General features: G+C 40.2%; 2 protein-coding genes across 2 annotated transcripts; one reads left to right on the top strand and one right to left on the bottom strand.

Annotated features, from left to right (window-relative positions):
* Positions 1-40374: 40374 nt before the first annotated feature.
* On the bottom strand, positions 40375-139272 carry Gnptab (N-acetylglucosamine-1-phosphate transferase subunits alpha and beta). The gene is made up of 14 exons (XM_068231106.1): positions 139033-139272; positions 138685-138932; positions 134586-134779; positions 116359-116567; positions 109148-109273; positions 105842-106041; positions 105659-105761; positions 101050-101369; positions 92066-92947; positions 83541-83693; positions 81720-81891; positions 80255-80445; positions 75165-75426; positions 40375-47283 (listed from the first exon to the last, which is right to left on the bottom strand). The coding sequence occupies exons 1-14, from the start codon at positions 139162-139164 to the stop codon at positions 47224-47226; spliced, it is 3252 nt and encodes a 1083-aa protein (XP_068087207.1). The 5' UTR covers positions 139165-139272; the 3' UTR covers positions 40375-47223.
* A 45485-nt stretch (positions 139273-184757) lies between these two features.
* On the top strand, positions 184758-547284 carry LOC136865446 (uncharacterized). The gene is made up of 9 exons (XM_067142407.2): positions 184758-185058; positions 506737-510176; positions 515499-515609; positions 518018-518140; positions 521801-521987; positions 533316-533497; positions 534165-534293; positions 537892-538003; positions 545935-547284. Exons 1-9 carry the CDS (start codon positions 184962-184964, stop codon positions 546228-546230), a joined length of 4677 nt encoding a protein of 1558 aa, XP_066998508.2. The 5' UTR covers positions 184758-184961; the 3' UTR covers positions 546231-547284.
* The last annotated feature ends 29432 nt before the right edge of the window (positions 547285-576716 follow it).

The following is a 576716-nucleotide window of genomic DNA, read 5'->3' as shown; positions in this document are numbered from 1 at the left end:
TCTCCTGTGTTTACACTCATGTACGGTACTTATGTGGAATCACTTTAAATAATATTATACAACTACTATAAGATTTAAATTTACATTGCTTTTTTTTAAAACCCATTTTGGTACCTAACATGCATAATGGCCTGCTGTCTCTTAATCAGAGTCCCTTTTGCCACCGCTTTTTAGAGTTCCTGAAGATCCTTCACAGCTACCGTAGTGGTCCCAGGGCCCTCGAAGACTCCACTATACTTCATCCCTACAGGCAGTCCCCTACTTCGGCTGTCCAATTTCCATAGACAAGGGAGTGGAATTAATTTATTCCAAAAATTATTTTATTATTAATTATTGTATGCCCACATTGGAGCACTTTAATCAATCCATATACATTTAAATCTTAAGAGTAAGTATTAACTAAAAATTTGGCTTATGTTTCTTCTTCTGCTCCAAGAACTTCTTCATTCTTTCTAACCTGGCTACCCTTTATTCATCAGTTATGGTGTACCGTTTGCGTGTAAACATTTTTAGTTTAAGTCTCAAGTCTCTGTTTCTCAGGATGCTCTTTTCTTCTCGGTCTTCAATTTGCTGCATTGTCAAGCCTAATTCATCTAAATCATCTTGGACTTCTTTGAACCAATTATTCTTGGTTTTACTTTTCCAAAAGGAGTTCTTTCAGTACCCTGGTTTCTGGTATTGATATGTGGCAGAAAAATGCAACCCTCCTTTTCCACATTGTGTCCATTATTGAATCAGTTTCCTGGTATACAACTTCATTAGGTAATAATCCCCATTGTCCATCTACTTGGTGTTTTTTGTTTATGATTGTTCTAAGGATTCTTCTTTCTGTCTTCTGTAATTTATCTGTTGTTGATCTGGTATTCAAACTGAATAGTGTTTCACTAGCATAGGTAGCTTCAGGTTTAATACTGGAGTTGTAGTGTTTGAATTTTGCATTTATCAACAGAGATTTCTTCTTGTAGGTTGGCCAAGTGATACATTGTGCTTGTTTCAATTTAGTTGTTCTATTTTCCACTGATACTTTCTCATTTAAGTTCCAAGTAATAATCTCCCCAAGATACTTGAATTTATTTACAATCTTAATTTGTGTGTTGTTATCCAGTGTGATAGTTGGTGATTCAAGCTTGAAGGATGGCATCATTTACGTCTTTTCAAATGAGATTTGTAGTCCGACTTTTGCTGCTATTTTTTTTCAAGTTCTTCAATTTGGTGTTTAGCTTCTTCCACACTATTTGCGAGCAGCATAAGGTCATCTGCAAATGCCAGGCAATTGAGTTTGATATTTTTGTCAATCTTGATGTTTGGTTGGCATTTCTTAGTCCACTCTCATATGATTTTCTCCAGTGTGCAATTAAATAGTAATGGTGAGAGACCGTTACCCTGTCGAAGTCCAGATCAGATTTCAAATGATTCAGACAACTCCCCTCTGAATTTAACTTTTGATTTATTATTCTTAATGGTAATTCCAATAAGGTTTCTGGTGTAATCCAAATTCCTTGAGGATTTTAAGAAATGACTCACGATGGATGCTGTCATATGCTTTCTTGAAGTCAACAACTTTTTGTTTCTCACTCTTTGATGTTTCATGATCCACTTAAGACTGATGATTTGATCTGGACATCTTCTTCCAGGTCAAAATCCTCCCTGATATTCTCCAAGTTCTTGGTTGAGGATAATTCTAGACAGGATCTTATATGTGACATCAAGTCAAGAAATCCCCTGGTACCGTAATTATTTGGATCCAGTCTATCACCCTTTTTGTGTATTGGATGAATTATAGCTGTGTTCCATTCTTCAGGCAGTTCTAGAATTCCAGATGTCTATGAAGTGTCTGTGGGGGTTTTGAAGTGTTTATTTGCATTCTTCCACAGCTCTGCAACCACTTGATTCTCCCCTGCTACCTTGTAGTTCTTGAGCCAACCAACAACTTTGATTACTTCATTGAAATCTAGTTGTATAACCTTTTCCAGACTTGTTTAATTTTTTGGATAAGGATCAAATTCTAAGTATTCCTTTGGTTCATCAGCATTTACTAATTCTTTGAAGTGATCGGCTAGAATTTGGCATTCTCTTGATCACTGTGTGCTAGTTTCCCTCGTTTATTTTTCATCATGAGTGAGTTTGATTGATATTGTCTAAATGTCCTGTAATAGTCCCTTGCCTTGTGTTGTTTGGATGACTCGTCTATGATGTTCAGGTTTTCTTTTTGATGATCTCTCTTGATTCTTCTAATTTCTTTGGCCGCTTGTCTTCTAGCAATGGTTAGTTCTTCTTGAGATTTTTCGGTTTTCTTTTGTTGGTCATTTAGCCGTGCTTTGTGCCTTTTCTGTATTGCCATATCACATTCCTCATTCCACCAGGCATGTTTCTTTCTCCTAATAGGAGCAGTTTCTACGGCAATGTTTTTAGTTTATCAATAATCGTTTCCAGTTTGTCGCTTAGATTTGTTTTGGATCTCTCTGAATACAATGCATTATTTATTAAGTAGTTGGGGTCATATTTCCTCCTCCTAGTGGATTTCGATGGTTTGTATTTCTTTCATAGGTTTAACTTGATTTTCATCTTTGAAATATAGTGGTCTGAATCGATGTCCACCCCACAAAGGACTTTGATAATGCAGATTTCTTTATGGTACTTTTTATCTATTGCTACATGGTCTATCTGAAACTCACCCATTCTAACATTAGGGAATTTCCAGGTCATTAACTTGTGCGGTTTTCTATTAAATCTTGTGGTTTCAAGAATAAGCCCACCGTCTATGCAAAGTTTAATTAGTCTTTGACCATTCTTGTTTGTCAATTTATGAGCTAGCGATTTACCTACCACTGTGCGATACTTTCTTTCTTGTCCAATTTTCGCATTGAAATCTCCAAGCATTATTTTAACATGGTTGTCAGGGATTGATATCAGTTGGTCAAGCTCTTACCAAAATATTTCAGTTTCTTCTTTATTTTTCATGTTTTTGTTATTTGTTGGGGCATGGACATTAATCAATATATATTTTGTTCTCTACTTTAATCGTTAAGATTGCCGTTCTTGGGGAGTTTGATGAGAAGTCCTCCACTGAATCTAGTATGCTGGTATGGACCAGAAATCCCACTCCAAATGGGGAACATTCTTCATTATTCTTTTTCCTAAAGGTCTTGTAAAGATGATATCTTCCAGATTCAAGTGGGTCCTGATCGTGTTCCAAAGTTCCTGAAGGGCTGTTGATATAGAATCGTGTGTTGATCCATTACATCCTGTTAAGTGTTTCAACTTTCCAATTTTCATTATGAGTTTATGTTGAACGTTGCAAAGAAAGAGAATTTCCCGGGTTTACTGAATTTAAGTCTGTGTCTGCAGTTTGTCTGTTGGTCTTCTAAGTGACACCCCACCATATCCGAGTGGTGTCTTTTCTTGGGCCTATGATGTTGTATGTCCAAGCCGGTGGATTCTTTCATTAGAAGACTCTCCATGTTTGGTTGATTGTCTGATCATTGATCAAAGTTCTGACTGTGGTCAGGATTTACAATTCCAGATGTGATCTGGAAAGGTGATTAATGAAATATGGTATGATGATGAACGAAATTGTGGAGTGTGTTTGGTCCGCGAGAGCTATTTTATTTCACCCAAGACCGCCGGTAAACCGGTGAGGACACCCCTGGGATCTGCCACGTTGGAGTATCACCTCTCCACCTGCTATGGCAGTGTAGTAGGTTCGTGGACAAAAATTCTTTATTTACAATAACCTGCATAGGTTGAATGCCCTCTAACATTTAATTTATCTGTTGCTCTTTATTCTTTTCTTGAATACCTGTGTAGACTTTGGAAAAGGATTAAACAGTTCCCCTGGTAAACTGTTCCACTCCTTCACGCCTTTCCCAATGAATGAAAATTTCCCCCATTCGCTTCTGCTATAATCCTGTCTAATTTTATACTTGTGGTCAGCTCTACCGATAAAAATATTTTCCAACTGAAGCCTCTCACGGATTTCCCTCCATGCTTCCTCACCTATATAGGCTCTATATAATCCTATAAGTCTATTTTTCTCCCACCCAAGTTTCTCTAACATTTATGATACACTACTTTTTCTCCTGAAATCCCCTGTTACAAATCTTGCTGCTTTCCCCTGCACACCATCTATTTCTTTTATTAGGTACCATAGTCCTGGTGAGGATCCCAAACCCTGTTTGCATATTTCAATAATGGACGAACCATACTTACGTAACTTTTTCCTTTTAATTCTTTGTTGCATCCTTTAAGTAGTCTCATTATGGCAGGTAACAATCTGTATGCTTTTCCAACAATGTCATCAACATAACCCTGCCAGTGCAAATTACTTTCAAATCTCACACCTAAGTTTTTGCACTTGCCATCTTTCTGGATAAATACCTCATCCACAGCATATTTAAATTCAGTTTTTAAGCTCCTGTTTGTAAATGTTGTGACAGTTTATTTGCCTCCATTAACCTTCATATTATTCTCTTCAACCCACTGTTGGATACTGTCAAGGTCCCTTTGTAATTCTGTACAATCCTTTGTTATTTATTTCCTTATAAACAATTATGTCATTTGCATACAATCTTATTTTTGATGTTATATTGTTCCCTAAATTGTTTGCATATAATATTAAGAAAAGTAATGGATTGATTATACTACCCTGTGTAATTGACTTCCAAACTTTCTCTTCCTGTGATACATGATTCCCTACTTTGACTTTCTGAACTTTCTGGGCTCTGGTTAAGATTACATATTGCATTAAAGTTCAGGCCCTAATGATGAGGTAGCGAGAGGGTTGAGACCTGGTGTCGGCACATAGCCTGCTCCTGTTGAATAACGCCAATTGGTCTGCTGAAGACCATCTGACGGACAAATCACCATAAACAGCGTTGTATGCCCTCATTCCATATAAACACTGCGGAGAGGTTTGAAATTGAATCCAGGCTTTTGGTACACTATCTAGTGTTTAGAAACTGTATGCAACCACCTTTCCTACTCTGCTGGCCAACATGCTAATGTGATATTTTTTCTACCAACAGGACTCGAACTGGCTAACCACAGCATCAGACCATATAGACTTGACACCTTAACAATCATAGCCACCAGGTGGGCTTCTGCAATGGTAAAAATGAACAGATTACTTGCCTTTTTCTGGACTGTGGTGTTTTTCATTGAACAAGAATTTGTAAAGTCAGTCTCCATGGCTGAATGGTCAGCTTAGTGGCCGTTGATTCAGAGGGCATGACCATTATGGGTTCAGTTCCCAGCCGGGTCTGGATTTAACTTTGAATGGTCGATTCCTGTAGCTTGGGGGCTAGGTATTTGTGTTCATCTTAACACACATGTTTATTTACATACAACACATCACACTAAAAACCACCACAGAGACATGCAATAGTGAATATATCCCTTCCAGCAACATAAATGTAGGCTATGCACTGTTTGCATCTGAAAGAGCAAACAGAAGGAAGAAGCAAACAAACCATCTCCAAGCCCCATGGAGCAACAGTCCTGATGGCCCTTGGCCTACCAAGCAGCAGTTGCTCAGCCCAAAGGGCTGCAGTTTACAAGGTGACGCATGGTCAGTGTGATGAATCCTCTTGGCTGTTATTCTTGGTTTTCTAGACCAGGGTTCCCATTTCACTGCCAGATAGTTCCTCAGTTTAATCACATAGACTGAGTGGAATTCGAACCAATCCTCAGGTCCAGGTAAAAATCCTGATCTGGCTGGGAACTGAACCCAGAGCCTCCATGTGAGAGGCAGGTATGGTACCCTTAGACTGAAGAAACAAATAAGTGCATAAAACATAAATATAGCACAATATCAGTAAGTCAAGATTTAAAAAAAAAAAACATGTGAATATATGTAACGTATACGTACCCGTTCAAGTTTCTTGGAAAATGAAAATATGATTTATACATACGGACAGCCATGGTGAGGTAATTTTATATTTTACTGATGCTTCAAATAAATTCTGATGAGAGGAACTTCAGTTACTATTGTAACCCATGGTGTAAAAATGCAAACTCGTGTCCTCATCCCGAGGTGGTGCAGCTCTTTTCAGGCACACACCCAATGGAAGTGAGCTGCATGTACCATTTCAGCCCTCCTGCCATTCTTAAAGCAACTATGGTAGACTGCAGTCTGTCTAATGCAGTCAATCCACTGATGATAGGGGTGCTGAATGCAGTTTTTACATGTATTTGTCAAAGCTGACCTGTCTTGTTCTATAATAACGTATGTGGTTCCGTGTGAGACAAATATTGCCCTATCAAGGATAATGGCTGAGAGGATTCATCGCACTAACTACGTGGTACCTTGTAACCTGCAGGCCCTGTAGAGCGGTCTCTTGGTAGGCCAAGGCCCATCAAGGCTGTAGTATCATGGTGGTTTTTGCTTTAATTTGAGATGTATTGATAACCAACTCTTCCACATCTGCAATCATTTTGGTGTAGTTAGTCTTTCCAACTTTAGCCTAGGAACCAACGAACAGACATCCTGAACAGTTGATGTGCAGTAGTGAAAGCATCACAACGTGAGATACAGTAGTTTCCTGTATGCCTCACTTAGGCAACAATACCAGTATACTACCACACAGAAATTTTAAAATTCTTGGCAAGGGTGGGTTGAACCCAGTGTCTCCTAGTCAGCAAGTTTTCACTTTAAATACTAACTCAGGAAACTGAGGTAGTGACTAAGGATCCCCTAGCTGATGACTACGAAGTCCTACATGAACATGTTTGCATTACAGGTCATGTAGTACAGCCAAATCTCTGTACAATGATTACCAATATAGTGACAAGAACCTTTATAACACTTAAATATACTGGACCCAACATTAATTCCATTAATTTAATCCAAAATTCACCTTGTTTTAATGCTACTCTCAATAACAATAAATTTCTCTATTACGATTGCTTTTTCAGACCCCCGCTGACATGCTATCTTCCTGGCACTGCGATAATATGAACTGTGAAAAAGTCAGGAAAACATGTTGCCATCATTTGAAGAGCAGAAATCTGAATGAACTATTGTTATTTCTAGCAGGAGCTATTGCTCTTGTAAAGCTCTCACAAAATTACTTTTATAATTTTAGTTATGTTCCAGGGAATCATTTCATGACTCTCGGTGTAATAAGATCTTTGTGCATTTCCCTGTTTATAAAGAATATGAAACAGACTGTTATTTCCGATGTTTGCAGTAGTGTTGAGCAATGCTAACAACAATAGTGAATATATCCCTTCCAGCAACATAAATGTAGGCTACACACTGTTTACATCTGAAAGAGCAAACAGAAGGAAGAAGCAATCATACAAACAAACCATCCCCAAGCCCCATGGAGCAACAGTACTGATGGGCCTTGGCCTACCAAGCAGTTGTAGTTCTTTGCTAATGTGAAAAATAAGTTTGATAAACAGAACAAGAATGGGTTAACATAGTAAATAACAGTGTACATACAGTAGGCCTACACTGTTTCCATTTGAATATGAGGTAAGCTATTATGGTTTTAATTTGTGTGTATTCTTTATGTTTGGTGCTCTTAAATCTCATTTTAGTTGGAATTAAATGTTATGAATTTTGGTAAATGTAGTTATGTCATAGGATTTTTATCTATACACCTGTCAAAATGAGAACGAGTTATGGCTAAATCATAGATGTGATTACTCCCTCTACAACAATATTTTTCTCCCGTCTGCTCAGTATCATATCAAGATTTCACTGCATAATGGTCCTTTCACCTATTTGGTCAACAACCTTTCTGGAAAATATTAACCCCTCCAGGAACCTCTTCACGTGGTGATTGCTAAGACTGTATCTGATTCTACTATATTTACCACACATTGACTGAACACAGTGTTCATTTATCACCTCATAGGCCTTATCTTACGTTCTATAGCAGAGTAAAAATGTTCACTAATTGATATCTCCTTGTCCACTGGCATCAGACCATTATCAGCAGAGTCCAATGCAATACCTAGTGTCAGCTAGTTGGTAATGGGTCGTGTATGAGGGTCAAATCAAGATGGCAGCCCAAAGATATACCTCCCAAAGTTGACTTTTCCTCTCTAGATTATGAACATCATCTTCTCATTCTTACCAGCAACTACTTTCAAATCAATTATACCTTATGAATAAAGTAGGGGCTGCCTGGCCGAGGCGGTAAAGGCGTGCTCGGTTCGCCCTGAAGGACATGGGTTCGAATCCCCATCAGAAAGTCGTAAGATTTAAGAAACAAGATTTCCACTTCCGGAGGTGCACATGGCCCTAGTGTTCACTCAGCCTACACCAAAAATGAGTACCAGGTTAATTCCTGGGGGCAAAGGCGGCCGGGCATAGAGCTAACCCCTCTACCCCATCAAGTGCCGAGGTTACGGATAGTGGAAGCCTTTACCTTCCACCACTCCAAGCACCTTCATGGCCTGTACGGAGATGACTTTGCTTTGCTTTTATGAATAAAGTCCTTAATCTACCTGGCTTTCACTCCCATATATTAGATTTGTCACAGTTATAAGACTGGAGGCTTACTTGATCCTGAAAAATCTAAAAATGAATAGAACAAATATCTTTCTTTCCTCTCTATTTTATTTACTCTGATGAATACATCAATGTTCCATTTTCAATCACATTGTTCACACATGTATATGTGCACCTGTTTTCTTCTTCTTCTTCTTCTTCTTCTTCTTCTTCTTCTTCTACCATATCCTCATTGGATGTCAGCTGTCATCAGGGTGATCTGGTTCTTGTTCTCAGCAACTCGGAAAAGAGTGGGGGTACTTAGCCCATACCATTCTCGTAGATTCCATAGCCAAGATATTCTCCTTCTTCCCCTACATCTCCTTCCTTCAATTTTCCCTTGTAAGATAAGCTGAAGGAGTTTACATTTATCATTCTGAATGATATGGCTAAAGTACTCAAGTTTCCTTTTTTGATGTTGTGCATGATCTCTCGCACTTTGTTCAGGCGTTGGGAGTACTTCAGTGTTATGTATTCTGTCAACCCATGATATTCTGAGCAGGCATCGGTAGCACTACATCTCAAAAGATGGAAGTTTTTTGGTGGTGTTCTCTGCTAGGGTCGAAGTATTGGCACCATAAAATAATTTGTTAAGAATGAAGCCATACTTTCCAGTGTCGACTTAGTTAAATGTAACGTGTTTGACAAGCTGGAAAGTTTTTATGTTACATTTAACCATAAAATAAGATAGAAAATTCATACCACTGAAGTAAATGGAGACGGAGATTGATCTTGAAGTCTCTGATACAGAAAAGTTTGCTCATTTTGAATGGAGTTCTTGCCTGTTCAATCCAGGATCTTTCTAAATTACTCATTTATGAGCCAATCAACATTTGATGTAAACTAGTTGCATAGTTCCATGACCATCTGTGGTTGGGATGCAGAAAACATCTACAGTTTTCCATGTGTACCTTAAAAGGCAACCTACAGTTAGGTCGAAACTAATACCTGAACGGAGATGTAATGTAAACCTTGCATAGTTTGTATTGAAAAGGTGGACCTTAAAAATAAAATATTTAACTTTTATTGTGATCACAGTTCAATATGGATCAATCATCATGAAATTGTTCGACTCGTTGGCTGAACAGTCAGCGTACTGGCCTTCGGTTCAGAGGGTCCCGGGTTCAATTCCCGGCCGGGTCGGGGGTTTTAACCTTAATTCGTTAATTCCAATGACACGGGGGCTAGGTGTATGTGTTGTCTTCCTCATCATTTCAACCTCATCACGAAGCGCAGGTCACCTACAGGCGTCAAATAGAAAGATCTGCACCTGGTGAGCCGAACCCGTTCTGGGATATCCCGGGACTAAAAGCCATATGACATTTCATTTTTTCATCATGAAATTTATATCATTTGACTGGTAAAAATTATGATAGCAGCTGTTGCTGCACTGCCCCACAGGTTACAGTCAATGATGAAGTTTCAGGAGGGACAGATACACGTCATTGCACTTGCACTGACTTATCAGGACCTGATATTTGAGTACCATGCACACCACCAGAACTACATGAACTGGTAGAATTTTTAGATATTTTAAAATAAACTTTTACTATTATTATCATTATTATTATTGGGTACCTTCTTTCAACCTGTTTCGTGTTTCTTCAAATTCAAAACTATTTTCCTGTAACTGAGGTTTTTGTCCACATAAATCATATCCGATTTCTTGCTCATTGTCCACAACACAGCATGGAACACGAGATGCAAAGTGGGAAGACCACACAGAACTGTTTTGAGGAATTACAGTACTACAGTATATGTATTACCCCCCAGCAAGCCCAATACAAAGCACTTCAAATACTGTACCTAAAGAATATCTGTAACCGGCCAGCATGTAACAAAGTAGGAATGTCGGTACTGCCTCTAAAGTGCTACAGAATTATTGCTTGCACCTGCGCAGGAATGTGCACTTAAAGCAAGCTGTTCTGCTTCCAAATATCTGTTAGCTAAACCAAAACTGCCTATCCTTTCCTTGTTTTTGCTGAGATAGTTACTTTTGTTCCGGTCGAACATAATTTTCTGGAACAGCTTACTGTGATGGAATAGGATATTGTCATATTACGATATGTAACTCCCATTTCTACTAGAGGTGCTATAATATATTCATGGGATCAATCACTCAATCAATCAATCAATCAATCAATCAATCAATCAATCAATCAATCAATCAATCAATCAATCAATGATATGCATTGAGGACAGTCGCTCAGGTGGCAGATTCCCTATTACTTGTTTACCTAGTATTTTCTTAAATGATTTCAAAGATGTTGGAAATTTATCAAACATCTCCCTCAGTAAATAATTCCTCCTCCTATAAACTAATATTTGCTCCAATTTATCCTCTTGATTTCCAACTTTATCTTCATTACGCTCTTTCCTGCTTCTAAAAACTCCATTCAAACTCATTCATCTACTAATGTTCTTCCACGCCATCTCTCTGCTGACAGCTCGGAACATACCACTTAGTTGAACAGTATCGACAAATTTTACCATTCACAATTGGTCTGTATTGACAAGCTCATAGAATAACACAAGGGGTTGTAGTTAGGTCTGCCCTGTCAATATTTAATATCCTTCATTCATTCAATATTTAATTCGTATACATGTTTCAAGAACTGCCATTCTCTTCTTCAGCGAATAAACATCATAAGTAAAATTAAGAATAGCTCATCTCCTTACTCCCAAGTCTTCCCAGCCCAAGGCTTGCAACATTTTCATCACATTACTCTTTTGTCGGAAATCATGCTTTGCCTGCTGTAAGAGGCGCCTAAAAGGAGGACCAGAGCCTCTCAACTTGGAAGAATGAATTGGTAACTATGGTTTCTTTGTTTTCCCTTTTAGATTGAGCCCCTTCTAGCAGCTGATATGGAACACGGAAATACTATTCAATCTGGACACACCAACAAGGTGCAGTAGTAGAACAGAATTAAATGGAAGTACAGGATAATTTATTATTACGAAGGCCATCCGGAAAGTGGTACCCGTTTGCGCAATAAAGACACAGGAGTAAATATTAACAAATATACACATTTTTATTGGAGAGAGCATACTTTACACTACTTCTCAACATAATCTCCAAGCAAATTTAGGCATTTGTCATAACGTGGGATGAGTTTTTGTATTCCACCGTGATAGTCCTCCGCCACCAGCGTATTGAGATATGTAGTCACGGCTCATTTAAGTTCTTCATCGCTGTCAAATCTTTTTCCTGTCAGAAAGTCTTTAAGCTTCATAAAGAGATGAAAATCCGAAGGGGCCAAGTCCGGGCTATACGGGGGATGGTCAAAGGTTTCCCACTTGTGTGTTATCGCAGCTGCATAAGGCCTGGCATTGTCATGAAGGAGAATGACGCCTGTAGACAATAGACCTCGCCGTCGATTTTGTATTGCCCGCCGCAATTTCTTTAATATTTCACAATATGCACTAGCATTAATTGTGTCTCCACGGGCCATAAAATCAATGAGCAGTACACCTCGGCGATCCCAGAAAACGGTTGCCATGAGTTTCCTGGTGGACAGAACTGTCTTGAATTTTTTTGGTTTGGTTGGTGAATGAGCATGATGCCACTCCACTGACTGTCGTTTACTCTCAGGTGATGCATAACAAACCCATGTTTCGTCCCCAGTAATGATGCGAGTCAGGAAAGAGTCTCCTTCATCAGAATAATGTCCCAGAAACGTCAGTGCTGCAGCCATACGCTTGGTTTTGTGCTCCTCTGTAAGCATGCGAGAGACCCACCTTGCACAGATTTTTGAATAATGCAGATAGTCTTTGACAATTTCATGAACAATTGTTCGAGACACATTAGGAAAATGTACACAGAGTTCATCAATTCTGACGCACCGATCATTCCTCATGCATTCGTCTACTGCGCTCAGCAGTTGGTCTGTAATGACAGATGGTCTCCCTGAACGCTCCTCATCGTCTGTATTCCCCCTCCCCAGGTTGAAGTTGCGACACCAGCGCCAAACAGATGACTCGTCCATCACAGTCTCCATACACCTCCGTTAATTGGCGATGAATATCACAAGGTCGAACGTTTCGTGCATTAAGAAATTTAATCACGGCCCTCACTTCACAACTGGCGTGGTTCTCAATTTGTTTAAACATTTTAAATGATCACAGACACAACACAGACACAACCTCGCACAGAGCAGGCAGACAAGCCACTGACGCGGTCTGACATTGCCCAGCGGCTACCCAAGTCGTCAGAGTTTCATGCGGCGCTAACGGGTACTACATTCCAAATGGCCCCCATATTGAAGTTCATGTTCTCAGCTCATTAATGCTCAATAGTAAGAAGGCATTTAAGAAATTACGAGTACTTAAAAATCTACATAATTCCTGAACACAATCCCATAACATGAGTAAATAGTTGTAAATAACAATTTGATAAGTTTAACATGAGATACTTATATCAATATGAAGAGGATTTTATGTACAACTATAAATTACTTTCAAATCAGGTTTACAGTAATATTTTTTTTTTTTTTTTTGCTAGGGGCTTTACGTCGCACCGACACAGATAGGTCTTATGGCGACGATGGGATAGGAAAGGCCTAGGAGTTGGATGGAAGCGGCCGTGGCCTTAATTAAGGTACAGCCCCAGCATTTGCCTGGAGTGAAAATGGGAAACCACGGAAAACCATTTTCAGGGCTGCCGATAGTGGGATTCGAATCTACTATCTCCCGGATGCAAGCTCACAGCCGCGCGCCTCTATGCACAGTAAATATTGTCATAACTCTTAAAATAATTTTGCCTATTTCCAGAAATAAGATTCAAGACAGATTACAGTCCCATGTGAATTATTCGGAACAATGGAATTTTTTCATTATTTTCCCAATGGTTAGTGACAGTGTGATATATATAACTTATTCTTAGTTCCTGCGTTCTCTACACGTTATTTGCACTGTTATTCAGTGTTGTTTAATTTGTGTGGTGATTGTTGTGGATAAAAGCAATATTTATTTCGAAGTGAGTCACTTTGGAGGATTTTGAGGTGGTAGTAATACCTATTTCTTCAATGGCTATGATTCCCAGGAAGCACAATGCGATTATAGCATTATCTCAAAATACTTCTATGACACTAGGAGAGTTAGCTACTAAATTTGGTATCAGTGTACACACAATAAATAGAATTATTCAGCAGTACAAACAAAATGGATCAATCTCACCGAAAAAAACAGGGAACTGTGGCAGGAAAAGAAAATGATGCCAACTGATGACTATTTTCTCCTCAGGAGAAGTAAATTAAACCCTAGGCTAACTGCTGTGGACTTGGCAGGTGAATTGGGGAAAAGGGGAGTGATTCTGCACGTTTCTAATGTTCGCCTTAGACTTCTGTTAGCTGGAAGGAAAGCTATCTAACAGGAGAAATGTGCAAGAAACGTCTTTTGTGGGCACGTAGTCATCAGGACTGGACAATGGAACACTGGAAGACAGTTCTTTTCCTCAGATAAGAGTTATTTTCAAGTGCAGGAGCAGAGGATTCAATATGTGTGCCAAGCAAATAATGAGGCAACAACTTCACATCATTTGCGACAGACAGCAAAACACCCCATGCAAAGATGTTTTGGTGGTGTTTCACACATGAAGGAATGGGACCCTTAGTACCAGTTGAAGGGATGATGAAATCTGATCAGTACATCCAAATACTACAAAGAAGAGTTGTTCCTGGGCTGCAGAAGAGATTTCCAGACAGTGAAAGAATTTTTCAGCAAGATCTGACTCCGTGCCATACTTTGATGAAACTGAAAAAAAATTTACTGAGAACAATATTCATGTTTTAGAGTGGCCAGGGAACTCTCCCTGACATAAATCCCATAGAAAACTTGTGGGCTATTTGCAAAGGGAGACTTACAAAACTTGACAGTTCCAAAGTATGCATGATAGAGTCTCTAATTAAAGTGTGGTTTCATGATGATGAACTGAAAAATATGTGCTCAAAACTTGTGGAATCAATGTCAAATCATGTGAAAGAAGTTATGAAATACAAAGAAGGACATATTAGGCATGAAAAGGCATTTAAGGTATGCATTATTGTAAATAAATTAAAAAAATTAAAATGTGTACTTTATTGTAGTGTTACGATTAATTTGCATGGTACTGTATTTCATATGTATAGGATAACAATGTAATTTGAACTCGTGATTCTTTTAATATATTAGGTTTGTAACATTATTAATGAATGCACTGACAATGAAACATAATCATAAGCATCAAACTTTACATTTTAATATTAATCACAACTTTTCACTTAAACAAGGAAACTCATGTAATATCATCATCATCATCATCATCATCATCATCATCATCATTTCCTCTTTTCCAGCTGTCAACAGGTGGGGGAAAATAAGGCTCCTCTCCACTTTGTCCCGTCTCTCTCTACCATTCCTCATCCAACACTGTGTTCCAGCCCACGTTCCGTTCTCCAATGGTGTTCTTCACAGAGTCCATCCATAGTAATCTTGGTCTTCCTTATCCTCTCTTCCCTGTCATCTGTCTCTCTACTGTTTGTACTGGCAGTCTTTCTTCTTTCATTTGCTTGACATGTCCAAACCATCTCAATCTGTTCTGTTCCAATTTATCATGTAATTTTCGCACATTTAACTTTTTTCATAAGTTTTCATTTCATACCCTATCCCTTCCTGTCTCCTGCACCATACTCAGGAATTTCATTTCCGCTGCCTGTGCTCTACTCTTGCCGACCCCGTGGTGTAGTAGTAGCATGCCTGCATCTTACCTGGAGGCCTTGGGTTTGATTCCTGGCCAGCTCAGGGACTTTTACTTGGATCTGAGGGCTGGTTCAAGGTCCACTCAGCCTGTATCATTATAATTGAGGAGCTATCTGGCAGTGAGATAGCGGCCATGATCTAGAAAGCCAAGAATAATGGCCGAGAGGAATTGTTGTGTCACTTGCATATTATAGTATTGAAAAGGTGGACCATTATGACATTAATTTAATGATTATTATTGTTACCTCATAATAATCCGCAGGCCTTTGGGATGAGCAGCAGTTGCTTGGAAGGTCATGGCCCTTCGGCTGTTGTGCCATGGGGTTTGGATTGGTTTGGTACTCTACTCTCACCTCTCTGAGTCATCTGTCCAGGTTTCTACTGCATCTGTCATTATAGATAAATAATATCCCTTGTACATTACTTCTTTAGCCTTCACTGGTATATTAAAGAAAAATTAAGGTAAAAAGAAAATTAAGACGCAATGGGACATGATATGAATTATGAAAAATACTAGTGGCATTCCCCATCGTATATTTACAATGAACAAAAATAAGCAAAATATCACATCTATTTACATCGGATAAAGAGAAAAATCTTACATACTACACAGATTCTACATGAATCGCGGTTCACCACAAAGGACCTAGTGAGAACTAGATTGACCATCAATATACTCAGCACTCGGGCTGTTCCCCATTAAACAACAAGACAACATATTCAAACAACATGAAACATCATAAAACACCCTGCTGTAAGAGAAAAACATATAATTATCCATCAATATAATGTAGAAAGCAATGGGCAACATTGCCTTCTTCTGCTACATTTGTGCACTCAACAGCGTGATCATACGTCATGTATTTCCTGGTGTGCTGTGAGCTAAAAGGAAATGTTGGAACTCAACACTGTACTAAGGTTTGGTTTCTGTCTGCCAAGATTGTAACACGGAAATACCATCTCATTCACACCGTCTAAGAAAACACGGCCAATATATCAGCTTGCAATGCGATAACATCATTCATTGGCTACACGGAAACTCGCGTATAATCGTATTCCTTCCTAGCATGCTTTGACAATTTAACACGCATCAGACTCATTGGTCTGGAATCAATTCCGTCAATTCTGATAACTAATATTCTCTCAGAAGACACTAGCAGGTACATATCCACTGCACATTATTCTTTCACTTATCAGCATGCAATCGGCCTGCATAATCATTTTATAACTCCACATGCATTATAACTTCTCATGTCTCTTACAAATCACATCAGCCTTTTACATTATGAGACTCGGTTCGTTTCCTGTGCAAATCATTAGGCAAAAACCGATTCCAACCTAAATTTGAAGATCCTATTCTTTCAACGTTGTTATGCAGCTCCTTATGTACAGCTTCTGAAATACCATGCGTCATGCAATAGGGATGTATAGAACTAGCACCGATAGAGCGCACTGCTGTTGTACTGGGTAAGCGCAATGCGCTCTTAATTTGTCTTCTGTGTACTCATGCCTCTAAATATCCACGAATTTAAGCTGCTTAAATTGTTATTTTCGTGACTATGCCGAGCTATTGCAGTGTTCCTCTTTGAAAAAATCAGGGAAGCTCATTTTCGTTTCACCAGTTTCCACAAAATAAAGAAATGAGGAAGAAATGGTTACATGCTGTTAGAAGGAAACATTTCGGTGAGAAGAATCTGACCGAATATATTAAAGTGTGTTCCCATTATTTTCAACCCAGTGACTTCACGAAAACTTTATTGGGTAAGTGCGATTTAGGAAGGGAAATAATTCCTATTTTCTACCTACAAACTGATTAGGCATTTTGATAACAACCGCCGAATTTATGAGTTTGTATTTAAAGGTGAGAGATCAAGATTAAAACCGGGCGCTGTTCCATCGCTTTTTCCGTGGACCACGAACAGAACAAAAACAGGGAAGAGGCCATACACCAGAAAATTGCCGGAATACCACGATAAGCGTACAATATCGGAATATGCAGAAATCATCTCCGTTGAAGTACGGGAAGAAGTCGTGAATATACCGAAAGAAGTGAATGTTACATTTTTGTGGCTCTCATTTTCAAAGACATCAGCACTCAAAAAATACTACAGGTAATTTGGTTATTGAGCAAACAATGCGTAATCCTGATGCCATATTGCTTTATATAGGATTTGTAGTCGTCCAACATTGTAATTTGGTGTTTGCTGTTCTGGATGAAAACAGACACAATTTACAGATATTCCTTGAACTCATACTGTGTTTCTTATTGACAGTTATGAAGCTAAGGACCAACAAATCTGACAAAGAACTAGGCCTTAACTTCGGAATCCATTATTTAATGTTTGGATCAATTTCATGTACTGCCAATTTAAAGAATTGAACATTTGGTCTGATAGAGAAAATGCCCTTGAAAACAGCTCCTTTGCTTTCAGACAGAAATACCCCTTGATTAGAGTTATAACTGGTGCAACTGAGATTATAATAGCAAAACTTGTTCCAAGGGCAAACATTCCACTTTTATAGGGCTAACTGGCCTCGACCGTTTGGTAGGGGGATACTGAAAAGTTTATACATTTTGGCTGCATGTTTTTGAACACTGAATAATACCAGTTTTGGGGAAGTGCTCTAATGCATAACTTACAGCAGCAATGTGCTTATAACATGCCTTGGGGCCTGCTCCAGCAAAACGTTCACATACCTTCCTATAATGTCACCAGGTACTCCTAAAATAAGCTTCACATTACAGGTCTTATGTTTTGTGTACTCGGATTTCACAGCACTGCATTTTAGAATTTCACCCGACTGAAATTAACCTTTTATAAACAAAACAAACTTTTCACTGAAAAGTCTGTATCCAGCATAACATAATGATTTGTAGTTTGAAACAGGTGCTCCATCTATTTCCGATTTTCTAAATACGAAATAATCCATCAAATGGAAATTTGTGGTAGTGATCTTCACCTTATGGCTGATGGTCAAATATTCAAAGGAACCGGCACTGGGAAACTCAAGAATATTCACATGCTTTTGGTGGTGGACAAAGGCTGTATCTGCAGTTTCATGTAAGCCATCAACCTTAAAAGAAATACATGAATCGAAGTTTATAAGCAAGGGGAGCAAGTGCGTGTTTAAATACGGTACCTATTTATGATTTAAATCTTGTGGATGTACATATATTTATAATGCGCAGTACTCAAAGGCATGCTGACTCCTATTCATTATTTGGATAATAAAGCGTGTTAGAATTTTCTAATTACCGCTATACTAATTCTTCCTTCCTCCCGCTAGTTTTAGCGTTTCTGGTCCATAGCTCATATTGTAGCTGTTTAAGGCTTAAACGTTGAAAATCGTCCGTAATATACTAGGGGATATACCTATACATTTAATTAATTTAGTCTTGGAGTAAAATTAGAGAAGATACAATCGGCTTTAGCTCAGAAAACTCGGTCACATTCTGTACATTACTCGCAGCTGACAGGGAGAAACATGAGACGATCGCCTTGCGCTTACCCAGTAGTACACGAGCGCTATCTGGCGCGAACTTTCTCTGCCTACATCCCTATTAACTGTTACTGTCTCTCTAAATGACCAAAATAAAATAGAATTAACACTCAACGTAGCAAGTGTTTAACTTTGAACTTGGATGAACTTGTCAATCTAATCCTCCTAGCACTAACATACAAGGAAAAAGCGGAATAATACTAAACTAAATTATCATGCATAAATGAACAACAAAATAATCCTAGCAAATCCCACATTATCCCAACTATCTAGTCATAAATAAAAATAAAGAGAACATGCATTTCTCTTTTATCCGTATGTACAACAATATAAAAGTGAAACAAACACATGCCGTCAGGCTTACTTTACGTTAAAATCCCTATTCTAAACTGCACTAGTATTTTAACATAACCCATACAACATTCCATAATTAACACATGCGCCTTATCTTGGACGACTCTCTGGATACATGGCAGCAGCTCACATCCCTGCCTTGTTGGGTTTCTACTCCATGTTGATCACTGCTTCAACATGTAGAAATACACTTCCATCTTCCATAGGTGAAGCCATCTTCTTGCTGAAAGTTATTGAACACTGCAACACAGAAGGCTTTGGATGAATATCTCTTCACTGCTCAATTCTGCACTTGCCGAACAACCCTTTTGTGGCTACAAACTCAGCCAACACACTGACACATAAATACACTGTAAATTTTACACTTGAGGGTATATGTACACAGTTTTTGAGAGCAGCACGCGGTACGAATCGAGATTCCTCGCGAAATGCGACCGACACAAAAATATGAGACAATGGAACGTCTCTCCTGCACTTTCTACATTGCGGCTAATTATCACCGTCTATATATTGGCAGTGAACTTTGCGATAATATAATCTGCAATTAACTCTGCATCAGTTACTTTATTCCACTGCATGACTGAAACACTGTTTATTGGTCTTATTAACCATACTCTGTTAATGATATATTCACGTGGCAACTTTTAAGTACAATTCTCGGAGCACATTGAACAACGTCCACCTCACGTCAGTATCCACGATCAGAGTGACACTCTCCAGAGCTTGGGGTGCTAAGGTAGCGTAGGTAACGCCGTTGCAACTATGGAATTTCCGCTTGTCTAGACAAACCACCAATCAGAATGCTTGCCATTTATAATGACACAATATCAATTATAACATATCAATAAAACACAGTTCATATTATATCAAATCTCTTCCTATAATTTTTATACCGTATTCCTGATTATATTTCACTTATAGACCTGTGGAAATCCGCCAAATAACAGAATTTATCTCAAGCAACTGTACACGTTGGTCAACCTGGGATTATGACTACGCTTGATGTAGACTCCATATTTGCCATATCCTCACGTTCTCATTGGCTGAATATTTCGCTTGGTCAGCACTTTGTACACGTGCCAAGATGTGCCAACTCCTAGTGACGCTAAGCCATTCTCACGGTCCCGAGGAAGTATTGGGCAATATCCAGTGACTTGATGGCTCCATAAACTTCCGGTCTCAGCTATCCTGCGATTCCTTACTTTACCATATATGACTGCAATTCATATCAATAAAATGTACATATTATGTCAAATAATAATCCGAGTATCTCTTATGGGCCGGCAGGATACGGCTCAATATTCATCTCCGTACATGGTGGTAGAAGGTACTCCCCAGTTGTATCCTATTAATTTCCACATCCAGTCTTCCATTTTCTGTCAGTTCCCTTCCTAAGTATTAGAAGTATTCTACTATTTCTAGTTCCTTGTCTCCAATTTTGATAGCCCCTTTTCCTTTTTCACTTCTCTATTCATCACCAATGTCTTGCTCTTCTCCACGTTGATCCTCAATCCCCATTGTTCAATCTTTCTAGTCAGTACATTCAGCTGTTGTTGTACCATCTCATCATCTTCTCCCCAGATCACATCAACATCCGCAAACATCATTACATTCATTCTTCCCCTATATAATCAAGGTGACGACACAATCCCTTGTTTTAGTTCACTGTCAATTCCAAACTATTCTGATCTACCCACTGTTGTCTTCACTTTGCTGCAACAATTATCGTATATTAGAGGTGGGGACGGAGCGAGTAATACCGATGAGTAATCTGGTTGTAGCGGTAGAGCGCACCACCGATCCCCTCCGCTTACAACTGCGAGTACTCGCGGAGGACCTGAGCACAGTGTAGCGCACAACACACGTACGAAAGTACCTGTATTCAATCTGTGTGTTTCGAATGTACGTATATATTTCCTACGCTTGTTATGTTTTGTAGATAATGTAAAGTCTGTTAGATTATATTTGTGGTGTTACTGTGATATTTAAACATATTCATAGATAGTAGTTATATTTTTAGAACATTTAAGGGAATTTAAAGAAATTTTTACAGAACGTTGTTCCACAAATGCCACGAAAACCGTCGGATGCCTGGCAGTTTTTTGACATCACTGATAATAGGAAACACGCAAAATGCAAATTTTGTGGCCGCACATACGCGACGGGTGGTGGCACATCAAATATAATATAATATAATATAATATAATATAATATAATATAATATAATATAATATAATATAATATAATATAATATAATATAATAACTGTATTTATAGAAGCAATCTACTGATAGCTGTTTGGCACTGGGACGTGTAGTAGTATGTTGTCAGATATGTTTTGTAATCACATTTGCAAAGAAGGACATTCCAGTCAACGTTCATGTACGTAATTACTTTTGTCACATCCTGTAGATGAAATGTCAGTGTTTTTCATTATATTCTGATAAGATTCTTTATATTCAGGTTATTCTTCTCATTAACAGTGTACCGTATCACATGAACTTACGAAATAATTGTTAATACATTACTTTTCTGTTAACTTCCAATCCCCTTGTATACAAACCCTTTCGGTAGGTATGCGCCATACTTTGTTTCACTATTCGAATGATTTAACTATACGAGTTACTAACATTTATTCCACATGCTACCTCCTACTCCCTAGCAGTTACGTATATAACAATTATAGTGAATATATATGCAGTTATTTACAGTTGTTACGTTGTGAGAGACGGGTATTAATAGGGGGATGCAATACCTTCGCAGTGCCATACCTATAACGTGTTTAAACGTCCCGTGTCAGGACATTCACTCGGTACTACCGAGTGATGACGTCACAACAACTGCTCCACTCCGCTCCGCTCCGTCCCCAGCACTATCGTATATAGCTGTTAACATTGTTATTAGCTCCTTGCCAATGCCCCTGTGTGTCAAGCTTTCCCAAACTTTTGATATAGGGATGCTGTCGTATGCCTTTTTTTAAGTCTATAAAAGTCATTACTATATACTTCCCATTTTCCCCGCTCTTTTCTCTGATCTGTCTCAGAATGAAAATGGGTTCCACTGTTGACCTTGTACTCATAAATCCAAACTGTTCCTACTTGTAACAGCCTTTTCTCTAATTCTCCTTTCCATTATCTTGGCAACATAAATGATGATGGTGATTCCTCAGTGGTTACCGTACATCTTATCTCCTTTCTTGAATAATGGTCCTTGGGCACATTTTCCTCTCTCCATACACACTTGAGTATTCTATGAGTCAACTGAAGTCCTGCTGGTCCTGCAGCCTTGATCATTTCTATGGCTACTTCATCTATTCCCACAGCTTTTCCCATCTTCCTCTTTTTAACTGTCCATTCCACCTCTGTAATGTCTGCTTCCTTCTCTGTTACTTCTTCTATTCCTGCTGCCTGGACACCTTTCTCACGTTCAGCAGTTCACTAAAATATTCTTTCCGTCTGTCCATTATATCTTCTGGTTTTGTCAGTATTCTCTCTTGGAGTCCAACCCTTCGTAAGGGTGTAGTGGCATCACGCGACAAGCCTTTTGGTGATCTGCCCCCAGGAGTCTCTGCTTTGGGCATGGTGTCTTGCTTGCTGTAAGCTCATCCTGGTCAAGCTCTTGATCTAGTCCATCCATCGTAACGGTGCACGTCCTCTATGTCTTCGGCCGTTGACTTTTCCCTCTATGATAAGTATTACTCCTCCTTTATTCTTCACAAACCTTGTGTTCACTGCTTCATTCCTAGAGTTTCTTATAATTCTAAATTTTTTTTTTTTTTTTTTCCTCCAGTTCAAATCTTCCTTTACTTCCTAGGTGAATGTTTCCCAACTTTTCTTTGGCTACTACTTTTTATGAAAACTCTTTTTGTTTCTATGATTCTTGCTCTACTCTCTTCAGTCTTTTCCATACCTTCTTCTTTTATTTTATCATTGTCATAACACCATTTTGTTTCTTTTTCTCTATCTCTGATGTTCTGCCACATGTTTTCTCTGCATAGCTTACAAATGCACTCTTAACATTATTTAATTCCTATTCAACATGACTAATATCTGTCTTTGGTATCAGTTTTTGTAATTCTTTCCTGAAATCTTCCTGAACCTCCTTTTCCTTCAATCACCAGACCACCAGGCGAGTTGGCTGTGCGGTTAGGGGCACGCAGCTGTGAGCTTACATCAGGGAGATAGTGGGTTCGAATCCCACTGTCAGCAGCCCTGAAGATGGTTTTCCGTGGTTTCCCATTTTCACACCACGCAAATGCTGGGGCTGTACCTTCATTAAGGCCACGGCCACTTCCTTCCCACTCCTTGCCCTTTCCTACCCCATCGTCGCCATAAGACCTGCCTGTGTCGGTGCGACGTAAAGCCACTAGAAAAATAAAAAAAAATAAAAAAATATTTAAAAAGTCACCAGACCCTAATCTTTCTTTCAACTTTGCTATCAGTGCTCTGTGGTCGCCCCCAAAGGTTTCCTCAGGCATAGCTGCAACATCCATAAGATCTTTCTGATGTCCTAATTTTCATTAATATGTGATCATTCAACGTTTGCTTTCTTCTGTCTCCCCATCCACACCTGGTAAACTTCTAGCTATTTTTCTTTCTGAACCATGTGTTTCCTATTATTAGTTGATTCCTCTAGCAAAAGTCCATTATCATATCCCCTTCTTGATTCTTGTTCCCATATCCATAGGGCTCCAGAATCACTTCTCTTCCCACTTGTGAGTTCAGATTTCCCATTATTATTTCCTTGTCTTCAATATACTTCTCCATGCCTTCAAGGAATTGTTCTTTATTATCTTCTTTATTTCCAGTTTGTGGAGCATACACTTGGAACAGATCTCATGTTCCTGTCTCAAACTGTATCCTTGTTATGATAATTCTGTTATTGATTTTCTTCACCTGCTCCACATATTCCAGGATATCCTTCCTAATGATCATTCCTACTCCATTTACTGCATCCTGTCCTCCAACATAAAACAGACTGTACCCTTCCTTCAGTTTCTTTCCCCTCATCCTCTCCATCCTCTCCGGGTTCGATTCCCAGCCAGGTCAGGGATTTTTACCTGGACCTGAGGGCTGGTTCGAGGTCCACCCAGCCTACGTGACTAGAATTGAGGAGCTATCTGACGGTGAGATAGCGGCCCCAGTATAAGATCTGATGGAATTCACTTGATAAATAAGAACAATATCACAGGCATTCCATTTCATGAAGCAAAAACAATACTGTTAGAATAAAGATGATGTTAAAGCTTGTAAGAAATCATAGGAAACTGGATGCAAATCAACAGGACACAAATAAAATACATCACAAGGTTATGCAGGCCAACCTTATCTTAAGTGCAACATAAACTCACCATCATGCAAAAAAGGAAAAACGTATAAACTTATGAGAGTAGAACATGTGTAAGAAAAGCTGGGGAGTCATATTCTTTCTTTTAATTCTTACCTTTAGTTCGATACCATAGAAAATTTCCTGGTAGATTTTGACAAAGATTTTGAACAAAGAAGACCCATTAAACTGTACATCTTCTTTTAGTTTCACTCCATCAAAAATGACAATCCCTGTCTTTTTATTTTCATCCCTTTCTTCAATGAAGTAGTCTTTAATGGTATCAAGAGCATTTTATTTACACCATATATGAGCATTTTAAACCCTTTAAAAACCTCCGTAAGTGCACCTCAAATGGAAGCAAACCATGTTTCAGGCAGTGTCTATAACCCTTGGGTGATTTTATGTGAAGCAAAAAACTATCTAAAAGAAACTCGGTCATACCTCATACCTTTGGGATTCTTTTTCTGACACTTTTGCAACATAGTGTCCACAATAACTTTTTGTTTCCTAGATTCCTAGATTCTTTACACTGACAGGCACCTTGCCCTGAAAGTCTCTGTTTCATCCTACCAACTTCACTTTGCAGAACAGAAACTTTAGCCCTCTCTAACTTAATTGTTTTATTTGTCTTAACCAAGTTCCGTTTTAGATTCCTTGATTGTTATTTTAACTTTAACACTTCAGATTTAGAATCATCGGATTTAGGTGTGTTGATGAACTGGATATTGCTGATATCACAAGGAGATTCAGAATCAAGAAATTTCGAACATTTGGTGGATGTCTTTGCCAGAAGATAATCAGACAATTTTCTTTTTTGAGGGGATTTCCTTTTAGTTACAGTACTAGACAGATACCTAGGCAAATTAAGAAATACATGTGGAACAGAACAGTCTTTCAATCGCCAGTTGGTTCTTGGGAGATGTACTTCTGTTTCTTCTATCACAAGTTTGTCAAATTAAACAATTAAATCTTCTGTGAAGTGAGCATCACAGATGTTGGACTTTAAAGTAAGTTCCCTATCCTTGCTTGGTATGGCCCCTTTCCACTTGATAAAATGTTCCTTACCTTTAGGGGGTTTGAAAAATCATCTTACCTCTTTACAGTCCATATAGTCAGATCTGCATCCTGGTAAAAAAAAAAAAAAAAAAAAAAAAAAAACCCAGCAAGGCACACAGGAAAATGTAAGGGCTAAACTGCTGTTTAGTTGCATTAAATAACAAGAAAATTATCACACAAAGATAACCTCAACACATGGCAAGAAATTAAATTCCCTTTCACTTAATACTTCCTACAATAGCATTTCAGGTATTAATATTAAGAAGTAATAGTGTAAGCATTTATATATCAATAAAAGTTTGCACAGAGCACCACCAAAACACTCAAACCAATTAAAAAACTTCAGATATTGCACATAAACACACGTGGAAATCATGTAGCCAAAGTCAACTGGAGCGCTGCGTAGCGGGTTATGCCAACCTGATCAGTATTCAATACATGCTATTGAGGGAAAAGAGATAAGACTTCTTCTTCTGTTCGTTATGACGAGGCAACCACAAGACAAATATGCACCATGCTGGTCAACTTCACACGATTATGTTCCTAATCCTTGCGTAGTCTATCACGCAACAAATATTCGCTGCCCTTCACTATGTCACTCAACATAGAATACATTTCTAACATCTGAATGGAATGCAAAATACAAGCACAAACAGGCTTACTGGGTTACTCAGCAACAGTAGCAGTGATTAGGTGGGTGGGGGACTGACTTTGTGAAGAAACCATTACATTTTTATTGTATTCTAGCCGGCTGAAACTAGGAATTATATTAATTATTAAATTAAAGCAATTTGTACAAACCCTATTGTCTTATCAGCTAATTCCTTCCTTGATTTTCTTTAATTATTAACAAAATTGTACCGGGAGGTACACCTATACTCCGCTCATTCAAAATCAGCGCCTTAATAAACTCCTCTATCGATCAAAAAGTGAAACTGATAACACATCAAGTTGGAACTTTAATCGGAAGATGTCACTACTAAAATACTAAGTAATTGTGTAATTGTGAAGTTTCCTAAACTGATTGAATTTCTCCTTGTTTTGTTTTGCTATACATCAAGAAGTTTAGACATTTTTCCACAGATGTCACTATCAAAAAGCTCTGATCATGCACTCTGGTGCAAGGTGGAAGAACTTATAACTTAAAGCAGTTTCATATTCCTAGGTTTTCCATAACTGAATCTATGTTCATTTATTTTTGGGTTGGCAACATTTCTCTTTCTTTCCGCCAGTTTTGAATCTGGCCAATCAGGAATTTTTATAATCAATTTTCAACCAATCCCGCATTTCTTGTTCACCTTGAATTAACCAATAAAAATTGAGAGGGTGTGTCTGGATTAATCCTGATTTCTATTGAACCTTCCCTGAGGGTATATAAACAGCAGCTTTTCTGGCTATCTTGTCAATTGATCACCGTCTTTCTAAGTGTGTGTGTTAAGGCAGAACTTCTAAAAGGTAATGGCCACATAAATTCTCTTTCTGTAGCTACCTCCGCAGCTTTATCCGAGGGGAAGGTCCGAACCTTTAATTATGTAACAAAATTTTCTAAAATGTAAATCATCTTTTGGCTAATTTTAACTGTAAATCAGAGATAGAGAGTGATTTACCCTCTCGAGCTCTCCTTCATCTTGGTTTGAGTGACTACGTTTTCGTAACTGTTTTCTTCCTGTAATGTGTTAAAGTGATTTCCATGCGAGCCACCTCAATAGTTTGGGAATAGCCCGTTTCATTGGCCGAGAGCCCTGTAGGATTTTATATTTCATTATATGGAGCGCAGTGTTTGCCTCCATTCAGTTTATGTTCGGGCCATTTATTTAACCTGTTCTTTTCCGCAAAGGCCCTGTAGGTTGGGTACTAGATAAATCTGTGTAATACTATTTCTATTTGTAATTCATGCCTTGAGATACCAGAGAGAGTTAGATTTTGATGTAATTTTGCCTCGTGTAGGCTGAAAGAAACTGAGAGCCTGTTAGCTCTTTTCAAGATTTTGTAATAATGGAGAGTGCCTCTGGAAGGCTAGATATTGTAATTTAGGGAGCAGGGCTCTTGAATTAGGGGATTTCTGCCCTTGACTAAGTTGTTCCTCTTTTTAAATTGAAAATTTTATAAAATTGAGCTTGCTGCTCAGAATTGTAGACTAAGGGCTTGAAGCCCCAAATCTGTAAATATTCAATAATCTTGGATTTTCCAAGTCTTGTTTCAAGATTGTGAATTGTACCTGTCATAGTTGTTATTTGTTAATTTTTGAATTTCTAAAGAAATATAACCTTTGTTAAAGTTTTAATTCAATTCTTGATGTTGTAGTTAGACCCATTCAAGCTCGCACCTTCTTTCTCCATCTCTGTGTTCCGTGTTCCACAAATACCCCGAAACCAAAATTATTACCAGAAATATGCACAAAATGTTGTTTGTCGCGACTAGTAGATTTGTATAGCACCACAGCAAGTAATATTTCACATGTGCTGTGAGGAAGGGTAACAGGGGCATATTTTTTTGCCAAAGTCATGGACACTGAGGTATGATTCACCCACATGCCGCATGCATTCGTCAGTCTAGCAGTCTCTTTAGTGTGTGTTAGTTTCTTAGAGTGTAGCAAATACAAAATGATTTTTAATTGTAATACATGTGTAATTATTATTTTTTAGGTGAAAGTTTTGTTGTATAGCATTGAATTAAAATCTCAGAATATTATTGCCGCACTTAAGTTCGTAAACTGTCAGTCTTTACCTATCTGTCAAACTCGCTCAGAAGACATCCAAAAACTTACCACTTTGTAGCTTTTATTTTCAGTTCTGATGTATGTACACCCCACCCCCCTCACACAGCAGCTTTATCCCTCAAACCCCGGTACGTTCTGTTGTCTGTACATTTTTGCCCCCCCCCCCCCCCCCCTTATAATTCCCAATCGCTGCTACTGTTCAGCAATATCAATGATAACTGCAGAGTAAAACTGAAGCAATAATTTACTCTCTAAAGTTCTGGAATTCAAGGCCATTTACCGTTTTCGCATGTTTCCCCAACCTGCCTCCTGTGACGAGGGCTCTGATCTGTGTTGGAAATCACGTGTGTTTCACAAGGGAAGACAAAGAACTATTTCAGGGCTGGGAAAAATGTGATTGTAGTGAGTGATAACAATGAAAATTTGCGATGCAATAAATGAGGCATTTAAAAATTTAATATGAAATGAATCGGGACTACGAAGCTTCACTGTAATTTCTCGCGTTTGGTTAAATTTCGGAAAGACTATTCCCCAGTAATTTATAGCAAAAAGGTTATAATTACTCTACTGCTCCTTGAAATATGTTTTCATGTTACATATGAGTTTAAGTTAGGTTAGGTGACTCTCTTTGAATAAGAAAACTGAAACATTTGCCACAGAAGCCACTGGAGTGATACTACTAAAATTTTTCTGAATGAAATTGAACACATGCATTCACATTGTCTCGGAATTAGAAACATAACTAAGCCGTAGTATGGAAATCTGCGAAAATGCAAGTTTTGAAGAAACGGATTGCCGTTACATAATGATTTCAATATGTGTGGGGCTTTTCCCGACTTTTACAAAAATCGGATATAACGACAATCAGCTATAGCGAGTACATTTTTGCCGCTATGAATTCTCGCCGTAACGGACTTCTAATGTATATATTAGGTTTAGAATAAGGTTGAATATGATCTTAGTTATAAGCTGTTCAAAAAATTTCAGCAGGACAGGGTGCTTTAGAAAAGGCCTAAATTATAAGACTCGTGTTTCTCTCTCACACCTCATGGCGAGTTTATGTTGTATACTTTTTTCCAATACAGCCAAAAATAAGAAAAATATCTGTGGTAGTTGTGTAAAAGTTTAAATCCAAGAACAGTTTTTTTTTTTTTTTACAAGTTGCTTTACGTTGCACCAACACAGATAGGTCTTACGGTGACGATGGGATACGAAAGCGTTAGGAGTTGGAGGGAAGTGGCTGTGGTCTTAATTAAGGAACAGCCCCAACATTTACCTGGTGTGAAAAGTGGAAACCATGGAAAACCATCTTCAGGGCTGCCGACAGTGGAGTTCAAACCCACTATCTCCCGAATGCAAGCTCACAGCTGCGTGCCCCTAACTGCATGGCCAACTTGCTCTGTCCAAGAGCAGGTAACTAATTCTACAGACTGTAACGAGAGTTGCTATGGAGATCATCCTGGTAACATTTTAGAGGCTTTGTACATTTGTCAGTAGTATTTGTGTACTAGCATTTGTACCCGTTCTTCGCACGGGAATTTGCAGTGGATTACATGTTTTCTTCAGAGACTTATAAGTAACATGGCTCTATTCTCATGTTTAATGCAACATGTTAAAATGATATTTTCCTACAACAGTCCGGGGCAATAACGAAAATATGATAAAGCTAAACAAATTTGAGAGAGAATGAGGACGATTTCTGAATTTATTGTACAGTCCAGTTCCTAGTCTGAAGTTGTGTGAAATTCTCCATGGTTCTTAGGTTACATATTGTATCTCTAACCACTTGCGTGGAGCTCTGATGGTGAAGATACCTCTTTTAATATCTGTCCTACTGAAAAGAATAAAATGGCTCTTTAGTTTTTCCCGTTACCCATCTTGAAGTGACATGCATGACATCTCCTACGGGCCTCGGACTAAAAGTCCAATTTTTCGTAACCATCTGCATTATTATCCATTGTACAATAAATACGTACATGGTATAAAGGAGCGGAAGTAACATATTCCTAAACGTTTGTTATATACAGTTCTTTTTATACACCTAATGTCAACGAAAATATTTGATAATAATCTTCCTATAAATACCAAGTCTGTGTGGTTATCATGAAATCATATGCACCTGGTAACACAATCCTGAGTGAGTAGATTCCAAATATATAGTTTAGTTGAAATAATTTCACCAGTTTTCCACTTTTTCGTATATAAAAACAGATAGACAGCAGACAGACACCACAGGAAAGGTCCTACCTCATGTTTCCTTTGTGTTCAGATACATTAGGTGGGGTTAATTTTCAAACCGAGAGAAATATTATGCATCCTCTGATTTTCTCCCGTTATGGATCCTTCAAATAACTGTAGGTGCGCGAGGGTGCCCGTCACTGGCTGCAGAGCATGAAGCCCATAGAAAAGAGTTATCGAAATTATGTACATAACAAAAATTACTTAAAATCGAGGGGCGTTTCACATATAGTCTACAGATTTAACATATAATCAGTAGTGTAAGAGGAAATTGAAAAGAAACCACTTCTTGTCTTCCTATAAAACCCCAGTATATTCAGTGATTTTCAAATGATATGCATACTGTGCCATTCCACTATTACAGAAATAAAACTCAATCGAGTCAGGATGAACGTGATTACTGACAATGAAGTTAAACATAATGAATAAATTATATAAAATGTCAAGAAAGTTCAGAATAATGCAAAGTCAAAATGTATAAGATCATAATGGCAGTGGTAAAGATAAAATAAGAATTTGAATATTGTTAAGACCAACACTGTAAAAAGACACAAATGAAAAAGCAATCCAAGGGAGCGGACATATTGCAATCTAGGAGCTGATTAAGTCATATAGAACTGTTGAGAAAAAATAAAATTTAAGAAAGAAAAGATATTTACAGCATTTAAATAACAATATAACGCAAAAAATATAAGAAGGTTAATATATGTTATATATTAAAATACACAACTGGAGAATTGATTAGCAACGGTATTGAAAACTGCAAGGACAAAGCCTTAACTAGAAAGCCATTCTGTATGAGATAAAAAGTGAAATAATTGCAGACATATTGGAGATCTAATAGCAATTGAAATTACGCAGAACAATATTAAGCAGAATCTAGTAGTAAAATTATGTTAGAAGGCTCTAAAAACGTCAATATGTTACAGCTGATTTCATCAATACGTTTTGTCCTTTCAGTTGAGAAATTCAAGAATACCATGGCTCTCTAAGAAGACTTGAGATAGACTATCTGGATGATCCCGAGCTGGACTGACATGTCAGATAGTAACTTTGATTCCCGATGACATTACGATGACCAGCACCCAGAGCTGCGGAGGATGAATGAATGATGATATCGTTTCGGAACGCGAAGGAAAAAGATAAGTTTCTTAAATAAAACATATATATATTTATTGATAGATAGTAAAAAATGTAACCCATTTATAGTTAAAGACTAGATGCTATATCATTATTGTCTTCAGAATGACCTAAATTGTGTTAGATTCTCGCGAGTGATTATTTATTATGTTGATATAAGGGAATAGGTAGTCTTCTTAAGAAACAAGACTAACCCCAGTTAGGGAATGAAATGTAGTAATGTGATGATATTTCAATCAAAGCAAAGAATGATCATGTCAGTCCAGCTCGGGATCATCCAACATGTTATGCCATATCATTTATGAAGTGTTTATGAGCAGAAATTTTTTAGAATCTTCGATAATATGCCAAGTGATATGTTAATAGAGAAGTTATATGTTATCATAATGAATTAGGATGATGTTAGATATGAATATGACGGCAGACAGAAGACATGTTAGTGTTATTTAAGAAGATATTGATCCAATTATATGAATATTTGAGAATAAGGTTAGATACATGAAATATTTGGAAGAATAGGAAGAGATATGAAATGAATAATGTTGAAGATGAAATATGAGATGAAAATGGAATATTTGAAGAGAAAGGAAAGACTGACGCAAATTAGGATCGTACATGTTTATGATGCAATGACATTGTATTTGTTTGAGAATCCATATCCTATGATAATGATGACGTCGTTTCACATTTATAAAATATTATGGCAGAATAAGATGATCAAAAGATATCCATATAAGATTGTTTATTTGTTTAAGCCGGCCCCGTGGTGTAGGGGTAGCGTGCCTGCCTCTCGCCCGGAGGCCCCGGGTTCGATTCCCGGCCAGGTCAGGGATTTTTACCTGGACCTGAGGGCTGGTTCGAGGTCCACTCAGCCTACGTGATTAGAATTGAGGAGATATCTGACTGTGAGATAGCGGCCCCGGTCTAGAAAGCCAAGAATAACGGCCGAGAGGATTCGTCGTGCTGACCACACGACACCTCGTAATCTGCAGGCCTTCGGGCTGAGCAGCGGTCGCTTGGTAGGCCAAGGCCCTTCAAGGGTTGTAGTGCCATGGGGTTTGGTTTTTATTTGTTTACTTGGACATTTTTTAACTTGATACTTCTACTTTAAATCACATTTTCCTACAATAATAATGGCATACTTAAGTTAACTTGAATGATTATTACCACACTGTATAACAAACACAATTGATTAGATATCACAATGTCTTCGAGAATGATGTTCCCTAGATATTAAAATAATTTGCACGAGGTCACATATTGATATATTTAGGCATACTTGAGAATCTGATTACCTTTTAATGTTCAACGAGTGATTTATATTGAAAAGTGAATTAATATTAGACATAATATCAGTTAATATAGTAAATCAATGTGATTAGAAGCAGATTTTAGCTCTTAAATTTCCCGGAAGCTTACCTTGAGATACTACAAAGGAAGATGAATAGAGCTTATCCTAAGTGAGATTAACAAAAACTGATGTTAAAAAAGAAAAATATAATTGTATTATATTAACGTAACCAATAATTTCCCATGCAGATGTCCATTTTGCTTTTTTTTTTTTTTTTTTTTGTTGTTGTGAATATTGTATGAAAGTTAAGTAATAGCTCATTTCAACTGTGATGTTAAAAGTGATCGATGCAGATAATAATGATCATTGATGATTATTTTAAATCAACAGATCAAACATTAATTAATTTCAGAATTTTAATTTCATAACTTCATTTTCTTTTATCAACATTCTTATTTCTTGAATAAATAAAGTAGTAGTTCAAGTTTATATGGAATATTATTTAAAATTTTATACAGTAATGTAAGCCAACTTAGATTTAAGCTGTTAAGCTGCGTTTACACTAGTGAAACTCCCTCGGGTGAAACTTACTCGCTTCGAGTGAAATTTCGCACTACCCAAAACAGAGCGCAATTCAGAGCGAAAAATAGCGTGAGTGGGGCGAGCCGCCTTCGACAAGCCTGAACGCTTCTGTTCTTGTTTTGTCCCTCCAGCCGCTGTAGCCGATTTTCCATCATATCAATGTCATTTTTGATCAAGAAAGGGAAGAAGAAAAATCGGCGCCCTCGACGATGGTGGAGCAAACAATTATTCCTTGGAAGAAGCCAATATGGAAACAGCCTTATGAGAGAAATGGTATAGGAACCCATTGATGATACAATTAAGGACTTCGTCCGCACGAGTACCCAAGATTTTGAACAACTCGTTTCACTGATCAGTCAAAAAGTTGAAAAACAAGACAAAACATTCAGAGAAGCAGTAACAGTGAGAGAAAGGTTGGCTGTCACACTGCGTTTCTTAGCAACTGATGATTCGTACACAAGTTTGCAGTATTTATTTAAAATATCGAAGTGCACAATATAAAAAATCGTCCCAGAAGTTTGTGATGCGTTGATTGAAACACTTCAGGATTACGTGAAGGTAAGGATAATAATTAATCGCATTTAAAACAGTAAATCGACTCGGTATTATATAATTATGTATTTAAAAAAGTCAAATGAACAAATAGAAATGCTAATAATTAAAAATCACACAATATTAATTCAATTTAGAAATACATTTCGTATCCAAACCGCACCCATTTAAAAAATAGCGTTTGATATATTTGTTAATTGTTGTGGATTAATACCAAAAAATGGGTGAAAATGTAAAATAAAGATCAAATAATGGAAGAAAAAATAAATCACAAACCAAATAAAATTAGTCACAAGCGCAATAGCCCATCGAAATATGACTAATCCAAATGTTCAGGGCTTGTACCTTCTGAATGTGGTGTTGTCTGCCCACTAGTGGAAGTTCTTCACAATGACCCAAGAATGCTCAAAATAGGTACCGGAAGGTTCAAAAAAGTAATGAAATGACACAATTTTGCATTATAAACCAATAGTAATAGCTTAGCTGATCCAGTAACTCTGCTCTTATTTTCTTTCGATCCTTCACTTCAATATGATCCCAGTAGCGCTTTCATCTGCACTTTCACTGTAGAGATAGGAAAGTTTTGTTGAGAACTAATATCCTTCCACGCATCTTCTCTTTTATTGCGATTGAAATAGTTTTTGTTTTTCGGATTCCACATAAAATCACTATTTTTGTAGAGCTCAATGAGCTGCAAGCACTGTTCTTGATTCATCCCTCGCGCAACGACGGGGACCACGTTTACACTGAGAGAAATTCGATGAGGGAAACCCTTTGATGCGCGGACAAAAACCGACTGACCTCTGGCTCGCAGCGAGGGCCCTGACTGCGCAATTACTCAGGGGTGAGGGAGCGTCTACACTAGGCGCAATTCCCTCGCGAAATTATTTCGCGAGTAAATTGCGCTTAGTGTAAACGCAGCTTTAGATTATCGATCTTCTTGCGGCCCGATGATACATCAGATGGAGACATTCATCAATCCTAATGATAGAACATTATATTGTGTATCTGCATTGTCTTGATCCCACGTTAAAAAATAAAATAAATTATGAACCCTAAGAGACTGGTCGGGATTTCTTTTGTCACCCATCCGGATACGGGAAGGGTGCAATACCAAAACGTGCTCCTGGACGATTAGACTCTAGATATGAAGTATGGTCAACATATAATCAATAGTGTAAAAAAATTGAAAACTCTTTTTATTCCTGCAAACCCTCAGTCTATTCTGTGATTTGTAAATGATATACATATCAAAACCTGCTCCTGGATGATTAGACTCTAAATATGAAGTTTGGTAGAGATATAGTCAATAGTGTAGGAGAAAATTCAAAATAACTCTTCTGGTCTTCCTATAAACCCCCAATCTGTTCAGTTATTTTTAAACAATATGTGCATTGGAACTTGCTCCTGGATGAGTACACTCTAAACATGAAGTTTGGTCGAGATATTATCCATAGTGTAAGAGAAAATTGAAGAAATCTCTTGTGGTCTTCTCATAAACCCCCAGTCTGTTCAGTGATTTTTGAAAGACATGTATATCAGAACATGCTACTGAATGAATGGACTCTAAATATGAAGTTTGGTCAACACATAATCAATAGTGTAACAGAAAACTGAAAAAACTCTTCTAGTCTTCCTAAAAACCACCAGTCTATTCAGTGATTTTTTTTTGTGCCAGTTGCTTTACGTCGCACCGACACAGATCGGTATTATGGTGATGATGGGACAGGGAAGGGCTAGAAGTGGGAAGGAAGCGGCCATGGCCTTAATTAAGGTACAGCCCCAACATTTGCCTGGTGTGAAAATGGGAAACCACAGAAAACCATCTTCAGGGCTGCCGACAGTGGGGTTCAAACCTACTATTTCCCGAATACTGGATACTGGCCGAACTTAAGCGACTGCAGCTATCGAGCTCAGTCCAAAGATTTTTAAATGACATGCATGTCAAAACCTGCTCCTGGATGAGTAGACTCTAAATATGAAGCTGGTTGATATCTATTCAGCCCTTTCCTGTGTTGGTGGAACAAACAGACCAATAAACAAACAAGCAGACAGACAGAAAGGAAAGCTAAAAACTACTGATATGATCTCGGGTTGACGTAAAACAGAAAAATATATCAAAATTTGGCGAAATAAATAACTTACAAGTAACATTACAAACAGCAGACCTCTAGAATTTTCTTTGTAAGATTCTGCCAATATCCCGCAGAATGTCCGATTGATGTCCCTCTTGCTTTATACACAAGGAACAACCACAAGTTTACAAGAATGATGATGAAAATGGCAATAAGATACTTCCCTGCTGGCAAGCAGTCTGACGTTGCTATGGTAACGTGTGGGTTCATTGTTGGTATGTCGGGCACTCGATGCAGAGCATGAGACCCACAGGAAATAGTAATTTTCTCAGTCATTTGAAGAGTAAACGAAATTATGTACCTAACAAAAGTTGTTTATAATGAAGGGATGTTTCACATATAGAACACGGATTTTACAGAAAATCAATAGTATAAGATAAAATGAAAGAAACATGTTCTGTTTTTCCTATAAACCCCCTGTCTATTCAGAGATTTTTAAGTCATGTGCATATCAAAACCTTCTCCAGGATGAGTATACTCTAAATATGCAGTTTGGTCAAGATCTATCAAGCTGTTTTGCCATGATGGTGGAACAAACAAACAGACACGACAAATAAAAACCACTGATACAGTCTTGAGTTGACCTAAAACGGATCAATATCTGAAAAATGGCCAAAAGAAAGGAAATTACAGACAGCGGACCCCCTACAAATTTATTTACATATAGACAAGCACGGACACGTTTATAAGTGCAGACCATTATTTAGAGCAGGGCCTCTCAAACGCCCCAAATCTCACGCGTGCAAATGGAGGCGCAAGAGCTCCGTGCACTGTGCATCGCTCTCGCTCGGCTCGACTCGGACCAACGCTTCGTCTCTGGGCTACTCGTCTCAGATTTGGAACGCTACGGAGCAAGTGAGGAAGAGGGAGACAGGGAGAGCGAGCGAGACAGGGGTGGGGAAAGAGAGAGACAGCGTTATTGCTCCAAATCGAGGAGTGGGGGGCTGCACTCTGGTCAACCAAGCACAGTCGTCTTTTGCACCGTGCACAGTGCATGCACCAAGCGCATGCACCCTGAGAGGCCCTGATTTAGAGAGTTACAGCACCAGGCGAGTTGGCTGTGCGGTTAGGAGTGCACAGCTGTGAGCTCGCATCCAGGAAATAGTGGGTTCGAACCCTACTGTCGGCAGCCCTGAAGATGGTTTTCCGTGGTTTCCCACTTTCACACCAGACAAATGCTGGGGCTGTACCTTAATTAAGGCCACAGCCGCTTCCTGTCCCATCGTCGCCATGAGACCTATCTGTGTCGGTGCGACATAAAACAAATAGCAAAAAAGAAAAAAAGACAGTTACAGCTTTGGAACTGTACAACATATCGACAAATGGATTTCACCATCAGATGCCTCTTTTGGTGTTCTACATGGTTGATCCTATGATATTTTCTTGTATCTCCTATATTTATGGGTGAGTTAGAATTATTGAATACGGTGAAATTTGTGTACAGTTTTCACACACTAGTTTATATTTTTGATACTCATGTGACAGCTGGAAACATAAAATATGGCTAACATATGGTCACTGGGCGTGTCAATGTGCATGCTGAATGTGATGAATCTATCTTTCCTATAAATGTGTCACATGATAACATATAAATGTAAGAAGTACAAAATTAACTTGGAATTGAGAAATACAGCTCCATTTATTGTATAAGGGATAGAGATATGACAAAATGTCATAGGACCAAAGTTGTAGATCTCTCTAAATTGAACAGCGATTGTGCTATTTGTTTTGTGGTGCGACTTACCGTTTAGCCACCAATTACCACAAAATGAAGGTTTGCACCGTCATTAAAATTGCAACCAAACTTCGATATTTTCTGGGGCCAAAAGTAATATATTCAAACAGCTTGGAATTTTTCCTCAAAAAATGTGTGTCCAGGTTTCGGGATTAGCAGTCGCATACATGCGAAGTAATTAAGGATGAAAGTAATACAGTTAAGAAAGTTGAAATTAACAGAAAACAGGATTATAAATGAGGACACCCACATAGGACATACTGTATATGTAAATACCAAGTGGATGCCATCAATAAATTGTGATGGTATGATTAACGAATATAAGAAGGTGATAACAGATGAGAAATTTAGGTGCAGGGATTCTTAGGTAAATAGATAAGAAGATGACTTATGGTTTTATTTCTTGAGCCTAAAGAGGCAAGAAATTAAAGCTGAAAACAGAAGTAGAATAGAAATACAGTCAAAATTATAGCAAATGCTAGAAAACACCTTACTGTGTGAAATAATGGGCTACACTCCGCGGTACTGTTCAAATATCAACAACACCCCGTTCTTGGTATTCAAAGACGATTGTAACCTCCAACGGTATTTTGCCAATATCCCGCAGAATGGCCAATTGATGTTTACAGGAATGATGAACAAAATCGCAATATGTTACTTCCCTGCTAGCAAGCAGTCAGAGACGTTGCCATGGTAACCTGTGGGTTCGTTGTCGGTCTGTCGGGCATTCAATGCAGAGCATGAGACCCGCAGGAAATAGTAATTTTCTCAGTCATTTGAAGAGTAAGCGAAATTATGTACATAACAAAAGTTGTTTATAATGAAGGGACGTTTTACATATAGTCCATGGATTTTACAGAAAATTAATAGTATAAGATAAAATGAAAGAAAACTGTTCTGGTTTTCCTATAAATCCTCCATCTATTCAGAGATTTTAAAGTCATATGCATATCAAAACCTTTTCCAGGATGAGTATACTCTAAATATGAAGTTTGGTCGAGATCTATCCACACTTTTCGCCATGATGGTGGAACAAACAGATAGAGACAAAAAATAAAAACCACTGATACTGTCTTGAGTTGACCTAAATGGATACATATCTGAAAAATTGGCAAAAGAAACAAAATTACAGACAGCGAACCCCCTACAACTTTATTTATATAGATTAACCCGATACATGGCTTTCTTTTATATGGGAAGAATGAGATCAAATCAAGATCAGCAATAATACAAAAGAATTTGGAAGTGCAAAGGGCCACAGGCGGCAAGGAAGCGAGTATATCACAACAAGCCACTGCCAGCTAATGTGTCTCAAAATCTGGGGTGGACAAACATATAATCATGCAAATGCTAAGCGACTGTCCTGTCAACGACGGGTATTACAGCTAGTGGTACTATAAAATAACCTATTTAATATGGTTCTGATTAAGATGAAGTTCCACCTAACACTAAGTAACAGAAATGTACTGGTTGTTTGCTCGTTCTCAGTCAGTCACTACTGATTCCGTATTTAGGGCAGTCACCCAGGTGGCAGATTCCCTATCTGTTAGTTTTCCTAGCCTTTTCCAAAGAAACTGTAAATTTATTGAACATCTTCCTTGGTAAGTTATTCTAATCCCTAACTCCCCTTCCTATAAACAAATATTTGCCCCAATTTGTAATCTTGAATTCCAACTTTCGTGCAGCGTACATCCACAGTGATGAGAAATGAAAGTTATATTGTAATTATATTGACAGTGGAAACAAGAGATCGGAAAAATTCTGTTCTATTTCTGTTTTTTTTTTTTTTTTTTTTTTTTCAAGTACAAATCAGATTACTGCTAAGATTTTAACTAGGGATACAGCACTGAAAGTTCACATCTATCTGAGTCACAGAGGATCTGACAAGTGTGTGACACTATCAGAGAGAAAAGGTTAAGTAATTCTGAAAGTAAATGGAGATTAAGGCACATTATTCAGTATTCCACACACAAATTACAGTTTAGTGAAAGGTGTAACAAATTTAAATATTTTTTAAAATATAATGTTTAGCACTATATTTTGTTGGTATCTTTTAGAATCCTCAGATCTATACCACTATCTTCTACATAACACTGATGTGAAAGCACTAAAGAGTAAAGTATAGTATGCAGTGACCGATATACTGACATAATACGTTTTAGTTGATGATTTTTATAATATGCCTCGCGTTACCCCAGAATACACTAAAATGTTGTAAATTGCTATGTCTGCCTTCTCACACAATGTAACACTGAGGTGCTTGCTACTGTTCATGGTAGATACTTTCTTCAATTGCCTGTCACTGATGATGATTATACAGGTTGAAATAAAAGAGTAGAAATTCTCTTTTATAGTAAGCCACAAAAATACATGTCAGCCCCTTATAAACCCTGAATTTATCTGTAATTGAATAAATGAAAAAAAACATGTTTTTAAATTTTAATTAATTCTTAGCGAAGATTACTTAAAAGCAACGACTAAATATATGAGGTTCCTTTAAATACAAGAGCCAAGCAATTCCATAAATCCTTACAGGAAATGCCTTAATTATTTTATCTCACCTTACTTAGAGATTATGGGGAAATAGGCATTTGAAAATAAGGTACTCAGTACAAATATAAATAAATGTCTTTTCATTACAAAACCAAACTGATGTCATTTCAAACCAAACAGTTAAAAATACAACCATCATGATTAGAAATGAATACGACACAATTCACATACACTATCGTAAATATAACAGTCTTCAAAAAATAAAATTGTCAACAAGATCAAATATTGATTCCAAGAGAGCAAAAAAGAAAAGGTATATGCTAATTTTTGTTCTTCAATTTCATCCTTATACTTATTTGGGAAAGCACAACATTTCAGAAAATTTACATCCCAATCATAGCTGAAGGCACCATGTCACAAACAAGATAAATGCCAAATTTAAAATAAAATCTCCTAATTCGAGTTTTACTGATGTCTTAATCAGTGGTGAAGCAGCTATATTAGCCAACTTTGCATAATTACAACAAAAGAGTGATAAATACAGTACCAGAAGAATTTCAGAAAACTGCTTATTTAACTTGTTATGTGGGAGACACCTTTAATAAAATATACAAATCAACAGTTTTGTTGCTTATTTGAAGTCCATATACTTTTGGCACTTAGCTTGCTCATGAGTGGATGTCTACAGTTTTTTTTTTTTTTTTTTCAGATGAATTATATAATTTTATTTCCTTCTAGCATATTTGTTGGGATATGTAAACAAATGCACACAATAAATATTTCCTGAAAAAAGATTGTTCAGGTAACAAACATTTCAATATTATGGTTATAAAATACAGTAAACAACTGGTAAATAAGACTTATCAAAGATCAATATCTCTACTTTAGCTGCAAAAAGGGGATGAAGTACTAATAAAGCTATATAGAATGGCACTTTACACTGGAAAAGCAAATAACTGACTAGTATATTTCTATAATCAAAGTCTGTGAAAAACTTCTATTGAATTTATAATATTAATAGTTAAAATATGTCCCAATCACTCACTTATATTGTCAAAGATAAGTTGAAAAATAATTTCATAGAGTACCTCTGGTATGGTATGAAATTAGTATTATCTTTAACATGAATTGATTCTGAAAGATTCTAGTTTACAGGCTGACACACTTGGCTCATATCCCACCCCAAAATGCTAGTTTCATTATTTAGCCAGTACAAGGATTAGGTGAACCGTCCTATGTGTGCAGCATACTATATCTGACCACTGGTACAGAACGATGTATAGTAAAATGAATTGAAAAATACTGAATGAAATGATGGCAGATTGGGGAGGTCTCATGTTCTTGCAGATGAAATTACCAAAACAAATGTTTAAAAACATCATCTAAGCTTATATGACTGTATGGGCTGATGACCTTAGATCAGGGCCTCTCAAACGCCCAAACTCTCACGCGTGCAGAACGAGGTGCATAGGCTCTGTGCACTGTGCATCGGTATGCTTCGCCTCAACTCGGCTTGACTCGGATGGTGTAGTGTGCTGAGAGCGACGAAGCGTTTGGTGGTAGACGACGTGTTTATCAGTGAAATAGATAAGCGCACGACAACAACATAATAATGGAGCAACCTGTTTCGAAGAAAGCAAAGACTTCCGAAAGTCCATTTCAATCGAACTGGGAACTTTCGTATTTTTGTTTGTTTGTTTGTCGTGACGATAACGCCAAATGCTTAATCTGTGGGACGATAATTACGTGCGTAAGAAAATCGTCTATTGAAAGACACTACAACAGACTACATTCGGAAAATTATTGTGAAATCATAGGAGACGTCAGAGAGAAAGAATTAAGGAAGTTGAAACAGCTTGAAGAAGAGCATTATATATCCACAAATGAGGTTTGTTCCAGTACTGTAGCATTTTCGTTTTGGTTACGGGTTCTGCATTTTTTAAAATTATGTTTACATTCCTCTCAAACATGTATGTGTATTTCTAATTCACTTTTTTAAATTTTTTTAATAACACTGGTAACCTTGTCCCATACAACTGTGCGTCTCCGCTCACCACACGTAAACATTTCGCAGTGGGGGAGAAACAGCAGTGAAGGTGAGGAACGCGGAGACAGGCCGAACGGGTGAGACAGGTGTAGGAAGAGAGGAGTTGGGGGTCTGCACTCTGGTCAACCAAGCGAAGTCGTCTTTTGCACCGTGCACAGTGCATGCACCACGCGCATGCACCCTGAGAGGCCCTGCCTTAGATGTTAGGCTCCTTTAAAGAACAAGCATTACATATGACTGTACAGTTAAATTTCAATAACATAAAAACTCTTTAGGCCTACTTAATGTCTACATAACCAACAGATGTACAAATGCTATCAATCTGATAAAATTAATTACCTGCATAACACAACATTTGTGAGGAAAGAGACTAGAGCTGTATAGAGAGAGGAAGTGTTTATTATGGTGGAAATGTTTTGCTGTGTGAAAAGCTATCATGATATAATTATTCTACACAGCCACAAGACTTCTGTGTATTCCATTCAAAAACAATTATCATCATCAACATATGGATACCTGGAGCTCTATGTATAAGCAGATAAGATGAAAGGTTATTCATTTAGTAGAAGATATAAATATTCAACTGTTAAACAGAATTGATTTGAGTCATATTTCACTTGTTAATGTCAATCACTAGTAATAATAGTAGCATCTCTCTTTAAAGAATGAGACCTCCTTTTTCCTTTTACTGTTTTATATATTATTTTCACTTAAAAAGCAAGTTAATATTACATGTAAATTAGTGCATGCATCTCATGATGAAAGCTTGTGTATGATGAAGGCACAGAAATTCAATTTTGCACAAGCTTCATCAGTTCAAAAAGCAAACATTAATGAAGCCTGAATCAAACAAATAAACTGGAGTCAGAACAAGCTCAAGATGACAAAAGGAGCCGAACAGTGGTGAACTGATTCAGTATGGAAATGGAATGTATAATTTTCTCATCCAGTCAGGTGCATGTATGTAGCAAAAATAGCATTATATACAAGTGTGCTTCACAACCACAGATCTTGCCAAAACCACACTGAGCCACAGATCTTTCAGTAATGGTCGAAAGATTGTGGCATGGATCAAAAATATAAATGGATGACTCCAACAGTTCATTTGTAATGAAGAATAAATGCATTTTATCACGATAAACATTATCTTCGTGATTCAATAATATCACGAAATTCCTCAACTAGTGATCATTCAATTGAATGAACCTAGCTCCTTTTATCCATGAATAACACAATCATGATCAAGTTTTCCTCACACATAATATTTTAAAATACAGACATGAAAACTTCTTTCCTCAATGGTTCAGCATCAAAATTGGCTACTTTTCAAGCTCACATATACCAAACCACTTTTATCCTAGTAATAAAGATCTAAATATGTTCAAAGTTCAGAGTATTACACATCTGTAGAATTGTTAAAATATAAAATGTATGTATCAAGCAAGTTTGATGCATTCTTGTCACAAAATACTCCGCAAAGAGAATAGTATAAATGTTTGTACAGAAAAAGTTTTGATGATATTAAATTGCTAGACATTTTTGTCTTATGTTTTTACTGCTATTTTAGAGCATCGGTTACAAGTAGAATCACATGGGAACTGAACGGCTAATCATTCATAAAACACATGATCATATGATTCAGCAGCTTGAAGCCTGAATTTCAAGAAGGTATATGAACTAGTACGTGGAGAATACTTTTATAGTACGAGCAAGCATATCCGAGTTATAATGCACAAAACAACATTATTAAAAATACACAGACATTAATGCTAGCAAAAAGACATACCATACCTAAAATAAAGAACACCAACAAAGTTACATGTTTGGTCTAATGAAATGGATACAGTATCTCATAATGATAAAATCCAAAAATTGGATAAAGCAACTGAAATAAACTGTCCTATTTAAAAGCCATTATGCATTAATGTCACTTCTATGAAGTCTCAAGATGTCAGCTGAATTTGACAAAACATGTAACTTGTTCAATGGTGACACTGATTACAGTGATGCAATTTTAAAAAAGTTGTTAATATAACTCAATAACTCACAACAGTTTTCAATTTCTTGTTTGATGAAATATGGTCAAATGTCATATTTTAAAAACTGAAATCCTGTTACTGGTAAATCAAAAGAATACTTGACTAAATTATCAGAATTATCAATCATAATAATAAAAATATAACTGAACTAAAGAAAAATATATGTAACATTGTCAAGCTAGAAAATGGGAAGCATAAGAAAATGACAAGCAGAAAAATTACTAAGAAATGAACATTACAAATATACACATCAGAATAAAACATTACAAATAAATATATCACTATCAAGTCTTCATCAAAGTAAGTGCAGAGTAGAGTGGTAAATATGATATTTCTTGGCATACATGATCAGATACATGACAGAAGAGTGTGTCATGAATTACTAAGTGAGAACTACTGTATCTTTTAAACTTGGGTCTCCTCTGGACTTCAGAATCAACCAGTCAACTAATCTCAAGTCACCATGGGCAAGAAATTCTGCTGAGAGGGTTATATGGGAGCAAGTATGAGTGGAAATGTGAAGGAACTTGTAAAGTTAATCGTTTGCTACTTGTTTAATGTCTCATTAACACATCACAAGTTTTTGGCAATAGAGGGATGGGAAACGGCTAGAACTGGGAAGATAGTGGCTGTGGCCTTAATTAAGGTACAGCGCCAACATTTGCCTGGTGTGAAAATGGGAAACCATGGAAAACCATCTTCAGGGCTGCTGACAGTGAGGTTCAAACCCACTATCTCCCAAATGCAAGCTCACAGCTATGCAACATTAATTGTATATGCCTCTGTGGTTATTCATAGTGACAATGCATAAGAACTGCTCTGCCTCTTACTTTGATCCTTACTCCACAGTCCTGTCCAGTTATAAGAAAATAAAATTACATCACAATTGCCTGTCTGTGCTACAACTGACAAGCTTTTCAGACCATCTCTTTAAGCAATATTTGCTGCTGTCATAGATTTAAGTTCAGTGCAGACTCAGGTTTGAAAAGGAGATCATTTTCATCTAAATCGACTTTCAACCTACAGTATTAGGTCATGTTACATACATTTACTACATGTTGAAGAGATGTTAAGTACAGAAAAAAATGGCCAACCGGACACCAGTGGGATCCAAACCCACAAACTCCTGATTTCGCGTCAGTTGTGGATGCGGAGGTTATGTGAAAGACGTTGATCTACAAAATATCACTGTAATATTTGTCACAAATGGAAGATAATCATTGATTTTACTCAAAGTCTCAAATCAGAGGTTGATTAAGAAATGCTGTCGTTACTAGCAAGAAATATGTACCCGTATTTACTGGCTGTAAACAGGACTCCATTATGTTGTTTTTTCTTGAGGTCCAGGGCTGGCACCGATGAATGCGAGTGCTATATCTGTGAATTCTCATTTTTATTTTCTATATGTCCCGCACAGGTATTTTGTTGAAAGGAAAATAGCATGATCCCTGGACAATACGTGTATATATATATTTAAAAGGAAAATAGCATGATCCCTGGACCAATAAATCGTTTAATGAATCAGTTAGGGCACATGAAGTGACAGCCCATTAAACGACATCGAATGAGAAAAATCAATAAAACAACACCAAAGAACTTCAGTGAGCAAAGACATCACACACGACAGTGTTATACAAACAAAACACTTACGGAAGCGCTGCGACGTAGCAGAAATAGTAGTCGTAAGGCAGTAAAATATGTATTCTCTAAAATAAAATATTTTGTAATATTTCTTAGTCAACCTCTGATATGAGACTTTATTTGAGTAAAAGCAATTATTATCTTCCATTTGTGACAAATATTACAGTGATATTTCGTGGATCAACATCATTCACGCAACCGGATTCAGATCCCACTGGTGTCCGGTTGGCCATTTTTGTTCTGTACTTAACATCTCTTCAACACATACTAAATGTAAGTAACGTGACCTAATAGGTTGAAAGTCGATTTAGATTACAATGCGGTCGTGAAAATTCAATAGAGATATTTTCATTTCTGAATGTCCTCGACTACGTGACTGTTCCTGTCGCTTACAGCGAACTTCCTCTTCAAGTGTTCTAAAGCACATATCACAAACTGGAAAGCTATTTCCCTCCCCACTGGTCTCATCTTGTATTAATTTCAAATAATTATTAAATATTTGTTTATCAAATGTGCTATTCTACAATGTGTGGGCTTACCATGTCCTCATTTTAGTAAGCCTTTTTTCCTTTCTCTTTCTGCGTGTATGTATGTACTTCATTTTCCACATTGTTAAAAATTACAAAGCCATTTGAATAACTGATGCTCCACTTTACTTTCCTATAACAGGCAAGTGTTTAAATAAATATTGACACAATCACATAACTGCAGTAAAAGTCATAATTACTGACATAAAATTCATCACTTAAAAACTGCACGATCCAGAAAATGAACTTTTTTGTTCCATCAAGGAGACTATCTATAAGCAATATCACAGTAGTATATTTATGATTTACCTTGCACTCTATCCCTTGTCATTTACAAGGATTTCAATTTCTGCACACAGTAAAACACACAGTTCACAGAACAAACAAAGGGAAATATGACTAGGACCTGCCTAAAAGATGCATCTACAACTTCTCGAACAAGCATATGATGATAGTACCACAGTTTAAAGAAATATAATGATTCCCTTCTCACTGAACTTCTGTAACAGCAAATAGATGCTAATCCATCAACTCTAGGCAGTTATAAGGCAAACAAGGTGCCTCAAATAATTCATATATGATTTTTCCAAATGTCTGTAAATGACAGCATATTACACCTCCTGGCAACGATGTCTCACAGGAAACTGATGCCTTCGTTGGAAAACACGACACTATCAAAGGAAGAAGTCAATCACAGAATTAATGCAGTTTAGATTTAGTAATAGGGAAAATAATTACACTGAATTACAAGCAGAACTGATAAGTTATATCTAACATCAACACACAAAAAACATAAGAAATTAAATGATGAGATACAATACTGCTTACAAATAATATGATTCTCACACATTCATCAATATCAGCTAGTCAAATGATATGAGATTCATGGTTAAGGACATTTTGTATGAAAAATTAAATTACATGAAAGTTATGTTAATTAGTTATAAGTGGCTGACTTAAAGTTTGGGTGGTTCTTATATGAATGGTTGCATATAAATGTTGAGCGATTTCAACGCACACCTTCCTATCTTTTCTTAACTTTTGACATATTTTGATAATGTGCCAAATTTCACTGCAATTAATTGATGTTTGGGCGTTTGTGTGATCATGAGTCCTTTCAGACAGACAAACGTGCAGGGAGGCGGCGGACTGTGCGTACACCAGATCTGGAGTAACAGATTTTACAGGACATTGAGACGAACCCTAGTACAAGCTCCAGGCAAGTGGCCCGCCAACATGGTGTAAGCCAGACTACGATTATGTGTATCCTGCATGACAATCACTATTATCCCTATCACCTGCAACGAGTGTAAGGATTATCAGCAGTGGATTTCCCTCTACGGGAAGCATTTGCAACACTTGCAACTCTGAACCTAGATATCTAAATAAGACTAAAGAACTAAAAGAATGTGTGTATTCTTCTATTTTTATAAATAACTGAAGTCAACATACATATTTTTGCAAATATACTTAAGTATACAAGGTGAACTTTAATAAAACCGACAAACTGCAGGGACTTATTCCTGACTGGAAATGGAGGAAACAATGTCCTATGAACATGTGTCTGGAAATGCATCGTTGCAACGGGAGGACATGGACGAATGAAATTTTCTCTGACTACTTGCAGTGTGTTTCTTCTGTTGCAGATAGTGTGATTGAAGCAGCGTACTGTCGGAAGCAGAATGGTCAGGTATTCATGTCAGGAACAAGCCGAGATGGTGTTTGGGTACGACCAAGCCAATGGAAACGGTCGAGAGGCAGCCGGCTATACCAAAACAAGTATCCTCACAGACACCAACCACATCACACAACGTTTGAAGCCATTTTTGGGCGTTTGTGTGATCATGGGTCCTTTCAGACAGACGAACGTGCAGGGAGGCGGCGGACTGTGCATACACCAGATCTGGAGTAATAGGTTTTACAGGACATTGAGACGAACCCTAGTACAAGTTTCAGGCAAGTGGCCCGCCAACATGGTGTAAGACTACGATTATGTGTATCCTGTTATTATTTATAAATTTCATTTTCCGTATTGACAGATTCAAAGTATAGATAAGAAAAGTGTTTTTCCACCAATCAATACACAATTTATTTTAAATAGATTAAACTAGTACCGGTTTCGGCTCTTTAACGGCCATCATCAGCTAGTACATGATTTGAAACATGTGTATTGATTGGTGGAAAAACACTTTTCTTATCTATACTATGTGTATCCTGTACGACAGTCACTATTATCCCTATCACCTGCAACGAGTGCAAGGATTATCAGCAGCGGATTTCCCTCTACGGGAAGGATTTTGTTGATGGTTTTTGCACCAGGCCATCACAGTTATGGAATTTCTGTCGTCCGTCCTCCTTACCGATGAAGCAACCTTTACCAGAAATGGCACTGTCAATCTGTATAGTCGTCATCTGTGGGCTACAGAAAATCCCCAAGAAATGGTTGAAGCGTCTCTCTAGCATCGGTTCAGCATCAATGTTTAGGCAGGGATTCTTGGCGACCACATACTTGGACCAGTTATTATTCCACAATGCCTCAACGGAGGAACGCACCTGGACTTCCTGCAGAATACTCTGCCTGGATTGCTTGAGAATGTGCCTGGTTTCTGCATGATGGAGCCCCACCCCACTTCCGCATTACAGTTCGCCAACACCTCAACATCTTCCCCAGGCACTGGATAGGACGCGGAGGCCCTGTTGCATGACCTCCTAGACCACCGGACTTAAACCGCCTGGATTTTTATCTCTGGGAACATCTGAAAAGCGTTATGTATGCTGTACCAGTTCCTGATGTGCAGACCGTTTAACAGCATGTTCACGACGCTTGTGACGCTATTCGGCGAGAGGCCAGAACGTACGAAAGAGTGAAGCAATCCATGATACGACGTTTGAACGAGTGCACTGCAGCCCATGGAGGTCACTTTGAACACCTGCTGTGACGTGGATACGATTCAGCTATGTACTGTGTTCCAAGACTATTTGTTGTCGTTGCACGCACACCGTCCATTTACGGACACATGTTCGTAGGATTTTTTTTCCTCCATTTCCAATCAGGAATCAGTCCCTGCAGTTTGTCGGTTTTATTAAAGTTCACCCTGTATTTAAATGGAGGAAATAAATTATTACTATATAGTAGAATAATACACCATAAATCAATACCAGTTTTAGCGAAATTTACTTTTCAGTTCTTTTCTACAATCAGGGTATTGTCTTGAATGATCTTGTACACATCACAAAATGAATTCTCCTTGTTCTTCATCACCTGTTAAAAGTCCATTGAAATCTTACATTAACTTCACTCTTCTTGCTGCTGTATCCTTTACCACCTTAAAGGAGAACACAACACAACACAACACAACACAACACAAAAGCACATATTTTGTTATTCACTGCAAAATATGTAAAATGGGGATTTAATAAGAATGTTGTTAACACAGTGCCTCTACGTCCAACCATTCTCAAGTGCAGCAGTAGTAACTGTTCGTGACGTCACCACACTGTCAAGTCTATCTGGCAGCCTTGATGCTGGGCATAAACTCACACGATCTTTTCCCGCACTCCATCTGCTACTGCCGTATTCTTCTGTTGCCATTGTTAGTGGCCTTATTTTGACTTATAATGGATGTAAATAACATTCACCTGTATCAGTTTGAGCCAGAATGAACGGCGTTTGCTGATGTCCATTCAGATAGCAATTTTGACATGGATATACTAAATACTACAGGCCAAGCAGGCATGCGAGTGAGTGTACCATCATGGAAACAAATGAAGAAAGTTTATGTTATTGTGAATTAGACAATGTAAAAGCAGTGAAATCCACACTAGTATAACTTATACAGTATATTAGCATAGTAGAATAGTATATTAAGAGTTGGGAAGTAACTGAGTAAATATAATTGAATTACTGGTAATGATTACATTCTTCATCATTTTCACTTTTAATCATTTGTTTAACAAAATGTAATTTTTACTTGCAAATTTCCTCATGACATAAAACTGTAAGCGTACATTCTTGTTATTGATATATATTGCACAGAAACAGGAAAGGGAAAAATAAAAGATGAAGAAGATAATTTTCAGTTCTACAACAGCAAAACCATTCATTTCACCAGTTCTAGATGAGATACTTTCATATCTCTCCAGTACTTCCAAACACATATTTATGTCAATAACATTCTTAAAATTAAACAGAGTTATTCCTTCAAGTCCCCCATAGTGTATTTTTTTCAATAAGTGTAAAGATGTATTTCCACCAAAGAGGTTGAAACTCAGCGATGAGAATCTTAAGAATCAATCAATTTATTTGCAAAGTAAATGGCAAAATATCTGAAAGTTAAAAGTCATTAACTAAAATAAAATTGATGGGAAAAGATAATTCCAAAACTTCCAAGATATCATGGTTAGTCTCACCTAGTGATGACAGCCACTTAATGGAAGGTGTGAATAGAAAATGAGTCTAAGCGAGTGAGCATGTGTTCGCTAAGTGCCTGAGTGTCTTCCTGACGATGAGCTTCCACTCAGCATTTGTGGTGAATAAAAATGTAGAGTGGAAGCACAGTGTAAACTCGAGTGTCTGGAGCAGCCACTCACTGTCACTGATCAAGGTCGTGCACGTGCCATGTATATAACACTTCGATGACTTCCGGATAGTTCAATGCTCAACATGGCAGAATACAATGTGAAATTCCAGTCCACTTTCATCTCCATTTTAAAGGAACATGCCATTCTGTTTTCAAAGTCATTGTTACCGGAAAAGAAGCACAAGAAAACAAGTGCAAAATGCAGTTCAGTGTCAACTACTTGCTAAATTTAACTTAAATATTTCCATCCAACAACTGAATCGTGAATTGTTAAAATGGCGTAAGACAGCATTTTGGCAGTTTTCACTTATATATATGAATCTGTTCCACTAGGTTATACCCATCATTTAACGTTAAAATGCATTAAATCCAGGACAATCTCAAGCTCATTCGGGTTAGTCAGTTCTTTCATGGAGTTCTTTCCTGGATGTGTTGTTGTTTTTCCCTACATGGGAGTTTTGTGAAACACACATTTAAGCTAATTCAGCCAGGTGTAGGAGACATTACGCTTCCACGTAACTTGGCCTACCCTGAGGGTTCTGTTCCCATCCACACTACAAGGTTGAAGGATACTGAGCACCTCCTACCATACATTCTGCAGGACAAGGAGGAAGACTATTTTATAAAGATATTCTAAAATTGAACAATGTGGATGGTTTGGAGGATGAAGGTGATGAAGACTGATTATATTATCCAGGGTTTTAATGGTCAGTTTTAAAAGAATAGAGACGGTAACACTAAAAAACATTCTGTATTGACATTAAGGAGGATTGGCTAATGTAAATATTTCTTGATATCTATCTCTTCTGGTGATATTTCAGTAATACGATAATATAAACACTTGTTGGGTTAGGTAAACTTTATACTTTCAAAAATAAATTGTTTTTTAATTTTCAGAGATTGCCTGTGTGTTTTACGGTAAATAAAAATGTAAACAGACTCTGGGATGGGTTTAAAGCAATTATTGAGGAATATGAAAATAGGTTTGTAACTTTAAAGGTGGTAAGGAATGGTAATGAAATGGCATATGGCTTTTAGTGCCGGGAGTGTCCGAGGACAAGTTTGGCTCGCCAGATGCAGGTCTTTCGATTTGACACCCGTAGGTGACCTGCGTGTCATGATGAGGGTGAAATGATGATGAAGACGACACATACACCCAGCCCCCGTGCCAGCGAAATTAACCAATTAAGGTTAAAATAACCGACCCTGCCGGGAATCGAACCCAGGACCCCTGTGACCAAAGGCCAGCATGCTAACCATTAGCCATGGAGCCGGACAGGAATGGTAATGATCCACTATATTATAACAGAGAAGTAAAGAGACTAAGAAGGAGGTGCAGATTGGAAAGAAATAGAGTTAGAAATGGCTGTGGATGTAAGGAGAAATTGAAGGAACTTACTAGGAAATTGAATCTAGCAAAGAAGTCAACTAAGGATCGATCGATCAATCAATCAATCAATCAATCAATCAATCAATCAATCAATACTGATCTGCATTTAGGGCAGTCGCCCAGGTGGCAGATTCTCTATCTGTTGTTTTCCTAGCCTTTTCTTAAATGATTTCAATGACATTGGAAATTTATTGAACATCTCCCTTGGTAAGTTATTCCAATCCCTAACTCCCCTTCCTATAAATGGATATTTGCCCCAATTTGTCCTCTTGTATTCCAACTTTATCTTCATATTGTGATCTTTCCTACTTTTAAAGACGCCACTCAAACTTATTCGTCTACTAATATCATTCCACGCCATTTCCCCGCTGACAGCTCGGAACATACCACGCAGTCGAGCAGCTCGTCTCCTTTCTCCCAGTTCTTCCCAGCCCAAACTTTGCAACATTTTTTTATGCTACACTTTTGTCGGAAATCACCCAGAACAAATCGAGCTGCTTTTCTTTGGATTTTTTCCAGTTCTTGAATCAAGTAATCTTGGTGAGGGTCCCATACACTGGAACCATACTCTAGTTGGGGTCTTACCAGAGACTTAAAAGCCCTCTCATTTACATCCTTAGTACAACCCCTTAAGTACCCTTATAACCATGTGCAGAGATCTGTATCCTTTATTTACAACCCCATTTATGTGATTACCCCAATGAAGATCTTCCCGTATATGAACACCCAGATACTTACAATGATCCCCAAAAGGAACTTTCACCCCATCAATGCAGTAATTAAAACTCAGAGAACTTTTCCTAATTGTGAAACTCACAATCTGACTTTTAACCCCGTTTATCATCATGCCATTGCCTACTGTCCATCTCACAACATTATCGAGGTCATTTTGCAGTTGCTCACAATCTTGTAACTTTTACTCAATAGAGAATAACATCATCTGCAGAAAGCCTTGCCTCTGATTCAACTCCTTACTCAAATCATTTATATATATATAAAGAAAACATAAAAGTCCAATAATACTGCCTTGACGAATTCTCCTCATATGATAACAATGATATTTACAGTAAGATACAAAAGTTGGAAACTAGAAAAACGGCTGGAATTGATAAGATTTCTGGTGATACACTAAAGACAATGGGTTGGGATATACTACCATATCTGAAGTACTTATCTGATTATTGTTTGGTTGAAGGAGCTATACCAAATGAAGGGAGAGTTGTTATAGTAGTTATGTGTATAAAGGAAGGGGTGATAGACATAAAGCTGAAAATTACACGCCAGTAAGTTTGACATGCGTTGCATGTAAGCTTTGGGAAAGCATTCTTTCTGATTACATTAGACATGTTTGCAATATTAATAACTGGTTCGATAGAAGGCAATTTAGTTTTAGGAAAGGTTATTCCACTGAAGCTCAACTTGTAGGACTCCAGCAAGATATAGCAGATATTTTGGATTCTGGAGGTCAAATGGACTGTGTCGCGTTTGACCTGTCTAATGCATTTGGTAGGGTGGATCATGGGAGACTACTGGCAAAAATGAGTGCAATTGGACTAGACAAAAGAGTGACTGAATGGGTTGCTATATTTCTAGAAAATAGATCTTAGAGAATTAGAGTAGGCGAAGCTTTATCTGACGCTGTAATAATTAAGAGGGGAATTTGTCAAGGGAGTATTATTGGACCTTTATGTTTTCTTATATATATAAGTGATTTGAGTAAAGGAGTGGAATCAGAGGTGAAGCTTTTGGCACATGATGTTATTTTCTATAGAGTAATAAATATGTTACAAGTTCGTGAGCAACTGCAAAATGACCTTGATAACGTTGTGAGATGGACAGTAGGCAATGGCATGATGATAAATGGGGTTAAAACTCAGGTTGTGAGTTTCACAAATAGGAAAAGTCCTCTCAGTTTTAATTACTGCACTGATGGGGTGAAAGTTCCTTTTGGGGATCATTGTAAGTATCTGGGTATTAATATAAGGAAAGATCTTCATTGGGGTAATCACATAAATGGGATTGTAAATAAAGGATACAGATTTCTGCACATGGTTATGAGGGTGTTTAGGGGTTGTAGCAAGGATGTAAAAGAAAGGGCTTATAAGTCTCTGGTAAGACCCCAACTAGAGTATGGTTCCAGTGTATGCCAGTGTATGGGACCCTCACCAGGATTACTTGATTCAAGAACTGGAAAAAATCCAAAGAAAAGCAGCTTGATTTGTTCCGGGTGATTTACAACAAAAGAGTAGCATTACAAAAATGTTGGAAATTTTGGGCTGGGAAGAACTGGGGAGAAAGGAGACGAGCTACTCGACTGAGTGGTATGTTACATGTTATAATTCTCATGTTTAGGTCCGTATTGAAATGTACAATGAAGTCAAATAAATATTAAAGTTTATTTATTCCACCTGTTCAATACATTAAAAAAAGAGATAACGAATAAAATAAAATTATAGGGACATGTTTCGCCCTGTAATTATGGGCATCTTCACCCTTAATCTCAAACTGAAAGTTGATTAATCAGGTACCCGATTGTAATTAAATTACATATGAATGTTAAGGAAATGTTGGAAATGTGCAAAATGGTTGACAATAGTTATGAAATTCTTAATATCAGGCCTTAATAAAGTCAAAAATACAAAAATTTGTAAAATTATACACTTTCTTGAATGTAGTTAAGAACATTCTTGAAATGAGGCCTTATTGAAGTTTAAAATACATATAGTCGTGAGTTTATACACTAGAGGAAACTTTTGGATCTTAAACAGATTGAATGTCACTATAATAATCACATCAAGTGGGGTTTATAATAAATGTGAAGTGATAAAACTGTATTTTTCTAGAAGCATGAGAGAAGAAGAGTGCTTGAAGGTAAGTTGCTTTGTTAAATGTTAGCAGGAAGGAACGGCTGTAGTCTCTTGTGTAGAGTCATAAGGAAAGTTAGGATTGAAGTCTGTAACAATAGGAGATTTACGTGTTAAAGAATGAATTTGAATGAAAGGAGAGTTTAAAGAGAAATCGAAGTGTGTAAAACCACTTACCTCTTTATTAACATTGAAATTGGTTGACGTAAAGAAGATTCGGAGAGAAAACGTTGTGTGTAATTTCTTTTATTTTCAATTGTAATAGTATTAAATAGTTGCTACGGTAGCGTTAAAATGACTGATATTTAAATTACTAGTGTTATAGAAGATGTGAGATTAATGGAGGTGAGGGTCAAAGCAGTGTGCTAAGTTTATATGTTATTGGCCGCGGCTGGTAACGGGAAATGAGTTCAGTTCTTAGAACAATATAAAGAGAAACGATATCATCAGTATCAAGTGGAATTCAAATATAAGTTAGTTACGATGTGGGAGCAAGGGAAAGTGTGACAGTAAACATCAAAAAATTTTTTTTTGCTAGTTGCTTTACGTCGCACCGACTCAGATAGGTCTTATGGCGACGATGGGACGGGAAAGTGCTAGGACTGGGAAGGAAGCGGCCATGGCCTTAATTATGGTACAACCCCAGCATTTTCCTGCTGTGAAAATGGGAAACCACGGAAAACCATTTTCAGGGCTGCCGACAGTGGGGTTCGAACCTACTATTTCCCGAATACTGGATACTGGCCGCACTTAAGCGACTGCAGCTATTGAGCTCGGTACATCCAAAATTATAAAGTTCATAAGGACTCAGTTAATTTCGCTAAAAGGTGTTCTGTAAAGGGTTGATGGCATAAAAATCAAATTGTAGCATTAATAGTTTGGTGAAGCAAAGAAATTTTTTTCTTCTTATTATTATTTTTTTAAGGTAAGTTTAGTCCTTTCAGAGTACGTAAGAGTGAGGGTGAGTGTTTGATGGTAAGTAGGTTTTTTTTTTTTTTTTTACAGAGATTTTGGTTAGAAGACTGCAAAAAGGAGGAGAATTTAGTATTAAAAGTATGAGATTCTAGAGTTAATTAGTAGTTGTTATTTGTTACTTGTGCTTCTGGTAATATAACGGTGTGAGGATTTAGGAGGTGGATGCGGTGGAGGTGAATTTGAAAACATCTACATATTTTTAGTCCAATACTGCAATACTATAACAAAAATCTTAACCTCAATGACATAGTTGAAGTAAAAAAAACCCATTATATGAAATTTTACCAAAATTACTGCAATCACTAAATTTAAATCAACATTACATTCTAAATAATATTAAATTATTAACTTCCAAGCCCCCATTAATTTCAAATAACACAACTCCTGCCCTGCCAAAAAAAAAAAAAAAAAACCTACCAACAACACATAAACTTAACGCCCCCCCACCACATCCACCTCCCATATCCTCACACCGTTATATTACCAGAAGCACAAGTAACAAGTAACTACTAATTAACTCTATAATCTCATACTTTTAATACTAAATTCTCCTCCTTTTTGCAAACTTCTAACCAAAATCTCTGGAAAAAAAAAAAAAAAAAAAAAAAAACCTACTTACCATCAAACACTCTCCCTCACTCTTACGTACTCTGAAAGGACTAAACTTACCTTACAAAAAAAAAAAAAAAAAATTCTTTGCTTCACCAAACTATTAATGCTACAATTTGATTTTTATACCATCAACCCTTTACAGAACACCTTTTAGTGAAATTAACTGAGTCCTTATTGAACTTTATAATTTTGGATGTTTACTGTCACACTTTCCCTCGCTCCCGCATCGTAATTCAAGAGGAAGGCTAATTTTTCTCCTCACAAAAGAAAGACTATAGACTAGTTCTAACTTATATTTGAATTCCACTTGATACTGAAGATATCGTTTCTCTTTATATTGTTCTAAGAACTGAAATCGTTTCCCATTACCCGCCGCGGCCAATAACATATAAACTTAGCACACCGCTTCGACCCTCTTCTCCATTAATCTCACATCTTCTATAACACTAGTAATTTAAATATCAGTCATTTCAACGCTACCATAGCAACTATTTAATACTATTACAATTGAAAATAAAAGAAATTACACACAACGTTTTCTCTCCGAATCTTCTTTACGTCAACCAATTTCAATGTTAATAAAGAGGTAAGTGGTTTTACACACTTCGATTTCTCTTTAAACTCTCCTTTCATTCACATTCATTCTTTAACACGTAAATCTCCTATTGTTACAGACTTCAATCCTAACTTCCCTTATGACTCTACACAAGAGACTACAGCCGTTCCTTCCTGCTAACATTTAACACAGCAACTTACCTTCAAGCACTCTTCTTCTCTCATGCTTCTAGAAAAATACAGTTTTATCACTTCACATTTATTATAAACCCCACTTGATGTGATTATTATAGTGACATTCAATCTGTTTAAGATCCAAAAGTTTCCTCTAGTGTATAAACTCACGACTATTTGTATTTTAAACTTCATTAAGGCCTCATTTCAAGAATGTTCTTAACTACATTCAAGAAAGTGTATAATTTTACAAATTTTTGTATTTTTGACTTTATTAAGGCCTGATATTAAGAATTTCATAACTATTGTCAACCATTTTGCACATTTCCAACATTTCCTTCACATTCATATGTAATTTAATTACAATCAGGTACCTGATTAATCAACTTTCAGTTTGAGATTAAGGGTGAAGATGCCCATAATTAAAGGGTGAAACATGTTCCTATAATTTTATTTTATTCGTTATCTTTTTTTTTTTAATGTATCATACCTGCCAACTTTACAAAACCAAAAATCAGGAGATTTTGATTTGAAAATCAGGAAAAATCAGGAGAAATAAAGAGATACAATTGGTCAAAATTGCTTATTCTACATGTCTTGCGCAACACATGAAAATGAAAACCTACAACCTGTTTTCCAGTCATTGACCGGGTCAGGGATGTAATGAATGAAACATATATAGGCTGTTATTACAATGGGGTCGCCACTCCCAAGGTGATTTATTAATGAGTGATAAATGCTATGAAATGATAATGGAGAGTGTTGCTGGAATGAAAGATGACAGGGAAAACCGGAGTACCCGGAGAAAAACCTGTCCCGCCTCCGCTTTGTCCAGCACAAATCTCACATGGAGTGACCGTGATTTGAACCACGGTATCCAGCGGTGAGAGGCCGACGCGCTGCCGTCTGAGCCACGGAGGCTTTGCGCAACACAATACTACGATATATTTATAACACTTATTGTCTCAAAGCCCGACTGTTGCTATACGAGGCTATGAGGCTAAAAATTACACATCTCTATTCCCTCACAGGAAGTACGTGAGTGGGATGATCGGTCTCTGATAAACCTACTGAAAATAATATGAACTCATGCTCCACATGTGTGAATCAGTCATGCACTTAGATGCCATTACTTAGCAAATGCATGGATTAATATAATGCATCAAGGCCCGCGCAATTATGCGAAGCGCAATGCAATTTGGATCAGATAACTAGCTGATGTACCCGTGCTTCGCTACGGAATTCTAAGAAAGACTGTCCTTATAGTTTTCCCAACTCAAGTCAACATGTCATTACAACGACGCCAGTATGAATACTTTCATATGAAATATTCGATAAAATGAAAACAGCACATTTTCTCACTTTTAGTGAAAAGTACTACGGTGTCAATCTAACAGTTCAAAGTTTCAGAGCTAGAATGACCAGGCTGCAGACAGCCGCGAACACTCCTGTGCAATTATTCTGTTCAAGTGTGCACACTGCTCATTGAAATCACTACCTCAGAGTAGGGATTGAATAGCTGGAATACTATGATGATCCAGTGTGTTACGTACCAGTAGTATCAGAAAATTTATGAACCAGAAGAATGGCATGCTAAAGAAGAGAGAGATCTAACTCCCCACTCCCCAGATTCTCCCACCAATATTTAGGCAGGCTGTTATACTTGAAACGCAGCAGTAGATATCGTAGATAAATGGCAGCAGAATACACAAAGCACATCACATGGATTACAATGAAAAGTATGTTACACATTAATCCATGTATGAATAGATAATATTTCAGACATTTGAACTTAAGGTTACCTAAAGGTTGATGATACCCTTAACAAGGGACGAAAAATGTCCCTGAGAAGTGTACTGTATATAGCATTATGTAGATTTCATCCACGTAGCATGTGGCTTGTATTGAATAGGTGGTGATAATAGAATAAATTATTTGTAACAATTTGCTTAAGTCAGTTTCAATACGAATCAATCATGAGAATTGTCTCATGCAAAACTGAATAGGAAATTGCATTCTCTGTAACTTTTGTTATGTAGTACTTTTCAATATGACCACTAAGATAGGTAATTACAAATTAAATTTTGGCACCTTCCCCTAAACTACCATTTCGAACAGAGTGAATAAAATTATTTATAGCATAGACTGTAGTTCCTTATTCCCTGACTTTACATTAAAATTCTGTTCACCCATTTTCTCGTACCCCTCGGCACTGATATGGACTTAGCAAAAGAAAAAAAATCCAAATTCGTGAATATCTCTGTTATCACAGCCGGTACGGTAAAAATGTATAAGTTATAAATGATAGGAAATTTAATAATATATAACTTTAGTTATGTAGTATTTATCGCTAGGGCCAATAATAACAAATATTTGAGAATTAAATTTTAGGCCTTCCCCTAAACTACCATTTCACTCAGCGTGAATAAAATTATTTATGGCCTAGATTGTAGCGTCTTATTCCCCGACGTTATATACCGATTTTCATTAAATTCTCTTCAGCCGTTTTCTCGTGATGAGCCTGCGTACGTACATAGACAGACAGACAGACAGACAGACAGACAGACAGACAGAAATTACAGAAAATTAAAACTTGTATTTCCCCTTGTTACTATGGCCACGACCGGTACGGAAATATCATTCCTTTTAAATTCTGAGCAATGTACAGACAAAACATTTTATTTATACTGAGATAAATTAAAATTAGTCAATTGTCTCCAAATGGCTCCTAAAATCTCTAGAAAAGTCACTAGTCGTTATCAATGAAATTATGTCACTAAATTACTAAGAAAGCGACTAGTCTGTAGAATCGACCCAAGAGGATGGAATCGACTAGAGTGACGTGGACGAACACGAACATAGCACGCGAGAATGAGAGACTGACAATGGATATACACGTCGCGATATACAGGTTTCAATAAACATCGCACATTCGCGCACATTTCTCGCATTAATAAACTTCGATATTTCGTTTGAAAGCGGCCAATGAGCGAAGGACTTCCGGCCACTGGCGTAAAAAAGCTGAAATGGCGGGATTTGAAAACAAATGTTTGAAGTTCACCAAAAAATAAGCTAAAATCGGGAGAAAAGATAGAATAATCGGGAGGCGGGAAAAACTGTCGAAAATCGGGAGTCTTCCGCCTAAATCGGGAAAGTTGGCAGGTATGATGTATTGAACAGGTGGAATAAATAAACTTTAATATTTATTTGAGTGGTATGTTCCGAGCTGTCAGCGGAGAAATGGCGTGGAATGACATTAGTGGACGAATAAATTTGAGTAGCGTCTTTAAAATTAGGAAAGATCACAATATAAAGTTGGAATATAAGAGGACAAATTGGGGGAAATATTCATTTATAGGAAGGGGAGTTAGGGATTGGAATAACTTACCAAGGGAGATGTTCAATAAATTTCCAATGTCATTGAAATCATTTAAGAGAAGGCTAGGAAAACAGGTAGGGAATCTGCCACCTGGGCGACTGCCCTAAATGCAGATCTTGATTGATTGATTGATTGATTGATTGATTGATTGATTGACTGACTGACAATTGCTTTTGTGGAACGAATGTTTCTGATGATGAATAACAAGTGGACTAATGTTAGGAAGAGGTGTTCACCAGAACTCATAAAATCAGAGCTTCAAATTGTATTAAAATTTGACATATCCTGCAAAGAGTTTTATAACCTAGTAATGAATGACTGAAGATTCCTAAATAAACCTAAATAAGTTTCATAAAAAGAAAGTGATATGAAGCAGTAGGGTTTAATATGTAAATGTGAGTGGTTTTTTGATTGAAAACGGCATTTAATAAAAATATGAATGCATGAGTCATTAAAAAATATGTCCATGAAAAATCTTCCTTCTTTTTGTGAAGAAAGTGGCAACCCTATTTATTTTATAGGTAGTGTATTAAAACAAAACTACCAGAGATGTTTTTCAGTAAGTCATAAAATCTTCCTTATTTGCTGACCAAAACCTGGCAACCCTACATACAGTAAAAGCTCCATAAGGCATGATGTAACCATCACTCGTGCATGCGTTACACCTGCCACAGCGAGAGCACAAGACCGATCTACACATGTATGCAATGCTGGAAGTTTTAAGCGTAAAACCCGGCAAATGTAAATGCGGCAGATTAAAATTCTAATTAATCGGTGATATACCAAGTAATTAAAGTGTAATAGGGGTACCAAATCCAGATTCTGGGTGTTCACGTGGTCTTGTGCTCTTGTACATGAGCCGCAACTGTACATTAGTATCCTACCCAGCAATTGGTTTTTTTTTTTTTTTTTTTTTTTAATGCTGGAAACTATGACCGTGTGGGCAAAGGCACAGTTTGAGGCTAGTTATTAATATGATTGTGTACATTGTCATATACTGTAAAGATAGGTTCACAAGTTAAATTGTGTTTAAGCTGCTGGTGCTATCTCTATTGTTGTAAGATCAGTTACAGTATTAATGAAAAGAAATCTTTCTAGCACCATTTTCAAACTGCCCAAATGACTGCAAGAAATAATTATGGAAACTTCATATAATATATTACGCCATATTTTTGATTTGCGACCTTTATCGGCATCTCTGTCTCATGTTATTGGAATATTATCTGAGTATTCACATATTTAAATATTGCTCCGGCCACTAAATTCTAAGCATCGGGTCGCAAGTCATACAAAGATTCCAAACTAGAGTAGTATTTATGAACATAAGTTCCAACATATGGCATATAATCATTTCTCAGGGTAAAAATTTGCTTCGTTGTTCCTATATGCATTAAATAAATCGCGGATTCCGTTGAAGAGTCGCCGACCGTTGAAACAGTCACCCCATATCCTGATGTTTAAAGAAATTATCCGATCCACACCTAATACTCAGCGTAAACTAACTCAATAATTCCGTATACTATCCTACTACTACCTACTTAAAGAATAGAAATGCAAAATCAAATCTATATCTAATTTAATAGCATGCTAATGTATAATAAAATTGAATAATATATATTCACTGGCAATAAGGAAAGGAAAATCGTGGAAATATAAGTATCATTCTCAAAGTGCTTGGTTTCCGGGATAAACATATTTGAAAGAACTTTAAATCTTTAACATATTTGCTTACATATTTGTTAATAACCAAATTATACTATATCTTCCATGATCAAATTCATATGAGGGGAAAAATAGGGATCAGAACTTTATTAAATCAAGGAGGAGTGGAATATCTTTCATTTAATGTTGTTTGGGATTTTCTTTGGGGCATAAGTTAAGTTTCATTTTGGTTTTCGGTCTATTTGACCAAAAATTTTGTTTAAACACCTGTTTGGATTCTTGTTTGTGACTCACCACGTTACGAGATAAGCATTAGCATGTTTAATTATGGGTTCAAAACACCCATACAGTTACCAATATTCCTATCATAACCCAAATGAATAAATTAAATCAGTACATCACCATCTGTACAACACAAACCAAATAAATCTAGTACGGAGTGCCATAGATTTGTCGGTCCTTCATTCTAATCTGCGAATATCGTGCCATGCAGCCCTAGTCATGTGCCAAAATATTTACATACTCCCAAATATTTCTTCGCTGTGCCATAGTTTCGATAAAGCAAACCGTACTCCGTATAAGCGCTTACGTGCTGACCTTCAAATACGTAAATGTGCGAGATTTCATTCTATTCCCAAAAATATATATCGTAATGCATCACAAACACGTAACCTCTCCATATCATCCTCCGAAAGTTACAACGAAACACAAACAGAATGGATCGAGACATGCATTCAACTCAACATGGCCTATATTCATTACTTGCAGTGCTAACCCAAATCTAAATATAATATGTAACACAGGAATTCGCATTTCAATTATCTATCCCATTCTTCAATAACGAACAGAAACATATCTCCTCATTCTACTTATAACATGCCACATTAACACTTCATTTCCTCTGTATATATATATATATATATATTCCTCCATATTTAAAATATATCATCACTTAATTCCACTAAAATAACCTCTGTGTAACGGACGCAATATTCAATAACCTGATTATTGTCTTATACACTGCAACTTCGTAATATTTCAAACACTTCTTTACCATATTATTATCATACTGGCCATGATTGGTATACATATCGACCTGAAGTTCTAGGTTACGTCTTAAATCTCGCTTACATTTATACATCCATAACTGGTTAAACGCTTCACGGTCTATACGTATTAATTGGCACAAAACATGCATAAATACTCAGTCAGATCTAGTTTCCAATAACCTTAAAATTATCACATGAGCACTGCAGTTATATAGCTTAAAATAGCACATTTCATCGGCTAATAATTGGCATTTATATTCATATATCCTTTCATTGGCACTTGGTCTCTTATATCTAGCACTCCTGCACACCTATAAATATTTTTCATCAATTGATTTGAAACTCATTACGATGCAACTCATAATACTTATCTCGTAACGGGATTTTTCTGCTGGATCTCTGCTGGACTACGGCATCAAGGAGTAGGCAACCACTGCAATCCGAAGACTACGTCATCTGCGGCTTCATCTTGGGTCTTGGCTTGAGCTAATCAGTCTTGAGCAAAAACATTCCTTCTGTTTAAGCTGAGTCCATCTTGTCACCAGTCATCATGCAATCATAAAAGAACAAATACATAGTAGAGTTCATAGTATACTGGTGAAAAATAGGCAATTCAATTCGCAATACTTGTTTTTGGAAACTCGTGTTATACGAAAATATTCTTTTCTTTAAATTTATAATTTTCTCCAATTTAGCCTATTCCTTGCTCTTTCTTTTGCTTAAACAGATATTGCCTCCCTCCTGGAAACAACAAATTATGCCGCTATGGTACTAATTTCGGCAATGTGTAATTCAGCTGAAGCTTCCTTTCCGTTTCTGAATTCAGATTTCACAGTGACGAATATTTCTTTCAAATCTAGTCTTTTTCTGTATTATATTCTTGCAGATATAGTCTTCTACACTGTTAATATACTAATATTTTCGTATTTGACGTTGAGTTGATCCTTTTTATAATCTTTCTATCAGCCGTGCAACTTCCCTTCAACTTGTAGCTTTATCTTTCACAAAGTAGTCAAGAATCGTTCTCTTTCAAATTTTTCCGTCCATCATTATTTAACTCTTGAGATTCTTTTCCCTTGCGGCCGGACGATATCGATTTATTAGATCACTACTCTGTGTACTTGCACCTGAAGTTATTGTCCGCCATCTTTGTCCACTGTATTCATTACATTGACGGCCGCTAATGTAACGTAATGGTACATTTCACCTCCACGTTAACTTTAAATATGTTGGATACAACATATTTAATCCGCTCTTCCATATGCTTGTATAATGAACCTTTACGTTACATTATCCTCATTCTCTGTATCTCTTCTCATGTCTGATTTCTTTAAAATTTCTTCCGTATAATCATTCCTGATCGTTTTTACTCCCGTTATCTGTCTGACATTCAATATATGGATCATTATCTTTCTCAGTGATTTCTAAGATATTATTTGGCCTTAATCCTTCGTTTTCTCTGTAATAGTATTTGAGGTTTGCTGCGTTATATACCTCTTTATATGTCCCTGACATATTTTCGATCTGGTATGCGTTGTTTCCAAACACTTTCTTAATGACATATGGTCCATCATATAAATGTGCAAATTTCGCAAATACCTTCCCTATAACGTTGGAATTGGGCGTTTTCTTAACTAATACAAGATCATTTACTCTCAATTGACGGTGAAACTTTTTGTTTCGTAGCCTCCTGAGCCTCTTCCGTGATTGATCCTCCAATTTTGCGCGTACCATACTATTTAATTCCTGAATACTCAGTCTATCCTCCACTAGCCTTTCTATTACTTCATCCCATGGCCTATGTGGGATTTCATCTCTATGTAGTACATTTGGGATCTGTCCGGTTGATTCATGTATGGTATTGTTTATACTGTGCTCAATTATTGGTATTACATCAATCCATCTCCAATGGTTATTTCCGCAGTAAATCCGACAAAACTTCGAAATCTCTTTCATACATCGCTCTACTGGATTTGACGATGGGTGCCTAATTGAACACATCACATGTTTTATATGCAACCTCTCCATAGCTTCACGGAACTGTTCTGACGTAAACTGAGTACCATGATCGCTCAGTACTCTCTCAGGTTTTCCCATTCTTGGTATGACACCATTAATGAACGCGTGGAGGACTTGTTTCGAATTAGCTCTCTGTATTGGTCGTAAAACTATATATTTAGAGAATATATCCATCGTTACTAGGATAAACTTTCTTCCTTTACTTGCCACTGGAAGTGGTCCAAAAATGTCGATTGCGAATATTTCTTTTGCTCTTTCTGGTAGTATTGCTATCGGTTGGTGTGTAAGTAATCTCGCATTATGTTTAGTTCTCTGGCAGATGTCACATGTCCTAATCAATTTCCTAATCATTGCCCTCATTCCTTTCCAGGTAAATCTTTCCAAGACAGTATTTAGCACTTTGTCAATACCCCCGTGTCCAGTGATCCGGTGGGTCAACCATATTAACTCTTTTTGTAATTGGGTTGGCACCACAATTCGTGCTTTCCTCTGACCTTCAAGAAGATACTTATTTAACCTTCCATTTATAATCCGGTATGTCTGTGTTATGTTTGTTTCCGTAGTCTGTCCTTCCAATTTATCCAGTATTTTAGCTAGATTCGCATCTACCCTTTGTAATATCTCAATATTTCGCAGCCTTTCAATGATTTGCTCGTCCCGGTCATCCAACTCTATTTGATGCACTAACTCTTCCATTGGTTCTGGATTTCTACTCAAAGCATCGGCCAAAATATTGTCCTTTCCTCTACAATGTTCTATTTTCAACTGAAACTGCTGTGTGAATAATATCCAGCGCGTTACTCGTTCGCTTGCCATTGCGGCCTTCAAACCAAAGACTAACGCCTTATGATCAGTGCGTATGGTCACGGGATACCCACTTACTATTTTCGCTCATTGCTGCAATGCGAATACTATTGCCAAAAGTTCCTGCTCGGTTGTCGTGTAATTTTGTTCATGCTTTCTCAATTTACGGCTTGCAAATGCCAAATATGTTCGCTTCTTTCCGTCTTCTGGTTCTTCTTGATACAGGCAGGCCCCGATTCCAATCCTAGATGCATCGGATTGTATTATGAATTCTTTCTCGTAATCAGGATAACCCAATCTGATACAATTCGCCATTAATTCCTTCATTTGTACGAACGCCTTTTCCGCTTCATTTCCCCATTTCCACCTATTATTTATTTTTAGTAATTCCTGTAACGGTGCTGCTACCTCGGTATACCTATCAAAGTGATCTGCAAAGAATTGCGTCATTCCACGGAATTGTCTAATCTGCTTTATTCTTGTTGGCCTCGGGAAATCACATATTGCTTTAATTTTAGCTGGGTTAGGTCGTATTCCTTCACCGTCGATAACATGTCCAACAAAAGGGATCTCTGACTGGCAGAACTTTGACTTTGCAACATTGACTTTAAATCCAGTGTTCTTCAAGTTATCCAGCAACTTTTCAAGTCTTTCACAGCGCTCTTTGTATGTTCTTGTTGCCAGGATTAAATCGTCAACATAGAAAGTCACATAACTCTTTACTTCTGCTGTCAAGTTTCTATCCAGAGCCCTTATAAGAACGGCACAACTGTTTTTCAACCCAAATGGGAGTCTACAGTAAGCATATGTTTGATTGTCGAACATGAAACCAGTCAATAGTCGTGACTTCTCCTCGAACACAATATGATGGAATGATGACGTGAAATCAAGGCTAGAAAAATACCTCATGTTCTTGAATTTCTTAATGATGTCCTTAATTTTCGGTACCTTATCATATTCTGGAATTAGCTTCCCGTTTATAGCCCTTGCGTCTAGGCAAATTCTGAGGCTACCGTTGCTTTTCTTTACGATTACCAATGGGTTCAAATATGGTGTTGCTGTTTTAACTATTATCTCATCATCCAACATTTCCTGGATTATTTCTTTCACTTGCTGGAAATATTTTTCAGGTATATCATACAGCTTTGCTTTATACGGTGTCCAATCGTTAACCATCAGCTTGTATTTGAAATTGGGGATTTTTCCTGGTTTGTTCTTAAATATGTCTGAATATTTCTTCAAAATTTCGTATAACCTGGTTTTCTCCTCTGGCGAAATCTTAGCTTCCGTAAGGCTTTTCCATATTTCTTGATCCTTTTCTTCTTCCTCTAAACTCAATATTCTTTCAATAGTGTGAGCTATCTCTGACCCTGCTGCCTGATTTGAGCTTTGGTTTATGACATTGCTCTCCTGGTCATGGCCATTTGTTTCTCGACCTACAATTCTCATATGTTCTGACAGATCCTTCCTAATGCTTATTCTGAGTCTTTCTGTGGTTTCCTTCCCATGTTCTTCGCTAATTCGAAACCTAATTTCCTGTCTTTCCATATCAATGACCATTTTCGTAGCAACCATGAAATCCACGCCTAAAATAATATTGTATTTTATTCTGTTCATAATTATAAATGGGTGCTCAAATCTTCGGTTCCCTATTCCAATATTCAAATACGTTTGCATTTTGCATTCCACAGTTTTGTCTGGTTTAATTCCCTTGATTTTTATTCCTGACACAGGTATCGTTGGTAATTTCATTTTTCTCTCTAACTCTAAGAATAACATGTTCGAGATCACACTAATACTTGCCCCAGAATCTATCAGACAATGGGTCCTCATTTCGTTTACTCTTACAATAATTATTGGTAAATTTACTCCTTGTGGTCCTACATTCGATGATTCATCATACAGTAAATCTTCCGGTTGTATCTCCCATGATTCGATCTGCGCAATTAACCAACTAATAATTTTGCCATTCGATTTCCTTTCTTTATTGCACCTATCATTTATGCCTAATTTATAATCGACGTTTTTTTTTCTTCTCGGAAACGTCTATCCCTGCACTAAAGTTTTGTGCATTCGGATTCAATCTTCGTTTCGCTGCCTCCATCTTCTTGTACTCCTGGAGTTCTAAGCTCTCTGCACCTTCTATATCACCTACCACTTCTTTGTCCTTAATCGCTTGTTCCCATTTATCCTTATTATTTGAACTTTCCCTTAACTCTTGGATATATTTTCTCTTGGCAAATTCTCTACCTCTGAAACTTTGTTCTCTCCTTCCTTCGTAGGGTTGTCTTCTTCGAAAATTATTCCGAGCTCCGTTTCCTGCGTATCTATTATTTGTCCTATAATATGGTACATATCTATCGCTCGTTTGATATGTCCGTCGATTTACATATCCTTTCTGGCATTGGCATTCCTTCGCTTCTTTCTTTCCATCCATTTCCCGGTTTCTAACACCATTCTTAAGTTCTCTCCATCTATTATTCTCCACATTCTCCGGCGTTATCACATTTATCGATGCCTCATTCTCTGCATTCCTCATTAACCTGGTTGTGGGATGTGCAGTTGCCATGTCTAGCTGCCTTAGCCGGTCTTCCATTTCTATAGCAGTCTGAACATTTGCTACTGCCAAGTGCCTTTGCACCTCGGGAGGAAACTGCCTCTGGATTGTTTTTATTGCTTCCAATTCGCTTGGTGCGGCGTCCAGATCTTGAAATCGTTGAAATTGGAACGCCAAATAGTCTGAGTATCTTGTCTGCCCATTAAATGCGAATTTTCGGGAGTATAGCTCCATCCTAAGCTGTAATTGTGCCTCTGAGCTCCAATACCTTCGCAAGAATGCTGTTTTAAATTCCTCATAATCATGAAAGCTGTACCTAAATGCTTGGTACCATATACCAGGGTTAGAATCTATGTGTTTTTCAACTATTTTTAGCTTTCTTTCATTCGGAATCTGATTAGCCCTAAAGTAATCCTCCATTTCCCGAAGAAATTGCTTAGGTGATAGACTTGCAGGATTATCAAAATGTTTTGGTCTATCATCAACTGTCTTAATATTTATTACGGCTGGACCTCCACTGCTACAATTCCCGTTTCCAATTATTCCACCGTTGACAACCTGGTTGGAGTCCGTCGTCATCGTTGGTGTTGTTTCTCTCTCGTTCATTCGAATATCCATATTCACTAACATACTGGATCCTGTGTTTTGGTCATGTACCCTTAATTCCTGTATCTCTTTTCGGATAGTCCGCAACTCCCTTTCCGTATTGTTAACTCTACTGTCAACCTCATTCTTATTCCGCTCTACTTCCTCTCGGATTATATCTATTTTATTCGATACTTGTTCTCTCGCCAAGATAAAATTTACTTCTATTGACTTATTTGTATTTCCTATTACCTCATCTAACTTGTTCATCCTCTCTTGATATTGTTCCCATCTCTCCGTGGAATTTAATTTCAAGTTTTCCAAATTCTCCGTCAAACTTTTCATTTCCTTCTCCTTCAAAGTTCGTATAGCCTCTCTACTTTCCTTCAATTCCTTGCTGACCTCATTTATTTTTTTATTAACTTCATCACTCCTGTTTTCCACAATCTCCGTCACCTGGTTACGCAGCTCATCGATATCTGTTTTAATTTGCGTAACTTCACTTCCAAATTTCTCAATCTCCGTTCTTATGACCTCTTTCATTTCTTCCCTCAATTCTTGCTGCCTCTCATTTTGTCTGTTAATCTCTTCTTGCTGCTTTTCCTCCTGCCTGATAATCATTTCTTGAAATCTATCATTAATCATCTCTTGAAACTTTTCATTTTGTTCTCTTGTTTTTTCGTTGTCCTCATTAATCATTTCCTGGCATCTTTCTTCCTGCCTACTAATTATTTCTCGGAATTCTTCATTTCGCTTTCTTGCCTCTTCATTGTGCCCATTAATTATCTCTTGCAATTTTTCATTTTGCCTTCTTGTTTCTTCCTGTCTTTCCCTTCTTTCTTCCTCATTCCTTCCTTCCAGTTTGCTAATCATTTCTTGGAATTTTTCATTCTGCCTGCTAATTATTTCTTGGAATTTTTCCAAAATCTCCTTTTGATTATCCCTAACTTCCTGTATCGCTTCGTCTCTCTTCCTGACTTCCTCCTCAGTTACCTTTTGGTATCCCTCAAGTTGGGATTTCAGCTGGGCTAAATTCGACATCTCTATATTGTTTATAATTCTCTAATATGCCTGTTAAATTCTCTATAAGCCTAACTTTCTCTATGTATTCGTTAACTCAACTAATTCAATCTCTAAATATTACTATAACACAGTCTGACAGACTTAATTACACACTTATTCTACTACTTCTATTAATTCAACAAATTCTTTTCTTAATTAGGAATGTTCACCCAAGACTACTTTAGCTCAACCCAAACCAGCCTGTCCAAGTCACATAAGAATCCAAACATTTAAAATAATAATCATTTTCAATTATGTTTATCCCTTGTTTACTTAGCCTACATATACAATAAATAAAATTAACATTGCATTAATACATTTCCATTATCCTAAGTACCTAACGAAATTTTCTCGGAACAATCTAAATAAATGCATATTCAATCCTTTTCCTACATTATTCCTAATATATAAGAAATCATCCTTCATCTCATGCCATATTTGCATCCGCAATCCATCATGCTTCATCTCATTCTTCCATACAGCCTCATAGTTACATTCTAATTCAATGTGCAGCTTTCTTCTTGATTAGGGTACACTATATTATGTTTACCATCCCCTTTTTCTATTATCTCTCTTCGCCGCTATAACCTGACCTCATATATCTCCATGTCATCCGTAATCTGTCTTCTCAACATTCCTTTATCGCGATATATTTTCCTCCTCATTCCTTTTTCAACAGCTCACTTCACGAATAAAAGCTCAAAATATTACAGAACAGCCAAGGTACACTTTTCAACTTGCTTGAGGCTACGGCATCATATAACCCATGTCCAATCCAATCATCCATATCTCATCCTCATTATCTGCTCCATAGTCAAATCATAAAATTTCTGTACACCCAGAATTCAATTAATCATCCGACCTCTTCAAACTTGCCTCACGATCGGGACAAAATTTAATAATATTTGGCGGCTACGGTACCTTACTCTTCAACTTGCCTCACGTATGGGCGTCAATAATATATATGCCATATTTTTGATTTGCGACCTTTATCGGCATCTCTGTCTCATGTTATTGGAATATTATCTGAGTATTCACATATTTAAATATTGCTCCGGCCACTAAATTCTAAGCATCGGGTCGCAAGTCATACAAAGATTCCAAACTAGAGTAGTATTTATGAACATAAGTTCCAACATATGGCATATAATCATTTCTCAGGGTAAAAATTTGCTTCGTTGTTCCTATATGCATTAAATAAATCGCGGATTCCGTTGAAGAGTCGCCGACCGTTGAAACAGTCACCCCATATCCTGATGTTTAAAGAAATTATCCGATCCACACCTAATACTCAGCGTAAACTAACTCAATAATTCCGTATACTATCCTACTACTACCTACTTAAAGAATAGAAATGCAAAATCAAATCTATATCTAATTTATTAGCATGCTAATGTATAATAAAATTGAATAATATATATTCATTGGCAATAAGGAAAGGAAAATCGTGGAAATATAAGTATCATTCTCAAAGTGCTTGGTTTCCGGGATAAACATATTTTTTTTTTTTTTGCTAGGGGCTTTACGTCGCACCGACACAGATAGGCCTTATGGCGACGATGGGATAGGAAAGACCTAGGAGCTGGAAGGAAGCGGCCGTGGCCTTAATTAAGGTACAGCCCCAGCATTTGCCTGGTGTGAAAATGGGAAACCACGGAAAACCATCTTCAGGGCTGCCGATAGTGGGATTCGAACCTACTATCTCCCGGATGCAAGCTCACAGCCGCGCGCCTCTACGCGCACGGCCAACTCGCCCGGTATATATAAACATATTTGAAAGAACTTTAAATCTTTAACATATTTGCTTACATATTTGTTAATAACCAAATTATACTATATCTTCCATGATCAAATTCATATAAGGGGAAAAATAGGGATCAGAACTTTATTAAATCAAGGAGGAGTGGAATATCTTTCATTTAATGTTGTTTGGGATTTTCTTTGGGGCATAAGTTAAGTTTCATTTTGGTTTTCGGTCTATTTGACCAAAAATTTTGTTTAAACACGTTTGGATTCTTGTTTGTGACTCACCACGTTACGAGATAAGCATTAGCATGTTTAATTATGGGTTCAAAACACCCATACAGTTACCAATATTTCTATCATAACCCAAATGAATAAATTAAATCAGTACATCACCATCTGTACAACACAAACCAAATAAATCTAGTACGGAGTGCCATAGATTTGTCGGTCCTTCATTCTAATCTGCAAAAATCGTGCCATACAGCCCTAGTCATGTGCCAAAATATTTACATACTCCCAAATATTTCTTCGCTGTGCCATAGTTTTGATAAAGCAAACCGTACTCCGTATAAGCGCTTACGTGCTGACCTTCAAATACGTAAATGTGCGAGATTTCATTCTATTCCCAAAAATATATATCGTAATGCATCACAAACACGTAACCTCTCCATATCATCCTCCGAAAGTTACAACGAAACACAAACAGAATGGATCGAGACATGCATTCAACTCAACATGGCCTATATTCATTACTTGCAGTGCTAACCCAAATCTAAATATAATATGTAACACAGGAATTCGCATTTCAATTATCTATCCCATTCTTCAATAACGAACAGAAACATATCTCCTCATTCTACTTATAACATGCCACATTAACACTTCATTTCCTCTGTATATATATATATATATATATTCCTCCATATTTAAAATATATCATCACTTAATTCCACTAAAATAACCTCTGTGTTACGGACGCAATATTCAATAACCTGATTATTGTCTTATACACTGCAACTTCGTAATATTTCAAACACTTCTTTACCATATTATTATCATACTGGCCATGATTGGTATACATATCGACCTGAAGTTCTAGGTTACGTCTTAAATCTCGCTTACATTTATACATCCATAACTGGTTAAACGCTTCACGGTCTATACGTATTAATTGGCACAAAACATGCATAAATACTCAGTCAGATCTAGTTTCCAATAACCTTAAAATTATCACATGAGCACTGCAGTTATATAGCTTAAAATAGCACATTTCATCGGCTAATAATTGGCATTTATATTCATATATCCTTTCATTGGCACTTGGTCTCTTATATCTAGCACTCCTGCACACCTATAAATATTTTTCATCAATTGATTTGAAACTCATTACGATGCAACTCATAATACTTATCTCGTAACGGGATTTTTCTGCTGGATCTCTGCTGGACTACGGCATCAAGGAGTAGGCAACCACTGCAATCCGAAGACTACGTCATCTGCGGCTTCATCTTGGGTCTTGGCTTGAGCTAATCAGTCTTGAGCAAAAACATTCCTTCTGTTTAAGCTGAGTCCATCTTGTCACCAGTCATCATGCAATCATAAGAGAACAAATACACAGTAGAGTTCATAGTATACTGGTGAAAAATAGGCAATTCAATTCGCAATACTTGTTTTTGGAAACTCGTGTTATACGAAAATATTCTTTTCTTTAAATTTATAATTTTCTCTAATTTAGCCTATTCCTTGCTCTTTCTTTTGCTTAAACAGATATTGCCTCCCTCCTGGAAACAACAAATTATGCCGCTATGGTACTAATTTCGGCAATGTGTAATTCAGCTGAAGCTTCCTTTCCGTTTCTGAATTCAGATTTCACAGTGACGAATATTTCTTTCAAATCTAGTCTTTTTCTGTATTATATTCTTGCAGATATAGTCTTCTACACTATTAATATACTAATATTTTCGTATTTGACGTTGAGTTGATCCTTTTTATAATCTTTCTATCAGCCGTGCAACTTCCCTTCAACTTGTAGCTTTATCTTTCACAAAGTAGTCAAGAATCGTTCTCTTTCAAATTTTTCCGTCCATCATTATTTAACTCTTGAGATTCTTTTCCCTTGCGGCCGGACGATATCGATTTATTAGATCACTACTCTGTGTACTTGCACCTGAAGTTATTGTCCGCCATCTTTGTCCACTGTATTCATTACATTGACGGCCGCTAATGTAACGTAATGGTACAATATCCTTCCCTAATTTCATGCACAGTGAATTTGAGGTATATTTTTAAATTTTATTAAATAGAGAACTTGTTGATTTGAAATCTGTGAATAATTTACATACCAGTAATCAAGACCTTTGTCAGAAAATTTCATTAAATAGACAATAAATTACACAAGTAAATATGGTAAGGACCATAACAAAGATCCCCTTGTTCTGCTTTAATTGGTAATATCAATGATAATTTTTAGAGATTGTAACTTCGATGGTTTTATGAACAAAGAAAACAAATGAGTAGGAGTGATAGCATCACTACTTACCTCAACTTGAAAAAAGTTCAAAACTGTGAAAATGATGAGAAGTGCAAGGCACACATAGACAGCATTCCTTAGCATCCCTCTGCTAGTGCGCCACTCCTGCAGTTCTGATAGGTGAAGGAAGCGGTTGCGGTATTCTGCAGGCAGCTCAAATGATGAGGGTAATGGAAATAAAGCTTCATAAAAATCTTGAAGGACTGCACGAGCAATTACATTATCTTTCTCACGAGATGGATCAAGATTGTCATTCAAGCAGATGAACTTCCTAGGGAATAAAAAAAACTATCTTTTAAAAAATCTTCTATTAATCCATACATAAGAGTGTATTCAATTTTAGACCTTCACTGATTATTTATGAAGGTATCAAAATCTATCTGCTCTTTATATGTATATAGCAGAAGTTCTATTCAGTGCTTCCTGATGTATGATTTTAGTGCAGCTCTCTCAGAGACATGCAAATATATGTTGGAATATTCCCTAACCCTATTTATGTAGTGATATCCTCAAGATAAAAAACTTGGTTATACATTAAATTAGTTCTCTTAGTAGAATTCCTTATACAAATCCCCTAGGAGAAAATAGGTCAGATTCTTCAGTATTCCCAACCATAACTTTAGATATCTATTCAACAATAATTTGAAGGCTTATCTAAATATAAGCGAATCGAAAATAGTGATGGCAATAAACTTTCATTGACCTGTCTCAGTCTTATCCTTGGCTTTGATAATATGAAAGTGGCTGAGGTATGAGTGACGCTAGTAATGCCATTCCTTATGCAGCCAGTCCCTGCTATAAATGGTGTGAAAATGTTGCTCATAGGGTTGGTTGGTACACGCATTTCAGTGAGCTTGGCAGACTGATGTGCAATAGCAACTTCTGGCTCAGCAAGGAAAGCAACGAGAAACTACCTCACTCCTCATTTCCCTAGTATGCCTCTTCAGTGACACCTAGGCCATCTATGACAGCTAACAGTGAACCTGTTGAGGATCCAATCAGCCTTCAGGCTGAATACCCAACATACATCAGGTACGACATGTTATATAACTGTCAATTTGCATCTAGGGCTGATGATGGCACACAGGTGCCGAAACTAGTACCCTTATGACTTGTGATTGATTCACAATAAAAACATTGTATTGAAAAGGTGGGCCTTCAAAAACCTTTATTTTAATGTTATTTATGCATATCTAAAGGTGTATTATCATGATTTTTAATTTTGTATGTTTGCTGTCTCCATATTTTTATTTACGCATGGTAGGCCTATAATTTGTTAGGTACGTTAACGAGTAATACAATCATTATGATTGGATTGCTTTTATCATGTTTCAAACCTACTTCTCCAAAAATTACCTGTATTGTCCTGACTTACGAGATATTAAACGATCACAGTGTTAATGATCTTGATTGCTATACTAATAGCAAATCTGTCAATATTTCAACTAAAGTAAACTCCTGTCCTCATGCCGAGGTGGTGAAGCTCTTTTCAGGCATGCCCCTAATTGAGGTGAGCTGCATGCACCATTTTACCACATACCAACCTTTCTACCATTCTTAAATCTCTGGGAGTACCATGAATTGAACTCGCAGCTCCCACGAATGGTAACTAATTATGCTAACCATTATGCTGCGGAGGTGGATATTCTTAAATACAACACACAGACATATCGCACAACTGATGCATGCTTACAATGTGCGGGTCAGGCATACACAACTCTTAATCCATTTGTGTGATGTCATCGGAGCTACAGTACGCTACAGAGGTGGACATTTCTGAACTAAGAAACACACATGTACTGCATGACTATGATGCGTTTGCAAGGCGCAGGTCGGACGGACGAAACCAGTACGACATGTACCTGCTATGAAGCGGAATCATTGTTTTTCTCTGACAAATTATGTTGGAGGATCTTATATGGAAGCACTATTTTATTTATCCATTTTATTTGTATAGAAAAGTCGGGGGAGGGGGGGGGGGGGGGTTGACTAATACACAAGGAAATACGGTAATTACAACACAGCCACAAGCTGCTTAAGATTACTTGCCATCTGATGAAACTGATGAGCAGAGAGCCTAGATTACATCAGATTAAAATGCCTGCACATAATAGCTGAGGCCATATGATTTAGGGAGCGGATTTTTATGTAGTTACATATTTTTTTTGCGTAAGTTTTAACGCAAGTTATGAAGTTCATTATTCCTATTGTGCATCCCCAAGTGTAGAAACTGAATTTTATTTCACAGAAAAACACATATTTCCACAATATTTTTATGTAAATACATATTTTAAGAAAATCAATAATAAGCACATAAATCGCCAATATTTGTTGATCAATAAAATTTAAAATGCTTCTGTGTTATAAAACAATGCTCATATTTTCATTTTACGATTACGGTATTGTTTTTAACAGTGTATTTAACATAATGCATCTGAATGTTTCGGCTATTTTTGGACTTCCCTCCATAAGTTCTAAAACTTGCTGGTCACTGGCTACGTCGTTATATTTAGACAGTGATTTGATTTGCTGCACAAGATGTTTCATTGCATGATGTCATTCTAACTTTTTATGAGTCAGCCCTCTTGAGTTTTGTTTATAGAATATCAGCGAAAGGCAATCACGGAGAGATAAGGTGACGTAATTCCGTTACGACATGAGAGACTCGGAAGAATATTTCCCCACCATTAGGTAGTGGAATTTCATCACTCCTAAGAGTAAGATTAGCTGTTCGGGTCCATATATCATTCCCGTGGTCGTGTGATTGTGTATGGATTTATAAGAAATATTTCCTTCAGTGTCCACTGCTATTCTTTTTATTGAAAAGTGATTCACCGTAAATGCGTGTGTCGTAACCTGCAAAATAATGCCAAAAGAAAAGTCGAGTACAAGGTCGCGTCTTCAACAATATGTAGTGGAATTTAAAAGCATTTTCACTACCGATGGAAAAGTATTATTTTGCCAACCGTGTGGTAAAACTGTACATGCAGATCAACGTTCTCAAGTAATCCAGCATTTGTCTGGAAATAAGCATACTGCGGCTGCTTTGCGTGTGCGTTCGCGACAATTACTAATAGCTGAACAAGCTACTTCAAATGCAGGCCCATCTAAATATTCCCAGTATTATTTAAATGTGTGCAGAGCATTTTTGCGCCGACATTCCTCTTGGTAAAATAAATAATTCGGGACTGAGAAATTTCCTAACAAAGTACATTAATTTTGAGCCTCCAGACGAATCCACATTAAGGAAAAACTATCTCCCAAAATGTTACGAAGAAACTTTACAGAGAATTCGGGCAGTATGTGATAGCGAAAAATTGTGGGTGAGCATTGACGAAACCACTGATTCAAGTGGCAGAAAAGTAGGAAATGTTGTAGTTGGTGTGTTGAAGAATGACAAAACTGCTTGCGAACATTCTTATTTGCTAGCGTGTAAAGAAATGCTTGCTGCAAACCACATCACTGTAGCTAGGTTATTCAATGAAGCCATGCACTTACTTTGGCCAAAAGGTATAAAATACGACCATGTATTGCTTTTCCTTACTGACAGTGCAGCTTACATGAAAAAGGCAGCCGAAGGCTTTTCTGTGAGCTTTCCGAAAATGATACACGTAACTTGCGCTGTTCATGCTCTACACAGGTTATGTGAAACTGTGCGGGCTCAGTATCCTCAAGTGGATAAATTAGTGTCTAATGGCAAAAAAGTCTTCGTAAAAGCACCCTCTCAAGAATCGATCTCTTTAAAGAGAAAAACCCGGATCTTGAGCTTCCTCCTCTGCCTAAAGTTACGCGGTGGGGTACCTGGCTTAGCGCTGTGGAATACTACGCAGACAATTTCGAAACTTTTGCATCCGTTGTGAACATGCTAGATAAAAACGACGCGTCGTCAATTGAGATTCTTCAAGAGATACTAAAAGACAGCTCTTTGAAAAATGATTTGGCGTTTATATCTGCCAATCTAAGCTTCTTGTGTAAAACTATAGACATACTTGAAAAATCCACTAACCTGTTGTCCGAAACAATGAAGGAAGTGCGCGCTGTTGAAAATAAATTAGATTCACTCCCGGCTTCGCAGGTACAGGGACTGTTAAAGGTCAAATATCAAAATTTGTTCAGGAAAAATAGAGGATTTCAAACAATGTGCCAAATTTCTAATGTATTAGAGGGTGCTCATGTTGGCGAAATTGATGGCGTTATTGTTGGTGACATTCCTCTCTTTAACTATGCTCATCTGACTTCCTGTGATGTGGAGCGATCGTTTTCGCAGTATAAGGCGTTCTTTAGAGATAATCAGCATGCATTTGTGATGGAAAATTTGGAGATGACCTTTGTTGTTCACTGCAATTCTGAGACTACTTCTAATATTCCAGCGTGTGATGGGTGAGTACGAACTGGTACTATTTTTTCAAAGATTTTGCTTTTGCCATATTTAAGAAAATCATTACCTTTAAAAAATAACCATTCATAATATCTACTCTGGAATATCAAAAATTAGTATACCATACAGCACGTTTCCATACACAGACATCATTTTGCCTTAAGAAGCACGTTTGGTAGCACCATATTCTAATACAAAACATTATACTTATTTACTTCTTGAGCGCGAGTTGTTATGTGATATTTAAAGGAAAATAATTTCAATTTTTTATCACATATTTTAGTTTTTCAGCACATAAAAAATAAATATTTTTCACATTGTTAGCACATAAAAATCTGCTCCCTAATGATTACTACTACTACTACTTTTCTATTAGAGATTTTTCTAGCATAAAAGATGCACCTCATTGTTCTAAAAACTGGGCAGATAAATCAGTATTCTATCAAGTTTAAATCTTAAACCACAGAGTGTTTTATGTTGTTTTATGTTTAACTTAGTGCATAGTAATCTACAGTAACCAAGTCTAACATGCGCAACAAAGAAAATGCATGTAAAACTGTGAATAAAAGTTGTGTACAGTTAAATGAAACTGTATAATACAGAAAAAGATAATTTTCTTTAGAAAATCAGAAAGACAACCATGTAAAGTATCAATAGCGATCTTTAGTAATTTCAAATAGTTTAGTTATAAGAAATATCATCATCTGAATAGGTTACTTACTTGGGTTCCTTGCGGACATCATCCAGAAGTGTGATCAGCTGACTCAAGTTAGAGTTGAGCATTTTGAATGTCACATCTTGGTATTTTTCCTTCACAACCTCCGTTTTGTACTTTCTAGATTGTGCAAATTTTTCTTTCAGGATACTGCTAATTGGTTCACAATTAAGGATCAACTCTTTGCTCACCACAGGCTGTAAGAGACATATTCTTGTAAATCTTTCACAACATAGTGCTACACAGAATTTTGAGAAGTGTATTAGAAAAATAAAATAGGAACAGACCAATATTCTTGGTTTCAATACTCCTAATGTCAATTATCTTGGACAAGACCAACAATCTAAATCAATAATCGGGCGTTCAGGTGCTCATGTATGTCTTAATATGTCCACTAAAAGGACTCTAAAGACCATTAGCATCACATTGTTGTTGTTGTTGTTATGGACTTCCCATCAAGGAGGCAATCATTCAGAATCATTTGATAAGATAATCAACTAGGTGGGAAACGGTATGGAAAGGAATGTGATTGTAGTGGGAGATCTGAATTTTAAACTCCCATGGAGGGAATTAGATATTTTTCACCAATAGAGCATGTCAAAAATGTCAAAAACATATCAGATGTAACATCTTTGAATTATTTGGTGTGTATATATACAAAGAACTCAACTAATTTTGCATCCCACAACCCCCTTTAGAGTTTTCCAAAAACAAAAGAATACGTGTTTCCTTATTTTTAAAGGAGATTCCAAATACCCATTTTCACGTCTGCAACATGTTCAGTTTTTGAGATATAATGAAGATAGGCTAATTTTAAAAATTCACCTCCTTTTTCAGTTCCCCTTAAGGTGGATATTCCAAAAAAAAAAAAAAAAATTATGTTTCTTTACTTTTACAGGAAATTCCAAATACCAGTTTTCAAATCTGTAATATGTTACATGTCTGAGATAATTTGCAGATATAGTCTTTTTTTTAAATTCACCCCGTTTGTCACTCCTGTTCACCCTCTATTAATCCAATTATCCAAAAACACAAAAATATGTGTTTATTTTCAAAGGAGATTCCAAATACCAATACGTCTGTAAACTTTTAGGTTTGAGATATAGATATCATCATTTTAAAAATTCACCCCCCTTTTGACCCCCTTAACGCCAGAATATTAAAAAATCCTCCCTTAGTGAGCACCTACACCCTAATATAAATGTATCCCCAAAATTTTATTTCTTTATGTCCAGTAGTTTTGGCTCGGCGATGATGAATCAGTCAGTCAGTCAGTCAGTCAGTCAGTCAGTCAGTCAGGACAAGTTCTCTTATATATATATAGATACAGCTGCTATGAGGAGTGACTGGTAGTGTGAAGGCAGTGAAAGTGAGGCACACTTTGTACTACATTCGTTTCGGTGCATTGTTTATTGCTATATTTTCCATTATTTTGGTACATGAAACTTGAGAAAATAAGTAACACACTCACCAACTTGGAGTCCTGATACCGTTCATATGGTGGAGTGGCTACCACAGACATTGATGGAGAATTGCGTGAGCAATTGCACACCTCTTCCTCAAACTGAATTACTCGATGGTAACTCAAAGGCAATTCATATGCCCTAGTCAAAAGAGTCCGAATCTCTCTATCAGACCACGTTCTATGAAGAAACAAAAACACCATGAATATACATGTAATAAAGAAACGGTTACAGGTCACATCACAACATATTTGATTAGAAAGGATGGCTATTCATCATAAACACAAAGAACATTTTTAAAAAATCATAAAAATGGGACATAAATGGATAATGCGTATGTGAACTTGCAAAAGAAATCATAGTTATACAGTGGAATCCTGATAGGTCAAATCAAATCTCCATTACTAGAATTTTTGATAACTCAAACTCATTTTTATTTCCTAAATGAATTTAATGTAATTTTTTTGTAGTTATTAAATTTATTCTATAAATCAAAAACAATGTTTAATTTTATACAAAGCAATATTATTTATGGCTTAACAATGCCAGTAAATGTTAGTTTCAGAGTAGCTTATGTTGGTTTTCTCTCGCCTGTTATAACAGTATGACTGTTTAAGCGTGCACACAAGCTCTCTCTCTATGATATACATTGTCTTTCTGAGTGGCAATTTCCTTGCATCATAATGTTGTTCATCATACCAGTCAGTATGTAAGGTACCGAGCTCGATAGCTGCAGTCGCTTAAGTGAGGCCAGTATCCAGTATTCTGGAGATAGTAGGTTCGAACCCCACTGTCGGCAGCCCTGAAGATGGTTTTCCGTGGTTTCCCATTTTCACACCAGGCAAATGCTGGGGCTGTACCTTAATTAAGGCCACGGCCGTTTCCTTCCCAGTCCTAGCCCTTTCCTGTCCCATCATTGCCATAAGACATATCTGTGTTGGTGCAACGTAAAACCAAAAGCAAAAAAAGTATGTAAGGTAAATCTACAGTGTTAGTTTATTGTAAAATGGAGAAATAAATGAGAAAATAAAACACGTTGTTGAGTGACAAAGTGGAAATTATTTGAGACGTCGATGTTCTTAAAAGATGATACACTTTCCAGGCAGTTGATGAATATGTATGTACACAGCAATAAAAAAAGCTGGTTATCAATATTTCCACAGCATAGTGCAGTAGCTGCAGAATGTCCAGGACAGGAATCTTCCTGTGTCAGGTGATATAATTCAGAAACAAGCTGAAAAATGTGCTTAAGATCTAGGGTTAAATTCTTCCCTAGCAACTTCAGAGTGGTTAAAGAAATTTGAAATTCAAAACAGTATCGAGCAGAAGGTACTATCCGACATTTCTAAATTTCTTACGAGTATCAACAATATGTTTTCCCTACTGTACCAGAAGGCTAAATGCCAAAAGACATCTTCTGCACAGATAAAAGTAGACTCTCCTTTAAGTGCTTAATGGATAGAACCTTACTTTTTTGTAGGCGTAAAATGCCAAGGTAGGAAAAGGAGTACAAGAAGAATTATGCTAATGCTAGCTTCATAAGACAAGAGTAAAAAACTTAAATGGTTAGCAAATGAAAAATCTGCTAAACCACATTTTTTTTAGGGTGTTAAATTCTTGCCTGATTTTAAGAAAACAATGAAAGATCGTGGATAACAAGTTCTGTTTTTGAATCAAGTATTCAGGCACTGAGATAGCTGTGCAACCTTGAATGATGTCAAAAAGTAAACGTCTGTACATCATCTAACTCTACAGGAATTCAAACCTACAAGAAGTGAGCAAGTACACAAGGAACAGTTCAATTCAAGTCACAACAGAAGAAATCTTACCCTGAGAGATCGGTGTCAAAAGTGTCAAACACTTCTTCTAGAGGTCGAATGTACTTCTCACTCATCAAGAAATAGAAATAGGAAAAGGCAAACTGCATATCTTGTGGACTACGTATCTTATGAGACGAAGTCAGGTCCCACTGTTTTGAGAATCTGCAATTATGAAATACACATTATCAGACAAAAAAAAAAAAAAAATCAGTTAACATCCTTAAGAAAATTGAAACAAGCATTATTATGCATCCAGAGTATATACACCTGTCTATCATTATCACTACCAAAATAATCTCAAATAATTTTTTTCCATTTAATTTCCTGCTAGTATATCGTTTTACAGTAGCCTGGGCAAATACCCTTCTGCAAATCACTTCGTGTTAAACTATCATAGGTGTCCATACAATACGTGTTTACAAAGTAACACTAATGATTAATGAAGGATTACTCAGGATATTGTTCCTTGAGAGTAAAGGTTTATTTGGAAATGTGCACGCATTATATGCACCCATGGTTGCCAATCTATATGCCCAAGATGAGAACCCCTGGGATTTACCCCCCTTTAGTTGCCTGTTACAAGAGGTAGGAGATACCATGCATGTATTCTACCACGCTCACCCATGTCCCTTCCCTTTCTTTTGCCAATATCTTCATTCATAGTCATAAAATATGGAGGTACCGTATTTAAAACAATTTTACTGTCTCATTCATTAACCATAATAAAATGAATATACAAAGATATTTGTCAATTTAGTGCATTGATACTATTGCATATTTTACAAATATTTAATTACATATTTTCTTGATATTTATTACATTTTATGTATATATTTTGCACTTTGATATTACACAAAAATCCGGGCCCTACTTATAAGTCTGCAACTTGGATGACGACATAATGATGCACACACGAAACAAGAAACAAATTAACTAACTAAACTGACTACACACAGCGTAGTTTCACATCACAATAAGGAAATCACTTCATCAACTATGCACTTTCTGCTCGAGTGACCCCACCGTCACTGAAGCAGTGCAACAAATGACGAGTCCAAACAAAGTAAAGGGAACAGGATAATGACCACATTCCAAAATTCCTTCTCCTGTTTCCGGAAGCAGAACACTAATGCAGTTGCTAACTACAATTATAAAGTACAGTATACTGTATTGTCTTTAAAAACATGTATGTAAACACTTTGAATTAAGCAAACCAAAATTCGAACTATCCATGGATTTTTTATATTCTACAGACTGACCAAAAAGTTCAAATTAGTGACAAATTAGAATTAAAACCGTCTGAATTATCCAGGTTCCATTGCAAAATGACATCCCCCTAATCCTGTCTAAATTCACTATCGAAATATTCTTACCAATCCCTATCATTACCAATCCTTCAGATTCACACTTCCTAACCAGAGACCAGAGTCCTGAATCCCAGCACAAACCTGAGACAGCCTCAAGCAGCATCCAGATCCCATCATTGCCCACCACCACAACTACAGATACCCAAACACCTGCAACTACCCCACCTCAACCATGTCGTAGGTACGACATCCTAACCATTGTAAAACCTTCAATTATTATGTTTAATATATTTTAATTATATTTTATTAAATGCTAAATTATCTTTTATTAAATGTTAAATATGACTAATACATGGTTTCCTTGTAAATATGTATTAAAAATTTGTATAACCTCAAATGCGTAATGTGTACAGTATAAGTTTAAACTCAAAATCTATATAGTCGAAAGCTGTAGAAAACTCTATAATATTCAAATATTAGGTGTATTCTGCTAGAATTTGGTACATATGAAGGGTTTTGGAAAGTTACTATAAGGTTTGTTATTCAGATACATGTAGACACATTAGGAATGTTGGAGAGATTTCCATGTGTATTGGTAAACAGTAATTGAAAGTTCGAGCTGGATCCATTATTGGAGTACTCCATTTGACTAGCTGGTCGATCGATGTTTTGAGTGTGTTCCATTTAGTGTTATAAGAACTCTTCCAGAAATCAATAATTCTAGATGGTTGATTGAACAGTATATAGATCGAGCTGTCAGTGAGTGAGTCAGTTCAAGAGAGTGTGTGTTATAGTGAGCGAGTCAGTGTCGTTGATATTTGTACTTGTCAGAATCTACTTCAGGGTACTCTGCTATTAAGTGTTGTAGTTTACTTGTTATTGTGTGTAACTGTGTGTTGTGACTTACAGTGACAATACAGTAGTTTACACGAGGAAGTGAACGTGTTCTCGTGTGATATTTATTTACGTCAAATAAAATCGCATCTGAGAGCGATAACCAAACAAACAGAACTTACTCCCTGATCTAAATACCAACCAACTCAACCCACTGCACCAACCTTAGCCAAAAAGAAGACCAAATCTATCCCAATATCCCATCCTACCACACAAAAACATATGCAAACACCAACACTCTCCTCCGCCTCCCCCCTCCCCCCACTCAGTCTCCTGAAACACCAGAAAAATCTTTCAACGCCTCAAAAGTCCACACCACCACCTCGGAAACATGCCGAACTCAGAGGTGCAAGCCATGTCCCTATCCCGTGAACACTTCGCTCGTCACATAGTCTTTTAATTGCCTCGAGCTAAACCGCTCCACAGCTACATGCCCGGATACCATCTACTGCGGATATGGTGGTTCTCACACCATACTGACTGTAAAGTTCCTTGAGACCAGGCGATGTGTGCAAACTGTCACAGCAGCCATGTCCTGCAATTCCCCGGTTGCCCATGTATTGAAAAAACTGCAATTAAAACATGCCACTCCACTAACCATAAACACTCACTGTTACAGTTACGTCCACACCTCAATTCACTCCCACAATTATTCCTCTGCCTACAAACTAGTCTGCCTACTACCCACAGTAATAACTATTTAATCCAGTTACTCCGCATCCAGAACCTCTTCATTAATCTTGCATTAAAGCACTGGAATTAAGGATGAAGCTGAGGTGGTCAATTTCAGATGATGCTGTAATACTAAAGCTGCTTTTTCCAAATTCTTTTATTTACAACATAAATTAAGCATTGCTAATAGTTAAGCAACGCTGGGCATGCCCAATATCTGGATAGGTTACTGGACCATGTCTGCCACACTAAAAACTTCTATCAAAATTATCTTAATTGCCTTAATGAAGTAATCTTTCATGAAGTAAACATCAACAATGCAGTAAATTAACACCCATAGTATCATGAATAGTACCTACTATCAAACACACCGACATGTTACCAACACTATACAAACCACAATGACTTTACACGCCATATTGAAGGTTTAAAAGCCACACACTAATTTGAACATAGGTAGCAAATTACTGTAAAATCACACAAATATGAAACACTAGAATTAATACATGCATGCAACTGTATCTCAGGGCATAAATGTGTGTATTTTGAAGAATTTTGTGTGCAGAATGTTGAAATGGATATACTGCTTTGTTTTATTTACTTCCTGCAATTGGAAAGTAGTATGTTATCCTAGCCAGTTTATTTTTCAAAACATGTAGTACAGTAGAGTCGATAATCTAAACTAATTGATGTTCAGCCCTGTTAGATCGATTTGTTTGGACTTTCAAACAAGGAACAAAAATGGCACATTAACTAAATACTGTGTTTAAATATTTCAATAGACCTACATACTATACTACAAACAACACTACACAGATTTAGAAAAGTCTTTGATCTCTTTTTTTAAATTGCTACTGAGCCCCATTTCTTCGCAGCCAAGACTCTTAACTTGTCATAGACAGGCAAGCTATGTTACCGTACACTTGGGCATTTTACCCACAATAATATTTATTAAATTAATGTCGTATGGGCCACCTTGCCACAACTTTTGAAGCCGAGTATGGCATTAAAAGGAGTCGTAACTTCATTTAAATCTTCAGCCTGCACACATTCTCCTTCCTCATTTTCACTTGCTTCTATAACTTTAGACCACAATTTTGCTTTCCATTTTTTAAAGTTTCTTCAGTCAAACTATCCCAAGTACCAGCAACCATATAAACACAGTCCTTCAAGTTAAATTTCTTTATAAAGCTCACAACATTTTCATCATCAAGCCCTGTGAGCAACAGCTTGTGCAAACAGTTTTTTCCATAATTTTTTCTTCAAGAGTGAATCATGCCTGCGTCACTCTTTTTGAAACGCACATTTAAATAAATTGAGGGTTTGGGTTTGAATTTTCAACGGTTTGAATTATTGACGCTCTACTGTACTCGGCTAATTTCTTTGCAGATTCCACAATAACAAAGCCAGATACTTGAAATATTGCATTTTCTGTCAATTATTTAACTATCCTGCTTTTTCGTACAGTACCTACTCTTCTGAAGCTTCCTTTTAGTGCCATTTCTAGACTACCATAGAAAAATAAGTTTCAGGAGAAAAGTTTGAATGATATATATGATGATTCCCATAGGAAGCCTGAAATGTTTGTCCCAAATGAAAACAAACTGATCATGTTTACATTTTTGGAACAGTAAAAAAATAAATAGAATGTTACGTAGCTCTAAGAAAAGGAATCAAGTGACTAAATTACATAGTTAAGAAATTATGAATGTGTATCCAATACTGCATTTTTAGGGAAATGGGCTAGGCTCTTTTAGTATAGAACTGCAATTTTAGTTGGTATTTAAAGGGTTCAGGTAAAATCAGATTGTCAACAAGCCAGATTCTCAATAGAGATACAAAATTCATTGATGTTAATAGCAATCTTGAAAATGTAATTGTACAAGCAAGCAGAACAAATCATCTCCTTTTTTAAAAAATATAGTACCTTTGAAATGCACTCATAATAGATCTACAGTATACCATGTACTTTAATAAAGTTTGGATTCTGTATGAACATTGTCAGAATTGTGTCCATGGATATTCAGAGTGGTTTGGCACTAGGCAGGGTGTACAAGGCAGCACACTATCACTACTTTTATTCATCACTGTAATGGATGAAATAATGAAAACAGTTAAGAGACTCAACAACAACTTTGAGTTTCAAGCTCTTGCCTTTGCAGATGATGTGATATAGGATGATAATGAGGCCAAAGTAAAACAGAAGCTGAATGACTGTAATGCTATATTCAAGCAATTTGGTCTCAAGATAAGCACGTCCAAAATGGTAGTGTTGTCTGTTAGTCGATAGAACACCTGTACTATCATCATTCTAGATGGATCAAAGTTGGAACAAGTACATCAGTTCCGCTATGTTGGCCGAGTAGTAACAACAGATAGCCGATCATTTTCAGAATTCGCTAGCAGAGTACAGAATGGAGAACAGTTTTATCATCTTGTGAGAAAATGTCTTTGGGATAAGCAAGTTCCATTAAGATCAAAATTAATACTCTACAGGAGCTTTATTGTACCAGTTACCACATATAGTCTAGAAACATGCATTCAAACCAACAGAAATATCAGCAAACTACAAGCAGTGGAAATGAAGTTCTTAAGAACTATGATTCAGGAAACAAGGAGGGACAAAATAAGAAACAACAAAGTACACCATCTTGTCCAAGTAAACCACCCCTTAGTGAGATCTGTGTTGGAGCCAGGCTGAAATGGTTTTGTCATCTAAAAAAAAATGGACCTGCAAAGAACTCAAAGAAGGAACTCAAAGGCAAAAGATCAAGAGGATGGCCAAGGAAGAGATAGATCAATCAGATTAGAAAGGATCTAGCAGGGCGAGGTCTGGATTTGCAGCAGGTTATGGAAAAAGACACGTACATAGAGAGAATGGAAAGCGCTCATTCACTGTACTCGGGAAACTGGAGCTGGTTCAACATGATGATAACACAGAATTGAAATTGAGATATACATTAAGAGAGTTGTATCTCAGATTGTGAATTATGTACCATCTATGAAACGTTTAGTGACACTTCATTTTACGAGGGTGAAGGGCAAGGAAGGAACTACTCAACTTTTCCAGTAGAACTGCCAACTGAATGGAACTGAATGCACTGATTGTGTGATCAATATCAATTTTCCAAACCCTTATTATTTAAAGCATCACACACGCATACATGTATATATCATGTCTTGTTGTGAATTTATTATCCTTAATAATATCAACCATAATGAAATAGTTAAAAGTGGCCTACCTTTTTTTACTAGAGGTATGTGGAAAGGCAAGAAATGTTTTAATTGTCTGAATTGTGGAAACAGATTTCCCTGTATATGCAGCAGATTGTAGAATCGACTTACTGAGGGAGAAAAGCAACTGTTTATTTTCTTTTTTCCTGTATCACAGCAGTCTTATACATCTGCTACTATTTTTCTGCCCTCAATGTGTATAAACCATGATGTTCTTTTCCAAGTAGGAGTTCTAAGGTATACATGTGATGAACTTGTATTTTCCTCAGCCATTGCAGTAGGTTTCAAAAGTTCATTTTTCATCTACATATATTTCTTTGCGTTATTGTAAAAATAAGCACAGTATTCAAAGTTTCGTGATTACACTGCCAGATGTCTTACGGTGATGCATAATCAATTCACTTTTGGTGTCATAGGTTACCAAGGTGTACCAATTCAGCACTAGGGAGCAAAAGTGTCACTAAAAGTTTTGTGGATAGTACAACGCTTTATTTCTTTTTAGCTGTTTACACAATTACCTTCCAGAAAATCTGCATTGTCTTAAAGGATACTCAATATTTTTGGACTTGTATAATTAATACAAGTTTAAAATTCAATCTATATATATAAAAGCAAGGCATCTCAGAAACTTATAACTTGGTACCAGAGAAGCTGATGACCTCAGGATCCCTACAAAAATCGAAAATTCTTAAGTTTCACTGATGGGGGCTTCAAATTTTGGGTTCAGCGTAAGAACGCAGTCATATATATTCATCCAAACCGATTTCATGGGCTTAAAAACTTTCAGGAAATTCCTAATTTTTACCCTCCCCCCCCCCCCCCCAAATCAAGAAGGCAGCACAATCTGCCAAATGAGCTAGAAAATTGAAATTTGGCAAAATTATAGTTTTTAGCCTGTAACCGATGGAAAAATTCCAAGATGTTTAAATTTTTCATTTTTTACCTCCAAAAAATAACGAAATATGGAGGCAATTCTAATAACGGTGCAGATTTTCCTTTCAAGGTAACTTATTTGGTGACTAAACGGTAAGTCGTATCACAAAACGGATGGCACAATCTTGGTTCAATTTGGAGTGATCTACAACTTCGGTCTTATGACTTTTTGTCATATCTCTCTCCCTTGTTATGTTAGATTTAGCTATATTTCTCAGTTGTACGTAAATGTTGTGATTTGTACACGTATATTTCATAGTTTGACACAGTTATATTAAAGACAGAGTCATCAAATTTGGCATGTATATTGACAAGACCGGTCGCCATATGTGAGCCAAATTTCATGATTCTAGCTTGCATATAAGTATACAAAAAATAATGTTAAAGTGTTAAAAATGGACCCATTTCACCCCAACTTTCTAATTCTAACCCATAAATATGGGAGAGAGAAGACAACATTTTAGAACCAAACATATCGAACAATAAAATGGGTGTCTGATGGCGCAAACTGTTTGTCAATATGATGCACCGTTTAGGAGCAGTAAATCTGTAAATGAATGTCTGCTACATTGTGAATGTGCATATACCTGCGTATATCGATCTATATCCCTTGAAGTTGATTTGTAGTGATCTAGAAAGGGTGTGTCAGTCATTGTCATTAATACTTTACAAATTGATAGCAACTGTCAGCAGGAGGGCGTCTCCTGTTGTAATTGATTCTCCCCACATCTACTTTGACTGGCAGTAGGAATGTGGTCCTTCTCCAACTCCTGTGTAACTGGCATTAGTAAGGAGGGCCTAACATTTTAATGAAGAATTCCTTTCTCGGTTTGAGTAGCAGAAGGCAATGGAGCATGCAATTTTGTCCAAATCTCCCCTACCAGATTCTGTCTGGCAGTAGGCAAAGGTGGCTGTCATTATAAACAAGTTTACCCATTTAAAATGTGACTCGCATTAGGCAAAATGGCCTGCCATTATAATCGAAACTCGAGTGTGACTGGCAGCAAGTCGTCTGGCATTAGAAAAAAGGGCCTGTCATTATAATGATAACAGCATAACTCAATTTTAACTGGCAGTAGTGAAGGTGTCTGCCATTATAATGAAAGCTCCTCAACTGGAATGTGCCTGGAAGTAGGAAAGGTGGCCTGCCATTTTAACAAAAACTCCCCAAATCGATTGTGACCAGCATTAGGCAAGGGGGTCTGCCATTATAATGAAACTTCCCAACTCGATTGCGAATTTCAATCGGCAAGTGAGCCTGACGTTATCATCACAGCTCTACATGGCGCACCTTACACGGCAAAAAACGTATGGGGACCTCCCTATGGCGTTTCTTCGATAACGCTAAGTGGCATGCAATTTAACAAAATCTCAATCATAGCGTGTAAAAGAAATTTACGTAGAATTTGTATACAATTTAGAATACCATAGCGAAGCACGGGCACATTTGCTAGTGTTATAAATAATAAAATCTTATTATTTTATTGTACTCACCTTTTCTGAAGTTCTTGCATGACTTTCTTGTCTATGAGGTGAGGCATGTGAGCAGGCACTTTACGCACTTCAAAGCCAAATTCCTGGTTAAACAAGCGATTAACATAAAGAAGTGACTCAGCAAAAGTGTCTCTAGGTTTTCTCACAGATGATGGCTTGTATTGTAAGTCATAAGACTGTGATTTTTTTGATTTAGCCACATTAGCAGACTCATTTTTCTGAACTTCCTCTTCAAACAGTCCAACACTACGTGAATCTTCAGTATCCCATATATCTCTTTTCTTTACAGCTACTCTAGATTTACTTGCAAGGAACCGAGCAGCAGTCCCATTTTCTCGTCTTTTCTGAAGTAATTCCAAGTATCTCTTTGACTTCGATTTCATTTTATTTACATTCTGTCTCTTTGGTCTCTTTGCACTTTGACTTGCAAATATCTTTTTTAATGGCAACACACTTAAACCATTTAAATTTGCTCCCAAAAGTTCATTGTTTGTTCTCACCTCAGAATATCTTGTTTCAACTGGAGTATTACTATTTCCATTTTCATATACTTTTAGCTTACGACCTCTTAAAACCGAATTATATGCATTTTTGTCATTTCTGATAGTATCTATTCCCTGATAAGCAGGAAAATGTACAGATGTAGCACTCGTAACAACTGCAGAAGGTGAAGTAGCAACACGATAGTCATCCTTTGCAGTCCACGTCTTAGCTTCAGGGAGATGAGTCACAGAAGTTATATTTATGTGTACGGATGGAACAACCTCTCCTGCACGTTCGTGATTGTTGGTATCCTGTGATTTTCCCACATCAGAAGGTTTGTTATGCTGGTACACAACGTCTCCATCTTGGAATGTGTCTACTCCCAGTGTCTCCAGCTGTCTATGGACAAAAATGACAAATTATTCATTATGACATCTACAATGAACACAAATAAAAGATACTAAGTAGTGATGGGTATGCAATGTTCATGCTATGCTGATACCAATAATACTTGTCAGTATTAATGTCATAATATTATTTTCTTCATGAGAAATAAATATATCATTAAGTCTTCATTCATTAGAGATACGAAAGATAAAAGCTTGTGGTTTTATGTGGCTGATGATGTTGTAACCATAGCCATATATTTTTGCTGAATCTGAACAACAGGTATATAACTTTCCATTTCAGAAATCCCACACAGATTGGCCAGGATTCAAACAGACGTGGAGAAGCAATTATTCAAGAATAAATCAAGACGAATAGCTATCCAGGACTAACAAACCTAACAACATTGCAGTTCAGCATATTTCACACCTGTTAGCTTTCTTATCTCAACTTACAGTATATTCAAGTTGAATGAGGGAAGTCAAACAAGAAAGATGACAGCAAGGAATTCAGCACAATTAAAGTGAAGAAACATCAAGACTCGGCTGGGACCTGAGGATTGTCATATCTCACAAGGTATGAGTTCTGAGAGAAGGTAAGACTATATAACTGGGTGATTTCTCTAATGACTTACGGCTTCTCTGATGCAGTGCGTAATCCCTCTAGTAACAACGTGGCCTAAGCAGCTTACCTCCAGCTGTAACAGTTGGCCCCAGTACTTGCCCAATGTGAAAATGAGAAACCATGGAAAACCTTCAAGGCTGCCGACAGTCAGGTTTGAACCCACTATCTCCTGAATGCAACTCGTATAACACAGACAACTTGCTAGGTAATGAATAAATAAAGTGCCTGCATATGACAGAAGTTTACAATCTTAAAATACAACTTATGTGAACATTTAGATGTATGGGAAAATTATTCTTAATCATTTTTCCAATAAAGAAGTTTTAAGAATTTAAAATATTTAAAATAATGACTGCAGAAAGGAATATTTTAAGAGTACTATTTATGTTTTTAAGTTTTTAATATATCTGAGATTATTAGTGACTATGTCATAATGTTATGAAACAAAAATTAACAGGGCACAAGACTTGAGGTTCCTTAACTCGGTACAGTATCAATATTACCTTGTAATACTGTTAACATATCGTCCCCACTCTGGCAAACTAGCGAAAGTGACAAACTGGGGAATCTGAAGTTCTGAAGTTTTGGTCTAGATTTTATTATTTATATATTGTCTACCCTCTGACAAAGTCTCACATCTGCAGCTCGTTCTGTATGGCTAACACATAAAACCAATCATTAAATATAAAAATTGATTTTACATGAGTAATCACAACTTCTTTCAGCTCTCCTAACATTTGGACAATTTGCAGATTCGTTAGTTTGCCAGAGTAGGAACGATATGTTTTCTCTTTTGGGCAGTTTATAAATTTATTTATACAAAGTTAGTTTTGGCAGACTGAAGAACCTAACAGTTATAAATTTCTTAGTTTTGTTTTCTTTACAATACTTATTCAATAATCGTACCTCTTTTTTTTCTTTCTGCAAAGTCATTCTATTCTCACTTATTAGATCTCTGTATTCCTTTCTTAATATAAAGAAATCTATCCATAGCTCCTGGGTTCCTTCACTTCTGTATGCTTTTAGTAACCTTATCACTTCAATTTTCTTTTTCTTACACTCATCATTATACCACAGGTTTTGTTTTCCATTCTCTTTCTTACAATCATGTTTCTACCAGCTATTACTATCAATTTTTCTATCATTCTTATTGCTTCCTCTATATTATTTTTCTGTATCATATTTTCAATACCTACCTTCAGAAATTCAAACATCCCCTCCCTGTATAAATTCATCTCTATGGACCACACTCCATCTATACCACACCAACTGTTTCTGTATATTATTAATCTGCTTTATTTCTTTTGCTTTTCCGTCACTTTTTAGGTATCAAATAACAACTGGGAAATGATGAGAAGCTGTCCAGTTATTTACCCCTATATCTTTAATATAATTCAGTGTCTCTCTATTTGCCATAACTACATTTATGTTACTCCCTCCTGAATCAACTATATGTGTTAATTTCCCTTTCATTCCCCAACCACCCACCATTCAGTATGTATAATACTTCTTGGATGGCTGTATCAGAAACCTTTGAAAAATTCTCTCTGCCCTTCCCTTCTTTTCATTATCTTCAGCCATATCATATCTCCTGGGCCTGAATCCACATGCTCTACTTGGTTACATATTTCATCCTTTATCAAGACCAAAATCCCTCCCAGATGCTTTCCCTTTTTTTTACTCTCCTGTGTTTTGATTTACTCCAACAAATGTTATAACCCAGTATTTGTAATTAACGACCTATAGGTAGCCACATCTCAGTCATCCCCATAATCTCATTTTCCCACATTACTTCCTTGACCTCATCATTTCCCAGTTTACCCAATATTCCTTTGATATTTATTAATCCTATGTTCCATCCTAGTTATTTGCTTGTGGGTATATCTACTATACTGGCTGCTTTGCTATGTGTAATCCATGCTTTATCTAACTGAATGATGGATTCAGTTGGTGAACTAATTAGTTCCTCTTCTATACCAGTCCCTTCCTCTGCACTTTTCATCCCCTTTTTAGCCCAAACGTTCTTTAAACTTAATGGTGCCTTACGTTTTTTTACCTTTTTATTCCTAAGATGTCTGCTATCAAGGAAGATGCCTCTTCTTCATGTGGAGCTTACCTGGGTGAAGATGTCTTGAGCTCTTTGGCAAGTCATCAATACCTCTACTTCTGCCTTGCTCAGCTACTGCTGTTGAATCAGCACTCCCGTGGTCGCCCATCGTGACACTGACATTTTACATTCCTGACGTCTGACATGTCTGGTCATTGCTCCATCTCCCGCTGCTGCTTAGCAGACCACTTTTTAGACCAAGAATCGCCTATCACCACAAGCCTGTTTCTGGTGATAAATGCTTTTAGTCCTGAATTTTGTGCTTTATCTATATGGAAGTGTGGTACTTTCATATTTTTCATTTCTTCCAGATCAAGTTCTTTCCTAATAAAAATTTTCAATCCTTTCAAGTGTTTCACCATACATATCAATGTCACTCTCCTCAAGCTTCACTTTTTCCGTATTAAGGAACATATCATAAACATTTTTCTCCCCCAAATCAGCCAGTCCATATTGCACCCTCTGACTAAGGTTTTACGTTTATTCTCAGGAGGATCACTCCAGTTATCACTTCTATACACGTTCCATGTTTGCAATCTCCAATTATCAGGCGATATTACTGTTAGCCAATTAAACTATACATGTGTTGTCTCATATCAACCAAGGTTTAGGTGTAATAAGGAATAAGTTGCATTTACATGATATGTCATGATATGAAAAATTATGGTGGAATTTATGAACTTTTCTCCAGGAATTCCTCAATATCCACCTCTTTGTTCCCTGTCTGTGGTGCATACACTTGTATGAAGTCCTTCCATTCGTTCCTCATTTTCAGTTTAATTTTCATTACCCTACCGCTGATGTACTCTACCATATCCACATATTCCTCCAGTTGTTTTGAAGTTATCAGGCCCACTCCATTTTTTGCTTCTAAGCCACCAGTCCAGTATACTGTATATCCTTTCGTTTCCCCTTCCATTTCCCTTCACTCAACCCCATCATTTCTATACCCTCTTTCTCCATAAAATGCATCACTTCTTCTCCCTTTCCTGTCAGGGTATATAAGGTTGATTATGCGCACCTTCGTGATGTTGGCTAGTGGTCGCCAATTTCGAACAGTTCCCCCAGTACCCAAGGAGCTGCACGTCGCTTGCAGGGTATGCCCTTACCTATTCCGAGCCAAGTTCAGAAGTACCATATCATATACTGGATGGTCCACCAGTCCCTTGCGATCCAGTTTTATGCATCCCTTCACATTTACTACAATTCTGAAAGACATAGGTCCCTCTCTCTAAACCGGGCAATATAACTAAATGTGTGTTTACGGGCTAGAAGACAGCAGAAATCGTGAACGCCACTATTAATTCATTATGGATACCTCAAATAAATCCGTAAAACGAGTACAGATACACAGAACACGTACTTTAAAACAGGAGGGGGATGCACAGATCAGGAGTACGATACTGTACAGGTTGGGAAGTGGGCGCTGTAGGTCAAGTGTCACAGTGTCTCACATGACAAGCGGGGAGATATGTGATAGTGGACAGTGCTCGAGGTAAGAGGTTCGAATCACACATAAGAATTTTTTAACAGCCAGTTGCCTGGGAAGTGGTAAGGTTGCATACTTGATAGCTTCCAAGGACTGATTTGTTTAATGACCCTGTAAAAGACTATGAATCGTTGCATTGGGTATGGTCCTGGGTCAGACGAGGGGAGGAGACGATGGTCTGTGGCCAGTTAGCTACGTCGTGTTCCAAGCTTTGTAGACCACAGGTAGGGCAAAGTATGCCCCATTGAAACAATAACAACATGTGATGGCAAGCAAGTATGTAGCTGCGCAAACTCTCCTTCTTTGAAGCAATTCACAACACAAAGTTTATTCACTGCCCCGAGATGTATTCCAGTGACGAGTATGTGGATATGTTACTTATCTATCGGGCGTAACCCTCATACTTGCACATGGGCCATTGCACAGGAGAGGAACATCAGCCGAACGTCTTATGCGGATATTGCATACCCATCGGTTTCACCCATCCATCTGCACTTACTCCAGGAGCTCCATGGTAATGATTTCGATGCCTGGGTGGCATTCTGTCAATGGATCCTACAGCATGTAGACACTGATCCTGCTTTTCTAGCGACTCTCTTATTTACGGATGAAGCACGATTCCACAACAAAGTTCTTTTGCATTAATATTGCATAATATGTTAATACAATACCCTTATCCATCTTCTGTAAGGGGTCGAGTATGAAGTGAGACAAATCTTTGAGGTTAGTTTTTACAACTTCAACTACATTTCTATGCGTGAACCGCGACCAGCATATTATGAATTTCTATTAAAAAAAACAACTTTTTAACATAAGAATAACAATCCAGCATTTTAGGAAGCTCTATTAAAAAGATCTCTTTAATGTAGTGCAACGAAAATCTTGAACATTACCTTATATCTCATATGGTATGTACATATCATTTTAAATATTACTGACACTACACTGTGTCTTCCATTGCTTAAACATTTTACAGAAATTATTTTATTTAATCAGCCTTAAAATTCTATTGACTGTATATAGAGATTTTTAAGACCAGTGTGTCGTTACATTGCTTATCTTATTCGATACATTTGTATAATTTGCTTCATGGCTGATGATGACCTACGATTTACGTCAAAACTAGTCCCTGAATGTTAACATAAATGTATATCATTTATAATTTGTATTGAAAAGGTGGAACTTAAATATAAAATATTTTATCTACCACTGTATTTAGCAAGTTAACATTGGCAGCCGCTCCGCTTGGTTTCTAAATAAGAAAATTTGCTGTGGTACAGTAGATTGAAGTGTTGTCCACCCATGATGCCTGGATGTATTTTAACAGAGACTGTTAACCAATAGAAATTTACAAAGTATCTCCATCAATCTGTACAGGCAGTCACCACTAAAACTTCTCCTACCATACTTCTTACCTTGAAATCATTACATACTAAATCTAATTATTGCCTCCTCAGATGTCCAATGCTTCTTCTACCCTTCAGCCACACTTGTTTGTTATAGCATGATCTCAAACTCCTGTGTTGTAGGAGTCTGCCACCAAAGACCCAATCTATGATGTAACTGCAGTCCAAAGCATAATGTTTGCCAGAATTCTCTTCAGTTAGAGGAAGAGATATAAGTTGCTGGGCATGAGGTTGGTGCTGTATGAGGGATGGTCGAAGATGTCTCACTCAAATAGCTACATGGGGCCGTGCATTTTTATGTAAAAACTTTTTGCCTGCACTCAGCTTTCCATGTCACTTGTTCTGTATCACCCTCCGCAGCTTCAGCATTATATCAAAATTCCAGTGGGTGCTGATGGTCTGCACTTGGTGAGAGATTGTATCGGAATGGCCATTTTTACATTTGCATACCTCTTACACAGCTGCACCCACAGAAATGCAAATGCACCACTGTTGCCACATGTTCCCCTTTAAACCTGTGCAGGCCACAAACGCTGCCAAGCAGCTTTTTCAGAACTTTCTTCCTGGCTGGACCTCGTATGTTCAATTCACCTCATATAATCCCACTACATACATAGATAATGCTGCGTGCCAGCCCCGTGGTAGCCCCTTTCAGTACTTCCAGGAAGGGGCTGGTGACTCAGACGATCTGGAATCTCCCAGCCGACTTGTGGGGTGGGGCCGGCCTTTCTGTGTATTGTTCTCGGCGGCCAGCTTACCTGTGAGTTCCTTCGAGATTCAATGGGAATGTTCTCCCTCTAGTGACATTGTGAAATTTTTGGGTCAAATCATGCGAGCTAAAAAAAAAGGGAGGCTAGCCGCAGAGAGTCAGTCAAGTGTTGGACTCGAAGTGACAGTTGGGCTCCGAGGTGGAGCCAGTGTGACACTCAGTGAGTTGGGGTTCAGTGGATTGGCTAAGGGCAACAGAGGTGTTGGCTGTCGCCAGTGTCCCACCAAGGTCTGAATGAGGAGCTGTTGTTGTGGTGTCGGAGTGTCCAGTGAGTAGCTGCATGGAAGACGGCGTACAGGACAGAAGACTGTGTACTGAGAGAGAGAGAGAGAGTGTGTGCGCGCACACATTTCTGTGGACTGAGGACCGCCGTGAATCAGAGAATGAAGCAGTTATCGTGTGTGTGAGGATAATTGCACGTGTGTTAATATTCGCTGTTGTGAGTATCGTCCTGCTGTTGGATACTGTTGAGCTGTTGCTGATTGTTTTTCACTTCATGTGACTGTGTGAAGTACTGGACTAACATTGGAGTCGAACCGACGAACATTTCTCGTGTGTTGTATAGCCAGGGGCACTGTGTTCAAATCCAGCTGTCTACGCACAGTGGCTGTAGGAGGTGACTGGTCTTGGGGGGGAAAGTGAAGTGGACCCTTGCTGTGCCATAAGGTAGAGGGATTTGTAAGTAGACTGGTAATTAAGTGGCCATTCATTCAGAGAGAGAGAGAGAGAGTGTGTGTGTGCGTGCACGCATTTATTAGCCCATCCTGAAATAAATTAGAGTAATGAAACAGATGGAGTTATATTCATAACAATAACTTCACCCAAAGAATAATTCCTCAATTTTCTACCCTTCTGGAATTGTCTTGATCAATTCATACCAGGAATCATTCTTACTCTTGGTTTATAATAATTTGGAGTCCACCCAGTTTTCATGTCTGTACAGTTTTTTTTTTTTTTAATGACCATGAGAACACCACTGGTCCTGAGGATAATTTGGTCTAAGAACTCACTTTCTTCTTGCAAAATACAGTTGATTGCAATAGTTACCTTGAGATTTATAACAAACTTTTCTGCATAAAATTTGAAGATAAAAGGTTCCATCAACAAATGTCAAATTTTGAAGGAGGAAAAATATCCTGGATTATTGTGAACATATTTCCTATTTTCGCCTAATTCTTCTAGGCCTTTCCTATCCCATCTTCGCCATAAGACCTATCTGTGTCGGTGCATCGTGCAGCAAATAGCAAAATATGTGAATACAAAAGAATTATGTAATGGTAAGAATACAATTTTCATAGTATTTTTGGGATTTTAGAAGAATTCCAGGTCTTTGCCCGTTCCCACGCAACTGTGGCAAGGGCTCTTACCCAAGTTCGAAATCTTGTTCCTTTCACAAGGGATGATTAACATTTTTAGGGCTAGGAAAAATGTAATCGTTCTAAACGGTAATAGCAAAACTTTTTGTCGCAATAAGCTAGGTATTTTTATACAGATTTAATACAATGAGAATCGGGACCTCGAATTTACAACATACTGAGTGGGAAAATTTCTGTCCATCTGCACGAGTTATGAAGTCATCTGGCCATACCTCTCGTCCAAACATGACATCATCATTTAAATAAAGAAATTTCTGTGACAGTCCTGGAATCCTAAAATGTCGAAGATGAAGAAAAAGAAGAAATAATAACAACATGCAAATTTCAATCAAGAAAACAGTACCGAAGAAGTAACTCTCGTTCCTGTTGTGTTTCGTTAACTTGTCCCTCCTCAGCCTGCCCATGACCATGCTGCCTGCTGACATCAAAAAGGTTCCTCTCTTCTCCTAAGGCAAAGTCCTCATTGATAGAATCAAAATTGTGGTGATGATTGTCATCGTAAAAGGCACCACCATTTCCAATAGCATCTTCATTGCCAGGGTCACAATCACCACCATCAAAAGAACAGTCTGAAGTGTTGCATGAAACATCACAGGAGCCATCACCAATCCATGACCATGGGCATGAATCTGAGCAGTCGGGAACAGACCAAGAGAAGTATATCTGTTGCAGGAAATAAAATATCAACATCAATTCTCAGGCTGAATAAGCTTTATAACCAGGAAATATTCTAAGTACATACATATCCAGTAATAAAGCAAATATCAATTATGTTTTGCATTATCTTTCTGTATTCACACTGTGCAATGTTCAAAATTGCTATTTTTATTTTCCATATATGAAGGATTAAACTACAGTCGAACCTGCCCTAGCGGACATCTCCCTATACGGACAATTTTCCTCGGAACCAATTTTATTTTATATAAGACAAGTGTTAAATTGGCCTCATTTAAGCGGACAACTCAAACTCCGGACATCGCCATTTGTCTCGTCCACTTGACTTAAGCGGACACTTTACACGTTGCAGAACAATTTATTATGCTGGACCACATGTCATCCTTTCTTTTATAAGCATTCTTCAGACATAAGGAAATCCCTTTTGAATCTTTGTACTATTTTGAGTGCAAGGGAGAGAAGGTACATCGGAATGCAGTTCTACCTAGTGGTGTATAGGCCTATTCCGAGAATTTTAATTGCCCAGAAATGCTGCCAGAAACTGTTGACTCACAAGTTACCTGGGGATTTTCTTCCCTTCTTGCATCATTCTATTCATAACTCGGATTGTCGCTGATAAGGTCGAGCTCAGGTAGTCAACTTGAGAAGGAAAAGACAGTACAGGCGCTAATTAGCGAGACAGAAATACCGTAGCATTTCAGTTGTCTGTTAAACATGAATAACAAGGGACATCGTGTTTAGATCTCAAGGCAAGAAAGAAATTTGATTATAGAAAGTGACAAGGGACTTTCAGTGAGAAAGCTTGCTGAAAAATTCAACTGCGGGAAAACTCAAATAAACACTATTGTGAAGAGTAGAACTGAAATTTTAAAGGAGTGGGAGGAAAATAGGAATCGAGGAGTGAAAAGAAAGCGGGAGTCAGTTTTTTCAGAAGTGAAGGTTGCAGTATATGAGTGGTTCAAGTGTGCTCGGGTGAAAAAACTGTGTGTGAGTGGACCAATGTTACAAAAAAAAGCTAGAGAAATCACAAATAATCAGAAAGTTAAAAATTTTGTAGCTAGCAATGGTTGGTTAATTGTTTTAGAAAACGTCATAATGTTAGTTTCAAAACAGTCTTGTGGAGAAGGTGGTGATGTGTCTGCTACTGAAGTAGCGGAGTGGAAAGATAGGTTACCAGACATTTTGAATAGTTATGAACTGAAAGACATTTTGAATGTTGATGAAACTGGTCTGTTCTTTAGGGCGATCCCGAAGAAGTCACTAACTTTGCCGAATGAAAGCTGCAAGGGTGGGAAACTGTCAAAAGAAAGAATCACCGTCATGTTTTGTTGTAACGCACTCGGTGAAAAGGAAAATCCTCTAATAATCGGTAAATCCTTGAGACCCAGGTGCTTTAAAAACATGGACTTAAATTGTCTTGAAGTCGAATTGCATGCGAATAAAAAGGCATGGGTGACGTCAGCAATATTTGAGAAATCGTTCCTAGCTTTGGATTCCAAGATGGACAGAAACCGTAACGTGATCTTATTGCTAGATAATGCTACGTGTCATCCGGAAATACGACTTTCAAATGTAAAACTCTTGTTCCTTCCACCCAATACCACTTCTCATCTTCAGCCATTGGATCAAAGAATCATTCAAGCATTCAAATTAGACTATCGTAAGAGCGTTTTATGGTCGTTAGTGGCACACATGGATGAAGCAGACTCAGCTTTTGGTTTGATGAAGATCAATGTTGGCAATTCAGTTTCGTGGACAAAGGCAGCTTGGAATGCAGTCAGCGAAACCACAATCAGGAAATGCTTTGCAAAATGCGGCATCGCTAATTCTACAATTGAAGAACGAGCAGAGGTAGAGGTTCGAAGTGAATTGTATGATGAACTTCAGACTTTAGCAACGACAGCTGGATTGACGTATGATATTGATGCCGAAGAAGAGAATATTCCTTGTTGTGACGATCTCAAGGGCGACTGGCAGTCCCGACTCCAGGACGCACTTTACGGTAAGCTTTCTGTGTTATCAAGTTATACAGTAATTGTGTGTTGCATGTATCATAAGGTCATGTTTGTTTGCATCTCAACTCCTCATTCATTTTCTTCTTGTGATAAGCAGCTTTTAATTCTTTTAAGCTAAATTTTGAGCTTTAATTTAATTCACTGCACTTCGTAAATATTTCTAGCTATCCATAGCAGCCTTCATTAGTCATACAAAAGCACCATTTTGAATAAAACTTGTTATCGTTTTACAGAGCCCGAATCAGGAATTAAAAGTGACGTCAACGGTGAGGCGGAAGAACAACAAGAAGTTCTGACAATGAAGCAGTGACTAAATATGCTTAAACAGATAAAGAATTTGTGTGTCAAGCTTGACCACGAGTACGGCTAGAAAACTTTGGAACCATTTAACAGACTTTCTTCCGTTTTCAAGAATATCACAGTTAAGAAAACATGTGCTAAATTTACACAGACGAAGCTTCACGATTACTTCACGAAGCTGTAACGTTTGTAAATGATGTAAAATCACTTATAATATAATAACTTATAATAACTCTCTATGAATAACAAAAATAAAGAGATGTGCTTATATTTAAGGTGGATGTTCTTTGCCGTTAAAATGTTCGATTATTTTTACAAACTTGTTTTAGCGGACACCTCTCGTAACGGACATTTTTCCTCGGAACCGACGGTGTCAGCAGAAGGGAGGTTCGACTGTATATATAATCCATATTAAGACTAAAATTATAAAATTCTATCAAATTAAAAATTGTTAAAAATCTCCTCTCAAGAACAGAGTTTTAAGCAATTACAGTAATTTCTTTAAAATTAACAGTCCTTTCAATTAGAAAAAGCAAATCATTAACTTTTTAACAGATGTACATCTCAACAATTAAAGGCAAAAACTTGTTATATTCAGTTGTAATTTGTTAATCATTCAGTAAAGACAGTATAAGGTATATACTGTTACAATCGGCCAAAAGCAGTGCAGTCCACCAGCTTAAAATTTAAAAGTTACCCATCAGAAGTTAAAAATGATTAACAACTGACAATAAAATATTATTCAGTAATTTGTGTCAGTGTACAGAATTATCATCTACTCAAAGGTTTCTGGTGCAATAACATATTTCACCAAGTAAACATCAGCCTAACAAACAGCAAAATTCCAAGGAGATACGATTGTTTTCAACAGAACCAACAACTTTGAAAGGAAGGTCCGAGTTCAACACCGATCTTTGCTGTGCAGTCATCTCTGCTAACATTCTCTATGAAATGAAGAATAAATGCTTCACGGAATTGCTTGAATAATATACTCAACTATTCCCGATGAATCGCTGGTTAAAAAATCTATTCTTCAGCCATCTACCATGAAATTGTACAGAAGACAAGAGAAGAAATTAAAGACCATCCACTTTGGGTTTCCATCAATGAGACTACAGACAAAGAAGGAAGGTAATCATCGTTTTAAGTGAACAGTATTCCGAACATATTCTTTTATAGTGTGATGCTCTAGAAAAGAGCAATAAATAAAATATAACAAAACTGTTCAATGAATTTATAGGTACCCTTTGGCCAGAAGACATTAAGCATGATAAAGTGTTACTTTTTACTTACTTTTTATTAGAACAACATGATGAACAATAGGTTGCAAGAAACATATTGTGGACACATCAGTGATTAACATTTCTGTCAAGTATTCAGTGTTTATGATAAAACAAAATTTTAGTGAAGTGTGAATTTTTAAAGAATTTTAGATATTATTTTTTTTTATGTGTGTGCTATTTATTTCTTAAGTTTGTGTAAGTTAGCTGATGATGGTCCTAAATAGGGTCCGAAACTAGTCCTGAAATAATAAAACAGGATATTTAATACAACTAATATAGTGTTGATTATAGTATGCGAACCTTTTCTTGAGCCCTGAACTCCATAGTGCATAATGGGAACTAGGGGTCAAGAAAAAGTTCGCGTACTATAGGTGGAACAAGCTTTAAAGGACCTTCATTGAAATTAGAAAATCATCAACACAGAACATGAAAATCATAAATTACAATAAATACTGAAATGAAACGCTAAGGTAAGATACCTAGAGGTTTACCAAGGAAAACATATATCATTCAAATAAAACAGGAGGGGGAAGAAAGAGCTGCAAAATGATGCCAAGTCCAAAAGGAAGAAATATACGTAGATACATAACAATATTACATAACAACTCAGCAACTGGAGATGATGATGATGATGATGATGATGATGATGATTTTAATTGATATAATTTATTATACTCACTTTCTGTCCATTTGCATGAGTTATGAAGTCATCTGGCCATACCTCTCGTCCAAACATGACATCATCATTTAAATAAAGAAATTTCTGTGACAGTCCTGGAATCCTAAAATGCAGAATATTATTTTCCTCATAATAAAACTGCTAAGCAAGGAGAGAATAAAGACAAACCAAATATTGGCATACCTGTGTAAATGGCTCTCTATTGCTGGACTGCTAAATGTTGGCAGATGAGATGCATTGGGAAAGATTTCCTGGTGAGTAATAATAGTGAGTCGTGGATTATCCAAATTCAGCCAGTATGGAATCTGTCCATTGGTTACCAGGTATACATGTCGTACCCATGGGGCAAACTTCTCCAGAGATCGAAGAGAATAACGTAATTCCTAAAAATGTACAGAAACTAATCTCATACATCAACTGCAAATGCCCCACGTGCCTGCGGGTAATAGAATCTAATTTTCATCAATCAGACTCAGAAGAAAGGAAGTTATCAACTACATACAATGAATAAAAATGTCTAATAAGCTGTGTACGAGTGAAATAAAACAAAAGAGCAACCAACCAATACAAGGACAGGCACAATCTCTCTCATCACATCACATTTTCTTGTCTATTTTCTGCCTTTGTTTTATCTTACAGATCAAAACAAAACTGAAACACTAATTTTAAGGATGTTATACAAATGAGAAAGTATCGGGTTCTTAAAAACCATACAGTAATATTTTCAGTTTAAGCATCTGTTATATCTAAATGACGTTTCCCTCTTTCATATACATATTGACCCAGTACTTCCTGTCAAGTTTAATCGCATTATGTCTATGCTCTTAAATTACAAATGTTTTTCTCACTTTCACTAAAAGTACAATTTCATCTTGGGGCACACAGGGCTCCTTTCCATTTTGCTCTAATTTTCCAACACTCCTCATTCATCACTATGTTCCATGTCCAGCTCCTTGACTGAATGGTCAGCATATTGGCCTTCAGTTCAGAGGGTCTTGGGTTCGATTTCTGACTGGGTAAGGGGATTTCAATCTTAAATGGTTAATTCCCTCGTCATGGGGACTGGGTGTTTGTGCTGTCCCCAACATGCTTTACACACAATATTATCCTCCACCCACAATAACATGCAGCTTCCAATAGACGTCAGATGATGCCCAACCTTGTCGAAGGGTCTGCCTTACAGGCTAGAAGTAGCCAAACGCAATTATCATAATTATTACTAGATCCCTTTGCTTTACACTGTTTTCAACCTAGTCCACCCATTATAATCTGGAGCTTGTAATTTCTATAGCTTGTTTTGGCACGTTTTCTTCAACTGTTTAATATGTTCAAATGTCTATTTTTCTGCAATTTACCACTCAATCTTCGTATTTTTAATTCTCTACATATATCTTAATTCCTCTCCTATTCTTGTAATCTGCAACATACTTTCCAGAAATTTCTGCTGCCTGTATTCAATTTTTATCCATATTAATCACACTTGTAATATGCCTAATACATTATTTGTCTGGCCTTCAGTTACGTATCTTTGTTCAATAGTAAATTCCATATTCTGAGAGGGAAAACAATAGCAATTTTATTTGTTTTACTTTGCTTTAACTGCAGTAGATTTTAAGAGATAGGTATTGAGATGTTGGAATTTTGTCCTGCAGGAGTAATATATAATGGGTGGTGGTCTGCCTTCTCTTAATTAATATATTCATCACACACAGAAGGTAAAAACAGTATGAGATGAGAGTAGAGTTCAGGTGGCTGACATGAAATTCCTTAGAGGTACCGTAGTGAAAAGACAGATTCAGAAATGAAGAGATTAGAAAGAGGATTGGAGACAGGATAGGATAGAAGGAAGCAAGCTGAAAGAGACCACAAGGAAGACCTTGGAAGAAGGGGATGGATATAGTGGAGGAGAGTATAGAGAAGAGAAAAGATAGAAAAAATATTGGAAGCAGGAAATGTGTGATGGACAGACAAAGATTGAGGACCCAGATTCCTAACCCAACTCAGGTGAGAATTAGAAACAGGAACTGAAGAAGATAAAAAACTAAAAGGAGAGAGTACAAAAGATAAATACAGTGATAAATCAGTGACAGAAAGGGCAACAAAAAGGACAAACAAAGACAGGCATAAAATAAAGGAAGAAAAAGGGGGCACTCCACATCTTACACACTGCCATCAGCAAACATGATATCTTCCTCATTAGCAAAGGGTATGGGTTGTGTAGCTGTATGCTTGAATTCAGGAGTTGTTAGGTTTGAACCCCTGAAGATAGTTTTCCATAAATTCTCATTTTCACACCAGGCCAAAGTGCAGGAGTATACAGTGGAACCTCGATTATCCGTTCGCAGAAACTACATTTTCCCAGATTATTTATTCAAATCATGTGGTCCTATGAGCATTTTAATTAAATCATGTTGTAAAAATACCACATCTGTTCCTCGAAGAAACTATTTCCTGGATCAAACACCCAGAAATTTCAGTCCTATCAACATTAAATCCTCGATCAAGCATTTTTCAAGAAACAGTATCTCGCGAAAGGATGGCTTTCGCATACCTATGGATCTTGGCGTTAATGTCCCGTCACTACAATTATTAGAGCAAGTACTGGAAAAGCAATTGACTGTGGACTTGCATAAGGGACCATTTTAGCATTGCATTCAGCTGGTATTGTTTAGGGAAGTCTCAGAAATCATAAAGCAGACAGTGCCCTCAACAATCACAAGGAGACAGCGCATTTCGACAGTTCTATTTTTTTACTATTTGCTTTACGTCGCACCGACACAGATATGTCTTACGGCGACGATGGGATAGGAAAGGCTTACGAAGTGCAAGGAAGCAGCCATGGCCTTAATTAAGGTACAGCCCCGGCATTTGCCTGGTGTGAAGATGGGAAACCATGGAAAACCATCTTCAGAGCTGCCGACAGTGGGGCTCGAACCCACTATCTCCCGATTACTGGATACTGGCCGCACTTAAGCAACTGCAGCTATCGAGTTCTGTTTTCGACAGTTCTACATGAAGACAGAACGAGTTTCATCAAATGTTCATACTTGTAAAACATCTACAATATGTCCTGGGTTAGATGTTTATTTGTTACTTTTTACGATTGTATCGCGGAACAGGTTTTGGGCACTTCCCTCAGGGCACTGTATAGTCACTAGGGTTTCTGAAAGGAATTGAAATTCCTCCTTCTTAACATGAATCTATTATTTTAATATCATCGGCTACAACCATATTCTCAAGACCAGAACAGATGTTGCACCTTACATACATAAAGCCATGGGAGGTTTTGGGATTGCCTATTACTGTTTTGGTCCTAATATACTATAGAGAATTTTAATTTTTTGTGTTCAAATATCGTTTTTCTGTCTTGATGTTTGATGTGGGAACAGGATAAGAAGAATTCTGGGTCAATTCAAGGTTTACTAAAGAAAGTTCAGAATTTGTAACGCCAAGATTTAAAAAATGAAATTATAACTAGAAAACTTTTACCTCTTTGTCTTCAAATCTTGATGGAGAGTAGTCTTTTGGATCTTCAACAATAGGCAACTGCATTATAAGAAATGCTTGATGAATATTCACAGGAAGTCTATACAAAGTAGCATTGCCATGATACATCTGGAAAATGTAAATCATCACAGTTAAATAACTTTATTTTGAGGCACACCAAACAGATTGAGCAGAAACAGTACCAACTCCATACAATTTAAACTGGGTAACTAGCCCAATCTACACAGATCAGTTGGTCACTATTCTGCTCAAGATTGCAGGATAGATATCCAACATGGTTGATAACTGAGAGCCCTTAAACGCTTAATGAAGCTTAGCTCAACATACTGAACCCATCAACATTAGAGACACTGAAAGGAATGATGATGATGATGATTTGACTTTAACATCCCTTGAAATAACATGTCAGAATGCCAGAATATTGCCCTTAAGAAGAATCTGTTAACATTTCATGGAACTCTCACACTGAAGTACCGGTACTTAAAAGCCGATCACCGGGCGAGTTGGCCGTGCGCGTAGAGGCGCGCGGCTGTGAGCTTGCATCCGGGAGATAGTAGGTTCGAATCCCACTATCGGCAGCCCTGAAGATGGTTTTCCGTGGTTTCCCATTTTCACACCAGGCAAATGCTGGGGCTGTACCTTAATTAAGGCCACGGCCACTTCCTTCCAACTCCTAGGCCTTTCCTATCCCATCGTCGCCATAAGACCTATCTGAGTCGGTGCGACGTAAAGCCCCTAGCAAAAAAAAAAAAAAAAAAAAAAAAAAAAAACGATCAGTAAACTGGGACTTGGTTCTGCAACCTTGATCTCAAGAAACAAGCTCTCAACCAACTGCTCTATTCAGTCAATCTATTTTACATTATGGCATCTTAAATCCTTTCTTTGCATTTTTCTCTCCAACATAGAGATTAGTTTACCCCACTAGATAGTTTGAGGTCTTTTGCTTTAAACACATGAGAATTCAAGTTCATCTCTGTTCTCCTCCCCACGAGTACGGTTGTTGTGACATCAGTGGAAAGATTTCCTTTTATGTTGGGAAGATTTTCAAAATATTCCATCCACCTGCCCAGTGATTCCCTGGAAGTTCACCTGATTAACCTAAAACACTATTCATTTCCTTTTCCCTCTCTTTCTAAGATTCTTTATTATTGTCCAGAAAGGTTCCCTGCCTTTTTGGCCAAGCCTTTCCATGTTGTTAATGAAATCTTCCCATGACATCTTGGATTCAAAAATTATTTTTTTCCTTTGTTTATTTCCTAACTGCATCAGTCCTTGTTAGGAGCCATTTCTGATACGCCTTCTTTTTTACTTTCACAAGCTGCCCTCACTTCATCATTCCACCAAGATGTTCGCTTTCCCCCCCCTCCCCCTCATCTTTACACACAATTGCTGTTTCTACTACAGCATCCCTGTCTCCCACCTATTCTCTTTCTATATCCTGAACCTGCTTATTATCTATTTGGAACTTTTCTCATGTATTCCTATTTTCTTTATCCCTTACTCATCTGCAAACAGATTTCACTTTCACTATCCTAGGCCTAGAGATACTTAGTTCACTACGGATCAGATAGTGGTCTGTATCATTCAAAAATCTCCAGAATACCCTACACATTTCCTGAATACAGAGCCGGTTATGATATACATTCATGAGCAATTGAATTAGAGATACCTGGCTAGTAGCATCCAACACCCCCTTTCACCTTGATGACAGTGGCGAAGCTGTTGGTCATGGACTCCACAAGATGCCAGGAGTGCTGGGGAGCCATACTAATCCATGATTTCGCCACAGCCTCCCATAATTCATGAAGACTGGTGGACCAGGGTACATGGCACATACATCCCTCTCGACGTCATCCCAGATGTGCTTGATGGGACTGAGATCTGAGCTCCTCAGGAGCTAGGCGCCTTCACATCCATGGAGTGCTCATCGAACCTGTCACCCAGAATTTGGGAGTGATGGACTGGAATATTGAGTTACTGTAGGTAAAGGTGAACACAGGGATAAACATGATCTGCCAGCAGGTTCCTGTAACATTCACCGGTGAGGGATGTTGTCGAATGTACCAGAAGTGCCAATTCATCCTACGTGAAAAGTTCCAACCACTACCACCACATGTTACCCTGCTGGCAAGAGGTATCCATTGCCTCATGTGGTTGACAATGCACTCGTACCTGGTCATAGGTAAGTACCAACTGGCACCTTGACTACTCTGTCCAAGCAACCTATTTCCAGTGTCCAATGGTGGTGTTCCTTTGCCCATGTTAGCTGTTGTACCTTGTGACGGGTGTTGAGCATAAGGACCATCATGGAACAGTTGCCTGTGTACCCCATGGTGAGGAGTGGTTCTGGATGGAATGGCTGCTCACATTTCATCATTGTTCAGCACTGAATTGATGATTCATCTGCTGCAATGTGGTCCCTCTATCCACTCTTACAATCTGATGTAGCCCATGGCAACTCCCGTCATCAACGCGACGTACACCACAACAGTTGACCCGAGCAGTGCTGCTTTTGCCCGAATCCATGTACTCGCGGTATGCTTGATACACTGGACCTTGGAAAGCCCAGTGCCTGCACAACTTTAGAGATGGAGTGGCCTATACGTTGGGTGCCAATAATCTGACCATCGTCAAATGTGCCGAGGTCCCTTGGCTTACCCATCCTATAGTCATCTGATACTCATATAGCCCATATGAGGTCTAGCATCCTCACTGTTACATGCCACACCCTCCTATTACATTCGCTGGACCAAGCATAGTGCCATTTCCCCACTACTGCAGCTAATTCAATTGCTCAAGTGTATCTTTTATGGACCTGGTGCCCCTCTCCCACGTGGAGAGGTGAATAGCCTTATGCTTGAAGAATGTATTTGTAACTGCTAATCCCATACTAGCACAGAAGTCCAGTAAATGTTTCCAATTCTTATTAGCTTCCTTATTTTCCCCACATTTACCAACACCTTCTCATATCCTTCAGTTCTATTTCTGACTCCTGCATTGAAATTGCCTATTGGTACTGTCCTATCCTTGCTGTTAACCCTAACTACAATGTCACTCAGTGTTCCATAAAACTTGTTAACTTCATCCTCATCTGCACCCTCACATGGTGAATACACTGAGAAAATTCTTGTCCTAATTCCTCCAACTGCTAAATCTAATCACATCATTCGTTCATTTACGTACTTAATAAAAACTATGTTGCATGCAGTAGCACTCCTGAAGAACAGTTTACTTGACACACTGCCATTCCCTTTTTAACATCTGTTAAGAATTTATAATCTCCTCTCTCTTTCTCATTATTCCCCTTGCCTGAATATCATGAACTCCTACACATCCAGGTGCTTCCATTTCATTTGCCAAGGAGTCCCTAAATATTTGCTTTACGTCGCACCGACATATATAGATCTTATTACAACTATGAGATAGGGAAGGTCTAGGAGTGGGAACAAAGCAAACATGACCTTAAGGTACAACTCCAGCATTTGCCTGGCATATAAATGGGAAACCATCTTTAGGGCTGCCAATAATGAGGTTCGAATGCAAGCTGATAGCTATGTGACCCAAACCGTGCAGCCAGTTGCTCGGTTCCGTAAATTCTGTGAAGCAGGATGCGACGCTACATACACATAATCCCAGTGAGAATCTCTCCTCGAATGGGTTAGGAACCACCGATGGATTGTATAGTCCTAGCTGCCTGAGCACAAGGAGGGCCGTGTCTCAGAATATGTCCAAGATGCCCCCTCTTATTCCATAGCATCTGGTATCCTGGCACTCAGGACTACTTACTAGGTGACTTAGCCGTTGCCTATAGTTCACGGACTAATACGTGCCTACAGTAACCCACAACATGAACCACCCGAGGATTTTTATAATTGTAAATCCCTACTATAATAAAGATTATGATTTCTTCCACAGGTGAAGAAGCTGGTGACACTGAAATATTTACAATGGTTTTTGGTATCTCCCAAGCTTCTGAAGATATCAAAGCGATTGATCAAATGATTTCTAGGATCTTACCATGAGATGAGGTTCTTTGTTGATTCTTTGTTTTGTAGATGATGCGTTGACAATTCTAATCTTTGTATGGCAAATAAAGGTGCAGGTTATTTAGAGGAACATACACAAAACAATTAATAGTGCACTTGTACTATAGTCTGTAATGAGCTCATTAAAATAAATTGATTTTCTGTGTGTTGCTACAGTAGTTATAGGCCAATATGCCTTACAAATGGCCTCTGTAAGCTATTTCAAAGGATGGTTAACAGGCGTCTTGTGTGGGCCATGGAAAAGGAGGGTCTCTTGTCTAACTACCAGTGTGGTTTTCACTCTCATCGGTCTGCCACTGATCATCTGGTCAGACTGGAGAGCACCATTCAGGAGGCCTTTCTCCGGAAGGAACACCTAGTCGCCGTGTTTTTTGTCCTGGAGATAGCTTAAGACACTACCTGGCAAAATGGGATTCTCTCCACACTACACCAGTGGGGATTTCGGGGAAATTTACCAACGTTTATTGAGAACTTCATCTCCCTCCGTCTCTTTCGAGTCCGAGTAGGGAATGCATTTTCTCAATATTACGTTCAGGAAAATGGAGTACCTCAGAGATTGGTACTGAGTGTCACGCTGTTCGCAATTGCCATCAACGGCATAGTTGCCGCTACTGGGCCCGCAGTCTTTCCTTCGCTGTATGTAGACTACTTAGCTCTACATTATAGCTCCAGAAGGGTGGCGTTTGCTGAGAGACAACTACAGCAAACTATTAACCGAGTCGACAGATGGGCCCTGCAACACAGTTTTCAATTTTCAGCAGCGAAAACCTCTGTTGTACACTTCTGTCAACGTCGGCCTGTGCATCCAGAACCAGAGCTCCGCTTGCGAAACAGTGTCTTACCAGTGGTTGACACCTGCAGATTCCTGGGTCTCAATTTTGATAAGAGACTTACATGGCAGCCCCACATCCATCAGTTGAAGGTTGCCTGCATGAAGAGACTTAACATGCTTAAGTTTCTCAGCGGCACTTCATGGGGGGCTGACTGTGCGGTACTGCTACGATTTTACTCAGCTACGGTCCTCTCCCGGATTGACTATGGAAGTGCGGCTTATGGATCAGCATCAAAATCTACGCTGAGCCTTTTAGACAGTATTCACCATAGTGGAGTAAGGCTCTCAACGGGTGCTTTCCGTACTAGCCCCATTCCCAGCCTACTCGCTGAAGCGGGAGTTCCACCTTTACGGATAAGGAGGCAGCAGTTACTCCTCACGTACGCTGCCAAAATTCGTGAAATGCCGCTACATCCAAGCTATCAATGCATCTATCGTACCCAATACCACTAGCGGTGCCAAGACCGGCCGATTGCAACACGGCCAGTTGGGTTTCGGATTGATAGCTTGTGTCATGATTTGAATATTGATATCAGTGGTTGTCTTGAACGAACTCTTAGCGAGGTATCTCCGTGGTTGGTTCCGCGACCGGATATACGTCTAGATCTGTTGCGTGGACCCAAGGTGAACATGGATTCCTCCGTTTATTGGAGGTATTTCCAGGACTTCGTTCACCAATATCCGGCAGCGAAACTTATCTTCACGGATGGTTCTAAAATCGGAGATAATGTTGGTTGCTCTTTTGTCATTGATGATATGAGTACCAAGATCTCGCTCCCTAAGTATGTAGCGTGTATACTGCAGAGCTTTACGCCATCTTAGAAGCTCTGCAGTTTGCACTGCGTGACGAAAGAAGCCACTTTCTTATGTGTACCGATTCGTTAAGCTCTCTGCAGTCTATTGAAACCTGTTTCTCGCAACACCCACTGGTGCACCAGATACATGACCTTCTAGCCAGGTTAAGGGATGCTAGCACCAGCATCACTTTCGCGTGGCTTCCAAGCCACGTTGGGATTGCGGGAAACGAACTTGTGGATGAAGCTGCAAAGGAAGCTGTACTTTAACCTCCAAGACCAGTCAATGTACCTGCTAAGGATATTTGTTCTCAGCTACGTCAAACCATCTTGGCGTCCTGGGAATCTGAGTGGCTAGATATCCGAACTCCCAACAAACTGAGAGCAATTAAGAAGACAACTGCTGTGTAGCAGTCCTCTTTCCGACCTTCACGGAGAGAGGCCATAGTACTGTGCAGGCTGAGGATAGGTCATTTACGATCCACGCACTCTTATCTCCTAAAGAGGGAAGACCCCCCAGTGTGTGTTCTTGTGGTGCCGACTTCACCGTGGCCCACATCCTCACACAGTGTGCCGATCTCTCTGGCCTAAGACGGAGCCTCGGCCTGCAGGAAACACTCAAACGCATACTAGCCATGACGCGACTACTGCTGATCTCGTCATCCACTTTATGTGCGACAGTGGACTTATCAGGGGTATATAAATTACAAGTGTACTGTTATTCAGGGAACGTATGTTCCCTTTTGATACGTTAGTAATCCTTTTGGCCTAATTCTATAGTTGTTTTATGTTTTACTTTTTACTGCGTTTCCAAATTCCTTTGTTGAATAAATAATTTTGTTTTATATTTTAAATTTCTTTTCCACTTATTTGTTCTGAGAGGATGATTACCGCGTTGTACTTCCTCTTAAAACAAAAATCACCACCACCACCACCACCACTCAACCACAGTACTACCAAATTATTCCACACAGTATGTCAATATCCTTACTACAAGAACAGTGGCATTCGGAGCAAGATAACTGATCTGCAGAGTAACGAGTCTGAAACATCTGAGAGAGTTACAAATTTAGATTAAATCATTAGGCAACACAGTGCTATTACCTATGAGAAATGTTCTCGGACACCCAGACACTAAAAACCATGGGCATGACAGACAGATGAATCAATCAATCAATCTAGACAGATTTTCATTATTTAATCTTAATGTCCTAGTTTTCAGTGTGAGATGAACTCAATCCCAGGAATTCCATCTGGTAAACCTATCAATACCTCAGAACATTATTCTAATGATGACAATGATGATTATTAGTTACTTGTAAGGGCTTGTTCCATACTTATGTTGCTAATTCAACACAACAATGCAGTCAGTTTAACATGCTACTTAGTGTGTTCGCACAGCAAATAAATCAAATGGAATTTATAAAATCAACTTATTATGCTCCGTCTTTACCTCACCAGTGCTTTAGAAAATGAGATGCAAAATTTATTGAAGTAAATGTAGTATTTAAATAGCCCTACCTTCAAAAGAGAACTGGCAGCATCTGGAGACTCAAGTTCCACAATAAGGATTCCCTTTGGTTCATGTACCCACAACCTTTTCACCTCGATATTCAGCTCTCTGATCAGTCTTGCCTTTATCAGCCTTTCAGCTTCTATCAGAAATGCAGGAGGAAACCCACTTATTATGACTGCATTGTAAACTCTATATATATTTGGGCCATCTTTATCTGTAAAAAAAATATATATATATATATTGTAAGAATAAATACTCAAAGTTATGACTACACATGGATCTTCACAAATAAGTTATCAAAAATCAAATTACTATATACACTAAATGATAACAGTAATGTTATTGGCTTTAAGTCCTACTAACTACTTGTACGGTTCTTGGAGACGCCGAGGTGCCGGAATATATTCCGCAAGAATTATTTTATGTGCCAGTAAATCTACTTACACAAAGCTGCCTGAGCCAGGATCAAACCTGCCAAGTTGGGGTCAGAAGGCCAGCACCATAACCATCTGAGCTACTCAGTCTGGCTACACTAAATGAATATTGTATCAAACTAAGGGACACAAACAGTTAAGAAGCAAATACCGAATTTCAACAAGCAAATAATACGTGAAAACTGACTGAGAGGATGAAACATTTTAATTATGAGTGAGTTGGCTGCACGGTATGCACCGCATAATTTCCATTTGAAGATGTTGGGTTTGAACCCAACCATCAACAGCCCTGACGATGGTTTTAGGCATTTTCAGACCAAGCATATGCTGGGGCTATGTCTTAATTAAGAACATTGCTGCTTCTTTCCCAGTCCTAGCCCTTTCTTGTCCCATCATTGCTGAAAACTTACGAGTTAGTGTGATGATAAAACAGCAAGGAAAAAAGGGGTAGGCTGCGTCACGACACAGCTGCAAGTGGTTTTTTATGTGAATGTATGTGTATGTGTATGTTTAGTCCTCAGCCCGAAAGCTGGTTGGATCCTCAAGAGCTCCGCCATCAGCTGTCATAGATGGCCTAGGCATCACTGAAGAGGCGTACTAGGGAAATGAGGAGTAAGGTAGTTTCCCGTTGCTTTCCTCAACGAGCCAGAAGTTGCTATTACATATCAGTCTGCCAAGCCCACTGAAATGCATGCACCAACTGACCCTATGAGCAATATTTTCACACCATTCATAGCAGGGACTGGCTGTAGAAGGAATGGCATTACTAGCATCACCCATACCTCAGTCACTTTCATTTTGTCAAAGCCAAGGATAAAGCTGAGACAGATCAATGAAAGTAACAACAGTGCTCTCGCCCACACCAGAAGACATAGTGCACTGTAAACACTAGGTCCCATCAGCAAAGGCATCTTTATGTGAATACATTGTGCATATTATGACAGTTACTTGCTCGCATACTGACCAACTCTTCTGATGATACATGGTGTATGCAGATGGAGGTGACTAGCAACTCATTAGAGTTGCTGAAGTCCATATCCACTGATGAATCACTGTCAGTAATACCTGCACTGGTATAAGGCCAGGCGGCATCTTTGTGCTTACATTTTTTGCTCTTCCAGTAGCCTCTTCAGATTGACACTGGTAAGTGGTATCCTTTTTGGAACACCACATTTTTTTTGTGATTGTTGTTAAAGAGGGATCTAATTCTAAACACATTAAAAAAATTTGTAAACTGGTATCTGAAATAAAATTCAATACATAAAGTGAGGTGGTTTAACTTTTAGTTCAGTTAAAATTAATTGAATTGTGCTTGATTTGTTGTGAACTTGATAGAATATTCTACCCTCCTTCATTTATCGTGCTGTTATTGATGATGATTTTACTTTTGGCTCCTAATTTGATACAGAGGGATTTCATGCTACTTTAAATTTGTATTTAGTTTAGAATTCCCTGCGAGAATGATGGTTAAGTATTTGATGTGTAATTTGTGTTTGCTTAGCTTCATATCAAGTGGGTAAGATTATTTATTCTATGTCTGTAAAGTGTTGGGTTTGTTCGGGATTTTCTGTTCAATTCTCTGTGAAATTTGTGCCTGTAAAGAGTTCATTAAAATTCTAAAACTACATTATATATTGCATTCATTCTCAGTATAGACACAGAGGGAGAGTCCGTAATGAGATAATTCTAAAGCAAGCTCAAGTTTAAAACTACAAGGATGAGATGGTATGGACATACGTGATGCATGGATGCTAACAGATTACTGAAACAAATGTATGATCTAAAACTTGGAGACAAAAGACCAAGAGGGCGACTGAGACTCAGGTACAAGAACATGGTGAAAACTGACAGTGAACTGCGAGAACATACCTTGGAAAGCGTCAAAGAGGAGAAGAGTTTCAGAAACAGAACTGGTGGAGAAGCCTCATTCACCAACCTATCATTTAAGATGGAATGATGTGCGCGCGCGCGCGCGCGTGTGTGTGTGTGTGTGTGTGTGTGTTAAATCTGTTGGTAAAAATTTCAAATTTATTGCACACCTCCTTTGGTAAGTTATTCCAATCCCTAAGTCCCCTTCCTACAAAAGATAATTTGCCTCAATTTGTCCTCTTGAATTCCAACTTTGTCTTCATTTTGTGATCTTCCCTACTTTTAAAGACACAACTCAAATTTACTCATCCATTAATGTCATTCCAAGCCATCTCTCCAATGACAGCTCGGAACATACCACTTATTACAAGTTACATAAAAAATCATTCTTTTAGAAAGACATACCAGTACCACTTAGTCGAGCGGCTCGTCTCCTTTCTCCCAAGTCTTCCCAATTTTCTTGTAACGCTACTCTTTTGTCGAAAATCACCCAGAACAAAACGAGCTGCTTTTCTCTGGACTTTTTCCAGTTCTTGAACCAAGTAATCCTGGTGAGGGTCCCATACACTGGAACCATACTCTAGTTGGGGTCTTACCAGAGACTTATATGCCCTCTCCTTTACATCCTTACTACAACCCCTAAATACCCTCATAACTATGTGCAGAAATGATATGTCATATGGCTTATTTCACCCCCATCAATGCAGTAATTAAACTGAGAGGACTTTTTCTATTTGTGAAACACACAACCAGACTTTTAACCCTGTTTATCATCATTATGCCTACTGTCCATCTCACAACATTAAAACTTAGTTATTACTCTATACAGAATAACATCATCCACAAAAAGCCTTATCTCTGATTCCACTTTTTTACTCATATCATTCACATATATAAGAAACCATAACGGTCCAATAATACTGCCTTGAGGATTTTCCTTCTTGATTATTACAGGGGCAGAAAAAGCCTCACCTATTCTAATTCTCTGAGATCTATTTTCTAGAAATATAGCAACCTATTCAGTCACTCTTTTGTCTAGTTCAACTGCACTCTTTTTTGCGCCAGTAGTCTCACATGATCTACCCTATCAAATGCATTAGATAGGTGAATCGTGATACAGTCCATCTGACCTCCTGGAATCTTACAAGTTCAGCTTCAGTGGAATAACCTTTCCTAAACCCCAACTGCCTTCTATCAAACCAGTTATTAATTTTGCAAACATGTCTAATATAATCAGAAAGAATGCTTTCCCAAAGCTTACATGCAGTGCATGTCAAACTGACTGGCCTGTAATTTTCAGCTTCATGTCTATCACCCTTTCCTTTAGGGGCTACTATAGCAACTCTCCATTCATTTGGTATAGCTCCTTCGTGCAAACCATAATCAAATAAGTACTTCAGATATGGTAATATATCCCAACCCATCGTCTTTAGTATATCCCCCAAAATCTTATCAATTCCAGCTGCTTTTCTAGTTTCCAACTTTTGTACCTTATTGTAAATGTCAACGTTATCATAGGTAAATTTTAATACTTTTTTAGTATTAGTCACCCCCCTATCTGGACATTATCCTTGTAACCAACTACCTTTACATACTGCTGATTGAATACTTCTGCTTTTTGAAGATCCTCGCATACACACTCCTCTTGTTCATCAATGATTCCAGTAATGTCCTTCTTGGAACCTGCTTCTGCCCTTAAAGTACCTACACATACATATCCATTTTTCACTAAAATTTGTATTAACTCTATTTCTTTCCAACCTGCTCCTCCTTCTTAGTCTCTTTACTTCTCTGTTATAATATAGTGGATCTTTACCATTCATTACCACCTTGAAAGGTACAAACCTGTTTTCACATTCCTCAACAAGTGCTTTAAACCCATCCCAGAGTCTGTTTAGATTTTTATTTACCATATTCCACTGATTAAAGTTACGGTACATTTTAAAAAAACTTCCTCATGTCTGTTTTATTAGCCATATGGTACAGCCTAATAGTCCTACTTTTAAGACCTTTCTATTACATTTATTTTTAACTACGACAAGAACAGCTTCGTGATCACAAATACCATCTATTACTTCGATTTCTCTATAGAGCTCATCTGGTTTTACCAGCATCATGTCCAGAATATTCTTCCCTCTAGTTGGTTCTGTCACTTTCTGAATCAGCTGTCCTTCCCATATTAACTTATTTGTCATTTATTGGTCATGCTTCCTGTCGTTCACATTACCTTCCCAACTGACATTTGGTAAATTGAGATCACTCGCTACAATCACGTTCCTTTCCATATTGATTCCCACATAGCTGATCATCTTATCAAATAATTCCAAATTAGTGTCATCGCTACCCTTTCCCGTTCTGTACACTCCAAGGATATCAAGTTGCCTATTATCTTTAGAGATGAGCCTTACACCTAGAATTTCATGTTTCTCATCTTTAACTTTTTTGTAGTTTACTAATTATTCTTTCACCAGAATGAATACTCCCCCTCCTACCATTCCTATCCTATCTTTATGATACACACTCCAGTTCCGTGAGAAAATTTCTGCATCCATTATACAGGGTCGCGCACGAATAGTTGACACATCTGAAAAGCAAATATAAAATGCAACTTATGTACTATGTTGTTAACATTTCGCGCACACCTTCCCTGTTTACAGGTTACACTGCTGCTTTGTCTCCAAATACCTGCACCCCAGTGAATTTTATGCCATGGCCGACTCTCCATTCAGCACCGCGCCCAAAACAGTTATCTTTCATTGCAAATCAAAAAGTGTTACAGTGACACAAAGGAAATGTCGAGCTGTGTTTCAGAGTAGGTGGGCACCAGCAAGGAACACCACCCTTCGCTTATACAGAAACTTTGAAGAACAAACAGGGCAGTGTGAAAGAAGAAAAGCGACCACATGCACCAGCAGTTTAGTCTCCTGAAAACATCGCTGCTCAGAGGGTCACCATGCAGTGCAGCCCATACAAGTCAAGACGGGGAGCTTCAAGATAAAGTGGAATATCGTGCTATTCAGTTCAAAGAATGTTACACGGTAACCTTCAACTGTACCCAAGCAAAATGACTGTTCTACAGAAGCTAACAGATCTTCACAGGCAGAAGAGTTTGCAGTACGCCTTATGGACTAACGATAAAGATGAAGTACTGTTTAACATTTGGTTCTCTGATGAAGCCTATTTTCATCTCAACAGGGCAGTTAATAAACAAAATGTGCGGTTTTGGTCTACAGAAAAACCATACATTATTCACGAAAAAGGCACGTGCGGAGAAAAAGTGAGTCTGTGGGTAGCTCTGTCAAGTCATGGGTTAATTGGACCATTTTTGTTCAGTCAGACAGTTAGTACACAGCGATAGGAGGACATGTTGGGGAATGAATTCATGCCTCAAATTCTCGCTATCCCTATTCATATGCAGTGGTTTATGCAAGATGGTGCAACACCTCACACAGCTAACGATGTTCTTGAGTTTTTGAGGGGAGTATTTGGCAATCGTGTAATGTCTCTTCGTTACCCACAGTACAACAATAACGGCGGATTCCTCTGGCCTCCTTAAAGCCCAGATTAAATCCTTGTGATTTCTTTTTATGGGGCTATTTGAAAGAAAAACCCTTCGCTTCAAGACCTCAAAGCTGCATGGAAATGCGTGCTCGGATTGTGCAGCTCTGCAGTGAAATTCATGAAGACCTGTGCCGAAAAGTCGTCAGAAACATGCGTACTCATCTCGAAGAGGTTATACGCCGCAGTGGAGGCCACATGTGATATAGTGAAACGTATTTCCAGGGTCCAAGCTGCCTGTGTCTAAAATTTCATTAGTGTTCTGTGAAAAGTAAAGTTGTTATTCTGATGATGATGATGATGTTGCTTGTTGTTTTAAGGGGCCTAACATCGAAGGTCATCGGCCCCTAATGGTGCGAAATGAAAGAACAAAAATTTCAAAGGCATCCACTGACCAAAATAAAAATAAAATATGTCATGAAGAATGAATGGATGGACAGGAACCCAACAAAACACAAAACAAACAAACAAAAACCAGTGGATCAGACTCAAAACAGATCGAAAATAACATTATTACCGACCATGGAACCACTTATAAAGCACAATGATGCTTGGTGTCTAAAGGGGGTGCAAAATCAACGTCTAAGGCCCCACAGAATGGTACATGTCGCGAGTAAAATAGAACCATGGTATGTGTCATGTTGGGGTATTAATCAGAAGCAGCGAAGACTCACGGTGTTCCTCAAAAGATGGTACTACTCACAAGTATTGCAATACGTACAAGTAACGCAGATCTATGGTGTGTCTCACACAATGGCGCAACTCATAGCCAAAGCAAACCGAGAAGGTTCCCCACCTAGGTGTACTAAACACGGGCGCCGGCATTCCCGTGGTGTTCCTCACATAGTGGGTACTAATCACAGGCAACGCAGACCCACGGTGCTGCTCATATAGTGATACAACTCACAGGCTACGCTCAGACCCGCGGTGTTGCTCACAAGGGTACGATGCACGGGTACTGGAATCCACCAAGCCAGGCTTTTACTGCTACTAATCACAAACCTATTTCGTACCAAATTTAGTGGTACTACTCGCAAGTACAGGCAACCTATGGTGTTCCCCGCGTGATGGTATGATTCAAAATTAGTTTCATGGTTCTAATTCAGTCAGCCCTTGGTCGCCCCTTTCAGTCGCCTCTTACGACAGGCATGAGATACCGCGGGTGTATTCTACATGTGCGTCCCCCACCCGCACGGGGTAGTTGTTATCCTAAAATTACCGAGCTCGATAACTGCAGTCGCTTAAGTGCGGCCAGTATCCAGTATTCGGGAGATAGTAGGTTCGAACCCCACTGTCGGCAGCTCTGAAAATGGTTTTCCGTGGTTTCCCATTTTCACACCAGGTAAATGCTGGGGCTGTACCTTAATTAAGGCCACGGCCACTTCCTTCCCACTCCTAGTCCTTCCTGTCCCATCATCGCCATAAGACCTATCTGTGTCGGTGCGACGTAAAGCAACTAGCAAAAAAAAAAAATAATAATAATAAATTCTAAAATAAATGTGTCAACTATTCGTGCGCCACCCTGTATAATTTCTCAGGCATGACTCAACTCCTATTACAATATCTGGTAAGTATACATCTACTGTTGTTAAGTCACCAGTTCATAGAATGTTTTGATGCAGCTCTCCATGCCACCCTATCCTGAGGTGATCTTTTCATTTCTACATAACTGCTGCATCCTACATCTGCTCTAATCTGCTTGTCATATTCATACCTTGGTCTACCCCTACCGTTCTTACCCCATAAACTTCCCTCAAAAACCAACTGCGCAAGTCCTGGGTGTATTAAGATGTGTCCTATCATTTTATCTCTTCTTCTCTTCAAATGTAGCCAAAGCGATCCCCTCTCACCAATTCGATTCAGTATCTTCATTTGTGATTTGATCTATCCACCTCACCTTCAGCATTCTTCTGTAACACCACATTTCAAAAGCATCTATTCTCTTTCTTTCTGAGCAAATTATCATCCATGTTTAACTTCCATACAATGCCATGCTCAAAACGAAAGTCTTCAAAAACATTTTTCTAATTCCTATATCAATGTTCGAAGTGAGCACATTTCTTCTCTTAAGAAAGGCCTTCCTTGCTTGTGCTAGCCTGCATTTTATGTCCTCATTACTTCTGACATCATCAGTTATTTTAGTACCCAAGTAACAATATTCATCCACATCTTTTAAAACTTCATTTCCTAATCTAATATTTCCTGCATCACCCGACTTCATAATATTGCATTCCATTATTTTTGTTTTGGACTTATTTATTTTCATCTTGTACTCCTCACCCAAGACTCCGTCCATACCATCCAGCAACTTCTCCAGACCTTCTGCAGTCTCAGATAAAATAACAGTATCATCAGCAAATCTCAGGGTTTTGATTTCGTCTTCTTGGATTGTGATTCCCTTTCCAAATTCTTCTTCGATTTCCTTTACTGCCTGTTCTATATAAAGACTGAAAAGGAGGTGGGACAAACTGCAGCTTTGCCTCACCCCTTTCTGTATTGCTGCTTCTTTTTCATAGCCCTCAATTCTTATCACTGCAGACTGATTTTTATATAGATTGTAGATAATTCTTCTTTCTCGGTACCTGATCCCAATTACCTTCAGAATCTCAAATAGCTTGGTCCAATCAACATTAGCAAATGCCTTTTCTAGATCTACGAACACCATGTATGTGGGCTTGTCCTTCTTGATTCGATCCTCTACAATCAGACGTAAAGTCAGGATTGATTCACATGTTCCTACATTTCTTCTGAAGCCAAACTGATCCTCTCCCAATTCAGTTTCAACTTGCTTTTCCATTCTTCCGTAAATAATACGTGTTAGAATTTTGCAGGCGTGAGATACTAAACTAATGGTGCGGTAGTTTTCACACTTGTCAGCACCGGTATTCTTGGGAATAGGTATAACAACATTCTGCCGGAAATCGGATGGCACTTCTCCTGTCTTATACATCTTGCATACTACATGGAATAACCTCGCCATGCTGGTTTCTCCTAAAGCAGTCAGTAATTCAGAGGGAATGTCATCAATTCCAGGTGCTTTGTTCTTATATAAGTTTCTCAAAGCTCTGTCGAATTCTGACCTCAAAACTGGGTCACCCATTTCATCAGCATCATCAATCTCTTCTTGTTCCAGAACCATATCATCTACGTCCTTTCCTTGATACAACTGTTGGATATGTTCCTGCCATCTTTCTGCCTTGTCTTCTTTCCCCAGAAATGGTTTTTCCATCTGAGCTCCTAATGTTCATACACCTAGTTTTCCTTTCTCCAAAGGTTTCCTTGATTTTCATGTATGCAGCATCTACCTTTCCTAGAACCATACTACTTTCAACATCCTTGCACTTTTCCATCAGCCATTCTTCCTTAGCTGCCCTGCACTTCCTATCCACTTTATTCTTTTGTCGCCTGTATTCTTTTCTACCTTCTTCATTTTTTGCATTCTTGTGTTTTCGTTGTTCATCGATCAGGTCTAGTATCTTTTGAGTTATCCATTGATCCTTAGTTGCTCTTTCCTTTCTTCCTAACATCTCTTCAGCAGTCCTACTGACCTCATTCTTCATGACTGTCCATTCTTTTTCTACTGTGTTTTCTTCAGCCTTTCAATTTAGTCCTTGTGCAACATGTTCATTGAAACAATACTTCAAACTCCTTTCTTTCATTTTGTCTAGAATCCCTCTCACTGGATTCCTTCCCTTTTTCAATTTCTTTCAACTTCAGACGGCATTTCATGATGAACAAATTGTGATCAGGGCACACGTCTGCTCCTGGGAAAGTTTTGCAATCCAACACCTGATTTCTGAATCTCTACCTAATCATAATGAAGTCTATTTGATACCTTCCAGTGTCTCCAGGTCTCGTCCATGTGTACAGCTGTCGTTTGTGGTGTCTGAACCAAGTATTGGCAAGGACTAAATTGTGACTAGTGCAGAATTCAACCAGCCGACTTCCTCTTTCGTTTCTTTGTCCCAATCCGAATTCTCCTACTGTATTACCTTCTCTTCCTTTGCCTACCATTGCATTCCAGTTTCCCATCACAATTAGATTCTTGTCACCTTTCACATATTGTATTAAATCTTCTATCTCTTCATATATTCTTACGATTTTCTTCTCATCCGCTGAACTAGTAGGCATACAGACCTGCACTATTGTAGTGGGCATTGGTTTGGTGTCTATGCTGGTCGTAGTAGCTTACCTGCTGCCCTACTTTCGTATTCATTATTAAACCAGCTCCTGCATTTTCCCTGTTTGATTTTGTGTTTATAATTCTGTAGTCGCCTGACCAAAAATCCTGCTCTTCCTGCCAATGTACTTCACTTATACCAACTACATCTAACTTTAGTCTAACCATTTCCCTTTTCAGATTCTCTAACCTACCACAACGATTCAAACTTCTGATATTCCACGCTCCGACTCGCAAAATGTTAGTATCCATCTTCCTGATGATCGCCCCCTTTCGTGTAGTTCCCACCCGGAAATCCGAATGGGGGACTATTTTACCCCCGGAATATTTTACTCGGGAGGAAGCCATCATCAGTACATCATTCACCCAGAGACAGCTGCATGTCCTCAGGAGTTAGTTACGGCTGTAGTTTCCCGTTGCTTTCAACCGTGCAGCAGTATCAACACAGCTAAGCCACGTTGAGTATTATTACAAGGCCATTCTGCGAACCATGTGACCTTGCCACGGTGGGGAGGCTTGCGTGTCCCAATGATGCAGATAGCCGAGCCGCAGGTGGAACCATATCGGATGGGTATCTGTTGAGAGACCAGACTAACGAATGGTTCATCGAAAGGGGGGTAGCAGCCTTTCGGTAGCTGCAAGGGCGGCAGTCTAGATGATTGACTGATATGGCCTTGTAATAATACTCAACATGGCTTAGCTGTGTTGATACTGCTACATGGCTGAAAGCAACGGGAAACTACAGCCGTAACTAACTCCCGAGGACATGCAGCTCTCTCTGTATGAATGATGTACTGATGATGGCTTCCTCCCGGGTAAAATATTCCGGAGGTAAACTAGTCCCCCATTCGGATCTCCGGGTGGGGACTACACGAGAGGGGGCGATCATCAGGAAGATGGATACTGACATTCTGTGAGTCGGAGCGTGGAATGTTAGAAGTTTGAATCGTTGTGGTAGGTTAGAGAATCTGAAAATGGAGATGGATAGGCTAAAGTTAGATGTAGTTGGTATAAGAGAAGTACGTTGGCAGGAAGAACAGGATTTTTGGTCAGGCGACTACCGAATTATCAACACAAAGTCAAACAGGGGAAATGCAGGAGTTGGTTTAATAATTAAGAAAATAGGGCAGCAGGTAAGCTACTATGACCAGCATAGTGAAAGAATTATTGTCGTCAAGACAGACACCAAACCAATGCCCACCACAATAGTGCAGGTCTATATGCCTACTAGTTCAGCGGATGATGAAGAAATCGAAAGAATATATGAGGAGATAGAAGATTTAATACAATATGTAAAAGGTGACGAGAATCTAATTGTGATGGGAGGCTGGAATGCAGTGGTAGGCCAAGGAAGAGAAGGTAGTACAGTAGGAGAATTTCGATTGGGACAAAGGAACGAAAGAGGAAGTCGGCTGGTTGAATTCTGCACTGATCATAATTTAGTCCTTGCCAATACTTGATTCAAACACCACAAACGATGGCTGCATACGTGGACGAGACCTGGAGACACTGGAAGGTATCAAATAGACTTCATTATGATTAGGCAGAGATTCAGAAACCAGGTGTTGGATTGCAAAACTTTCCCAGGAGCAGACGTGGACTCTGACCACAACTTGTTGGTCATGAAATGCCATGTGAAGTTGAAGAAATTGAAGAAAGGAAAGAATGCAAAAAGATGGGATTTAGACAAGTTGAAAGAAAAGAGTGTGCGGGATTGCTTCAAGGAACATGTTGCACAAGGACTACATGAAAAGGCTGAAGGAAACACTATAGAGAAAGAGTGGAGAGTCATGAAAAATGAAGTCAGTAGGGCTGCTGAAGAAATGTTAGGAAGGAAGAAAAGATCAACTAAGAATCAGTGGATAACTCAGGAGATACTAGAACTGATTGATGAACGACGAAAATACAAGAATGCTAGAAATGAAGAGGGCAGAAAAGAATACAGGCGATTAAAGAATGAAGTGGATAGAAAGTGCAAGGTAGCTAAGGAAGAATGGCTGAAGGAGAAGTGCAATGATGTTGAAGGCTGTATGGTCCTGGGAAAGGTAGATGCTGCATACAGGAAAATCAAGGAAACCTTTGGAGAAAGGAAATCTAGGTGTATGAATATTAAGAGCTCAGATGGAAAGCCACTTCTAGGAAAAGAAGACAAAGCAGAAAGATGGCAGGAGCATATCCAACAGTTGTATGAAGGTAAAGATGTAGATAATTTGGTTCTGGAACATGAAGAGGCTGTTAATGCTGATGAAATGGGAGACCCAATTTTGAGGTCAGAGTTTGACAGAGCTGTGAGTGACCTCAATAGGAACAAGGCACCTGGAATTGATGACATTCCCTCTGAATTACTGACTGCCTTAGGAGAAACCAGCATGGCAAGGTTATTTCATTTAGTGTGCAAGATGTATGAGACAGGAGAAGTCCCATCCAATTTTCGGAAGAATGTTGTTATACCTATTTCCAAGAAAGCCGGTGCTGACAGGTGTGAAAACTACCGCACCATTAGTTTAGTATCTCATGCCTGCAAAATTTTAACACGTATTATTTACAGAAGAATGGAAAAACAAGTTGAAGCTGAGTTGGGAGAAGATCAATTTGGCTTCAGAAGAAATGTAGGAACACGTGAAGCAATCCTGACTTTACGTCTGATCTTAGAGGATCGAATCAAGAAGGACAAGCCCACGTACATGGCATTCGTAGATCTAGAAAAGGCATTCAATAATGTTGATTGGACCAATCTATTTATGATTCTGAAGACGATAGGGATCAGATACCGAGAACGAAGAATTATCTACAATCTGTATAAAAATCAGTCTGCAGTGATAAGAATCAAGGGCTTTGAAAAAGAAGCAGCAATCCAGAAAGGAGTGAGGCAAGGCTGCAGTTTGTCCCCTCTCCTTTTCAGTGTTTACATAGAACAGGCAGTAAAGGAAATCAAAGTGAAATTTGGAAAGGGAATCACAGTCTAAGGAGAGGAAATCAAAACCTTGAGATTTGCCGATGATATTGTTATTTTATCTGAGACTGCAGAAGATCTCGAGAAGTTGCTGAATGGTATGGATGAAGTCTTGGGTAAGGAGTAAAAGATGAAAATAAATAAGTCCAAAACAAAAGTAATGGAGTGCAGTCGAATGAAGGCAGGTGATGCAGGAAATATTAGATTAGGAAATGAAGTCTTAAAGGAAGTAGATGAATATTATCAAAAAAGGCTTTCACGGCCGCAGATCTTAAAATCACAGGAATAGAACCAGCTTTTGGGTGGTTAGGCCGTGTGCATTATGCAGAGTTTCGTCCAGACGTGCCATTTGGACTCATCAGCAGGTTAGCAAACTTGATTTGCTAACACGGCAGGGCCACACAGTTTGGTCTGCCACTGCTAAGCAGAGTCCTGGAGGGGCGTGCCATTCCAGCTGATGAGTCCAAATGGCACGTCTGGACGAAACTCTGCATAATGCACACGGCCTAACCACCCAAAAGCTGGTTCTATTCCTGTGATTTTTAGATGAATACTGTTACTTAGGTAGTAAAATAACTAACGATGGCAGACGTAAGGAGGACATAAAATGCAGACTAGCACAAGCAAGGAAGTGCTTTCTTAAGAAAAGAAATTTGCTCACTTCAAACATTGATATCGGATTTAGAAAGACGTTTTTGAAGACTTTCGTGTGGAGCGTGGCATTGTATGGAAGTGAAACATGGACGACAACTAGCTCAGAAAGAAAGAGAATAGAAGCTTTTGAAATGTGGTGTTACAGAAGAATGCTGAAGGTGAGATGGATAGATCGAATCACGAATGAAGAGATACTGAATCGAATTGGTGAGAGGAGATCGATTTGGCTAAAATTAACGAGAAGAAGCGATAGAATGATAGGACACATCTTAGACACCCAGGACTTGTTCAGTTGGTTTTAGAAGGAAGTGTAGGTGGTAAGAACGGTAGGGGTAGACCAAGGTATGAATATGACAAGCAGATTAGAGCAGATGTAGGATGCAATAGTTACATAGAAATGAAAAGGTTAGCACAGGATAGGGTGGCATGGAGAGCTGCATCAAACCAGTCTATGGACTGATGACTCAAACAACAACAACAACAACAACAACAGTCAATCATCGAGACTGCCGCCCTTGTAACTTTGGAAAGGCTGCTACCCTCCTTTTGATGAACCATTTGTTAGTCTGGTCTCTCGAAGGATACCCATCCGATTGGTTGCACCTGCAGCTTGGCTATCTCCTTCATTGGGACGCGCAAGCCTTCTTAGCGCGGCAAGGTCACATGGATCGCAGAGGAGGATATATCTATTAAATTACTTAATTCTATTCCTTTCTTTACAGTACTTCTACAGTTCAACACTAACATTTTTATGTCATTCGTACTTGACTTCCAGATCCCTGTACCTTTATCACCGCTCCCTAAACCACCCCGTTCCTCTGAATGTACCTCCCTATAACCCTTCTAAACAAATTTCCTAACTTACACATACCACTGCGGTTTAAGTGAAGGCCATCTGAGCGCAGATCCGTATCTTCTACCCACCCAATTAGGATCTAGAAATCTTGCTCCCAGTTTCCCACATACCCACTCCATAGTTTCATTTAAATCCCCAATCACCCTCCAGTCAGTATCCCTCCCACACAGTATTCCACTGATAGCAATCTCCGCTTTCTTAAACTTCACCTGTGCTGCATTTACCAGGTCCCACACATCCCCAACTATGTTGGTACTTATACCTGCCTGCCTTACATTGCTGGTATCAACGTGAAACACTACCACCTTCTCTTCTAATTTCCTAAACATTTGTCTTAACCTAATTCCTGGATAACACTCTACCCTGGTTCTCTTTCCTCCGCACACATTCCCCACATGTCTAACAATGACCAGAGCCTCAACCCTACCCATCTCATTAGATCCTCTCCCCTCCTGGTCAACCCTATCTTTCCTGATGGCTGCAGAAGTTACTTCCTCCTCCCTTTTCTCCCTCCCATGCCCCTGTTCCACCTGTCTTTTCCTATCCTGTCCTCTACATTTGCCTTTCCTACCTTTTCCTTTCCTCCTACTTCCAGACTTCTCAGCAACAGTTCCCTGTTCCTCATCTTCCCTCTGTTGTTCTACCTGCAGAGACTCGTACAGATTTCTGACAGACACCTGTCCTGAATTCTGATCCTGAAAAAGGTCCTTAGCCTGCAATGCCCTTCCCCTTAAAACATTAGACCATCTGTCTTCTACACTTCCCCCCTTTCCTGAATGTAGTGAGTATAGGGTGGCACGGTGTCGACTATTAATGTAGGCCTAACAAATACTTTCTTAGTAATTTTTCCTTGTAATCCAAAGTAATTTTTACTTGCAATTTACTTGTTGAAATAAAATCACAATCATTACATTCTAATAATCAATATACATTGCACGGAAGCAGAAACAGGGAAGAGGAGTGATGATGAAGATAACCATGAAAAGGTTTTAGTATCTACTGTATGCAATTTTTTTTAAATACAGTAGACGCTCAGTAATTTGAGGTGGTTGGACTGAGACTAACTCAAACTATAGAAAAACTCAAACTTACAAAATTACATTTTTAAAAGCCTGTGTACACCAAAAAAAAAATTACTTATAACAACACAGTAGTTTAGAAAACAAAAACATACAGATCACCTTACACTAAAACGAATTGTCAAGTGTGCTTTGAAAATAAAAAAACTACTTAAGTTAAATATTACATTACATTTTTTTTTTTAAATTGTGAAGTGTCTTCTGCTTTAATGAACTGCACCGTTTCCGAGCAGCATGTTACCATCTAAAAAGTAGAGTCGCCTCACGCTGTTGTTCAACATAACACACAGCTGCCTCTTGTGCAGCATGCCCCTCGCAATGCCTCATCAGCAGCATGGTATCTGTCACATCCTCATCACTTTCAAACTGTGTTGGTGCACTCATAATTTCTATGATAGAGGCATCTGTAATTTCCAGCTGTTCATCACTGTTTAACTGCTCCACAATATCTGCCTTGTCAGTGCTCTCACAACCTGGAAATTTTTAAGATGGTCAGATAACGACTGGTCATCTTCATCGTTGTTCTCCTCCTCACTTCCTTCGAAATTTTGTTCCATAACTTATCTAATATTTCTGACATTATTCCACTCCATGGCTTAGCCACCCAAGAAGACAATGCCTTTCACTGTTATTTGTTTTAAAGCCCCAACACTGCTATCCTCTTCTTCTGTTGCTCGAAGAAGAGATTTTCGCAACTGGCACAGATTTATTTTCTTTTTTGAGGCATTCCAGAACTCTAGTAAACTCAATTAAACTAGTTGCATTAAGCAGCATAAATAAGGTACAGATACCATCACTCTGCATCACTTTGCAGTGTAGGTGTGAGCCTGCATTGTCTAGTGTTAAACTGCTTTGCATGACAAACCTTCCTCATCAGAAACTTCTTCACCTGTGGTACAAAGTCATTTTTATTTTAAATATTTCCTGGTCCATCCTAACACTTTTTTTATTTTAACTGTGTATGTGACAGACCGATTTCCCAAAGTGTTGGCCCAGCCAGAACTGTGAGCCATTTTCCTTCAATCAGTTTCTAAACTGGTTTTCCTGAAGGACTGGCTCTGAAAGTCGGCTTCCAACTTGCCTTTGCTGAATAATTTTTTTTTTTGCTAGTTGCTTTACGTCGCACCGACACAGGTAGGTCTTATGGCGACGATGGGGCAGGAGAGGCCCAGGAGTGGGAAGGAAGCGTCCGTGGCCTTAATTAAGCCCCAGCATTTGCCTGGTGTCAAAATGGGAAACCACGGAAAACCATCTTCAGGGCTGCCGACAGTGGGATTCGAACCCACTATCTCCCGAATACTGGATACTGGCCACACTTAAGCGACTGCAGCTATCAAGCTCGGTACTGAATAATCTACATGTAGGCCTACAGTGTCTCACACGTTTTTTGTATCTGGATTATTTTTTGCATGGTGCTTTACGTCGCACTGACACAGATAGGTCTTATGGCGCCGATGGGAGAGGAGAGGACTAGGAGTGGGAAGGAAGCATCCGTGACCTTAAAGTACAGCCCCAGCATTTACTTGGTGTGAAAATGGGAAACCACGGAAAACCATCTTCAGGGCTGCCAACAGTGGGGTTCAAACCCACTATCTCCCTAATACTGGATACTGGCCGCACTTAAGCGACTGCAGCTATCAAGCTCGTTATCTGGATTTTTGCAGTGACTTTTGGTAGAAAGAATGAGCAGAGCACTTGTTAGATGAAAACGTTTTATTTCTGTTCCAGCGCCAATCGCCGACTGCACCATATTCCGGGGCAAGATTTTTAACTGTATTACTCTTGTAAAATCTTCTTAATGCCTCAAACTTCACTTTCAAAATGCTTGTTTTATACTTTTGTCAGCACTCATAGTGAATGAAAACGAAACATTAACTGCTCGAACAAACGTAGGGAACTACAACATGTGGACAAACAATATGGTCAAAGATACAACTGATTAATTTTAAAACAAGGCACGATGTAGGCGAGGACAGAGTTGTGGAAAAGAGTAGGTGAACTGCCAGAGTGCGTTCGAGGTCACTCTCCCATGTGTTGTGTTCAGTTTTTGCCTCGTATAAGGCACTCGTGCACTGAAAACTGATGATTTTTTTTTTTTTTTTTTTAATTCAAAATTTTCAGCTTGGATTTATGGAAATATTGAACTACTGAGACTAGTATATTTTCCCTTACAAACTTTTGTGGGCTGATGACCTTTGATGTTAGGCCCCTTAAAACAACAAGCAACAAGCACGAACTTTTGTATCATTCCAAATTCATGCAAAAAAAAAAAAGTCTGTGTTGAAGATTTTTTTCCTAATAGAGCAGAACCAGTAACTTCAACAGTGCTGGATGAAGTACTTTATTACCTCTCCAGTACATCCAGACATAATACGTTACCTACAATATCCACTGTTGGGGATGTTCTTAAAATGACATCATAACTGGCATTCTTTGAAGTAATTGTAATTTTACTGATTACTAGTTGAAAAAGTAATTTGTAACTGAGTAAAATAGATTTCAGGTAACTGTAATTCAACCCAATTACTTTTTTCTTGTACTTTACCCATGACTGCACAAATGAAAATGCCCAATAATGTAATTGTAGTGTGGTCATGTCTAGCTGTATTTTGAATAAGTGACTGACTTTGACTGATATTTTTTGTTTACCTGTTGTCCAATGAGCAAGATGTAAAGTAGCATTCACGCTTCCAACATCCAATTTATGGTGAGTAGCCTCCATGGCTTCTTCAATGGTTGTGAAGTCAACCAGTGTCCAATTTGACATGGGTTGATTTGGGCCTCCATTTAAAACATGAATTCGTTTCCATGAAGGCTGACTGCTTGTGGTAGAAACCCATTCCCTAAAATTAAAAAATTAAAACCATTTTTACATTTTAATCAAGTACCCACTGAGTTTTTAGTAATTATCAAGATAGCAATAATGAAAGCTGAAAAAGCCAGAGGCCAGTTTACACCAAGATGAAACAGAACTGACCATAGTGTCAGAGGTTTTATCACAGTTGCAAAAATGGTAGCAAGGAAGAATAAAGTGAAGCACTTCGATACACTGCCCTATCCAGAGGAAATCTAAAACAGGTGAATTGATGAGGACTGATTGTAGCAAGTTTGGACATCAAACAGAACTCATAAGTTTTTACTCCAATGCTCCTGGTTTTAAATTTTTTTCTACTTGCTATGGACAAGGGAAGGGGGAAAATGTAGAATACATCCACAGTACCCCCTGTTTATTAGAAGAAGTAACTACAAGGGGAACCACAGGGCCTTAGTCGAATCTAGCACTGCTTCCATTTACACCTATTTGACCACTCTTGGTAACTCTTGTTCTCTTCCAACCCCGACGGTATTAAGGTTTACGAGGGTGAGCAAGTCTTTTAATTTTATGCACTTCATGGCCCTACCCTTTGTTTTATCAATACCCTCCTTTGAAAGATCAGACATCATCCACTTTCTTTTTTTGTTTGTCTTATTCGTGTTAAAACAGGAAGGTTGCCCAGTTGTTCTTCCTTTCTATAATTACCCTCACCACCACCTCCACACAGTTCTGAGTATCTTATTATCTATGTAAGAGCATCAGATAGTTGGGAGGGCTCAGTGCCAGAGGTGACTTAAGCACCATCTGCCACATTTTAAGTAAATGAAAGATAGAATCAACAAGGGATTTAAAATTATAGCAGCTTCCAAAATTATTTATTGAAGCACCTGAACAAGGAGAAAAATATCCTCTTTCATAATGAAAAGTATTCCAATGTTACTCTTAAGCTAGTATGCATATCAGTACTACAAATTTTACAAATTATGCTATTTTTGGCTCTTTGAATAATTGCACATACACTATTACAGGAATTAAACTATAATATGCCCTTTCATCCTGATCTCTCCAGTGTTGTCAGATTTCTGTAGAACTGATGATGAATGGGAGGGATATACCTCATCTCCATTAGGTCAGTCTTTTTTTAAAGTCATTATATTGTGCCCTTGAGGACCGAAGAGTCGGGTTGTGCCCCTAAATCCACTTGGGCAACAACTGTTCTCTTACTCAGATCAACGGTCACTGGAAAAAGTTCTTGAAAGTTTTAGAAAGCTGTGAACTTAAGTGGACTGTCTTCATAGAGAACAATGTGTTGAATCTGAAACCACTGCACTTTTTGTCTTGTGATAGATGTTTTCCTGTTAGTGATCTTATTCTGGAGTTGTTTGCAGGAATAGAACATGCTGCTGTTGATGTGAGTGATGACATGGAAATGAGAATTATTCTTTTCTGCTGATGCAATGACAGTCAACCAATTTTTCTGATGTAAAGACATCGGGCATACCTGATTCATTAGTAGAGATATTTTCTTCCATCTGATATGTCTTATCATCATCACTAGCAGTGCATAAGTCGGATACCGATGAGCTCTCATGTAATATCACCACAATCTCAGCACTTAGTAATGCATGGCTCACACATCACAGTTGTCTTTATAGTGCCAGACTTCCTCACTGGTAGCAGCATGTTACAGAAACAGTAAGGTGGTTAGTCATAAGTGGCATGGATAGAATACGATCCTTTCTACTTATTACACTGAAAATGTAAAAATGAGTCATGATGGCGCTTAGTTACCTCTGGCACTGAGCCACTCATTTAATAGTTTACTAAAACATCTACTTTCAGAAGACAAACATAACTTCTGACAGAATTAACAGTACCTGAGCGTCAACAGATTAGGGGAACTACAGCAACACTCGGTGATTCTTCAAAATTTTAGGAAGAAGCCTTGGTATTGAAACAGACATTACAGACTGTTCACAAGTGGACCACTATCGGTAATGAAAAATAATAAATGAGAAAAATGAAGGAGATAATATCTAGGCTACAGCTTCTTTGCAATCATTTAAGAAAAGGCCAGGAAAACAACAGCTAGGGAGTCTTGCCACCTAGGGGACTGCCCTAAATCCAGATCAATGATTGATTGATTGATTGATTGATTGATTGATTGACGATTGATTGAAGTTGGTGCTCAAACAGGAAAGTTTTGGAAGTACTGACGAAGTACATATATGATACACTCCTAGTTCTATGAAGGTTCAGCCAATCACCTCACAATCTTGCTATCCTACAAGGATTTATTCTTGAGCTGTAAAGCACATTCTTTAGTGAAATGCTGATGTTCCAGCTCAACATGCCATCACTTACAGTAGAATGTCCACCTCCATTCTGTAATGGTTAGCGCTATTAGCTGCTGTTCCTGGAGGCCTACTAGATAAGGTTCAAATTTCTGGCTGGAAATTGAACCCAGGGCCCTCTGAACTGAAGATCATTATGCTGACCATTCAGCCAAGATGCCAGACTGATGTGAGCACTCTTTTGTTATTCAATCATCAGAGTAATGTCCTGTTGTAGGTAACCAAGAATGATAAAATTTTATTTTTTTCTTTATATTAACAGACCCACGATATTTCCTTGAGAACAATTACAGCTCATTATAAACATCTGAAGAAATATTGTACTCCTATATTTCTTTCTAAGTCAGTAAATAGTTTGTGAGTCTCTATCACAGCAATGTGTGTGTGGTACTATGATTCTTGTATTGGAAAAGGCAAGGGCTTTCAGGACACTTAAGACTGAGGGAGGCCAAAGTAAAGCAAGCAAGCTTGTAGTTTTATATCCCAAAATGATATTAAGAGTCATAGTCACAGAATCTCCAATATCACTTGAAATCCTAACCACAGGAATCTAAAAGTCTCACAAGCATTGGCTAGGATTTGAACAATGGCTCACTCAATGACAAGCTGGGGTGTTATCGTGGTGGAAAACACAGACGTTTCCTTGCCACAGATGAGGCTTCACGAAGGCAATATACGCTCGTAATTGAAAGTTTGAATTTCGGGAGTGAATTCTTGTGCTACTCATGAGCTTGAGATCGCAAGTTTTTTATACTCTGCAAACCATATGCAAGAGAAGCCAGTGACAAAATTTTTTTTTTTACAAGTTGCTTTATGTTGCAGTGACACAGATAGGTCTTATGGTGACCATGGGATAGAAGTGGGCTAGGAATGGGAAGAAAGTGGCCTTAGTTAAGGTATATTCCCAGTATTTGCCTGGTGTGAAAATGGGGAAACTATGGAAAACCACCTTCAGGGCTGCCGACTGTGGCGTTTGAACCCACTATCTCCCAAATCCAAGCTCACAGTTGTGCGATCCTAACCGCACAACCACCTCCCTTGGTAGTGACAATATCACTTGGCTACCATGCCTAAAGTGTTTGCCACATTAGGCTCAGCGATAGGAGGAGACTTTTCTTTAATAATGACAACCATACACACAGATTGCCTACTAAAAACTCCAAAGTTCCCCTAGAAAGTAATTTCTTAATATGTCACTGGAAACTGAAAGATTCTTCCAAACATCTCTTCTCTGATTCTTCATGAAACTGAAGTTCTTGACATGAGAGAGTGGGAAACAGTTACAAACAAGTCGCACACAATAATATAAGATTAATATTATGTAGCATGAGAAACAAAACAGTGACTCCAAATTAGAAATGAGACATTAGCAGCATAAAAAAAAGGAATCCAATAAGTCTCCCAAGCAAGCCTAGATGGAAAGTCACCAATTTGCTTAGGTTAACCATCAGCCTGACACAATACTTACAGCAGTAAGCATGACTGGTCTTATAGTTGCCACACAAGACCAGTCTTAACTTTTGCTTACTAAGTGAACATATTCTCAGTAAACATGACTGTTATACAAATAAATATGCACCTGAAGGCAGCAAAATGCGACGGAACACAGTGTTGATATGGGCACCGCGCTGAAGTTTCCTCTTGTAGCTTTTGACGATAACTCTGTAGCTGCTCCAGTAGAAGTGGATCTGATCCATTCACCCAGGTGTACACAACGTCTATGGGAAGTGTCTGGCATAATTTATGTTGCAGGGATTTGCCAATGACATTATCACTGAAGGAATTGAACATAGCATCGTATTTCTCCTGGCTCCATATCATCCATACCTTTAAAAAATATTAAGTACGGTAAAGTAAATAATTCACTGTTTAAATGTATACACAGCATTAGCACAAGAAGTATTTTCAAAACGAATATACAACTAACCTCACCAAACTGAATGACAGACACAAATATTGTGGTAAAAGCAAGCAAGATAATGAGAAGGGAATATTTGTTGGATAAAATATCGTATGTTCGCCTCTGAAGAATCTTCCATGTGTTCATAATAAATAACATGACCTTCTATAAATGCCGATTCCGCATTTTAGAATTTAAAATTCATCGCATGTTACTACTGTACTATACTGCAAGTGTCAATATTGTCAGAAGGGAAATTTCTCCCTCAATGAAATACAAAATTACCTACTATATGCCTGGTGTTTTATCCTGTAATATATAGTTTATATCAAAGTGAATATTTTTTGGAAGTTTTCGTTTCAAGTTAAAGGCAATTTTGGGTACAAGTACGATTATACTCCGCATTAGGCCTATATGTACTGACGATTCTCCATTCGGAGGATGGAAGGACTGATTTTTCACCAACCTTTGGATCTTAGCACAGGCTTAATAAAAATTCTTTTCACACCTATTTCAAATGTTGAGACATATAATTTAATTTAAGGAAGACGGATCAGGAATATACAATGCCATACTGCAATTTATTTATAATGCAATACATTGGAGACATGGTCAAAATACTGCAGTTCTAGATGACATGATTTTTGAGATGCAGTGTAGCCAACCTAGCGGATTTTCCGCTAAATTTAGCGGAATTAGAAGACTGTCGGCGGAGAAATATCATTTAACGGACAACGGATTTTTTGACGGAACTCTAGATTTATTAAAGCGGAATTTAGCGTTTTATCCATTGTATGTTTTTAAAAATGTCTACTCCAGTCTGTCTCCAAGCTGTTCTGTATTTCTTGTCAGGAGCTAGCAGTCACATGAGATAAATATGTTATTTGGATTTGGTGTCATGAGATCATGGTATCATGAATTTGTAATGCATGGGGAAAAGGTAGGTACTTATCTTCTAGTTGACGAATGACAACAGATAATGAAACTATTTATATTTATGCTATGATGGAAGACCATCTAATGAACTGGCCTCTTCTGTGTGTGGCCCTTGAGGTAAGGGATTCACCTAGTTTGCACCCAGCACTAAAACGCCTACAACTTTTAGCTCGCCGCCTCACAGGCAGGGGGTTAACTTCAGTAAGTCGCTGTGAGTGCGCTTAACGGTACGGTAACGTGTTCGTGCTTCGCAGTGTCTAATTATTGGTGCATTAGGAAGTGTTCGGAGTGCAGCTTATCTTGAATCGTGGTCTTAGGTTTTGAATATTTTTGTTATTACAGTTGTACTATATTTCATTACCGTGTCTAAACAGAAGGACAAAAAGTGTAAGTACGCAGAAGTTTCGGAGAGAATGGCTAAACCACGAATCGCTAAAAGAGTGGCTAATTGAGGTGCTTTCTGATTCCAGTAGCTCTAATACACGGTGCAAGTACTGTCAGAGCGCTACGAATCCTAAACTGTTGGATTTGCTTCTTCCATCCAGAAGCAAAAAACATATATTTGCCACTGAACCTTTTTTCATCCGTGCGACAAATGAAGTTATAATTTAACGTTATCATACATAGTAACGACTGCGCGGCAGCTGAAGCAGCATTAGCCTTATTTAGTGTAAATCACTGTGCGATAAAGTCTGTGGCTCACCTTTCTGACCTTACGAAAAAGTATTTTAAGGGAGCGGAACACGCGTCGAGTTTGCGTTTACATCGAACAAAGTGCAGTGGTATTATAAAGAATATCCTTTCCCGTCACTTTAAGGAAGAACTGACACTGGTGACAGTCACTTCAGTGTTCTTTTAGATCAAGCGATTCCAACTGAGGTGCTTCCACGGCTCCGGCCGGCTCCGGCAGCAGCCCCGGTGCTGTGCTATAGCACCATTGAGGTGGTGGGGGAAGGAGGGTAAGTGACAGAGGCAGAACCACAGGTCGTCAATCAGCGCGCAGCTTATGAAAACAATATTATTTATGACAGTTCTGTGAACACATAAACATACAATTTATTCTGCACATATTCTGTGTTTGCCTTAATGTACATTTAGCCTTTAAGTCGATTGCTGACATCGTTTTGCGGCAACTAATTTACCAATAATGGGTACAATCGATTTGGCAGTAGATATTCTAAGTACAGCCTCTAAGTCCGCATCAGACAGAGAAGTACTAGTTCTCCATTTATTTAAATTCAGAATTGAAAACTGTTTTTCTGCAATTTTCAGAGCAACAATAGCCCATAACGTGCTCGAACTGCGCCTTCTAAAGTATTGGGTATTGGGACAGGGAGATAAAATAATTAAAATAATTATCTTTGTGGGTTCTTTTTTGCAATAGGTCTTATGGCGATGATGGGATAGGAAAAGGCTATGAATGGGAAGGAAGCGGCCCTGGGCTTAATTAAGGAACAGCCCCAGCATCTTCTTGGTTTGAAAATGGGAAACCACGGAAAACCATCTTCAGCGCTGCCGACAGTGGGGTTCGAACCCACTATCTCCCGGATGCAAGCTCACAGCCGCCAACTCCGCCGGTGTTTTTTCTTAGCAGCACATGTAAGTCTAATTCTTAACAGTTCTTAATAATACAAAACCAAAAACGAAAACAAATCTCCTAAATTGCATGTAAAACAATTCCTAATGAGTAAGTTATTACGTATCTCTGTAGAACTTGGCAATTCCGATTTTAACTTAGCAATTTGTTCGGTTTTGCTGCTCCAACAATGTTATCATAGGTGGAAACATGTTTATTGTGGTAGTGTCGTCACACGGTTGAGGCTTTACGCTTAAAATGACAGGTATAGTTTATTTCTCGAAAACACAAAGCCGCTTTTTTTTTTAATTTCTTGGGTACCGGTATACTAGAACTTGAAAAGGGTAACGCTATGGCAATTGTAGCAGGGCTGAAGTGTGTGCTTTCGGATTTAGGATTAGATATCTAGGAAATGCGAGGAATTGGAACCGATAATGCATCAGTTGTGGTAGGCGTCAATAACGGCGTGCATAAAAAACTGAAAGAAGAAGCAAGTCATCTTGTTTTGATCGTGTGTCTGTCACTATGTGCAATTGGCCATATCTACAGCTGTAGGGGAGGCTTTACATAGAAATGTACAATTCCTGCTGTCAGAGACGTACCCCTGGTTCTCCAAATCATCATTACGCCAGCTGTCGTACACGATTTTGTACAATACGATCAATGAAGGAGCTGATCCTCTTAAGATTGTTCATAAGGCTAACACAAGATCGGTGTCGATTGAGGTGGCAGTAAGTCGCATCCTCTCTCAATGGGTGGAGTTACAAAAACATTTTGAAATAGGTTGACTGACAAATGCTATGCGGCTGAACTATCCTACGATATGTACCGTGATGTTACAAACAAAGTTTACTAGATTTTCCTGAAACCTTATCTAGCGGAATGTCAGCATGTAAATAAATCATTTCAATCGAACTCGGCAGATCCTTGTTAACTGTTGAATGATCTGGTTGTATTGATTACGGGACTGACAAGAAAAACTGTATTGCCAGGATATAAGGGCGATCTACTGACAGTTGGCGTACGTCATCACAAAGCCCATAGAATTTACCTTGGACACGAAGTAGAAAGTTTGTTTACAGAACTGAAAAATCATCATATGTTAACCTTGGAAGATAAAATTCGTGGAAGATGCGATAATTTTCTGTTATGACTTACATCTGAATTGCAACGTCGTCTGCCACAAAATGTAAACATTCTTCAGAAAGTGTCACTACTGTCACCATCCCAATGCCTACGTGTTATAAAATAACCCATCATACCGTTAGCTGAGGAAAAGGAACTGCCTAATTGTGACAACCAAAATTGACTTTCAATGTACAAAATTAACAACGGTGACGTGGCAAAATACAAGCAATACGGTAGAATTTTGGAATGATGTTAGGTTATACAGGGACGCATCGGGTTTCAATCCGTTCCAAGAACTTTCTGACTTGGCACTGATGCTGTTAGTCTTGCCGTGGTCGAATGCTGAGGTGGAGAGAGCATTTAGCCAGTTAAATTTGGTGAAAACATCACAATGTAATGGGTTGAATATTCAAACGATTCATTCCATTCTAAGTGTAAGGGCGCATAAAAAGAGTTGCCACGACTACGAGTTACCCACGTGCTTCGCCAGATCGAAACCATGGCAGCATACCGCAACATGGACGATCCACGCCCTAGCACTAGCACAGCAACAGACGAGTCCGCCTTTGCACTCTTTGGCGTGAATGAGGACGAATAACTGACTTTTTAAGAATATTCATCTCACCAATCCCATTGAAACTCAGAGATCAGGTGAGTGTAGATATTTACTCTTATTATTATTGCTCATTATTTAAGATCGGATTTTTTGGCGGAATTTTAGAGGATTTTTAGCAGTATTTAGCGGATCTTGAAAATATAAGTTGGCAACACTGCTAATATCACCTGATCTACCGCTTTCTTTCAACGTCTCTAATACTTCATCCGTAGTTATTGGAGTGCGGGCATAGTGTTCTCCATGTTTAAGTATACCAGTCGCAGTTTCATTAATTTTCCATTCATCACCCCCCCCCCTAGGAACAGCGCCTTAAAGTACATTATCCACTCCCCCTGCTTATATTTGCTGGGCTGCTACTTTTGTTTTCTTTACAATTTATTTTGTTCCATACTTTCTTAGTTTCTTTTTCTTTACAGTACCTATTTAAAAATAATTGTACCTCTCTGGCCTGCCAAGCACCGGACTCCCTCAAGTCGTTCTATTTTCCTCACTTCATTTTTGTATTCCTTTCTTATTCTACAGAAATCTATCCGTAGCTCTTGAGATGTCACACGCACAGTTTTAGTACCGTTATCACTTCTTTTCCTATCTCTTTCTTTCAACCATTTTTCTACCAGCTATTAATATCTACCATTCAGTCATTCTCATTACTTACTCTACGTTGTACCGTTTTCATCGTCCTGATAATGGAATAAAGGATGTCATACGATGTTTAAAGTTTGCCATGCACGGTAATGAGATCGCAAAGATCATGTAATTGAGCCATACATCTAAAAAACGAGTATATTAAGTGAAATAGGCCGTGATTTCAGAGTATATATAATACGGACGCGTAAAATCAAGGAGGCCATGCATGTGACGGCAAAGATGTTCATTTGGCAAATTAAGTATGCCTAGGTCATGGAGTTAGACGTAAAGTTATAAAGGATCCATGCGGCCGTGATAAAAAAATAATATCAATTTTTAAAATTGTTAAAAAAGAGGAAGAGAGTGAACAATAAAAAAATTTGGTACGCAAAACCTCGAAGTAAGTTTATCTACGAAAAAAATAATCCTCGCGGAAAGAAGAAGGGAGATATTTCAATTAATAAGAGTTGAAGAACCTGCACAGTGAAGAGAATTTAATATTACTCCTATATCTGGTCAAATATCGAGGAAGTCAGAAGAAGTTGTATAGTTTCCGGACAGTAGTCGGAATATAGACCGAAGACCGTTACGAAATACCAAATCAAATTTAGCGTATTATAGGTCGATTTGGCTGGATAGAAAAAAAATTAAAGCTAATTTGATAATTTACCAGTTAAAATCTGTCACAAGGAATTGACATTGAATTTCTGACATAATAACCTGAAACAGAAATATAATCTAGATTCTTTGTAGAACATTCTGAAGGATACGGACGTGATATTAATTGCCATATTGGAAATGTTTCTTTCACATATGACTAACGGCTACAACATGAGAGGCTAAATCGGAGACGGAGCCGACTTTCCGACGAAGACCGCCCAGCTGCTCCTGCTAACCCGGGGTCTTGAGACTACAACCTGATGGTGACGTAACGGATGTTGGGGACTTTCTACGCAGCCCTAAGATGACAACATCGGAGCCGAAACCCAGTCATCTAACATCAGCAGCCGCAAGCTAAGTTCCAAAGAATTAATTTATTATCTTGAGACTAATGTATCGTAGATGTAGTATTTAAGTAGTTGTAGTGAACATTGGTATGTTGCTTGTTACGGAGTTCTTCGTGATGAAATCTCAGTCGATACTATCTTTGCAATGAGATTATCCTAGTTGATTTATCATTATGGGAGTAGGTATTTCTTCCAAAGTTTATAATCAATGTCATAGTATAGGAATGTTTATAAATGAACAAGGAGAGATTTAAAGTGATGTTTTCAACCATTACGGGATTGATACAACGTATACAAAGAGACATATCCCAGATGTAATGTTTAAAAGAAGATAGTTGATTTCTGAGTAACTTAGATCTGATTACTATTACGACGCGATGACATGTGAGTAAATATTAATTGTTTATTTTATATATGTGTTACATTTACAAGATAACGTGTTCATGTGTATTACAAATGAAACTTAACCCAGAAATGTACCGTTGCAGTACATTAATGATATGATAAGACGATTTGCCGCCTAGTTGGAAATGATAAATGTTTACGTAGGGAAGTTAGGATTTAAGTGACATGTTGATGTGGTTTTACGAATAATTATTAGCTGAGATATATTTATGGGAATGAATAATGAGATTTTATGGTAATTAATATTGGTAAATGGAGAGAGAGATATGCTTATGGATAATTTTGGTGGTAAATACGATGTATTACTGGCCAATGGTGATGTTTGACATATGCGGCAAGATATTAAAATGGTAATGCGAGATATATTGGGTTAGTGGTACATGAATACAATGAAATACATCGTAGATTTAGTATGTGGGTTACCGTAAACTGTCTTCAGATTAAATATCCAAATAAGAAATAAATAAGGGGAAACTTGTTGTCTTCATAGAGAATATGTCAACGTTGTACTGAATGTTATTTGAAGTTCGGTATCGAGAATGTCTTTTTTGATAGTGCAATTTCATAATTTGAATCTCTACCACAATAAAATGAAATAGGTTACCAAATACATTCCTACGAATTTTATGATACTTGATTGTACATTGGTGAAACCATAAATCATGATAGGTATATTTTCTATTTAAACTACGATAATAATTGTTCTTTATACGATACCTACATTTAATTTTAGGATGTTATCTGAATATTTTAACCAAATGACATGGTCAAAGTGACCAATATTTTTCATTTAATGATCGATATATATTTGAAATAGCCACTTTGAGCTGTTATATACTTGGAACTTACTTGCAACTGCTGACGTTATAATATTGGAAGATATAAATGTCTTAATGACAGAATACTAATTGAATATCGACGAAAATAAGCATTTTTTCATTTTTTAGAAGGTAACAAGAGCTGATGGACTCAGATTAAGCATATTTGTTATGAAGTTTACTAAGGCTTACGGGGTTATATGAACGCTACTGATCCACGAAATATCACTGTAATATTTGTCACATGTGAAAAGTAATCATTGATTTACTCAAATAAAGTCTCGAATCCCAGGTAGATTAAGAAATACCGTCGTTACTAGCAAGAAATATGAATATGTACTTATGAGCTGTAAACAGGAGTCCATCATGTTGCATTCCGCTGCTCGCGCCGTCTTTTGTTTGTTCCTTGAGGTCCAGGGCTGGCACTGATGAATGGGAGTGCCATGTCTGTGAATTCTTATTATCTTTGTGCATTTGTCTAGCGCGGACAGTTCAAAAAGCAAAATGGAGGTGAACAACATTAAGGATGTTATCGCTTTTTTTGACGACGAAAATCACCATGTAATAAGGAAACTACAAGACCTAAAGCTCGTGCCGAAGCAACCGGAAAATAGCATGATCCCTGGACCAATAGATATATTACTTTATTAAAGGAACAGCACTATTAGACAATTGACAGTTGAAGTGACACGACACCAAAGCATTACCGTAAGCAAAGACATGACACACGAAAGTGTTGTTACACACAAACAAAACACGGAAGCCCTGCGACGCAGAAAAAATTGTATATAGCTGTAAGGCAGTAAATTATGTATTCTGTAAAATTAAATATTTCCATTATTTCTTAATCTACCTGGGATTTTAGACTTTATTTGAGTAAATCAATGATTACCTTTCATATGTGACAAACATTACAGTGATATTTCGTGGATCAGTAGCGTTCACGTAACCGGCTTACGGACTTAGATTTTTTAACCCATATTAACTTTTTCTGCTTATCAATTAATTGTCATTATTATCATGAGATAATTAATTCCAGAGAATATTTAACTACATCTTCAACAGATAGAATATGTAACTACGATTTATGTATTTAAGAGAATTTATTCTTTATTTTAATGAAGCGGATAATAAATGCAAGAGGATCAGTTGAATCAGATTGTAGGTTGAATAAATTTAATTTTTTTATATATAGAGAGGAGGAAGATAAGTGATGTAAATAAATGTTATCAGATTTTCTTTATGATTCTAGAATCATGAAATAAATTATAGATTTTCCAATTTAGAGGTTATTATTGAAGATAGGCTAATATCATTATGGCATAGGTGATCTTGAATTAATTAATTTTTAAAAAAGAATGTATTTTATTTTTATTTTATTTTCTTCGAATAATTGGACTTGGACAACTTAATATTGATTCCGATGGATGGATGGTATCGATGGTAATTTATTAAAAAGGAAATGCGGTTTCCCAGTTGACCTCACGTAAAAATAATACTATTCACCGATGCATTTTAATTATACCTAAGAGGTGTCGTGTGGCAATTTAAGGATTATCCTATCGATAAGTGTGATATGAGAAATGAAGATTGCGATATCGCTTAAATTTTATGATGCGGATACTGTTTATTCAATGAACGTTAGAAGCGAGCATAGCTACCGACATTTAGCATCGTTCTTTTTAAATGCATTGATCCATTTAATGATCTGTAGAAGTGATGGTTGAATGAGGGGAAAATAGCCGGAGCAATTGTTGGGTCGCCCAATAGGGTGCAAGAAAGAAATCCCCTCAGGATGGTGCAACGTTATTATTCCCTATCATATTTTCAATAACTACCGGTACCTTCCGAATTTCGATAGTTCCCCCTATAATAATACCTAAATTAATCTCTATGTCCCTCACTTCATCTATAAATTGCGAACTGGTTCTGTATATTATTAATAATTTTTATTTCTTTTAATTTTTCTTCAGTTCTTAGCAATCGAATAACAGCTGGTAAATGATGAGAAGCTCTCCAGTTCTTCACCTGTATATCTTAAATATAAATCAGTGTCTCTCTTGATGCATTAGCTGAATCTATAGTACTCTCTCTTGAGTGTACTATATATCGTACGTTAAATTCCCTACTTAATTTCCCAACCACCAACCATTCAGAATATATAATTATTCTATTGCACATTTTCTAATAGTTTCTCTCCATTATTGTTGCATTCTTTGTCTTTATTCTCTTTCGTTATAGTAATATTTCTTCTATTTCTCTAACGTATAATGGATATTTTGTCACCCATCCTTGCATTAATTAAAATTTCCCATTTTTCCAGTTTCTTCATTAATTTAATCCAGTCTAATAAGATTATCGACATTTCTTTCTCAAAATGAGACCCTGTTGAATGGTTGTAGCAGAAACTTATGAAAAATTCTCTAACCCCTCACTTCTTTTCGTTATCTTCAACCAAATCAGATCATTCAGACCTGAATCAACATGCTCTACTTCGTTAAATATTTCATCCTTTATCGAGACTAATATCCTCTCGACTAATGCCATTTTGGTACTCACCTTTGTTTCGTCTTTCTCCCATTGTTATCAGCCGGTATGTATAATTCACAACTTATCGGTAGCCATATTTCGATCATTCTCGTAATCTTATTACACCGCATTAATTCTCTGGCCTCATAATTTCCTACTTTACTCAATAAGCCCTCGATATTTATTAATCCTATCTTCCATCCTAGTTATTTGCTCGTGAGTAAATCTGCTACACTCACTGCTCTGCTGTCCATATTTTTCTAAATGTAGAATGGATCCACTTGGTGAACTAATTATTTTCTCTTCTATACTCCTCTCTTCATCTTCACTCTTCATCCTCGTTTCAGTCCAAATATCTTTTGAATTTAATGTTATCTTAGTTTTTCTTTTATTCCTGTGATGTCCTGCCTCCTGGAAAATGCCTCTTGTTCTTCTTATTCATGAGCAGCTTGCCTGGAGTGAATATGTCTCAAGCCGTTCGGCGAGTCATCAATGCCTCTAGTTTTACCTTCCTCAGCAGCCACTGCTACTGCTGCTGCTGCTGCTGATGGTGGTGGTGCTGTAGATTCAGCATTCCCGTGGTTGCCCGCCGTGACACAGACCTTTCGGATAGCTGACTCCTCTGGTTGTCACTAGCACCACAAGCTTGTTTCCGATTATACATCCTTTTAGTTCTGAATTCCATAATCTGCCTAAATGGAAACATAGTATAACCATATTTTTTTCCTTTTGGATCAAATAATTTCCTAATTCAATCTTTAGATTCTTTCAGGTACTTCGCGTTATCCAAAATTTTCAGGGTCTCTAGGCTTGACACCATGCATATTTTAACTTGTCTTCTTCCCGTATTTTTCCCTGTTGTAAAAGCACTATTAACGTCACTCTCGCTACACTGAACTTTCACTTTCTCCCTTATTAAGGAAGTTACTTTATCTGACTTAAGTTCTCCCTATCGGCATCAGCCAGGCCATACCTATATATATAAAAGAACATGTACTGACTGACTGACTGACAGACTGACTGACTGACTGACTGACTGACTGACTGACTGACTGACTGACTGACTGACTGACTGACTGACTGACTGACTGACTGACTGACTGACTGACGGATTAATCATCGCCGAGCCAAAACTACTGGACAGAAATAAATGAAATTTTGGGAATACGTTTACATTACAGTGTAAGTCCTCACTAATTGAGAATTTTTGGATATTCCATCGCTAAGGGGGTTGAAAGGGGGATGAATTGTTTAAACGTCTATACATCAAAAACTTGACAGCTTACAAGACGTATAAAATTATATTTGGAATCTCCTTTATAAATAACGAGATGCGTGTTTCTTCTTTTTCTGAAAATCCCCTCGTCAGGGGTGAAAACAGGTGAAAAGTGGGTTAAGTACCTTTTGTGAGGAAGCTTATATATATAAAAAAATGCAGATATTACGGACATAAAAATTGGTATTTGGAATCTCCTTTAAAAATAAAGAAACACGTATTTTCTTGTTTTCGTAAAATGCACTTATGCGGGTGAAAAGAAGTGAAAATATGGGTGAATTTTTTAAATGGACTAAATCTACAGTAAATCTCAAAAACTGAAGATGTTACAGGCGTGAAAACTGGTATTTGGAATGTCCTTTAAAAATAAATAAACATCTTTTGTCCTAGGAATTTCCACCTTAGGAGCGGAGGGGGGTTTGAAAAAGTGAAGGAGTTGAATTATTTTTATGAGGATACTCATATCTCAAAAATGGACATTTTACAGACGTGAAAATTGGTATTTGGAATCGCCTTTAAAAGCAGAACACGTTTTTTGGTCTATGAAATTCCACTTAAGGGGCGGAGAGGGGAGTTGAAAAGAAGTGAATGGGTTGAATTCTTTTTATGAGGATAATTATATCTCTAAAACTGAAGAAGTTACAGACTGAAAATTGTATATATAAGGCAATTAGCATCCACAAAGGAAGGGTTTCAAAAAATGCCACCCTTAAGGGGATGAAACGGGGGTAAAACACTAAAAACAAAAAAATTCATTCCTCCGAAACATTGACCATGCCAAAATTTTCACGCCTGTAACCTCAGTTTTGGGGATATAAGTTTCTCCATAAAAAGAATTCAATTTTTTCATTTCCTTTCATGGTGGTGGTGGTGGCGAGTACTGTTAAAGAGGAAGTACAACTAGGCAACCCTCCTCCATATAACGCTAATCAGAGAGAAAAAAATGGAAGGGGTCCAACACTTCGAAAAACGAAGGTATCGGGCAAAGAAAGACAAGGGCCACGAAGGGCGTGAAAACGAAATACTCCCTAGCCCTCGCAAACCTAATAGTGTCGGGGTCGGAGCCAGGACTCAGCTGAGGACCCCGTGGTCGCCAACTCACGCTCCAAAGTTCGGAGCCCCTGGGACCCCTTTTAGTCGCCTCTTACGACAGGCAGAGGATACCGTGGGTGTTATTCTACCGCCCCCTACAAAAGGGCATCATTTCCTTCCACCCCCCTTAAGTGAATTTTCCGAAAACGAAAAAGTGTTTCTTTATTTATAAAGGAGCTTCCAAATACCAATTTTCATGACTGTAACATCTTCAGTTTTCGAGATATATACATCCTCATAAAAAGAGTTCAGCTCCGTTTTCATACCCCACCACCACCAACAACAACAACTTGATTCCCTCCAGAAAACATGTATTTCTTTAATTTTAAAGGAGATTTCGAATACCAGTGTTCACGTTTGCACATCTTTAGTTTTTTTCTATTTGCTTTACTTCGCACCGACACAGTTAGGTCTTATGGCGACGATGGGAAAGGAAAGGCCTAGGAAGTGGAAGGAAGCGGCCGTGGCCGTAAGTAAGGTACAGCCCCGGCATTTGCCTGGTGTGAAAACCACGGAAAACCATCTTCAGGACTGCCGACAGTGGGGCTCGAACCCATTATCTCCCGATTACTTAAGCGACTGCAGCTATCGAGCTCGGTCTTTAGTTTTTTAGGTATAAGTATTCTCATACCAATATTTCAACTAATTTTTCAATTCTTTCACGCCCCATCCCCCGTTAAGTAGATTTTCCGAAAACTAAAGGAGATTCCAAAACTAAATTTCACATCTGCAGTCTTTAGTTTTCGACATATAAGTATTCTCATAGAAAAAATTCAATTAAGTTTTAAATTCTTCCATCTCCCCTTAAGTGGATTATCCGAAAACGAAATATACGTATTTATTTTTTAAAATATTAAAAAAATTAATATTCATGTCTGTAACATGTTAAGTTTTTGATATATACTGTAGATGTGCTCATTTTAAAAATTCACCCCCTATTTCAGTTCTCCCTAAGTGGATTTTCCGAAAACAAATTATCTGTGTTTCTTTACTTTTAGAGGAGATTCCAAATGCCAGTTTTCAAGTCTAATATGTTACGTGTCTGAGATAATTTGCAGATATAGCTTTATCTGACCCTGTAAAAATTAAGAGGGGAATTCCTCAATGCAGTATTATCGGACCTTTATGTTTTCTTATATATATAAATGATATGAGTAAAGGAGTGGAATCGGAGGTAAGGCTTTTTGCGGATGATGTTATTCTCTATAGAGTGATAAATAAGTTACAAGATTGTGAGCAACTGCAACGTGACCTCGAAAATGTTGTGAGATGGACAGCAGGCAATGGTATGTTGATAAACGGGGTTAAAAGTCAGGTTGTGAGTTTCACAAATAGGAAAAGTCCTCTCAGTTTTAATTACTGCGTTGATGGGGTGAAAGTTCCTTTTGGGGATCACTGTAAGTATCTGGGTGTTAATATACGGAAATATCTTAATTGGGGTAATCACATAAATGGGATTGTAAATAAAGGGTACAGATCTCTGCAGATGGTTATGAGGGTGTTTAGGGGTTGTAGTAAGGATGTAAAGGAGAGTGCATATAAGTCTTTGGTAAGACCCTAACTAGAGTATGGTTCCAGTGAATGGGACCCTCACCAGGATTACCTGATTCAAGAACTGGAAAAAATCCAAAGAAAGGCAGCTCGATTTGTTCTGGGGGATTTCCGACAAAAGAGTAGCGTTACAAAAATGTTGCAATGTTTGGGTTGGGAAGAATTGAGAGAAAGAAGAAGAGCTGCTCGACTGCGTGGTATGTTCCGAGCTGTCAGCGGAGAAATGGCGTGGAATGACATTAGTAGACGAATAAGTTTGAATGGCGTTTATAAAAGTAGGAAAGATCACAATATGAAGATAAAGTTGGAATTCAAGAGGACAAACTGGGGCAAATATTCATTTATAGGAAGGGGAGTTAGGGATTGGAATAACTTACCAAGGGAGTCGTTCAATAAATTTCCAATTTCTTTGAAATCATTTAGGAAAAGGCTAGGAAAGCAACAGATAGGGAATCTGCCATCTGGGCTACTGCCCTAAATGCAGATCAGTATTGATTGATTGATTGATTGATTGATTGATTGATTGATTGATTGATTGATTGATTGATTGATTGATTGATTGATTGATTGATTGATTGATTGATTGATTGATTGATTGATTGATTGATTGGTTGATTTTAAAAATTGACCCATTTTGTCACTCCTGTTCACTCCCTATTCATCGGATTTTCCAAAAACACAATAATATGTGTTTTTCATTTTCAAAAGAGATTCCGCATACCAATTTTCATTTCTCTAACATGTTCAGTTTTTTGAAATATATGTATCCTCATAAAAGGTATTCAACCCATTTTTCACCTTTCTTCACCCCCTTGATGGAATTTTCCGAAAACAAAAATACGTGTTTCTTTACTTTTAAAGGAGATTCCAAATACTAATTTTTACGTCTGTAGACTTTCAAGTTTGTGAGATATAGATATGCACATTTTAAAATTCACCCCCTTTTCACCGCTTTATCGAGGGAATATCCGAAACTCCTCCATTAGCGAGCATTTACACCCTAATATAAATGTATCCCCAAAATTTAATTTCTTTATGTCCAGTAGTTTTGGCTCGGCGATGATGAATCAGTCAGTCAGTCAGTCAGTCAGTCAGTCAGTCAGGACATGCTATTTATATATATATAGACTAGCAAGATAACCGTGCTTCGCTACGGTTTTAAATTGATTTTTTTAAATTTTACATTTTGGAGAGTCTCAGTGACATTTTGAAAAGTGTTGCCGCACTCCTCGTTGAGAGTACCGTTATATCGTCGCTCGCACCTTCTTTCTGTAAGCTGTACTCTATTCTGGACCTTCCGAACTGAATCATACCGTCAACAGTATTCATGAGTGCTTGAGACACCTCATAGCGTCTCTTTAAAACTCTGAAACTGAATAAATTCTCCATACCGTCGTTTTTTCAAGCGTTCATTCCTGAGGAAAATGGAACACACAGTCAACAATACAGTTTATACAGTTTTGCGTAACCAAATAACCAATGCAGACCTCTGTACCACGAGTCATGAAAATATCGTACTGTTCTTTTCAATTCCTTGATTAAATTCTTAAGAAAAAGCGTGGGTCTAAGTGGGTCTAACTTTTTCAATTACGTTTTTTTAATCTTCAAAGTTTTCTAAGGAGATTGGTGTGTTCATTAAACTTTCTATTACACATGAGCATTCTGGGCCCACCAACACACTTTTCTCGAAGTGGAAGTGACAACGCTCGTTCTAACGTTTAATAAGTTATGCAGAACTATATGCTACCTTTACCTAAGTCAAATTGATATAAAATCACTCTTTAGCAACAGAAAACAACAACACAAATAACAATGCATTTTTGAGCGCAGCGGAAAGAACGGACAGAACTGCTCAGCACCAACGATTTAAGTATTCGTTACCACTTTGCATTGTGGTATAACATGACGAGAGAACGTACGAGGCACCGCTGTCTCAATCCTATTTAGACTGCCTGCTCTATGCTATGCGGTTAACATACTGCTCAGCGTGAACTGTTAGTGTCACAAACCTCCGCTAGGGGCGCCAGCTAACGCACCCACTTTATCTCCGTGCCCACGTTGTTTTGTTACCGTGCGTTTGCATCGAGTATTTGAGTGTGTCTCTGGTTGTAAAATGATGAATTGTTTTCTTCTCTGTATATCATACAGCAGAAGGAATCTAAATTCTTCTGGACCGAGCTCGATAGCTGCAGTCACTTAAATGCGGCCAGTATCCAGTATTTGGGAGATAGTGGGTTTCAACCTCACTGTCGGCAGCCCTGAAGATGGATTTCCGTGGTTCCCATTTTCACACCAGGCAAATGCTGGGGCTGTACCTTAATTAAGGCCACGACCGCTTCCTTCCCAGTCCTAGCCCTTCCCTGTCCCATCGTGCCATAAGACCTAACCGTGTGGGTGCGACGTAAATCCAATAGCAAAAAAAAAATCTTCCGGTGTGAGGTTTCATGAAATCCCCCCAAGTAAAGAACTTTGAGAAAATTGGCTTATCGCTATATGAAGGCAAGGACGAGTTCGGCAGTCTCAGCGAGAGGACGTACTTTCTTCCTGGTGACTCATCTCTCCTCGCCAGGCGATCTGTACTTTTCCAGTACTAGTCAGGCAGCTGTACTTGTTGGTACACTTTCGAAAAGCTTTTGTCTGAACTGAAGCACTTCTCAGTGCTCTCCTTCTCTTTCAGAAGATTTATTTCAGGAGGACTACGGCGAACAACAGCGAGGGCAACCAGATGGAACAGAAGACGCCCGAAGAATGTGCGAGGGGGCTCAGGCGCTTGGTCCGAAACCTCTTCAGCCAAGTACCATCAGCCCGGGAGGACAACACGGAGCCGGAGACGCTGGTACCACAGCCGGAGCTGGAGCAGGAGGCGCCGGAGCTTGAAGTGGAGACGGAGTCGTACAGGGACGGATGTGACCCTCCTAACGGCCTTTTCTTCTCCGAGGACTACACGGACCCGGAGTACGAGGCGCTGCTCGTCTATTACAGGCCGGGGCGCCCTGTACCTTCTGAACGGGGCCTAGTCCTGGACAGAATGCGGCGCCCTCCCACGGAGGCAGGATCATCTCGACGACATGTCCGTGGAGAGCTTTCTACCAGGAGGCCTCATCATCAGGCACCACCACTAGGAATTATTGTTTTAAGACCACTTCTCATTTAAAATGGAAGATATATAAGAGCAACAGTCATGTGCAATTTCAACCTTGTATGTCAAACGATTTCAGAGAAACAAATATGTTCGTCTTCGGACATCACCCCCAGTCAAGACCCATTAGGGGTGCATTGTTTTAAGACAACTTGTTATTCAAAAATCTATTACATATAGGACAATTATCCTGTGAAATTTCATGCCCATATGGCAAACAGTTGGAGAGAAATGAATATTTATGTTGTCAGTCCCTACCCCTAGCCAGAAACCCTTAGGGGTGCATTATTTTAAGACTACATTTCATTGAAAATCTAAGACATACAGAAGGAGCCATCGTGTTAAATTTCAACCCCATATGTCAAACGGTTTCAGAGAAAGGAATCTATTTGATTTCGGGTATTAACCCCCATTTTACCCTTAAGGGTGAATTTACTTCTAAACTTGTCTTATTTAACATCTAGTACATAAAGAAGCAATCATTGAGTGACATTTCAACTTTGTGTGGTCAATGTTTCAGAGGAATTAATCTTTGGTCTTTAAGGTTTGTATCCTCGTTTCATCCCCTTAGGGGTGGCTTTTTTGAAGCCCTTCCTTAGTGGATGTTACTTGCCTTTTACAGTATATCTATCTATATGTATATATATATATCTACCTCCCCTATATATATATATAGTGTACCATTACGTTACATTAGCGGCCGTCAATGGAAGGAATACAGTGGACAAAGATGGCGGACAATAACTTCAGGTGCAAGTACACAGAGTAGTGATCGAATAAATCGATATCGCCCGGCTGCAAGGGAAAAGAATTTCAAGAGTTAAATAATGACGGACGGAAAAAATTTGAAAGAGAACGATTCTTGACTACTTTGTGACTGATGAAAGATACAAGTTTAAGGGAAGCTGCACGGCTTATAATAAGATTATTAAAGGATCAACTCAACGTCACATACGGAAATATTAATATATTAACGGAATAGAAGACTCTATCTGCAAGAATACAATACGGAAAAGGAGTATATTTGAAAGAAATATTCGTCACTGTGAGATCTGAAGTCAGAATCGGGGAAAGAAAGCTTCAGCTGAATTACACGTTGCCGAAAGTAGTACCATAACGGCAAAATTTATTGTTTCCAGGAGGGAGGCAATAGCTGTTTAAGCAAAAGAAAGAACAAGGAATAGGCCAAATTAGAGAACATTATAAATTTAAAGAAAAGAATATTTTCGGCTAACACGAGTTTCCAACAACAAGTATTGGGAATTGAATTGCCTATTTTTCACCAGTATACTATGTACTCTACCATGTTTTTGTTCTTTTATGATTGCATGATGACTGGTGACATGGACTCAGCTTAAACAGAAGAAATGTTTTGCTCAAGACTGATTAGCTCAAGCCAAGACCCAAGATGAAGCCGCAGATGACGTAGTCTTCGGATCGCAGCGATTGCCTGTTCCATGATGCCGTAGTCCAGCTGAGAGCCAGCAGAAATCCAGTTACGAGATAAGTATTACGAGTTGCATCGTAATGAATTTCAAATCAATTAATGAAAAATATTTATAGGTGTACAGGAGTGCTAGATATAAGAGATCAAGTGCCAATGAGAAGATATATGAATATAAATGCGATTTATTAGCCGATGAAAAGTGCTATTTTGTGCTATATAACTGCAGTGCTAATGTGATAATGTTAAGGTTATTGGAAACTAGATCTGACTGTGTATTTATGCATGTTTTGTGCCAATTAATACGTATAGACCGTGAAGCGTTTAACCAGTTGTGGATGTATAAATATAAGCGAGATATAAGACGTAACCTAGAAATTCGGGTCAATATGTATACCAACCATGGCCAGTATGATAATAATATGGTAAAGAAGTGTTTGATATTACGAAGTTGCAGTGTATAAAGTATAGGGACCGTGCGAATGGCGAGTGGTGCGCTCTTGCGACTACCTCAGAAAACGTTTGTTGGGGTAAGCTGCTGGCCAGCGCTCCAGTTAGTTTATGTCGGGGTTAACTGAAAGAATGGAGAGTCGAAGGAGTAAAAGCAAACAAACTTTCACTCATCTCCCAGTAAGGAATTGACATTAACATTTATTGAAGGGGACTTCTACTTCAGATTAAAATGAACTAGCCTCATTTTATTCACCCTGCTTTATTATGAGACATAAGGTGGATTTTACAGCATGGCAAGCCTCTCAACATTGGCCAAAACAGAGAAAGCAATGTCTCTTCAACCCCTGAAAGCGTTTGGGACCGAATACAATGCATCTTTGTCACTGTAAGTACGTCAGTGTGCAAAATAAAGAGGTAAAAGTGCATACACGTGCCCCTCAATGTGACAAGCAAGAAAGAGCTTTCTTAAGAAAAGAAATTTGCTCACTTTAGACATTGATATAAGAATTAGAAAGATGTTTTTGAAGACTTTCGTGTGGAGCGTGGCATTGTATGGAAGTGAAACATGGACGATAACTAGCTCAGAAAGAAAGAGAATAGAAGCTTTTGAAATGTGGTGTTACAGAAGATTGCTGAAGATGAGATGGATAGATCGAATCACAAATGAAGAGATAATGAATCGAATTGGCGAGAGGAGATCGATTTGGCTGAATTTGACGAGAAGAAGAGATAGAATGATGGGACACATCTTAAGACACCCAGGACTTGTTCAGTTGTTGAAGGAAGTGTAGGTGGTAAGAACGGTAGGGGTAGACCAAGGTATGAATATGACAAGCAGATTAGAGCAGATGTAGGATGCAGTAGTTCCGAAGAAATGAAAAGGTTAGCACAGCATAGGGTGGCATGGAGGGCTGCATCAAACCAGTCTATGGACTGATGACTCAAACAACAACAATCTTTGAACAATCTCATCATCATTCACAGCTTATCCCGCCTGCGCAGAGGAAGTACACTCAAGAAGTTGTCGACATGAATTGCAGGTCGGTTGCCCTTCCTCACTCATTTATTTATAAATTGAAAATCTGCTGGAATTTCAACCACAGTCATCGGGAATTAAGGCAAGCCGCTCGCTACCTCTTTTGTAATAGTAGAATAACTGAGGAAAACTGGCTTGTTTTCCCTATTTTAGCTTAGCTGCTAGCCTCTGACTTTAGTGACCGTGGTTTGAACCCCAGTGTCACTGACGTGCGATTTTCATTTGAAAGAATTGTGTTTTCAGGAAAGGCATCCGAATTAAAATTCATGATTACAACTCTTATAAGACTCAGTGTATGCAATGGCCCCGCGCAATGATTCATTAGTGTATAACTAAAGTTATTGTGAATAAATAATTAACAATTTCCCGAAGTAGGAATAAAATATAGTAAATAACTTAATTTCAACGTTGTATGGTGGCTGATCAATACTCTTTTCCCTTAGACACTTGCCGTATATTTATTGCCCTAAACGTTCCTTCACGTCAAAGACATGGTTACTGCTATTTAAATCTTCACCTTTCTTTAGCGTGGATTCCCGGAAGTAATCGGAGTGTTGCACTGTCTGAAACCCTATATAAATTGTAGTGGTCGCTGCTACTGTCGAAGCCATTATTGTCTGGCTTTACCTCTTTATTTTACTATCACAAGTCAAAGCTTACTGCCTGGTTGCAATGAACTGCATTGTCAAAGGTCTCGTGAGTGCCCCATCAAACGACTGCAGCTGTTTCCGTTAGGAGCGCTAGCTACTAAAAATCTCGTGCGCGCACGGTCCCTATAGTCAGGTTATTGAATACTGCGTCCGTAACACAGGGGTTATTTTAGTGGAATTGAGTGATGATATATTTTAAATATGAAGATATATATATTTACAGAGGAAATGAAATGTTAATGTGGCATGTTATATGTAGAATGAGGAAACATGCTTCTGTTCGTTATTGAAGAATGGGATAGATAATTAGAATGCGGATTCCTGTGTTACGTAATATATTAGATTTGGGTTAGCACTGCAAGTAATGAATATAGGCCATGTTGAGTTGAATGCATATTTCGATCCATGCTGTTTTTGTTTCGTTGTAACTTTCGGAAGAGGATATGGTGAGGTTACGTGTTTGTTACGTATTACGATATATATATCTTTAGGAGTAGAATGAAATCTCGCACATTTACGTATTTGAAGGTCAGCATGTTAGCGCTTACACGAAGTACGGTCTGCTTTATCGAAACTATGGCACAGCGAAGAAATATTTGGGAGTATGTATATATTTTAGCACATGACTTGCACTGTATGGCACGATTTTCGCAGATTAGAATGACGTACCGTCAAATCTATGGCACTCCGTACTAGATGTATTTGGTTTATGTTGTACAGATGGTGATGTATTGAATTAATCTATTCATTTGGGTTATGATAGGAATTTTTGGTAACTGTATGGGTGTTTTGAACCCATAATTAAAAAATGCTAATGCTTATCTCGTAACGTGGAAAGTCACAAACAAGAAGCCAAACGTATATATTTAAATTGTTGGTCAAATAGACCGGAAACCAAAATAAAACTTAACTTATGCCCCAAAGAAAATTCCAAACAACATTAAATGAAAGATATTCCACTCCTCCTTGATTTAATAAAGTTCTGATCCCTATTTGTCCCTTCATACGAATTTAATCATGGAAGATATGGTATAATTTGGTTATTATCAATTATGTAAGCAAATGTATTGAAGATTTGAACGTTTTTCAAATATGTTTATTCCGGAATCCAAGCACTTTGGGGATGATACTTAAAATATTACGATTTTCCTTTCCTTATTGCCAATGAATATATTTGATTCATTGTAATTATACATTAGCATGCTAATAAATTGTATATAGATTTGATTTTGCATTTATAATCCTTAAGTAGGTAGCAGTAGGATAGCATACGGAATTATTGAGCTAGCTTACGCTTAATATTAGGTGAGGATCTGATAACTTCTTTTAATATAAGGATATATTATAAATATTTCAACGGATGGCGACTCTTCAACGGAATCCGCGATTTATTTAATGCATTTAGGAACAACGAAGTGAGTTTTACCCTGAGAAATGATTATATGCCATATGTTAGAACTTATGCTCGAGAATACAATTCCAGTTTGGAATCTTTGTGTGACTTGCGACCCGATACTTAGAATTAAGAGACCGGAGTAATATTTACATATGTGTATGCACAGGTAATATTTCAAAAACGTAAGACAGATATGCTGGTAAAGGTCGCAATTCAAAAGTAAGGCATATATATAATTGGTCGCCCAACGTGGCGCAACAACATAAGATAGAGGCATCGGGAAAGGTTACACTGATCATATGGTATAATAGATTTATAGATTTATACCAAGTTTCACGTCTGTAACTTCTTCAGTTTTAGAGATATAAGTATCCTCATAAAAAGAATTCAATCCCTTCACTTCTTTTCAACTCCCCCGCCCCTTAAGTGGAATTTCATAGACCAAGAAAAGTGTGTCTATTTTTAAAGGCGATTCCAAATACTAATTTTCACGTCTGTAAACTATCCAGTTTTTGAGATATGAGTATCCTCATAAAAATAACTCAACCCCTTCACTTCTTTTCAACCCCCCCTTTCCGCCCCTTAAATGGATTTTCCTAGAACAAAAAACATGTTTCTATATTTTAAAAAGAGATTCCAAATACTAGTTTTTACGCCTGTAAGATCTTCAGTTTTTGAGATATAGGACTTACTGTAGATTTACTCATTTTAACAATTCATCCATATTTTCATTTCTTTTCACCCGCTGAAATGGATTTTCAGAAAAAAAAATCGTGTTTCTTTATTTTTAAAGGAGATTCCAAATACCAATTTTCATGTCTGTAATATATCCAGTTTCTGATATATAAGCATCCTCACAAAAGGAACTGAACCCCGTTTTCACCTGTTTTTACCCCTGTCAAGAGGATTTTCAGAAAAAGAAAAAAACATGTGTTTATTTTTAACGGAGTTTCCAAATACCCATTTATACGTCTGTAAGCTGTCAAGTTTTCGAGATATAGATATACTCGTTTAAACAATTCAACCCCCTTTCAAGCCCCTTAGCGATGGAATATCCAGAAATCTTCTCTTAGTGAGCACCTACACTGAAATGTAAACGTATTCCCAAAATTGCATTAATTTCTGTCCAGTAGTTTTGGCTCGGCGACGATGAATCAGTCAGTAGTCAGTCAGTAAGGACATGTTCTTTTATATATACCCGCGGCTTCGCTCGCGTGGATTTCGTAAAATAATAAAAGTAATCGTTCCTCGGTACTGTACTGAGACATTATCTGAAAATCCCTAATGTATAAATGTTTACCGACAAATTTAGTTTCATTTACCCCGCAAACTCCTTGTAAAACCACGTTTGCGTTATTGCATTTTGGGGCTAAGGTGACCATGCAACATAGAACTGTACATATAAGAAACAGTCTTCTCTCAAATCGAGAAAAATGTTTATTTTTAAAGGAGATTCCAAATATCTATCTCCACGTCGTAACATTTTCAGTTTTTGAGATAGGCTGTAAGAATCTCCATAAAAAATTAACCTCTTTATCAGTCCTTCCATTTTCCGAAAACAAAAAGAAACACATATTCCTTTACTTTTAAAGGAGATTCCAAATACTAATTTTCACGTCTGTAACATCATCAGTTTATGAGATATAAGCATCCTCATTAAAAATTATTCACTTAATTTTTCACTTCTTTTCACCCCCCGTTAAGTGCCTTTTCCGAAAAGAAAAAGTACGTGTTCCTCTATTTTGAAATGGCTTTCCAAATACCAAGTTTCATGTCTGTAACATGTTAAGTTTTTGACATATCGTCGCTGCCGGGACAAAAGCTCCTATGTGAAATAATTTAGCTTAGAACTTTGGCTGGTAAGGTTCTGTCATCTAAGGTGCAATATTGTGTGCATATTGTCAAGGCATTCTTGCTCTTTATAATGTAGGCTACTATGTGCTGCGGGTCAGTACCTCTCCAAAAATATTATCACAAAGCAGGTTTCGTCCCGGCAACGACGATATACTGAAGATATACCGGTACTCATTTTCAAAATTCATCCACTTTTTCAATTCTTTTAACCCCTTAAGTGGATTTTCCGAAAACCAAAAAGTGCGTGTTTTTATTTTTAAAGGAGATTCAAAATACGGTACGGTACCAACTGTCACGTCTGTAACATCTTCAGTTTTGAGATATAAGTATCCTCATAAAATGAATTCAACTCCTTTTTTCCACCCCATCTCCCTGTAAGTGGACTATCCTAAAACAAAAAATATGAGTTCCGTTATTTTTAAAGGAGATTCAAAATACCAACTTTCACGTCTGTAACATGTTCAGTTTCTGAGATATAACTATCCTCTTAAACAAAATTCAACTCCTTCCTTACTTACTTTCACCCCTTCCTCCACCAAGTCGATTTTCCGCAAACAAAAATATACGTGTTTATTTTTAAAGAAGATTTCAAATACTAAGTTTCACGTCTGTAACATCTTTATCTTTTAGAGATATAAGTATCCTCGTACAAATAATTCAAAGAATATTTCAATTCTTTCCCCCCGTAAGTGATTTCCGAAAACAAAAGAAGACGTGTTTCTTTATTTTTAAAGGAGATTCCGAATACCAATTTTCACGTCTCTAACATTTTTTTAGATATAAGTATTGTAACCGTCCAGGCTTCTCCAGCGTCATAAATACCCACTTCAAATACACATAAGTTTCACATCATGAAACAAGATATACAGTAGTAGGCGGTAAGATGGCATGTCACCTACCTCAAGTCACCCCAGCGTTCATCTTTGGGCTCACCGGCGACCCTCTGTCATTTATTTAGCCATTTTTACATGTTTGGCTGTACATTCCATATTTCTTCCTTTTTTCTGGAAATAAAGCATAAAAAATGAAATGCCCTTCACTTGTCGTTTTTGTTGATCGCACTCGACTGATAGTATTTATTACCCGCACACGAATTACTTTCCTTACCACACACAAATTTATAAATACTTCTTCGGTATCTTGACCGTCCTGCTCGAAGAAAAACTATCTCCACATGGAGTCAAGACACCAGCCACATCGGCTAAAATCTGTTGGTTGGACTTAGTCTACTTTTGTCGATCGATTTACAGAACAGTTCAACCCTGTCTTCAGCCTCACGATACAAAATGCAGGGATTTCAACATGGCGTCCCTTCTATATTTATAGACAGTACCCCCTCTCTCCAGTCATTTTCCCTTTGCCACCAAGAAAATTTGCGTAACTTTTTCGACTTAAATGAACTATATTTAAAAGAGTTTTTGATGTAACCACATACTTGCTACATTGCTAACAGTAGTGTTCCTGGAGATTTAAAATTTATTCTTATTAAATTAACGGGTTAAATGACCTCATTTGATAGGCACTATTTTTTGTCGACTTAGCGTGGGTAAGCTAGACACGCGCGTCCTTCTGAAATAATCCCCAGAAATGGCTTAGCAGTCTCAAATCCGTCTTTCTAAAGACTGAGGGCCCCGTGGCCGCCAACCCACGCTCCAAAGTTCAGAGCCCCTGGGGCCCCTTTTAGTCGTCTCTTACAACAGGCAGGGGATACCGTGGGTGTTATTCTACCGCCCCCACCCACAGGGGGCGGCGACGGGGGGTTAGGAAAGGCTAGGAGTGGGAAAGAAGCGGACGTGGCCTTAATGTACAGCCCCGGCATTTGCCTGGTGTGAAAATGGGAAACTACAGAAAACCATCTTCAATTTTGCCGACAGTGGGGCTCGAACCCACTATCTCCCGAATGCAAGCTCACAGCTGCGCGTCCCTAATCTCACGGCCAGCTCGCTCGGTGATGGCTAAATTTCTAGGAAATGAATTTCAGAGGATTAGAGTAGGTGAAGCGTTATGCGATCCCGTAGCGATTAAGAAGGGATCCCCACAGGACAGTATTATTGGACCTTTGTGTTTTCTTATATATGCAAATGATACTAGTAAAGTTATTGAATCGGAGAAAGGGCTTTCTGAGGATGATGTTATACTGTATTTACATGATTGTGAGCGACTGTAAAAAGACCTCAACAATGTTGTGATATGGACAGCAGACTGTGGTATGATAGAAAACGGGATGAAAAGTCAGGCTGTAAGTTTTACCGAGAGGAGAAGTCCTCTCAGTTTTAGATACTTTGTTGATGGGTCATAGTACCTCACGAGGATCACTGTAAGTAGCCTACTTATAAGTGTTAATGTAAGGGAATATCTTCATTAGGGCAATCACATTAAGGAGGCTGAAATAAAGGCTTAACACGGATTCATCAGGTGACTTCATTCAGTTATGATTCAAACTCAAGACGAAATATTTCAATAAGATCTTCTCGATATGCGCATTCTCGGACTCCGCCTTTCCAGTACTTGCTTGTGCTTGTTAACGTGGTGATGGTAAACGGGGTGAAAAAGGCAGGTTGTGAGTTTCACCAACAGGAAAGGTCTTCTCAGTTTGAATTAAGGTAGCCTACTGCGTTTGTGAGATGAATGTACCTTATGAAGATCACTGTAAGTACCAAGTTGTTCATTGGGGTGATCACATTTTTGTCCTAGACCATGCTTTCCTATCGAAAGTTGTATTTCGACCCCTCTTAGGGGTTACTGCAGCTTGAATCACTCTGTATACCTCTCTATCGATCAATTGCAGAGTATATTGCAGTCAAGATGATAGTAGTAGGAGGGTGTTTTGAATAGCAGAAAATAGTTCACCCAGTACTCCACAAAAAAAAACTCTGACGAAAATTTCCGCCAACCTCCCTTCTGTATGCTACCTGTCTTTGATTTTACCAGGGACAGATCACTATGCAAAATAATTCCGAAACTTAAAAGAATTATTAGCCTACATAACCTCGATAGGTTAGATCTGTCAGTGCTAGGGTAGAGAATAATAAACAACATCAAATGTTTTATACAAGATTTAACTGATGCAAACCATATGCCATGGCGCAACAGGCCTTACCTTACCAAGCGACCGCTGCTCAGCCCCAAGGCCTGCAGATCATGAGATGTCGTGTGGTCAGCACGACGAATCCTCTTGGTCGTTCTACATCGGGGCCGCTATTTCACCGCCAGTTAACTCCTCAATTGTAATCGCGTAGGCTGAGTGGACCTCGAACCAGCTCTCAAGTCCATATACAAATCCCTGGCTGGGAATCGAACCCGGGGCCTCCACGTGAGATGCAGGCACGCTACCCCTATACCACGGGGCTAGCTAAATTTACAGTGGTTTAGAAAAGTATCAGGACACCAAGCAAAAGATGCTTTTTTTTTCACATTACACAGAAAATGTTATTACAAAGGTATTACAAAAAGTCTCGACAATGTTACATAGAATTCCCTATCCATTTAATGTGACTACCACGAGCCTTCCTGCAAGGGTCAACACACTGTGGCATACTGCCAATCATGGCTCGGCACTGATCCCTGGAAATGATACGCCAGAGCTCAACAAGTTGATGCTTCATACGAGGGTCGAGTCATAAGTCATGGCAACCATGGGCGCCCATAGGATAGTTTGTAGGGGGGGGGGGGGGGCTAGACCTGGGGGTATGTAGTATTTTTAATATTTTGGAAGATGAATGTCAACTTGTATTCCACGGTAGAATACCACACACGGTATCCCATATTTCTTCTACGTAATACCGATTGTTAAACCATTTTCTTTAAAGAAAAACAGCTGACTATATTAGATTTTTTTTCCTTTCCTTGAGAGCTAGGGGGGAGGGGCACGTCCCCACCTTGCCCCCGGGTATGGGCGCCCAATGGCAACTATTTTTTTTCTCGCGAACGGGAGACAACACGGAAAATCTAAGATATGTATTTGGAAGCGTACGGTATGTACTTGCGTATGGTGCCACTAGACGGTGTATGTAAACAACAGTGTGGGTCTAAGCTTGCCCCCAAGTTCAGTGTGTGAGTAAGAGCGTCACAAAATGGAAGTCAACAAGCAGGAGCACCGATCGTATATTAAAATGGCAGTTCTCCGCGGCATAAATGCACGCCAATGTCATGGAGGTGGGTGGAGTAATGCGATTCAACATGGCTTGTCCTTCTTGCTGAAACCTCTCCAGATTGATGCGACATATTTCGTAGCGAGTCCACTTCTGTACCTCAGTTAAGTGACGTGGCACCCACTTTGCACAAAGTTTACGCATCTGTAGGTCCTTGTGTAAAATGCACCGTATTGTTGCCGCTGGTATTGTTATACATATGTTCTTGCAATTCCGCTAGAGTCCAGCGCCTGTCCTTATGTAAACACTGATCGATCACCATTATCCGTACATCTTTGTCCATGGACACTGGACGGCCTGGGTGAGGCAAATCGGCAGTTGATACTCTACCCACCTCGCCACTGTTCTATAGGGCATGGCATGCACACCTAAGGCTTCCCGCAGCTCTGCATGGCATTGGCGTGCATTTCTGCCGCAGAGAACTGCTATTTTAATAACGATCGTTGCTCCTGCTTGTTGACTTCCATTTTGTGACGCTCTTACTCACACACTGAACTTGGGGAATGCTTAGACCCGCACTGTTGTTTACATACACCATCTAGTGGCACCATACGCAAGTACATACCGTACGTTTCCAAATGCATATCTTAGATAGTCCGTGTTGTCTCCTGTTCGCGAGGAAAAAAGAGTTGCCATGACTTATGACTCGACCTACCGTATCCTCCTTGCTTTTGGGCTTTCTTTCCTGAATTCTGGCTGCCATGGATTTCCACAAGTTCTCCATTGGGTTTAGGTCGGAGGACCTAGCAGGCCAGGGTAGGACCTCGACGTTACCATGCCATTGTAGCTTTGGATTTGTGACATGATGCGTTATCTTGTTGGAACAAGAAATTCTCACGCGTTAGCGAATACACTGATGGTAACATAACGTCTTCCATAGTATCACAATATTGAGTGGAATTCATGGTTCCATCAACAACCTTGACCTCTCCTAGGCCCTCACTGGTGATACAGCCCCAAATCATCACAGCTTCGCCACCTTGCTGAACGGCAAGAGCTGATAATGATGCTTGCTGTTTTAAGGGGCCTAACATCGAAGGTCATCGGCCCCAAACAGCAGGAGCTAGACAAGCAGGCAGACATTTCTCGGTTTTTGTTTTCCGCTCTCGTGGGTACATTTCAAACCGACTTTCATCGGAAAATACAACTCTACGCCATCCAGTTCTTTCGTTCCCTACATCATTTAAGACGCCTTTCCTTGTATGGGCTGCTCAGTAGCGCTTTGCTTAAAGCAGCGCAAGACATCAATCCAGCCTCTTGGAGTCGTTTTCATGCAGTGAAAGTTCTGATTTCCACACCAAAATCTCTTCTCATATCCGCACACAATTCACGCAAAGTAGCCGTACGGTTTGCTTTGCTTTTGAGAATCAAAGCTCTCCTGTCGTGGTGAAGTTCTCTTAGGTCTTCCAGATCTGTGACCATTAGCTACACTGTCGTCGCTTTAAATTTCTTTACGATTTGTTCCATGCAAGTTTTGCTCTCTTTTAACTCCTTCCCTATGCTCATAAGAGACTGACCAGCCTTGTGCATGCTAATAATCATCCACTTCACACTTTCACTGACACTGGCACGGGGAATATTGCAAAACAAAGACCAACACAATCTAAGAAGAAGTGATAAAACCGTAACTAAGCAACAGTGACTCACTGACGGACTATTGAAAGTTCGTTGTTGTTTCCAACTGTTAGGTAGGCGGGAAGGAACATTATGAACAGGGCTGTGCAATCGCAAGTCAAAGAGGCGGGAAATATTAATTATTTTAGGAAGGTGGACAAATTCATGTTTTTTGCTTAATTTGACCTTTCAAACTTCGAAGTTCCAACCCAGCTGGGTCAAGCAGAAATAGTTCTATAGTAAACTTGATCTCTAATGCTGACATCTTTCTGGAGAGCTTCATTTTTACCAAAAATGGAAATTGTACCCCAGTTGGTTGGCAAGGTATTTACTTTTTACATTAAAATACTTTGTTAATTTTATGCACAGAGAAAAAGAAACAGCTCCAGGACACTGCCCTTGAGGCGGTAGAAGTGGGATTCCTCGCTGAGTCCGAGGGAAAAACCGACCCTTGGAGGGTAAACAGATTAAGAAAAAGAAGAAGAAAAACACAAAATAATCAATACATTTTTAAGACCTAGAGAGTTCTAGTTTTCACCAATACAATTCAGTTTTAATACAAATAACCCCAAGCTTATCACATTATTTTAAATTAGAAAAGTATAAAGGCAGATGAGGGGCTGCCTGGCCGAGGCGGTAAAGGCGTGCTTGGTTCGCCCGGAAGGACGTGGTTTCGAATCCCCGCCAGGAAGGCGTTAAATTTAAGAAACGAGATTTCCACTTCCGGAGGTGCACATGGCACTGAGGTTCACTCAGCCTACACCAAAAATGAGTACCAGGTTAATTCCTGGGGGCAAAGGCAGCCGGGAATAGCGCTAACCTCTCTACCCCATCAAGTGCCGAAGTTACGAACAGTGGAAGCCTTTACGTTCCAAGACTCCAAGGGCCTTCATGGCCTGTACGGAGATGACTTTGTTTTGCTTTTGATAAAGGCAGATGACAATCTTCATATGTAAGGAGGTGACCTTATACTTCTCTAAGCCATTGTTAAACGTGCGTATGGCTCCCTGGTTGCTGTCAGTGGTGAGTTGCTTGGATTATGGAAAACTAATCCAACCAGGAATATATTTAAAATCTGCAATAATGATTGTATCGAGGTCAGTCAACATTTTAAAAATATTCTTTATCATCGTTTCTGGAAAAGGTTGTAAAATACGTATTTTGAAGTATTTTTTACAAATGAATAAATACATAGTCGCCTATGTGGTGTAGTGGTTAGCGTGATTAGCTGACACCCCCTGAGGCCCGGGTTCGATTCCCGGCTTTGCCACGAAATTTGAAAAGTGGTACGAGGGATGGAACGGGGTCCATTCAGCCTCGGGAGCTCAACTGAGTAGAGGTGGTTTCGATTCCCATCTCAGCCATCCTCGAAGTGGTTTTCCGTAGTTTCCCACTTCTCCTCCTCCAGGCAAATGCGGGGATGGTACAAAACTTAAGGTCACGGCCATTTCCTCCCCTCTTCCTAGTCTATCCCTTCCAATCTCCCTATTCTCCCACAAGGCCCCTGTTCAGCATAGCAGGTGAGGACACCTGGGCGAGATACTGGTAGCCAGTTGTATCTCCGACCCAAAGTCTCACGCCCCAGAACACCGCCTTTGAGGCGGCAGAGGTGGGATCGTTCGCCGAGTCCGAGGGAAAACCAATCCTGGAGGGTAAACAGATTAAGAAATAAATAAATACATAAACTTCTTCAAACTTATTCGGTTGCATGTATTGCCTATTTAGTCGACGCTGCGTATAAATGCTTAGAGGCACCTCTCATTCTCATTAAAGATAAACGCGACAAAATAGTCTGTGGAAACGTTCCGCGATATTTTGACGAATATTGATATTATTTTCACTAATTATGGTGACGCGGCCATGAGTGGAGATTCGTTCCGCACTGGGTGCCAATTCTACCAATATTCCTAGGATATAGGAAATTTCGAATCCAGATTTATATTTATAAAGAGGGAAAGTGTGTTTAAAAATCCGTGGATAAATGTACAGGTTGGAGTTAAGGTCCTCTAAAATCCTTAGATATGGTCAAAGACGAGAAAGGAAGGATAAATTCTTTTTTAAATGACCAAATGTAAAAGTACGATTCTTGTAAATTCTTTTAGAGACCACTAATGCCCTCATCTCAGTTTTACTCCCATCTTTCCTTATCAATCAATCAATCAATCAATCAATCAATCAATCAATCAATCACTACTGATATGCATTTAGGGCAGTCGCCCAGGTGGCAGGTTCTTATCTGTTGTCTTGTTAGCCTTTTCTTAAATGATTGCAAAGAAATTGGAAATTTATTGAACATCTCCCTTGGTAAGTTATTCCAATCCCTAACTCCCCTTCCTATAAACGAATATTTGCCCCAATTTGTCCTCTTAAATTCCAACTTTATCTTCATATTGTGATCTTTCCTACTTTTAAAGACACCATCCAAACTTATTCGTCTACTGATGTCATCCCACGCCAACTCTTCACTGACAGTTCGGAACATACCACTTAGTCGAGCAGCTCGTCTCCTTTCTCCCAAGTCTTACCAGCCCAAACTTTGCAACATTTTTGTAACGCTACTCTTTTGTCGAAAATCGCCCAGAACATATCGAGCTGCTTTTCTTTAGATTTTTCCAGTTCCTGAATCAAGTACTCGTGGTGAGGGACCCATACACTGCAACCATACTCTAGTTGGGGTCTCACCAGAGACAAATATGCTCTCTCCTTTACATCCTTACTTCTTCCCATGGCACTACAGCCCTTGAAGGACCTTGGCCTACCAAGCGACCGCTGCTCAGCCCAAAGGCCTGCAGATTAGGAGGTGTCGTGTGGTCAGCACGACGAATCCTCTCGGCCGTTATTCTTGGCTTTCTAGACCAGGGCCGCTATCTCACCGTCAGATAGCTCCTCAATTCTAATCACGTAGGCTGAGTGGACCTCGAACCAGCCCTCAGGTCCAGGTAAAAATCCCTGACCTGGCCGGGAATCGAACCCGGGGCCTGCGGGTAAGAGGCAAGCACGCTACCCCTACACCTCGGGGCCGGCTTTACATCCTTACTACAACCCCTAAATACCCTCATAACCATGTGCAGAGGTCCGTACCCTTTATTTACAGTCATATTTATGTGATTAACCCAATGAAGATCTTTCCTTATATTAATATCTAGGTATTTACAATGATCCCCAAAGGGAACTTTCACACCCGTCAACGCAGTAATTAAAACTGAGAGGACTTTTCCTATTTGTGAAACTCACAACCTGACTTTTATCCCCGTTTGTCATCATACCATTTCCTACTGTCCATCTCACAACATTATCGAGGTCATTTTGTAGTTGCTCACAATCTTGTAACTTATTTATTACTCTGTACAGAATAACAGCATCTGCAAAAAGCCTTATCTCTGATTCCACTTCTTTACACATATCATTGATATATATAAGAAAACATAAAGGTCCAATAATACTGCCTTGAGGAATTTCTCTCTTAATTATTACAGGGAAAGATAAAGCTTCACCTACTCTAATTCTCTGAGTTCTATTTTCTAGAAACAGAGCCACCCATTCAGTCACTCTTTTGTCAAGTCCAGTTGCACTCATTTTTGCCAGTAGTCTCCCATGATTTGCCCTATCAAATGCCTTAGACAGGTCAATCGAGATACAGTCCAACTGACCTCCTGAACCCAGGATATCTGCTATATCTTGCTGGAATCCTACAAGTTGGTCTTCAGTGGAATAACCTTTCCTAAACCCAAACTGCCTTCTATCAAACCAGTTATTAATTTCGCAAACATGTCCTATATAATCAGAAAGAATGCTTTCCCAAAGCTTACATGAAATGCATGTCAAACTGACTGGCCTGTAATTTTCAGCTTTATGTCTATCACCCTTTCCTTTATATACAGGGGCTACTATAGCAACTATCCATTCATTTGTTAAAGTTCCTTCATGCAAACAATAACCAAACAAGTACTTCAGATATGGTATTATATCCCAACCCATTTTCTTTAGTACATCCTCCGAAACCTTATCAATTCCAGCTGCTTTTCTAGTTTTCAAATTTTGTATCTTACTGTAAATGTCATTGCTGTCATAGGTAAATTGTAATACTTCTTTAGTGTTAGTCACCTCCTCTATCTGGACACTATCCTTGTAACCAACAATCTTTACATACTGCTAACTGAATACTTCTGCCTTTTGAAGATCCTCGCATACACACTCCCCTTGTTCATTAATGATTGCTGGAATGTCCTTCTTGGAATCTGTTTCTGCCTTAAAGTACCTATACATACTTCTCCATTTTTCACTAAAATTTGTATGGCCGCCAATCAAGTTATCCTTAGCTGATTTCTTTGCTAGATTCAATTTCCTAGTGAGTTCCTTCAATTTCTCCTTACTTCCACAGCTATTTCTTTCCAAACTGCACCTCCTTCTTAGTCGCTTTACTTCTCTGTTATAATATACTGGATCTTTATCATCCTTACCACCTTTAAAGGTACAAACCTATTTTCACATTCCTCAACAATTGCTTTAAACCCATCCCAGAGTCTGTTTACATTTTTATTTACCGTTCTCCACCGACCAGTATTACTTTAACTGCCTCATGGATGCTTTATCAGCCATATGATACTGCCTAATCGTCCTACTTTTAAGATCTTCCTTTCTATCACATTTATTTTTAACTACGACAATAACAGCTTCATGAACACTAATGCCAACTATTATTTCGGTTTCTCTGTAGAGCTCATCTGGTTTTACCAGCACCACATCCAGAATATTCTTTCCTCTAGTTGGTTCCATCACTTTCTGAATCAGGTGCCCTTCCCATATTAACTTATTTGCCATTTGTTGGCCATGCTTCCTGTCGTTCGCATTACCTTCCCAATTGACATTTGGTAAATTGAGATCACCCGCTACAGTCACGTTCCTTTCCTTATCGTTTCCCACATAGCTGATTATCTTATCAAATAATTCTGAACCAGCATCTGCGCTACCCTTTCCTGGTCTGTACACTCCAAAGACATCAAGTTTCCTATTATCTTTAGAGATGAGTCTTACCCCTAGAAATTTGTGTTTGTCATCTTTAACTTTTTCGTAGCTTACAAATGCTTCTTTCACCAGAATTAATACTCCCCTCCTACCATTCAGTTCCGTGAGAAAATTTCTGCATCCATTATGTAGTATATACAGTATATACAGTAATTTCTCAGCCATGATTCAACTCCTATTACAATATCTGGTAAGTATATATCTATTAAATTACTTAATTCTATTCCTTTCTTTACAATACTTCTACAGTTGAGCACTAACATTTTTATGTCATCCCTACTTGATTTCCAGTTCCCTGTTCCCTCAACACTGCTCCCTAGGCCACCCTGTTTCCCTGAATGTACCTGCCTATAAACCTTCTAAACAAATTTCCTAACTTATATGTACCACTGCGGTTTAAGTGAAGGCAAATACAGTAGAGACAATACGCGACACCTACAGATTTAGCCTTGACAAAATGGGAGACAATTCGACGGTGGCGCTCCTAGTGACTTGACCTGAAAAGTCGCGCTAAATTCAAATAGCAATGGGAATGAATATACGAAAATGGATAAATAAATTACGTCTAGAAAGAACGTACTATTTAGATATTAACTTCGAAGTTGCTAAAGCAATTCTGAATAAATGAATGAAGAATTATTTAAAACGTTATTATTTAAAAACTGAAATTAGACATATAAACAAGATGTGAAATGGACTGCTGTGAAATGGCTTGATCTTTCATTTATGCATTACTTTTTTTGCTTTAGCATTCCTGCCTGAACTTTTACGGTTAGATTTGTCTTTTTTCTCATTTAAGAAACATTGTATCATCACATTAAGACACTTGTCAATAAAAATATCGGCAATGAATTAACATTTAAAAGCTGGACAATTTTCCTCTTAACATGAAGCCTACTAACAGAGAGAAAATCTATAAAATCCCGGCATAATCCGAGAAGAGGGATAAAAGAAAGAAAAGTATGAAAATGTTGTCGATAGTGATGCTTTGAGGAATATTTACGTACAATTAGAGTAAAAATGTAACATACCCTTGGCTGTATAGTCGAGGATTTTTAAAGTCGCTGGCCTGGAAATGATCTGAACAGATCTTATAATTCTTATATAAGTGTAAAGTCCCTTCTTTCTCGTACACCTTATCCAAATCACTTCTGTGACATTTCAAAACTCACAGGTCACACCTACAACAACACATCGGTATTGAAGTTTAACTGCTGCACTATACAATAAAATATGCGTATAATATTTTAAGCTAGTTAAAATGTGGGTCGAGCAGGTCAGAAGATTATGAAGTACTATAAAAATCTCTTTGTCACTGGAAGAATATATATGCAAACACAATATTACTTACATTTTCTTGTCACGAGGGTAGCGAAAGAAAAACAGCGCATTCTTCTCTACTTCATAGTTACTGCAGCCAAACACAGCACATACCTTTCCCCTCATGTTGAGAGGAGATATCAAGGAATGACACACGCTACTATTTAATTATGTCAACTCACTGAAAACGTATAAGTAACACCAAAACTTCACACACAAATACACGTGCTCTTATGACAGAATCAGTTGTTTTCAGGTCTACTCGCTAGAGACAGCTCCAATAGCTGTCCCTCGATATCTCGCTCAGTGTCGCATACTGTCTCTACTGTATTTGGTGAAGGCCATCTGAGCGTAGATCCCTATCTCCTACCCACCCATTAGGATCTAGAAATCTCACTCCCAGTTTCCCACATACCCACTGCATAGTCTGATTTAAATCCCCAATCACTTTCCAGTCAGTATCCCTCCTGCACAGTATTCCACTGACAACAATCTCCGCTTCCTTAAACTTTACCCGTGCTGCATTTACCAGGTCCCACACATCCCCAACTATGTTGGTACTTATACCTGCTTGTCTTACGTTGTTAGTACCAACGTGAAACACTACTACCTTCTCCTTTACCTCCTCCTGCTCTTCTACTTTCCTCAACATCTGCCTTAATCTAATTCCCGGATAACACTCTACCCTGGTACCCTTTCCTCCACACAGTTTCCCGACGTCTAACGATGGAATCCCCCATGACCAGAGCCTCGACTGGCGTATAAGGGCAGGTTTTAATATTTTTAGTAGAATTCTGATCAAGGTTCTGATCAATAACACTGTTCAACAATGAAAATGTTAAAAAAAATCTGCTGATTCTTATGTATTTGCATGGGTCAAATCCAAAAATGAAGCCAGAATTTTTTCATCGCCACCAATTTTTTGTAATCTATATATTAAAAAATGTATGAAAACTAAAGTCAGTCAGTCCGGCCATATTATCCGGTCGATGTCCTTCATTCTTTTTTTTTACTGAAAGGTATTCATGCACAGATTTGACATCAGGTACTATGAATCACTTAACTTCCGCCTTCCTCAAATTATTTGACTTTTTCAGTTTTTGTCTCTCTGAAGCAATCATATCTTTGGTTCTAATTGAGGTACGGAGTTCGTTTTAGCCTAAGAACACTCAGTGGATCAGGCTCTTTCATTTCAGCTCTTAACTATTCAAATAGGTTGATTCTGAGGAAAGTTATGAGTGCACATTCAATTTGACGTCTCATTTTTTCAACATTTTTTCTCATTGAAGCAATCATATATTTCGTTCTAATTGAGGTACGCAGTTCTTTTCTATTTAAAAACACTCAGTGAATCAAGCGCTTTCTTTTGAGGCAATATATACTTAAATTGGTAGATTCTGATAAAAGTTTTGAGTACATTTGTCTCCATGAGGAAGATCTTTGAAGGACTTTTTAACAGTTCGGCGCGTAGTGTTGTTCCAAGGAACGTTTAATTCAATTTCTTTGTGTGATGTATTTTCAAGTGTTTTGTTGACATAATATTACATTCTATTGCTACAGCAGATTATGTGCTTTATTTCATTAACTCGAAACGTTGCAAATACATCCGTGAGGATAGTAACGAACCATACTTTGTACATTGCGGGCAGAGCCAGCGGGAAGCTGCCAGTATTAATAGAACTCTTTTCATGTTTATTAGCACAGGGCGGTAACTGTACTGATTAAAAGAAAACAATTTGATTTCATTAAGACAACAAATAACATATTTGGTTTAGGCGATTGTTGTTCTGCATAGTTGCCATAGGAGTAGAAGCTTTGTTTTATGAAAGAAGCTAATCCTATGTGTTCTCAGTTGTGAGTTAACAAGTGTTATGAATTAGAAGGATAATATCTCGCAAGTTAACCTATGTGGTGTAGTGGTTAGTGTGATTATCTGCCACCCCCGGAGGCCCGGGTTCGATTCCCGGATCAGCCACGAAATTTCAAAAGTGGTACGAGGGCTGCAATGAAGTCCACTCAGCCTCGGGAGGTCAACTGAGTAGAGGGGTGTTCGATTCCCACCTCAGCCATCCTCGAAGTGGTTTTTTTGTGGTTTCCCACTTCTGCCCCAGGCAACTGTCGGGATGGTACCTAACTTAAGGCCACGACAGCAGGTTCATTCCCCTTCCTTGTTTATCCCTTCCGTTCTTACCATCCCCTCACAATGTCCCTGTTCAGCATAGCAGGTCAGGCCGCCTGGGTGAGGTACTGGTCCTCCTTCCAGTTGTATCCCCCTACCCAATGTCTCACGCTCCAGGACACTGCCCTTGAGGCGGTAGAAGTGGGCTCCCTCGCTGAGTGCGAGGGAAAAACCAACCCTGGAAGGTAAACTGATTAAGAAAGATGTCTCGCAAATGTGTAAACAATAAAAACAATTCTGTTACATTTGTGGTGAACTCACTTTTAAAGCGTGGAGCCGAAATTTCACTCCTTGAATTAAAAGAGCTTATGAGTATTGTTTTGACAATAAAATAGATTAGAATAAGTTTTGGGCTCCAGAAATCTGTTGTGCCAAATGTGTAACGCTATTAACCGGCAGGTTAAAAGTATCCCGTCATATGCCTTTTGCAATTCCTATGATGTGGCGGGAACCTCAGGATCATACAACAGACGAACATGGCGAGCGTTTCAATCAGGACATCGCTGAAATGGAAAGACGCTACCAGGAAAATGGACTCCAAATATGTTGGCAGACTACTACCGGACAGTCAAGAGAGATGTTCGTCAAGCAAACAGCTGAAAATCTACTTCACATTCATTTTAGGTAGGTAAAAGTTTTTTTTTTTTTTTTTTTTACGATTTGCCTACATCGCACCGACACAGATGGGTCTTATGGCGACGATGGGATAGGAAAGGCCTAGGAAGTGGCGGTGGCCTTAATTAAGGTACAGCCCCAGCCCAGCATTTGCCTGGTGTGAGAATGGGAACCCACGGAAAACCATCTTCAGGGCTGCCAACACTGGGGTTCAAACCCACTATCTCCAAGATGTAAGCTCACAGTCGTGCGCCCTTAACCGCGCGGCAAATGGTATTCTAGCCGTTACATATGTTAAAATTTATTATTACGGTATCAGAAATGTTATTCATGTAATTACTCAATAACAATGAGTGATGGAAAAGTTCTGTAAAACAGATTTGAAATCAGCACCCGTTGTTCTTCTTTTAACATTCTTCTTCTTCTGTTTACCCTTCAGGGTCGGTTTTTCCCTCGGACTCAGCGAGGGATCCCACCTCTACCGCCTCAAGGGCAGTGTCCTGGAGCTTCAGACTCTGGGTCGGGATAAAACTGGGAAGGATGACCAGTTCCTGAACAGGGGCTGGGAAGATTGGAAGGGACTGGCAAGGAAGAGGGAAGGAAGCGGCCGTGGCCTTAAGTTAGGTACCATCCCGGCATTTGCCTGAAGGAGAAGTGGGAAACCACGGAAAACCACTTCAAGGATGTCTGAGGTGGGAACCAAACCCACCTCTACTCAGTTGACCTCCCGAGGCTGAGTGGACCCCGTTCCAGCCCTCGTACGCTTTTCAAATTTCGTGGCAGTGCCGGGAATCGAACCCGGGCCTCCGGGGGTGGCAGTTAATCACACCACACCACAGAGGCAACTTTTAAAATCTTAAATTTTGTTGACCAGTGTCATTATAATGACCGGGCAGAGTCAGTTGTGAAGATGGTACTAACATTGACTGTCGCGGTACATACTGTTATAAGAGCCAAAGAAATAATAATAATAATGATAATTGCTTTACGTCCCACTAATTACTTTTACAGTTTTCGAAGACACCGGGGTGCCGCTAGTCCCGCAGCAGTTCTTTTACATGCCAGTAAATCTACCGATACGAGGCTGACGTATTTGAGCACCTTGAAACACCACCGGACTGAGCCAGGATCGAACCTGCCAAGTTGAGGTCAGAAGGCCAGCGCCTTAACCGTCTGAGCCACTCCAGCCCGGCAAGAGCCAAAGAGTTTGCTTGTAAAGGTTGATACGTGTCACGAGTAATTTACTAATGTGCAAGTTTTGAGATGTTCGTATCGAATGCGAGAATGAAGATGCAGTTTACAAATAATATGGGATGTGTACAGCGTCAAATCCTCAAGCAGCAGTGGGACTTTCACCGGAGAGAGAATAATAGTTGACTGAAGAGAAGAAAGCTAAAACTTGAAAAAAGGAATGTGTTGAAGATGCAAGTACCATACAATTAACAGTCAATATCTCTACGGAAAAGGAATGATTGTTCTAAGAGGAAGCACAACTAGGCAATCATCCTCTATTAACACTAATGGAAAGGGGTCCGACACTTCAAAAAATGAAGGTATCGGCAGAAGAAAGACAAGAACCACGAAGGGCGGGAAAATGAAAGACTCTTTAGGCCTCGACATCTAATTCTGTCGGGGTTGGAAAGAGCAAGAGTTGCCCAAGGGAGGTTGGATCTGTCGGGGTTGGAAAGAGCAAGAGTTGCCCAAGGGAGGTTGGATAGGATGGATGGAAATGGAGAGCCTGGCACAAGTAAGTGGAAGCAATGCCAGGAAGCACATAAGGACCCCGTGGTCACCAACCCACACTTCCGTGTTAAGAGTCACTTTTAGTCGCCTCTTTCGACAGGCAGGGGGTACGCATTACAAGAATATAATAATTCAGTTTTGATTCAATCTGATGAACTGATGACTGATAGTACTCTGGTTCCTAATTATTTCTTTTTGTGATCATCCAATATCCAGAATCCTTCTTAGAACCCAACAGTTAAGGATATAGTGGACTACAGCAACACCACGTCAAGTACTAGCAAGTGTAGAACAATGTTTGGAAGAGAAAGCAGACTTAATACGGATTTACCAGACGACTTTTCATTCAGTTTTGATTAAAACTCAAGATGAAATATTTCAATAAGAATTATTCTTGTCGATACGCGCATTACTGGGCGAGTTGGCCATGCGGTAAGGGGCGCGCGGCTGTTAGCTTGTATTCGAGAGATAGTGGGTTCGAATCTCACTGTCGGCAGCCCTGAAGATGATTTTCCGTGGTTTCCTATTTTCACACCAGGCAAATGCTGGGGCTGTACCTTAATTAAGGCCACGGCCGCTTCCTTTCAACTCCTAGGCCTTTCCTATCCCATCGTCGCCATAAGACCTGTCTGTGTCGGTGCGACGTAAAGCCACTAGCAAAAAGATATGCGCATTCTTGGACGCCGCCAACAGGGAAACGTTTTCTTAAGCACTTCTCAGCGCTTTGCATAAATTAGAAATCGAATATGGAAATGTGCAATATATAGTAACTCATTCTCGCCCATACACGTTGAAATTAACTAAATTATTGAAGAGACATGGAGAAACCTTTGATTCACATCAATTACTGGCCTTATAAATTCAGCTTTCTTGACGAGGGTATACAAAGGAGTTGAAAGCGTGGTTGTTTCAAAGGAAAAGTCCGACTCCATGGCTAAATGGTTAGCGTGCTGGCCTTTGGTCACAGGGGTCCCGGGTTCGACTCCCGGCATGGTCGGGAATTTTAACCACAATTGCTTAATTCCGCTGGCACCGGGGCTGGGTGTATGTGTCGTCTTTGTTACGGAGTATCGTGGATGTGCAGAGGTGAAAGAAGGTGCGGGGGTGAACAGGTCCCAAAATACAAAATTAAAGTTAAGATAAAATTTAACAAGGTTATATTTTCTTTTAAAGATTAAGAAATAACAAATAGAACAGGTACTCAGTAGCCGAAACACAATTCGAAAATGTACAATTACAATGATTACAGGATTTGGGCTCCGAGAGCCAGACACCTAATTCTTGAGCTATAAGCCCAACCTTACGATATACAGAATTCAACAAAGGGGCAGAAGACCCCAATCATGCCCAGGAGCACTTGCTCCCAATTACACAGTAAAGCCTCCTCGAGGCGCGCAGAAAACAAAATTTTAGAAAGAGCAACCCGCTCTTAAGTTCCAGCCTATCAAAGGCCACACCAAACTCCACTTTCAAATTGTCCTCTCAGGACATGAAAACAGGGGTAAAATACCCAACCTACTGAGGCCTATTAAGTAAAGAAACAGGTTAATTACCTGGCCTCTAAAATACCAACTTGAGAATACATTTTGTTTAAAACCTACTTGGCACTAGGCCGTTAATGCAAGGGCTAATCCCATACTAAAGAGGTGACTTATATGAGAAGACAATTTACATTACGCTAGAATGGAAGAAACGGTTGAGAAAATAAGTTCACCTCAAAGCAATATGAGTGGGAGCTCGAGAGGGTTAAGCTCTCTCTATCCCAATTTATAGTTTAAACAGATAGAATTGATACCGAGTGTCTCTACATTTTAAGGGAAAGTTACATGGTAAAAGGCTTCGGACCTGCCCCGAGAGTTAAACTGCTGAGCTAGCAAGAAAAGAAGTTATTAAACGGCCATTACCTTGTGGATGAACTGCTGCCCGAAGAAAGAGGCGCTTCCCGCCCCCTGCTACGTACTTTACACACTGAAAGATGTTACTGAAGTGGCGCGGAGACCCGAAAATCAGCAGTTTATATACTCTCGCGGAAAGTTCGAGGCGTTTCAAGAATGAGAACACCCTCCCACAAGAATTTTATTGGCTAACCAAGAAAACCCCTACACAAGATGAAGAAGAAACACATTATTGGTGGAAAATTAATTCGAGAAATTCGGGATTGGTAAATTCAAAACAAGGAGAAAGAAAGGGTTAATATTGCCAACTTAAACAATGACTGAAAGAAATTTAACAAAGAACAAACTTTTGAACACCAATTTTCTCCAAAAAACAGTTCTTTCACTTCGCACTAGGGTGCACCATTGTAGTCCTTCAGTAGTGCCATCCAGAAGAGAATGTCGCACTTCTTACTACAGGCAAAACAAAAATACATCGAAAACGACCCAGTTCAGAAACTTCAAAATTTACAAGTAGTGACATCTTCTGAAAAACTTGAGAATTAGCACTGTAGTTAAAGTTCAGGCTTCCTCCAGTAGGAGAGTTTCAACTGGCGCAAATTTTAAATTAGCGGCGCGGAGGTGTACCGCCCGGTACAGTCTTCATCATAATTTCATCCTCATCACGACGCTCAGGTCGCCTACGGGTGTCAACTCAAAAGACCTGCAACTGGCGAGCCGAACTTGTCCTCGGACACTCCCGGCACTAAAAGCCATACGCCATTTCATTTCAAAGGAAAATAATTGTTTTCATATGTCTCGGAAAATCAGAATCATATTCGGGTCATACTTAGACCAAAAGCACCAGGCGAGTTGGCCGTGCTGTTAGTGTCGCGCAGGTGTGAGCTTGCATCCGGGAGATAGTGGGTTCGAAGCCCACTGTCGGCAGCCCTGAAGATGGATTTCCGTAGTTTCCCATTTTCACAACCAGACAAATGCTGGGACTGTACCTTAATTAAGTCCACGGCCATTTCTTTCCCACTCCTAGGCCTTTCCTATCCCATCACCACCATAAGACCTATCCGTGTCGGTACGACTAAAAAAAAGACCAAAACCATTCAGAGATTTCAATTTCATTTTATTCCGTGGTAGTGGTTATCATTTTCTGGGGAAATGTACCGTAACGATTTAATCATTCGCCCTTAACTTGAATCAGAGGAGAAAGAGGTTCTAACTTTCGAAGAACGAATACTTCTGAGGCAAAAGGGAATGGGCATCAAAAAATAGGAAAATGAAGGACTTCCTAAGGTCTCGCAGACCTCATTCCGTCAGGGTCCAAGCATTGACCAATGGAGATCAGATAGGAAAGATGTTTTTTTTGTTGTTGGTTGCTTTACGTCGCACCGACACAGATAGGTCTTATGGCGACGATGGGACAGGGAAGGGCTGGGAGTTGGAAGGAAGCGGCCGTGGCCTTAATTAAGGTACAGTCCCAGCATTTTCCTCGTGTGAAAATGGGAAACCACGGAAAACCATTTTCAGGGCTGCCGACAGTGGGGTTCGAACCTACTATCTCCCGAATACTGGATAATGGCCGCACTTAAGCGACTGCAGCTATCGAGCTCGGTATAGGAAAGATGAAAGAGAACCTGGAGGAAATAAATTAAAATAATGCCAGGCTGAGGCACTGGGGTTTCTACTTCACTTGATTCAAAGACGTCCTGTGTACTGAGGTAGCCTATATCGATGCATATGTTCACACTTATCTAGGCGAAAATTGGTCAAGAGGAATGAAAAACTTCTAGGTTTTATAGTCTAGTAAAATACCAATGAACGGTATAGTTTTAGATATTAGAAAGGTGTAAATATCCACTAGATTCGCATATGTACTCTCACATGCTGATCTCCAAATTTACTGAATTAGCGAACGGAATGAGTTTAACACTTCTTCTGCTCATATTAGTGAATAGTTTTTTTGGGGAAAAGTAACTTCCCGTCCTCTTCTCGACGCGGTGCAGCTGTTTTCAGGCACACTTGCAATGTGGGCGAGTTGCCACATACCAGCCCTTTTGCCAGTCTTTAATCTTTGACAATACCAGAAATCGAACCCGAGATTCCGACGACGGAAGCTAATAGCGCTAATTGTTACGCTATGGAAGCGAATGGCAGTTGGGTAATTGAAGGACTTAGTAACTCTTGGATGTATATTACAGTTAAGAAGTAATACGTAACTATTCACACGGACGAAACATGCCGTTTTCTGCCAGGCTGCGTGGCTCAGACGGTAGAGACTGAATGGCACGTAAAATGATTCCTCTGGGATAAAATTACGGCACTTTGCTGTTTCCTAAAACCGTAAGAATAGTTAGAGGGACGTAAAACTAATAACATTATTATTATTATTTTTAATCTGATTACCCTCCAGGGTTGCCTTTTCCTCCGGACTCAGCGAGGGATCCCACCTCTACCGCCTCAAGGGCAGTGTCCTGGAGCGTGAGACATTTGATCGGGTGGATACAACTTGGGAAGTAGCACCAGTACCTCGCCAGGCGGCCTCACCTGCCATGCTGAACAAGGGTCTTAAGGGGGATGATAGTATTGGAAGGGGTAAGCAAGGAAGAGGGAAGGAAGCGGCAATGGCCATAGGTTAGGGACTTCCCGGGGTTTGCAAGGATGAGAAGAGAAGAAGAAGAAGAAGAAGAAGAAGAAGAAGAAGAAGAAGAAGAAGAAGAAGTGGGTAAACCACTGAAAAAACCTGTTCGAAGATAGTTGAGGTGGAAATCGAACCCCCGTCTACTCGGTTGACCTCCGGAGGCTGAGTGGACCCCGTTCTAGTCCTCGTACCACTTTTCAAATTTCGTGGCAGAGCCGGGAGGGAACCATTACACCGCACAGGTGGATTCTATCTAAAAATGTATATAACAAACATTATAGAAAGTCCAGCATCACATATTTTATAATGGAGATATTCTTGAATTTAAATTTTTGTGCAAATGTCATCAACGGCGAGCATCGCTGACACGTTAAGAATGAAAGAAAACATTACAATCACTGACTATGTTTTATTAAGGTATGATGTATCCTTCTACTGCGGCGTGATAGGCGAATGGCTTAGCCACTAGCTTCTCACAAGACGGCCAAGGTTCGAATCCTGGTCTAGGCATGTGGGATTTCTGAAATGAAAAGTCACGTTACTGTGGTTTGGATTCCACGTAAAACGGAAGGACTGGTGGCTTTGACCACGTTATCAGCAGTCACGTTAAACAACAAGCTTTTTTTTAAATCACCTTCTCCTGTCATTCATCTCCGCTAGATAGCATTACTGTTGCAATTGTACAGATGCTCACCCGTTATTGATGGGTCCAGCAATTAGTGTAAAATAAATATTCTGTAGTTAGCGGTATGGATTAAACGTCAGATATGAATAAATACATTTTAAAACACCTACCTCAACGTGTCTCTCCGTGAGACCGGAAAAGCTTTCCTGAAGTTCTCATAATTTATCTGTTCGGCCCTAAAACCTGAACTCTAAAGTCAAGGACTAGTTGGTTGATATTTAAAGCTTTACCGAGTATTCCCAACACTTACCAGTCGGGAGGTATGAATGTGGGCCAGCCACTGGTGCAGGACCTGTCCGCTGGGAGCAGGTCAGTCACTCACTCACTCTAGCGAGCGCAGTTGGTTGAAGGCAGTGGAAAGTGTAGGGGTATATGGTGGTGCAGCCAGCAACTATCCAATGCGAGACATCGGAAGAAAACCAAGTGTTACTTTGTGATTGAATACTTCAAACAGTTTTTTGAAGAGTGAAACTGGTGTATGAATGTAGTGAAAAGTTACGATGGTTTCAGTGATCAATGTGGAAATATGTGTTATTGTTAGCTAGACTAGTGGACTAATGCAACATGCTGATACGCCTCCTAATCTTGTCAGCATTCGTGCTGCTGGTCCACCTGGTGGTTGGGATGTTCGCGAGGGACCTAATGCATCTGCAAATGCACGGTAAGAAGTCCACTGACACCATTTCTTACAGGCAACTTCTGTTTTCATTTGTTTAGTACATTGAAATGAAACATGAAAGTGTTAACTTCCTGAATGATACTTTACATTCGTTCTATATTGAGACATATTTCTCCTTGCTTCGTGTAAAGAACATGGAACATTTCAGTTCAAATCAAATGTGTTTCGTGCGTAAGCCAGTCTTGTAACTCTTAAAAACCATACAATCCAATCTTATAGTTTTACGAGATTGTTTATCACATAATCATAACCACAGGATCTCCAGTTTTACGTGGAATCCGAGCCACAGGGACGTGACTTTTCATTTCAAAAATCCCATGTGCATAGGCTGGAATTCAAATCGTGGCTACCGTCGTAGGAAGCCAGTGACGATGCCACCCGGCTACCACGCCTCCCCTCGTCACTCGCGTAGCTGTGAATGTTTGTAGTTAATTGTGGCTAGGATTGATGAGGAAGGGTAGCATCCGTGGCTCAGACGGCAGCGCGTCGGCCTCTCACCGCTGGATACCGTGCTTCAAATCCCGGTCACTCCCTGTGAGATTTGTGCTGGACAAAGCGGAGGCGGGGCAGGTTTATTCTCCGGGTACTCCGGTTTTCCCTGTGAACTTTCATTCCAGCAACACTCTCCATTCTTATTTCATTGCTTCTATCAGTCATTAATAAATCACTTTGGGAGTGGTGACCCCATCGTACTAACAGCCTATATATGCTTCATTCATTACATCCCTGACCCGGTCATTGACTGGAAAACAGGTTGTAGGTTTTCATTTTCATTGATTAGGAAAGGTCCGTGGACTACAAGCTAGGAAACACTTTATTAATCATCTGGTTTTGAGATGGGAAATCTATTTGCAGGATTACGATAGATTTAACCCCCTTCGCTTTTCGGTGTCATTAGCCGCGCTGAGTGGCGTTTGAGGCGCTGGCCTTCTGACTCCAACTTGGCAGGTTCGATCCTGGCTCAGTCCAGTGGTATTTGAAGGTGCTGAAATACGTCAACCCCGTATCGGTAGATTTACCGGCACGTAAAAGAACTCCTGCGGGACTAAATTTCGGCACGTCGGCGTCTCTGAAAATCATAAAAGTAGTTAGTGGTACGTAAAGCAAATAACATTAATTATTCAGTGTCATCTTTTTTATCGCTGAAATTTAAATTCATAGAGGGCTAGGAATCGACTCGTTGGCTGAATGGTCAGCGTACTGCCCGTCGGCTCTGAGGGTCCCGGGTTTGATTCCCGGTCGGGTCAGTTACTTTAATCTTTTCTGAGTAATTCTTCTTGTTCGGGGACTGGGTATTTGTGTATGTCCCAACACTCTCCTCTTCATATTCAGGCAACACACCGCATTACCAACCACCACAGAAACACACAATAGTGATTACATCCCACCATATAAGGTTAGCGTCAGGAAGGGTGTCCGGCCATAAAACAGGGCAAAATCCACATGTGCGACGCAAATCGCACCCGCGACCCCACAGATGTGGGAAAAGCGGTAGAAAAAGAAGGAGAATAGGGCTAGGAATCGTCCAGCTCCTTGGCTGAATGGTCAGCATTGTACGGGTTCGATTCCCGATCGGGCCGAAAAATTGTAACTTCTTCTTCTTCTTCTTCTTCTTCTTATTATTATTATTATTATTATTATTATTATTATTATTATACACCGCTTGTTTAACGTCGCACTAACACAGCGCGAAGGTTTTGGATGACGAAAGGATGGGAAAGGCTAGACTTAGAAAGGTATCGGTTGTGGCCTTACTTAAGGTACAGTCTCAGCATTTGCCTGTTGTGAAAATTGGAAACCATGGAAAACCACATTCAGAGCTGCCGCTGGAGGGATTCGAACCCACTATCTCCCGAATGCAAGCTCACAGCTGGGCGATCCTAACTACACGGCCAGCTCGCTCGGTGGTCTGATTAATTCCTCTGGTTCGGGGAGTGGGTATTTGCGTTCGTAAAAATACACACCACTTAATATACATACAACGCTTCGCACTACTGGTGGATAAATCCCCCACGTAAGGGTGGCATCAGGAAAGGTAAACGACCTGGGCTAAATCCACATCTAGTGCCGACCGGAAGTAACTGAGAAAAGGCCAGAAAGAAGAAGAAACAGGACCAACGGTTGGGAAGCTACGTTGTTGAACCCGAGCGCACTGTTATATAAAAATATTTTTAAAAACGAAGTGAAGGAATTGTTCCATAAAATGTAGTCAACAGAAGTAGAAAATAAGGATTTCATCCTATATTACTGTGTGGGAGTGAGTTCATCCTATGCTGAGACATGTTTGCATAGATCCACATAATACAATTTATAATGCAGAAATTGAAGTGTGATTACCGCTGTGACAGCTGTCGGCTTTCCATTCAAACAGCCGAGGCTCGAATCTAAATGAATTCTAGTATGGAATTTTCGTGTGAAACATTCCGGCTCTGTAGCTTACTGGTCAGCGTCTTGACCTTCGGGCTTCGGAGTCACGGGTTCGATCCCCAGCTAGTTCATGATATGTTAACCGTGAAAGACTAATTCCCTTGGCTCGGGGACCGAATGTTTGTAGTGTTCCTAACATTCCTTCAAGTCGCACAACACACATAATACTACTCTCCAGCACACTTACATGCGGTTTCTTATACACGTCAGGCTCCGCCCATCCTCATAGGAGGGTCTGCCTTACAAGGGCTGCCCTGAAAATGGTTTTCCGTGGTTTCCCATTTTCACACCAGGCAAATGCTGGGGCTGTACCTTAAGTCCACGGCCGCTTCCTTCCCACTCCTAGCCCTTTCCTGTCCCATCGTCGCCGTAAGACCTATCTGTATCGGTGCGACGTAAAACAACTAGCAAAAAAAAAAAAAAATACAAGGGCTGCACCAATGTAACATCAGTCAGATGAGATTATTATTGAAATTATTATTATTATGATTAGGTTATTATTACCTGAAAAATCACATGTCGTCAGGAAGGCTATGGAGTTTTAGAAAACTCAGCCAAATTCTGTATAATGCAAGATGACTACAACGAACCCAGAAAGAGCTAGGATAAGCTGAAGAATTGAACTGTAGTTTCCGGATTTTGAGGTATTCTGGCAAAAACAGTGTCTTATTTAAAGTGCTGCGACACTTTTATCTCTCCTAGTCATAGTTTGAAACAGACAAATACGATAACCAAAACCCTCTACCTGATATGCTGCTGTCTGTGTGTGAAATCTATCGGTTAGTAAGTTTACATTCTTTTTGTTTTTGTTGTACGTCGCACCGACACAGATAGGTCTTAGGACGACGATGGGATAGTAATGGGCTAGGACTGGGAAGGAAGCGACCGATGCCTTTATTAAGGGACAGACCCAGCACTTGCCTCGTGTGAAAACGGGAAACCACGGAAATCCATCTTCAAGGCTGCCGACGGAGGGTTTCGAACCTACTATACGGAGCAAGTGGCTGTGTGGTTTGGGTCACGTAGCTATCGCCTTGTATTCGGGATATAGCGGGTTCAAACCCTATCGTCGACAGCCCTGAAGACGGTTTTTTCCGGGGATTCCCATTTTCAAATCATGCAAAGTTTGGGGCTGTATCTTAATTAAGGCCACGGCCGCTTTCGTTTCAGTTCAAGCCCTTTCCCATTGTAACGTCACTGAAAATCTGTGATCTAGCGAAGATGAAATCCCCGTGTCGGGAGATTTACTGGCACGTAAAAGAACTCATGCAGGGCAAAATTCAGGCACTTTGACGTTCCCGAAAACCATTGAAATAGTTAGTTGGAACGTACACGTATATTATTATTATAAGAAGAAATCTCTGGTCAAAACGTCCTTCGTCTACCGGTTAGCGTTGCAAGCTATTGTTTGGGAGGCCATGAGTTCGATCCCCACTCTACCATGAATTTAATTTTGTTTGAATCTCTAGAACAGTATTCAGTCAGCCTCACAAGGACAATTGAGGAGCTATATCATTCCGAATATTATAGTATCGGTCAAGTAAACTGGCCTTAATAGCAGGGGGATCCACCATGCTGACTACACAACAATCACTACTGTCTCCAAGTACAGCAACCGTCGGTTAGTAAACCAAACAGTTGACGAGGCCTCAAATAGCTTGGGATAGTCTTTTTTAAAGTTTGTGAACTTTTTGCAGGAAATGAAAGCTACGTAATCACTGTTGCACCTCGACCTATCTTTATCCCAGATCCAGTATAACGATGGCTTAGCATTCACTTGGCCAGCCCCGTAATGGGGAGTAGCATACCTGTCTCTTAACTGAATGCGCCGGTTTCAACTCTCAGCAGTCCAAGGATTTTAATTCTAGGTTAAGCACCCTCGCGAGTTCAAGTAATGAGTGGTTGATATGAGAAGCAGACAACACGGTTATGAAAGACAATGCATACGGATGAGGATGCCGTCACTCTGACCACGAGAAACTCCAATATCTGCAGGTCATCTGGTTGGGCAGCAATCGTCATGGCAGTTAAACGCACTTAATGGGCTGCGTGGGCCACAGGTTTTCTCATCACTTATTTGAATAACAGACTGCAGGATTCCTGTAAGGAATAGCCTGCATAGTTGCCTTCGGTTCCTAGAATCTACGGTTCAATTCCCGGCCGTTCCGCGGATTTTAGTCACGTTTGGTTAATTTTTCCAGCTCGGGGCTGGGTGTTTGTGATTAATGCGCGTTAATCGGTGAGTAATCAGTGCTGCACTTCGATCTATCCCTATCCCTGATCCAATATAACGATGGCTCAGCACTCGCTTGGCGAGCCCTGTGATGTAGGAGTAACATGACAGCCCCTCACCCGAAGGCCCCGGTTTCGATGAACATGATATTACCGGGCGAGTTGGCCGTGCGCGTAGAGGCGCGCGGCTGTGAGCTTGCATCCGGGAGATAGTAGGTTCGAATCCCACTATCGGCAGCCCTGAAAATGGTTTTCCGTGGTTTCCTATTTTCACACCAGGCAAATGCTGGGGCTGTACCTTAACTAAGGCCACGGCCGCTTCCTTCCAACTTCTAGGCCTTTCCTATCCCATCGTCGTCATAAGACCTATCTGTGTCGGTGCGACGTAAAGCCCCTAGCAAAAAAAAAAAAAAAAAAACATGATATTACCAACCACAGGAACGTGGATTTTTATTTCAAATCAACGGATGTGGGATTTTCGAAATGGATGTCACGTCCTTTTGTTCGGCATCCACATACAACTAGAGGTCCAGTGACTGTGATCATAATACCAAACACCACAGAGACACAAAATAGCGAGTACATTCCTCCACAAAGGGTTGGCACCAGGAAGAGCATCTGGTCGAAAAACTAGACTTAATATACATAAGTACCGACCCCAGATGATTGGGAAAAGTGCCAGGAAAGAAAAACAATTGAGCAGCAGGTTAAATTAGTCTGGTAAGAATAGGCTAGTCCGCCTCTGTGGTGTAGTGGTTAGTGTGATTAGCTGCCACCCCCGGAGGCCCGGGTTCAATTCCCGCTCTGCCACGAAATTTAAAAAGTGGTACGAGGGCTGGAACGGGGTCCACTTAGCCTCGGGAGGGTAACTGAGTAGAGGTGGGTTCGATTCCCACCTCAGCCATCCTGGAAGTGGTTTTCCACTTCTCCTCCAGGCAAATGCCGGGATGGTACCTAACTTAAGGCCACGGCCGCTTCCTTCCCTCTTCCTTGCCTGTCCCTTCCAATCTTCCCATCCCTCCGCAAGTCCCCTGTGCAGCATAGCAGGTGAGGCCGCCTGGGCAAGGTACTGGTCATTATCCCCAGTTGTATCCCCGACCCAGAGTCTGAAGCTCCAGGACACTGCCCTTGAGCTGGTAGAGGTGGGATCCCTCGCTGAGTCCGAGGGAAAAACCAACCCTGGAGGGTAAACAGATTAAGAAAAAGAAGAAGAATAGGCCTACTGTGAGGCCTACTGTTACAATGGTTCGAGCCCATGACCCATTTGATTACAAAACTGAATCTTTTTATGTAACAAGGAATGACTAATATTCATTTAAGGAGCTCATTAATTATCTATTGTTTTACGCACACTAACAAGGAAGTAATTCTTCGTATGACTTAATGATTTTAAGATCTATAACACTTTAACCTCATTACAGACAGGAATTAATTAGCGGAACAAGGATACAGAGAGAATACATTCCATTGAATATTTCCCCCATATTTGATTACTCCATCTGGGAACAATGAAGGCAGTATATGATGAGATCTCAAGTGTGACTTAACGGAGCTTAATCGCTCCGAGTGTGAAATTTAGGCGGTAGCAGCCTCTGATTACGAAAGTATAAAGTCTCTTCCTCCAAGTTCACACACTTGGCTTATTCCTTCTCAACGAGCACGGCGTATTCGGCGTTAATAAGGCTTCCTCCAAAGAAACTGTTGTAGTTTCCAATCCATTGTCTCACTATTGGCACCCTATATTTCTCACTCATACGATTGAGTCTACTATTGTGAGATTTAGACTCTTTCGCACCAATATTTAAAAATTGCCTTGGAACGAGTGTAGATCAGATTCTCAAAATGGATCAGTGTGAGGTGTTTGTCTACGAAATTGTCATCGGTAGATTATGATCTGATTTGTTCAAAGATGCATACTGAGTCACTTAGAACTTGATACAGGCATGTGAACGTAGGTTTCGTACTCAAATGTGTTAGTAATTTGCTAGACTGCTCTAATTGATTTCAAAAGATACCAATTATTGTTACCGGTACCAAAATTACCAATGATTATCTGATCCTGTAACGATTAAGAGGTAGGGGGCGGGGGTCCCACAAGGCTGAACCTTATGTTTTCTTGTAGGTAAGAGTACAGAACTGAAATCACAGGTAGGGCTTTTTGTGGATGATGTTATACTGTATATAGTAATAAATAATACCGGAGCTCGATAGATGCAGTCGCTTAAATGCGGCCAGTATCCACTATTCGGGAGATAGTGGGTTCGAACCCCACTGTCGGCAGCCCTGAAGATGGTTTTCCGTGGTTTCCCATGTTCAAACCAGGCAAATGCTGGGGCTGTACCTTGATTAAGGCCACGGCCGCTTCCTTCCCTCTCCTATCCCGTCATTGCCACAGGACCTATCTGTGTCGGTGTGACGTTCAGCAACTTGTAAAAAAAAAAGAAAGTAATAAACACGTTACAGGATTGTGAACTAGTACAAAAACACCTCGACAATGTTGTGAGATGGACAGCAGACTGTGATATGATAGTAAGCGGGATGAAAAGTGAGGCTGTAAGTTTTACCAATAGGAGAAGTCCTCTCAACTTTAATTATTGTGTTGATGGGTGATAGTACCTCATGGGGATCACTGTAAGTACTTAGAGGAAAGATCTTCATTAAGGTAATCCCATTAAGGAGGTCGTAAATAAAGATTACAGATCTCTTTATATAGCTATGAGGGGATTGTAGTTAGGATTTAAAGGAGATAGAGCTTATAAATCTCTGGTAAGACTCCAATTAGTGTATGGTTTCAATGTATGGGACACACACCAGAATTACTTAATACGATAACTGGAAAAGATCCAAAGGGAAACAGCACGATTTGTTCTGGGTGATTTACGACAAAAGAGTAGTGTTACTAAAATGTTGAAAACTTCGGGCTGGGAAGACTTGGGAGTAAGAAGACGAGCTGCTCGACTAAGCGGTATGCTCCGAGCTGTCTGTGGAGATATGGTGAGGCATGACATTAGTAGACGAAAAAGTTTGAATGTAGCTTTCAAACGCAGGGGAGTTCTTTGAAATAATTTAAGAAAAACTAGGTAAGCAAGTGATAGGTAATCTGCCACCTGGGCGACAGATCAATTACGATTGATTGATTGATTGATTGATTGATTGATTGATTGATTGATTGATTGATTGATTGATTGATTGATTGATTGATTGATTGATTGATTGATTGATTGATTGTCCTTTTCGTAACACCAAACAGACTGTCATCTTTCGCTTACCCAAGTGCAGAGAACTGTTGGTTTATGCAAGCCCTAAGATCACTGAATGAAATCAGTCGGATGGTAGACATATTCCACTCGTCAGCTAGTGAAATTCGTGGACATCTTATGGGCGTCTCGTAGATAAATGGTGCACGGGTAGCGTACCTGCCTCTTACCCGGAGGCCCCGGGTTCGATTCCCCGCGAGGTCAGGGATTTTTGCCTAGACCTGAAGGGCTGGTTCGAGGTCCACTCAGCCTACGCGATTAGAAATGAGGAGCTGTCTGACGGTGAGATAGCGGCCCCGGTCTATAAAGCCAAGAATAACGGTCGAGAGGATTCGTCGTGCTGACAACACGACACCTCGTAAGCTGCAGGTCTTCGGGCTGAGCAGAGGTCGCTTGGTAGGCCAAGGCCCTTCAAGGTCTGTAGTGCCATGAGGTTTTCGTAGATAAAGTCTTCCTGTTCTCTTATTCTGCGTATTGGGTAAATGGAAGTTATATACCCTTCTTTTATCTATCAGTTATTTCGGATGTGCATATAATTCTGTTTCCAATTTCTCTTCTTCCACATGTCTGTTAGGTCTTCAGCCCGGAAGCTGATTCGATCCCCAAATAGAACCTCCAGAGGTTGTGTGGTTATAGGGAAACCACAAAAACCAATGGTGGCGCTAAAATGAAGCGTACTAAGAATGATGAGGAGTGAGGTAATTTGCCATTGCTTTCCTCACTGGGCCAGAAATTGATATTGCAGCACAACTGGATCTATGAGTAGCTCCTTTCACAACATCCAGACGCACAAGTCGTTCTCCGAATGTCTTTAAATCTGCACCACCCGTACCACAGTAGCATAAGACTGAAACTTCGGTGCAAAATTCTTCCATATGGGTTCTGTAAATTGCTTTGTTATATTATTATTATTATTATTATTATTATTATTATTATTATTATTATTATTATTATTATTATTATTATTATTATTATTATTATTGTATTTATTATATCATCTGTAATTGGAGTAGTTGATGATTAAAACAAAAACAAAAATGAAATCAAATTAAATCAATTCCTCCTAGCCAAAGGATCAACTTCATGAAAACGTGCAGCAACCACATGGCCAGCTGAGCTTGGCATTGCTTGCACCTAACTTACTTGTAGCAGGGTCCTCCTCCCATACTTCGTAGCTGACATTTCTTGGTCGGCACTTCATAATTCCAATCCCGAATGCGTTAATTTTGTGAGACCTAGAGGATCTTCCAATGTCCCACCTTTCATTGTTCTGGCTTTAACTCATTTCCCTTACAATGACGCGTATAGCCGTTAAAATAGGTTTAAATCGGAAATGGAGTACTGTGACTATTCAGTTCAATTTTATTGTGATTTTTTATATTAATTTTACATTGTTTCGTAGCGCTTATTAAATTAGGAGAAATGTCAGGAAGAATAACAATTGCCATCCGAAAGTCATTTTTCCAATGTGTAGTCCCTACATTGCTTTCAGAAAATTAACTGTCTTGGTCACAAATTCATTACATTCTTCTCTCATTGAACTGTATCATGATTTGGATTAATTATAATAAGAACAATAGTCTGTTCCTAAATGAGATATCTTAGCATCATGAGAAAGAGGAAAGAATATTCCAAATCAAAGCATCATCAGCGGACGAAAATCTTGGCTCACAATCTAGTGATTAGAAATGGTATACCATCATCTCTCCTGCCCTCCCGGCCAGCATTCTGATGGTGAATTTCTTTCGACGAACGGGACTCGAACCGGCTACAAACAGTGTCAGACCGTTTAGACTTCAACGCCTTAACGATCATGGCCACCGGGTGGGCTCAGTCTGGTAATAATAATAATAATAATAATAATAATAATAATAATAATAATAATAATAATAATAATAATAATAATAATAATAATAATAATAATAATAATTGTATGGCCTCAGCTACCGTCTTCAGGCTGCCCGCTCGTCAAGTTCGACGTTCCGTTTTACTCTGGGCTTACTAGAAGGTAGAGTAAACAGAATCTCTCTTGGGCGTCTATGGCTGAGTTCTAATTAATTTTGTCGAATGAACACCGAATGTGTCACCAGATATCTTTTACTTGACAACATCGTACAACATGGAGTATCGAATGGACTTTCTTCCGCCCTTCAAAAAACCGATTACTTCTGACGGGTTTGAATCTACCATCTTGGGATCCGGAGAATCAAATAAGCCAGCCTCGTGTTGATAGATGCAGGTACGGGCAACATTTCGGCGCCTTGGCATCTCAAAAAAATCTTGAAAGTAGTGAGACGTAAAACCAATAACATTATTATTACTTCCCTAAAAGGACTTTAACAAGGGTTGTGTGTTTCAAGGTGTACTCTGTCAGTTTTTGAGGTAAAATTTCTCCAAATGGATGGAAATTAATACCAGTTTAAATCCTTGGAACAAAGCCGGTTGGGCACACGTACCACTTAGTGCCGAAGTTCCGAACAGTGAGAACCTTTGCCATCAACTTCAACTTCTTTGGTGGTCTTCGTGGCCTGTACAGAAATTGATTTTTTTTCCACTAAGATGATGATGATGCTTGTTGTTTAAAGGGGCCTAACATCGAGGTCATCGGCCCCTAATGGTACGAAATGAAATAACAAAAAATTCAAAGGCATCCACTGACTAAAATAAAATAAAACATGTTATGAAGAATGAATGGATGGACATGAACCCTACAAAAAAACAAAAAAACAAAAACAGTGGATCAGACTCAAAAAGAAAGTAGTTAATTAGAGTATTACTGACCAAGGGACCATTTATAAAGCACAATGATGCTTGATGTCTGAAGGGGTGCTAAATTCATGTCTAAGGCCCCACAGAATGGTACATGTCGCGAGTAAAGTAGAACCATGGTATTTGTCATTTTGGGGTACTGATCAAAAGTAGCGAAGACTCACGGTGGTCCACACAAGATGGTACTACTCACAAGTATTGCAATTCGTACAGGGAACGCAGACCGATGGTGTTTCTCACACAATGGCGCCACTCATAGCCAACGCAAACCGGTAAGGTTCCTCACCTAAGTGTACTAGTCACGGGCGCCGGTATTCCCGTGGTGTTCCTCACATAGTGGGTACCAATCATAGGCAACGCTGACCCACGGTGCCGCTCATATAACGGTACAACTCACAGGCTACGCCCAGGCCCGCGGTGTTGCCCACATGGGTACAACGCACGGGTACTGGAATCCACCAGGCCAGGCTTTTTACTGCAACTAATCACAAACCGATTTCGTACCAATTTAGTGATACTACTCGCAAGTACATGCAACCCATGGTGTTCCCCGCATGATGGTACGAATCAAGAGTAGTTTCATGGTTCTCATTCAGTCATCCCTTGGTCGCCCCTTGTAGTCGCCTCTTACGACAGGCAGGGGATACCGCGGGCGTATTCTACATGTGCGTCCCCCACCCGCAGGGGGTAGTGTGTTTGGTCCGCGAGAGGTATTTTATTTCCCTCAAGTCCGCCGGCAAGCCGGTTAGGACCCCCCTATCCGCCACCTGGGACGCGCCACGTGGGAGTATCACCTCTCCCCCTGATACGCATGCGTGGCAGGTTCGTGCTTTTGCACTAAGAATAACTGTTCCCGCGATAAAACAAATTAGTTAAACATTATAAAAAAGAACAACTATCTTTAAATGTAGAGTTTACAAGATCGTATGCATGAACTAAGTTGATTTTTGGAATGCGATTCTGCTGTTATATCCTATGGACAATATTGCTGACTAGCCGCGGGAGTGAGAGGAGGGACATCTCGGACATTGGGTCTCCGGGTGGCTAGGACTATTCAGTTAATTGGTGGTCCCTGAACTGTTACTTAAAACACTACTAAGACTACGTGTAAGCAAGACCTACACCCTGCTTCACGGATATTGCCAGTGTCCATGTACGAGATATGACAATAAACTATCTCTTGAGTTAACCTTAGTTGCTTGCTCAGAGAAATCTTTGCAGATATAATCAATCAATCAATCAATCAATCAATCAATCAATCACTACTGACCTGCATTTAGGGCAGCCGCCCAGATGGCAGATTCCCTATCTGTTGTTTTCCTACCCTTTTCTTAAATGATTGCAAAGAAACTGGAAATTTATTGAACATCTCCCTTGGTAAGTTAAGTTATTCCAATCCCTAACTCCCCTTCCCCTTCCTTCATATTGTAATCTTTCCTACTTTTAAAGACACCAATGAAACTTATTCGAATACTGATGTCATTTCACGCCATCTCTCCACTGACAGCTCGGAACATACCACTCAGTCGAGCAGCTCGTCTCCTTTCTCCCAAGTCTTCCCAACCCAAATTTTGCAACATTTTTGTAACGCTACTCTTTTGTCGGAAATCGTCCAGAATAAATCGAGCTGCTTTTCTTTGGATTTTTTCCAGTTCTTGAATCAAGTAATGTGATAGAAGAAAACAGCGAATATGTCCCGATGGAAACATATGCTCTTGATTTTGATCATATTGTTTAGACTAGAGCTTTACACACTTTCATTCTTCAGCTTATGCCAGTTATTTCTGGGGACGCAGGAACCACCCAGGCTCATTTTGGTTTGGCTGGGGTTTTAGGCAGGATGCCCTTCCTGACGCCACGTGATTTTTGGAGATGAATACCTCCACCCAGGACCGACCGGGATTCGAATCTCAGCCTTCCGGAGATAATCACGCTCCCACAGATTAAAGCTTTAATGACACGATAAAATTATTTAGCCTGGGAGGGTAACAGTAAGAATGTTTCTGTAGGGACGTTATGCCGCAGAACCACATTCCGTATTACAAGCAATTGAGTACCCATCGGAAACCGCAGTCTTTTTACATGAGCAAAAAGGTCTTCTGCGTAATCGTTGATCAGATTATTTTTTCTTGACTGTGAATCAGCGAAGCTGAACTAATGTTCTATATTCGTTTCTTCGTAGGAACTCTTTAATCCCTGGAAAGGTCATTGCTAGCTAGAACGAAATATTTGTCACTGTTACTGATAAATGTTTCCTCATTTGGACTCCCTAACTCACGCTGTGATCCTGATGCTAGAAATAGACGCAAATTGTTGATTACCGGTACTGTATTTGGGAAATGTGAGTTTTCATGCATACCAAGAGCATTTTAATTCTGTCACACTTCTGTATTTCTGTTTCGTATTTTTTGGAGAAGATATTGTAATACGTTCCTCCCTTTTGTCTACCTGTTCTGTGCTAATTAATCGACACGGCAGTTTGTGAGATCCTTGAAATAGTGTTCCAGAAGACAACCCAGAAACCTGATGAGTGCTAGACCGAGTGAGTTGGCCGTGCGGTTAGGTGAGATGGATTCGAGAGATAGTGGGTTCGAATCCTACTGCCCGCAACCCTGAAGATGATTTTCCATGGTTTCCAATTTTCACACCAGGAAAATGCTGGGATTCTCCCTCAATTAAGGCCACGGTCGCTTCCTTCGCACTCTTAGCCCTTTCGGTGCGACGTAGACCTCAACACATGAGGTTTCGAATGTGAACGGAAGTTATAATGCTATTACATTTACGCCTTTTGGAAACGCTGAGGAGCTGAGATTTTGTCCAGCAGAAATTTTCTTACGTGCCGATAAATTTACCAACATGGGTCTGGCGTATCTGAGCACCTTCAAGCACCACTGGATTGAGTTGCGATCGAACCTGCCATCTTGGACTCAGGAGGCCAGCGCTCTACCGTCTGAGTCACTCAGCCTCTCGTATTACGAAGTCAGAGACGCCATACTTGTTTCCGGTCCTAACATCGGCTGTACCGATTGGTAACACTCAATAAGGACAGTCATCCGTGTTAGAGATACCTCTCGCTTTGAAGCTAGATATATGTTATACATTTCCTTATACGGGGTCGGGGATGAGATGAGATTAAATTATACGGCATTTTTACGGTCAGATGCCCTTCCTGACGCCAATTCAGTTGAGGAGCTAAGATGATACGAATGATGATGGATAGAGAGGTGGAAGGAATCAGCTGTGGCTATGGATAGGAACTGTCCCAGCATTTGTCTGGAAGTGAACGTGGGAAACCACAGAAAACCATTCGCAGGACAGCCGACAGTGAGCTTCGAACCCACTTGGCTCACGAATGCATAGCTTGGTTCCATGGCCGTGGCACTTATACACGCGGCACTCCGTTCGGTCTTGCCTTGATTATTGATAAACTTAAATTAAAAAAAAAGAACCGAGTGTTACCATCGAGCGAGTTGGTTGCGTGGTACGGGTCACATAGCTGTAAGCGTGAATTCGGGCGATGGTGAATTCGAACACCACTATCGGCAAACCTGAAGATGATTCCGTCGTTTTTCCGTTGTCACACCAGGCAATTGCTCGGGTTTGTTCCTTAGTTAGGACTACGGCCGCTTCCTCATGAATATTACCACTTTGCTGTCCCATAGTCACCGAAAATCTATCTGAGTCAGTGCGACGCTAAACCGCTAGGCGCGCAACTGTGGGCATGCATTTGGAAGATAGTGGGTTCGAACCCCATTGTCGGAAGCCCTAAAGATGAATTTCCGTGTTTCCCATTTTCACAGCAGGAAAATGCTGGGGCTGTACCTTAATTAAGGCCACGGCCGCTTCCTTCCCACTCCTAGCCCTTTCCTATCCCATCGTCGCCATAAGACCTGTCTGTGTCGGTGCGACGTAAAGCAGGTTGCAAAAAAAAAATCCAGGAAAAAAAATGGAAGTGTTACCAGCTCGTGTGTAAACAACAGCATTCCTTGTTCAGATATGGATCGTATGCACTATGGTACTTCGTAAGAAGTTAAACGACGAAAGACTTCGTATAATAATAATATATTCAATGATGTTGGGGCTACCTAGCTGAGGTGAAGGCATGCTTGGTTCACCTGGAAAAATTCGAGTTCGATTCCCCGTTCGGAAGTTGAGAAATTTAGAAACTACAGTGACCTGGATTCACTTAGCTTACACCAGAAATGAGTGCTGTATTAATTTCTGGAAGGGGCTGCCTGGCCGAAGCGGTAAAGGCGTGCTCGTTTCGCCCGGAAGGACGGGAGTTCGAATCTCCGTCAGAAAGTCGTAAAATTTAAGAAATGAGATTTCCACTTCCGGAGGTGCATATGGCCCTGAGGTTCACTCAACCTACACTAAAAATGAGTACCAGGTTAATTCCTTGGAGCAAAGGCGGCCGGGCGTAGAGCTAACCACTCAACCCCATCAAATGCCGAGGCTGTGGATAGTAGAAGCCTTTACCTTCCACCCCTCCAAGGGCCTGTACGGAGATGCCTTTGCTTTGCTTTGCTATTAATTTCTGGAAGAAAAATTGTATGGGTATAAAGTTAACCATCTTATCCCATCATCTCTTTGTCTTTGTCTCAGAGAACTTGAGATTCAACACAAACACAGCCTAACCACGCGCGAATTGGGCTGCTGCTGACTTTTGCGAAAACATTCGCTACCACACTTTACACTGTACTAGACAACATTAAAATACTTTGAAAAATAAACCTAACAAAAATATAGCCTGCTTTACATTTTAACATAGTTTTTTATTAGCTGCACGGAGACTCCAATGCAAACAAACCAGCCGCAGCTGAACCATACGTGAAGAAATGTGTGATCTGTTCAAGCTCGTTATCAGCTACCCTATCTTATGCAGTTTCATAGTTACTGTAAAGAATGTCTTCATGAACAATTTGTTTAGATAAATATAAGATGACGATTATATTATTAATAAAAGAGAAAAAAATCTTCGTGCACATTAGGCCTATTTGCACTCAGTACCAACTACTGTACGTTCAAATGAGACTATTTTGTACATTCTCTGACTTGAGGGGGCATGCATTTTAATGTCAACCAAGCGTATGTCCCTTTTCCTCGGTCTCTCTTCTCACTTCACCATGTCTCAAACACTGGGAAACAGAGTTCTACCATAGTAAACAGCACCGTGAAATCACTCTGTTCGCATGTGTTTTTATTGTGTATGTTCTAGCGCGTGTATTTGCTAATACAGAATTGAGGCTAAGGCTGATGACACACGGAGCGGTTTACGCCGAGTCGGCAGCCGAGTCGGCAGCCGAGTCGGCCGCCGCGTCGGCGCATGTTTCTATTGTATCAGATGGGATGAAACAGACACAGCGGTGCTCGCCGACAGGCGGCAGATTTGCCGACTCGGCCTGTCGTGTAGCTGGCGGTGCAGCGAGCGGTTTGAAGACTTTGTGCGCGCTCTAGCGCCATTGATTTATTACATTCAGCTGAATCACGGCTGACTTGATGCTTCGCTCTAGTCGGGCATGGCTGAATTTACGCGGCGATTGCATCATTGGTAGGTATTCTTGTATTAGATATCATGAAGTATCTTTGAAATTCAATAATATACACGTAAAAGGATATATAGAGTAAGTAGTCTTTTGGAATAAGAATAAGAACAATCCTTTATTTTTCGGTAATTTTAGCTAGCTTCCTCACCTAACGTCACGCTCACTAATGTGTTTTGTCCACTGCCTGCTCGATACGCACCCGATGACTGCTTATAAGCAGTCATTTTAGATGCAGTTCGAGCAGGCAGTGGTTTCGTCACAGTCGGCAAAAACCGCTCTGTGTATCAATCACAGGCGGCGGCCGACGCGGCTGCCGACTCGGCAAAAACCGCTCCGTGTGTCATCAGCCTAAGACTGGTCATAGTCTCGAGAAAATTATGACCCTAGCATTTTCTCTAGCTAAAATGGCAGACCGCGGAAGGGCGAATTAAGGATAGCATGCGATAAAAGTCGAACTGAAGTATTTCCAGAACCCGTGCCTAGTCACCACACCGGCATGTGCTGTTTGTTAACACTAATCAGTCATCGAATAGTCTATTAAGGATACTTTTTTTTTTTTTTTTTTTTGCTAGAGGCTTTACGTCGCACCGACACAGATACGTCTTATGGCGACGATGGGATAGGAAAGGCCTAGGAGTTGGAAGGAAGCGGCCGTGGCCTTAATTAAGGTACAGCCCCAGCATTTGCCTGGTGTAAAAATGGGAAACCACGGAAAACCATCTTCAGGGCTGCCGACAGTGGGACTCGAACCTACTATCTCCCGGATGCAAGCTCACAGCCGCGCGCCTCTACGCGCACGGCCAACTCGTCCGGTCTATCGCCTGCGATAGAAATCCAACTTAAAATAATGTCTGCCGAATCCGTGCATATTCGCCACACCGGCATTTACAGTACATTTACACAAACTGAATTGGGAGGGATGATTAGCGTGGTGACTTAGCCGCTCGCTTTCCACACGGATGACCTATGTTCGATTCCCAGTCGACCTTGGGTTGGAATTTTCACTTGAGACCATCATGTGGCGTCAGGAAGGGCAAAAATCAAACTCGTAGCCAGGTGGCCCCAGCGCAGAAATACCTGTGATAAGCTGAAGAAAGTTAGAACTATGCTGAATGAAACAGTGAGGACAGTGTCGAATATCATCTAATCCACAACACTCAAGTGTCTGCCTGTGTTATCCTTCCTCCCCATGTTCGAAGAAAAATGCTCTGCAAAAGGAATGACAAGAGTGCTGCAAGAATTCACAATTGCCCAAGGTGGCAACCTTCGGCAACCAGAGATATTCAAATGTAGAAACCTATCATGGAAGCTAGGCGAGTAGGTGATCAAAGCTCACTTCAACATCGGGCTTGGTGTGAAGAATGGCTACTTCAAATCCTGTCCATCTAGGTACAATCTTTGATCCTTGCAGCTAGCTACCTGGTTTCAACCTATCAAGAAAGGGATGGGCATCATTGAATGAGGTTTGAACGAACCACTGAACATGTAAGCTCTGGCTGCATACGTGCGGAAGAATTGAGTCCCTTCCGTCACTGTGACACATACTACAGACTCTTAGAGTCATGCCGTGTCCATCGAGAAGGTTTGAAGGATCTATCCAGGATCTGCACAATACCACTGAAAAAGCTGTCAGCTGGCCGAATACGCTGGATGTTATGTTTTGATGTTCTTGGTGTTCAGCAGTGAAATATCGACTTATCCTCTATTTTTACATATTATGTATAATAAACATAAACGAATTATGATGTTGTAATACTGCAGAAATAGTAATTATGATGCATCCTCATTCTAAATATATACAATTAAACTAGTCAGTGAATACTCGCTAGGGAACTGTCCCATCTGAGGCTCGGCTATTGCAATAAAATAATTACAGAAACGTCTCGTTGTGTGATAATATAGAAGTCATTTACGTCACTTTTTTATTATCAACGATTTATAAAATCGCATATACTTTGTATTTCTAATGATAAGGACGACACACTATTACTGCTCGGTTCGTGGAGTGGACAGAAAACAATGGAACAATTCAAACTTTAACTCCTCGTAAGACTGTGGGGTTTGTGCATCTACTTGATGTTTAATTCTTCCGGCAGTACAAAATTGTAATTCGAAGAATAGAAGACTTCTCATGCTAGAGTATTTATAAGAAATGACATTCTATTGATTGCCTATCATCGATTCCATTCCCCTGTACTGCAGGACATGTTAGTATACGGGCGGTGGGTATCTGGATATGTGACAAAAAAAAAAAAAAAGTATACAGTGGTTTCCAAAATGTTCTTCAAAACTCTATCTCATATTCACAGTACTCTACTATTCCGCGGTCCTTTGTCCGAACCACTACGTTTTGAATCCCCACTACCATTGAAATGGTAAGAGTAGTTTTAAATTTAAATAAATATATTTAGGGTATAATATGTCGACTTTGTATACAGATATTAAATTAAATAAGGGCGAATGTTTAAGATATGGTCTAAACATCAAAATCACAAAAACTAGTTCATGGTATTTATCAGAAGCTTTGTTGCTTGCAGTTAGTGCAAGTCCTTATTAGTTTTTATATGCCGTTAATAACAAAAATAAAACGCGATATAAACGAATATTGCCATGATGTTTATCATTTACGATTTACGAATTATCTTTAATATTCTTGTTTTTAATTGCACGTGGGATGGTTCACGTGTTAGGGAATAATCATATACCAATTCTCAGAAGCAGTACTCTCTACCACACATGTACAAGTCCGATATCTCTGAATGGCAGTATCGTAAGTGCTCGTGCATGTATTACACCGATTGTTACTGTCAAGTCTTCTGCCCATACTTCCGCTCACTGTTACTCCAAACAGGTAGGTAGTAATTTCGTAACAACACCTTGAGTTACAAGAGAAGGGAAAGTGATGGTTCTGATAACCTTCGCAATCGATGTGCTGTAAACAATACCTTTGATATGCGTAGAAAGTTACCGAAGCTTCCGAGCTAACTGAAACCATGTTAAGTCTTTAACGACCTTTCTCAACTTTTCAAACTTGCAAACCATCAGCGATCGGAAGTATCAGCAGGCACAGCAGTCGTGCGACCCTTCCAGTGTAAGGCTTGCGAGGTCTGGTGAATATTTGATATCTCGCCTTTAATTGTCTTTCTCGTTCCTTTGTGTACTTATGCCTTTATTAATTAAGAAATTCTTATTTACATCCTTTAACTGTAATTCGGTACATTAGCCCGGAGACTGGTTGGATCCTCAAATATCACCACCAAATATTATGCTGTTATGAAGAAACCACGCAAATAAATGGGGGTGTCGGGCTTAGTGGGTCAGACGGTTGAGGCGATGGCCTTCCGACCCAACTTGGCATGTTCGGTTTTGGCTCAGTCCGATGGAATTTGAAGGTACTCAAATACGTCAGCCTCGTGACAAAACTCCTTCGGGGCTAAATTCTGGCACCTCGGCATCTCCGAAAACCGTAATAAATAGTTAGTGCGACGTAAAACCAATAACATTATTAAAATAAATATTTATTGTAGCAACTACCGTGCTTTGTGCGTCATCCTTCTTTAAATGCCAGTAACTGCAAAGAAGTTTTTCTCTGAAAACCCAGAAGATGCCAGGAAGACTTTCTAGGCCCCGGAATTTTTAAAATTCTCGTGGCTGTTGTACTGTGGGTGCAGACCTTCTTAGGTAGACCCTTTGTGGGGAGTGGGCGACGCTTGCCGTGTGGGAGTAATGGATGAACGTGGTGCGTGAGTTGTAGAGGAGTGTAGCGCAAATACCCAGTCCCTAAACCATGGGTATTAACCTTCAGCACGTTAAGTCCCACAACCCTACCGGCTATTGAACCAAAGGCCTACACCCCCCTGCGGAGCCTGAAAATATTTCGATGAAAAAAAATTAAATTAAACAAAATCTTCAGATGAAAAATAAAAATCGGTAGATCTTGGGACCCCACTGACTGAGACACGTTTAAGAAATTGCTTTGCTACTCTAGCCTCTAAATTTTTCCGACTCCTAGGGCGAATGGTCAGCATTGGGGCCTTCGGCTCAGAGGGTCCCGGGTTGGATGCCCGGCGGAGTCGGGGATTATAACCGCGACTGGTTACTTCGCCTGGTTCGGGGACTGGATGTTTGTGTTCGTCTTAATACATGCCTCGGGGCCGATGACCTTAGATGTTAGGCCCCTTTAAACAACAAGAATTATCATCGTCAATAAATGCCTCTTCATTTACACATAATATACCACACTATCAACTCCCACAGAAACACACAAAAGTGAATACGTCCCTTTTGAAATGGTTAGCGTTAGGAACGGAATCCAGCCGTAAAACTCGTGCTACTCACATCGCATCCGCGAACCCAATGGGGTATGAGAAACGTGGAAGAAGAGGAAGAAAGAGGAGGAGGAGAAGACTCTAGACTATAATTTTACGTTCATAATAATAATAATAAATAATAATAATAATAATAATAATAATAATAATAATAGCGTGTGGCCTCCGCAGAGGCCTGGTGCAGGTCTTTTGATTTGACTCCCTTAGGCGATCTGCGCGTCGTGATGAGGATGAAATGAAGATGAAGACGGCACATACACCCAGTTTCCGTGCCAGGGGAAATTAACCAATTATGGTTAAAATGTCCGATCCTGTCGTGAATCGAACCCGGGGCCCCTGCGATCAAAGACCAGCACGCTAACCATTTAGCCATGGAGCCGGACATTTTACGTTCATGACAGAGCCAAGAATCAAATCTGAGCTTTCTGACCAGCAATCCTTTACTTTAACCAGAGGAATAGAGTGGAGAGTTGGCCCAATATAAAGTTTGCAATTGAAGAACTAACTATACTCCATCGTTGTTCGCTTCGGTTGAATAAACACAGTCACTTCATTCCTCCTCAAATGGTTGGTGTCATATAAAAAAGAAAAAAAAAAGAAAATATACATTATAAAAGGTTCATGGAGGATATTGACCTTGCATGACTTGTAAATTATTGTACAGTTACCATTGGCTTTCCCAGTTACAAATATTACTGTCCCCTTTCCCAAAACGGTAATAGTTATTATTAGTTCAGCTCGGAGAGCATCCAGAACAGAGTTCCATTCACTGTTGCGGTGAAAGGACGATGTATCCATTGTCCATAAAACTACTCTCTACGATCGGTATCATATTCGAGCATCAACCATCCCTTATTATCAGGATCTGAACTTTCACATCGCGTTTGCTTTCATGACATGCATAAGCTATTATAGTTATGTCCTATTTTACCCGCATCCAACAGTTAAGCTTTCTGTAGGCATCTTAGAGTGATTATCAGAAACGTCTCATTCTTCTGAAGATAATAGTTTTTGAAGATAAAGACACGATGCATGCCTATGTGGCATTCTTGTTATACATATATCTGTAATTTTAACGGATGAATTGATTTATTTTTCATACATGTGTAGAAAAAATTACCGTTACATCGGTAAAAGAAATGTGTGCAGCTATTTTCAGAGACTTACTTACCCATAGCCTATGTCGGTAATAAATTTGTAGGCCTACACTTATTTTCATATAATTCACTACATATATATCGGAAAAGAGACTTGTACAATTAATTTTACACACTTCATTACTCTCATATGGGTAAAAGATTTTTACAAGTAATACCGTCCGCCTCTGTGGTGTAGTGGTTAGTGTGATTAGCTGCCAACCCCGGAGGCCTGGGTTCGATTCCCGGCTCTGCCATGGAATTTGAAAAGTGGTACGAGAGCTGGAGCGGGGTCCACTCAGCCTCGGGAGGTCAACTAAGTAGAGGTGGGTTCGATTCCCACCTCAGCCATCCTGGAAGTGGTTTTCCGTGGTTTCCCACTTTTCCTCCAGGCAAATGCCGGGATGGTACCTAACTTAAGGCCACGGCCACTTCCTTCCCTCTTCCTTGTCTATCCCTTCCAATCTTCCCATCCTCCAACAAGGCCCCTGTCCAGCATAGCAGGTCAGGCCACCTGGGCGAGGTACTTGTCATTCTCCCCAGTTGTATCCCCCGAGCAAATGTCTCACGCTCCAGGACACTGCCCTTGTGGCGGTAGAGGTGGGATCCCTCGATGAGTCCGAGGGAAAAACCAACCCTGAAGGTGAACAAATTAAGAAAGTAAGAAAGAAAGACATTTCACAGACTTAGTTATATTGGTAACAAATTTGTACAATTATTTCCTATACTTCACGACGCACATACCGGTAAAGAAATTTGAAAAATTGATTTCAAAGAATTCATTATTATCATATGGATAACATATTTGTACAATTAATTGCACTGACTTCATTGCATTCATATCGGTAAACATATTTTTATAGTTGTTCACACCACTCGCTCGCTCACTCCATATTGTACGATATCGGCAAGCAAAGGATCTCGTGACACATTGGACATTTAACCGACTGAATTCATCAAAAAACCCTCAGACTTTGCCCAACAGAGATCCGATTTACTCTGCCATCTGGTATAGTGAAATGGACTTCGAAATTGGCATGCAGGCAGCCTAGGTTGCGAAAAATTGAAATGATTATTATTAATCATCTAAGCTTCCAAGTTAGTGTTCCAGCTTCCTGATTGGTTGGTTTGGGTTCATTTTTCGACTCTGCTAACCCCCAAACCCCACGGCACTTAACGCCCTTGAAAGGGCTTTGGCCTGCCCAGCGACCGCTGCTCAGCCCGAAGGTCCGCAGATTACGAGGGGCCGTGTGGTCAGCACGACGCATCCTCTCGGTCGTTATTCTGGGCTTTCGAGACCGGGGCCGCCATCTCACCATCAGATAGCTCCTCAATTGTAATCACGTAGGCTGAGTGGACCTCGAACCAGCCCTTAGTTCGAGAGAAAAATTCCTGACCTTGCCGTGAATCGAACTCGGGGCCTCCGGGCGAGAGGCAGGCACGCTACCCCTACACCACAGGGCCAGCTCGACTCTGCTAAAGGAGATTTAAACTCGTGTAACCTGTTGAGTGCAATGATGAAGTACATTATACACTTTTTTTACGATCTTCTAACAACTTTCCTGACCGAGCTCGATAGCTTCAGTCGCTTAAGTGCGGCCAGTACCCAGTATTCAGGAGACAGTCGGTTTGAACCCCACTGTCGGCAGCCCTGAAGATGGTTTTCCGTGGTTTCCCTCTTTCACACCAGGCAAATGCTGGGGCTGTACTTTAATTAAGGCCATGACCGCTTCTATCCCATTCCTAACCCTTTCCTGTCCCATTGTCGCCATAAGAACTATCTGTGTCGGTGCGACATCAAGCAACTTTAAAGAAAACCTTCCTACAAAGGGGCTGAGAAAGTAAACTCAGGCTAGGGCATTGAGAAGCTTCACCGTCTGTAGATCCGAAGTAGGATTTCTTTTTCTGTTTGACGTCGTGGTAACTCACATTGGTGGTATTTTGGTGACAGTGGGGTAGGAGAGGGCTAAGACTGGAAATGAGGGGTCTAGGCCTTAATTAAGGTGCAGCCTCAGCCTTTGCCTGGTGTGAAAATGAGAAACAAAATGTTCAAGTCTGCCGACGTTGGTATTTGCATCCACTATCTCCCGAATGCAACCTTCCACACGGCGGGAGGTTTTTTGCAACCTTTACTTCCTTAGGTTCAAATGCCCTCCTTCCGAGAGCAAATTAACCCAAATATAATTAAATTTCGGACAATGTAAACAGGATTTGGTCACCTTTTCTTCCTTAGACACACACTACATTCACATCTGCTTGGACAACGTTTGCACCATATTTGGAAAGAAAATTCCAACCCTCCTTCCCCCCTTTTTTATCGCTGTTTGTTCGGGGCGTCGACCCATGTGGATCTTTTTCCCCTACTGGCACCATATTGTATGAACCTGCGTGTAATTGGAATGGCGGTAGTGTGGAATGTTGTGTGTGAGGAAAAGAAAGATTAAGGACGTCACAAATGCCCAGTCCCCAGTCCCCCGGCCAGGGATATTAATCATTACAATTAAAAACCCCTGACGCGGCCGGGAATCGAACCCGGGGCCGCCGGGTGACAAGAGGACGCGGAGCCGGACAACGCCCCCCCCCCCCTGCTATTCCAGCATTTTCTTGGAGAAACCTGTCTCGAAGACAAATAAATTAGGGTAAATTTTAAATCTGGGATAAAATCACTAACATCTTCTGTTCTTTTAGGAATTTACATTGTAACTTATTAGCCACTTGGCTTGGGCTCGGTTTCCAATGCTATTACGAATTCATTGCACTTTTGAGGCTCTGCAACAGTGTGCATTCAGCTTGGGTATGTACATAAGATCAGAGGTGGTTAAAATTGTTATCTCGATCACCCTAAAAGTGCTCCCTTGCAGTTTTACAAATGCTCGGATAGTACTAACACATACGCTTTATATTTCATCACAGACTAATTACAAAAGCACCAGACACCACAGCCGTAGAAGTTATCATAATCATACGCTCACCAAGACGATGACCACTATGTTCCAAATCCCATACCTGCAGCTACAACTCATCTCAGTCTTAGTATTGGCAGCATTGTGCTTTGAACTACAGTTCAAGTAAAGCTACTAAAAGTGTTCGTTCGTAATTATTTCTCAGATAATGTGTATGTATGTATGTATGTATGTATGTATGTATGTATGTATGTATGTATGTATGTATGTATGTATGTATGTATGTATGTATGTATGTATGTTCAGTCTACAGCCCTAAGGCTGGTTGGATCCTCAACAGCTTTGCCATCAGCTGTCACAGATGGCCTAGGCATCACTGAAGAGGCGTACTAGGGAAAGGAGGAGTGAGGTAGTTTCCCGTTGCTTTCCTCACCGAGCCAGAAGATGCTATTACATATCAGTCTGCCAAGCCCACTGAAATGCATGCAACAACCGACCCTATGAGCAACATGTTCACACCATTCATAGCAGGGACTGGCTGCAGAAGGAATGGCATTACTAGCATCGCTCATACCTTAGTCACTTTCATATTGTCAAAGCCAAGGATAAGACAGAGTCAGATCTATGAAAGTAGCAAAATTGCTCTAGCCTATACCAAAAGACATAGTGCACTGTAAACACTACGTCCTACCAGCAAAGGCAAGGCATTAGATCTAATAATGCTGAGATAGTGTATTATTCTGGTTGGTCTGACAACTGGGGAGTGACGTAACACTACTGTTCATCTGACACATAAAAGAGAGCAATTATAATATTATCGTTACACAGTTTGTGTAACTATTCAATCAGGTCTGAGTTGTTAAAACAAGTCGGTGTATTCGCTACGGGACACAATACAAAACAAACAACAGTGAGTTGATTAATTTTATGTCAGTGCATACGTTTCTAACGTTTACTTATGCAAAATTATTTATCGTATTTTGCATAAACAAGAATATATACATTTTGTTTGCCTTGTACATAAATGAATCAATAGCATATTTTCCAGCATTGTTCTAGACGGCTTTCAAGCGTCGTGGTATTTTTTTTTCTATTCCACACTTGTGGAAATCTGGTGGTTTGGAATTAGGCCTGCAGAATATGTCCAGTTTCGTTATTAGATGAGGTTGCTTGGAGGTTAGTGGATAGAGAGCAGAAAAGATCTGTTGGTGCAATATTTCGAAATGGGGTGAGGATTAATTTAATAACTTGAGCTTTTCAGTCATTCAGTATATTATGTCCAAAATTTTAGGTAGATAGACAGTTAAAAATGCCGGATTGTTAGGTAGGAATGAAAATGAAAATCCAGAGCCTGTTTCCAGTCATTTTTCCGGGTCAGGAATGGAATGCATGTGGTATTTTGCTTTACGTCGCACCGACACAGATAGGTCTTATGCCGACGATGGGATAGGAAAGGCCTAGGAATGGGAAGGAAGCGGCCGTGGCCTTAATTAAGGTACATCCCCAGCATTTTCCTGGTGTGAACATGGGAAACCACGGAAAACCATCTTCAGGGCTGCCGACAGTGGGATTCGAACCCACTATCTCCCGGATGCAAGCTCACAACTGTGCGCTCCTAACCGCACGGCTAACTCGCCCAGTAATGGAACGAATGAAGCCCCGTTCTAGCGGCGAGGATGGGAATTGTGCGGACTGCCGAAGCCTGTCGCACTCCTCTGGGGCAATGATTAATGAATGACAGATGGAATGAAATGATATTGGAGAGTGTTGCTGGAATGAAAGATGACAGGGAAACCCGGAGAAGAACCTCTCTCGCCTCCGCTTTGTCCAGCACAAATCTCACATGGAGTGACTGGGATTTGAACCACGGAACCCAGCGGTGAGAGGCCGGTGCGCTGCCGCCTGAGCCATGCAGGCTCCTTAGATAGGAATACAATAAAAAATTAGTAGCATTGATAGTTTAGATAATACCAGGCTCAGTGGTTTAAATGAGAGAGCGCTGGATTTACAGTATGAGCCCAGGTTGGTGGGTGCGACCCGGCTCAGTCCAGTGGTATTTGAAGGTGTTCAGATACATCGGCCTCTTGTCAGTAGATTTACCAGCATGTAAAACACCTCCTGTGGAAGAAATTTCCGGCACCTCGATGTCTCCGAATATCGTAAGTAGTAGGGCGTAAAATTATTATTATTATTATTATTATTATTATTATTATTATTATTATTATTATTATTATTATTATTATTATTATTATTATTATCGCATCGGTCTACTAAGGGCCAAGTTATTTCAGCTGTCTTCTCTGGGCTTTGATCTTTGCCCAGTGTTCCTTCATTCGTTGCCGATGTTACTCTTTTCTTTCCTCCGTCCACGTCTTTCCCTTGGCCTTTCTTGAAAACTCTGGTGGTCTTTTAACTGAAGAATTACAGATCTACTCTATAATTTCTCGCATAATTAAATCACTCATTACAATTTCTGTCATGTTCAGGCTTCAGCCCTAAGGCTGGTTGGATTCTCAACAGCTCCACCATCAGCTGTCACAGATGGCCTAGGCATCACTGAAGAGGTGTACTAGGGAAATGAGGAGTGGGGTAGTTTCCCGTTGCTTTCCTCGCCGAGCCAGAAGTTGCTATTACATCTCAGTCTACCGGGCGAGTTGGCCGTGCGCGTAGAGGCGCGCGGCTGTGAGCTTGCATCCGGGAGATAGTAGGTTCGAATCCCACTATCGGCAGCCCTGAAGATGATTTTCCGTGGTTTCCCATTTTCACACCAGGCAAATGTGTGAAGGCTGTACCTTAATTAAGGCCACGGCCGCTTCCTTCCAACTCCTAGGCCTTTCCTATCCCATCGTCGCCATAAGACCTATCTGAGTCGGTGCGAAGTAAAGCCCCTAGCCAAAAAAAAAAAACAGAAAAAAACACACATCTCAGTCTGCCAAGCCCACTGAAATGCATGCAACAACCGACCCTATGAGCAACATTTTCACACCATTCATAGCTGGGACTGGCTGCAGAAGGAATGGCATTACTAGCATCACTCATACCTCAGTCACTTTCATATTGTCAAAGCCAAGGATAAGACAGAGACAGATCAAGAAGTAACAAAATTGCGCTAGCCCATACCAGTAGACACAGTGCACTGTAAACACTAGGTCCTGCCAGCAAAGGCATATTTCTGTCATAAGAGTACATAAAATATGGCGGACTGAGTGGTTCAGAGGCAAAAGCATCGGCCTTCTGAACCCAAGCTGGAAAACCATTCCGACTCCTTCCAGCAGTCTTTAAAGTTGCTGAAATACGCTAGTCCCGTTTCAGTAGATATACTGGCACAAATGGAACTCTTACGCGAATATTTGTTTCTTAATGGGTGTGCAGGATACATAGTAAAGAACTCCAGTTCAATGGCTAAGTGGTCAACGTCTTGGTCTTTGGTACTCGGAGCCCAAGGTTCGATTCCCGGTCGAATCGAGGGATCCTAATCGTAAATGGTTAATTCTCTTGGCTCTGGGACTAGGTGTTTGTGCTGTTCTCAACAATCGCGCAACTCGCATGCCACACACAACATTGTACACCACATCACTAACACGCAGACTCCTATACACGGCAGATGCCGCCCACACTCACTAGAGGGTTTGCACCAGGCTTGTGGTCTCCTGCCCTCTACTTTCCCTTCCACGGCGATTTTCTCAAGATTATTTCCCTCCACCTCGTAATATGACAAAAGAAATGGAAAATGCTTTTGCCGTCGCAGAAAGACGTTTAGGAACCTTCAGTTCCTCAATGATGGATATACAGCATTGTACGCCAACACTACATATCTAAGGCATCGACGTGCTTCCTGTCAGCAATCTTCACTGCCCAAGTCTTACAGCCATATGGGAAAACAGAAAACACAAGGGTTTCAGCCAGCCGGATCTTTGTGTTATTGTTATTGCTAGGTTTTCCCAGATTTTGCCAGATTTTCGTGAGTTTTCTAATAGCAACTCGTCCTAGAGTGATATTTCTCTAAATATCTTTCTCTGAGCTCCTTGGGTCGCTAACATTCGATGCAAAATCGTTCAGTACGTTCATATCTCTCAGCAGGCCTATGAGGTGAACTTGACTTGCTTGGTCAATTATAATTTTGGACTTATTAATATTGATCTCAAGTCTGAACTCTAAGCTAGCATTCTTCACTCTTTCCCGGAATTCTACAAACTCTTTTTCAATGTTGGCGAGAAGAATTGTTAACAATAGTAATAGGCACACGAAATTATTATTATTTCTGTAAAGAAAATGTGTACTTCCTGAATAAACCACAAATATCCAATGTAAAAGCAAACAAACTTGTAGTTCTACATAACTGTTAGGAATGAAATCATTTACCACGAGATGTCTAGTTTAACTTGGAAATTTAACTACGGGGATGTGACTTAATCGTATATGCATTAGGGGAGGTAGGGACCACGGCCGCCCGTTAATATGACTCAGTTATCGTGCGCCTGAGAACGTACAATGAGCTAGTGTGAATTCATTCCGTCAGATTATAACTCCTACTTCTACTACTCATTTCATTTGGTCACAGAACGAGGCCGGTGTTTGAACGAACAGAGTGGGACAATTAAATGAACGAGTCTGGGCAGACTCGAACCAGACTCATTGCTGCTCGGTGTTAAGTGGACGATATTGTGCTGCGTGTGTGAACCTACATTCGAAACTCGAACACGCTCCGTATGCCATTCCTCTCTGTCGTTGCCTTGTTTCTGCTTCACTCCTTCGCGTCGAAACACTTACTGAACACTTCCAGGTTTTTAGAACCCATTTTTAGATCATATAAACTATTCTCATAACATTCATCACCATACAGATGTACCATTTGCTCATTATATAAACACAGCAACCTACTGCAAACTAAGTGGAAGTTACACGCTGCGGGACTAACATTCACTTGTATTCAGAAATAATATTCTGCATGAGAGCAAGCAGTAGACCAAGGAGATCGAAACCATAAATACTACTCGTGAATTTTTATAAAACTGGCGAGTATTTTTATAAAACTGGTGCGTTATAAAGCCATAGAATGTTATTGTTCACGTAAAACCACACTAATATTGAACACTGAAAATCCAGGGATTTCTGGGAACAAATCATAATAAAATCCGGGGACATCCTGGGACAAATTTATGGACTGTCTCCAAAAATCCGGGACGTCTGGCAACCTTACCGTACAATGAAGATGTTCCAAGGATCAATGCATGTGGCAATGGCGTACCAAGTGAGGCACTTGAACTGCCGAGTTTCCGAGTTGCAGACTCGTTCTGCTTATTGTAATCAAATAGCATGGGCAGTTCGGTAGACACATTTGTTCAGTTAAGTTGAGCATCTTTTGGAGTTTGGTTCCTTCAAGCACTCACTGGCCGAAGTGCTCGAGTAGGAAGCTTTGAACGAGTTGTCTGAGAGAGCCCATCCTTTATGAAGGAGTTTGAACGAGTCTGCGCGTTGTTTTTTACAGCTCCAGTAGAAGTATAGTACGCGCACTTTTTCTTGAGCCCTAGTTCCCATTCGTTACTATGGAGATCCGGGCTCAAGATAAAGTGCGCGTATAGTACTTTCAGTGTGTGTACAATCACTGATAAAATAACTTACTTAACTCAATTCCAGTCAAATACTGGCTGGCTCAAGGGATTTGATTCAGCTTGACCAAGGTTGTTTATATTTCTGGGATGGTAACTGACATTTGCAATTGACCAAGCGAGTTGGCTGAGTGGTACGAGCCACGTAGATGTAAGCTTGCATTCGGGAGATGGTGCGGCTGTACCTAATAGCCCTTTCCCATCCCATCGTTTCGTTGTTGAAAACCTATCTAAGAATGGGAGACGTTAAAACTGGTAGCAAAAATAGAGTAACAATTCCGCGTTAGGTTTTTCCGCAGCTAATTACAAACAGAACCTTGGTCAGACACCTCAGTCACACCCGTATACCAGGAATATCTTTACTCTGGACCATCCATACGTCAGCAGCTACTGGGCTGAGTGGCTTAGACGGTTGAAGCGCTGGCCTTCTGACCCCAACTTGGCAGGTTCGATCCCGACTCAGTCCGGTAGTATTTAAAGGTGCTCAAATACGTCAGCCTCGTGTCGGTAGATTTACTGGCACGTAAAAGAACTCCTGCGGGACTCAATTCCGGCACCTCGGCGCCTCCAAAAACCGTAAAAGTAGTTAGTGGGACGTAAGGCAAATAGCATTATTATTATTATTATTATTATTATTATTATTATTACGTCAGTAGCTCACATAGTCACAGCCATAGACGAGACTGCTACGTCGGTGGAAGCTACATATTTCGGCCTGTGTCAAGAGACAGATGCAAAAGAATACTGCATCCAGAGTGATTTTTAAATCCTTCGTGACAAAACTGATTGGATGGAAATGAATAATCATGTTAATAAAATAGAAGAATGGAAGTGAAAGACAAGGGAGTAGAATAGTTGTTTGCTGTCTGTGTTTATTTTCGAAGATAAACAAAGAGTTCCAGAAGTGGGTTAAGCTGATATAGGCTCTTTTCATTTGAAGACAAATTGGAGACACAATCCAATGTTGCATTATAACTTGGTTACTTGTCCAACTTTCACCCACAGAAGTAAATTAAGCGTTTAAATTACCAAGTGGAAAGGAAAGATAATGGCGGATCATTAATGTTTGGAATTACGTTTATTATAGTGAAATACCTGACTCTCACTAGCGGGAATGTTGTACTCCGATGATGGTCGGCGAATGAATTAATGTTTGTCGTCCTTTTCACGGCTAAAATATTATTTTAGCTTAAACATTTAATCTATTTTTGCATTTGGCAGTGTTTACAGGGGTGTAAACGGTATAGGCTAAATCTATTGACCGAACATTGTCAATCGATTTCTACTTTTTTCCGTGTCTGAAGAATTATTTTGAAAGAAAATCACTTTATGATTAAACATTGTCAGCATAGTGTGATGTGTCAGTGTGGTGCCCGCATATTAGCTCGTATTCCATCTTTCGTTCAGAGTGGGAAACGACTTTTAAGATGACCAAGGTTGGGATTGAAAACTGCATATCTTCTCTGTTACATTTCCGATGCTAAGAACATATCATTCCACACCATTAAACCAGGGGCAAGCTTCTTTTAGCTAAGTAAGACATCAAACCCGTCCAGCGTGACGGGAAGTTACCACGTGGAAATCAAAACGAATCGGAGATTTTTGATGAATAGGCCTAGATTTGTTTATTCAAAAAACTTCGATATACTTATTACGCTTCTATACGAGGATGGTAGAAATTTGTGATCAGCCTACAATAATTTCAAAATGAACACATTAATTTTTGGCTCATAATGGGTTATAAGTCCTGGACTTCTTTCTTTCTCCTTTCTTTATAGTTTGCTTTACGTCGCACCGGCACAGATTGACCTTATGGCGACGATGGGATAGGAAAGGGAAGGAAGTGACTGTGGCCCTAATTAAGGCACAACCCCAGCATTTGCCTGATGTGAAAATTGGAAACCACGGAAAACCATCTTCAGAGCTGCCGGCAGTGGGATTTGAACCCACTATCTCCCGAATGCAAGCTGATAGCACAGTCATTTGCTCGGTACCTAGACTTTAAAGCAGTTAATAGAATAGATTAGATTGCAAACTAAGTTTAAGTGAATATTCAGTGCCGCCTGACCCACACAATGGTTCTGCAATGAGATTTTTATCCAAAAGAAGTATGGGTATAGCCCATACAATTTATTCAACTTTCCCTTCATAACAGTACAATTGGTAAGTCGACACTTGGTACTACAGTATGTACTTGCGCCAGCTACGTTGCCGTATAAGTTTAAGAAGCCGAGTTGAACCCAAACCACGGAGACTTCTAGTATCGACCTTTTTAAGTTGGCTGTACGGTACGGGCCGTGTTGCTGTAAGCTTACATTCGGGAGATGGTAAGTTGCATCTCACCGTCGGTAGCCCCGAAGATGGTTTTCTGTGGTTTGCCATGTTCACACTAAACACACTAATCCACCTGTTTCCTTCCCAGTTTTAGCCTTCCCATTCCACCGTCACCGAAAATCGACATAAGTTAGGGCGACGTTAAGAGTGATAGTAGAAAAAGAAAACCGAAGAGACTTAATAACTAGTTTGAGTTACTATTTTCCAAGAATATGTCGTAATTAAAACAAAGCAAACCAAGACCCATGGTGTTACAGCCCTTGTGGACCTGGACCTACCAAGCAACCGTAGGCCTGCAGATTACGAGGTGACGCATAATCAACACAACGAATCCAATCGGCTGTTATTCTTCGCTTTCTACACAATGGGCCACTACCTCACTGCTCATTTGTTTTCACGAACCAATCCTCAAATCTAGGTAAATACTGTATTCCTGACTTGGCCAGGATTTTTTATTTTTCCAATTGGCTTTTACGTCGCACCGACACAGATAGGTCTTATGGCGACGATGGGATAGGAAAGGCCTAGGAGTGGGAAGGAAGCGACCGTGACCTTAATTAAGGTACAGCCTCAGCATTTGCCTGGTGTGAAAATGGGAAACCACGGAAAACCATCCTCAGGGTTGCCGACAGTGGAGTTCGAACCTACTATCTCCCGGATGCAAGCTCACAGCTGCGCGCCCCTAACCGCACAGCTAACTCGCCCAGTTTGGCCAGGAGTAGAATACAGTATCTTTTGGTAGGACGCAGACCGCAGAGGCGGCACCGTAACTGATAAATAGAAACTCTACTACTGACACATAAGCCACGCAGGTTATCAGCCAGATCTCCCTCGCACTAAAAAGTACGTGGGAATGTTGACCACGATGCTCTAAGCCCCCTTAAAAAGAAACATATAGCCTACGGCTACAAGCACACCTAATTATCTTCCTGATTAAGATACTATTCACTGCTTGAAAAGCTCACGCGAAGACTACGTGTTTCTACGGTAATTACTCTTAATTTCCCGAAGTTATTTTGAATTAAAGTACTGTATGTATTTTAGAGCCGAGAGACCTTTCACGACGAAAAGGAGACCTGGTGAGAGAATTTTTAGGATAGTCTTCCGTCATGCTGAACTGCCCTACTTTAAACATACCAGGCCACTGATCAGACGTCTTTACATAAATAATTTACCTGCAACGACAGGGCACGAAGCAATGTAGTAATTGTAAGGTTTCGAAAGAGAAAGTGAGTAAACTGCAAATGTAGTTTCCGATCTGTGTTTAAAATTCATCAAGTATTCATCAATAACATTACAGAAAATTGGGAGTGTTGCAACTCTAATTCGAAAGCTATTGTCAAATTGAAATAACACGGGAGTTATATCCGATCAAAAATTCATAACTTTCTACCCAATTTACCTGGATTTGGTACAGAGGAATTTAGGAATCCTTTCCGAGCATGAAAGTCGAGTAGTTGTCACGCTGAACACACAGCACTTCAAAATCTGCAAACCATCTGGCTGAGCAGTGATCGTCTTAAAGACTCTAGATGGGTTGTATATTCAGTGAATTTACTCTTATTTGTTTAATTAACCGTCCTCGAAATTCTCTAATGGAACCTGTCTTTTCATCAACTTACTCGGAAGCTTATATCAATTTAGTATTGCGTAAGAAGCATACATACCTTTAAGTTTTGAAGTCGGTCGAAACTTATGTAGGATTAATAAATACCAAAAAAAATATCGAAAAAGAAAACATTGTATTACTCGTAATAATAGAATGACTTATTTCGTTCCTGAAAGAATATCATCAGGTTATCAAATCACTTTCACTATTCGTATATTTGTAAACAATAACATGTACAAAAAATATGAATAACATTTCTTTCTTTCTTTCTTTCTTTCTTTCTTTCTTTCTTTCTTTCTTTCTTTCTTTCTTTCTTTCTTTCTTTCTTTATCTGTTTACCCTCCAGGGTAGGTTGCTCCCTCGGACTCAGCGAGGGATCCCACCTCTACCGCCTCAAGGGCAGTGTCCTGGAGCATCAGACTCTGGGTCGGGGATACAACTGGGGAGGATGACCAGTACTTCGCTCAGGTGGCCTCACCTGTTATGCTGAACAGTGGCCTTGCGGGGGGATGGGAAGATTGGAAGGGATAGACAAGGAAGAGGGAAGGAAGCGGCCGTGGTCTTAAGTTAGGTATTTGCCTGGATAATAATGGCGTATGACCTCCGGAGAGGCCTGGTGCAGGTCTTTTTCTAGTAGACGGCCTGTTAGGCGACCTGCATGGCTGTGAAGATGAGGGGCCTACCTCGGATGATTTCTAATGTTGAACACGCCACACACCCCCAGCCCCCGAGCCATTGGAATTAACCAATTAAGGTCGGGAATCGAACCCGGGACCCTCTGAACCGAAGGCCAGTACGCTGACCATTCAGCCAACGAGTCGGACATTTGCCTGGAGGAGAAGTGGGAAACCACGGAAAACCACTTCCAGGATGGCTGAGGAAGGAATCGAACCCACCTCTACTCAGTTGACCTCCCGAGGCTGAGTGGATCCCGTTCCAGCCCTCGTACCACTTTTCAAATTTCGTGGCAGAGCCGGGAATCGAACATTTACTTCGGGTTATCAGACATTTTTTTAAGAGTACATGTACTACTTTTTTGGGACGTCTACTTTTGAACAAACTTTTTTTAAGGAGAGTACTCGTTTATAATATCGAAAAACATTGAAAAATTTACTCTGTTTTTCACTTCCCCGATCAGATAACCCAACATATGGACAATAATACTACGAGCCACGGACTCTTTCATTATTTATAATAATGTAGTACTCATTCTGATGCAGGTTAGGCGAACGTTGCTCTTGTACTTCCGGATGGAAAAGAGAACTCACATAATTTCCAGTGAACCAATCCTATCTCTTACAGTACCGTCTCGAGGAGTGAACTCCGTAGGATAAACGAACCAAGTAGGTTTTCATCACTGGTAATAATAATAATAATAATAATAATAATAATAATAATAATAATAATAATATACTAAGTCATAACCGCAAAGAAAAATATCTTCCACTTTAAAAAACATCTGAAACTGCTACAGGTTTGGTTCCTTCTCTGAGTGGTCAGCGTACTGGACTTCGGTTTAGGGCACCCCGGGTTCGATTCTCGGGTGCGCCGAGGATTGTTAACTACGTCTGAGGAACTGGATGTGTGTTCGTCTTAATACACATCTTCAGCGAATAAACGGGAGGTTTACTTACACCTGCTTTACAACATTCAAGTCACACATCAGTGATCACGTTACCATATTGTACGAAGGGAGACTTGAGTCCATACTGTTTAATGCGTTGCGTGCCGCATGGCTTGGACACTCCTAGTCGAAAAGAGAATTCCTTCACAGCACGAAGTATCTTGGGAAGGCAAGTGGCTGGGCGTTGGTGCACACCGGGCCGCCCAATTCGACAGGTGAAAGGAGCAGATAAGCGTGACTACCAGAGCTTGCATTCTTCTCTCTTTTCAGATGTCACTCTGATGTAACTGAGATGGCAGGTGCCAGTAGATCGACATTGCAATGGAGACAAATTGCCAGCTCTTCGGTTACCTTCACTACCTGTTACACAAGGTTTAAATTCACCACGAAGGGAATTTGTTGACAAATCCAATAATAATAATAATAATAATAATAATAATAATAATAATAATAATAATAATAATAATAATAATAATTACTGCTAGTAATGGTGTTGATTGTTGTTTAAAGAGGAAGTACATCGACATAATAATCTCTTCTTAAATCTAACCTGCCGGGATGAGTGGCTCAGGCGGTAGAGCACTGACCTTCGGAGCTTAAGTTGGCGGGTTCGATGCAAGAACAATCTGATGGTATTTCAAAGTGCTAAATTTATTATCATATGAAAAAGCATCAGCGGGTCAAAATCGTGGCATCTCTAAAAACCGTGCAAGTAGTTATTGGGACGTAAAACCAATGATATTATTATTATTATTATTATTATTATTATTATTATTATTATTATTATTATTATTATTACAGCGTTATTTTAACGCGAACCATAGGAGAAAGAAGAAGAGTTTCTGGACCTTCGATGAATAAAGGTACCGACAAAAGAAAGGAAAAGATGAGGTATATCTAGGCCTTGCAAACATAATGTCATCAAGGTGAAGGAACAAAAATTGGCCGAGGGAGGTCGGATAGGAAGGATTTAAATGAAGAACCAGAGTGATTGGCTGTAATAAATTGTCTTTAAAGAAGAGATATCTGCCGCAGTGAATGGTATTGCGGTTAACAATGCGCCAGGACCAGATCATGTTCTGATCAGAGAACTGAAAGATGACGTCTGTTATGACATGTTAGTGATTATACAGTAGCTTCTTGTATGTTAACTTACACAGTTGTTCCTCCTTGTTGAAGGGAAGTTAGGACAGGAATGCTATTTAAAGGTGATGACCCGCTAGATTTCGCAAACTGTTAGTGAATTTTATTTTATTTTAGAACATAAGCAAATAAAAGCAAACAAACAAAATCTCAGCCTATTAGTATCTGAAGGGCAGTATTGCAGAGATCACCACTCTCACCTAACCTGTATAACCTTGCTACCGACCACGTTATCAATGAACTCGCGTCAGGTGATAATATAGAGGATTATGGTTATTCTCTCAGTCCCGCCCTCCCTAGTCATGGGATTTGGCGATGACATCTTGATTACAACAAACAGCGAAAGTTCAGCTAAACATCTTATTAGCATTGCAATATAAAGATACAGAGAAATAGGGCTTGATATTAACGTCAAAAATTAAAGTGCATATCGCTTGTCAAAGGAACTATTCATTACAAATCTCTGATACTAGATACAGAGAAGGTAATTCCCTCACTAGCCGTATATGAGAAGATCTGCTACCTTACTGTACACTGTCTATAGCACTGTATTCGACTCAAGGAAGAATATGGAAATTTTGCAAAGTAAATTAGATTCTTTGGTAACAACACCTCTACTGCAGTCTCAACAGAAGTTCACAGCTCTATTGAGATTTGTATGTCACACACTTACTTATTCCTGCTAGACTTCACCGTTTAATAAGATCCCTGGAAAGCTTCTTGTAGATGCATATATTATGATATGAGGATCACCTTGAAAGATGTGCTGCAGTTAGCAGTAGATTTTCCGGATAGTACGATCTGCTTCGAAAAGAAACACGAGGATCTCGGGCTTTCTCAAAGTCGCTGAGAAGTTTACTTGTAGCGTGTGTAAATGCGATGTAATCACCACTTCTGATGAGATGAATAAGTGTTTACGTTTACTCAACCTAGCCATCAATGGATCTACTCCAGACCGCATTAACGTGCAAATGATGAGAAAACATCTGAGGGAGACAGAATTTCAGTCATAGTGTACACATCCTCAGAAAGGAAAAGGTGTGATTCTGTACAAAGAGTTCACCCCTGCTGACTGCTGAGTTCATCGACCAGAAGGACTTAGCAGCAGCGAATGGAAAGAAACACTGAAAATGACAACGAATGTATGCCCAGGGCTGTGCCATGCAGGTCTCAGGACAGTCGCCTCTGCCGCCGTTCTGGCAGTGAGATCGAAACGCTCATGTCCTTGGGGCCAGTCCGTTTGGTGATACTCTGAGAAACAACCAGGCATCATGCAGTGCTGAAGCTCATAGGGAAAACAATATGAGGTTAAGGAATTCACGGATTTATGATAACGGATCGCACAGAAGAATCGATATCATAACTATACAACCTGGCTGAGCGTCTGGCACCGATATAGATCCAACTATCAGATGGGAAAATAGTCAGGAACAGCCGAACGAAGTCCACAACGAAAAGCGCAGCATTAATGAACCAACTGTTCCTTTTACCGTGAGACATATCGTTTAACAAACATCAAGACAAATGCGCTCATGATCGGAGCCCGAGGAACAATTGTTAGTTTGTTTGTAAAATTCTCTAGGGAGTACAAATTAGACAATTCATTCGTCAAGCAAATGGCCCTATGTACTAAAAAAGGATCACTTCGAATACCGAAAATTCATTTGTACGGCATTCAGAAGGATAATTTTATGTTTAGAAAATACATTAATCTGCCATATTTTTAAATGTAGGCACTAAAAGCAATACGCCATTTCATTTCCATTATTATTATTATTATTATTATTATTATTATTATTATTGTCATAAACAACTTACAGTATGAAGACATTGTTTTCAACCTTACGACCACTGTTACTCGTGCCATTAATCTTATAATTATAAAAGGAAGTGTTTGTTTGTCTGTATTATCCGCACACTTTATCTTGGTGCATTTACACCCTAGTGCTGAATCGGTCGACCTCGGCGATCTTCGAGATTCGTACTGGCAACCTTTGAAACACAAACTATGAACCGCTTAAGCATCGTTGTGCGACATCTGGCGTACACTTTACGTACTGGTACTGTTGTTGTTTACACAACAAAGCCAAAGTATAGAATTCATGCTAGGAACAAGATTGGCATCGAGAAATGTTTTATAATGTTATGTAATGTGTATGTGACATAGTTGTTGGCTTAAGATGATAACGGTTTAGAAATTTCATATCGATCGATCATATTCTCGATTCAATTCAGGTTTCATTTTCATTCAGTTGGCAGCACCAGGCAGCACTATCGATACCGGGACAGCTCCCTCCTTACTCCTCACCCCCGTACACAAATGCACCAAGATAAAGTGTGCGGATAATATGTGTGTCGGTGCGTCTGTGCGCGATGCCCAGCAAAATTTACAGCACGCAGAGATCTGAAATTTTGAAAATAAGTAGACGGAAAGGGGTCCGAATGCACCTCGAAGCCGGAATTTTCATTTTCGCTTTCGTTGGTGAGTTATGAACGAGAAACCATCAGAAAACGTGCATTGGGATTTGACAATCCAACGTGCTGTCACCAAGATTAAATGCATAGAGTCACTGTCACTAGGCAACGTACATACGATAGATAGAGAACACAATATTCAAGCAGCCATTTTACGTCCGGGGCGTAGGAAACCGTTTTTAGTCCTATATGGTGTGAAGGCATATGACGCTATTGATGGTGATTCGTCCGTCGGATCGGGAGCTCTTCGAGAGGACTGGGCTATGTGCCGGCGCCGGGTTTAATCCTTTTCATTCTTACTATCATATATAATGTCATTCATTTAATCTCATTAACTCATCTGATTAGGTTGACTTCATGAAAGTCATCCGGTCGTAAATATTCGCTACGAAGATTCATCTCACTTCATATCCAAACCCCACAGAGAAAGGGGACAAGGGTTGCACCACACGTATACATTTAGAGGAAACATATATGACACAAGATAGACGATAATAATAAACAAGGAATAATACATATATCAGTCAGGGTGCCATTGTAAGTCCGTGGAATAGGAAGCCATTTTCCTTCAATCCATGATGTCTCTCTGTCTGTCTATCCTTCTGTCCATCTGTGTTCATGTGTGCGATGGCCAGCCAAATCCACGGCAAACAAAGATCTAAAATTATGATAATTATTTGGGGATATTAGGTCGTGTAATAATAAATAAATACCAGCTGACGCGTTTCAATCCTGCGACCAGGACCGTCTTCAGAGCAAAATGGCTACGGTCTCTCCATAGTAACCAGATTCAAGACAGAGAGACCCTGTTAGAAATATAGTTCATTCCAGGGTCTCCAGAGTCACGGAGAAAGATGTTGACGAGTTAACTATGGAGGGTAGCAAATACTTTGAGGGTAGCCATGATCTACTTAGTATATAGCCGTCACCTTTGTTAAAATTATTCGGGCGTTTAGTAATTTCTATCGTCTCACGAATGATTCTGGGAATAAAATGTTTCTCTTTACAAATGACAGAAGATGCATAAAAAATTATTTGATGGTCACTATGTATGGCATGTTCTGCCACAGCAGACTTCTCTGGCTGGCAAAGACGTAAGTGCCTGCGATGTTCTTTAACCCTTGTTGCTACTTTCCTACATGTTTGGCCGACATAAACCGATCCACAGGAGCAAGGAATGAAATATATTCCAGCGCAGTTTAAACCGATAGGATCTTTGACAGATCGCAAACAATTACCTATGGTGATATTAGGCTTAAAAATGGTCTTGATATTGTGCTTTCTGAGAATATTGCCAATCCTATCCGTGACAGATTGCACGTATGGCAAGAAGGCCAGACTCAAAGGACGAGAATCACGTGACAATCTGTCTTTTGGCTTAGGATGTAGCACTTCGTCAATCTGTTTCCCTGAATAGCCATTGCTCAGAAATGTTCTGGTTAGGAACTCAAGTTCACCGTATTAAAGATCTAAAATGTTTGTCATAGGTGGGCATAGGTTTTCACCTAAGACGAATGGCTGTGTCTGAGAGCAATTCTTGCACCAATACATGAAGCTGTCAACGTCGTCAACAAGTAACACTCACAAGAATTATCCGGTTTCCTATAAATTGAAAAGTCTATCGACACGACATGTCATACAGATGAGGCTGTCAACTACACGACAGAGATTGTGAACAATTTGAAGTCACCTGGAGTACCCTCGGACATCTTGGGGTGGACGATTGTGGCACCGATTATCCTTCTCAGGAATATGAATACTTCCCTCTGCAATGAAAAGGCTCTGAAACTGATGACGAATATTACTGAAGCCACCATCATGACTGAGCATGCCGCGGGTGAAGTAGTATTCCTCGGACTGTAAGTCCATTGAGTAGGAAACCATTTTCGGCCCGCGAAACGAGGAACCATCAGCCCGTAATATTCGGATGTGTTTGTGTGTATGCATGCGACGCCCAGTCAAATCTACGACACACAGAGATCTGAAATTTTGACATAGGACAATCGCTTAAAGTTGTAGGACTCATCTCCGAAAACGGTGTTTTTGCCATTGTCAACAGTACGTGGATTGTTCAAGAGTTCGAAAGGCAAACACAATACAGTATACATCTTACCTCCAAATGGAAGGACATTAATATAGTTTATTACGAAGCTCTAAGGAAACAATATATTTCGATTATATAACATGATCTTTTACATGGTTTTAATATTATTTGTACCATCCATCAACCCGTTATCTTAAGTATTGAAAGTAACAATATAATAAAAATAAAATAATGTATTTCATGCAATTTACGTCAAAAAGATGTGAGTTAATAAATAATAGTGCTTTAATGTGCTTTTAAATAAAGAGTTTAGAAACATCTAACGGTTGAATTACTAAACGCGGGCAAAGCCGCGGGCACATGCTAGTATTCTATATTTGATAGACCTGAGACTTTGAGGTCCAAACTGGCGCTATGGTAAATGTAATGGAAAGTGGAGTAATGTTAATGAAAGTATATAGAACCATGGCATTGCTGGTAGATTCCAATCTTCAACAATCAGTTTGGTCTGGGGAATAATTTTCTAACCAGGATGCTTATTAGATCTAATTAAATGCCTTAGATTACTGAAAGATATTTGACGTAAATATGAGACACAGAACTGAAGACTGACATTAGTTGTTAACTAAATTGCATAATGAAGCCGAGAAGAGGCACTCTCGGTGTACTTGGAGCAATGATATACGGTATGTGTTCCTGTTCCCTCAGTCGTTCTACAGGCCAGCGAAAGTAGACGTAATTTAATCCCTTCACCACGCTCATATGCTCCTTTCTGTTGAACACTGGCCCGAGGACAGGAAATTAATGAAATATTGTTATTCTCACTTGTGTTTACTGCAACGTCATGAAGTATTTTTTAAGCGTCCGCATGAAAGACCAAAAACTGGGCGAGTTGGCCGTGCGGTTAGGGGCGCGCAGCTGTGAGCTTGCATCCGGGAGATGGTGGGTTCGAGCCCCACTGTCGGCAGCCCTGAAAATGGTTTTCCGTGGTTTCCCATTTTCACACCAATCAAATGCTCGGGCTGTACCTTAATTAAGGCCACGGCCGCTTCCTTCTCATTTCTAAGCCTTTCCTATCCCATCGTCGCCATAAGACCTATCTGTGTCGGTGCGACATAAAGCAAATAGAAAAAAAAAAAAAGAAAAGAAAAACCAACAACAACCCAAAACCACTCCGTTATTAGCATAGCTGCTACCCTCACGGTTGGTACTTCTCGATTCCGGGCTCTGACATTAATTGACTGGTTTTGTTCCCACTTCCTGCTTTTTAACATGGGTGGGTTTTCGGGCGTCCGCCTCTGTGGTGTAGTGGTTAGTGTGATTAGCTGCCACCCCCGGAGGCCCGGGTTCGATTCCCGGCTCTGCCACGAAATTTGAAAAGTGGTACGAGGGCTGGAACGTGGTCCACTGAGCCTCGGGAGGTCAACTGAGTAGAGGTGGGTTCGATTCCCACCTCAGCCATCCTGGAAGTGGTTTTCCGTGGTTTCCCACTTCTCCTCCAGGCAATTGCCGACATGGTACCTAACTTAAGGCCATGGCCGTTTCCTACCCTCTTCCTTGTCTATCCCTTCCAATCTTTCCATCCCCCCGCAAGGCCCCTGTTCAGCATAGCAGATGAGACCGCCTGGGCAAGCTACTGGTCCTCCTCCCCAGTTGTATCCCCGACCCAGACTCTGAAGCTCCAGGACACTGCCCTTGAGGCGGTAGAAGTGGGATCCCTCGCTGAGTCCGAGGGAAAAACCGACCCTGGACGGTAAACAGATAAAGAGGAAGAAGAAAAATTTTGGGCTGGAGTCTATCTGGAAATTAGTGTCATCAATTTCCCGGCACTGTTGCAACCATGGCAATCAGTGTTCGTCATATATGTATACTAGGTCAGTAGCGCCATATGTACATTAGTATATGAGCGCAAGCTTCGTGAGAACGGGTGCCATCGTACTTGCCGATGATTTGAACATCGATTTGAAGTCAGCACCTGGTCAAGAGTTTCTCTCCTTCATGCGTGATACGTTCGCATGTACAGCGTGACCCGAAAGTTCGTATTCGACGTGGCATTACTTCACAGAATATTGGAGGTAGAGAGGTAATAATTGGTACACGGGATTGGCAAGACATGGGATTTTATTGACACCAAAATAAAGTACACAAAATGAGCAACAGATGGCGCTTTATACGATACACAAGCAATAATCAGCATAACAATCGAGGTTTAGCAAAAACGATGTTCTTCATAACACATGCTCAATATGCCGGCCGTCATTCATCAACAATACCTGTAGTCGAGCGACAACACTATTCAGCATATCCCTAGGTATGGTGAGAAATTGCCTACTACTACTACTAAAAATGTGATTATTCCTCCCCTGAACGGAGAGGCTGGCCTCCTAGACGGTGACGCCGTCTCTCAAGCCAGGATATTTGTTACGGTGAAGGAGATGTGCGGAGGAGAGAGGTTTGACGGCCGTGACCTAGAGTTGGAACTGTCCCAGCATTCGCTTTAGAGCAGGAGAATGGAAAACCATTCTCAGGACAGCTCGATTTGTTCTGGGTGATATCCGACAGAAGAGTAGCGTTACGATACAAAAATGTTGCAAAGTTTGGGCTGGGAAGACTTGGGACAAAGGAGACGAGCTGCTCGATTAAATGGTATGTTCCGAGCTGTCAGTGGAGAGATAGCGTGGAATGACATCAGTAGACGAATAAGTTTGAATGATGTCTTTAAAAGTAGGAAAGATCACAATATGAATATAAAGTTGGAATTCAAGAGGACAAATTGGGGCAAATATTCGTTTATGGGAAGGGGAGTTAGGGATTGGAATAACTTACCAGTTTGTTTGCTAGCATTTAAGAAAAAGCTAGGAAAACAGATAGGGAATCTGCCACCTGGGCGATTGTCCTAAACGCAGATCAGTAGTGACTGATTGATTGACGGTGGGGACCAGCCCCTCTCCGTCTCCCGAATACAGAGACGTAGAGCTACGGCAGAGCCGCAGCCACCCCTCCTCTTCTCGGTTGGTCGGTTGGAGTGCAGAGCCGTCGGACCAGCCGAAGCCCACTCTACAACCGCCGTCGGATGTTGTCTTTTAGTATCCCTAATGAGTTCGGACCATCGTGGTAGACTTGGGACTTCAGGTAACCCCACAACCAATAATCACACTGATTGAGGTCGGGAGACTGGGGAGGCCAAGCATGACGGAAGTGGCGACTCAGCACGCTATCCTCACTAAACGATGTGCGCAAGAGATCTTTCACACGTGTACTAATCTCATGCGGCATCACTGAAGCGTCCAGCGCCATCTGTTGGCCTGCTTTTGTGCTCGATGTGGGCGTCAATAAAACACCCATGTCATATCAAACATGTGTGGCCATTTGTACCTGACATGTTGCTGTCCAGAGCCGTCCGACATCTGTTGGTCATTTTGTGTACTTTATTTTGGTGTCAGTAAAACCCCATGTCATACCAATAATGTGTGTCAAAATCTCCACCTACTAACCAATACCACATAACCAAGCACCCCCCCCCCAACCCAAGACCTTTTTCCACCCACAAGCACTGCATGCCCAACGCCCCACGACGCATCCCTCATCGCCAGCACCCTCCTAAGCGCAATCAAGGCTCCTTTCCGTAGTCGCAAACAACTGCCAGCTCCATATTTCAATTGCTCCATTTTAGCCACTCCTTGCCCTTCCGAAATACTGAAATTTAAACATGAAACTAAATCAACAGTTTACGCTGTTAGGAGCCCACGTCAAGCTGAGATAAAAGACCCAATGAGGTCGGGGAACTCAATCAAATCCACAGCTGCTGCTCGCAGCAGTCCCTCCGCGAGGCTCAGGCTCATAATGTGTGTCAAATCTTACCTCTCTACCTTCAATATTCCTCGTCAAATGTTAATGAACTTTTTTTTTTGTTGTTGTTGTTGTTGTTGTTGCTATTTGCTTTACGTCGCACCGACACAGCTATGCCTTATGGCGACGATAGGATGGGAAAGGCCTAGGAATGGGAAGGAAACGGCCGTGGCCTTAATTAAGGTACAGCCCCAGCATTTGCCTGGTGTGAAAATTGGAAACCACGGAAAACTATCTTTAGGGCTGCCGACAGTGGGGTTCAAACCCACTATCTCCCGATTACTGAATACTGGCCACACTTAAGCGACTGCAGCTATCGAGCTCGGTTAATGAACTTTAGGGTCACCGTGTAAACCATTTAACAACCAATAGTACGTTTCGTACTTTTCCTATCACCGTGCATAACTAATGTGTCTGTACATTAATGTGTAAATGTTTGTGTTATTCTATCAGTATTCTATTTTTCTTCGCGAAAAGTACTTAATTGATCCTGCAAACTCCTGCACTCTATTACAGACACTTGCACTTCGCAGTTGTGCATGTACTCGCACTCTTGTCATCTAAGTCATCCATGACACTATGTTTTTCCGTGCAGTGACTGCATGATTCAACTTTGAGATGTTCCCTAATGTATCAGTCACGGATGCTTTCTTTCTAATACCAGACCCGTTAATTCAAACTATCCTGAACTTGTATTTAGTTCACGGCCCCAATGACTAATCAGGCATAAGAATACTAGGAGCTTCAACCAATCAACAGCTCCAAACTTTTGTCGTTTTCACCTCATTTGGTCACACCTACGTGCACTGTTTTTATATTAATTCATCAGACCAATGCGCTAAACATTTGACCACAAAGTGGACAATGAACAGGACGTAACTGTGTTATTCTGATGAAGCCGACAGCTGACATGTCGAGACTCTGCCATTCATTTCCTGACCCATGCTGATTAACCTTTTTTGTCTTCCCTGCATATGAACTATCTGAACTATGACTATTTTTTTTTCGTTACGCCGTGTATATTAGGTGATTGTTGAGAAATGATGAACAGGAGCCGATGATCTAAATGTTAGACCCTTTAAAAAACAAGCATCATCATTATCGGTAATATTGAATGAAATAACGTGTCCTTACTTACTGTACTCTGGAATTTATTTCTTGGCACACCGAGTGAGTTGGTAACGTGGTCCGAGGCGGGTAGCTGTTGTCATGCATTCGGGAGACAGTGGATTCGAACCCCACTGTTGGAATCCTGGAACTCGGTTTCCTGTGGTTTTCCATTTTCGCACCAGGTAAATACTGGGGATGTACCTTAATTAAGGCAACGGTCGCTTCCTTCCCAGTCCTAGCCCTATCCTATCTCATTGTCGCCACAAGACCTCTCTGAGTCGAAATGACGTTAAACTAATAGTGAAAACCTGTTTTCCAGTCATTGTTGGGTCAGGGATGTAATGAATGAAACATATATAGGCTGTTATTACAATGGGGTCGCCACTCCCAAGGTGATTTATTAATGAGTGATAAATGCTATGAAATTATAATGGAGAGTGTTGCTGGAATGAAAGATGACAGGGAAAACCGGAGTACCCGGAGGAAAACTTGTCCCGCCTCCGCTTTGTCCAGCACAAATCTCACATGGAGTGACCGGGATTTGAACTACGATATCCAGCGGTGAGAGGCCGACGCGCTGCCGTCTGAGCCACGGAGGCTCTTTAAACTAATAACAAAAAAATATATTTGCAAGTCTATGACAATTCGTCATCTTTTTTGTTTCCTGGTCGTATACTGTATATATCTAAGTCCCAATTACTTGGGGGTAGGCACATGCGCCCAGTTTAACGGCTATTGTACGGCTCTTCCTGACGTTAACCCTGTGTAGAGGAATGTGTTCAGCTAGTTCGTGTTTCTATGATGGTTGATGATGGAGAGTGTTGGATGCAAATGAAGAAGTGTGTATTGAGACAAACACAATTACTCAGTCCCCTAGCCAGAGAAATTAACCAGATGCAGCTAACATCCCCGCCCATGCGGGGAATCATTCCCAAGGCCTTCTGAACCAAAGAGCATGACGCTGACACCAGATCAGTGTATCAATCGCCTACGGAAACGAAATTTGACACTATCTTGTCGCTTTTATCGTAAAAATATCGGTAGTATTTTGAGATCTATATTTCTGTACTTATTTTAAATGCAGAGGAGGAATATGAGGGCCAAGCTATTGCCCTCTCAACTTCTCTATTTGTACGTGGTTGACATGGCGGTGTGATAAATACCCTTTTCAGATCTGCGTTTGCTTCCTTGAGAGGCATTATCTTCAGTTAGGGTTTTAAGAGTGTATAACGCAAGAAAAGGTCGAACCTTCTGTAAGATAATTCCTTACAGAGTTCAGGAATCCCTTTCTGAGCGCTTGAGGTAGATATTCGTCTCGCAACTTCGTTCCGCGTTAAGACATTGGGAGTACATTGGACTCAGTTTTTAACGGGGCCGCTCCGTTTCGCTTTCCACTCTGGTTGCTGCTTCTCTTGGGTGCTCAACTCCCCTGGACTAGACGTAATTTCCTGACTATTGTGTATTGGAAGATTCTGGTACCGTGGTAGTCTGCTTGGATGAACTCACTATCAGTGACCTTTCAATGTCTTCTTACTAGGATCAAGATGCTACTCTCTGTTTCTAAGGTTAGCGGTTCTCAGATACTCCCTTTAAGGCCGATTTAAGGAACTGTATAGTTCACATTATATCAGGTTACACAATTGTGAAAAGTGGGTTTACCGGGCAAGCTGACCGTGCGGTTAGGAGCGCGCAGCGGTGAGCTCGCATCCCACTGTCGGCAGCACTGAAGATAGTTTTCCGTGGTTTCCCATTTTCACACCAGGCAAATGCTGGGGCTGTACATTAATTAATGCCACGGCCGCTTCCTTCCCATTCCTAGACCTTTCCTGTCCCATCGTCGCCATAAGACCTATCTGTGGCCGAGTGGCGTAAAGAAAATAGCCACACAAAAAAAGTGGGTTAATTGTTTTCTTGGACGTCCTAAAAGTTTATTTTTGTGTGCATAATGTCGCCCTTCTACTCCACGCGAACCGTACACGGCTGATGTCTTTAATTAATTCCCTCTCTGGATCAGTGATAGAGTGTTGACCCCCGAATTCCAAGATCGTCGGTTCAAACCTGGTAGAGATAGTCAGATCTTTGAATGGCGGAAGAAAGTCCATCCAGCACTCCATGTCTATTGATTGTACCATTTAGCCATGGAGCCGGACCATTTGAGTTTTACTAGATGTTTGATGTTTAATTAAAATTAGCAACAGATGGCTCAGCAGAGATCTGTTTCTCTGTCATCTAGTAGACTAAAACGGAAGGTCAGAATTGATAGGCAGGAAGCTTAAATGTTGTATTTTCAAAATGCCTGTACACGGAGTTGAGGGATTATTATTATTATTATTATTATTATTATTATTATTATTATTATTATTATTATTATTATTATTATTGCAGTCCGGCTACTTGGCTGAATGGTCAGTATTCTGGCCTTTGGTGCAGAGGGCCTCAGGTTCGATTCCCGGTCGGGCCGGAGATTTTAACTGTGTATGGATAATTCCTACGACTCGGAGACTGGATGTTCCCCAACACATTCCTCTCCATATTCACACAACACATCACACTACTAACCACCACAGGAACACGCATTATTAAATATATCCCTCCCCGTAGGGTTGGCGTCAGAAAGGGCATCCGGATGTAAAACCGGCTCAAATCTACATGCATAACACAGTTCGTACCTGCGTCCCCACCAGAGCGGGAAAAGAAGAAGAAGACAGTCGTACAGGTTATCAGACAGACTTCACAGACACTACGAACACGGGGCTTTTACCGAAGATATTTTACGCCTGTTGCATAAACCTCATCCACCACACCACCACCACCACTACTTAAATTGGATGTTTTGGTCACGTTGAAGGTTATTCAGAGCTTTTTCTAAAAATAATTCAAGAGTAATAGGTAGCTCCGTTTATGTCTCAAGGGAGTTTTCTCAATAGATCTAACAGCATTGTTGGTAGCACCACTAAATATTTGTGATCTTGTTAACGATACATGCAGCACAATTAATGAATTCATTTTCCATTTGAATACTACATCCGCTTATTTTGCTAGCGATTTGACGTCACTGTTAATACGTACAAGTTGCTTTACGTCGCGCCGACACAGATAGGTCTTATGGTGACGATGGGTCAGGAAGTGGCTAGGAGTGGGAAGGAAGCGGCCGTGGCCTTAATTAAGGTACAGCCCCAGCATTTGCCTGGTGTGAAAATGGGAAACGAGGGGAAACCATCTTCAGGGCTGCCGACAGTGAGGTTCGAAAGCACTATCTGCCGAATACTGGACACTGGCCGCACTTACGCGACTGCAGCTATCTAGCTCGGTTTCTCTTAATAAGAACAGGTTTTCGGCGGTTTGGGGTGGGACAAGTCTTGGAATGGAAGGTAGCAACTGTGGCCTCAGTTAGGGTTCAGCCTCAGCATTTGTCTAATGTGAAAATTGGAAACCATGGAAAACTATCTTCCGGACTGCCAAGTGGGGTTGAGCCCACTATCTCCCGAATGCAAGCTACACGACTAGTACCACTCGGTTCGACTGTCTTAATACTGAAATAATACATTCCAACTGTTTTATTAAAATATGACGACATAAATTACATATTACTACAGTAAATGTATGCGAATTTCGAGTCAGAGACCAAATGTGAAGGCTGTTGTATAGGACCGAGCGAGTTGGCCGTGCGGTTAGGGTCGCGTAGGTGTGTGCTTGCATTCGGGAGATAGTGGGTTCGAACCCCACTGTCGGCAGCCCTGAAGATGGTTTTCCGTGGTTTCCATTTTCACACTATGCAAATGTCCGGTTCCATGGCTAAATTGTTAGCATTGTGGCCTTTGGTTCAGGGTGTCCCGGGTTCGATTCCCAGCAGGGTTGGGGATTTTAACCTTAATTGGTTAATTCCGATGGCTCAGGGGCTGGCTGTGTTTGCTGTCTTAAGCAACAGAAATAATGCTAGGTAGGGCTCCATCTTCACAGGCGCGCATGTCGCCTATACGGCGTCAGCTCGAAAGACCTGCACCAGGCCGCTCCGGAGGCCACGCCCCATTATTACCAGGTAAATGCTGGGGCTGTTCCACGATCATTTCCTTCCCACTCCTAGCCCTCTCCTATTCCATCGTCGCCCATCGTCGCCATAAGACCTATCTGTGTCAGTGCGACGTAAAGCAAATTATGAAAAAAAAAGTGTGGGAGGAGGAAATTGATTGTATGTGTAACCTATTATTGTGAGATAACTTGAAATTTATTCATACTTAGAAATAATTTGTGTACGGTAGCAGTTTAAAGCCATCAACCCATATTTGAAGAGGACCACTCGGAGAATTAAGGCATGTGATAGAAAGAGAAAAGAGTCCGGCTCCTTGCTTGAATGATCAGCTTAGCGGTCTACGCTTAGAGGGTACCTACCGGCTTCGATTCCCGGTCGATCTGGAGATTTTAGCCACGTCTGATTGATTTCTCTCACTCGGATATTAGGGTTCGTCTTAATACTCTTCTATTCACAGATCGTACTACGAACCACAGCAGATACGCAATAGTGGACACATCGCTCCATACAGGTTGGCGTCAGGAAGAGCATCCGACCCTAAACCTGTGACAAATCCACATGTGGTCCTGACCACAAATAATGGCGAAGAGGCTAGGAATAATAATAATAATAATAATAATAATAATAATAATAATAATAATAATAATAATAATAATAATACCCTCCGTGTCTCAGGCGGCAGCGCGCCGGCCTCTCACCGCTGGTTCCGTTGTTCAAATCCCGGTCATTCCATGTGAGATTTGTGCTGGACAAAGTGGAAGTGGGACAGGTTTTCTCCGGGTACTCCGGTTTTCTCTGTCATATTTCATTCCAGCAACACTCTCCAATATCATTTCATTTCATCTGTCATTCATTAATCATTGCCCCAGGGGAGTATTCCATTCCTAACCCGATCGGATGACTAGAAACAGGCTGTGGATTTTCATTTTCAATAATAATAATAATAATAATAACAATAATAATAATAATAATAATAATAATAATAATAATAATAATAATGTAAAGAAAGGAAACAGTCACGCAATATGAGCTTATTAAAACTGTCAGAATCCCACAAATTTAATACCGTCTGGGTAGAACAATGACACGAGATGACCATGGAAATTCGAACTAGAAAGGTGACAGAGGGACCACAGCTCTTGTGGATACAGTACCAGTGATAGCTACATATTATACCTCTGTTTGATTTCTGGAGGGATACTGCAGCATAGTGTTTATTTCATTAAAGCAGACTCGACATTTCTAAAAAATTAAGACTCTTAAAATATTCGCATGAAGGTCTTTAATTCTATGATAACTCCGTTTCTTTAAGCGAAATTAGTTCATACGTTTTTCAAAGCCGTATTAATGCGATCTAAGTACACTTTGATTGCTGTTACGGAATTACTGGGCGATAACATTGGCTAACGTCATGGCTGAAGAAACCCATTACGTTGTATACAAAATATTCGAACTGAGACATGATGTATTGAGGAAATGAAGTTTGCTCATGGTCACGAACGAACACCGTTCATGTGTCACGTCCGTGGCGTGTATTGTACTGATAAGTGAGGATCGCAAATACATGTCTTGAGAGTGTTGCACGCATTCCACACTTCCCCATCTGTCGCGACGCGCGAGAGCTGTAGCACCGAGTATGTGGTGCGTTATCTAGAGCTTGTCAAGGAGGATGTGGAAGTCAGGGGAAAACAATGTCAGACTCAGCTAGGTCCTCACGATTGTCATATCAACGCTTCTTCTTCTTCTTCTTCTTCTTCTTCTTCTTCTTCTTCTTCCTGGCCTTTTCCCAATCCACTACATGTGGATTGCCATTTAGCGGAAGGAATGAACCAGACGCGGCTAAAATCATCAGGGCAATCGTGAATCGGACCCGGGACATTTCAGTCGAAGGCCTATGCCAAGGAGCCGGGGACCACATCAACGTTTCACTAGTTATTATTATTATTATTATTATTATTATTATTATTATTATTATTATTGGTTTTTTTCTTAATCTGCTTACCCTCCAGGGTTGGTTTTTGCCTCGGACTCAGCGAGGGATCCCACCTCTACCGCCCCAAGGGCAGTGTCCTGGAGCTTCAGACTCTGGGTCGGGGATACAACTGGGGAGGATGACCAGTATCTCGCCCAGGCGGCCTCACCTGCTATGCTGAACAGGGGGCTTGGTGGGGGATAGAAAGTTTGTAAGGGATAGACTAGGAAGAGAAAAGAAAGCGGCCGTGGCCCTAAGTTAGGTACCATCCCGACAATCGCCTGGAGTAGAAGTGAGAAACCACGGAAAACCACTTCCAGAATGGCTGAGGTGGGAATCGAACCCACCTCTACTCAGTTGACATCCCGAGGCTTAGTGGACCCCGTTGCAGCCCTCGTACCACTTTTCAAATTTCGTGGCAGAAGCGGGAATCGAACCCTGCCCTCCGGGGGTGGCAGCTAATCACACTAACCACTACACCACAAAGGCGGACATTATTGGTTTTACATTCCATTAACTAGTTTTAGAATTTTTAGAGACGCCGTCGTGTTGGTTTTTTGTTCTAGAAGAGGTCTTAAACGTATTTGAGCACCTTCATATGTCATCGACCTGGACTGGGATCGAACCCACTAAATTGGGCTCAGAAAACGAACATTTTACCATCTGAGGCACTCCCTACTGCCGCTTATTCCTATTTCTCATATCATATTTCATATTCGATCTCTCCTGGCAAACTCTTGTTCTCTTCCAAGTACGACGGTATATGGATTTCGAGGTTTCATTCATTTGCCCACCGGGGCCGATGACGTTATAATGTTAGGCCCCGTTAAACAACAAGCATCATCATCATCATCATTTGCCCACCTTTCATAGCATGTTTCCTTTCTATAACCGATAACGTCACCCTTCGAGTGGTCAGATGTCTCCTTTTGACAATCTCAGTGCTTTCCGCATTAGACCAACGTCATCACCACAGTCACTAGTCATGTTATTTGGCTTTGTTGAAGGTCCTATATGTTTTAACGTGTAATTTTTTTGTGAACTTGGTAAATGATTAGCGTGCTGGCCTTCGGCCACAGGGGTCTCGAGTTCGATTCCCGGCAGTGTCGGAAATTTTAATCATCATTGGTTAATTTCGCTGACACGGGGGCTAGGTGTATGTGTCGTCTCCATCATCATTTTATCCTCATCACGACGCGCAGGTCGCCTACGGGAATCAAATGAAAAGACGCGAGCCGAACGGGTCCTCGGACACTTCCGGCACCAAAAGCCATACGCCATTTCATTTTTTCTTGTGAACTCTTAAGATTTTTCTTATTTGTTTGACGTTTTATGGTTTTTATTCATAGTTAATTTATTCTAGGCATTGGAATTCCCACGAGTGTAACATACGAATAAGTGCAATACCTTAAATTAGAACAGTTTTGTTTTTCTGAGAATTGTATGGGAATTTAGAATCTATTCTTATAGTTTTTAGGTGCTTTTTGAAGTGGCCAGTCTTCATTGCCAAGAGGCAATACCACATAGTAGAACATTCTACCAATGCTCGACGTACAGTTTTGTATTTTTTACCTTCACGTGGACCTGTAAGTCATAGGCCTACAATGATTTTGGGCTATGTTTTATGTTTTACATAGTGTTAATAACGTTATTTTACGTCCCACTAACTATTTTTATGGTGTTTCGGGGACGCCGAGGTGTCAGAACTTTGTGCCGTAGGAGTTCCTTAACTTGCCAGCAAATCTACCGACACGAGGCTGATGTATTTGAGCACGTTCAAATACCACCGGACTGATCCAGGATCGAACCTGCCAAACTGGGCCCAGAAAACCAGCACTCTATTGTCTGAGCTGCTCAGTCCGGCTTAAAATGCTGTAGATGTGATCGTAAACTATTTACCATGTGCAACACATGGACGGAAATGCGTGTTGTACGAGTGTTCGAAATTAATAAGCTTCTATCTTTGCATGCTCAAGTGAAACAAATCCACATGGCTATACGTCCCTCTTCGACGTTAATCTGCAACATTAACAGTCGTTGAGTAAGCAACTGCCTGAGGAAAGTGAAACTATTACACATTAAGCCTAACGAATTATTTTGCTTAATTGCACTTTATATACGGGCTGATATGTTAGACCATACGGGTGATTTCGTACTATCGTCTGAAGAACGACCTTGTATAGGACTTTGGCACTGTAAAACGTTCACCTTAGCTATATTTTGGGGCCGATGACCTTAGATGTTAAGTCCCTTTAAACAACAAGCAACAACAAGCCATATTTTGTCTCATTAGATCACTGCGCTGTTTACAGAAATTATATATTGAGCTCTCAACAACTTCATGTCATTGTCCTACACAAATGGGCCGCGAAAAGAATCCATATGTTTTCCTTCTACCCTTTCGTGTTTATTAGGTTATATGGTTCTTAATACATTTCTCTTCTTACTGGCTTCTTGAGGGGCTGCCTGGCCGAGGCGGTAAAAGCGTGCTCGGTTCGCCCGGAAGGACGTGGGTTCGAATCCCTGTCAGGAGGTCGAAAAACTTTAGAAACGAGATTTCCACTTCCGGAGGTGCATATGGCCCTGAGGTTCAGTCAGCCTACACCAAAAATGAGTACCAGGTTAATTCCTGGGGGCAAAAGTGGCCGGGCGTAGAGCTAACCACCCTACCCTATCACGTGCCGCGGTTAACAATGGCGGAAGCCTTTACCTTCCACTCTTTGTCTTTTGTCTTTTGACAGGCAAATTGGGATAACTATTTTCTACTCTCCGAATTTGTGTTTCTACCTGATGTGGTAGGCTTATTTATAAACATGAAAAAGAAATAAATTATACAGTAGGACCGATATATTGTGTGTTCTGAGGTTGGCCAGTTTATTTATGATAGTGTGTTGTTTAACGGGTGCCAGAACTTAAAAGTGATGTAGGCTTATGCAAAATTAATATTTCAAGTAATATTCTGTAGTTGTATTTGTGCATTGTGACACTTCTAAGGTGCGTCTAATGCAGCTGTGATTATGATATCGTGTAAATACACACTAACTTCTGAAAAACTATAGAGCACTATTTGTTCAACTCAAGCCGATATTTCATGTTTGTTTTCTTTGCTGTTAGTTTTATGTTGCACCGGCTCAGACAGGTCTTAAGGCGACGATGGGATAGGACAGGGAGGGAAGAGACCGTGACCTTAATAAAGATACAGCCTCAGCAGTTTCCTGGTGTTAAAATGGAAAACCACGGAAAACCATCTCCCGAATGCAAGTTGACAGCTACACGGCCCGAACCATGCAATAAACTCTTTCGGTTTTCATGATACTGTAATGCACATAAAAAGATAGCCTGCATAAACTGCATAAACAATCTTTAAAAAATTGAAATAATTGGCTAATAGAAAATGTAGTTCACACATTTGTAATATGGTTCTGAATTTTAAAAAAGAAACATGGCTATAACATGATCATTCTACATAATGAAAATAGATGCTGGTCCGCCTGTGCGGTGTAGTGGTTAGCGTGATTAGATGACAACCACGGAGGCCCGGGTTTGATTCCCGGCTCTACCACGAAATTTGAAAAACGGTACCTCAGCCACACTCGAAGTGTTTTTCCGTGGTTTATTCTTCTCCTCCTTTCAAATACGGGGATGGTACCTACAGTAACTTGAGGCCACGGCTGCTTCCTTCCCTCTTCCTTGTCTATACCTTCCAGTCTTCACATCCTCCACAAGGCCCCTGTTCACCATAGCAGATGAGGCCGCCGGGGCTAGGTACTGGTCGTCCACCCCAGTCGTATCCCTCCGATACAAAGTCTCACGCTCCAGGACACTGCCCTTGAGGGAAAAGCAACCCTGGAGGGTAAACGGATTAAGAAGGAAAGAAAGAAAGAAAGAAAGGAAGGAAGGAGGGAGGGAGGGAAGGAAGGAAGGAAGAAGAAAATACATACGGGTATTTGATCTGAAATTACCTCTTTTTAAATAATTTGGTCATATAAGTAAACTTGTTTATATGTCGTGACCATAGTCATTGGACTTCCTCTTTAAAATGAAATTTGAACCACATTTTCATTTAAATTATCCCATATGCACTGCCTGGGATTTGAACTACAAGCGCATTGGTGAGAATCCAGTGACGATGTCCTTAACAGATCTTGGGTTAGTAATGTACCGTACTTCTTCAGCGTACAACCTTCTGGGACCGTGATCTACAACAGCGAGGGACGTGCAGAAGAAACAAACAGTGGTGTTACACAACGGAAGGAACACAATGAAGTAGCGCAATTGTGGAATACAAACAAAGAGTATATTGAAAGGTAATGTCACGTTCTGCCATCACGAGCCAGATATCACGTAGAATTTAAATTCTCAGCTAATGAATTACGTAAGAGACCGCTGTTCCTTTCATATATTTTGTGAAGGAGGCAATGAATGAGTGAAATTCGTTCATAATTCCTGTAGATGTTGAAATAGCCGTTAGCATCCATTAACCATCAGTGCGATACTTGTAACTAATAATTATTTCGTGTGGATTATCATCCTGGTGCAATCCTTGTAAGGTAGACTCACCTACGAGGAAGGGTGGCATTGGCCGTGCATAATAAACTGCGTGTTAGTGTGGTGGAGAATGTAGTGTTGTGGTGGTGTGAGTTGCAGAAAGGTTGGAAATAGAATAAATACGTAGACCACGAGCCTAAGGAATTATACATTCAAGACTGAAATCCCACTACCTGGGCAGGAATTGAACCCGGCACCCGAGAACCGGAGGCAAAGACGCTGACCGGTCAGCTGCGGAGCCGGACCACATACAGTATTACTGACTGGCGGTGACGAGCACATGATTCCCCGACCCCTCAGCATTATTTCCCGGTCACAGAAGTCTAACAATACGGCTGAAAATGTCGTTATGCTGACCAAATAACCCTCAAATATCTGCATACAATCTAGATGGGCAGCAGTCGCTTGGAAAACCAAGGCTGAAAATTGGCTGCATGTACCGCATTTAGCAGAGTTCAAGAACGGAAGGTAATCCCTACGCTTCCTTCGTCACCGTTAATATAGGACTCTTAAACTCTCGGCATAGGCCTATATGTTGTCATTCATTTTGCCAGATCTTCTAACATTTTGGATAATCTTTCGGGTTTTAAAACAAATTGAAAAATTATGAAATTAGATCTTCCGAATTTTGTCCCGCTCTTTGACTGAATGGTCAGCGTCGTAGCCTGAGTTCGATTTCCCGCCGGATCGGGGACTTTAGTCGCGTCTGGTTAATTCCTCTGGCTCGGGGACTGGGAATTTGTGTTTGTTTCAATACACATTTGTTCATAAACTGACATTCTGGCATCTTGGCTGAATAATCAGCGTAGTGGCCTTCGGTACAATGAGTACCGGGCTCGAATCAGATATTTTTAAGTGGTTAATTACTTTGGGTCGGGGAGTGGGTGTTTGCTATGTCCCCAGCATCTTTGTAACTCATACAACACACAATAACACATAGTTTCCTATACATGACAGATGCTGCATATATTTATTGGACGACCTGCATTACAAGGGCTTCGCCAGTCGAGCAGTAGCCACGCGAAGTTGTTATACACTGACAACACATCTCATTAGCAACCACCACAGGAACAGGGTAGAAGCGCTGCTGACCTTCAGAGCCAAGTATACAAAGACATTGTCAATATTTCATCTCTGTCATAAGTAACACTTGAAATATATCTGTCTAGTCTAGCTGTTTAGATCATTATTATTAAACAAGATGTAGACTCCAAAGCACAAATCTGCCTGATTTGAGACAACGTATCACTGAAGCAGTTGATCTTATAAACACGCAGCGAGAGCTTGAATATCATTTAACTTAGATAACTGTAGAGCTACAAATAGTGCCCCCTTTGAGGAGTGTCAATGTGCATAAAAATGTATTGAGTTACTTTGTTCAATGTTGGAGAAATCAATATAATTCACCTTATGGGTATTCAAAATATAACCATGTATTTTTGTATACCTCTAGTCCGGACATGCTGAATATTACTCAGTAATTTCGTCTGAATCCACCTCTGTGGTGTAGTGGTTAGTGTGATTAGCTGCACTCCCGGAGGCCCGGGTTCGATTTCCAGATCTGCCACGAAATTTGAAAAGTGGAACGAAGGATGGAACGAAGTTCACTCAGCCTCTGGAGGTCAACTGAGTAGAGGGGAGTTTGATTCCCTCCTCAGCCATCCTGGAAGTGGTTTTCCGTTGTTTCCCACTTCTTCTCCAGGAAAATGCCGGGATGTTACCTATCTCACGGTCACGGTCGCTTCCTTCCCTCTTCCTTGCCTATCTCTTCCAATCTTCCCATCCCCCCGCAAGGCCCCTGTTCAGCATAGCAGGTGAGGCCGCCTGGGCGAGGTACTGGTCCTCCTCCGCAGTTGTACCCCTCAACCCAAAATCTCACGTTCCAGAACACTGCTCTTGAGGCGTTAGAGGTGGGATCTCTCGCTGAATCCGATGGGAAAAGCAGTTCTGGAGGGTAAGAAAAAAGAAATGTGTCTGAGATTTGTGGTCCTATAATATGTACACTAGATTCTCCTCAGGGTTTCGTAACTTTTGATGGGTAGGAATAAAATTTATCAGCTGACAAGTAGATGGCACATTATTTAGAGTCTCAATTGTGATGAACCACAGGACAATCGAAAGTGCAGGTTGGATTAAAAATATATATATATACAATATATATATTTGTTCGTGGCGTCGACCTCTATAGATCTTTTCCCACTACTTTCACCATATTATAGGAACCTGCGTGTAAGTGGAATTGCGAAAGTGTAGAACGACACAAACACCCAGTCCCCAGGCCAGGGATATTAATCCATTACAATTAAAAACCCCTGAGCCGGCCAGGAATCGAACCCGGGACGCGTTGCCCCCTACATCGCGGGGCCGGACAAGGTTGGATTTAGTAATGCGGTAAAGGCTTGAGTTTGCGAGAAAATTGTAATTCAAGTCAGTCTTCCCACATGCAGCAATATAGCACGAGGTCAAGGTAGATTAGCCTCTCTTTCCTTGTTCTCAACAACATCCATTCTTGTATATGAACTTTAATATCAATAACACTTTTATACATTTCGACCGATTTGAGATTTAGAATAATGTGCGATCTCCTTGTGACTCTAGCACTGCTTCCACTTACTTGTGCCAGAGTCCTTCTTCCATAATAATAATTTTCCGTTCTACTAATTTCTTTTACGGTTTTCGGAGAAGCCGAGTTGCAGGAATTTTGTCTCGTAATTCTTTTGCGTCCTGGTGTACAGTATTTGAGCATCTTCAAACATTACTAGACTGAGCAGGAATCGAGCCCTATACTCGGGTTCAGAAAACCAGCACTCAACCATGTGAACCATTCAGCTCGGCGGTCAATTCTTGAACCTTTTAGACGACGAGTTTTACGAGGTTCACGAGTCGGGTCTAATTTGTTATATTCCTGCTTCCATGACCCTACATGTTTTCACGCGATGCCTTTCTTCGAGGGTCTAAGACTCTTCTTCTAATAATATTAATCGTGGTTATTCACCTTCACCACACCAGATTCTCTCTTCGACCGTACTGTAGTCTGTAACTTTTCTCTCCCCCCTCTCTCTCTCTCCCTCTTTTCCCCCGCACTCCGCCTCTCCTGCCAGGTAGTTCCTTCAAGTCCATATGCTCCTGTCTTGGAGGCGCACTTCAAATATTTCAGGTCATCCGTTCTGTACTTCTCAGAACGAATACTTTAAAAGAATCTAGTTGTGCCGAAAAGAACATAAAATATTTAATCGTTGTACAGTAAGTTAAGTATAAGGTTAAATGTAAGAAACGGCTAAGAGTCCTGACTTCGCCATTTTATGAACACAGTTAAATAAATAAATAAATAAATAAATAAATAAATAAATAAATAAATAAATAAAATATTCCTGTATTGAATATTACCTAATTTTAAGTTTTAAAAAATTTACTTCAGCTTATCCAAGGTATTTGTGGGATCGCTAGAGCCACCTAGGTAATTTTGGATGTCGGCCGGGGGTTTAAGTCCGGAAGTCCTTCCTGACACCACGTGACTTTCCAGGTGAAAATTCCAAGCCAAGATTGACTGGGAATCAAACCTCGGACTTCCGGATAGAAAGGCAGCGGCCCACTGAACTAAGTTTTAACTTTAAAAAATGATTGTTGAAATATTACATTCAATATTATAATTAAATACATGAAGAGTTTTCTATCTATATAAATAAAGTTGCAGAAGTCCATTAAGAAAATGACGTACCCATATCTACTTCTGTGTAATATTTTAAATATGCATTTCCATTCTCTTTCTGTTTCGTATCTTTCTCTGCCTAAATTTATCTTTCCCTTCACTATTTTGTCGTTTTTTGCCACGTATTCATGATAAATAAATGTGTCGTAAAAACCTTTGTATCCTTCAGTGGTAACTTTGAATCATTTAGGCACATATAAATATAACTTTCTAACAAAGTATAATTTTGAAACGAGGAGCTTGTTTGTAATAAATCATTGTAATCATTGTCACTTTATCTTTCAAATTAATTCGTTTTTAATAATTTAACTTGATTAGGTGATACCCTGATAAGATGTGCCCGATTATTCCACTAGCTTCTTATGTATGGTCACTGGACACCTGTAGCCTATAGCACCATAAAGATATAACATCCTAGGATGTTCAAATATGAGAAAGACATTCCATACTACTGGTAGTAGTAGGGCGGGAAGGGGTACGTAGGAAACAGGAGAGCAGCCTCAAATCAGATAATCAAACAGAAAATTATGGAAGATTTCGTTTTGTTAATAAATGCTGGCTGCTCATATTATGACACTACTATGCACAACTCTGAATAATACCCAGAAGAAAGATCTAGCTCATCTAAGTTGAAAGAAGGAGCAGTGGACCAGATAAAAGCTGAGTACCGAGTAAGTGGCTGAGGGGTTTGGGACACGTAGCTCTCAGTTTGCATTCGGGAGAGAGTGGGTTCGAGCCCCACTGTCAGCAGCCTTGAAGATTGTTTTCCGTGGTTTCCCATTTTCACACCAAGCAAATGTTGGGGCTGTACCCTAATTAAGGTCACGGCCGCTTCCTTCCAACTCCTAGGCCTTACCTATCCCATCGTCGCCATAAGACATATTTGTCAGTGCGACGTAAAGCCACTAGCAAATTAAAAAACTTCCATGGTTTCCCATTTTCACACCAGGCTGTACCTTAATTAAGGCCACGGCCGCTTTCTTCCCATTCCTTGCCTTTTCCTGTCGCATCGTCTCCGTAAGGCATATCTGTATTGGTGCAGCGTAAGATGACTTGTAAACCTAAAATTAAAACATCCGACTTCTCTTGGTCATCTCTTGCTTTCTGACCACAAAGATATATAGGCCTAGAGTTTTATATTATCTTCTAGGTTCTTCCATCTCAATCGCTTTCAACTCTTGCAGAGTTGGATGTCTTACTTTCTCTCTTTCGATTAGAGTGAAAAGCAGATCTAGTCGTACTTCCTTCTACGTTATCACCACCACCATCTCCAAAGGCTTGAAATGAAGTGGGAAAGCACGGCAAACCATTGCTAGTTGCTAGGGTACACGATTATGGAATCTGTTCATAAAGCTGTCTGTACCAGGTTCCAAAGAAAACCAGTTTCAAATTCGTGGTAGAGCCGGCAAAGGAATCCGGGTCACCCGGCGGGAAGCTGCAATGATGCCTCCTAGGACGATGGACTAGGTTACAAAAGTAAATATACATCCACTTAAATCAATTGTAAACACGAAAAATATCACGAATTAGTTTGCAATCACCTCAAATTCACGCCGAATCAATCTACCTTATTTCTCTAAAATCAACAATTATTGTTTAGATGAATATCATTTAAATATGTGGGTACGAGACCGGCTTCCTGGATGAATGGTCAGAATAGTCCTCTTCGGTTCGAATCCCAGACGGGACGAGGATTTTAGCCTTGTCTCGTTAATACCTCCGGCTTGGGGCTGTGTTCGTGTTGATAGACCCGCCCACTGACAACACACCAGAGGAACAGGTAATTGCCAGGCTGAGTGTCGCAAGTTCGATTTCGACTCAGGCCGATGGTATTCGAAGGTACTCAAATATGTCAGCCTGTCGGAAGAGTTGTTGGCACCTACAGAAAAAATCGGCACCACGGCGTCACCGAAAAAGACGGTACGTTAAATAATAATAATAATAATAATAATAATAATAATAATAATAATAATAATATAATAATAATAATTTGCTTTGTATCTCTCCGACACATATAGGTTTTATGGCTACGATAGTATACTAAAGGGCTAGGAGTAAGAAGAAACCGATCGTGGCCTTAATTAAGATACAGCCCCAGCATTTGCCTGGTGTGAAAATGGGTAAACCATGGAAAACCGTTTTCAGGGATGCCGACTGTGGTGTCCGAGCATACTATCTCCCGAATGCAAACTGACAGCTGTCAGGCGACATACATTAGAACCCCAGTGTAACGAAATCATGTGTTCACTTTCGAGTTTATAGCTCGGAACTAACGATCCCATCCAAATTTTTGAGGTACCGTCTGATTGGAGAAAACATGACACTCAGTGATTGATGTCATATGGCCTCCGGAGAGTCCTGGTGCAGGTCTTTCTAGTTGACTCCAATGGACGACCTACGCGTTTGGATGTGCGGTGAGGGTGGTAGTGGTGGTGATAAAATGAGACAGGGAGAGGGTGAAACTCGGTGATGGCACAGAGCCTACTCCTGTCGAATAACACCATGGGACCTGGTCAACGCTTAACGTCCCACTCATCCACCCGACAGACGAATCGCCATCGACATCATATGCCCTCACTCCATATGGACACTGCGGAGAGGCTTGGAATCGAATCCGGACTTTTGGTACGCAAGCTAGTGGTTAGAAATTGTAGCACCACCTCTCCTACCATGCTGGCCAACATTCTGATGGTGGCATTTTTTCCACCAACAGGACTCGAACCAGCTAACCACAGTATCAGACCAAATAGACTTGACCGAGCAAGTGGCTGTGCGGTTTCGGTCGCGTAGCTATCAGCTTGCATTCGGGAGATGTGGATTCGATCCTCAATGTTGTCAGCCCTGAATATGGTTTTCCTTGGTTTCCCATTTTCACACCACGACAGAGAAAACCGGAGTACCCGGAGATAAACCTGTCCCGCCTCCGCTTTGCCCAGCACAAATCTCACATGGAGTGGCCGGGATTTGAACCACGAGATCCAGCGTTGAGAGGTCGGCGCGACGCCACCTGTTTGAGGCGTATAGTTTAGTGTACTATTAATGACTGAAAAACCCAGACATACGAAGGTGGTAAGATGTCTACGGACGGAGCATTTGACGACTTATATTCGCACAAGATAGTCTGAACTCCAAGAGCAAAGCAAAGCCATCATTTGAAGTTTATTTACTTTAAAACAAGTGATGTGACTCTAAATATAATTTCCGACCCCTCGTGTGTGATATCGTTAAAAATCTCTCACTCCTGAGCCCGTGATGATGATACAATAGTGGTTGCCCTACGACCCTTAGGGACAAAGTCATGTAGGGTGGAAAAATGTGGAATTTCTTAAATTTGCTTCATGTCGACTTGAGCACGTCTGTTTCTACCCATTGAATAGAGAATCTTACAACTGCTGCAAACCTGGGACAGTTAATGCAGAGGATACAGTACGTGGTGTATGAAATTTTGAAATGTACCCCCAGTGGGTGGGGGCGGTAGTAGGATGCCCTACCTGTCGTAAGAGGCGACTAAAAGGGGCATTCCAGGGCCTCTCAACTAGGGAGCGTGGGTTGGCGATCACGGTTCGCCTAACTGAGCCTGGCATTGTTTCCACTTACATTTGTCAGACTCCTTATTTTCCTATCTGACCTCCACCGAGCAAGTTGGCTGTGCGATTTGGGTAGTGTAGCTGTGAGATTGCATTCGAAAGATGATGGGTTCGAATACCACCGTCGGTAGCACTGACGATGATATTCCATTGTCTCCCATTTTCACACCAGGCAAGTGTCGGGGCTGACCGTATTAAGTTTGTGATGCCTAGGGACTTTCATCTTTCCTTTGTGGCCCTTCCCCTTCTTTTACCGATACCTCAATTCTTCGAAGCCGGTCCTGCGGTGTAGGGGTAGCGTGCCTGCCTCTTACCCGGAGTCCCCGGGTTCGATTACCGGCCAGATCAGGGATTTTTACCTCTATCTGAGGGCTGGTTCGAGGTCTACCCAGCCTATGTGATTAGAATTGAGGAGCTATCTGACGGTGAGATGGCGGCCCCGGTCTAGAAAGCCAAGAATAAGGACCGAGAAAATCCGTCGTGCTGGCCACATGACACCTCGTAATCTGCAGGCCTTCGGGCTGAGCAGCGGTCGCTTGGTAGGCCATGGCCCTTCGGGGATGCTGCGTCATGTGGTTTGGTTTGGTTTGGTTTGGTTTGGTTAATTCTTCGAAATATTGGTCTTCTTCCATTTGTCGTCTGATTAGTGTTAAAAGAGGATGGCTGCCCAGTTGTACGTTCTGTTAAAACAATAATCACCACCACCTCACCAATAATGTTTTGAAACATGTGTTCGGGGCTGTATAATTAGCTTCCCCGGTGGGTGTATTGGTAGAATAACAACCACGGTATCCCCTGCTTGTCGTAAGAGGTGACTATAAGAGGCCCCAGGGGCTCCGAACTTTGGAACGTGGGTTGGCGACTACGGGGCGCTTAGCTGATTCCTGGCAATGCTTCCACTTACTTGTGCCTGGTTCCTCACTTTCGTCTATCCTATCCAACCTCCCTTGGTCAACTCTTGTTCTTTTCCGACCCCGACGGTATTAGAGCACTCGAAGCCTAGGGAGTCTTTCATTTTCATGCCCTACGTGCCCCTTGTCCTCCTTTGGCCGATACCTTCATTTTTCGAAGTGTCGGATCCCTTCCATTTTTTCTCTCTGATTAGTGTTAATAGAGGATGGTTGCCTAGTTGTACTTCCTCTTAAAACAGTAATCAGCAGCACCTGAATAATTAGCAATGTTTGTCGCTAGGCGACCAGCTATTCACAATAGGCCTAAAACAAAATTGACAGCTGAAAATATAAAATCACTAAGTCGGTTTTATTTATTTATATTTATTTATTTGACGATTACCCACAACGATGCTATTCATCCCTTATTGCAGTTATCGTCGGTAACTTGTAAATAAAATCGTATTGAATTGACTATTTACACTGCAAGTCAGACTTGCGCCGGGCCGCAGTGTCATGAACACCCAACGGGGCAATCCCTCGCATGTTCCCACCCGTATTTTTTTAAGACGTCTTAGTACTGAGCTAGGGCAGCGGCATAGTGCCGATACCAATTAATTGGGAAAATACCAGGAACAAGAAGATAATCTAAGGATACGAATTTGTGGCAAATGGAAGGCTAGTGGGTCAAGTTTAATGGCGGGACAATGAACACACATGCATGCAACAGAGAATGTAATGAGAAACGGAAGGGAGATGGTGAAAAGAACAACTACGCTACAACATGTATGCAAGTTGAGCTATGCAGGATAATGCATCGGAAAACACTGCCCATTTTCTCTGCCAAGCCGGAACCGGAAGTTTGCAGGCGGGTCCAGGGACATCCCATCCACTGACCGGATATTGGATCCTACCATCGACTTTGTCTCACGGGATACACAGTCTGATGGAATACTCAGTCATTTGTTGTACCAATGTTTACCATATTCGCTGTTTCAAGAAACCAAAGCCTAGTCCTCTATAAAGATACAGTAACAGAATTTTCCTGGTATAAAAACGGGAAACCACGGAAAACATCTTCAGGGTTGTCGATGATTGGGGTTCGAATTACCATTTCCTTAATGCAACAAACCGATGAAATGCAACAGAATCTCTGTTTGTAGTTTGTTTATGCTTAACCTATACTAAGAAATAGTAGTCGAAGTCGAATAGTAATTTTTATACTTACAAAAGTGAAAATCGACGTCAATTAAATGAGGCACTTTCAGATACACTAGAAACTTATAACTTGGTACCAGATAATCTGATACCACCAAGAATCCTAGAGAAATGAAAAATGCCCGGTCATCCAACTGGAAAAGTTTTATTACTGGAACTCAGAATCAAAACCGTTTTAAGTACTCAAGCATAAGCATTTTTTCACCCAGTGGGAAACTTACTTCCGAAAGTTATAATGCATATTTGCTTTGGTACAATTCACGTGTACTGAGACTATTTAAAGTAATACAAATATTAAATAAGTCTATAGGAGAGAAATAATAGTATATAGTACATATCTAAAGGACATTGAAAGTGGCGAGAATGATTGCAGGTACAGACAGGTGGGAACAATGGATATAGGGTACTCGGAATGAATAGATAAAGGTAAGTTAAGGAATTATCTTGGTGCATGAAGCCGTACGTTTGGCGGCGTGTGGTCGTGTGAGGCGAATGGAGGAGAATAGGTTACCAACGGGAATAATGGATTCGGCCTTGGAGGGTAAGAAGAGTAGAAGGAAACCAAAGCGACGATGGTTAGATACGTTTTTAACGATTTATTATTATTATTATTATTATTATTATTATTATTATTATTATTATTATTATTATTATTATTATTATTATTATTATTATTATGGGGTTTGGCCTTCGGAAAGGCCTGGTGGTGGTCTTTCGAGTTGACTCCTTATAAGCTACCTGCACGTCTATGAGGATAGGACCCTACTTACCGATGAATCCTAGTGCTGAAGACTGCACATACTCCCAACCCCCAAACGAATTAACCAATGAAGGTTAAAATCCCTGATCCGCCGGGAAACGAACCTGGATCCCTTAGACTAAAAACCAGCACGCTAACCATTTAACTACAGCGCCGGACATGATTTAAACGAGGCCACAGAGTTATTCGGAAATAGAGGGCTGTGAAGAGCCGTAGTTAATTCACAGAGGCTCACAGATTGAACGCTGCAAGGCCTGTTTTACGTCGTGCCGATGCAGACAGGTCTTACGGCGACGATAGGATAAGGCAGAGCTAGGACTGGGAAGGAAGCGGTCATAGCCTTAATTAAGGCATAGCCCCGGCACCCGCCTAGTGCGAAAATAGGAACATCACAGAGAACCATCTTCAGGGCTACGGACAGTGGGCTTCGAACCCACTATCCCCCAAATGCAAGCTAGAGCTACTTGACTCGAACCTCGTAGTCAACTCGTTCAGTGGCATAACGGTCTTTAATGTTCCTACTTTTAAAAACTTAGTGAACCTTTTTCGCCAGCTAACTCATTCAGCGCCATCTCTGCACTGTCAGATCGAAACATATCGCTTAGTCGAGCATCTCGTCTCCTTATCTCTAAGTCTTTCTAGCCCAAAATTTGCAACATTTTCGTAACATTACTCTTTTGTTGGAAATAACCCATAACAAATCTTGCTGTTTTTCTTTGGATGTTTTCCAGTTCTCGTATCAAGTAATCCTGGTGTAGGTCCCAAACATCGGAACCATACTCTAGACTTATAGCCCTCTCCTTTACTAGAACCGCTAAATACCCTCATAACCGTATGAAGATATATGTAACCTATATTTACAATCACGTTTATGTGATTACGTTAATGACGATATTCCACCGAGCGAGTTGGCCGTGCGGTTAGGGGCGCACGGCTGTGAGCTTGCATTCGGGAGATAGTGGGTTCGAACCGCACTGTCGGCAGTCCTGAAGATGGTTTTCCATGGTTTTCCATTTTCACACCAGGAAAATGCTGGGGATGTACCATTTTATTTTGCTATTGGCTTAACGTCGCACCGACACAGATATGTCTTATGGCGACGATGGGACAGGAAAGGGCTAGGACTGGGAAGGAAGCGGCCGTGGCTTTAATTAAGGTGCAGCCCCTGGTGTGAAAATGGGAAGCCACGGAAAACCATCTTCAGGGCTGCAGACAGCGGTGTTCGAACCTACTATCTCCCGAATACTGGATACTGGCCGCACTTAAGCGACTGCAGCTATCAAGCTCGTGTACCATAATTAAGACCACAGCCGCTTCCTTCCCACTCCTAGCCCTTTCCTGTCCCATCGTCGACATAAGACCTATCTGTGTCGATGCGACGTAAAGCCAGTTGTAAAAAACAAAAACAAAGATTGTTCCTTATATTAACACCAAAGTATTTACAGCGATACTTTCACCCCATCACATAGTAATTAAAATTGAGAGGACTTTTCTTATTGAATTCGATGTAGCATGAAAGAAATACAACTGATTGATTACCTAAGATGTCCCTAACCACTGCAATAAAACAAAAAAAGCAACAACATATTCTGTAGGTTGACAGAGTGCGTGATCTGGGAAGCATTCTTATTCGTCCTTGAATTTTAGATATCCTTAACATGAAACAGTCAAGAAATGTGCTTGTGTTTGCATGCATGTTACTACAAGAGAAACTTAAGTCTACGCACAATGAGGTGGAAAGCACACCTCGTACAAATTATGATGTCCATTGCCTTATGATGGCGACACAGCTGAAATCAATTACTGCTTCAGGGTCATTTATACCTAGAGAAACACAAGTATTGCATCACCTGCAACAATGGCAATAACCTTAAATCTGATGACCATGATGATGATGATGATGATGATGATGATGATGATGATCACCACCGTTTCAAGGGCCAAATATCGAGGTCGTCCTCACCTTAGATTTATTTCATACCTGTCATCATCTGAACGATCTACCACCACCAATCCTTCTGTACAAAAAACTAAGAACAGGATAAATCAAAGACATCCCATGGTAAGTGCATCCGAATACTACAACCACATTATTATTATTATTATTATTATTATTATTATTATTATTATTATTATTATTATTATTATTATTATTATTATTATTCGAATTTCGCACACCTGTGGGATCGCACAAGTGGTTTGGTCCTGTTTTACGGCTGGATGCCCTTCTTCCTGATGCCAACCCTGGATGGTGGACTGTAATCACTATTGCCTGTTTCTGTGGTAGTTGGCAGATTGGTGTGTTGTCTGAATACAAAGAGGATAGTGTTGGGACAAAAATCCAGTCCCCGAGACAGAGGAATTCATCATACCCGATTAAAATCCCCGACCCGGCCGGGAATCTAAGTCGGGACCCTCTGAACCGAAGGCCTCAACAACGCTTACCATTCAGCAAATGAGTCGAATAATAATAATAATAATGATAATAATAATAATAATAATAATAATAATAATAATAATAATTTGTTTTACGTTTCACTAACTACTTTTACTGTTTTCCGGGAATGTGAATTGCCAGGATTTTGACCAGCAGGAGTCCTTTTATGTGCCAGTAAATCTACTCACCGAGGCTGACTTAAATGAGCACCTTCAAGTGGCCCTACCATCAGGCTGAGCCGGGATCGAACCCATCATTCTGGTCTCAGAGGGCCAGCGCTTTACCCTCTAAGCCACTAAATTCGGCAAACGTCGAAAGAGAAAGAAGCTGAGTGGTTATTTAAATTCGTTTTACCGGAAATTCAGAATTGTGCGACCGTACGTATACAGGCGATAAAGCCAGACCTTGAGTTCCGTAGCCTGGGAATACAGCAAAAGTCCTTGGTTTAGCTTCCACACGACTTTATTAGTGTATATGCCGGCCGTGACCAGGTCACCCGTGGCTCCTTCTGAATGTTTCGGCTTGATATTACATGTTACCGAACCAGCCCCAAACACTGTAAATAATGGTGGTCGTGGTTGTTCCTTTAAGGATCAAATCACCAGGACTACCAGGACTTCTTAACACTGATCTATTCGCACCGTCATGTTCCTTGTAATGTTTGCATGTTTGTTCCGTACGTCGCTTTTATCTCTGGGTAGCGGTGCCTGTACACTACACTAGATATGCAAATCGCAATGAGTTTTTAGTACAAAGTTCAACAAAAAATGGTAATACCAATGATAATGAACGTGTTACATAACAATATTACATATCAGGTCCATCGCGTTCTACAAATTAAAGAGCCAAACTGTCCCGTTTCGTAATACGGGTCGGAGATGGGGTGAAATGAAAGTATACATACACCTACATTAACGACTGTTATGCCACTGAGCGAGTTGACCACGAGGTTCGAGTCAAGTAGCTCTAGCTTGCATTCGGGAGATAGTGGGTTCGAAGCCCACTGTCCGTAGCCGTTCTCTGTGATGTCCCCATTTTCACACTAGGCGGGTGCCGGGGCTGTGCCTTAATTAAGGCTATGGCCGCTTCCTTCCCAGTCCTAGCCCTGCCCTATAAAGTTAGAATTCAAGAGGACAAACTGGGACAAATATTTATTTACAGGAAAAGGAATTAGGGATAGTATATTTTATCACGGGAAGATTTCCAATTCTTTGACATCATTTAAGAAATAATTAAACAATTGATAGGGAAACTGCCACCTAGGTGACAGCCCTACATTTAGATCAATGATGATTGAATTTTATATGTTTGCGTTGTTCAAAATAATGTGGAAAACGGGACGTTGTGATAACGTAGTTACTTACTACACTCAGCACTATCAATATAAAAACATGCCATCAAAAACTTTTTTTCAATCCATAAGAAATAGTTACTTAGATACTTGCCAGATGGTTACAATGCGTTTTGCTAGTTGCTTTACGTCGCACCAACACAGATAGATCTTATGGCGACGATGGGATAGGAAAGGCCTATAAGTTGGAAGGAAGTAGCCTTGGCCTTAATTAAGATATGAAAATGGGAAACCACGGAAAACCATATTCAGGGCTGCCGACAGTGGGATTCGAACCCGCTATCTCCCGGGTGTAAGGTCACAAACGCGCGCCTCTAACCGCACGGCCAACTCACCCGGTCATTGTGTTATGTGGGCGAGTCCATTATGTCTGTCACCTGATTCTTGAATGATTATTTCTTCTTTCTCTGATGGTTTCGACTGTTTGAATGGTAGGCTCTGAACTGAGCATAGTGACTTCATCTTAATATTATCTCATATATATAAGAATTCAACGTCATATGCAATATAATTTTGTACATTATACGGGTAAAAGTGTTTCACGTATTCGGTTCGAAATTCTACTCGCTCATAAACGCCTCAACTCATACCGTAACTTAAATAAAAGCCATTGTGACATAAATAACTATTTTGTGCGTAGGACCACTATGATGGCCATTATTATGATGCCTGTTTCTTTGTATTTGATTGTGATAGGTATCCTGAATCTTGTCCGACTACTTTTGTGAATGGTCAGCGTTGAGACCTTCAGTTTAGAGGATCGCGGGTTCGATTCACGGCTGGGACGGGGATTTTAGTCGCGTCTGGTTAATTTCTATAAATCGCGGACCATAGAAACACACAATAATGAATACATTCCTCCACATACGGATGGCATCAGGAAGGGCATCCGGCCGCAAAATAATGCCAAATTCCGATGTCTGACAGTTCGCACCCGGTCCGCAACAGAGTGCAAGAAAAGCGGAAGAAGAAGAAGAAGAAGAAGAAGAAGAAGAAGATGAATAGGAGAAGAAGATGCTTGTTGTTTAAAGGGGCCTAACATCGAAGGTCATCGGCTCCAAGATGTAGAAGAAGAAGGCACCCTTAAAGTTAAGAACAAAAACAAACATACAAACACACACATACAGCCTATTAAGGGCTGCACACCAGACAAATGCTGGGTATGTACCTTCATTAAAGCCACAGTCGCTTCCTTCCCACTCCTAGCCCTTTCCTTCCCCATCGTCGCCATAAGAGCTATCCGTGTAGGTGCGACGTAAAAAAAGAAGTCTTTGCACGGGATTAATCCACCTAGCTTGTAAGATCCATATCTTTCACAGTCAGCTGTCGATAACTTACATGCAAGGGAGTCGTGTCTTCGTATACCTCGAGATATTTTCAGACGTGCCCCAATGAAGGTGAAGCTGAGCTGCATGTGTTTTTTTTTTTTTTTAGCCACATACCAGCCTTTCTGTCAATCTTAGGCCTAAATCTCTAGCAGCATCGCAAATCGAACCCGGTCCTCCGAGGAAGACAGCTAATAACACTAGCCGTTACACTACGGAGGTGGGTATTCCTTGAAAAAAGTTACAACCCTTTGGTTCGTACTCCACGTAAAACTGGAGATCCTGTGGCTATGTCACGAAATTAAGCAACGTAAAATTTACAACCTTGATTATTTGTTTGTTTGTTTGTTCGTTCGTAAATATCTATGTCACTCTCGACCATATTGGTGGGAGAAATGAATTTCGAGAGAAGAAAGTTGTGAGGGCTGGCGAGGTCACGCTTCGTTCTAATGTGGTGATGGGCAGATTTCTGTGGACTTTCTTCCTGGCGAGCATTAAGGTCGTGCTTGTGGTGTATGTGGGATACCTCATTGTTCACGTCCAGATTAACATCGGAGGGAACTTCTCCTCCTTGGCCTGCTTTGTGGATATAAACAATCTGAACACCACGTAATGGAATAAAGTAAACAGTGTAGCGTTATGATTGTAGTTACGTGCTATGAAGAGCTCGTAATAATCTCTTACGCCATCTTTCACACTTTATTCCAACTAGAGGGTTGGCGAACGCAAGCGTATCTATTTTTTTTTTCTAGTTGCTTTACGTCGCACCGAGACAGATTGGCCTTATAGCGACGATGGGACAGGGAATGGCTAGGAGTGGGAAGGAAGCGGTCGTGGCCTTAATTAAGGTAGAGCCCCAGCATTTGCCTGGTGTGAAAATGAGAAACCACGGAAAACCACCTTCAGGGCTGCCGACAATGGGGTTCGAATCCACTATCTCCCGGATGCAAGCTTACAGTTGCGCGCCCTTATCCGCACGGCCAACTCGCCCGGTCGTATCTACAGTATTGTTAAATCATTGATGAACTTCCTCCTTGGAGAAAGCACGTGCAAGAACTATATAGAAAAATAATCCTAGCTATTGAAGCGCTCCACAAACAAACAAACAAACAAACAAAAAATACAAATTTAATAAAAACTATTAAAATCAATCTTTCATGCCTTGACCATTATTATTATTATTATTATTATTATTATTATTATTATTGTTTATGTGTAAAGAAACGTTTATCAGTGCAAACGAAGTTATGTAATTTCAATACACTATAACTGGTTTTTTTTTGCAAGCTGCTTTACGTTGCACCGACACAGATATACCGATAGGTCTTATGGCGACGATGGGACAGGAAAGGGCTAGGAGTGAGAAGGAAGCGGCCGTGGCCTTAATTAAGGTATAGCCCCAGCGTTTGCCTGGTGTGAAAATGAGAAACCACGGAAAACCACCTTCAGGGCTGCGGACAGTGGGGTTCGAACACACTATCTCCCGAATAATGGATACTGGCCGCATTTAAGCGACTGCAGCTATCGAGCTCGCTCTATTACTGTTTTGTATTATAAATTATCATCGAGGGTTTCGCTTCTTCTTTAACGATTTCTTCTGCGAAATGTTAGGAAAGGTAATAGAAACGTAACAATTATTTCCTCTCGTTTCAACAAAGGGAGTGTCATGTTTCTATGAAAACAGCCTGTTTCCAGTCATTCGACAGGGTCCGGAATGGAATGAATGAATCCCCCATCTAGCGGCGAGGATAGGAATTGTGGCGGCTGCCGAAGTCTATCGCACTCCTCTGGGGCAATGTACAGTATAATGAATGACAGATGAACACAATGATATTGGAAAGTGTTGCTGGAATGAAATGTGACAGGGAAAACCGGAGTCGCCGGAGAAAAACCTGTCCCGCCTCCGCTTTGTCCAGCACAAATCTCACTTGGATAGACCGGGATTTGAAGCACGGAACTCAGCGGTGAGAGGCCGGCGCGCTGCCACCTGAGCCACGGAGGCTCCATCATGTTTCTATTCTGGTTTGTAATTGCGTTGTCGTCATAGGTCCTTGATGTGATGTAAATATTCAACATTGCTAAATCTACAGTAATCTACTTCAGTTATGATAACCGAGCGATTTGGCCGTGCAGTTTGGGGTCGCGCTGCTGTGAGCTTACATTCGGGAGATAATGGGCTCGAACCCCACTGTCGGCAGTCCTGAAGAATGTTATAACAGGCAAATGCTGGGGCTATACCATAATTAAGGCCACGGCCGCTTCCTTCGCACTCCTAGCCCTTTCCTATCCCATCGCCACCATAGGACCTGTCTGTGTCGGTGCGACATAAAGCGAAATTGTAAAATAACCAGTGACATTGTCACTTGCTTACTACCAGGCAAAGGGGCACATATGGTAGAGCGCTTGATTTCTGAGCCCGAGATGGTGCATTCGATCACAATTCAATTTTAGGATGCTCAGATACTCCAGCCCCGTGTCGGTAGATTTACCGCCGTGTCAAAGAACTCCTTGGGGATAAACATTTCCACTACATCACTATCTGGGAAAACCGTGAAAGTAATTAGTGGGACCCTATTATTCCATTGCTTCCCACCCAGGCAGCTACATTCCGAGTCCCTGCAGTGCATTTGGGATTTTCGAAATACAACGTTTTGTCCTGATACCGCTGTTGATTCATTGATTCCGTGGCTAACTTTATACCGGGTGATTCAAAAGGTTCTGCAGAAACTGAAGTAGCACCTAGAAGGGTCGAAATACAACAAATAGAACAAATTTCGAATAGGAAGGTTTAGGCTTTATCGTTCCTTGTTTTGCCCGGGCTTGCTACAACTCCAGGTTTAGTCCTGTACTTGTACGCCGGCGCCTTCATGGGCTACTTCAGTTTCTGCACAACCTTTTGACTCAGCCAGTAGAGAAAGAATAAGTTTTAAGCTATTATACTTCCCTTAATGGATGTTCACATAAAGATCTTATGTTGCGAAATATGTACAGAAATTGGATAATTACTCTTTCATTATGTACATAATAATTTATAACTTTTACATTTTCTTTCCGGATCTTAAAAAAAAGAAATCGACATATAATGGTAAATACACTCATGAAATTATACCTACCATAATCTTACATAACAGCTGAATGCTGGGTAATGATTATACGAAGTACTTCTTAACAATGTGTCATTTAACTGAACTGAATATAAAAACCAAACAAAACCCCATGGCGCAACAGCCCCGAAGGGCCATGGTCTACCAAGCTACCGCTGCTCAGCCCGAAGGCCTGCAGTTACGAGGTGTCATGGGGTCAGCACACGGATCCTCTCGGCCGTTATTCTTGGCTTTCTAGACCGGGGCCGCCATCTCACCGTCAGATAGCTCTTCAGTTGTCATCACGTAGGCTGAGCGGACCTGGAACCAGCCCTCAGATGCAGGTAAAAGTCCCTGATCTGGCCGGGAATCAAACTCGGGGCCTCCGGGTAAGAGGCAGGCACGCTACCCCTTCACTGCGGGGCCGGCTCAACTAAATATAGCATTCTTTTAATAGAACCTTGATTTGATGTCAGCGAAACAGTTCCATACACGGAGAAGAGCATCTTACGGTAATATTCTACGATTCTTCTTCTTCTCTTCTTCTTTAGGTGGTTACTCTCCAGAGTCGGTTTTTCCCTCGGACTCAGCGGAGGACCCCACCTCTACCACCTCAAGGGCAGTGTCCCGGAGCTTCAGACTCTGGGTCGGGGGATACAACTGGGGAGAATGACCAGTACCTCACTCAGGTGTCCTCACCTACTGTGCTGAACAGAGGCCTTGCGAAGGGATGGGAAGATTTGTCTGGGGGAGAAGTGGGAAACCACGGAAAACCACTTCCAGGATGGCTTAGGTGGGAATCGAACCCACCTGTACTCAGTTGACCTCCAGAGGCTGAGTGGACCCCGGTCCAGCACTCGTACCACTTTTCAAATTTCGTGGCAGAGCCGGGAATCGAACCCGACCCTTCGGGGGTGGCAGCTAACCACACTAACCACTACACCACAGAGGCGGCCATTCTACGATTATATTCGTTTTAAAATATACAATTTTTTTTCTTTTTTGCTAGGTGCTTTACGTCACACCGACATAGATAGGTCTTATGGGGACGAAAATATACAACTTTAACGGAGGAATGAGGGCTCGACAATAGAAAGGAAAGGACGAACGCGAAAGTGAAAGATTCTGAGTGGTGGTGGTCGCGGTGGTGGTGGTGGTGATTGTTATTTTGAGAAGTACAACCAACCAACCCCTCTTACGTGTAATCAGAAGTAAGCGAGGAAGAGTTCCGACCTTTTGAAAAATGACGATATTGGTAAAAAAAGAAAAAAAAAGAAGAGGGGCCACGAAGGGCGTGAAAATGAACTTCTTATGCTCGCAAACCTACTACCATTGGGGTAGGAAGAGAACAAGAGTAGACCAAGGGAGGTTGAATGAGAAAGAATAAACGGAGGAGGCTAGCACAAATACATGGGTGCAAAACTTGACCGAGATTCCGGCCCTGTGGTTACCAACCCACGCTCCCTAATTGAGAGCATCTTTTATCTGCCTCTTACGGCAAGCAGGAGACCCTGCGTATGTATATGACCGCCCCCACCCATAGAGAGGGATATAAACATAATTATCAGCCTGGTGTAGGAGTAGGTATAGGTATTCTTGCGTGTACCTAGTGACGCAGTTACTAACTTCTCACAAAAGTAGATGCGGTTCGAATCTTAGTTCATTTGAGATTTTTCAATTGGGATAGGGTTTCCAAGCAAAGCTGTAAGTCCCACAAGATGAACAGTTACGTAAAACTGCTAATTTGCTTGCTTCTGGGAAGTAAAGTATGGTGAGTAATTCTAATTACTGGACTTGGGGGTGTAAGAAGGCATGCTGCTCAACTAAGCGGTATATTCCGGGCTGTCAGAGGAGAGATGGCGTGGAATGACATTAGGTGATGTGATGTTTTTAAAAGTAGGACAGAGAAGACAAAGCAGGACGAAGACACATTTGGAACATAAAGAGGACAAATTGGGGCAAATATTCGTTTATACGGAGAGGATTTGGGGATTGGAATAATTTACCAAGGAAGTTGTAGGACACATTTCCAGCTTCTTTGAAATTATTTAAGAAAATAGTAGGTAATCTGCCAGCTGGGCGACAGCCCTAAATGAAGATCAGTGGTAATTGATTTGATGGATTGATCGATCTTACGAAGGTTCATTGCTACCCTCGACACACCACGTTTCATTTATAACTACAGCAACAAATTACTATTTTTTAAGTTCCTAAATATAATTTTAACCCCACTGTCGTCAGCCCATTTTCTCACCAGGCAAATGCTGGGGCTGTACCTTAATTAAGGCCACGGCCGCTTCCTTCCCACTCCTAGCCCTTTCCCATCCCATCGTCGCCATAAGACCTATCTGTGTCTGTGCGACGTAAAGCAACTAGCAAAAAAAGAAAAAAAATAGATATATATATATAATTTTACGGTAGAATGTCTACAGTATTACTTCTGACCGAGCTTGATAGCTGCAGTCGCTTAAGTGCGGCCAGTATCCAGTAATCGGGAGATCGTGGGTTCGAGCCCCACTGTCGGCAGCCCTGAAGATGGTTTTCCGTGGTTTCCCATTTTCACACCAGGCAAATGCCGGGGCTGTACCTTAATTAAGGCCACGGCCGCTTCCTTCCACTTCCTAGGCCTTTCACATCCCATCGTCGCCATAAGACATATCTGTGTCGGTGCGACGTAAAGCAAATAGAAATAAATAAAATAATAGTATTACTATTGAGTTTATGTCTTAATTGATCATCTACCAAATTTCATTAAAGTCAATGTGGTCCATCCCAAACAGTTCCCCTTGTCTGCTATGTGTTTGCTTGCATCATAACCCCTCATCGAGTAGGCTACCTATGTCTAAAAGGTGAAGGTAACAGACACTTCTGTGCATTCGTCTCTCAGTATTGTTCCATTGTGCTCGCTTGTATCACAGTGCTCAGCGAGTACCTATTGTTTCCCTGTTATCATTGTAACTCCTGTTGATATAACAATATGTCATAGTGTACTCTGCTAGAACTGAATGACGACGTCAAGATTCATATAAACACTTTACTACTTTCACCCATGCTCTCTGCTTCCTCCACTTACCCTGTCGGGGCTGATGACCCCAGAGTCAAGCTTCTCTCAAAACAACATTTACTACCAGCTCCAATAACATCACCCGCAACACGAGTGTGGAGGGAATTCGATTCCTTAATTTTAGCCTTCCAGCTGTGTCCGGCTATTTGGCTAAATGGTTTGCGTAGTAATAATTTCGTGTGGCTATTTCTAGCCGAGTGCAGCCCTTGTAAGGCAGACCCTCCGATGAGGGTGGGCGGCATCTGCCATGTGTAGGTAACTGCGTGTTATTGTGGTGGAGGATAGTGTTATGTGTGGTGTATGAGTTGCAGGGATGTTGGGGACAGCACAAACACCCAGCCCCCGGGCCATTGGAATTAACCAATTAAGGTTAAAATCCCCGACCCGTCCGGGAATCGAACCCGGGACCCTCTGACCCGAAGGCCAGGACGCTGACCAGTCAGCCAACGAGTCGGACGTTTGCGTAGTACCCTTCGGAAAGAGATGCCTGGGTTTGATTCCTGGCTGGGTCGGGGATTTCTTTGCCGGGAATGGTTAAATCCTCTGGCTTGGGAATTGGGGGTTGGTGTTCGTCCTAATACATGGGCTATTTTTTTTTTTAATTTTACAAACTCGCCGAGCAAGTGGCTGGTGTGATTTTGGTCACGTAGCTATCAACTATTCGGGAGATAGTGGGTTCGAACCCCACTGTCGGCAGTCCTGAAGATGGTCCTCCGTGGTTTGCCATTATCACAAGCAAATGCAGGGGCTGTACATTAATTAAGGCCACGGCCGCTGCTTCTTTTCCACTCCTAGCCCTTTCCTATTCCTATTCCATCGTCGCCATAAGACCTGTCGCTGCGACATAGAGCAAAAAAAAAAAAAAAAAAAGAAATGCGCATAAAACATCACACTGCCAACGAACAACAGAAGGAAAGAAAGCGAGTCTAGGAATGTATTTCTTTCTTTCTTTCTTTCTTTCTTTCTTTCTTTCTTTCTTTCTTTCTTTCTTTCTTTCTTTTTCTGTTCGTCGTTGAAATTCTATCTTGAAGCTTCCGTCCCATTGAATTGGGTTCTATTCCCGCTTCAGTCACTAATTTCAGTCAAATATAAGGATCTGGTTTTGGTAACAGACAGACGGAAGTTTAGTTCTTGCCATATAGATCACGGCCACTTCCTTCCCAATAGTAGCCCATTTAATTACTAATACACACACCAACGCTTACGCCACAACTGCACAGATCGTTGGACATATTTCAAGCGCACTAAGTATCTTACAAAACCTAAATCTATCTTCGGCGGGATAGTGTTCGCATCCTGTAAGAAGTTAGCTACTTTCATAAGTTGCAAGATCCAAGTAGAACATACGTTAAGTGGTACTTTATCGACATAGTCTTTTGTGATTACAGCGAACTACGGGCAATCACAACACACTGTGTCATCCAGCTGCACGATGGACTTGATGTTAACTACAGCGAATGCTCTTGAGGTGGCTAAATTTTGGACAGGGACTTGTATAGCATCGGCAGTTGTACTAGGGTTGCCAGCTTTCCGGATGGCAAATAAGGAACAGTCGCTTGATTCCAGTTAGCATATAAGGAACACTTCCATTTCTTTCCCATATAGCGCTAAATTAAGGCACTATAGCCATGATTAAGAGAAAAGACCAGGGTTATATTAATAAATACCGGTAATAATATAACAGCGTCAACTTGAAATATGTAGGTGCTTAATTTATTATAAACTAATGATGCGTTAGCCTTTACATTGAAATGAACATTTCACAAGCACTTGTCATTTGAAGAAGCAATGTGTAACAGTTTCTTATTCAACAAAACTTTCTTGAGAAATTCCTTACAATTCTCATCATAGTTGAAGCACACAAGAAGTTCATTTTTATTATATCTACTGAACATCTGTTTCTGTCATCTCTCCATTTTATTGCCATTACTGAAAATACTCTTTCAGTATAAGCATTCGTCCGACTCGTTGGCTGAATGGTCAGCGTACTGGCCTTCGGTTCAGAGGGTCCCGGGTTCGATTCCCGGACGGGTCGGGGATTTTAACCTTCATTGGTTAATTCCAATGGCCCGAGGGCTGGGTGTTTGTGCTGTCCCCAACATCCCTGCAACTCACACACCACACATAACACTATCCTCCACCACAATAACACGCGGTTCCCTACATATGGCAGATTCCGCCCACCCTCATCGGAGGGTCTGCCTTACAAGGGCTGCTCTCGGCTAGAAATAGCCACACGATTTTAAAAAGTATAAGCATTTGATGGAAATATACTTAAGACAAACTTATGTACCATCAAGATGTTCTTCAGTTTTTCTGGGCCAATTAAACCAATGATAAATAAAATGGAGGAGACCACATGCCCGCTAGTGCCGCTAGAATACTTTCAATCAACTATGATGGCTGATCATTGGTCAGGTCATAATACAGAATATTTTGATCATAACCGCGCACTTTTTTGATACTATACTGTTGTCAAAACCATGATATTTAAAAAAAACGGAACATTGGGTTTAAATGGTGCACCGTACGCGGAACAAAATGAGAAAATCGTATTGTTCCGGGCAAAACCGTACATCTGGCAATCCTAAGTTGTACACATACGGTAGTTTTTGATTTTGAGTTCTAATAGTGTTCAATACTGTACTGCTGTCACAAAGAAAGAAAGAAATAAAGAAAGAAAGAAAGAAAGAAAGAAAGAAAGAAAGAAAGAAAGAATATGAAAGTGACGCTAGTAATGCCATTCCTCACAGTCCGTTCTTGTGATGAATGATGTAGGGTCTGTTTCAGTGAGTTTGGTTTTCTGATATGTAACAGCACACTCTGGCTCGATAAGAAAAGCACTGAGAAACTTCTTCACGCATCAGTATTAGCAGCCATAGTTTATTGATTTATTTTCCAGGAACAATTTATTTATAAGTACAGTCGACAAAAGAGTTTGGGTCCAGTTACAGTAAATTTTGCACCGACCTCGATAGCTGCAGTCGCTTAAGTGCGGCCAGTATCCAGTATTCGGGAGATAGTGGGTTCGAGCACCACTGTCGGCAGCCCTGAAGATGGTTTTCCGTGGTTTCCCATTTTCACACCAGGCAAATGCTGGGGCCGTATATTAATTAAGGCCACGGCCGCTTCTTCTCACGCCTATCCCCATAGTCACCTTAAGACCTATCTGTATCGGTGCGACGTAAAACAAATTGTAAAAAAAGAAAAAGTAAATTTTTGCAATTGTTTTGTTCCAATTAATAATTGATGAAAATTAAAATATACACACACCACACACGAACAAGTGTGGTAAATGCTAGATATATCTCAACATTACAATAATATTATGTTTTTAGAATTTTCTGCACTAATGAACAATAGTAAAAAATTGATTTATCGTTGTCGAGAAGAGGGATTTCCACGACGATAAAAACAATGAGGTACAGAGATAGGGTAAATAGTGTATTAACGAATTCTTTCGGACATCATAACATACATTTAATTTCTTTTAAAATGTGTATAATGACCATTTACTTACTAAATATTCCTTTAAGCAAACTGAAAAATTCAGAAAACGTAAAATCAAAATCAATATATACGGATATTCCTAGTGAATGGTGAATTCTTGTCGTGTAATGTGTGACTTCGTACACAATAGAAAGGTTGCCGTACACGTAAATTATACTTTTCGAAGTTTAATTGTGTTAACTGTATTATATAATTAACGTCAAACAAAATTCTAAAGCACAATTTCAAGAAATTGCTTTGAGAGCCTGCCTGGAGGTTAGTGCAATGATGTTTCGGAGCCAGAGGTATTTGCCAACCGGAAAGTAGGGTGAATTTTACAGGAGTAGGTGGTAACGAAAGCCGCAAAATGAGACATGTTTTATTTAAAAAAATTACTTTGCTTTACGTCGCACCGACACAGATAGGTCTTATGGCGACGATGGGATAGGAAAGGCGTAGGAATGGGGAGGAAGCGGCCGTGGCGTCAATTAAGGTACACTCCCAGCATTTGCCTGGCGTGAAAATGGGAAACCATGGAAAACCATCTTCAGGACTGCCGACAGTTGGGTTCGAACCCACTATCTCCCGGATGCAAGCTCATAGCTGCGCGCCCCTAACCGCACGGCTAACTCACCCGGTCATGTTGTATGTACAATGTCTTCGGGACAGAAGTCAGTACTCAGCCGAAGTTAAAAGCACGTATAAAAGGATAGAGGCTGAAGGTTGTAGCTAATCTAATTATTTCAGCAATAGTTTAGTGAAAGTTACAACGTAGACCACCTACTTATGAACGAAATAGTAATCTAAATACATTAAGATACAAAGAACCTCATGGAATATGGATACCGTACAAAGAATAATCTGAGTTTCTTTACAAAACTGTTTATAATCTCTTCGATGTCGAAATAATGACTTCAGTCTTATGACCACTCGGTCACGACACTTGTTAAATTTATAGGACACAGCATTTTTGTGATTGGTAACCTCAAGTATGCAATTAGTCGCTCTTGTGTTCCCAAGGTACCGGGTTTGATCTCACAGCTAGGATTAGTGGTATTTGAGTGTGTTTAAACTCCAAGACGTTAGCTTATGAACATTAAGCAATACCACATTTACTCCTAACCAAGCGAGTTGGACACACGGTACGGTTCATTCACCTATAAGCTTGCATTCGGGAGATGGTGGGCTCAAACTCTAGTGCTAGCAACCCTGAATGTAGTTTCTCATTTTCATCTCTGGCAAAAGCTAGGACTGTACCTTAAATAAGGCCTCGGCTTCTCGTAGTCTTCGGTGTAACTGATGAAACTGACAACTTAAGACCGAGCAAAAAATCAAAACCATCTCCATACAGGCTATGGAGGCCCTTGGATGAGTGGAAGGTAAAGGATTTCGCTATTCGTAATTTCCCCACTAACTGGAATGGATTGGTTAGCCCTTTGTCCGTCTGGTACTCATTTTTGGTGTAGGCTGAGAGAAATTCAGCGTCAAGCGTCTTTCCTGAAATGGAAATCTCGTTTCTAAATATTTCAACCTCAACAAGGTAACATCCTTTCAGGTAAAACAAGCACGCCTTTATCGCCTGGCCAAAGGTTGTAGCTATTTCAGCATTAGTTACGGTGCAGACCACACCTAGTTACGAATGAAGTAGATACCTAAATAAATCAGGATTCAAAAAGAGCTCACGAAATGTGGAACAAGGGATGATAGGCCTCTATCTTTACAAGACTGTTCATTACCTTTAATGTCGAAATTATTACATTTTATGATCGCTTCTTGTTAAATTTTTGACACTACATTTTTGAAATGGCTGATGCCAGATATGCAGTTATTCGTATTTCTGTTCCCAAGGTATCAGGTTTGATTCCTGGTAAGACTGGTGGCATTTCCGTGTGTTTTCGATGCCAAGTAGAACAGAGTAGTTAGCTCTGTGTCTCGCCGTCATTGGCCTCAGGAATTAACTTGGTACTCAGTTTTCAACGTAGACTGAGTGAGTCTCAGGGATATACGCCTCCCTAGAAGTGAAAATCTCATTTATAAATACATTACTCAGGTCCGTCCACGTAAACAGAGCACACCTTTACCATTTAGGGGCATAACATCGAAATAAAGTAACTCCATCTACTGTGCACGTCGAAGAATTTAAATCAAGATGACTTGGGTAGTAGTCAGAGGGCGAGAGAAATAAAATTGATGATGATGATGATGCTTGTTGTTTAAAGGGGTGGCCCCAGAAATAAAATTATACAACGTGTAATGATGACCTGAAAAAAGGTAGTCTTCGTCAGAAGTTAACTTATCCTTTCCTGCAAGCCTTAGGAATCCGTTGGAGAACTGTCCTACCCGCCTTCATGCGGAATATCGGTTTCATTCCTTGTTCACGGATGTTTCATCATTATGAGTTGCAATTAGGAGCGGTCATATTAGGAGATGTCATATCTAGAGACACATCGTGTGAATTGCCACTGAGGTAAGGCATTGTTATCTGGGAAGTTTTTGACGAATATGTATTATATGTAACGAGGAACGATTATACAATGCAGGGAAAAACGACAAGCTCTTTTAAACCGAGGTATTCATTGTTAGGCACATCGCTGGTAGATTTGCAACTGTTGAGTAAGTTCCATCAGAGGGTTAGAGAACAAACCAGTGTGTGTCTCCACTAACCTGCGTAAGAAGTACAAACTAAAATAGAATGTATTAGGGAATAAATAGATCCTGTTTCCTCAGGCTTGATTTGTGCAGTAGCTTCCACTGAAATGAAATGGCGTATGGCTTTTAGTGCCGAGAGTGTCCGAGGACAAGTTAGGCTCGCCAGGTGTAGGTCTTTTGATTTGACTCCCGTAGGCGACATGCGCGTCATGATGAGGATGAAATGATGATGCAAATGGTACATACACCCAGCCCCCATGCCAGCGAAATTAACCAATGATGGTTAAAATTACCGACCCTGCCGGGAATCGAACCCGGGACCCCTGTGACCAAAGGCCAGCACGCTAACCATTTAGCCATGGAGCCGGACAGCTTCCATTCAGGTGGCCAATGATCAGATTATGGTCGATTCTGGGTTGGCACTTTCACCAGTATCTGCCCGTGTCGGCAGATTTTACCATCACGTAAAACAACTTCAGCGGGACAAAATTTCTGCACCACGGCGTCTTTGAAAATCGTAAAGTAGATTGTGGGACATATTATATTATTATGGGGTGAAAGTTACTCATGGGTATCACTGTAAGTACCTAGGTGTTTAATATAAAGGTAATCACATAAACGGGATTGTAAATTTAAAAAAACATATATATTTAAAAAAATTCTTCATATGGCTATGAAGATACTTTGGGGTTGTATTAACGATGTAAAAGAGAGGGCATATACGTCTTTGGTAAGACCACAATTAGAGTATGGTTCCTTTGCATGGGACCCTCACCAGCATTACTTTATTCGATTACTGGATAAAGTCAAAAGAAAAGCAGCTCGATTTGTTCTGGGTGATTTCCGACAAAAGAGTAGCATTACAAAAAATATTGAAAATTTTGGGCTGGGAAGAGTTGGGGGAAATGAGACGAGCCGCTCGACTAAGCGGTATGTTCCGAGCTGTCAGTGGAGTGATGGTGTGGAATATTAGTGGACGAATGAGTTTGAGTAGTGTTTTATAAGTAGAAAAGTCATAATGTGAAGATAAATTTGGAATTCAAGAGGACAAATTGAGGCAAATATTCGTTTATAGGAAGAGGAGTTAGGAATTGGAATAATTTACCAAGGGAGATGTTTAATAAATTTCCAAATTCTTTGAAATTATGTAAGAAGAGGCTTGGTAAACAACTGATAGGCAGTCTGCCACCTGGGCGACTGCTCTAAATACAGATCAGTGGGAATTATTATATTTATTATCATCATTATTTTTGTTATTATTAAATACTTTTACCGTCCAGCCCCCCCCCCCCCCGAGCTCAGCGAGGGATCCCACCTCAAACACCTCAAGGGCAGTGTCCTGGAGCGTGAGATATTTGGTCGTGGATACAATTGAGGAGGAGGACCAGTACACAACCCCGGCGTCCTCATTTTCTATGCTGAACACGGGCCTTGTGGGGGATGCGAAGAATATAACGGGTAAGCAAGGAAAAGGGAAGGAAGCGGTCGTAGCCTTAAATTAGGTACCATCCCGACATTTGCCTGGAGAAGAAGAGGGAAAACACGGAAAATCACTTTGAGGATGGCCGACGTGGGAATCAAAACCCCCTCTACCCAGTTGACCTCCCGAGACTAAGTGGACCCCGTGCCAGTCCTAGTACCACTTTTCAAATTTCGTGGCAGAGCCGGGAATCGAACCGGGCCTCCAGGGGTGGCAGCTAATCACACTAACCACTACACTATAGAGGCGGACAACTATTGTTGTTATTATTTTTTATTACGCGCTGACGTGGGCGATGATACGAAGCGATACTTGCGTTCTGGCCGTAACTTACAGTATCTTGTATAAAACCAACGACCAAGGAACATAACTAAGCTTCAGCTTCATCAAAGCCACGTGGATAGAATAAAAATGTGTTGTTACCTGGATTTGTACTACATTACTCATTCTGACATACCCTGTCCAGTTTCAAAATATACCGTTGTGTTCACAATTATCCTGTCATCCAATAATATTTTAATGAACGTTTAAAGCGTAAATGTTCTTTCTTCACTCTCTCTCCTTAAACGTTTAAAGGTACCCGGAGTTAAGTAATACTAGGAATGCTGGGATACATAAATTGGAATATTAGATTTCAGATATGGACTAAATGAGAGTTCACTGGAATCCTGACTGCTTCTTCTTGGTAGGCTCTTCGTACCTTTCTCGCTCTGGACATAAAATACGCTACAAACTTGGAGGATTTGTGTTCTCGTTCCGAGAACGTCCAACATTTTCTGCTCACAATTTTTTAGAATATTATATTTTGTTTTTTCTTTCTGGACTTCTATGATCAGTTCGTAGGCAGGTGCCGTTCTTTTCCGGATAATTAATTTGTAAAAAGAGTACTATTTATTGTTGCTCTTTATCCTCGAAATTCGATTGCAATCTCTGCTTCTAGAAGGTTTAACCTCTTACTACTCTCCTTGGCAGTCTCTTGGATTTGATAATAATAATAATAATAATAATAATAATAATAATAATAATAATAATAATAATAATAATAATAATAATAATAATAATAATAATAATAATAATTTGGCCGGCCTTAGCTGCCGAGATCCAGACACTGATTTGAATTAGCAATGGCGTCGTCCATGCCGTTGTCCTCACAGCACTGAAGGGATCCATCAAGATATTGTGACACCATTTACAATCTTCTTCATGCTAACGCGCTCATTGCGTCACTAATCACCAATTTATTTTTATGCTTATATTTCATTTCCTTTGTTCTTAACTACTGTAGGCTATTAATTTATCAATTTGCTGTAGTATGCTGGATCCTTGAGGTCACCTGTAATTTCTGGCAGATTAATTAAAAAAAAATGAACGATTTCAAAACAAAGTGAAAGTGATACTTAATTTAAAAAGACATAAATATGTACAGTCACTCAAAAAATAACGAGTGCACGCTGTTGTATACGTTCCTCACAGTTACACTTTTCTCACAAATAATTGAACTTGTAAATAACATATAATGTTTGTTGTGAGTATCCGCGGGGTTTGTGTCTATTCGGGAGGTGAATTATATTTTGATAATAATTCAAATTACGGTAAGAATATAGAATGCGAGGAACGGTCATTCTCTTTTGAGCAACTATATTGAACACACTAATGTATTAAACAGGGTGTTTCCAGAATACAGGAAGTCATCGTGGTGTTGATCCATGATAACAACACAGAACGTCCCCATGAACATACGTTCTTTGGTCGACCGTAATCTTTTATGTTATCAGCTGGAATGGAGGGGGTATTTCTTATTGATTTAGCAGTCAGGAATTCTGTCTTAAGGCCTCGTATCAAATAATTTACCATCTATATCATTATGAGTTCGATGATATATGTTCTTCTCTCATGGCCAAAGTACCGTAATATTCTCTCATTGATAACGTCATGCACGGTTCCCAACAAATACGTTGTTCAGTAGCCGAAAAAGTATCAAACTTCTGACGTATTCTGAGCTCTTACTGTATACAAACTACTCAAAGTAGGACGTGCCAGGTAGGACTATTGCCAATAATTCCAGTACAAGTTTGGACTGCAACTCGTTAGCGATTGACCATAGGACGCATGTTCATTACTACGTTTTATGTTGTTTTGGGATGTACTATCCATTCCCTGATTACATTCACGAGAGCACTCTGTACAAAGAAAAGAGAGAATCGAATACTGGAGTGGGGATGAGGTGAGATATTACCTTACCAGTACATTTCTGCTGTATTCTGTCAGCCTCGTTTACCCTTTTGAAAGTTTTTTCATGTGTCTACAGTCGGAGCTATAGAATGGGCAGTGCTCTTTCTGTTTACATTATGTAAATAAGAAGCGCCCACATCGAGGAGCAGCAGGTGCTATGGGTATATCCAGCTCCTTCTAGGTCATGGACAGGTCGTAAGATAATTGGATATTCCTGCTTCTCAGAGAAAAAGGAACGTACTGTAAGCACGCCTTTTCATCGTTAAGCGGCCTAGGAGAAGTTGGGGAACACCTTGCTCTCTTCTACGTATTTGAATTCTAAATGACAGTGGTTCTCTCCTGCTGAGTACATATTATCTCACTTATACCTGCAATAAATATGACTTGTAAGAGTGGAGTGGTTCCAGTTTCCACTTATTTGTGTCTGGTGCCTCTGTTTCGTCTCTTACATCTGACCTCACTTGTTCCTTTCTGATCCTGATCGGAATAGGTTTATAAAGCCCAGCATGTCTTTCATTTTAGGACCCTTTCCCTTGTTCGAATGGGCAAACTTCTTCCACCTTCTTTCTTTCTTTCTTTCTTTCTTTCTTTCTTTCTTTCTTTCTTTCAGCGTGATAGCCAAGTAACATAGTCACTAGCGTCTCGCCAAGGTGATCGTGGTTCAAATTCTGGCCAATGCATGTGGTAGTCGTGTCCCTGTGGTTCAAATTGCTTGGTTTTTCTTCCTAGTTCTCCTTTGAATTGTGGTGAGAGGCTATTAATATCCTTGTTTTGCACATTCAAAACAGCCACCACCAATACCACCTTAAATACGAACCAACATTTGAAGTCATTTTGCCACATGTTAGAATCTCCTCTTGCGATTTTTTAAAATGATTTGTTTAACTTTCGTATCGTTGTAACTGATTCGTGACTGCTGACCTATAATTTTAAATAGTGCCGTTGAAAGGCTGGTACTAGCTAACACAGTATGAGAAGACATACAGTTACTTACTGTTGGCGTATCATCCGGGTGACTACATACTTTTCATTGGAAGAACTTCCGTTACCTTTGAGTAAAAGATACAAGAGGCTAAAGTCGGTGAATATGCGGGATGTTGCAGCACAGATGTTTTATATTTGACGAGAAACCCTGCGACCAGTAAGGGCCGATGTGGAGGCATGTTGTCATGGAGAAGGTGCCATTGTCCACTTCACTATTTTGTGCCAATTATTGCTTATTATTTGCCCTCAGGAATGAAATCCGAATGGAAAGTTAAAACAAAAAAAAACAAAAAAAAGACAACGACCGGGTGAGTTGGCCGTGCGGTTAGGGGCGCGCATCTGTGGGCTTGCATCCGGTAGACAGTGGGTTCGAACTCCACTGTCGGCAGCCCTGAAGGTGGTTTTCCGTGGATTCCCATTTTCACACCATACAAATGCTGAGGCTGTACCTTAATTAAGGGCACGGTTCCTTCCTTCCTTCCTACCTTCCTTCCTTCCTTCCTTCCTGCCCGAATGCCTGGAGACTGCGGGGTGCGCGTGATCAGCGCGACGAATCCTCTCGGCCGCCCTCACTGCCAGATAGCTCCTCAATTGTTCTTACGTAGGCTGAGTTGACCTCGAGCCAGCCTTCAGGTCCAGGTGAATATCGCTGACCGTGCCGGAAGTGGAACTGGGGTTTCCAGAGTTCTCTACCTCTTGTTGCGGGGCGACTTCGCTGTCCACGGCTAAAAATGTCTGATTATGGTGGAGAAGGACGGTGAGATGCCTTTCAGATACTGTTACTTGAGCCACTTGAAAACTTTTGGTTACTGTACTTCGTGTACGTCTTAAAGTCCTGTGCCGTTCTTTCCCTTGACACTACCCTCAGAAAGTATGTGAACGCGTCCTGGATGTCCCAAGACGTCTCCTAACAGACACAATAAATCAGAGAGACAAGTAGTGGCTATTGACTTAAGTAGAAAGTATTTCTCTGGTGGAAAATTTAGGTGACTCTCCACAACACAGGTAAGAACGATTATTTCCTTGTTATTTGTTTAGCGTCCGTTCAAGCTGCTAAAGAGACTCCACAGTATCGAAATTTTAATTCATAGGCCTGCTCAATTTTTGACTTGTTGGAAGCCAACAAGAAGAAGTTATCACCTTTAACAGCCATTAAAGAGGCATCTTTTCTTTAATGACATGAGAAGAGAAAAAGATAAATGCCACCTGTAAGGAAATCTTATAAGACCTTAGGACTTCGGTTGAATAATCCCAACTATTGGCAGCCCTGAAGATAGTTTTCCATGGTTTCCCATTTTCACATCATGCGAATGCTGAGGCTGTACTTTACCACGACCGCTTTCTTCCCACTCCTAGTCCTTCCCTATCCCATCGTCACCATAAGACCTATTTGTGTCGGTGCGACGTAAAACGAAATTGAAACAAAATGAATAATCCCATCGCCTTCGTTTCAAAATTCATCTTATACTAAATGGGTTGTTCAAATTTCGTCACACCGTATTTGAAAAGCTGCATTTCTTTTTTTTTTTTTAATTCATTTTGTGCCACTTATCCTACGGTCATCTATACGGAAATGCCACTAAGTACACTTACAATACGTTTTTATTCACCACCGTGCAAGCAGTTTTCTCTTTGGTGAGTGAAATGAAGTTGCATGCTGCATGTAGGTCTTCTACTAGTTCATTCCAGTCCCAAGGCGCGCTAATAAACTAGAGCACGATTGCTTGCCTTTCGCTCGTGAGATTGTACAAGCTCCTCTTCGGCTCCTGCATATTCAGTTACAGGGAACTTTTACTGAGCTTCCAGGCACAATTACTGAAACAACTCAGATGACTTAGCTCAGTTTCTCTTCAATTAGCGTTACAAATCATTCGAAGAGCGAATGGTGTCATAGCGGTGTAAGTGAAGATCTGCTATACACATTAGTTATCTGAGATTTGGGGAACATGCGAGTCCCGCAATACGTTGAATAGGTGATTGAATTATACAATAGCAAAAGCAAAGAAAAGTCATCTCCGTACAGTCCATGAAGGCTCTTGGAAGGGTGGAAGGTAAAGGCTTCCACTATCCGTAACCTGGGCACTTGGTGAAGTAGAGCGGTTAGCTCTACACCCGGCCGCCTTTTCCCCGGGAAGTAACTTGCCACTCATTTTTGGAAAACCGGGCGAGTTGGCCGTGCGGTTAGGAGCGTGCAGCTGTGAGCTCGCATCTGGGAGATAGTGCGTTCGAACCCCACTGTCGGCAGCCCTGAAGATGGTTTTCCGTGGTTTCCCATTTTCACAACAGGCAAATACCTTAATTAAGGCCACTTCCTTCCCATTCTTAGGCCTTTCCTATCCCATCGTCGCCATAAGACTATCTATGTCGGTGCGACGTAAATCAAATAGCAAAAAAAAAAAAAAAAAGCATTTTTGGGAATTATACAGTAGTTTATAGAAATAAACATAAAAACATAGCCTATTTAATGGAAACAAAACAAGAAATGAAGTTTTCTTTAACAATATGCTTTATGTCACACCGGCACAGATATGTCAGAAATTAAGTGGTCTATGTAAGTAACTAACAAGAAATGAAAAATCATATGCGAGATAAAATAAATAATGAAAAGGAGAAACATCTGGAAAGGAAGTATATTAGAGAATATGCACAAAACCTTGCGTTAAAACGGGATGAGGCTATTATTATTATTATTATTATTATTATTATTATTATTATTATTATTATTATTATTATTATTATTGGTTCATGGTGTGGGTTACTGTAGTGACGTCCTAGTTCGTGAACCATGGGCAATGGCTGAGTGGCCTAGCAAGTGGTCCTAAGAGTCGGGATACCAGTTGCTATGGAATGGGAGTGGGCATCTCGGACATATTCTGTCATGGCCCTCCTTGTGCTAAGGCGGCTAGGACTGTACATCCACCGGTGGTTCCTATCCCGTTGGAGGATATATGCTCATTAGGATTAAGTGTAAATAAGGGTAGCATCCTGCTACGCTCAGAACGTTTTCAGGAAGCCTCGGTCCTATGGGAGTTACGGAGTCCCAGTCCCATTTGACAGGCGAGGAACTCCTTGGAAACAACTTGCCGAATGGTTAGATTGTTTACAGATAGATTAAGAATTAAATGAGGCCACACAACTGGTTACAAATAGAGTATTGTAGCGGCCGTTAGTAAACTCATAGAGACTGAACGCTGAAAAGCATAAACGTCTATAATGAAGATGTCTTTTCTGCTATTTTGCTTTACGTCGCACCAACACAGATAGGTCTTATGACGACGATGGGATAGGAAAGGCCTAGGAATGGGAAGGAAGCGGCCGTGGCCTTAATTAAGGTACAGTCCCAGCATTTGCCTGGTGTGAAAATGGTAAACCACGGAAAACCATCTTCAAGGCTGCCGACAGTGGAATTCGAACCCACTTCCACCCGGATGCAAGCTCACAGCTGCGCGCTCCTAACCGCACGGTCAACTCGCCCGGTAAATAATGAAAATTTTATTATTATTATTATTATTATTATTATTATTATTATTATTATTATTATTATTATTATTATTATTATTATTATTATTGATTTTCAACGTCACTCCAACACAGGTGGATTTTAAGCGACGTTAGAGTGAGGTACAGGGCAGGCATTTACCTAGTTTGTAAATGTCAAACCACAGAAAATCATCTTCAGGTCTGCTGACGGGGGACTACAAACCGCAGTCTCCAACAAAGAGAACTGAATACTTCCTACCTCTCCTTTTAAGAGGCTCTTCATAGTCTTGTTCTGTAACATTTTCCTTTAAATAAGTATTACAATTCTTTAGATTTTTCAGTAGTGAAATACCATCATTTCGCCCCAGTGTGGCATAAGCATCGGGCTCATTAGCTGGACTGCAACACATCTTCAAAAGATGCTGGTGGCTAGTGCATAGTTCTCTTTAAATTTGTGTTTGATTGCTGCAATGAAGGAACTGACTATCACAATTAATATGTTTTTATCAAAAATAAGGTTCCTAGAAGGAAACCATAATTAAATTTCCTCGAATGCAAACGTTTTTAAATACGTTTTTGTGACTAAGTAATATAACATCTGCCTTTACTTTTTCTTCTTTTTTCCAGGTGAGTTGTTCATCATCTTTGGTGACTCAAGAGGTCTTCTGCTTGCCGTGAGTTACTCATAATTATTAACTAGCGTTGATTGCGAATCATGTTACAGGGCATATCGATTCAACGCATATTACGTTCATGTGATGCGTTAAATCAGTTTTTAGGATTGTATTATTATTTGTTTAATGATGAACTAGGGATTTCCACACTCTAGCAAACATACACTCCGCTTAAAGATAAACAAAGGGGTTTCATACACTAGCGAAAACACACTCTTAATTCAAAGCTAAGGATTTCTCACGCTCCAACGTGCACCTCCTTAATTATAAATTAAACTATTTCACTACATGATGATGATGATGATGATGCTTGTTGCTCTAAGGGGCCTAACATCGAAGGTCATCGGCCCCTAATGGAACGTGATGGACGACATGTGTGACTTTCTTATCTTGCTGACTAAATTTTACAAATATTATATCAAACTGCATTTAACTTGAAAAATCTGAATATCTGCATTTAAAATGGAAATTATGAAAATTAACATTCATTAAATAAAATACACACTTGTTGAACCTTGTACTCACACTTACTTGTTACCTGCTTACTTACACATACATTATTTGAAGGGCGCCAGCTGCCACTCAGTGCAGCAATAATACAATGAGACTTTTGACTATCTCTAGGGTGTGGGGTAATAAGCTTACTTTTGACAACATACCATATAAGTTCTGGGAAAAGGAGATTGGCGTTCGGTTTCCCCATTAATTTTGAGGTTAAGATATTTTACTTTCATTGAAATAAAACTATGAATTCGTTTGATAGAACAATATATATTCTTTAAATAATATATCAAAAAATAGTGAGTCTTGTTGCGATAAAACAGATGAGAATGTGAAATTATGACATTGCAACTGAAAGAAACTAGGCATGAATTTGAATTCTTCTTGACCGGACATTTAACAATTTATACGAAATATTTCCCTCACTGATTCACTTGAGTGTACCTTCAACACTTTTAGTGTAATTACGACGTATTCCTTTGATCTGGTGTTTACTGTAGATGTGTCACGCCTAACTTGGTGATACATCCTTGTGACTGCTTCTTCTCCATATCATCTGACTTCTTTGTAAGTCAATATGGTATTACCTCTTGGCAGGTCCAGGGTTGCCCTCTCTGACTCCATGGTAAGCCTTCCGTCCGTGTCTTCAACTAAGTGACCAACTAACTTTTGGCCTCACTCTCTCAATGACCAATAATTAATGGCTCACTGAGTCTTCTCCATCTCTCGTTCACACTTGTTGACTGACCGACTAAGGCCTCTTGATCTAGTAGACTTCTTCACTGTACTGCATCCGTATAACTAATGACTGACGCTACAATATGCACCCACCTTTTATAGACGTTGGTTGACACAGCTACGTAATCTCCAGAAATAACAATGACATACTCCCACCTACGCGACAGATATTACATCCAGTGGTGAAATAGCCCCGGGCCGGCCGACTCTCTGAGCGCATATTCTAAATAAATACAATGCCGTAGCCATGGAGTGGCGATGACTTGGCAGAATCGCCAGTGGTATCGCAATATAACAACGTCACTTCCAATCTCTGATATATACAACAATTCTCACTGTACAGGTATTGAGTGTTATTCTACACATACGTATATATGCATACATCTAAGTACAATCTTGCAAGCAACAGGCATTGCAAAACAGAATTGAATAAGACTGATAATTACAATAATAGTAATAATATCACAGATAACGTAATAATAATACTGACATAATAATAATAATAATAATAATAATAATAATAATAATAATAATAATAATAACATACAGATAAAATCATACAATAATAAAAATACAGATATCATCTTGTAACGGGATTTGAACCGTTACACATGATACATGATATTAAATTTTTTTTAAATGTATCCACTGACAAGAGTTTAAAAAATATGGTGATGAAAAAATGAGCATGAGATTAAAACAGCAGTGGATCTAATTCGCAATGCCTTATTGTCTAATAAAATAAGAGAAAAAATACGGAGAAAAAGAATAAGGTGGTGCATATATATATATATATATATATATACTTCATTTACATTAGACGTTAAAATAACACATTAAAATACGCAACACAAACTAAAATGAAGTCAATGGGATAAAAGCGCAAATGAAACAAATACACGAGGACAGAGGACATCACTAGACACGATAAAACAGACCACTATCCCTCATAAAGCGGATGACGAGGTCTGCTGACTGCTCGTCATCTCGCAAGATAAGGGAGATGGTACCCGGAAGGTTAAGACTACGGCGAAGATCGACCAGGTCCATACACTCTGTAAGGATGTGTACCACGGTAAGATGGTCGCCGCAGGTACACACCGGAGGGGGTTCTCCTTTCAAAAGATGCGAGTGAGTTACGACACCGTAGCCGATCCGAAGACGACATAATACCACGGTTTCCCTCCGCGAAGCCCGAAGGGAAGTCCTCCATACCTTCGTTGTTCCTTTTATCGCTCTCAGCTTATTGGGAAGTGGAATGCCTGCCACTCCATCTCCCAATGAGACATGACCAGATGTCTCAGCTGAGAGCGAATATTTCACTAGTGAACATACACTCGCTTAATGATAAACTAAGGGGTTTCGTACACTGGCGAACATACACTCAATAATAAATCAAGGAGTTTCGTACACTAGCGAACATACCGGACATACCTCCTTTAATGATAAACTAAGGTGTTTCACACACTAGTGACCATACATCCTCTTAATGATAAACTAAGGTGTTTCACACTAGTGAACATACACCCCCATAATGATAAACTAAGGTGTTTCACATACAAGTGAACATATACCCACCTCCGCGCGCGGAAACATACCGCCCTTTTTATGATAAATTAGTGGGTTTCACACATAGTGTACATACTCACCCTCCACCGTTCTCATCCACATTACAACATAACGGTACCAGCCAGGGTGAAGTTAAAACACGAAATATAGAAACCCCTCATGTGCAATTGAGTGTCTTCTGGAGGAACAAAAAGCTGCACAGTGGCATTGTATTGTCTAGCATCACAACTAAAGTTTGTGGATTAAGGAACCTACCTACCATAGTGTGTATAACTACGAAAACTCAAGTATAATTTATGACAATATTACGGAAATACAATGTGAAATAAAATTAATTAATTAACCAATCAACTTTTACATATTTTAGACAGTTAACAACATTTGGAGGCTGTACCAAAACCGCGAATGTGACAATGCTCTTCCTATCCATTATTTCCTTTAAGACTGGTCACGCCTCCCAGCTACATATTGATATGAAGTCCACCAGAACAATATTTTCGTTGAGTTCATATTCCTATGAGCGTGTGTAAAGTAATATAAACCTTACTGTACCGTACTGTAGGAATGTATGCTTGCATTACTTATTTACGCACTCCTAGACTATGATGTATTTAAGGTTCCTTCGTGGTTTTGGTACAGCAGCGATGATATGTCCTTACGGCTTCCAGGATAGGAATGGAGAGGGCAGCTCAACTGTCTGCTCTTCCTCACCACAGTGTTGTGACGAAGGTAGTTTGATCGGTCGTGCTCAGTTCAGACGGCTCCACTGTTTTCGCGGGAAGTCACTCGGCACCAGCTTCCTCGTTGGATCTAGGGCATGCGCGAATGTTCCAGAAATCTTAATTTACCACTCATTTGTTCAGGATAGGGTGATGTCAAAGCGGTCCACCATGAGTCTGACAGCAGTAATGCAGGCTGGTCTCTGACATCTAAGCAGCTCATGTGGTGGGTGACATGGTTACGGACCGCAAACATATCTACGAAATGTCACTATAATATTTGTCCCAAATGGAACATAATAATTGCTTTTACACAAATAAAATCTGCGGTAAATTAAGAAATAGCACGAAATATGTTACTTGCAGAGAATAATATGGATACATACTTTACTACCTTAACTATTTTTTCTGCTACATCGCAGCGCTTCCGCATGTGTTTTGTTCGTCTAACACTTTCGTGTGATGTCTTTGCTCACTGAAGTTGTTTGAATTAATTAGCTGTCGTTTTCTTCATGTTGCTCATTCGTTTTGTGCCCTAACTCATATATTTATTGGTCCAGGGATCATGCTATTTTCCTTCAGCAAAAAGGTAATATATTTATTTTGCTGTTTGAACTGGCCGCGCTAGTCATATGGACAAAGATAATGAGAATTCACAGACATAGCACTCCCATTCGTCGGTGTTAGCCCTGGACCTCAAGAAAGAAACAGAAGACGGTACGAGCAGCGGAATACAACATAAGGGAGTCCTGTCTACAGCCCGTAAGTTCGTATACATATTTCTCTAGTAATGGCGGTATTTCTTAATTTACCGCAGATTTTTCACTTCATTTTTGTAAAAGCAATTATTATGTTCCACTTGGGACAAATATTACAGTGGCATTTCGTAGACATGTTTGCGCTACATAACCTGGGCTAGTATAACTTGGAAACAATTCTCTAAACCCATGGGCAAATAGAAATATCGAGCTCGATTAGTAGGTGTTATTATTATTATTATTATTATTATTATTATTATTATTATTATTATTATTATTATTATTATTATTATTATTATTATAACTTGTGATGTGTGGCTATGAAGTTGTTTACGTCTATTATTATTATTATTATTGTTTACGTAGTTATGTACGGACTTTATTTGGTATAAATCATATCATTTAGTATTTTTGTGTTGTATGATCTGTCTTGTGTAACAACATATATGAGGTTATGTTACGACACGCCTGCTGTATGTATATTAATATGACTTTATTTAATGTAAGAACACGTAATTAATAGTATATAATTTATTATTACCTGTAAATATCACATATAAATCCAATGTAATGTTGTGGAACACAGGGTAATAGTTCAAACAACGCATCTAGAGTTGTTAGCGAGACTTGTTAGTGAAAGTCGTTAGTTGAGTGGGTGAACTCATGTTGTGATTATGTTGTGTTGGTAATCGGTTGACATGCTAATGTAGCAGTCTTCTTCTTCTTCTTCTTCTTCTTTGTAGCAGTCAAAAGTTTGTTCAGAATGGCGTCTCATTAATGTGTATATAATTTGTAAATTAAATAGTGTACACAATATACAGCATCTCGTGTGTGCGTCTTTGTAGTTACAACAGCTTCTTCCAGCAGCGCTTGGCTTCCTCTTTAGGTGACCGAGCTCGATAGCTGCAGTCGCTTAAATGCGGCCAGTATCCAGTAATCGGGAGATAGTGGGTTCGAGCCCCACTGTCGGCAGCCCTGAAGATGGTTTTCCGTGGTTTCCCATTTTCACACTAGGAAAATGCCGGGGCTGTACCTTAAGTAAGGCCACGGCCGCTTCCTTCCACTTCCTATGCCTTTCCCATCCCATCGTCGCCATAAGACCTATCTATGTCGGTGCGACGTAAAACAAATAGCTTCTTTAGGTGCGGTGGTGTAATGTCGCTGAGTACCGGTAACCAGTGGCATGGGGTCGACTTCACAGTGCCAGTGATACATCACATTATATCGCTTAACTTGGCGTCTACATTGTGCATAAGCATACTCGCCAACCACGTAGGAGCATAATATTCTGCAGCAGAGTTGGTAAGACTGATACCAGTTAAGCGCATGCAGTCAGCGGAGTCTTCCCAGGAAATACCACAGAGTTTATGCAAGGTGTTATTCCTTGAAACAACTTTAAGAGAGAGGTTAGTGAGGTTTACTTTGTAGCTTAGGGTTCTGTCAAGGACGACTCCGAGATATTTTGAAAAGGGATTTTACGTGAGATTATGTCCTCTAAATAAAACAGTTGGTTCATAGTTTGCCAGACGATGTGTGGGATGGAAGCAAGAGACTTCAGTCTCATTGGTAACCGAAATCAGCCTCCAAGACTTAAAGAAAGTTGTCAATTTCTCAAAGTCTGCCGAAATAATTTTCTCTCCATCTTCAAAATTCCTGCTTTGTGCTGTCAGCATAGATGCACTTGGTGGTTTTAGGTGACGGTAAATCGTGAATGGAAAGGTGGAGCCAAAACTGAACCTTGCGGCAGGCTGTTGGCAAGTTTTGGTTTGCGACTTTTGGAATCACCCAGAAAAACCTCAAACTTTCTTTCGCTGAACATACTGGAAATTAAGTCCGCAATGTCTCTTTTTGGGATCACTTTCAGCACATTATCGATCAAGCAGTGTCTCCAAACAGTGTCGGAGACAGCAGTGAGGTCGATAAACACAGCTGATGACTTCAACTGTTTCTAAAACACTACTTCTATGTGCGTAGTAAGATTAGTGCAGCTGTGTCCACTTCTGAAGCCAGCCTGCTCAGATAGAATTGCGGCCTCTATAAACAGAGATATCCCGGTAAGGAGAATGCACTACAGGAGTTTATATATTCAAATAAGACGTGCTATTGGGCGATTACTTTTGAGGGTTGTCCTCTGGCTTGCCAGGTTTGGGTATGGCTATCAATTGTGAGTGTTTACACTGTTTGAGCAACTTGTTTTTTACAAATACAGGAGTGAACAGAGAAGTAAACCATGCTATGATGACAAGGTCCATGTTCCAGATAAATTTGGTTTAGATCTTGTCGGGATCACCCACCTTACCAGTCTTCAGCAACTTAATTGCACTTGAGACTTTCTCAATGGAAAAAGGCCTGGATAGTTGATCATTCCTTTCAATACTACGTCAGAGATCTGTGAGATGGTATTCAACTTTTTAGTGTGACAGTTATCTCTGATACCTCGCGTGACTTTAACCATTCTATTGGCTATGGTATTTCAGCTGAGCTTAGTGCATGATTTTTTTAGGTGTTTGCTACTGGTAAGCGAATCTTGTACTCTCCGTGCTTTTCTGCTTGATGTGTTGAAGTCCATACCTTCTTGCCTGTCCCTGCATCAAGACCAAAGAAACTGTGCACTCTCATCATGAATGCCACTATTCCACTATGCCGAAAATCTTCAGTTGAATGGTTCTTAAAGAACTCGTGTAGGGCAATACTAGGTAATTCATAAGGACGTAAGCAACGATCCGCCCCGAAGATTCAATTCCATATCTGTCACAAAAGTTGAAAAAAAATATTAAATAGATTAAATAAACTCGGGGATAGAAGAAGTTTCTGCAGTACCTTGACAACTTAAATGATAAAGAACAATAAATGACAACAAACTGCTTCTTGTGAATATTTAATTTTCACACCACATTGTACTTAAAATAGACTTTCTGCTTATTAGGCCGTGCGAATACATGTATTACATGACGAAGATATGTTAAGTACAGAAGAATTTGGTGAGCTGCACATTAGTGGAATTCGAACCCATAATTTTCCGATTTCGCGTCAAATGCTCTACCAATTGAACTCTGATGGCCTAGGTCATATTTGTCCTGTTGGAAAGGTTTTGAGCTACACAGCCTCCAGCGGGCAACAAGTGCGCACTCTTCACCTGTACTGGCAATAGCTCGTTTTAGCAACAACAACAACAAAAGGTGGACGTAGTGGGTTTCTGCATTTCATAATTCGGTTATGCTCAATTCATGGAGTAATTTCTGACTTATTTATGTTCAGATCCATAGATAATAGCGACCAGCGTAGAGAAGGATTTCAGACCCTTATGCTTAACCCTTTCGTGGTTGACACGCATGGCTATGGCAGCCGGTAGATTATTATTTCCATTTATAACTAAAGCGAAGGCCTTTGCTGGCAAGATGTAGTGTTTACACTGCACTATGTCTTCTGGTATGGGCTAGAATAACATTGTTACTTTCATTGACCTGTCTCAGTCTTATACTTCGCTTTGACAACATGAAAGTGGCTGAGGTATGAGTGACGATATTAATGCCATTCCTTATGCAGCCAGTCTCTGCTATGAATGGTGTGAAAATGTCGCTCATAGGGTCGGTTGGTGCACGCATTTCAATGGGCTTTGCAGACTGATGTGCAATAGCAGTGGCTCAGTGAGGAAAGCAACGGGAAACTACCTCACTCCTCATTTCCCTAGTACGCCTCTTCAGTGACACCTAGGCCATCTATGACAGCTAATGTTGAACCTGTTGAGGATCCAACCAGCCTTCGGGCTGAATACCCAACATACAACATACACAACTAAAGCGAAATATATTTTTTTTTTAGTTTTATGTGGACGGCGTTTGTGCGCCCGTACTCGAAGCAGATGTAATGATGTCAGTAAAAGGTAGTAGTAGTAGTAGTAGTAGTAGTAGTAGTAGTAGTAGTAGAAGAAGAAGAAGAAGAAGAAGAAGAAGAAGAAGAAGAAGAAGAAGAAGAAGAAGACGTCGCTATGTAAGGTAGACAGCTCTCATGAAGTTTCAAGGTTATACGCGCATGGTTGTTTGCACTTGAAAGTCATGCGTGCAGAGCCTGCGCCCTTCATGCTCGACCGCTGTTGCCGGCACAAACTATCTCCATGAGGTAATTAAAAGTAAATAAATGAATGATCATTATCAAGATGGTTGCCATCACTTGGTGCTCCCAACGTTTTGCAATTCATCTTTCCATTTTCAGTTCCAACCTATCTTTTGCACACAGTCACTAAAGCGTTAACTCGGCTTAAACTGTAATTCTGCGGAAAATGATGCTGACAGAGAACACGTAATAATGCTGCTTTCAAGGTCCGAGATTGGTCCTTTTGTCGTGTCTAGTGTGGGAGGATGGTACACGTGACTGCTCTTGCGAACACGCGAGCCATCTTCTCCGACCACTTGCACGCTCTTCACATGCAGACAACAGGTAACATACATTCAATTATTTCTGACTACTAGCCATGTGTGCCCGCTATTGCCGGGCAAGTAATACTCTAGTACACAAGAACCTCGTTTATCCGGATTCGGTGGGACCAGAACTGATCCGAATTCTCAAAAATCCGGATAATTCGGAAAAAATAAAAAACAAATACAATACATGTTATAATAATCTATTGTTGTTGTTGCTAGTTGCTTTACATCGCACCGACACAGATAGGTCTTATGGCGACGTTGGGATAGGGAAGGGCTGGGAGTGGGAAGGAAGCGGCCGTGGCCTTAATTAAGGTACAGCCCCAGCATTTGCCTGGTGTGAAAATGGGAAACCACGGAAAACCATCTTCAGGGCTGCCGACATTGGGGTTCGAACCCACGATCTCCCGAATACTGGATACTGGCCGCAATTAAGCGACTGCAGCTATCGAGCTCGGTGAATAATCTATTAACATAAGTTGTACAGTAATACCCTTTTCCAATAATTATTCAAACAATATAAGAACGCTTTTCGTACATTTACGACTCTGTTTTATGCACTAAAATCATTTATGAGTTTTTTCTGTTTTACATTTGTATAGCGTTTGCGCGCAGCACGATCACGAAGACGTTTTACTAACAACAGTTCAGCCGGTGTGGTTTCAGTCAAGGATTCTAAATAGCTCATCAGTTAGTTCAGCTGCATTGTTGTCTCTCCATGAGTCATTGTTTCTTCTGATGGAACGCCGGTTTCGTTTTCGAATTCACCATCAGTGAATTAATAGTGCGTTGCATTCAGAAGAGCATGGGTTCGAATCCCACCTCGGATGTCCTGGGAATGGTTTTCCACGGTTTCCCATTCTCAGTTCGAGGCGAACGCCGGAACGGTACGTTTGATAGACCGTGGCCGAATTACTTCCAATTCTTGTCCGTAACTATCCTTGGCGGAAAAGACATTCAAGAAGAGTCGACGCCGTAAAAGAAATACTGTACGAGTTAAAATATTTTATTATTATTTTCGATCCAGATAAACCGGAGATCCGGATTAATGAGGGCCGGATAAACAAGGTTCTTGTGTACTTTCATTCGCAAAGAGTGTAGTAGGTACCAGTGGCTGCTCGTGAGGTTAAAGAAATGAGGGGCACCTGAAAATATTTCTTAAAATATGAAACGAAACAAAGCATGATTACCAAAACTTCCCTTGTCATTTTTTATGTATTGTAGACCAATTTCATTTTCCTATGTTTTGCTGGAGTGAATTTCTGCATTACCCTTTTAATCATTATCTAAACTTACTCTTTTTTCAGACATGTTACATGTTTCAGTCCACGTGCCTTGGTCACCGGAAAGAACTCACGGAAAACAAAACAATATGATATCCAAAGACACCCTCGCATCCAGGCCTACATATCACACAGTTGCATTAGCATTTCAGTTGTAAGTCCGGCTTTTGCCTTTGGATACTTGATTGATGCAAAGACGAGATCTCAGTCGGCTCTAACTCTTTTGCTAACTCACGACCTTCATTTATTAAACTTCTTCTTGGTTACAAAAAGCAAGTTTGCTGCAAGGACAAAGGATACGAGTACAGCAAGTGTGAGTGCACAGTTGACAGAATACCTGTGCATAAATCCTGTATGTCACAGAGTCTATATTTATCAATATAATCTATTGCATATTTGAGTCCAGTGTTTTTGATATACTTTGCCTCATTTACTTCTAATAAATCATGCAAACAAAATAATTATAATACTGACACAAAACACGTCGGTTTAAAATCAAGTCTTTAAGTCATACGCCTTGAAGATGGTTTTCCGTGGTTTCCCATTTTCACACCAAGCATATGCTGGGGATGTACGTTAATTAAAGCCACGGCCGCTTTCTTCCCATTCCTAGGCCTTTCCTATCCCATCGTCGTCATAAGACCTATCTGTGTCCGAGCGACGTCAAGCAAATAGCAAGAATTTAAGCCATAAAACAATGACCAGCGTGAAATGAAAGCTGAGCAGTGACGTTTCATTCTAGGAAAATTTCCCTTTTACTACTTTTAAATGGATAATAATAATAATAATAATAATAATAATAATAATAATAATAATAATAATAATAATAATAATAATCGTATAGCCTCAACCACGGCGTGCAAGCATCTTTAATTTGACGTCGTCAGACTGCTTGCTCGTCAGTTTCGACGTTCCGTTTTACTCTAGGTCTACTAGATGGCAGAGTAAACAGAATCTCTCTTGGGCGTCTATGGTTGAGTTTTAATTAAGTTTGTCTGCTGAACACCAAATGTGTCACCAGAGATCTTTTACACACCGACATCATACGACATGGAGTGTCGAATGGACTTCCTTGCGCCCTTCAAAATTCTGACTATCTCTGCCTGGTTTTAACCCGCTATCTTGGGATCCAGAGGCGGACACCCTACCATCGTAATCTTTTAATGAGAATTGCCTATTTGCAGAGCAGTGGGTTACAAAACATTGTTTTACATTTTCAAAAGAGAAACTGTGTCTGTTATCTCTTGACGTTGCTTTCTACTCACTGGAACTCCGCTCAACGTCACAAAAAGTTATAGGACCATTTTAAACCTTGCAAATTTTTGCGAGAGATAGGCTAAATCCAGATATAGTTCCACACTTGATTCACCACCGAAAATTGCCCTGATAATGCACTGGATTCTTGACTAGCACTGTACTTAACTTCGCGTTTGCAACTTCCCCAACATTTCCACTGCAGCAATTGAGATGTTCAATTACTTCCCTTACAAAGGCAAGACTTTTAGACGGGGTGGTTTCTTGCTTTTGGAAAGCATTTAATGCTGTTATGATGCAAGAGACATTTTATTGGATGTAAGCTATGCCATTTTTCGCTGTTTTGTCATCAACATCGACTTTGCGGATTCAGTTGAAGCAGCGCTGTCATAATCTGAAACACTTTAACACATTCTCGGTGACTTCAGTATACTGCATAGTATGCTACTGCCTCTAACCACGTTCCCCATTGAGTTGTGGTCAGTTTGGGTGGCAGTGACATATCAGGGTTCATGTGCCTCAGTACACCTACTAAGAACCTTCCAAAAAAAATACCTTTTTTACATTGAAGATATTATGAGATCCACTTTACGGTAGCTGGCTCGAATAAATTTTGCACAACGATGGAGGGTATGGGCTGAGCAAGAGAAGCGAATCTTTTTGGGATGTATTCCTTTCGATGCTTCACCAGCTTTGACCATCAACGGAGCTGCATCATTCAGAAACATGAGCACATTTTCACATCTAATACCACCCGGACACAGAATTGTCATGGCATCATTGAACAAATCGGCTATGCTCTTGTTGTTACATGTATGCAAGACTTGCCATCTTAAAAGAACAGAGTTACAAGTTCACCATTCAATAAACCGATGACAACGTTTCCAATCTTTCTCCTTGCACTATCTGTCGTCTCATAAAGTGATACCATATTGGAGTGTCTTGCATAGATTTCCTTATTTCTCCCAGCGTTTCTTCTTAGATCAATAGGGTATAGTTCTTCCTTAATGTTGACTGGTTTGGTGTACTCCTCATTGTGCATTTTTCAGGAACTTCTTGAAGCACAGGTTGTAGAGTGGTATATCTGCGCTGATAAGGTTTTTTTTTTTTTTTTTTTTTTTTTTTTTCGCTATGGGCTTTACGTCGCTCCGACACAGATAGGTCTTATGGCGACGAGATAAGGTCTCGACAAAGGACCTTACTACATTCACTTTTCACATTCTGTTGCATATCTGATAGGAATATGTTTTTCCTTGCTTTTTTTAAAAGCTTATTTCTGGCCTTGTGCTTTTGTTGGTGTTGTACTAGAAATTGCTGAGAAATGGAGATTGCAGGCACTACAGAAAATTAATTTACCGTCTGTTGATAGTCCTTTGTTCGGAAAATCACTTACATAGGACCTTAATTATACAAATAAGGACTTAACGATCTGATGGCATTTTAACTATGTAATACACCGAATGAACAAATATATAAAACACACTGAATATGCACTCAAAGCTCATACACGAATGTTGATGGTTCTTGAAGTACTGAATAGAATAGGTTAACATAATTGGCGATAATGCTCTGTTAATTTCCTGGACCAGGCCTGCTCTGATCAGGTATAAGGAATTATATTATCACGAGGACAAAGCCAAAGCTGAGGCTGAGCAATAAACAAAAGAATGGGCATAACCACACGACTTGTATTCAGTATTCCATAGAAATTCAAGAATCCACTTTTGAAATACAGATGCTAATATAAATTTTTTTAGCCGGTCTGAGTAGCTCAGACGGTTGAGGCGCTGACCTTCTGACCCCAACTTGGCAGGTTCGATCCTGGCTCAGTCCGATTGTATTTGAAGGTGCTCCAATACGTCAGCCTCGTGTCGGTAGATTTACTGGCACGTAAAAGAACTCCTGTGGGACTAAATTCCGGCACCTCGGCGTCTCCGAAAACCGTAAAAGTAGTTAGTGGGACGTAAAGCAAATAACATTATTATTATTATTATTATTATTATTATTATTATTATTATTATTATTATTATTATTATCATAAACAAGAAACATCAGGTGGATGGACAGTGGAGATTGTTGCCGAATGAAGTTATCTATCGGGAAAGTGAGTCCATCACAGACACGAGGAGAAAAAGTAGAATTGCCTTTTTTTGTCATATATTTCGACTAAGTGATAACAGAGTTTTAAAACAATTATTTAATTACTTTTGGAATAGTAAATCGAAAAACAATTGGTTTAAAGAAGTTCAAAGTGATTTGGAGGAGTTGAATATTACCATGCAAACCATAGAAAACAGAGGCGAGAAAAGTATTTTGAAGAATAAATGCATCAGGCTTCCTCTGACCACTGTACAGAGGAAACAATATGTTATAACGGATGCGGAGAGGGCAGCCAGGTCAACCAGACTCAATACTTTCTGGGAGAAGAAAAGGAAGACAAATTTGTTGTAGTCTGATTTAAGTGCTCCAATGTGGGCGTAAACTCTGTAAATAAATAAATAAATAAATAAATAAATAAATAAATAAATAAATAAATAAATAAATAAATAAATAAATAAATTATTATTATTATTATTATTATTATTATTATTAAAATAAATTTTAAATGATTATCGGACAAGAATAAGTTTGAAACCATAAAAAAATTGAATATATTTAAAATAAAATGTTCAGTTATGTAAAGATCCGCACGTTTTTCTATATGCAAAAATATGTATGATACCCGGAAATATGGACAAATATGGAAAATCGAATATGTCTTAAATCACTACAAATATCCTAATCCGTAAACATATAATAAAATAACGTAAAAACAAACATGTATTTACATAGAAATCCTAGCGCTGCTAATAACAATATAGCGACTGTAGCAGTAACTATGCGGATGTACGAAATGACGATGCTACAGTGAGAAGCCCCAGGGTTACTGTATTGCGTCAAGTCGAATGAAATTTGTCATAGCCCCGTCACCTACCTCAGCTCATTGTAGGGGATGATGTTAAAAGAAGTCCGCGTCGCTCTGTGAGCCCAAGTTTGAAGACATACAAATCACGAAATTAAATGAAAATTGGCGCCATTTTTCTTAAAGGAACTAGGCCTATTTGACACAAGTAATGCGGCATATTTTTTTTTTTCAGAGCTTTAACGACTTTTGTTGGAGAGACACGTGAATGTGTGCCCATTAAGGTAGAAACGCGCCTGGTGGGTACATTGTCGGATGGCGAGTGGCACTTAACACCTGGGACTTAACATAGTACAGTTCATTATGACAAATAAATTTTAGTTTTTATAATTCCATGAGGTCCATCTCTGTTATGTAGTGGTTTGTGTGATTAGTTGCCACCCCCGAAGGCCCGGGTTCCATTCCCGGCTATGCCACGAAATTTGGTATGAGGGCTGGAGTGGGATCCACTCTGCCTCGGGAGGTCAACTGAGTAGAGGGGGTTCGATTTCGATTCCCACCTCAGCCTTCCTCGAAGTGATTTTCTGTGGTTTCCAATTTCTCCTTCAAGCAAATGCCGGGACGATACGTAAAAGGCCACGGCCGCTTTCTCCCCTCTTCTTTGCCTATCCCTTCTGATCTTCCCATCCCCCCCCCCCCCACAAGGCCCCTGTTCAGAATAACAGGTGGTGAGGTACTGGTCCTCCTTTCCAGTTGTATCCTCACGACCCAAAATCTCACGTTCCAGGACACTGGCCTTGAGGCGGTGGAGATGGGATCCTCGCTGGGTTCGAGGGAAAATCCAATGCTGGATGGCAAATGGATTAAGAAAGAAAGAAAGAAAGTTTTTTTTGCAGTTGGCTTTACGTCGCACCGACACAGATAGGTCTTATGGTGACGAAGGGATAGGATGCAAGCTCGCAGCCGCGCGTCCCTAACCGCATGGCCAACTCTCCCGATAAGAAAGAAAGTAAGAAAATAATTCCAAGAGAGTTATTCTACTAAAATCAACATTAAATATTTAAAATTTGAATTAACTGATTTGATTTCATATAAATCTGAGTAAAATTACTCTTGTCTGAAATCAATGATTCATTAAATAAGCTCGAGGGATCTCTAGTAATCAGTTAACACGTTTCTGGGATTACCATTGCTTCGTCTGCCTCCGTAGCATATCGGTTAGCATTATTAGCTGCAGTCCTCGAAGGTCCAGGTTAAATTCCTAGCAGTATTCTAGGCTTAGGAATGGCAAGAGGATTGGTATGTGCTTAAAGTGGTGCGTGTCGCTTACCTCCATTGGGGTTGTGCCTGACAACAGCTGCGCTACCTCGAGACGAGGACACAAGTTTACTTTTTTAATATTGGTTGCGTCCTTTTGCTGATTGACTTTAATTCTTGATTGTCGGGTGCCAATAGTTGTTGCTTTGTCGTCTTTAGTGCTCAAGTTCGCGGGATCTTATGTTAGAGCAGTCGGTTGGTAATTTAATAGCGCGTAATATGAGAGAGGACCGTTTAAGTAGATTTAATGATGTTTATCAGAACCACTTTGCAGGAGTGAACTGTACTGATGAGTTGGCAGGCTTCAAGCCTGCACTTGGGAGATAGTGGGTTCAAACCTCTTTGTCTGCAGTTCGGAAGATAGTTTCCCTCGGTTTACCATTCTCACACCTGTAAATATGTTACTTACTAATGACCACGGCCACTACCTATCCTAGTCTTCCCTCTCCCAGCGCCACATCTGGGATCGGCACTAATGTGGATTAAGTCTAGTTTTACGACCGAATACCCTTCCTGATGCGAATCCTCTGTGGAGGGGATCGGCACTAATGTGGATTAAGTCTAGTTTTACGACCGAATACCCTTCCTGATGCGAATCCTCTGTGGAGGGGATCGGCACTAATGTGGATTAAGTCTAGTTTTACGACCGAATACCCTTCCTGATGCGAATCTTCTGTGGAGGGTGCATTCACTATTGCGTGTTTCCCTGGTGGTTAGTAGTGTAATATGTTGTTTGTAAATGAAGATGTATATGAAGACGATCACAAACACCCAGTCCCTGAGCTAGAAGAATTAACCAAACATAGTTAAAATTCCCGGCTCGCCCGGAAATAGAACCCGACGCCCTGTGAACCGAAGAACACTACGCTGACTATTCGGCCAAGGAGCCGGACATTAAACACAAATTCTTCTTCTTCTTCTTTCGAATTGGCCAATTTGAGACCAGGATGCTGAATATTTTTGTTTTGAGTGGTCCTTGATGTTTACCCTGCAATCTCCCATTCTTTGGCTGTATTGTTCCTTTCTCTCCTTCGTCCAGAGAGCGCCTGTCTTTTTTCGTGGTGAATTGTTTTAATATCCTTCTGACAGGTAATCGGTCTTTGTTATCACGTTCTGTTACTCCTAGTTTCATTTCTGCATGTCTTTGGTCTGTTCTTTTAGCCATGGTGTCTTGATCTTTCTATAGTTCCAATAAATAAGAAGCTGGTTAGTCGGTCTGTTTGAATTCATCCTTGAGATATATGACCACAGAGCGTTAGATCTTTTTAGTATACCTGTACAACTCTTAGTTGGCTCGCCTACACATATTATTATTATTATTATTATTATTATTATTATTATTATTATTATTATTATTATTATTATTATTATTATTATTATTATAGAAATCTTTCACGTCAGTTTTAAATGACTCATCTGCAACACTCTGTCTAGAACGACCTGTTTATTATTACCGGTATCCATTTCCTTCATCCAAACCGCTAACACGAGAAATCTACGAGAAATTTGCTTCCAACTTCTATTTCTTAATTAAACTATATTGTTAATTTCCTAAACTTTGCCTACATTTTGATTTCCCGGTACCCCTTTATGGCGACTGCCATACCGATGTGTTAAAGGCGTTCTCGGTTCACCCGCAAATATGAGTTCGATTCCTCGCTAGGAAGACTAAAAATGTATAAACGAAACGAAAGAAAGCGGCACATACCTCTGCGGTTTTTTCAGCCCTCAGCCTGCGAACAAAGGCAACAGGCATAGAGCTAACCACACTATCCCACTTGGAGATCACAAATAATGGAAGCTTATACCTAGCTTCCACTCCTCCGAGGACTTTCATTTTCTGTGCGGAGCTGGGTTTGTTTTTGGTGTACATTTACTTTTAAGTTTTAAAACATCACCATCGTGTAGGGTTATACAAGGCAGGTTGTCGACGCTGATTTCTAATAAACCGAACTCGATAGCTGCAGTCGCTTAAGTGCGGCCAGTATCCAGTATTCGGGAGATAGTAGGTTCGAACCCCACTGTCGGCAGCCCTGAAAATGGTTTTCCGTGTTTTCCCATTTTCACACCAGACAAATGCTGCGGCTGTACCTTAATTAAGGCCACGGCCGCTTCCTTCCCACTCCTAGCCCTTTCCTGTCCCATCGTCGCCATAAGACCTATCTGTGTCGGTGCGACGTAAAGCAACTAACAAAAAAAGAAAAGATTTCTAATAAATAATAATAATAATAATAATGGTTTTACGTCCCACTAAATTTCTAATTAATGAGAACTTCATCACATCCAATTAAGATTACAGAGACGAGAAGACCAATGACCGAGTTAAATACTCTATTTAAGGACGGGCAGCGACCGGAGAATATCCCATATGTGTCTTTTACTCCTGACGGAGTAATGATGTCAGTAAGTGGTAGAAAATGAGGCCGTCGCTATGTAAGGAAGTTAGTTCTGATGAAACTGCCAAGGTTACTCGTGAGGATGTTGCACTTGGGCGTTATGCGTTCTCAATTCCTGTGGTCCGTACACTCAGTTCTTACTAATGATGACGGGTGAGTCCCAATGTAAAAAATGATCGGACGAACCACATTGCATTCAAAGAGGAACTAGCGCATTTATTTTTATTCATACATATTTAAAATTTGAGAATATCGAACTAACGGCACTCTGTTTTATTCCATGCTTATGAACACAGGAACAAGAGACTGAACTTACCGAACAAACTACAGTAAAATTAATATTGCATCCATATGCCGAATGATTTAATTTGCGAACAATTAACTAGCCTAGTGTACTTTTTAAATTTTTTATGTTTAACTTTCTGTTATGATATACTGTTCAACGTAGATTATTAGTAGTTTAGTAAATACATTTAATTCAAGTTGCAACTGATAATTCCATCTGTTTGAAATTCATGACTGTTAAAACTTCGAATGCCTGGTCTTTCTAATGCGATGATCGGCTGCTCTAAATGGTATATTTGCTGATATGTTAAGAAATTCCTTTTGAAGTACACAAATCCTGCATCCCGCACTTCGGTCTCCTAGGCTCGATAGTGGATAGAGCAACCTTAAACACACTTATTATTATTATTATTATTATTATTATTATTATTATTATTATTATTATTATTATTATTATTATTATTATTATTATTATTATTATTATTATTATTAGGCCTACTATTAACAAGCGAGTTAGCTGCGCGCTTCGGGTCATATAGTCGTTAGCTTGCATTCGGGAGATGGTGGGTTTGAACCCCACTATTGACGGCGGCACGATCTGAAATGCGCATTCAATCTCTCGGTTCATAAACGTCAGGTATTGTGTAATGAGTCAGACGAACATGAAATTGAAAGTAGAAGAAATTCACAAGGATAGGTACCTTCTTCTTTAAACTGAATTAACCTACTTCAGTTGCTAAAGTAATATTTACAGCCGGGCTGAGTGGCTCAGACGGTTGAGGCGCTGGTCTTCTGTCTCCAACTTGGCAGGTTCGATCCTGGCTCAGTCCGATAGTATTTGAAGGTGCTCAGATACGTCAGCCTCGTGTCGGTAGATTTATAGACACGTAAAATAACTCCTGCGCGACAAAATTCCGGCACCTCGGCGTCTCCGAAAACCGTAAATGTAGTTAGTGGGTCTTAAAGCAAATAACATTATTATTATTATTAATATTAGTAATATTTACAGACGATCTGTCAAAGCAGTCGGTTCTATTCGCACTCTGTTATTTTCATACGCAGAGATTCGTGCACCTCATAAAGCGTTCGATGAACACCACTATAGTAATATTTTCTTCAATGCAATGGGTTTAACTGCGCTATTGGCATAGGCTGAATGTGCAAGGCACTGATGGCTAAGTCTCACTTTAACAGTGGTACCTGCTGAGGTACTCAGTAATGGCATTCAGGACACAATCAGGACAATGCATGTTGTAAAAAGTGTTAGTCTACTCGTAGAGTCTGTGATGCTGCTATAGCTCTTTCCTATTTAATGAGGAAAGGAATCACAAGCTGTAGTTCTCCTTCCCTTGCTTAGTACTTGCCTTTTAGTATTCTCCCCTTAACCGCATAACCAACGCTGCTGATTTTTTGGATCCCATTAACCTTTAAGATGACTCAACAAACATGTGTGTTTAACTTCCTGTCAATTCATAACGCAATTCATAATCATTTCGTGTGACTATTGCAAGCCAGGTGCAGCAGCCCTTATAAATCATATCTACTCTTCGAGGAGGGTGGGCGGCGACGGGAGCTGTGTATGGGAAACTGTGTGTTAATGTGTGTGTGTGTATGTGTGTGTGTGTGGTATTGTTGGGGACAGCACAAACACTTCGTCCCCATGTCAAGGGAATTAACCGTTTACGATCAACATTTTCAACCCAGCCGGGAATCGAACCCAGAGTCGCGAATACCGAAGGTCAATACACTGGTCACTCAGCCGTGGAACCGGAAAAAATCTTTCTATGAATAGAGGCTGTTTCACTTCTTTTTTTTGCTAATTGTTTAACGTTAAACTAACGCATCGAAGGTTTTCGGCGACGGATGGATGGGAAGGTAGCGGCCGTGGCCTGCATTAAGGTACAGCCGCAGCATTTACCTGGTGTGAAAATGCGAAACCACGGAAAACCACCTTCAGGGTTGCGGACGGTAGGATTCGTACCTACTATCTCCCGAATGTAAGTTCACAGCTGAGCGATCCTAACCTCATGGCCAACTCGCTGGGCAGTTTTACTGACAAGGGTGTATGCCATGTAAGTACCGTACTATGGGCATCAACATCTATATCATGTAAGTACTTGTAAAAGACAATCGATGGGAGTATTAACTCTCATGGACCATAATACTTACATGACTTACACCATAATGCAAATAAACCAAAACAAACAAACAACACCCATGGAACAAAAGCCCATTAAGGACCTTTGCATGCCCAGCCAGATGGTCGTGGTAAGCATGCCGGCTTTCTCGAGTCCGCTGCTTCATGTATCAGACAGGCCCTAAGCTGGTCTGACGAGGCTGTGAAAAACTCGCAACAGCCCTCAGCCCAGAATTTAAATCCCTGGACTGGCCAGGAATCGAACCCGGAGAGTTCAGGTCAAAGGCAGGCACGCTACTCCTATACCAGAGGCTGCCTCTTGTACCGCAAGACATTTAGTGAAAGTTCTCACCTCCTGAACCTAGATATGCGAGCTAAATGTGTAAAAGAGGAATGCATAAACCGTAACTATGAAGTTAAAACCAAGTCCCCTTCTTCTTAACTTTCACTCTCACACCAAGTAGATACATATTGTCCAAGTCAGTACCAAGGTTAGACTCCAGCACGTCAGGAATGAGTGATCGTCTCGCACTGCCGAATTCGTGTCTAACCACCTTTGCGAGTGATGCTGGAGAAAGGTGCCCACCAGAACTAACCACAACACAGAGGTGCGCGTAGGCCGGTGCGGCCTGACAAGGTAGTTCACGACATCTCGTTTACACAGGAATTACTCTGCACTGTTAAGAATGAAAATCCTATGTGAAATGAAAGATACACCGACCACGAGAGCTCAGCATCGAGTCGGGGACGGATACTCCCCTCCTGCGAGCGTAGAGTAGCTGCCACAGGGCTGAGTTTGGTGTTGCTTCCACTCGGCTTTTACCGGGCTCATCTCTGATCTCTCCTTGTTCTCTTCCAACCCCAACGTTATTTCGCAGTTTAATGGTCCTTCTATTTACTTTGCCGATATTGTGATTCTTCGAGAGCCGGTCTTAGTGGTTCAGATGGTACAGCTCTGACCTTCTGATTCCAAGTTGGTGTGTTTGATCCCAGCTCACTCTGGTGATATTTAATGGTGCTCTAATACTCCAGCCTCATGTCGTTAAATTTACTGGCATGTAAACGAACTCGTGCAGAACAAAATTCTGGCACTTCAGTGTCTCCGAAAACCTTAAAAGTGGATCAAGGTGTCATAGACCACACCACTCCTTGCCACGTACTGTACTCATAAAATATTTTGATTAAAAAACCCAGGTCTGTAGTGCAACAACGCATTGAGGGTTTTGGCCTGCTAAGTCAGCTGCTGCCAATCAGGTAGCCTGCAGATATTGGAGTGTCACGTGGTCAGCACAACGGCATTCTCAGACGCATTGCTTGGCTTTTATCTCTTGTATCAGATAACTGCTTTGTTGGTCTTATGAGACTGAAATAACACTGTTGCAGGCCTCAGACCAGAATTAAAATATTAGAGTGTGTGAGAATCAAACTCGGGTTCTCCGGGTAAGAGGCAGGCATCATTTTATTTTGCGTAAAGAGGGTTCTGAAATAATCAAAATACTGTAAGTTAAACTCGTTATTACTAACAAGACACGTTGACTGGCCTTGTTGTTCGGACAAAATCGGCGCGGATTATTACCATTACCATTATTCCACGCGATGACCATATTAAACTGACATCACGCTGTTCTCACGTGAATCCGTTTTCTGCGTCTCATCTCATCCCGTCTCGCGTCTTATTGAGTGTTCGCCTGAACTAAAGATCGTGACGTTCTTTGAATAATAGTGTTCCGTGTTCTTGGAAGTGTCCTACTCCGAGATGGATCATGTGGCATTGCTCCAAGTCCTCGAGGAGACACGGGTGTTTGGACAAAGAGAAGCGATTCAATTCTCAGTACTATTAGCTCTTCATTCATAATTAAAAATGAAGACATCTTTATTGAATGCCGCTTCGAGGTTTTCCCACCATGTTACGTAATGTGGATATAGGCTACCAATATCAATGGACTTAAGAGTCTTAGGTAAAGACTGCAAGCTCTTTGTTTTTAGAATCCAACTGGAAACGATGTGAGTCTCAGCGGGGGCCCTGGGGTCACGACTTATCAGTTGCATACCATAGCGAATGCTGCTTTGAAGTAATAATAATAATAATAATAATAATAATAATAATAATAATAATAATAATAATAATAATAATAATAATAATAATAATAATAATAACAATAATAATAATAATAATACTTTACCTAGAGAATTGGCTGAGCGATTTGGGTCAGTTTTTTTTACGATTGGCTTTACGTCGCACCGACACAGATAGGTCTTATGGCGACGATGGGATAGAAAAGGGCTAGGAGTTGAAAGGAAGCGGCCGCGACCTTAACTAAGGTACAGTCAGCATTTGCCTGCTGTAAAAATGTGAAGTCACCAAAGGCCGTCTTCAGGGCTACTGACAGTGGGGTTCGAACCTACTATCTCCCGAATGCGCGCACCTAACAGCAAGGCCAATTTGCTCGGTAGGTTTGGGTCACGTAGTTGTAGATTGCATTCAGGACATGATGGGTTCGAACCTCACTGTCAGCACAGCATTCCTGAAGGTGGTTTTCTGTGATTTCCCATTTACACACTATGCACATGCTGGGACTGTGCCTTCATTAAGGGCAGGGTCGCTGCCTTTCCAGTTTTAGCCCTATACTAACGCATCGTCGCTATAAGATCTGTCCGTGTCAGTGCGACGTATCACCAATAGTAAAAAGAAAATGATTACGGTTTTCATGAGAATATCCTGCAGAGAATACGTTCTATAACAATGAAGCAACATAAATATGTAAATGATTTTTAAAATAATTTCTACCTTGTTAATAATAATAATAATAATAATAATAATAATAATAATAACCCAGCTGCCAGGCTCAGCATGCTAGACTGCTCAGATGGTTAGAAGGCTTTGGTGAATTCGATCCCGTCTCAGTCCGGTGACGTCAACCCCGCATCGAACGATTTACCGACACGTTAAAGAACTCCCGTGGGAAAACTATATAAAAGTCTATAAATCATTTGCGTTGATCCAATATGTAAAATCTTGATAAGTACCACTTCTTGTTGGGAGTTTCCAGTGATTCATTCTATCCATGCCATGAAGACTTCAATGTCTCTCTCCTGTCTTTTCTCACACGTGTACAGGTTTGACATGCCTGGGAACTATAGTTTGTATCATTGTATTCTCGCACCTTCTGTTTAAATTCATGTTACGCCTGACAAAGTTTTCCAAATATGGACGAGAGATAAGGTCTACTAACCTTGGAGTTCTTCGTCGGAAGTGTTCAATTCACACGAGAAATGGTGTTTCTCGGTCAAAACGTTGTAGAAAGGATTTCTGAAGGATCTATAAAACTCTAACCGTCTCACAAGACAAATCTAACGATATTTTGTACAACATAGCACACGTATTGAAGTGTCAATGGCAGGGGTGAACAGGTTAACGAACTAGGTTTCTATACCTACAACCATAGGTTCAATTCTTGTCGAGCGTGGTGAAATTTATAGAGGAGAAAATCCAGAATAATGTTCGAATCCTGGCGAGACAAGTGCGACGATTCTATCTAATAATAATAATAATAATAATAATAATAATAATAATAATAATAATAATAATAATAATAATAATACTAATAATAATAATAATAATAATAATAATAATAATAATAATAATAATAATAATAATAATGTTCCTACTTTTATGTCCCACTAACTAAGCTACTTTTACGGATTTCGGAGACGATGAGGTCCTACGGGAGTTACTTTACATTTCGATAAATCTACCGACAAGAGGCAGGCGTATTTTTGAGTTCCTTCAAATACCACCAGACTAAGTCGGGATCGAACCCGTCAATTTGGGCTTCTATCGAATGAGCCACTCAGCCAGGCCCATTCATTCAAGATCTCTTTTATAGTTTAACATTTTATGTTATTATTTCGCGTCTTTGATATTAGTAGGCTATACAGTATATTGTTAGGTTTCTTGTATTTTTGTAAAATTATAAATTGTTCCTTCAAAATAAGAGTAATTTACAACCAAAGAGGAACAATAGCATATGGCATCAGATCTATAGCGATCAACGGCGTTATGAAATCCCGCGCATATAAACAGGGACTTTAACAAGGCATATATCATTATAGAATCAATGCAATTTCGGCGTATCAAGGAGGGTTCATAAAATAATCTGGACGACAGAGAGTGTTGTAATAGTACAAATAAAGGTGCTATTGAACGTGAAGGAAGACTTTTGTACGGTCAGCAGAAAACTAAAAGTAATAGACTTAAATCATGTAGGAATGTCAAATAAAAATATTACTGTTGCCATTGATGCTTTCACGGCTCGTACTTATAGACATCATACTGTATAGGCGTTTGGGCTTATGCCGTGTCAAGAAAATAAGGCGAAATTCTTTGCGTTTTGCAGAGAACGTGCTCTGCGACACAGCGCTAGCGTTCGAAGCGGAAGCTGACCGAACGCTAACGGTGTGCCGCGTCCGGGGAGCCATCTGGTGACGAATGAACGTACCATTTCCAGTTCTATTATAACGTATAAATTTCAAAAGCTCATTGTTTTAAGAAGCCTTTCTCGCGGACAGTCGAGATTTTCTTCTGATGACGCAGAGCACAGTTCTCTGCGAAACGCCTTTACCTTATTTTCTTGACATGGCATAAGCCCAAAAGCCTATACAGTTTTTTGCTAGTGGCTTCACGTCGGACCGACGCAGGTAGGTCTTATGGCGACGATGGGATAGGAAATGCCTAGAAGTTGGAAGGAAACGGCTGCGGCCTTAATTAAGGTATATCCCCAGCATTTGACTGGTGTGAAAATGGGAAACCACGGAAAACCATATTCAGGGCTGCCGACAGTGGGATTCGAATCCACTATCTCCCGGATGCAAGCTCACAGCCGCGCGCTCCTAACCGCACGGCCAACTCGCCCAGTAGCCAATACAGTATCATGTCTAAAAATATTACTATCACATCGACGTTCATTCACGAGATCAGTACGCTGTGAAAGGAAGCAATGTATAGTAGTGGAACAAGTAGAATACAATCTTGGTGTAAAATAAGGATGACAGGTTCGATCCTGGATCAGTTTCGTAACATATGAAGTTGTTCATATACGTCGCCTCGTGTCAATACACTCACAGGCACGAAAAATAACTCCTGAACGACAAAATTTCTAGCTCCATAGCCCCTTCGTAAACTATGACAGTAGTTGGTGCGACGTAAAACCAACATTGTTAAACAAGGGCGGGCTGAGCGGCTGTGACGCTAAAGCGCTGGGTTTCTGAGCTCACTTTCAAATCAATCTGGTCGTGTTTATTCTCATTATTGATTGGATGTAAATGTATGTTTATTCAGTTCACTGAATGCTACAAAACTAGATAATTAAACGTCAGAACTTTAAATAAAGGGGTTTGAGCTATCAGTTGCCTGTGATGTTAGTAAAAAAACGTCTTTTAGGTTTGCTTCGTAGGCATACTTGACATACTCTTCAGTGAAATGCTAATAATTCCTCTATCAGTCCAATGGAGAAGTAATTTTATCCCTACAGACTCCATGACTTGACCTTATGCGGTTGAAAGTTGACCAGCCTCTTAGAGGCAGATGAAATCGAGGGACTCTTTCCGCAGGAACACCTTTTTCGCTAGTGTGTTAATGTCACACCGACTTATGGAGCCAATAGAGCAGAAAAGGGTAGAACTGGGAAGGAATCGGGCGTAGCCTAACCCCAATATTTGCCTGTTGGAAAAATGGGAAATCACAGGAAACCATATTGAAGGTTGCGATAGTGGGGTTCGAACCTAACATCTCCCGAATGAAAGCTAACAAGTACAGTGCATGGCCTGAACCGCGCAGCCAGCCCGCCCGGTGAGGGAACTCTTGCGCGTCAAAATATTTCCAGCACCTCGATATCTTCAAAATTTTGCAATAAAGGGGCGTAAAATCAATAACATTCTTCTTGTTATTACAACAAGGGTGTAAACATTCATATATTCTCCTTTTGTTGTTCTTTAATGTGTAAATAGTAGAATATTTACAAAGTGTTCCCAAAAATGTAGGAAGTAATCGTTGCGTGGATAATACATCCTAAGACGTTACAAGATGTCCCTCTCATCATACATCCTATGGTTGATTGTTTGCGGGTTACAGCAGATATTCCAAGGCTGTAATGGAATGATTGACCATAGCCTTACCTGTCACATCCCACTTCGAGTAGCTGTAAGCTGTATTTGTGTATCAGCAGTGATACGTCAGTCTACAAGAAGTGCTCAAAATGTGTCACACCTGATGGCTTTTCGGCTAATACACTGACGGAAAATGAAATCCCAGCACCAAGAAGACATTAGTCTAGAGGAATGCAGTTTAGGTTAAGCCATTGTCAAGGTAACATATGATTGAATTTTCCAGGTTACAGGTTCAAGTATGCGCGAGAAGTCATATGACATGGTGGTACATTAATAACCGCTGCAGTCGCCACGAATTTGAATTCAAGCATGCAAATGTCATGCATTGTGTCGTACAGGTGTTGTATATCATTTTATGGGATGGACTTCCACGCCTCTTGCAATTGGCTAGTCAAATCAGCAACGGTTCATGCTGGTATTGGATGACGCTGGATTTGTCGTTCCATAATGTCCCATACGTACTCAATAGGCGAAAGGTCGAGTGATCTCGCAAACCCAGGCAACTGGTCGACGCTCTGTGGAGCACGTTGGGTGACAGGAGCGGTATGAGGACGAGCGTTATCCTATTGGGAAACACCCGCTTTAATACTGGGAATGAATGGGAGCACAACCGGTTCAGTCACCAGTCTGATTTACAAATCTGCTGTCAAGATTCTGGTGATAACGACGAGAGTGCTCTTGTTGTCAAAGCAGGGTTAATTACCTTGTCAAAGGAAATCGCTCCGCAGATCATGACTCCTGATGTAGATCCAGTGTGTCGATGCCGCAGACAACTTGGCTCCAAGCGAGCACTCACCTCGCCTCCTCCTTCCCAACCTACGGCCATCCATCACTTGCACCAAGACAGAAATGGCTCTTATCTGAGAACATAACAGATCTTCACTCCACCCCCCACCCCCAATTTGCTCTAGCTTGACTTGACTGAAGTCACAGGTGGCAGTGATTCGGAGTTAGTGGCACGAACGCTATTACAAGATGTCTGGCTCGGAGCTGCCCAGCAAGTAATCGATTTGTTAGCGGTACAGTTCGCTGTGTCACTCTGGTGCTAACTAAAACTCTAACAGCTGCAGTGCGATCCATCACAGCCATGCGACAAATACGGTAGTCTTCCCTTGTCCGTAGTAGACGCATGTGTAGCCAGACGCCGGTCTTCTTGGCTTTCCGTGACCATTGTTGCCAACACCGATGCACTGCGGGTACATCCTTGTCAAGTCTTTCCGCATTATTGCGGATAGAATATCCACCTTCTCGTAGTCCTATTACACGGCCTCGTTCAAACTCAGCAAGCTGCTGATACTGCCTTCTTCGTCTCGTTAAATGCATGTTCGACTCACATCTACCTCACATCAACACCGGACGATGACTAACGCTGTGTACAGCGCGTATTTGAAACAAACTTGCTTTGCAAGGTCATAGTGGAGCTACTAGTACCACTCTTCGGCACCTAGCGCGCTGATTTGCAAACAAGCCTCCCGAATTTCATTTATCTAGCACAAATCCCTCTTGGTGTTGGGATTTTATTTTCCGCCAATGTAAACAGCGTATTTTCGCGTGTTCTTGGGAATCGTGCCTGACGATGTCAATGAGAAATCCTTACGCTATTTTTTCCCATGGAGGAAGAATAGACATCATCGAACTCATAATGAATAAATGCCGCGAGATCTTAAGACAGAATTCCTGACCGCAAAATTAATACGAAATATCCTCTTCATTCCAGTTCATAATATAAACAGACGTAACTCGTAAATGATCGACCATAGTGCGTTTATTCATAGGGACGTTTTGTGTTGTTTTAGGGTGTCACACCCCCTATTCATTCCTACTTTCTTGGGAATGCCCTATTTTTATTGGTATAAAGACAACGACAAAGACAAAGACACCTGTGTACAGGCCATGAAGGCCTTGGAGGAGTGGAAGGTAAAGGCTTCCACCATTGTTAACCGCGGCACGTGATGGGGTAGAGTGGTTGGCTCTACGCCCGACCGCCTTTGCCCCCAGGAATTAACCTGGTACTCATTTTTGGTGTAGGCTGAGTGAATCTCAGGGCCATATGCACGTCCGGAAGTGGAAATCTCGTTTTTTAAATTTTACGACTTCCTGACGGGGATTCGAACCCAAGTCCTTCCGGGCGAACCGAGCACGCCTTTACCGCCTCGGCCAGACAGCCCCCATTTTTATTGATATACATTTAATAAATGAATGTACTGAGCAAGTGGCTGTGTGGTCTGGGTCACGCAGCTATCAGCTTGCATTCGGGAGATAGAGGGTGCGAATCACACTGTCGGCAGCCCTGAAGATGGTTTTCCGTGGTTTCCTATTTTCACACCAGGGGCTGTGCGTTAATGAAGGCCGCGGTCGCTTCCTTCCTATTCCTAGTCTTTTCCTATCCCATCGTCGCCAAAAGACCTATTTGTGTCGGTGCGACGTAAAGCAGATTTAAAACAATGAACGTATTTTGCGCCACCATAACTGGTGTTTCCTGGGGATCGTCAAGCATGCTGTAACTCTGGTCTGGCAGGTGCCGAGCCCTCGTACATCAGCACGTGGTGCTGTTGGTGCAGTGACGATCTCGACCTTGGCCTTCGTGTCGGCTTGGCTTGGTATTCGGGATCCGGAGAGGCGAGATGCTGTCATAACTGCTGCCTCTGACCGCGTGAAGTGCTCCTCCATAGAAGGAAATAAACACTTACGCTCCAAGATGAATCCATAAGATTCGGTCACTCGAAGTTCTCCTAACCCTTACCAAACCAAACCAAACCCAATGGCGCCATGGCATACCAAGCGACTCCTGCTCAGCCAGAAGGCCTGCAGAATATGAGGTGTCAAGTGGTCAGGACGACGAATCCCCTCGTCCGTTATTCTTTGCTTTCTAAATCGGGACCACTCAATGGCGCCATGGCATACCAAGCGACTCCTGCTCAGCCAGAAGGCCTGCAGAATATGAGGTGTCAAGTGGTCAGGACGACGAATCCCCTCGTCCGTTATTCTTTGCTTTCTAAATCGGGACCACTATTTCACCGTGAGATAGCTCCTCGATTGTAATCACGTAGGCTGAGTGGAGCTCGAACCAGTCCTCAGATCCAGGTAAAAACCCTTACCTGGCCGGGAATTGAACCGGGGGCCTCCCGGTAAGAGACAGTCACGCTGCGACACTGGCCTTGCATTACTAGAGGAGCTTTCGTAGAGAACTGAGAATTCCATTTTATACAGTGCTATATTAGAATTATCATACATATATACTTCTTTATTATAGACTGTTATGCCTTTCAACCTTTAGTCTACTAGCGTCTGTGAGTTAACTAAGCGTCTCCACAATCTTCTGTCTGCAACTCTCTGTGGGCTTATATAGTTCCACGCCCCCTATTTTCAAATAATTGAAACCTGAGTCTACCCATCATCGCCTTGATCTCTCTCTGATTCTCGTGCCCTCCATGCCTGAGTGCATTATTCTCCTAGGTAAGATGTTCTCCTTCATTCACCTCATGTGACTTCACCATCTACTCCTTCATCCGACGAGTTTATTCCTAACAGCCTTTATTTGCTCATTCCGAGTACCGGTACCCTCTTGCCATTGTTTGAACGAGAAAAATCGTTCTCGCTACTTTCACGTCTGTTACTTCCATCTTACGGATATCTTGAGTACAAGCAGCTTCCACTCCCGTACAGCAAACTTTGTCTGAAAACAGACCGATGTAAAGATATTTTTGTCCGATTGTTCTCTTTTTTCCTACAGAATACAATTGATCGCAGCTACGAGCTTACGGCGTTAGAGTCGTGAAAATGGTTTTCCGTGGTTTCCCATTTTCATACTGCACAGGAAATATAAAGTGAGGAGCCTGACACAAGTAAGTGGAAACAACGCCAGAGGTTCAGGTAGGGGAACCATGGTTGCTAACCCACACTCCCAAGTTGAGAGCCCCTCGTTCATCTATTAATCGCATCTTGTGGCAGGAAGGGGGTACCGTGGATGCTATTCTAACGCCCCAATCCACAAGGGGCGCCAGTTATACAGCCGAAGCATATGTTTCAACAGATTGAATAAATATCATAATTTCTTATACCATGTAACCTCTGCCCAAATTAACCCTAAGTTTCCCACAATGGGACCGTAAGACTTTCTATTCAATGATAATTTACATTCAGAAGTCGATATGAACCAAATTTGGAAATTCTGCAATTTTACTCCGCGTAACTTTGTCCGTAACGTTCTTAGGGCGAAGATTTTGGTACCATCATCTCAGGCTCTGAGAGAGATTTCTAATGGTATTCCCCATGAGGAGTCGGAATTGATGTTTAGACGGTCAAATAGCCGATTTTTCAAAACTTTTGTTGTATATTTTCAAACTTCATAGTCACTTATTCACAAACTTTACTTGCGTTAGCTATAATGTCTCTTATGTTTGTTAGTCTGTCTTATTTGTGAACAGACCAAGAACAGAATTTTTTAAGTCGGTCGAAACGTTACTCGTTACGACGCCCCAAAGTGCTCTGGATGGGTGTAATCGAGCGCTCAAAGCACGAGGCGCCCACGCACACAAGTTGCAGCAATGCGTTGTTGTTGTTGTTGCTTTGTAATTGTTTTTATAATTGGCTTTTCGTAGCACTGGCACAGATAGGTTTTATGGCGACGATTGGATAGGAAAGGGCTATAGTCGGCATTAACTCAAGTCCTAAGCGGCCCCTTTGATGTTTTACCGGTAATTATCTGAAGAACTGCGGAAAATATCGTTCCGCGTGTGAAAACTTTCCCTCTTTCCATCTCAGTTCTCCCCCTGCACCTGGCTGGTAATGCATGCGGTGTTTGTAACATATAGGCCTATAACATCATAGGAACCAATCAAGTTGCTTTACGTCGCACCGACACAGATAGGTCTTATGGCGACCCTGGGACAGGAAAGGCCTAGGAGTGGGAAGGAAGCGGCCGTGGTCTTAATTAAGGTACAGCCGGAGCATTTGCCTGGTGTGAAAATGGGAAACCACGGAAAACCATCTTCAGGGCTGCCGACATTGGGGTTCGAACCCACCATCTCCCGAATATTGGATACTGGCCGCACTTAAGCGACTGCAGCTATCGAGATCGGTATCATAGGAACCGCTTAGGACTTAAGTTGACTCTGAGTATAGGAGTGGGAAGGAAGCGGCCGTGGCCTTAATGCTAAATGTATTATAGTGGCATTTAACTGAGGCCATAAATAATGTAGCGATATCAGAATGTATCACATTTATTTTTTCAGAAACAGTCTGTGATAAATACGCTCATTTCCGTGAAGCCAACTTTCTGTGTGCGGAGTGAGACGTTGTCACGTCAAAGGGGTAGACTTATTTTTTCACCCGATTAAAGAGTAGAATATGTTTTATAAGGAAAGACAAGTTTAAAAACTCGCGTAGGGTGTGTATAACACACGGCTGCAAGTTTTGAGGCGTGTGAATGTCTGCATACCGAGTCTAGCGAAATGAAACGCATGTGTCGAATGCAACAAATGTATTGGTAAGTTACAAAATCGAATGAATGTAACTCAATGTTTGCATCACCGCGGTCGCACTGGACAAGCGAAGCGTGTCACAAGATGGCGGTGCGGGTGACGGCGTATCATCATTTTGTTGGGTGAATATAGCTTGAACAGATGGAGATACCTCGACGATTATTTCACCATCGTATTTTAATTGACTAGATCTGTCTATCGATGTGCGTGTTTTAAACGAGTGAGCCATCGAGTCAAGGACAGTAGCTACATAGCGATGTGAATTGCTTTGTGCTTTATACAGTCACTCGCATAAGTATTCGTCCGCGTTCGTCATGTTAGGACAATAGCCCACAGCACCAATACAATAAAGAAGTTAATTGTAAACAAGTAATAGTATGTTTTGTTTGCCATCTGAACAGCTGAGGACATAATTTATAGCACCCTAAGCGCTGGCATTTGGAATAAATAAAAAACAATCGCACTGCTTGCAGGAAAGTCACGTTGCAAACGTATTCATCCACAATAAGAACTCAAGGAATGTTCAGTCATTGCCTAAGTATCAGAAGCGCGTCGAACGTCCTTTGGAATCAATCACGGCTTGAAGGCGTTTCACCATGGATGTCACCAGTTTTTCTGTCACTTCCGGGCCTATTTTGTGCCATTCTTCCATGAAGGATTGCTTCAGAGCTTCTTTATTGGGAATACGCTGCTTGCTCAATTCACACTTTAATTTCGCCCATAAATGCTCTATGGGGTTTAAGTCTGGGGACTGGGGTGGTGTCTGCAGCACATGAGGTGTATTGTAGAGTAGCCATTCCCGAACAACCCGAGCAGTGTGCTTAGGGTCATTATCTTGCTGGAAGAAGTATCCACTACTAAGACCTAATTTTGCTACGCTGGGTGGTAAGTGTTGCTTTAATATATTCAAATACACCATCTTATCCATCCGTTCATGTATTATATGGCAGTTGCCTACCCCAGCCGCCGACATACACCCCCAGACCATTATGGAACCTCCTCCATATTTTACGGTTGGTTGCAGAATTTGACTTTGGAGCTCGGCGTTCTTCTTTCTCCATACACGTCGCTTTCCAGAGCAATTAAATAAACAGAATTTGCTCTCGTCCGTAAACAACACGCGTTTCCAAAATGCTGGTGGCTTCATAACGTACTGTTTGGCAAACGCCAGCCTCTTCTTACGGTTCACCTCACTTATCCAGGGCTTCTTCCGACTTGTACGCCCCTGCAAACCAGCCCTGTGTAACACACGTCGTACGGTGTCGGTACTGATGTTCTTCCCAGTGGAGGTTTGTACTTCTGTTCGAAGCACAGGTGCAGACACATGGGGATTTTTCTGGACGGTGCGTATAATGCTTCGCTCTTCGCGTGCTGTCAGCTTCCTCAGCCGCCCAGTTCTTGCTCTGTTGAGTACAGTTGCACTGGTCTTATATCGCTGAATGATACTTGCGACTGTAGTTCGCGGTATTCCGGTTTTTTCAGCAATTACTCGTTGCGAATTACCAAGTTGGTGGAGTTGGATAATTCGTTGGCGTTCAACAACAGTTCGTTCCCTTATCTTACCCATTATACTCAAGGCATGCACTAGATGTTAACTCACCGACACCGTCCGTATCACTGATGGACTGAGCTTGGTGATGTGTCTCATTTACTCAATGCTGGGTTCGTTCTACAAGCCAGTGCACAAGGTGGACGAATACTTTTACGTTGCCATTTCCTAGCCCAACCACACTCATTATTATTTACTAAATAGTATTGACGTGCAAGATGCATATTATGCCGGTATTATTGTACGTATATATTGCATATGCACTGCGTATTTGTTTCTGAACGTACCCGAAGCCTTGTAATGCTTTTTTGATGTTCAATATATGAACAGGACAGATGGACGAATACTTATACGAGTGACTGTAGTCACACAGCATTTGGCTGTTATAGTGAGATTTTTTGTGTGCATAGTACATGCTGTACATCCTTTCAGGTAAAGACGTTGTGAAGTCAAAGAATGCTACTGTTTGTCTCATAAAGGGGTACCACCTCCCTTAAACGAAGTAAAAATAAAACAACTATAGGCGAAAATCTGCTAAATCCTCAATATTAAGACAAAAATGTATTATGACGCATTTTGAGAATGATTATCAAAATGCATACACTAGAACAAGTGTTATTAATGCTATACTTATGTAGTACTTCAAAACAATTAACTTTTTCAATTAACTCACTCAATTGTAATACTTAGGGTAAATCGATACTATTATGGGTAATTCCGTAGTAGTCCGTGAATTAATTGCTATATAACACTGCAGATAATATAAGGCGTGATAAAAAAGTTTTCGTTTGAGGGCATTGCTGCAGCGGACATGCAACGTAGCGTGACTCCGATGCTGTTATATAAGTACGACCATATAAGCGAAGGGAGTAGTGTGGCAGTCGAGTCGTGCCGAGGTGCGTGCTTTAAATGCGGCCACGTGAACTATGGCGACGTTATTACCAAATGCGTCCAAAGAGGACCAGCGTGCTGTTATTCTGTTCTTGGCTGCCGAAGGACAAACACCGGTGGACATCCATAGGAGTATGAAGACTGTGTACGGGGCAGCATGTCTGTCGAAAACCACAGTTGTTGAATGGTGCACCAAGTTCCGTGCGGAACGCGTTTCGACACAAGACGGGGAGGCCAGCCTCATCCATTACGGACAACAACAAGCGGGCGGTGGATGAGGCCTATTGTGCGATTATAACGCCTTCGGTCCCCTCAAAAAGGCCTTGAAGGGTCGACGCTTCCTGTCGGACGAGGATGTGCAGCAGGACACGGTGTTTTAGCACACGGAGATCTTCTACCTAGTGCGTCGGTGAGATGAGTGCCTCAATGCTCACGACCGGGGGCGTTGGTCGTGCGGTTAGAGGCGCGCGGCTGTGAGCTTGCATCCGGGAGATAGTGGGTCCGAATCCCACTGTCGGAAACCCTGAAGATGGTTTCCCGTCGTTTCCCATTTTCACACCAGGCAAATGCTGGAGCTGTACCTTAATTAAGGCTACGGCCGCTTCCTTCCAACTCCTAGGCCTCTTCTATTCCATCGTCGCCATAAGACCTATCGGTGTCGGAGCGACGTAAAGCCACTAGCGAGCAGTGCTCACGGCGATTTTGTCTGATTGGCATCCCGATTCAGGACTCTACGGCCGTCGAACGGAAACTTTTTGATCGCCCCTTATAGAAATAGAAATATATTTATTTAAAGTTAATTACAAGTAGGACCAGAGGTCCCTTTGGCTGTAACTAACTGCCACTTTAACTTAAATGTATCACCTAACATACAAAATCTAATGAAAGAATACGTAAAAAGCGTAAGATACATTTTCCTACAGAGGATATAAGAATAAGATTAAAAACTAAACATCTAGGAGGTTACAATAATACTTTAACATTTCATAAACATACACTATACTAACAAGGAACAGAAGACGAAACAGAAACCTAAGAATTTTAAAGCCGAGGATGAATTAAGAGTAAAACTGAGCATCTAAAATGTATCTAGGGGATTATGATATTTCGTATTATTTAATTAATTTGGTGAAAATTCATTTACATGGCTTAATAAGTGGAAAGGTGGCGGTATTTAAGATATTTTTTCTGAGTTCTAACACTACTTTGCTGAATTTCATATAGTTTAAGATCGTTGTATAATTGAGAGGCAGTGACAATGAACGACTTACTGCACTTTACCGTACGATGCTGTAATACATATTGTAGAAGTACTCGCCTTAAAAAACTCTATCTTCCTAAGATTGTAAATGGTATGAGTACTAAAGTTACCGTCAAGGGGATTCACTCCACAATTTACAGCCTTTACTATCAGAGTACACAAGTAATAAGCGTATCAAACCACGTCACGCCGGGGTAAACCACAGTAATGTTATGTTTCGGTTACTGTGGTTTTAGTCGAGCCTCCCCTACTTAAGCTACGGTATTATAAAGTCACAAACGTGAGCCGTAACATACCATAAGGACTAGTTCATAAACAAACAACTTGTATAACTTCAAGAGTCGAATTCTTTAACACCTTCATAAATATGCTGTGATTTTATGTAGAGCCAGGGAGTAACAAAACTTGTCGATCTCAAACAAAAGTACCAGTTTTCTTGAATATGCTTCTCTGTTCACAGCGCCTCACTCGAATCGTGACACCTACCGCCTAAGTAATGTATTTGCTTGTTATTTATGTTGTCAGTGAAGGACTTTATAACTAGGGTTTTAAGGAGGAGCACTGTACTCCACACTGAATGTGGTGTGGTTTCTACAGGAACAAATAAGCCAACTCAGGCACTACCTCCTTAATAAATAAAGTCTGTCTACATCCTGTTGCCAAGGGCGTTCTTGTCGGACCATGGTTAGTAACGTAACTACATGTTATGGTCCGTATCGCAAGGCAGTGCTCAAAGGTCTCCTCCCGATTTTAAGTAAGCATGAATAGGCCTACATTTTTATCAATTACAAATATATGCAGCTAAATCTCCCATACATTGACCGATATCTTTTAAAAATGAATTAAAATAATTAATAATTTAATTTAAAATATATAACCGAGCTCGATAGCTGCAGTCGCTTAAGTGCGGCCGGTATCCAGTAATCGGGAGATAGTGGGTTCGAACCCCACTGTCGGCAGCCCTGAAAATGGTTTTCCGTCGTTTCCCATTTTCACACCAGGCAAATGCCGGGGCTGTACCTTTAATTAAGGCCACGGCCGCTTCCTTCCAACTCCCAGCCCTTTCCTATCCCATCGTCGCCATAAGACATATCTATGTCGGTGTGACGTAAAGCAAATAGAAAAAAAAATATGAGTTACACTTACTCCATAGGTCGTGCCAGCCACCATCAAGCTTCATATACTACCAAAAAAGAAAAAACAGAAAATCCAGAAATGAATTACTGTAATTTCTACCTTGCTTTCGTGTCAGTGAAGTCGTTCACTAACACCTCGGAACAAGACGATATTTTTCGAATATCACAGATTTCTGGCAAAAGAATTGCCACCATTTAAATGAATTTATTCTTTATTTATCTATTCGTTTATTAATTTAGCTGGCACCGCGTTGTAGGGGTAGCGTGCCTGTCTCTCAGCCGGAGGCTCCGGATCCGATTCCCGGCAAGGTGAGGGATTTTTTACCTGGATCTGAGTGCTGGTTCGAGGTCCACTCAGCATACGTGTTTACGACTGGGGAGCCACCTGACGGTGAAATGGTGGCCCTGATCTAGAAAGCCAAGAATAAAGGCGGAGAGGATTCATCATGCCGACCACACACCTTCGGAGTGAACAGTGGTCTCTTGGTAGGCCATGGCTCTTCGGGACTGTTGCGCCAAGGGTTTTGGTTTGGTTTTATTTATTTATTTATTTATTTATTTATTTATTTATTTATTTATTTATTTATTTATTTAGGCTAGGTCAAGCAGCAGGGAAACCTTTCTGGACAGTAATAAAGAATCGTAGGAAGGGAGGGAAAAAGGAAATGAACAGTGTTTTGAGTAATTCAGGTGAACTCATAATAGATCCCAGGGAATCACTGGAGAGGTGGAGGGAATATTTGGAATATCTTCTCAATGTAAAAGGAAATTATCATGGTGGTGTTGCAAACAGTCAAGCTCATGGGGAGGAGGAAAAGGATGTTGGTGAAATTATGCTTGAGGAAGTGGAAAGGATAGTAAATAAACTCCATTGTCATAAGGCAGCAGGAATAGATGAAATTAGACCTGACATGGTGAAGTATACTGGGAAGGCAGGGATGAAATGGCTTCATAGAGTAGTAAAATTAGCGTGGAGTGTTGGTAAGGTACCTTCAGATTGGATAAAAGCAGTAATTGCACCTATCTATAAGCAAGGGAACAGGAAGGATTGCAACAACTATCGAGGTATCTCATTAATTAGTATACCAGGCAAAGTATTCACTGGCATCTTGGAAGGGAGGGTGCGATCAGTCGTTGAGAGGAAGTTGGATGAAAACCAGTGTGGTTTCAGACCACAGAGAGGCTGTCAGGATCAGATTTTCAGTATGCGCCAGGTAATTGAAAAATGCTACGAGAGGAATAGGCAGTTGTGTTTATGTTTCGTAGATCTAGAGAAAGCATATGGCAGGGTACCGAGGGAAAAGATGTTCGTTTTACTGGGGGACTATGGAATTAAAGGTAGATTATTAACATCAATCAAAGGCATTTATGTTGACAATTGGGCTTCAGTGAGAATTGATGGTAGAATGAGTTCTTGGTTCAGGGTACTTACAGGAGTTAGACAAGGCTGTAATCTTTCACCTTTGCTGTTTGTAGTTTACATGGATCATATGCTGAAAGGTATAAAATGGCAGGGAGGGATTCAGTTAGGTGGAAATGTAGTAAGCAGCCTGGCCTATGCTGACGACTTGGTCTTAATGGCAGACTGTGCCGAAAGCCTGCAGTCTAACATCTTGGAACTTGAAAATAGGTGCAATGAGTATGGTATGAAAATTAGCCTCTCGAAGACTAAATTGATGTCAGTAGGTAAGAAATCCAACAGAATTGAATGTCAGATTGGTGATACAAAGCTAGAACAGGTCGATAATTTCAAGTATTTAGGTTGTGTTTTCCCAGGATGGTAATATAGTAAGTGAGATTGAAACAAGGTGTAGTAAAGCTAATGCAGCGAGCTCGCAGTTGCAATCAGCAGTATTCTGTAAGAAGGAAGTCAGCTCCCAGACGAAACTATCTTTACATCGGTCTGTTTTCAGACCAACTTTGCTTTATGGGAGCGAAAGCTGGGTGGACTCAGGATATCTTATTCATAAGTTAGAAGTAACAGACATGAAAGTAGCAAGAATGATTGCTGGTACAAACAGGTGGGAACAATGACAGGAGGGAACTCGGAATAAGGAGATAAAGGCTAATTTAGGAATGAACTCGATGGATGAAGCTGTACGCATAAACCGGCTTCGGTGGTGGGGTCATGTGAGGCGAATGGAGGAGGATAGGTTACCTAGGAGAATAATGGACTCTGTTATGGAGGGTAAGAGAAGTAGAGGGAGACCAAGACGACGATGGTTAGACTCTGTTTCTAACGATTTAAAGATAAGAGGTATAGAACTAAATGAGGCCACAACACTAGTTGCAAATCGAGGATTGTGGCGACGTTTAGTAAATTCTCAGAGGCTTGCAGACTGAACGCTGAAAGGCATAACAGTCTATAATGATAATGTATGTATTATTTATTTATTTATTTATTTAGCGCATGGCTTTTAGTGCCAGGAATGTCCGAGGCATTTTCGGCTTACCTGGGGCAGGTCTTCCTATTTGACTGCCATAGGCGACTTGCACGTCTAGGTGTGAGAGTTGTTGTTGATGATGATTAGATAGGGAGAGGGTGAAACCCGGTGCCGGCATAGGCCTATAATCTACTCCCGTTAAATAACACTAAGGAGTCTGCTCAAGACTTAACGTCTCCATCGACTGACGAATCACCATGAACAGTTTCATACGCCCTCACTCTATACGAAAACGAAATTAAAACCACGTTTTCAGCACGCAGTCTATTGATTATAAATTTTACACTTCCACCAGCGGGACTCGAACCGGTTAACCACGATGTCAGACCATAGAGACTTATCGCCTTAATGGTCATGGTCACCAGGTGGATTATTTAAAAATAATTATATGAATAGTTTCTTTTACTCATCTTTAAAATATTTTGGAAACACCACTCACCGTTAACGAATAAGAGATCTACATTATCTTCACCCGTCGCTTTTCCCACTCCTGGTAGGGTCACGGGTGTAATCTGTGTCTCACGTGTACCTTCACCCAGTTTTACAGGCGAATGCTTTCCCTGGTGCCAACTCCATTTGGAGGGAATGCATTCAGTTATTACGGGATTGTGAGGTGAATTGTGTGAAAAGTAAGAGGTGTGTATGAACACAAATACCTAGTACCTGAGCTGGAGAAGTGAACCAGACGACCGAGCGAGTTGGCTGTACGGTTCGGGTCACGTGCCTGTGAGCTTGTATTCGGGAGATAGTCGGTTCAAATCCCACCGTCGGTAGCCCTGAAGAGTTCTTTTCGTGGTTTACCATTTTCATACCGATCAAACCCTGGGGCTGTACGTTATTATTAAGATCAAGGGCCGCTTCCTTCCCAATCCTTATGACACTGAAAACCTTAGATATGTTAGTGCGACGTTAAATCACTTGCAAAAATAAATAATTTATCAGACGCGGCTATAATACCTGGTCCGGCTGGGCACTGAACCCGGGACCCTCAACTGAAGGTCGCTGTGCTAATCATTCAGCCAATAAACCGGACAAACAAACATTTAATACACAAGATTTGATTGATATAATAATTGATAACCAGTTCCTCTTGGAAACCCGTTGGTTCAAGCTTGTCCGAATGGAAGACCGCGGGACTAAAATGTGAAAATACACTCATTTGAGAGGAAAAAGAAGAAGAGTGCATCAAGAAGGATTATTGTAACGTTGATATAAGCAAGTGAGTGCAGTTCTTCTTCTTCTTCTTCTTCTTCTGCGCTTTTCCCACACTTGTGGGGTCGCGGGTGTGAACTGTGTAGCACATGTGAATATGGCCCTGTTTTACAGACGGATGCCCTTCCTGACGCCAACACTATATGGAGGGATGTTATCACAATTGCGTGTTTGTGGTGGTAGGTAGTGTAGTGTGTTGTCTGAATATGAAGAGAAAAGTGTTTTTACAAATACAAACAGCCAGTCTCCGAGTTAGAAGAATTAATCACACGCGATTAAAATCACCAACTCGGCCAGGAATCGAACTTGTGACACTCTAAACCGAAGGCCTCAACGCTGACCACTCCACCAGGGAGTCAGACAAGTAAGGGAGTGCAATGTCACAGCAAAAATAATAATTTATTTCTGAAAACTGAACAGTTGAATTGAGACTAGTACTCTATGCATCACCGGGCGAGTTGGCCGGGTGCGCAGTGGTGAGCTTGCATTCGGGAGGTAGTGGGTTCGAACCCCACTGTCGGCAGCCCTGAAGATGGTTTTCCGTGTTTTCCCATTTTCACACATGCAAGTGATGGGGCTGTACCTTAATTAAGCTTCCTTCCCTCTCCTAGGCCTTTCCTATCCCATCGTCGCCATAAGACCTATCTCTGTCGGTGCGACGTAAAGTCAGTCGTAAAAGAAAGCTCTGTAATCCGCTTCTACGTTGAATACAAAATGTTATACGAGCGGGCAAAACGGCACACAGGTTTCGTGTGGTATTCTGCGGCATATCTGCGCATATTTGCTGCAACTAATTCTCTAGATCATGTAAACTGCTGGGCTGCTGAAAGCTGGTTCCAGACGTATTCAATCTGACGATCGGGCAGGTCAAGGAATTGTGGCAATATTGCGGAGGCATTTCTGAAATACTCTTGTTATACGAGACCGAGCATTATCCTGCTGGAAAACGCCTCTCTGGAAGCCCTGTCGTGAAGAGCAACACATGCGACTATGCGGTATGTCACTCCTCTATCAGTGTCCCTCGTAGTACTACTAGCAGTGACCGATTTTCATATGCGATGCAACCCTCGCCCTGCAGACTAACACACCAGCATTGGTGGGTTGGTGCCCATGGCAGGGCACATAATGGGCACCGTGAGGCTAAGTTTCCTTCAACCAAGCGTCTAGAAATGGTTCGGACAGACACGGGGACCTGTAACAATGGTGCTACATGTGCCTGGATGACGGACACCGCAACAGTTTTTCTGCTCGTGCTCGTCGGAGGATCTGATGATTCTCTCTCTTGATCATCAGTCGAGGACGTCCTGAGCCCAACTGCCATGTGTGCGTACCTTCACCCATCCTCGAATTATAATCATTATAAAATATAAAATATATCAAAGCCTGATTCTCTGATCAGAACGTCCTAGGTGATGGGTGCTTCATCGATATGAACATCCAGCCCTACACATTCCGATAATGCGCTCCCTCTCAAACTCTGATAAGTGAGCGAAATCTTTCTGAGGCATGGCGAATAGTCGAAGAGATTTTCACAACCGGAAATAGCTTCTACTATGTGCGAATAGCCTCTGCGAGTCTTTATATAGGCCGCCGGTATTAGGAAGTTCATGGCCTCTGGTGGCAGGACCGTTCAACCAATCACGCCACTATGCTAATCATTTCATTGTCTGTTTGTGATGTAAATGAATGTAGAGTTTTTCAAGCTTTCATCAACTTATTCCCGATATAAATGGGGTCTTTGGATCGGCCTTAATTCAGTTTGAGTGTTAGTCTCACCAAAAAGTCGGCATTTTTTTAAAATGCTCTTCGTCATAATTCAGTCGGAGACTCGATAATAGTGTAAGAAATCTTGTACGCGTGCTATTCCCAGGATGTATAGCCTATGGGTTTTACGAACTGCACAAGGCTTTTGATGATTATATAGAAATAGTTTAATATCCAGCAATTTTACTAAGAATTGATAATTACCTGCTTTGATGAAAATGAGGAGCCCTCGTAGGTCTTTATTTCATCTTTCAATTCGTTCTATTACTTTCATGTTATAAAAATTGGTCTTCATTACGAAAAAAAGCACCAGTATGTCAAAACGCATTTTTCTCTTGATGGCGACGTATTTGAAAATTTGTATTAACACTCATCTTATAGTTATAACTATTGATGAAGATGATGATGATGATGATGATGCTTGTTGTTTAAAGGGGCCTAACATCTAAGGGTCATCGGCCCCAGTTATAACTATTATTGATCTTGATGTGTGAGTCTATTTCAGCGGTACAGACAGTTGATTTTTTTTTTTTTTGCGGGTTAGAACTCGGCTGAAGCTGGTGGCATCTGAGTGGGCTCAAATGCCCCAACTCGGTGTCGTTGGTTTCACGCGCGTTTGTGAGTTACTTCCGGAAAAAGAACACTTCGGCTTCTCTTAAAATATAGAGCAACTGAATAAATACATTATATAATAAATAAATTAATTAATTAATATCAAAAGTAAATCCACCTCTGTACAGGTCATAGAGGTCCTTGGAGGAGCAGAAGGCATCCCTAAGCTCGCAACTACGTGGTTAGCTCTGCACCCGGCCACCTTTGCCTTTAGGAATTGTGTTAGATTTTTGGTGTGGGCTGACTGAAACTCAGGGCTATATACCTCTCCAGAAGTGGAAATTCCATTTTTTAACTTTTCAACTTCCTGATGGAGAATCGAACCCACATCATCCCAGATGAACCAAGCGTATATTAACCGTTTCGGCTAGGCAGTCCCTAATAATATTAATACGTGCCTCTTCCAAGTTATTAGGGCGTTGAATATTGGTAGAGCAACCGACGCGAAATCGGGAGGTTGTGGGTTCGGATCCCACTGGTGTCCGGCTGGCCATTTTTGTTCTGTACTTAACATCTCTTTAACACGTATTACATGTACGTAACACGACCTAATACGTTGAAAGTCTGTTTCGATTATTAGGGCGTGGTTCTCGAGTTGACATTTAAATAACTTTAACCGCCAAGAACTCTACAGTGGACAGGTCTGTGTTTGTATAAAGGGAACTTAAGAGGGAAATGTTCTTCAGGTGAAGATAAGTACTTCATTTCTGAAGCACTGTCAGATGGGAGAGGACACAAGTCATTGCCGTACGATACTCGAGCACCTGTGGTCCTTTCCGAGGAAGGAGAGAAAGTACGCCTGTCAGCGACTACCAGCTATTATGTTTTCGTGTCAGGATGAAGACTGCTTCCTACAGCCTAACGGGTTCCATCATTCAGTTCCTCTCCAAATAACATCGTATCATCCTTTCCGACCACTGTGCTGTGGATTACTAAGTGCCGGGTTGAAAGGCTCAGACGCTGTCCTCCTGAGACCAAGTTGCCGGCTTCGATATCGGTTCAGCCCGATAATATTTGAAAGTACACAGATACGCCAGTCTCGAGTCAATATAGTTACCGGAACATAAAAGAACTCCCGCGGTACAAAATTTTGGAACTTACGTAGCTCTGGAAAGCACGAAATTAGTAAGTGGGTCGTAAAACCATTATTATTATTATTATTATTATTATTATTATTATTATTATTATTATTCTATGTGGCTATTGCAAGCCTGGTGCAGCCCTTGTAAGGCAGATCCTCCGAAGAGGGTGGGCGGTATCTGCCATGTATGGGAACTACGTGTTATTGTAGTGGAAGGTAGTGTGGTGTGTGGGTGTGTGCATTGCTGGGATGTTGGTGTCTGTACAAACACCCAGCCCTAAAGTCAGCGAAATTAACCATTTATGGTTGAAATCTCCAACCCAACCAGGAATTGTCTAAAGACCTGTGTGACTTTGTTGAAATGATTTATGGCTTCGGTTTTGATGGAAGCTGTTGATGACTTAAGTGTCAGGTACCACCCGACATTTCCTATCTCAATCTCTTCAAGTCTTGTATTTCAAGAATCATTAAACAAGCAACACGTTTCTTCTTTACTTGGTAGTAACTAGTTTTTGCCTGCAGCTTTAATACTGGAATATTTCATGAAGGCTTAGCAGATTTTGCGTCTATTCTATAATCCAAACCTAATGACAGACAGACAGATTCAAATTTTAAAAAATATGACTACCGTCTACGCATCGTGTATACTGTCAGCCTTCTCAAAACTGCGGTGAAAGGAATGTTTGGCCAGAGACTACATTCTTATTGTATTCGCAAGATGAATGACGTAGCTGTCTTCAGCGTGCAGTGTAGTTACATGGTCGTTTGACGAGAGGTCTTGTGGATGCGGGGTGAAGGATAACTATGGTTCCTGCGCATGCGCCTATTTGAAGTCTCAAAGCCTGACAATAAACATCTGTTTCGTCCGCGATGACTTGCGAACTGAGGTGGTGTAGTGGAGTTTCAAAGTGGAAGTGCAATTGTGCGTTAGTTACACATTTACTGTAACTACTGCATAATAAACAGTTTAATTATGAAAATGAATCTGTTTCAGAGAGGTCGCACTGTCTCTACGACTAATGTTGAGTGTAGTATCACCGAGCTCGATAGCTGCAGTCGATTAAGTGTGGCCAGTATCCAGTACTCGGGAGATAGTGGGTTCGAACCCTACTGTCGGCAGCCCTGAAGATGGTTTTCCGTGGTTTCCTATTTTCACACCAGGCAAATGCTGGGGCTGTGCCTTAATTAAGGCCACGGACGCTTCCTTCCCACTCCTAGCCCTTTCTTATCCCATTGTCGCCATAAGACATCTGTGTCGGTGCGACGTACAGCAGCTTGCAAAAAAAAAAAAAAAATGTAGTATCTGTTACTCGCGCCGTATGTACAAGCTGCCACGACTTCTCATCAGACGCAGATAGTTGTTGCTGTACTCAGTAGATACAATCCTTCGCCTAAATGCCAAGTTAGGAGTCGCCCCGAGAGCTAAATGGTGACTGTTGTGTGTTGCCCTGAACGCGGCCAAAAATGATTGTGTAGCATTGTTAGACTAAAAGAAACGGAAAACAATAGATACTCTTCTTTGTCGAGCACGAATTTGGTACTACGTAGTCGCTGAAATTATATCCCGTGATGCAGTAGTGAAATCTAATGTCTGAGACTGATTCACTTTGTATGTATGTATGTATGTATGTATGTATGTATGTATGTATGTATGTATGTATGTATGTATGTATGTATGTATGTATGTATGTATGCAAAGTCTTCAGCCCTAAGGCTGGTTGGATCCTCAACAGCTCTTCCATCAGCTGTCATACATGGCCTAGGCATCACTGAAGAGGCGTACTAGGGAAATGAGGAGTGAGGTAGTTTCCCGTTGCTTTCCTCACCGAGCCAAAAGTTGCTATTACATATCAGTCTGCCAAGCCTACTGAGATGCATGCACCAACCGACCTTAAGAGCAACATTTTTCACACCATTCATAGCAGGTGCTGGCTGCAGAAGGAATGGCATTACTAGCATCGCTCATACCTTAGTCACTTTCATATTGTCAAAACCAAGGATAAGACAAAGACAGATCAATGAAAGTAACAAAATTGCTCTAGCCCATACCAGAAGACATAGTGCACTGTAAACACTAGGTCCTGCCAGCAAAGGCATACTGATTCACTAGCAAGTACAAAACAAGGTCCAGGATTCTTCAGTAGAAAATCTACATCTCGAATTGTTAGGCCTCGGGATTCTTTGGATATTATTCCACATGATAAGTTGATACAGCTGTCCATGCTTCCTTGAAAATGAAAATGAAAATGAAAACCTACAACCTGTTTTCCAGTCATTGACCGGGTCAGGATTGTAATGAATGAAGCAGATATAGGCTGTTAGTACGATGGGGTGGCCACTCCCAAAGTGATTTATTAATGAATGATAGATGCTATGAAATGAGAATGGAGAGTGTTGCTGGAATAAAAGATGACAGGAAAAACCGGAGTACCCGGAGAAAAATCCTGTCCCGCCTCCGCTTTGTCCAGCACAAATCTCACATGGAGTGACCGGGATTTGAACCACGTATCCAGCGGTGACAGGCCGATGCCCTGCCGTCTGAGCCACGGAGGCACCCATGCTTCATTATTCTTTGCTAAATTCCTATCCTAATATATAACTGTAACGCTACATCTACTGTAATCTGTTTGCTTTATTCATACCTGCCCTCCCTCAAAGGTACCACTCTACTCTTCCCTCCCTCCACTAAAACTAACTGAAGAAGTTCTGTTGTGTCATACCAAAATGTTTCGTCTTCTCGCCAAAGTTTGCCAACTAGGTCTCCTCTCACCAGCTCAATACACGAAGTATCAGAACTATACCGACAAAAAAATCAGGGATGCTCTTCGTGTTATGTTAAGAAAGATGGTTTTAATCGGATTGGCGGAGAAATTGTTTCCTTTCGATAAAATAAGGTTGTTTTGTGACTTCCAGGCGCGCGATTCAAATTGACGAACTTGCCGTACTTGCTATGCTAGAGAACGATTCACTGCCTGTTGCTGTGCGTCAAAGGAGGGAAGGGAGGGGAAGTGGAAAGTGGGAGACAGAGATAATGCTCGGTGCGAATGCACAAGTTTCTCGTGCGTGTCGCATAGTCACATCCCAGCCCCAGTAGGCAGTGTACAGTTCGTTCTGCACAAATTGACTACTATGCGAATCCCGTAGAAAGAGAAGATGAACTAGTACTGAAAATACAGGAAGCTTTCAAGGCCATTAGCGACACATCACACATTCTGAAGGTCACTACTAAACCATTGTGAACTCTGCATCGAAGTAGGAGGGGGCATATTAAACATCTACTGTAATCAAACCATTGGGCGCATTGTTTACTTCGTTCAGTATATCATTCCATTCACAATATTGTGAGTGAAAGAATACACAATTTTCGAGCATGTTAAATAATAAAGAACGTTACTGCTACCAACAGACGAGAGAGGAAAAACGATCCTCTGACTCAGGGACTGGATTTATCTTTCTACACACACAACACATCACACTATTAACCAACACAGACACATACAATAGCGAATACAACCCTGAGTGTAGGGATGGTGTTATGAATGACATCCAGCCGTAAAACAGCGCCAAATTAACATGTTCAATGCAGTTCGCACCACGGTGTGGGAAAAAGTAGTGGTGGTAGAATAATATAGGCCTAATAATAATATGAATATTGATAATATGAATAATAATAATAGATATCGATGTTTGTTATATCGTCTCAGAAATAAAAATACTTGTAAAACGAGGCCCGTTTTCTCCGGGTAACAATGAGATATTAAACGTTATCAGTTCCAGGCACTTAGAAATGTCAAGATCAAGGTTGTAAAGACGCCTTATTCGTACGGCGTTCCGTCGTTAAGACACGTCATGCCCGTTTTATGTGTCATGCTGCATATTATCTACACTGTCAACATATTTGCAGTTCTTTCGGCTGTCAGTTTTCAAATATGTTTATTGAATACTGATGAAATAATTCACTCCTTCAAAGAGAAATAAGGCAGTTAAACAAAACGTAACATATTTACCATTTCCTATAGAAGTACTGAAGTTGAAGAAGAATTTTAAAAATAATTTTCATGAAAACTATATGCGTAGAATTGTTTTTAAATAACAATGAAACTACTTGAGTTCAGGTGGCGGAATTGATCCTGTCTGGTGCTGCTCATATACTGTAACTCAGCCTCGTATCAGCAGATTTACTGTTAAGTAAAAGAACTTCTGCGGGTCAAAATTCCACTATAATTGACCTCTCTAGGAAACCATGTCATTTCCCGGGACTCTTATTGAAAGGTCACAATTTATACAATACAGTATAAGTAGATATTCAGAGCTAAACTTCTTTCGATGTTTGTTCTTTTCTCTGTTGGGTATGATCTGTGGCAGCCTTTGTTTGAACGAATTAGAAAATAAAAATCATTATTATTTTTTTATTACCGTATTATTATTATTATTAGCTTTCTTGCTTGTTTTGATGTTAAAAAAACATTATTTTATCCGAGAGAGTAATTCATGTTAAATAACACTAGCCTCCCAGTAAGGCGACCATGGTTGAAATTCCGACTAGCGGTGTGGGATTTTTGAAATGGAAAGTCATGTTCCTGTAGTTCGATTTCCTCGTAAAACTGGAGGTCCTGTGGCTATGATTGTGATATATACATACATACATACATACATACACACATACATACATACATACATACATACATACATACATGCATGCATGCATACATACATACATACATACATACATACATACATACATACATACATACATACATACACATTATAGACTGTTTCACCTTTCACCATTCAGTCTGCGAGTCCCTGTGATAAAAATGAGTAATTATTTTCAAAAGAGGTATTGAAGTTATACAAAACGATCTCTAGTGACTTTTCTAGACAATCATTTAAGTAAACAAAACGACCCTTATTGATTCTTTCTGAAGGAAGTACATAAATTAAACAAATGCATCTTATTTTCGTTTATAAAGAATTATTTAGATAACGAGAACGAACCTTATTTATTCCTTCTGAAGAAAGTACCGTACTTAAGTAAAACAAAATGACGTTTATTTATTCTTTCTGAATGAAGCGCTGAAGTTAAACAAAGTGAGTTTTACATGGTCTTTTCAAGAAGTATTATTTTAGATCCCAGATACCAGTATAGACAGTGTTGTCGGGAGGTGGCTTAATAAAAACGTTTTTAATTTTTACGTCACACTAACTACTTTCGTGACGGATTTTGGAAACGCCGAGGTGCCGGAATTTTGTCCCGCGGGAGTTTTCACGTGCCAGTAAATCTACCGACAAGAGACTGACGTATTGGAGCATCTTCAAATACCACCAGACTGAGCGAGGATTGAACTTGCCAAGTTGGTCAGAAGGCCAACGCCTCAACCGTCTGAGCCACTTAGCCCGGTAGGGGAGGTGACTTTATTACGAGCCTAGTGTTCATTAGCATACAACATACAAAACTGTCACTGCACGATATTCACCTTCTTCCCAACCCTGTGATACAAGATGATTCCCTCACTAGAGGGCAAAGTAACTCCAAAATAGAATAAATCTTTTCATCTTGTCATTATAAGCCACGTATTTGCAAAGTCTATGAAGAATTCGAACGACAGGAGGGTGAATATACGAAGTACTTTCGAGATAACTCATAGGCCTAATTCGGAAATCGACTCACTGTCTTCATGAGAGTGAGAGGGGAACGACTAAGCCACTGTGATTTGGATTCCACAAGTGGTTTAATATTTAAAAAAATGAACGGAGTTGTGCCGGGATCACGGTCAGACTTTTTAATAATAATAATAATAATAATAATAATAATAATAATAATAATAATAATAATAATAATAATAATATTTGTTCTACGTCCCTCTAACTACTTCTATGATTTTCGAACTCGCCGATGTGCCGGAATTCTGTCCCGTGGGAGTTCTTTCACGTGCTGACAAATCTACCGGTACGGGGCTGTCGTATTTGAGTACCTTCAAATACCACCAGAATGAGCTAGGAACTAACCTGCAAAGCTGGGCTCAGAAATCCAGCGACTTAACTGTCTGAACCTCTCAGATCGGCGTGTTGACATTCCTGGGATCAGAAGGTTCTTTCCCAGGTTTCAAGACAGCAATTATCTTAGTTTTCCTCCATATTTTCGGAATCTTGTTCTGCCTTAAGCAGTTATTAAAGAGTTCCACAAGCCAGTTCAGTGTTTTTGGTCCAAATTTCTTTATTTTCTCTATTCTTATATGATCTAATCCAGCTGCCTTGTTGTTCTTACATTGTTGCATGGCCTTTTACAACTCATTTTCTGAAAATGTCTTGAGAGTTCATTAGTTTCCAGATATTCTTGCCCTTGAATCTTGGGTCCTCTACCTCGTTTGTCTCTTTAACCATTTTTCAAAAGTTGTTGTGCTATTTGATTTGGAGATGTTTGCATGGGTTTTCTTTCGCGTTGGATCATTACTTAGTCGACGTAGTAATCTCCATGCCATATGGCTGCTTTTGCTCATGTCTAGTCCTTCTATCGTTTCTATCCACCGAGGGTTTTTACCTTCCGCCACAGACTAAGTTTTATAGCAGCATCTGATGTTTGTTCGCAGAATGGGTTTTCTTCGAAGAATTGAATGTACTCTTCTAACAAATAGATGTTGTCTTTACTGAGTCCTAGAATGTAGTTGGTACGGGTCATGTCAACTGTGATTCGGATTCCGCATAAAACAGCTGGTCCCATGGCTACGATAACGATATAAAGTCACTTAAAACTACAAGCTTGCTTTTAATATAATAATAATAATAATAATAATAATAATAATAATAATAATAATAATAATAATAATAATAATAATGATCATAATCATGTGTGTTTAATATTCTTGAAATGGAATCGATTGTAAAGGATGCTGGAATGTGGGAATTTTGCCCAGAAAAGGGGTAGGCCTACTTCATCTAGGTTTCTCTCTTTACGCACTCTAAAATGCCAAATGACTGTTCCGGAATTGGATCCTTTTAATACAGACATAATGAGCTGAACTAGGCAGCTGACCTGTTGGAGAAGAACAAGATAAGACTGAACGGGTATACTTTGCAGCGTAGCCATTACGATGATTTTCAGAAGAAGTTGTTTAGCAGCGGTTCGTTATTCACGTTCATTAACTTATTTTACATCCATTGCTTGCTGCGGGTGTTTAGCTTTTATAGCCTTCGATATAAACTTGGACCGTCTGCAGTGCTCTCATGATAGGGAATGGTTTATTTCGTCATTCGTAGCATGTGGATCTGTCTCTCTCGGTTAATTTCCGCAGGTATATTTCTTCCTTATGGAACACGGCTCAAGGATAATAATACGACATCCTCCTGGATACTGTTTAGAAATTTAAATGATCCCTTCCTCCCGTATTTAGAATCATGTTCCATACCGACCATTTTCTATAAACAATATGATCACTAAATTGCGATATATTATTTTCACATCAACATTAAACTCTATTCAGCTGGATGAAAAAATGAACCTGAATTCTTCGGTTTCCCATTTTCACAGCAGGCATATCCTGGTGCTGTACTTTAATTAAGGCCACGGTCATTTCCTTCCCACTCCTAGCACTTTCCTATCCCATTGTCAACATATGACCTGACTGTGTCGATGCGACGTAAAGCAAATTGTCCAAAACAATTAAAAAAGTAAGTTCTTCAGTGAAACCATCACAAAATATGAAGGTTTATAAAGGTCAATAAACTTAAGTTATGCGTCGATGGATTCGATGAAGGTGAACTGTCACTTATTACAAAACTGAGATATAAATACAAAAATGGAACCAAACAAGTTAGTACTTAAACTGTTTAAATTGTTCCTATTTCTTTTTTACAAAACCATATCTGCATAGGCCATAATAAAATTTTCTTTTGCTATTTGATTTACGTCGCATCGATACAGATAGGTCTTATGGCGAAGATAGGACAATAAAGGGCTTGGAATGGGAAGCAAGCGGCCGTGGCCTTAATTACGTTACAGCCCCAGCATTTGCCTGGTGTGAAAATGGGAAACCACGGAAAACCATCTTCAGGGCTGCCGACAGTGGGATTCGAACCCACTATCTCCCGGATGCAAGCTCACAGCTGCGCGCCCCTAACCGCAGGGCCAACTCGCCCGGTGTAAAAAAAACCTTGGAGGAGCTTAAGGTAAAGGCTTTGACTACCGGAAACCTCGATGCTAGGTGTCACAGAATGGTCAGCTCTGTGCGCTGCTTTCTTTGTAACCAGGAAATAACATTGTATTTAGATTGAATTAATCTGAGGGTCATGTATCTGTCCAGAAGTGGGAACCTTCTTCCTAAATTTCTTTACCTCTTGACGATAATCGGATTCGCAACCATTAAGCTGAACCTACAACATCTTTAAAGCCTCGACTAGGCATCGCACTACAAATATATTACATACAGTATCTATTAATTACTTAGTAAAGTTTCGACTTATTTTAGCCTGCAGTCTGTAAGTGGCATGGAGTGTATAATAATAATAATAATAATAATAATAATAATAATAATAATAATAATAATAATAATAATAATAATAATAATTCCACGGCCTGTTTCTAGTCATTCGACCGGGTCTGGAGTAAACTGTTCTGCCTCTGCTTTGTCCATGTCCAGCACAAATCTCACATGGAGTGACCGGGATATGTACCACGGAACCCAGCGGTGAGAGGCCGGCGCGCTGCCGCCAGAGCCACGGAAGCTTATACAGAGTGAAGCGAAATTCGCGCACTCGGGCGTCGCAGCGCGACTCCTCACATGCCAGCAATAAAAAAAGTCTCTCACAAAAGTTCGTCTTGCGAGTATATCCGGCAGAAAAAGAACGTTGAAGGGTGGCAATCTGGCAACACTGTAACCACATGTAGGGTAACTACGTCTGTCAGCACATATTAATCGTGCTGTACAGTTGCTGCAGTGGATGGTGTTTTGGGTTAGCATGCAGGACGTCGAGGGTTCGATCCTGGGTTGAGGCGCTTTTTTATTTGCTAATTTCCATGGGACATTACATACTGTAATACAGTAAGACATCCGCCTCTGTGGTGTAGTGGTTAGTGTGATTAGCTGCCACCCCCGGAGGCCCGGGTTCGATTCCCGGCTCTGCCACGAAATTTGAAAAGTGGTACGAGGGCTGGAACGTGGTCCACTCAGCCTCGGGAGGTCAACTGAGTAGAGATGGGTTCGATTCCCACCTCAGCCATCTTGGAAGTGGTTTTCCGTGGTTTCCCACTTCTCCTCCAGGCAACTGCCGGGATGGTACCTAACTTAAGGCCACGGCCGCTTCCCTCATCCTTGTCTATCCCTTCCGATCTTCCCATCCCCCCTCAAAGCCCCTGTTCAGCATAGCAGGTGAGGCCGCCTAGGGAGGTACTGGTCATCCCCCCAGTTGTATCCCCAGACCCAGAGTCTGAAGCTCCAGGACACTGCCCTTGAGGCGGTAGAGGTGGGATCCCTCGCTGAGTCCGAGGGAAAAACTGACCCTGGAGGGTAAACAGATTAAGAAGAAGAATACAGTAAGACACCGTTCCTTGGGTCACATGTATCCTACATTTACAAAATTTAGTAACGCTGAACACGTTGTAACGCATCTAGTAGATGAAGTGGTGCGAATAAATTCACGCCCACGACGTGGAAAGGGCGTTTTCCAAAGCCGACCAATGAAAACGAATGTTCGTCCATTTCGACGATCGTAGTATGTAAGTGCAAATGGTATCTAGAGGACCCGCTGCAATCGCTGTTGACGATTAAGATGCCAGATCCCATACCACCTGGACTACATTTACGAAATAAAAAACATGCCTCAACCCAGGATCGACCCCTCGACCTCCTGCATGCTAAACCAAAACTCTATCCACTGCACCAACTGTACAGCACGACTAATATGTGCTGACAGAGGTAAATACCCTACATGTGGTTACAGTGTTGCCAGATTGCCACTCTTCAACGTTCTTTTTCTGCCGGATATACTCGCAGGACGAACTTTTGTGAGAGAGATTTTTTTATTGCTGGCATGTGAGGAGTCGCGTTGCGACGCCCGAGTGTGCGAATTTCGCTTCACCCTGTATAATAATAATAATAATAATAATAATAATAATAATAATAATAATAATAATAATAATAATGTCCGCCTCTGTGGTGTAGTGATTAGCGTGATTAGCTGCCACCCCCGGAGGCCCGGGTTCGATTCCCGCCTCTGCCACGAAATTTGAAAAGTGGTACGAGGGCTGGAACGGGGTCCACTCAGCCTCGGGAGGTCAACTGAGTAGAGGTGGGTTCTATTCCCACCTCAGCCATCCTGGAAGTGGTTTTCCGTGGTTTCCCACTTCTCCTCCAGGCGAATGCCGGGATGGTACCTCTTCCTTGCCTATCCCTTCCAATTTTCCCATCCCTCCACAAGGCCCCTATTCAGCATAGCAGGTAAGGCCGCCTGGGCGAGGTACTGGTCATTCTCCCCAGTTGTATACCCCGACCAAGAGTCTGAAGCTCCAGGACACTGCCCTTGAGGCGGTAGAGGTGGGATCCCTCGCTGAGTCCGAGGGAAAAACCGAACCTGGAGGGTAAACAGATGATGATGATGATGATGATGATAATAATAATAATAATAATAATAATAATAATAATAATAATAATAATAATAATATGTTATTTTGTTCAATGTCTCTTCAATCGCTATAGATTTTAAGATGTGCCAGCATGTCTGAATTTTTTACACAAGTGTTTCTTGACAAAACTATGTCTTACGGCTGGGATTCGTCTGAAATTAGCCATACAAAGTATGTAACGCGATGTTACCTAGCAACCGTTGATGGATGGGTCATGACTGAGAGACATGTGTTTATGATCATTTTTTGATTTTCTCAAAGGAAAATCTCCAACCGCCCGAAGCTAATGACACAGAGTTGTCACATTTAAACGAACCGGAATGTTCCTGACCTCAGTAGGGATCGAACCCGCTATCTTGAGTACAATAATAATGGCGTATGGCCTCCGGAGAGGCTTGGTGCAGGTCTTTTCTTCCTAGACGGCCTATTGGGCGACCTGCATGTCTGTGAAGATGAGGGCCCTACCTAGGACGATGTCTAATGCTGAATACGCCACACATACCCAGCCCCCGAGCCATTGGAATTAACCAATTAAGGTTAAAATCCCCGACCCGGCCGGGAACCGAACCCGGGACCCTCTGGACCAAAGGCCAGCACGCTAACCACTTAGCAATGGAGCCGGACATCTTGAGTACACAGACTGCGCCTCTGAGGTTAGCAGAACGGTCTACTGTATTTCCATTGTGCGTAGAAAAGAGGCATCCTCATCAGTATCAACGTTTATGCGATGTAAATACAGAAGGAACAGAACTCCCTCATTATCAACGCTTACACCGAAAAAACAGAGGGAACAGGCTTTCTCATTATCAAGGTTTACGACGCAAATACGGAGAAAGAAAGGCCTATTCTGATAGAGGGAACAGGGCTCCTGATTGTCAGTGTTTGTAATTTAAATACAGAGGGAACAGGGCTCCTCATTATGAATATTTGCAACTTAAATACAGAGATAGGGCTCCTGATTATCAATAATAATGTTATTTGTTTTACGTCCCACTAACTACTTTTTAGGTCTTCGGAGACGCCGAAGTGCCGGAATTTAGTCCCGCAGGAGTTCTTTTACGTGCCAGTAAATCTACCGACACGGGGCTGTCGTATTTGAGCACCTTCAAATACCACCGGACTGAGCCAGGATCGAACCTGCCAAGTTGGGGTTAGAAGGCCAGCGCCTTAACCGTCTGAGCCACTCAGCCCGGCGCTCCTGATTATCAGTGTTTATAACTCAAGTATGGGGGTAATAGGGATCTTAATTGTATCAGTGTTTATAACTTAAAATACGAAGGTAACTGGCCTTTGGATTATCGGAGCTTACGATTTAAATATGAAGGGAACAGGTCTCCTGGTCATCAGTGTTTATAACTTGAGTGTGGAGGGAATAGGTCTCCTGGTCATCAGTGTTTACAACTTGAATATGGAGGGAATAGGTCTCCTGGTCATCAGTGTTTACAGCTTGAATATGGAGGGAATAGGTCTCCTGGTCATCAGTGTTTACAACTTGAATATGGAGGGAATAGGTCTCCTGGTCATCAGTGTTTACAACTTGAATATGGAGGGAATAGGTCTCCTGGTCGTCAGTGTTTACAACTTGAGTATGGAGGGAATAGGTCTCCTGGTCATCAGTGTTTACAACTTGAATGTGGAGGGAATAGGTCTCCTGGTCATCAGTGTTTACAACTTGAATATGGAGGGAATAGGTCTCCTGGTCATCAGTGTTTACAACTTGAGTATGGAGGGAATAGGTCTTCTGGTCATCAGTGTTTACAACTTGAATGTGGAGGGAATTGGCTGTTTACCTTCAGGAATATGAGAGCTGTACTTTATTTTGGGACAGAATATGATATGGCTGTGAGGGTATAGACCTAAGCTGCTTCCCGCACAATTATGGTTAATTCACAATGCGGAAGAATCGTACTCGCTACAGAGAGAGATGATGTTCAAGTGCATTACTGTGCAGAAAGACTCCTTTGACGTCCTTGGTTTCTGAATTGGTAAAGAAAGAACCATATGAATGAAGAGAAAGGAATTTAGCTATCAACAATGAAGTCAAAGGAACCACACGTTTTAGCTGTGATGGCGACGAGACGATGAGATTGATGGTCCCGTCGTAATATTACATGAAAAACGAAAAGTTCCATCCTCTCGAACAATGAGAGTGTCTGCTGAAGATACAAACTTTGCCCTTTTTAAATCACGAATAGAGTCTATAATATTCAAATTACGGATGATACAATAATAATAATAATAATAATAATAATAATAATAATAATAATAATAATAATAGTAATAATATGTCATTCTGTGATGTAGGGGTAGCATGCGTGCCTCTTACTCAGGGACCCTGGATTCGATTCCCGGCCAGGCCAGGGAGTTTTACCTGGGCCTGAGAGGTATCTGACGATAAGATGGCGACCCCCGTCTAGAAAGCCCAGAATAACGGCCAAGAGGATTCGTCAAGATGACCACGCGTCACCTCATGATCTGCAGGCCTTCGGACTGAGCAGCGATCGTTTCGTAGGCCAAATGCCCTTCGTGGCCGGTAGTGCTAGCGAGTTATAAAGCTCACCGGACAAAATATTAGCCACCGCTGAAGATATCATTACAAGGATCATTTCATACCGTGAAACTCCGCCTCTGGACTTGATAACCGGCTGTATTCGGTTAGGAAGTGAGTCACAAGGTTGTACAGGTACGTCGCATCCAAGTTAAGCCACTCGCTGAGGATCTGATCGCGAAATTCCACCAAATTGCGGGGCTGCTGATGTCGGCGTATTGCCCGCTGATCCATGTCCCACAGATTTTCAATGGGATTCAAGTCAGGTGATTTTGCAGGCCAATCAAGATGTAATAGGGCGGAGGAGTCTTCATAAAACCAATCACATATGCATTCAGCCCGATGAACGTTGATCTTGTCATCTTGAACAATCGGGGTATCAATAGCATATTCATCATGCAGATGTTGACCGAAAGGCAACTCCTGATCATCAATAAACATGCTGATTCATGTTAGTGGTCACCTCAGCGGGCTCAATCCATAATACGAAAAACATCCCGAAAACATCACATGGGCACAGCCATACACGATTGCCCCTCTGTCACATCCTTATATCTACCCATGTTGACGTTCACTGTCCCCTTGAAGCGTCAATCTCTCACTGATCACTTCTGCCTTAGGGTACGTCCAAGATGCACGCTGGTTTTCTGAGTCAGACAGTCGGCGCTGAATGTCTGACTCCGAGTGGCAGGTGGGATGTGGCCATTATGAAAGCTGGTTGTCAGCGCAGACAGAGCTGCCACAAAAGAAAAGATATGAAATACAACTGATCAGTGTAGCATGGAACTAACAAGAGAACAGGCTGCAGCTCTATTGCTGCTAAGTGACAATGTTACAAAACGAATGAGAAGTGATATACATCCAATAAATGAATTAAGATCTATTTACGGGGAGTACAAACACCTTTTTTCACAGTTACTTGTCGACGAAAACAGATTTTTGAATATTTCAGAATGAGTTCGGATACGTTTTGTTTTATTTTGTTAAAATTTGAACACAGGCGGCAGGTTGTCTGAAACCAGAATGAACGAATCATTCCGGTAAATATCTGAGTCAGACTACCAGTGCGCAGGTGCATTATGGCCAGTCCCGCTTAAAAACACAGGACATACTTATGTCGACTCGGCGCCGACTGTCTGACTCAGAAAACCAGCGTGCATCTTGGACGTACCCTTATGCTCACGTAGAGGCACTGAGCGTGCGGTTGAGCACATGACTCGTTCGCTCCGCTATCTATACAGACTTAACCTTCCATCTGTGCGTGCGCACTAGGCTGACTAATTTTTTGTCCAGTGAGCTTATTATGATTATTGTCTTAATCACCGCGAGAGAGCCGAAATATTACACTGAAAGGGCTTTCATAAAATGTCAAGTCATGGCCACTTCTTAATATCCCAATTAATTTACAAATACGCAGTAGGTAACGTAGTACATATACCACCTGCACACATGTTATCATATGAACTTCAGAGTAAGAACACGTGGCTGCTGACCACGACGACTTAAGCTCTTTACAGCGACAACAACAGAAACTCGCAAATGTTTTCCTAAAATCGAAGTTACAGGGTCAAGAGAAAGAGCAAGTGAAATAGCAAGCGTAGGAGCCTCTATAAACACTGAGATGATGTAAGCGAGCACCTTACTGGCTGGCGCCCTCCCACACAACTCACCCACGGTACTTCAACCGTGGCCATGATCATTGAGCTTCGGATAGCCGCGTGTTAACTCCTGTCGTCCGGGATACAACCCACGATCTTGGGAGCATGAGTTCGACATATTCATTACTTTTGATCCACCGTGGCAGAGTTTTTTTCGTCTGTATTTCCTTCATAACCAACATGTGCATTTTTCTAATTTTTTATTTCCATTTAACTGTAATAATAATAATAATAATAATAATAATAATAATAATAATAATAATAATAATAATAATAATAATTTTTCTACCGTACAGATTTTAATGAGACGCAGAGTGCGAGAAGCTTGCCCTGAAGAAGGGTTCTTTAATATCCCAGTAATTCTACTGAAACGTGTTCTAATATTTAAGTGGTTTTAAATGCTAGTGGTGGAGACGGAGTGGTTCAATTTGGAGCAAGTACTATGAGACATTACAACCGACTACAAATGTGTAATTGTGTAGCTAAAAGTTTGTACCGGTATTAATTATAGAAGTTAGATTTGACGTTAAGGAACAAGAATGTCAGATATTGTTACTGAATATGGACAAAAGTTTTCTATAAAGCATGTGATAATTGTCAAAATGTAACTTTATTATTAAAAAAAATATCTAACCTAATCTAAAGTCAAGCATTTTAGTGCTGTGAAACGTTAATAAGTGATACAAGCTTGTTTTGGAGGTGAGTTATGTGTAACAGGTCTTACATAGGATGAACTTCTATGTGGAAATATCAGGGTTTGAACTCGTCTTGCAGTGGATGACATTGGTCGGAAATTATTTGTCCGGCAGAAGAAAGCATCCCTTCTGCGAGCACAAATTTAGCAATTAGGCTAAAGCAGCCAAGGGCACGTTCGTTAGGTATTTCAACGATTGTTGGATCACTGATGAACCGGATCCGTGTACCTGGTAGCGGATTTATATATTCCTAAAATGCCTTTTTATGACTATGGCATCTGATCGCACCGTTGACATTTGATTCACTTGTGTACTTGGAGAGCGGGGGTGTACAAATTTTGGCTAGTAATATTTTTTGTTAATAACACAATAATATTTCTGTACTCTGTGAGTAATTATAGAGGGAAGTTGTTGCCTTAATTTGTCGATCCTTATTGCTAGAATAACACAGCAACTGTGTGGTCTCATTTTTCAAAAGAAACACGCATTTAACATTTGTTTTTCTCAGCTCTTCCAATATGACATCTAGTCCCTTTCAAATTTTAAGACAGCGTTAAGGTACTCGGACCATGTTCTTGCGACTTTGTTACTCGCTGCTTCAGGTTACTTCTAAACTCGTTCTCCGCGTGTTAGCGTACGGAACTTCTTTAGCCTTTCCAGCAACTCGAAGTGCTACTTTTTACAGTGTGGGTCAAGGAGTGAACCCTTTTGGAAACTGCCTCCAAAACGAGCCTTTAGAATACCAAAGCACTTCGGTGAGCAACTCTTCTCCGAGGCTCTGAGGATAAAGGCCGTGAACTAACGAAATGGCTTGGGAGGAAATCACACACCGAGTTGCATCTAAAAGTATTCGTCAATAAGTTCAGGATCGTCGCATTTACCAGAGATGGATTTATAATATAGGTCCATTAAGCATGTGCCTTGGAGCGGTGGCACTTGAAGAGCTGGGGGGCCGGTAACAAATTTTGGCTGCTACTATTTTCTGTTAATACCTACAATAATATTTCTGTACTTTTTGAGTAATTATAGAGGGAAGTTGTTGCCTTAATTTTTCGATCCTTATTCCTAGGATAGGGGCTGCCTGGCCGAGGCGGTAAAGGCGTGCTCGGTTCGCCCGGAAGGACGTGGGTTCGAATCTCCGTCAGGAAGTCGTAAAATTTAAGAAACTAGATTTCAATTTCCGGAGGTGCACATGGCCGTGAGGTTCACTCAGCCTACACCAAAAATGAGTACTAGGTTAATTCCTGGAGGCAAAGGCGGCCGGGCTTAGAGCTAATCACTCCACCCCACCAAGTGCCGAGGTTCGGTTAGTGGAAGCCTTTACCTTCCACCTCTCCAAGGGCGTCCATGGCCTGTACGGAGATAACTTTGCTTATTCCTAGAATAATATAGCAACTGTGTGGTCTCATTTTCAAAAGAAACATAGGTATGTTTAAAATTTGTCTTTCTCAGCTCTTCCAACATGGCAGTTTTCTTTCTTGCAATGTCTGTATGTCAGTGCCCTCTTCCTTGTTAACCACACTCTCTGATATCTAATAACAAAACGAAATGAAAAACTAGAACTACGATGATTTGATGCTACAGTTAACGTGAAACAAAGCCTCCATGTTTAGTGGATCTATTTAAATGTTTAAATGATGTTTACGGTGTACCATATTTTGTTATGTCAAGCAGTTAAGTACTTTTTTGGAGGGTGCATGCTGTAATTGTGCCTAGAGACGCGACATATTCATTCTGCCACTAGCATTTACAAGTTCTTTCTTATTTAACAAATGTCGACAAAATGTAGAACACAAGTGTTAAACAGAGATCTATATATAATAAAACAGATAAATAGGACAATTGTCTCAGTCTGCAAGCGAAACAGCAGCATAATTCCGCTGCTTATCGTAACTGGAAGTAACCGAAGCTCACGCGGTGCTGCTATACGACGTACTGATTCACCGAGCAGAGTAGGTTTTGGCTTAACAGTAGCTAGCTTGACTAGCCTTGCAACTCTACATTCTGGAAGGGTTGGTTCCCACCGTTGACTACCATGAGAATGGGTTTCCGCGGTTTTCCATTCTCCTTCACTAATGCGAGTACCGAAATATTTCTTTTTATAAGCCACCCTTCTCTGTACCACATTCACCATAACAAATCTCCTGGCCTGAGAGAGAGCGTCACCCTCTACGAGGCCCCTTCAGGGTACAAAATGGAAATTTGTATAGTTACCTACTTGAGTGTTCCGCTGTGACATAACGTAACTTCTTCTTATTATTATTATTATTATTATTATTATTATTATTATTATTATTATTATTATTATTATTATTATTATTATTTACTATTTGCTTTACATCCCACCGACACAGATAGGTCTTATGACAAAGATGGAATAGGAAATTAGGAATGGGAAGGAAACGGCCGTGGCCAAATTACGGTACAGCCCCAGCATTTACCTGGTGTGAAAACGGAAAACCATATTCAGGGCTGCCGACAGTGGGGATGGAACCCACTTTATCATGGATAACACAGCCAATTCGTCCGGTACGTAACTGCTAGAACCGAGTTAGGCTAGGTTTCACTAGCAAATAACTTACGCAAGTTATTGCTGCAAATTCTTGCAAGGCACTTGCTGCTGGATTTACAGGTTATGCAAGAAAACTAAGCAAGTTACTTATACAAGTTTTTGACAAGTAACTTGCAGAAATAACTTGCAGATAGTGTTTACATGTGCTTGCCCGCGGTGGATGGGGCAACGCGTCCACCTGTCACCCGGCGGCTCCGGGTTCGATTCTCGGCTGGATCAGGGGTTTTTGATTGTAAATGATTAATATCCATGGTCTGGGGACTGAGTGTTTGTGTCGTCCTTAATGTTCCTTTCCTCACATTCAACATTCTACACTTCCTCCATTCCAATTACACGCAGGTTCATATCACATGGTGCAAGTAGGGGCAAAAGATCTCTATAGGTCGACGCCCCGAACAAATAGCATTTTAAAAATAATATAAATGTCCAAAACTTGTCGGGTATGAAGTGCGATGAATCATCGTAGCGAGCTTTTACGACCGGATGCCCTCGTTCCATATGAACAATGCGGAGAGGTTTTGCATTAAATGCAGGCTTTTGGCACGCAATCTAGTGCCACTTCTACCTTGCTGGCCAACATTCTGATGGTGAAATTTTTTCGACCAACGGGACTCGAACCTGCTTACCATGGAGTCAGACCATATAGACTTGAAGTCTCAACGATCAATGTATTTTCAGTGCAATATTTTGGAATAAAACCCTTGTGTGACATTCCCCTCTAAGCATAACTTTCATGAAATTCCGCCCATCGGTTTAGGCGTGATGTCGTTTCGAAAGGCAGACGTACTGTAATTTCACTTTTTGTGCGTAGGGATTCAGCAAGATAGAATGTCATTGTCCTGGCAACCCACTTTGTTCTAATTTGTGACATATTTGTACCGGTCTGGATTACTGCGGTAGGTCAGTTAACGCTGAAAACAAGAATGTTATAACCGGTTATGGAGTGAGCAGATTACGTGCCCGAGAGCGGATTGATATGGCAATTTGCATGTTATATATTGCGATAAATTGACGTGACTGAAGCCCAGTATACGTGTGGTGGTTTATATTCAGCACGGACGTTAATAAAAAGGTGACCTCGATCCAGTCGCAGTAAAGAACATTTGGTGAAGAAGATTCTCATAAATTGCTCTCCTCAAACGCCCACGCCGTCTTTTGTTCAGAACAACAAGACAATGTTGTAAGATGAGATCACTTCTCCTTGAGTTAACCATGGTCTCGATGGGACTGAAGTTCATGACGGGAGAGGTTTTAGGAACGGAACACGAAAGTTAGGCTAGATACCGGTTGTTTAATTAATGTTAACTTCTCTTTGGAACCATATTCTGAGTAGCTGTATGTGGAGCAGTCTTCGTCCTCCGTGCGTGAACGATCCTGGCGGCATCGACTAACGCATCCTTCTGGAGTAGGGAGATTTGATCAACCATCACTCTTACAATATTAGAGGGAGTTCGAATTGTCTCACACTGCTATAGAGGAAATATTTTCCTATTTTTTATAGCACAGAGACCAATTTACAAATTAACATTTTTAATTATTAGTTTCTGTAATAGCATGTTTCATGAATTTTTGACTTGTTAAACACTTTGAATGATACTTTTTGTAATCGATAATTTTCGATTTTAGCGAATTTTATTGTTGTTTTAATTCAGCCGAACTGAGTGACTCAGATGGTAGAGCACTGGCTTTCTGAGCCCAATATTGTGGGTTCGACGCTAGCTCAATCCGGTAGTATTTAAAGGAAATAAACCGTCTTGGTATCGGTAGATGTACCGCCACGTAAAATAACTCAAGTGGGACAGAATTTTGTGTCTCCGAAAACCTTAAAAATTGGTAGTGGGGGATATAAATAATAGCATCGGTCCAGAGGTCTTAGGGTAGCAAACCTGCCTCATACTAGAAGACCACAGGATCAATTCCCTCCCAGGCCAGGGATTTTTTAAAATCTTATCGGAGGGCTGGTTCCAGTTACACTCAGCCTGTGTGAAAACAATTGAAGCAGTATCTGACAGTGAGTTGGTGGACCCGGCCTACAACGCCAAGAATAACGACTAATAGAATTCGTTGCACTGAGCCTGTGTCACTACGTAATCTGCAGGCCTTCGGGCAGAGCAGCGGTCGCTTGGCAGGCCGAGGTCCATCAGTGCTGCAAGTGCAAACTCATGTCTTCATCCCGAGGTGGTGCAGCTCTTTCCAGGCACACCCCCATTGGAGGTGAGCTGCATGTACCATTTCAACCACATACCAGCCCTTCTGTCATTCTTAAATTTCGGGCAGTACCGTGAATAGAATCCGGGCCCCGAGGACGGCAGGTAATAACACTAACCGTTACACTACGGGGGCGAACTCCATCAGCGCTGTAACGCTTTGAATTTGTGTTATTTGTCTGTTTATAAATAATAATATATTTCTTCAAAATTAGGTGGGGTTTTTCTGTGTTTTTGTTGTTTGGTATTCGTAGCTTTGTGGGGGATAATTTTCTTCGGAATTTCGCTCCATATGATTGTTTAAATATAAGGAAATACATATGTAGCGAACACACAATGAGATTACAGTGTGAGTTGTGTCACTAATTTGCACATTGTCATGAATTGTGAAAGTAGCACCACTAGCTTACAAGTGGCAGATTGTTGACATCGGACACCGTCTTTATCTAATCACCTCAGCACCTTCTAATGGCCATGTTTCCTAAGTCCTATTAGGTAGACTATTAGCATGGTACAAACACTCCCGTTGTGATATTGTACTTCTGTTCTAGTCTACGGTAAGTTTTGTATAAACCGACACAACGTGACCTAGACAATTGGTGTAGTCTGGTAACAAAACGGATCATCTAGTATTATTATTAAGTTTGGTAGAAATGTATAGTTCCTTCATGAATTACACTAGTGTCCAAAAGTTAAGCATAAGTTACGAGTAAGCAGGACAACAGGAAATAGACCGCAAATCGCACGACATATGCACCTACCAAACTTAGTGTTCGCTCTGTATAGGAAAGGAGTGTTCCCTGCTTTGACTAGCGGCGTAACCGCAAGGTAGTCCGACTCGTTGGCTGAACGGTCAGCGCACTGGCCTTCGGTTCAGAGGGTCCCGGCTTCGATTCCCGGCCGGGTCGGGGATTTTAACCTTAATTGGTTAATTCCTACGGCAAGGGGGCTGGGTGTATGTGTTGTCTTCATCATCATCATCCTCATCACGACGTGCAGGTCGCCTACGGGAGTCAAATAGAAAGACCTGCACCTGGCGAGCAGAACCCGTCCTGGGATACCCCGGCACTAAAAGCCATACAACATTTCATTTACCGCAAGGTAAACACAGCCAGTGCCTGCGCCCCATATTCCCTCAGTCGTGTACGCCCTGTTATAGTGTGCGGATTGTAGCCTCGTGGTGAACGTGGCAACATAATGGCACAATGACTCCATTTGGACCCCGTTTTGCAGGATAGAATACTCGGCCGCTTGGAAGCAGGCCAGACACAGATCGAAGTCGCCGTATTCTTGTATGTGTCACAAAGTGTCATTTCCAGGCTTTGGAGGCGATTTCGAGACACAGGAGACGTTAGTCGCAGGCCAGTACCAGGTCGACCAAGGGTAACCACCCCACAGCAGGACCGATATCTGGCCTTGACCACCCGACGAAATCGGAGTGCACCTGCAAGACAATTGTCGGCGTAGCTTCCAGCCGTCTCAGGGGTTGCCGTTTCCCGGCAAACTGTGTACCTGAGGCTCAGAACAGCAGGGCTGTTTGCCCGACGTCCAGTGGTGTGCGTCCCACTCACGCCAGCACAGAGACGGGCCCATTTACTGTGGAGCCGTCAACATCGAAACTGTACCATGAATGAATGGAGGCATGTGCTCTTCACAGATGAATACCGCTTCAGTTTGCAGAATGATTCCCGTCACACATTAATCTGTAGAGAACAGGGTAGCCGATACAACCACAGGAACATCGTGGAACGATACCAGTATGGTGATGGTGGCGTCATGGTGTGGAGTGGCATCATGTTGAATGGCCGTACGGACCTGCACATCTTCATGGTTGGTCTGAGGAACACTGTTAACGCTCGGAGATACAGGGATGAGGTACTGAAACCACATGTTCGATTATTCAGAGGTGCGGTTGGTCCAGACTTCCTCTTAATGGACGATAAAGCCCGACCGCACCTCGCTGCACTGGTGGATGAATTTCTGGCTGGGGAAGACATTCATCGCATGGACTGGCCAGCGAGGTCTGTGGATCTGAATCCTATAGAACATGCCTGGGATGCATTGGGGAGACGAATTTCATCCCGTCAGCCTCCACCAAGGACCCTCCAAGACCTTCGCATTGCCCTTCGGAGAAATAGGATCGACTGCCACAAGAGCTCTTGGACCATCTGATAGAGAGCATGCCACGTCGCTGCGAAGCATGTGCGGCCGTTAGGGGTAACCATACACCCTATTAACAGCATATTTTGATATGGAAGACATTGCCAAGTTTTGTTAGGTGTTGTCAAAGGTGTACCTTAGCTATCAGTACCTTTGTGACACTGTTTTTTGGACAAGTTGTGTGACATATGGTGTGTGATTCAGCTTCCGTTTTTTCAGCACTTCGTGTGTCATTCCTATCAGGTGGTATAGCCTCGTTTAGTGATAATGAACTTTTGGACACTGGTGTAGTTGCTTGAATGTCAGCCATTGAACGCTGCATTCCTAGTTCAGGTAGCTCAGGCTTTTTACTGGTTTTCGTCATCAATCCACAGGTGCGCGACAGCCCTACCATGCGGTACGTTTCTCTGCCAGTAGTTTGGGCTCCATCATCTGACCCACGATGTGGCTGGAGTCCAGTTAATTAGATTTTTATTTTTTCTTAGAGGTTTAACGTTGCACTGACACATCGAAGTTTTTCGGCTACGCAAGGATAGGGAAAGGCTAGAATTGGGAAGGTAGCGGCCATGGCCTTAATTGAGGTACAGACACAGCATTTGCCTAGTGTGAAAATAGGAAACCCCGGAGAACCACCTTCAGGGCTCCCGACGGTGGTGTTCGAACCGACCATCTCCAGATCACAAGTTCACAGCTAGAAAAGGGCACGAATCAGATTTTTCCCTTAGTTATAGTAAGTTTCACGCATTTCTAGGGAGTACGCACTGGCCGTTGCAAGGCATGTCAGATTCAACGTAGCCAAAAAAAAAATCCATCCAGGTATGTCGAATGTCGCACCTCTGTGTTCACACGTTTACACATACATACAGGATTTATTGAACCTTATAGGCCTTCTCCCAATACAGTGTTCAAATCCATAACAACCTAAGCAAGTACAGAATGTATAAACTCCCCAGATTAAGCGCAATGACAAAAAATAATTCGATTAGTAATTGGAAACAAATGGCTCACGGTCAACTCACTTCCGGAGAGCCGGTAGCCCTGTGAATAAATCTAAACTACAGTTATTAGTAATGAATAAGCTATGACAAGTATAGTGGGTCCCCCCGCAGTGATGACTGCCCAGTGGAGCAATAATAGTGGGTCTACCCCGCAATGATCACCGCGCGTAGGAATCTGGTGATTACCAGATGTACTGTGGTTGCCAGGAATCGCGAGGCTATTCATGAGACAATAAGGTTTTTAAACTATCACACGTTTACACAATCGTCCCATTGCTCAGTGCAAGTTATAAGATGCACACAAGTTTAAGAAAATGATCCAGTTGTATAACCCATTCTATGACTCCGTGATCAGCAAGATTCCTCGGTAGGAGAAGACTACTTCGGAAGAATCAGAGTAACGTACAGTAAAAATGAAATGGCGTACAACTTTTAGTGCCGGGAGTGTCCGAGGACACCCGCCAATTGCAGGTATTTTGATATGACTCCCGTAGGCGACCTGCGCGTCTTTATGAGGATGAAATGATGATGAAGACACATACACTCAGCTCCCGTGCCAGGGAAATTAACCAATTATGGTTAAAATTCCCGACCTTGCCTGTAATCGAACCCGGGACTCCTGCGACCAAACGCCAGCACGCTAACCATTTAGCCATGGAGCCGGACAGTAATGTACAGTGTAAGGCAGATACCGATTGTTTGAAGAATTTACAACATCCTGGATATATAAAGTAAGTGGTCTGTAAAATCTATGTACAATCTGGGTAGCATCCAGAACAGAGATTACGGAGCAGTTTGGGTCACGTAGCTGTGAGCTTGCATTTGGGAGATAGTGAGTTCGAACCCCCCCGTATCGGCAGCACACAGGATAGTTTCCCGTGTTTTCACAGCAGGCAAATGCTAGGGCAGTACCTTGGTCGCTTCCTTCACAATCCTATCCCTGTCTTATCCCACCATCAACATAACACATATTTATGCCGGTGCGACGTAAAATAAAAACAAACCGTCCGAAAAATTCTACGTTTTTCTTGTATGCTGTAAAATTTAGTTACCTTGACTCACGCCATTTTAATATCGTATTCTCTAATTACCACAACACAATAATAGTTACAATGTCAGTGATGAATTTTAAGGATTGGTCTGAGCCTATTACGCTACTTTTCTGCTTTTTATACTTTCGTACAACAATTTCCAAGTTTATATACAGTTCTTCTTCTACCGTTTTTCCCACATCCATGGTTTCGCACATGTCTATACGGCCCTGTTTTACGGTTGGATGCCCTTCCTGATGCCAACCCTATGTTAAGGGGTGTTATCACTATTGCGTGTTTCTGTGATGGTTGGTAGTGTGTTGTGTTGTGTTGTGTTGTGTTGTGTTGTGTTGTGAGTATATGAAGAGAAGAGTGTTGGGACAAACACATACAGCCAGTCCCCGAGCCAGATGCGATTAAAATCCCCGACTCTGCCGGGAATTGAAGCAGGAACTTTCTCAATCGATGATCTCAACGCTGACCATTCGGCCAAGGAGTCAGGCCTATACTGTACGCACTGAAAGAAAAAAAACCTACAACCTGTTTTCCAGTCATTGACCGGGTCAGGGATGGAATGAATGAATGAAGCAGATATAGGCTGTTAGTACGATGGGGTCGCCACTCCCAAAGTGATTTATTAATGAATGATAGATGTTATGAAATGAGAATGGAGAGTGTTGCTGCAATGAAAGATGACAGGGAAAACCGGAGTAGCCGGAGAAAAATCTGTCCCGCATACGCTTTGTCCAACACAAATCTCACATGGAGTGACCGGGATTTGAACCACGGTATCCAGCGGTGAGAGGCCGACGCGCTGCCGTCTGAGCCACGGAGGCTCACTGTACGTACTATTGCTTTATAATATAAAGTTCTAGAGACATGCTCAAATAATCGTTTTGGAGAAAGGCAATATACCAAGAATTCAAGTTACATTTCCGTCTTATTGTTGTGTAGACAAGTTGATTACTGTCCTTTCTCCAAGCATTCCACCTTAGGGCTTCTGTAATGGGGCAGTAGAATAAAATGGACACAGTATGTATTAACTTGGCTACTATTGTTTCATCACACCATCGTGATTGAAGTGAAATCGTGACATCCTTCCCGGCAGTTACGAAATGGTATTGGAACTAACCGGGTGTTTCCTTTCTGTACGGTCCGGCAGGCGAGAGTGTTTCCAACCATCTTAACCGAGACGAATCGAGGAATCATTTCATTAGACGTCCATTTTATTTCGACTCGGTACGTGGAAAGTGAGGTTCGTCTATTGTTTCGTGTTTTCAATGCTTTTCTTTATGTCGTGGTATTTCAAGAGCATAGATTGTGTTGTGGTGCTACAAGGAGTGTTCTTCCTCGTAGCTCTTTTATTTCCCCCGCTTTTACTGTAGTCCTTTACGTCGCACCGACACAGATAGGTGTTATGGCAACGATGGGATAGGGAAGGACTAGGAGTGGGAAAGAAGCGACCGCATTTGTTTGAAGTGAAAATGAGGAAACTACGGAAAACGCTCTTCAGGGCTGCCGATAGTGGAGTTCGAACCCACTATCTCCCGAATGCAATCTCACAGTTGTGCGCCCCTAATCACACGGCATCTCCCTCGGTTTACTGTAGTCTGTTATACCCTCTGGCAGTTCAGAGGTTTACATGAAAATAATTCTCGGATAAACCATGCAATAACGTGAGATTATCCTACACAAATGCTCATATTAATTACGTTATGATTAAAGTATGACTGGTTTCCCACCGACACGACTATGATTCGAATGTTGGCCAATAGATGCAGGACTTTGAAATTAAAAGTCACATCCCTGCGGTTCAGATTTCACATCAACCTGGATATCCCACGCTATATCAAGAGTTGCACGAAACTACTACTGACCGAACGAGCTGGTTGCTTGATTCGGGTCGTGCAGCTGTTAGCTTGCATTTGGAAGATAGTGGGTTCAAGCCCTATCATTGCCAGCTCTGAATATAGTTTTCCGTGATTTCCCATTTTTATACTAGGCAAATGTTGGGGCTATACCGTAATTAGGGCCACGGGCGCTTCCTTCCCAGTTTTAGACCTTTTCTATCCAGTCGTCGCCAATACATTTTCAAAATGACATTACTACCTCGAGCCAGTACGAACGAGAAGGATGCTTGAATTTTATATTTAGTGGCAAATTGTGAAGAAGAAATCGAGAATCGTGTAAGTTTTGCGTAACTGTTGATGTTCTGATCATAGCCGTGGGACCTAACGTGGAGTCCGAATCACGGGGACTGGGCGAGTTGGCCGTGCGGTTAGGGACGCGCAGCTGTGAGCTTGCATCCGGGAGATAGTAGGTTCGAACCCCACTGTCGGCAGCCCTGGAAATGGTTTTCCGTGGTTTCCCATTTTCACACCAGGCAAATGCTGGGGCTATACCTTAATTAAGGGCACGGCCGCCTCCTTCCCACTCCTAGCCCTTCTTCCCTCTCCCATCGTTGCCATAAGACCTATCTATGTCGGTGCGACGTGAAGTAACTAGCAAGAAAAAAAAAAAAAGCGAATCACGAGGACATGAGTTTTCATTTCAAAAATCTGACATGCATGGGCTGAGATTCGAACTGCAGTGCTATTGATGAAAAGCCAGTGACAGTACCACTCGGCTATCAAATCCCTCCGAAAACAAAGACATCGTCGGTGATTAAATTAAAATGTAAACTTCAAAAATAATATTAGTTATCGAAGTTGTATTCAGTTCGTTCTGAATTACTTATTACTGTAAAGGGAGCTTTTGTTACTGATATATACAACGGATAATAACGATTAAGATGCCTGATATCATACACATTATTTTAATGTATCTAAATATCAAGAACAGAAGTATTACTTGATGATGATTGTTATTTTAAGGGGCCAATTAATGAGGAATCTCATTAGTATCCCTCCTTTTGGTTTGCCATTCAGATCTCAACGGCTATGGTTATCAACACTCATATCTCCCTGACGTTCGACAGAACATGTTTGGAATAGCAATACATTTTAAATAAATAAACATCAAAACTAAGGTGAAGGGAATGTAACTCACTTCCTTCCAGGTGAACCGATCTCGCCTTTGCCGCCTCGGTTAAGCAGCCTCTATTCACAGGAGCAAATTAATTTATATCAATGAGAGCAATAATAACTAATCAAGCGAGTTGGTTGTGTGCACGCGAGGTTGCACTTGGAAGATGGTGAGTTCGAATCCCACCTTCGGCAGCTCTGACGGTGGTTTTCCGTGGTTTCCCATTTTCACACCAGGTGAATGCTGGAGCTGTACTTAATTAAGGCCGCGGCTACTTCCTTCCCAATCCTAGCCCGGTCCCAGCCTTGCGTCGCTGGAAACCTTCGACGTGTTAGTGAGACATTAAACCGCTAGTGAAATAAATAAATAAATAAATAAATAAATAAATAAATAAATAAATAAATAAATAAATAAATAAATAAATAAATAAATAAATAAATAAATAAATAAATACTCAGTGTACATATATGACGTTTAACCCCATCGAACTAACGCTATGTTTTCACGAGACTTCCAGCGAAATAAACAAACACTGTAGTTCCTGCCCGTTGAATGTGGGAGGGCCAGCCTGGATGTTCCCTCCATATAGGGATTTTACAGAGGTATACACTCCTCCGTACAACAGGTGGTCTACCCACACTACTTATTTTTACTCTCTGGTTTAACATTTCTCAGTGGCTATACTGTTCCAGTAGACGGAGCTTCTTGCTGTTGACTGGTCGTCAGAACAAACACAACACTTCCTTCCTTTATACTCGAACGCGGCAAGACTCGCTCCACGATAGGTCTAGAACATACAGTAGTTGATTACTGAACGTAAGAACATGACAAATTTTGGTAGTCGTCCTTCAATCAATAATCAATCAATCAATCAATCAATCAATCAATATTGATCTGCATTTAGGGCAGTCGCCCAGGTGGCAGATTACCTATCTGTTGCTTTCCTAGCCTTTTCCTAAACGATTTCAAAGAAAATAGAAATTTATTGAACGTCTCCCTTGGTAAGTTATTCCAATCCCTAACTCCCCTTCCTATAAATGAATATTTGCCCCAATTTGTCCTCTTGAATTCCAACTTTATCTTCATATTGTGATCTTTCCTACTTTTATAAACGCCACTCAAACTTATTCGTCTACTAATGTCATTCCACGCCATCTCTCCGCTGACAGCTCGGAACATACCACTTAGTCGAGCAGCCCTTCTTCTTTCTCTCAATTCTTCCCAACCCAAACTTTGCAACATTTTTGTAACGCTACTCTTTTGTCGGAAATCACTCAGAACAAATCGAGCTGCTTTTCTTTGGATTTTTTCCAGTTCTTGAATCAGGTAATCCTGGTGAGGGTCCCATACACTGCGTACCTTTCTTCCCTGAATATTTCTACGCTCTCTATCTTGGGAACAGGACTACGACAAACCGTCTACACCGCTGAGGTCGACCCATTGAACTTAGCACGTAGTTAAAGTAAAGCCATCTCCGTACAGGCCATGAAGGCCCTTGGAGGAATTAAAGTTACATTTTTTTACAACTTGCTTTACGTCGCACCGACACAGATAGGTTTTATGGCGACGATAGGATTGAAAAGGTCTAGGAGTGGGGAGGAATCGGCCGTGGTCTTAATTAAAGTTCAGCCCCAGCATTCGCCTGGTGTGAAAATGGGAAACCACGGAAAACCATCTTCAGAACTGCCGACAGTGGGACTCGAACCCACTATCCCCGGATGCAAGCTCACAGCTGCACGCTCCTAACCGCACGGTCAACTCTCCCAGCGGATTAAAGTTAAAGCTTGGTACTATTTGTAACTTCAGCACTTAGAGGAATATAGCGATCAGCACTATCTCCGGCCGATACTTAGTTTTGGCTTAGGCTGAGTGAACCTCGGGACCATGTGCCTTCCAGAATTGGGAATCCTCTGAAAACCGTTACAGAACTTAGTAGGACGTAAAACCAGCAATATTATTGAAATGGAAATTTCATTTCTAAATTTTTGGCTTCCTGGCGGGGAGTCGAACCCACGTTCTTCCGGCGACCGAGCATGCCTCTACCACCTCGGCTAGCCAGCTCATTCTTGCACTTAGCATTATTTATTATAAATAGTAGTTCACATCATGTTCTGGTGCAGCTACAATCCTGTCCCAAAAAGTCACACTTCGAGAGACGCCGCAACAAATATATCTATAAGTTATATATAAAATAAGAGTTTTGTCTGTACATTGCTCAGAATTTGAAAAGAATGGTATTTCTGTATCGATCATGTCCACAGTAACAAGAAAATGCAGTTTTTACTTTTCCGTAATGTCTGTCTGTCTGTCTGTCTGTACACGCAGCACGAGAAAACGGCTGAAGAGAATTTAATAAAAATCGGTATGTAAAGTCGGGGGGTGAGCCGCTACAATCTAGGCTATAAATCATTTTATTCACGCTGAGTGAAATGGTAGTTTAGGGGAAGGCCTAAAATTCAATTCTCAAATATTTATATTATTAGTGGTCATATCGATAAAAACTACATAACTAAAGTTATATAGAATTAAATTTCTGATCATTTACGTCTTATGCATTTTTACCGTACCGGCTATGATAACACGGATATTCATGAATTTGGATTTTTGTTGCCAAGTCCATATCAACGCCGAGCCCCGACAAAATGGGTAAACAGAATTCAATGAAAATCGGTATATAGAGTCGGGGAATAAGAAACTACAGTTTAAGCTATAAACAATGTTATTCACCCTGGGTGAAATGGTAGTTTAGGCGAAGGAACCTAAAATTTAATTTTTAAATACGTATGTTCTTGGTCCTATGGAAAAGTACTGCATAACAAAAGTTATAGAGAATACAATTTCCGATCGTTTGTTTTATTCAGTTTTACCGTACCGACTATTATAAGAGTGGTATTTCAGAACCGGGAGACAACTAATAATGTGAAGGCCTACAATATCGAAAGCGCGTAACATTAATCAACAATAACATTACACTGACCGTTGTTTGTTGTAATGTTCTTTGTCTCTTATGCTGACATTCAACTCCGATAGATGGGATTACTGCTGCGTACCGAGTATTTTTTTTTTTTTTTGCTAGGGGCTTTACGTCGCACCGACACAGATAGGTCTTATGGCGACGATGGGATAGAAAAGGCCTAGGAGTTGGAAGGAAGCGGCCGTGGCCTTAATTAAGGTACAGCCCCTGCATTTGCCTGGTGTGAAAATGGGAAACCACGGAAAACCATTTTCAGGGCTGCCGATAGTGGGATTCGAACCTACTATCTCCCGGATGCCGTACCGAGTATAACAGCCTAACTGAATATTGGCGGGAAATAGCTGAGGAGTTAGATAACTTTCTTCTTTAGCACACCATTCCTCTGGTTCATACATTTTCTGATACTGCTGGTACGTAACACACTGGTTCATCATAGTATGCCAGCTATTCGATACCTACTCTGACGCGCTGTTATGAATGAGCAGTGTGCGCACTTAAGTCAGAGGCTCAGTTAGTAGTAGTAGGAGTAGTAGTATGAACTGGTCTAGAATTACAATTTAGGCCTATTCCAAATTATAGTACCACAATTCACTAAATTAATAACTCAAAATTCAACCCTGAAAAGAGCCATTTCTTAAGAAATGCTTCTTCCTCTTCACTTTTATTAAATCTATATTAATTTTATTCCAAATTAGCAGCGAAGATGTGGTTTCTTCTTTGGCTTGGAGGAAAAATTGGCTCCACGTCAGATAGTTCTTTCCCCCGCCAGTGTAGTAAGTTGAAATTTTCCGACTCATCGAGCACTCCCAGGAAACAGATAAGTAAACGGGCATAGTTTTCTCCCTGGGACTATCCACTATTCAAACCTCCCCCACCCCCTCCGCCGGAAAAAGGATGAAGATTGTTCACGGATCACGGATGTCTGCGTCTTGGTCATTCCAGCTCTGTAGCTTTGGACTGTTAGTTCGGCAGCATAGTACTGTTCGTTAAAAGTGAGAAAATGTGTGGTTTCTCATTTGATCGAGTATTTCATATGAAAGCATTGCTTTTAATCGCACCATTCCTACTGACGTCACTGTAATGACCCATGTTCATTTCAGTTGGGAAAAACACTAAGATAGTCTTTCTGAGAATCTATAAAGGCAGGCAGAGGGTGAGTGTCTGTCAATATAATGAAAACTCCCCAACCTGATCGTGACTGACGGAAGGCAAGCTGGCCTACCATTACAATGAAAATTCCCTAACTCAGACTTCATATGAGAAAAGACGTTGGTAACTTCCCCGTCGTGTTTCTAGGGCAATGTTAAGAGCTATGCAACTTAATACAATCTTGCTCACAACGTTTACACTACCTAACCTAGAATTCTGTATAAAATTTAGAATTCCGTAGCGAAGCACGGGTACATCAGCTAGTACTATATATACTGCACTCTTCGGCAGAATGTTCACAAGAGACTATTGATCACACATGTCTACGATGTTTGTATCTATATATTCTAGGGTTATTTTGTCAGATGGTCAGTACGTTAAACGCGATGATCCGCTAAATTTGATGCGAAATTAAATCAAACGTAACTAATGATAAATCAAATCTGAAGGTTCCACTGGAATCGTGGTCGTTTGGTCTGCTGGCCTATTGCTCCACTTCTCCGAGACTTGGCATCATGTGGTTAGCGTCTTGGACCTCACCACCTTAATTGCAATTTTTTTAGGGGGGGGGGTCCTTTTGGCTAGTGGTTTAACGTCGCACAAATATATGGAAAGTTTTCAGCAACGTATATATGGGAAATCGCTAGGACAGGGAAGGAAGCGACCATGGCCTTAATTAAGGCAAAACTCCAGCATTTGCCGGTGTGGAAGTTGAAATCCTGGGGAAACCGTCTTCAGGGCTGCCGAAGCTGGGGTTCGAATTCACCACATCCCAAATGTAAAAGTACAGCTACGTGGCCCGTAGCACGCAGCCAACTCGCTCAAAAGCCAACCAATTCACTTGATATTTTGGAACAGATTGGTCCTCTACCCTCACAAAGCTGGGTGAACCTTGTTTCAGACATCAAATTATCCCAGTTATTTTTGGAATCACTGTAGCCACTGTGGCTTACATTGCCCTTTGACTGGAAATTGAAGGTGGAATGCTCTTCCTTTTTTTTATAAAATGCTATTAGTTCGGGGCGTCGACCCATGTGGATCTTTTGCCCCTACTGGCACCATATTGTATGAACCTGCGTTTAATTAGAATGGCAGTAATGTGGAATGTTGTGTGTGAGGAAAGGAAGATTAAGGACGTCAAAAACACCCAGTCCCCATGCTAGGGATATTAATCATTACAATGAAAAGCCCCTGACCCGGCCGGTAATCGAACCCGGGGGCGCTGGGTGACAGGCGGACGCGTTGCCCCCTACACCGCGGGGCCGGACATGCTCTTCCTTATACCGCGTAATTTTTTTAGATGAAAATTCCACCTCGCAGTGGCCGTGATTCAATTCTCGGTCTTCAGAGTGTAAATTCGCTATGTTCAACACACCTGCAATTAAGGACTCTTATACATGGCTGAACTGTATTCCAGAGCCGATAGCACTTTACAACACTCTAGATAGCTAGACGAGAGAGCAAACTACTTTGCTATGACCACGCAGTCCCTGTTCTTTCAAAGAAACGACTCCTTCCACTGAGATTAGGTGAGAAACGTGTCAGGCGGTGCAACTTGACCTTTATCTCCGGAAAATGATAAATGAATTGTTTTGCAGCAACACTGACGTCTCGGAGAAACCTGTCCACTTCCACTTAGCCCAGTTCATATTTCACACGCATTAACCAATATTGTATCTGAATGTAGAGCGCGGCGGTGAAAGGCGACGTCTTACACATTGGATCGTGTGAATTTGTACACTTGAAGGAGAAGGCAAGATGACTTTTAGAGACCAGATGTGGTAGCTATGGTTTACTGTTTATAATAACATTTTAATATTTAAAACACCTCACTTCTTCACTAGGAAAGAAGATGATGATAATAATAACAACAACAACAATTGAGGAGTTTCTTCTCATATGGTAACCTGAGGGTTTTCTAAGAACAGTTGAGAAACATATGGTCAAATTATTTATTTCCATACACTAGCAGTTAGAGCCAACGGCCGTAGCCGTGTTGAAACACCGGATCCCGTTAGATCTCCGAAGTTAAGCAACATTGGGCGTGGTCAGGAGTTGGATGGGTTGCCACGCGCTGTTGGTGGGGGGTAAGGGAAAGGAGGAGCGGAAAGGAACTGGCCACCCTACCACACGTAAACTCCGGCTCAGGAACACCTCTGCGGAGGTTCGGACCTGCCTTCGGGCAGAATAACCCTTACCTTACCTACTAGCAGTTAAATTCTTTGAAATTACCTCTGTATCCCAGTATTTCTGTTACAAGGGATCAAGTATCTGCTACCCAAATCAGTCAACCATGGGTTAAGTAGGACGAGGGGTGCAGGATGGAGTTCAGTCCTCTAAAAAAAGAACTGGAGACTCCCTTACAATTTTCTTTTTTTTTCTTTTTTTTCTTCTCTCTTTCTTTCCCGCTTGCTTGCCTGCTTGCTTGCTTGATTTATTGATTGCTTAGTTTAAAAAAAATCCTTTAGCATTTTATCCACTAGACTCCATGGAAAGGAGTATACTGTATTAACAACAAGCGAAGTGTATCTTTGTCAACAATTCCATATTTCTTTGATTTCGGCAAATAGGTGTGCGGCCAGCAATGAACATATTATACATCCATAATACATAATGTTAACATCTCGAACTGAAATTGTATAACACAAGATAAAAATGTATGTCCTGAAATAAAAACAATAAGAGATTCCTTGATTGTATGGTCTTAGTGCTGTTTTAAATATGCATGCAGTCCCACATAGGCAACAGTGATTTCACGGCAATCTCTATTTGTTGACACTGTAATCACTGTACTCCATTCCCAGCCTGTGTAACAAGTTGGAGTAGATACCTAAGGATAAGCTGTCACTTATAGGAAGTTCCTTAGATTGATCGATGATAGAATGAATATGCAGTATCTTAAAACGAATGGAGAAGTAAAGGATACTCATAAATACAACAATATACACGAAATTCTCCGATTCAGGATAGCCAATGAGAAAATATGAAATACCGACTGTCCTAACGAATAATTGAAGACATTACGAAAGGAGAAAGAAGTAAAAGGAGGAGAAATATTACTTGGTTCATGAATGTAAAAGACTGGACGAGTGTCCGGCCCCATGGCACTGGGGCTGGGTGTATGTGTCGTCTTCATTATCATTCCATCCTCATCACGACGCGCAGGTCACCTACGGGTGTCAAATCGAAAGACCTGCACCTGGCGAGCCGAACATGTCCTCGGACACTCCCGGCACTAAAAGCCATACGCCATTTCATTTTACTGGACGAGTTTGGATAACACATGTCAACTCCTATTTACAAAGCATATAGGTGAACTCCATAAGTGTCCTAGCCAGCAACGTGAAGGTAAAAGACTGTGGAATAAGGTAATATTTTTTAAGTATTCGACGAGTGTTAAAGATGCTCTGAGAGGATTCATTCCCTTGCAAGAATAGTTATTGTAGCTAATTTGGCAAGAAATATGTAAGTCGAGTCATAAGTCATGGCAACTATTTGTTTTTCTCGCTAACAGGAGACAACACAGAAAATCTAAGATATGCTTTTGGAAACGTACGGTATGTACTTGCGTATGGTGCCACTAGACGGTGTATGTAAACAACAGTGTGGGTCTAAGCATGCCCCCAAGTTCAGTGTGTGAGTGAGAGCGTCACAAAATGGAAGTCAACAAGCAGGAGCCGCCTTATTCGCCTGATCTGAGCCCATGAGACTATGATCTAATCCCCAAAGTCAAGAAGCCGTTACGTGGACAACGGCTTGTTAACAAAGAGGACATCGTAACAGGTGTCACACGTTGGCGATACACATGCAGCGAATGGTATTCAGCGCCTGCTCCACCGCTGGCAACGCACACGCACAGTGGAAACCTTGGGTGATTATTTCGAAAGTCTGTAACCATTGGAGACCTGTCCTTTGTACGTAGTCTTGTGTATTTGCTGTCTCTACCATAATAAAACAGTGTTTACCAATGGCCCGTGTTCTGTCACTTTCCTACGAGAATCTCTTGAAGTCAGGATTTGTCTTCATGCATAAGTACATGCCCTATATTTCCAAATGTATATCTTAGATTGTCCGTGTTGTCTCCTGTTCGCGAGAAAAAAGTAATTGCCATGACTTATGACACGACGCTCGTATTCTTATAAACGTATCTGTTTCTTGGTTCTTACTTTTTTCCGTATAGAGATGATGTAAGGTCTTAATTAATCGTCTTGGTGCATGTGATGACCTGAAGGTCTAAGAATTTCAGCTGCGATGACATAATTCGCTCACCTCAAACTTCTGAGAACTACTGACTCGCTGACTACGAGGTCAATGGGTTTCTGATCATTGTTCTTACTCGAGGAGAAAGCGCATATGAGTACGCAGTATGTCACCGACACTTCCCCAGTGTCACTTATAAGTTTCACAGATTTCAGCACTGTTGTCTTGGTGATCGTTCCTTAAGCGTTTAGGAGACGCCGAGGTGCCGGAATCTAGACCCGCAGAAGTTCTTTTACGTGCCAGTAAATCTACCGACACGAGGCTGACGTATTTGAGCACCTTCAAATACCACCGGACTGAGCCAGGATCGAACCTGCCATGTTGGGGTCAGAAGGCCAGCGCCTCAACCGTCTGAGCCACTCAGCCCGGCTATGGATGCATTATAATGTGTACCTACTGTATCTGAATGACGCTACATCATCCCTCTGGAAGTGAACTGTGAAGCCTGTCAGACAGTGGTGCCGACCTGTCAGCCAATCATTATGGTACCAACACTTTTAAACGATGGTATTTTATGATATGACAAAATTAAATGAATTAAAGAAAGATGTATACTGCATGCGACAACGTGTATCCCTTACATGGGAACAACCACTTTATGATGCTTTTAATATAATTATGAACAACAGGTATGGGTAGGTCTATCAATTATTTAATAATAACATATTTTCTGAATATTCTTTTTACAGAATGTAGGCTTACCGGTATATCAACGAATGAAAACACTGAAATGAGAAATGAACGTCTATCCATTTCATTTCAGAATAGTTGTTTATGTAAAGTTCATTTTCCAGACAAATTCCATACTTTTTTGATATTTGGGGCGTTCATACTTTCTTGTTTATGTGGGCCATAAGAAAATCAATTGCACAGAAATTAAAGTACTGAAAATGTATGACAATTTTGATAATTATATTAAACTGAACAGAGAATTATAATAGATTTTCATATTTTAGTAGAGATTACGGTACGATTTGGTTGCCCATTTGCACTAGCTCTTAAAACAATAATAACCTCCACCACTGAAGTCGAAGAATTAATAATTGAGATTTTCACTTCTGGAAAAATATAAAATACCGAGTTTCACTCAGCCTACTCCAAAAGTGAGTAACAGGTTAATTTCTGGATGCTATGGCAGCCACGCATAGAACTAACCACTCAACACCACTCAGTGCTGAGGTTATTATTTGCTTTCAAGGGCCTTTCAAGGTATATGGGGAGATGGCTTTAATGGAATGTTGGTGAACGCGTAATATATTACAGTAATATACGACAAATTTTAACGATATGATGTTTTATTGTACATGAGGTTGTTAAGAAGGATAGCGCAGCAGTATTCCCGCTGGACTCTGCTTGGCTTCATGCTATTGTACGTATTAACTACTCGGTGAAAGCAATGCATGACCGTTACTTTACAGCGGAGAGAATTACATTTCACTAGAAAGAGATTCCTCATTGGAGATTAGGGTTCTTTAAAATGTCTCCCTCTACAGTAAGGAAGGTGTAAGAAAAGATTCGGAAATTTCACCGTGCTAGATTTGTACTACTTTGCAAGTTACTTATCCTGGGATAGTTAGAATAGACACGATTACGGTACCATTTATTATTATTATTATTATTATTATTATTATTATTATTATTATTATTATTATTATTATTATTATTCCCCTGGACCGGCTGCTTGTCGTGAATGATTTCCCATGCTCCAGGTTGCGGGGTCGAATCTTGACGCAGTCTGATAACATGCAGCATAGTAATGCTTAAATTTGAAGGATTCGTGTCTGTAGATTTACTGGTACTTAATAGAACCACTCTTTACGACAAACTTCTAACACTCCTGTGTCTGTTAAAGATATTTGTAAACTGAAAGGGCACTAGACATATTAGTAATAATAATTTGAGAGAGGCTGAGTGGCTCAGACGGTAGAGCGCTGGCCTTCTGAGTCCAAGTTGGCAGTGTCTATCCCGGCTCAGTCATGTGGTATTTGAACGTGCTCAAATACACTAGTCTCGCATTTTCAAATTTACTGACACGAAGAATAACTCCTGCAGGACAAGATTCCGGCAACTGGGCGTCTCTGAAAACCGTTTAACTAGTTAGTAAAGTGTAAAACATACAAAATTGTAATCATCAGAGTTCTCGATTGCCAGCGAAGGAAACCTACCGGTTATATAGTTATTTTGTGAGTCACTGATGAAAAGTGTGTGAAGGAGTCTAGAGGAAAATATAAGTGTGGTAGCTTTCTGCTGTCTTCCTGGCAGAGCCAGAAGCTGATATTATATATCAGTCTGTCAACCTTATAGAAACAGGTACACCATCTGTCCCTTTAAGCACTAGCTGCTGCACTACATCCATCAACTGGAACTGACCAGTGATAATTCTAGCAGAAATATACTGGATGGCCTCAAACTTAAAAGTTACTTGCTGTTCGTACAAATTCAAAAGCAGCATAGTATTGAAAATATCATTAATTCGTTCACGTTATCAGAATGATTTAAATCGAGCGTGTTGGCCATGCGGTTAGGGTCGCGTAGCTGTGAGCTTACATTCAGGAGTTGGTGGGTTCGAATCCCATCGTCGGCAGCCCTGAAGATGGTTTTCCATTTTGACACTACGCAATGCTGTAGCTGTACCTTAATTAAGGCCACGACCGCTTCCTTTCCAATCCGAACACTTTCCCATCGTTGCGTCGCCGAAAACCTTCGATGTGTTGGTGCGACTTAAAACCACCAGCCAAAAAAAAAAAAAAAAAAAAAAGATTCAAATTGTTTCTAAACAAAGTATTGCGTATCTTTTTAGAAAATATGAAAAAGTTATATGTTTATGCTATATTGAAAATGAAAACCTACAACCTGTTTTCCAGTCATTGACCGGGTCAGGGATGGAATGAATGAAGCAGATATAGGCTATTAGTACGATGGGGTCTCCACTCCCAAAGTGATTTATTAATGACTGATAGGTGCTATGGAATGAGAATGGAGAGTGTTGCTGGAATGAAAGATGACAGGGGAAACCGGAGTACCCGCCTCCGCTTTGTCCAGCACAAATCTCACATGGAGTGACCGGGATTTGAACCACGGTATCCAGCGGTGAGAGGCCGATGCGCTGCCGTCTGAGCCACGGAGGCTCTATGCTATATTATGCTGTATGAAATACATTTACCAGAATTACTCACATGCTCGTGGTATACTTTAAAAAAGTCGGCGAGCTTTCTGTGAGGAGAACTCCTCAATGATAACAAATGGTTCACACATGTGTGGTAGCTTTTCTCCTTCTCCGTTGAAATCACTGCCAGATTTATTTATTTATTTATTTATTTATTTATTTAATTAATTAATTTATTTATTTATGTATTTATTTATTTATTTATTCTTCTTCTTAATCTGTTTACTACCGGGCGAGTTGGCCGTGCGCGTAGAGGCGCGCGGCTGTGAGCTTGCATCCGGGAGATAGTAGGTTCGAATCCCACTATCGGCAGCCCTGAAGATGGTTTTCCGTGGTTTCCCATTTTCACACCAGGCAAATGCTGGGGCTGTACCTTAATTAAGGCCACGGCCGCTTCCTTCCAACTCCTAGGCCTTTCCCATCCCATCGTCGCCATAAGACCTATCTGTGTCGGTGCGACGTAAAGCCCCTAGAAAAAAAAATCTGTTTACCCTCCAGGGTCGGTTTTTCCCTCGGACTCAGCGAGGGATCCCACCTCTACCGCCTCAAGGGCAGTGTCCTGTGTCCTGGAGCTTCAGACTTTGGGTCGGGAATACAACTGGGGAGAATGACCAGTACCTCGCCAAGGCGGCCTCACCTGCTATGCTGAACAGGGTCCTTGTCGGGGGATGGGAAGATTGGAAGGGATAGACAAGGAAGAGGGAAGGAGGCGGCCGTGGCCTTCAGTTAGGTACCATCCCGGCATTTGCCTGGAGGAGAAGTGGGAAACCACGGAAAACCACTTCCAGGATGGCTGAGGTGGGAATCGAACCCCTCTCTACTCAGTTGACCTCCCGAGGCTGAGTGGACCCCGTTCCAGCCCTCGTACCACTTTTCAAATTTCGTGGCAGAGCCGGGAATCGAACCCGGACCTCCAGGGGTGGCAGCTAATCACGCTAACCACTACACCACAGAGGCGGACTATTTTTTTTTTAATTTGCTTTACATCACACTGACATAGATAGGTCTTATGGCGACGATGGGATAGGTTTAAAAAGGTAGCGGCCGTGGCATTAATTAAGGTACAGCCTCGGCATTTGCCTGCTGTGGAAATGAGAAACCATCAGTGGGGTTCGAACCCACTATCTTCCGAATACAAGCTGACAGCTACGTGATCCAAACCACGCGGTCACTTGCTCGGTCACTGCTCGATGAGTATGGAGTTTCCCGATCATAATCGGTTTCATGTACGTTTTGATAAGCCTCGTTGTTAAAAATTTCTCTCTGCTGTAGCAGAAAGAAGAGTTTAAGAACATATTTTATCTCTTTGAAACACCCCTCCATTTTGTAAATGTTCAAAAATTGAAGTGTATTATCACAATCCTCACCCATAATTTTGGCAAGAGAATGCCGTCTATTTATATTAATAATGATTCCCCATGTCGATTAATTAGCAAAGTTGCAGAGGAGTTTCGAGTTCATGAATAAATCTGAGGATTAGCAGGAGAAACGGCGTGTGAAGTGTATCTGTACTCTGGGAAAACCTCTTATTCCGTGACAGAATATTGTCCAATATCTCGAAAAATGTGAAATTACATTGTTGCTTTCCCATTAAGCTCGCGTCTTTTCTGCTTGATTTCTATCGTCGCCCTTGTTTTCTAAAGTAACTATTTTTCGAAATTTTAAAGTCTCAGATTTTTGGGTAGATTCGGGCCCACTTGGCCCGCCACTAGTATTGGCTGCCAAAAGAAAAAAGAAAAGCAAGTAAGCTTGCAGTTTTACGTAACTGTGACCTCTTACTAAAGAGCGATTTGGCCGTGAGGTTAGGTTGCGCAGCTGTGAGCTTGCATTCGGGAATCCAACCGTCAGCAGCCGTGGAGATGATCTTCCGTGGTTTCTCATTTTCACTCCAGGCAAATGCTAGGGCTGTATCTTAATTAAGGTCATGAACGCTATCTTTCCAATCCTAGCCCTTTCCTGTCCTAACGTCGCCGTAAACCTCCCATGTGTTAGTGTGACGTTAAATAAGTAGAAAAAGAGGACCTCCCGCTTTACGTGGAATCCGAACCATAGGAACGTAAATTTTCATTTCAAAATTCAAATCACGGACACCTTTATGAAAGGCCAGTAGCGATGTCACTGAGCTGCTGATACCTGATTGACTTTAATATTGATAAAAAAGCAAAGCCACCTCCGTACAGACCATGAAGGTCCTTGGAGGAGTGGAAGGTAAAAGGCTTCCACCATTGTTAACCTCGGCATGTGAAGGGGTAGAGTGGTTAGCTTTACGCCCGGCCGCCTTTGCCCCCAGGAATTAACCTGGTACTCATTTTTGGTGTAGGCTGAACTGAACCTCAGGGCTATATGCACCTCCGGAAGGTGAAATCTCGTTTCTTAAATTTTTACGACTGCCTGACGGGGATAATATTGATAAAGCAACAAAAAAAAAAAAAAAAAAAAAAGAAGAAGAGAGAGAGAGAAAGAGAAAGAGAGTCGGAGTCAAATAGATTAAAATACAATATTTTATGTTGTCCGGTCCTCTAGAATATGTTGCCGTGGGGCTTGAACCTTCCGACACCAGGGATTCTTAAAAATGACATATGCACTTTTCGAATTTTGGAATCTTCAAAATCCACAGGGAAACGTGTTGCTTTGCTTTAAAGCCATATTGAACTTGTATCCTATTCTAGAAGATGTAGTGCACAGTAAACACTGTATTTGACTTAAGGTGCTTTATACACTAATCAATCAAATTTTTATTTTTGTTAAGTTCATCTGATAGATGTCCGACTTCGTGAATGAATGGCCTGTGTCTTGACCTTACGTCCGGATTTGACTCCTGGTGGAATCGAGAGATTTTCATCTCGAGCGGTTTATTTCTTTGGTTTGGGCACTGGGTATTTATGCTATCCCCAAGATCCCTGCAACTCACTCACCACACACAAGACTATCCTCCACCACACTAACATGCAGTTACCCATACTTGGTAGACACCACCCGCTGTCATCGAAATGTCTGCGTTATAAAGGCTGCACCAGGAACACATAACCACAGGACATTATTATCTGATAGCTCGCCTCTTTCTTCGTCTGCAACTTATCTCATTCGAAAGTTCCCAGATATTTGCATTTGAATGAAGAGTTGTATGCTCCAGTCAAAGTAGTGGGTGTTGCATTTGAACACAACATTGTTCTTTGATTTATTCTCTTGGTCAATAAAGAAACAAAGAATCAACCTATTCTTCGTAACTTAATTGGATGATCAAAGTTTGCATAATACTTCTTATATAGTTATTTTCGAGGATGAACTAATTTTCATCAAAATTTGAATAGGTTAGAGGTGAGAATATTACATTATTATATGCTTGAAAATTTCTGAAAATTATATAAATGTATTTATTAATCTTATAGTGGTTCATCTTCTAGAGTCTAGAATAAAATTTCAACTTTCGAAAGGAGTGAAAACATTTGTTTATGCTTTAGATATGGGGATAATGTGCTTTTAGAAAAAGAAAAAAATGGGAGCAAAATTGTGAAGATCTGTTAATTATCAGTTGATAATTATCCGTTACTTTAAACCATACAAAATTCTCCCGGTCTAGAAGCCAAGAATAACGGCCGAGAAGACTCGTCGTGCTGACCACACGACACCCGTAATCTGCAGGCCTTCGGGCTGAGCAGCGGTCGCTTGGTAGGCCAAGGCCCTTCAAGGGCTGTAGTGCCATGTGGTTTGGGGGAGAGGGCGATACAAAATTCTCAGTGATAATGAACATTTGCGCCAAATTTCAAGAACATTCCTTAAATAGTTCGAGAGATTCCTGAGATGTATGTTCTCTAGTGTACGAAACCCATTAAGATGAATCTAGGGTTATGGGAGACTATCGGAGGATATTTAGAAATATGTCGATTTTTATTATTTTACTGAAAATTGAATGATCGCACAATTGACATTAAGTGATAAATAAATCTCATTCGTTCATCTAAGGATCTTACTCTTTCGTATGATTGCGATGATGATTGTTGCCTAAAGGGGGCTAACATCCAGGTCAGCGCCCCGCTCCCTTTGCTCCTTCTCCTGGCCCTCATAGATGTGATTCTTTCTCAGATGTAGGAAGATCGTACCAAGTTCGAAACCTTTGCAGGATTTTACTCTTCAATTGCCCCTAGGAATTATGTGGTAACTCCAGCTCAGTAGGGTGTCATTTAAGATTGCTCACATGCAGGAGAACCAGAACTAATTCTCAAGATAATGTCAGCATCGCACACTTAATTCTCTTAAAACGGATGACAGTTCAAGGGAAGTTAAACACAAAATATTGTATTGATGTACGGCATAAAACACTTTTGCCAAGTAGCTTGGATCTGTAAAGTAAGGACATAAAAATATGAGATTTCCAACCAATTTATGTTCTGGAATATTTTTAAAATCGGAAAATCTCACGAAATTTCAGAGGATCTGGCAACACTGAAGGAGATGACAATAATAAAGCAATTTTAAAAGTTCTATTCTTTAATAACAATGTTATGGAGGTGATGGACATTTTTCTTTCGAGCTATCTGTAACGTTTTCTTACCGAATAGGAAGTAGGGAGTACGCTACATGAGCTAAGAGAGGGTATAATAAACATAGGGAACTGGAATTATTAGTGTTTTCAGGAAGTGAATAATAAACCTTTGTAACTCGAGCCCTAAGGAAGTGAAAATATGTGATAAAAGCTTCATCACCGTGGAAGACCGGTTAACAAAGTGACGTCATTGTAGTGTAAGAGACAATTCGGAGAAATACACTCACTATCTGTCTTGGGTGTCATTTACTCTACAGCATCCGGCTTTCCTCCTGTAACCCGCAGGCAAGTAGACAACAGACTTCTGGGAGATCTGCGAAGGTGCATGAGAAGACAAGTAGCGGAGTTTGGAGTTGTGTTAGGCTCTATGGCTACTGGCGACAAAAGTAGCCACTGTGGACCCAGCGAATAATAATAATAATAATAATAATAATAATAATAATAATAATAATAATAATAATAATAATAATAATAATAATAATAATAATGATAATCATCTTCATCTTCATCTTCATCATCATCGTCGTCGTCGTCTTCGTCGTCTTCTTCTACTTCTGCGGGTTAGACCATTCAACCTGTTCCGGCATCGTTTTTCCTTGGTTTACAGAGTCATCCACAATTTCTCTTTCCTCTAGGGCATAGTTCCTTAACTGTTTCGACTTGCGAACCCGTTTCATAAAGATTTGAATTGAGCGAACCTCAGTAAGTCCCTGTTATGAATGGTGTGAAAATGTCGCTCATACGGTTGGTTGGTGCATGCATTTCAGTGGGCTTAACAGATTGGTATGTAATAGCAACTTCTGGCTCAGTGAGGTTAGCAACGGGATCTTCTTCCTGGCCTTTCCCAAAAATATTGGGGTCAGCAATCTGTGTGAATTTTGTCCAGTTTTACGGTCGGGTGCCCTTCCTGACGCCAGCCTTATGCATATGAGTTTCTGCGGTGTTTGGTAGTGTGGTGTGTTGAATATAGATCAGAACTCTAGAGAAGTGTGTATTAAGACGAGGGTCAGAGGAAATAATTATACACAGTGACAATCCTTGGCCCGCCCAGGATTCGAACACGGGACCCTCTGAATCGAAGCCCGCTATGCTAACCATTCATCCAAGGAGCCGGGGAGTTCAATACAATATGGGAACTATTCATTCACTATAGTCTGGCTGCTTAGCATTGTTGATTGAGCACTCACCTTCTGTGATAATAAGTCCGGCACAATCGGGTGATGTCTGTGAGCACTTGAACGCGAGATTCGTGTCAGTAATTTTAGAGGTACGCTGAAGAACTTTTTAGAGCGAAATCTCAGCAATCTAATGTCTCTTTAAATGTATAGCAATTAAAGTGACGTTAAACATAAACAGTTGGGGCTGTACCTTAGTCAAGATCATAATCGCTTCCTTCCCACTCCTAGCTCTTTCCTATCTCATCGTCGCTATAAGACCTACCTGCGTCAGTGCGACGTTAACTAATTGTAAAAACATATTGCCTAACATTATAATGTTTCATCCAACATAATTTCAGGAATGTAAAATATACCTTAGGTTAATTTCTCAGCTTAAACTATTCATCCAGGGATTTAAAGATTTTCTGTCATTCTTTATGATGGATGGTATAACATTCTTGTAAACTATTATTGTTGTGATGAGTCATACTCCATATTTACGTGCAGCTCACGCAGCTGGTGTTCGCCAGATGCTTTGATCATAAAACTAAATTATGGTATGTTGTTAGATGACCAAGTAGAAATAAGTCATATTACTTAACTTCTACCTACGTATTTTTGAAACCAAGGTCAAGTGTCTGCCGTGGCAGCTGGTTGTAGACTAATCTAATGTTCCTCAGTATAGAGATGCCTTCTTCCCTAATGAGGGAAGGGGAATATTATTTTTAAAAAATCACCCTTGCAGCGCAATAGTCTTGTGAGCATTTGACGAAGGCGACGAGTAGGCGAGCCACACTGAACCAATCGGCAACGAATCTCTTCAGTTAATATTGAATCACAAGGTACTGCTCGCTAGAATTCTGCTAAGTCGTTAAATGAAGCAGAAATATCCCTCACTGACATCCCTACAAGATGATGATTCTCTCTGCTCGTGAAGACCGGTAGCAGTTAGAAGGGACATTCTCTCTTTTGTCCGAATGTCTACAATGTTCTTTTCAGATACCATATCCCCTTTCAGTTTATTTTATGATCACTCTCTTTGTGAAATGTACAAATAACTTTGCTGTGATCTCCCCGCTCTTATATCTTTCTGGCTGGATCCCCGCAGAAAGAGTCATTCTTACATAATGTATCTTAAAATCTCCAATTAATACAGTAATTCATATTTTACAATACAATGATATGTGGGGTGGAAAGCACCCCCCACAGTGCGTAATTTCAGGAATCTAACCGGCCAAAAATCGTATCTCGGAAACTAATGGACCGATTTACATAAAACTTAGTATGTAACTGTTATTATTGGAGATAATTAAGTGTGTGGTCAATCAAGTACAAAGAACAAATTACTACGCAAGGAATAGAATTAGTAATATTTGTAATTTTAATCATTTTTCGTTGTAGCTTTAAGAAATTAAATAGATGTTAATAGTGGGACATGCTGTTTAGTATGTTTAAAGACAGATACAGGAATACATGTATTTGCCAAACAATTTATTCATTAAATGCAGTTATATCAGAATCGCTATCGTGTGTTGTGTATGTTGGGTATTCAGCCCTAAGGCTGGTTTGATCCTCCACAGTTCCGCCAACAGCTGTCATAGATAGCCTAGGCGTCACTGAAGAGGCATACTAGGGAAGTGAGGAGTGAGGTAGTTTCCCGTTGCTTTCCTCACCGAGCCAGAAGTTGCCATTACAGATCAGTCTGCCAAGCCCACTGAAATGCATGCACCAACCGACCCTATGAGTAACAGTTTCACACCATTCATAACAGGGACTGGCTGCATAAGGAATGGTATTACTAGCATCACACATACCTCGGACACTTTCATATTGTCAAAGCCAAGGATGAGACTGAGACAGGTCAATGAAAGTAACAAATTTGTTCTAGCCCATACCAGAAGACATAGTGCAGTGTAAACACTACATCTTGCCAGCAAACTTTCATTATCTCCTTCGGCAGAACCAGATACAGGAGGCTCAGACAGTAAGTTGAGCACTTCTCTCGTGAAAGCGGAATCAACTACCTCCTCCTTGATTTCCCTAAGCTGGTAATATAAGGGTCCGATGATATAAGCAACCTATGGAAAAGGCCAGTATTTGTGTCTTTCTGGGAGATTTCCTATTATCTTTATTCCTGGTCTCCTGGGCTTCCTCTTTTCTTTTTTTTTTTTTGCTTTACGTCGCACCGAGACAGATAGGTCTTATGGCGACGATGGGATAGGAAAGGCCTAGGAATTGGAAGGACGCGGCCGTGGCCTTAATTAAGGTACATCCCCGGCATTTGCCTGGTGTGAAAATGGGAAACCACGGAAAACCATCTTCAGGGCTGCCGACAGTGGGGCTCGAACCCACTATCTCCCGATTACTGGATACTGGCCGCACTTAAGCGACTGCAGCTATCGAGCTCGGTGGCTTCCTCGGAGAGTTGTCCAATAGGTATAATACAGTGCCATGAATCAAGAGTTTGTGCAAAGTTACAGGCATGCAGTACGATTTGTATTTTTGTAAGTACAATTGTATAGTTTCCTTTGCGTACATTCCAAATGTCACTTTATCAATGGCATACCCACACGAAAGAGTTTCTACGATGGCACGTAGATAGTTTATTAAATTTATATCTACTCCAGTAATATCCGCAGAAGTGGAAGCCTCTCTGAAGAATCTTCTAGCGGTTTCCATCATGGGTACTGCCAGCACTTTGCTTCGGATATCAACCAATAGACGCGTTTCCTCCCTGAACTTCTGTAGGGAAGTCATCTACAGTATTTATTTATTGCGTGTGTATTTTAGACTTTAAATCAGTGCGTAAATGTATTGTGTTGAATGAGAGTTATGCGATAAGCCTACGTGTGTGATTTATTTCTTTAACATTAATACTGTGATCTTTGTAACTTTTTGATGATAATAATAAATAAAATCATGAATAAAAATATATAAATAAAATTACTCAAAAACTTAATAAAATTAATAAGCATAATTAACCGAAATGTCCGTAGTATGGGCGCCAGAGTTCACCAGAATGGATCCCTCGAATTTAGATAAGAGCATGATAAACTGTATATCCCAGGGCGTGTACATAATGCTGCGTACTGGTACATCTGCTGCAGGCCTTACCTAACCTCCTGAAAACGACTAATTAGGTAGGAACTGCACCTAGGTTCATCAATAACACTGATTCTAAAATAGCTACCTATATTCTTAACAAATTCCGTGCATGAGCACCTCATCAACATACAACATTATACATATAATACACACATAAAATATTGCTGGAAGACTCCATATGTACAACAACAACAATAATGAAAATCGTGGGAAAACGAAAGCGAGAACTAAGCTACCATTTGTAGATGGTCCGATGAACAATGTACATGTATGAAGATAAATACCCTTCACAGTCTCTATATCAATTCGACTTACCGATTCTCATAATCGGCAGTTATCACATCACACAGATACTGTACCTTGTACTACTGTGTTCACATATTTTAACACTTGTTGTAAAGATATATACACACGTCTGTCGATCCTCAACATAAATTTATGGAAAGTCTGAGATAGCTTTCACCAACATATAATGCTAGGCCGCCACAAGTGCTACAATACATAATGCGCAAGCACTCTCCACAATCAGCCACTTTCCACGAACATAACAAGACTACGCTCCACGAACGTTTGAAGTCCAGTCCATTGCAGCCGTGTCATTCCAATACCGTGTATCAGCACCACTTCCTTCCCGTACAGTGCGTCAGTTGTAGTTGTAGTTATCTTCCTTCTCGTTCCTTTACAATCACCTCTACAACCACCCTTACAATGTTTCTTACAATGTTCCAGGTTGCACGCGACCGATATGCGAGACCACGTGACCCCCCGAAGGGGGGTCGCGTGGTTTTATTATGAATCATTTGTGGGACCGCCGACCTTTCTGGGTCCTTTGTCCCATGCCAACTGGGCCGCAGTATGATCAACCTTTATAGACATCAACATCCCCCTCCTCTCAGATGATACGTCTGGATTGGTGCTTGCCCACCAATCATGAGTGAACCTCTTGTCAAGACCAAGCCCTGAACTACTACTTCCTCCCAAGACAATAACAAACTCTGGGGTATATTCCATGAATCACCAAACTTTCCTAATACAACAACAAGCTCATCTCATCAGGCTGGGATATATACATGACTCATGAATTTCCCGACAAGTACATCACAACAAACACTGGGGCAGCCATAGGACTCATTCAAATTATCAGAGTTATTAAAGCAATGTTTTCCCACTCGTGCAAAACAAATTACTCATACCTACATATGTGGATATCTTCCAGCTTACCAATATAAATGGCAAAATATACAAATGAAATAATAATAATAATAATAATAATAATAAAAATCGAATACTGACAATAATATCTCTAACTTCTAGATATAATTCTGGGGTGTGATATATGTACTATCACATCTTTTGTAGTCATCTGCAGTATTTATTCACTGCGTCTGTTTTCTAGTTTTTATTGTCTGGATAAATTTATTAAATGCAATTAAATACATCTCCCGCCCCTCAAGTCCATAAAATTATTTGTCTATTTTCTCTCGCAATTGGCCTTATATTTCAGTGCTGAGGTTTATTACCTCGTATGTGCCGTAGTTTACCTCTGATTCTGTACAAACCAAAAGTGGCCCCTGTAAACCCCACGTCCCCTTCAATTCATAAAAGTAATTTATGTGCTGCCGTTTTCCCGTGATGGCGTTGGGCGGAGCCGTTCGATATGGCAACCCTGTTGTCATAAGAGCAATACTGTTTTCTTAACATGGAATGAGCTATAGTACTGGCAGGCTCATCCTGACATTGTTGTGATGCACGTCCTTCTGCAAGGCTCATTCTCTGCTCGAACCAACTTTTATTTTACTTCAGATATTTGTCCCTTTTTCTACTATATTTCGTCCAGCGTGATCGAATTTTAGCACACAAAATACTGACAGATTTCCTTATTGACTTAGATATATCCTCTAAACAATCCTCAAAGCCTAAATGTTCAATTACAACATTCGCAATATCATCGTTCCGCTTATATTCCCTGGTGTTCCTCAACAGCTCGAAAACCGACCTCCGGGTTACAGAGTACATGGCTTCTGAAAAAAATTAATTACTCTCATGGTCGCGCCTGGTCGCAGCAAAAAGTCACGGTTTTCTATTCATTGAAGTATAGATAACTCATCCAAAAGACTTTCATTGCGGAAATCAAAGGCAATCCATTTTGAAAGTCAGTTCAAATTTGTATAATTATATAGCGCTTGGACACCGTGTACCTGAATTTTTAAGTGCATATTTCGGACAACAATATAGTAATTTTCAGAAAATGCTACGTACTGTATAAAAATACATACCTTCATCTAATATAATCACATTGCAAGCTAAAGAAATATTTAGTTCTGACGTCTTTACTGAGCCCTCACATAATAATAACTGCGCGCTCACCTCGCCAGAATATGATGCCCTAACGGAGGAGAGCCACTTTAGGCCTTCGGTGAGAATAGATAATCAGACAGCGCGACTTTTTATTACTGAATTACTGTACCCAAGAGTCTTATAAACACGACTCACAGAAAATTTGCACCAAAGACAATGGTTGAAAATATTATTTTTGGCCGGCTGGATGCTAGAAATTACCCACTGTGCCACGCGTGTGTCTGCGTCCTACGATTTGGCGCGTGTGCTTGAGGGTTAATTCCAGTGGGCCGAGGGCTGGGTGTTTGTACTGTCCCCAACATCTCTGCAACTCACACACCACACATAACACGCAGTCACCTACACACGGCAGATGCCACCCACCCTCATCGGAGGGTCTGCCTTGCAAGGGCTGCACTCGGCTAGAAATAGCCACACGAAACTATTATTACAATGAGACATTGCAAATTATAACTTGTACAATGAAATCCACCTCAGCATTCTAAGCAGAAGTCCTGAGCCACATTCCCCGCTTCAACAGAGAAAGAAAAATGCCCTTGTGAGGGAACGAACGAAGATCTCCAACAACCATCTATTAGGCCATTTCTAGCACTGGAATCAACGGACTACGTATGGTACTTCAAAATGCTTCCATTGGACGAAATAGAGAAACCATTCCTCGGATGTTCCAAATGTGAAGCATCTAAGTTATTTTAATCGTATCTCCAGTGGGAGACGATACATAGGGCCTAAAGGATACCTTAGTTAATACAAATGTGGAGTTTAAATCCAATGTACTTCAAGACACTTCCAGTAGGATAAGTACGGTAGAGAAAGTATCCCTGGAGAAGTTCAAATAGCCTGACACCAAGACATTCCCAACAAAAGGCGGTAGAGAAATACCCTCGAGAAGTCCAAATCTGAAACCTGACTCCAAGATCCTTTCAGTAGAACACGGTAAAGAAAGTATCTCGATAAGTCCGAATGTGAAATCTGATCTAAGATACTTCAAGATAACTCCAGTGGAAGACAGTAGGAAAAGGGTTCCTCGAAACAAGCCTGACATAGAACCTGACATTACCGTAAAAAGGATAATTCTGTGAACAGAAACCTGAGACCTTAGGTCTTCGAGACAAACGTAACAGGATTGTTTTTGGATTATTCGAGATATTTCTTTCTTCTTCTTGGTCTTTTCGAAAATTTATTGGAGTCAGAAATGGATGTGGATTTCGCCCAGTTTTACGGTGGGTACCCTTTCTAACGCCAACCGTATTCACTATTGCGTGTTTCCGTTGTGATTGGTAGTGTGGTGTGTTGTAAGTGGATGAAGGGATGTGTAATAAGGCGAACACAAACACAGAGGCAGAGGAACTAACCAGAAGCAGTTAAAATCCCCGACCCCGTCGAGAACCAAAACCAAGACCCTTGTAACTGAAGACCGGTACGCTGGCGATTAAGCCAAGGTGCTGGATGTTGGATGATCGGTTAATGTGTTTGTTAGCATTGAGCCGGAATCAGAGGTATTTGAGTATAGCAGCACAGCGAACACCTATCTAAAAATGACCCATTGGTCAAGGAAACAAAATTATGATGATAATAATAATAGGCATTTGGTGACGAATCCTTGAACAAACAATTTAGAGGTGAAGCTACTTACGTAACTTATCATCTCTTTCTCACTGCAAGGTAAAAACAATTTACGTCTTTCTGAGTTCTTTAACCTAATCATCTTCGTGGAAATATCTTAAATCTCGTGCTCAAATGAAAACTTTTCGCGCGTTTAGAATACTGAAATTGTATTCACTGGGATAAGTAATTTAGCAAACAGATGGTATGGTGCCAGAGTAATAGGAATGATTATTTAACTAATGATGTCGTGAGACGTAAATCGTATTGTACAGTATATTTGCGGGACTTGCTAATACGCATACCTCTTTTTTTTTTTGCTAGTGGCTTTACGTCGCACCGACACAGATAGGTCTTATGGCGACGATGGGATAGGAAAGGCCTAGGAGTTGGAAGGAAGCGGCCGTGGCCTTAATTAAGGTACAGCCTCAGCATTTGCCTGGTGTGAAAATGGGAAACCACGGAAAACCATCTTCAGGGCTGCCGATAGTGGGATTCGAACCTACTATCTCCCGGATGCAAGCTCACAGCCGCGCGCCTCTACGTGCACGGCCAACTCGCCCGGTACGCATACCTCTAATAGCAGTATTTATCCTTGAACTTCGGGAATGTATTGAAGTTCGACGTTAGACCACTTACTTGTGTTACGTAAAACTTCAGATAAGTCTCGGTATAGTGAACGTCTCCGTGGAGAGCTGGTACTTAGTGAACGTATGGATACATTTTGTATGTTAAACTAAGAACATTCTTACAGAGTGGGGCACGTTTTACAACTTGGAACACCGAGCGAGTGGTTGCGCGGTTTGGTTCACGTGGCTGTCAGCTTGCATTTGGGAGATCGTGGATTCTAACCCCACAGTCTGATGGTTTTCCGTGGTTTCCGCTTTTCACAGCAGGCAGTTGCTGAGGCTGTACTTTGATCAAGGCCACGGCCGGTTCCTTCCCAATCATTGCCTGTTTCTGTCCCATCGTTGTCGAAACTTACCTGAGTTAGTGCGACGTTAAAACTACTAGAACAAGAATAGAACCGCGGAACTGGCACCTCTACTTTTCTATACAGCATGTCAAGAATATGGATATCTGGAGGTGCCCCAAAGTAGCTTCCGTACCTTTGATCAGACTATCTAGCACATTCGTTGAAAACCTCGCCTTCTAAGCCCTCGATCGAAGTGTGGCTACCAGGTAAGGTTGATGAATGCAAGACACCTGTGCCAATAGCTTTGCAGGGCGTGATAGCTGAGTGACTCCGTTTCAAGATTCTGACCAAGTGTGTCGTGTTTTGAATCCAGGTCAGTACTAGTGAGGTTTTTAAATGGAAAATGACGTCCTATTGATTAAGATTCTACGTAAAATTTTGGTTATCGTGGTTTATAACAAAACGTTAACAGTCAAGTACATCTCGTAAGATCGTCAGCAGTTACATGTACGTAATCCGTGAAGTGCTATTGAATAGAAATAATCATTTCCTTTCAGACTTCTATATCGACTGTAACTTGTTTGTCCCAGCCATGCGGTGTAGAGACAACGTGTCAGCTACCTACCCAGAGGTCCGTGGCTTGATTCCCGGCTCATCGGAAAATTTAAATCTTAAAACTGAGGGCTGGAATGGGATTAATTGAAAATCGCGAATTTGAAAAAAGCCGACTTAGCTTCAGTAGCTGTATGTTATTTATGTGGCCCTAAAAAGGCCGTTGTTTTTGTTGCTTCAGTATTTTAAGTGAAGTACCGTGTGTCCCTTGTGAGACCATTTAAGGGTGTTTTCCCCACTCTTAATATGCTTTACCATCCATAGTATACAATCTTTCCAATATTATGCCTTTCTTTTAGAATACCAATGTAAAACATTAGATTCCGTTGTTAATGAGGAAGTTCTTACACCGACCACGTAAGATTCCAATATCTACAGGCCATCTGGTTGGATAGCAGATGTCTTCGCAGACAAAGACCCGTGATTGAAAGTAAATTTATTATTATTATTATTATTATTATTATTATTATTATTATTATTATTATTATTTCACCTCTGTCAGATCACTGAGCGAGATTAGTCTTAAGTTAGAATAGCTGATACCGGGTGTGGATCCGGGAAGCGCACTTTCAATTAAAACGAAATCTTTAAGCGCACTAACGTACGCGGCAGGTACACAGTAACATGTTTGTTTACCTAACTAGCTCAAATGAGTTAATTTAACATAGAGTAATACTTGGCCGTGTCTCCGTTACGTGATCTGCAACGTTCATGGTATGCTGTTAACAGAACACACGCAGACCACCATAAAAATAAATGGAACATTCTACAATGCGCCTGTCTATTGACGTTCAAAAATACCTGACTATCGATAATTCGCTTCAACTTTTACATTTCTTCGGCGCGTGATGCTCTTCGAATCCCCTAATTTCAGGCAGACAGTGTTGCAGGATGTCCTTCGTAAATTCCCAAGTCTGAGTGGCGCAGTCGCTTAACTGTTTTCCTTCTGTTCTGAAGACAAAGGACTTCATACTGGTGGAGGTCGGCAGTATTTAAAGATGCTGTAATGTCATTGGCATCAGCACGTTAAACTATTCCTGACGAATGAAATATTGACATCCCGGTGTCTATTAGAAATTCGAGTTGCCAAAACAGGCGTCATTAAATAACATTATTATTATTATTATTATTATTATTATTATTATTATTATTTCTTCGATTTTGGCCTTATGGAGCACGGTAAACAATTGACTTGCTGGTTAGTCCTTTTTTCTCTCCCAGAACTTCTTCTTCTTATTATTTTTTGCTATTTGTTTTACGTCGCACCGACACAGATAGGTCTTATGGCGACGAAGGGATAGGAAAGGCCTAGGAGTGAGAAGGAAGCGGCCGTGGCCATAAGGTACAGCCCCAGCATTTGTCTGGTGTGAAAATGGAAAACCACGGAAAACCATTTTCAGTGCTGCCGATAGTGGGGTTCGAACCCACTATCTCCCAGGTGCAAGCTCACAGCCGCGCGCCCCTAACCGCACGCCCAACTGGCCCGGTATCCAGAACTTCTTCATGATTTCGCTGTGATTCCTCTTTCTTTCCTCTAAGCACATGTTCTTAAAATTTTCATTTTGCTTTTCCTGGAACCCCTTATTTTATCAATTTTAGATCGAAACGTATCTCTATTAAAGATTTATTTTACATTGATGTCAACTTCCTTCATGTCTTATCTTGTTTCTTCTATCCATTTAGTCGTTGCTTTTAATTTGATGATGTAATTAAAGATTTTCTTTATTAGTCTACTCTTGTTCATTCTTATGAGGTGCCCATAAAACTTCAGTCACCTCTTACGTATGGTGTCTGTGATCTTCTGTCTGTCTGTCTGTCTGTCTGTCTGTCTGTCTGTATAGATCTTCATTTCTCCTCTTCCTCCATGTACCATCCTTTCTTTTTTCGGGTCGTAAGATCTTTCTCAAGATTTTTCTTTCACTCTTCTCTAGCTCATCCATTTTCCCTTTCTTATTCAGTATCAGGCATTCTGAACTGTAAAGTCCTTCTGGCTTGATAACCGTGGTATAGTGTCTGATCTTTGCTCTGTAAGATATCGTTCTTTTATTGTATCTATTCTCTACTAATCTATAGGCTTGAAGTATCCACAAAGACGCACACAAAATGCTGTCAGTTGGTACACTTATTTATTTCACCTTAACTTTACATAAACGTACACATAACCTTAATCACTGCTGTCACAAACAAAATATACACATCAACACACCGCCATCTTTAACAAATGCCTATCACTGAGCACACACCATATGGAGATTGCAACCTTAAAACACAGTTGAAACAGTTGACTGCTAACAGAATGTCACCCACAACACGTGGTCACAAGTATACTCCTTTTAAACCACAACTCCAACTCAACAGTAACTCGTCTTTACCATCAAGACCACTTCTTTATATAATGTGCCTGGCCAGGCTTCTACAAAGATACATTTTCTCGTAAATTCTAGAGTGCTTAAGGCCTATATATAATGTACAGAATATTCTACAGAGTTCTCGCGTACCCAGTGCCATTCTGGATGTTACAGTGTGTTTCACAATTCTGTAGTGGATTACAAATCATATATCCAGGTAATAATAAATTATATACTGGTTCTTACATTAACTGAACTCATATAAATATCCATATACAACAAATGTTTCATGACATAACCTCACAAGTAATGCGATCGTAAACTAATAATGATACTAATAAGTGGATGTACATCACAAGTTGTAATAATAATAATAATAATAATAATAATAATAATAATAATAATAATAATAATAATAATAATAATAATAATTCGAGCTCGATACTTGCATTATTTACCCTTAGGTGAGAGAATATTGCTTTCAAGTGATATCAGTTTATCACACTTGCGTCAGGCCAACTCCAGCTTTCTGGCCCTTCTCTTATTTGCTTCTTTATCAAGCTCGTTTGTCTGGATCCATTTACCAAGATATTTAAATTTATCTGATCTCTTGACTTTCCCATACTTTGTTCGAGATGCTTCTCCTTATTATGTTTGTATTCTATGTATTATTATTATTATTATTATTATTTAGGAGTAGGGAGCGTATTAGCTCCTCACTTAGATGCATTACCTATCCCACCTGGTGCTCATTTTTCTGTCAGTGTTTAGTATTCGGGAGATAGTAGGTTCGAACCCCACTGTCGGCAGCCCTAAAAATGGTTTTCCGTGGTTTTCCATTTTCACACCAGGCAAATTCTGGGGCTGTACCTTAATTAAGGCCACGGCCGCTTCCTTATCACCCCTAGCCTTTTCCTGTCCCATCGTCGCCATAAGACCTATCTGTATCGGTGCGACGTAAAGCAAAAAAAAAAAAAAAAAAAAAAAAAAAATTCTGTAGGTTGAATGAACTTCAGGGTCATGTGCCTATCCTGATGTGGAAATCTCGTTTCTAAATTCCTCGCTGACGGTGAATGGGGTATAAAAAACTTTCCAGTCTGTCAAGTGCAAATCCTATATATATAAAGCCACAAGGCTAACTGACTCACTCACTCACTGACTGATATTAATGTTTGCCCACTTCCAAGTGAGGTAGGAACTTGAAATTCGGCAGTCTGATAGCTTTTAGGCTGCAACCAAAGGAAAAATTCCAAAAAGTTGAATTTTTTTATATTTAGCCCCCCTTCCGCCCAATCAAAGAAATTTCGTGTTAGACCCTTCCAGATGAGCTAGGAACTTGAAATTCGGCAACCTGATGTATATGAGGCTGTAAACCAAGGAAAAATTCCAAACAGTTAAATTTTTTTGTATTTAGCCCCCCCACGGAATCAAAATATCGGACTCAAATTTCGGGTCAGACCCTTCAGTTCCAGACGAGCTAGGAACTTGAAATTCGGTAATCTGATAGCTATTCGGCTGTAACACCAGGAAAAAAATGCAAAAAGCTGAATCTTTTCCTATTTAGCCCAACTCCACCCAATCAAAGTATCGGACTAAAATTTCGGGGTATATCCTTCCAGATGAGCTAGGAACTTGAAATTCAGCAATCTGATAGTTATTAGGCTGTAACCCCTGGAAAAAATCCGAAAAGCTAAAATTTTTAATAATTAACCCCCTCCCACCGATTCAATATATAGGACGGTGCAGACTTTCGTTTCGAGCTATTTTGTGGCCGAACGGTAATAGCTATCAATGAACGGATTGCACTTTCGCGTCCTAAAATTAAAAGGTCTACAACTTTGGTCCTATGACTTTCTGTCGTATCTCGACTCCTTCTACCTTAGATTGAGCTTCATTTTCCCGGTTTCGCAAAATTTTGTTAAATTTCCATAAATTATTTTACTGATTCACACACTCATATCATAGAGAGATGAACGAAATTTAGCACGCTCCTTGGCAACGGCATTGGCCACATGTACACCGACTTTCGTTATTCTAGCTGCCATGAAAGTATGGCAAATCGGAGGGTACATGCGGAAACACTATTGAAATTTCAGCCTAATTTATGATACTTAACCAATTTATGGTGAAGCCATTTGAGATACGGCAAAACCTCAAATAACCAAAACTATAGGCCGTTTCATCGTCGATCTGTGTGCCAAGTTTCAAGACTCTAGCTGTCTGCTAAGTTGGCGAAATTATTTTTCAGCTGGTGTTAAGCGGACGAAATTTGATATGGATCGAAACGTTCACCCCTTTCAGTGGCATAAATATTCGAGATACGAGAAAATGCCTCAGACAGTACTGTAGGTGACTAAAAGACACGTCTGATGGCGCAATCCGTATCTCGATACGACTTATCGTTTGCCCGCAATAAATTTTCAAATGGAAGTCTGCACTGTGTAGCCTGCACATTGCCTGGATCTATGCTATCTCTATTATATAAAGCCGTACGGCTGACTCACTCACTGACATAAATGATTGGCCACTTCCAGATGTGGTAGAAATGTGAAATTTGGCAAAGTTACAGCTATTAGCGTGTAAGCTACGGAAAAGATCCCAAAAATTCAAATTTTTAATTTTTGCCCCCCGCCCCCCAAACAAAATGGCGGACGCCATGATGCAGTACCCTACAATATTGAAATTTGGCAAAAATCTAGCTCCTACCCTGAAACTGACGTAGAAATTGCAACAAGTTCAAATATTTAATATTTTACCCATTAAAAAATTGGGAATATTAAGCCAAATTGAATGACGGTGCAGACTTTCGTTTCGAGCTATTTTGTGGCCGAACGGTAATAGCTATCAATGAACGGATTGCACTTTCGCCTCCTAAAATTAAAAGATCTACAACTTTGGTCCTATGACTTTTTGTCGTATCTCGACTCCTTCTACCTTAGATTGAGCTTCATTTTCCCGGTTTCGCAAAATTTTGTTAAATTTCCATAAATTATTTTACTGATTCACACACTCATATGATAGAGAGATGAACGAAATTTAGCACGCTCCTTGGCAACGGCATTGGCCACATGTACACCGACTTTCGTTATTCTAGCTGCCATGAAAGTATGGCAAATCGGAGGGTACATGCGGAAACACTATTGAAATTTCAGCCTAATTTATGATACTTAACCAATTTATGGTGAAGCCATTTGAGATACGGCAAAACCTCAAATAACCAAAACTATAGGCCGTTTCATCGTCGATCTGTGTGCCAAGTTTCAAGACTCTAGCTGTCTGCTAAGTTGGCGAAATTATTTTTCAGCTGGTGTTAAGCGGACGAAATTTGATATGGATCGAAACGTTCACCCCTTTCAGTGGCATAAATATTCGAGATACGAGAAAATGCCTCAGACAGTACTGTAGGTGACTAAAAGACACGTCTGATGGCGCAATCCGTATCTCGATACGACTTATCGTTTGCCCGCAATAAATTTTCAAATGGAAGTCTGCACTGTGTAGCCTGCACATTGCCTGGATCTATGCTATCCTATATATATAAAGCCACAAGGCTAACTGACTCACTCACTCACTGACTGACATTAATGTTTGCCCACTTCCAAGTGAGGTAGGAACTTGAAATTCGGCAGTCTGATAGCTTTTAGGCTGCAACCAAAGGAAAAATTCCAAAAAGTTGAATTTTTTTATATTTAGCCCCCCTTCCGCAAAATCAAAGAAATTTCGTGTTAGACCCTTCCAGATGAGCTAGGAACTTGAAATTCGGCAACCTGATGTATATGAGGCTGTAAACCAAGGAAAAATTCCAAACAGTTAAATTTTTTTGTATTTAGCCCCCCCACGGAATCAAAATATCGGACTCAAATTTCGGGTCAGACCCTTCAGTTCCAGACGAGCTAGGAACTTGAAATTCGGTAATCTGATAGCTATTCGGCTGTAACACCAGGAAAAAAATGCAAAAAGCTGAATCTTTTCCTATTTAGCCCAACTCCACCCAATCAAAGTATCGGACTAAAATTTCGGGGTATATCCTTCCAGATGAGCTAGGAACTTGAAATTCAGCAATCTGATAGTTATTAGGCTGTAACCCCTGGAAAAAATCCGAAAAGCTAAAATTTTTAATAATTAACCCCCTCCCACCGATTCAATATATAGGACGGTGCAGACTTTCGTTTCGAGCTATTTTGTGGCCGAACGGTAATAGCTATCAATGAACGGATTGCACTTTCGCCTCCTAAAATTAAAAGGTCTACAACTTTGGTCCTATGACTTTCTGTCGTATCTCGACTCCTTCTACCTTAGATTGAGCTTCATTTTCCCGGTTTCGCAAAATTTTGTTAAATTTCCATAAATTATTTTACTGATTCACACACTCATATGATAGAGAGATGAACGAAATTTAGCACGCTCCTTGGCAACGGCATTGGCCACATGTACACCGACTTTCGTTATTCTAGCTGCCATGAAAGTATGGCAAATCGGAGGGTACATGCGGAAACACTATTGAAATTTCAGCCTAATTTATGATACTTAACCAATTTATGGTGAAGCCATTTGAGATACGGCAAAACCTCAAATAACCAAAACTATAGGCCGTTTCATCGTCGATCTGTGTGCCAAGTTTCAAGACTCTAGCTGTCTGCTAAGTTGGCGAAATTATTTTTCAGCTGGTGTTAAGCGGACGAAATTTGATATGGATCGAAACGTTCACCCCTTTCAGTGGCATAAATATTCGAGATACGAGAAAATGCCTCAGACAGTACTGTAGGTGACTAAAAGACACGTCTGATGGCGCAATCCGTATCTCGATACGACTTATCGTTTGCCCGCAATAAATTTTCAAATGGAAGTCTGCACTGTGTAGCCTGCACATTGCCTGGATCTATGCTATCTCTATTATATAAAGCCGTACGGCTGACTCACTCACTGACATAAATGATTGGCCACTTCCAGATGTGGTAGAAATGTGAAATTTGGCAAAGTTACAGCTATTAGCGTGTAAGCTACGGAAAAGATCCCAAAAATTCAAATTTTTAATTTTTGCCCCCCGCCCCCCAAACAAAATGGCGGACGCCATGATGCAGTACCCTACAATATTGAAATTTGGCAAAAATCTAGCTCCTACCCTGAAACTGACGTAGAAATTGCAACAAGTTCAAATATTTAATATTTTACCCATTAAAAAATTGGGAATATTAAGCCAAATTGAATGACGGTGCAGACTTTCGTTTCGAGCTATTTTGTGGCCGAACGGTAATAGCTATCAATGAACGGATTGCACTTTCGCCTCCTAAAATTAAAAGATCTACAACTTTGGTCCTATGACTTTTTGTCGTATCTCGACTCCTTCTACCTTAGATTGAGCTTCATTTTCCCGGTTTCGCAAAATTTTGTTAAATTTCCATAAATTATTTTACTGATTCACACACTCATATGATAGAGAGATGAACGAAATTTAGCACGCTCCTTGGCAACGGCATTGGCCACATGTACACCGACTTTCGTTATTCTAGCTGCCATGAAAGTATGGCAAATCGGAGGGTACATGCGGAAACACTATTGAAATTTCAGCCTAATTTATGATACTTAACCAATTTATGGTGAAGCCATTTGAGATACGGCAAAACCTCAAATAACCAAAACTATAGGCCGTTTCATCGTCGATCTGTGTGCCAAGTTTCAAGACTCTAGCTGTCTGCTAAGTTGGCGAAATTATTTTTCAGCTGGTGTTAAGCGGACGAAATTTGATATGGATCGAAACGTTCACCCCTTTCAGTGGCATAAATATTCGAGATACGAGAAAATGCCTCAGACAGTACTGTAGGTGACTAAAAGACACGTCTGATGGCGCAATCCGTATCTCGATACGACTTATCGTTTGCCCGCAATAAATTTTCAAATGGAAGTCTGCACTGTGTAGCCTGCACATTGCCTGGATCTATGCTATCCTATATATATAAAGCCACAAGGCTAACTGACTCACTCACTCACTGACTGACATTAATGTTTGCCCACTTCCAAGTGAGGTAGGAACTTGAAATTCGGCAGTCTGATAGCTTTTAGGCTGCAACCAAAGGAAAAGTTCCAAAAAGTTGAATTTTTTTATATTTAGCCCCCCTTCCGCCCAATCAAAGAAATTTCGTGTTAGACCCTTCCAGATGAGCTAGGAACTTGAAATTCGGCAACCTGATGTATATGAGGCTGTAAACCAAGGAAAAATTCCAAACAGTTAAATTTTTTTGTATTTAGCCCCCCCACGGAATCAAAATATCGGACTCAAATTTCGGGTCAGACCCTTCAGTTCCAGACGAGCTAGGAACTTGAAATTCGGTAATCTGATAGCTATTCGGCTGTAACACCAGGAAAAAAATGCAAAAAGCTGAATCTTTTCCTATTTAGCCCTACTCCACCCAATCAAAGTATCGGACTAAAATTTCGGGGTATATCCTTCCAGATGAGCTAGGAACTTGAAATTCAGCAATCTGATAGTTATTAGGCTGTAACCCCTGGAAAAAATCCGAAAAGCTAAAATTTTTAATAATTAACCCCCTCCCACCGATTCAATATATAGGACGGTGCAGACTTTCGTTTCGAGCTATTTTGTGGCCGAACGGTAATTGCTATCAATGAACGGATTGCACTTTCGTCCCCTAAAATGAAGAGATGTACAACTTTGGTCCTATGACTTTTTGTCGTATCTCGACCCCTTCTACCTTAGATTGAGCTTCATTTTCCCGGTTTTGGTAATTTTTGTTAAATTTCCATAAATGATGTTACTGATTCACACACTCATAAGATGGATAGATGAACGAAATTCAGGACGCTCCTTGGCAACGTCATTGGCCATATGTAGACAGACTTTCGTCATTCTAGCTGCCTTTGAAGTATGGGAAAACGGAGGGTACATGTGGAAACACTACTGATATTTCGGCCTAATTTATGATTCTTAAGCAATTTATGGCGAAACCCGTTGAGATACGGCAAAACCTCAAATAAGCAAAATTATAGGTCGTTTCATCGTCAATCTGCCTGCAAAGTTTCAAGACTGTAGCTGTCTGCCAAGTTGGCAAATTTATTTTTCAATTTGTGGCAAGTGGGCGAAATTTGACATGGATCGAAACGTTCACCTCTTTCTATGGCAAAAATATGCAGGATAGGAGAAAGCGCCTAAGACAGTAATGTAGACAACTAAAAGGGTCGCCTAACGCCGCAATCCGTACCTCGATTCGACGTACCGTTTGCTCGCAATAAATTTCCAAACGAAAGCCTGCACTATTTAGCATGCACATTGCCTGGCTAAATGTTGACTTTTGCTATTTTTATTTCCCTCCTTTTAAACTAAATTGTGGACGATGTGTTGCCGTGCGCAAGAAAATTAATATTTGTCGCAGTTACAACTTTGGCCTGCAACCGAGGGAGAAATTCGAAAGAGTTGCATTGTTTAACGTTTTTATCTCCAGAAATTATCGAAATCTGGAAGCAGTTTTCATGATGGTGATAACTAACGTTTCGAGGATTTTGGTGGCTAAACTGTAAGTCTTACCGCCAAATCGACCAGGCGTTCGGATCACATCATGAAGAGATCTACAACTCCGGTCCCGGGAATTTTAGTCGTACCTTGATCCCTTATGACTTGGATAGAGCTGCTTTTTCAGATTTGACGTCCATTTTTTTTACATTTTCCCTAATTAATGTTACTGTTTTACACACTTATAAGACCGACAGAATCATGAAATATGGCAGGCTCGTTGGAACGTTCGTGGATCATATGTGAGCAAAATGCATGATTCTAGCACCCTGTAAAAATGCAAAACGGAAGTAATTCGTAAACACTGTACTCCTAATCAAAGGTTCTACACCAATCTTCCCGTAATTCGATGCAGATACGACAGAACATCAAAGAACGTAAAAATAGAGCGTTTCAACCACGATAAACCTACCAAGATTCAAGACTATAACTCCCCTTTACGTTAGGAAAATATTTCATATCTTGTGAGAATCGTACGTAATTTGCACCACGCCCAAACGTTTAACGCAATCTTTGCTATAAATCGTGTATATACGGTACGAGAAAATATTATAGGACCAAAAATATACGCAAATAAATGGGCCGTCTGGTGGCACAATCCGTTTTCCGTAACGAAGTACCCATTCCTCACAGTAATTTCCCATAAGACCACTTGTAATATAGAGGAATTGGGGGTTTGGGGGCGCAGCCCCCAACGAGCGAAAGCGAGTCCTATATATATAAAGCCACAAGGCTGACTGACTCACTGACTGACTGACTGACTGACTGACATTAATGTTTGCCCACTTCCAAGTGAGGTAGGAACTTGAAATTCGGCAGTCTGATAGCTATTAGGCTGCAACCAAAGGAAAAATTCCAAAAAGTTGAATATTTTTATATTTAGCCCCCCTTCCGCCCAATCAAAGAAATTTCGTGTTAGACCCTTCCAGATGAGCTAGGAACTTGAAATTCGGCAACCTGATGTATATGAGGCTGTAACCCAAGGAAAAATTCCAAAAAGTTAAATTTTTTTGTATTTAGCCCCCCACGGAATCAAAATATCGGACTCAAATTTCGGGTCAGACCCTTCTGTTCCAGATGAGCTAGGAACTTGAAATTCGGTAATCTGATAGCTATTCGGCTGTAACACCAGGAAAAAATGTAAAAAGCTGAATCTTTTCCTATTTAGCCCCCCTCCACCCAATCAAAGTATCGGACTAAAATTTCGGGGTATATCCTTCCAGATGAGCTAGGAACTTGAAATTCAGCAATCTGATAGTTATTAGGCTGTAACCCCTGGAAAAAATCCGAAAAGCTAAAATTTTTAATAATTAACCCCCTCCCACCGATTCAATATATAGGACGGTGCAGACTTTCGTTTCGAGCTATTTTGTGGCCGAACGGTAATTGCTATCAATGAACGGATTGCACTTTCGTTCCCTAAAATTAAGAGATCTACAACTTTGGTCCTATGACTTTTTGTCGTATCTCGACCCCTTCTACCTTAGATTGAGCTTCATTTTCCCGGTTTTGGAAAATTTTGTTAAATTTTCAAAAATTAATTTACTGATTCACACACTCATGAGACAGATAGATGCACTAAATTCAGCACGGTCCTTGGCACGGTTATTGGGCATATGCAGACCGACATTCATTATTCTAGCTGCCTTGAATGTATAGGAAAATGAAGGAATATATGGAAACACCAATAAAATTTCAGGCTAATTTAAGGTTCCTAAGCAATTTATGGTGAATCCTTTGGAGATACGGCAAAACATTAAATAAGTAAAATTCTATCTCCAGAAAATATCGAAATCTGGAAGTAATTTTCATTATGGTGCTAACTAGCGTTTCGAGGATTTTGGTGGCTAAACTGTAAGTTCTACCACCAAATGGACAAGACGGATCCGATCATGAAGAGATCTACAACTTCTGACCCGGGAATTTTAGTCGTATCATGATCCCTTATGCCTTAGATAGAGCTGCATTTTTCAGATTTAACGTCAATTTTTACATTTTCCGTAGTTAATTTTACTGTGTTACACACTTATAAGACCGATAGGTTCATGAAATTTAGCAGGCTCACTGGAACTTTCGAGGGTGACACGTGAGCAAAATGCATGATTCTAGCACCCTGTAAAAATGGAAAAAAGAAAGTAAAACGGAAACACTGTATTCCTAATCAAAGGTTCTAAACCAATCTGCGGCGAAAACGATGCAGATACGAATAACATCAAATAACGGAAATATAGAGCGTTTCAAAAACGATAAACCTACCAACTTTCAAGACTGTAGCTCCCCGTTACGTTAGGAAAATAATTTCTTATCTTGTGAGAATCGTATGTAATTTTCACCACGTCGAAACGTTTAACGCTATCATTTCTATAACTCGTGAATGTACGGTACGAGAAAATATTAGAGGACCATACATGTAAGCGAATATATGGGCCGTCTGGTGGCGCAATCCGTTTTTCGTAACGAAGTACCGGTTCGCGACTGTAATTTTCCATGTGACCACTTATAATGTACAGGAATGGGGGGTTTGGGGGCGCAGCCCCCAACGAGCGAAAGCGAGTATATATATAAAACACTATAAACATACCTATAAAAATACACACTATTACACGGTGAATGGTCCTTCTGAGTGAACCGAGCACGCCTTTACTGCTTCAGCTAGGCACTCCCTATTTAAATAATAATATTTGCTAAAAATGAAACAATTTTTGAGTAATATACAGGCCTAACTAATTTTTATCCGTAAAGGAAACGAAATACTGTATTTAAGTATCGAAGTTCAAATTTATTCATCAATGGCTCTTCTGTTTGTACATTGTTATCTCTTCTGCATATCTATTCTAATTTATTTGCTTTAATATTTATTGGTAGGAAATATATCGGAGCCCTCCTTTTCAGCAGTTGGTGCTCCACAGTTTGAGAACTTCTGTAGTAGGGGCCGATGACTGTATGTTAGGCACCTTTAAACAACAAGCATCATCATCATCATCATCATCATCATCATGTTCTTCTGTACTAGCCCATTCAACGGTTGCTCAGCGCTCACTGACGAGCACCACTTATTTCTCTTTTTTTTTTTTGTTTGCTATTTGCTTTACGTCGCTCCGACACAGATAGGTCTTATGGCGACGATGGGACAGGGAAGGGCTAGGAGTGGGAAGGAAGCGGCCGTGGTCTTAATTAAGGTACAGCCCCAGCATTTGCGTGGTGTGAAAATGGGAAACCACGGAAAACCATTTTCAGGGCTGCCGACAGTGGGGTTCGAACCTACTATCTCCCGAATACTGGATACTGGCCGCACTTAAGCGACTACATCTATCGAGCTCGGTCCTAGTCAGGAGTGATTTGTATTAAAGGAAGGATCGCCTTCCATAGTCGTATATTGTTATTCATACACAGGGGCCCCATTTTAGGGTGAATAATAAAAATCTTAAATTTCGGAATTAATTTCAGTGTTATTTCATATAGAAAAACACGAATTCGGCGATCTTTCGCAGAAAGATAAAATAGCCCTCGTGGTGCAATATCATATTGCATAGTTCTGCAAGTACTTCTCGAGACATAAGCTCTCATTTATCATCCCTACTCGAAATGTTAAGCAGACTTTTTACGCCACGCGGTACACTGAGAACGATAGCATTACCCGCTATGGCATTCCGGCTAGCCCGACGAGTCAAGAGCCAGTTTGGGATTCAATTCACAGCACTGAACTTTACGATTTTAGTATTTTTAATTAAATGCTAAGCAACAATTCCACAGAAAAAAGAGTTCGCCGTAAAAAACAAAAACAAAAAACAATAACAACAGGATTTCGTATTAAAATGTAAAATTTCGTATAAGAAATAATATCTCGCATCATTTTGTGAGCATCAAATTATTGATGTTCGGGGTAGGAGGACTTGAAAAAGAATGTACAGTACTTGCTTTATGTACAATATAACCATGTTTCCCGAATCCGGTACTCGCAAAAACTACGTCTTATAATACGGGAGGAAGGATCCGACTCCTTGATAATCAAAGGGAAATATTGGAAATGGTCCGACGCTACAAAGAATGGGGGTATCAGCAAACTAAAAGGAACGGGCCACGTAGGGCGTGATTAGAGGATCCCGACCGCTTTTCAATACCGTATATTTCGGGATTACGTTTTCGCGATCCCGGGATTTTCGGGATTGACATCTTTTTAAAAATTTGCAAAATAGACTGCGTGAAGCGAAACTCTCAGTGCGTTATTTATGCGTCTTTTCGGAGTGTAAATGCGTGTTCTCGTTTAGCGCATGAGTTCATCCCCGATGTGCGTGAAAGTCTGACTACAATTGCGTGCATTGGTACATTACCTCTCCCGTGTGATTGAGATGAGTGAGTGCCTTCTTGAAATTTGGCGTCAAAAAGGCGCTTATAGCTTTGAACAATCCAGTGCAGTTGGAAGAGTCCGATTTCGAGTTCATCGATGAAATCATTAAAGTCTTGGCTCCAGTCAAATTAACTGTAGAAGCACTCTGTCGCACTGATGCGTATTTATGCACAACTGGTGCTACCCTAAAGTTTCTTTTTAAGCAGTTAAATGACAATAGCTCCGAGTTGGCTTCTAATTCAAGATACATTTACAAAAGCGCATGAAAGATCGCCGAAGAAACGAGTTGAGTGGCGTATTATGCTACCTACAAAATCCTCATAGTGACAATGTGGCGTTGGCGTTCGATGATGAAATAAAGCGTACATTTTCAAGTCTGAGCAAAGTCCTGATAAAAAATACATTGTTTCTTTAATTGAGAGATTAAATGGTAAAAAATACGAAGAGGAAGAACGAAATATGCAAGTCGAGCTTACAAATACAGAAAAAAGTGATTTGACGCTCAAAGAAAAACTTCAGCTGGAAATAGAAAACAGCATGAAAATTATGTCTCCTGAAGCATTAAATGAAAATGAATTTTCCAGAATTGTTAAGAAAGAAATGAAGCTATACGAGTCTTCAAATTCTACTCGGAGCTATAACCTAGATCAGGCTTATAAGTATTTACTAACGATTCCTCCAACTTCCATGGAACCTGAACGCGCTTTCCCAGCAGCTGCATATATGTGCAACAAATTGAGAAGCAGGTTTGGTGATGAGACACTGGACGCGTTGTTATTTCTCAGATCATATTTTCGCAATTTAAACTAGAATGTTGCAATTAAATTAGTTTTCTTTATATTTACGAGAAATGTGAAATGTGACTGGTTAATGTTATTTTTAAATACTTTTTGCTAAGAAACTTTCTACCTACTTATTATGTTGTTACCTGAAAGTCGTCTATTTAGTCTATGTTCAGAGAGATTGTTGTTAATTTCTAAAGTTTATTTGCATAGTTTGTTACATAAGTTTTTTTTTTAACTTTATGTAAGTTTAAAGAGATCTCACTGATCCTTGGAAAAGAATAATTTTAACATACAGATTGAGTGATTTTAAATCTGGTTAGTCTGACTCTAAGTCTGATTAGTTAAAGTGATTAGATTAGCTAGGTGTATACTGTAAAATATGTTTATTTTGTCTAAATTTTGATTTTCCGATTAAACAGCTGATTTCTGGGAGAATATCTTGTTTTTTATTTGTAACTTTCAATCCCGGGATAATCCCGGGATCCCGAGACTGACCAAGTTTAATCCCGAAATCCCGGCATTAGAAATAAGGGCCGGGATCGAATTCCCTAGGCGTGATACTATCGGGGTCGTAAGAGACCAAGAGTTGACCAAGTATGGTCTGACTGGAAAGATGAAAGTGAGAATCGATCAATAAATCACCACCGATCTGCATGTTTCTCGCCCAAGTACCAGATTCCCTTATAGTTGTTTACCTAATCCTTTCTTAAATGATTTCAAAGAAGGCGGAAATTTATCAAACATCTTCCTTGGTAAATTAATTCCTCTTTCTATAAGCGAGTATTTGCCCCGATTTGTCTTCTTGAATTGCATCTTTATATTCATATTTATGATCTTCCATACTTGGTAAAATCTCCTCTTAAACTTTACAACTGTCATTCCTAGCCTTTTCTTTACTGGCAGCTCCGAGCCTCCCGCTTAGTCGAGCTGTTCGTTTCCTAATTCCCAAGTCTTTCTGTCCCAAAATTTGCAATATCTTTGTAACACTACTCTTTTGTTGGAAATCACTATGAACAAATTGCGCCGCTTTCCTTAGGATATTTTCCAGTTCTTCAGTTAAGTAATCCTAGTGAGGGTCCCGTACTCTGGAACCATATTTCAGATGGGGTATTACCAATTACTTAAACACCCTCTCCTTTACATCCTTACCACAACTCCTAAATACTCTCATGACCATACGAAGAGACCTGTAACATTTATATACTATTCCGTTTATATAATTACTCCAAGGAAGATATTTCCTTATATTAACTCCTACATACTTACAGTGATCCCCATGAGTTGTTTTCACCCTATCAACACTGTAATTGAAACACAAGTAAGTGGGAAGCAATGTCAAACTCAATTATTGGACCCTTGGCCTCCCAATTTGAGAGCCCGAGGGAGTTACCCCTTTTAGTCGTCTCTTATGACTGGCAGGAGATACCGTGATGTATTCTACCACCCCCCTCCGACGGGAGGTAAAGTAGATTTATCATACGCGCAATATTCTCATGGAACTGGTGACCATCATGAACTTCTGTTTCAAAACTGACGCTATAATAACAACATTAAACTAAGGATATCCTGTGGCTCTGAAGTCAGAGAGCTCAGATGGCAAACTATATTGGCCATTAACTGTGTATGACCTGGAACATGACTTAAAGTCATTTTATGATCATATACCGGATGAACAAAGCAGGACCTAACATCCGTCCTTGCGGCGATCTCCTGTTTGTTATAAATGAGGAGGGGAAGGGTGGAGATCAGAGGTGAGTGGAGAAAGTGGGGTCCCGTTACCTGTATGGCTGCACTAACTTTCTTTTACTTTCCAAGCTAATGCAAGTGTGGAAGTACAGTTGAGCACAAGATGTAGTCCGCGACCTACACTCACCTCCCACTGGACTTGAAAGTCATCATCAATTTCTCTATAAAAACCTGCATCTTATACTATTTACAAAGGTGACGATTACTTTTGCTGTGACCTTAATACGTGTGCAAAACGAACTGTTTACAAGACTCTCTAAAAAACTCTATATTGAATATTCCCAAGCTCATCACCTAGACGGCCAAGTCATTCCTCACTATGATACCCCTAGGCCAGTATTCCCCAACATTTACAGAAGAAAGGCACCTCTACAACCAGGTTTAGTGGCTCGGACGGTAGAGCGCAGTCCCTTTGAGGCCAAGTTGGTGGATTTGATCCCAGATCAGTCCCGTAGTAATTGAAGTTGCTTAAATGCACTAATCTGATGACGGTAACAGAACTCGTGTGGCACAAAATTCCGATACCTCGGCGTCTATTAAAAAAAAAAAACAAAAAAAAAAAAACGTAATAGTTGTTAGTGGTATGTACAATTATTACTATTAATTTATATATGAATATAAAATGTATATTGCCGGGCTGAGTGGCTCAGTTGGTTAAGGCGCTGGCCTTCTGGCCCCAACTTGGCAGGTTCGATCCTGGCTCAGTCCGGTGGTATTTGAAGGTGCTCAAATACGTCAGCCTCGTGTCGGTAGATTTACTGGCACGTAAAATAACTCCTGCGGGACTAAATTCCGGCACCTCGGCGTCTCCGAAAACCGTAAAAGAGTAGTTAGTGGGACGTAAAGCAAATAGCATTATTAAAATGTATATTAATTTTGTATACTATATGGTATATTATACGGGATAGTACGGTGGGAGTTAGACTGTATATTACGTATTTACTAGTTAAGTGTAAACAGGGACAAGTGTATCAAACTTTGGCAAGTGAAATAAGTCTATCTATCTCGCTATCTATCACTAAACCGCTAGAATGAAAAAAAATATCCCTGAGACTATAATAATTTAAGTAAGGCTAACATTTTTTAAAATATGTCTAAAGTCATGCAAGTTACTTTAAACAAAAGAAGTAAAATAGCCGACAATTCTTTAATAATTCTTATTCGGGCGGGCTCGATATTGGCTTTGACGGTGCTACACAGATGTGCTCAAATACTCCAGCTTCGTATCATTAGATATAGTGGAACGTAAAAGAACTCCTGCGGAACAACATTCCAGCACGACGGCGTCTCCAAAAATCATAAAATTAGTTAGTGGGACGTAAAATCAGTAATAGCATTATTATTGTCATTTTGAAACATTTAATTATTGAACAATCAGAATAGGCCTGCGTTTGAACTGAATATTTGAGGTATATCCATACTAAATTTTAGTTCAGTTGGTCCTGTAGTTTTGATATGATTGAGCAAGAAACAGTCACCATCTCATTTTAAGCCATTCCGCGCATTGTTCAAATGATACTATGTATTTTCAGGTGAGCCCGCCTGATAGCCATGATCGTTAAGGCGTTGATGTCTAAACGGTCTGACACCGTGGTTAGCTGGCTCAAGTCCCGTTGGTCAAAAAAAAAAAAAAAATCACTATCAGAATGTTGGCCGGCAGGGGAGGGGAGGTTGTGGTATACCATTTCCAATCACGAGATTGCGTGCCAAAAGCCTGGATTAAATTACGAACTTCTCCGCAGTGGTCATATGGAGTGATGGCATATGACGCTCTGGGTGGTGATTCGTCCATCGGACGGGAGTGTTAAGTCTTGAGCAGACCCCTTGGTGCTATTTGACAGGAGAAGGCTGTGTGCCGGCACCTGTTTTCACCCGCTCCCTACCTACTATCATATATCATGTCATTAATTTCATCACATTAACTCCTCTGATGAGGTTGGCGTCGAGAAGGGCATCCGGTCATAAAACGACAGATTTATCTCACCTCATACCCGACCTCGTAGAGTAACGGGACAAACAAATAAATTATGTATTTTCAGGTCATTATTTTGGAATAGTAAGAAAAGTCGTGTCATCGTATTTCTCGAGGTGGTGCAGCTTTCTCTAGACACACCCGCAATGGAGGGGTGCTGCATGTACCTTTCCTAACCATGTACCAGCGCTCCTAAAAACCAAACCCCATGACACTTAACGCCCTTGAGAGGGCTTTGGCCTGCCCAGCGACCGCTGCTCATCCCGAAGGCCTGCAGATTTCGAGGGGCCATGTGGTCAGCACGACGCTTCCTCTCGACCGTTATTCTGGGCCTTCGAGACCGGGGCCGCCATTTCACCGTCAGATAGCTCCTCAATTCTAATCACGTAGGCTGAGTGGACCTCGAACCAGCCCTCAGGTCGAGAGAAAAATCCCTGACCTGGCCGGGAATCGAACCCGGAGCCTCCGGGCGAGAGGCAGGCACGCTACCCGTACACCACGGGGCCGGCTTTTCCAGCGATCCTGCCGTTCTTAAATCTCTGACAGTACTGATAATTGAACCTGGGCCTCCGAGGACAGGAGCGAATAGCACTAATCATTACGCTACGGAGAAATAAAAGTTGGTTGACAGTGCCTTCTGGGAATGGTTTTACAGTATTTCATGAGATTCTGCCTAGCTGTTATAACTTAACGTGATGTTTCGGAAGGCAGACAGATTCATTTTTATACTTACGGATTAAGCATCCAGTTCGTTGTAAAAATAAGAATAACGACGCGTCGTAAACATCGGAGGAGCCCTGAAGAACATCAGGAAGGAAGCTTTTCAGTTTCACACGGTCATCACTCTGTAGTTCCGTAGACTTCCGCAATGTTCTTATTGCCCGCCCTCTATAACTAGCTGCCAGCTTCTCACCGCGCCTGGAAAACCGGAAACGTGCATCTTATTAAGATCAGTATGCTTCTTCATTGCCAATAGTGTGGCCTTGTTGGAATTTGGCTGGTCTCTACAAACAATGTTGGCACTTGTACGCGTGACCTGTATAGCTTCCTCAGTACACCACGCACCAGTTTGGGAGACGTCCTTGGAAATGCTACGGCAGTTCTGAGATTGTCAATCACATGCTTCTTTCCTTTACTCTTACCCTTTCACGGAGGAGTGGTGTAATAGTCATGGGCACGACGGCCTTTGTCCTTCTTTAGATGTCTTTCACATCCCTCTCTATTTGAGCCGCAGTTATCCACTTTTTATGTGTAGTTATTTACGTTTCAAGGGTCGTAAGAGAGGTTTTACATATGAGTTGAGATGTTTTCAAAATTTCGAAACGAATATGTGAAACACCTTCGTTCCAGTAATGTAAAATATATTTTTAAACGCAGACTTTCGCGACGACTAAATGACGATATAGTATTTTCTGGAAGGATAAGATAGACTGAGAACTTGATCCCGAGCAATGGCTATTCATTGACGAGGAGCTATATCCTAAACCAAAAGGCATATTATCACGTGATTCTCCTCCTTTGAGTTTTGCCTTCTTGCCATTCGTCCAATCTGTCACGGATAGGATTGGTAATGTTCTCAGAAGGTACAATATCAAGACTATCTTTAAGCAATCATCATAGGCAATTGCTTACGATCTGTTAAATATCCTATTGGTTTAAACTGTGTTGGAATATACATTATTACTCGTTTCTGTGGCTCTGTTGGTTGGCCAAACATGTGGGAAAGTAACAACAAGGTTTAAGGAACATAGCAGGCACGTAAGTATTTGCCTGCCAGAGAAGTCTGCTGTGGCAGAGCATGCCATACTTAACGACCATCAAATACATTTTTATGCCACACCTGTCATTTGTAAGGAGGAACGTTTTACACTTAGAATCATTCGTGAGACGATAGAAATTGCTACATACACCTATAATTTTAACAAAGGGGCGCATATATACTGAGTAGATCATGGTTGTTATTCATAGTTCAGTCTTCAACATCTTTCTCCTTGACTCTTGAGGCCGTGGAATGAACTACATTTCTACATTTGAGACTAGTTACTATGGAGTGACGATTACCATTAATTGGTTTCATTCTTCGTTCTTATTGCTGTGAAGACGATGATGCTAGCAGTCTCCAAGTTGCAACACAACCTAATATCCCCCCAAATACTATAATGTACAATATTTTATTTCACACTATGTTGAATTTATTTAGTTTTAGTTTAATAATATTAAGATGAACACATTATGCTCAGATTCCACCATTCAAACAGTCGGCGCTATCCATGAAAACATCGATATAAAGAACCAGTTGATAGAAGATGCACTATCTCGCCCACAATAAGCCATATGATAATTGTCTGAGCAACAGCTTTATATGCACTGAGAAAGGTTCTGATGGTATGCTTTTATATCATTAGAAGATGAGAGCGTAAGTAACTACGGTATCGTAAAGTTCCACTTTGCACATTACTTTTAAAGAACGTAAACATATGGAATTCGGCATAGAATGGAAAACTCCATTCCATTTTTCTTTTCTCACACTTTCGTGCTACCTCAGGTTTGCTCTTCTGACATTCCAACTTTTTCCTCGCACAGCATTTAACATCTCCTTCTATAGTCTGACTTTTCGAGTCGTTACATCGAATTATTATTAGTCACTTCCACACATGAGAATAGGACGTGAGAGAGTTTGATACAGCAATATTTTCGTGCTATGCCTCACACATTGGGAAAGGAACCTATCTTGAAGTCATATCATTGTTGCTGACCGTGCTTAACCTGTATCGAACTTCTCTGTTTATATTCATATCAGTGATCCAAGGTATCAGAAGCTCACAAATTCAAAGCCACCGAGCGAGTTGGCCGTGCGGTTTGGAGCGCGCAGCTATGAGCTTATATTCTGGAGATAGGGGTTTCGAACCCCACTGTCGGCAGCCCTGAAGATGGTTTTCAGTGGTTTCGCATTTTCATACCAGGCAAATGCTCGGGCTGTACGTTAATTCAGGCCACGACCGCTTCCTTCCCATTCCCAGGTCTTTCCTGTCCCATCGTCGCCATAAGACCGATCTGTGTCGGTGCGACGTAAAGCAACTTGTAAAAAAAAAAAAAAAAAAAAAAAAGAAAGAAAGAAGAACTCGAAGCTTTCCCGATACACTTCATTACCATTTCACGAACTCAATAAGCATTTCAGACACGGCGGCGGAGTGTTCGGTGATGTGATTTTTCTTCTAGCTTTCATTCCTTACCCTGAAGGTGTCAGGCGGGCCACTTAGAGGGTGACGCCTTTTTTTCTTGCTAGGAGATGTGTCTCAGTAAACTGGGGTGAGGTGAAGGGTGAGAAGGGAGCGTCTGAGGCTTGAACTGTCCGTCCCGGTACTTGACAGAAGTGAGAATGGGAAACCATATACAATACACAAATAAAGAACATTCTCAAAGTTGACGGCCCACCGCCTCCCGAAGTAGACCTCGGCTCCAAAGCCGCAAAACTCGATCTTCGGTGAGTAAGTCTGTTTGACTCTGTTCAGTTTAAGATGAGCTACCTAAATCGTTTCAATTTCATCCCGAGTATGTAGACCTTCATTTACCACCGTTTGCCGATACGCCAGGAAAAATGCTGAAAATGTGTTCTCGGGAGCCTTCCACAAGTCTGTCCTCAACTGATCATCTTCACACACACAAACATCATAGGGGAAAAGGAGCGTGTTACCTCAATTCTCTTCAACGGCAGCTTAGCCACTGAGAGTCCTATTATGAAAACTTACTCGCTGCAGGATTAGGTTTTTCACCTGATAAAGGAAAGCATTTTTCCTACAGGAAAGCTATTGAACCTTAATACCCGGGACAACTTTCATGAGTGGTCTCTAAACCGTTAGAGGAGAATTCCTTTTTTTAAATTTCATATTTGGCTTTTGGCCTAATGACCATATAGCCAGCTAGATGGCAGACAGACAGACAGACAGACAGACAGACAGACAGACAGACAGACAGACAGACAGACAGACAGACAGACAGACAGACAGACAGACAGACAGACAGCACACTGTATACTAGATATCTTGCTATACAGACACAAAATGAGAGGAAGAATTGCCACTGGGACTATGTTTTTTCTTTTACAATTTGATTTACGTCGCATCGACACAGAAAAGTCTTATGCCGACGATGGGATAGGAATGGGAAGAATCGGCCGCGGCCGTCATTAAGGTACAGCCTCGGCATTTTTCTGATGTGGAAATGGGAAACCACGGAAAACTATCTTCAGGGCTGCCGATAGTGTGGCTCGAACCCACTATTTTCCGGATACAAGCTCACACCTGCGCGCCCCTACCCGCACGGCCAACTCGCTCGGTCTGGGACTATGTATAAGTAAGGCTAGCACCCTTCTTCACAAAAAAATTACTGAGATCAGCATTTTTTTTTTTTTTTTTTTTTTTGCTAGTTGCTTTACGTCGCACCGACACTGATAGGTCTTATGGTGACGATGGGACAGGAAAGACCTGGGAATGGGAAGGAAGCGGCCGTGGCCTTAATTAAGGTATAGCCCCAGCATTTGCCTGGCGTGAAAATGGTAAACCACGGAAAACCATCTTCAGGGCTGCCGACAGTGGGGTTCGAACCCACTATCTCCCGCATGCGAGGGAGCTGCGTGCTTCTAACCGCATGGCCAACTCGCCCGGTATCAGCATGTTTAAAGAAAGTCTCGGACGTATAGAGAGTGACTGAGTTCCACTTCCACTTGACAGACAGGCTTGCAGCCTGAACGCCGAAAGGAATAACGACCTGTATGTATGTATGTATGTATGTATGTATGTATGTATGTATGTATGTATGTATGTATTAACACTGGTTACTGGACAGAGTTACTATGGCGCAGCTCATAGTGAAACGAAGGTAGGTGTTCTGTCTATCTTAAAATGAAGATTAGTGGGTGGTGCAGCCATTGTTAACACGACACGTTTACGCTTAACGGCAACAACCAAACTTTCTCCACAACCGCCCAGTTAATGCGCCTCTTTGCATATTATCTTCACGCCAAGTCATTGCACTGCCGACTCGGACAGGTCTTACGGTGACGATGGACTGGGAAATAAGTGACCGTGGTCTTAAATTAAGATACAGTCCCAGAGTTTATCTGGTATGTAAAACTACGGAAAACCATCCTGAGGACTGCCGACTGCGGGGTTCCAACCCGAATACAAGTTCTCAGGTGCGCGATGCGACCCGCGCACCCAGTTCACTTGGTCTCTGTCTCTATTTGTTTGATGCTACCCTGACCACTCAGCTAAAGAGCTGAACTTAATTTTCTATTGATAATGATCATGTTATATTTATTTGAACAAATTTGTGTTCACGAAGAAATTCGTTACAGTAACTACCAAACTGTAAAAGACGGAGACGATGTTAACGAGCTAGAACAGCCCCCGCGCAAATACAGTAATGGCTGTACAACATTTCCTCGTGAGTGGCTCAATCGTGCCTGGCTAGTTTGTGTATATGTGTGTTATTAGTGTTTCCGTGAAACGAATAAAATCTAGTGTTAAATAGCATACAGTAGTTTTGTTAGGGTTCTGTACGCGCAACGTCGCTGTAGGCTTACATTCGAGTCAAACCCCACCATCGACAGCCCTGTATATGGTTTTCCGTTGTTTCCGATTTTCACACCAGACAAATTAAGGTCACAGCCACTTCTTTCCCGCTCCTAGCCTTTTTCCATCCCATCGTTGCTGAAAACCTACCTGAGTTGGTGCGATGTTGAACCACTAGCAAAAAGAAAAATCTTGTAACGTGTAGTTTAATATTGTGTAGTGCATAGCACGTGTTAGGTCAGTAGTACTATACACACGCGGTTAGGCTATGTTTATGTTGTGTATCAACTTACTTGAGACAAAGAGTGGGTGGAGTGTTGGATTCTACGGTACTTGAGATGTATCTTCTGCAAGAGCATAGGTCTTAATCATAAACGACGTGTCAGCTGCAGAACATCTGACAGTAATCAGTAAATCTGTAAACATGAACGGTTCAGAGGAGTAAATCACTTAGTTAAGAAGTAACAGTACAGTACTTCCCGAGAACCCCTAGGCTACGAAAAGTAACGTTAGCTGCACTGAACCTCGCACCTTTCACTGCGTTTTCACGGCCGCCTCTAGCACAACAAGGGGGGCGGAGTCCACTTCCCAAGCTGACGTAACCTTTACCGGTAATAGCCGAGAGTCGAACAATCCAAGGTGGGCATAACAGTTCCGTGCTATTCTTATTATTACATTATGGGTCCGAAGTGCGAGTGAGTGTATAGAAAGTCTGAGGACCTGACATTGCCGCTACTAACATACGACTTTTTCCCTTGCGGGCTTCCTCTGCTCTGATCCGACAGTATTTGTATTACGAGATCTAGGTATCTTTAACGACCGCCTGGCCGAGACTGTAAAGGTGGCAGTTAGACGAAAAATTTAAAAATAATATTTTGACTTTTGGAGAGGCACATGTTTTGAGGTTCACTCAGCCTTCACCAAAAGTGAGTATCATGTTAATTCCTGGGGATAAAGGCACCCTACATCTTTCACCCCTCCCCGAGCCACATTGGTCTGCACGGTCATAGCATTTTTTTTCTTTTCTTCTTTCATAGCTAAGTTATCAGAAGAGGGTGCTGTTTCGAAGCAACAAAGGTGAGATAAAATTACACTCGGTCCTCAGAGTAGCTCAGTTGGAAAAGCGCTTATTCCTGTGTCTAAATTTGTGCGATCGAATTTTGACACAGATGCTTGAATTTAGGGTCCTAATATCAGATAAACTAGTGTCGATAGATTTGCCAGAAAAAGGCTATTTAGGGCAAACTTGGGCTCCCTGGCATCTTTTGAATCTTATAATTATTATGAAGGGGACGTTAGAAACAAAGCCTGCAATCGCTGAAGTGCGGCCAGTATCCAGTAATCGGGAGATAGTGGGTTCGAGTCCCACTGTCGGCAGTCCTGAAGATGGTTTTCCGTGGTTTCCCATTTTCACACCAGACAAATGCCGGGGCTGTACCTTAATTAAGGCCACGGCCGCTTCCTTCCAATTCCCAGGCCTTTCCTATCCCATCGTCGCCATAAGACCTATCTGTGTCAGTGCGACGTAAAGCAAATAGCAATAGCATATCAACAATCAAGTAAGACTACCAGGTAGCTTGCTTAAAACAATATTATTACTACCACCTGCCATAACATCCATGATGGACAATTTTTGGTACCGTTGTTTCGGATTTCGGAGATGCTGATGTGCCTGAAATTGCATCGCGCAGGAGCGCCTTTACTTGCTGGTAAATCTATCTACATGAGGCTGGCGCAAATAACAGCAGACCGAGCTGAGATCGAACTTGGACTCACAAACCCAGAGTTCTACCAACAGACCAATCAGCCCGACCGCTGGAAGAAGAACCTGGGCTCAAAAGTCGATATTGAGAATGGTTCCCGCTAAGTGGATAAGGATGGTAAATGTACACCAGAGATGGATAGTGACCACGGTCACTTCATTCCTAGTCCTAGCACTTTCTTATCCCATCATCGCCATAAAACCTACAGTATCTGTGTGAGCAATGTAAGGCAAATAGTAAAAAGAAAACAAATCTCAAGCCTGGTGGCCATGATCTTTAAGGCGTCAAACCTATATAGTCTGACACAGTTATTAGCCGGTTCGAGTAACTTTGGTAGAAAAAAAAAATACCATCAAAATCTTAGCCAGCAGGGTAAGAGAAGTGTTGGTGTACAATTTCGAATTGCTACTTTGCGCGGCAAAAGCCTGGATTCAATTCCAATCCTCTCCGCAGTGCTCATATGGAGCGAGGGCATATGGTACTGTTGATGGTGATTCGTGCGTGGATGCAGACGATAAGCCTTGACCAGACCTCTTGGTGATATTCGACGGGAGTAGGCTATGTGCCGACACCGGGTTTCACCATTTTCCTACCTCATCATCATCATCATCATCATCATCATCATCATCATCATCCCACATTCAGACGCGCAGGTCCCCCATGTGAGTCAAATAGAAAGCCGTGCACCAGTCGAGCCGAACATGCCCTTGTATACTCCCGGCACTAAAAGCCTTACGATAAATAAATAAATAAATAAATAAATAAATAAATAAATAAATAAATAAATAAATAAATAAATCGTTATTGGGAATACAAGGATCGGAAATAAGCAACAGGGAAACTTACAAGTCGAAAATAAAGAACACAATCTGTTTCCAAGAAAAAGTTATTTTGCGTACCCAAACACCATTGACGGAAGAGAGAAGACGGTTGCAAAGTGAAGGAATGAAGGATTACTGGGCGCAGAACAAATCCCAGAAGCAGCTGAAATCGAATTAACGTGCTCCAACAGTTGGCCAAAACGAAAGAAAGAAAGAAAGAAAGAAAGAAAGAAAGAAAGAAAGAAAGAAATCGTTGTTATCAGTTTCATTAATCATGAGTATAACTTACATACTGTGCTCATTTAGATCTTCTGTTATCCCATGAAGTTGTCGGGAACTATCCTAGGGAAGGATTATGATTTGATGAACCTCAGATTTGACCGCTTCTTATTGATGCCCATCATAACATTCACTTTTCTGAAAACTTACTTCTAATAAGCAGGTGAATAGATAAGGAGACATAGGATCTTCATGGAGGAAACCACTCTTTCTAAATCCCTGTCTGCTATATTTTGTCTCCCATCACTATGACGTTCTCCACTCTTCGTGGAAGAAGGCACCGCCTTGGAGATAGGAGATAGTTGTGTAAGTCACTAGAACTACTCGTAGAATAAAAAAAAAAACTGCCGGCATTCGAGGGAAATCACATCTAGGATCAACAAGATTGGGAATTTAAACTGTCCTTCAGACTAGTCTTAAGTTCATCGAACTCCTGGATTTCTTCAGGACGAAAGAGGAACATTGTCAGATGTAGTTGGATGTCGTCGTCACTAGTTTCTTACCAAGAAGGCCACAATGTAAAATCTAGCCGAAGCATGTGGCATTTTTGTGTGACGTGGATTTTTAGGTACTATTGACCATGGTAACGATATCAACAGTTATGTAAAACAACAGACTTGCTTGCTTTTAGAAAAAATTCAAGAACAATTTGAAGGTTGATTCAACAGAATTGGGAAACATGTCCACAGACTACAAATAAAAGCAGCGTGTGAGAAGTGAAAAGTTGGTACAAGAAATGAAACCGCACTTATGAAGTCCACGCCTAGATTAACACTATACTTAGGAATCCTGCGCCTAGATTAGAAAATTGTTTTTGTCAACTACGGACGAAAACCTCGCTGAGAAAATCTGGGCCTGGATTTGGATTTTCTGAAAACCATCGAGGAAAAACATGCTTATAAATTCTGTATCTCAATTAGAAAATTGCATTTGTTGTAAATCACACTTATTAAGTTGAAACTGATGTTGGTATGGTTATTTGGAATACTCTTACCATACATGGTAGCCCACGATGGTGGGTTTGATCCCGGCCTAGTGAAGATGATCAAATATGCTAGTTTCGTGCCGATAGATTTACCCACACGTCAAAGGACTGAGGGACAAAGTTTTGGGCACCTCATCGCCTCGGAAAAGTCAGAAAATTAGAGTGGGATGTAAAACAATAACGTTACGTTTTGTTCTTAGTATAGAAGCTAAATTTTTTATTAAAAAGTTGGTATTTTACCCTACCAACCTCGGAGATGCGAAGTAGAATGGCTTTACCATATCCAACACAGATAATTATCCTACGTGTTGCGCCTAGAACGGGAGAGTGTAGACAATGTGAAGAGAAGTCATGTCACTCTTTAATGTGCCCTTTAACGGTTTGATATCTCAGTGTAGCAACACTCCTTATGTTAAGTACGATATCTTCCTCTGTTGGTTCATACGTACACCACCACAATCCTTTACTCACTAGGGAACTATTGCACAGACGTGTCCAATTATCCACGAGCACAGAAACGCCAGGTCTGCGAACTATTTGCTACACATAGGTATATTGTCATTAAGGGAAGTTTTTCGAGAGCGGTGTATCTCTGGATACATACAGTGACGTACAGTCAGGCTGAATGTATTAGTTCCCAAAAACAGAAAACATTTCCACACATGTCATGTAGGCCTACTTCCTGCCGTCCAAAGGCCCGTAACGCGTAACTTTTAAAAATCACATTTTTCCTGATGTTTTCCTGTTTTTCTCATTATTCACTTGTTTTTCCTTTTATTGTCCATTTAAGGACAACATACACGCCCAGTCTCCGAGCCAGCGTAAAGAATGAATAAAGGTTAAATTCCCCGACCTGGCGGAATCGAACTCGGGGCTCCTTGAACCAAAGGCCAGCACGCTAACCATTTATCCATGGAACCGGACAAGCTTCGCCACCAAGTGAGACAGAGTAGTTAGCTCTATGCCTGGCCACCTTTACCGTCAGGAATTTAACTTAGTATACTCAGTTTTGAAGTTGAATGAACCGTAGGATCGTGTATCTCTCCGAGTGAAGATATCTCATTTCCAAATTTTTCGACTACTTAGCGAGGAATCGAGTGCACATCCCTGCGGGTGAAACGAACACGCCTTTACCACTTCGACTAGATAACCCCTTATATTAGGTCATATTAGGTGGAAATTCTCTGATTGGCAAAATTTAACCCGAGGAAGGAATAAACTGACAGGAAACATTTCAGACTCGGTTAGTTAGTTTGCTATAGTAGCCACAGAGCACGAAGGAAAGAGTTATAAACATGAAGTGGATAATTACAGGCCAGTTAGCTTGACATGTATTGCATGTAGGCTCTGGAAATCACATTCTTTCTGATTATATTAGAGGCGTTTTCAATATTACTAACTAGTTTGATAATAGGCAGTTCGCGTATCGGAAAGGTTATTCCAGTGCGACTGAACTTGTAGGATTCCAACAAGATATAAGAGATATTGTAGATTCAGAGGATCAAATGAACTGTATTGCTACTGACCTATCCAAGGCCAGTAGCGGCGCTAAGAAACTCGCCCTCCCCTCTCCCACAATAATTAAAAATGTGCCCCTCGCTTCCTGATAAGGAAAGTTACAAGCTTATTTTGTAGTACAAGGTTGTATATTACTACAATGAACAGCAACGGCACTGATGATGAGGATAAGGATGATAATAATAATAATAATAATAATAATAATAATAATAATAATAATAATAATAATAATAATAATAAATTATACAATTTAGTTTCCAAATCCGAATGAATTAAAATACACGTATATGGTACGAACACACACATGCACACAAGAAATGCATATTACAATCATAGTAACCAAAACACGTTGACCTTCACAATATTAAGAAATAATCTCGTTCTTAGGACCAAATAATTTAGCACTACTTACAATTCAACCGTCAGTCGTAGGCATACTTAGCTACACTGACTGCCGAGAATTATAAACAGGCTCGAAACTTCAGCATTTAGAGTATAGATAAGGAGGATGTCTTTGTTATCCCATCTTCGCTGACTACTGGGTTCTCAGAACTGGCTAATTACAGTACTTCAAAAGCCTTGTTGATTGTTGTGAGTGGCAGCAAGGGATGGTTATTATTGGAACAGGTTGGGAAACCTACATTAATGCAGAAGTAACTACCATACTCCTATTGACGAAAGAAGCTCAGCACTACGACGGCCTAAGTTTGGAATAACCCTCTGTAATAAAAATAATGCTGTGTTGTGTGCTGTAGCTTTATCAATATGTAAAATCACTCTTCAGACCCCTCCGTGGGTCAGTCGTCAGCGCGCCGGCCTCTCGCCGCTGGATTCCATGGTTCAAATTACGGTCTATCCATGTGAGATTTGTGCTGGACAAAGCGGAGGTGGGTACTGCGGTTTTGCCTATCATATTTCATTCCAGCAACACTCTCCAATAGCATTTAATTTCGTCTGTCATTCATTAATCATTGCATAAGAAGAATGCGACAGGCTTTGGCAGCTGGCACAATTCCTATCCTCGCCGCTAGATGGGGGCTTCAATCATTCCATTCCTGACGCGGTCGAATGACTGGAAAAAGGCTGTGGATTTTCACTCCTCAGATACTGAATTAAGAAACGTCATGGGGCCTTCACAAGCTATGCCCCCCCCCCCCCCCCACCACGCTGCGCGGGGTCTGCGGGGTCCTTATCGCCGTCTCTATCCAAGGCTTCTGATAGGGTAGAGCATGGGAGATAGCTGACGAAAATGAGGACTCTTGGACAAGATAAACGAATTATTGAATGAGTGGCTACATTTCTATAAAACGGAACTCAGAGAATTATTGTAGGTGAAGCATTATCTGATCCTGTAACAATTAAGATGGCGGGAGGGGGAAGTCCTGCAAGGCATTATTATTTAATGTATTTATTTTATTTTATTTTATGCCTTTGTATGCGGCAAAGTTAGGATTCACGGCCCTCTCTTACACTTAACTACAACATACAGTAGATAGTCACATGATTTGGAAAAATAACATTGTTAACAGTCTCTAGAAACTACGTAAATTAATGGAGTAATGCTATAACATATTATTGTTATTGTTCGACCTTTATGTTTTCTTATCTATATATAAATTATATGAGTAAAGAACTGGAATCACAGATCAGGGTTTCTGCAGATGATGTTATACGAAAAAAAAAAGCAAAGTCATCTCCGTACAGGCTATGAAGGCCCTTGGAGGAGTTGAAGGTAAAGGCTTCCACTATCCGTAACCTCGGCACTTGATGGGATAGAGTGGTTAGTTATACGCCCTGCCGCCTTTGCCCCCAGGAATTAACCTGGTACTCATTTTTGGTGTAGGCTGAGTGAACCTCAGGGCCATGTGCACCTCCGGAAGTGGAAATCTAGTTTCTTAAATGTTATGACTTCCTGACGGGGAATGGAACCCAAGTCCTTCCGCATGAACCGAGCACGCCTTTACCGCCTCGGCCAGGCAGCCTCTGATGTTATACTGTTAAAAAAATCTACAGCCTGTTCCCAGTCATTCGACCGGGTCAGGAATGGAATGAATGAAGCCCCCATCTAGCCGCGAGGATAGGAATTGTGCCGCGGCTGGCGAAGCCTGTCGCACTCCTCTGGGGCAATGATTAATGAATGCCAGATGAAATAAAATGATATTGGAGAGTGTTGCTGGAATGGAATATGACAGGGAAAACCGGAGTACCCGGAGAAAAACATGTCCCGCCTCCGCTTTGTCCAGCACAAATCTCACATGGATAGATCGGGATATGAACCACGGAACTCAGCGGCGAGAGGCCAGCGCGCTGCCGTCTGAGCCACGGAGGCTGCACTGCAAAGAGACCTCGATAATATTGTGAGATGGACAGCAGACAAAGGTATGATGGTAAACTGGATTAAAAGCCAGGTTGTAAATTTTCTCAGTTTTAATTACTTTGTTGATGGGGTGAAAGTACCACACGTGGATCACTCTTAAATACCTATAGGTAGGTGTTAATATAAGGAAAGGTCTTCATTGGTATAATCACGTAAGTGGGATTGTAAATAAAGATTACAGATCACTTCATATGGCTATCAAGGTATTTACAGGTTGAAGTAAGGTTGTAAAGGAGAGGACATAGAAGTTCGTGGTAAGACCCCAGTTAGAGTAAGATTTCAGTGTATGGGACTCATACCACGATTACTTGATTCAAGAACTGGAAAATCCAAAGAAAAGCAGCTCGATTTGTTCTGGGTGATATCCGACAAAAGAGTAGCGTTACAAAAATGTTGCAAAGTTTGGCCTGAGAAGACTTGGGGGAAAGGAGACGAGCTGCTCGATTAAGTGGTATGTTCCGAGCTTCTTTATCACATACCGCATTTGTTCTGCGTGACTTCCGACAAAAGAGTAGTGTTATGAATAACGTTGCAATCTTTGGGCTGAGAAAACTTGGGAGTAGGAGAAGAGCTGTTCGACTAGCGGGATGTTCCGAGCTGTCAATGGAGAGATGGCGTGGAATTACGTTAGTGGACGTATAAGCTTGAATGGATCTTTTAAAGATAGGAAAGTTCATAATACGAAACTGAATTTGGAATTCAAGAGGACAAATTGGTCAAGTATTCTTTATATGAAGATGAATTAGTGATTGAATAATTTACGAAGGGAAATGTTCGATGAGTTTCGAAGTTCCTCGAAATAATTAATGAAAAGTCTAGGTGAACAATTGATAGAAAATGTCCCACATGAGCAACAGTTCCAAATTCATATCAATGATAATTTTGATTTGATTGACACTAAAGCCTGCGAATACACAGACCAAAAAAGATCATGTTTATCTTTCCACATCGTTGATGTACGGTTTGTTGGCAGATTATTAACGATCTTTACCAAAAATGTGGTTCTCGACTCAGATTCCTCATCCAAAGTAACGTCCTTCATTGATTTTACTCTCCCTGCCCTCCTCCCTCGCCCCAAAGTAAAATAATTTTAAAATTAATGAAAGGCGTATCTTCTTAGGAAATGTATAAATGTTATTTTTCTTCTTTTCAGGTGAGTACTGGAGCTGTATGGCTGTTGATTGAAGAATGCTCTGTTCTGTCTGTGAGTCACCCATCACAATCGTAAAAAAATAATTGGTTCCAGAATGCATGAAAATTTGTACTTCATTTTGATTGTGAGATTTATTACATTTCGTATTTATAATACTTAATATCTATTTTGTTATTGTGGACGACATTTATTTTCAGTTTCGACTTAGTTAATATATAACTGTGAATCTGCCAAAACTAGTTCAGGATGAATAAAGTTAGAAAATACCAGAAAAGGAAAACATTTAGTAACAGATACTTCTTAAAATATCATTCAATTAAGAACAGAATGCCGTGCTTCGTTCTTGAAAGAACATCATCAGATTCTATCAAATCACAATATTATTATTATTAGTATTAGTTATTTAGTTTTAATGGATTGTTGAAATGATTGAATTCATATTGTACCGGGGGTGCACTTTCTCCATCCAGTTAAACTGCGCTGCAGTCGTTTAAGTACGGCCGGTATCCAGTATTCGGAAGATGGTGGGTTCGAGCCCCACTGTCGGCAGCCCTGAAGATGGTTTTCCGTGGTTTCCCATTTTCACACCAGGCAAATGCTGGGGCTGTACCTTAATTAAGGCCACGGCCGCTTCCTTCCCACTCCTATCCTTTTCCTGTCCCATCGGGGGAGTAAAGGAGTGGAATCAGAGGTAAGGCTTTTTGTGGATTATTCTCTATAGAGTAATAAATAAGTTACAAGATTGTGAGCAACTGCAAAATGACCTCGATAATATTGGGAGATGGACAGTAGGCAATGGTATGATGATAAATCGGAATAAAAGTCAGGTTGTGAGTTTCACAAATAGGAAAAGTCCTCTCAGTTTTAATTACTGCGTTGATGGGGTGAAAGTTCCCTTTGGGGATCATTGTAAATACCTAGGTATAAATATAAGGAAAGATCTTCATTGGGGTAATCCCATAAATATGATTGTAAATAAAGGGTACAGATCTCTGCACATGGTTATGAGAGTATTTAGGGGTTGTAGTAAGGATGTAAAGGAGAGAGCATATTTGTCTCTGGTGAGACCTCAACTTGAGTATGGTTCCAGTGTATGGGACCCTTACCAGGATTACTTGATTCAGGAACTGGAAAAAATCCAAAGAAAAGCAGCTCGATTTGTTCTGGGCGATTTCCGACAAAAGAGTAGCGTTACAAAAATGTTACAAAGTTTTGGCTGGGAAGAATTGAGAGAGAGAAGGAGAGCTGCTCGACTAAGTGGTATGTTCCGAGCTGTCAGCGGAGAGATGGCGTGGAATGACATTAGTAGACGAATAAGTTTGAGTGACGTTTATAAAAGTAGGAAAGATCACAATATGAAGATAAAGTTGGAATTCAAGAGGAAAAACTGGGGCAAATATTCATTTATAGGAAGGGGAGTTAGGGATTGGAATAACGCACCAAGGGAGATGTTCAATAAATTTTCAATTTATTTGAAATCATTTAGGAAAAGGCTAGGAAAACAACAGATAGGGAATCTGCCACCTGGGCGACTGCCCTAAATGCAGATCATTATTGACTGAAAAAAAAAGAAGACCTATCTGTGTCGGTGCGACGTAAAGGAAATTGAAAAGGAAAAGTTAAACTGCGCGCCTTCTATAAGGCCATCTTTTTAATTTAACTTGAATTAATAGTATGCAAGATACTTGGGTTTGCAACAGTTAGACGTATCTACCATCGGCCTAAGTGCCCCCCTCTGGTGGGATTAAGGACAATTCATTCTTAAGGGAAAGTCGAAATTTTAAAGTTGGATAATCTTCGTTTTTAAAGATTGTTTTGTTCATGTATCAAAGTTGTCAACACTCCTACTGCTTCCTGCTTCTATAGTTACCAACCAATCAGGAATTTTGGGAATATTTTCTCTAGCCAATTAAAATTGGGTGTGTTTACAGGCATCAAGCCTATCTGTAAAGAGTTCTGGAAACTTGCCCTCGAAATGCTATAAAAGCTGGGTACTTTAGGGCTGAGTCGTTATCTTCACCGCTCCAGTTGATTGTGTGCTAAAGGGACAGGGACCGCAGGTCGGCGTTCGGAAGGCCCAGCAACTCAAGGTAATGGCAACATTTTCTTAACATGGCGATAGCTCCGGAAGATAACTTGAAGGGAAGTTTTCAAACTTCTTTTATTCATGTAAAGTTCTTATTTCATGGATTAAATGTAGATTTTTGGCAAGTCTGAGGACTCTGTTCATATCCCTGCTGGGAAACATATAATGTAAGGGAACAAAGAGTGAATACCCTCTGTTGATTCCCATTCCACTTGGTATGGGGTGAATAACGTTTCTAATTATTTAAATTTCTTAACACTCTTTTGGAATTTAATGCTTTTCATTTAGTCACCCCGGTGTAGAATAGGCGTAGGCTCTGTGTCATAGGGCCATGAGCCGATTTAGGGTTTTAGAAACTTCTACAAGGAGTGCAAGTGTATCGCCTCCTACCCTTTTGTTCATGAGCAATGATGTTCAACCTTGTTTTTTTACATTAAGGCCATTTTTACCTCTGAGAGGCTGGACTACTTTAACTTTTGGAGCTCAGACTCTTAGGCTATGTTAAATAGTAGAGCAAACATCCTCTTATAAGATAGTGTACCTGTTCAGAGCTAAAATGCTCTTTCCCTGAATGATATCGTGTTGATAATTCTCTTGAGTACTGTACCTGTCTACAGCCAGTCCCTGCTATGAATGGTGTAACAATGTTGCTCATAGGGTCGGTTGGTGCATGCATTTCAGTGGGCTTGGCAGACTGATATGTAATAGCAACTTCTGGCTCGGTGAGGAAAGCAACGGGAAACTACCTCACTCCTCATTTCCCAAGTACGCCTAGGCCATCTATGACAGCTGATGGTGGAGCTGTTGAGGATCCAACCAGCCTTCGGGCTGAGGACTAAACATACATACTGTACCTGTTTTCGTTTTTTCTGACTGTAAGTCATTGTTGTTGAAGCTGACGACCTCATTATTATATTGTTAATGTTTATTCAGATCTTCTACTTATCAAATTTTAAAGTCAAAAAAGAAAAGGGAAGGAAAGAAATAAAATGTCAAAATTTAGTGCTTTAACTTATGCTCTGGTCATTTCCTTGTCCGCCCATTCACCCTGACACCTTCTTACAACTCTGTGATCCACGATATTCCCGTACCACATATTATTGATGTACTGCTCCTGAGCTTGCTCTCTTTTCGCTAAGGTGTACACAGAATTTTGACATAAATGCGTTTACACTTGTTTATATATTCATCAGTTCATAATAATAATTCTGACGGCCATTAGAATGAGCAGCGGTCGCTTGGTAGGCCAAGGCTCGTCAGGGCTATAGCGCCATAGAGTGCTGGGTGTGGCTCATTTTCATAAGAACTTTGAAGTCTTTACGATGGTATTCGTTTATACAATCCGTTTCTTGATTGAAGCAGTCATAAAAGCACATATCGCGAATTACCTATTGAAGATAAACACATGCTCTGGGAGACTTCCTTTGTAACGGAGTGAGCTGGCCGTGTGGTTAGGGCTGCGTAGCTGTGAGCTTGTATTCGGGAGATGGCGGATTCGAATCCTACCGTCGGCAGCCCTGAAGATGGTTTTCCGCGGTTTCCCACTTTCACATCAGGCAAATGCTGGGGCTGTACCACGGCCGCTTCCTTCCCAGTTTTAACAATGTTTCTATCCTTGCGTCGTCGAAAATCCTTTGTTGTGTGTGTATTTTTTAAATTTGCTTTACGTCGCACCGACACAGGTAGGTCTTAATGGCGACGATCGGATATGAAAAGCCTAGGAGGAGGAAGAAAGCTGCCGTGGCCTTAATTAAGGTACAGCCCCAGCATTTGCCTGGTGTGAAATTGGGAAACCACGGAAATCATCTTCAGGGCTGCCGACGGTAGGGTTCGATCCCACTATCTCCCGTATGCAACTTTGCTGTGTTAGTGCGACGTTAAACTACTATCATAAGAAAGAAAATCTTCCTTTTAAGATTTCATTAAGAGCTACAAACGTTACCAAGGTACGTTTGTTGTATATATAATAGTTCAGGTAGCGTCTTCGTTTTAAGCTTTCTAAATTTTTATTTAAACGACATGCCGTTCAGACGATTTAGCATAATTATGAATGTATATACAGCCTGTAACAATATGGAAGAATTATTTTTCTAATGATGAAAGATTTACTGAAATCAATTCAGTGGTTCCCGAGAGTACCCTCCAAATATAAATTCACAAACTTTCTGGTACAGATATACCAGCAATCATGAGCATAAATTCAGGTGGAACACGTCACCACCACTGAAAAAATGTGTGTGACTGAAAACAATCGGTTTAGTGCATGTTCTTCATGGGTAGTAGTTATAAAATAACCGAATATAGAAAACAACGAGCTCGATAGCTGCAGTCGCTTAAGTGCGGCCAATATCCAGTATTCGGGAGATAGTAGGTTCGAACCCCACTGTCGGCAGCCCTGAAAATGGTTTTCCGTGGTTTCCCATTTTCGCACCAGGCAAATGCTGGGGGTGTACCTTAATTAAGGCCACGGCCGCTTCCTTCCCACTCCTAGCCCTTTCCTGTCCCATCGTCGCCATAAGACCTATCTGTGTCGGTGCGACGTAAAGCAAAATAAAAAAAAAAACGAATATAGAAAACAGAATAAATGAAGTAGTTGACATACTAAATCAGCGCAAACAAGAATCAGTGTGGTAGCTGTTCAGCTCCGAGGCTAAATGGTTAACATATTAGCCTTTGGTCCGGTTTGTAGGGTTCGATTCCCGGCCGGGAAGGGGATTTTAAACTTCATAGGTTAAATCCAATGGCTCGGGGACTGGGCGTGCGTGCCTTCAACATTAGAATTAATCAGAGGTAGAACCCCATCCTCAAAGACGCGCAGGTTGCCCATACGGTGTTATCTCGAGAGACCTGCACTCACCGTGCGATTAGGGTCGCGCAGCTGTGAGCTTGCATTCGGAAGATAGTGGGTTCGAATCCCATCATCAGCAGTCCTGAAGATGGTTTTCCGTGGTTTCCCATTTTCATACCCTGCAAATGCTGGGTCTGTACGTTAATTAAGGTCACGGCCACTTTCTTTCCAATCCTAGCCCTTTCCCATCCTTCTGTCGCCAAAACCTTCCATGTATTAGTGTGACATTAAGCGTATAACAGAAACAGTGACCTGCAACGGCCTCTTCGGAGGCCACACGCCACTAAAATTATTCAAATATGTCAGCTCAATAACATCATCGCTAGTTTTTTCTTTTTTTTCTTGCTAGTTGCTTTACGTCGCACCGACACAGATAGGTATTATAGCGACGATGGGACAGGGAAGGGCTAGGAGTGGAAGGGAAGCGGCCGTGCCCCAGCATTTGCCTGATGTGAAAATGGAAAACCACGGAAAACCATCTTCAGGGCTGCCGACAGTGGGGTTCGAACCTACTATCTCCCGAATACTGAATACCAGCCGCACTTAAGCGACTGCAGTTATCGAGCTCTGTTCATCGCTAGTTTCTCACCAAGGTCGCTGTTATTCAAATCACGGTTAATAAACGCGTCGTCTTTGAAATGGAATGCCACATCGATGTGATTTCGATTCCACATAAAGCTGTAGGCCTATATCACGTAGCTTAACGATTCTACTGGATCAATGAGTGGAAGTAGAAGTTAACCCAGGGTTCGATTTATGAATGTGCTATAAAGTTAAGATGGTCTGGGAAGAGCAGACTCATCCCCGGCAACATTCGTTAATTCTGAAAAATGATTATATCGTGTATTTCCTACTACGATTCCTGGCAAATTCTAGAATAATGCTTAACATAAAAATCACATCATTTCCTTCTCATACCTGAACTTTCCTTTGTTTGATGGGTCTTCAGTCTGACGGCTGGTTGGATCTTCCTGTTGCTTTCCACATCGAGCTTGAAGTTGCTATTAAATATCAGCATGCCAAGTTCACTGAGATGTACGACCAACTCCTCGTATGTGTGACATTTACACACCATAACAGGACTGTCTGCAAACGGAATGACGGAACGAGCACTAGCATCGCTCAATTACAGTATTTTCATTATCAAAGGACTGATACAGACAAACTGAAGTAACACATTTGTTCTAGCCCATACCATAAGGCATAACGTACTAGGTCTCAGCAGAAGTGGATCCGGGAAAACCTAAACCTCATTATTCACAATTTACACGTCAGTACAGATACCAATTTGTTATGCTTCACACACGCTTAGGACAGGAGACTCTTTATCATGATGTCTTAAGCCCCTTACATGAGGCCAGATACAAGATTGAAGGGCATGTTAAACTGCAAGCCTGTTTCATCTAATTGGGCCACATTAGTAATATCAATAAAGTGCAGTGCTTATTTTTGGATTTAATTTATTTCTTAGATTTGAGATATGCCTAGTCGAGGCGGCAAAGACGTGTTCGGTTTATCCTGAAGGACGTAGGTTGGATTCCCCGACAGGTTGTCGATAAATTTAGAAATGATCAGTCCTCTTCTGAAGAGGCACCTAGCGCTAGGATTCACACATCGTATAAGAGAAATGCGTATCTATTGGCTAGGAATGGGAAGGAAGCGGCCGTGGCCTTAATTAAGGTACAGCCCCAGCATTTGCCTGGTGTGAAAATGGGAAACCACGGGAAACCATCTCCCAGGCTATCGACAGTGGGGTTCGAACCCACTATCTCCCGAATGCAAGTTCACAGCTGTGCGCAACTAAACGCACGGCCAACTCGCTCGGCGAAGTGCGCACTGTATCAAGTCAATTCCTGGCGGTAAGGGCTTAGTGCCGAGGTTACAGAAAGTGGAAACCTTTAATTCCACTCTTTCATAGGCCTTCAGGGAGTGAGGGGAGGTAAATTTGTGTTTATTTGTAGTAACATGCTGTAGAGTTGTATAAAATGAAGATATGGCGTGATAGCCGAGTGGGATCGTCACTGCCTTTTCATCAAGGCAGCCGCGGTTCGAATTTCGGCCAGGGCACCTGGGATTTTTCAAATAAAATGTCATATCCACGTTGATCGGATTCCACTAAAAACTGGAGGTTCCGTGGCTATGCTCACTACATCAATAATCACGAAAGAAACTACATTGCTTTGTCTAAAATGAAGCACCTAATAGTTTGCCCGAGTTTACTAAATTAGTATCGAGAATAGAAATTAAGATCTCAACTGAATCTGTAGCTCACACAAGGGACTACCATAACGACTACTGCTCAGCAACATAACCTCCAGATACTGAGCTATCATTCTTGGACGAACCTGAAATGGGACCGAGATCCATGGGATGAGAGGCATAGAAGCTACCCCCAATGGCAGGTGGCTGACACTACAGCCCTGAAGGACCTTGGCTTACCAAGCGACCGTTGCTCAGCCCGAAAGCCTGAGGATTACGAGGTGTCGTGTGGTCAGCACAACGAATCCCCTCGGCCGTTATTCTTGGCTTTCTAGACCGGGACCGCTATCTCACCATCAGATAGCTCCTCAGTTCTAATCATGTAGGCTGAGTGGACCTCGAACCAGCTCTCAGATCCAGGTAAAAATCCCTGACCTGGCATCGAACCCGGGGCCTCCGGGTAAGAGGCAGGCACGCTATTCCTACACCACGGGGCCGCCTCCAGATCTTCTTACGTGTAATAAATATGCTAGGTAGCATTTTCAGTGGCACGGTGTTCAAATCTATGCAGGGAAAAACCACCACGAGAGGTATTGAGGTAATATTCGTATCAACAGATATATTTTTATCAAATAAAACATTTTTACACTAAAAGTAATGCATTCTGAGTGAGTTTTGTAGGAAATTATAAATATATGGCAATATGACATGGACAAAATTTTGTTGCATTTTCGATTACTAAAATCATAATATTTATCACTATAAAATTAAGTTTCCAGATGGGAACTATAACTTACTTTCCAACTGGCAAGCCCGCTGCCACACTGGGGTGAAACGCCGGTAATTTTGCCATTGAATAGGTCTAAAAAGCTTGAATATTTTAGTATTCATCATTCTTTCTCCAAATTAAATTATTTTACAGCTTATAATATCACAGTTCACAGATATCCCAACATCAGTCCTCTGTCTGTACAGTAGGTGACGCTTTGTTCTACAGTACAAATAGCTGAGTAATCGACGTATGTCAGTAAGTGATTCAATTAACATGTCAGTAATACCTAATATGTCGGTGACGCCACTTTTGATTCTGTAATGGTGCTATTTCAGAAGTAAGATATCATTGAAGGCGACAGAGTGAGAAGCCTTTTGTTTGTCGTGGCGCTAGTTCAAGCCTCCTGGCCTTGCGTTTTGTTGTTTCCCTTTCTTTGCTAGTCACGACTATCATATGTATTAACGTGCATGCCATTGAGGAGACGTCATTGTTCCAACAAGCGATGAACCTGGAACTGAAGGCAACAACATCAGTCTTCTTTGTGGCAAGCTAGCGAATATAATAAATAATAAATCCACACCCTGTTTCCAGTCATTCGCCAGTCATTCGGTCGGGTCAAGAGTGGAATAACTGAAGCTCCCATCTAGCGGCGAGGATAGGAATTGTGCCGGCTGCCGAAGTCTGTCGCACTCCTCTGGGGCATTAAAGTAAACTCGTGTCCTCATCCCGAAGTGGTGCAGCTCTTTTCAGGCACACCCCCATTGGAGGTGAGCTGCATGTACCATTTTAACCACATACCAGCCCTCCTGCCATTCTTAAATGTCTGGCAGTACCGGGAATCGAACCCGTGCCCCCGAGGACGGCAGCTAGTAACACTAACCGTTACTCTACGGAGGCGGACTCTGGGGCATGGGGCAATGATTAATGACTGACAGATGTGTGGCTGCTGGAATGAAAGATGACAGGGAAAACGGGTGTACCCGGAGGTAAACCTGTCCTGCCTCCGCTTTGTCCAGCACAATTCTTACTGGGAGTGACCGGGTTTTGAACCACGGAACCCAGCGGTGAGAGGCCGGTGCGCTGACACCTAAGCCATGAAGACTCAGGCTAATATATGAGATTTAAAAATACATAATCGAAAAAGTGCCAAACAGTTGAAAATTTCATGTCAACGTACTGATTCCTTAATTAATCTACATCATATGAAGTGAAACTAAGCGAACCCGGACGTCTTTAAGCTTCAGATCAGTACATAAATACATCTATCTATCTTAGTCTATCTTAACCGGGCGAGTTAGCCGTGTGGTTAGGAGAGCGCAGCTGTAAGCTCGCATCCGGGAGATAGTGGGTTCGAATCCCACGGCCGCTTCTTTCCCATTCCTAGGCCTTTCCCGTCCCATCGTCGCCATAAGACCTATCTGTGTCGGTGCGACGTAAAGCAAAATAGCTAAACAAAACAAAAAGTCTATCTTAGTCTAATAGACAGTTATAATTTGACGTAACAATATTTAAAATGCACAAATACATTAACGAATCATGTAATACAAAATAATACGATTATTTTTCACACGCTGAACAATGGTAACTATGACCACGACAGAGTATACGAGTACGCCACACAGCTGCTGATAGTGCTATCCGTCTTTCTCTTTTGGGAAAACATTTTTTACGTTAAAAATAAAATAAAATTCCTAGTTAACATGAACTGGTCTAGAAAGCCAAGAATAACGGCCGAGAGGATTCGTCGTGCTCACCACAGGACACCTCGTAATCTGCAGGCCTTCAGGCTGAGCAGCGGTCGCTTATTAGGCCAAGACCCTTCAGGGCTCTAGTGCCAAGGGGGTTAGTTTAGTTAACATGAACTTAGCAACTGGCATATATTTCCGTTTATAATGGGTAAGTACTGATATTATGATAATAATAATAATTGAACATATTTTCGCTATTACTGTAAGGAATACGTGACTAACTAAAATAACTTAAATATTGGTAAGGAAGTGAACGTTATTTTCTGTTTGTTTTATTTTGCTAATACCTATATCATTAGATCAACCACTCAAGGCAGGTAGGAGTAATAAATAAAGTGCTGATCCTCGGAATCTTGCAAATTATTCAGCACTTGTCAAGAGTAATTGAGAGAAACCAAAATTGGTGAAATTGATACATTCTGGATAAGAGACACATAAATGCGCTACATGGTGCTAAGAGATTCATCATTTTCCCTTAAAATAACAATCACCACTAACTTGACTCTTTTATCCATTTCTGATACATAGGTCGTTTCTAGCTGTACCAAGCCCCATCTCTAGTGGGTGATATTATTTGATCTTTAGTCGTGTCAATGTTTGTAGTCTGAATTCATTAGATCAGGGATTTTCAATCCGTGGTACCAGAAAATTGTTAAAGAAATGTTAAAATGTGGTCTAATTTCAAAGGTACACCGATTTCGCAACTAACTCATACTGAAAATGTTAATGAAAATATGGCTAAATAAATACACTGGTATGAACTAATGGGAGACAGGTATTTTCTGATTTAGTAACATCCATTAATGAATCTCATGTATAGATAAATATCTTGCCATCGCTCTTCCTCCTCAATCCGAGCTTTTCCTGAATATTGCATATCAGTTTACACTGTTGAGGTCAGATTTTTATCTCCTTGGAATGATTTTAATTTGATGTAACGTAAATATTTACATTTGAAAAAAAAAGAATCCTTTCTTACTATATTGAATTTTTTTTCTTGTTTAATACATTTTCTGTTTAAAAACTCGTATCTTGCTCATATGTTTAAAACTACCGTACCTTACAGATAAATAGTTTGATTTATTATTATTATTATTATTATTATTATTATTATTATTATTATTATTATTATTACAAATTGCTTTACGTCGCACCAACACAGATAGGTCTTATGGCGACGATGGTATAGGAAAGGGCTAGGAGTGGGAACGAAACTGCCGTGGTCTTTTGCCTGGTGTAACAATGGGAAACCACGGAAAACTACCTTCAAGACTGCCAAAAGTGGGGTTCGAATCCACTATCTCCGGAATGCAAGCTCACAGTTGCGCACCTCTAACCGCACGACCAACTCGCTCAGTAATTTGACTTCTATATTTCGTAATATGTAAAGTAATCAGTAAAAGAGTAAGCCAGAAATAAAAATAAGGCAATGCTTCTGAGCTCAGCACACGTGTTCAGTGGTACTCACGGAAGAATAGTTTGAAAGAAAAGGATGCTGTAGCTTCTTCTTCTTCTTCTTCTTCTTCTTCTTCTTATTATTATTAATATCATCATCATCACGTGATATACTCCAACCTAAAAGGGTGCAATACAGAGTCATGTTTCCAGTCGCTGTTCTTGTTTGTGTTTCATGTCAGTTGTTTGGAATACTTACACCAACAGAACTGCGTGGACCTACTGTGTGTGTGTCTGTTTCTGTCTGTATTCTGCGTAACTGCGGTGTTTGTTCTTGTGCGTGTATCGGTAATTGAGACAGAATTTGGTAGAAAGCGATCGTACCTTTTCTTAGGTAATTACCATTTCAACATGGAGTTAAAGGGAAGGGTAACCCATACAAACCTCTTCTTGGTCGCGAGTAGAATTTTACTCACATCCCTTCCCATCGACGTTACTTGAGGCGGAGTGAAATCCGTAACAGTAGGTACCTCAAGCTCTTTAAAAAAATATATAAACTCGTGGGGGAACCTGGAATCAAACCAGGGCTACTGGTTAGAATGTTATATTTCTCGATCACGGAGGTGGACCCGGATATAATGTGTTTATTTACGTCTCCTGTGAGGTTCTTCTGTTAACTCAAAATTTAGTCCGGAACTCGTCGCAATATCCTTTACCACAGTCCAACCAAAGACAGGCTTTGAAACCAGATAATTTTTTATCCAAGTTAGGAGCGATCTAGAGTAGACTTTCAAATCGGTGATGAGGTCAAGGTCTGGTCGTGGTTTAAGATAGCATCCCGAAACTTACATTTTGTGCCCTGACGGGTGGTTTTTTTTTTCACTGCCCCGCGACAGTTACTGACCACACTTGTTCTAATTCACGCGTATCTTCTACTGTACTGCACATCCATTCTTAATCAATAACATCGAAATGTTTTTGGCAACAAGCATTTTGGTCAGTGGTATCGTGAAACCTGAGTTCATAGTTGTCGACGTACCCCTGAACTGAGCATCTAATGTGATGCTTCTGCTTCATTTTGGGGGGTTAATGCAAAGTGATTCACATCCCGAGAAGTCTGCCTCATTTTCTGAATGGCTGTAGTACCTGTAATTAATTAGGCTATAGGAATCAGTCATCGGTTCTATTTAGTTTCAGTAGAGAATTATCAGAGTAAACCTACCTTTAATATACAACAAGAATCTCTGCTCACATCGAATCTGATATTCAAGACGATTTAATCCATCATTTCTAAATAAATAAATAAATAAATAAATAAATAAATAAATAAATAAATAAATAAATAAATAAATAAATAAATAAATAAATAAATAAATAAATAAATAAATAAATAAATGTTGCATATAATCCAACTAGAGGAAGACTTTTTGAGGCGGTAAAAAATAATTTTCTGTTGAAACATATGTTTCAATGTCAAAGTTCATTTTCTTTACCCTACACTCAAACATCTATCAAACCGTAACGAATAACTTCTGTTCATGTCGAGCATTCAGCCCGAAGGCTGGTTTGACCCTCAACACCTCCTCAATCAGCTGTCATGGATGGCTTAGACATAACTGAAGAGGCGTACCAGAGAAATGAGGAGTAAGATGGTTTCCCGTTGCTTTCCTCACCGAGCCGGAAGTTAGCATTACACGCGCTAACAGACCCTATGAGCCACATTTTCACATCTTTCATAACATGGACTGGGTGCAGAAGGAACGGCATCACTGGCATTGCTCATACCTCAGTCAATTTCATATTGTCGAAGCCATAGATTGGAGACTGAGACAGGTCAATGAAAGTAACATGTGTTTTAGCCCATATCAGGGACATTGTCCATTGTAAACACTAGGTCTCGCCAGCAAAGGCATTTATTTGTAATATGGTATAGTTTCTAAATGATAAACATTAGGTTACTAGGATGGTAAATTATTCTACCAGCGAACTATAAATGGTTTAGATTGACCATCCTGCAGCACAATAGGATTATTACAAGGCAACATATCAAACGTCTCCGTGATTTCACCTGGAAGGCTACGTGTACAGGCCAAACAATTCTTACGTGCAAGAATGTTTCAAGTTAATATATTATTCTACACACCTTTGAGGCGACGATTAACATCCTACTGGGTTTTACAAGCCACTTGCTCTGGACGAAACCTGATCAAGGGAAGAGGAACGATATCAAATCTCTAACATGAGGCCCATATGGATATTGACAGTCCTGAAGTAGACCATTGTAAAATGATTACACAAAATGTTACAACATTATAACCAGACGAAAGGAGTCGCGTCTCGTTGCCAGAATCAGATTGCCGTTGGCTGCGCAGAGGAGACACTTTTCAAGATATCAGCTCCCAACCTCGCTACTGAAGCGTCTACTCGAGCAGTAACTGGAGGACATATTACCTTCCCCTAAATTAAATCCACTGTACTTCTTAATAGTTTGTCCTATATGCGAAATAGGTAATAATCCGTTAGACTTCCCATCCGAAACTTCCCATTACGGTGCTTTATCTTCACCAAACCATCACATCAGTTTCTTAGAATAATCACTTCAGATAGGACAGGTGGAGAAGTATTCACTTCCGGTACAATACCTTCTATATCCAAGGCTTCAGGATTGATCCCCAGTGCAATCGGTCGGTATTGAAATGTGAGGTAGTTTCACCATAGATTTACTAACATTTTAATGAAGCTGTGCGTATGGACTGGCTACGATTTGAGGATCATGCGAGGGGAATGGAGGAGCATAAGTTATCTAGAGGAGCAATGGACTCCACCATGGATGGTACGAGAAGAAGGAGACCAAGGCGACAACGGTTAGACTCAGGTTTTAATGATTCAAGGGGTCGTTAACCGGATAAAAACGAAAATAATCTGTTTTCCAGTTAATTTTCTTTTTAAGGATTCAGTACGACTCTGTGTAAAATTTCAGAGCATAGCCTCAATATTTCCACGTTCTTTTGAGCATATGAATCTGGACATTGAAGTGCATCGAACACGTCATTTGTCTTATAAATTATATTTTCACAAATAATCCCGTCTCAAATACTATGTTTCTATTCTCTAGAAAATAGTAACTCTACTCTAACCAAGTGCCTCATCCAAACATGGATGTTGGTGATCTAGCCAATCTTGTCTCTCGCACGTCGCCCAGGTGAAAATGCTATTAACCACCCTGAACCACTTATCAGACACCCTACAGCGGAGTTTATTTGCTTTAGAGTGACTATTCCCTACCGCTTCACCTCTAGCCAACAGCACATGGCAACCCATCCAAGTTCTGACCACGCTTAACTTCAGAAAAAATGAAATGGCGTATGGCTTTTAGTGCCGGGAGTGTCCGAGGACAAGTTCGGCTCGCCAGGTGCAGGTCTTTTTATTTGATTCCCGTAGGTGACCTGCGCGTCGTGATGAGGATGAAATGATGATGAAGACGGCACATACACCCAGCCCCCGTGTCAGCGAAATTAACCAATGATGGTTAAAATTCCCGACCCTGCCGGGAATCGAACCCGGGACCCCTGTGACCAAAGGCCAGAACGCTAACCATTTAGCCATGGAGCCGGAATTAACTCCGGGATATAAGGGGATCCGGTGTTTCAACACGGCTACCCTGTTGGTTAGTAATTCTACTATTATCAACACTTTTTCCTGAGCATATTTCATGAACTTTCAAACAAGAAATCATTTAGAATATCAAAGAATTATATTTTAATACTAGCAAGATACCCGTGCTTCGCTACGGTATTATACTGAAATTTATAATTGAATGCTTATTGTTTTAGATATATAATCCGCCGAAATTCGCGATCTGACTCGTTTTCTGCGAGAATCCACCAAAATTCCCGATCTGACTGGTTTTCTATTATTTTACGGCACGTTTCCTCCCATTTTTAAATCTTCCTTTCCAGCAATCGTTTTCGTACTTCCCGGGTTAGGCTCAGGTATTCCTCCCGGTCAGTTGGGCCCGTAAATCTTTGCCATCTTTTCCTATAATATGTTTTAATATGGATAAAATCCTTCAGGAGATCCGGCGTGGTGTCATATTGGGTGCCTTGGCGGCACTGAATCCGCGGCCGGACTGCATTCTTAGTCATTACCCGTCCAGGAGCCGTTTCCAGCGCGGTCCGCACATTTGACGACGGTCCGGAATATTATTATTATTATTATTATTATTATGTGTTGCTGGAATGGCTGATGACAGGGAAAACCGGAGTATCCGGAGAAAAACCTGTCCCGCCTCCGTTTTGTCCAGCATGAATGCCACATGTAGTGACCGGGATTTGAACCACGGAACCCAGCTGTGAGAGGCCGGCGCGCTGCCGCCTGAGCAACGGAGGATCCTTATAAGTAGGCCTACATTAATAACAGTAAAATCAATTGGTCTCACCTCCTTCTACACCCCACCGAAGTTAAGTTTATTTACCGCCAAACCCCCCCCCCCCACCATAAAAAATTAAAAGAATGCTTGTTTCTTTATGTTTAAGGGAGATTCCAAACACCAATGTTCACGTCTATTACCTTCAGTTTTGAGATATAAGTATCCCCATAAAAATAATTCACTTTTTTTCACTTCATTTCACAATAATCCCCTCCCCCCTTAAGTGAATTTTCCCGCAAATAATACTTGTTTCTTTAATAGTAAAGGATCTTCTAAATACCAATTATCACGACTCTAACTTCTTCAGTTTTCGATTTATGTGTCCTCATGAAAGGAATTCAACTCCTTTACACTCCCGCCCTCCAAGATGGTTTCCCCACCAAAACGCGTTCTTCTTTGTTTTTAAAGGAGGTCCAAATAAGGATTTCCACGTCTGTAACAACTTTAGTTTTTATTAGATGTATTCTCATAAATTAAGTCAATTAATTTGTCAATTCTTTCACCCCCCCCCCCTTCATTGGATTTTCCGAGAATACGTGTTTCTTTACTTTTAAAGCAGATTGCAAATATAAAATTTCACATCTGTAACATCTTCATTTTTGAGATATCAGTAGCCTAATTAAAAGAATTCATCACCATTTTCAGTCACTTATACCCCCCCCCCCTTCCACCCAAGTGGTATTTTCGAAAACTAAAAGCACACGTTTCTTTATGTTTAATAGAGATAAAAAAATACCATTTTTCACTTCTGTAACATGTTAAGTTTTTTTAGATATACTGTAAAAATTCTCATTTTAAAATTTCACCCCTTTTGAGTTCGCCTTATGTGGAGTTTCCAAAAACAAATCACCTATATTTCTTTACATTTACAGGAGATTTACACCCACTCTTTACGTCTGTAACATTTTACGTTTCCAAGATATTCTGTAGATATAGTCTTTCAAAAAATTCACCCCAATTTGTCACTCCTGTTTAACCGCCATTAATTGGCTTTTCCAAAAACTAAAAATTACGTGTTTCTTAATTTTTAAAGGAGATCCCATATGCAAATTATCAGTTCTGTAATATCTTTCGTTTCTGAGATATGTGTATCCTCAATTAAGGCATTCAACCAATTTTTCACCCTTTTACACCCCTCCTATTAGGATTTATAGGAAACAAAAAAACGTGTTCCTTTATTTTTAGAGGAGATTCTAACTACCAATTTTTACATCTGTAAATTTTAAAGTTTTAAAATGTAGACACACTCATTTTAAAAAATTCACCCCCCCTTTTCACCCCCCAATATTTGGATTTTCCCAAAACGAAAAAATACATGTTTCTTTACTTTTAAAGTAGATCCAAAATACCAATTTTCAGGTCTGTAATATCTTCAGGTTCTGAAATATAAGTAGCCTCATGAAAGGCATTCAACCCATTATTCACCCTTTTACACCCTTCCTATTGGGATTTTCCAAAAACAAAAGAATACGTGTTTCTTTATTTTTAAAGGAGATTCTAAATACCAGATTTTACATCTATAAACTTTAGAAGTTTTGAGATATAGATACACTCATTTTAAAAAATCACCCCCTTTTCACCCCCCCCCATTAATTGGATTTTCCACAGAAAGAAAAATACGTGTTTCTTTATTTTTAAAGGAGATCCCAAACACCAATTTTCAGGTCTGTAATATCTTCAGGTTCTGAAATATAAGTAGACTCATGAAATGCATTCGACCCCTTTTTCAACCTTTACCACCCTTCCTATTACGATTTTCCGAAAACAAAATATACGTGTTTCTTTATTTTTAATGGAGATTCTAAATACCATTTTTTACATCTATAACCTTTAAAAGTTTTGAGATATAGATACAGTCATTTTAAAATATTACCCCCTTTTCACCCCCCTTAATTGGGTTTTCCAGAAAAACAAGTGTTTCTTTATTTTTAAAAGAGATCCCAAACACCAATTTTCAGGTCTATAATATCTTCAGTTTCTGAGATATAAGTAGCCTCATTAAAGGCATTCAACCCATTTTTCACCCCTTTTCACTCCTCCTATTGCGATTTTCCGAAAACAAAGAAATACGTATTTCTTTATTTTTAATGAAGATTCTAAATACCAATTTTTACATCTGCAAACTTTAAAAGTTTGGAGATATAGATTCACTCATTTTAAAAATTCACCCCCCTTTCACCCTCCCATTAATTGGATTTTACAAAAACAAAAAAATACGTGCTTTTTTATTTTTTAAAAAGATCAAAAGTACCAATTTTCAGGTCTGTAATATCTTCAGTTTCTGAGATATAAGTACCGGTATCCTTATTAAAGGCATTCAACCCATTTTTCTCCATTTTCACCCTTTTTCATCCCTCATATTGGGATTTTCTGAAAACAAAAAAATACGTGTTTCCTTATTTTTAAAGAAGATTCTAAATACCAATTTTTACATCTGTAAACGTTTAAAGTGTTGAGATATAGATACACTCATTTTAAAATTTCACCCCCATTTTCACCCCCTCACCGAAGGAATATCCAAAAATCCTCTCTTAGCGAGCACCTACATCATAATATGAATATATCCCCAAAATTTCATTTCTTTATGTCCAGTAGTTTTGGCTCGGCGATGATGAATCAGTCAGTCAGTCAGGACAAGCTATTTTATATATATATAGATAATGATTTCGAGAAAGTTTTAAACTTTTATTCAAAAAATGATTAACAATGAAAACTTTAGGTGATGCAAAAAGTATGTACGTACCGTTTCCTGATACGGGATCGGGGATGAGGTGAGATGAAATTGTATGGCACATTTTTACGAACGGATGTCCTTTCTTGCTTCAACCTCAGTTAAGATGAAATGAATGATGGCGAATGAAATTGGGTAAGGAGATGGAAGGAACCGGCTGTGGCCTATGAATAGAAACTGCCTGGATGTTAAAATTGGAACCGCAGAATACCATTCTCAGAACAGTCAACGGTAGGGTTCGAAATCACGAGTCTCCTGAATCCAGATATTGGCTCATTAGCCATAGCGAGTTAATGTGCACGATGACTCCGCTCAGTGATCCAAGAAGTGATACATTCTGATTGTTAATGCAACCTATAGACAGAGGTCCAGTTCACTGGGCTTGTTGGTTGTGTAGAAAAGGCACTTTGTTTATAGCGAAGTGATACAATATTTATAACTAATTATTAACAGTTATTAGCCATATCCGATGTAAAATGTACGTGTTCCATTTAACATTGCTTAAGCAATATTTTTGGACTGACTGATAACTTTGTTCGTTATACTTTTTTTTTTTTTCTGAGTCACATTTGGTTTAATGTCCCCTTAAACTAAATGAGGCCACAGAGCTGGTTGCAAATAGAGGATTTTAGAGGCGTTTAGTTAATTCACAGAAGCTAGCGGACTGAACGCTGAAAGAGAGAAAGAGTATTTAATGTTGTTTGTTATATATGTATATATGTATGCATGTATAGTCTACATGTACATGTACGATAGCCGGCCTGAACGCCTCAGACGGTTGAGGCGCTGGCCTTCTGACCCCAACTTGACGGGCTCGATCCTGGCTCAATCCGGTGGTATTTGAAGCTGCTCAAATACGTCAACCTCGTGTCGGTAGATTTACTGGCACGCAAAAGAACTCCTGCGAGACTAAATTCCTGCACTTCGGCGTCTCCGAAAACCGTAAAAGTAGTTTTTTTGCTAGTGGCTTTACGTCGCACCGACACAGATAGGTCTTATGACGACGATGGAATAGGAGTTGGAAGGAAGCGGCCGTGGCCTTAATTAAGGTACAGCCCCAGCATTTGCCTGGTGTGAAAATGGGAAATCACGGAAAACCATCTTCAGGACTGCGGACAGTGGAATTTGAACCCACTATCTCCCGGATGCAAGCTCACAGCAACGCGCCCCTAACCCCACGGCCACTTCGCCCGGTTTAAAAGTAGTTAATGGGAATGTCTTATCACAGGTGCTAGGTGAAAGAGATGTATTTCGTTGTCGTGTCCGGTAGTTCCTTACTGGGGAGGCGAACTAACTCCACCGTTGGCTTCCTGCCCGGGAGCGTCCTGTCTGGACAACACGCTGAGGAATGTACTCCAGACTGCTGGGAACGAGACAGTGTTCGTCTAACGGATCCTATGGTTTTCGTACATTCTGGGAAGACGCACTGTTGTGCACTTTATGGTCAACATCTATAAAATAATGTCAATTTAAGATTTACTAACATAATTCAACCCCTGCTATTCTACTTGATTTTCGGTATATATATTCCGGAGTTTTAAAAGAATTCGTGAATTTAGCGTGTCAGAAGATTATCGTCGAATGCCAGGTCATTCTTAAGGTTGTACAACATGTCTTGCAAGATAAATTGCGAAGAACCGGAATTATCCAGGAAGATGAGGAACGCCGAACAATGATTATAAAAAAAGGAAGACTCGTTACATATACAGCCAAATGAGGGTCTTAGCCTGCCAAGATGACTGCTGCCCAGCCATCGGAGTGCCACGTGGTCATCCTCAGTCGCACTGTTTACCTTCGCGACCGCGTCCACCGCCTCTTATATAGTTTGTCCCACGAGACTGAGAGAACCCCGTTACAACATTCAGTCCAGAATTAAAATCCGTGGACTGAATGTGGATCGAACCCGGGACCTCTGGGTAAGAGGCAGACACGCTAACCCTATACCATAGAGCTAGATATCATTAGTTTTATCTTCTAGCAGTTCTCCCTGTCCCTTCTCCTCCTGTCCATACAAAGACGCCCATATAGGCCTACCATATTTCTCAGCTACTTCGGTAGGTATTAGAGCACACAGGCAGAAAGACACTACCGAATACTTGGTATATCACACTAAAAATGCAAAAATCATACCCGCTTTCAACAAAACCAAGAAAACGTATAGTTTTACACGATTGTTGATATCGAGTCATAGGCACAGGACCTCCATGTTTATAAGGAATCCAAGGCACAGGAACGTGAATTTCATTTTAAAAATTCCACTTGTATTGCCCTGTATTCGAATCGCGGTCCTCTTGGAGGGAAGCCAGTGACGATATCACGCAGGTATAATGCACCCCTAAGTTTCCAACAGTGACTGAGCCCGTCACTTATATAATGAATAAACCTGCACCAAACTAAGAGTAATATTTCCTCCCGGACCTACAAGTTGTGTGATGAAAGTGGCGGTCATGACCATTACTTCCTCTTGTACCGAGGGAGTTGGCTACACGATTCGAGTCACGTAGCTGTGAGCTTGCGTTCTGGAGATGGTGAGTTCGAACCCCACTGTCGATAGCCCTGAAGACGGTTTTCTGTGGTTTCTCGTTTTCACACCAGGCAAATCCTAGGGCCACGCCCAATACCTTCCCAAATCCTAGCTCTTTTCCATCCTTGCGTCTACGAAAGCTTTCTTTGTGTTAGTGCAAGGTAAGCCACTAGCAAATAAATAAATAAATAAATAAATAAATAAATAAATAAATAAATAAATAAATAAATAAATAAATAAATCATTAATTAAAAGAAAGAAAGAAAACATTATCTTATTTGTCCCAGGCTCATCGCTTATATCTTACCCATCGGACATCTCTTGGTCAATTGTTGGATCTCCGCAGAAGGTTTTTTGTTCTTTCCGGTAACTTAAAGTCATACGAACCCAATATAGATTTTCAGTAACACTAAGATAGGAAAGAGCCGGACTGGGAAGTTGGGGATAATGGTTTTAAATTAGTACAGCCCTGGCATTTTCCTACGTGGAAATGGAAACCAGATGCTTGCTTTTGCACTGACGATCTCCCGAATGGAAGTTTATAGTTATGCGTTACGTACCATGAAGCTAAATTGTTCGGTGTTCTTCAGATGTAAAAGCTAAAACATCTTCTATTTTTCGCTTTCATGGCTCTTCTTTTAGCCGACACTGTCATTCTTGGAGGGATTGGACTTCATCTTATTTACTGTAGGTCGTTGTTGCGAGGGACTGATCACCAACAATCACCTTAAGCGTTATATCTTCGCGATGGGCGTTGCTCGGAGCACGCGAACGAGGTGGACAAATTCTGGTTTACATGCCCAAATTCTCCCAACGATCAGTGATTCGTGACCTGGCCAGTGAGACCACACTTGGCGCCTCCAGTAGAAAGTGTTGTAGATAAAGTCAGATACATTCTGAGATATGTACTTCATTTGCCTTTACTTGCCTAGTTATATTGCCAGGCAGGAAGCTGAAAGTCTCTTGTGTCATTCAGAGATCCAATATGTCGAGTGGCTCAATACGTTAGAGTGCTGGGTTTCTCAGTCTACAAATACATCAACGTAAATAAACTGCTGCGAGACGATATACCTACACCTACGCGTCTCCGAAAATGAAAATAGCGGGATGCAAAACTACATGTGTTATTATTATTATTAGTATTATTATTATTATTATTATTATTATTATTATTATTATTATTATTATTATTATTATTATTATTATTATTACGGATATTTACGTGGCCCAGAGAGGGAAAAAAGCGTGAGGGAGTGAATGGCTGGACAAAGCACATACCAAATTTTAAGTATTACTGACAAAATCAATGTAAAACTTTATTTCTTTCTTTTCCTATGGTTATATATTTTCAACAACAGCAACAACCGTATAAAAAGGAAAGTTTCACCTTAAGAGGTTAGAATCTCTTATATTTACACAAGAAGAGCTCATAAGCTCAGACAATTTTCAATATTTGAGGAGGAAAACCATCTCGAAAGAAACAGTCAGAGACGTAGGTCTCGAAAATGTACATTTGAAAAGGATAGGGTAGCTTATACATATCCAGGAGAGTACATTTCAGAGAAAGAAGTCGTAGCTTCTAGAAAAAATTTACATAACGCGGGTTTCGAACCCTGGAGCTCAGTTTATAATTAATTTTACAAAACGCCCATTACTGTGCCAGTAGATTATGTTAATCACAGTTGTCTGACACGACAGACACTTTAAGCAGCAAATGCACTCTGCTGTAATGAATTACTAATTTAATGCTTTTTCGGCATTTGAAAAAGGATCGAAATATCTCCGAGTAATCCAAGTCATAAGGCCCACACTACACGGCCACGAAAAGAGAGTAGAAAAATGGAAGGTTATACTCTCAAGGCCGAGAAAAAAATGAGAATGAAGGCTGAAGCACCAAGCACTCTAAAATTTAAGTTCAACAGTAAATACATAACTGGTCACAAGGTCTGATGACACAGAGGCTAAGCCATACTATAAGGTGACTAATGGAAGAAAATTTTAAAGGCCGAAAAGAGAATAATAATTCTAGAAAAATTAGAAAAAACTTGGTCAACCAGAACTGAAAATTGAAGAAGGGAAACGAAATGCCCAATTACCTAACCCCATGGCACTACAGCCCTGAAGGGCCTTGGCCTACCAAGCGACCGCTGCTCAGTCCGAAGGCCTGCATATTACGAGGTGTCGTGTGGTCAGCACGACGAATCCTCTCGGCCGTTATTCTTGGCTTTCTAGACCTGGAAATTCCCAATAGAGGAGAAATATTATACAGTCCGAAGACTGCTTAGATAAACCTACATTAATTTAAGTTGTAAGAGAAGACCCTACATTAAAATTAAAGAAAGGCCAGACGAACTACCGTAACAGTTACATTCTAAAGGGAAACGCTGGCATATTTGGCATACCTTGTTTATTGCCGCCTTTTCATGCCACCTCCGCTCCATGAACCTCCCGAAGGAGATCTCGCTCACGTAGAACACTCGATAATACACTTCTGCAAATTCCTTATTTCAAAAACTCACACCTTTTATAGCGGACTGGCAGATGGTTCTGGAACATATTAAGTGATGTCAATTGTGATAGGCTGATTTTTATATCAAGTCGTAACACTTACCACATCAATTTAATCACAGTGATGATAACTCCAAAATAAAAAAATAACAATTGACTGTTGATTAGGTTACACAACTTCCAAATAACTTTGTCAATAATACTTCTACTTTCTGAATACAAGGGGGCACTAGAAAATCGATACTAGGGACATCTAGTTCCAAAAGATAAAACTTCTGCAATAAATTATAGTTCAGACGGTTGAGAATAGATAACACCACTATTGGAGATCGGCGGCAGTTTAAATAGACGGGGGAGCCTAATTATTATTATTATTATTATTATTATTATTATTATTATTATTATTATTATTATTATTATTGATCATACAAATAATTCTTCAAACATGCACTATGATATAGAGTTTGCATCGACTAAAGCAGAGTTGTATTAATATGCTCTTATTTAAGAAGATCACGCCTTTAAACGATCAACATTGGGGTTTTATGACCTGGCCCTCTTAGATCGGTTTTAAAGCAAGAAAGATTGTAGTTTTACATGCTGAGTAGCTCAGTTGGTAGAGCGCTACCCTTCTGAACTCAAGTTGGGAAGTTCGATCTGGGCTCAATCCTGTGATATTAGGAGGCGCTCAGATATGTCAGTCTCGTGTTGGTAGATTTATTGGCACGTAAACGAACTCCTGTAGGACTACATTCCGGCACCTCGGCGTCTTCGTAAACCGTAAAAGCTACAATGGGGCTCTCTGTTGCTACGAAGGGTGAAAAATAGCTATAGTTGGTGCAAAATATCACTGGATCCTCTGTGGGTGGAAGCAGTAGAATACACCTACGATATTTCTTGCTTGTCATAAAAGACGACTAGGAAGAGAACCCCCGGGGCTCTCAGCTTGGAAGGACTCCTAGCTGAGTCTGGCATTGTCTCCTTTTGTGCCAGTCTCCTCACGTTCATATTTTCTAACTGACATCCATTGGTCAACCCTTGTTCTCCTCCTATCCTGACGGTATTAAGTTTGCAAGGCCTAAGGAGTCTTTTTCTTTTCCCACTCCCTTCCACCTGTTTCATTCGCCAATACTTGCATTCTTCGAAGAATGAGATTTATTCCAATGTTTCCTCTGATTGGAGAGAATGGTGGTCCATTTGTACTTCCACTTAAAACTATAATAACCACAATCACGATTTCACCGAGTATTTTATTCTTACGAAGGAACTTTAGTCTAAACACCTTCATTCGTAAGGGGACAATCTACACCTTAAGTACCTCATTAGGTCCCTCACTTTAGTCAATTAGTTTTACATAATATAGCTTTAAAAAGTCTCTCTCTCGTATGGGAAGTCTCCCTCACATTCCCTAGCAACTGTTGTCTAATTCTCTTTCGTGCGTACCTTCTCAGTATCAAATAACATTGTGGTTTGAGCACTATGAAAAGATGTATATATTTATCACTTACCTCATAATTAGGCAACCACATTCTCAGAACAGTAACCACAATCCAGGATATGATCCTTGTGCTATCTTGCTATTAAGCGTCATCCTAATTGTATAGATTCGGACTGGTGTTCAGGTTAAACACTAGATATTGAGCCGTGCTCATTAACATCTCTTTATTAATAAGTTAATAACTGTCAGAACGTACGTGCATTTGACTAGTCAGTACTTGGTAATTTTTTTTTACTATTTGTTTTAAGTCTCACCGACACAGATAGGTCAGATGGCTACGATGGGATAGGGAAAGGCTAGGAATGGGAATGAAGCGGCCGTGGCCTTAATTAAGGTACACCCCAGCATTTATCTGATGTAAAAATGGGAAACCACGGAAAACCATCTTCAGAGCTGCCGACAATGGAGATTCGAACCCCCTATCTCTCGAATGCAAGCTCACAGCTGCGCGCCCCTAACCGCACGGCCAACTCACTCGGTTTGCTAACTTTTCTTTGTACTCGCTGACATGTTATCACAGGGCGGAATGGCTCAGACGGTTTAGGCGCTAGCCTTCTGACCCCGTCTTGGCGTGTTCGGTCCTGGCTCAGCTCGGTCATATATCAAGATGCTCAAATGCGCCCGTCTCGTGTCGGTAGATTTACTCGAACGTAAAAGAACTCACGTGGGACAAAATTTCAGCACCTCGGCATCTCGGACAATCGTCAAAGTACTTAGTAGGATGTAAAACCAATAACATTAAGCTGTAATTGGTAAGCCATTGGTAACGAAACAAGTTTAGTTCAAAAAACCGGTGAATTAGTTTCCAGAGGTCATTGGTTTCAAGCTAAAGCAACCTCCGCACACCCTAGTGTCCAATGTGTGAATTACCAGGACCTGCTGGGTACCAAACACCTGGTGGATGCTCTGGAACGCGTGCTTTAACACGAAAAAAGCTCTCGAGAACTATAAGAATTAGAAATAAAATGCACGTAACATTTTTTTTTATAGAAAACTTAATTTTAATTACTCATGCTGGGCTGTATTTTTGATACGACTAACTACTTGCCCATCATTTGGGTTTCTTGTGGATAAAATACGTTCAAGTTCAGTAAGTACCTATATATTTTTGCTCGTCATTATGAACTGGTTAATTATTCAACAATCAAGCTCTCTCTGTGGATCAGTGGTAGAGTGTCGGTCTACGGATCCCCAAGATAGTGGTTTAATCCCCACAGAGGTAGTCGAATTTTGAAGGGCAGAAAAATGTCCATGCGACACTCATGTCATACGATGGCGACATGTAAAAGATCTCTGGTGACACATTTCGTGTTTACCCGAAAACAATAAACACCCAAGAGAGATTCGGTTTACTCTGCGATCTAGTTGGCTTAGAGTAAAACGGAACGTCGAAAATGACGATCAGGCGACCAGACGACCTCAAATTAAAATTGCTTATACTCGGTACATGAGGCCACACGATTATTCGTTCGTTCGTAATCTGTTTACCTTCCAGGGTCGGTTTTCCCCTGGGACTCAGCGAGGAATCCCACTTCTACCGCCTCAAGGGCAGTGTCCTGGAGATTCAGACTTTGGGTCAGGGATACAACTGGGGAGAATGACCAGTACCTCGCCCAGGCGGCCTCGCCTGCTATGCTGAACAGGGGCCTTGTGGAGGGATGGGAAGATTGGATGGGATAGGCAAGGAAGAGGGAAGGAAGCGGCCGTGGCCTAAAGTTAGGTACCATCCCGGCATTTGCCTGGAGGAGAAGTGGGAAACCACGGAAAACCACTTCCAGGATGGCTGAGGTGGGAATCGAACCCAGCTCTACTCAGTTGACCTCCCGAGGCTGAGTGGACCCCGTTCCAGTCCTCGTACCACTTTTCAAATTTCGTGGCAGAGCCGGGAATCGAACCCGGACCTCCGGGGGTGGCAGCTAATCACGCTAACCACTACACCACAGAGGCGGTCACATTTGGTATGATTAAGCGACAAAGGAACGGACACAAGATCTCATTTTAAGCTATTACGCCATTTTTGCGAATAGTTTTGCAAATAATTTATTTTGAGGCCAGTATTTTGAAGTCATATGACAGTTCCTTCTGAGAAAGCTTGTACAATATGTCATTAAAATTCCGCCAACCAGTTAAACGTTTTGTGGTTTCGCAAGGTAGACATACGGACGTTATTTCACTTTTATATATAGGGATAATTTCGTGTGGTTATCACCGCCTGATAAGGCAAACATTCTGATGAGATTGAACGACACCTACCGTGTATGGGACTCTGCGTGTTAATATGGCGGAGGATGGTGTTGTTTGTGGTGTGTGAGTTGAAAGAATAGTCTATAGGGGAAAGCACTACCACCTGATCCCAAATACAGTGGATTTAACCGTTTACGATAAAAAACGCACGATCTGAACATTCTTGTGACTCACCCGCCACACATGACACTGCCCAATTTCCGACAAAAGAGTAGCGTTACAAAAATGTTGCAAAGTTTGGGCTACAAGGACTTGGGAGAAAGGAGACGAGCTGCTCGACTAAGTGGTATGTTCCGAGCTGTCAATGGAGAAATGGCGTGGGAGGACATCAGTAGACGAATAAGTTTGGGTGGTGTCTTTAAAAGTAGGAAAGATCACAATATGAAGATAAAGTTGGTATTAAAGAGGACAAATTTGGGCAAATATTCGTTTATAGGAAAGGGAGTTAGGGATTGGAATAACTTACCAAGGGAGATGTTAAATAAATTTCGAACTTCTTTGCAATCATTTAAGAAAAGGCTAAGGAAACAACAGATAGGGAATCTGCCTCCTGTAAACTGCCCTAAATGCAGATCAGTAGTGATTGATGATTGATACCCTTCACCATACCAACACACAGTTACCAGTGCAAGGAAGACGCCGCCTACCCTCGTCGGAGGTGTGCCTCGCAAGGACTGGACCAGGCTAATAATAACAGGTACATGAAATTGTTATCATTATTTTACACAACACTCGAGGAGACAAAAAGCAAGCTCTTGATAGCCACCAAAGTCATCGTGGCCTATGACCGCACCTGATTCATTCCTGCATAACGTATCTCCTTGAAGGCTGGCGTTTGTTTATTAAGCTCCAGCGGAAGGTTGCCTCTAGTTATTTCTTCTATGCCCAGGGAACATTTTTATTTAAATACTGTTAGTGTCCTTGGAGCCAAGGCACAAGAGCATGACGAATGATTTACACCAGGAGACCTTTCTCACGTCGTCTCCAGCATTTTCCCATCTACAGTATGTCGATGTTTCGCATTCGTTACAGTAACATAAGCGTATGCAAATTTTTCTTCACCTGTTTTTGCGAGTAGCCTTGCTGTGAAACCGCACGGAGCGGTATTAGGAATTAAATCTCGAAACGCACTTCTTGAGCTTGAATGAATAGCTCAGAAGGTAGACTGCAGAATTTCTGAAGCCAAGTTAGCGATTTCGATCCCAACTTAGTCCCCTGGTATCTAAAGGTACTCAAATACGCACGCTAGCCTGGTGTCGGTCGATTTGTCGACAAGAGACAGAATTCCTGCAGGACAACATTTTCGGTACCTCGGCGTCTCCGAAAACCGTAAAAGTAGTTAGTGGGGCGTAAAGCAAATAACATTATTATTATTGTTGTATCTACTATGGAAATACAACAAAGCATCTACATCAAAATGTGTTAGATGTCACTACCCGAACTCAGTAGTAAGAGGTAATATCACAGCATAGGCCAGAATGGCGAAGATGATTCATTCACTGTTTTCACTAAACAGTTCAAATATGATTGTCATAATTGTACTTTAAACCTATATCTGGTACCATATTCGGTCTTCTATACGTTCTCGCCTTTTCAGCTGTGGAAGATGACAGAACTCAAGAATGGATGTAGTTCTCATTTATGCCGATAGATGGAACAGTCCGCATCAACATAGTGAGGACGATACGTGATACGATCACTTTTGGTCTAAAGCCTGAAGAAGAAGAAGAAGAAGAAGAAGAAGAAGAAGAAGAAGAAGATGACAATGATGATGATGAACCACATTATTGCAAATTACAGAGCATTGCACTGATACATACAAGAACTTTTAAAGAGCACCTTTTCGTGATTTTGACACAAAGAGGGATCGTGTGATTAACTACACTCTACAGCGTTTGTCTTCGGGTATTTACTTGGTATTGATACTTGTTGTAAGCCTAGTGAACCCCAGGCCTAAAAGTAGGAGCCTTGCTCGTAAATTTTCGACTTACTTTCGCGTAAATCAAATCTGTGGGTGGTGAGTGGTAGAATACACCGATAATCTCTGTCGCCTCTTGCGACAAACAGGGGACACTCCTGGGATTTTCACCTTGAGAGAGTCGAATTAGGACCACTGGAGTTCTAACAGTCTCGCATTGTTTTATTTTACTTCTCTTGGTTCACACCCCGATGGTATTAGATTTACGAGGCGTAGGGAGTCCTTCATTTTCACACCTTTGGCTATCCTTTCCTTTCATTTGCCGATACCGCTATTCCTCTAAGGGGCTGTCCTCTTCTCTTTCTATTATTAATAATGGCGTGTGGCCTCGGGAGAGGTCTGCACCAGGATTTTCGAGGTGACGCCGTACAGACGACCTGCATGACTGCGAAAATGCGGCCCTATCTTAGATGAATTCTAATGCTGAAATGAAATGAAATGTCGTATGGCTTTCAGTGCCGGCATATCCCAGGACGGGTTCGGCTCGCCAGGTGCAGGTCTTTTCTATTTGACTCCCTAGGCGACCTGCGCGTCTTGATGAGGATGAAATGATGATGAAGACAGCACATACACCCAGCCCCCATGCCATTGGAATTAACCAATTAAGGTTAAAATCCCCGACCCGGCCTGGAATCGAACCCGGGACCCTCTGAACCGAAGGCCAGTACGCTGACCGTTCAGCCAACGAGTCCGACATTCTAATGCTGAAGACGGTACAAACATCCAGCCATCGAGCCAGCGGAATTAACTAGCAAAAGTTAAAATCCCAGACCCGGCCGGGAATCGAACCTGTGACCCCTTGAACTAAAAGCCGGCATGCTAACCAATTAGCCATGGAGCAAGATTGTTTGTTTGTTTTGAATTTGTTGTTAATATGAAAGATTGCCTACCACCACCAAACCAAGCGCTCCTTTACCTCTCAGCTTAGTAGCCCCCAGTTACAGATCGTAACAAGCCATAATGACCTGCCACTGTAAACCGCTAATTTAAATCTCTGTTTTTCGCACCTCATTCTGTATGTGTGTGTGTGGTCCATGTAAAAGCCGTCATTAGACTAGTCAATTTAAAGCAATCAATAACCTGTTTCTGAACCATTTAGTTTGCTGTGTCTTGATAATACAAACAAGATCTTACAAAGAGCACCTCTTTACGTCATATATATCATCATCAAAAAAGAGTGTGCAGCTTAACCGGAAATGTGCAATAATATTATTTCCGGCTGCTGACCCTCAACACAGTGAGTGGCTATGGTGAAACGGAAGTGCTGGCGACTATCCTGAGCTCTAGCGGCAGCTTTCCACTAGACTGCAAAACAGGGCCAAGGAGATACTCCACAGATTCGCTCAATGCTAATCATACAACTACATAGTTAATTCACGTGAAAGTGTTTTACTTATATATTTCATTGTCCATCTCCGTAGCACAAGGGATAGCACTGTTAGCTGCCGTTCTAGGAGGTACGGGTTCGATTCCCGGTACTGTCAGAGATTTAAGAACTACTGCATCATTTCAGGATGAGGACACAATATTTTTTTTTTTACTGACCCTGATGTAATCTTCCCCACTAGATCATCTCTGGTCATATCTTAGTTTTGTATAATAATAATAATAATAATAATAATAATAATAATAATAATAATAATAATAATAATAATAATAATAATAATAATAATATATCCGCTTGAAAGTCGAGGGACTGAAGAGACGTCAAACACAATTGCTATGGGCTTTACGTCGCACCAACACAGATAGGTCTTATGGCGACGATGGGATAGGAAAGGCCTAGGAGTTGGAAGGAAGCGACCGTGGCCTTAATTAAGGTACAGCCTCAGCATTTGCCTGGTGTGAAAATGGGAAACCACGGAAAACCATTTTCAGGGCTGCCGATAGTAGGATTCGAACCTACTATCTCCCGGATGCAAGCTCACAGCCGCGCGCCTCTACGCGCACGACCAACTCGCCCGGTCAAACACAATTGGACTACTATTATTATTATTATTATTATTATTATTATTATTATTATTATTATTATTATTATTATTATTATCATCTTTCGGCTCCTTTGCTGAATGATCAGCATACTGGTCTTCGCTTGAGGGAGCCCCGGGTTCAATTCCTAGCCGGGGCGATGACTTGATTCATTTGATTTGGGGACTGGATGTATGTGTTTATCTCAATACACTTTTCTTCATACTTACACAACAATACTAATTACCATAGTACTGGGAATAATGCGACTGTGGCCTTAATTAAGGTACAGATACAGCATTTACCTGGTGTGAAAATGAGAAACCACGAAAAATAGTCTTAGTTTTACGTACCACTAACACTTCTGCAGTTTTCGGAGACACCGAGGTGTCGGAATTTTGTCGCGCAGGAGTTCCTTTACGTGACGGTATAGACTTATCTATCGATTCTAGGCTGACGTATTTGAGCACCTTCAAATACCACCGCACTGAGCCGGGATCGAACTCACCAACTTTCAGTGAGAAGGGCAACTCTGTACCGTATGAGCTACTCAGCTCTACAAGGTAAAACACGTAGAAGCGTTAAGCCATATCCACAATATACTGTGAATGTATTTGTACGGATTTCTGTGATCTGAAAACTCTGGAAATACGCATGCGCTAATGCCCTAAAAGATATCAGAATGTGACATAAAAACTTGAAAATATGACACAGGGGAAATGAAATATTGTCCAAAATGTTCTTAAGAGTTTTTATTCATCAGTCTACTAAACAAGGAAAATTAACTCCTATTGACCACAGCAGACTGTTCGCCCTATACAAATAGAATAAGATAAATTAACTATCACAAGAGTCCGCCTCTGTGGTGTAGTGGTTAGCGTGATTAGCTGCCACCCCCGGAGGCCCGGGTTCGATTTCCGGCTCTGTCACGAAATTTGAAAAGTGGTATGAGGGCTGGAACGGGGTCCACTCAGCCTCGGGAGATCAACTGAGTAGAGTGGGATCCCACCTCAGCCATCCTGGAAGTGGTTTTCCGTGGTGTTTTCCGTGGTTTCCCACTTCTCCTCCAGGCGAATGCCGGGATGGTACCTAACATAAGGCCACGGCCGCTTCCTTCCCTCTTCCTCTTCCTATCCCTTCCAATCTTCCCATCCCTCCACAAGGCCCCTGTTCAGCATAGCAGGTGAGGCCGCCTGGGCGAGGTACTGGTCATTCTCCCCAATTGTATCCCCGACCAAGAGTCTGAAGCTCCAGGACACTGCCCTTGAGGCGGTAGAGGTGGGATCCCTCGCTGTGTCCGAGGGAAAAAGCCGACCCTGGAGGGTAAACAGATGATGATTATGATGATGAACTATCACAAGAAAATAATAAAATGTATTTAACTGAATTCACAGTTCACTTTAGTGAAGACGAAAGGATTCTCAGAAAAATGAGAAAAATGTCAAACATTTGTCCTTCGAACATCTAACACGGTTATGTTAACAGAGTCCCTAACTGCTCAGAATGACTGCCTGGCATGAGTTTGGAACCAGTTAACAGGGAATGTTTTGGAGTGGTGAAGGATGTGTAGATGAGGCCAACCAGCAGCAAACTGACCACTTCCCTAACATTATTTTATTATTTATTTTTTGACATCTCGCGAAACAGTTGCCTAGATATTTAATTTAACCGTAAAATACTTCTGAGGGAAGAATAACCAAATACAAACAAAATCACTGAGGATTATTGGTACAAAATATATGTATATAGTGAAATATGTATTTACCCAGTATAAACCGTATTATGGTGTTTACAAAAGCTATAGTCCGCGACTGTGGTGTAGTGGTTAGCGTGATTAGCTGCCACCCCCGGAGGCCCGGGTTCGATTCCCGGCTCTGCCACGAAATTTGAAAAGTGGTACGAGGGCAGGAACGGGGTCCACTCAGCCTCGGGAGGTCAACTGAGTAGAGGTGGGTTCGATTCCCACCTCAGCCATCCTGGAAGTGGTTTTCCGTGGTTTCCCACTTCTCCTCCAGGCAAATGCCGGGATGGTACCTAACTTAAGGCCACGGCCGCTTCCTTCCCTCTTCCTTGCCTATCCCTTCCAATCTTCCCATCCCTCCACAAGGCCCCTGTTCAGCATAGCAGGTGAGGCCGCCTGGGCGATGTACTGGTCATACTCCCCAGTTGTATCCCCCGACCAAGAGTCTGAAGCTCCAGGACACTGCCCTTGAGGCGGTAGAGGTGGGATCCCTCGCTAAGTCCGAGGGAAAAACCGAACCTGGAGGGTAAACAGATGATGATGATGATGATGATGATGACAAAAGCTATAAATGTGTTGAATTAAACTAAAAATTTATAAAATGAAACTAGGATAAAAGTATGGCACCGTAGAAATTCGATCCTTGGTAATTATCGGGGACTAGAATAATTGAGAAAGAGATAGACGTGAATTATATGTTATTTGTCATCCCTCATTCTCCTGGAACTGAAGTGGGAAAGTACAGAAAACTGCTTCCAGGTGGGATTTTAACATTCTACTTAATACGAATGTTCCGGCGCTAGGAGAAATACACCGCCTTGTAGATTTACAGCTCATGCACACAATCCCACCTGGCTGACCCGATACTGATTCCAGGCTCGGTCATGATTATAAGATGGACTTTAGACTTCAGTGACTGGAATAGGATACACTCGGCCTTATTATAAGCGCGCGCACAGCCAAGAGAGATGTTGTGACTGGAATTCTTAAACAATTAAGATCTTCTCCAAATGATTTCTGAGTTCTTAAGAAAGGGAAATTAAATTGACCTTTTCGAGGACTCTACCGCGCTCTCACTTTCGTTCTCCACTCCATTGCACAGAATAGTAGTAGACAGAGATTGTCTTTTCCATCCCCTTCTTTCATTTGAATATGCATAATATGAATGTTTCGATCAGGTTTACAGTACTCTCTTCTATGAATATTTAACCAGATTGTTCTGAATATTGAGAAGTACATTTGTGACTTATAAGAGCCGGAATGACACTCGTCATGGTTAGATGCAGATGCCTGGCGTGCAAAGCTACTGTCATTGTGGCTGAAGGACGCGAGTAATCATTCAAAACACATCACTTCATCATAATATTTGAAATAGCTTCCATACGGAACAGAGCTCAGTTCACTATAAGTTCTGACAGTACACGTCATGATTCTTTGTAACATTCCATCCTTTTAATTTATCGATTTATAATGATTTTGTTCCGAAGTTTAAATTGTAGTTAACTACGTTCAGTGGCACGCCCTGTTAATCAAAAAAAAAAAAATGAAAAAGTCGAAATTGACACATAAGTTTCCTTGGAGATTTCGACTCAAAGAATTGTATTTTGGTATCTAAGGCCATTATTATTATTATTATTATTATTATTATTATTATTATTATTATTATTATTATTATTATGATGTCCGACTCGTTGGCTGAACGGTCAGCGTACTGGCCTTCGGTTCAGAGGGTCCCGGGTTCGATTCCCGGCTGGGTCGGGGATTTTAACCTTAATTGGTTAATTCGAATGGCACGGGGGCTGGGTGTATGTGTTGTCTTCATCATCATTTCATCCTCATCACGACGCGCAGGTCGCCTACGGGAGTCAACTCAAAAGATCTGCACCTGGCGAGCCGAACATGTCTTCGGACACTCCCGGCACTAAAAGCCATACGCCATTTCATTTCATTATTATTATTATTATTATTATTATTATTATTATTATTATTATTATTATTATTATTATTATTATTAATTTATTAATCGCAATGGGGAAATATCCCGGTGGCAATGATCACTTACAGTGGTGTCACAATAAAGTTAATGCATAATTACCCAACAACAACAAGAGTACAACAAGCAATTACATGGAAGGAAAATATCACAAGAAATACTACTAGTTTAACATTCTAAATCCAGCATCGTCATATACAAATTCACACGTACCTTAAGTATTTCAAAATTTCACACTAATGACTTAGAGTAGATTGAGTCGTCCAATTACTATTATGTTAGCATTATAAATACGTCACGTTCATATTTTACTTACAAATTCACACATAGACTACTTAAATAATTCAGATGTCTTAATACTACAGTTTACAGTGGGTTGAGCGTTGCATTAAAATATCAACAGTAGTGCATTTAATACTCCTTTCAGGCCATTCCTTATATATTGTAACTTTCTTTGATGGATACTTATAAATAATAATAATAAAATATATAAATAAAATTACTCAAAAACTTAATAAAATTAATAAGCATAATTAACCGAAATGTCGGTAGTATGGGCGCCAGAGTTCACCAGAATGGATCTCTCGAATTTAGATAAGAGCATGATAAACTTTATATCCCAGGGCGTGTACATAATGCTGCGTACTGGTACATCTGCTGCAGGCCTTACCTAACCTCCTGAAAACGACTAATTAGGTAGGAACTGCACCTAGGTTCATCAATAACACTGATTCTAAAATAGCTAACTATATTCTGAACAAATTCCGTGCATGAGCACCTCATCAACATACAACATTATACATATAATACACACATAAAATATTGCTGGAAGACTCCATATTTACAACAACAACAATAATGAAAATCGTGGGAAAACGAAAGCGAGAACTAAGCTACCATTTGTAGATAGTCCGATGAACAATGTACATGTATGAAGATAAATACCCTTCACTGTCTCTATATCAGTTCGACTTACCGATTCTCATAATCGGCAGTTATCACATCACACAGATACTGTACCTTGTACTACTGTGTTCACATATTTTAACACTTGTTGTAAAGATATATATACACACGTCTGTCGATCCTCAATATATAAATTTATGGAAAGTCTGAGATAGCTTTCACCAACATGTAATGCTAGGCCGCCACAAGTGCTACAATACTTAATGCGCAAGCACTCTCCACAATCAGCCACTTTCCACAAACATAACAAGACTACGCTCCACGAACGTTTGAAGTCCAGTCCATTGCAGCCGTGTCACACCAGTACCGTGTATCAGCACCACTTCCTACCCGTACAGTGCGTCAGTTGTAGTTGTAGTTGTAGTTATCTTCCTTCTCGTTCCTTTACAGTTACCTCTACAATCACCCTTACAATGTTTCTTACAATCTCCCCGGTTGCCGCCGTATGATCAACCTTTATAGACATCAATATCCCCCTCCTCTCAGATGATACGTCTGGATTGGTGCTTGCCCACCAATCATGAGTGAACCTCTTGTCAAGACCAAGCCCTGAACTACTTCTTCCTCCCAAGACAATAACAAACTCTCGGGAGTTTTACATGAATCATCAAATTTCCCTGGTACAACAACAAGCTCATCTCATCAGGCTGGGATATATACATGACTCATGAATTTCCCGACACAAGTACATCACAACAGACACTGGGGTAGCCATATGACTCATTCGAATTACCAGAGTTATTAAAGGAATGTTTTCCCACTCGTGCAAAACAAATTACTCATACCTACATATGTGGATATCTTCCAGCTTATAAATATAAATGACAAAACATACAAATGAAATACCGGTAATAATAATAATAATAATAATAAATCGAATACTGACAATAATATCTCTACCTTCTACATATAATTCGGGGGTGTGATATATGTACTATCACAATATACAATTTCTAATCACTTACAAGTGTTAAATGTTGGTAACCACCCCAACGCTATTTTCTTGACACTTTTAATCTTTAATTACATACGGAACAGAGCTCAGTTCACAATAAGTTCTGACAGCACACGTCATGATTCTGTGTAACATTCCGTCCTAGTGCCGAGAGTGTCCGAGCACATGTTCGGCTCCACAGTTCCGGTCTACTCCATGGGGATGAGAGAGAGTCTCTGTGGGTGCAGGTAAGGGCCAGGAATGGAAAGAAAGCGTCCGTTGCCTTGAGAAAGGTACCACCCCGGCATTTTCCTGGAGCTGAAATGAGAAACCGCGGAAAACCATTTCGAGGATGGTCGACGGGAAATTTGAACACATCTGTCTCTCGAGTACAGAACTAGCAACCATAACTGGCCGTGCCACAACGCACTGAGATAACCTGTTTGGTCTTTTTGAGCAATGTAATTTCCTGTTGGACCTCAGATGGAAGGTAAATTCTTCCTACTCTTTCTTGAGTCCTAAAATCATTATGAGGAAATACATTTCCCTTTTCTCCATCGTAGGATATTCTGACCTTGCTCTTTCCCTGCGCGCTTCCTTTTCACTGCCATTGGGATGTCAGAATCTCACCCAGTTATTTAGATTTGGATACCCTCTGATCAAATCCATATACCGTTTTAATCTCGCTATTAAGGTCCATCTTATCTGAGTCCATATACATTGCTTCTTCGAATGAGATCCTTAGGCCAGTCATAGCAGTTACGTGTTGCATTATTATTATTATTATTATTATTATTATTATTATTATTATTATTATTATCATCATTTAGGTAATATACTTAATGATCCAGTCAGCCTCTTAGATTGGAATTAGTTAATCATACTGAAAATTTTTAGTAGTGACATGTTAGGCTTTCAGATCTTCGAAACTAGTGCCTAAAGGTAATATCTCAAAGATGTAGAAGGTTCAGGTTGAAACATCTGCTTGGAAGTAATACTTCAATAAAACAAGACAGGACTGCGGAAGTCTTGTGTAGGTAAGAAATTACTTTCTCTTTTAGCTCATCACAAGAATTTTCAAGGCTTATTTTACGGCGAAATAGCGTGTCTCCTTACTTCTGTAGCTAGGAAGAGGCTGAAGGTGTCTTCAAGAACTCATCTCCCTTCAGAGAGCCATCCTTACTGCACAGTTGCGCAAATTCGACTCTAAAAGAAGGTGAGCGAGAGAGAGAGAGAGAGAAGTGTGTTCTCGGACACTCCTCGAATACAAACGAGATAACGACCAAACGCCAGAGGTTTGATGATGGAATGTTTTACTGGGCGTAGCTCAAAAATATGCTTACTTTTTGGCACTGTCGGCAGAGATGTGAAAGTTATTATGCCGAATACCACTTTTGATTATTTCCATAATTAAAAAAATTACAGCCCTTGAATCAGTTGTGATTCGTTGAGGTTTGCCATGTGTTATTTCCTCTTGTCGATGGTCTGTTTGAAATACATAGTTATAGAAGTTTTATTGTCATGAAATTATGTCATCAGTAGTGGCAGTCCTACTAATTTTGACTCTTAACAAGTCACGTAAGTCCTCTGTTGATAAATTTGTATCTTCCTTTCAGCTTGTTTTCTGTCACTTTCAATTTTTTATATACAATTTATCACCATCATTCCGGTTTGTCACCTGATCAGGAATGTCAACAAATCAAACAAAAAGACGTGTTCTCAGTATAAGGTGTATTTTGAAAATATTATGGAAAAGTAACTTAGATTTATTTTGCCTCAAACAGTCCCATGTTATAAGCCGGAAACATATCTGAGAGCGGACACGCAAACTAAGGTTCCTTTATTCCTAATCTTCTGTTGAAAGTTTAATCTACCGTAATCATTTAAAGGGTTTTAGTGATCATTTTATTTTAATTTAATATGATATAATTCTCAATTAATAAACAATATAAGTTATTAATACAATAACTATTGGAAAATGAGTTTATTGGGACGTCAATAGATCAAACATAAAGACATGTTCTTGACGTAATATTTTTAAAGGAATTCTTGTCATTTCACAATATTCATTTATACGCATTAATGAATGAATGTGAGTTCCATGTTGTTAGTCGAAAAGTAAAGTTCAACCAAAATAAATAAGCAAGCAAGCTTATAGTTCAACATGACTGTTGATATCTTCAGCATAGCCACGGGACCTCCAGTTTTACGTGGGATCCAAGCTACAGGGAGGTGAATTTTAAGATCCAAACATCCCACATGCATTGGCCGAGATTCCATCCTCGGCTACGTTAGTGATAACTGATAAGCCAGTGACTATGTCACTCAAACATCACGGCCTCCAGACGATGGCCAAAACCAATGCTACCTTTTTTTTTTCTAATTTATCTTTTGAATATAATCATTTTCACACCTCCGCGCCTAAAAAACAATTGTTCATGTTATATCATGTATTTAACAACTTACTTGCGTGTATCTACTTACCTGTGTAATTTCTTATGGTTTGGCGCAGGAGGATAATCAAACGTAACCTGTGCTGTAAGTTACAAGATCGAATCACGACACAGTCGATCAATAATTCACAGTACTTAATTGCGTGTGGCCCTTGTCAGCCTCAGTGTGGTGATGTTATAAGGAGCAAAACGACGTGATTATCAGTGCTCAGCGATGAACCACTAAAGCTGAACTCCAGTTAAGTAACAATGATGACATTGCTTATATTTCCTCTCCTTGCGAAGGGAGACGACGATAACTCTCACACCGCCAGAACGTAGTGGAATTTGAGACGGAACGCATTTACAAGAACTCAATCGATTTTTCAAACTGGCCAATGATAAGAAATTCTTACATAAATCTCTAACAGATAAAGAATTCACCGAAACATTAATATGGTCCATTTTCGTGATGTATATTCAGTTAGTATGAAATATAGTATACGGTTTATATTATATATGTTTCACGCGTGTTAAGAAATATCGTTTAGTTACGGCATCAATGAGTCACTCTTTCTTCAAATCGACCGTAACATAAGAATGAATAAAAAAAATCGTATGCATATTGATCACAATTACATGGACGTCAAGAATCCACACAATAACTTAAAACACGCTTTGTCGTGCTGAACGAAAAAATGAAAAAAGGAGTGCCTCTAAATATGATATGCAAGCTTCTTATTTATATCTAGTAATATTCCTGGAAATGTTGGAAACAGTTTTGTGCAAGGTGTAACTTAGTGTTATCATGTAGCATGGTAGATGTACATCATGTTTGCATCATCTCACGCAATTATTGACAGTATAATGATAGGTTGACAAGTCTACCACATTGCGAAACGTGCAGCGACGGGAGAGACAGACCAATCGACGTCGTATAATTTCAGCTTTTAGAAAATGGTTCCGTAATTATTTCATTTGAAACTTTAGCATTCTCTACTTCCAATGAGGAGAGCACAAAGTAATAATTATCTTTTTCCTGAATTTACAGTGTATGAACATGATGTGAGACTTCCGCTTATTATATATTTATATAGCAAGAACCTTGCTCGTATTAGTCAGAAAACCACACGAAAGACCTGAAAAGTAACTGGAAAAACCCTGGAACTAAATGAAGTTATACCGCTTTCCCAACACCTGTGGGATCGCGGGTGCAAACTTTGTCACACATTTGGATTTGGCCCTATTTTATGGCCAGATACCCTTCCTGCCGCCAACTCTGTGTGGAGAGATGTAACCACTGTTTCTGTGGTAGTTCGTAGTGTGGTGTGTCGTGTGAATATGAAGAGAAGAGTATTCGGGCAAACACAAACAGCCAGTCCTCAAGCCAGATGAATTAATCAGACGTGATTAAAATCCCCAGCCCGGTCGGGAATCTAACCCGGAACCTTCTGAACCGGAGGCCTCAACACTGAACATTCAATCAAGGGTTCGTATTATTATTATTATTATTATTATTATTATTATTATTATTATTATTATTATTATTATTATTATTATTATTATTATTATTATTATTATTATTATTATTATTATTATTATTATTATCCCATTTTATATACAAAACCTAAGAAACTTCGAAACTCATGTCTTCCACAGAATTTCACATATACAGTATGTGAAAATAAGTTAATTTCTCTTATAATAATTGACACTGAAAAGCCCTTAAATGCGACTCATGTAAGTAAGTTAATGATCAATAAGGAACTACCTTTCGGGACAAATCCTGCTCTCTGACGTCTATTAAGGCCACTAATGGTTGAAAAACTTCACACAGACAGGTTTATTGACTATAAATTTTCAGTGGCTTATTAACTTCAGATTCTTAGGCTATAAAGCCATGTAATGTAGGCCTATATTGTTTTCATGCCCTACAGCAGAGAGATAAAATGTTATTCTATCATTTGTAATTGAACCATTAACCTATTTTCGGAGGAATTCCTCGGACAATATGCACCAACTTGTCCTGTTGACTAAGGTACTTGCTATGGAGCTGACGATTCGGACAATTCCGTCATAGAGTTTCCACTGGTCCGCTAACGACCTATTCAATGAATGTTCATGATTAGATTACTGTTTTCAGCGTTATTCGAAACTCGTCTATTCCAGAGAATTTCTTGCTTGTCCAGAAATAAGTTTATTTCCTTCAATAATAATAATAATAATAATAATAATAATAATAATGTTTGCTAAGTAGGATCTCTTAGGATCGTGAGAGAAATAATTTTCTAGTTGAATGTACAGAGAATGATAGCTTAGAAGCATCTCATAACACTTGGAGCAATAATGGCGTTCTCGGAATTCAAACACGACTTTTCATCACCTAGGAAAAACGGACGGAAATCTTTCATATCACTCAAAGACTTTGGTGAAATGGTAGGAATGTAAAATAGCCTATAATTGAAATGTTCGTTACCAACTTAATAACCTAACATGTAAATAATTAAATTCCCTGGTGACTTTCAAGCGATCGGTGAGTTGGCCGCGTGGTTAGGGCCGCGCAGCTGTGAGCTTGAATCCGGGAGATAGTGGGTTCGAACCCCACTGTTGGCAGCCCTGAAAATGGTTGTCCGTGGTTTCCCATTTTCACACCAGGTAAATGCTGGGGTTGTACCTTAATTAAGGCCACGGCCGCTTCCTTCCAACTCCCAGGCTTTTCCTCTCCCATCGTCGCCATAAGACCTGTCTGTGTCGGTGCGACGTAAAGCCAACTGCAAAAAAAAAAAAAAAAAAAAAAAAAAAAAGCTTTCAAGCGAACTAATCATATGTCAAAGGATCGAAACTTCTAAAATTAAATAATTGAACAAATTTGTTCAATGTCTGCAGAAAAGTCACTGGAATGCGTTGGTCGGAACTGGGTAGAAGAATTGGTTGCCCCACATAGACATGTCTGTATTCTAAATACCTCCAGAGAGTTATGCCATTCAGCGTAGGCAAACAGGTCTCTATTTGACTAAAAATACTTCGTATTAGGTAATTTGTTTACGTGTAGCAGAAAATCGTTTTTGGTTCTGTAAACAGATGTGAAGTCACTGCGCAGGTGGTTCCATTGCCTGCTCACGCTGCTGGAAACGAATCGTTAATAAGGTAATGCACCATAGCGTGAGAATATAAGTTTATTATATGAGCATTCGTCAGGCGTATTAGAGCTAAAAGTCAATTAACGCGCTTCACTGATTCCATGGTTAATAAATGTCTATTTCTTCTGCAGACAAGGAGCTGGATGTGATTCTCTCGCGGGCACGGTTACCAAATCACTCTATTCAGTCCCGGGTTTTAACTCATTCTTGATTACTGGATTCTATGATGCCCACTGAATTTCTCTTGACACTAGCTTGTTGTGATACCTGTTCCTCATAACTGATTTACTGGTACCAGTGGCCGGTATTCAGGAACCTGAAAAATACAGGACACATATATTGTGAATTCCGAAGTTGGCTTGAGTGTTTTGTTATTCTGATAAGATATGCAGGTGAATACATACTGTATAGCCTATAATTACTCGAATAGCAATATAGTAATATAATGCCATTGTCTACATTGATTAGATATGATAGAAGTGAAGAACTTGGTTTATTGTATTTATATCACATTTATTTCCTTGTTATAATCATAATAGAGTGCCTTAGAACTATCAGTGCATACATCAATCAATCACTACTGATCTGCATTTAGGGCAGTCGGCCAGGTGGCAGATTCCCTATCTGTTGTTTTCCTAGCCTTTTCTTAAATGATTGCAAAGAAATTGGAAATTTATTGAACATCTCCCTTGGTAAGTTATTCTAATCCCTAACTCCCCTTCCTATAAACGAATATTTGCCCCAATTTGTCCTCTTGAATTCCAACTTTATCTTCATATTGTGATCTTTCCTACTTTTAAAGACACCATCCAAACTTATTCGTCTACTGATGTCCTCCCACGCCATCTCTCCACTGACAGCTCGGAACATACCACTTAGTCGAGCAGCTCGTCTCCTTTCTACCAAGTCTTCCCAGCCCAAACTTTGCAACATTTTTGTAACGCTACTCTTTTGTCGGATATCGCCCAGAACAAATCGAGCTGCTTTTCTTTGGATTTTTTCCAGTTCCTGAATCAAGTAATCCTGGTAAGGGTCCCATACACTGGAACCATACTCAAGTTGAGCTCTCACCAGAGACAAGTATGCTCTCTCCTTTACATCCTTACTACAACCCCTAAATACTCTCATAACCATGTGCAGAGATCTGTACCCTTTGTTTACAATCATATTTATGTGATTGCCCCAATGAAGATCTTTCCTTATATTTATACCTAGGTATTTACATACACCAACCATGGCACAACAGCTCCGAAAGGCCTGCAGATTACGAGGTATCATGTGGTCGACACGACGAATCCTCTCGGCTGTTATTCTTGGCTTTCTAGACCGGGGACACTATCTTACTGTCAGATAGCTCCTCAATTGCAATGACGTAGGTTGAGTGGATCTCGTACCTGACCTCAGATCCGGTTAAAAACCCGGAGCTTCTGGGTAAGAGGCAGACACGCTACCCATACACCGCGGGGCCAGAAATGCATAAATACAGAGAAAATAATTCATTACGATACTCATTTAGAAAATATATTTCCATCATTTCTCAAAAATGGTTACGTTCTGGCATCCATCAATACACAGAATACCACAACTGGCGTATACTAGTACACTCAAATAGCACTATTTATTAAATTAAAGTCTATATTTAGTGTTACTGCAGAGTTTACAAAAATAACAATTACGGATGTACCAGTGGCGACGCGTGACGTTTTGATAAGTGTTACCACACTCCTTCTGAGAGTATATTGTCGCTCGCACCGCAGTATTTTTATGAGCAGTACAGATGCCATTTCATAAAAGTGAAAGGCTTGATAATTGATATTACTTTTGTATTATGATAACGTCATTTGAAAATGATGAAATGGCACATAATATATTGAATACTAGTGAGCATCAAAATCATAGAGACTAGAAGTCTCGATCATGCACTAATTGAAAAACGTATGGCAGGCTACTCATGCACTCATAAACATCTATTAAAGTGCTGAAAATATATGTTATTTTTTCTAGCTTATTATGCACGTCAATTTTCTTTCTGTAAGCTGTACTCAGACAGAACTCTATTCTGGACCTTCCGAACTGAATCATATCCGTAACAGCGTTGATGTGTGCTTGAGACACCTCATGGTGTCTCTTTAAAACTCTGAAACTATCTAAATTGTCCACACCGTCTTTATTCCAAGCATTATTTTCTGAGGAAAATAGAATACATGGCCAACAGTACAGTTTATTCATTTTTGCACAACCATATAACTAGTCCAGATTTATGTATCGCGAGTCATGAAAATATCGTGCTGTTCTTTTCGATTCCTTGAATAAATTTTAAGAGTAGGCGTGGGTATACCTTTTTTTCAATTATGTTTTGCTTTCATTCAAAAGTCCTTAACGAAAATGGCGTGTTCATTAAGTTTCCTATTATACACGAACATTCTGGGCCCTCCAACTCACTTATTTTCGAGGTAGAAGCGTCATCACTCATGTTAATGTTTAATACGTTGTGCAGTCCTATAGACTATCCTTACCTAACATAAAGTAAATATAAATTTATACTTTAACAAGATAAGTTACATCGTATTATAATAGAAAATAATAATATACCAATGCGCTGTTGAGCGCGGCGGAACGAAGGGAACAGCTCAGCACCGAGCTTATAAGCTTTTGTTTCCACTTTCCTCTGTGGTAACACGACCGGAGAACGTAGCAGGACACATCTCAGTGTCGAGGGGAAAAGGGCCCTGCTTGGCGCAGGCGCAGTAATACTCGCCTAGCTGTTAGAAGAGATTCACTGCATGGAGTGGTAACAGCCTCTCGCTCAGCTTTGACGGTGGCAAACTGCTGCAACAGAGTTCTCGCGACACGTCCCGCCGAAGAAACAAAACTATTAATATTAAAGAATATTCGATTTTTATATTTTCAAACTGTTATCAGTGGTAACAGTGGATACCAGCACGCTTCACCACTGGAATGTACTAAATTGAAGGAAATGGTTAATATAATAATGGAGTTTACCTCCGGAGAGGCCTGGTGCAGGTCTTTCGAGTTGACGCTTTATATGCTCTGAGCACGAGCTCAATTTTACTTTTCTACTAATATATATATATTTAGCATTCTGAAACTCGCAAGATGTCGATTAAGAATTGTCGTTGATAGATACTGTCGTAAATGGTGCAGATAAACCTGTTGTACATATTGTTACAGTATTTATGAAACTCCGAGGACGAAACTGCTCCATGATAAAATGCAGTCGAGACATTCTAGTAAAGAACTTGCACATTCACGCATATAATCTCTTCCCGACTTTATGTAATGCCGTGTCAAAATATTTAGTAGTTTCATGTTTCTGAGTAGATTTTCGTATTACTTTTAGTTTTATTTGTTAAGGCTGATGGCATACCTCCATTCGCTATATCAACGCTGCCAACCTTATGACAAAGTAAACTCATGTCGTCGTCCCAAGGTGGTGCAGCTTTTTTTTCAACCCCACCCCCAGTGGAGGCGATCTGCGTGTGCCATTTTAGTAACATACCGGACCTCCTGCCATGTTTAAATCTCTGGCAACACCAAGAATTGAACCCGGACCACCGACGATGGCAGTTGATATGCTAACCGTTACTTTACGGAGGCGGGTAGCCTTTTGACTGCCTCTTATCCAGAGGTTCTGAGTTCGATTTTAGGCCAAGATTATACTTCTGGACTGAGGGCTGAAACCGAGAATCATTCAATTTCACTAGATCAACTGAGAACATCGTCACCAGGCCATGTGGCTGGATTGAAGTAATCTTGGAAATACAAAGCCCTTAAGGGTTGTATATCTCACAAGAAAAGACAGTAAATTGCATACAAAATAATATATGTGATTTAAACGTCGGTCCGTGTAGTCTAGCTGTTTGTGTTCCTAGAGCCTGTGATGATTGAGTGCCTTGGTCGGTAGCTCCTTATCAAGGCTGACGTGATTCAATTCTCCGTAACTGCAAGTCAGGTCTCTGGAATGGAACGTCATGTTCCTTTGGTTCGGATTCAGTGTAAAACTATAGTCACCTTGAGTTATGGTTTAGGATTAATATTTGCGTTGAGTTCTAAACATGCCCCTTAGCTTTGGATAGTTTTACTGGCTCTTGTCCCTGTGAAACCGGGTTCGACACACGGACCTGGCCAACATTTGAGTTTGGGACGTTCCTTGAGAGGACATCGTGAAGAAACCATTCAAATGTTCAAGGCCGAGGTTGCATGGACTAAGTAAAGAGAAGTCCTGAATTGGTCACATTCCTTGGAAGTCCGTTTCCGTAGTCAGGCGAATGTATTTATTTTAACGTGAAGAGAAAACTAACTACGATATATTGACATTTCTGGAACGAAGGAAATACCATTTCTCGGAGTTTAGAGACTTCAGCACTAATTTCTCATTAAAAGAAAAACATCAGCCCTCACTATCCTTTTATATCAGATAATCGAGAAGTAGGGACATGAAGAAATTATAAGCGTCAAGTTCGCATTACAAATAAGATGTGAATATCTCCCTCGCCCTGGATATTGAAATTACGTCGGACTGTACGAGGCGAGTAGCTACATTGATCGTGAAAGTACTTAAAGGATAAAGCGAAGGTTCCTCAAAGAATTTGAAGTTTGTTTGTGGATAGAGTTTTCAACTCCTGATGATAGAAACTGAACCAGCGCTAAGTACTCATGTCTCTAATTACACAGTCAGTTTCATTAGGTGCACAAAGAGTTGTATACAGCATTAATTATGGTGAAAATGAATGGAAATCCACAACCTGTTTCCAGTCATTCGACAGGGTCAGGATTGGAATGAATGAAGCCCCCATCTAGCCGCGAGGATAGGAATTGTGCCGGCTGCCGAAGCCTGTCGCACTCCTTTGGGGCAATGTTTAATGAATGACATATGAAATGAAATGTTATTGGAATGAAGTATGACAGGGGAAAACCGGAGTACCCGGAGAGAAACCTATCCTGCCTCCGCTTTGTCCAACACAAATCTCACATGAAGTGACCGGGATTTGAACCACGGAACCCAGCGGTGAGGAGCCGCCTGAGCCACGGAGGCTTGTGGTACTTGTGCTACTTCCTGCTATTAATAGACAACATGAATCTTTAATAATCCCCGCAAACATCTTTTTATTTAGGCGATTGGGTTAATAGCACCTTCTTACTACCATATATGGAGTGTTTTTGAATAATTCTAGAGTGTTATTAATTAATTTAGTAAATGAAGTAATGTTGTTCTTTTTATTATCGTCAATTATATTAACATGTTATATTTAAATGGCAAGGTTTCAAAGTGAATCGCCTACTTTCGATTTAGTTGAACAACAATCCTCCTTAAATAAACACTAGTAAAATAAGTCATCGAGAAGATCAGTTATAATTAATTCAATTATTCTTAATTACCGACATACTGTAGTGAAAACGAAATACCAAGAATTTACTATTCTCAACTATAAAATTTTATGAGTTTCTCCAAAAATGGATCATAAAATATAAAAGAAAATACATCAAGGAGATGTTACACATATATGGAATATATCCGTTCCTAACATATCAAATTAAATCCCATATAGGGGGGGAGGGGCGTTCTTACTGTTGTCGAAATCAATAACACTGAATCCTACGACAACCTAATACATGCCTATTTTTTGGTTACATTTGTTTGGGTGGTAAAGAAGTTCATTAATAGAAAAATTAAAATAGATAACAGGGCTGGTAAATTACGCCACAAATGTCCGATAAAGGGAGGACAGACCAAACACCCTGAAAATGGGGTTCTTTGCATTCTAAGAATCTGAGGCCAAGAGAGTTATGTTATACCACTCTTATTGCCTTGATTTACATAGCGGAATTTAGGCTATGAAGTCTGTCCAACCATATATACACTTACATTTTAGCTATGGAACATTTACTTTATTTAGAATTAAAACTTACAACTGCCGAGTGAGTTGGGTATCCGGTACGAGTCGTATAGTGTTGTAAACTACATCAAAATAATCGAAGATGAGCATTATTCGGCTTTGTGGGAGCGTTTTTCTTACGTGCGGTGACAATAATTCTCTAGCTTTTTAGTAGAATGGAAGGTACTACGAATCCATCCTGAAGTGAAAGGAGTTAAACTCCTGCTGCCAGGATTAGTTACTACTCTCGTCAGTAGCCAGCCCGTGATGGAATAGGGAACAAGGAACTAAGGGCCCGTGTCCTGGCTTCAGCATGTTTCCTAGTTTGTCATTTCATCTTCTGTAGGAGTGTGACCTCAGCCCCAGTTTCCTGCATATCAGTGTTGTCTGTGAACTAGTCGTGGTGGTGGGAACAATTCCGCTTTACGAAACCTCGGCAATGAGGGTAATGACATGCTTTTTGTCACGTGACAAGTGCACAAACTGGAGCAGTTACCCCGGGAGTGCAGGCTATCTGCCAAGCGCGGGTGTCGCCCAGGCTGCCTCGGAGACCGTTAGGCGTTGTGTTTGACATCGGCTCTTCCCCATCCACCTGTCGTATTCTTCTTCTATATCTTTTCTTTTTCTTTCCTGGTCCTTCCACCAATTGCCTGGGATCGAAAATAATGTGCATCAATCTCGATTTTATGACTGGATGCCTTTCCTGGCCGTGATCTTGCATTCAAGAGATAGTGGATTCGAATCCCACTATCGGTAACCCCGGGAGTGGTTTTCCATGGTTTACCATTTTCACACCAGACACCAGCTGGGGATGTACCTCAACTAAGGCCACGCTCGTTGTCTTCAGTACCATCCCTATCGTAACCCATTGTCACCATACGACTTGTCTGAATCAGTACGATATAAAGCCGATAGCTAGTCTTCCCTGACAACCTTGTATAAAGGGATGAACAGAATTCACATCTGTGAAGGCCAAAAGCACTTAACGCAGATGTTAAATAAAAATTGACTCATTCATCAGTTATTGTTCCTAAAGAGGGTCGGAGGTATGTCCTACTACAACCATACAGAGTTCTCTGGGGCATCAAAGTCATGCTCTATATTGCTCTCCATAAGTGATAGCAGAAACTTATGTTAGAGATTATATTCTACTAACTTCTACTGAAGGTATGATGCAACTGAGGGAGATTTTCCTAGCCTTAATCGGCTACCGTGTGGTTGTGCATACCGCCAACGCCGTGCTGTTTCCATCTACGTGGATTTCATAAACTTGTAGTATTCTGAAACAACAAGCCACATTTTTAATATATTTTATACCGTAGGATGCATGACAAATTCAACACCATTTATTAAAAGATACACTCCGAATGTACTGAGCATTTACTAATTCAAAGTCATTCAGCACCATTATTATTATTATTATTATTATTATTGTTATTATTATTATTATTATTATTATTATTATTATTATTAATAATAATAATAATACGGTAATAAAATAAATTATTTTAATGTTTTTGCATATACTGTATAATTTGGTAAGGACATGTTCCTTATATCTAGAAACACTTTTTTATGGAAAAATATAATAAATTAATGTCCCTTGTTAGATAGATTTAGCCGGGATAAGTAACTCAGGCCTAGATACTAACGTTGACTGGTTCGATCCCGGTCCAGTCCGGTGATTCAATTTTTTTTCAAGTTGCTTTACATCGCACCGACATAGATAGGTCTTACGGCGACGATGGGATAGGGAAGGGCTAGGAGTGGGAAAGAAGTGTCCGTGCCTTAATTAAGATACAGCCCCTCCCCTCATTTGGCTGGTATCGGTGATATTTGAAGGTACTCAAATATGCCATCCTCATGTCGGTATATTTCTCGGTAGCTACGTTAAAGAACTCCTGTAGGGGGAAAATTCCGGTTCTTCGGCGTCTCCGAATACCGTAAAAGTAGGCAGTGGGACGTAAGGCCAAATTATTATTATTATTATTATTATTATTATTATTATTATTATTATTATTATTATTATTATTATTATTATTATTATTATTATTATTATTATTATTGAGGTGAATGGAGTAGGATAGGTTGGTTACGTGAGAGAGTAAGGACTCGGTCATAAAGTATAAGAGAAGTAAAGGGAGATCAAAACGGCCATGGTTAGACTCAGTTTCTAATGATTTAAAGAGAAGAGGTAGGGATGTGTTTAATAAACTCACAGAGGCTTGCAGACTGAATGCTGAAAGGCATAACAGAATATAATGAAGGTGTATATATTTTTATATCGTTTATTCACAGCATGCTCCAATACATGACAGTAATACTACATGCTTGAGTAATCATATTACAAATGTAACTTAATTTTCTAATTATATGTGAGACACATTCTTATTCGAAGGCTGTTATGATGTACATAAGTAAACAAAATAATAATACAAACAAAACTATGTCTTTTTCTCACAGTAGTTCAAATACTATTGAGTTCGTGAAACGTAAGAACTGTTTAAATATTTTGTATGTATGTATGTATGTATGTATGTATGTATGTATGTATGTATGTATGTATGTATGTATGTATGTATGTATGTATGTATGTATGTATGTATGTATGTATGTATGTATGTATGTATGTATGTATGTATGTATGTATGTATGTATGTATGTATGTATGTATGTATGTATGTATGTATGTATGTATGTATGTATGTATGTATGTATGTATGTATGTATGTATGTATGTATGTATGTATGTATGTATGTATGTATGTATGTATGTATGTATGTATGTATGTATGTATGTATGTATGTATGTATGTATGTATGTATGTATGTATGTATGTATGTATGTATGTATGTATGTATGTATGTATGTATGTATGTATGTATGTATGTATGTATGTATGTATGTATGTATGTATGTATGTATGTATGTATGTATGTATGTATGTATGTATGTATGTATGTATGTATGTATGTATGTATGTATGTATGTATGTATGTATGTATGTATGTATGTATGTATGTATGTATGTATGTATGTATGTATGTATGTATGTATGTATGTATGTCCGAGCTAGTTGATCGTGCGGTTAGGGTAGCGCATCTGTGAGCTTGCATTTGGGAGATAGTTAAGTTCGTACCCCACTGTCGACAGTCCTCAAGATAATGATGTACCGTGATTTCCAATTTTCACACCAGGCAAATGCTGAGGCCTGTACCTTAATTATATTATTAAAAAAGACAGTATGCAGGTACGTAGTAGTATCCGTATGTGACCACTTGTATGTGATTAAGCATATTTGAACCACCTTTGGTCACTATAGCATCATATTCCTATTTCAAGACAGAACGAACATGAATTATATACCTGGTATTTTCTTGGGGAGGGGGGTGTATTTTGTAGCTTCCTCTAGGTTCACTAATGCTACTGAATTCGTACTCAAAATATTTTCCTAGCTCTAGTAATCACTCTCGCTGTTTCTCTAGCGTTTGTTATCTCCCCCAGAAAAGTAAGTTATACACGAAAATACATTTTATTTATTAATAATATATAGCTGTTGTGATGTATTTGTCTCGATGTCACACTCCCCAAAACAACTCCTCTAACCATGGTTGTATGGACACGTGCGCTGACTGTGGAAGACAGAAACACAGAGGTAGGCACACCGGGCGAGTTGGTCGTGTTCTTAGGGGCGCGCAGCTGTGAGCTTGCATCTCGGGAGATAGTGGGTTCGAACCCCACTGTCGTCAGCCCTGAAGATGGTTTTGCGTGGTTTCCCATATTCACACCAGGCAAATGCTGGGGTTGTATATTAATTAAAGCCACGGCCGATTCCTTCCCACTCCTAGCCCCTTCCTATCCTATCGTCGCCATAAGACCTATCTGTGTCGGTGTGACGTGAAACAAATTCTAAGAAAGAGGTAGGTCATGAAAAATTGGGAAGAGGGGGTTAACAAACCTAAGCGATAGAGATCGGAGGGAAAAACGACTGTGGAAACTAGGATGCGATAAATAACTCTGGGTGGAATTTAAATTGAAACATGTAATCATGATCATAATAATAATTGCAGTCATCACTGTGCTGTAGGGCATAATTAAGTAAACGTTATATGATACAAATGTTCTAGTCGTAATAATAATAATTTTCTTCTTCTTAACCCTTTTCTCAATTTATTGGGGACAGCAGTTGATACTAGTTTGGCCCAGTTTAACGGCCGTATGTCCTTGCAGATGCCAAGGCTATGTGGAGATTGTATTCTTTAGTGTGGTTGGTAGAGTTGTGTGCTGATGGACAGATGTGTATTAAGACTAACACAAACATCTAGTCCTTGAGCTAGAAGAATTAACCTCACGCAATTAAAACCCCCCGATTGGGCAGGAAATCGAACCCGGATCCCTATAAACCATTCAGCCAAGGAGCCGGACAAAATTCCGCCAACATCAGCTGCCTATTATCATTGTATAATTAAGACTTGTTTACATGAGCGTACAGTTTCGACATGAAGTGGTGTACAATAGCAGCTCGCGCACGTACTGTATATCAGCGAGAGTTACGCAGTTGCGTATAGGCGGATGCATGGACACGTCCCAGAAGTATGGTCACGTTCCGTAGGCGCGGAGAAAGTTCGGATGACATGTCGCGTGGGACTCCGTCAGCGAGGAGGACGCACTGGTTTTATTTCACTGTCCTCCTAATTTTATCAAGTGAGGTCAACAACCTAGATATTGGTAATACAATAAAGTAACTAAAACACACAGTGTGTCAGCACTTAAACAGTCGTCGCCGTAAGATCTATCTGTGTCGGTGCGTCGTAAGGCAAATTGTAAGCAAAAGCACTTAAACAATGTCACCGTATTATACCACAAGAACCAAACCTCACACAAGTCATTATTGTGAATAACGATAAATATTTGTAATACAGTAGAACCCCGCTTAACCGAACTACGCTTAACCGAAACCCGGCTTAACCGAAATGCCCTTGCAAAATTATATTTTAATATTTTGTCATTACCATCTCGTTCTTAGCCGTCGATATTAGTAATTCTCTTGCTATATGTGCTGAGAGCCACTAGGCAAACCCTATTTTTATTATTATTATTATTATTATTATTATTATTATTATTATTATTATTATTATTAATAATAATAATATTATTACTGTATTATTCGTTATGAAGATTATGTAGACGACTCCGACCTTGACAATAGCAGTTCTGAGAACTGAGTTACAGCAGATGCTGGATTTAATGCATTGGAGGTAAGATTGATTTCGAATTTTTGTTATAATAGAGTACCACACGCTTTAAGTACAGCACTGTAATAAAATTACTGTATACCGAGCTCGATAGCTGCAGTCGCTTAAGTGCGGCCAGTATCCAGTAATCGGGAGATCGTGGGTTCGAGCCCCACTTTCGGCAGCCCTGAAGATGGTTTTCCGTGGTTTCCCATTTTCACACCAGACAAATGCCGGGGCTGTACCTTAATTAAGGCCACGGCCACTTCCTTCCACTTCCTAGGCCTTTCCCATCCCATCGTCGCCATAAGACATATCTGTGTCGGTGCGACGTAAAGCAAAAAAAAAAAAAAAAGAAAATACTGTATACAGTATTCAGTTCATTAGTAACAAAAATAGTTTCATTGTGTCAAATTTCGTTGCGCTTTGTTGAACAAAGCAATGAATCTACACCAGCTGATGTATGGTTGATTAAACGGTGGCGCGACATAGCTGCACGACAGCGCTGCACCAAGAAAATTCAGAAGAAAATCACTGACTTTATACAATGAGTGATATTATGTAAATATTTTAATGTTAATATACAGTATGCACCTTTGCTTAACAGAGTTTATGCACTTTTATTTCGACATTTAACTTCCGAAAATAATTACCGTGTGTCATCCGAAAAAATGCGTCAATCGAAGTGGCTCCGGCCCCTTTATTTTGGATAAACGGGGTTCTACTGTACATGAAAACACATGTTTGGCCGTCCTGTCATACATACATACATACATAAATACATACACACGGGATATGCGAAAAAATGCCGTCCAATGATCACAACCGTGGTAAAGGGATCAAAGAAGTTACTAATTTTACGTCCCACAAACTACTTTTACGGTTTTCGGAGACGCCGAGGTGCCAGAATTTTGTCCTGCTGAAGTTATTTCACGTGTCATGAATCTACCAACATGTGGCTGATGTTTTTGAGTGCCTTTAAATACCACCGGACCGAGCCAGGTTCGAACCTGCCAATTTGGAGTCAGAAGGTTAGAGATCTACCGTCTGAGCTACTCAGGCCGGCAAATCAGGGCAGTTAGAATGAGTATAAGGACCAACCCTCTAAATCTCGATTTTCATCCAGACAAACCAGGGAAACGTAACGCAATATAGTTTTACAACTGTAATATATCAAGCAAGATTTTCCGCAGTCAGTCTCCTTGGTCTGGGCTCTATATTTACTTTCGGATGACGACAGGAGTGAAGAAAAGTATTACAGCTTAAAAAATCGACCTCCGGGTTTTTCTTTTTTACTGATTTTTAAGTTTCATGTCTCCTACACGCCGAAAACGGTGTTTCGCAAGAGAACTAGGATTTAAGACGTCGTCAGGAAGCAACACCCTTCATTACACTTATTACTTAGCAACTTCATTACTGTCACAGTCAATACTGAGACTTCATCTTGTTCTGGCTTTTCCCAAGAGATAGATGAGAAAATATTCCATCCATCAAGAAATAGATACGGTATTAGGCACTGTCCAGCGCTGGTGAGATGTTTCATGGAGCATAAGCGATATCTTCGAGTTCTTTGGGTCGCCCGTATTGGACAGTTTCCAGACAACGCGATTGTAATCTGTGCAAGTGCTAGAACCTTACCTGTGAAGGTCAGTCATCCTGCTAGAACTAAAGGCAAGACAAATGCTCAATTCTATTTCCACCCAAGGCTAGTCAATTCCTAGTTACTTGTAATATCTTCTTCTTCTTCTTATCGTGCATGATTAGTCTCGCTGGCACGCAGGGTCGCTGATGCGGATCCGTCTCCTTCATCCATTTCTGTTTAGCGCCCCCTCCAACTCCACTTCTTTAAGATCTGAATATGACAGAGTCGCCCCATCTCCTATGGAGCCTACCTCTTCTTCTGCTCCTGGGAGGAGGCAGATCCTAGAGGCTTCTTCCTACAAAATCACATCCCATCCTCATGAAGTGGCCAAACCATCTTAGTCTTAACTTCTGGATATAATTTTAACACGATGGACACCTTTACCCAGTTACTTGTAATATAGGAAGGGTGCTTTACACAAGATAGCTTCTGCACATGCCGCAAAACTAAAAGCAAGGACAGATTTCCAGCCAAGAGAGTGTGTAATGTTGAGTTTGCATCACTAAAGTTGTGAGGATCCTCGAGCATTACTACAGCAGGATATTCGTAATAAGAGAAGTGAAACCCGAGTGACATCGTCAGCCTAAACCCACCCGAATAAGAATCTCAGCCGCCTGGGCAGAAAGCAATCGGGTAAATAAGTGCACTAATCAGCTCTCTTCACACAACATTAAAACAGAAAGGGAGAAGAAAACGCATGCAACTGTCAAGTTATTAAATAAGGAATGGGACACATAGGAAAAGTAGCATTTATAAGCTATTGCAAGTAGTACCCAGAGGAAGAAGATACACAATGCATAATAATGTACTTAATAAAACACAAGATCTATTTAAATTCGTCCCTGAAGAGAGAACATCGTTAAGTTTTTATATTTTAAATATTATTATGAAGTGCTTTAATGATAACCCATACTCAACCGTGCTGCAATGGTAGCGTGTCTGCTTCGTACCCGGAGGCCCCATGTTCGGTTCCCGGCTCGTGCAAGAATTCTAATCCTAGACTGAGGGATGGAGAATCCGACTCCTCGGATGAATGATCAGCGTTGAGGCCTTCGGTTTAGAGAGTCCCGAGTTCGATTCCCGGCCGGGTCGGGAATTTTAATCGCGTCTGATTAATTATTCTGGATCGGGGACTGGCTGTTTGTGTTTGTACCAACACACTACACTACCAACCAGTAACAATACTGAATACATCCCTCCACATAGGGTTGGCGTCAGGAAGGGCATCTGGCCGTAAATAGGGACAAATCCACATGTGCGATACAGTTCACACCATGATCCCACACGTGTGGGAAAAGCGGTAGAAGGAAAGAAGAACCGAGGGCTGAAGAGGGTAGGAATGATCATTCTTCTGATACTTCTTTCCACGCCCCCGAAATCGCTGGTATAAACTAGTCGCTCATGCAGACTTGGCCCTGTGTTACGACCGAACGCCAACAGTATTGTGTGTCTGTAGTGATTAGTAGTGTATTGTGTTGTGTACGCAGAGATGTGTATGACAAATACAAATACTGTGTTGCCGAGCCAGAGTGTCTAACATCACAGACCCAACTAGGAACTGAAGTATTCAGCCAAAGAGTTGTTTACGCTACGGAGGCGGACGAAATAGATACGAATAATGATCTTACAAGTGACCGTCGTAGTGAACATGTTTCGTAAGTCTGAATTAAAAAGCTAATAATATTTCCTCAGGGGCTACCTAGCCGTGACGGTAAAGGCGTGCTTGATTCACCAGGAAGGACGTCGGTTCGATTCCCCGCCAGGAAGAAATAATATTTAGAAACGAGATTTCCGATTCTGGAGATGTACATGTCCCTGAAGTTCACTCAGCTTAGACCAAAAATGAGTACCAGTTTAATTCCAGAGGGCGTACAGCTAACCACTCTATCCTACACAGTGCCGAGATTTTCAACTTCCACTCCGCTTTGGACCTCCCGAAGCCTATGTGGAGACGACTTAAAATAATCTTCTAGTCTAATCTTTCGAGTCATCCTAAACCAAGGTGTGGAAGTAGTTTATTTTGTTCTACTCCCTGACAATAAATGTATGAGCAGAATCTTGATCAGAGAAGGTTCTGTGGAATATTGTAACGGAATTCACTGCAATTTTCTTAATCAGCGCTTCTAATGAGATGTGTGTATGTCAACATTCTGTTAAAAATACCTAAATAACATAAACTTTCACCAGGAAAGCAAGCAGTGACGGGCGTATCATGACTATCGAACTATACCCTTGAGTGAACTAATTGAATGACAATTGGTTATACCGACGGAGCACAGAATCCAATCCGGAGACAACAGTAGGCTAAGTTTCTCTTCTCTAATTAGATCGAAACCCATTAAATGCGCAAAGCTAGGATTCGCTTCAGATATTCGAACGGCTGAATCAGCGTGTAATACTAGCAAGATTTGTTTTGTATTCTACTTAAATAGCCAACGGTGCAGCCATGTTAAAACTCCATTTTCCGTAAGATCTCTGGAGTTACGCGTCATTCTAATTTGTGTTTTATTGGACGTATGAATAGAACAACTGTTGCCTCGTGAGGAAGCGAAAAGTTTCTGGCCACCTGTGCCAGAAAACTCCGATACAGGATGTCTGATGAATGTTCGCTCGACGTAGTTTAGGTAGTCCAAGTACAGGATGTGGACAAGACACTAAACTGTGTCCAGTCGCGCTGAGTTGCTCAAACGTTAGAGGTTCTGGATTTCTGAGCTCAAGCTGGTGAGTTCGATCCCGGCCCAGTCTGGTGGTAATTGAAGGTGCTCAAATATACCAGCCTGGAGTCGGAAGATTTACCGGCACGTAAATGAACTCCTACATGACAAAATTCTGGCACTTTGAGTTCTCAGAAACCCTTAAAAGTAGTTAGTGGGACGTAAAATTATTATTATTATTATTATTATTATTATTATTATTTTGCTGGCGAGATGTAGTATTTACAGTGCACTATGTCTTATGGTATGGGCTATATCAAATTTGTTACTTTCATTGGCCTGTCTCAGTCTCATCCTTGGCTTTGACAACATGAAAGTGACTGAGGTATGAGTGATGCTAGTAATACCATTGTTTATGCAGCCAGTCCCTGTTATGAATGGTGTGAAAATATCGCTCATAGGGTCGGTTGGTGCATGTATTTCAGTGGGCTTGGCAGACTGATATGTAATAGCAACGGCTGGCTCGGTAAGGAAAGCAACGGGAAACTACCTCACTCCTCATTTTCCTAGTACGCCTCGTCAGTGACGCCTAGGCTATTTATGACAGCTGTTGGCGGATCTGCAGAGGATCAAACCAGCCTTCGGGCTAAACACCCAACATACAACATACACAGTATTATTATTTATTATTATTATTATTATTATTGTTATTTTTATTATTATTAAACTAAATCCATATTTCGAGCACTTTTCTCCCCATAAATTAATCTGGTGCACAATTTTGCTGTAGGTTGAGTGAACTTCAGGACTAGCGCTTCTCAAGGAAAACACTGTCTCGTTCAAGATCTTGTTAACTTATGAGGGAATCTAACCCATGTCCTTCCGAGTAAACTGAGAGCACCTCCACTATTTGGGTGGCGTGTTACATGTATCTGGATGAGAGGAAGGGGACTGATATGTGACAGTCATGACATAATAATAATAATGTTATTTGTTTTACGTCCCACTAACTACTTTTTGAGGTCCTCGGAGACGCCGAGGTGCCGGAATTTAGTCCCTCAGGAGTTCTTTTACGTGCCAGTAAATCTACCGACACGGGGCTGTCGTATTTGAGCACCTTCAAATACCACCGGACTGAGCCAGGATCGAACCTGCCAACAGTCATGACAGCGGTCAGCCTCACTTCAGGCATACACCTTAATGTACCTTATTTCTAAGTTTTTCTTGTTTGTGAAGAGGGCTTTAGACATCACGGCCAACAGCTCTGTGTACTTAAAGTGTGGAGGTCAGTGACACTGCGAGGACCGAATGCTGCCTCATTGATAGACCACCGTGGTGCTGTGTTCATGCGTGCAAATATTGTCGATATTACTTTCCCTTCTCCCATAAGGTGTGGTTACAGAAACCGGATGGGAAAGATACATACAGTACGAGTAATAGAAAGTCATCCTGGGATGTATCTACCTGCAACAGTCACACGGTGGCCTACCGATCAGCTTTATAATTACAGATGTGACGGTCAGATTACTTGACAAACATCCTTCCAGTCCTTCCTGTAGGGCCCGAGGTAATATTTAAAAACATCCGTCTGTTGCACTGCAATTTAGTCTTTATTACAAAGAGCCTCAGGGGCACGTCGCTTATGAGTACCTGTGCAGTTCTTCATGATTCATATCCTGGAAGCTGCACTTTGAATCCCGTCCCCAGCAGTTCTCACGGAAATTATTCACCCAAGGGATGTCATAAATTTCACTCACAGGGGAAGAGTTTTACGATCTTCCACACCTTTTTAATATTACTTACTTTTGATTTGTGCACCAAGAGGGAGCCAGGAAGCACTTTTCACTCATGCAATTACGTCAGTCCTCGAGATTACACATGCTGAAGAAGATGAATATCAGTATTCATTGTAAAACACTTCCTGTTTGTTTCGGCCATCTCATACATAACCGAGTCCTTGATAGCATCTTACACAGAGCGAAATAATTGGTATAGTGGTCTGACGGAACCCTCCTCAATCGACACCCGAAATATCGAGATCCCGGTACAAGATGTACTGTTATGTTCCATGTAAAATTTCAGTTGTGTGCGATGAATGGTTTCGGATCACCAAGAGAAAGGACAGTTTAGCCATAATAAGTAAGACTTTAAAGTAAAACACAATGCATTTTGATGACCTCTTGTATATCGAATATATTGTATGGATTGGCAAACGTAATCATATTGATAACAACAGGACACAATGTTATGTTACACCATAATTATTAATGTACATATTCCACCAAAGTAAAATTTTTCCAACATCAGAAATTCGAATTAGAAGATTAAATTTGAAGACACCAGCCAATAAAGTATGCCCCTGGATAACATTATACTCAAGCAGTATAGATATTGTATTTAGTAAAACGAGAGTTTGATGAATTTAGGAAATGATCAAAACAAAATTAATTAATTTACAGTAAAAGTGCGTTATCTTGTGCTCCGGTAAACGTTAAATGGGTTTCCTTGTCTTGAAAAGTTTCTTATGCGCGACATCAGGCCACAACAACGTAACTTGCTAAGCCCCTCATTGGCAAATACCCGCACAGCAAATATATCAGAAGTCCTCGATAAATCGCGGAGTTGTAAGAGGGGCTGTTGGGCAAGTTACCTTGTGAAAATCGTCGGTGGACAGTCTGTTCTTTTAAATAGAATACTTGTTTGACATCGTACTGAGAAAGACAGGGCTTACAGCGATGATGGGATAGGACAGGGCTAGGCATGGGAAGGAAGCGACCGTGGCGTTGTAAGGTACAGTCCCATCATTTGCCTTGTGTGAAAATGGGGAAACAGTATTCAGGTCTGCCGACAGTGGGATACGAACCCACTATCTCTCGAATGCAAGCTCACAGCTACGTGTCAAACCACGTAGCCAACTCACTCGATCAAAGATTGATTAGATGCAGACTATAGTTTGCTAAATGAAATCAGGTTTTTAACATCTTCTCCGTATTTTTAATTGCCTAGTCTATTAATTATAAGATGAAAGAGCTGAAAATGCGACTTAAACTTCAGTATAGACAAGATACAAAAAATATTGTATTCTTATTCTGGGACGAAAAAGCTGAAAATGTGGCCACCCTCGGGAATCAAAATGAATCCGTCACTCTCCGGACGGGTGGCTAGGACGTCAACACATCAGAGAAACACCGATTGTTGAAACGGCAGTCTTTGGAGACATATATTATTATTTCACTGTTTTCATCCGTTTAAATTTAATTTATTTTCAGTTAAATATATTTGTGTAAAATGAATTTAGTGGTAGCTTATTACAGGCAATTAAAGGTATTTGTGTTGACGATCGGGTCACATCAGAATTTATGATTAATGAGTTCCTGCTTCAAGATAGTTATAGGGCTGTAATCTTTCATCTTTACTGTTCATAATAGGCCTGTGTATCATTTTCTGAAAGGTGTAAAATGTCATGTAGGGATTCCGTTTGGTGGAAATTGAGTAAGCAGTTTGGGCTATGCCGAAGACCTGGTCTTAATGGCAAAGTCAAATGAATGCCTGAAATCTAATAGGGTTATCTTAAAACGCGAAGAAGGTACTGCGAGTTTAATATGAATATTAACATTTCTAAGAGTAAAATGATGTCAGTAGAGAAGAAACCAAAGAGGACTGAGTGTGGGCTGTGACAAACAAAGCTGGAACAGGTGAATCATTTCAAGTATTTAGGATGCGCATTCTCCCAGGATTATGGTGTGCGAAGCGAAATTGAATAAAGGTGTAGCAAAACTAATGCTGCGAGCTTACAGTTATGATCGGCGGTATTTTGTAAAAAAGAAGTGGGCACTCGTACGAAACTATCTTTACACCGGTCTGTTTTTAGACCAACCTTGATGTAGGGGAGTGAAAGCTGGGTAGTCAAATGATATTCGTAACTTGGAAGTAGTGGACATGACAGTAGCGAGAATGATTGCTGGTAAAAGCGCGTGGGAATAATGACTGGAGGGTGCTCGGAATGACAAGATAAAGGTTAATTTATAACTGCTAGGTTCCCCAGTCTGTTGAAACGTATTTATTTATTCGTAAATTAGTTTTGACAGACTGAAAAACTTAACATTTATAAAATAACCGAGTCAAGACTGAAAAGAAATGGCTTCCACTAAAACTAAAACTAAGAAAGATGAAGGTTAAGATGAACGAAGTTGTACGTATAAAGCGGCTTCGGTATTGTGCTCAGATGAAGGATAAATCTTTCTTATCAATTTGCTTTACGGCGCACCGACACAGATAGGTCTTATGGCGACGATGGGATAGGGAAGGCCTTGATATGGTACAGCCCCAGAATTTGCCTGGTGTGAACATGGGGAATCACGGAAAACCATCTTCAGGGCTGCCGACAATGGGGTTCGAACCCACTATCTCCCGGGTGCAAGCTTACAGCCGCGCGGCCCTAACCGCACGGCCAACTCGGCCGGTTAAGGATATGTTACCTAGTAGAATAATGGACTCAGCCATCGAGGGTAAAAGGAGTAGAGGGAGACCATGGTAACAATGTAATGCTAAGAGATCTGTAACTGAACGTGGCCACTGAATTAGTTGGAAACAGAGAATTATGGAGACGAGTAGTTAATTCACAGAATGGTCAGCGTAGCGGTAATCGGTACAGGAGGCCTTGGGTTCGTTTCCGTCTGGGTTGGGGATTTTAAATGTTAATACCCTTGGTTGTCCGATTCCTTGGCTGAATGGTCAACGTTGAGGCCTTCGGTTCAGAGGCTCCCGCGTTCGATTCCCGGCTGGGTCGGGGATATTAATCACATCTGATTAATTCTTTTGGGTCGGGGACTGCGTGTTGGTGTTTGTCCCAACACTTTCCTCTTCATATTCAGACAACACACTACACTACCAACCACCACAGACACACGCAATAGTGATTACATCCTTCCGTATAGGGTAGGCGTCAGAAAGGGCATTCGGCCGTAAAAGAGGGCCAAATCCACATATGCGACACAGTTCGCACTCGCGACACCACAAGTGTGGGGAAAAGCAGTAGAATAATAATAAGAATACCCTTGGTTCAGGGACTGGGTGTCTGCGCTGTCTCCAACATCCCTGCAACTTATACATCACACACAACACTATCCTTCATCACAACAATACGGCAGATGCCGTCCACCCTCGTCGAAGGGTCAATCTCACAAGGGCCACACCAGGCTAGCAGTAACCACATAGCAGCAGCTACACTGCCATCGTAGGTGGTCTTGCCCGGGCACTGTTTATCACGCCATTTTAGCTCTGAACTTTACGTCTATTCGTGTCTCCTGATAAAGAGATGAGCCATCCGGAAGTCCAGTTACCTTCCACTCGAGTTCTCGCCTTGACGACGCCTGATGGACTGAAGATTACTGTCGAGAGCAGCATTAGCTGCCCTCGTACAGGAAAACAGCTGTTGGAGATTAAATAATATTACGAAGATTACAGAAGAGAAGGCAGGCACGCGGCCACCCACAAGGTCATTTAAGGAGATGGCGAAGCAAAGTAAATTAATGTAGAAACCCCCAAGTGCACGGTCTGGCGAAGAACACAGTGGTGTACGCAAAAGAGGAGGGGTTCTCCGGGTATACAAACCTCTCTCTTAAACATGTGTGCTTCTCTTTTTTAATTAAAACATAAAACAATAGATAATAAATATTATTCATAGAATCTCCTTGTTATTTTCTCACATTCAAACTAATACCCACGACTAGCATAGCCTAATAATAAGAAAAAGAACAATATGAATAATGATAGTAGTAAATAAAGTTCAGCATTCCAGACACACGTGTCTTTGAGTGCTGAAAATATAAACACGAATTCTTGTAAATGTACATTGAATATGTATAGCCTATAATTTACACATATTAAACAATAAGTATGTAATTCTTGCTTAGACTAGCTACTAAGTAATAATTTCAGTCAAAGAGTACACTAACCCTTGGTAGCTATGGACAAGAATATAGCATAATAAAACTGACGCTTGTCGACAGTCAACAGCTTTATGAAATACAGCCGATTGTAAAACACACTGTTAATGTCTTCGGACTGTAGTAGTAGTAGTAGTAGTAGTAAAGTAACGGCATGCTCAGGTGTATTATTACCGAGAGAGATTAACCTCACGGTTTCGGTCGCGTAGTTGTAAGCTTGCATTCGGGAGATGGTAGGTACGACCCCACCATTTCAAGCCCTGAAGAAGTATTTCCCTGATTTCTCGTTTCCACGCGACGAACTTATTGGGGCTGTATCCTAATATCCATAGTCCTATCCCTTACCCACCCACTGCCGTCGCACGAACTCAGGTTTTTGACGGCTTTTAAACAAGTGTGTGACTATAGGTCTTGTGTTTGAGAGTTGTGAAGGGAACGAACAAGTGATACAATTCTCGTTGTATTGTCTGTAGTACTGTTTGAGAAAATGACTTCAATGCGCGTATTGTCTGTAGCGTAGGTTGGGAGAGACTTCAACGCGTGGGCGAAAACCGAACTATTGCTGTACGTAAAATATTATTTCTCGGATAGGTACAACAAGAGAAAGCGAAGATTAACAACATTGGTAAATGACAATTTCCTCCATTTTTCCTGTTTAATCTTCACATGTTATATTCCATTAATATATAATAAGCTTAATTGAACATTATAAGGATGGCCGAAATATTGAATGTGCTAACTGAGTGTTTAAATTATTACATCAGCTTGATAAATACATATAAAATATACACACACATATATATATATACATACACTCATGTTCATAAAAACCAGAACACCTTGAAAGACTAGAGATAGGAAGTTCATATTCACAGGACTTGTCCACATCGATATCTTGGCGCACCACCACCGACTGGGAAAATGTGCCTGCGGCTCGCGTTGTCGCTATAAACCGAAGGTAATGGATCAGTGTGACTTGAGCAGACGTGCAGAATGCCTCGCAGACGTATGCGAGAACCTTACCGTCGAATGAGTAAATTTGAAAGAGGGCGCATTATTGGCTTGAGAGAACGTGATACATCCATCCGGGATATTGCTGCTCGTGTAGTATGAGTGTATCGGCAGTGCAACGGGTGTGTTCAGAATGGTTCACAGAAGGCCGTAGAACATGACGAGATGGGTCTGGTCGCACCACCCAGACCACCCTCCGAGAAGATGGACATTTCATCCGATTGGCATTGCAGGACAGATCTGCGTCCTCCTCGGCTCTGGTGCAACAGTGGAACAGTGTAACACATCGTACACTATCAGGAGTGACAGTGCGTCACCGTATTACGGTCTGGGTTACGACGTCACTAGGGATAGGAATGGCAGCAGATAGTGTTTTTGTACGAATCCAGGCTCTGTTTGAAAAGCATGGCTGCATTTTGCTTCGCCGCAGACAGGGGGAGAGGCATCACATTGACTGCATTCGCACAAGACATACAGCGCCAACTCAAGGCTTTATATTGTAGGGTGCTATTGGGTACAACCATAAATCACAGTTGGTGCGTGTCCAGGGCACTGTGACTACGTGAATGGCATCCTGCGACCCGTAGCCATACCCTTTCTGCACGACACCCCAGACGTCATATATCAGCAGGATGCGCGACTACATGTTGCTGCACGAACACGTGGCTTCTTGTTGTCACAGGATGCCAGGCTGTTGCCCTCGCCCGCCGGAGCACCGGACTTGTTGCCAGTCGAAAATGTGTAGGATATGGTGAAACGACGAATGCGACGCTGTGACCCAATGCCAACCACCAAAGATGAAGTGTGGAACCAGGTGAATGCAGCGTGGATGGCTATACCTTAGGACGCCATTCGCTCCTTATACGCGTCGATGCCATCACGCATGTCTAGTCTTTCAACATGTTCTGCTTTTTTACGAACATGAGTGTACGTATCGCATCTCATATGATTCTTGTATTTTGCCCCGTTGTACTTCCTCTTATCAGGTAAAAAAGAATCCCTACCATCACTACCATCACTTTCCAATATAATTTAATTTCATCTGTTATTCATTAATCATTGCCCCAGAGGATTGCGACAGGCTTCGGCAGCCGGCACAATTCCTATCCTCGCCACTAGATGGGGGTTTCATTCATTCCATTCCTGACCTGGTCGAATGACTGGAAATAGGCTGTGGATTTTCATTTTCACCACTACCACCTAGGATTTCCACTTTACGACTCTCGGAAAGTTCATAAAATGTATAATACGAGTATAATTACAGCGTTAATTTCAGCACACAAGAAATTCTTATACGATATAACAAAATCATTTCTCACCTTATCGACTTCGTAAGGCATATAGAATACTTGAATTCGACTTAACATAGAAAGTAAATTTCATTGATACAATAATCTTTCTTAATGGTTGCAACTGAAGTTAATAAAATTAATATTTCAACCTTTTTTCTTTGCTGTCACTCTGAGAGCTGTTGAGTGCATAAATATCTACTCGTATCTTAGACAGCAATAGAAACTTTAACCGAACTGGGAAATTGATAACTGATTTAAGCGGTGTACTTATGGCACACATGTGTGCTGTGGCCTCGAAGATCACGAACACGGTGCACGGAAGTGAGTTCAACGTTCTGCTGCCCAACAAATAGCCAGTGCCTTAAGCTGAAGAAAGTTCGTGTCTAACAAACGTCATTAAAACTGCTTCTTGTGATGAGAACTTTGCTCTCTCACGCACACGTCAGCGAATTTCTACAATAAACAAAAATAAATATGCCGGGCTGACTAGTTCAGGCGCTGGCCTTCTGAGCTTAATTTGGTGGCTTCGAACTCGGCTTAGTCCGGTAGTATTTGGTGGTGCTCAAATATGTCAGCCTCCTCGTGTCGGTAGATTTACTGACATTTTAAGGAACTCCTGCTGTAAAAGATTTGGGCACCTCGGCGTCTCCGTAAACCTTAAAAGTAGTTAGTGGCACGTAAAACTAATAACAACAAAAATAAATAATTTCAGATTGATAACAAGAAAAATGAGCTGGAGAGATCCTCGAAGAAACCAGGAGTCTCGAGACTAGAGTAGACAAAGGATAACGGTTCATCCATATTTACCGGGCGAGTTGGCCGTGCGGTTAGGGGCGCGCAGCTGTGAACTTGCATCTGGGAAGTACTGGGTTCGAATCCCACTGTCGGCAGCCCTGAAAATTGTTTTCTGTGGTTTCCCATTTTCACACCAGGCAAATGCTTGGGCTGTACCTTAATTAAGGCCACGGCCGCTTCCTTTCCACTCCTAGCCCTTCCCTGCCCCATCGTCGCCATAAGACCTATCTGTGTCGGTGCGACGTAAAGCAAGTAGCAAAAAAAAAAAAAAATCCATATTTGGCGTCTGCATCTTGACACAGATATGAGAATCGCATGAGATGAGGTATGTATATATTTCATTTCTCTCCATTGGACTTCTGGTATCACCTCAGTTTACCACACCACATTATTCCGATCGGGCTGAGTGGCTCAGACGGTTGAGGCGCTGGCCTTCTCACTCCAACTTGGCAGGTTCGATCCTGGCTCAGTCCGGTGGTATTTGAAGATGCTGAGATACGTCAGCCTCGTGTCGGTAGATTTACTGGGACGTGAAAATCTCTTGCGGGACAAAATTCGAGCACTCGGCGTCTCCGAAAACCGTTAAAAGTGGTTAGTGGGACGCAAAAACAATACCATTATTATTATTATTATTATTATTATTATTATTATTACACATTATTCGGTATTACTTATAACGCTCGACTTGACATTATCAGTTATTTCTGGTATAGAATTATTTTCAAATTAAAAAATAGTAAAATACCCGGTGGAAGTTATCTACTCATTGTTTTTGTTTCCATTTTTCCTTGTTTTTAATCTTACGTAGAAACAGAAAATAACATACATAAGGCAAATGAGGTCGAAAGTCACCTTTCAAACCAATACAATAGGCAATATACGCATTGAAGTCACTTTATCAAACAATATTCCAGATAATACATGCATTGAAATAACTGTTTTGACTAATACCAGACAATATACGCACTGAAATGAAATGACGTATGGCTTTTAGTGCGGGAAGTGTCCGAAGACATGTTCGACTCGTCAGGTGCAGGTCTTTTGGTTTGATACCCGTAGGCGACCTGCGCGCCGTGATGTGGATGAAGTGATGAAGAGGACAACACAAACACCCAGCCCCAGTGCCAGCGAAATTAACCAATGATGGTTAAAATTCCGGATCCTGCCGGGAATCGAACCCGGGACCCCTGTGACCAAAGGCCAGCACGCTAATCATTTAGCCATGGAGCCGGACTATACGCACTTGAAGTCACTATTCAAACCAATACTGCAGAAGATACGCAGATCGAAGTCACCTTTTCGACAAATATTACAGACGATACAGGCACTGAAGTAACTTTATCAACGAATACTTCAGACGATCCACGTAATGAAGTCACCTTTTCAACCAATGTTATGACGATACACGCAATGAAATTACTCTTTCAGCCAATACTACAGACGATTCATACATAGAAGTCAGAATTGCAACCTTTTACAAACCAATATTAATAGAAGATACAAGCACTGAGGCCACTTGTCCAGCCAATGCTACAGACAATTACGTATTGAAGAAACGTTTTCTAACAATATTACAGACAATATACGCACTGACGTCACTTTATCGACCAATAGTTGATAATGTGTGCACCGAAGTCACTTTTTCAACCAATACTACAGATGGTACACGCTTTGAAGTAACTTTTCCAATGAATATATAAGCTCGTCTCTTTACTCCCAAGTCTTCCCAGTCCAAAGTTTGAAACATTTTCGTAACACTCCTCCTTTGTCGGAAATCACCCAGGACTCATAGTGCTGTTTTCCGTTGAATGTATTCCAGTTCTCGTGAGGGTTCCATATACTAGAACCATACTTTAAGAGGGGTCTTACCAGCGGCTTATACACCCTCTGCTTTACATCCTTACTACAACCACTAAACACCCCCGTAACCATAAGAAGAGATCTGTAACCCTTACTTACAATCCAGTCTAAGTTATTACTCCAATGAAGATATTTTCTCATATCAACATCTATATACTTAGAGTGATCCACATAAGATACTGCCATATAACATAAAACTTATTGCACTTCTCCCCTTTGTGAAACTTCAAACCTGAATTTTTCACCCCGTTAACCTCGAAGACAATTGTCTGCTATCCATCTTAAAACTTGTCGAGTCTTTTTTTTTTTTCTGCAGTCGCTCACAATCCCATAACTTATTTATCACTCCATACAGTAAAACACCATCCGTAAAACTCCTTATCTGTGATTCTACTTCCTTACTGCCTTTCGTCCCCCCTTAATCATTACATTATCAGATAACGCTTCACCTACTCTAATTTTCTGAGTTCTGTTTTCAAGAAATTTAGACACGTATTCAGTCACCTGTTGCAATAGCCCTCATTTTCGTAAATAATCTTCCATGATGTACCCTTGGATAGGTCAACAGTGATGCCGTCAACTTGACCTCCTCAATATAAAATATCTGCTGTATCTTGCTGAAATCCTACAAGTTGAGCATCAAAGGGATAACCTTTCCTAAACCCGAACTGCCTTCTATCAAATCAATGGCGAATTTCGCAAGCGTGCCAAATATAATCAGAAAGAATGCTTTTCCAAAGCTTACATATATCACACGTCAAGCTGACTGGCCTGTATCTATCCGCTTTATGTTTATAGCCCGTTTCTTTGTACAATGGGGCTACAATTCCAACTGTCCATTAATTTGATATAGCTCCTTCATGTAAACAATAATAAAATATATATTTCATATATGATGCTATATCTCAACCCACTGCTTTAGTATATCTCCACCGAACTCGATAGCTGCAGTCGCTTAAGAGCGGCCAGTATCCAGTATTCGGGAGATAGTAGGTTCGAACCCCACTGTCGGCAGCCCTGAAAATGGTTTTCCGTGGTTTCCCCATTTTCACACCAGGCAAGGCTGTGCCTTAATTAAAGCCACGGCTGTTTCCTAGCCCTTTCCTGCCCCATGGTCACCATCGACCTATCCGTGTCGGTGCGACGTAAAGGAACTTGCGAAAAAAAAAGTATATCTCCACAAATCTTATCATTCCCAGCTGCTTTTCTAGCTTTCAACTTTTGTATACTTTTGTAAACATATCTATTATTAAAGGAAAATGTCATTACATCACCAGTATTAGTTACCCCCTCTACCTGTACATTATCCGTATGTCTAACTCTCGTTACATACTGCCGAACAAATACTTCTGCCTTCCGTAAATTTTCACATATACATTCCATTTTGTCATTTATAATTCCTGCAATGTCCTTCCTGGAACTCGTTTCTGCCTTTAAGTACCTCCATATCTCCTTCCATTTTTCACTAAAACTCACAAGACTTGCCATAATTTTACCCCCCGTGGACCCATTCCTGTGAGACTTAAGGACAGATGGGTCCCAAACTGAGTCTGGCACTGCTTTCACTCGTTTCTTTTATCTTTCCTGCCAAAGTTTCATCCATAAACTCTTGTTATCCTCAAAGGGTTTAGGATATCTCTCTTCATCCACTTTCCTTATCATTTAAGGGCTCTGATATATTGCTTCTTTTTTTATATGAATGCTGCAAGAAAATCATAATATCTTCATTTTCTTATCAAAACCAATCATCATCAGTACTAGGAAGATATCATTTCTCGCAAAAATAGAGATTGGTCCTTAGTCTCTCAACTTCTTGAAGGAAGTGTTGTTGTTGTTGTTGACCGCCGTTGGGTACGAGACTTCTATCTCTGAAATCGTACGTACAGCATTTGCCAAACTCTCAGTCAGATATCTGCTTGCTATTTTTCTGTTCATCACTATGTTATTGAGGACATAAATGGAACAAGGAGAAAGGATGAATACGATAATTATTTTATAATAGTATTGCGACGTCGAACGAGGCCGTGTGGTCCCTCCCATTGTCCCATAGCGGGACGGCGATATCCGGTACGGAGCGTGCCTGGCGACCAGCCCCTTGCAATCACGCGCGCGCTTCCTCAAGACTCGAGCCTCTGGAATACAAAGTTATACAGCTAAAGGAAAGATTGCTTATTTCGAACCATTAAATGTCTATTCATGGAAGAGAATCAAATGAGCAAGACCAGATTACTAAGCACAAAATTTGTCACTTTCCTGGACAACAGCTGCTGGCTATATTCATGGTTTATCGAGGAAATAACAAGTATTTCCTGTCTTTTAAAGGAAAGGTAGCTTGCTGCTTTTTATATGTGTTCAATGTTCCTTCAACTAGTGAAGTCTAGCGACACGCTGAAGATCTTGGATTCTGTTTACTTTATCGTGTAGTTTAATCTGCTGACAAGAATTTATAACTCTTAAGGCTAGTACACACCAAGCGACAAAGTCGCGAAACACGTGTATCGCAACAAGTCCCAGGGATGTCTTGCGACATTTTTTCCGTGTTTGGGACTGTCGCGATACAAAAGTTGCATGTCACAAGTCTCCCATTCGAAATGGGATACATGATACAAATGCTGCGCAACATGATGTAGTCTGGACGCGTCGCGAGACACCGGGACACGCCGATGCCAGTGTGCAGATAGCCCCCTCGTGTTGGTGTTTTGTTGTGTTTCGTGTTCTGTTGTTTTGCGATGGAAACTACTCTAAAAATTATTGAGGATTTACACACCCTCCCTCGCCTTTGGGATGTTATGTCTACCGAGTATTAAAACAGAGACAAAAGGAGGGAAGCAATGGAGTCTCTGGCTAAAAAGTTCACTATGTCCATTCACGAGATGGAGGAAAAGATTCACAACATTAAATCACAATTTAAGCGAGAGCACAAAAACTTACGAAATCCAAAGAAAACTTGGCACTTCCCCCAAGAGGTCAAACTGGTTTGGTTACCAGCCTATAATGTTTTTACTGCAAGGGCTGGAATCGAGACGAAGCAGAAGCATTGACGGCGATGAAGGCGGGAAAAGGCAGACAAGTAATGAATTAAGTACATTTTATTTTCTTAAACAATTACATATTATTACTTACTACACGTTCACATTTATTAACACTTAAAAAAATAGGTGATGTTCGAAAAATTGACATACAAATTTAATAAGAATAAACATTATTTTGTATTCCTATACAAATGAAATTTAAATATCATAACGGCGCTTTCACAGATTGTTTTGCTAAAACAACGCTCCTTCTGGAGACATAAAATAAACTCTAAATTCATCTCTAATGTTATGCACTTGGGTGAGTGCACATAGAGGCATGGTTTGTAAAGTTATTAAACCACTTTCTAAATTCAGATCTCCATTGTCCCTGTACCAAATTACCATCCGCATCTTCCAGAGCAAATGATCCTGGAGGAATTTAAAAACTTCTTGATTGAGAAGATCTTCCCAAAATTTTGTGTATGCAAATGATAGTTAGAACCATTGCTTCCGTTTTATCAAGGTGAAGAGTAATAGGTTTCAAGATTACACTAAATTTGCAACTCATAATACCAAATATATTTTCAATAATTCGTTGCGCTCTAGATAACCTTTAATTAAAAATCATTTCTGCTGGTGACACACACAATCGACCTGGTTAAGATTTCATTACATGGGTTGTTAATGCAAAAGCATCATCAGCGACAAATACATACGGGGCAGAGCTTTTTCTGGGGGATATTTAATTTATTTTTCACCATTTTCTTATAAGAGATGTAGTTTTTAAAAACAGCATTTCGCGCCGGTTCCTCTGGTGCAACTGGCTCTATAGGTGTGGACGCGGGACATAATATCGCAACAGTCTAGGGACAGTGTCTCGCAACTGTTCTCATACAATGTCCCGCGACTTGGTCGCTAGGTGTGTACTTGCCTTTATACATGCTGAACTACTGCCGCCGAATTCCATCCCGTAATTACGACCACAAGAGGCGAGGGTATTACTACTGCCTCATGCATTCCACCATTCTTATTGTTACTGAATAAAATTTTCATTACTCTTGTGAATTTGATGGTCGCATGAGTATCGGAGTTTGTGCATTGTTTGTAGTGATATCTGTGATAAGATTTTTATCTGGAATTATGCACAGACCTATAACCTCCTGGTCTTGGAATACATCACGCCAGGAGTTTCCTGAGCAAACGCACAGAGACAATCACCATGAACGAGCCACTGAACTTAGAAGGGAGAATAAATAAAATTATACGTGATGAATATATATTTTTTTTACAATTGGCTTTACGTCGCACCGACACAGTTAGCTCTTATAGCGACGATGGGATAGGAAACGGCTAGGAGTGGAAAAGAAGCGGCCGTGGCCTTAATAAAGGTACCAGCATTTGCCTGGTGCGAAAATGGGAAACCACGGAAAACTATCTTCAGTGCTACCGACAGTGGGGGTCGAACCCACTATCTCCCAATGCAAGCTCACATCTGCACGCCCCTAACCGCACGGATAACTCGCTCGGTATTAAAAAAAAGCGGTATCGTAGTAATAGTCAAAGTAAGACGTCTGTGCTCCAGCTACCAGATTTGATACCAGCTTACTGCAGTGATTGTATCGTCAGTAATCCAGTTTGTTGATGCTTGTTGTTTCAAGGGACCTAATATCTAAGATCATCGGCCCAGTAATCCAGTTTACGGAGCCAGATAATACCTTATAGTTGTATATTTTGGTAGAATAGAATGATTTCCTTCAAAAGAAAAATCTGTTTCATTTATTTCTTTAATTGATTAATCGCAATTAACTTCATTTGTTTAATTAATTACTACGTTTATTTCATTTATTTTCTTAATAACGACGAAATAAATATGTACGATAAGTCAGTTATTATGAAATGTAAATTGAGTTTAATTTTATCTATTATCGATTGGGCTGAAAGGGATGGAGGCAGGTAAAATGGTGCAGTGGACTAGCCACTCAGTTCCCAATTCGAGTATCCTAGGCTCGAACTCCGGTGACTTTGGGTGGGATGTTTACTAGGATCAGTGTGTGGTGGCAGTAAAGACCCACATTTAAGCTGGGTGCACCACCGACTCACACAGCAATGGAAAGGTGAAGTACAAAAACACAGAAAGATAAGTTTGAAACATTGCAACGGTAGTTGAATAAATGTCCGTAATATAATTGAAGACTTTTATCTGTAAGGTAAGGAAAAGTAAAGTGCCATTACTGGTCCAGTGAAGTCATGGAGGTCTCAGCAGCCTGCCAAGATAACTGATACCCAGCCAGGTGGCCTGCAAGTACTGGAGTGTCACGTGGTCAGTGTAAGGGCATCTTCAGCTGCATTGACCGAGTCTGCTGCCTCTCGTATCATAGAGCTACTCAGTTAGTTATATAATGCTGAATGAACCCCTTCCAAGCCCTCAGTCTGAAATTAAAATTGCGAACTGGCCGGGAACTGAATATGGTAAGAGACAGGCACGCTACCTCTTCACCATGGCGCTGACATGAAGATTAAGATTTGTGTTTTCGTGCCTCAGTGATGGATATGAGGGTGATATGGTCTGCATTATGCTTCATCTCTAGAGGAGAAATAGCTGTAATGCTCATTTTGTAGACTAAAGTCACCTTCAAGCTAGAGCACAACATAAAAGTGTCACTACCGTGTGAACCTTAGTCTTTCCAATTATGAGGCTACTGCTTTAACTTCAATCGGCGGCGTCTCATTTAAGTTTATAACGATATTGAAATAGACTTACCGAGCTCGATTGCTGCAGTCGCTTAAGTGCGGCCAGTATCCAGTAATCGGGAGATAGTGGGTTCGAATCCCACTGTCGGCAGACCTGAAGATGGTTTTCCGTGGTTTCCCATTTTCACACCAGGCAAATGCTGGGGCTGTACCTTAATTAAGGCCACGGACGCTTCCTTCCCACTCCTAGGCCCTTCATGTCCCATCGTCGCCATAAGACCTATTTGTGTCAGTGCGACGTAAAGAAACTTGCAAAAAATAATTTTTAAAAAACTTACTCTCGCTATCATTTACAGTTCACGATTCAGAAATGTTGACGTCAAGAAGAAAGTTGTGGCAGGAAGAAATTGGCAAGTACAATTCCGATCTAGTCCGCCTCTGTGGTATAATGGTTAGTGTGATTAGCTGCTACACCCAGAGGCTCGGGTTCGATTCCTGGCTCTGCCACGAAATTTGAAAAATGGTTCGAGGGCTGGAACAGGGTCCCCTCAGCCTCGGGAGGTCAACTGGGTAGAGGGGGTTCGATTCCCACCTCAGCCATTCTCGAAGTGGTTTCCCGTAGTTTCCCCATTTCTCCTCCAGGCAAATGCTGGGATGGTACCCAACTTAAGGCCACGGCCGCTTCCTTCCGTCTTCCTTGTCTATCCCTTCCGATCTCCTCCCCCAAAGCCAAGGCCGCTGTTCAGCTTAGCAGGTGAGGCCGCCTGGGCGAGGTACTTGTCCACCTTACCAGTTGTATCCCCCGACGCAAAGTATCACGATCCAGGACACTGCACTTGAGGCGGTAGAGGTGGGACCCCTCGCTGAATCTGAGTGAAAAACCAACCCTGGAGGGTAAACAGATTAAGAAAGAAAGAAAGACAGTTCCGATCTGTGGGATCCGAACAAATATTTTTAAAGCGTTTTCCTTCTATGAGCTTTACGTACCACTAACCACTTTAACGGCGGAGCTGTGTGGCTCAGACAGTACAGTGCTGAAAGTATTCAAACACGCCAGCCTATGTCGGTGGATTTAACGGCACGTAGGGCAACACCCGCGGGACCAAATGCACGCCATCTCGAAGTCTCAGAAAACCGTAAACATCATTAGTGGGACATAAAATCATTAGTGTCCATTCAAACACTTAAATGTTCACAGAGACCCTGAGAAGTTGGAAATTTCATCCTAAAGGAGTTATTTTACGGGCCGGTAAATGTAGCCTACTAACACAAGCATCTTCAAATACCAGCGAAATGATCCGCGATCGAACCCACCTATTTGTGTTCAGAAAGCTATTGCTCTACCGTGTGAGCCACTCGTTATGGCATTCTTGAATCGAGGGGGAGGTTCTTGTAGAAACACGTCTCCATTCTCTTGACGTATCAGCTAATCGCAGAGTTAAGAGCTGTACTCCCGTCAGGCACGCGGAGAGAAAGGCGATGTAATGCGATCTGTTGTGTTGGTTCCGGCTTCCAGAGACAGGTCTCCACGCTTTCCTCAGCACTCTGCTCACTCTCCAAACTTGGTACACAAAGTTCACTAAACTTGTTCATGAAAGTTCGGCAAACCATTTGCGAATTGGGCAGTCACATGCATGTGCATTTCCAGAATAACAGACTTATTTAAGATATGAGTAAAGTTGTATTTATTGATTTTTGAAATCCTGTTTAAGTACTCCTCAACTGTCATGGTATGCTCAACTGTACCTTACACGTTGTAGAAAGGCCTAGTTTTAGTAAAAGAAAAGACAAACCAAGTCATGTATAGGGTGGTCGGAAACAATGTAAACCGGGTTGGACATCCTGAAAAATATGAAAAATATGAAAAAGTCGATATCACCCGCCATTGTTACTTTATCAACCCTGCTTTAAGCGTAGGTTCATATACGATCTTTTTGCTAGTGGCTTTATCGCACCGACACAGGTAGGTCTTATGGCGACGATGGCATAGGGAAGGCCTAGGAGTTGGAAGGAAGCGGTCGTGGTCTTAATTAAAGTACAGCATTTGCCTGATGTGAAAATGGGAAACCACGGAAACAGATTGATTGTAAATTATCTGACCACCCTCATCTTCAGGGCTGCCGACTGTGGGGTTCGAACCCACTATCTCCCGAATGCAAGCTCACAGTTGCGAGCCCCTAACCGCACGGCCGACTCGCCCGGTATGACTAATCCGAATAGTCCGGTTTATTCTACACTGTGGTATGACTAAATCCGCACAGTCCTGTGGTAGGCTAAATCTGCACCGCTGGGTCATTCTACAGTGTGGTATGTCTAAATTTGCATAGTCTGGTTTATTCTACAGTGTGGTATGGCTAAATCAGCATAGTCTGGTTTATTCTACAGTGTGGTATGGCTAAATCAGCATAGTCTGGTTTATTCTACAGTGTGGTCCTCGTATGGCTAAATCAGCATAGTCTGGTTTATTCTACAGTGTGGTATGGCTAATTCAGCAGTAGTCCATGAAATCGTTGCGAATAACGCAACAAATAATACTTTTTGAAACTAGTGATAAATATTTTAGAAGTACTCACGTTAAAGAAGCCTGTCTTTCAAGCGCAGTAAACAGGTTACGTACCGGTACCAAAGTTTCCTGATGCTACCACAAAGGCATTCACTGCACAATTCACAACATCAGGGTACAAGATGTATAATAATAATAATAATAATAATAATAATAATAATAATAATAATAATAATAATAATAATAATAATAATAATAATAATGTGTATGTTTAGTCATCAGCCCGAAGGCTGGTTGGATCCTCAACAGTTCCGCCATGAGCTGTCATAGATGGCCTAGGCATCACTGAAGAGGCGTACTAGGGAAATGAGGAGTGAGGTAGTTTCCCGTTGCTTTCCTCGCTGAGCCAGAAGTTGCTATTACATATCAGTCTGCCAAGTCCACTGAAATGCATGCACCAACCGACCCTATGAGCAATATTTTCACACCATTCATAGCAGGGACTGGCTGCGTAAAGAATGGCTTTACTAGCATCACTCATACCTCAGTCACTTTCATTTTGTCAAAGTCAAGGATAAGACAGAGACAGATCAATGAAAGTAACAAAATTGCTCTAGCCCATACCAGAAGACTTAGTGCACTGTAAACACTAGGTCCCGCCAGCAAAGGCATAAATAATAATAATAAATAATAATAATAATAATAATAATAATAATAATAATAATAATAATAATAATAATAATATTGGCTTTACGTCCCACTAAATACGTTTCCGGTTTTCGGAGACGCCGAGGTGCCGGGATTTTGTCCCGCAGGAGTTCTTTTACGTGCCAGTAAATCTACCGACACGAGGCTGACGTATTTGAGCACCTTCAAATACCACCGGACTGAGCCAGGATCGAACCTGCCAAGTTGGGGTCAGAAGGCCAGCGCCTCAACCGTCTGAGCCACTCAGCCCGGCTCAAGATGTTTAGAGGACGTAATATGCCGACCAGATCTTCTCACGCTGGGGTAAAGCCGCAGTAAAGTTATACTTCATTACTGCTGAATTAGCTGCACTGCAGATATAGCCGAGCTTCCCCTTTAACAAAGACCGGGCGAGTAGCTATGCGGTTTGTGTCACGTAGCTGTCAGTTTGCATTTACGGAATTCTGGGCTCGAACCCCACTGTCGGCAGTTCTGAGGAAGTTTTCTCGTGGTTTCCCATATTCACACCAAGATAAATACTGGTTGGTTGAAACTGTACCGTAATTACGGCCACGGTCGCTTCCTTCCCACTCCTAAACCCTTTTCTACACCATCGTCGCCGTAAGTCATACCTGCGTCGGTGCGACGTAAAACAAAGTGAAAAGTTACGAGAATTATTGAAATAACTTTCGAAAGTATTACAACCTTACGTAAGCTGATAACATGATTTTTGAGACATTTTTCTGGCAATATTCAGAGGGAGCTAGGAGGTCTACCATCTCTCCCCTTTTCTAGAGATTCCCTCTGCCTTTTTGATAGTTTGATCTATTTACGAATGCTTCATCTCATAATGTTATATCAGTAATGATATTGACTGCCGTAGCTTTCAGAAAGTAAGGAGTGTTGCCTATTCCACAGTGCGTGTTTCCTGTTCCCTTCCTGGAGCTAACTGATCGAGAAGGCTATGACGAAAATACACCCACCACAGGTTTCATATGTGGCAACCTGGATTAGAATTCGGGGCACGCGGATAGAAAGCAGTGAGGTATATCATAATTTTCTTCCGGTGTGATCTTCGCGTATGCGTCATACGAATATGAACTGAAGTAAACTGAACGGTTATGTAACGGACCCGAGTTCTCGTTAGCTGTCGTAGAGCGACTGTATGTCGCTACCGTTACAGATCGTAAACATCAAGAGATACACAGTTCACTAGCAGATTGTGACCGTCACTAGCGAATTATCATAAGTGTTGATTCACTCTCAATAAGTACTGGATATACCGCTCATCATCCCATTTTACAACCTTCAGAGCTGCACTATAATATGTTCCTGACTTGCTAGATTCGAAATTATAAGATCGGTTACAATATATGAGGAGGTGCTATTTCCACCGGAAGAAAGTTGTGAGAAAACGCAAGAAACGTATAATAAATGAAAACCATTGAAAACCACTTCGAGGATGGCTGAGGCGAAAATCGAACCCCGTCTAACTCAGTTGACCTACCGAGGTTGAGTCCTCGCACCACATTTCAAATTTCGTGACACAGCCTGAAATCGAACCCGGACTTCCGGAGATTGTAGCTAATCACACTAACCACTATACCACAGAGGCGGACAATAATAATAATAATAATAATAATAATAATAATAATAATAATAATAATAATAATAATAATAATAATAATAATAATAATGATAATGATAATAATGCCAGCCTGAGTAGCTCAGGCGATAGGACTCAAGTTACCGAGCTCGAGTGCTGCAGTCGCTTAAGTGCGGCCAGTATCCAGTATTCGGGAGATAGTAGGTTCGAACTCCACTATCGGCAGCCCTGAAAATGGTTTTCAGTGGTTTCCCATTTTCACACCAAGCAAATGCTGGGGCTGTACCTTAATTAAGGCCACGGCCGCTTCCTTCCCACTCCTAGCCCTTCCGTGTCCATCGTCGCCATAAGACCTATCTGTGTCGGTGCGACGTAAAGCAACTAGCAAAAAAAAAAAAAAAACTCAAGTTGGTGGTTTCGATCCCGGCTCAGCCCGATGGTATTTCAAGGTGATCAAATACGCCGGCCTAGTGTCGATTTATTTACCGGCACGTAAAAGAACGCCTGCGGGACAAAATTCCGACACCTCGAGTCCCCGAAAGTAGGGTTACCAGATGACAACGGCTCGAAATCAGGACTTTTGAGTTCAAAAAGCAGGACAAAACTAGGAGAGCATTAAAATTGCTTAAATTTTTTGTTAAAACCATTCATTTAGCGTACCTTATTCATATTGCTTGGCCACAAGTGAAGTCTCGAAAGCAGGAATGTCACTGACACCTTATTCATGTTGATTGTACTTATCAGAGCTACTTATTTTATTGAGCAACTCCTTATTGTCTTTTAAATAGTCATAAAACTGGTTACAAGTGAAGTCTTTCATGTTAAATTTCACTGACACCAACCATTTCACAGAGTCAACACTTAACCTATTTCTTTCTTTGGTCCACTGTGCATTTATTAAAGGAAAAATTCTTTCTACATTAGCATTATGTGCAGGAATTGCAAAATACACTTCTGCCAATGTCAGTAGCCCGGAAGAACATGTAATATTGACACTATTTAGAAAACCAGCCCATTTTGTATGGACTGGTTCTTTCAAGAAATTTCCATTCTGCTTTTGCACTTCAACATACTTTTGAAGATTTACAAATTGGTCAAATAATGTAACATCATCAATGTGTACACCTTTAGCACTAAGATATTTAACCGTATCTTCAAGGTCAGTCCAGTTGAAGTCTGAAGTTAAGATCATCCATTTAAAAGTACTGAATTCTTCAAGTGGTAGTAACCATTTTCCAAGGTACTCCAGGCTTGGATTTTATACATCATGGACTTATTTCATGAAGGAATCACTATCTTCCTGCAACCCTTCCTCCTTCAAAGTTTTCATCATTTCTTTCACTTTCGTAGGAACAAAATTATTTGAAAAACGAGCTTGTAAAATACCAACAGTTTCTTCAAGTGCATGTTTCACTTTAATAATGGAATTATTCTCCTTTTCAACATGAAGAATGTTCTCTTGAAAGACTGGCATTAAAGACTGGCAAAATATTAAATACATTTCACTGAACTTATTGGTGAAAAACTTGTTCAAAATTGTTGGCGGGTTATCCACAGATAGAAAGTAAGACCGAAGTGCTGGATACAGTTCAAGCATCCTTTCAACAGCTGGAAAAAGTGACAACCAACGAGTCTTTGTATGCTTCAATAGGGATTTGTAATTCACATCACCAAATTCACAAACAGTTTTTAGCCCTTCATTCCTTATGGTGAATGTAGAAAAGCAGTTGAACACTTTTAACACAATGCTTTCAACGTCAATCGACAATAAATCAACTCCATGTTGAATACAATTATGCAACACGTGTGCTGGGCAGCCTACTCCAATCAAGGTTTCATTAAGCTGAGACTTGAGGTTAGAAAATACATTATTATCTCCTCTTCTTTTCAGGCCACCAAAATTCGTATTGCAGTTATCTCCTCCAAAAGCAATGCACTTCTCCGAAATTCCATTTTGTTGCAGGACATCCAACACCACTGAAGAGATTGTTGCAGCTTTTTCATTACTAACACTTGCAGCACAGGAAACAGTTTTATATTCCCATGATTGCTGCCATCCATACAAACACCAATGTATGATACGTCTTTGACTTGTTTAATGACACTTTCTACACAGTGAGGTTCAAGTACATTATTGACAATGGCCTCAGACTTTGTACGGGCACAGTGAATATTTTTCCCTATTTCAGAATCAGGAAATAATTTAGATGGAAGCTTAGACATACAATCCATAGTTTTGTAGCTCCCATGATGAACAACATTGTGATAAACAAGAACTCCCTCTGCAGCAATCGCATTTCCGTTTAGTGATGTGTTCTTTTTGAAAAATGTCAACACATTATTTGCAGTTGATGCACTTTGAACATCAGCTTTATGTTTGCCTGTTGTAATGTGACTTTCTAAATCCATAGCTCCACGATTAGCCAGAGAAACGTATGTTTCTGGTTTACATAGGCCTACTAGACACATGGCTTCTTCGTCGCTGCGGCCCTTTTTGAAGCATTTATATCTTTTCTCCAATTCAGCAGTGAGCTTACACTTTCTTTTCCCCATAATACATTTAACGTACCAACAGATCACAACAGACATTGTAGAGTATTGTGGCACAACTAAGCAGCAATATGGACGAAAATGATTTGTCTTTAGCTTCCGTTTCCGTATGCTATCACCAACTTCGACTATCGACTTCGACCAGCGATAATATACTCGTCAAAGTCTACAGGAATTTTAAAAGTTCAAGCTGCAACTGAAGTCAAAGGTTATTGAATAAGCGAGTCTAAGTTTACGAAAATGGGTTTCCAGTTGGAAAAAGTTCATTTTAACATTATTAGACGAAAATACGGACAATCAGCAAATCTATATATATATAAAATAAGAGTTTTGTCTGTACATTGCTCAGAATTTGAAAATAATTGTATTTCTGTATCGGTCGTGTCCACAGTAACAAGGAAATGCATTTTTTTCTTTTCCGTAATTTCTCTCTGTCTGTCTGTCTGTCTGTCTGTCTGTCTGTCTGTACACGCATCACTAGAAACCGGCTAAAGAGAACTTAATGAAAATCGGTATGCAAAGTCGGGGAATAAGTCGCTACAATCCAGGCTACAAATAATTTTATTCACGCTGAATGAAATGGTAGTTTAGGGGAAAGCCTAAAACTTAATTTTCAAATATTTATGGCATTAGTGGTCCTATCTTAATAAAAATTGGTATACAAAGACGGCGAATAAGTCGCTATAGTCTAGGCAATAAATAATGTTATTCACGCTGAGTGAAATGGTAGTTTAGGGGAAGGCCTAAAACTTAATTCTTAAATATTTACATTATTAGTGGTCCTATCTCATTGAAAATTGGTATGCGAAGTCGCAGAATGAACCACTAAAATCTAGGCTATAAACAATTTAATTCACGCTAAGTAAAATGGTAATTTAGTGGAAGGCCTAAAATGTAATTCTCAGATATTTATATTATTAGTGGTCGTATCGATAAGTACTACATAACCAAAGTTATATAGAATTAAATTTCCGACCATTTATGTCATACATTTTTACCGTAGCAGCTATGATAACACAGATATTCACGAATTTGTATTTTTGTTTCTAAGTCCATATTAACGGCGAACCACGAGAAAATGGGTTCACAGAATTCAATGAAAATCGGTATATGGAGTCGGGGAATAATAAACTACAGTCTAAGCTATAAACAATTTTATTCACCCTGGATGAAGTTGTAGTTTAGGGTAAGACACCTGAAATGTTTTTTTTTAATACCTATGTTATTGGTCCTTTCGAAAAGTACTACATAACAAAAGTTATAGAGAATACAATTTCCGGTCACTTATGTTTTATTCAGTTTAAAGGTATCGACTATGATAAGAGTGGTATTTCAGAGTCGGAAGAAAACTAAATGTGAAGGGCTACTATATCGAAAGCGCATAACATTGATCAACAATAACATTACATTGACTATTGTTTGTTGGGATGTTCTTTGTCTCTTATGCAGCCTCTCAACTCCGATAGATGGGATTACTGCTGCGTACGGAGTATAATAGCGTGACTGAATATTGGCGGGAAATGGCCGGGGAGTTAGAAAACTTTCTTCTTTAGCATGCCATTCGTCTGGTTCATACATTTTCTGATACAGCTGGTACGTAACATACTGGTTCATCATAGTATTCCAGCTATTCGATCCCCACTCTGACGCGCTGTTTTTAATGTGCAGTGGGCATACTTAAGGTTTGTGGCCCGGTCTGGAATAACAATTAGGGTTATTCCAAATTATAGCACCACATTTCACTAATTAACTCAACATTAAACCCTGAAAAGAGCCGTTTCTTAAGAAAAGCTTCTTTCTCTTCATTTTTTTAAAATTCTACATTCATTTTATTCCAAATTAGCAGTGAAGAGGGGGTTTGTCCTCTGGCTTGGAGGAAAAATTTGCCTCAAAGTCAGATAGATTTTTCCGCCGCCAGTGTAGTGCATTGATACTTTCCGACTCATCGGGTACTCCTAGGAAACAGATTAGTAAAAGGGCGTAGTTTTTGCCCTGGGAGTCGCCACTATTCGAACCCCTCCCCACCGGAAAGTGACGAAGAGTGTTCACGGCTCACGGCAGTCTGCGGCTTAGTCATTCCAGCTCTGGAACTTTGGACTGTTAGATCGGTAGCTTAGTCCTGTTCGTTAAAAGTGAGAAAATGTGTTGTTTTACATTTGATGGAGTATTTCGTATGAAAGCATTGCGTTTAATCGCGCCACTCCTACTGACGTCATTGTAATATATGTTCATTTCAGTTGGGAAAACCACTAAGAAAGGCTTTCTGAGGATGTAAAAAGGCAGGTGGAGAGTGAGTGTCTACCATTATGATGAAAGCTCCCCAACCTGATTGTGACAGATGGTATGAAAACGGGGCTACCATCACAGTGAAAATTCCCTAATTCAGTCTTCATATGAGAAAATATGTTTGCTGACCTCCCCATCGCGTTTCTAGGGTAAAGTTTAGAGCTATGAAATTTCATACAATCTTGCTCACAACGTGTACACTACCTAACCGAGAATTCTGTAGTCTATACAATGTAGAATTCCGTAGCGAAGCACGGGTACATCAGCTAGTGATTAATAAATAAATAAGGACGCCAGGACAGACGCTAAAAATAAGGGCATGTTCTGGTAAATACGGACGTCTGGTAACCCTGCCCGAAAATCGTAAAAGTAGTTAATAAGACGTTAAACCAATTACATTATTATTATTATTATTATTATTATTATTATTATTATTATTATTTTCTAGCATTTTTCCTCATACCCTGGTGGCGTGATGAGTGTGAACCATGTCATGCAGGTGGACTTGGCCTTGTTTTACGGCCAGATGCCCGTTTTGACGGCAAACCTACGAGGAGGGACATAATTACTATTGCGTGTTTCTGTGGTGGTTGACAGTGTGCTGTGTTGTCTATATGAAGAGGCGTGTGTTCAAACAAACACAAAAACTCAGTCGGGGATCAAGCGTAGGACCTCCTGAGCCAAAGGCCGCTACGCTAACCATTCAGCTAAGGAACTAGATGATACTGAATGAAGATACACAGCCTGTTTCCAGTCATTCGACCGGGTCAAGAATGCAATGAATGAAGCCCCAATTAGCGGCGAGGACATAAATTGTGCCGGCTGCCGAAGCCTGTCGTACTCATCGGGGGCAATATCTGCTGAATAATAGCTGAATATCGTTGGTCTATAACCGTTAACGGTCTTATGTCCGACTCGTTGGCTGAATGGTCAGCGTACTGGCCTTCGTTTCAGAGGGTCCCGGGTTCGATTCCTGGCCGGGTCGTGGATTTTAACCTTCATTGGTTAATTGCTGTGGCTCGGGGGCTGGGTGTTTGTGCTGTCCCCAACATCTCTGCAACTCACACTCCACACATAACACTGTCCTCCACCACATTAACACGCAGTTACCTACACATGGCAGATGCCGCCCACCCTCATCGGAGGGTCTTCCTTGCAAGGGCTGCACCCGTCTAGAAATAGCCAGACACAATTATAATTATAACGGTCTTATTAGACATTAGGGTGTGAGAATTTTATTCTGCATTAGTCTTTCGTGTAGGCCTACCGGAAATTTCCGACACGGACTTGCCACATTTAAATACCCTAAAATTATACAGACTCAATCAGAATCGAACCCACTATCTTGGGAACAGAAGACTAACGACTGATTAGTTCATAACGCTTGCCAACTGAACACCAGCACTTCAGCTGTTTACCTGGATAGGAGAAAAAGTACCTTTTCATCCAACCAGATTGTAAGTTCCTATCCCTGAGTGGAGAAACACGGTCTTGTAGTGCAAAGCCTACTCCCCTTGTTCGCAGCTCGGTGGTTATGAATACCTCCAGCATGGAGTTTGGGGTCTCACGGTAGTCCGACTTCCTGCCAGTTCCAAAGCGGCAATCGCATTACCTATAGTCGCAAACAGAGAATTGTTCATAGTTGAACTATTCCAGCATCTTGTTCCGGAGTACTTATTTTAGGAGCATTTTTATGTTTCCTATGAGCTAATATTCCTTCTTCACATCGTTCTTTGCCATATTCCTATCCATCTCCAAACAGTCTTAGGACTGCATGGTATTGCTTGAGCTATTGCTTGGAGGGTGCGTGCGTGGGGGAGGGGTCATGTGAGCCTCCCACCTGTCAACAATAAGTCCTCGATTCACTTGTGATAACAAAAGAGCCATCATACAGTGTTATAGTATAATGAAATCTAGGCCGCCACGGAATCTATATAGCAATACAGACTCTGTGCTTTCAACACTACCTACTCTCCATTTCCCGTCTTCTCGGCACTAGAGTGTCCTTGAACACTCCCTATCCCTCCTTTTCAGTACTGGCGTGGGGTAGTGTTAATTGTTCATGTTGGAACACCATCTCTATCCCTCCTCTTCTGTACTGGAGTGGGGTAGTGTTAATTGTTCATGTTGGAACACCATCTCTATCCCTCCTCTTCAGTACTGGAGTGGGGTAGTGTTAATTGTTCATGTTGGAACACCATCTCTATCCCTCCTCTTCAGTACTGGAGTGGGGTAGTGTTAATTGTTCATGTTGGAACACCATCTCTATCTATTCGTGTACAGTATATTTATACATACATTTGAGTCACTTCTATCTACTCTATTGTCTATCACTAATCACCAGATCCTGATACTGAGAAGACGTCTGGTGAAGAAGAGAACTCATTCCTGGGAACTTCCTAAAAATATGACGGGTACTCGGGGGGGTACCTTTTGTAGCTCCACAGTAGATCGACGGATTGAGTTTGGCTAAAGAATTGTGGAGAATCACAGGATGGTGGTGGTGATCATTGTTTTGAGAGGAAGTACAATTGGACAACCATACTCTATATAACACTTATCAAAGAGAGATAGAAAAGAAATGGGACCGACATTTCAAAAATGAAGGTATCGACCAGAGAAAGACAAGGGCCACGAAAGGCGTGAAAATGAGAGACTTTATTTTTACAATTGGCTTTACGTCGCACCAACACAGATAGGTCTTATGAAGACGATGGAGTGGGAAAAAATCGGCCGTGGCCTTAAGTAAGGTACATCCCCAGCATTTGCCTGGTGTGAACATAGGAAACCATTTTCAGGGCTGCCGACAGTAGGGTTCGACCTACTATCTCCCGAATGCAAGATCACAGCTGCACGTCCCTAACCGCACAGCCAACTCGCTCGGTAAATGAAAGACTCCTTGGCCCTCAGAACCTAATAGTGTCGGGGTCGTAAAAGAACAAAAGTTGACCAAGAAAAGTCGGATAGCGTAAATGAAAGTGAGGAGCTTGGCACAAGTAAGTGGAAGCAATGCCAGGATTCGCAAACCTACGCTCCGAAGTTAAGAGCTCCTGAGTCCTCTTTTAGTCGCCTTTTACGATGGGCAGGGGAGACCATGGATGCATTGTACCGCTCTAACCCACAGAGGGAAGAATCATGGAGATGACGATTAATTCCGGGGTCTCTCTCTCTCTCTCTCTGTGTGTGTGTGTATGTGTGTGTGTGTCGTCTTCATCATAGGTAGAGCCCCATCCTCTCAGAAGCGGAGGTCGCCTATACGAAAGACCTGTACCAGACCTCTTCGGAGGCCACACGCCTCTATTATTATGCGGATGACACAATTATAATTAATGATAAAACTATTGGAAGGGGGTGAAGTTTCCACATGCGCTGCAATTCCATTTGCCAGTTGATATTGTTATCTGCAGGTTCTAAGTGTTAGGGCATGCAATATCTATGAGTCTTTCTAGCCTTATTAACAAGAACCTGGTCTCTTATTACTGACGGTCACATCCATTATAATTCCCTTGTCCCAAAGGAGCTCATCTCTTGAGTTTTCGAACACTGCTTCTCGTGCGTATTGCGAGTAGCTAGAACCTAAAGGATGTTGGAAGAAATTTACACTGGAGGGCAAGTTCCTGATGGATCATTTTTGCTATTTGATAGTGTCGGTGTTTAAAGTATGACTTACCGGGCGAATTGGCCGTGCGGTTAACTGTGAGCTCGCATCCGGGAGATAGTGCGTTCGAACCTCACTGTCGGCAGTCCTGAAGATGGTTTTCCGTGGTTTCCCATTTTCACACCAGGAAAATGCTGGGGCTGTACCTTAATTAAGAGCATGGCCGCTTCCTTCAAACTCCTAGGCCTTTCCTGTCCCATCGTCGCCATAAGACCTATCTGTGTCGGTGCGACGTAAAACAAATAGCAAAAAAAAGCAAAAAAAGTATGAATTCGCTAGATGTGGGCAACCTGATGCTGCTATTATTATTATTATTATTATTATTATTATTATTATTATTATTATTATTATTATTATTATTATTATTATTATTATTATTATTATTATTATTATTATTATTGTCTACATCATCATCATCCAGTGTTAAATATGCTACAGTTTGACACTTCGAGATTATGGCATGCTCGAGTAAGTGCTATGTTTCGAGCTGTCAACGGAGAGATGTGGAGTAGACATTAGTAGCGGAGCTTTTACAAGTAGAAGCACAAATTGGGACAAATAGGATGAGGAGTAAGGGATTTGAATAATTTATGAAGGGAAATGTTCGATAAATGTCCAATTTCTCTAAAAATATTTCAGAAAAGGCTAAGTAAACAACTGATAGGTCATCTGCAACCTGAGCGACAGCCCTAAATGCAGATCATTGATGACTGATAGATGGTAAAGAATGGAGGAAAATATTCCAGGGCAAAGATATATTTACTGGTATCACGGTCGTGGGATGATTGACCTTGGCAGGCTCTTTGTTCAACTAGACGGTATGCAAACTTACATTACTTAACCTCACTATTAGCCCAGATTCACGTGCAACCAAAATTTCGCTTCCTACTCCACTTAACCCAAACTTTACCACTTACTACCACCTCCTCATATCCAGAACACTTAACTGCATCTCACTAATCGACTAAACATTACGTCTTCACTCGATCCTTCTTCTATTTCACTTATATATCACTCATTGCTTCCTCGCCAATCTGTAGTACTCCAATGTCCGCCGAAGAGTGGCAAAGATATACTTTGAGAACAGAGAGTTTGAATCTTTGTATACAGACTTCAGTATGAGTTTATTTTTAAACGTCACGATCTCCCAATAACGTCGTTACTACTGAAAGACGCGTGATACGGTGGTTACGTCACGCCACACACAGTGAGCCGCGGACAATGGGGTGACGTCAAGACGTTTCTCTGCTCTTGGCCCCGTTCAGACTCATTGGCATGTATCGTGTGCCACTGATTAGCAATTAGCACACAGAAAAAAACAGTGACGGGAAATCGGAGTAACCTTAGGAAAACTAATTGGCACTATTTCGCTCCATTGACTGGCGTTTTACGCTGCAGTTTGTGTCAAATGGGAAGCTGTTTCTTTTGCAGTCGTTTTTACGAAGTAAAAGTAGTTTGGCCTGGCGTATGTGTTATTTAATGGAATGAAATTTTCTGCCGAGCGCAGTGCATTTAGCGGGTGGAATAACGTGGTAACTTAGCAGAAACTTGGTTGTCTGAGTAGAGACTCGAGACCGAAACGCTTGTTCAGTGTTGTGCTGAGCAGGAAATGTGTGTGTGTGTGTTTTTTTATCTTCAAATTCACCATGAATTGAGCTTTTATGTAAGAAACGACAACCTCGAGTTTCTCTTTATAAACCGTAATATTTTATTTAAGGCGTAATTTAATAAATCCCCTACAAAGTAAATATATTAGACTTTTCACTTTTGTTACTGTTAGATTATATCATTGATTTTTTGTCAGCTTCTCTCCTTCCAATCAGAAACCTATCCATACTGAATTCTAAATTCAATGCACTTCTCTGCCAAAGCAGTATTAATATTTATCACTTTGAACTAAAAATTATAACATTCTTCCCCCAACACTTTTTGGGATTAGCAGGTATACCACATGAACATAATAATGCATATAACATGTGTCAAATTAGCAAAGCAAAGTCCCCTCCGTACAGGCCATGAAGGCCCTGAGGGGGAGGGAGGTGGAAGGTAAAGGCTTCCACTATCCGTAACCTCGACTCTTAGTAGGGTAGAGTGGTTAGGTCTACGCCCGGCCGTCTTTGCTCCCAGGAATTGACCTGGTACTCATTTCTGGTGTAGGCTGAGTGAACCTTAGGGTCATGTGCACCTCCGGAAGTCTACAAACATCCGACTGCTGAAGGCGAAATCGAATCTCGTGCAGTGTTGACAGTTCGTACGTTAGTGTGTCGCGAGCAAAAACATATTATTATTATTATTATTATTATTATTATTATTATTATTATTATTTTATGTGGTTATAGCTAACCTGGCTAGCAGGGTGGTCGCCATCTGCCGTGTATAGGAAACTGCGTGATAGTGTGGTGGGAGATAGTGTTGTGCATGGTGTATGAGTTGCAAGGATATTGGGAACAGCACGAACGCCCAGTCCCCGAGCCAAGAGAATTAACTATTTACGATTAAAATCCCCGACCAGACCGGGAATCGAAGCCAGGGCCCTCTGAACCAAAGGCAACTACGCTGATCATTCAGCCAAGGAGCTGGGCAGCCATTCATTGTTCTTACATCGAGACGTTTAGTGTTTCGCACTTCTTCGCACCACACTTTTTCTCAATTATTCACTATTTGATATTGTTTTGTCGTATACTCGTATAATTCACTGAGACGAGGCAAATGACAGTTCACCACGCCGGTTTACTGTTACCCGCGCGGCATGGTGATTTTAATACCTCAAGAGGCGTCTCTGTTGCATAACCCGAGGACGTCAAACCGAGATCAGATACTTACTAAAAATCCTCCCTTTTTAAAGTGAGATATTGAGCACTATCATGACGTGTGTTGTCTACACATTATTTCAATTTTAAAACTTTCATGTTTTTTATAGTCTCGCCGGTCCAAGTACGCTTTTCAAACTCTAAACGTATTCTACGTAAACATGGAGTTGAAAATCGCTGCACTAGGGTAATAGTTTTCCGCCAGGGGTAGTCGCGTACCCCCTGTGGTATACTATTTCGGGAGAATGAACAATTTTCAAATATGCAATTTTCTTCTGGAATTGTCTACTGGAAAAACAGGTCAGGTTTGAGTTTAACAACGAGACTCCTGAATATAAATAAATGTATTGCAGAAATACAAATTTTTCTCCATCTCTTATCCTTGTGCGTATTCCTTCTAGCATCCAGTTAGTTTGTTTCTTTTTTTTCCAGAACTTCCCTGAACACATTGGCCACGATAGATGATTTCCCTGAAGCCATACTATATTGACCAACAGTAGAATATTAATATTAATGGGGTAATAAATAAATAAATAAATAAATAAATAAATAAATAAATAAATAAATAAATAAATAAATAAATGAAATAAATAACATATTTTATGAAAACATCACGCGTAGATTAGTTTTTTTTATAAGAATCACACGACACAAATATGTAAATGGAAAATTGTATTGATAATATTTTACTATCCGCCTTTGTTTACTTCCTTTTTAGGGGGCTTTCAGTTCTAGTTTTAACTACAAAAGGACTGCCTGGCGTGAAAGTGGTAAACCCCAGGAGGCCGTCTTCAGGTTTGTCGACAGTGGGGTTCGAACCCACTATCTCCCGAATGCAAGCTAATAGTGCTTAAAATGCACAGAATCATAAACGAAACATGTATGTATGTATGTATGTACTTTTTGATTCCGTTTTGAAGCAATTTTCACTTGTAATGTATAAGTCTTAGCCTTGCACTGGGGCAAAACGCTAGTAATTTCACGATTGAAAAGGCCTAAAGAGCTTAATGTTTGTATTTACAATTTTTTCGTAATCTTTTGTATAAGACACACAAATATGAATTCCTGTACTTTGTCATAATAGGCAACCCACGATTACGGGTAGTATAAATTAAAAAAAAAATGCTTGTTTTACACACTTTCAAGTTGTACTTAACAGTGATTTATGGTAACTATGACAATGACAGAGTACACGCATGCAAATTCTATTTTTTTTTTACTTGTTCTCATGTTTGACAGCTTCGTACATAAAATAGTCCTTCAAAATATTTATTTATGAATCAAGTTATATTTTTCTGTTTACTTGTGAATATTATTGAAAACTCCGTAGGCTACATAAGACTCGTTCAAAAATGTATTTGGGAAACAAGCTCTATTATTGTTCTGTTTTTCTCTTTGCTTGTGAATATTGTTATTATATAGGAACGTTTGCATTAATACTTGTTCCTCATTTCACATGCCTGTGTTGATGGTATTCATGCCCCCGCTTCCCCCAACAGGCCTAATTACCCGAAATCGGTGCGCCTGAGTATGGTTTCAGTGTATGGGACCCACTCCAGGATTACTTGATACGGGAACAGGAAAAGATCCAAAGGAAAACAGCATAATTTGTTCTAGGTGATTTCCGACAAAGGGAAAGTGTTACGAAAATGTTGTAAACTTTGGGCTGAGAAGACTTGGGAGTAAGGAGACGGGATGCTCGACTAAGTGGTATGTGTCTAGCTGTCAGTGGAGAGACGGCGTGGAATGATATTAGTAGACGAATAAACTTGGGCGAAGCTTTTGAAGGTAGAAAAGGTCATAATATGAAGATAAAGTTGGAATCCAAGTGGACAAATTGAGGTAAATATTCACTCATAAGACGAGGTCTAAGGGAATGGAATAATTTATCAAGGGAAATGTTCGAATTTCGAAGTTCTTTGAAAATGTCCAAGAAAATGCTAGGTAAATAATCGATCAGGAATTTGCCACTGGGGCGACAGCCCTATTTGCAGATCATTGAATTGAATTGAATTGATTGATTGATTGATTGATTGATTGATTGATTTTTTGATTGATTGATTGATTGATTGATTGATTGATTGATTGATTGATTGATTGATTGATTGATTGATTGATTGATTGATTGATTGATTGATTGATAAGCTACCGAAATGTGAACCTCTTCCACCCCCACCCGCATCCCCTACTAAGCATTATGTTCTTCAGAATGAACAAATTTTGAAGACATATGTCTGTAAATCTTCCAATCCTATGAGACTTTAAAGAGCACCTATCTCCTAGGTTTATCTCGTTAATGACAGCACGTGAGACTAATGGGACATTCGCTGAAAGATAAGATGGTCGTAAAACTGTCCAGAACAACACTTGGCAGTGGCTACTTGAGCAGCGCACGCAAAACAAGCAGGACTTCAAACAATACTCATCTAACTTGTAGAAGTGTGTAAATCTTGATCATATCTTCATTAGCAGATGGCACTGCTGCAGGAGGCCTAGCTGAAGTCATACGATTATTATTATTATTATTATTATTATTATTATTATTATTATTATTATTATTATCTATCGAGTTAGCCCTGAGGTTAGAGTCATCTAGCTGTGAGCTTGCCTTCGGAAGATGGTGGGTTCGAACCCCACTGTCGGCAGTCCTGCAGTTTCTGCATCGTTACGCTCAGCTTAGAAGCAAGATAGAACTTATTTAGTTGACGTGTTTCCTGTTCCAAACATCTCTTAATCTTCTTGCTGAAATTATTATTGCATTTTTCTGTTTTGTTTTTGTTTTGTTGGTTGTAATTTTGAATTTGTTCGCAAATTGGTGATTGTCGACAAGTGTTCTGAATATAGGTGTCCTGCATAAATTCTACTGTTACACCGATTTGTTTGAGGTCTCTTTCAACTTTAATTATCAAATTATTCTTGGCTTTCAGTGAGATATATGTCTACATGTTAGTCCCGCTTTCCTAATATGGGGTGAGATGAATTTATATAGCTACTTTTTACGGGCGGATGGCCTTCCTGACGCCAACCTCAGATGAGGAGAAGCTAGTGATGAAGATGGCAAATGAAATTGGGTAAGGATGTGGAGGTAATCGGTTGTGGCCTGAGAATAGGAATTGTTCCGGCATTTGCTTGAAAGTGAAAATGGAAACCACAAGACAACCATTCTCAGGACAGCTGACGGTGAAGTTCGAATCCACTCGTCTCCCACTCCGGCCGCCACTCCGCTCGGATCAGTGAGAGTGCAATAATGTTGAGAATTATTTTGGTCAGTCTACCATCGTTCATTCTGAGAATATTGCCGTAGAATGTCAATCTGCTCTTCCTGATAGTATCTGCAATAATAACAATTAAACGTAGGCATACAATGTCATTGTTCACGATGTTCGAAGTCCTTCTTGGAACCATCTATATTAGAATAATCTCTAAACAAAACTGGGTTGAAAGGAAAAGTATGCACGCTGTTTGTTCCAGTACCACACCAATGTCGGTCGATTCTCAGCATTCAATACGCGTAATGTACAAAAAGTTACCTATTTATAAGAAAACTTGTGCGTCATTTTCAATGATCAAAGAGACATCTGTCGAAATTGTCAGTTTTTAAAAACTCTTCAATCTACCAACTGCACTATTGTATAAATATGATAACATCCTATCACTCCTTAGTCTCCGTCAAAGGCCTTAGCTATTGTGATGTATAAGCTAAAGCATAAGTTGATACACTCCACTGCTTCCTATAAAACTAATTCAGATACCACTCCAGAAGAGATTGAAAAATTCATTTTACCCAAATATATATTTATAAGTTTGGTACATGTTCATTATGGAATTACTCTGTACATATTTTTAATAGACTCTCTGAAGACATAAGAGAGACATGCACATTGCTTACTTTTAAGTCTAAACTAGTTAACTGCCTCATGTCAGACACTGTTTTACATGATTTAGATTACATCTGCTGTGTAATTGAATGTATGTACTGCACCATTACGAGCTGAATAAATAAATAAATAAATAAATAAATAAATAAATAAATAAATAAATAAATAAATAAATAAAGTGGAAGCCGGGGATGGTCAGCTGAAAGGAGCCAGACGAAGATAGAAAGGAAGGCTTCTGTTATATCACAGTGGCCGGCAGGCAGGAAGCGGAGATGCGCTGTCGTGGTCAGCTGATGACATCACGCATATCTCCTACGGCTGTCAGTCAAGAATTGACCCATCTGTCACACAGCTTCCACCATTAGTATCTGTGCGCAAAATGTTGTAGGAAAGATAATTTTGCAGAACCCTAGAATAGACCTTTCCTTTCCAAGGGTATCTACATGTGTTCGTATCTTTTGCTCAAGTCAGCATAGTTGATCGAACTGACACTTCCAAGCAAATGCTGGGACAGTTCCTGTTCATTGGTTACATCCGAATCTTTCCATGTACTTACCCTGTTTCATTCATCATCACTAATTTCATCTTCATTAGCTCCTCAACTGAGGCTGGCGTCAGGAAGGACATCCAGCCGTACAACGATGCCATAAAATATCATTTCACCTCATCCCTGATCCCATATCAGGAAGCGGGACTAAAATACAGTTGATGGGCTTTTACCACCGACCGCTTGTAAATGAATTTGTATTGAATTGACTCCAATGCGTCTCTCACTTCAGCCAAAATCAGATTTTTGTTGGACGACATTGGTTGTCATGAAAGTCAAGCTTGTTCCCACCCGTATTTTTTGATCAAATCTAATAGAAGAAGTTCCATCATATATCCGTTTTGATCAAATCTATCCTTGCCGAGCTGAGTGGCTCAGACGGTTGAGGCGCTGGCCTGCTCACCCCAACTTGGGAGGGTCGATCCTGGCTTAGTGCAGTGGTATTTGAAGGTATTCAGATACGTCAGCCTCGTGTCGATAGATTTACTGGCACATCAAAGAACTCCTGCAGACTAAATTCCAGCACCTCGGCGTCTCCGAAAACCGTAAAAATACTTAGTGGGTCGTAAAGCCAGTAATATTATTATTATTATTATTATTATTATTATTATTATTATTATTATTATTATTATCATCATCATCATCTTGGGCTCAGAGAGAGCTTTCTACGAGTATATCACGTAAGGGGTCAGAATTGATATATAGACGTTCACATAGCCGATTTCATTAACAATATCCAACTTCACATGTTAGGACCCTCCCTTGCCATGTTAAGACCCTCCTTTGCTATGTTTTTCTTTCGAGGTTCAGACCATTTTGTTACACAAATATAAACTGTCAAATGACCGATGTCTTTTGGTTTCAAAGTTACCCATTCCAAACCATATACCATAAAATCGTCACTTTCTTCAAAGCAACACCCACCCCTGCGTATTTTACATAAGCCCACATTTTCAATCAAATGGTGCCTCATATAAACCCAGGGGTCCGTGACCTGGCGAGTAGTTCGTGGTGGTCGAGGGGACGGCTTCCTTCTTGTGTTCGTTATCCGCTGAGGATCCTTGCGCAGGCGCGGGCACCCCCATGTCTCAGCCCACACTCACCTTCCTGAAGGTACGAAGACGTCTCGCTCCAGTAAATTCACCTCCACTACGAACACACCCGCGCAGTCGCTCACAATCAAGTTTGGTGTCCGATCCAGAACAGACTGACATGTCTTCATCGCAGGAAACACCGCAGGCACTCCAGGAACTCCGGCCCGGGCAGTCTGCATCACAGCAGGAGCTCCAGACGATTCGACAACACACGTCGCACCAATCTGATGAAAACCAGCAGGAGGAACCAGACCCGGCCGAGGATCAACTGCAGACCTACACGTGAAGAAACATGCTTCCTGCAACATACGAGAAGGCCGTAAACAGCTAAGGTTATCCGACTGGCAGAAGCCCTCAAGTCTCTGGTGCCTGCTACGCCGGTCGGGAGGGATCAACACGAGGCCCGGCCGTCCTGTGGGGCCTGTCTGTTTGGCCTCACATGGACATTGGGCAAAGCGGCATTTTGTAACGCGTGCCTCTCTTCTCTACTGTGCCCTCACCAGGGGGTGGCAGTACGCCCTCCAATTGGACTCGGCGGTAGGGGAAGACGTCCTCCCTCTGCCGCCGGGCTTCCAATCCCAGCAGCACACCCGGGCTCCTATGGTCCGTCGTGGCATATCTGAACGTGGTAGAGGCCGCGGCGCTTAAGGAGCCCGGGCAGCCCAAGCAACAAGCCCCAGGACCTGGAACTCTACCTCGGGTGCCTCTTCAGCGATCTCCTCACCACCACCTAGGAAGACAGCAGAGTGTCCGCTTTTCGTATGCATCTTTTTATTTGTGTTAAGCTTGTCGGCTTTAATAATATTTCTTGCAAAGTTGCTCTTCAAGCACCGTTAACTTTTCTTTCAGCTTTGCGGTATATATTTTGTATTTCTCATTGAGGGTATATATATATAAATTATATGTTTGTGTACTTATATTTATATTCATAAATGTTTCTTTGCAAGCCTCTTCGAGGCGGTCGGCCTGTGGCACTATGTACGTACATTTCTCAAACCAATAAAGCACTTGAGAGGTCTACCTGACAGGGGCAATGGGGGTGGTCTGTTCGGGCGTGACCACGGTTCGGGTGACCGGAGGATAGCGGCTCCCCTCCTCGGTCTCCGGGTGTCTCTTCCCTCGGATGGGACTGCTCGGCCACCGCGGCTCTCGCCAGTGCTGTATTGTATCTTTAGTTCCAGGTTATAAGCCAGAATGTGAACAGTTGTCTTCGTTACACTAAGGGCTCTAATGTGTGACCTGATTTTACAGATGTTTTCACGCCAACAGACACTTCATTTCGGACACACCTAAGAGTAAGGCCAACAGCAGCCATCAAAAACATGCACACTATAAATAACTTGAGCAGACTTTCCATCAATACTGCCAGGGCTCGATTCCAAACACAAACATGTCCAATTGCTACATATGGGTTAGAACTAGTTTAGGAAAGATTAACTCTATCAGAACTCAAATGCTGGAAAAAGTAAAATAAATGCTAGGAGTCACTATCACAGTCTCTGAATTGGCAGAGGAACCCTTTTTCAATGTAGAGCTTCGAACAAGATTATATCTTCCATCAACCCAAGCGGAACAGAAACTTCTAGACATCAGGAGAGAGAAGAGGAATACAATATGGACAGATTTTTACACCACGGATACCATCACGGATAGTAATGGGGAAAAGGAAAACCAAGAATTAAGACATATTTATGAGATTGGCCATGCATGGTTTTCATCATAAAATACGCAGAAACACAAAATTGCATGACCCAAATGAAAATTGCGTAAAGCAGATCCCTGAGGGACTACATCAAAGAATAAACAATTATATTTTCTAATGAAGGTTTGTGTACACTCTTTGCACAATTGTGCGCTGTATCTTCTTAATTAATTGTGATAATACCGCCGGATCTGGGTGAAAGATTAGGAAATATATTTGTATCTTTTGTAAAGGATTATCTTTTAAAACATATTATTATTATTATTATTATTATTATTATTATTATTATTATTATTATTATTATTATTATTATTATTATTATTATTATTCCCGATGAAGTAATTAAACAGAGAATAACTTTTTTTAATTCTTTGATTTTCAGAACTGACGAAGCGAGCTGCGAAGGACGATGGAACAGATGCTGCGTTGAACATCATGTCCCGTCGTCGGCAGTTAGTGATGCAGCAGCGCACTATGAAGCGGGCTGTATCTCCCAAAACCACAAGGCGGCAACGTGACAGCGACGAAGAGCTGCTCCACGCCGAGGAGACGTCGTACTCAGGAGCACTAGTCAAGGACGGGGTGGAAAATTCAACTCTCTCGTCGAATGAGAGTAAAGTGGTCAGTGTCCCTCCAACCAATGTAAGTGTTACACGCGGCGCGAAAGACGATTACACAGTCGATAGCTCGACAGAATCCAAAGAAACTTCAATCACTTCAGTGGCACGTAAACGACGGCCAGTTCAACGTGCTACAGAATCCTACGTGGTGTCGTCCCATTTGCCTGTACCCGCGGCGCTCACCATGTCTGAGTCTCTCTATAACCACTTCCGACCTCTTGATAGGGAAGTGCCAGAGGACCAGTTTCTACCCTTCCTGCAGTTCGGTAAGAAGCTGGTCCCCAATGCCAAGACTACATTCCCCGCCACAGTGACCAGCAGCACAAACGCGTTAGACAGTGTGACCAACTCCCCCCGTGTGCGCGAATTTTCTTCCTTCCATCCTCCAGTAGAAACAGTGTATCAAGCATCGGTGACGAGACCTAGGCTCTCTGAGGAGGAAGTCAACGAGGACATGGATGTTGCTGTAGTCAAGCCTATTATCGAGAAAAACAAAGCTACCCGCGGAAAAGCGAGTTCTTTGCTTTCCCTTCGAAACGTAGGGGGACTTTACCGCAAGCAGTTAGAGACAAACGAAAATCTTGTGATTTCGTCAGATAAGAATTTGATTAATGACACTGGCGCTAAAGTGAACGATACCAAAGATATCGAACGTAAACGAGTGTTGTCGGTGACTCCGGGAATGAAAGAAGTGATTATTGACTCTAATGGAAGAAGAAAAATAGTTGCTGTATCACGTAGACCTCTGCTGACAAATATCACGTCAGCTGTTACTATTACAACCACCACTGCTCCTACAACCCCTCTAACAAACACATCAAACGACAAAGCAGAGGTACGACTTCTGGTTAATCCTCTGAGTTTAGCTGACCTGTCAGCAACATCGACTAGTACCACTTCAACCACATCTCACCCAATTACAAACTCAACATCAACAGCAATCACCATCACCTCCTCCTCCACCACCACCACCACCATCCCCACCATCTACACCACCACCAGCCCGTCCATCAGAAGTGATAATACAGCTAGTCCTGTTCCAACCTCAATAAGTAGGACTAGCACAGTTACTAGAGCCGCTACAACATCCACTACTGTCAACCATTCTAGTTCGACATCCCCTACTTCCCCCTCGATCGATATTACGACAGAGCAGCCTACCATCACTTCCACAACAAGTACCACTCCTATTAGCCCTCTCACTAACGCTACCTCTACAAACAACACGGAGCATCCTCTAGCCCACGATCCAACTCAGTTCAGCTCCAGCAATGTGGTGGCAGCGCGCACTGTACCTCACAGACAGTTTAGTCGTAATAGCACTACTCTGTCATCACGGCGTAAGACGTCAGGATTGTACAGTACGGAAAGGAGAACTAATCCTCTTAGGACATCTTTACTGAGGCAGACTAGTGACAATACGACGGAGTTGGATATGACTCCTGAAGAAAGTAATGCATCTTCTTCTTTCGGCTCATCCACCAACAATAGCACATTAGAAGATATTAAGAATCAGGCTTCAACCCGACAACCATCCATTATTGAGAAATATCAACAAATGAGAATGGCGGATGTCCGTGCTGGACGGCGTCAGCTCCGACAAAACTACACAGACATTCTTAGAAATAAGCACTTACATTCTGTAGAATCTGACGGTGTATTCTTGGATGATAGCCAAAGAACAAACAAAAATACTTCAGAGAGTATGGAATTAGCGACGAAAGTTTCTGTTATAACCACTGTTACGCCATCACTGAACTTATCTTCATCATCAGACGTTGTTGTTGATGGAGATATATTCAATTTCAGTACTTCCTCGGAACGACCAACCACTACATCTTCATTGTTAATACCAACCACTAAAATCTTATCTACAGCTGTGGTGACTTCAGTATCTATCAAAGGAGCTTGGCCATCCGGTGTTACAGAGATGCCATCCCAGGAGGTGTTCCCTGTGCCGCCTCAAGAGAGAGACTCAACCATTCTAGTTCCAGATGAAAAGGAGTCCGAAATAAGGGCTGAGAAAGATGTGAGTAACACACGGCCAGAGAATTTTGCAGACGAAAAGCTCAACCTAACCGAGGTGAATCCTACAGCGCCTGGAAATGCAACTTATTCCATGATCAAAGAGCTCCTTGCCGGAATGAATGCTTCTGAAGCTCAAACTGATACGCAGAGTGCTTCTATTGGTGACACTTTCAAAAGTGTAACGAATGGATCAGGAACAGAAATAAGGATCAATAATACTGCTGGTTCAGTTAGAGAAGTACTGCCTTTGAGTCACGAACATTTCGTAGGTGTTGACAGCCCAAGACCGGTGTTTACAAATTCAAGTGTCGTGTACACCACTTCCTACAGTAGAAAGGAGTCGCCTCAAATTCAAAGATCTCCTCCTTTCCTACCCACGTTAGAAAACGTAAATGCAACATCGCTTCCTAGGTCAAGTACTACTACATCAACCACAACAACAGGATCTCCAGTTCCACATATCACGGTAGCCCCACTTTCATCGCCCACAATTCCTCTCAGTCAGAGTACTTCACCTGCAATAGAAGTGTCGCTGAGCACATCTTCAAGTCCACAGTCCCCACCGCCAAATGTCGAAATTGCACCGGTTAACACGTCTATTTATCAGCAGGATGATCCCTCGTTTTCATCAGTGACTGAACAAAACTTAAGTAAAGGTCGTGCTTTGTGGTCGAACACGACATCTAGACCTTCAACCAATATTCCTGTAGTGCAGTCATCAGACAAAGACTTCCATCTGCCATTAGTGAAACTGTACAATGCCTCCACTGTGTGGGGGGATGCAGTCCATCCGACAGAGGAGGCGTCTTACAATGAGGCGCCGTACGAGACTGTAAGTAAAGTAGATGAGGAGTATGTCGTCTCTAACAACCAAACGGGCAAAATTTTCAACGATACTTCTGTAAATGTGAACGAGTGCAATGGAAGTGAGGGTTGCTACGAAGATGAACGTCACACGAGTACGACGCGCCATCCGCTTATCACCAAAGACTGCGAGGGACTGAATTCCACTCAAGAAGGCTGTATATACCGACCCAGGGAGAGCAGTGTGTCGGTGGCGGAGTCTTCCTCGACCCTGGAGATCGTCATCTATGTTCTTGCAGGTATCTGCATTATCCCCGCAGTAGTGGGCGCACTCTTCCTCGTCCGCTGCGTGTTGCGGCATCGGAGAAAGGTAAGTTGCACATGATTTTAATCTAAAGTTAGACATTCCTATTGTGCTGCATAACATTAACATCTAGAAAACATTTATTTCCTTTTAAAATGGAGTTCCATGGACAACGTCATTTACTCTTTTCTTAAAAGCAAGCAAGATTTTACGTGACTGTTGATATAATGACCATAGCCAGGGAAACTAGTTTCACGTGGAATATGAACCACAGGACATGGACGTTTCATTTCAAAAATCATGCATGCCCTGGCCAGGATTCGAACTACGGCTTTCTTTGTGAGAAGCCAGAGACTGGGCCACTCAGATATCGCGCCTCCTTCCCCTCTTCTCCCAGGTAAATCTAGGTCGTGAAAATAAAAATGCTTTTAGTTAGACAAATCGTACTAAGAGATACTGTAAGTCTACTTAAAGACCTTAAACACGATTACTTGATACTGTTGTTCGAATTCTCCGGTCTACAAAGCCAGGAATAATGGTCGAGAGGATTCGTCGTGCTTACCACACGACACCTCATAATCAGCAGGCCTTCGGACTGAGCAGCGGTCGCTTGGTGGGCCATGGCCCTTCGGGGTTGTTGCACCATGGGGTTGGGTTTGTTTGGTTTGGGTTGTTCGAATTCTAAATTTACGAGTTAACGTCACAGAGGTCATCATCCACTTCCATTGGAACAATTCTGAGGATGGGCACTCTGTCATCGTTCTCGAGGGTAGATCCATGCTCTCTCGGTAGTTAGGTATTTGAGTGGTTTTACAGAGTGCCACAATCTTACGGTTAGAAAGTTGTTTAAAATCAATTCTGATTAACTTTGCGAGAATGCTAATAGCGTTCTAAATCCAAAACACGTCATTGCTCATATATCATAATACCGAGCAAGTGGCTGCGTCACCGGGCGAGTTGGCCGTGCGCGTAGAGGCGCGCGGCTGTGAGCTTGCATCCGGGAGATAGTAGGTTCGAATCCCGCTATCGGCAGCCCTGAAAATGGTTTTCCGTGGTTTCCCATTTTCGCACCAGGCAAATGCTGGGGCTGTACCATAATTAAGGCCACGGCCGCTTCCTTCCAACTCCTAGGCCTTTCCTAACCCACCGTCGCCATAAGACCTATCTGTGTCGGTGCGACGTAAAGCCCCTAGCAAAAAAAAAAAAAAAGTGGCTGCGTCGTTTGAGTCGCATTGCTATCAGCTTGCATTCGGGAGAAAGTGGGCTCGAACCCCACTGTCGGCAGCCCTGAAGACAGTTTTCCGTGTTTCCCATATTCATACCAGGCAGTGTGTCACTTCCTCCCCACTTCTAGTCCTTTCCTATTTTATCGTCGATATAGTTCCTATCCGTGCCGGTGCAACGTATAGCAAACGTATAATAATAATAATAATAATAATAATAATAACGATAGGCCTATAAGCACAGAATTTCTTGAAATCAATCTTTGTAAAACAACATTTACGACTTGAACACGTCTGTAACTTTTGGAGCTATGGACTAGGATATTTCAAGCTCCTAAAAATGAAATAGGAGCAGCAGGTCACATATAATCCTGCGACAATAACGTCTATAACGTCCTCTCAAAGGTACTAATTTTCCCATTTTCTTTTATCTTTTTAAGTTGTAGGCTGAATACTTCAAATATATTCGAAGAAATAAAATAATTGAAATCACTGTCTAGCTCGAAGGCTGAGTACTCGTCTTGGTCTTCGGTCCTTGGGGCCTGGGTTCGATTTCGGGCCGGTCGAGGGATTTTAATCTTAAAAGATTAATTCTCTTGGCTCGGGGTGTGGGTGTTAGTGCTGTCTCCAGCAATCCTCAATCTCACCCATATCAAACACAACACTATCCTCAACTACACAAACAGAGTTTCTGATACGTGGCAAATGTTTCCCGCCCTTATCGGAGAGTCTGCCTTAAAGGGCTGCATCAGGCTAGCACCAGCCACATGCAATAATAACTAATGGTGTGTGGCCTCTGGAAAGGCCTGATGCAGTCTTTCGAGTTGACACCCATGAGAGAACTGAGCGTCTATAAGGATGGGGCCTTACTTAGGATGAAATCTGATTTTTGTTGATATTTTGCTTTACGTCGCACCGACACAGATAGGTCTTATGGCGACGATGGGAAAAGAAAGTCCTAGGAGTGGGAAGGAAGCGGCCATGGCCTTAATTAAGGTACATCCCTAGCATTTTCCTGGTGTGAAAATGGAAAACCACGGAAAACCATCTTCAGGGCTGCCGACAGTGGGGTTCGAACCCACTATCTCCCGGATGCAAGCTCACAGCTGCGCGACCCTAACCGCACGGCCAACTCACCCGGTGTAATCTGATGTCGAAGACGGCACAAACGCCCAGTCACAGAGCTAGAGAAAATAACCACGATTAAAAGCCTTGATCCGACCGGAAATCTAACCTGGAACCCATTGGACCAAAGGCCAACATGCTAACCAGATAGCCATGGAGCCAGACATTATTATTATTATTATTATTATTATTATTATTATTATTATTATTATTATTATTATTGAAGTCGAAAATTGGCACTAAAATCTATGAATACATAGGCACATATGCAAGATGAGGAGATGATGACGATAATGATTGTTGTTAATAGGTCGGGTAGGGGAAGAGGACAATCTTCGAGGTCATCGGCCTTCCTAAAATGAGGTTATTAGTCGGTTTCAAATCTCACTTCTCATTATGGGAGCTATAGCTCCAATCCAAGACTATGAATATGAAAAAATGTTATGAAAAAACGGATTCTTGTGATTCCTACTCTGCATAAAATTGTGTGTTCCGGATTTTCGATTAGGAGATTACGAACAACTAAATCGACAAATGTTGCTTGTTTGTGTTGAATGTTACTTCTGTCTCCATAATGTGATATTCCACTTCTGATGTTCTTCATACAGTTGCTCTCATCAGTAATTCATAACCCTGACTGGTGCATGGCCAATCGCAAGCTTTTCATTTAAAATGTAAAATCTCTCTAGATTTTCTCTGTGCACACTAGTGAATAATACAGACGTCGCCGGGCGAGTTGACCGTGCGCTTAGAGGCGCATAGATGTGAGCTTGCATCCGGGAGATAGTGGGTTCGAACACCACTGTCGGCAGCCCTAAAGATGATTTTCCGTGGTTTCCTATTTTCACACCAGGAAAATGCTGGGGCCGTACCTTAATGAAGGCCACGGCCGCTTCCTTCCCACTCCTTGGCCTTTCCTATCTCATCGTCGCCATAAGACCATCTGTGTCGGTGTAAAACCAGTTGCAAAAAAAATTAAAAATGCAGACGCCTAAAATTGTCGAAAAACCGCTTTACTACATTAATCGTATTTCTAGCTCGTTCTCTAAACGGGATAAAATTACTGTTTATTAACGTGAAGAATCTCAGCTCTGCCTAAAACCTCCATTGTTTATTCTTTAACTGAGCGAGTTGGTTGTGTGGATCGGGTCTTGTAGCTTTTAGCTTGCACTCGGGAAATGGTAGTTTCGAACTCTACCATCGGCAGCCCTGAAGATGTTTTCAGTGGTTTCCTATTTTTAAACCTGACAAATGCTGGGGTTGTACCATACGTAGGGCCACGATCACTTCCTTTCCAGTTCAAGACCTATCATCGCCGTAAGACCTCTCTGAGTCATTGCGACGCAAAACAAACTAGCCGAAGTTTATTGTTTCTACTATTTCTTCGTAACAAATACAACGGTTTTGATTATTAATTATACGCAGTATATTTTATTATATTCTATAATATTAATTTTTTCTCTTTGTCACAGGTCGTTATTATTAAACAATAAATATTGCTGAAAATTTCATTTAATCAGAACCTAAACATCTGTTAGTAATAACGATTACCCTCAAGGATTTTCGACTTGAATGTGTGGGGTGGCGACCGCGGGACCAATAGCTGAGTCTTTTTCTTCTACTTAATTGCGCCAGTCTCCTCACTTTCCTGTCCAATCTCCCTTGGGCACCTATTGCCCCACCATCCACCGTACTAAAACTCCACGAGAAAGACAAAATGAGTAAACAAAGGAAAACGTGGTAAAGATAAAATATCCAGTTATAGAGATGAACAACTGAAGTTAAAACGATACATTTCGAGAAAGATAAATTGAGTAAAGTTAAGAGAGAGTAATGAGCCAAAATTCACAGACCTCTACGTCTCACATAAGAATGATATCAGAAGATGCAGAGGAAATGAGACAGGCTAAATTAATCATACGGGATGAGGCTCTTTCAGCAGTAGATCAGCTGCTTATAATGAACAACAAACCACCTTTCGCTAGAAAAATGATCTTGCTCGGTGCAGACTTCCGATAATGCCAGGCAGTAACTCCTGACTGTCACAGAGCGGCTGTTGTCCAGTCATGTTTAAAGTACCTACTGTATTCTTCTCTATAGCCTGAAATTAATGTTTAACTTCAGTGAATTGCTTCTAAAACTTGGCAATGGAGAACTTGCCCAAAAGGCATTATCGAGATTCAACAAAACCTGATTTAAAAGTATATTGTATGAGATTCACTTGGTTACTTTTTCCTTCCAAGTGAGTTTACAATTTTCTCCAAAGTGGCAATTTCATGCCTAAGAACCGAACAACTTAACGTCATCAACCAAAAGGCTCTGAATAGTTTCTTAGGTGACCAAATAATGTACATTAGCTTTGATTCCGTAAAAAGCGATGATGTTAATGAAGTTAATAAATCTGGTTTGTGCAACAGAACGAGGTTGACTGTACCGTACTAAAGCTAGACAAAAATATCTTTCATGCAGAAATTCTGATGGGCTCAGCTTTAGGAAGAAAGTGTTTCATTCCAAGAATAGATTTAGCACCTGTTAATTCCAATATACCATTCGTTCTTAAATGGAGGAAATTTCCTTTAAATGTACCCTTCTCTGTCATGTCATAATGCATAAGTCACCAGGACAAACTTTAAAGTAGGGATGAATCCCTCCACTCCAGTGTTTTGAACAGCTGTATGTAACTTTTTCAAGAGTATGCAGTACATGTGTAATTATTGTACCTTTGGTTAAAGTTTTATTCCATAATATGGAATCAAATACATTAAGTCAGTAGACTATCAACCTTTACCTCTCTGTCAAAATTTGCTCAAAGAGCATTTAAAAACTTATCATTTTGTAGCTTTTTCTTTTTTTCAATTTTGTAGTATAAACCATGCCCCCTATATCCTTCAAACCTGGGTAATATTTTGTCTATAAATATTTGCGCCCCTTCCCCCACTTCCAATTTCCAATCACCACTACTATTTAGGAGTGTGAGTGTATTTGTCAATGTTCTTTGAGAGTATTTTTCTCTTTCAAAATTCAGTGTGTTATTTTTCAGGTCCTGGATGAATCGGACACGTGCTCGGAGATCAGCTGCCACAGAGCAGGAGAAAATGGGGAAGCTACCACCCCAGCGAGCACCAAGCTACCTCGCCTACAGCCTCATATGGTAAAAATTTCTTCAAGTTTTGATTATTTGTAACCCTGCTGGTTCTTGCCTACTGGCACTTATTTGAGTCTCGACATATTTATTAAGTACCTACCATACATTGCTCATTCTCTTTGACTCAATCTCTTAGGACACGCAAGTTTCCATCAAGCTGAATCACAGATAAGAATGTATTCTTAAAATTAACACACACAAAGATCTTAAGCAGGGACTGGAAAAGTTGTAAATGGTTTTAAATAATAGTGATACTACAGATAATAAAGAAATAAACCTAGTGTCAGCTAAGAGAAACTTCATTGTTCATGCCAGCACAGAAATTTGTCAACTGAAAACTTATGAGTAATGCTATTTATTCCATGCTACATAAATACAATACAAATTGCATACGGGTAAATTTTATGTTCTTCTCACCTGCCAAAAGACTAAACAAAATGGAGAATTTTTTCATAAAAATGTAATGGATTGTACAATTCGAGTTCTTCTTCTTCATCATCATCATCATCATCATCATCATCATCATCATCATCATCATCATCATCATCATCATCATCATCACATGGCTGGGTCTACTTGGAACATAAGCCTCTTCATCATTTTCTGTCCATCTTCTTCACTCACTGTCGTCCAGTTCCCTCCTTTTGCCTCGATGTTCTTCTTTACATCTTTCAGCCATCTGTCCTTTGGTCTTCCTGTAGGTCTCCTTCCCTTCAATTTCATTTCTAACATCTTTCTTGGTATCCTCTCTTCTCCCATTCTCTTAACATGTCCACACCACAGCAGCCTTGATTTTTTTATCTTTTCCTGTAAGGATACCTCATTTACCATTTCCCTAACTTTCACTTCTTATTCTGTCCATTCTTGTTAAACCTACTTGACACCTTTGAAATTTCATTTCCACTGCATGTATTCTACTTTTATCCCTCTCCTTGATCACCTGCATTCTGATCCATATGCCAAAAGTGTGTTATGTTTATTTAATTCATCTTATCATATCTGCTGTCTCAAATTCCTCCTTTCTGCCACATTTCAATATCTTACATACATATTTATATTATTATACACACACATGAAAAACAAGGGCCAGCATCAAAGTGGTGTGGTTCGAACTTGGAAGCGGTACCCTCTACAGGAAGACAGAACTATTGATGACTTGCCTCGTACGGGTCGTCCAAGGCTACAACTGCAGTTGATGACCGTTATCTTCAAATTTTAGCTCTGAGGAATGCTGAACACAATGCCACAATGCTGAATAATAGCCTTCAGGCTGCCACAGATTGTCGCGTTTCAACTCAGTTTGTGAGAAGCAGGTTCCACGAGGCTCATGGCAAGGCCCAGCACTCAAACTCAGACATAATGTGATGTGGTATATATGGGCCCAACATTATGCTGAATGGTCTCAGAATTGGCATAAAGTCCTTTTCAGCTATGAGTGTTGCCTAAACCTTGTTTCTGACAATCACTGGTAATGTTTTTGGAGGCATTCTGGTCAGGCATCACATCTTAAGACACACTGCTTAGCACGTACCGGTACCCTGATGTTTTGGGGTAGCATTATGTGGAACCACCATATGGCACTCCTAGTCATGCAGGGCAATGTCACTGCTGTACAATACAGGGGCGAGATCCTCTGACACACAGTGATCCCATATCACAAGCATTTTGGAGGAGAATGTGTCTTAATGGCTGATAACGCGTGCATCCATTGTGCAGTTCTTGACAAATTGGACCAACATTATTTTGATGAACTAGTGGACAGTATGACAAGATGAATTCAGACATGCATCAATGCAAGTGGACATGTTATCTGATATTAATGATACTGATGTGTGCTGTATTCAGTAACTCAAATTGACAAAGCAAAGCTGTATTGTTGTAGAGGCATTTGTTTGTTGTTTTGTTGGGCAATTGGCATAGATATGGCATCTCTGCAAATATCTCTTCCGGTTTTAAAAATATTTTTTAAAACACTTTGCTCTAGGGTGATGCATAACTTTCTTGATCTGTGTATTAAAAGGGTAAAATGGGGAGGTAGAATTCTGCATTAAGCCTACTACCTTTTAAGAACGTATAATGTTAAACTGTAACAATTGTAACAGATATTTCACAGAGAAATATATGGAAACTTTGTGGCTGATTTTCAGATAATAAGAATGAAATCTAAATAGTTAATCATGTACAATAGAAGAATGTACACATACATACAGTTGGCTTGTCAGTACATTTAATATTTAATGTTTGCTGCTAGATCCTTGTTCCATATCGCAAAGTGAAAACCAAACTCTTAATGACGTCTTCCTCTCGTTAAAAAGTAGGTGGATGACTTTCATTAATATACATAGAAAAGCTTATTTTCCTTGTAAAGCATGTATGGTAATGTTAATGTGTCTTTTGTTTTGACCATTTTATAGGGCTGGGAACAAGAGAAGTCCCCTACCTCTCCTCCAGCAGTTTCGGATACAAATAACAGATGGGAGTTTCCTCGATCTATGCTCCGGCTACAGACAGTTTTAGGCCAAGGAAACTTTGGTCAGGTAAGTATTCTGATGATTAAATCAAATGATAGTAACTTAAGTTTCCTTGATAGAGTTGTGGTATTAAAAACAATGTAACAATTACTCTAGAATTATACTAGCCTGCAAAGATTCCCCAGTTTTGCTGGAAATAGGTGGTTCATATGGAAAACAATGTTCTGATTTTGAAAACACCAACCATTTTGCCATAACACGTACACATTTTATGTAATTAGGTATTTCATGCATATCGATGTTCGAGATTTAATGTAAATTTAAGGAAATTTGAATTCATTTCATCATATTTCAAATTTTTTTAACAGGCATCAAAATAGATGAACAATGCTAATATTAGTGTGTAGAATTCAGTGAAATAAAACAGAAATGCTTTATCATGTACCATTTACAAGATATCAATAAAAAAAAGATATCCTAAAATTCTTACAGTGTGTTATGCAAATTTACAGAAATATGAAAATAATGTTATCATATACAAAAAAAAAATTGCCAGTCATAACAATTGGTGGAATTATTATGACTTACTATCTGGATAAGACACCCCTACATGAAAATAAAACACAACCTCAATGTTATATTGTATTGGATTTATCGAATGCTTTGAAAACTTTATAGAGTATTACATAATAAGAAATATAAAAGAGCAAATCTATACAGATAATATTTTTGTGAAACAAAACACCTGTTTCACCCTCGGTTCCTTATCTTTGGCTGGCCATGTGTTTGAAATTCTTGGTGGACTGGGTGATTTGACAATGCAAGACCAACAGATTGAAGGGAAGTAATAAATTTGTCAGCATTGATAGACTGAAGAGAAGAGTACCAAAACATGTTAGCTCATAAAAATATCTAAGAAAACAAAGATAAGTTAAGATAAACACACCCTTAGATAAATGTGTTTTAGCATAGTGCCAGCATAGTCTTCAGTTGGTGAATTTCCTTCGATCCCTGTAGGTTGTTCTGTTTTCTCAAAAAAAAAAAAAAAAAATCAGCTGATTCTAGAAAAAATAACTACCAGGAATATTAATGGCTGTTGTGTGGAGACGTAGAGGTAACCATCTTGCTAGGCCAAAAAGCAGGTTACACAAAATTTCCTTACTTTTTGTGTCATAGGGATAGTAGATGTAGAGATAAACATTGGATAATGAACGAGTAGCCTAAGATGGAAAGTTGTATCATGAAGGAAAAAATGTGATTCATGTTGGTCTGCTTGATCCTAAAAATTTACTACAGTACTTCCCCCTTTGCATATCAAACTTGGGAACATCAAGCACTAGGCAAAAGTGGTATGTATTTGGAGTATTTAAACCAAAGATTTCCACTCCTGTCAAAAGCTAAGAGGGAGTATTCAATGGACTGCAGATTAGGCTCCTTATGAAGGAAAGTGCATATTTAGGCACTATGAACGATGCTGAACATCAGGCATGGTGTGTCTAGAAAACCAAGAATAACGGCTGAGAGGATTCATCGTGCCGACCACACGACACCTCGTAATCTGCAAGCCTTCGGGCTGAGTGGTGGTCGTTTGGTGGGCCATAGCCCTTCGGGGAGTCTGGTGTTAAGGTTTGGTTTGGTGTATATTGTACTGTATATGTGATCAAGGGCGCCCATGCCTGGGGGCAAGGGGAAGCCGCAGCCCCTCCCTAGCTCACAGGGAAAGGAAAAAAATCTAATGTAGTCGGGGGTTTTTCTTTCAAAAAAATGATTTAAAAGTCGGTATTACATAGAAGTGGTAGTACCAGCCCTACCAATAGGTAGGGGATACCATGGGTGTCATTCTACCGCGGAATACAAGTCGCCATTCATCTTCCAAATTATTAAAAATACTATATACCCCCAGGTCTAGGCACCCCATACAAACTGTCATATGGGCGCCCATGTATGTGGTATGAGTACAATGCTTCAGTTAAGTGGGGCATTAAATGATATTCAGTGGGCTTTTGATGATACAGGCTATGGTAGTTTAGGAATATATTTTCAATAACATTTTCATTAAATAGCCTACATTATCATTGTCATAATCATCATGGAGTAATGTTAGCTTTATGTACACTATGAATGAGGAGGATAATTCCAAAATGAACTTTGAAAAATGAAATTAATCTTCCTTTCCTTGCATCAACATAAATAACATACAGTAATAGCTGATCTGTATTTAAAAGGGACATTATTTCTGAAACAACAATTCCTACGATGTTGAAAATTTTCTTGTAGTATTTAAGTTCCTTCAAACCAAAACTAACAGTATTTTAAATGTCATAAATTTATTGCATATTTTATTTATTTTGATGCAAGGAAAGGAAGATTAATAAATTTCATTTATCAAAGTTTCCAGAAGCAAATTTCAAACCACAGAAAAGCTTTCACGAACTACATTAACAAAACAGTTAAAGAAGGAATATTATTAACTTTTGATAGAATTATTTTAGGATACTCAGTTTTAAATTATCAGTAAAAGTTTTCATCTCTTATACATGGAAATAACAAGTGACTTTGTTAGAAATTTCCAGTACAATAAAACACATAATTAAATATACATTATGATTTATACAAAGTAGGATGAGAAACATCATGTCTGGCCAGGGTCATCTGGTATGAGTTGACCATACAGCCAATGACTTAACGCCGAATGTTGGTGGTGGGGCAATAAAATACCTGACTCTCTAAAGGATCCAATGGCTTTGAGCAGAGGAGCTCTTTTAGGTCAGTGTTGGTCCCTTAGTGGAGGAAATACCACTAAAATCCAGCATGCAGGGTCAGTTCTCTGGGTTAGGGATGGCTGTAAAAGTCATCTGTTCTCCAGGTTGTTGTTGCCCCCATGAAACCTGGCAGTCAGGTATAAATTGTCTTTCAATGTGACAAACCCACTGTAATAATAGTCTATATAAAGTGTCAGAGTGGATCAGGACAAGGAGAGGACGAAATTGAGGTCAATGATCCACTGCCTGACCCAGAAACTCACTGGACAAGGGTGACTGAAGAAGAAGTAGTAGTATAAGAAGTACCTATTGCCTATTGTAAATGAGATGACAAACTGGATCCTGTTCAAGGAGTCAGATCACTAGACTAGGACAGTGAACTCATTATTTTAAATTAAATATTACCGAGTGAGTTGGTGCGTGGTTTGAGTCATGTAGCTGCCGGCTTGCATTCAGGAGATAATAGGTTCAAACCCCACTGTCTGCAGTCCTAAAAGTGGTTTTCCATGGATTCCCATTTTCACACCAGGAAAATGCTGGGCCTGTACCTTAATTAAGGTCATGGCCACTTCTTCCCACTCTTAGCCCTTTCCTATCCCATTGTCGCCATAAGAACTATCTGTGATGGTGTGACATAAAGCAAATTGCATTGTATATGAAGTATTAATTAAAATCATTCTTTCGTTGAGTTACTCACAAGTATCTAACCACTAGTAATAAACATGATGCATTTTACCATTGTTTATGAAGTAGTTTCTTTTTTCTTTTTCAAATTCAAACTTATAGAAAGGTTTCAAGCACAAAGCCACAACATTTTAAAGTAAAAATGTAAAACTTCTTTTCTTTTCATTATACGTTGAGAATTAGGTAATTCCTTTTAGAAACAAATTCTCCTTGTTTGATTGTCTGATCATCGATCTCATGTTAACTGAGAGGCTGAGTGGAATGCTTGAATGTTGTGCAGGTTCTTAAAGCTGAAGCTGACGATCTGAGTGGACACCCAGGAACTACACGTTTGGTGGCAGTGAAGCTGGTTAAGGAGGGAGCCACAACCAGGGAGAAGGAAGACCTGCTACGTGAACTAGAGATCATGAAACAGCTGGGGGCACATCCTAATGTGGTCACACTGTTAGGATGCTGTACTGAGCAGGGTAAGTGTCTACTCATAACCTCCGGACATTTTTCAAGTTCATTACTGCTTCTCACATGAAAAATTATATATCTTATATTCATATCAAATCAGAGAGAGAGAGGAATAAGAAAGGAACACACAAAATAAGATGAACACAAGAGCAAGTTAGTGTGGGAAGAGGGAGCAACAGAAATAGGAGATGAGGACAAACATAGAAACACAAAAGGACGAGGATAATTTCAACATCTTCATACACTGCCATCTTCAGATAGGTAGACTCTCTCCTAATCAATCCCAGTTCTACATCCATCTATTATCAGCCACAGATGAGCTTGTTTCTGCTTCCCAACTTCATCAGGAAGGTGGACATGGGCGCCCGCAAGGGGGGGCCCCCTTGCCCCCCCCTGGAATTCTAAAGATGTTCAATTGTTTAATATCATACCAGATTATTTCATAAACTGAAATTACTGACAGTCATCTAGCATATGTTATAACTGGAAGTTTCTGTAAACAATTTAATGTTGCTGACGTTATATTGGTTTTTATATTCAAGAAAATTGTTAATGTGCCCCCCCCCCCCCTGGAAAAGATCCTGCGGGCGCCCATGAAGGTGGACATCAACAATCATTGGGGGGCCATCTTGACAGATCTTCAGTCTTGAAGTGGGATGAGTGCAGGACAAGAAGAGAGTTGGATAAGTACAGGAAAAGAAAAAAAAGCATAAGACAAAGATAAATACAGGTGGTAAAGAAATGGGAACACAGGACAAACACATAAAAAGTAAAGGATCTCAACAAGATACTATACTTATATATTCTCACATGTTACTATATGTAAAATTGTCCAAACTTCTTGTAAAATTGCTCTCCTATTTTTTAGAAATTCTCTACTCCATTGAGGGTACAAGTTTAAAGAAATAATAACTTGCACTGGCTTTAATAACTAAGACAGTAGTCACAAAATGTGGTCTTGCTGGTCTTGCGGGGCTTGTCCCTGATCACAGATAGGCAAAAATAAGATATCTCCCAGCCACTTCGTTTAGCTTAGGAAAGGTATCAGCAGCTGACTCATTCTGTTATTCAGTGCTCTTTCAATATTTTTATTTATTATTTATTTATTTATTCATTCATTAGTGCCTTGTTCAGTGGTGAAGTTTAGGGGTCTATGCCCTCTCTTACGCTGTATCACTTCCCTGTTCCCCATCTTCTCTCTGCTGTTCTACCTGGAGTAACTCATACCAATTTCTCACCAATATCTCTTCTAAACTCACTCCCTGAGGGTGTGTCGTACTCACTCTTACCCACAGATGTGCGACAATATGTCACATGCCGGGTCACCTTAATTTTAATATAAATACATAATTGCTCATATACTTCTCCATAAGCAATATCCCATGGGTGCCAGCCTTCAAACTTCTGGCTTGAAGACGATAGTTAATAATAATCATCATCATCATCATCTGTTTACCCTCCAGGTTCGGTTTTTCCCTCGGACTTAGCGAGGGATCCCACCTCTACCGCCTCAAGGGCAGTGTCCTGGAGCTTCAGACTCGTGGTCGGGGGATACAACTGGGGAGTATGACCAGGCGGTCTCACCTGCTATGCTGAACAGGGGCCTTGTGGAGGGATGGGGAGATTGGAAGGGATAGGCAAGGAAGAGGGAAGGAAGCGGCCGTGGCGTTAAGTTAGGAACCATCCCGGCATTCGCCTGGAGGAGAAGTGGGAAACCACGGAAAACCACTTCCAGGATGGCTGAGGTGGGAATCGAACCCACCTCTACTCAGTTGACCTCCCGAGGCTGAGTGGACCCCGTTCCAGCCCTCGTACCACTTTTCAAATTTCGTGGCAGAGCCGGGAATCGAACCCGGGCCTCCGGGGGTGGCAGCTAATCACGCTAACCACTACACCACAGAGGCGGACGTTAATAATAATAATAATAATAATAATAATAATAATAATAATAATAATAATAATAATAATAATAATAATAATTTTTATTATTTTTTATTTTGCGAGGGAGTGTGGAAAATCTTTCATAAGATGCTTGTGAGGGTCCGTACTCAACAAGTGTGTGGAGATTCTTACCCACTAAAAACCACACTCCCTTTTCCCACGACGTTTATCTCCGCCCCGGAAACCGCTCTCGCATTACTTCGGGGCGGATGTCGTGCTTAATGCATCTTGTGCTTCATCTTCCTTCTTCTGCTTTACTGTCTGTATTAATCGTCCAGGTCCTTCTTTTTCTGACGCAGAATATTTTCTACATAGACTGCCATCTGGTCCCAAGATTCTCGACTTCGTAGCATTACTGACATGATCCCTTCTGGCGTCAATTCTCCATGCATAACTTCTAAGCATGAACACACACAATGAAAGTTGTGATACGTCATCGATGTCACCGCAGTATATGCACACCGGACTAGTTGCTAGCCCTAGCCTATGAAGACATTTTCGGAAGTATCCATGACCTGTCAAGAACTGTGTGAGATAGTAGTTCACTTCACCATGATTTTGGGCAACCCATACGCCCAGAGAAGGTATCAGTCTTTTTGTCCATTTCCCTCTAGAATCATCTTCCCATCTTGTTTGCCATCGTTGCATTCTGCGACTATGAGCCAAAGCCTTTGCCCTTTTCCTTCCTAGCTCTTCTTGTGTGAGCCAAATTTCTTGTCTTTTGAAGGCCAACAAGTCAATGGGAGCTACTGCTGCTACTACTACCAGAATTGCAGGTTCTGATACTGTGCGATATGTGCAAGCAATTCGTAAAGCTGCTCTCCGTTGTACAGCCGCAATTCTTGCCCGATATTTCACAATTTTTAAGGATTCAGCCCAAATTTCCGAACCGTATAGCAGTATCGATTGAACAATCGACATGAGAAGCTGCCTTTTACTAGATATTGGTCCCTGGATATTTCCCATGAGTCTACTCAGTGCAGTCATGGTTTTCGCTGCCTTATCTGTTACCCGTTGGATGTGGTCCCAATATGTAAGCTTAATATCAAGTGTTACACTAAGATATTTTGTGCTCCTAGTTGTTTCGATGGCTATCTGTCCGATCTGCATCGGTACAACAGTATTAATCCTTTTCCTCGTCAGGAGGACAATTTCCGTTTTATGATCTGCGAGTTCTAACTTGTGATTATCATTCATTCTTTGACACGTCGCATCACCTGATTCAGTTTAAATTGAGCCAGCTCTAGGTTACGGGTTACTATCACAGCAGCCACATCATCAGCATAACCCACAAGTTTTACATCTTCTGGCATCTCCAGCTGTAACAAACCATCATACATGATATTCCAAAGGTGTGGTCCGAGAATTGAGCCTTGAGCTGCACCAGCTGTGAGCCGTTTTCTTCTCTGACCATCTTCCGTGTCGTATAACAATGTACGGTCTTTCAAATAGTCTCGCAGTATATACATGAGATATTTCCAAAATATCACTCCATCTTGCTGAGTTGAAGGCATTTTTAACATCTAGAGTCACAAGAAGCATCAGCTTCCTAGAATAATGATTACCCGTTTGAGCTCGTTCTGCTGTCTTCACCACTTCTTTCACAGCATCTAGCATTGTGTGACCTCTGCAAAATCCATGTTGTTGGTTAGATAGGTCGCCAGCTAATCAGACTGCTGCTAGTATTCTCAGTTGTAGGAGCTTCTCTAAACCCTTCCTGGCAGTGTCCAGCATACACAGAGGTCTGTAACCCCCAGTTTTCCCTTTACTGATCAGAACCAATCTAGCTATCTTCCAACGAAAGCTAAAAATTCCCGCTTTCAAACAATGATTATACATTCTCAACAGCAGTTTAGGACATAATTCGACTGCCACCTTTAGTACTTCTGCTGGAATACCATCTGGTCCAGGGGCTTTCTTATTTCTAAGGGAATTAATTGCTGTTACCAATTCTTCATTTGTAAAAGGTGGTATATTATCTAGTTCTTTCTCGGCCTCATCATCAATCCTCTCTGCATGATCAGGGAATAGTATGTGTACTATTTCTTCCATGGTGCGTGGATCCATGATAGGGCTTGGTAGCATCCCGAATTTCTTCATGACAATTTTATACCCTAATCCCCATGGATTTTCATCCACTTCCTTAGACATTTCCCACCACTTGTCGGCTTTACTCTTTTTAATTGTATTTCGCAGTCTTTTCTTCATAGTCTTATACTCTACTGAGAGAGCTTCATCGTGATGTCGTGCTCTTTGTGTCCTTTGTCTTAGTCGCAGGCATTGTTTCCTCAGCTCAGCAATTTCTTCATTCCACCAATATGCTGGACGCTTGCCTCTCCGTTGTTCGATTCTGGCCATTGATGCGTCGCATGCTTGCTGAAGGAGTCTCATGGTGTGTTCCACGCATTTATTAGCAATTATGCTTCTTTTGCCTCCGTGACATGTATCCGTCATACAATCCATTCCATTCTGTATTACTTCATTAAATTTTTCTCTATCCATAGTGGCAATGTTCCATCTTTCTGGCTTGGGCGTAGTAATCCTTAGATTCGGAGTCTCTTGAAGTACACGAAAAGTGATATACTGATGATCGCTTCCAGGATATTCTTCAATTACTCGCCATTCAGTTATCCTAGACGCAATGTCTTCAGAAGCAAAGGTTACATCTGGTATAGTTCCCTGACACCCTGGTCGCCGAAAGGTTGTCACATTACCAACGTTGATAACCATTAATCCCAATCTCGCGACCATCTCCATTGTACGCCGTCCTCTAGAATCTGTTTGAAGCATGTTCCATTCAACTGCTTGAGCATTAAAATCACCAGCAACAACTAGGTTAGTGTTCATCTCTTGCAGAGTATCTTCAAGCCCATCTAGTTTTGTCTGGAAGTCAGAAATAGCCTCGTTCGGGGTAAAATAACAGCTGACAAAAATTACCTTCTCAACTTGGACCCAGACAAAACCATCTCCGCATCCTTGATTTGTAACTGAATATTTTCCAAGGTCTGGTACCCATATCGCAGCTGTCCCTAGATTGTCTGAAAACCAGCCTGGTTGATCTCTGTCTTGATATTGTTCGCTGAGAATCAAGATGTCTGCTCCTATCTCATAGATCATCTGCGTCAATAGATCATTGGCAGTTAGACTCCTGTGTATATTGGTTTGAAGGATCTGTACCATTCACCACTGCTTTTTGGCCTTTTCTAGTGCTTCACGAAACACAATACACTTGCCTGAGCCAAGAGCATGATGTCGTTTTGACTCTTCAACGCCCATATCTGTGCAAATTATGCATCGTGGATTTGTTTTGCATCCTACTGCCTTGTGACCAGCTTCTCCGCACTTAAAGCATAGTTTACTTCTGTCCAATCCTTGACAGTTTCGTGCTTGATGCCCATATGACAGACATCTAAAGTACCGAGGAACTACGGCCCACTGTCTCACTCTGCAGTATAGCCAGCCTACTTTAATTTTGCCTATGTCTAACAGCTTTCATGCCTCGCTATCTTCTATCTCCACGATGGCGAGTTTTTGTCCCCTGCTGTTCGGATTTGTGATTGAGACCTTCAATTCTTGATTAAGATTTTCTAATTCTCGTCTTACAGCCTCCTCTACGTCGGAAATAGTGGTGGCACTGTCCATATCCTGAATTGCCAATGTAGTTCTAGGCGTCAAAACCTTTACTTCGCCATCATGTCCAAGAGCGCCTTTAAGTGATTTATTAAAATTGTCTCTATTCTTTTCCGTGGCCTTATTAAATTCAAGAAGAACTGCTCCAGACATAGTTTTCCTGATCGATCTAACACAGCGCCACTGTCTTCTGGGTTCACCTTGCTGCGGATATCCTTCACAACATCTGCAAAAGTCTTGCCATTCATCGGTTTAATAAGTACTGCTTCTGGGCGGCTTCTTATAGTTGAACGTTTCCGTTGCTCGTTCTTTTTAACAGTTTCAGATACTGGTACTGGTTCAGGTTGAGTACCTTCATCTTCATCTTCCTTCTTCTGCCTCTGTTCCCTCTTCTTCTTCTTGGATAACGCTATTTCTCAGTTATCCTGTTCTACGTTTGTGTTTGTGGTGCTCTGTTCTACTTTCTCTTGATCGGGCAAATCCTTTTTCATTAATGCTCTAGTTGCTTTCCAAGCTTTTCTGTGCGTAGATCCCACATCTAGGGCTTCCTCCAATTTCTTTAAACCTTGCTGAATTTCCATCTTCATATTTTTCTGCTGAATTACAAGAATACTTTTCAAGAGGCCCCTGGAGATTTCCAGTTGTTCTTCCTCTTTTAACATATCCTTCATAATTTGTTGAGTGATATCAAGCCTCAGATTCGTTTTCGCATCCTGCTCAATACTACTATTGCATGTATCATGCGTGCGCTAAACGTCCATGATATTGTGGCCATGTTCCATAGATGCTGGATTCAAATCCACAGAGTCGCACTGGATTCCAGCTCCCGACATCGTGCCGTGAGTAGGGAGTCCAGCTGGCCATGACTCAGGTCGCAGAGAAATATCTATTCTCTGTTATTTTCTATGACGAAACTAGGTAACCTAAAAACACATTTTCACTAACACACAATGTCAATGTCTTGAACTTTTCACCCACTACCATAGTTTATCCTATTAAATATTGAAAGCACGGATATTAAATATTACTTACACTCACTTTCCATGTCAATATATGGGTGATTACCAACGAAATCTTCGATAATTTCATGCACAACAGACTTACTGATCTTGTCACTACCAAGACGTACCAATAATAATAATAATAATAATAATAATAATAATAATAATAATAATAATAATAATAATAATAATAATAATAATAATAATTAATGAGACTCTAAATATTCCCAGAGGTGGGGTGACGGAACACTAACCATTAAGTATACTCTAACTTGAAAATTAAGGATCATTAATAAAGAATTTCTGCAATAACCAATTAAATAACTATTTATTAGAATGAAAAACGTGATGGCGTATTTACGAACTCTGAACTTACGGAAGCAAGAGATAAATTGAATGAAATAAAATTTAATAAACTGAACTGTTGCACGGAGACTTGCAGTAATTTATGCCATTAGCTCACCATTTGTAGACTCTGTTACCTGGACATGATCTATGTAGCAGCTGATGTTTGATGGACCCCTCGTGCTGGGATAGTCATCTCTCATTGTAGGTACCAGTCCTATTTCTGATTCCTGCATAGCTCACTAATTGAACAATGACTTTCCTGACTTTAACACTTCCTACAGTACTCCTCACATAAAATCGTAATGAGTCCTAATTTCAATAGCAAAACCACCTTGGGTTACGTTCATGGAGGGAATATACTTGTATTCTTCCGTATCACAGAATTGTAGTGTATCTAAATACATAACAAAATTTCTCCTGTCCTATACCAGTCAAAAACCGGTCTCTCGTTGACTTTAACTCTCGTCATTGAGATATCCCCCTGTGGGTGGGGGCGGTAGAATAACACCCACGGTATCCCCTGCCTGTCGTAAGAGGCGACTAAAAGGGGCCCAGGGGCTCTGAACTTTGGAGTGTGGGTTGGCGACCACGGGGCCCTTAGCTGAGTCCTGGCTTTGATTCCACTTACTTGTGCCAGGCTCCTCACTTTCATCTATCCTATCCGACCTCTCTTGGTCAACTCTTGTTCTTTTCTGACCCCAGCAGTATTACGTATGGAGGCCTAGGGAGTCTCATTTTCACGCCCTTCGTGGCCCTTGTCTTCCTTTGGCCGATACCTTCATTTTTCGAAGTGTTGGATCCCTTCCATTTTTTCTCTTTGATGAGTGTTATATAGAGGATGGTTGCCTAGTTGTACTTCCTCTTAAAACAATAATCACCACCACCACTCTCGTCATTGAGATAACTAGATCTCGGTGAGAATAATTTTGAGTAGTGCTCTACTTAGATGCGAAGTGAACTAAGTTAAGATCTTCTTTGATGTCAAAACGTACAGCCCACCTCTGATGTAATGATAGAATAGATTAGAATTGGCTGATAGAATTGCCCTCTCCAGCTCTTGTCGTGGATGTATATAGGCTCCAAAATCTCTCTCCATGTACCATATCACATGGTCCAGTAAAATCTGATGTACAATCCCTTCTTCTATCCATCATTGTATATCCGTCATCTTGTTCCATAATGTCCATTCACATAGGTTGAACTTTCGCGCACTCTCAACGTGTCATGTAGCGAACTTTGAAAAGTAGGCATTAACAAGTCTTCAATAACTTCTCCTCTTACTTTCCCTCCTCCTTGCCTACCTACTATATCTTATACATTGATGAGGGAAACCTACCTCATTCCAGTCCTCTGTTAAAAGCTTTATTATCTCCCTCAAACTCACTATCTCTTCCTCCATATTCCCTCATTCCCACTCACACCCACAGTTCCTATACCTCTCTCCTTCAGCCATTCTTTTATCGTCTTCAAACAAACATGAAATAATATGGAAATATGATTGGAAATAAAACAGCTTATTCTATGAATGTAAATATATGTCAGAGAAAGTAAATACTATACAAAGATTTAACAACAGTAAAGCAAGCAAGTTGCTAATAAAATAACTGCACTGAAATTATTCTACTTAGGCATGTCTTAATTTTAAAATAATTGGAATAACAGCCTAACTGAAACTAAGGAAATGTAGTTACACAAAATATGTAAATAAACAGACAGATTATTATTACTACCGGTATTTGCAAACCGAAATGAAAACTACCTTTAAATGTTGAAATGCCAAGAGGACTATATAAAACTAATAGGTAGACAGATTATTATTACTTTCTGCTACTAAGCTCTAATAGAAATGTAAAATGCCATTAAGTTAAATGCTGAAATATCAAATGCATTACACAAGGATAGCACAGGAATATAGCAAACAAGTTACTATCTAATAAAATAACTACATTATAATTCTCAACTGCACTTAGGCATATTCTAATTATAACATGTTAATTGAAACAATAGAACTGAAGTTAAACTAAAACCAGTACCAGTACTTGATACTTTAAGGGATTATAATTCTTTTTCTACCTACGCATTGACAGAAATGAAAACTGCCATTGATTGCAGAAATATTGAAAATACAAGTTGGCTAGTTGGCTTTACCTTTTATTGTAACTAATATAAATTGACGACTAGTAAATTTGAGTAGCAGAAAGGAACAAACATGTAACATACCCTATAAAGTCATATTCATTCTGAATATCCAACTAATTCAAGACTGAACACTGTATTATGACACAAGTAATAATCTGCTTCCTCTATCTAGAGATATAAGGTTCTATTCTACATTTAGTTCAGTTTCGTTAAGCTGTTTCTGTATCTGGGTATATGCTGTTTGCCCTCTGCTTAACTCCACATTTTTACCTATGCCTTCTGCTTTGGTTTATTTTTAATTTCTCTATTCCATCATTTAGTTTTAGCACTTCCAATTTGTTTTATGTCCCACCAACACAGATAGGTCTTATGGGGACAATGGGATAGGAAAGGTCCAGGAGTGGGAAGGAAGTGGCCATGGCCTTAATTAAGGAACAGCCCCAACATTTGCCTGGAGTGAAAATGGGAAACTATGGAAAACCACCTTCAGGGCTCCGGCAGTGGGACTCGAACCCACTATCTCCCAGATGCAAGCTCATTGTTGCGCGCTATTAAGCGCACAGCCAACACGCCCCGTAGTTTTAGCACTCCACTTATGGCGTGGTATGTTTCATAAAGTCTCAAAATAGTCTCAATATATGCTAAACAATTCATTCACAGTGTTGCAGAAAGAATAAGATCCAGGTTATGTACCTACAGAAAATGACCAACTGTTGCAGGACATTGCAGTACTAGATCCTACTAAAATCTAAAATCAGGAAAGAAAATGTGTGTTACAGTGAAAATGAAGTAGAAAGAATATGCAGATGTTTTAATCTAAATGAACCGTCTGCAATGCAAGGGTTAAAGGCTTGACAGACAACCCTGGAGTCCAAGACATTCCAGATAATAATACCAGTGCTAAGAATAATTTCCACATTGCCATGATCAGCTGTATTATGTGAGTGCTGGTTCAGCTTGATGAATGACATACCACAGTCACTGATAAGGTCGTCACTGTTGGTTACCTAAGACTCCAACCTTATTTTAATTCATTCAAATGACCTATCAGTTGACCGATTTAAGCCTGAGAAATATATCAAGATGTGGCTGCAAAACCACAATACTGCAAAAGACAGCAATTCAAAAGTTTTTTCTATTGAAAAGTGTGATCACAAGCAAAAAATGAGGGACTTTGTTGTTTAATAGATAGGTGGAACTGAGTCCAGTAGATCATCACAGTGTAAAACTACGTTTTCAAACTAGTGTTTTACATTAGCCTTTATGTTTAAATGTGTGCATTAAAATATAGACTTCTTATTTGTCATCATCTTGTCGACCAGGGCAATCTGACATCCAGGATTTGTCATGCCCTGACTTAGAGTATATTCAGTGAAACTTTTTAGGACTGCAGCAGCAACAGTCTGTCATGAACCCCTACATCTATCTTGCACTACTTAAAGTGTGTGGAGAAATCAACAAAAATCAAATTCAGAAGTGATGTTCACAACACAAATATAATACCAGTTCTCCTAACTAAGTCAGTGTGCCTTCTTATAGGCTACAGAAGACAAGCTGAAGCCATTTGATTATTCTGTGAAATACCTATGTTTAATAAATTGCCATTAGATCTTAAAAAAAAAATCCTTCCATTCAGTATATTCAGATGCAAGCTTACAACATTGTTAATTATGCATTCTTTTTACTTGGTGCCAGATTACTTTGAAATGAATGAGTTTCCTAACTAAGACTTATTGGAATTACCTGTGTGTACATTTATGGTTTCCTTTTCTTTTACAATGCCTATTGAATGTAACATACTGAATAAATTCTAGTCTACTCTATTCTATTTAATCACTAAACTAAATTAAACCTGAGGCCTTGACCCTACCAAGATGATTATTGCCCAGCCAGATGGTTTGCAGATATTGGAGTGTCATATGATCTGTGTGACAACTTCTTCTGTTATATTACTTGTGCTTGGCTTTCTTGGCTTTCTTAACTGAATTTACATTTTCTCATATTTTAAAGCCAAATGAATCCCATTCTAGCTCCCGGAGTGGGTTTAAAATCCTTGGGTGAGCCAGAAGTTGAACCTGGGCCTCTGGGTAAGGGTCAGCAATGCTACACCACAGGAATGGGATTTTTAGTCACTTATTTTAATAGATATTCTTTATGACTGAATGTCTTTTTCCCCAGAGAATTTAACCTACATTTAAATGGTATTGTTATTATATCTATGTGATTTAACCCCCTTACATATCTTAAGTGATAATTTTGTGAATTGTTTTTTATCAGAACCTTACCTGCTCATAATGGAGTATGTGATGTATGGAAAATTGCTGACCTTCTTACGGGACCATCGCACACGTCAAAACTATTACAACTTCTCCGAAGACTCAGATGCACTCACATCCCGTGACCTGACTGTATTTGGATACTGTGTGGCACGGGGAATGGAATACCTTGTCTCTAAAGGGGTAAGATGCAATATAGGTCTACAGCATGGCCATTAACAAGGATAAGGTCTTGGAGTGAGTAAGGTTTATAGGTTATTTCTGTTTACTTGCCTCTGCTACATTCACCAGTTAGGAGAATGAAGATAGCTAAATTTCAAATGTAGCCTATTCTGTTTCTAGTGTTTATGAGGTTAGGTACAGAATTGGTTATAACATAATATGCAAGTTTTACACACATATATTTCCTCTCTCTCTGGCATGGGAAAGCACTTTCTGCTTAGACGTACAAAACAATAGTATATGAAAAGCATATCGGTACATTGCAAGACTTCTCATCATGAGGAAACAGTAATAAATTTTTTAATTATTTGGATAAAAAGAGAGATATAGGCCCTACTCCTCCCATGCATATAAAACTCACCTATACTATATTCATCATTAAAACTAGTATTTTGATTCCTTTTAATTCTCCTACCATATAATGGGAAAAAAAGTATAATTTTCCAACAAAGCATAATCTCAACCTTATCTAAGACCAGTTTAGTGCAATTTTTGCTTTTGTTGATTGAAGGTAGAAAAACTAGAATGCTGTGCAAAACACTGCCTGGAAACTTTACAAGAACTATCACTTTTGTTAACGTATAGTAAAACTGAGAACCACCTGTACAGTGTCTCCTATTTATTACAGATTATTCATCGTGATCTGGCTGCTCGAAATGTTTTGGTTGACCATAACAAATTGTGCAAAATTGCTGATTTTGGCATGTCCCGTAGTGTACGAGAACTGGGAGAAATATATGAGCAGCGACAGACAAAGGTAAGTTTCATCAATAAGACCTTGTAAATATTTCAGTATGGTACTCTACAGAGCCCTTCATTGATTCTTTTATGTTACTGTTTATTATTTCTGGTATTCTGATTCAGTTTCCATAAGAATTTGTATATTTTCTAGAATTTCATGCACTCAGCAGTAAAAAATCCTTCAAAAATAATATCAACAGTATACTGCTGTATGCAATATTAATGTCTCTGTTAGAGGTAATACTCGATATTACAATATGCTAGAAATGTTCCCAGTTGACAATACTTTCTTTAAGAAAGAAAAATTCTTGTTAGATCTTCAAGATGTATAAGCATTCTTTTAATAGATAGATATTTTAAACTACCATATTGAACCAGTATGAGACTCTCATACTCAGGGGTATCAAGTACAAGGGGGTACCCAAGAAAAAAACCAGAATTATTTTTTAAAAGCTATATATTTTCAAATATTTTACAAAATAACCTTATCCCCTTCAATATACTCTCCATTATAACTAATACATTTGTCCCACCGGGGCTTCCACTATTCAAAACATTCTTTGTAGTCATCTTTACAAATGGCTGACAGCTCCTCCCTCATTTATTCCTTGACCTCTTCAGTGTTGTCAAATCAATGTCCTTTCAGGCCCCTTTTCATGTGCAGAAATAATAAAAAGTCGTACGGAGCCAGGGCAGGCATGGGGCAGTGGAACCATGCCATTTTTAGCCAAAAACTCTCTAACAGAGATGGCTGTGTGTGCAGGTGCGTTGTCGTGGTGGACAAACCAGACTCCTGTCTGCCACAAATTGGATCCTTTTTGTCTAGCGCTGTTGCACAATCTTCTTAAAACTTCCCAATAAAATGCTTGCACGTTGTTCACTTAAACTTGCCATCATAAAGAATGAAACAGCGCTAGGAAAAGCAATCACTGCAGATGAAGAGAACAAGCCAGGTTGACAACACAAGTGGCACTGAACTAGCAATGAGTTGCGCTATACATGCCTAGTGGTGGAAATGCATACTAAACAAGCTTCGCCCATGCCAATGCTATTCTGGTTATTTTTGGGCACCCCCTCGTATAACAAGTAATGGGATATGGTTCAGCACAAAGAGGAGAATAAAAATAAGGAAGTAAGATGAAATAATCTAATTATTTATAACAAGCTGAAACCTGTCAAGACATGATGGTCAATGGGGTAAATATTTATTGAAGGATTTCCTTATATACGGTGTTCCTTGTACATTTTTTCCCCCCACAATTTTCTTCACGTCACACTGACACAGGTGGGTCTTATGGTGACGATGGGATAGGAAATTGTTAGAAGTAGTAAGGAAGTAACAATGGCCTTAATTAAGGTACAGCCCCAGCATTTGCCTAGTGTGAAAATGGAAAACCACGGAAAACCATCTTCAAGGCTGCCAACAGTGAAGTTCAAACCTACTATCTCCCTAATGCAAGCTGATGGCTACATGACCCAAACCGCACAGCCACTTTCTCGGTGCATTCCTTGTACAGTTACATTTTGGTGCTATTGCAACTGTAAAATATCGCTCTCTTGACATTGCAACATTTAACTAGCCATGGCTGAAAACCAGCTGAGGTAAATAGAGACTTTCATGTCCTTTGAGGTTTATTGATCGTTATGTTATTATTTTCAAGTCTAAACAATTTTCATACATATTTCATAGAATAAGGCCCTAATCTGGTTCCGTTTGGGAGCCATTGGGAAACATTCCAATTTTTAAGGAGCATAACTATGGTTCTAATTTTTAGAATAAGAATATGTGGAAGGACACTTTTCTTTTTTTGCAAGTTGTTTTACGTTGCACCGACATAGGTAGGTCTTATGGCGATGATGGGACAGGAAAGGGCTAGAAGTGGGAAGGAAGCGGCCATGGCCTTATTTAAGGTACAGCCCCAGCATTTGTCTGGTGTGAAAATGGGAAACCATGGAAAACCATCTTCAGGGCTGCTGACAGTGGGGCTCGAACCCACTATCTCCTGAATATTGGATACTGACGGCACTTAAGTGACTGCAGCTATCAAGGTCAGTAAGAGGTAAACCATTAATTCCAAGGAATTCAAGAATTATGTAGGAAATTGTAGTCGCTAGCTTTCATCTTGAGAATTAACCTTTTCACACTTGTATATGGTTTTGAACTACCAGGTATAAGTTCAATGACTTTCAAATGAATGAATGAATTAATTAATTACTGGGTGAGTTGGCCATGTGGTCAGAGGCGCGCAACTGTGAGCTTGCATCTGGGGGATAGTGGATTTGAGCCCCGGTGTTGGCAGCCCTGAGGATGGTTTTCTGTAGTTTCCCATTTTCACGCCAAGCAAATGCTGGGGCAGTACCTTAATTAAAGCCATGGCCACTTCCTCCCCACTCCTGCACTCCTAGGCCCTTCCTATCCTATCGTCACCATAAGACTTATCTGTGTCGGTGTGACGTAAAACAAATTGTAAAAAAAAAAAAATAATTAATGGCAACTTTAGAGAAAATGATGACTTCTTTTGCAGAAGTGAATGTAATGCTATAAATTACAATCATGATATCATCATGTGCCAAAATTCTGGCTGGCAGTTCAATAACATTTGAGCCGTCACCATCTACAGAGTCGCTGTTACCGATTCCTTACAAAAATCAGCAAATTCAATTTTTTTGTGGTTTTGCCTGCATATTTTTCTGTAAGCCACATATTTTGAAGAAGGGTCAAAGAGGAGAGTATTTAATACGATTATAAATAAATAATTGTTTGGCGATATACATGTGGAAAAACAGGCAAAACCTTTATGAAATCTGCCCCAAGAACAAAAATTTTCCAGCAGAAGGAATGGAATGTCATTACCTATGATATATTTTAAAAGAAAATTCATATATATCAATGAATGACTATTTGCCAATAGGGCTTTGTTCCATACTGAGCCGTGCTAATCAAATATCGTCAGCTTCTTTGGAACTTAATTTTAATACAGACACCGAACTCTCACTTAAGTTTAGAGGAATTTTGAATGTAATGTGTATTGTTCAACCACTGGGCAGCAAAACCGTGGCTATTCCTGTCCACAAAGTACAGCTGACCAGGAAAATGTCTGAGTGTTCATGTGTACTTACCCTCTTCTACCTCCCCTATTAAACCACATGGCTCAGTGCTCTCACAATACATCAAGATTTTAATCACTATTAAGCTGTAACATTTCTAAAATCCTACTTTACAAGTATATTTGCAGGTTTAAGTTTTTCAAAAGAAAGTTGCATAATAATAATAATAATAATAATAATAATAATAATAATAATAATAATAATAATAATAATAATAATAATAATAATAATAATAATAATTACTAGTTTATGTTAAAAAGTGATACATTTACAAATTTATGTTTCTGCATTATGTTGCTTGAGTTGCTTGTAAGTTACTTATATTTGTTGTGAGTGATTCATATTTAGTTATTATTATTATTATTATTATTATTATATTTTCCAACATATAAACTGTAATTTTCAAGAACATAGAACCAGAATTCTGGGTTAAATCTGATTATTTTATGATTAATACGTTTCTGTTCTTAATTCCATTCCTGATTTAACATTTCTTTTGTCAACAGGGAGCCCTGCCCATTCGTTGGATGGCACCAGAGTCATTGCTATACAGAGTGTTCACTCACAAGTCTGATGTCTGGAGTTTTGGTATAGTCATGTGGGAGATTGTAACATTAGGTAAGTTCAATCAATCAATCAATCAATCAATCAATCAATCAATCAATCAATCAATCAATCAATCAATCAATCAATCAATCAATCAATCAATCAATCAATCAATCAATCAATCAATCAATCAATCAATCAATCAATCAATCAATCAATCAATCAATCAATCAATCAATCAATCAATCAATCAATCAATCAATCAATCAATCAATCAATCAATCAATCAATCAATCAATCAATCAATCAATCAATCAATCAATCAATCAATCAATCAATCAATCAATCAATCAATCAATCAATCAATCAATCAATCAATCAATCAATCAATCAATCAATCAATCAATCAATCAATCAATCAATCAATCAATCAATCAATCAATCAATCAATCAATCAATCAATCAATCAATCAATCAATCAATCAATCAATCAATCAATCAATCAATCAATCAATCAATCAATCAATCAATCAATCAATCAATCAATCAATCAATCAATCAATCAATCAATCAATCAATCAATCAATCAATCAATCAATCAATCAATCAATCAATCAATCAATCAATCAATCAATCAATCAATCAATCAATCAATCAATCAATCAATCAATCAATCAATCAATCAATCAATCAATCAATCAATCAATCAATCAATCAATCAATCAATCAATCAATCAATCAATCAATCAATCAATCAATCAATCAATCAATCAATCAATCAATCAATCAATCAATCAATCAATCAATCAATCAATCAATCAATCAATCAATCAATCAATCAATCAATCAATCAATCAATCAATCAATCAATCAATCAATCAATCAATCAATCAATCAATCAATTCTATAAATAAATGTTTGCCCTAATTTGTCCTCTTGAATTGCAACTTTATCTTCATACTAGCAAATGTACCCGTGCTTTGCTATGGTATTCTACATTGTGTATAGATATTGAAGTAAATTACTGTATATGCAGTAAATAAAATTGTTTTAAAATTGCATGTCTCTTAGCGTTATCCGAGAAACAGCGTAGGGACGTCCCCATACGCTGTTTCCTATGTAAAGTGTGGGTTGCGGAGTTGTGATGATAATTGTAGGCTCGCTTGCCTACTGCCATTCACAATCGAGTTGGGAAGTTTACAGTATGTCAGGCCCCATTGCCTACTGCGCACTCAAAATTGATTTGGAGAGTTACCATGGCAGACCCCCTTTCCTACTTCCAGAGAGATTACATTTGAGGAGTTTTTATTATAATGGCAGGTAATTTCCCTACTGCCCATCATAATTGAGTTGTGCAGTTTTCATTATAATGATAGGCCCCTTTTCTTACTGCCAGCCAGCTTACTGCCGGTCACACCAAGTTGGTGAGTTCCCATTAAAATAGCAGGGCACTAGGGTAAATTTGTTTATAATGGCGGGCAATCTTGCCTACAGCCAAATACAAGTGGGTAGGGGAATTTTGAACTAAATTGTATGCTCCCTTTCCTTCTACAATTCAAATCAAGAAGTGAATTATTCATTACAATGGTAGGCCTTCCTTACTAATGCCAGTTATACAGAAGTTGGAGAAGGACCCCATTCCTACTGCCAGTCAAAGTCGATGTGGGGAGTACTGATTACAATACCAGACACACCCTTTCTCGATCGTTACAAATCAACATCAATGAATATATATAGATCGACATACGGAAGTGTATGCATGTTTACAATATTGCAGACCTTCATTTACATATTAATTGCTGCTTAACAGTATGTCATATCGACATATGGATTATACTATAAGATGCCATATTTAGTGGTCTAAATGGCTGGTCCTATGATATTTTCTCACATCTCATATATTCATGGGTTAGATTGAGTTAAAAACATTGAAAAGGGTGAAATTTGGGTAAAATTATCTCATATTGCATCACTTTTCAGATAATTATGTGACAGCCACAAACATAGCATTTGACTCACATATGGCTACTGGGTGGGCCAATTATCGTGTAGAATTTGATGATTCTCTCTTTCCTATAAGTGATTCAAAGTATGAATAATGCATGTATAAAATCCAAAATTTATTTAAAATCGAGAAATAGAGACAAATCTAATATTTAAGGGATACAGATATGACAAAATGTCATAAGATCACTCCAAATTAAACAGAGATTGTGCCATCCGTTATGTGATAGGACTTCCCGTTTATCCCACAAATTATCTTGAAATGAAGGTCTGCACCATCATTAAAATTGCCTCCTTATTTCGATATTCTTTGGGGATAAAAAGTGAAAAATTTTAATATCTTTGAAGCTTTCTGTTGGTTACCAGCTAATTTCAATATTTTCTAGCTCATCTGGCAGATTGTGCCGCAATCTTGATTTTGGGCGAGAGGGGTAAAAATTAGGACTTTCAGGACACTAAAGCTAAAAAATATGCAGATGGTCATTATTACCACTTAAACAGATAGCTATATGAAAATTTCGCCAAAATAGTCAGTGTACAGTTACACGGTCGTTACAATTTTATTTACATAGATAAGGAATCTGCTCCATGTACAACACCCTTTGGGCTATGTCTGCTGGACTTAACCTGCAAAACCGACCATTCATGACGTCTCCCTTATTAATCCTCCTGTTGAAAAAATGCACATGAGAAAAGTTTTAGAAATGGATTTCCATCAAGGTTGATCAATTTCCAGTCAGGTTGGTCTTCTATATATTGTGGGAGAGTAAAATCACCATTTCGATTCCCTATAAACACACAGTCCATTCCGGAAATTTAAAATGGTATGGACCTTAAAACCTACCTTTGGACAGGTGGATAATAAATATAAAGTTTGGCTGAAATATCTTCAGTACCGTAGTTTTCAAGTTATAAGAAATACGCTTTACACGCACCCGCTTTTAAGTTAAGTCCGTTGGGACTTGTGCTGAAAAATCATCCATTAGTGATATCGCCTTTATTGATCTTCCTATCAAAATGATTCACATGAGAAAAAAGTTTTAGAAATTGATTTCCATTAAGGATAGTAGATTTCCATTAATTTTGGATGTGCATATTTTGTGGGAGTGCAAAATCGTGGTTACGGTTTCGGTTAAACCCCCTGTAAATTTAGATATTCAGAAATAATAGGTCTATTAGCCCTAAAACCTACCCGAGGACAGGTGGATTCTAAATATCAAACTTGGTAGAAATATATTCAGTAGTTTTCAAGTTATAAGAACACAGAAAAAACAGACAATCAGACACCAAAGCTAAAAATATGCAGATGGTCATTATTACACCTGAAACGGATAACTGTATGGAAATTTCGCCAAAATAGTCAATGTACAGACACACGGTCATTGTGATTTTATTTATATAGATGACAGATAAGCATCGGCACATATGTAAGTGCAGACCTTCATTTTGAGATTTACTGCTCCTAAACGGTACATCATACAAACAAACGGTTTGCACCATCATGTTTTGTCTTAAAACATTTTCTCGCATCTCCCATATTTATGGGTTTGATTGAGTTACGATGTTTGAATGGGGTGAAATTTGGGTACATTTTTAACATTTTACGTTATTTTTCACATACTTATGTGGAAGCTACTAGAATAATGAAATTTGGTTCATGTATAGCCACTGGTCATGTCAATGTGCATGCCAAAGTGTCTCAAACTATGTAATATACGTGTAAAAAGCACAAAAATTATGAACAGTCAAGAAATACAGCCAAATCTAACCTGTAAAGGAAAGAGAGATGACAAAAAGTTATAGGACCAAAGTTGTATTGTAGATCACTCCAAATTGAACAGGGATTGTGCCATCCGTCTTGTGAGAGGACTTACCCTTTCGCCGCAAAATACCTTGAAATGAAGGTCTTCACCATCATTAAAATTGCCTCCATATTTCGATATTCTTTGGGGATAAAAAGTGAAAAATTTTAATATCTTTGGAGCTTTCTGTTGGTTACCAGCTAAAACATATAATTTTGCCTAATTACAATTTTCTAGCTCGTCTGGCAGATCGTGCCACAATCTTGATTTAGGGCGAGGGGGGTAAAATTTAGGACTTTCAGGAAACTATAGCTAAAAAATATGCAGATGGTCATTATTACCCCTTAAACGGATAGCTGTATGAAAATATAGTCAATGCACAGACAAACGATCGTTATGATTTTATTTATATAGATAGATAAGGAATCTGCTTCACGTACAACACCTTTTGGGCTATGTCCTCTGGACACGAGAAAAAAGAGTTTTAGAAATGGGTTTCCATCAAGCCAGGCTGGTCTTATATATATTGTGGGAGAGTAAAATTACGTTTCAGTTTCGTACAAACCCCTAGTCCATTCCAGGAATTTGAAATGGTATGGACCTTAAAACCTACCTTTGGACAGGTGGATGCTAATATAAAGTTTGATTGAAATATCTTCAGTAGTTTTCAAGTTATAAGAAATACGCTTTACACGCACCCGTTCTTGACTTAAGTCCTGTGGGACTTGTACCGACAAACTGTCCATTAATGATATCTCCCTTATTAATCCTCATATCAAAATGATGCACATGAGAAAAAAGTTTTAGAAATAAAGTCAGATAGATTTCCATTAAGTTTGATTGTGTATATTCTGTGGGAGTGCAAAATCACAGTTTTGATTTTGTATAAACCCCCAGTCAGTTTGGGGATTTAGAAACAATAATGGCCCTAAAACCTACCCTAGGACAGGTGGATTCTAAATATGAAGTTTGGTGGAAATATGTCTAGTTGTTTTCAAGTTATAGACAAACAGACAAACAAACAGACACCAAAGCTAAAGAATATGCAGATGTTCATTATTACACTTGAAATGGATAACTGTATGGAAATTTCGCCAAAATAGTCAATGTACAGACACACGGTTGTTACGATTTTATTTATATAGATTATGATCATTCCTACTTTTAAAAGCTCCACTCAAGTTTATTCATTTACTGATGTCATTTCTTCCAAGTCCTCCCAGCCCAAACCTTGCAACATACTACTCTTTTGTGAGGAATCATGCTACCTTTCTTTGGATCTTTTACAGTTCTCATATCAAATAATCCTAGTATGCTTCATATACATTAGAACAATACTCTAATCAGGGTCTTATCAGGGACTTTTATGTCCTCTCCTTTACATCCTTACTTCTCCTTCTTTTCCTATAGCTATTTCCCACACCTGTGGGGTCACAGGTGCGAAATGCATTGCAAATGTGAATTTGGTCCTGTTTTATGGTTGGATGCCCTTCCTGATGCCAACCCTATATGGAGGGATGTAATCACTATTGTGTGTTTCTGTGGTGGTTGGTAGTGTGGTATGTTGTCTGAATATGAATAGGAGAGTGTTGGGACGACACAAACACCCAGTCTCTGAGCCAGAAGAATTAATCAGAAGTGATTAAAATCCCTCACACGGCCAGGAATCGAACCAGGGACCTCTGAACCGAAAGCCAGTACGCTGACCATTCAGCCAACAAGTCGGACCCTTTACACCCTTACTACAACCCTTAAATACCTTCATATCTATGTGAAGAGATATGTATACTTTCTTTATAGTCTCATTAATGCGATTACACCAATGGAGATCATACCTTATATTAACACCTAGGGACTTACAGTGATCCCCATGAGGTACCGATACTATCAACCAATCAACGCAGTGATTACGAGTATAACTGAGAGGAGTTTTCCTCTTGGTGAAACTTACAACCTGACTTTTCATCCTGTTTACGACATACCATTGTCTGTCCATCTTGCAACACTGTCAAGTTCTTTTTGTAGTTGCTCAGGTATTTACTATTCTATACGGTATAATATCATCCTTAAGTGCCCTTATCTGTGATTCCACTTCTTTACTCCTATCATTTATACATATAAACATAAAGGTCCAATAATACTGCCCTTTGAACCCCCACCCCACTACCCTCTCTTAACCCTAGACCGGGTGCGCTGGTTGTTTTTGTCAACCAGCGCAATATTTTACTCCGTAATTCCTAGAACTGTCAGTCTTTCACCACCTTGCAACTAATATCTTTGCTCTCACTCTTGACCTTCAGTTCAGTCAAGTTTCGACAACAGTGGAAGCGATACATGTGTAATTATTTCGAGCGAACTCTTGGAACCCGAAGCTGGTTGACAAAGTCAATCGCGCGCCTGGTCATGTAAGCAAAATTTATTTCTTTAAAATTTAATTTCCTCTGTACTTTTCGGGTAATTAGGCAAAGTCAGGCATAATTACATGTAGTATATTTCTATTTTAGGTTTCGTTATACCTGACATTTTGAGCCAGTTGTCCGATGAAATAGAGGACTCTGCCTCAGACTTTTTGTATGGGGAGGAGGAAATTATAAATGTATCGGATAAGGATCATAACAGTGATACGGAGCTGGAGGCCGATTCAGACAGTGAGATCTATGAAGACGATAACGAAAGGGAATTTATCTTCAGGAGAGATGGAGGAACAATGTGGTCCACGACGGACTTTCCAAACTTACTTCAAGGGTAAAAACAAAGGAATATTGTGAAAATACTGCCAGGACCGAAAGGGGAGGCGAGGAAGGTATCAACAGAAATTGTCTGTTTCATGCTTGTCTTTATCCAGCTTTCTTTTTGTACTACACTTCCCACATAAGAGAATTAAGGTCTGTCAAGTTGATCTCCCAATGACTCTTGAAGCTAGGAAGTCTATGATGGCTTGAAAACTGCTTGTGCTTGAATCCTGAAAAGACACCTTTGACATTCTAATTTACTCTAGTTACATTTTTTTAGTGTCAATAAGCATTGCTCCATTTTTAAAATATGTAACTTTCTAAAATAAATACACATTCTATAATTATTAAGAGAAATATTTGGGGCATAAATATTAGGTGATTTACCCCTGTATATGACTTTATATTTACTTGTTTGTTCTTTTCCATTACTTTTATGTTGGGAATTCAGTCTGAAGGCTGGTTTGATCCTCAACAGCTCTGCCATCTGCTGTCATAAATGGCCTAGTCATCGCTGAAGAGATGTACAAGGGAAACATGAGGAATGAGGTGGTTTCCCATTGCTTCCTTGCTGAGACAGAAGTTGTAAGGAAGTGCCTTACTCTCATCACTCGTACCTCAGTCACTTTCATATAGGCAAAACAAGGGATGGGAACAAAACATGTCAATGGAAGTAACAAATTTGATCTAGTGCATACCAGGAGACATAGCACACTGTAAACACTATGTCTCACCATTAGAGGCATTACAGGATACAAAAGTAATGGAGTGCAGTCGTTCGAAGTCGGGTGATGCAGGTAATATTAGATAAAGAAATGAAGTTTTAAAGGAAGTAGATGAATATTGTTACTTGGGTAGTAAAATAACTAACGATGGCAGAAGTAAGGAGGACATAAAATGCAGACTAGCACAAGCAAGGAAGAGCTTTCTTAAGAAAAGAAATTTGCTCACTTCAAACATTGATATCGGAATTAGAAAGATGTTTTTGAAGACTTTCGTGTGGAGCGTGGCATTGTATGGAAGTGAAACATGGACGATAACTGGCTCAGAAAGAAAGAGAATAGAAGCTTTTGAAATGTGGTGTTACAGAAGAATGCTGAAGGTGAGATGGATAGATCGAATCACGAATGAAGAGATACTGAATCGAATTGGTGAGAGGAGATCGATTTGGCTAAATTTGACGAGAAGAAGAGATAGAATGATAGGACACATCTTAAGACACCCAGGACTTGTTCAGTTGGTTTTTGAAGGAAGTGTAGGGGGTAAGAACGGTAGGGGTAGACCAAGATATGAATATGACAAGCAGATTAGAGCAAATGTAGGATGCAGCAGTTATGTAGAAATGAAAAGATTAGCACAGGATAGGATGGTATGGAGAGCTGCATCAAACCAGTCTATGGATTGATGGCTCAGACACACAATATATAAATGTATGGCTTAATTTCTTTATTTTGTTTTATTGTAGGATCAACACCATATCCAACAATGGGAGCACGTGAGGTCATGAAGCGAGTTCGTGAAGGTTATCGATTGGAACGCCCATCACACTGCAGGCCTGAGTTGTTCCGAGTAATAAGCCACTGCTGGAATTCTGATCCAGCTAAGCGACCAGACTTCTCAGAGTTGAAACGGGAACTAGGTTCGCTGGTTGAAGATGCCCGTGAGGGGAAATATGTAGACTTAGATCGTTTTGCTGAATACAGTGGTGGGCGAACCACAACACTACACAGTGGAGGTGAACCAGAGCTCATCCACATGTGACAAGAAGCTATCTGGGTGTGATCATTGTCACACCTTGACTACAAGAATTCAGATTCTTAGCATCATTATAATTTACATTGGCTGAGATCTGTGAAGTGTTTGAAAAATGTTGCAAACCCCATTGTTTTTGAGATGTGTCTATTGTAGAACACTAATTTGGGGCATAGAGAATAACTTTTGCCCAAGTGAACAAAAGTTGTTCTAGCCTCATTCAGACAATATCGAGTGTTGGTTTTTACCATCAAAAATTTCATCTGGCAGTTATGGACATTGAAAATTCTGATGTAGCCAAGACAATGCTCTTGATGAGGTTGCAGAATCCAATATTCTTCTTACCTCCTTGCCTTATCTCTAACTTTGAAAGTTATAAGAGGTATCATTTACTGTTTGCAGGCCAAACTCAGATTCTTCTTTTTATTGTAAGAACCATGACAACTTGTAATTGACACAGAATGCTGGTCATTCAGATTTGAAAACATGGTTGTATGTATAATGAAGAACTGAGAGTAAATGAATAAAAAGATTATAGTACACATCCTATACTCTGTCACTAAATAAGATAACTTGTAGCCTAATCAACAGCAGTCAGCGGTCCTATTGCTAAAGCTGAATTTTTCACAGACTTTACGTTTTGAACTCACCTTTACTCCTTGTTATGTAGTCCTTCTTCTGGGTGGAAGTGTGTTGATGCTTTCTGTACCTTCTGCACAGTTTTCCGCTAGAGCTGCCTGGGAGACTACGTCGGATCGAGTGGGGGATATTTCAGTCGTCTTGACAAAGAATACTGCAATGTGTTTGAAACATTGGCTAACTGTATGGAAAGTACAAAAATCGACAACATTGTGTAATCCAGGAGAAGAATTAAATAACTCAACAGACCATGAAAACTTCACATCTAAGATACATGTCCTCCTTTTTGATTTATTTCTGATTACATCAGTACAAATTTACATTATGCTACAGAAAAATGTACAGCACATTTACAGGTCAACTTCTAGAGTGATTTGTTGCAGGACATCAGTTTTTAATATTATATTTATCACCTTTTCATCTAAGCAGCAAAGTGGTTTATTCGATGCTCCTGATAAGATCAGAATTAAAGCATGCTCTTCCCAAAACCATTTCCCAAATATTTAAAAATGAATTCCTAATTCTTAAAATATACATTCGTATCAAATATAGAAATCCACAAGGAGAGACCAAGACAAACACTGAAACACAGAACAAGGATGAACTCTACATTTTCTCACACTGCCATCTTCAGATACATGGGCTCTCTCTTGCGATTGATGATGAGATTGTTGAGAGTTTGTTGGGGGCCATGATTATCTCAGTGGCTTAGCTGCTAGCTTCCCACCTGGCAGGCCGAAGTTTGAATGCTGGGCAATCCTGGGTTGAGACTCTTTTTCATGATGGCGCATGTTCTTCACAGACTGCCACCAAGCCCTGATGAATTTCTGCAGGGATCACGCCTTATTTTTATAGGAACCAAGTCGTGTCAAGAAGTGCATACAGCCTTAAAATCCCAGCCAAACCAAAATGAGCCTGGGTGGCTCCAATGACTCCAGAAATAACTGGAATAAGCTGAAGAAAGTTTATTGTTGAGAGTTTGTTCTCATCCTTCAATGTTTTGATGTTTATGCTAGTCTCTGCTTTTTGTTGCTTGTCTTTTCTACAGTGCCCTGTCAGCGTGTTTATCCTTGTACATGTTCCTGCCCTTCTTAGCTTTCTAGATGTGATTTTATCCATCTCTTGTTTGTTCACTTTTCATTACTTATAATTCACAAAATATTTCCTCCCCAAGAGGCCTAAAATTGGTCTTCGTGATTTAATAACAACATCTTCTGTTTAACCTCCGAAAGTTATCTGCAGCATTCTTGCACTGATACTGCCATTTACATCTTCAAATGATTAACTAATTGATTCAACTTAGCATGTGTAAGAGCCTTAAGATCTAGGCATGAATATCTCTGGAGCATAAGGAGGGGATAAATATGCTATAGTACATACAACAGCACTTTGATCCCAGATATTACAGTTGGATATTTGGAAGGCAGGGAAAATGAATGATTCTCCTTATTAGATAATAGTTTTCTTACTAGATCTTGCTAGCTCTCATTTATTTTTTATTTAAAAAAAATTTTTTTTTTTTTGCTACTTGCTTTACGTTGCACCGACACAGATATGTCTTATGGTGGCGATGGGATAGGAAAGGCCTAGGAATTGGAGGGAAGCGGCCGTGGCCTTAATTAAGGTACAGTGCCGGCATTTGCCTGGTGTGAAAATGGGAAACCACAGAAAAGCATCTTCAGGGCTGCCGACAGTGGGGCTCAAACCCACTATCTCCCGATTACTGGATACTGGACGCACTTCAGCTCTCATATTAGCCACCTCCATACTTGACCTCAAAATGTTGAGCATCCTGTTGCTCAGGCCAAGATTAAAATCCTTGGACAAGCTGGCAATCAAAACCAGTGCCTGAAAGTAAAAGGCAGTTCCCAAATATTATATCCAGAAGCATAAACCTGTGTCCTCAAATAGGGAAGGAGTGCTGAACGTTGAGGAGTACTATGGAGTTTTCCAAAAATCTGGATGTTGTTGTCATAAGTACATTACCGGTACTTTTGTTCTGAGCCATACTCAAGTCCAAAAATAGTCTAATAAAATTGTTCTTCCTTTCCTTTATTAATTTTCTCTCACGTTCTTCAAGGTAATCTCACAGAACTGAAGCTATCTCATTAGTACCTTGCTTGACCAGACAATGTTTTTAACAACTGTAAAAATTCACTTCAGATTTATCTGTGGGTGTTTTATTTCACATAGTACGAAGGCTGTAATGTAAAGTCTAAGGGTTATGTTCTGTTGTATGTCCAACATCATGTCTAGACGAGGATCATAAATTTCCCTTTTTAAACTGGAAAAATTCTTTGCTCTTAATTTATGTAAATGCTACTGAATTTGATCCTTCTTCTTGCTTTCCAGATAGCTGCAACATTTTGATATAAGTAATAATGATGTACAAGTTGAGCAAGTATAGAATGGGGATTACCAAAACCGAGGTTGACGGTCTTATAAAATACTCTCAATAGTGGGCATAACAACAATGAACCTGTGAGAACTATCAAACAGTACTTGCAGAGATATTAGTTCCATTGTTGTATTAATTTTAAATGAAATCCATGCTGTTATAAAGATTACCAGTTTCAGTAACTTCAAAACAAACATTTTTTCAGTAGAAAGCTAGTTTTAAAATTTGCAGATTACAGATTATTAAAGCAAGTTCTCAAAAAAAAAAGTTTATACTGACATATAGAGGGATTCATTTTGAATGTGTATCAATAAAAATGTAAATTTTGATTTATTTACACAAAGTAAGTTTTGCAAAAACAGTCCTCACTTATATTACATCACTGTTATCAGTTATCACCAAGAGCTAATTTTCACAGTAAATCACATCTTTCTCTGTACCAGTATTCATATTTGATAGTGTGTATACCCCTTCATTTTGATGAAAATCTAAATAGAGTAAGAAAGTTCAAGTATTGTAATGTGAAGGATTCTCCATATTGTGAAGATGGGGCAAGCTCTCCTTCTTGAAACTGAAGTCAAAGACTTCTAATAACACCCTAATTTATCAAATAAGGAATTTCATGCCACACCAGTAGCGATTGATCAGAATCTTACAGTAAACTATCTTTTAGAGAAATGTATATTTGATACATTTATCTATAACTAAACTCATCATCATCATCATCATCATTTCTTCGTCACTCCAGCAACCCAGGTGCAGTTTAAAATGAACTGATTAGGCCTACTTAATATTTTGTAAGTTTTATGTCAAGAAGACTGTCAACACATAATTCTTTCCAATAAATTTTAAATATATTTGAACTCTGTACAAGAAGAGGGGAATAGTAAACATATGGCATCAGCTACCATGAGAAGGCATTTTAATTTGATGCCATCTAAACTCCCTGCATGACAATTTTTATGTTCTGTTTAACTTCATGAGAGAGCAGAGTAAAGTGGATCTCTGTTGGATAAGTTTTAATTATATTTTTGGGTAAACACAAAATGTATTACCGAAGATCTTTTACATAGGTACTACATTGTATAATTTAAGGTGTCAAATGTATTTTTCCGCCCTTCAAAAATCCTATTACCTCTGTCAGGTTTGAACGTGTGATCTTGGGATCCAAAAGCCAGGAATCTACCACTGATCCACAGGGACAACTAAGAAGAGGGGTGATAGAAAGCAGTGCCAGTGCTAAGATTGTCCTGTCAACTGCATATCGTTTGTCCAACCCATGTCCCTTTTCCCTACGGGGTCGGGTATGAGGTGAGGTGAATCTGTCATGGCGGGTTTTTATGACCGGATGCCCTTCCTGACGTCAACCTCATCAGAGGAGTTAATGAGATGAAATGAATGACGTGTATATGATAGTATGGAGAGGGTGAAACCCAGTGCCGGTACATAGCCTACTCCTGTCGAATAGCATCAAGGGGTTTGCTGAAGGCGTAACGTCCCCATCCGACAGACGAATCACCATCAACAGCATCATATGTCCTCACTTCATATGAGCACTGCGGAGAGGTTTGGGATTTAATCCAGGCTTGTGGCATGCAATCTAGTGATTAGAAATTGTATACCACCACCTCCCCTACCCTGCCAGCCAACATTCTGATGGTGAAATTTTTTTTCGATCAACAGGACTCGAACCGGCTAAACTCGGTGTCAGACCATTTAGACTTCAGCGCCATAACAATCATGGCCACCAGGCAGGCTGTCCTGTCAACTGCATATATAGTTTGAATTTATGCTACAGTACCATTATTTTTAGACAGCATGTTGAATTACTAGTAATTCAAACATAGCAATGTCAAATATAATCAGTATGTACAATAGGCAGTATAAATAGAAAATTTTGACTATTTTGGTTCACACTTTTATTACATGAGGTCAACACAGTACTTTAACAAATGAAACATTAGTTTCCCAGGTAGAAGAACCACGGATACATCAGTACAAATGGCAGGGATTAAAAAAAACTATTTGCCACTTTGCAAGTAGTCCTGATCAACTTTGACACTATCTAAGTACCGCTAAAGAATTTTAACCCTCAACAGATTTGCTCTAGAAGTAAAGACTGATCGAGGCACATTGTTGTTCACACTGCCCTCATCTCCCACAATGGAGAAAGTGTGGAGGCTTGCAGTCTTCATGCCAGTTTGCCACATCACATAGCCTTCACCTTCATTATGGTTATAATACACATTTCCCTCCTAATCCTAATTCACCAATTGTCAACTCCTCCAAACCTTCATCTACTATATGAAATACATCTCGTACATCTTTCTGCATTACAAAGCCTCAATAGTTACTTGGTACAACCTTATATTTTATTTATTATAGTTAAGGGAACAACTACATAGTTTACCAGAAAGAATAATATTTACTTCCATCTGAGTGGACTGGTAATGAAGTATTATAATCATTACAAATTATTTGTCATTACTTTATTCATACAAGAAAAGAGTTTCAAAGTTTTCTCAGCATGGTATTCAGAACCTTTGTAACTATCTAACATAATTTGTATAATCCAAACCAAATTTGACCAAGAAGTTAGCAATAAATGTTGATTGATTTTGTTGTGAAGGCGAGAAAATGATGTAGAGCTTGTATTTATTACAAACAACAAAAAAAGATAAAGCTCACCATTGTCTTCCACGATGAGAATTCTAGTGTAGAGATGTTGAATAATCTCGAGCATGGTGTTACAGATCAAGACTATACCTTATTTCATGAAGAGACTCATGATAATGATCAGTATTTATTACTCTTGCGAGTAAACATCATCTTGTGGCTAACAAATACATTCCTTTTGTAGAGGTTATACAAATGTTAAGGGACATATTTTGTAAAAAAAAAAAATGTATTCATCACATTGTGATTTTGTTACATTGAATAAAATTTAAATAGGCCATAAATTGATATTCACACTATCAGATATTAAAATATTTGATAATTTTATGGACTGCTGTACTTATATTTAAATGCACATTATTATTCTGGTTATTAGTGTGTGTGTGTGAGAGAGAGAGAGATTGTATATTGAGTGCTAACAGTTAGCTCATGACACACTCTTCAACTTTTCTAAAGACTTTTTAATTATCAGATTAAAAAGTTAATTCTGTTCCAAGTTTTATTTAGGTAGTTAAAAGAAGACTGAGAAATGTAATGTGACTGCTATAATTTAAGAACTTATAATTTCCAGATTTGTATGAATATCTAAGGAAGTTGTTATACTGAGTATTGCAAATCTATCTGTATGAGTGATATAGGAGACAGAACATACAAAATCTTATGTTTTAGTATGTATTCATGTATTACCAGTACATGTACTCTCATTAGGCCTACTTTATTAATATAAGAAAAGAGTTTCAAATTTTTCTCGGCATGGTATTAAGGCTTTTTGTAATGATATAACATAATCTGTAAAATCCAAACCAAGGTTTGAAGTCATCTGTTGGTGCTAGGGGACATTTACAAACTTGTTAATAAAGGTAGTGTAGAATACTAGGAGCAGCCATTTATACAGAGAAGGTGCTCGAGTATATGACCACCAGCATGATGAATGCATGCATAACAACATTGGAACATCAGTTATTGAACATCTTCAAAGATTCCCAGCATGCCATGAGCGGTTCCAATCAATAGCAGCGATTACGGGGGGCTTTGTGGAGAAAACGCTAAATTTCTGTTCCATTTTAGCTGTTTGAATCTGGGAATTATTTTAAAACAACATTTTGTATAAACCCTGTTCTCTTTCCAACTAATTATTTCTTTTAATTTATTCAATTATTAAGAAAAATACTTAGTGGAAATACGCACAAAATGTCGTTCGTCGTGCCTAACTGAATTGTACAGTGCCACAGCAAACAGCAGAGACCCACAGGGCAATGTGTAGCATGTTCTGCGACGAAGGGATGTATTTTTTCCAAAGTCACCCGCTTGCCGTGCTCATTCGTCAGTCTGGCAGTCCCACTTGGTCAATGTGACTGTTCAGTTCTGTCTAGTGTCTGTTACTTTGTTACTGTGTAGTCAAACACCAAATTACTTTTAAGTTGTATAATCACACCATACTTCTATTTAATCATAATACATGTGTGACTATTGTTCCTTTGGTGAAAGTTTTATTGCATCGTACTATTATTACTGCACTTAAGTTGGTAGACTGTCAACCTTTACGTCTCTACCAACATTTCTTCAAAGAGCATCAAAAACCATTTTATAGAAATTTCTTTTTCATTTTTGATGTCTACATCATCCCCCTGCTATATCCCTTGAACCTGGGTCATTTTGTTGTCCATACATTTTTGTGCCCCCCCCCCCTCTTTTAATTCCCAATCGCTGCTGCTGGTTCCAATGTCAACAGCAACTTTGAGCTGAGGCCTTTTTCTGGTGCAGTAGGGTATCTCATTCACAACCTGTTTGATATGTCCATGGAGGGAGAAATGGAGGCATGTAAGATCTCATGATTACAGTAGCTAGGTTTACCCAACCTATCCACCAGTTCCCAAACTCAGCTGTCATCATGATTCCTCACTGTGAAGTGCTCTTTGTATGAATGCATGTGGCAGGGAGAAGAACATATCAGTACTCCTTCCCTACTTCACCACTCAAGCCAATAAGTTGATCAGGCTTTGTACAATAATTCTCCTCGCACCATCAGCTGACGTTAGTAGACGTACATTCCTATACAAATATGATTTTTTGGCATTATATGTCTCTTTTATCAATTTATAGTGATATTTTTGTAATGCCCTGTATACGCGAAGTTGGTTAAGTGCAAAATTTAAAAAAGTGAGGCAAGGGAACAAAAGGATTATCTTCCTCTCTGACTGTAATACTGTAGCAAAATATTTAATTCTTTCATGCATATGTATCTGTCTTTAGCGTCCTTGTCTCGGTAACTCACCCTCATTTTGTGTTTCCTAATTCAGCTGGATTTATTCCTTGTGGACTACCCTTGTCAGTTAACTTAGTTAACTTAGTTCATGACTCAAGCCAATAATAAACAATTTGAACAGGCTTAAATGAATAACTTTGAGCACTTCTCCTCGCACCATCTGCTGACATTATTGGAGTAATCAATAATATGATGGGATGCTCTTTTCAGAGCATGGAGAGAATTGAGTCATTGGTGATGTATTCCAAGAGACATAAAAGGTTATATCATCTATGAATGAAGAATAGTTTTGTTACCCTTACATCTATAAAATTTATCACATTATATTTAAAGGGATATTATTGTGGTTATCTTCAGACAAGAGTCTCAAAATTTGTAATCGCATGGTAATATGGAATGTAAACATGAAACTGAATGTCAGTTAAGTCAGTTTTTTAGGGTAAAATTTCTAAATACCAATACCAGTATGTAATTTTATATGGTAACTAATTATATGTTTTAGGTACTCTTTGTCATCATGACAGTCTTCATATACAGCAGGAAGATTTTCAGACAATCCATTTTACCCAACATCTTTTCTAAATGCTAATTAAATGAAGGGACTCTTGTGATACCCATATTTATTTTATATAATTATATATGTGTGTGTATTTTTCCATAGGATGAAAAATCTTTAGTTTCTTTATTTCAAAGCAGCCATCCAAAATGTTGTTACTGAACTTTTATTCCATTTTTTCCCATATATACTGGTACTTTCTATATTTCCATTGCTGATTCATTGATTCAACCAACCATGACAATATATCCAGCTGTATTGGATTCTGTACTGAGTTCAGAGGTAGACGATGTCACTTGCCTTTGTATGGCAGCTCGTGGAGAGGATAATCCAAATGCTATGAGCCAGTCTGTGGAGCATATTAGGTGCTATGTGTGAATGAGAATAATTGTTAGAGTGTGTTGTTGCATTACATTTTCCGTATAAGGTTGGCGCCAGGAAGGGCAACCGGCCGTAAAACAGGGCCAAATCCACATATGCGCCACAGTTCGCACCTGCGACCCCACAGGCGTGGGAAGAGCGGTAGAAGAAGAGGAAGTTGTTGCATTACATTATGTTTTTGTGATAATATTTTATTGTAATTGTATATATATACTGTAAGTGTTTTGTTGTTATAATAAAAGTGTATAAGCTTTCCAGTTTCTTAAAATTTATTTAGAAGTAACAGAATATTCCTAGATAACAGTAGTAAAAAAAAAGAAGAAAAAAACAGAATAGTTTCTCCAGGGTATGTACCCTATCATGCTGGTGTGATACGCTTCAAAGTATTAGTTTACTGAGATTATGTTATCCTTACAAGTGGCCTAATGGAATAATTGAGTTGAGTAGGACAAACAGCTGTACTTGTGTCTCAACCAATCAGTAACAAAAATAGGAGAACTACTACTACTACTACTACTACTACTACTACTACTACTACTACTACTCAGCCCTTTTCTCTTGACAGAACATGTTGAACTGCGTTACGGTACCTCTTAGTGTATGTTCTTGAAACAGAGTTGAGAATGTTTGAATTTTACGTCATCAAGATGTTATACTAAAACTACTGCAAAGTGTTTCTTGCACTAAATGTGGGTTAACAGGCATGAAATCAGGACCATTTTGATCATAATTCCTACAAATCTCTGAATCAGCAATTTCAATACATATTGAAAAATAAAACTGTGCAAAATTTGTATGGAAGAAAGCAAAACCATTGTTTAGTTGATTGTTTGTGCTAGTTTAACATTTCTTTTTTTCTCTGGTTTGAAACATTTACCAGTACTCATTTTAAGTCCAGCCAACTTTAATTTAGCATATGGGCTCACTCAGATGGTGTTATTTTCATTCTATATTCTTATTAACAAATGTACTGCAAATGGGACCAGTGGCAATGCTTGGTTACAGTAAATACCAAACAAAACAAAACCCCATGGCATTACAGCTCTGACAGGCCTTGGCCTACCAAGCAACCACTGCTCAGTCTGAAGGTCTGCAAATTATGAGATGATGTGTGGTCAATGCGGCAAATCGTCTTGATCATTTTTCTTGTCTTTTTAGACCGGGATTACCATCTCACCATCAGATAGCTCCTCATTCGTTCTGATGTAAACAAAGTGGACCTTGAACCTCCCCCAGATATAGGTATAAATCCTTGGCCGGGCCATGAATGGAATCTGAGGCCTCAGGGTAAGAGGCAGGGTCACTACTTCTAGACCGTGGGGGCGGCACAGTAGTGTAACAATAAAATTTAAATTAAAACATAAATTACATAATAATATCAAAAAAGACAACAATTATGTTTGTTGAAAACAAAATATTACATGAAATTGTATCAAACAAGAATTCACACTAATGAATAAATATGGATGTCAAAAGAAGAAGAATAGCGTCATAATTACAAGGAAGCTGCATATAAATTCACAGATAACTTAAATATTTCCAGTACCTAAACACTATGATTTACAGTAGATTGAGTGCTATAATGACGCACTATTATCTTAACATTGTAAATATAACACACACAGATATTTATGTCCGACTCCTTGGCTAAATGGTTAGCGTGCTGGCCTTTGGTCACAGGGGTCCCGGGTTCGATTCCCGGCAGGGTCGGGAATTTTAACCACCATTGGTTAATTTCTCCGGCACGGGGGCTGGGTGTATGTGCCGTCTTCATCATCATTTCATCCTCATCATGACGCGCAGGTCGTCTACGGGTGTCAATAGAAAGACCTGCACTTGGCGAGCCGAACATGTCCTCGGACACTCTTGGGATGAAAAGCCAAACGCCATTTCATTTACAGATATTTATGCAAAATTGACAGGATACAGTATTGGAGTCTATTCTTGAAGCATCTTACATGTTTGGAAAAAGACTCAAAGACTGCTGCAGGTAATGTATTTTAATTATCAACTCTGATTTACAAATGAATGTTTTGTCTTTCTGCAGTTTATATTTTACTTTACGCTAATGACTGGTTCGCCGGGCTGAGTGGCTCAGACAGTTGACACGCTGGCCTTCTAACCCCAACTTGGCCGGTTTGATCCTGTCTCAGTCTGGGAGTATTTGAAGGTGCTCAAATACATCAGCCTCATGTTGGTAAATTTACTGGCACGTGAAAGAACTCCTGCAGGACTAAATTCCGGCACTCCTCCGTCTCCAAAAATTGTAAAAAGGTAGTTAGTGGGACATAAACCCAATAACATTATTATTTCGGGTGTACTTCCCTTTCATTAGGTGATGAATATAAGAAATTGTCCACGACTTCAAAACTAAGGCAACAAATTCTGTTTCATAATTCTCATGAAAGCGAATAAATTGAGGAATCTTGCACTTTAATTTATTTTAAATATTGAAAATGGTCTTATGAATATCAATTTAACAGTTTTATCATGTATTTTTATCTATCCAGCGACGTGAAATATAAGAGAAAACGTTATTTGACAAAATGAATTTTCTAAGTAATCAGCTGGTTTTTTCTTTTCTAGCAGAATATATGTGATTCTAGTTTATTATATGTGGTGCACACTTATTGGCGAAACGTTTTTGTTCATGAAAAAGTGATTTTCCCTTTGACATTACATTTATCATGTTAAATTACCGCCATTGTAGGTACTTGATATTTTCGTGTTAGCCAGTCCCAGCAATCCGACTACTTCAGCCGCAATGTTTTTTTTTTTAATGCTACGGTCTGAGATTGGAGTCGGTCTTGCTACAATAGTATCAGACCTTAATACAGAATCAACATGGCCGACACATAGGTTGAATGTAAACAAGCCTGTGATACATATTCATTCATTCATTCATTCATTCATTCATTCATTCATTCATTCATTCATTCATTCATTCATTCATTTATTTCAATTAATTCCAACGAGCCTGCAGGCTCATACATAGGAATTGTACAGGACATTACATACTGGTGGGCACTTACACATCAAAATATAGTTTGTGTATATAAGATTATTAGTAAACAGTTGAGCAAATAAACAGATACAATATATAAAATATGTACATCATCAATATGAGGATTACAGATAATTATTTCTGACCGTATTTACATTTACATAACATGAAAGTTGCTGAAGTACAAGAATAGATTTGAGATTATTTACAATTACATAACATAAAAGTTGCAGACGTACAGGAATTGATTACAGAGTATTTACAGTATATATACATAACACAGGGTTGCAGAGGTACAAGAACAATTTTACAGAGTATTTACATTTACATAACATAAAAGTTGCAGAGGTACAAGAGTAGTTCCAGACAGTTTGCAAGATTGTTTGGGAGAATGACTTAAATGCCAACTGATATTTTGATTTAAACAGCACTGTACCTTGTTTGAATTTTGCCAAAGTTAGTGCTGTTTTTATCTCCACAGGGATGTTATTAAATAACTGGATCGCAGAGAACTTCAAGCTGTTTATACCATATTTATAAGAGCGAACATTGTATAAGGCAAAGTCATTTGCATGCCTAGTACTATATGGATGGTTGTCAGAATTCAGAGTATATGTAGTGTTGTGTTGTATAAATTTATGTTTTATTTTATACATGAGTACAGCTGTATTGAATTCTGCACTCATGCTTAGGGGTGGTATTTTAGCACTTAGGTATAGATATTTTATTGGCATTAAGTAGGGAAGATTAAGTATATTTCTAACAGCTCTATTTTGTACTACCATTAGCTCATTCAAGTCAGACTTCTTACAGCGCATCCAGATTACATTCAAATATTGTAGGTGACTATGAATTAAAGAGTAGTAGATCTGTTTTAGAAGATGTTGTGGAATAAGATAACTAAGTTTCTTTAAAATTCCTGCAACAGGTGTGATCTTTTTAGTAATGTATTCAACATGGTCTGTCCAGTTCAAGTTCCTATCAATCACCAACCCAAGATATTTGACAGTACTAACTAGTTTTATTTCAGTATTCTGCATATATATTTTACTGTGTGGGATTTCATTCTGACCTTGTTTTGTCATTATCATATAATTAGTCTTTTGCACATTAATTGTTAATTTATTTGCTTGAAATCAAAAGCACAGAGTATTGAGGTCTTCCTGCATATCTTTAACAATGGAGTCTATATTGCAACCAGTATAGAACAAGTTTGTGTCGTCGGCATATAGTGTGATACGTCCTTTCAAGCGGCAAGTTGCAATGTCATTGATGTAGACTAGGAAGAGAATCTGCCCTAATACTGACCCCTGTGGAATGCCATGGGTTACCCTAATTGCTGAGCTCCTACAGTTATTCATCACTACATACTGTTTTCTATCAGACAGATAATTATCAAACCACTTCAAAGCAACACCACAAACTCCTGCTCTCTCTAATTTAGCTAACAGTCTTTCATGGTCCACTGTATCAAAGGCCTTCTTTAGATCTATAATCAACCCACCAGCAAAACTATTAAAATCTATTGACTCTTGCAGCATATTTATGAGATCTACGGTTGCTATTTCAGTGTTAGAGTTCTCACGAAAGCCATATTGTGCATTGTAAAAGAAGTTATTTTTGTTTAAAAAAGTGAGAAGTCTCTTTTTAACAATAGTTTCTAAAATTTTGGTGATTATGGAAAGAATACAGATAGGCCTATAGCTACTAGGATTCCTCCCATCCCCACCCTTGAAGACAGGAACTACTTTAGCTATTTTTAGCTCACTAGGTAATATACCAGATGCCAAGGATTCATTAATGATATCTGTTAGCATCCCGCTTAAAGAATCCTGGAATTCTTTTAGAAAGTCGGCAGTTATACCATCCTGCCCACAGCTACTCTTGTTTTTTAGATTTGATAACCTTCTGATTATCGTATTGAATTGCTAAGTTGTTAATAATAAGGAACAGAATACTTTACTTTGGGTAATAGACCAAAACTATCTAGAAATAGCCTATATTTGGATAAGCAATATGTGGAAAATTCAGAAAATGTGTCTTTTCTATGAAATAGTATGGCCCAGGAAATATGTAATATAGGACTGCATTCTAAAATAACAGTCCTAGGGGAATATCTGATGCATTTCAAAGTGTGGCAGTTTTAATTCAGTCAGTCAATAAATCAATCATCAATGATCTGAATTTAGGGCTGTCGTCCAAGTGGCAGATTAGTCTTTTCTTAAAAGATTTCAAAGAAGTTGGAAAGTTATTGAATTGGTGTAGATATAGTAGAGGGCACCCTTAGTAATTTATTCCAGATCGTAATTTTTTCTTCTTCCTATAAACCAAGACCGACTCCAATCCTCAGACCTTAATGCTACTCTCGATCGTCCAAAGATGGCGAATCGAGTAGCCGGATATGTTGGAAACGTGGGTTTGTTTTGATGTGTTGTTATTGTGTGTAGTCAGTGTAATTTCATGACAGTTGACGATAAATGGTACCGGTAGTTTATTTGTAGATTTTTTTATTTTCAAAATCTTCCTCCACTTGGAGGCTGCCAAAGACAAAGAATACACAAACAATTTCATTCAAAAATAAAAATAAGTAACTTATGTCTCAGTCTGGTGAGTATAAGTGGTGTCTGAGTATCAAAAGAGAACCCCTGAGCGCTTTCAGCCCCCAGTCGATGAACATAGTGCTGATGTTAAAGGTCTTCATCAGTTCTATCGTCTTCCTAGGGACTGTCCCTCTCGCACCGATCCTGAGACCCCTCACTTCTATGTCGTCCAGTTCGTATTTATTCTTATAATACGGCACTGTAGGCAGGTAGATAGACTTCTTTTCTCAGTTCACTTCGTCTGGTTTGTTGGAGTGTGTTTCGAATCTTACTGTGGGGTCTAATATATATCCTCTCTTCCCTTTAATTGCGATCATATCAATCCTTCTCGTGCTGCCATTTACTCCAATGCCGTGGACTTCCTCATGCACTTGAAATCCTTTCTCACGGAGCGTCTGTGCTATGAATGACCTGCTGTTGTGATGTCTGGTGTTTCGAAGATCTTCACCGAAGGCACAGGAACCCAAGACGTGAGGTAATGTTTCAGTCTCACTACATCTGCAGCGGTTACCATCAAGGGACCTTCCTGGTACAGCTCTTACAGGTGCATAGTTACATGCCATTTTCAGCGCGTCTCTCCACTCCATGCTAGAAAGGCCATCATGGTTTCTAATCCAGTGGTTTCCAGGAGGGAACTCCTTGTACAGACACACTCTCTGACCTTTACTTCTCAACTAGCACCATTTTTCAAATTCAGATTCTCGTAGTTTATTTCTGAGTTTCTTGGTGTCATACTCATCGTGTCTATTCTTCATAACCTCAGTTTTACCATTTACGTTTAATTCAGTTAAACATCTGTTAATTTCTTCATCTAGGTTTCTAGTGGCTTCAATATATTGGTTCTCCTTCCGTTTCAGAATGTTGCAGCTGTTTATATTCTGAATCAAGGCTTCCCAGCTTCCTCTAAAAACACCGAACCCTTTGTACCGTTTATCTGACTAAATCATAGAATCCGGAGTGTCAGTAGGAAGGGATAAGATCTCCTTTAGTGTACTCTTAATGACTTTGTCAGCATCTTCCAAAATTCACCGTGGTATTTTACCTGCAGGAACGCAGAGGAACTGGTAAGTCAACGTAGGGCAGACTGAAGAATTTAGAATTGAAAATTTCTGATCCGGATGAAGCCAGGGACAGGATGATAACGAGGTGAATTTCTGCTGAAGGAGTGTGATTGATTTCTTGGAATTTACCCCTAAGTATTTGACACATTTGTTCCTCGAAATACATTTGATCTACATACCTTCTGCTGCTGGTCCACCAGGAATACAGTGGCTGTATAGAGTTCTCAGAACAATATGGAAGGATAATGAAATACCTGAAGATTGGACAAAAGGGGTGATAGTTCCTATCTTTAAGAAAGTGAGTAGAAGGAAAAGTGAAAATTACAGAGGCATTACCCTCCTATCACACGGCCTTAAAATTATGGAGAAGATCATTGAAGCCAGAGTAAGGGATATACTAGAGCCTATCTTAGAAGAGGAACAACATGGTTTTAGGACTGGAAGAAGCACAACAGATCTGATATTTGCTTTGAGGTTGTTGGCAGAGAAACACTGGGAAAGAGGAAAAGACCTAATTATTGTGTTTATGGACCTTGAAAAGGCGTATGATAATGTTCCTAGATCAACTATTTGGAAAAGTCTTAGAAAACTTGGTGTACCGGAGTACCTTATTAGGAAGATCCTAATGCTATATAGTAACTGTAAAAGCTGTGTCAGAATTGGAGATGGTCACTCTGAATGGTTCAATACAACCAAAGGAGTACAACAGGGAAGTGCCTTGTCACCACTTCTATTCATAGCAGTTATGGATACCATTTTAAAGGAACTAAAAGGAAAAGGTAATAAAGATCTTCAGGCTCTGGTGTTTGCAGACGATGTGGCAATATGGGATGAAACAGAGGAGGGAGTGCAAAAATCTGAATGCATGGTTTAAGAAGTTTGATGATTATGGAATGAAATTGAACCCATCAAAAACAGTAGCATTAAAAATCAGCAGACATTATACAGAATGCAACATAAAAATACAGGACCACCAAGTTGAAGTAGTACACCAATTCAGTTATTTAGGAAGCGTAATCGCTAGTAATAACAGAACTGAGATAGAAATAACAAACAGAATAACCAAAGGCTCTAACTTTTACAGCATCGTTAGACACCTACTATGGGATCAGAAAGTCCCACAAAGAACAAAAATGACCCTGTACAAGTCATATTTCATTCCTATCCTTACATATTCTCTGGAAACCTGCACACTAACATCAAAGGATTATAGTAGGATTCAAGCCTGTGAAATGAAATTTCTTAGAACTGCCCTCCAAAAGACCCGACTTGATCATGTGAAAAATGATGAGATCCGATCTAACTTAGGTCTAAATGAATCGATGGAGGAAAGACTTAGGCCATCTAGACTTAAATGGTTTGGGCATGTTAAACGAATGAATAGCACAAGGTTACAATGTGCTTATTTGGAAAAGAGAATAACAGGTAGAAGATCAGCTGGAAGACCAAGAAGAAAATGGATGGACCAACTGAGGGAAGACGTGGAGAGAAGAGGATGGAATTGGGAATCTGTCTTGGACAACGAAATGTTTTTGAATAGGGAACTTTGGAAGACGCTCGTTTTCAAACACCCTACCCGGCTCGCTTGAAGGGCAAATCGATGATGATGACCTTCTTCGACTGTAATGAGCCCTTCGTTTATTTCTCCTCTACTGATATTAATAACTTTAGGTTTTCCAGGGTTTATTGTTAGACCAAGTTCATGAGAATGTGTTTGTCTTAATCGTGTTGTGAACCAGGTTTAGGTCTAAACTATGGCAATGCTTCTCATACAATTATTCTTAAGTTTTCTACGGAATAAAACATTTAAGAGAGAAATGGATTAGGAATATACATCGTGATTATTTTGAAGTTGACGAGAAAACTCTAGTGTGCATATAGGGTCTATCATTTTGAGAATAAGTCTGAGGTTAGGGAAGACTTTTCTCTAATTCCAAACGGTGAACCTCTTTGTTTTCCTCGAAAAATATTAATTTAGATAGAATATAATTGATATTGTGATATTCCATCAGTATCTATGTGCTTCAAAGTGTCCAGTGATTTAGATGCAAGTGTATTTTACAATAATCTGTGTTTGCCTGCGGAAATGTTTGGCTGGATCTTGGAGTAGAACAAAACTTATAAGTGTTACAGATGGAGCAATCTGTATACTGTTACACAGTAGAAATAGTGACTTGGAGGGATTAAATGGGTTTGTAACACAGGGTTTTACACTACCAACACCTTCCGATTCATGCTGTGGTTGTTTGTTATCAAGCAGACTACACCGAACTGAAGCTCGTCCATGTGGTTAAATACCAATCTTTAGAGTCAATAGAGTTTTTACACTCATGTTCTTTATTGGGTAAAAACCCATTATATATTTAGTGTCTAAACGTTTCATTACTAAGGTTATCATCATTGTGTGAAGTGCTGCTATGCCATATGTCAACATTAGCTGTTAACATAATCATTTCGGGTGTACTTGGGCTGAGTGACTCAGACGGTTAAGGCGCTGACCTTCTGACCCCAAGTTGGCAGGTTCGATCCTGGTTCAGTCCGGTGGTATTTGAAGATGCTCAAATACGTCAGCCTCGTGTCCGTAGATTTACTGGCACGTGAAAGAACTCCTGCGGTACTAAATTCCGGCACTTCGCCGTCTCCGAAAACCGTAATAAAGTAGTTAGTGGGACGTAAAGCCAGTAACATTATTATTTCGGGAGTATTTCCCTTTCATTGGGTGCTGAATATAAGGAATTGTTGATCATTTCAAAACTAAGGCAACAAATTTTGTTTCATAGTTCTCATAAGACCGAATAAATTGAGGAATTTTGCACCTTAGTTTATTTTTAAACATTCTAAGCGATCCTATGAATTCATTTTTGCCAGTTTTATAATGTATTTTCATCTATCCAGCGAAGTGTTATCTAGGAGAAAATGTGACTTGAAGAATTGAAATTTCTAAGTAGGGTAATCAACTTGTTGTTATCTTTTCTAGCAGAATATAGGCTATGTGATTCTAGTTGATTATATGTGGTGCGTACTTGTTGGCGAAGCGTTTTCATACGTGAAAAATGTATATTTCCTATGATGTTCCCTGTATCATTTTAAATTACTGGTACCGCCGTTGGTATAATGTATGTGATATTTTCATGTTAGCCAATACCAGCAGTTCGGCTACTTCGGCCGCCATGTGTTTTTAATATTACGGTCTGAGGATTGGAGTCGGTCTTGTATAAACCAATACCTACGTACTTGTTTTAGAAATACATTTATTAGAATGACCTTCTATCAGGGTGCGAAATCGGAAAAAAATGGTGGGGGAAAAGGATCGTAGGGCTTAATTACTAGTGTTTTATTTCAAACAGTATATTGGGGTATATAATTCTCTTCTAAGTAAATTATCCCCTTCCCCCTTAAAATGTAAATTTAAAAGGTTTTTGTTTGATTTGTGTTGTGATAACAAGAATGATGTTAAATGGAACGTTATTCCTGGGTTTCAGATGGACTTGACAGAGTGAAACATGAAGGCTGCATGTGTGGAGTTGCCACCGCTGGGTTGTTTTATTGCTTAAGGTCTCGCAGTCATCCTATTATTTATAACTTATGTGTATTATTCTTGATGTTTTAATGAAAATATGCACAGTAAAATACATTGATTTCAGTAATATATGTGTTACATTTTCCTCATTTTATAATGACAGAATCCCCCCATGTCAGTTTTAGTGCGGGGGAACCTTTGAGATAAAATCATCTGTGGGAGGGGGAACCCTCCCCCCCCCCGTGATTTCGCACCCTGCCTTCTATTACCATACGCTTTTAAATATAATAGCCTACCTCGTCCAGAAACATAATCTTGTCAAAAATTGTAATTCTCTCATAATGATTCTGATAATGATTCACCAAACATCTGTTTCACTTTAGATAATGAAAGTAGTCCCTCAGGAGTTCTTTTACGTGCCAGTAAGTCTGCCGACACGAGGCTGACGTATTTGAGCACCTTCAAATACCAGCGGACTGAGCCAGCCAACTTGGGGTCAGAAGGCTAGCGCCTTAACCGTCTGAGCCACTCAGCCCAAGTACACCCAAAATGATTATGTTAACCCAATGAACAGCCCTGATAATGCTAACATAATGTTGGCATATGGCATGGCAGCACTTCACACAATGATGGTAACCTTAGTAATAAAACGCTCAGGCACTAATAAAGATATAAGAGGTTTTTAGGGTACCCATTAAAGAACATGAGTGCAAAATCTCTATTGACTCTAAACATCTATATTTGACCTCATGGACGAGCTTCAGTTCGGAGTAGTCTACTTGATAACAGATAATGACAGCATGAATCGGAAGGCGTTGGTAGTGTAAAACCCTGCGTTACAAACGCAGCCAATCTCTCCAAGTCACTATTTCTTCTGTGTAAGAGTGAGCAGATTGCTCCATCCGACACACTTATAAGTTTTGTTATACTCCAAGATCCAGCCAAACATTTCCGCGGGCAAGCACAGTTTATTGTAAACTACACTTGCATCTAAATCACTGGACACTTTGAAGCACATAGACATTGGTGGAATATCACAATATCAATTATATTCCACCTAAATTAAAATTTTTCGAGGAACACGAATAGCTTCACCGTTTGAAATTCGAGAAAAATCTTCCCCAACCTCAGACTTATTCTCAAAATGATGTATGCACACTACAGTTTTGTCATCGACTTCAAAATAATCACGATGTATATTCCTAATCCATTTCTCTCTTAACGTTTTATTCCCTAGAAAACTTAAGAATAGATGTATGCGAGCCATTGCCATAGTTAGGCCTATATTTAAACGTCGTTCACAACACAATCAAAACACACACATTCTCACTTTACTGCATATGATTACAGATCCTTAAGTATCAACTGACTCATATAAATACATTCGCACACTTATATTCTACAAAAATACTAACATTTACCGTCAACTTTCATGAAATTATACCAACTACATACGATAACAATAAACCAAAACAAACCCACGTTTCCAACATGTCCGGCTACTCGATTCGCCATCTTTGAACGATCGAGAGTAGCATTAAGGTCTGAGGATTGGAGTCGGTCTTGGTCTGATATGCTGTGTTGTAGCTGGTCTTGGCTAAAATTTCCCGGCTTTTTGTCCTATTCTTCAGGTGTATTTATTTCTTCTATCAGCTCTCAGGAAAAAGTAAGGAATGAGGAAGTATTAAACAGAGTGGGTGAAGGAAGGAGAACGATACTGGAATGCATTCAAAGACGGAAGAAATTTACAGACGCAATTAAAAGATGAAGGCTACAATTTTATGGTCACCTTCACAAAATGAACGACGACGGGCTAAGAAGATTTTTGATTAAACTCCAAAATAAAACACACCACCACTTGGCTGGAAGAGATGCGAATTTGACGTCAGCCTCGGAGAGTGTAAATAATCAGAGGAACAAAGACAGGCGATCAGCCGACGTATGAGTAAGTTATCGGAAGAAAATAAAAATAGAAAATGTACCATAGTCTTATGTTCTAAGTGGTCTAATTGCTAAATTCGTTCATTTAAAAACTACTAGCTGAAACCCATCAATACATGACTGTCAATGGTATAAATATTTATTGAAGAATTTCCTTATATACGACATTCCTTATACTTCATTTTTTAACAATTATCTTTACGTCACACCGACTCGTATGAGTTTTACGGTGACGATGGGATAGGAAATATCTAGAAGTGGGAAGGAAGCGACCGTGGCCTTAATTAAACTACATTCCCGGTGTGAAAATGTTAAACTGCGGAAAACCATCTTCAGGGCTACCAACAGTGGAGTTCGAAACCCATTATAACCCGAATGCAAGCTGGTAGCTACGTGACCCAATCCACGCAACCCCTTGTTCGGTGCATTCCTTGTAGCTCACACCTTGAACTTTTCGGCACTATTGCAACTTTAAAATATCGCTCCCTTGAGATTGCAACATTTAACTGACCATGGCTGAAAACTGGCTGAGGTAAACAGAGACCTTCACGTCCCTTGAGGTTTATTGATCGTGATACAAAAAGCCAAGCGAATTGGAAATTGATGCCTCTTGAAAGAAAATGGAAGTGTTTTATTGGATATTGCTAAGTCAGTTTGGGGGATCAGAGCTCTCTGTCCGGCTTTATCTCCACTTATTATTTCCAATTCTAAACCATTTTCATACATACTTCTTAGAAAAAATGAAAACCTACAACCTGTTTTCCAGTCATTGACCGGGTCAGGGATGTAATGAATGAAGCAGTTACAGGCTGTTAGTACGATGGGGTCGCCACTCCCAAAGTGATTTATTAATGAATGATAGATGCAATGAAATGAGAATGGAGAGTGTTACTGGAATGAAAGATGACAGGAAAAACCGGAGTACCCGGAGAAAAACCTATTCCGCCTCCGCTTTGTCCAGCACAAATCTCACATGGAGTGACCGGGATTTTGAACCACGGTATCCAGCGGTGAGAGGCCGACGCGCTGCCGTCTGAGCCACGGAGGTTCTTATACTTCTTAGAAGTAGGCCCTAATCTGGTTCCGTTTAGGAGCCATTGGGAAACGTTCAGATTTCTAAGGAGCATAACTATGGCTCCAATGTTTAGAACAAGAATTTATGGAGGCAAACCATTAATTCCAAGGAATTCAGGAATTTGTAGGGAATTGAAGTTACTAGCTTTCATCTTCAGTATTAATTTGTTGATGCTACTGTATGGTTTTGAATTACCCCCGGGTATAAGCTCAATAACTTTCAAATTAACTAATTAAGAAAGGCAAATTTTGAGAAAATGATGACATCTTTCGCAGAAGTGATATCATTATCATTATGTGATGAAATTCTGGAAGGCAGAGCAGTAACATTTGATCCGTCACTATCTACAGAGGGGCGGTCACCGTTACCGATGTCTTGCAAAAAAAAAAAAAAAAAAAAAAAAAAGATTCAGCGAAATCCATTTTTCATGTGGTTTTGCCCGCATATTTTTATGTAAGTGGAGTATTTTGAAAAACGTTTCAAAGAGAAGATTATTTAATACAAATATAAATAATTGTCTAAAAAGCCAAGAATAACGGCCGAGAGGATCCATCGTGCTGACCACACGACACCTCGTAATCTGCAGGCCTTCGGGCTGAGCAGCAGTCGCTTGGTAGGCCAAGGCCCTTCGAGGGCTGTAGTGCCATGGGGTGTGGTTTGGTTTTATAAATAATTGTTCGGCGATAAGCTTACGAAAAACAAACAAAACCTTTATGAAATCTGACCAGTGAATAATTTTCTCACTGGAAGGAACGGAATGTCGTTACCTATGATACATTTTAGGAGACGATTCACACACAATAATGAATGACTGTTTGCCATTGGGGCTTTATCTCACATTGAATGGTGCTAATCGAATATTACCAGCTGCTTCAGAATTTAATTTTAAACCAGACACTGAATTCTCATTTAAATGTAGAGAAATTCGAATTTGATGTGCACCGTTCAACAGCTGAGCAGCAAAACAGCGGCTATTCCTGTCCACGAAGTACAGCTATAGATCTAGAGCAGATACAACGGAACCGTTTCGGGAATACAACCGTTGTTGAATGAAACCGTTCCAAGAAAGTAACATTTTGTAGTTGCAGTGTCGCTCTGTGGTTGCGTTCTTCATCAGCACCATTTCACAGTTTCACAACCGGTACGTATACAAAATCGCCGCAATCGTTGCATTTCTTGAAACTGGAGTTTTCCAATGTAATAGAATAACTCACAGGTCAGGTAGGATATTCCGGAGATCTGCACTGCTATTGGCTGATGCGCCTGACGTCACCGAGAGCTAGATTCAATGGCTTGAGCGTTACAAGATACAGTTAGCTGAGTATTTTCTTAGTTAATCTTGTTAGCTATTCTGATTACACTCCACTCAGTCATGAAATACAGAACTAATGGATATTTAGATGCTGTAGCATGAATCATTTCAAACTAATACGAAAACATACGACATCAAATCCTTCTCTATAATGACAAAGACACTCTCAAAACGACTCGGACGTTGGCCTTCTGAGCTCAACTTAGCAGGTTCGATCCTGGCTCAGTTTGGTTGTATTTGAAGGTGCTCAAATACGTTGGCCTCCTGTCGGTAGATTTACTGGCACTTTAAAGAACTCCTGATGGAGAAAATTCCGGCATCTCTGCGTCTCTGAAAACACGTTTTCTGATCGAATACAAATTTTAACACATTATAAAATGGAATGTTTTATACGTTGTTTATACATTTTAGAATGTTATATTTCATGGGAAAATGGTGTTATCAATTTTGTAAGACTTTTTTTTTAGCTCAGGGTGGTTTGAAAATTATGTTCTTGGTTGCGTTGTAATCTTTATATATCCAGTGGTTATGTTATATGACTGAAATACGTAAATTAATTTACTTCTTTTATGTCAGCTTGTATTGGATAGAATGACATGGATCACTGGCTGGCCGGTAGATGGAAAGTCGTGAGACGTTACCGCTGTTGACCAAGGTTGACGCACTACCTCATTTCTATCCATATCGGTAGGAGTACGTTATTTTGCAACAGTTTTATAAAACGGTTGCCTGCGCGCAACTATTTCGGCGACAACCGTTGTCCAATAGCAACAGTTTTGCCCAGCACTAAGTACAGCTGACCAGTAAGACGTCTGACTGTGCATGTGCGTATACTCCCCTTCCACCTCCCCTATCCTGTCTGCTGCTCAACACTCTCACGGTTCAGGCGGCCTTGAAGTACTGGCGAGCGCATTTGCCAATCAGAATGCTACATTTTTCTTTTAATAATTTAAAAATATGTGGCAAGACATGTGTATGCGTTGAAAGACACTCTGCAAATCTACAGAGTTTTCGTCAGAATGCTTTACGAAGTCAATGGGTTCAGCCGTTCTCTCAAACTTGATGTAACAAAAATCATACAAGTGTTTTAAATATATAGATTATTATTTGTGTAGAAATTAAAAGTCTAGCACAAAAATGGGTGGTATGGAGTCTGCATCAAACTGCCCTATGGGCTGATAACCCAAACGACAACAACAAAGACGTTATTTTTATTTATTATTATTATTATTATTATTATTATTATTATTATTATTATTATTATTATTATTTCTATCGTCTTTCTTTCTTAATACGTTTACCCTCAAGGGTTGGTTTTTTCCTCAGACTCAGCGAGGGACCTCTACCGCCTCAAGGGCAGTGTCATGGAGCGTGAGACTTTGGATCGGGGAATATAACTGGTAAGGAGGACCAGTAAATCGCCCGGGCGGCCACACCTGCTATACTGAACAGGGGGGATTATGGGGGGGGGGATGGGATACCACTCCGGCATTGCCTGGAGGAGAAGTGGGAAACCACGGAAAACTACTTCGAGGATGGCTGAGGAGAGAATCGAAACCCCTTCTACTCAGTTAACCCTTCGAGGCTGAGGGAACCCGGTTCCAGCCCTCGTACCGTTTTTCAAATTTTCGTGGCAGAGCCGGGAATCGAACCCGGGCCTCCGGGGGTGGCAGCTAATCATACTAACCACTACACTACAGAGGCGGACATTATTATTATTATTATTATTATTATTATTATTATTATTATTATTATTATTATTATTAATATTATTATTGATGATGGTGTATGGCTTTTAGTGCCGGGAGTGTCCGAGGACAAGTTCGGCTCGTCAGATGCAGGTCTTTTGAGTTGACTCCTGTAGGTGACCTGCGCGTCGTAATGAGGATGAAATGATGATGAAGACGACACATACACCCAGCCCCCGCGCCAACGGAATTAACCAATTATGGTTGAAATTCCCGACCCTGCCGAGAATCGAACCCGGGACCCCTGTGATCAAAGGCCAGCACGCTAACCATTTAGCCATGGAGCCGGACATTACTATTTTTATTATTATTATTATTATTATTATTATTATTATTATTATTATTATTATTATTATTATTATTCGTTTTGCCCTCTAAGGAGCACGTAGAACCATTATTTAGCACTGGACTTCTTGTTCTTCTTATCTTCCCAAAACTTCCTCATCGTCTTCTCTCTTGTGTCCAAGCATTTTTGAGTTTCAAGTTCCTGGCTGTTGGGTTTTTGGATTTAAACTTATGTGAACTGATTGTCCGAATGTGGTCTATGTAGTTGCCAGTGGGTCAATATGAATTTCTACAAGGTCGCTTTGAGTGTCTACCAACCAGCGTAATTTGGTTTGTCGGCTTCCGTTAATGACGGAAAATATTTTTTTGGTCAGTCGAGAGTCGTCCATTCGTGCTGTGTGTCAATAAATTTTCATGCGCTTCTTCCGTGCAACTGAGGGGAATTGCTCAGTCATAGAATACAGTTCTTCTGGGCTTTTACGCGTTCAGATACCGCCTTGAATCTTGGGTCCAAATATCTTTCTTGAGTATCCGCCGTTCTATTTTCTCTATGTCCTTGATATTGATGGTTGAGGATGCCGTCTCAATTGCGTAGAGTGTTTCTGGGAGAACAACTGTGTGGTAGTGTCCGAGTTTGGCTTTAGTGGAAAGCGATTTGTTGTTGTACATATACCAAGTGATTGTGTAGGCTATATGTAATTTTTCTGCATGTGTTATTTTAGCTATCTTTTCACTTCCAATGTTCCCGATAACTTCACCTAAGTACTTGTGTGATGTTGCCATATTTGTTTGCAAGTGATGTCAGGCTTTGGTTCTTGGAGTCCATCTATTGTGTTCCCTCGTAAGAGATTTGGAGGCCGGTTTTGGTGGCGATTTCATTAAGTTTCTCGGTGGCATGTCTGGCTTCCTCAGGAGTCCGGAAAAATATTGCTAGGTCGTCAGCAAAGGCACAACACTTTATTGTGATTCTCTTATCTTTGGTTCCTCTTCTTACTCCAGGTACTTCCCTCTCCCAGGTTTTGATGATCTTATCCAGTATCAGATTAAACAAGAGTGGGGACAACACATCACCCTGTCTTACTGCTGTTCTGATTAGAAAAGGTTCGGATATTTCACCCCCTAATTTTACGCAGTTGTTTTGCTACCCACTTATTCTTATTCTTATTCTTATTATAGAATAATTTTTTGGAGGATCTACTAGGTCAAAAGCAACACACGGACAATTCTATCAACAATCGTACACCGTCTGTGTTAGATATAACTTCAGAGTGTGAAAAAGCTTATTTATTCATTGCATTTATCGTTCAACAATTCGTGTAATTTAAGCACTTGGTAATAATAATAATAATAATAATAATAATAATAATAATAATAATAATAATAATAATAATAATAATAATACATAAACTGTAACACATTATAAATAGTTATGCTATAATAATAAAAGCAATAACGCCCGGGCTTAGTCCTTGGTAAGTTTTAATTAATTAATGGCATGTGGCCTCCGAAGAGGCCTGGTGCAGGTCTCTCGAGTTGACCGCCGTATCGGCGACCTGCGCATCTATGAGGATGGGGCCCTGTCTGTGATGAATTCTAATGATGAAGACGGTACACACACACACACAACCCCCGAGCCATCGGAATTAACCAATTAAGGTTTAAACCCCGATCCAGTCGGGAATTGAACCCAGAACCCTCTGGACCAAAGGCCAGCGCACTAACCATTTAGCCATGGAGCTGGACCCTTGGTAGGTGATACTTGGGATAAGTGAAGTTGGTGGTGGTGGTGGTGGTGGTGGTGTAGGCTACAACTGGGTAAACATCCTCTATTAACACTAATCAGAAATGAAAATGGAAGAGATCCGACCCTTAAAAGATTTCGTCAGAAGAATGGGAAAGACCACGAAGGGTGTCAAAATTAAAGACTCCCTAGGCCTCGAAAAGCTAATACCGTCGGGAGTGGAAGAGAACAAGAATTGACCAAAGAGGGCAAGAAATGTGAAAGTCAGGAGCCTGACACAAGTACGTTGAAGCCACGCCATAAGTAGCTAGGAGGAAATGTGGCGGCCAACGCACTCTCCGAAGATGAGAGCTCCTGATCTCCCTTTGAGTCTCCTTTCATGACAGGCAGGGGATACTGTGGATGAATTCTACCACCCCACAATAAAGTTCCTTGAATAAGGAGCGAGTCAAATTATATAATAAATATTACTATTAAATAATAATAATAATAATAATAATAATAATAATAATAATAATAATAATAATAATAATAATAATAATAATAATAATAATTGTACCGGAGGTAAATCCGCTCCGTGCATTTAAACTGGGCGCCTTTTAGAACGCCATCTATATCGTGTACTTCAAACGGTGGATTGGAAGAAATTTGAACGTTCATCGTCAGATGTCTCTACTGTCTACTTATGTGCCCCCCCCCTGGTGGAAAGATAAACAATTAATTTTCAAAGAAATTTGTAATTTTGAGGTTTTCAGAACTGAAATGTTGTAAATTCGTTTTGTGTTCTTATGTTACTAGCACTGTTATCCGTTCCTTCTTCTTCTTAATCTTCTTCTAAATTTTCGACCAACCAGGAATTTTGTACATTTATTAAATGAACCAATTGAATTTGTGGGTGTGTACAGGGCTTCGGCCCAGAGAATTCTGGAACTTTCCTCTCCTCTATAAAAGCTGGGACCTTTTGGGCCATGTTGTCTTTCGATCGTTCCAGTCAAGTCAAGAAGTTCAGAATGTGTTCATAGCCTTGCCCATCTCCGGAAGGTCCACAAGTTTAAGGTAATGACAGACTTCTTTTAATCATGTAATAGCCCCAGAAAGCTAACTTGAGGGGAAGGTTTCAAAGTTCTTTCTTAATGCAAAAATCAATCTTTCAATGTAAATTTTGAAACAAGTCCTTAGTCTAAGGGAATAAAGAGTGTGAACCATCTTTTATTCCCACTCAACTTGGTATTGGGGCGACTATGATTTCGTAAATTTTAAAATTTCTCTTTCTTTTGTAATTTCAAATTTTCTCTTCATCTAGTCACCTCCGTAGTAAGCTTAGCTTTTGTAACTTCGGGCCATAAGCCCACATAGGGTTTAAAAAATTGTCAAGTGAATTTCAAAGGGCTGCAAGTGTTCGCCTCCTGACATTTTGATTTACGGCCAATAAATTTAATCGTTTCTCTTTCACTAAGGCCATGTAGAATGGGCATTACCACTGTTAAAGTTAAGTATTCTTATTTAGTTTCCTATTTAAATGTAACTTAGACTGTTGAGCGAATAAGACAGTGGAAACTGGCGGTAGTTGACCTAAACTGTGCCTTTCAGAGGCTAGAATCTTGTAAATTTTAGAGAGTAGTCTCCTAGGTAATTGTGTGGAGCAAAGGCGCCCTTTCGAATGTTGCAAATTTTGGAGCCCCGTCTCCTTACTTGTAACTGATTGGAGCAGTAGTGCTCTTGGTAGTAGTGTAACGTTTGAGCTACCATACTCATCTCTTTCTTGTACCTGATTACTCTTAGATTTTAAATAATTATTGTTTCTATAGCTGTAGAGCTCGCCTTATGTCTATCCAACTATTATTTCTTATTGTTTAACAAAGTTTAAAATTTGAAAAGAAAGAAAGGAAAGAAATAAAATTTCAAACTTTAGAGTTTTAAATTTAGATTTGATATTGTCTCTGTCCACCCATTCATGCCCACACCTCTGTCCTCCACGGTATTTTCGTATCAATAATAATAATAATAATAATAATAATAATAATAATAATAATAATAATAATAATAATAATAATAATAATAATAATAATATAATGGCGTGTGGCCTCCGGAGCGGCCTGGTGCAGGTCTTTCGATTTGACGCCGTATAGGCGACCTGCCTTTCTGTGAGGATGGGGCCTACCTAGGATGATTTCTAATGCTTAAGACAAGACACCCGGTCCCAGAGCCAATGGAATTAAACAATTAAGGTTGAAATTCCCGACCCTGCCTGGAATCGAAACCACGACCCCTTGGACCGAAGGCCATTATGCTAACCATTTATTCATGGAGCCAGAAATAATAATAATAATAATAATAATAATAATAATAATAATAATAATAATAGCCCACCTCTGTGGTGTGGTGGGTAGCTGCCACGCGCGGAGCCCGGGTTCAATTCCAGGCTCTGCCACGAAATTTGAAAAGTGGTACGAGGGCTGGAACGGGGTCCACTCAGCCTCGAGAGGTCAACTGAGAAGAGGGGCGTTCGATTCCTACCTCTTTCATCCTCGAAGTGGTTTTCCGTGGTTTCCCACTTCTCCTACAGGCAAATGCCGGGATGATACCTAACTTGAATCCATGGCCGCTTCCTTCCCTCTTCCTTGTATATCCATTCCAATCTTCCCATCCACCCACCAGGCCCCTGTTCAGCATAGTAGCCTGGGCGAGGTATTGGTCCTCCTTACCAGTTGTATCCTCTTGAACCAAAGTCTCACGCTCCAGGACACTGCACTTGAGGCGGTAGAGGTGGGACTCCTCACTGAGACCGAGGGAAAAACCAATCCTGGAGGGTAAACGGATTAAGAAAGAAAGAAAGAAAGAAAGAAAGAAAGAAAGAAAGAAGAAATAATAATAATAATAATAATAATATTAATAATAAATTCAACTAACTCATCTATAAAGGTAAGTAGATGGGAGAGAACTGAACAAACCGAACGAGGTGGCTGTGCGGTTCTGGTCGCGTAGCTGCGAACTTTTATTCCGGAGATGGTGGATTCGAACTCCATCGTCGGCAGCCCTCAAGATGGTTTTAATTAATGCCACGGCCGCTACCTTCCCAATCCTTTCCCTTTCCCATCCTTGTGTCGCCGAAAATCTTCTATGCGTTAGTGCGACATAAAATAGCAGAAAGGAATTGTGCAAAGAAGGTGGTTGGGAAGGTCCAGCTGGAGGTAGGCCTATAGGCTATATAGCCTAGCAGAAGCTTTGTTCCGTTCCCCACGTACAGTAGAGCACTATCAATCCGATACCAAGGGGGAAGACGTTATTCATG

This window comes from Anabrus simplex, chromosome 1, assembly GCF_040414725.1.
Source record: "Anabrus simplex isolate iqAnaSimp1 chromosome 1, ASM4041472v1, whole genome shotgun sequence".
In the NCBI taxonomy this organism is placed as follows: Eukaryota; Metazoa; Arthropoda; class Insecta; order Orthoptera; family Tettigoniidae; genus Anabrus; species Anabrus simplex.
This window is presented reverse-complemented; position numbering and strand designations above follow the sequence as displayed.

Excerpts from the sequence above, each read along its gene's own strand:
- LOC136865446 (XM_067142407.2), top strand. The coding sequence starts at position 184,962 with ATGCTGATACGCCTCCTAATCTTGTCAGCATTCGTGCTGCTGGTCCAC. Across the intron at positions 510,177-515,498 it reads TGTTGCGGCATCGGAGAAAG|GTCCTGGATGAATCGGACAC; the intron begins GTAAGTTGCACA and ends GTTATTTTTCAG. Across the intron at positions 533,498-534,164 it reads AATACCTTGTCTCTAAAGGG|ATTATTCATCGTGATCTGGC; the intron begins GTAAGATGCAAT and ends TATTTATTACAG.
- Gnptab (XM_068231106.1), bottom strand. The coding sequence starts at position 139,164 with ATGTTATTTATTATGAACACATGGAAGATTCTTCAGAGGCGAACATAC. Across the intron at positions 81,892-83,540 it reads TTTGACACCGATCTCTCAGG|AACGTGGTCTGATAGAGAGA; the intron begins GTAAGATTTCTT and ends GTTTCTTCATAG. Across the intron at positions 75,427-80,254 it reads GATGTCCGCAAGGAACCCAA|GAAGTTCATCTGCTTGAATG; the intron begins GTAAGTAACCTA and ends TTTATTCCCTAG.